This window comes from Pelobates fuscus, chromosome 2 (genome assembly GCF_036172605.1).
Source record: "Pelobates fuscus isolate aPelFus1 chromosome 2, aPelFus1.pri, whole genome shotgun sequence".
NCBI classification, from domain to species: Eukaryota; Metazoa; Chordata; class Amphibia; order Anura; family Pelobatidae; genus Pelobates; species Pelobates fuscus.
This window is the reverse complement of record NC_086318.1, coordinates 302,917,782-303,494,497: the sequence shown is the minus strand read 5'-3', so window position 1 is coordinate 303,494,497 and position 576,716 is coordinate 302,917,782. Positions and strand designations below refer to the sequence as shown.

The following is a 576,716-nucleotide window of genomic DNA, read 5'->3' as shown; positions in this document are numbered from 1 at the left end:
AAAACAAAGCAGTGTGCTAGTCTTGTAAAAGGCATCACAATATTGAGTTTGTCTGCCCTCAGGACAAACAGGTGTGGATGCATCACCTTCCTGTTTTTTTTGGGTGGACTTCTCAGGGATTAACCAAAGGTAAGAATAAGCTTTCATTAAACCTGATTGTCCAAAATTTTAGATTTACATGGCTGTAAGCTGTTTGCAAGATGTCTTTTGTGGTTTGAAATTCTAACGTGGAACTAATGTAATAAGGGCACTCTAAGTAGCATAACCACTACACTTTATTGTAGTGGAAAGCAGCAACAGGTTTGTGTGTGCTGTCCCCAGTTTATAACGAAACAGTTTTTGAGTTCTTGGACAAAACCTTGCTTCTTGTTACACCCAAAGCCCAGCCACTCAGAATATGCTAACTTTTCACCTGCATTATGCATCCAAAGCTGTCCAACCAGTTACAACCAGGCTTCCTAAAAGGTAGATCCCCAGACGTTGTAGAACTGTAACTCCCATGATCCTTCGCATGCCTTTAGAATGACATGGCATTATGGAAACTGTAGGTTTAAAACATCTGGGAATCTACGCTTTGGGCACCCATGAGTTACAATAACATACTTGTACTGACCCTTTAATGCGGCTTTAACACCTTAAGGACACATGACATGTGTGACATGTCATGATTCCATTTTATTCCAGAAGTTTGGTCCTTAGGGGGTTAAAAAGGATTTAATTTTACCACATGGCTCTGTTATGAGAGAGTCAACCACATAAAGATTTCTAGGCTTCTTCTAGTGCTGTTAAGGTTTTTCCATTCAGTTTCATGCTATATTTTCTTTTATTATAGATGATTTAAAATATTTTCAAACGTACTTATTCATGCCTTTTGAGGGCAACTATAGGAGTATTTTACAATATAAAGACACACTTTTTTCCCCCTTAAATTGTATTACAATTTATTAAATGTGAGTTTTTCTGATATCTTAGTTATAAATTATTTCTTACTGACTGTAGTATTGCACTGTTTAACTATAAAATATCATCTTAGTCAAGAATTCATATTGCCCGACCAAGCACACTTCCCAACTCTGGGGCCTGTTCAATGAATGTATTTGAAACCGTTATATGGGTTCCATATGGTATTCATGCCATTTGTATAGAAGAGTACTTTGTGTCTTGTATTGCAGTAATGTTTGGCTAAATGTAAATATTGTGAAACGTTTTTATGGGTTTAAAAAAAATACTGAAGGAAAAAACCAAACCAAACATTGTATCAAGGTAGGAGAAAATAAAAGTCTTATTAGACACTACCCTGCATAAATGTGGATTTTTGCAATTTGGATGCACATGCAAATATGTGGGGAAAATAACCATTCACATGCCATAAATTTAAATGTTTAAAAAAGATTAAACATTCTCCCATTGGCCCACGTCATTCCAGCACCCCCACAAACGAACGTTTTGGGGGAGTAGGCATGATGTGGGCCAATCACTGTACATTAAAACAAAAATAGAAATTTGACTGTGAAATAATAGCAGTCAGTTTCCTTCACACGTGTGCGTTTCAGGGCCTGCCAGGGCACAGTGTCACACCAGTGCAACTCATATCCGGTGTAACAGTAGTGTACATTTAAAAATAAAAAATACAGGGGGCTTGTTGTCACCTTTCGGGGACCCTTAGTGTTGTACGTGGCTGGGTGGAGGAAGAGACCTTCAATGACATCAGTGAGGACAAGGAACGGGACATGGCTAGCTTGGTATCCAACCTTGTGCAAATGGGGAGTTTGCGGTTGTGCAAATGGACTGTTTGCGGTTGTTTGCGGTGCGCTAAACGGGGAGTTTGGTCTGTCACTGTGAAGCGGGCGTAACCCTTACACTACCTGATCGATACAACATCATACCTGATGTTTTAAAGCACGTTATTCCAAACAATTTAGGAATGTTAGGTGATTTATGCCCTTTATGGATTAAAACCAGACTCTGCATCAACTATGTAATTTTCCATGGGAGTTTTGCCATGGATCCCCTCTGGCATGCCACAGTCCAGGTGTTAGTCCCCTTGAAACAACTTTTCCATCACTATTGTGGCCAGAAAGCGTCCCTGCGGGTTTTAAAATTTGGCTGCCTATTGAAGTCTACGGCGGTTCGCCCGTTCGCGAACATTTGCGGAAGTTCGCTGTTCGCGAATGGAAAATTTTATGTTAGCGACATCACTAATAAAGGAATAAGGTTAGTTAAAACAAGGGCACTGTGCTAGATAAAATGAAAGCAAACCTGTTGTTTTTTTCTTTCCTGATGCCCCTGTATCTTATTATTTTCTCCTCCTTGGCACTTGCCTCTATTTATATTTATTATCTTTTCTTCTGTGTCTGGGTGCTGCCATTTTATTCTCCTATGTCCAAGATGTTTGCAATCTCCCCTCTGTGGGATTGATTTTACTCATGAATTGTGGGTAAATTTGATTGGCAATAATACAGAACCTTGCTTTAAGCTCCACCCATTATAAAATTTTGTGAGATTCAGATATGGAACTGCATAGAAACAGATTGTATGAATTTTATTTTTGATGACAGACCCGCTTTAAATCAGGATGAGATCTGGAATGAAGATGGAGAAATTAGAATCTAATATAAAGAAGGAAAAAGAAATTCGGCCCGGCAGAATTATGGACCAAGTTTAGGCCTATTCAGGGTCTTAATTACAAAATGCAGATATTGATGAATTGCATACCAAAGCGGGACTGTTGGAGTCGTTTGTGTTTGTAACTTCAGCCTCTACACATATTTCATTATAAATGGTACAATATAGTAACCAAAATAATTTTAGCTTAAAGGGACACTATAGTCACCAAAACAACTTTAGCTTAATGAAGCAGGTTTGGTGTATAGATCGTGCCCCTGCAGTCCGACTGTTAAATTATCTGCCTTTTAGGAGGTAAATCACTTTGTCTATGCAACCCTAGTCACACCTCTCTGCATGTGACTTACACAGCCTTCCTAAATACTTCCTGTAAAGAGTCATCTAATGTTTACATTTCCTTTATTTCAAATTCTGTTTAATTTAGAATTTCTTATCTCCTGCTCTGTTAATAGCTTGCTAAACCTCCCAGGAGCCTCCTGTATGTAATTTAAGTTAAATTTACAGAACAAGAAATAATAATGTTTAAAAGTAAGTCACATCTGATTGAAAATGAAACCATTTTTGTTTCATCCAGTCAGTGTGAGTCACAGCCAGGGAAGGTGTGGCTAGGGCTGCATAAACATAATCAAAACTGATTTAACTAAATGGCAAATAATTGAGCAGTGAGACTTCAGAGGCATGATCTACACACCAAAAGTGCTACATTAAGCTAAAGTTGTTTGGGAGACTATAGTGTCCCTTTAATGAAGCAGTTTTTGTGTATAGATCATGCCTCTGACGTTTCACTGCTCAATTCACTTAAATTTATAAACATATATGCATCTCTGAGTTCCTGTTCTCCTGTGGTGCTGGTTTATGATATCCATCTTCTGCTGTCACCTGACTGCTCTCAGCCAATGAATAAGTATCTATGCATATTTCTAATAATGACACTCTATTTCCAGGCTGGCAGATGATGTCTCAATGATGCTGCCATAATGAAAGAGGTTAAAGATACTCATTTTCCTGGCTCTATAGGGTCTCTAGGTCCCCCCCACCCTCAGGGCCCCCCTCCCGCCGGGCTCTAGGGGGTGAAATTTACCTATTTTTCCAGCGCCGGGCAGGGGACTCTCCTCCTCTCCTCTTCCTTCTCATCGTCATCGACTGAATGTGCATGCGCGGCATGAGCCGCACGCACGCACATTCAGCCAGTCCATAGAAAAACTTTCTCAATGGACGCTGGCGTCTTCTCACTGTGAAAATCACAGTGATAAGCGCGGAAGCGCCTCTAGCGGCTGTCAATGAGACAGCCACTAGAGGCTGGATTAACCCTATTCTAAACATAGCAGTTTCAGAGAAAATAACTGCTATGTTTATAGAAGAAAGGGTTAATCCTAGCTGGACCTGGCACCCAGACCACTTCATTAAGCTGAAGTGGTCTGGGTGCCTATAGTGGTCCTTTAACGTTCGTATGTGCAAAAAACAGCACATGCAGACTCCAGGCAACATGACCAATTCAAATACCTGAAGTGGTCATTGTGTTTAGAGTAACCCTTTAATTCATCCAGCCATTGGAGGCAGCACAGGATCACAGGAAGCCCGTCACCAGACAGACTAGGAAAGAGATATGCTAACTGTATCCACTGGTACTGGCAGGTTAGCTGACCGCTTTATAGACATGAGGTAGGTAGTAAAAGACTGAGGGAGTTTATAGATGGTGGAGACCTTATAAAAGTATAGGGGTGGTGGGGGTTGAAACAGCAACCTGCCTGAAAAAACATATGGAACTGAAATAGAGGTATAAAGGTTCTTAGAGACGATAATTAAAAGCTGCAAGAAGTACGACTATATAAAGTATGAAAAAATAGCATTGAAAGAACATATGACAAGGAAAGGGGTAGTGGGATATGGCATTGAAACAGATGGGGCTTAATATGAGAAGATACAACGTTGCAAACCCAGACACTGACCATTCACACATATAGACTCCTGCAAACACATAGTTACCACTCATTCAGAAACCTTCCAATATTTTCAATAGACAAAGATGGACATTTTCATTTTAGGGGCTTGTGAGGGGGGTGTGGTCAGGTGTACATTCTGAGACATTTTAGCTGATTTACTAATACCAATTTTTGCCACTAAAATGTAATTAGAACAATAACAATGTATCCTTTTTCTAAACACATTTGTTGTAATTTAAAGACATTACTACAGTGTATAACAAAACTCAATTATTGTTGTGGAGTTCTGTTATACACTTTACTGTTTTGTAAGGGGGCTCATGGTGGGAGAAGAACAAGTGCACCATGACTATGGCTTACCCAGTCCCACTTGTATTGAGTTTAAAAAACCTGGGACAAGGTTAGAAGAAAAATTGATTTATAGAAATGCTATTAGAAAAATACTGCTATAACGCAATATGCATACCTCCCACCCATGGGGCTGCATGCCATAAAAGGTGATGACTACAGAGACAGGTCCGCATTAAAAGGGAGCGTGTCAGAATGACTGAGTGATGCTCTTGCTGGTCCCACTCATAAATGCCAATGAACCAAGCTCACCCTAACAGAACTCTGCATCGCGTCTAATGATACATTTCCCTGGTGTTCTCACTTGCAGGAAACAAATGAGATACATGATTCTGTATTTTGGACAGTAACACTAGAATGGGACAGTAGGAAGGTATAAATATATATTATCTTTACTTTAGTAATATAAAAAAAAATTTGAGTTGTGGAGAAATGAAAAGCAAATTGCAAGTTGTAAAAATAGCTGGAGAATATATACATGTTGTCCATTATGGCTTACAATGTTCCATTCCTTTGAACATTTTTTCCTCAGTCAAAAACTCTTTTGTATTTTTTAGTTTAGATCATGGGTCGTCAACTTGGTCCCTACCGCCCACTAGTGGGCGTTTCAGGATTCGGTAGGGATTTTCTAATTTTGAGAGATTGGGCGGGTGGGCGGGTGGGTGCGAGCCGGCGGTACCCCTGCGACCGGGTAACATCATCACCACTTGCGGCCCCGGCCCGCGTGGCAAACCGCCGGGGAAGTCGTCTGAATATCACCGAAAGAGGAAACCTTTGTTTGTTCCTTACGAAAACCGAACCAGATATCAAATTTAGTCTTGCAACATCAACCTCAAGGATCTCATTAATCATTAGTAAAGGTAATTTCAATTTACTTTATTGTTTACTCATTAAACTTTATAAATTTAAAAACATTATAAACATGCATTAAGTAGAAATAAAAAGATAAATGTACGTACATTAATTTTTTAAAAAACACCCTCCTTTCTAAAAAATATTCTGCACTTGCGCGAAAACTGGTGGACGGTAAGGAAATGTTTTCAACCAAAAAGATGCATTAGTGGGCGGTAGGTAAAAAAAGGTTGACTACCACTGGTTTACATCATCTAAACCATGCAAAAAGCAGTTGATAAAAAGAAAAAAAGTATCCCAGTAGATGGCAGCAAATAGCAAGGTTCCACTAAACCTAGCACTATGTTTTCCGACCTCCATGAAGTATGGAATGATTGCTCAGGCTTTAATTTAATAAAACAGCATAGATGGCTTCACCAAAGAGCTTCTATGTATAGCATTTCTATTGGGAAATAAAAGGTTTCTAATGTCAATAAGTCATTGATAAAGAACATTTCCAGAACTTCAGTAATTGGTTATTTTACATGCAGCAGAATAGACTGTAAAACAATAGGATAGATATATCACATGTAGTGAGAAGTGGAAATGTTTGAATGTGATAAACTTCCTTAACGTGCCAAAGAAAGGCAGAGAATTTGTGGCCGACTTAAAAATCAACAGTCCACTGTTGTGGTTATGGTGCCACTGTTGTGGTTATGGTCACAGATAAAGGGATAAACTGTAAAAAACAAAGAAATCAATTACCTGCGACTATCCCAAATCCCTATAAAGGATATATTGCTTGCCTCGTGTCATGTCGGGTGCCAAGCCTCCTCTAATGGCAGGTGAACTGGCATCCAGCGTCTGCAGAGCTACAGAAGCTGAATGCCAATCTTGACGTTCATTCATTGGCTAAGAACATCAGCTGAGTGCTCTCAGCCAATGAATGATAGAAACATTTAAATACATAAAGGGAATCAACACAGTAAAGGAGGAGACTATATTTAAAAGAAGAAAAACTACCACAACAAGAGGACATAGTCTTAAATTAGAGGGACAAAGGTTTAAAAATAATATCAGGAAGTATTACTTTACTGAGAGGGTAGTGGATGCATGGAATAGCCTTCCAGCTGAAGTGGTAGAGGTTAACACAGTAAAGGAGTTTAAGCATGCGTGGGATAGGCATAAGGCTATCCTAACTATAAGATAAGGCCAGGGACTAATGAAAGTATTTAGAAAACTGGGCAGACTAGATGGGCCGAATGGTTCTTATCTGCCGTCACATTCTATGTTTCTATGTTTCTATGAATGTACCTCTGTGCTTGGAATATACATAGAATTAAAATTTTCTTTCCCAGGAATTCCTGGCTGGCTAATAAAGGCTGCCGGAGGTGAAGCAGCAATATAAAATAAATAAGTATGTGCAGTGTTTCTTCCTGAAAACACTGAAGTGGTCATGGTGCTTAGAGTAACCCTTTAAAACAGCTATGCCGCTTTTTTCTGTTTTAGAATGTCCAATTTTTTGTTTCTGTTTTTCATACTCTTTTTTATCTTATTTTTTTTAAGTATGGAAAATTAGGGAATACATTTCCTTATGTATAACCTACAGGTTGACAAAGGGTGGAACTAGACTAGCCATCTAGTTCTTTACTTAATTACTTACCTCCATCCAGCGTTGCGTCACTCCATCCAGCATCGCATCGTGGTTCCATCTGTATTGTAGTTGCACCGGTGCCAGGGTCAATAAAGTTGTGTCTGGAGGGGAGATTCGTATTTTAAGAACCGGGGGACTAACCAGGGGTGCAATCGCAATCCAGGGGAACTCAGTTCCCTCACTAGTGCTTGTGAGTCAGAATTACAAGGAATTCAAAGTGAATTTGAAATGTAAGGCCATAATGTAAATGTAAGGATAATTTTTCGAACTCAGTTATTTTAGACATAAACCCACAGCTTTCTGCCTGCAAAGATCTTGACAGGCAGATATATGCAAATTATATTCTAGGATCAGTGAAATTTGTTATCATGGATTGTGAGCTAACCTCTGAGAGCAGCTCTGCTTAGTCAAAATATCTAATTTTCCCTATGTAAGTGCAGTTTTTCAGTAACCTGGGAAAAGACTGTTTAGAGCTATAATGAAGTAATAAATGAAGTTTAAATGTAAGAACAATGTAAAAAAAAAATACTGGCTTGGGTCTGTGAGACCTCAGCTTATAAAAAAACCAAGATGTAGATGGTGAATTAACCCTCTCAGTGCTACTATAGCAATGTGCTTCTCTCAAGTCCGGCCCTCCTTTATACATACTTTAGTTATAGTAGACCCCACTATAACCAGGGGAGTGCCATCACCTCTTTCTTCTTTTTCTACCAAAAGTGCTATGAAGTGCGCAGGATAATGTAATGGCAGGTAGGGTGTCCCCAAATCCCCTTCCTAGTAACATTATAGGATCAGTCCAGGTGCCCAGTTCTCCTAGCCCTTGTAATACTTGTAGGACTTGTCGATGCCCAATCCTTTGGCCCTAAAGGGTTAACTCACCCCAGTTTCTAGGGATTCTCAATGGCAAGCCACCACCAATATAATATCCTACCTACATTCCTTCCTTTAATAAGTATGTATACTTTTTCACATTATTGGGCAAGTCTTGTCACAGTGTACTGGTATTTCACTATGACAGGGATTGTATAAAAGGCCTCCATGGGCTTGAACGGTCTTTCAGTTATGGAGAGAAAAATAAATAGCAAGAGAGATTAGAACGGACAACAGCTCAATTAGCCTGCCCTTCGGTGGGTCCCCGCTCAGAACTCAAGCTGTTTTTTGCTCATCTTGTGCCATTACAGAGAGAACATCTCTGAAGCATATCAGACTGGTCCCACCCGTACGGGCAGTTCAGATCCAAAATGCCAGCAAGTTCCCTCTGCATGAGAGATACGGCAACCCCAGACGATAGTCTTTCAGTTATGAGCCCTCTAGCTTGCCATTTGCAGGGTAAGAATACATTTTGTTTGTTTATGTGTTTGTGGTCTTAGCAGTAAAGATTTTTTTTTTCATTTTATGACTTGTGGTGTGATTTGATGTCTTTGAAAATGTCTTTGGAAATATTTTTATGGCCAAAGAGAGAAGAAAACAAAAAGAGAAGAACTACGAGTAGAAAAGAAAAGTGAAGAGAGAAGAATCTGAACGTTCTTAAAGTGAGACTTTAACAGGTGAGTATGACATTGTGTTTGTTTGTTTTAGTGTTTACTACCTATCGTCTCTAATACTTTTAGTGGGAGGGGCTATAGTTAGTATATTACTGTAGGGGGATCACTAGGGTCTTGGATTGGGGTGAGAAAAGTGAAATTCTACTTATAATAAACGCAAACCTTAGTCTAACACAACTACTTTTTGGGTCATTTTACCCCACTCCGTCTAGCATGTAAGCTCATTGAGCAGGGCCCTCAACCCCTCTGTTCCTGTGTGTCCAACTTGTCTGGTTACAACTACATGTCTGTTCGTCCACCCATTGTAAAGCGCTGCGGAATTTGAATGAATGGATACTGACCAAATAGCAGTAAAAGTTAGACCAGAACTAGCTATGAAGTGTTTTGTTCTCTAAATCAATACGCTCAGAAAACTCGTATATCTTATTTTAGTAAAGGTGCAAATGGCTGAATTTGAAAAATAATTTCAATGTGATCTATTTGTTCAGTTTGATTATTTTGACTTAAAATTCACTTTGAATGCACTTTATATTCCTGTTTTTTCAAAATGTAGTGAATAAACTCTACTGTGTTATTATATTATTACAAAATTATGAAGAGTAATTGAATAATGTTCAGGAAAAAAGGCAGGACTGACACGGTTGTAAGATGGCCAAAGAGGCAAAAATCACCACACAATTTGGGACTTCCAAATGAGGAAGAACAGACAGCTGACTTTACTATGGCAAAATACAGCTAGGGACAGTGAGGGAGCTGTGATTACTATCTTGCAACAATGCACAAATCCCTTTCGTGCCCTGTAGTGAATCAGAAACAAAGTGTGATGTCACCCAGGTCCTGGCATCTGCACAAGGCATGCAAGTGAGCTTTGCAAGTAATGGACAGCTAACCCAGCTGCCCCAGTTGACACCAGGGAGAGGATCCACGCCAGCTCTTCCAGGCAATGGTAGGTTGTGTTTGTGAATGTGGGTGTGTGAGAATGTGCATGTTTGTATTTAAGTATGTGTTTGCTTGATAATGTGTATGTATATGAGTGTGAGAGAATGTGTATGTATTTTAGGCATTGCTTCTTAAATTCTGCACCAATTGGAGCATTAGAAGAACCCATTGCTAAGCCGTGCAGGAAATATTAAAGCCGGAAGCAGCACGCAAGGGAGCAGTATCCTTCCTGCAGTTCCTCTCTGCTCCCTTGCGTGCTGTTTAGTGACATGACGTCATTCCGGCCCAGGAATCACTACAGAGAGTGCACAGGGGAGCAAACAGAAACTGCAAGAAGATTGAAAGGAGACACACTGTAAGTCAGGGAAAGATCCACTCAGCTCTCCCAAAGGTAGGGAGGCTGGGTGGATATAAATAAAAATAAAAATAACAATTTGTGAGTGTGTCTCAGTCAGTGTGTGTCTCAGTCAGAGAGTGTGTGCCTGTCACTGTATGTCTGTCAGAATGTGTGTATGTCTGTCAGTGTGTGTCTCAGTCAGAGATTGGGGGCGGAGTTTGCATACAGTGAGGCTATTCAGGGGCAGAGCTTGTGTGCCAAGGAAGCTGCTGCACAGTGGCGGAACCAACGTAGAGTGGGCCCTAGTGCAAAAAAACTGTTTTGGACCCCTGAAGACACATGCCCATCAGGTGGCCCTAATTGCACAGGCCCTTCAATGGGCCCTTGTGTAACCGCAACACCAGCACTGCCTGTAGTTCCACCGCTGCACCTTCCTTATTACAGGCAAGACACCTTTTCACGGAAACTGGGATACCTTTTCAGGAGATGCAAGATAATTTTCCATGGTGTTTAAAAGGGGCTGTGGTGATATGTGTGTATATAGGCAGGCCTGGACTGGCTATCGGACAAACCGTGCAAATGCCCAGTGGGCCGCGATGGCCATGGGCCGAGGCCGGGGAGATCCAGCTGGTCTATGCATGGCCGGCGCTATCTGAGCGCCGGCCCCGCTGTGTTCCATGAAGGGCCGGTGAGGAGATCAAAGATCTCCCTCACCGGCCCACATGCTGTCAAATGCGGCCGCCAGTGGGGGAGAGTGGGGGGAGACAGCCAGACTGGAGAGAGGACCCTCTAACTTGCAGCTCCGCTGGGTTTCTCTCGCGAGATCCGGACCGTTGCCATGGCAACCAGCCGGGTCTCGCGAGAGCGAACTCTAGCCCCACAGGCTAGAGTTCACTTACCATGAGGACCACCAGGGATAAATAAAAATACATCAATATTGGCATTTACCTGCCTACCCCAATGCACAATCCTTGCAAACACACACATCACCCTCACCCAGCACCCTAACATACCCACCCAGCACCCTTCACACTCACCCAGCACCCTCACACTCACACCAACCTTACACTCACACAGCACCCTTACACTCACACAGCACACTCACACAGCACCCTTACACTCACACAGCACCCTCACACTAACACAGCACCCTTACACTCACACAGCACCTTCACACAGCACCCTAACACACACAGAACCTTCACACAGCACCCTCAGACACAGCACCCTCAGACACACATACTGCCCCCCCACACATACAGCACCCTCCCACACACACAGAACCCTCCCACACACACAGCACCATCCCACACACACAGCACCATCCCACACACACACACACAGCACCTTCCCACACACACTATACTCCTCACAAATGCCCACTACACCCCTCACACACACAGCAGCCCCCAAACACGCTGCACCACTCACACACACACACTCACTAGATCTTCTATACGCACTCCTGAGTCCTTCACACACACTAGATCCCCTACACACAGACGCTGCACCACCTACACACACACACTACATTTCTGACATACACACTCTGGATCCCCTATGCACACTAGATTCCATTTAAGCAAACACATAGTGTCTCCATAAATGGGATACCGTGAGTATCCCAATTAAGGAAACCCCTGATACAAGTTTCAAGCAAACACAACGCGAGCATGTTATTAAATTTGCTTGCGCTGTGCAGAACAAATACAGGGCCCTTTTCTCATGCCCTGGAAGAGCATTGAACCAACATGCTCACTTTGAGATGGGGCGTGCTTGTCATTGGGGATGACAAAACACACCCTATCTGGCCCCACCCTCTTTTCAGTGGCCCGCTGTGAATAAAAAATGCCCGGGCCAAATGTTTTCCCCAGTCCGGCCCTATATATAGGAGTCTGTTTATGATGTACTATGTGTAACTAGGGGGTGTAGTGTGAGCACATGCTCACATATAGGAGCTTTTGAGATTGTGTATGTGCTGAAAGGGCCTGCAAAGTGTGTGCGTGTGCATCTAGGGACTGCAGTGTGAGTGTATGTGTATTGGGGTTGCATTGTGTGCTTATCAAGGAGCTGTAGTGTGAATGCATGCATGTGTATAAATAAATATATATATTCGTGAGATTCGTGTGTGATGGGGTGATGTATGTATGTATGTAGGTGTGTGTGGAGGTGAAGGTATGTGGGGAAAGAAGTGTGTATGTGGGTGAAGAGATGATGTCTGTGAGAGGTGCACTGTGTGTGTAAGCAAAAGTGCACTCTGTGTTGGTGGGAGTGTACTGTATGTGGGGGGGTTACTGTCTCTTAGGGTGTACTGTGTTCAAGGGGTGTAGAGATTGGGGTTGGGAATAGCTTTACAATTTTTACTTTCATAATTGTTAAAAAAAATAATAATAATAATAATAATATTTACTTTCCCTGATCTTACCTTGCAGGGAGGGGATAGTACAATCAGATTTGTGGTGATTGAAAGGCTGCCTATCCATAGGGTACAGGGGAGGTCACAAGATGAGAGGTATCTCTCTTGAAACTCAAGCACTTACACAGACTGACCCATACAAACCCATAGACTGACCTATACAAACTCACAGACTGACCCATACATACACACATACACACGCTGCCCCCCCACAAAGACTAACCCATACACACACACAGACTGACACCCCCACACACAGACTGACCCATACACACAGACTGACCCTGCCTCACACAGACTGATCCATACACACACAGATTGACCCCCCCCCCCCCCACACAGACTGACCCACCCCACACAGACTGACCTATACACACAAAGACTGGACCCCCACCCCCATACACAGACTGACCTCAACACACAGACTGACTGACCCATACACAGACTGACCTCCCCACACACAGACTGACCCACCCCACACAGACTGACCTATACACACAAAGACTGGACCCCCACCCCCATACACAGACTGACCTCCACACACAGACTGACTGACCCATACACAGACTGACCCATACACACACAGAGACTTAATCCCCCCCCCCCCACACACACACACACATACACACACAGACTGCACCACACACACTGACTCACACATACCAGAAGCTGCTTGGATGCCTCATTCCCCCAACACTTTGTGCAGAGCAGAGATTCCTCTCCCTGTCTTTCCCCTGTGCTGCTCTCTATGACCCAGGATGAAGTACTCCCAGCACAATGCCCCCTTTGGTTGCACATGGGAAAGGGTGGAACACAGCTCCACAGTGACAGTGCTGCCACAGCTTGTGAAGGGAGACTGAGTGCTTCTGACTTTAATTTGAATTGGGGGGGGGAGGGGGGCACGGCCATGGCCCCCCCTCTCTCCCCAGTGACGCCCCTGCTAACACTTGCATTCTCCATGTAGAAATCCTAAACTCTTTAATGGGTACTTGTAGAACGATGAGACACACAAGGGGATCTACACAGAAGAATATATCCTAATCATAATCACAAGCATGGAATCAGGCTGTGTTTGCTGAGAGTTTCAAACCAAAGGAGCTGCATTGGTTGACAGGTTGAGACAAGCTCATCATAGCTTGCCCTGGTTATTTTCTCCTTCTCCCTTTACTGATATACCATGGAAAGGGCTTAAGTGATTGAGACACAATACCTCTATATCCCCTGCCTCTTGTCCAGAGTTTGAGGATAGTGAGGGGAGGAGATTTAATTTTACAACATGACAGGAGGCTTCATATTTTGCATAATCTCTCTTTACTAGCTCCACAGCAGCAAAGAAACACATAGAAAAAAGAACTAACCACAAGAGAGTAGGATTTACATGAGGTATAATGACCTAATCACTTCCTCTTTCTTTGCTGCTCCATCAAGCAGACAGGTCAGAGTATTAGAGTTTGGAAAAAATGGGATACAGCTGTAAACCTAAGAGAATATTAAAAACAAAATAACATAGTGTAGTGTCCTTTTCAATAATAAACTAATATTATGCACTCACAGAATATTGCAATGATAGTTGCCTGTAGGGTGCCTCCCCCGATGGCACTGGGGGCAAAATGAAATCTTCCTCTCCTTCCCCTTCTGGATATATAGGAGTTTGGATAAAGCAGGAATCAGGCAATTGATAATAAAAATCTCATCTATTGCCAAAGGTTAAAAGTGTAAAACAAATACTAGCCCTACGCGTTTCGTTCCAATATTGGAACTTCTTCAGGAACTTCGTAAAAATAAAATAAAATCACAAGCTTACAAAATGCAGTGTACCGCCTGAAATTCCCGCCCCAAAATGCAACTTATATAGGCATACTATCTGACAGTTTATTGGTGGTCCCATGGATGTTTCTTAAATCCAGTTCTTGATTCGCCGCTACAAGATCTTTAACAACGGTTTTCGGTTGCGGGTTCATGACGTAATCCCTTATGCACGCATTTGCGTGCGTTCCGGCGACGTCAAACACGTATGCGTTCCACTACCAGTGAACCTTGCATGTCCATTATATTCCATACTCAAATACTCGTATCTGTCATGCACTCATAGATGTTCACATTTAAAAGAAATGGTTATACATCGAATCAACATTTAATTTAAAATATATATTACTTCAATTAATGATGTTTATTGACATATTTTTTTACATATAAAGTGCTAATGAGTTATCTAAAGTGCATTAAATATAAAGTGCACATATACTTTTTTAGAACTAGAATATTTTATTTCCATGATACTACATATATACAGATTTCATTCTAATTTGAAATAGTATAGCAATAAAAAAACTAAAAAAAAAACATAAATCTACATTCCATTTATAAAAATGGCTTTGACTTCCTGTCTGTCTGTAGACCCTAATGTGCCCACTAATAAACAATAAAATAAAATAAATATAAAAGTAAAAATATAATAATAATAATAATAAATTAATTAATAGATAAAAAATGAATAAATAATAAAATAAAAATAATAATCATAAAATAGAAAAAAATTAAAAATTAAATTAAAAATGAAATAATAATGAGAGTAATTAGTTTACAACAATCATAAATATGAGATAGAAAAAAATATATATATCAAACATAAAAACATCTGATATAAAAAGAGGAGTGTAAATGAATACAGACAGACATGGAGAAGACATATTTCTGTTCATATAAAACACACCAAGTCTATGTCAGAATTTAACCCACCTGAGTTCAGAGTTTGCATCCTGTAGATCCAATACGTATCCCACTGGGATAATTTGTATTACTCTTTTCCATTAATTTGTGTTTATTTTGCCTCTTCTGAGGTTGTTTCTGTATTATTTTTTTATATACTTTGCTGTTTGTTGTTTTATATACTATGCTTCTGTACTATGTGCAGCTGTGTTTTTTCTATGTTATTTATTGTGTTTCTATCCTATTCTTGGCTTCTGCCCTCTCACCTCCTTGCTCTCAATTATCTGGGGCTAGAGGGGCTTTTGGGTCTTACTGGAGTTGCATGTTAATGTTGACAATCCCTGTTTAAAGGGATTTCACCCATAACCTTGTATTAACTATTATAGCATGGATTAGAGCTCTCTGTCAGAACTAGGGCCTGCACTCAAGGAATGAGCCCACTACTATATTTTTACTGCACTGTGCTACTGAATGGAAACATGCTATTGCAGCCTCTGTTAAAGGGAAGCCATAGTGCCAGGAAAACAAACTCGTTTTCCTGGCACTGTAGCTTCCATTTCTGTCAAGGCCCCTCCAGCGGCACTGAAGGGGTTAATAACCCCTTCAGTCACTTACCTGAGTCCAGCGCCGATGTCCCTCGGCGCTGGCTCAGCTCTGCCCATGCTCCTCCCTCGCCGCCGGCTGCTGGCGGAAGAGACCTAATGTGCATTCCCGGCAACGGCCGCGCGCGTGCGCATTAGACGTCCCCATAGGAAAGCATTATTTAATGCTTTCCTATGGGGATTCTGGCAACACTCGACATCCTCATGCAGAGCGGGGGTACATTGAATGTCAAAACACTTTTCGGGCTCTAAGAACACGGAAGCACCATCTAGCGGCTATCTGAGAGATAGCAACCACAGTGTTTTGACTAACAGGGCTGAGGGGAGAGGGGCAAGAAATGGGGGCAGAAATGGTCTATGTGCCTACAGTGTCCCTTTAACTGCTGGACAGGATTTCCAGGAAATACTGCTTAAAGACTATCTCCCATTCTCCCAAAACCTTGAATTAACTGTTTGAGCACAGATTAGTGTGACTCTCTGTCAGAGCTGTGGCCAGCACTCAAGGGTTTATACCCTGTGCTCCTGGGATGAAACCCCCTTTTATATATTTTACTTCACTGTGCTACTGAGTGGAGACATGCTGCTACAGCCTCTGTTAACTGCTGGACAGGATTTCCAGGACATACTGCTTAAAGGAATATCTCCATAACCTTGAATTAACTGTTTGAGCACAGATTAGTGCTCTCTATCAGGGCTGTGGCCTGCACTTAAGGGTTCATACCCTGTGCACATGGGGTGAGCCCCCTACTATATGTGTGCTGCACTGTGCTTCTCAGTGGAGGCATGCTGTTGCAGCCTCTGTTTACTGGGTGAGCCCCAGTCTATTTTATTTGGCCACTGTTTCGAGTACAGCCCTGTAGGGTTTCTGAGAGCATTGCCTGCTACTTTTGTTTGCCCTGCATCCTGCAATTTCCTCCTAATTTGTGCCTTCTACAAGAGTCTACTTTTTTGGGTGAGCCCCAATTTTGTGTGCACGAGTTGCCACTATGGAAGATTCCCTGGCTAACCCTGTGGAATTTCCGGTCATGAAACAAGCAGCAGTGAGCGGCATTCTAAGAGAAAATACTTTCAAATGTGCTGACAGGAGGGATTGCCCCTCACCGATACCAGCCAGCAGACCACTACGGAGCTGACTCTGATGCCTTGGAGGTCTCTGCTAAGGGGTCTCCCCATCACAGCAAGTGCCACTGGAATGGCAATGGCACTAGACCTTTACGATCTAAGGACAAAGCCTCTGCCAATACAGTAGGCTGACTCCGGCACCTGCCCCTACCCCACGGAGAGACACCTCCTCAGACGAGGACTGTGATCTACCCCATTATTTGGCCATCCTGGACAAAAGGCACGCGGAGACATCAGGTTTGGACGACGACTGAGGTTCGGAATCCACATATGGCTCCGCATTCGTATGCAAGACTTTTCTGGGTGTGCCTCGCATGCTACTCAGAGACAGATTAAGAGCTCAGTGGGCCTGGTGCTAACAATTATGAGGGGCCTATGTACAGAATTTTATCAACCAAAAACACTAAAAGTCAAAGCGTTACCTATCTGGTGGAGATGTTGCCGGAGGAAAACTCATAGACGTCAGCTATAAAAAAAAAAAAACTCAGATTCTCTTAAAATATGCTAATCTCTCTCTAATCTATTCTTTCATCTTTCAAGTAAATCCATACCCCCTAACAGCAGTATCCAGTGAAGCAGGAAGTCAATGGGCGGTGTAAAAGGGTGGGCCACTGACGCGGATGATGTAATAAGAAGTTCCGAAAGGGGCGAACATACCCAAGAAGGAGGCGTGTCTGCCCAAAAGAATTGGAAGGCTAGCCTGGCATTAATGCATGTCAGGCTGTCTGCCAATCATGCATGCGGGCCAACAGCATCCTGAGCTTGGCATAAATGCATCTAATGATGTGCTTGCTCCATGCTTCCTAAGGACTGTTCCCTAGCACTCACATGTCCACTTGTCTCCTTACCGTCTTACTAGCAGGCAGAAGCTCCTGCGTCCCCATGTCTCTGTGTCCCCATGTCTCTGTGTCAACATGTTGTCCAGTGTCCCCATTTCGCTCAGTGTCTCCATTTCACCCAGTCCCCTAGTGCAAGTGTCCCCATGTCACTGTGTCCCCATGTCACTAGGGGACACTGAGAGACATGGGGACACAGACACTTGGGGACACTGGGAGACATGGGGACACTGGGAGACATGGACACACAGACACTAGGGACACTAGGAGACATGGGAACACTGAGACTCTAGGGACACTGGCTGGGAGACATGGGGACATGTTTCCTCATGTCTCAGTGTCCCCAAGTGTACCCATATGTTTGTGTCCCCAAGTGTCTGTATCCCCATGTCTCCCAGCGTCCCCTAGTGTCTCGGTGTCCCCTAGTGTTTCAGTGTCCTCATGTGTTAGTGTTCCCATGTGTGTCTGTGTCCCCATGTCTCAGTGTCCCCATGTGTCTGTGTCCCCGTGTCTCCAAGTGTCCCCAAGTGTCTCAGCATCCCTATGTCTCACAATGTCCCTTAGTGTCTCAGTGTCTCCATGTCTCCCTGCAGCCTTTACCCCATCACTCACTTCCCTGAGCTGTAGGCTCTCTCTGCAGGCTGGGATTGTGGGCGTGTTCGGTGTCCGGCGTGAGCGGACGCATGGGGTGAGGTCTCCTGATTCCTGGTAGAGCTGGGGGAGACGCATGAAGAAAGTGTAGCAGTCGGTCGATGTATCCCGTCGAAAAACGAGCAGAGTGAAGAGCGCAGAGTGTAGAGTGTACAGATTGTACAAAGTGGTGCGGTGTGCCGGTGAGCCGTGAGCTGTCTGGAGTGGTGGCCGGCTGGAGACCAACTGGAGACCGGCTGGAGACCGGCTGGAGACCGAAGACCGGAGACTGGAAGACTGAGGACTGGCAAACGGCAAAAGGAGATGGGGGTGTCCGTAAGCAATTAAGTTGTTAAGCCTATAAACAGAAATAAGCTAAAAATAAGCCTATTACAAAAAAAGAATTTATATATCTATATATGGCTTAAAAAGGCTACATTAAAGCACATATTAAAAGCTAAGAGTTATGAGCTAATTAAAAAAAAAAAGAGTAAATATTCACAGACTGCTTGCAAAGCTAAGCATGAAGGCTAAGTGAATGAATTAAATGGTTTAACAAGTGGTTTAACAAGTAGCAGCATACAGCAGCTTGCAACATTGTACCAACATTGCAACATTGTAGCAGGAATCAGTATTTCGCAGCAAGCTGCAAACGGAAATAAGTGGAAATTAGTGATCTGAAGTGGAAACTGCTGTAAGGAAGCAGAAGGGAATAAATAAATAAATATATATAAAAAATACATGATACAAATACAAATATCAAAACGGTTTGGAAAACTTTAATTGTATTTAATCCCTCTCAACCTGCTTAATACTCATCTGATAATAAGCTGCGAGGATGTTGCTGAGGAGTTGTTAATGAGGGGTTGAAATCCTCTGTTGTTGGTGAAGCTTAAGGACGCCGGTAATTCCCTAAGTTATAAGTTGATATAGGCAAGCGGGCCTCTGGTATCTGCTGTCTGTTATTTATTTTCTGTTATATAAAAAAAAAAACGGAAGAAGAAAAAAAAAAATGCCTCCATCTAAACAGACAAAATTGACGGATTCGACAAGATATGCAAAGAAAGACAGGCAGCGACAAATATAGGAGGAAGATGATGAGGCTATGGCCGTTGCTGGAGTAAGAGATACTGAAGAGGAGGAGTGTGATCTCATGCAAGATAATAAAGATGAAGGGCACATATCTAAGAAATTTTTAAAACAAGTTCTTCAAGATTTAAGGATAACTATAAAGGAAGATTTTGCCAATATTATAACTAGTATACATCAGGAGTTATCTGAATTAGGAGATCGCACTGATCACTTGGAGAAAAAAATTGGATGACCTGAGTAAAGCGCATAATGAATTAGATGAGAAATTCATTAAATTGGAGGAAGAAAATAGAAAATTATGGTACAAAGTAGCAGACCTGGAGGACAGGTCACGCAGGAATAACGCAAGATTTAGAGGTGTGCCAGAATCAGTTGAGGCTAATAAAATTGTGGAGTACATTACAACACTATTTTGCTCCCATCTATGGATAAGAGCTGTTGGGGTATTGAAAGAGCTCATAGACTGCCAAAACCTGCAAGATTCACGTTGGATATACCACGGGATATTATTGTTTGTTTTTATCGTTATACTGCGAAGGAAGCTTTATTTTCTGCAATACGTAAGACACCAATATTAACCACTCCCTATGAAGCTGTAACAGTTTATACAGACTTATCACCTCTCACTATGGCAAGACGTCGGGAATTCTCCCAGTTTACCCAAGTGCTACGTGATAAAAATATAGCTTATCCATGGGGATTCTCTACAAAAACCATAATATGGAGGAATGGGAAGTTGACAGTATTGGAAGATCCAGCAAAGGGCGAGACTATTTTAAAAGAATGGGGATTTGAAAATAAAGGGGGAAAAGCATTGAGACAAAACGCCGCATCCCAAAGTGTATGACCAGAATGGAAGATGGCAGGAAGATCCTCAACAAAACCTTAAGGACAAATTATATTCCTACATTTTTTCCTCCAAATATATTTGTATATTTTCAGATTAATGGGCAATGGGATACTAATATTTTGTGATTAGGAGGGGTTAGGGAATCACTGCAAGGTTATCATTTTGTTTTTTGTTTAGCAATACGAGTTTTTGCATGTATATAGAATAGAAATGTAAGCGCTTTATGGCAGAGGTATGTCTTAAAACGGCTTTTGAGATGGCTTAATATACATACTCTATGAATAGGTTCACAATAAATTTGGATAAGGTTTATGGGACTGTTTATTTGATGATTCAACGAGTGGGTATTGGTGCCGTTTGTGTCCCAGCTGTTTTAAAGAGATAATAGGTATATTTTTGGTTCTGGATTAAAAGCGGTGGTAGCATATGATCAGGACTTTGACCCTTTGATAGAGGGGGGAGTAAGGAGTAAGAAGGAAGAAGAAAAAAAAAATAGACTGGTTATGCGTATGGAAATAGTATATCTAATATCGCTAAATTATTGTAGTAGGGAAAAGTACTCAGTATAAAATAATAACAATAAGCTTATATTATTAAGGACACTTGTTCCGACTGAGATACAGGATAGCTCCCCGGCTTCTGTTTCTGGAGGAAGATCTGCCCGACACGTTCCATAATGGGATTTAAACTGGAGCATGCCTACTGCCACTATCCAGCCTATCCCCAGGTAAACCCTCATAGTCGAGAGTTACTGTACATTTTTTGTGTGTTTTTTTATGTTTTTTGTGTTTGTTTCTTTTTTGTGGTGTATATATCTAGAATGAAAAGTACCATAAAAAGGTTAATTATAATTATAAGAATATTCTCTGCAATAGAATAAGATGAGTAACTACTTATCGTGTTTATCGCTAAATGTTAATGGCCTTAATAGTCCAATAAAAAGACAATTAGTTAAACAAGAACTAATTAAATCAAAGGCATCAATAATATGTTTTCAAGAAACTCATTTACGAAGACAAAATCCGCAAAATTTTGAGTTGTCTAGATACCCTCACATTTTTCATGCATTTTCACCCCATAAATCTAAAGGTGTTGCAATCTTATTCCATTCAGATTGGCTTTTTTTCAATTAGATAAAATTTATAGGGATGATATGGGAAGACTTTTGATTGTTGTGGGATTGTTGAATGGGATACAAATTACAATAGCCTCGGTCTATGCCCCAAATAAAGATCAATATGCATTTTTGGCAAAAACTTTTGCATTAATTAATAGGTATCAGAGAGTGTATATAATGGTCTGTGGAGATTACAATTCTACATTAGATACTAAATTAGATATTAATAGGGCACATGGCAAAAAAACTCTCTCAGGCTATCTCTTTAAGCAAAAAGTTTGCCTCATTATTATTTAAATACGACTTATATGATACTTGGCGTAACTTATACCCGACTGGTAAAAATTATACTTATTTTTCGCATGTTCATCATACATATTCACGTATAGATATGTTTTTAGTTGATAAACAAACATTACAAAATATTTATGAGGTAGAGATAGGGAGTAAAATTTGTTCAGATCATGCCCCTGTAATTGCTAAGTTTAGGACTTTATATTCTGTAAGAGGCAGGAGTACATGGCGGTTAAATTAAGCTATTTTGGGTGAAGAATCTTTGTTAAATTTGTTTAGGAAAAGGATTCAAGCATTTTATGATGAACATGTTCAGGATAAATCCCATATCACTATTAAGTGGCTGGCTTTTAAGGCAGTAATGAGGGGATTGTTTATACAGGTGGGTTCAAGAAAAAAGAAGCAAGAGTATGGAGATAAAGAACGACTTTTAGAAGAGCTTACGGTGTTGGAGGAAGAAAATAAACGGAACCCACCAAAAATAATATCTTCTCAACTCAGTAAGGTTGAAATTAAAATTCAGGAATTGAATTTGAAACTTTTGGAAAGCCACATGAGAAAACTAAAATTGACTCAGTATACGCAGAGCAATAAAGTTGGGAAAAAGCTAGCTAGGATATTAAAAAATAAAGTCCAACAATCAAAAATGCAATTTCTGGTAGCAGCAAATGAAGCAAAACTGTTTAACCCTCAAGATATTGTGGAAGAACTCTCCGCTTATTATAAAAAGTTATATAATTTAAAAAATGAGCATGATACATATCAGCCCACAAAAGAAGAAATTAGGCATTTTTTAGCAGATATAGATATGCCTTCCCTATCAGAATTACAAAGTCAGTCATTATTAAAACCTTTTGAGGAGGAGGAAGTATTGAAAGTGATTAATGATCTTCAGAAAAAAAAGGCCCCAGGCCCGGATGGGTTTTCAAATCTTTTTAAAATAAGTTTTGCAAATTTATTTATTTCTCACCTTACGGGCGTATTTAATTTTTTTAAAAATTCAGGGTCTATGCCGGCTGAAATGCAATTGGCCCATGTAATTACCTTGCCCAAACCAGGGAAGTCACCTACTGAAAGTGTAAATTTAAGACCAATTTCACTTTTAAATGTTGACACAAAAATGTATGCAAAATTACTAGCATTAAGAATAAAACCATTTTTGATTAAGTTGGTTTCTCACGAACAAGCAGGTTTCGTTCCTTCTAGGCAATTAGGGGATAATACCCGCCATTGTTTGAATATATTTAACTGGGCCGATATTAATAAGCAACAATTATTATTTCTAGCTTTAGATGCCGAGAAGGCCTTTGATCGCCTAAATTGGCAATATATGAAAGAAGTTTTGGTAAAGATGGCCTTCCCCTCAGCTTTTTTAGAGCATTTTTGCCCTTTATACTTATCCATCAGCGAGAATACATAATACGGGGTTTTTATCAACGACGTTTCAGATCACAAATGGTACAAGGCAGGGGTGTCCTCTCTCCCCCTTAATATTTATATTAAGTTTAGAACCACTAATAAGACACATTAAAAAATAAAACAATATTCGGGGTATTCGCACGCCTGCAGGAGAATTGAAAATAGAGCTGTTTGCGGATGATGTTTTATTATTCTTAACAGATCCGTCAACATCACTTTTAAACTTGATGCAATTATTGAATAGTTATGGACAAGTGTCTTATTATAAGAATAATCCAAAAAAATCTCAAGCTATGCCAATTCATCTTCCAAAACAGTTAGTAAAAGAACTGCAAGATCTATACCCATTTGACTGGTGCTTATCATCAATAAACTACTTAGGGGTTAAATTATCTAGCAATTCAGCCCAGTTAATAAAAGATAATCACATCCCATTGATTCATAAACTGAATAAACAACTTAAAGTATGGGAGGGGAGAGAGATATCATGGCTTGGTCGTATTAACACGATAAAAATGATGATACTGCCCCTTATTTTATTTTTATTTAGAACTTTACCAATTGTGTTAACAAATGCTCTCTGCCAGTACTTACTTTTTATACCAGCAAGTTCTTTCACTCTCTGCCAGTACTTACTTTTTATACCAGCAAGTTCTTTCAAACCCTTTCTAAACCTCTCTTTCCTATGACTAAATGCCCATGAAGGCATTTTTTCCTACTTTGTAGCAATCCTAAGGCTTTGATTTGTATCTCTATGGCGCTCTCTCAGCTATCACCCTATGCTGGACTAGATATTAGCACACTCCGTATCTAGCCAACAAAACTTCTGTAGCATTGAGAACTATCAGGATCAATAGGATTTCTATGATCCGTGCAATAGTTATCCCTCTATACGGACCCCCCAAAGTATCTTGGTGTGGTGCCAAGGGCTACACTGCTTACCGTAGCACCTGTGAAATTGCTGAGACAGCTAGACTCACTTGTACGGATCATCCCCATTGTAACACAGTATCTATAACGATACATTATTACAGTGACCACCTCAGGATAACTTGGTTAACTTCCTGTAGCGCTAGAGATTCACTAAGTGATTTCCTACTGAGGCTTGGACACTTCCTGTAGCGCTAGAGATTCACTAAGTGATTTCCTACTGAGGCTTTGACACTGGCTAATAGTTTGGCTATAAGGTCTGGACCACAGGGATTCTCAGAGGTATATCCTCATCCCGGTCCATCCAGACTATCTGTACTGGAACCGACAAATTATTTGAATGGTTGTCACTACAAGCTTACCATTTTAGTGAGAGATTTAACTATTATGGGAGTATTGGTGTAGTGGATCACACTTATCGTGGCAACACATCTTCTGCTACACTTTGTGTCTTTTTGTCCTCCCAACCCTCCCCCATTCATTTTCCTGTTTCCCACCTCACCCCCTAGGTACACGCCTCCATAGGTGTTATATCCATTACTCTGGCTACCAGCTACTAGTTAGCCACGATACACTGGATTAAATACACTGGGGACAGTTTACCTTAGGAACGTTTTTTGTTACTCATTAAATATTGATTTTTAAACGTTTTATATTCTAGAGCACATTATTTTGAATAATTGTGACACTTGACGTTGGGAACGTCCCTTGTGATACCAATATTCACTAATGTGTTTTCATTCTTTAGGACAGTGTTCTCTCTCTTTGTGTTTGTGTTAACAAATGCTCTTCTAAAAAAGTTCCAAACAACTATTAATGCACATATTTGGAAAAGGAAACCACAGCGTATTGCACAGAATTGCCTTTGGAAACCATATACGAAAGGAGGTCTAAACATACCAAATATTTCCTTTTATTATAAAGCAGTTTTCCTTGCACAGGGCATGTCTATTCTTGAGCAGGGTACAGCCCCAATTTGGTTGGGGTTAGAGAATGCTTGTATTAAGGAGGGCTCAGTGGAACAGTTACTCTGGCTTGGTCCAGGGAAACAAGAAAAATTATGCAATATGTTGCCTTCTACGAAAGCATTGATAACAATTTGGGGACAAGCTATTTTAATGCTAAGAATATCTAAGGCGTTGGCATTGGAAGCTCCTTTTAAAATGATGACATTCCTGAGCCCTGATCTATTTTTAGATACATGGATGGAGCGAGGGGTAAGACAGATAGGCGATTTATATAATGCAAGTGGAATAAAACCATTCCCGGAGCTTCAGAAGCAATATGTTCTGCCGTCACATGAATTGTTTACTTATTTACGTATTAAACATATTTTGAATAAAATAAGATGTACTTTAAAAGATAGGATAAATAGCTCCCCTTTTTTTTATGCAAATGCACAGGGAAAATTCCAAATAAAAAAGCTCTTTCATTTTGCTATAGCCCTCTACAGATGTGGATACTATAGGTTATTTGCAAAAATGGGAAAGAGACTTAGATAAGCAAATACCGCAGGAAAGTTGGTATAAGGCCTTAAAAATTACGAAACATGCTTCTAGAAGCTTATCACATTGGGAGGCATTCAGCAAATTAAATATGAGATGGTATATGGTACCCTCCAGATTAGCTCAACTGTATCCGGGAACATCTACAGCTTGTTGGAGATGCCAAAAGAGTATAGACAACTTGTTGCATATTTTTTGGGAGTGCCCATTGATCATACCACTTTGGCAGGAAGTGGAATCCTTTTTTTAAAATGGGATTAAAGGTAGATATTAAGTGGCAACCAGAAAGCTATCTGTTTCATATGTTTCAGACAACACCTAAGGAGGAAGTATTAACAATAATGATACATTGTTTATTAGCAACTAAAATAGCTATAGCTTATAGGTGGAAACAAATTCAGCCACCTTTGTTCAAAGAGGTTATGGTACGCTTAGACTCTTCAAGTCGCTATGAGAGAATGGCAAGTCGTTTGGCAGGAGGGGAAGGAAAATGTAAAAAAATTTGGCAAAAATTTTTAATGTTAGGAATATGTATATATAGGAGTTAGGTTATGGTTAAGAAGGTGGTAGAGAAATTAAATTAATTTAAATAAAATAATTTATTAGTTAGAGGCGATATAAAAAAGTCTTATACTCTCAAATAAGCTTTATATATTGGTTTATGCACTTTATAAAAGTATATATTAGCGTAGCAGTGTACTACATAAGCGTAAAAATTGTAAAATATGATAGCATTGTTTTTTTATTTTATTTATGTATTTATTTGTATGCAAGTACGGTTTATGGATATAATAGAGATTGGGTTATTAGGTTTATACACCACTAAATAATGTTGGTTAGTGATGTGATATGATTTTATGTTTTGTTTTGTCCTTTGTGTTTTGTTTACTGGTTTTTGTCTATGTAATTGTTGAAGTATGTATATATATACTGAAATAAAAAAAGGAAAAAAAAAAAAAGAATATTATCAACCAAAAACACTAAAAGTAAGCGTTATGTATCTGGTGGAGATGTTGCCGGAGGAAAACTCATAGACGGCAGCTATAAAAAAAAACTCAGATTCTCTTAAAATATGCTAATCTCTCTCTAATTTATTCTTTCATCTTTCAAGTAAATCCATACCCCCTAACAGCAGTATCCAGTGAAGCAGGAAGTCAATGGGCGGTGTAAAAGTGACGCGGATCATGTAACAGGAAGTTCCGAAAGGGGCGAACATACCCAAGAAGGAGGCGTGTCTGCCCAAAGAATTGGAAGGCTAGCCTGGCATGAATGCATGTCAGGCTGTCTGCCAATCATGCATGCGGGCCAACAGCATCCTGAGCTTGGCATAAATGCGTCTAATGATGTGCTTGCTCCATGCTTCCTAGGGACTGTTCCCTAGCACTCACATGTCCACTTGTCTCCTTTTGTCTGCTTTTTTTGTCCTGATTTGTATGCTTTTGCATTCTAAGGATCCTGATCATCTGTCTACTTGGGCACAGAAGGTAATTATATTGCAGGAAGGCTTTAACAGGGTGTTTTACCAGTGACTGGTATAATTGCATATGCTTTTCAACATTTCATAGTCTCTTGCAATCAAGGGTTGTTTATTTTATTTTTTCTTCTTGTTCAATATAGTTATCAGAACTAATATGAAACCTTGTTGCATATGCCCAATCTAGCAAGCTCCCTCTAAATGTTTACAATATATATTTCCTAATTTATACAACATATATTTCATGTTAATTTTGTGTCTTCTTTCCGTAGTTGTATACCGACACATGTGAATATCTGCTATGAAGACTTTTATTCTGCTCTCCGTTGCTACGCAGGTTGTGAGCAGCGGCTTGGGAAATAACCTTGTTCTCTGAGATGGTTAAATGCTTCCTTCAAAAGGGATTCTGTACATCTGTTTACAATGAATCTGTGTCCAGCCTAGCTGGTTCTCGGCTTCTACCCTAGCTTTGGATTTCTCATTATTATCCAAAATTCTCGTCAACCTTAAATCATCTGAAGTGTGTCAGCCATCAGTTTGGAAAATCACCAATTTGCTTGACAGAGATTGATTGTTTGGATACAAGTTCAGCCTTTGAGTTACAGCACTTGCTTTAGTAAACCAAATTATATAATTTATATGAAGAGCATCTCTACTTACCAACATTCCATATTGAAGCATTTCAGAGCCTACATGAGTACAGCTACAGTCTGTATAATGTAACAACATACATCCAACTACCTTCTGATCAAGAAGAAAAGTCCTCAGGTCATCAGTCCGTCCTGTTTTCATCCTTGATTTGGACATTTATGTTGGCTGACCAAAGCTTTGGGATCATTATTGTAATAAATATATACATTTGATATATGGAATGTAGAGAGCAGGGCAGGGTCCATCGCAATAAAGAGGCTTTGTACATCTTTTCGACCAAATGCATAGGAGCAGGTGTTAACAGAACTACTTGCATAACGGTTTTTTGTTTCCCCCCCCCCCCCCCCCTCTCACAATTTGAGGCTGAGACAAGGGCAAAGCTGGCATCATTCAAACCAAAAAATAGGGTTTGTTTAGAAAGTTCTCTTGTAATAGTATAAATTGTGAATGTTTTGTTTTGTGTTTATATTTTTTTGTTTTTTAAAAATATCTTTTATATTGCACTGATGTTATATGGTAGCCAATTGAAGTTGTTCCTTTTTTTTTTTTTGTAGATATTTGGCTTTTCCCCCCCCCATGCATTTTTCTTTCAAACCACACCATTGAGATATTGCTTTCTGTGTCTAGGGCAAAGAAAAGATTGTCACCATTCTTGGCAAATTTCAAATACTATCAGAGTGCTCACTATGTCACCGTGGGTTCATGGGTGCAATTCATGCCATGCACTTATAAACTGTCCAGTGCCGTACTATAGCCTTTTAGTATTCATATGTAAAGCACTTTTGTGCAACTTGAAATGTTTAAGGGCTTTCTCAATATTTGTACATGTTTCTTTATATAGCTAGTGAGATGGGAAGGCTCTGATTAAAATGCTGAAATACTGTTGTCAAATACTTCTATTTAATTTTCTTTTGTGTGTAATAGTTTGATTATTTTGTTTGTTTTTCATGTTATTGGTCCCACGAGGTGTTTATTCACCTATCAGTAATTAGTGGCGAGAAAAGAAAATTTTAACTTTGGATCTCTTGCTTTACAAAGTAGGGGATTTTGAAACTTGCCTTTTAGGCCTACAGTTTGCAAGCTCGAACTCAGCCTTGTTTGCTATGTAGTGAATAAACCTCTAAGCAATCTGTATGACTAAAAGCTTCCTATTTAATGATACTATCCCTTTGCTCTTGTCCAGTAACACATTACATATGCATGTGCTGCCTATATATCACAGGACCTGTCAGCTGACCTTTTCAGCCTTGCATAGATAATGACTTTTATCTTGAAAGTCTCATATGGTTAAGAGGACACATCCAAATATTTTCTTCTACAAAGGAACCATTTTGCAGCAACATTTCAAGAAAAACCTACATTACCGTCAGAGTTCCTTAGTAGAAATTGGAGTCTACGAGTGAAAACCGCTATTCTGTGTCTGATAAATCTTCTTGCTCGCCCCCTTGCCTTCATCTCAGAATAGGAAGTGATATTTCTGACAGCCTTCAAAAGCCAAAATGTGAAGCCAGGGTGAATATTTGAAATCTGATTTTATTTATTTTTTTCCCCTGGTCTACTTCCTTGAAATATACTTTTAAGAATGTATATTTACAAATACACTACCTTTGTGCCATCCCCCAACCTTCAGAGAAAAAAATGAAAATGCAGTAAAATGTCTCAAAAAATACTTGCAGTGTGCTTGTCTTTGTTCTAAATCTCTCTTAAGCAAAATAAGGAAAGATGTGCAATAGCTTGCTACAGTCACATTTATGTGTGAAAGAGCCTAAACTATACATTCACGTGACATTTTATTTTTCCGGTCTACTATTACTCTCTAAATTAGAAAAGAGTCCTTCTGCTGAAATGTTTTTTTAGACCTTTTTAGTCTATTTTAAGAATGCAGTTATTTAATTTTACGTAATCTGTTTTTCCCCCTCATACGTCCATGCAGCAGTCTTCACAAATCGATAGTTGCCCTTTCCTCTCTCACAGGACACGTAGTATTGAAAAGGTATAAAAACAAAGCAGTGTGCTAGTCTTGTAAAAGGCATCACAATATTGAGTTTGTCTGCCCTCAGGACAAACAGGTGTGGATGCATCACCTTCCTGTTTTTTTTGGGTGGACTTCTCAGGGATTAACCAAAGGTAAGAATAAGCTTTCATTAAACCTGATTGTCCAAAATTTTAGATTTACATGGCTGTAAGCTGTTTGCAAGATGTCTTTTGTGGTTTGAAATTCTAACGTGGAACTAATGTAATAAGGGCACTCTAAGTAGCATAACCACTACACTTTATTGTAGTGGAAAGCAGCAACAGGTTTGTGTGTGCTGTCCCCAGTTTATAACGAAACAGTTTTTGAGTTCTTGGACAAAACCTTGCTTCTTGTTACACCCAAAGCCCAGCCACTCAGAATATGCTAACTTTTCACCTGCATTATGCATCCAAAGCTGTCCAACCAGTTACAACCAGGCTTCCTAAAAGGTAGATCCCCAGACGTTGTAGAACTGTAACTCCCATGATCCTTCGCATGCCTTTAGAATGACATGGCATTATGGAAACTGTAGGTTTAAAACATCTGGGAATCTACGCTTTGGGCACCCATGAGTTACAATAACATACTTGTACTGACCCTTTAATGCGGCTTTAACACCTTAAGGACACATGACATGTGTGACATGTCATGATTCCATTTTATTCCAGAAGTTTGGTCCTTAGGGGGTTAAAAAGGATTTAATTTTACCACATGGCTCTGTTATGAGAGAGTCAACCACATAAAGATTTCTAGGCTTCTTCTAGTGCTGTTAAGGTTTTTCCATTCAGTTTCATGCTATATTTTCTTTTATTATAGATGATTTAAAATATTTTCAAACGTACTTATTCATGCCTTTTGAGGGCAACTATAGGAGTATTTTACAATATAAAGACACACTTTTTTCCCCCTTAAATTGTATTACAATTTATTAAATGTGAGTTTTTCTGATATCTTAGTTATAAATTATTTCTTACTGACTGTAGTATTGCACTGTTTAACTATAAAATATCATCTTAGTCAAGAATTCATATTGCCCGACCAAGCACACTTCCCAACTCTGGGGCCTGTTCAATGAATGTATTTGAAACCGTTATATGGGTTCCATATGGTATTCATGCCATTTGTATAGAAGAGTACTTTGTGTCTTGTATTGCAGTAATGTTTGGCTAAATGTAAATATTGTGAAACGTTTTTATGGGTTTAAAAAAAATACTGAAGGAAAAAACCAAACCAAACATTGTATCAAGGTAGGAGAAAATAAAAGTCTTATTAGACACTACCCTGCATAAATGTGGATTTTTGCAATTTGGATGCACATGCAAATATGTGGGGAAAATAACCATTCACATGCCATAAATTTAAATGTTTAAAAAAGATTAAACATTCTCCCATTGGCCCACGTCATTCCAGCACCCCCACAAACGAACGTTTTGGGGGAGTAGGCATGATGTGGGCCAATCACTGTACATTAAAACAAAAATAGAAATTTGACTGTGAAATAATAGCAGTCAGTTTCCTTCACACGTGTGCGTTTCAGGGCCTGCCAGGGCACAGTGTCACACCAGTGCAACTCATATCCGGTGTAACAGTAGTGTACATTTAAAAATAAAAAATACAGGGGGCTTGTTGTCACCTTTCGGGGACCCTTAGTGTTGTACGTGGCTGGGTGGAGGAAGAGACCTTCAATGACATCAGTGAGGACAAGGAACGGGACATGGCTAGCTTGGTATCCAACCTTGTGCAAATGGGGAGTTTGCGGTTGTGCAAATGGACTGTTTGCGGTTGTTTGCGGTGCGCTAAACGGGGAGTTTGGTCTGTCACTGTGAAGCGGGCGTAACCCTTACACTACCTGATCGATACAACATCATACCTGATGTTTTAAAGCACGTTATTCCAAACAATTTAGGAATGTTAGGTGATTTATGCCCTTTATGGATTAAAACCAGACTCTGCATCAACTATGTAATTTTCCATGGGAGTTTTGCCATGGATCCCCTCTGGCATGCCACAGTCCAGGTGTTAGTCCCCTTGAAACAACTTTTCCATCACTATTGTGGCCAGAAAGCGTCCCTGCGGGTTTTAAAATTTGGCTGCCTATTGAAGTCTACGGCGGTTCGCCCGTTCGCGAACATTTGCGGAAGTTCGCTGTTCGCGAATGGAAAATTTTATGTTAGCGACATCACTAATAAAGGAATAAGGTTAGTTAAAACAAGGGCACTGTGCTAGATAAAATGAAAGCAAACCTGTTGTTTTTTTCTTTCCTGATGCCCCTGTATCTTATTATTTTCTCCTCCTTGGCACTTGCCTCTATTTATATTTATTATCTTTTCTTCTGTGTCTGGGTGCTGCCATTTTATTCTCCTATGTCCAAGATGTTTGCAATCTCCCCTCTGTGGGATTGATTTTACTCATGAATTGTGGGTAAATTTGATTGGCAATAATACAGAACCTTGCTTTAAGCTCCACCCATTATAAAATTTTGTGAGATTCAGATATGGAACTGCATAGAAACAGATTGTATGAATTTTATTTTTGATGACAGACCCGCTTTAAATCAGGATGAGATCTGGAATGAAGATGGAGAAATTAGAATCTAATATAAAGAAGGAAAAAGAAATTCGGCCCGGCAGAATTATGGACCAAGTTTAGGCCTATTCAGGGTCTTAATTACAAAATGCAGATATTGATGAATTGCATACCAAAGCGGGACTGTTGGAGTCGTTTGTGTTTGTAACTTCAGCCTCTACACATATTTCATTATAAATGGTACAATATAGTAACCAAAATAATTTTAGCTTAAAGGGACACTATAGTCACCAAAACAACTTTAGCTTAATGAAGCAGGTTTGGTGTATAGATCGTGCCCCTGCAGTCCGACTGTTAAATTATCTGCCTTTTAGGAGGTAAATCACTTTGTCTATGCAACCCTAGTCACACCTCTCTGCATGTGACTTACACAGCCTTCCTAAATACTTCCTGTAAAGAGTCATCTAATGTTTACATTTCCTTTATTTCAAATTCTGTTTAATTTAGAATTTCTTATCTCCTGCTCTGTTAATAGCTTGCTAAACCTCCCAGGAGCCTCCTGTATGTAATTTAAGTTAAATTTACAGAACAAGAAATAATAATGTTTAAAAGTAAGTCACATCTGATTGAAAATGAAACCATTTTTGTTTCATCCAGTCAGTGTGAGTCACAGCCAGGGAAGGTGTGGCTAGGGCTGCATAAACATAATCAAAACTGATTTAACTAAATGGCAAATAATTGAGCAGTGAGACTTCAGAGGCATGATCTACACACCAAAAGTGCTACATTAAGCTAAAGTTGTTTGGGAGACTATAGTGTCCCTTTAATGAAGCAGTTTTTGTGTATAGATCATGCCTCTGACGTTTCACTGCTCAATTCACTTAAATTTATAAACATATATGCATCTCTGAGTTCCTGTTCTCCTGTGGTGCTGGTTTATGATATCCATCTTCTGCTGTCACCTGACTGCTCTCAGCCAATGAATAAGTATCTATGCATATTTCTAATAATGACACTCTATTTCCAGGCTGGCAGATGATGTCTCAATGATGCTGCCATAATGAAAGAGGTTAAAGATACTCATTTTCCTGGCTCTATAGGGTCTCTAGGTCCCCCCCACCCTCAGGGCCCCCCTCCCGCCGGGCTCTAGGGGGTGAAATTTACCTATTTTTCCAGCGCCGGGCAGGGGACTCTCCTCCTCTCCTCTTCCTTCTCATCGTCATCGACTGAATGTGCATGCGCGGCATGAGCCGCACGCACGCACATTCAGCCAGTCCATAGAAAAACTTTCTCAATGGACGCTGGCGTCTTCTCACTGTGAAAATCACAGTGATAAGCGCGGAAGCGCCTCTAGCGGCTGTCAATGAGACAGCCACTAGAGGCTGGATTAACCCTATTCTAAACATAGCAGTTTCAGAGAAAATAACTGCTATGTTTATAGAAGAAAGGGTTAATCCTAGCTGGACCTGGCACCCAGACCACTTCATTAAGCTGAAGTGGTCTGGGTGCCTATAGTGGTCCTTTAACGTTCGTATGTGCAAAAAACAGCACATGCAGACTCCAGGCAACATGACCAATTCAAATACCTGAAGTGGTCATTGTGTTTAGAGTAACCCTTTAATTCATCCAGCCATTGGAGGCAGCACAGGATCACAGGAAGCCCGTCACCAGACAGACTAGGAAAGAGATATGCTAACTGTATCCACTGGTACTGGCAGGTTAGCTGACCGCTTTATAGACATGAGGTAGGTAGTAAAAGACTGAGGGAGTTTATAGATGGTGGAGACCTTATAAAAGTATAGGGGTGGTGGGGGTTGAAACAGCAACCTGCCTGAAAAAACATATGGAACTGAAATAGAGGTATAAAGGTTCTTAGAGACGATAATTAAAAGCTGCAAGAAGTACGACTATATAAAGTATGAAAAAATAGCATTGAAAGAACATATGACAAGGAAAGGGGTAGTGGGATATGGCATTGAAACAGATGGGGCTTAATATGAGAAGATACAACGTTGCAAACCCAGACACTGACCATTCACACATATAGACTCCTGCAAACACATAGTTACCACTCATTCAGAAACCTTCCAATATTTTCAATAGACAAAGATGGACATTTTCATTTTAGGGGCTTGTGAGGGGGGTGTGGTCAGGTGTACATTCTGAGACATTTTAGCTGATTTACTAATACCAATTTTTGCCACTAAAATGTAATTAGAACAATAACAATGTATCCTTTTTCTAAACACATTTGTTGTAATTTAAAGACATTACTACAGTGTATAACAAAACTCAATTATTGTTGTGGAGTTCTGTTATACACTTTACTGTTTTGTAAGGGGGCTCATGGTGGGAGAAGAACAAGTGCACCATGACTATGGCTTACCCAGTCCCACTTGTATTGAGTTTAAAAAACCTGGGACAAGGTTAGAAGAAAAATTGATTTATAGAAATGCTATTAGAAAAATACTGCTATAACGCAATATGCATACCTCCCACCCATGGGGCTGCATGCCATAAAAGGTGATGACTACAGAGACAGGTCCGCATTAAAAGGGAGCGTGTCAGAATGACTGAGTGATGCTCTTGCTGGTCCCACTCATAAATGCCAATGAACCAAGCTCACCCTAACAGAACTCTGCATCGCGTCTAATGATACATTTCCCTGGTGTTCTCACTTGCAGGAAACAAATGAGATACATGATTCTGTATTTTGGACAGTAACACTAGAATGGGACAGTAGGAAGGTATAAATATATATTATCTTTACTTTAGTAATATAAAAAAAAATTTGAGTTGTGGAGAAATGAAAAGCAAATTGCAAGTTGTAAAAATAGCTGGAGAATATATACATGTTGTCCATTATGGCTTACAATGTTCCATTCCTTTGAACATTTTTTCCTCAGTCAAAAACTCTTTTGTATTTTTTAGTTTAGATCATGGGTCGTCAACTTGGTCCCTACCGCCCACTAGTGGGCGTTTCAGGATTCGGTAGGGATTTTCTAATTTTGAGAGATTGGGCGGGTGGGCGGGTGGGTGCGAGCCGGCGGTACCCCTGCGACCGGGTAACATCATCACCACTTGCGGCCCCGGCCCGCGTGGCAAACCGCCGGGGAAGTCGTCTGAATATCACCGAAAGAGGAAACCTTTGTTTGTTCCTTACGAAAACCGAACCAGATATCAAATTTAGTCTTGCAACATCAACCTCAAGGATCTCATTAATCATTAGTAAAGGTAATTTCAATTTACTTTATTGTTTACTCATTAAACTTTATAAATTTAAAAACATTATAAACATGCATTAAGTAGAAATAAAAAGATAAATGTACGTACATTAATTTTTTAAAAAACACCCTCCTTTCTAAAAAATATTCTGCACTTGCGCGAAAACTGGTGGACGGTAAGGAAATGTTTTCAACCAAAAAGATGCATTAGTGGGCGGTAGGTAAAAAAAGGTTGACTACCACTGGTTTACATCATCTAAACCATGCAAAAAGCAGTTGATAAAAAGAAAAAAAGTATCCCAGTAGATGGCAGCAAATAGCAAGGTTCCACTAAACCTAGCACTATGTTTTCCGACCTCCATGAAGTATGGAATGATTGCTCAGGCTTTAATTTAATAAAACAGCATAGATGGCTTCACCAAAGAGCTTCTATGTATAGCATTTCTATTGGGAAATAAAAGGTTTCTAATGTCAATAAGTCATTGATAAAGAACATTTCCAGAACTTCAGTAATTGGTTATTTTACATGCAGCAGAATAGACTGTAAAACAATAGGATAGATATATCACATGTAGTGAGAAGTGGAAATGTTTGAATGTGATAAACTTCCTTAACGTGCCAAAGAAAGGCAGAGAATTTGTGGCCGACTTAAAAATCAACAGTCCACTGTTGTGGTTATGGTGCCACTGTTGTGGTTATGGTCACAGATAAAGGGATAAACTGTAAAAAACAAAGAAATCAATTACCTGCGACTATCCCAAATCCCTATAAAGGATATATTGCTTGCCTCGTGTCATGTCGGGTGCCAAGCCTCCTCTAATGGCAGGTGAACTGGCATCCAGCGTCTGCAGAGCTACAGAAGCTGAATGCCAATCTTGACGTTCATTCATTGGCTAAGAACATCAGCTGAGTGCTCTCAGCCAATGAATGATAGAAACATTTAAATACATAAAGGGAATCAACACAGTAAAGGAGGAGACTATATTTAAAAGAAGAAAAACTACCACAACAAGAGGACATAGTCTTAAATTAGAGGGACAAAGGTTTAAAAATAATATCAGGAAGTATTACTTTACTGAGAGGGTAGTGGATGCATGGAATAGCCTTCCAGCTGAAGTGGTAGAGGTTAACACAGTAAAGGAGTTTAAGCATGCGTGGGATAGGCATAAGGCTATCCTAACTATAAGATAAGGCCAGGGACTAATGAAAGTATTTAGAAAACTGGGCAGACTAGATGGGCCGAATGGTTCTTATCTGCCGTCACATTCTATGTTTCTATGTTTCTATGAATGTACCTCTGTGCTTGGAATATACATAGAATTAAAATTTTCTTTCCCAGGAATTCCTGGCTGGCTAATAAAGGCTGCCGGAGGTGAAGCAGCAATATAAAATAAATAAGTATGTGCAGTGTTTCTTCCTGAAAACACTGAAGTGGTCATGGTGCTTAGAGTAACCCTTTAAAACAGCTATGCCGCTTTTTTCTGTTTTAGAATGTCCAATTTTTTGTTTCTGTTTTTCATACTCTTTTTTATCTTATTTTTTTTAAGTATGGAAAATTAGGGAATACATTTCCTTATGTATAACCTACAGGTTGACAAAGGGTGGAACTAGACTAGCCATCTAGTTCTTTACTTAATTACTTACCTCCATCCAGCGTTGCGTCACTCCATCCAGCATCGCATCGTGGTTCCATCTGTATTGTAGTTGCACCGGTGCCAGGGTCAATAAAGTTGTGTCTGGAGGGGAGATTCGTATTTTAAGAACCGGGGGACTAACCAGGGGTGCAATCGCAATCCAGGGGAACTCAGTTCCCTCACTAGTGCTTGTGAGTCAGAATTACAAGGAATTCAAAGTGAATTTGAAATGTAAGGCCATAATGTAAATGTAAGGATAATTTTTCGAACTCAGTTATTTTAGACATAAACCCACAGCTTTCTGCCTGCAAAGATCTTGACAGGCAGATATATGCAAATTATATTCTAGGATCAGTGAAATTTGTTATCATGGATTGTGAGCTAACCTCTGAGAGCAGCTCTGCTTAGTCAAAATATCTAATTTTCCCTATGTAAGTGCAGTTTTTCAGTAACCTGGGAAAAGACTGTTTAGAGCTATAATGAAGTAATAAATGAAGTTTAAATGTAAGAACAATGTAAAAAAAAAATACTGGCTTGGGTCTGTGAGACCTCAGCTTATAAAAAAACCAAGATGTAGATGGTGAATTAACCCTCTCAGTGCTACTATAGCAATGTGCTTCTCTCAAGTCCGGCCCTCCTTTATACATACTTTAGTTATAGTAGACCCCACTATAACCAGGGGAGTGCCATCACCTCTTTCTTCTTTTTCTACCAAAAGTGCTATGAAGTGCGCAGGATAATGTAATGGCAGGTAGGGTGTCCCCAAATCCCCTTCCTAGTAACATTATAGGATCAGTCCAGGTGCCCAGTTCTCCTAGCCCTTGTAATACTTGTAGGACTTGTCGATGCCCAATCCTTTGGCCCTAAAGGGTTAACTCACCCCAGTTTCTAGGGATTCTCAATGGCAAGCCACCACCAATATAATATCCTACCTACATTCCTTCCTTTAATAAGTATGTATACTTTTTCACATTATTGGGCAAGTCTTGTCACAGTGTACTGGTATTTCACTATGACAGGGATTGTATAAAAGGCCTCCATGGGCTTGAACGGTCTTTCAGTTATGGAGAGAAAAATAAATAGCAAGAGAGATTAGAACGGACAACAGCTCAATTAGCCTGCCCTTCGGTGGGTCCCCGCTCAGAACTCAAGCAGTTTTTTGCTCATCTTGTGCCATTACAGAGAGAACATCTCTGAAGCATATCAGACTGGTCCCACCCGTACGGGCAGTTCAGATCCAAAATGCAAGCAAGTTCCCTCTGCATGAGAGATACGGCAACCCCAGACGATAGTCTTTCAGTTATGAGCCCTCTAGCTTGCCATTTGCAGGGTAAGAATACATTTTGTTTGTTTATGTGTTTGTGGTCTTAGCAGTAAAGATTTTTTTTTTCATTTTATGACTTGTGGTGTGATTTGATGTCTTTGAAAATGTCTTTGGAAATATTTTTATGGCCAAAGAGAGAAGAAAACAAAAAGAGAAGAACTACGAGTAGAAAAGAAAAGTGAAGAGAGAAGAATCTGAACGTTCTTAAAGTGAGACTTTAACAGGTGAGTATGACATTGTGTTTGTTTGTTTTAGTGTTTACTACCTATCGTCTCTAATACTTTTAGTGGGAGGGGCTATAGTTAGTATATTACTGTAGGGGGATCACTAGGGTCTTGGATTGGGGTGAGAAAAGTGAAATTCTACTTATAATAAACGCAAACCTTAGTCTAACACAACTACTTTTTGGGTCATTTTACCCCACTCCGTCTAGCATGTAAGCTCATTGAGCAGGGCCCTCAACCCCTCTGTTCCTGTGTGTCCAACTTGTCTGGTTACAACTACATGTCTGTTCGTCCACCCATTGTAAAGCGCTGCGGAATTTGAATGAATGGATACTGACCAAATAGCAGTAAAAGTTAGACCAGAACTAGCTATGAAGTGTTTTGTTCTCTAAATCAATACGCTCAGAAAACTCGTATATCTTATTTTAGTAAAGGTGCAAATGGCTGAATTTGAAAAATAATTTCAATGTGATCTATTTGTTCAGTTTGATTATTTTGACTTAAAATTCACTTTGAATGCACTTTATATTCCTGTTTTTTCAAAATGTAGTGAATAAACTCTACTGTGTTATTATATTATTACAAAATTATGAAGAGTAATTGAATAATGTTCAGGAAAAAAGGCAGGACTGACACGGTTGTAAGATGGCCAAAGAGGCAAAAATCACCACACAATTTGGGACTTCCAAATGAGGAAGAACAGACAGCTGACTTTACTATGGCAAAATACAGCTAGGGACAGTGAGGGAGCTGTGATTACTATCTTGCAACAATGCACAAATCCCTTTCGTGCCCTGTAGTGAATCAGAAACAAAGTGTGATGTCACCCAGGTCCTGGCATCTGCACAAGGCATGCAAGTGAGCTTTGCAAGTAATGGACAGCTAACCCAGCTGCCCCAGTTGACACCAGGGAGAGGATCCACGCCAGCTCTTCCAGGCAATGGTAGGTTGTGTTTGTGAATGTGGGTGTGTGAGAATGTGCATGTTTGTATTTAAGTATGTGTTTGCTTGATAATGTGTATGTATATGAGTGTGAGAGAATGTGTATGTATTTTAGGCATTGCTTCTTAAATTCTGCACCAATTGGAGCATTAGAAGAACCCATTGCTAAGCCGTGCAGGAAATATTAAAGCCGGAAGCAGCACGCAAGGGAGCAGTATCCTTCCTGCAGTTCCTCTCTGCTCCCTTGCGTGCTGTTTAGTGACATGACGTCATTCCGGCCCAGGAATCACTACAGAGAGTGCACAGGGGAGCAAACAGAAACTGCAAGAAGATTGAAAGGAGACACACTGTAAGTCAGGGAAAGATCCACTCAGCTCTCCCAAAGGTAGGGAGGCTGGGTGGATATAAATAAAAATAAAAATAACAATTTGTGAGTGTGTCTCAGTCAGTGTGTGTCTCAGTCAGAGAGTGTGTGCCTGTCACTGTATGTCTGTCAGAATGTGTGTATGTCTGTCAGTGTGTGTCTCAGTCAGAGATTGGGGGCGGAGTTTGCATACAGTGAGGCTATTCAGGGGCAGAGCTTGTGTGCCAAGGAAGCTGCTGCACAGTGGCGGAACCAACGTAGAGTGGGCCCTAGTGCAAAAAAACTGTTTTGGACCCCTGAAGACACATGCCCATCAGGTGGCCCTAATTGCACAGGCCCTTCAATGGGCCCTTGTGTAACCGCAACACCAGCACTGCCTGTAGTTCCACCGCTGCACCTTCCTTATTACAGGCAAGACACCTTTTCACGGAAACTGGGATACCTTTTCAGGAGATGCAAGATAATTTTCCATGGTGTTTAAAAGGGGCTGTGGTGATATGTGTGTATATAGGCAGGCCTGGACTGGCTATCGGACAAACCGTGCAAATGCCCAGTGGGCCGCGATGGCCATGGGCCGAGGCCGGGGAGATCCAGCTGGTCTATGCATGGCCGGCGCTATCTGAGCGCCGGCCCCGCTGTGTTCCATGAAGGGCCGGTGAGGAGATCAAAGATCTCCCTCACCGGCCCACATGCTGTCAAATGCGGCCGCCAGTGGGGGAGAGTGGGGGGAGACAGCCAGACTGGAGAGAGGACCCTCTAACTTGCAGCTCCGCTGGGTTTCTCTCGCGAGATCCGGACCGTTGCCATGGCAACCAGCCGGGTCTCGCGAGAGCGAACTCTAGCCCCACAGGCTAGAGTTCACTTACCATGAGGACCACCAGGGATAAATAAAAATACATCAATATTGGCATTTACCTGCCTACCCCAATGCACAATCCTTGCAAACACACACATCACCCTCACCCAGCACCCTAACATACCCACCCAGCACCCTTCACACTCACCCAGCACCCTCACACTCACACCAACCTTACACTCACACAGCACCCTTACACTCACACAGCACACTCACACAGCACCCTTACACTCACACAGCACCCTCACACTAACACAGCACCCTTACACTCACACAGCACCTTCACACAGCACCCTAACACACACAGAACCTTCACACAGCACCCTCAGACACAGCACCCTCAGACACACATACTGCCCCCCCACACATACAGCACCCTCCCACACACACAGAACCCTCCCACACACACAGCACCATCCCACACACACAGCACCATCCCACACACACACACACACAGCACCTTCCCACACACACTATACTCCTCACAAATGCCCACTACACCCCTCACACACACAGCAGCCCCCAAACACGCTGCACCACTCACACACACACACTCACTAGATCTTCTATACGCACTCCTGAGTCCTTCACACACACTAGATCCCCTACACACAGACGCTGCACCACCTACACACACACACTACATTTCTGACATACACACTCTGGATCCCCTATGCACACTAGATTCCATTTAAGCAAACACATAGTGTCTCCATAAATGGGATACCGTGAGTATCCCAATTAAGGAAACCCCTGATACAAGTTTCAAGCAAACACAACGCGAGCATGTTATTAAATTTGCTTGCGCTGTGCAGAACAAATACAGGGCCCTTTTCTCATGCCCTGGAAGAGCATTGAACCAACATGCTCACTTTGAGATGGGGCGTGCTTGTCATTGGGGATGACAAAACACACCCTATCTGGCCCCACCCTCTTTTCAGTGGCCCGCTGTGAATAAAAAATGCCCGGGCCAAATGTTTTCCCCAGTCCGGCCCTATATATAGGAGTCTGTTTATGATGTACTATGTGTAACTAGGGGGTGTAGTGTGAGCACATGCTCACATATAGGAGCTTTTGAGATTGTGTATGTGCTGAAAGGGCCTGCAAAGTGTGTGCGTGTGCATCTAGGGACTGCAGTGTGAGTGTATGTGTATTGGGGTTGCATTGTGTGCTTATCAAGGAGCTGTAGTGTGAATGCATGCATGTGTATAAATAAATATATATATTCGTGAGATTCGTGTGTGATGGGGTGATGTATGTATGTATGTAGGTGTGTGTGGAGGTGAAGGTATGTGGGGAAAGAAGTGTGTATGTGGGTGAAGAGATGATGTCTGTGAGAGGTGCACTGTGTGTGTAAGCAAAAGTGCACTCTGTGTTGGTGGGAGTGTACTGTATGTGGGGGGGTTACTGTCTCTTAGGGTGTACTGTGTTCAAGGGGTGTAGAGATTGGGGTTGGGAATAGCTTTACAATTTTTACTTTCATAATTGTTAAAAAAAATAATAATAATAATAATAATATTTACTTTCCCTGATCTTACCTTGCAGGGAGGGGATAGTACAATCAGATTTGTGGTGATTGAAAGGCTGCCTATCCATAGGGTACAGGGGAGGTCACAAGATGAGAGGTATCTCTCTTGAAACTCAAGCACTTACACAGACTGACCCATACAAACCCATAGACTGACCTATACAAACTCACAGACTGACCCATACATACACACATACACACGCTGCCCCCCCACAAAGACTAACCCATACACACACACAGACTGACACCCCCACACACAGACTGACCCATACACACAGACTGACCCTGCCTCACACAGACTGATCCATACACACACAGATTGACCCCCCCCCCCCCACACAGACTGACCCACCCCACACAGACTGACCTATACACACAAAGACTGGACCCCCACCCCCATACACAGACTGACCTCAACACACAGACTGACTGACCCATACACAGACTGACCTCCCCACACACAGACTGACCCACCCCACACAGACTGACCTATACACACAAAGACTGGACCCCCACCCCCATACACAGACTGACCTCCACACACAGACTGACTGACCCATACACAGACTGACCCATACACACACAGAGACTTAATCCCCCCCCCCCCCACACACACACACATACACACACAGACTGCACCACACACACTGACTCACACATACCAGAAGCTGCTTGGATGCCTCATTCCCCCAACACTTTGTGCAGAGCAGAGATTCCTCTCCCTGTCTTTCCCCTGTGCTGCTCTCTATGACCCAGGATGAAGTACTCCCAGCACAATGCCCCCTTTGGTTGCACATGGGAAAGGGTGGAACACAGCTCCACAGTGACAGTGCTGCCACAGCTTGTGAAGGGAGACTGAGTGCTTCTGACTTTAATTTGAATTGGGGGGGGGGGGAGGGGGGCACGGCCATGGCCCCCCCTCTCTCCCCAGTGACGCCCCTGCTAACACTTGCATTCTCCATGTAGAAATCCTAAACTCTTTAATGGGTACTTGTAGAACGATGAGACACACAAGGGGATCTACACAGAAGAATATATCCTAATCATAATCACAAGCATGGAATCAGGCTGTGTTTGCTGAGAGTTTCAAACCAAAGGAGCTGCATTGGTTGACAGGTTGAGACAAGCTCATCATAGCTTGCCCTGGTTATTTTCTCCTTCTCCCTTTACTGATATACCATGGAAAGGGCTTAAGTGATTGAGACACAATACCTCTATATCCCCTGCCTCTTGTCCAGAGTTTGAGGATAGTGAGGGGAGGAGATTTAATTTTTTTTTTTTTTAAATTCTTTATTTTTGTAGTGCATATGAGGGTAACAGACAGGCACATGGTACCCCAAGGGCAATCCACATGCATATTGCAAAACAAAGAGTATACATAGCTTAGAGGGTGGAGGGGTATGGTAATACGGTGCACTGTTTTTTATATGCATATGATCACGCTTAAATCATGCTGGTTAGGCAATATATAGAATGTGGTACATAGATAACTTGCACATTTTTGGTAATTTGGAGATTCATAGTGTTACTAACGAGTTCAACAGGATAATATTAAAAAAAAAAGTGATTAGACATACGCATAATATCCAGTAGGAGTTTAACATTTACGTGCCAGGAGGAACAATGCTATTCTGGTGTGGTAGAGCGGTAGGTTATAGGCACATTGTAGCTAATGAAGGACATAGTTAGACTATAGTAACGGCTTAGGATATGTGGGAGTGTAAGGTTAGTGCCCTAGAGTTAACACTTGGTTGGTCCCGTTAAGGTGAGGTAACCGGGTCTTAAACATAGTAACATCAAACATTATAGCTTACATTGGTACCGTAAATGCAAATAGGGCTTAACATGCAATGCTAGTGTCTAGGTTAGTCGTGCAGATTGGTGCAGTGAAGTCGGCAATGCCATGACAGCAGTGGCAAGCAAGTCTAGGTCAACAAAGCAACTACCTGGCGTTTAGAGAATCAGCGCATTTTCCAGGAGTGGTAATTAGACAGACAAGTATGTCTTAGCCATTAATTGGAACTAGACAAACTGGCAATGCTTAACGTTTGGATATAAGTTGCATATTGTAGAAAACCACTGGGTCGCAATTAATTGTATGGGCTCATTACTACTTGTGCATAGAGCGTGGTATGTTAGTGTGCGAGCAAGAATCAGTGAGTAGTAGAGAATTGGTGTGTAAGTAGCTCTCTGTGTTAGCTGTCATGAAATGCTTTTAGGCGCTAGACAGAAAAGGAAAGCGCTAGTGAGGCATGTAATAAAATAATGTTGAGCCTAAATTTCAGTGGGGTCAGCGCAATGACAATTCTATGAGCTATGCCATGAATGTACTCAAGTAATAGTAGTGCTAGCAACCTTTTAGGGCTTTAAGAGTTAAGTCAGCTTGAGTGGCAACACATTAAAAAAAAAAAAAAAAAAAAAAAAAAAAAAAAAGGAAAAAGGATGACATAACGGAATGAAGTAATAATAATAAAGCTGTGATACACACTGTCCCTAAACAAGCAATATAGCGCTGTTCGTAGGTAGCGGCCTAGGCAACAATGCAATATATACATGTTAGGGGCATCGGCAACTGTCCTTAACAATGGTGTTCCAGTTCTGGACAGTGAAGCTGAATATCTCCCAGCAGTTCAACGGTGTACTGTCACAGTGTGGGATAATTTGTATTTTACCAGTCCTGACGGCATATGTTTCAAGGCCCGGTGGTCCCGGTGTAACATGTACTAGGTGAATGCGTCTGGGCCGAGCCTCTGAGTGTCCCAAAGTCCCTACGACGTGACAGTTGCATAGGCCTCTGGAGTGGAATTCTGGGGTACAAACGGAGCGCTCCGATCCGGATCCCATGTATGGGTGCGTTCTGGGGAGCAGGTGTTAGCGTTGCCCGTTGTGGCTGACTCTGTTAGCAGGTCTTGGGGTAGGTTCAGTAGCCGGAGAAAGGCCGGGGCGTCCCGTATGTCTTGGATGCTGTGTGTGGTCGACCCTCTTGTGACCGATAGAGTCCTGGTAGGTCGCCACCGGTAGTCCAGTTTGTGGGCCCGGAGGAGTGAGGTGAGGGGTCTGAGCGTTCGGCGCCACGCCAGGGTGCTGCTGGATAGATCCGGGTACAGAGAGATTTCCATGTTCTCAAACCTGAAGGGAGTCTTTCCCCTGAAGGCAGCGAGGATCATTGCTTTGTGTCTGCTGTTACGGAGGTTCAAGATAACATCCCTCGTAGCCGTGTTTGGTGCCTTTGAGGGTTTGGGGATTCGGAAGACCCCTACTGGAGTGATCGTCTCCTGCCGTCCATGTGGCAGGGTTGCGAGTAATATGCGGTCAACTAGTTTTGGTAGATCAGCATCTGCGATGGCCTCTGGGATTCCCCTGATTTTTACATTAGAGGCGCGCCTGGCGTCCTCCAGGGCCGCGAGGCGTTGTTCGTACTGCCGGTTTTGGTGCTCCAGGTCTTGCACCGTGTGGTGTAGCGCAGAGATTTCCTGGGCTTGGGCTAGCGATGAGCCTTCAAGCGTGGAGATGCGGCCTGTCAGGCCTTGTAGGTCCGCGCGAAGCGCTGAGACCTCCTCGCGGAAGCTGTTTTTCAGGTCCGCCATCATTCCTTTCATGATCGCCACGGTAAGCTGTTCCGGTTCTGCCCTTTTACTCTGGCGTTTAGTCTGCCGCGGTGGGTCAGGGGGTGGCAGGTATCCCCCTTCCTCCTCCTCTGATAATTCCTCGGAGAAGTCCGAGCACCCTCCGTGTTGGGCCGCCATGTTGGCCTCTGTGGCTCCTCGTGCGTGCATCCACATTTCCCCGATTGTTAGTCCCGGGGTGGGCTTGTGTGGTACCGGTCGTTTCCCTTTTTTCCCCATTATGTTGCTTGGTATGTGTCAGTGAAATTAGAGGGATATTGGGGTAATTTCAGGCGTTTTCCGCTGTTTGGGGCTCGGAGCTCCGTTTACATGCGTCTGGTTTCTTCAGCGTTCAAGCCCCGCCCCAGGAGATTTAATTTTACAACATGACAGGAGGCTTCATATTTTGCATAATCTCTCTTTACTAGCTCCACAGCAGCAAAGAAACACATAGAAAAAAGAACTAACCACAAGAGAGTAGGATTTACATGAGGTATAATGACCTAATCACTTCCTCTTTCTTTGCTGCTCCATCAAGCAGACAGGTCAGAGTATTAGAGTTTGGAAAAAATGGGATACAGCTGTAAACCTAAGAGAATATTAAAAACAAAATAACATAGTGTAGTGTCCTTTTTAATAATAAACTAATATTATGCACTCACAGAATATTGCAATGATAGTTGCCTGTAGGGTGCCTCCCCCGATGGCACTGGGGGCAAAATGAAATCTTCCTCTCCTTCCCCTTCTGGATATATAGGAGTTTGGATAAAGCAGGAATCAGGCAATTGATAATAAAAATCTCATCTATTGCCAAAGGTTAAAAGTGTAAAACAAATACTAGCCCTACGCGTTTCGTTCCAATATTGGAACTTCTTCAGGAACTTCGTAAAAATAAAATAAAATCACAAGCTTACAAAATGCAGTGTACCGCCTGAAATTCCCGCCCCAAAATGCAACTTATATAGGCATACTATCTGACAGTTTATTGGTGGTCCCATGGATGTTTCTTAAATCCAGTTCTTGATTCGCCGCTACAAGATCTTTAACAACGGTTTTCGGTTGCGGGTTCATGACGTAATCCCTTATGCACGCATTTGCGTGCGTTCCGGCGACGTCAAACACGTATGCGTTCCACTACCAGTGAACCTTGCATGTCCATTATATTCCATACTCAAATACTCGTATCTGTCATGCACTCATAGATGTTCACATTTAAAAGAAATGGTTATACATCGAATCAACATTTAATTTAAAATATATATTACTTCAATTAATGATGTTTATTGACATATTTTTTTACATATAAAGTGCTAATGAGTTATCTAAAGTGCATTAAATATAAAGTGCACATATACTTTTTTAGAACTAGAATATTTTATTTCCATGATACTACATATATACAGATTTCATTCTAATTTGAAATAGTATAGCAATAAAAAAACTAAAAAAAAAACATAAATCTACATTCCATTTATAAAAATGGCTTTGACTTCCTGTCTGTCTGTAGACCCTAATGTGCCCACTAATAAACAATAAAATAAAATAAATATAAAAGTAAAAATATAATAATAATAATAATAAATTAATTAATAGATAAAAAATGAATAAATAATAAAATAAAAATAATAATCATAAAATAGAAAAAAATTAAAAATTAAATTAAAAATGAAATAATAATGAGAGTAATTAGTTTACAACAATCATAAATATGAGATAGAAAAAAATATATATATCAAACATAAAAACATCTGATATAAAAAGAGGAGTGTAAATGAATACAGACAGACATGGAGAAGACATATTTCTGTTCATATAAAACACACCAAGTCTATGTCAGAATTTAACCCACCTGAGTTCAGAGTTTGCATCCTGTAGATCCAATACGTATCCCACTGGGATAATTTGTATTACTCTTTTCCATTAATTTGTGTTTATTTTGCCTCTTCTGAGGTTGTTTCTGTATTATTTTTTTATATACTTTGCTGTTTGTTGTTTTATATACTATGCTTCTGTACTATGTGCAGCTGTGTTTTTTCTATGTTATTTATTGTGTTTCTATCCTATTCTTGGCTTCTGCCCTCTCACCTCCTTGCTCTCAATTATCTGGGGCTAGAGGGGCTTTTGGGTCTTACTGGAGTTGCATGTTAATGTTGACAATCCCTGTTTAAAGGGATTTCACCCATAACCTTGTATTAACTATTATAGCATGGATTAGAGCTCTCTGTCAGAACTAGGGCCTGCACTCAAGGAATGAGCCCACTACTATATTTTTACTGCACTGTGCTACTGAATGGAAACATGCTATTGCAGCCTCTGTTAAAGGGAAGCCATAGTGCCAGGAAAACAAACTCGTTTTCCTGGCACTGTAGCTTCCATTTCTGTCAAGGCCCCTCCAGCGGCACTGAAGGGGTTAATAACCCCTTCAGTCACTTACCTGAGTCCAGCGCCGATGTCCCTCGGCGCTGGCTCAGCTCTGCCCATGCTCCTCCCTCGCCGCCGGCTGCTGGCGGAAGAGACCTAATGTGCATTCCCGGCAACGGCCGCGCGCGTGCGCATTAGACGTCCCCATAGGAAAGCATTATTTAATGCTTTCCTATGGGGATTCTGGCAACACTCGACATCCTCATGCAGAGCGGGGGTACATTGAATGTCAAAACACTTTTCGGGCTCTAAGAACACGGAAGCACCATCTAGCGGCTATCTGAGAGATAGCAACCACAGTGTTTTGACTAACAGGGCTGAGGGGAGAGGGGCAAGAAATGGGGGCAGAAATGGTCTATGTGCCTACAGTGTCCCTTTAACTGCTGGACAGGATTTCCAGGAAATACTGCTTAAAGACTATCTCCCATTCTCCCAAAACCTTGAATTAACTGTTTGAGCACAGATTAGTGTGACTCTCTGTCAGAGCTGTGGCCAGCACTCAAGGGTTTATACCCTGTGCTCCTGGGATGAAACCCCCTTTTATATATTTTACTTCACTGTGCTACTGAGTGGAGACATGCTGCTACAGCCTCTGTTAACTGCTGGACAGGATTTCCAGGACATACTGCTTAAAGGAATATCTCCATAACCTTGAATTAACTGTTTGAGCACAGATTAGTGCTCTCTATCAGGGCTGTGGCCTGCACTTAAGGGTTCATACCCTGTGCACATGGGGTGAGCCCCCTACTATATGTGTGCTGCACTGTGCTTCTCAGTGGAGGCATGCTGTTGCAGCCTCTGTTTACTGGGTGAGCCCCAGTCTATTTTATTTGGCCACTGTTTCGAGTACAGCCCTGTAGGGTTTCTGAGAGCATTGCCTGCTACTTTTGTTTGCCCTGCATCCTGCAATTTCCTCCTAATTTGTGCCTTCTACAAGAGTCTACTTTTTTGGGTGAGCCCCAATTTTGTGTGCACGAGTTGCCACTATGGAAGATTCCCTGGCTAACCCTGTGGAATTTCCGGTCATGAAACAAGCAGCAGTGAGCGGCATTCTAAGAGAAAATACTTTCAAATGTGCTGACAGGAGGGATTGCCCCTCACCGATACCAGCCAGCAGACCACTACGGAGCTGACTCTGATGCCTTGGAGGTCTCTGCTAAGGGGTCTCCCCATCACAGCAAGTGCCACTGGAATGGCAATGGCACTAGACCTTTACGATCTAAGGACAAAGCCTCTGCCAATACAGTAGGCTGACTCCGGCACCTGCCCCTACCCCACGGAGAGACACCTCCTCAGACGAGGACTGTGATCTACCCCATTATTTGGCCATCCTGGACAAAAGGCACGCGGAGACATCAGGTTTGGACGACGACTGAGGTTCGGAATCCACATATGGCTCCGCATTCGTATGCAAGACTTTTCTGGGTGTGCCTCGCATGCTACTCAGAGACAGATTAAGAGCTCAGTGGGCCTGGTGCTAACAATTATGAGGGGCCTATGTACAGAATCTTATCAACCAAAAACACTAAAAGTCAAAGCGTTACCTATCTGGTGGAGATGTTGCCGGAGGAAAACTCATAGACGTCAGCTATAAAAAAAAAAAAACTCAGATTCTCTTAAAATATGCTAATCTCTCTCTAATCTATTCTTTCATCTTTCAAGTAAATCCATACCCCCTAACAGCAGTATCCAGTGAAGCAGGAAGTCAATGGGCGGTGTAAAAGGGTGGGCCACTGACGCGGATGATGTAATAAGAAGTTCCGAAAGGGGCGAACATACCCAAGAAGGAGGCGTGTCTGCCCAAAAGAATTGGAAGGCTAGCCTGGCATTAATGCATGTCAGGCTGTCTGCCAATCATGCATGCGGGCCAACAGCATCCTGAGCTTGGCATAAATGCATCTAATGATGTGCTTGCTCCATGCTTCCTAAGGACTGTTCCCTAGCACTCACATGTCCACTTGTCTCCTTACCGTCTTACTAGCAGGCAGAAGCTCCTGCGTCCCCATGTCTCTGTGTCCCCATGTCTCTGTGTCAACATGTTGTCCAGTGTCCCCATTTCGCTCAGTGTCTCCATTTCACCCAGTCCCCTAGTGCAAGTGTCCCCATGTCACTGTGTCCCCATGTCACTAGGGGACACTGAGAGACATGGGGACACAGACACTTGGGGACACTGGGAGACATGGGGACACTGGGAGACATGGACACACAGACACTAGGGACACTAGGAGACATGGGAACACTGAGACTCTAGGGACACTGGCTGGGAGACATGGGGACATGTTTCCTCATGTCTCAGTGTCCCCAAGTGTACCCATATGTTTGTGTCCCCAAGTGTCTGTATCCCCATGTCTCCCAGCGTCCCCTAGTGTCTCGGTGTCCCCTAGTGTTTCAGTGTCCTCATGTGTTAGTGTTCCCATGTGTGTCTGTGTCCCCATGTCTCAGTGTCCCCATGTGTCTGTGTCCCCGTGTCTCCAAGTGTCCCCAAGTGTCTCAGCATCCCTATGTCTCACAATGTCCCTTAGTGTCTCAGTGTCTCCATGTCTCCCTGCAGCCTTTACCCCATCACTCACTTCCCTGAGCTGTAGGCTCTCTCTGCAGGCTGGGATTGTGGGCGTGTTCGGTGTCCGGCGTGAGCGGACGCATGGGGTGAGGTCTCCAGATTCCTGGTAGAGCTGGGGGAGACGCATGAAGAAAGTGTAGCAGTCGGTCGATGTATCCCGTCGAAAAACGAGCAGAGTGAAGAGCGCAGAGTGTAGAGTGTACAGATTGTACAAAGTGGTGCGGTGTGCCGGTGAGCCGTGAGCTGTCTGGAGTGGTGGCCGGCTGGAGACCAACTGGAGACCGGCTGGAGACCGGCTGGAGACCGAAGACCGGAGACTGGAAGACTGAGGACTGGCAAACGGCAAAAGGAGATGGGGGTGTCCGTAAGCAATTAAGTTGTTAAGCCTATAAACAGAAATAAGCTAAAAATAAGCCTATTACAAAAAAAGAATTTATATATCTATATATGGCTTAAAAAGGCTACATTAAAGCACATATTAAAAGCTAAGAGTTATGAGCTAATTAAAAAAAAAAAGAGTAAATATTCACAGACTGCTTGCAAAGCTAAGCATGAAGGCTAAGTGAATGAATTAAATGGTTTAACAAGTGGTTTAACAAGTAGCAGCATACAGCAGCTTGCAACATTGTACCAACATTGCAACATTGTAGCAGGAATCAGTATTTTGCAGCAAGCTGCAAACGGAAATAAGTGGAAATTAGTGATCTGAAGTGGAAACTGCTGTAAGGAAGCAGAAGGGAAAAAATAAATAAATATATATAAAAAATACATGATACAAATACAAATATCAAAACGGTTTGGAAAACTTTAATTGTATTTAATCCCTCTCAACCTGCTTAATACTCATCTGATAATAAGCTGCGAGGATGTTGCTGAGGAGTTGTTAATGAGGGGTTGAAATCCTCTGTTGTTGGTGAAGCTTAAGGACGCCGGTAATTCCCTAAGTTATAAGTTGATATAGGCAAGCGGGCCTCTGGTATCTGCTGTCTGTTATTTATTTTCTGTTATATAAAAAAAAAACGGAAGAAGAAAAAAAAAAATGCCTCCATCTAAACAGACAAAATTGACGGATTCGACAAGATATGCAAAGAAAGACAGGCAGCGACAAATATAGGAGGAAGATGATGAGGCTATGGCCGTTGCTGGAGTAAGAGATACTGAAGAGGAGGAGTGTGATCTCATGCAAGATAATAAAGATGAAGGGCACATATCTAAGAAATTTTTAAAACAAGTTCTTCAAGATTTAAGGATAACTATAAAGGAAGATTTTGCCAATATTATAACTAGTATACATCAGGAGTTATCTGAATTAGGAGATCGCACTGATCACTTGGAGAAAAAAATTGGATGACCTGAGTAAAGCGCATAATGAATTAGATGAGAAATTCATTAAATTGGAGGAAGAAAATAGAAAATTATGGTACAAAGTAGCAGACCTGGAGGACAGGTCACGCAGGAATAACGCAAGATTTAGAGGTGTGCCAGAATCAGTTGAGGCTAATAAAATTGTGGAGTACATTACAACACTATTTTGCTCCCATCTATGGATAAGAGCTGTTGGGGTATTGAAAGAGCTCATAGACTGCCAAAACCTGCAAGATTCACGTTGGATATACCACGGGATATTATTGTTTGTTTTTATCGTTATACTGCGAAGGAAGCTTTATTTTCTGCAATACGTAAGACACCAATATTAACCACTCCCTATGAAGCTGTAACAGTTTATACAGACTTATCACCTCTCACTATGGCAAGACGTCGGGAATTCTCCCAGTTTACCCAAGTGCTACGTGATAAAAATATAGCTTATCCATGGGGATTCTCTACAAAAACCATAATATGGAGGAATGGGAAGTTGACAGTATTGGAAGATCCAGCAAAGGGCGAGACTATTTTAAAAGAATGGGGATTTGAAAATAAAGGGGGAAAAGCATTGAGACAAAACGCCGCATCCCAAAGTGTATGACCAGAATGGAAGATGGCAGGAAGATCCTCAACAAAACCTTAAGGACAAATTATATTCCTACATTTTTTCCTCCAAATATATTTGTATATTTTCAGATTAATGGGCAATGGGATACTAATATTTTGTGATTAGGAGGGGTTAGGGAATCACTGCAAGGTTATCATTTTGTTTTTTGTTTAGCAATACGAGTTTTTGCATGTATATAGAATAGAAATGTAAGCGCTTTATGGCAGAGGTATGTCTTAAAACGGCTTTTGAGATGGCTTAATATACATACTCTATGAATAGGTTCACAATAAATTTGGATAAGGTTTATGGGACTGTTTATTTGATGATTCAACGAGTTGGTATTGGTGCCGTTTGTGTCCCAGCTGTTTTAAAGAGATAATAGGTATATTTTTGGTTCTGGATTAAAAGCGGTGGTAGCATATGATCAGGACTTTGACCCTTTGATAGAGGGGGGAGTAAGGAGTAAGAAGGAAGAAGAAAAAAAAAATAGACTGGTTATGCGTATGGAAATAGTATATCTAATATCGCTAAATTATTGTAGTAGGGAAAAGTACTCAGTATAAAATAATAACAATAAGCTTATATTATTAAGGACACTTGTTCCGACTGAGATACAGGATAGCTCCCCGGCTTCTGTTTCTGGAGGAAGATCTGCCCGACACGTTCCATAATGGGATTTAAACTGGAGCATGCCTACTGCCACTATCCAGCCTATCCCCAGGTAAACCCTCATAGTCGAGAGTTACTGTACATTTTTTGTGTGTTTTTTTATGTTTTTTGTGTTTGTTTCTTTTTTGTGGTGTATATATCTAGAATGAAAAGTACCATAAAAAGGTTAATTATAATTATAAGAATATTCTCTGCAATAGAATAAGATGAGTAACTACTTATCGTGTTTATCGCTAAATGTTAATGGCCTTAATAGTCCAATAAAAAGACAATTAGTTAAACAAGAACTAATTAAATCAAAGGCATCAATAATATGTTTTCAAGAAACTCATTTACGAAGACAAAATCCGCAAAATTTTGAGTTGTCTAGATACCCTCACATTTTTCATGCATTTTCACCCCATAAATCTAAAGGTGTTGCAATCTTATTCCATTCAGATTGGCTTTTTTTCAATTAGATAAAATTTATAGGGATGATATGGGAAGACTTTTGATTGTTGTGGGATTGTTGAATGGGATACAAATTACAATAGCCTCGGTCTATGCCCCAAATAAAGATCAATATGCATTTTTGGCAAAAACTTTTGCATTAATTAATAGGTATCAGAGAGTGTATATAATGGTCTGTGGAGATTACAATTCTACATTAGATACTAAATTAGATATTAATAGGGCACATGGCAAAAAAACTCTCTCAGGCTATCTCTTTAAGCAAAAAGTTTGCCTCATTATTATTTAAATACGACTTATATGATACTTGGCGTAACTTATACCCGACTGGTAAAAATTATACTTATTTTTCGCATGTTCATCATACATATTCACGTATAGATATGTTTTTAGTTGATAAACAAACATTACAAAATATTTATGAGGTAGAGATAGGGAGTAAAATTTGTTCAGATCATGCCCCTGTAATTGCTAAGTTTAGGACTTTATATTCTGTAAGAGGCAGGAGTACATGGCGGTTAAATTAAGCTATTTTGGGTGAAGAATCTTTGTTAAATTTGTTTAGGAAAAGGATTCAAGCATTTTATGATGAACATGTTCAGGATAAATCCCATATCACTATTAAGTGGCTGGCTTTTAAGGCAGTAATGAGGGGATTGTTTATACAGGTGGGTTCAAGAAAAAAGAAGCAAGAGTATGGAGATAAAGAACGACTTTTAGAAGAGCTTACGGTGTTGGAGGAAGAAAATAAACGGAACCCACCAAAAATAATATCTTCTCAACTCAGTAAGGTTGAAATTAAAATTCAGGAATTGAATTTGAAACTTTTGGAAAGCCACATGAGAAAACTAAAATTGACTCAGTATACGCAGAGCAATAAAGTTGGGAAAAAGCTAGCTAGGATATTAAAAAATAAAGTCCAACAATCAAAAATGCAATTTCTGGTAGCAGCAAATGAAGCAAAACTGTTTAACCCTCAAGATATTGTGGAAGAACTCTCCGCTTATTATAAAAAGTTATATAATTTAAAAAATGAGCATGATACATATCAGCCCACAAAAGAAGAAATTAGGCATTTTTTAGCAGATATAGATATGCCTTCCCTATCAGAATTACAAAGTCAGTCATTATTAAAACCTTTTGAGGAGGAGGAAGTATTGAAAGTGATTAATGATCTTCAGAAAAAAAAGGCCCCAGGCCCGGATGGGTTTTCAAATCTTTTTAAAATAAGTTTTGCAAATTTATTTATTTCTCACCTTACGGGCGTATTTAATTTTTTTAAAAATTCAGGGTCTATGCCGGCTGAAATGCAATTGGCCCATGTAATTACCTTGCCCAAACCAGGGAAGTCACCTACTGAAAGTGTAAATTTAAGACCAATTTCACTTTTAAATGTTGACACAAAAATGTATGCAAAATTACTAGCATTAAGAATAAAACCATTTTTGATTAAGTTGGTTTCTCACGAACAAGCAGGTTTCGTTCCTTCTAGGCAATTAGGGGATAATACCCGCCATTGTTTGAATATATTTAACTGGGCCGATATTAATAAGCAACAATTATTATTTCTAGCTTTAGATGCCGAGAAGGCCTTTGATCGCCTAAATTGGCAATATATGAAAGAAGTTTTGGTAAAGATGGCCTTCCCCTCAGCTTTTTTAGAGCATTTTTGCCCTTTATACTTATCCATCAGCGAGAATACATAATACGGGGTTTTTATCAACGACGTTTCAGATCACAAATGGTACAAGGCAGGGGTGTCCTCTCTCCCCCTTAATATTTATATTAAGTTTAGAACCACTAATAAGACACATTAAAAAATAAAACAATATTCGGGGTATTCGCACGCCTGCAGGAGAATTGAAAATAGAGCTGTTTGCGGATGATGTTTTATTATTCTTAACAGATCCGTCAACATCACTTTTAAACTTGATGCAATTATTGAATAGTTATGGACAAGTGTCTTATTATAAGAATAATCCAAAAAAATCTCAAGCTATGCCAATTCATCTTCCAAAACAGTTAGTAAAAGAACTGCAAGATCTATACCCATTTGACTGGTGCTTATCATCAATAAACTACTTAGGGGTTAAATTATCTAGCAATTCAGCCCAGTTAATAAAAGATAATCACATCCCATTGATTCATAAACTGAATAAACAACTTAAAGTATGGGAGGGGAGAGAGATATCATGGCTTGGTCGTATTAACACGATAAAAATGATGATACTGCCCCTTATTTTATTTTTATTTAGAACTTTACCAATTGTGTTAACAAATGCTCTCTGCCAGTACTTACTTTTTATACCAGCAAGTTCTTTCACTCTCTGCCAGTACTTACTTTTTATACCAGCAAGTTCTTTCAAACCCTTTCTAAACCTCTCTTTCCTATGACTAAATGCCCATGAAGGCATTTTTTCCTACTTTGTAGCAATCCTAAGGCTTTGATTTGTATCTCTATGGCGCTCTCTCAGCTATCACCCTATGCTGGACTAGATATTAGCACACTCCGTATCTAGCCAACAAAACTTCTGTAGCATTGAGAACTATCAGGATCAATAGGATTTCTATGATCCGTGCAATAGTTATCCCTCTATACGGACCCCCCAAAGTATCTTGGTGTGGTGCCAAGGGCTACACTGCTTACCGTAGCACCTGTGAAATTGCTGAGACAGCTAGACTCACTTGTACGGATCATCCCCATTGTAACACAGTATCTATAACGATACATTATTACAGTGACCACCTCAGGATAACTTGGTTAACTTCCTGTAGCGCTAGAGATTCACTAAGTGATTTCCTACTGAGGCTTGGACACTTCCTGTAGCGCTAGAGATTCACTAAGTGATTTCCTACTGAGGCTTTGACACTGGCTAATAGTTTGGCTATAAGGTCTGGACCACAGGGATTCTCAGAGGTATATCCTCATCCCGGTCCATCCAGACTATCTGTACTGGAACCGACAAATTATTTGAATGGTTGTCACTACAAGCTTACCATTTTAGTGAGAGATTTAACTATTATGGGAGTATTGGTGTAGTGGATCACACTTATCGTGGCAACACATCTTCTGCTACACTTTGTGTCTTTTTGTCCTCCCAACCCTCCCCCATTCATTTTCCTGTTTCCCACCTCACCCCCTAGGTACACGCCTCCATAGGTGTTATATCCATTACTCTGGCTACCAGCTACTAGTTAGCCACGATACACTGGATTAAATACACTGGGGACAGTTTACCTTAGGAACGTTTTTTGTTACTCATTAAATATTGATTTTTAAACGTTTTATATTCTAGAGCACATTATTTTGAATAATTGTGACACTTGACGTTGGGAACGTCCCTTGTGATACCAATATTCACTAATGTGTTTTCATTCTTTAGGACAGTGTTCTCTCTCTTTGTGTTTGTGTTAACAAATGCTCTTCTAAAAAAGTTCCAAACAACTATTAATGCACATATTTGGAAAAGGAAACCACAGCGTATTGCACAGAATTGCCTTTGGAAACCATATACGAAAGGAGGTCTAAACATACCAAATATTTCCTTTTATTATAAAGCAGTTTTCCTTGCACAGGGCATGTCTATTCTTGAGCAGGGTACAGCCCCAATTTGGTTGGGGTTAGAGAATGCTTGTATTAAGGAGGGCTCAGTGGAACAGTTACTCTGGCTTGGTCCAGGGAAACAAGAAAAATTATGCAATATGTTGCCTTCTACGAAAGCATTGATAACAATTTGGGGACAAGCTATTTTAATGCTAAGAATATCTAAGGCGTTGGCATTGGAAGCTCCTTTTAAAATGATGACATTCCTGAGCCCTGATCTATTTTTAGATACATGGATGGAGCGAGGGGTAAGACAGATAGGCGATTTATATAATGCAAGTGGAATAAAACCATTCCCGGAGCTTCAGAAGCAATATGTTCTGCCGTCACATGAATTGTTTACTTATTTACGTATTAAACATATTTTGAATAAAATAAGATGTACTTTAAAAGATAGGATAAATAGCTCCCCTTTTTTTATGCAAATGCACAGGGAAAATTCCAAATAAAAAAGCTCTTTCATTTTGCTATAGCCCTCTACAGATGTGGATACTATAGGTTATTTGCAAAAATGGGAAAGAGACTTAGATAAGCAAATACCGCAGGAAAGTTGGTATAAGGCCTTAAAAATTACGAAACATGCTTCTAGAAGCTTATCACATTGGGAGGCATTCAGCAAATTAAATATGAGATGGTATATGGTACCCTCCAGATTAGCTCAACTGTATCCGGGAACATCTACAGCTTGTTGGAGATGCCAAAAGAGTATAGACAACTTGTTGCATATTTTTTGGGAGTGCCCATTGATCATACCACTTTGGCAGGAAGTGGAATCCTTTTTTAAAAATGGGATTAAAGGTAGATATTAAGTGGCAACCAGAAAGCTATCTGTTTCATATGTTTCAGACAACACCTAAGGAGGAAGTATTAACAATAATGATACATTGTTTATTAGCAACTAAAATAGCTATAGCTTATAGGTGGAAACAAATTCAGCCACCTTTGTTCAAAGAGGTTATGGTACGCTTAGACTCTTCAAGTCGCTATGAGAGAATGGCAAGTCGTTTGGCAGGAGGGGAAGGAAAATGTAAAAAAATTTGGCAAAAATTTTTAATGTTAGGAATATGTATATATAGGAGTTAGGTTATGGTTAAGAAGGTGGTAGAGAAATTAAATTAATTTAAATAAAATAATTTATTAGTTAGAGGCGATATAAAAAAGTCTTATACTCTCAAATAAGCTTTATATATTGGTTTATGCACTTTATAAAAGTATATATTAGCGTAGCAGTGTACTAGATAAGCGTAAAAATTGTAAAATATGATAGCATTGTTTTTTTATTTTATTTATGTATTTATTTGTATGCAAGTACGGTTTATGGATATAATAGAGATTGGGTTATTAGGTTTATACACCACTAAATAATGTTGGTTAGTGATGTGATATGATTTTATGTTTTGTTTTGTCCTTTGTGTTTTGTTTACTGGTTTTTGTCTATGTAATTGTTGAAGTATGTATATATATACTGAAATAAAAAAAGGAAAAAAAAAAAAAGAATATTATCAACCAAAAACACTAAAAGTAAGCGTTATGTATCTGGTGGAGATGTTGCCGGAGGAAAACTCATAGACGGCAGCTATAAAAAAAAACTCAGATTCTCTTAAAATATGCTAATCTCTCTCTAATTTATTCTTTCATCTTTCAAGTAAATCCATACCCCCTAACAGCAGTATCCAGTGAAGCAGGAAGTCAATGGGCGGTGTAAAAGTGACGCGGATCATGTAACAGGAAGTTCCGAAAGGGGCGAACATACCCAAGAAGGAGGCGTGTCTGCCCAAAGAATTGGAAGGCTAGCCTGGCATGAATGCATGTCAGGCTGTCTGCCAATCATGCATGCGGGCCAACAGCATCCTGAGCTTGGCATAAATGCGTCTAATGATGTGCTTGCTCCATGCTTCCTAGGGACTGTTCCCTAGCACTCACATGTCCACTTGTCTCCTTACCGTCTTACTAGAAGGCAGAAGCTCCTGCGTCCCCATGTCTCTGTGTCCCCATGTCTCTGTGTCAACATGTTGTCCAGTGTCCCCATTTCGCTCAGTGTCTCCATTTCACCCAGTTCCCTAGTGCAAGTGTCCCCATGTCACTAGGGGACACTGAGAGACATGGGGACACAGACACTTGGGGACACTGGGAGACATGGGAACACTGAGCAACTAGGGACACTGGGAGACATGGACACACAGACACTAGGGACACTAGGAGACATGGGAACACTGAGACTCTAGGGACACTGGCTGGGAGACATGGGGACATGTTTCCTCATGTCTCAGTGTCCCCAAGTGTCCCCATATGTTTGTGTCCCCAAGTGTCTGTATCCCCATGTCTCTCAGCATCCCCTAGTGTCTTGGTGTCCCCTAGTGTTTCAGTGTCCCCATGTCTTAGTGTTCCCATGTGTGTCTGTGTCCCCATGTCTCAGTGTCCCCATGTGTGTCTGTGTCCCCGTGTCTCCAAGTGTCCCCAAGTGTCTCAGCATCCCCATGTCTCACAGTGTCCCTTAGTGTCTCAGTGTCTCCATGTCTCCCTGCAGCCTTTACCCCATCACTCATTTCCCTGAGCTGTAGGCTGTCTCTGCAGGCTGGGGACTGCTGTCTGGATTCTCCGTGCTGTGTAGCTGCTCCCCCCCGGATCAGTGAGTAGAGAGATGCAGGTATATGCTCTAACTTCCTATTTCTGCCTCTTTCCACACACACACAGTGACCCCTACTGGTCGGTTATGGTATTGCAGAGTAACCTCTGTTTACACTGAGAAAAATAACGGCATTTGTATTGCCGTAATTACTGCAATATAGGCACTGTCCAGGCAGCCTCAAATATATACCGGCCAGGTGGCAACCCTAAGAGTAATGTGTAAAAAAAATGTTTTTTTTTTTTTTTAAATCATAGGCCTAGGCCTGGAGCTGCAGCTCCATCAGCCCCTATGTTAATCCAGCCCTGATGCTACTGCCCAAGAAGACATGGAAGCGATCCTGGATCATATTGGTCAATAGTTGTTTAACCCACACAACATTCGGGAGACTGATCCCCTCCCGAACACCTGGCCAACTTTATGCACCTTTATGCACCTGTGGCTTTGCTAGCCTCTGGATAAAGATGTCCATAACCGCTTGCGGTCAGACTGCCCATGCCCTTCCCTCCCAGACAGAATGACACACCTGTGTTTGATCAGTGGATGATGGTCATGACTATGGGTGGCCGCAACCCCGCAATAGAGTCAGGAGAGGAATCAGAGGCGCCCAAGACAAATTGCTGGACACTATTGGCCCCCTTTCAAGGATAAAATACCTGACGATACCAGCACCGTCCGGAAATGGGCTCATGATTTCCATGAATAGGCACAGAGATGTTTCTGTTTCAACAATGTTTGCCTCTCCTCTGAGAAGCGCATAGCAGCACTCCTCCGTATTGATGGAGAGTTGGCGAATCTGGGCACCAAAACATTAGGACCCCACCACAAGAGACTCTTCAAGGAGGCATTCCTGAGAGAGCTTATTACACATGCTAATGTTCTCACTTTCCTCATCAAGATCCAAACCTCCAGGAGGAAGTTGTTTTGTGGTAACCTCTCTAGGGGGGTGGGGGGGTTTAGCAGGGATGGTCGACAGCGGGGCCATGTCGCCAACCGCATCAGGCCATCAGACCCTATACCTCGCAACCACATCCTTTTTACCCAAAGTGTGTGGGAAACAACCCTTTTGGTACTCCAGGCGATCGGACAGAGGACACGGAATGCACAGATGCACTAGATTTTGTTTTTCCACAGGTAAGCATCTCTATGGTATTGTCGAATGTGCTTGCTACAATGCCCACATCAAATACCATCACTTCAAGGTTTAAGTTCCCTGTGACACGGTCAACCTTGATACTTCACCTGCCTCCTCAGCTCCACTGCTTGGTGCTTCACAACACTACTGAAACCAGTGATCGCTCACTTATGGACCAGGGGGTTGAGTTGCATTATTTATCTGGACGATAACCTTATGTTTGGTTCCGAGGGGTCTAGACTATGTCTACATTCGCGATTCTCCGTGGTCCGGCTGGAGTCGTCGGGTTTCATAGTGAATCAACAGGATTCTGTGATGGCCCTTCCTGAAGGGTCCACTTCTTAGCATTCGTAATCAACACCGCGTCTTGCATCCTGAAGCTCCTCGCTTAAAAGGTCTTTTTAATGCTCAAGGAAATTTGCAAGGTCCTCTGCTGCAACACGGTGCCCTTTCATCGTCGGCTACTGTCCTCCTCCATCCAGACTATCTTCTCGGACCTGCTATGTTACCGGAACATGCAGCACCTTATGGTGAGGTTTCTTTGGGCGAATCCCACCTACAACCAACCAGACTTCGTTCTGGAGTTGGATACCAGCCTGTTGGTCTGCGGAAACAACCTGAGAGAGTGTACCCACGGAAGGCGTGTGCACAACTTAAGAATTCTCCCTTCACATTGACCGCCTGGAATGGGATCCTTCACTATCTGCAGCCTGTTGAAGGAGTAATCCGTTTGTTGCATCCTACTCCAGATGAAAAGAACGTCGGCAATCTGGTATATCAATTGCCTGGATGGAGCCTGTTCCCGTCTACTATCAGACATCACAAAAGGCATCTTTGATTTCTGCCTCCCTCTCAGGATCCCTGGACTACCTCCTGGGGGTGACACATCTCACCACAGATTGGTACTCCCACCTTTAGATGGATCACCAGTCTTCAGTGTTCTTGTCACAGTTCGCACCATGCCATAGAGACAGCCAGGCGTGGCCACCCCCCAGGTGGCTCTAGGGGGATTTGAACTGTAGTCTTTTTCTACTTTGGTCCTGCTGTATTGCCTCTTCAGCTCATTATTCAGCATGATTTCCTATTATGCCTTGTCCTGCCTGCAGCACTATGGGCTGGAATCTGGTTATATACTTAGCCAGACTCTCCCGTCTAATTTAGCCAACTGTCACTCAGGATTATCTTAAACTCCCCGCTTGTTAGCAACTCGTTAACACATTTAATCTCAACCTTTTCCAGTAATCAGGGTCAGTTCATTGTTTCTGGTAGATGTACTTCGTTCCTGCTATTTTGTCTCCTGATCTTGTATTCTCTATGACCATGGCTTCTGATCTTGGCTCCTCTCCTCGTTTATTCTGACCTTTGGCATCCTCTGACCACGGCTACACCTTGATAATCCTTTTGCTTGTGCCCTTGCCTGCACTGTGTACTGGAAAACTTTTCCTGTTAAGCCTCCGTGCACAGATCCACTGCCCAGGTGGCTTATTGCCTGGTCACCTTGGGCTGTGTGTATCTGCAAGGGTGAGTGTACATTCTGCACTTCGGACCCCACCTCCAGGTAAGATCCTCACAGTTCTTCAATTGGCTACTGGATCTGGAGTGCCAGATGGTGGACGCATTCCTGCAGGCTGGGCCTCCCCTGGGGGCATACGCTTTTCCCTCCTTCGCACTGATTGTGAGAGTTCTCCATCACCTCTGTGTTCACCGAGTAACACTGACCTTGGTCACCCCGCTGTGAGAAGGCCAACCTTGCTTCCCAGACATTCAGGGACTGTCCGGTGAGGATCTCCTCCTCCTGCCTTCATAACCAACGCTTCTCACAGACCCTGAAGGGAAACCTACACCTTCTACTCCTGGAGGGTGAGCTCACCCCGGTGCCTGGACTCTTTCTAGGGTTCTTAGAAGATCAGCGGACTATTGCAGGCTGCTAGGGAACTCTTATGGGACTCTTGGGCCCCAGGAACGCGACAATGCTACCTCTCCATCTGGGTCTGGTTGGTTTTTGGAACGGTATCTCTAACCATTAACGAGGTAAGTTCGGCCAGTCCAACGGTCTTGGGGACTCGTGGTGGGCAAGGATCCTCTTGTGTGCCAATTACTCAGCGACATCCACCTCCAGCTTATGAGATGTAGAGATCGTTCTCCATTTTCTATGGGACTGGGCATCTATGACGGGTTTTCTATCTGTCTGTTATCGGCCAAGTTTACGTTATGCTTGGTCTAGTGTCTTCCCTTCGTGTATAGGATGTTCGGGTGTTTGACGTGGATGTTTTTTCCTTTTTCCCCAACGGGGTTAGGGTCCATGTCTCTCATCGCACTGTTCGGATTCTTCCTTGGTTTTCTATTTCTTTCTCTGCGTTAAAATTGCAAAATATGAAGCCTCCTGTCATGTTGTAAAATTACAGATTATAGTATAGATTATACTAGCTTTAGTGTACTAATTATCTTAATTCTAGGAATGACAGGAAGGGAGTATTTTCCCACCCTGATTTGCTATCCCACCCTTTCTGTTCACTTTCTTTATTTGTAGTCAGGGACATAAACCGTAATAGTAAGATAATAACAACAGAAGTGAGTACCAGTTGGTTGTGGTGTGCCGGAACCAACGTATGGCCTGTAATAAAAGAGGGCCCACCCAACAAATATTAGAAAGGTACATTTCTCAGTATGTACCATTGAGTAATAAATATAAAATAAACCAATTGAAACCAATGTGGCTTAGTAGAGAAGTAAAACAAGAGATTCAAAATAAGAAAAGGGAATCAGCTACTACACTAAACGACGAAATCGGGGGTATAAACCCCGAAAACAGACACGATCTGGAGCCTGAGTGCACACAGCGAGTCAGGGTAACCAAGGGGCATCGAATGCACCTACAAGCGAGTCTCACACTGCCCTGGGAACCTGAATAATGCATACAGGGCCTACCTGCGACCGAGCCAGGGAGAGACGGACGCTCTCCTGGATGGTAAAGCCAGATACCAACCCCTTTATGCACTCACCTCCATTCCCCCACCCCCTCTGGACCGGTGGGGGTCATCCCGGTCCTCACTCTACTCCAATAGCACCCAGCTGAGAAGACAACACAAGCCTGACCCGGGTATGCTAAATTGCAGGCCCTCACAGAGAGCAACTAAAATGGCGGCCGGCAACGCGACCCACATGGTGAACACAAAACCGTCACCAACGCCACTGAATGCACCCCTACAGAACCTAGAGGCGATACTGACACGCTTTTGGGACACACTCATGAGGCGGCAACAAGCAGCCCGACCCATGACAACTTCACCACCGATGACGGGTGAGCGAAACCGCGAGGGGGAGTGGAGGTAATGCCCTTGGGCACAAAGTCGCCTCACTTACTCATCCACATGCAACCTAGCCCACCCGGGCTGCAGGCCAAAGGGCGGAGAGCCCATAAGCATCGTCCACACTGGCGGAGGAATAAGCAGCGCAAGCGACGGAAAAAGACCAGCTCCTCCGTCCCTCCCACACGTGGAGTAAACCCGGACCCCAGCGGCAGCCGAGTTTGTGGTAAGAAGATGCAGGCCTGCATACCAGCCTGGGGCTGGAGGGACACCCTCACTGACACCCATACTGCAGCTGGGCACAGAAACCCAACGCCGGACACACATCGCCTATACAAAGAGGGCATCGGGTGAAGGAGAACCTGATGGGGGCCCTGTGTACTCGATGAAACGAGCCTTACTGAGCGGTTGGACACACTTGTGGACAATGAGCTTAATATTATGCATGCCTTATACCCTGCATTGCAGGTACCATGGTTCTTGGTATGACGAGTCTATTATGCTTCCAGCTAATATTTTCTTGAGCTTAGATAGTGCAGCGACACTTACATATGCCTGTCACCATGCCTAGTACAGAAACGAAGGCACACGCTCACATACACTTGAGTCAAACCAGAGGAGCTTATAAGTAAGTCTGTGACAGGGAAACGTTACATATTGGAATATCCTTGATGTTTATATGTTTATATTTTAATCTTCTAAGCAACAGTCTACCTGTATGATACTGTTGGAAAAGATAGCATTAGACACCTGTATAAGACATGTTATATCCAGATTAGCCCATGCAAGGGTCATACCTACCTACAACCTATAAATATCTTCAACGCTGCTTTTGTTATATCTCGACATGTACTACTATAAAAATATGGGCAAGCTCCAACAAACACCATAATGTTCAGCCTGAGAAACTCATGATATATATACCCAACTAGCATGTGTTATACTCCTGTACTTATACATAAAATTAGTGCACTGTTATGACATACCCCACGGTTCTTATTGTTCTGTTATCATTGTGCTGAAATATGCATGCGGACTGCCTTTGGGGTATCGCACGCTTGTATGTTACCCTCATATGCACTGCAAAAATAAAAATTCTAAATAAGAAAAGGGCATTTAAAGCATTTAAATCGGACAAATCAGATGTGTCATATAAAAGATATAAGGAAGCCAATAATGAGTGCAAAAAGGTGATTAGATTCGCTAAACTTCAAAATGAAAAAATGATAGCCAAAGAGAGCAAAACCAACCCCAAACCATTCTTTAAGTACATAAATTCTAAAAAATGTTAGTTAATGAAGACCAGTAAAAGGCTGAAATTTTCTCCTCCGTATATACTAAGGAAGAACCCATGGCAATAGATGTGAAAATGATTGCTGCTAAAAACTTGCAGAATAATTGTAATTTGTTAACTCAAGACAAGGTGCTGCAGCAACTAAAGAAAGTTAATATAAACAAAGCTCCTGGGCCTGACGGTATTCATCCAAGAGTACTTAAGGAACTAAGTGTAGAAATAAGTGAACCTCTGTTTTTATTCTTTCAAGATTCTTTTCTTTCAGGAAGTGTTCCGGAGGATTGGAGGAAGGCAGATGTGGTTCCTATATTCAAAAAGAGTTCAAAATCCTTGCCTGGAAATTATAGACCTGTGAGCTTAACTTGTGTGGCTGTGAAAATATTTGAAAGGTTATTAAGGGATAATATTCAAGAATTCCTTGAGAAGAACATGGTTATCAGCAAAAATCAGCATGGTTTTATGAAGCACAGGTCATGTCAAATGAACTTGATTGCGTTCTACGAAGAAGTAAGTAAAAGTATAGATCAGGGTGTTGCAGTGGATGTAATCTATTAGGATTTTGCCAAGGCATTTGATACAGTTCCACACAATAGATTAGTGTTCAAGCTCAAGGAAATTGGTCTAGATGAAAATGCTTGTTCTTGGGTAGAACATTGGATTAAAAATAGAGTACAAAGAGTTGTCATTAATGGTAAATTTTCAAGCTTGACAGAGATGGCAAGTGGTGTCCCTCAGGGTTCTGTTCTGGGACCCCTTTTATTTAACATGTTTATAAATGATCTTGATAAAAGCATTGAAAGTCATGTTTCAGTGTTTGCAGATGACACAAAACTCTGTAAAGTAATACAATGTGAGCAAGATATTACTTTGCTGCAGAGGGATTTAGATAGACTGGGGGACTGGGCACTCAAATGGCAGATGAAATTTAATGTTGATTCGGCGTAAATCAACGCATTAAGCAACGTATACCCTTAATGGAAGCGAATTAGGGATAACAACACACGAAAAAGGACTTGGGAATTGTTATAGACAACAAATTATGCAACAATGTGCAATGTCAATTAGCAGTGGCTAAGGCTAGTAAGGTATTGTCATACATGAAAAAAGGCATTCATTCTTGGAATGAGAATATCATTTTGCCTCTTTATAAATCACTGGTAAGACCACATATTGAATATGCTGTGCAATTTTGGGCACCTGTTCTAAATAAGGATCTTATGGCACTAGAAGGAGTGCAGAGGCGGGCTACAAAACTAATAAAAGGAATGGAACATATCAGCTAAGAAGAAAGGTTAACAAATTTAAACTTCTTTAGTTTAGAAAAACATTGCTTGAGAGGGGATATGATAATATTATACAAATATATTCGGGGGCCAATACAAACCATTGTGTGGAAATCTATTCACAAACCGGTCTTTACATAGGACACGAGGTCATGCATTTAGACTGGAAGACTGGTCTAAGGCAAAGGAAAGGTTTTTTTTACTGTAAGAACAATGAAGAAGTGGAATTCTCTGCCTGAAGACGTGGTTGTATAAGAGTCCATACAGATGTTCAAACAGCAACTAGATGCATACTTGCAAAAACAGAATATTCAAGGATATAATTTTTCAATGTAGGGTAATAGCTGCTTAATCCAAGGATAAATCTGACTGCCATTCTGGGGGCAAGAAATAATTTTTTTCCTAGTTTGTTGCAAAATTGGAAGTGCTTCAAACCGGGTTTTTTTTTTGCCTTCTTTTGGATCAACAGCAAAAACAAATGTGAGGGAGGCTGAACTTGATGGGCGCAAGTCTCTTTTCAGCAATGTAACTATGTAACTATGTAGATAAAGAATTTGGAGCCGACAAATCGTAGATTAGCCTTTTTTAATTGTTGAACTTTCCAGTGGTAATACCTATTGGGTTGGTACGCCAGGAAAAGGGGGGGTTAGAGAAAGGGCCTAATATGAACCTGCTGTTCAACTCTTTCATGAGCAGCAATTCAGACTGTAGGTTGGGACATTCGTGAATACCAGTGGGGAGTGTGACAAGGCCAGTGTGGAAACCGTCGGTGAACCCTTTTACCAAGAAGTCGACTAGGTGATGGGAAGGGTGTGCCTGGAGGTAAAATGCCAGGTTGTCAATGCTAACTTCGGTTAGTCATTGTTTTTTGTACAGACGATTAGGACACATAAATTTTGTGTGTGCCCTGAAACAAATTGAGCAGACGTGCAACAATCTGCACGAGCTAAATCCACAACTGCCAGAATTAAAGTTGTTGCAGATTTGAGCTTTCCCCGGGTATACTATGGGCCTACCCAACTTGTCTTTCAATCCTCTGTGTTCTGCAGTGGAAGAACCGAAGGAAGCATGACTAATGGTAGGAAGACTAGGATCGACTGGGCACAAGTTGGTGGAGTGTGAGATGGAGGCACACAAGGCACAAGAAAGTAATTTTTGACCGGCAAAATGGCGACAGAAAAGTTCTGTGTCCAACTTACTCCAGTTGGTATAGGTATTAAACTGGTTGAGGGATGCCGCTGCTTTAGCCGAAAAAGTTTTATGATAGTCATAAAAAGAGAACCCCTCATACTTGTGCCCTAGGTCCACCAACTTGTGCATGTACAAATCCCCCCCAAAAATACCTACGGTGAGGGGAAGTGGAACAGATTACGTCACGATAAAGGCTACAAGTAAGGACAAATTCGGGTATGGTAAGCTTTCGGTTGAGTCTGGGGTCTCTGGCTTTTAACACAACCGAAAGATCACCGTAGCAGTATGCCTTGTTCTCAACCACATTCTGAGAAGCAATCAGCAAAGAGACTAGGTTTATGTCCTTGCCTTCCAGGATGTCTTTACAAATGGTCGGGGGTACGAAGTGGGCAGGCGTGATGATGTGAGTGGAAGTGCTTGATATTGGGTTTATAGTGGTGTCATTACCGTGGGAGGGAGCCGGAGTGGGGGTCAGTATGGGTGGGATGACTGACGATGTTTGAGGGGATTCCAATTTTTTTTCAATCTTTCTTTTATTGAGGCAATTGAGTTGGGATACAGAAAAAGGGAAATGTGCAATTTTAGGTACATGTTAGGGAAATCACAGCTGTAAATAACATTTCCTAGATAACGGTGCCTCATTTTTATGGGTTAGTAAAACTTGCTGAACTGTTACGCTTAGTACTTATGGCATAGTTAATTGTACAGGCTTATTGCAATAGAGGGTATGCTATATGTAGTCGTTATTAGTGAGAACCGGAGGTAGGGCAGGACCCCATGTCTAGCTGAGAAAAAAGCTTTTCTAGATTGGCATATCACATCATGTGGCTGTTTCTTTGCTAGGTACAGTGCTAGGGGTTCTCTTGCAACAATTGTTATGCTCTACCTAGTCTTGTTAGCTCGCTTGAACCTAGGGATCTATCCCTTTAGATATTCTGTTAACAGGCTGAGATATAAGCTTATCAAGTTATACGGTATAGTAAGGCTGAGCTGAGGTCAGTTACTACGGCACAGGTAACACAGTTTAGTCTTAGTGGACACAATGGCTGTGTAATTGCAGGCTAATAACGTCAGGCTTATTTTACATTATGAAAGTCCTACATAGCAGTAGACAGTAATGGGCTTTTAAGTAACTTATGGAGGCCCCTAGACCAACAAGGTACAGCCAGTATATGCTGGGCTTGTGACTGGCAGTGTGTACAGTCTGAGTGGGGTTCCCGATGAGCAGTGAGGACCACAGCTGGAAGCGACTACGTGTAGGTCCCCCCGAGCCTTGAGTCCTCGATCAGCCGATGCCCAAGTGGGGTGTGGGGGTACCGTGCGTTTGGGGTGTCCCCCAGAGGATGGTGATATGCGGATGTTGGAGGGCCGCCCTCATGCCCCAGGCCGTGAAGAGGGCCAGCACCTGCGGCCTACAGACTTGGGAACTACTTGAGGCCGGGTCTTCCCTTTTTCGGGTGCCCAGATGTGCCCGGTTGTTCTGCCGCCGCCAGCGGCGGTCGGGCCTCGGGCTGTGGGGACGGTGCCTTGGAAATATTTTCCGGTTGGCCCTCGGCCTAGGATGGCTTGTAGAGTGCGGGATAGTTGCGGTTCCGTATGGTGTGCCTGAGTGCGTCCCCTTCTGATTCTGCCTCACTTTCACCTAAGCATAGGCGTGGGGCCTAGATTTCTCCCCCCTCCAGAGTTCCCTCCGGGTGGGAGTCTTGACCGCCTGATGCTTCTCAGGGTGGGTCCCCAGTTTGGTAGGTAGGCAGGTTGTCGTGGCTGCCCTTCGGTTGATGCGTTGCCAGAATTTGTGGCAGATGGCTTCAAACCTGGCTTCAAATAGGGCCCTCCATTGAGTGTGTGGGTTACTTTGCCAGGCTTCCCATGCTGTATAGTACCTCTGCCCTCCGGTTCTCCGTGCTTGTTTCCCCTTCTGTGTCTAGTTGGTGGACCGGGATGATCCCCACAGGTCCGGGGGAGAGTGGGTTCGGAGTATAGCGGGTCCGCAAGCAGGGCCCGAGCTCCGGGAGATCGGCCGCTTCTCCCTCGTCCAGGACCCAGCAGGTCGCCTTCGGGCTCTCGGGCTGTCGTCGATGATAGTTTCAGAGTAAGTATAGTATCGTGTGCCCGGAGTCCCCTGTGTGTAAATTCTGCCAAGGTTTTACTTTTAGGCTCAAAATTGCAGTTTTCTTCGTTTTCATGCAGGAGCTCAAGCTGAACAGGTCTGCTCGGCTTGGCAGTCAGGCTCCACCCCCCCGAGGGGATTCCAATTTGTCCAGCCTAGGAGAGATGACATCAAACCCTTGATCTCGGTATAGTTGTCGGGTTGCAGGACAACTCCTGGCTGGGGAGTACATGTGTTGGAAATAAATATTTTATAGAGTTCAGCCTTGCGAGCTGTAGCTGGGAACGGGACCCCCATGTGACGTAATTCAGCCGCGAGCGTAGGGATAGTCCATGACCGCCGGGAGTATGGGCTGGATGGTTCCAGATTCTCGGTAGGGGTGCTTGGACCGGCTGGGGTGGAAGGCCTGGCTGGGGTTTTGGGTATAGCCAGTTCCTCTTCTTGTTCAGGAATTTGAGACATACTAAGAATGTGAGCGAAGGTGCCTGTGTCAACTATCTCTAGCTAAGCCTAGGGTGAAACATTATCTGACCTACAAGGAAGATGGAGCCCTACCAGTGCCACGTGGCAAGAGAGGCTCTATCTATGAGAAGGGCCCTCCGATGAGGATGGTTGTTGGCCTCACGGGAGTAGTTTAATTACAGTAAGCTAGGGGCGAATGCTATTAATAGCTGCCAGTTGACCAACCCTAGTTTGTTGGGATATTGGGGGTAGGATGTAAAATGTACCGTACCTAGTTTGTGAAATTGTAAGGGTTCTCTATAGAGAATGGTAAATACTTGAAAACCTCAAAATAAAAATGTGGATGGTTAAGTCTGGGTTGGGCCTAACTTTAAAAAAAAAAAAAAAATATTATTTATTGTAAAAACTCACCTGTGGAAATGATGACAGTGGTTCTCTCAGGAATTGCTAGTAGTGGTTATCTGAGAATAAAATTAGAGTTATCCTCTATACAACATGGTAAGGTATAAAGACAAGAGATGAGGTGATCTATGATATACCTGTAACATGCTGGGGTTAAGAATCCAATGATTCCCCAAAGTTCTGGGAGAGAGTAGTGATGGTGACAAAGGCCTGAAAAATAGAATATGGGTGAGAACTTGAGGGAGCATGTGGTCACTCTCCTGCGTGCCAAGTAAATATGAAGGAGGAAATTGGACATTATGGTGAGGGATAAGCTTGAGTATGCTAGAGTGGTTTAGTGGTTTACTTTGAAATTGCAAAACATTAGAGGAAGGGGTAAGGGAGTTTGCAATTTACAACAAAAAATTAAATAATTGCACATGAATATACGTACAGTATGAAAGGAAACAGAAATACGTCTGGTGAACTGAGGCAGTCAAGTGCAACCGCGAGGAGTAAAATGTTTTTTGGTAAATACCTATCGTGGGGGACAGACAATTAGAGAGTTTAGTAACTGCGAGACGTAAATTTCATTTGTATAAGTAACAGAGCAGATGGAAAATTTTCCTAACCATAGTGCAATTACTCTATTTGTTGGACATTACTACTACCGTATTGGGAAGCAAACGGGGTCCTGATTGCAAACATAACATGAGTGACATACGTATTAATGAGATGTGATGTCCCAAACAGACAATTTTGTGTGGGTGAAAGCTGTATGTTTGGCACGAATGCTGTGTGAATGGGTACCCTTTCGGGTGAACTAACGGTTCGTGTAAACGAACGGGACCTGGAAGTTGTGGGGATGCAAGAGTTCAGCAGTTTTCATCTGCTTGTTGGGTTACCGGAACTAGCGGAACTGGTGGTCAGGCCACGTCGGAGTCAAGTAAGATGGGTAACTGGACCAGCGTGGAGCGAGGTCGAGGTGAGCGAAGTCAGAGGTTGTGAATTAACCCAGTGGTGACGGTTCTGATAAGGAGGGAGCATGAGCTTATATAGCCAGGTAACCCCTCCCACAATTACAGGCTACGCCTTTTTATATGTCTCCCTGGTCTAAGGTAGGTTGGGCTCTTTATGTTTTGTTTACATTGATGATTTTATTTCCATTGGCTTGGAATTGTTATTGGAGTTTGATATGATTGTTGTTCAGTTATCAGATTGTAGTTTACAAATGACTACTATGAAATGATGTATACTGTGTGTTACTTGGATTTCCACGTTCATGACTATGTGTCTAAACCTGTGACACATTCTCTTTTCAGTTTGATTCGTCCCTGAAGACGTTTTGGTTGTTCGTGTGGAATTCTCTGGAAGTTTGCTCCTTTGGATGTTTGGTTTAGGAGTTATTGTTATTGCTTGTTATATGTTTGCTTCTGCTTGATGTCGCTGTTTGAAAGAGGAAGTGCTTAGGTCACTATACCTCATGTACATCCTACTCTCTTGTAATTGATTTTTTTTTCTATGCGCTTCTTTGCTGCTGTGGAGTTAGTAAAGAGAGATTAGGCAAAATACTCGCCTCCTGTCATTACTGAAATTAAGATTCTTAGTGCACTAAAGCTAGTATAATCTTCATTTAGAGCCGGTACGAAATGTTGCTGCTTGGAGTATAACTCCCATCAACGTCAGGCAAGATGATCTGCCTGTGATTTTTATCAGAATAGTCAGAGTAGTTTGTGTGTGTGTGAGTTTGCATAGGATGATTCAACACTCAACTGCCAAATGAAACAACAATAGTAAGAAATACATGTCCTGGCTGCCTGTCACAGATGGGAGCCAACCTCGGCTCTATCATGCATACTTAAAGGAACACTTTAGTCACCCAGACCACTACATGTTCATTTCAGTGGTCTGGGTGCAGTGTCCCTGTCACTCTTTTTGAGAAACTGCAGGGTTAACTGCTTCTCTAGTGGCTGTTATACTGTCATACTGACAGCCACTAGAAGTGCTATTGCTTCACAGACTGAGTAAACTTCAGTCACGTGACAGAAAGCCCCTAAGGAAAGCATTGATTCAGTGCTTTCCTATGAGGACCATTGGATTAGACTTTCACGGAGGAGGCAGGGCCTCAGTGCTGGAATAAGAAAAATTTTAAGTAAAAATGTTTTATTCAATTTTTCATTCTCCAGGTAGTGGGACCTATTTAGAGCTAGGGAGAATGACAATACAGCTTTAAGAATACAGATTTGAAGATTAAGGGAGGGGGATGGATGACCTTGGGAGGGCGATGGATACGCCTCCCCGCCCCAACCTCCCCAATAAACAGAAACATATCCCTCCCCTTTACCTCCTCTTTCTAGCTCCTCTTTCGCAAACATTTCTTGATCTTTTTCCAATCTCTCTATATACCTTTCTATAAATGAATATATAACAAATAAAGTTCCTTGTAGTAATAAAATTGAGATATTACTGTGACCATACATTTCACTCTTAAAGGAGACAATGTCACTGCACTGTATTGTTGTTTGCTATTAGCTCATTATAACGCCTACATGAGGGTAGGTGATCCAACGCATTGTTTCAAATGTTTAAGTGCTATAAGAACGTACTAACACAGTATGTATTTGTCTATCTCTGCTGTTTGTCACTATAGCTACATGAACTTATAAAGAATAAAAATAAAAAAGAATACAGATTTGCATTCCTAACACTACTGTGTTCCTTTAATTAAAATGTATTGTACTTACTAGTATGCCAAACATGTATGTACGTAGTGGGCATTGGATAGCATTCCCTTCATCCCTTCATCCCCCCATAAAACCATAATTTACCCCTTCAAATAACGACAGACAACTTCTTGGAGAAAACAGGCCACAGCATTTATTAACACAACCAAATACTGTATAACTCCTTTTAACATATAACAAAATAATAATTATCATAAATTAACATAAACAATGTGCATATAGTCATACAGTAACCAAAGAAACCGTCCTTGCCAATCTAACTTCCCCAAGGCTCTCACCTCCCCCCCTCGGCATAATAAAAACATCTTCCTTTTCAGGGCTCCCCACCCACTCGGTGGGGCCCAACCATAATGCTCCCCACTGGTCGACACGTCCAACCTGGTACCTCCTCCAGGTTCACCATAAGAGACAGGGGGAGGATGAGACCCGGCCATTATCCCCCTTTTTCATCTAATCTACCAAACCATCCCTTATTTGGCAAGGACACACCCCCGCCTCGCTGTGACAACCCCCAGGGCCCAAAGCAGCAAAGAGAGGGTGGGCGGGAAACTTGTTGCTGGCCCGGCTCCTAAGTGGCACTGAGGTCAGTCTAATCTGTCACCACCCACTTCCTCACATCTCACACTCCCACATGTAGCATATAGCCAATCATGCTTTATCCATCCCACACTCATACATGTGCCCCTTTCCGCTAAGCTTCGCACTCTCCCTGGGGCCTTGACATCCATTTCATATAGGCAAACTCATTTTGTAGTCATTTAGTTTACAAAATTTCCCCAAACCCTTTGAATATACAGTTGCAATCAAAATGATTGAAAATCAGGTTTATTGTCAACATTTACAAACCTTCAGCTATTTGCAATGAACAAATCAAACAAAAGCAATTGAAATAGCTCAATACAATGAATGCTTTAAGTGGTTTCCCCAAATTCTACTGAACATGCAACTTATAATGACTTCTCCGGTCCCAAATTTATTCAACCCCTTCATGGCAAGCATATTTGGTACTTAGTGGAGCACCCTTTTGCTCTTATGACATGCTGCAAATGAGATGCATAGCCAGACACCAGCTTCTGGCAGCATTCCTGATGAATCTTAGCCCCTCACTCATGAGCAATGGCCTTCAGTTCATTAATATTCATACCAGACATTTTCTATAGGGTTCAAGTCAGGTGACTGCAATGGCCTCTGTATAATTTTTCAGGACTACCTCTGCAACCAAGCCTTGGTGGAATTTGAGGTATGCGTGGAATCATTGTCTTTTTGGAAGGTCCAATGATACCCAAGCTTCAGGTTCCTCACAGACGGCATGGCATTTTCTCCTAGGATTTCCTGATACTTTAGTGAATCCATCTTGCCTTCCACACGCTGCAGGTTTCCAGTGACAAAGGGTGCAAACCATCCCCAGAACAGCACAATGTCACCACCCTGCTTAACTACAGGCAGAGTGTTCTTAGTGTATGCTTCATTCTTTTTCCTCCAAACATATCGTTGATCTATTGGGCCAAAAAGTTCCAGTTTTATTTCATCTCTCCACACAACGGAATCTAAAACTCGTGTGGCTTATTTACATAATTTTGAGCATTTTGGAGCTGACTTTTCTTGTGCTTTTGGGTCTAAAGTGGTGTACGTCTTTGTGTTCTGGTATTTAGTACATGCCTTACTGTGCTCACTGAAACCTCAGTACCTGTTGTCACAAGTCTTGTTGCAGATCTTTTGCAGTCACTCGAGGGTTTTTCCCAACCTGCCTTCTCAGAAATCTGGTTGCAGCCATTGATAGCTTTCTTTTTCTGTCCCGTCCAGGTAATGTAACCACTGTTCCTTCAAATTTGATCATGCGAACTGTACATCCAACGCGGTCTTTAGGAACATTCAGTGCCTTCACTATCTTTGTATCCTGTTCCTTGTTTGTAACATACAGTCAAAAGTGACGCTCAACAAACCCATAGCCAGTTCAGGTACTTCAAGTGTTCCAGCTAAAGCACACCTGGTGCAACTAATGAAGCCCTTGATTAGTTGCAGCATGTGTGCTTGAGACAACACCTGTTTTGCATATTTGTGCTTTTGTGAGGGATTGTATTCTGAGGGTTGAATAAATTTGGGACGGGAGAGGTCATTATAAGTTGCATTTTCAGTTGAATTTGGGAATTTGGGAAGCATTCATTATGTTGGGCTATTTAAATTGCTTTTGTTTGATTTGTTCATTGCAAACAGCTGAAAGTCTGTAAATTTTAACAATAAACCTGATTTTCAATGGGGGCTGAATAATTTTGATTGCAACTGTATACCTGTATATACTCCTGCAGAGACATAGTAAAAGTCTACCCTTTATCTTCTGAGCACTGCCTTGGCCACTCAGTAATCATGTAATGACCTGATCATGTATTAAATTATTTTTATATTAATTGATTTCAGTGTAAAGAAACCCTCACAATTGCTAGCCGAATTACCTTTGGCAATGACTGCACAAATAGATTAGGATTAGCATAACATAACTGGCCGCAGAAAGTCAATGTGCAGTAAGCATGAGATGTCCTGAGGTATTACATTATATGCTTCATTAAATGTCTCAAATGAATAATTTCATTCCCTCTGGGTCTAGGTAAGGGCACTTAGCATTTTGCATTAAGCTACGCAGAACTTAAACTTTAAACCAACACTGGTGACATGATTCTTATGCATCAATTCAATAACATGTTCAGAATCAGACCAGGCCCTGGGGAGATAGCGCAGCTAAGCGGACAAGGGCACATGTAGGAGTGTGGGGATAGATGCGTGGAAGTGTCTTGGGAAGTGTGTGTGGGTGGGGTTAGGGCTATGTGAGCTAGTAGGGGGGAGGTCTTACCTCAGTGCCACTTAGGATTCGGAACAGCAAACAGCTTCCTGTCCTCCTGCTCCTGTTTGCCTGGGCCTTTAGTCTTCACAGCTTGAGGGATGTATATTGAGGCAATCTTGGCATCCCTCAGGGCTGCTGAAGCACTGGATGGTGGCCTGCAACTGAGGGAGCAATTTGCACAAGTTACTGGAGGTATGGCTACCGGTGTGGCCCCCCACCCCCGGCCTGCCTCCTCCTGGAGCACCCCCTGTGGTCTCCCCTGCTACCTCCCATGCGGTCCCTGCCCCTGGGGGCCGCACCAGCACTGGCAGGCGTTCCCGACCACCTGCCAGACTGTCTCCAGATCCTACTCCTCAGGGCCGGTTGAGGACTGGGAGCCCGGGCCCGAGGCACCGCCGGGACTGTGTGTCTGGGGCTCCAGACACGCGGCCTACCACCTGTGGCCGTGATTTGCGGCCGTGCGTGGCACGGCCTTCTGCCACGAGGCCTGCCACTGCTGCGCGACCTGCCGCCTCCATTGCCGCACAGCCTTGTACTCCCATGCTGTGGATGCGGCCTACTACCGACGCGTTGCCTGCTGCTTCAGTGGCAGCGCGGCCTGTTACTGCAAGGCCGAGGGTGCGGCCTACTACCGCCGCACGGCCTCCTAGTGTGGCTGGCGCGCGACCTCCATGTGGTCCTCCTTCCACACCATCCGCCCCGGCCGCCAGCGCTGGATTGCAGGCCGGGGGTGGTGGGCAGCGGATACAGCTATCCAGGCGACGGCAACGCTCCAGATCCCCCCGCGGCCGGCGGGGAGGTAGGGCGGTGAGTAGGCCCTTGCAGGCCGTGTGGGGTACCTTAGTACCGCCGTTGAGGGTCCGGGAGGTCCCCTTGCCCGTCGGGAGCCTCCTCTGCCAGTGAGGAAGGCTCCCAGGGCTTTGTCTCCCCTGTCCCCCCTCTTTCCCCTGTCCTTTCTGTTTCTTCTTCCAGGGGGCCCAGCTTACCCGTGCCTGGGCCCCCTGGTCCCCCCTCCTCTTGCCCGGTTTCTGCTTCCCCCCTTCCCCCTCTGGTGGGCCTGCCCCCCTCTCCCCTCCTTTTTTCCCTCTCCTGTTTTTTCTTCCCCCCCCTTCTGGTCTCTATCCCTCCCTGTCTGCCTCCACTCTGTTCTCCCCCCCCCTGCCTTGCCTGGACCCCCTCCCCCCTGCAGGTCACTTTCCTTGGCCATCTTCTCTGCTGCTTTCTTCTCAGGACACTGCTGCAGTTCATGGACCCGTCCAGCAGGTGGCGCCTGGATCACAGCTGATGTCTTCTGTGGATGCTGGAACAGCTGTTTCATTAACTCAGCTTTCGGGGAGTGCAGTGCTGGGCTTGGATCGCCTCCACTTCTGGCGCTGCGGGTCCCGTGCTGGGAGGGTTCCTTTCAGGTCTGCGGGGGATGGCGGTTAGTGGGGTCAATTCTATTGGTGGTCAACTCCAGTCAGCTTGGTCCCCTGCCCTGCTCGCTCCTCATGTTCAGTCTTCTCCCCCTCCTGGGCCCCTGCCCGGGATGGGTGGCGGTACAGTGCCCGCGGTGAGTTCCCCGGCGCCCGCAGTGGCCAGTGTTGGTTCCGCCTCAGGCGATGCTTGTCTCGAAGGGGAGGTCTCGGACGTAGCGCGGGGTGCTGCTTACATGTGCTGGTCGGGCCCTCTGGGCTTGCACTTGAAGCAGGAGACGAAGGAGAAGATTTAGAAGGGGGAATTTGTGGAGATATTTTCTCTCCTACTGCTTGAGGTAGCTCCTCCCGTGGCGGCCAAGGACAGTAAGGAGTCGGAAAAGGATAGGGAGAAGTACCATTTTCGAAAAATTCCCAAGACCTTTGGGAATTGGATTCGGGCGTTCTCTATTTTGGCCAGCGTGGTGGAGGAGAAGTCTACCCAGAAGTGCTCCGTGCTGTTCTGTTATCAGGACATGATCTGTAACGCTTGTCGCACCTATGGGGGGCTGGGTTGGTGGAGGTACGACGAGCAGTTTCGACAGCGGCTGGCAGTGCGTCCCTTGCTGTCGTGGGATCAGATGGATATCGGCCTCTGGCTTTTCATCATGACTCGTCCAGCCCCTCAACAGGGCGTGTTTTTGTCCTCCTCATTGGCCTCCCATCAGAGGTCCAGCTGTTGTTGGAAATTTAATGACAGTCACTGTAAGTGGAGGTCCTCGTGCCGGTTTAAGCACGAGTGCTCCGGCTGCGGTGGGGCCCATCCTGCCTCCCGCTGTTTCAAGCGGGGCAAAACGGGGTAGAAAGGGGACATGGGGACTAAGGGCAACAACGCCAGTCCTCGTAAATGCGATGCGCCCATGGCTCGACCTTTATAGGAATCGGGCTGCGGCACGGATCCTGGTGGATGGGTTTGAGCAGGGGTTTTGGATCCCTTTCTCTGAGCGCCCTCCGCTGCTCTCTGTACGGAACCTCAAGTCCGTGCAGGCTTTTCCTCAGGTAGTACGGGAAAAATTGGATAAGGAGGTCTCCTTGGGTCGGATGGCCGGCCCGTTCTCCACCCCACAGATGGCTAATTTGCGGGTTTCTCCTTTGGGTGTGGTGCCTACGAAGGATCCCAGGAAGTACCGTTTGATTCACCATTTGTAATACCCTGGAGGGGGTTCGCTGAATGATGACATTTCCGCTGAACTTTACAGGGTTTCCTACGCATCCTTTGATGCAGCGGTTCGCATGGTGAGGGCCCGGGGGCGTTGCTGGCTAAAGCGAATGTGGAATCTGCCTTCCGGCTGCTCCCGTTGCATCCAGAGTGCCATCATCTTTTGGGGTGTGCCTTTGAGGGCCAGTTTTTTGTGGACATGTGCCTCCCTATGGGTTGCTCGCTGTCCTGTTTTTATTTTGAGTGCTTTAGCACTTTTCTGTAATGGGTGGTGCGGAGGGAAGTGGGGGTCGCTTCCCTCCTGCACTACCTAGATGATTTCCTGTGTGTAGGTCCGGCAGAGTCGCACGTCTGTGCCCTCCTGCTGCGGGTTCTCGGGGAGGTGTTTCAGCGCTTCGGGGTTCCGTTGGCTCATGACAAGACAGTGGGTCCGGTCACGTGCCTGAGCTTTCTGGGCATCGATACTGATTCGATGGCAGGGGAATGTCGGCTGCCACAAGATATGGTCTTGGACCTGCGCCTAGCGGTGTCCCGGGCCCTGGGGCGGCGTAAGATCCAGCTGCGCTGCCTGCAGTCTTTGCTGGGGAAGTTAAATTTTGCCTGTCGGATCTTGCCAATGGGGCGTATCTTTAATATGCGCTTGGCAGGGGCAACGTCGGGGGTCGTTCACCCGCTGCATTTTATCCAACTTACCCGGCCCTTGTGGGCTGACTTGGCCGTCTGGGATTCCTTTTTGGCCTCCTATAATGGCAGGTCGTACTGGCAGGCCCCGGAGGTCTCTAATGCGGACCTCCATTTGTTTACCGATGCGGCGGGTTCGGCCCGGCCTTAGGTCCATTCTGGGCACCAAATGGTGCGCTGACTCGTGGCCGGAGGCCTGTCATGTGGTGTGGCTCACTCGGAATTTGGCGTTTCTGGAGCTCTTCCCTATTTTGGTAGCTTTGGAGGTATGGGGTTCCCTGCTGGTAGATAGTTGGGTGGTCTTCCATTGTTGCAACTTTGGAGTATTGCAGGCTATTAACCAACTGTCTGCGGCGCCTAGTTCTGCGCTGTCTGGAGCTGAATGTGTATTGTAGGGCTGTCTCGTTCACAGTGGGACGTGTTTCGGGTGGTAGCTCCGCAGGCCGAACTGGAGGGTGTCCCGTGTCCGACAGAGATGTGGTCCTTGGGTCTGACAGACTAATGGAGTTGGTCCGTGGGTCGGCTGCTGCGGCCACATGGGACCGCTATAATAAGGTTTGGAGGGAATGGGACGGGTGGGAGAGGTCCCGCGGGAGCTTTTGGGACTCGTCCACTCGCCTGCAGGGTTTGGTTCTTCTCTTGGGGGACTGGGAGGTCGTGAGATTGTCTGCCTTGGCCATTTTGGCACGCTTGACGGGACTCAGCTTCCTGTTTAAGTTGCGGGGTTGGGACGACGCTACCAAGGCGTTCATTGTATGCCAGGCGCTGAAGGGTTTGAGGCAGGGGTTGGTTGCTACGCGAGACTCGAGGCGTCCTGTCTCGGGCACGCTCCTAACTACTTTGTGTGAGGCGTTGCACGGGGTTTGCCATTCGGATTTCGAGGTTCGACTATTTTGCCTGGCCTTTTGCCTGGCATTCTTTGGTGCCATGCGGATTGGGGAGCTGGTGTGCCCCAGCCGGCAGCAAGTGGGGGGGATGCTATTTGGGGACGTTTCGTGCACCGCTGATCGGATCTCGTTCAGGATCTGCCGCTCTAAGACGGATGTCTTGGGGAGGGGTAAGTGGGTCCGGTTGGGGGCTGTGCCGGGTTCCGGCATTTGTCCTGTTTGGTCCTTTAGGGAATATTGTGCTGTGCGCCCTCCTCCCGCGCTGCCACTCATGGTGCATAGGGATGGTAGTTTCCTTTACCATTTCCAGTTTATTAGAGTGTTTCGTTTGGGGCTGGAAGCCGTGGGATTGGATAGCAGGGAGTTCGGGGGCCATTAATTCCGTATTGGGGCGGCGACCGAGGCCTCTAGGCTTGGCATGCCAGCGCAGGTGGTTCAGAGGATTGGTAGGTAGCACTCGAGGCGTTATGTTTCCTATGTTCGTGCGGCCGGTTTATTGACGTGATTTCTTTCCACAGTTTCGGTTCCCCCAAGGATCTGGATCATAGGGCACTCTTATGTTTACTGGGCTGGGCAGCGTGCAGCTGTCGGCCTGGAGGCGAGAGGTTGGGTTTCACGCCTTCCGAAGCAGAAGTTCGATGACTCGGTGCGAGGGGTATGCGGTGGTCCCGGCTCCTCCCCGAGTTGGTGCAGCTGTCCCATCTCCTGGGGGCACTGAGTGTCCTGGTGATCCGTCTGGGAGGGAATGATCTGGGTTCAGTGCCCATTTTGCCCACAACTATTGGCGTGGCGACAGGAGCCAGAGTGCCATGGAGCGTTGCCGACACAAGTTAAACAGGCGGGTTTCCCAGTTTGTTTTGGGGGTTCGGGGGATCCTGGTCCGCCATAGGGTTTTTGAGCTGAAGGCAGCTCATTTTTTGGGGGGGGATGGTGTACACCTAACGGAGGTCAGGCTCTACTTTTTTAATCTCGCCCTACAGGAGGCAGTGGAACAGGCCATGGGCGGTTTTGTTGGGGTTCCCCGCTTATTTAGGGGTAAAGCAGCGGGTCTGGTGGCGGGGGTATGTCCTTGCCAATTAATTTTGAGGGGTTATGTTTAAGGATGGAGTAAGTTCATTATGTTTGCAGATCTCCACCTCCCCTGCTTCAAAGGGTTAACATTAGGTTGCCTGAGGTCTCGTGCCCATCGAGCGTGGATAAGGACAGCTGATGGCGGGCATTGGAAGGATATGTTTTTATGACGAGGGGGGTGGTGAGAGGAAGAGGTGATTAGGAACCACTGTTTGTTTATTGGCAAGGACAGTTGGGTCTCTGTATAACACTATGTGTTGAGTTATATATGTATATATGTTAATTTATGACTATTTATTTCTAACAATTTGGTTACAGAAAAGAAGAGTTTAATAAATAAAGTTATAGATGTGTTATACAGTAATTTATTTATGTTATAATAAATGCTGTGGCCTGTTCATCCATACTAAGTTGTCTGTCGTTATTGGGGGGTTGAATGGGGTTAGTTATGTTTATGTTGCATCGTAATTCTCCACTACGTACATACATGGGTCACAGTCCTAAAACCACAAACTTGGTTTGCAGATTTGTAATGTCAGCAAGTTCATAACCAGACATTTTAATCACAATCTTGTTATTAAATCAACACTCCTTGCGCAATCACCATTACAGCTCATTGTAGTAGTTATGATACATGCATGCCCTGACGCTGTCCCAGTGTAATTTGTTAAATCATTTTATAATGGTTTAACAACTTACCTCAGTGCCCCAGGCACCACAGAAGTCTCTCTGCCATTAAGCATTGACTATATAGGATTTCGTTTATTGGCTGAAAACACACAGCTGACACAGCTGTTTTTTTAAGTCTGCAAGAAACCAGTGTGTGTAGTGAAAAGTACGGGGGCATAAGAAGTGAGAGATAAGGCTGCAGCATGCAGCAGCGATGAGAAGATGTAAGGAATGATATGTAAATGTTTCACGCTTTTGATATAACGAGCAGCAGCTCACGGTGAATTTTTAAAAAAATATATAATAATAAAAAAAATATATATATTAACGATGATATTAGCATGTGAGAAGTCGGCCAGGAATGTGTGAGTTATTACGTTTTATATGGTTTAAAAGAATGTTGACCAAAAGAAAGTACTTTGTCTGTAAATGAGAGTCTGTTAATATACAGAATAATTCCGCAAGTTGCAAGACAGTCAAAGATAAATAAATACCAGGGTGAATTAATGACTTGGTTTTTAGAAGCAGCAGGATGCATCAAAGAAAAAAAAGGAAAGAATATGAGTTTTTCTATGTATTGAGCGGCCAAGATGGCGCTTGGCTGCTTTGTGGGCATAGTCAATGTTTTCTGTGGTCAGTGTGTCATTGACTGTTCCTGCGCATCTTATGACACATCCTATGACTCTTAACCACATCCAAAAAGTCATCAATGGAGAGGTAACAATGTCCAGACAGATTTTCAACAATCAGTATTTCTTTTCTATATTACCAGATTTTTCAGTCAATTCACTAAGCAGAGATCTGATTAATTAGTTCCATCTGAGGATGTTTGTTTTATCTTCTTTGTAAAATTATAAAATAATGGATAAAATATGGGTGCTAAGTAATGTCTGGTGAAGATTTAATGTGCTGGCAAAAGTGTATTATATGTTATGTTCCAGAATGTTTCTATTTATAATTGTTTATGTTGTTCTAGGATTAAAGTTTATATTTTTATGAAATAGCTATAATAGCTAGTTGAAATTCAACATTTTGAATCATTTTATTCCTGTTGGGGAAAAGTTGTCTATAAATATTTTTGAAATCTGTATCTTCAGCGCAGATGGAAAAATATGCAATTATTATTATGAATTCTGTAATTGTTGATAAATTCATCTGTTGAAATTCATATATTAATCAGAATCTATTCTCTTCATAAATTTCACAATAGTATCACGCAGTGTATCTGCCGTGAATCTCGACGGTCTTGTCAAGTGGTGTATCCTATCCGTAATCCACTCCTTTTCTTCCATAGTCGGAGGATTTACATAGTGCTGTAATATACGAAGGCAAGGTCTCGGCCGTGATGGTATCTGCTATACCTAGAGGTGTTTGTAGGTTTTGTGCTGCCCTAGGCAGGATGGTGCTCGGGCACTCCCCCTTATTTAAATTCTCCCCACCCCTTCTTGTCAAGGCTGCACTTTCACTGACAGACGCTCACTCACTGACAGACGCACACTCAATGACAGACGCGCACACTCATTGACAGACACACTGATAGACAGACATACTCGGACACACACTCACTGACAGACGCACACTCTCACTAACAGACACACGCACTGACTGACAGACGCACGCACTGACTGACAGATGCACACTCTCACTAACAGACAAACGCACTGACTGACAGATGCACACACACTCACATTCACATTCACTGACACTCACTGTAGCGAAAGCCACTTCGCCACTGTGTTTTGGAGGGGGCTGCTTGCCCGCCTCTTACCCTGTGACTACGGTTCCTGGGCGATTTGGCCCTTTATGCACGGTATTTGGGCATACTGTGGGTTATTGGGCTGCCCCAGGATTATGGGCCCTCTCATCAGCGCATACGAAACTTAAACCCCATGGCGTTTGAACTGTGTTTGTGGCATCTGAGCGCTGTTTGGATATGTTGAGCACTCAGATCCAAGCCATTTGGGGATGGGTTGAATGTGGGGGTTCTGTTTAGTATAACAGGAGTTATGTATTTTTTTTTTGTCAATCTTTATTTTATTTGTGCATATAGAGGACAGACACGTTTGCACTGCCACGACAGCTGGTGCAGACAATTATGCAGTCATAGTTTAACATTGGTTGGCATTTAGAAACTTTGCACATTTTTTAAATTTTGAGTATCAAAGTATGGAACACGTTAAATATTAAACAATAAGTATAACCAGGCTGAACAACGTCTCGCTCATAAGTGTTAAAGAGAACTCATGTGGAGTCAAAGGGTGAGTAGTGTGTGTTAAAGTAGTAAACATGCCTAAGCAAGTCATGTCAGAGGTGGGGATGACAGTAGGCAAAGCGGTTACATATTGATTAGTCTGATAATAACGTCCACATAAGTGAAACTTGGAACATGCTAATCTGGGATTATTTCTGTAGCTTAGTAATCGCTAGGTGCTAGTCTTAAGGTTAAGGCACGGTTTGATTTTTATATGATTTAAATATTGTCATACATGTTAGGTTCAGCTGTAGCGTATAAGTACGTATATTAGCATATTGCTGAAACTGCACTTGCTTATACATCATTAATGAGGAGTAAGCATGTTAGCTGGGGACACAGATCTACACTGTAAGTCCAACCGTAAGGCTGGGCCTAGAAATACGTGCTGGTCTGTAGTGACCTATCTATGTACATTCTTTGACAAGTTAGTGCCTTGGGTCATCAGAGTAACATTATATGCGAACAGACATAAAAATTAAATGCTCAGTAAAGCTGGATCCAATCACTTATGGCCTTACAACAGTTTGTGTAATTCAAAGAAAAAAACAAAAACAAAAAAAAAAACATGGGAAAAAAAAAAGGCAGTCATATGGGTATAGTATAAGAGAGAGCCACTGGTGGTAAGAAGCTGGGGAGCATATATGGCTCTAGTCCGTGTGGCTGACAGGTTGTGTGGACAGTTCAGCCTATGCCCGACGTGTAGCGTCCGGATAGCCAGGGAGAGTGACTTTGTGCTGGGGAGGTGCTGGTCTGCTGTGGCATCTTTGGTCCCTGTAGCGGTATGAGGTGGTTGCTAGTTAGTTGCATGGTTGGTGACTGAGCGCCTCTTCCCTGCGGGTCCGTTTCAGTGGCTGTGCGGCGGGTGGGTGATGCCGGCGGTGTTTGTTGTGCCGCTTCTGTCCCAGGTAGCCGCCTGTTGGTCAGCTGGTCGGGGGTGTGCTTGGGGCTTTCGGGTGGTGCAGCTTGCACCTTACAGCAGGCGTGTGAGGAAGTTTGGGTGCCCATTTTGGGGTGGGTTGTCTCTGTCTTAGTCTCTTGCCCGTGCTTGTGTGGGCGAGCGCCCGCTTGGAGTACCTGCAGTGGAGCGCCATAATAGTGTCGGCGGGTCAGCGGTCGAATCCACTTGGCTACCGCCTGTGCCGCTTGAAGACTGGGCATGCCCCTGCTGTACTGTAGTCTGTAAAAGGCCAAGCAGAGCCTGTCGAAGGCCTCTAGAGAGGAGGGCTGCACATCCTCGTTCGTGATTCCCCTCTGTGATTTATGGCGGGCGGCCATCTTGGACACGCTCCGTCTGGCTTCTCCTTGCTGCTCCCAGTTGTGGGTGCTCGAGGCTTGCTCTTCGCTGTTCTTACCCCTTGCGCTCAATTTAGGCTTCGGGTGTACGCTGGTGTGGACCAGGATGACCCCCTCTGGTCCTGGGGGGGGGGGTTGAGAGGCCCGATGCTGCGGGTGCCAATTGTTTTGGTGGGTCGGGAGAGCGGCCGTCCCTCCCGTTCACCATGTTCTGTAGGCCCCAAGTTCCCGGCCCGGAATCTCGGCTTGTGTACCGGCTTGTAGGGTGTCATTCGGTGCCCCAGCTTGCATAGTGCCGGTTTCTGTGTTGGAGGCTCCGATTCGGGTAAGTTTTCTGTAGTTTGTCGCCGAAAATCGGGCTCAGGCTCGGGAGCTCGCAGATAGCGTGTCTGCTCAGCTCCCCGGTCAGGCCCCGCCCCCGAGTTATGTATTTTTATGTCTTTTGGTGGTTGCTGGTAACATGTGCTTAATGGAGGCTGTGTTTGTCCCTGGATATAATTAAATCAGCTTCTCCATTGTCTCCAGGATAGAGGATTCTGTGGAAGTAGTTTGAGCTGGAAAAACCATGCTTCCAGAAGGTCAAATGCACATTTGTACTAACTTTTGAACCCCTGGTCCAATTCGTATGATTTTTGAGTATGTTGTTCCCCCGAATGGATTGATTGTGAATATGTATTTTTATGCGAATGTAAAAAAAATGTAAAAACTGTATTTTCCCTACCTATGATAATTGTATTTTCCTGTGTGTACAGATAATTAGTTTACAGGTAGAGGGGAGGGCTATGTGTGGGATGTAACTATTGTGTGATTGGTTAATGTACGTTACTGTGTGTGTCCCTCCCCTTCATGGCAGCACCTAATAAAAAGGGCTGCAAGCTAGCAGCCAGAGAGTTCTATTTTTACCCTCAACTTGAGTCCTGTCTCTTATTGGGGGAATCTGCTACAAGGGATTGCTATGCTAGGCATATTCCCTTGCTATAATCACTGAGCTCTTGTAAGAGCTTGTTCTTGCTTCGTTCTGAAGGGAGATAGCTGCAGCCTGCGTTGCGTATGGTGTCTGGTGGAGTGCTTGGAGTCCTCTGGAAGCGCTAGGAGCATCTTTCAACGGAGGTACCCAGTCGGGGTGCCAGTTCACATTCACTGACACACACTCAAATTCACTGACACACACTCAAATTCACTGACACACACTCACTCACATTCACTGACACTCACATTCACTGATACACTCACTCACATTCACTGACACACACATTTGCCCACACTCACAATAATTGTTATTATTATTTTTTAAAAAGTTTAAATCCACCCATCCTCCCTGCGTTTGGAATAGCTGGGTGGATTTCTTACCTGGGGTCCAGTGGTGCTGCTGGGAAGGGGGGTGGCCGGGCGGGCATGTCATATTGCAGCTCCCGGCATTACTGCGGGTCGCGCGAGGGAGCTGAGCAGAGCGCTCAGGGGAAAGTGCTCCCTCGCCGCCCGCCCAGGAAACCACTGCCCGCCTGCCCAGGGGGAGCCCAAAGGTGGCCAGCCGGCCAGCTCTTGGGCTCCCATAAAACAAGGCAAACCAGGTATTTGCCTGGGCATTTGGGGGCGGCATTTTTTGCTGCCCCCTGGAAATTGCCGCCCAAGGCAAATGCCTAGCTTGCCTCGTTGTAGATACATCCCTGCCTGTGCCCCATCAGGTGTAGGGGGTGTTCCTCTGGTCTGGAAAATTGTATAAAAGGCCAGTGTGTCCCATTGAACTTGAGATTCCTGCTTACACTCCAAAACTGTGTGTCGTCCAGTTATTGGAGGGAAAGAAGATTTGCTCCTGTGTCTGCTGTTCCAGCTTGCAGGAGATCCAACAGGGAAAGTCCTTGTAAGGACTAGAGCTAATTCCCCTTTCGGTTCCAGAGTTCCCAGGACTGAGTGTCGTCCAGTGCCTGGAGGTGTCAGAGCTAATTTTCCCTTCGGATCCAGGAAGGAGGTGGCGGTTCCAGGGCCCCAGTCAAGCTACGGCGACTGAGGGCAAGAAGTGCTGCGGTTTGTTCCCCGTTCCAGCTAGGAAGTGGTCCTTTGGCAGAGGTACCCAGTCGGGGTGCCAGGTGATCCTTTAGAGATGGTAAGGTAAGGCAAAGTGAGGAAAAGTGAGGTAGATTAAGCAGATTAAGCAGGTTATCGCCTGAAAGAGAGACTTCAAGAGAGCCTTGAAAAGCTTTCAGGAAAATCAAAAGTTTTTTGCCGGTCAATCGGTTTGCAGTTTTCGCTCGTGCTGTGGGCTGTACAGAAGCAGGAACTCCTACTCCATGCCTCTGCTTGCTACGCTGGCTGCCTACAACAATTCTAAGGAAAATCTCCTTAGTGCAGCATGGAAACTGTCGGTTCTCCCAGCAGGTGCCATGCTGGTACAAATATGTAAATTTATTACAGTGACAAAGTCTCTGAGAGACAGCAAGATACCATATAGGTGGGGATACCCCACAAGAATTCTTGGGTGGAAGGAGAATAAATTACATGTTTTTTTGGAACCAGAGGTTGGTATAACTACTCTGAAGGCATGGGGCCTCATGAAACAGCAAGCAGAGGCACCTCCCCAGTGATCGTCTCTCTGGAAGTCATCAAAGGATTAATTATACCCCTCTACACAGAGAGCCGTGAATATGGATTTTACTGTTTTTTTCCTTTTTGGTATATTCCCCCACTGTGGTACTACTAGTAATATTTTTTTCTCTCTTGGTTTTGTTTTTCGGTTCTGTTTTGGGTTTGTTTTTTTTTGTTTTTTTGTGTCTTTTATTCCTCTTTCTCTTAAAAAGCCTGGATATAAGACCTATTTGCCAAACTTATATGCAAAACCTATTTTTTTCTTTTTTTGGTCTTTGAGAGAAAAAAAGGGAAAAGAATTTATAAAAATAAGGGGAATAAAAAAGAAAAAATGGAAAAGGGGGAGGAAGACAGAGAGAAAAAAATAAAAAGAGTAAAGAAGGATGTAGGGAGAAGGGGAAAAAAGGGGTGAGAATATATTAAGAGACAAAACAGGAAAACAACAAAAAAAGAGAAAACCAAAAAATAAATACATATATATAACAAAGAAAAAAAAAGGGGAAAAATAAAAGACAAGAATGAAAATACAAAAAAGGGGAAAAAAATGAAAAGGTTTGCTATGAAAGGAAATAGATTGTTATAATTTTATGTCGGCTGTAAGTGCAAGTGTTCACCCTCTCAACCACCTAAACTGGGACTGTGGGAGTTATATTTCCTTTCTGACTTCCCTGCCCAAGTAACTCTCGTAGCTGAGAGTATATGGTTTTTTTTTTTTCTGTCTTTGAATATTTTTTCATTTTTTTTTTAATGTGGTACTTTGACATCAGACATTTTACTCACAATCTTGTTATTAAATCAACACTCCTTGCGCAATCACCATTACAGCTCATTGTAGTAGTTTTTGGGATACAGTCTAATCAGACTATCTATGTATATAAATGTACAATAATTCTAACACCTTTGTGTGCTTTTGGGACAAAGGTCAACAAGCCTATCTGCATAAATGAATGTTTAATTTTGTATTTTAAGTACAAATGGGATTGTTGGGTTGTTTGTTCAATGTGGGGAGTGGGTTAATAATTGGCATTGGTTTTTATTTTTCCTTTTTCTGATGAATTTATTTCAGTTTTTTTCGCTTAACATAAATGGTCTTAATAGCCCACACAAGGAAATGCATAGATCGGCAGCAGCCATGGTATGCCTTCAGGAAACACACTTTTGTGTACAGAAACCAGATGGCATGATTATTGAGTAATAGGCTGACTGTTCTAACTCATGTTTACGATTATTATGATACATGGAGATGTTTATACCCGTCAACTAGGGAATTTTCATTTTTTTCACCAGTCCATTTTTCCATACTCCCGCATTGATATGTGCCTGGTAGACATACATACCCTCCCAAATATAAAAAATGTACAGATTGGTGCATGCCCCTGGACAGACCATGCCCGTTAATAATATCCTGTTATATGTCCTACCCCGTAAGTGGGCGAGGAAAGTGGAGGCTTAACGAATAAAATAGCAATACAAATGACTCCACAACGATTATGACAAACTGGCTTGGATATAAAGCAGTGATGAGAGGGACTTTTATCAGATTAGGGGCTACACAAATGAAAAAGATCTGTGCGACTCGGTCACGACTTCATAGGGAATTGACAAAACTGATAGCTATGAATAGTCAAAACCCTGCTATTTGCCTATGCAAGCAAATTCAAAGCACAAAAAGAGAGATCCATTTAATGGACCTCAAAGATACAGAAAAACATATGAGGAAACTTAGACAAACACACAAACTAATGCAATAAAATTGGGAAATTACTGGCTGCGAAATTGAAAACCAAATATCTGTCATCTAAGATCCCCTATATCATCTCAACAGATAAAATAAGATTATTTAAGCCTAATGATATAGTTGACAAATTGGCTGATTATTATGAGGAATTGCATAATCTAAAAGGAAACACTAACATTTACCATCCAAGGTCAGATGATATTATAGATTTTTTAGAAGAAGTTCCTCTACCAAAATTGACAGATCTCCAAATACAATCTTAAAGTTCTCCCTTTACGGAAGATGAGATCCGAATAGCCATCCATACTCTTTCAAAACATAAAGCTCCTGGTCCGGATGGATTCACTAATTATTATTTTATCAAATTAGAATCTTCATTAACACCCCATTTAACTGTCCTCTTCAATGATATTAAGAAATCAGGTAAAATCCCGCCTGAAATGCTGAAAGCACATATAGTGACATTACTAAAATTGGGAAAGTTACCAACTGAATGTGCCAATTTGTGGCCCATCTCACTGCTAAATGCAGACTTCAAATTGTATGCTAAATTGCTGGAGTTTAAGATAAAGCCCATGATTATAAGTCTAACCTCTTCAGAACAGGTAGGTTTTGTGCCAGATTGACAAGTTGGAGATAATATAAGACACTTTATAAACCTTATTGAATGGGCACAAAACCCTAACCAATCGCCTAAACTGGGAATATATGACCCTGACACTTAGACAAATAGGATTTCCTAATGATTTTGTAAATAGCATTTTAGCCCTATATTATTTTCCCTCAGCCAAAGTATTTAATACAGGCTTCCTACCTAAATCACTTAAAATAATAAATGGCACTCACCAAGGCTGCCCACTGTCTCCTTTGATATTTATTTTATGCTTAGAACCTTTTATCTGACACATCAAACAATCTTTAACAATTTTGGGTATTGATACACCCAGTGGTGTATCTTGGTTTTGTGCTGCCCTAGGCGAGACTAAACTTAGGCACCGCCCTAATCAGTAAAAATCAACAGACGTAGCGTCAGTGAAAATCAACATAGCACAGTGAAAATCAACAGACATAGCGTCAGTGAAAATCAACCAACAGACATAGCGCCAGTGAAACTCAACAGGCGTAGCGTCAATAAAAATCAACAGGCATAGCGTCAGTGAAAATCAACCAACAGACATAGCGCCAGTGAAAATCAACAGGCGGAGCGTCAATAAAAATCAACAGACATAGCGTCAGTGAAAATCAAGCAACATAGCATTAGTGAAAATCAACAAACATAGCATGTCTGGATGTCCTGACTAAATTTGTGCAGGACAGGAGGGTGCTAATGGTGGGCAATTGTAACCTATTGTGACTTTTGAGGACAGTCAATTTACCCTTAAAAAGAAAAAGTAGTAATAATAAAAAATAATAATGATAAAATAAATTACATAATAATTATAAATTGAATTGTATTATAATTATATAATAATAAAATAAAAGAAAGAAAAAAAATTGCATTACTACAAAATACTTATAAAAAAAAAGTTTTTGGAAAAGGGGTTTGTTCTTTAAACAGTGCCAAAAAGATATATGGGGGATTTATTGCTGTTAAAATAAAAAAGAAGAAATTCATATGTTAAATTTAAACTACTCACCCACTCTGCAGAGTTCAAAACAGAAACACAAAGACAGTAGCTTTTCCCGGTTTCTCCCTGGAACAGCTCGGCAGAGCTTCACTATTCAGACAGCATGTCCCCACTCCTCCTCCACACACCGCACGTGCTGCCCGGCTAAAATGGAAGGAGGCTCTGAAGGGTGCATGCTGGTTCTCGTGGGAGGTCAGCTTGCTCTCTGCTGTCCATCGCAACAGACATTAAGGCATGAATCAGGAAGCAGGGACAGAGCAGAGCAGAGAGAGAGTGACAAGTGCGAGGGGCATCAGATTGATAGTTTTTTGACATTTTTTTTTTCTTACAGCTTTTATCTAAAGCTGAAATATGTATATCTCACTAGGCAAACAAGGCATTTTGCAGCCCCATTGGCAAGTGCTGTCCAAGGCAAATGCCTTGTTTGCCTGGTGATAGATACACCCCTGGATACACCCATAGGAGTACAGAAAGTTGCATTTTTTGAAGATGACATGCTGTTGTTTCTCTCCAACCCAGCCCTGCAATGTGCCCACACACACAGCCTCCTATACACACATTGCCACACACACATACACAGCCCCCCATACACACATACACATTGCCCCCACACACACATACACAGCCCCCCATACACACATTGCCCCACACACCCTACACACACTGAACCTTTCACATACACTGCACCCCTCACACATTGCACCACTCACACACACCACTGCTCCTATGCCCTACTACAGCCCCATATCCCAGCAGACCCCAGGTAAGTTGTCAAACTATTCTTAAACGGTTTGACTACTTACTCTGGAGGGGGTCCCGGCACTCCTGGCACCATAACCACTACACAGAGCTGTAGTGGTTCTTGTGCATGGATTATTTCTTTAAATAATCTACAAGTGCCCCTCCCGAGATCAGGCTCTGGATCCGCCACTGCTCCACACAGGTCATACGATTGTCTCCATTGATCAGTTGCCCGGGGCTATGCCTCCTAAGGGGGCAGTATATGCCCTATCCCCACAAGAAAGTAAGATCATGGATGAGTACATCAAAGAATTGTTAAAAAAAAAGCCATATACGTAAATCATCATCACCTGCTGGAGCAGGATTCTTTTTTGTAGCTAAAAAAGATGGAGAATTACAGTCTTGCATTGACGACTGTCTTCTAGACAACCTAGATGGTCATTATTTTTGTCTCGCTTTAACTTCATTATCACTTACAGACCAGGTTCTAAGAACATTAAAGCTGACGCCTTCTCTAGGCAATTTGACGTTGAATCGGATCTAGAACAAGAGACATCCCCTATTATTTCTCCTGAGTGTATTATTGCATCCACTGTCCTTTCTTTATCTTCTCCTTTGCTCTGTGCTATCATGGCGGCTCAGCCCCAGGCACCGTGCAACAAACCTCAAGATAAATTGTTTATTAAATTGCCTGACAGGAAAGTGGTAGAAGGTATTCCATGACAATGTGACCGTGGGCATCTGGGTATTAATAAAACTGTATCTGCCATATCCATATCATTTTGGTGGGAGTCACTCAGGAGGGATATTAAAGATTATGTAAAAGCCTGCTCTATCTGTGCAGTTTCGAAGGTTCCTCATAAACTTTCGTGTGGATTGTTACAGCCACTTCCTATACCCAGTATCCATGGTCTTATTTATCGATGGATTTCATTGTTGAACTGCCTATGGGTATACAACCATCCTCATGGTAGTTGACCGTTTTTCCAAAATGGCACACTTTAATCCATTTAAAAAATTGCCATCGTCTCAGGACCTGGTGCACATATTTACACGCAATATTGTCAGGCTACATGGTATTCCTCAAAATATTGTGTTTCACAGGGGTTCCCAATTTGTGTCACGGTTCTGGAGGGCATTCAATACCATACCAGGCATGAGACACTTGAGACAGTAGACGGGAAATGGAGACCGGACTGCTTGGGGATTATCTCTCATAATTATTCATCTGATCAAGTGACACCTTTGAATCTTTTTCCCATCGGTCTACTGGACACCTATCCACAAGTGGACAGACTTCACTCTACAGTTCACACCTAATACTAAAACTTTCTTCAATAAGCAGCCAATTTTTTTATATTTTTTTGAACTTTTCAGTTTTTCATTAATTTTTTTTAAATTTTCATTTTTTTTCTTTTTTATTGTTTTCATCCTTTTTTCTTTTTTGGCCTTTTTTAACTATATATTTTTGTCTGATCAGATTACCAATTAGTGGTGGATCCATCAGAGTACATATTAACTTTCAGTTTCATCCATATTATATCCACAAACTGTATATAGTTGTAAATAATTCATATGTATATATCATGAAATTTTGTCACAAACATTGTAGATGAATTAATAGAGTGATCATCAGCCTGTATATTTGGTAATAGTGATCCTTTTCTCTCTCTTTTTTTTTTTTTTTTTACAAATTTGGTGTAATGTATAATAAATGATTTTTTGCAGATCTATATATTGATTCTTTTTTAATTCTTGCTTTACGTTTCTTTTCTAATTTATGTATCTAAAAATGTTTTTTCCCTGACTAGGCTGACTAGGCTATATTATACTTTGGCATCTTGATAGTAATCATCATTATTTTCATTTATATTTTACCAATTTTGTCAAGTGTTTAATTTAATGTAATTAATGTTTGTTTTCATGGGATGTTTGAGCTGATGGCATGTTAGCTATTTGTCTTGTGGGAATTAAAACTCATCTGCTGGCTTTTCTTGATTACACTCACACTGCATTGATTTTTATTGATCAAATCCTGATGACCCTATTCCCACTTACCGACACTGATTTATGTTTATTATTCTGATGTCTAGTCATTCTTTCAGAATAAAAGTAGGGACTGAAAGGGTTAATTTCTGTTCAGCTAAATCACAAGACATTGCAAGGAATTTAGTTTGGCACATGACCATTTGGCTCCTCACTCTTATTAGAAGACCCTACCCCTACACCTTCCAAATTCTAAAAAGATCACATATATTACATGCCCTGTAGATAAATGATAGAGGTATGATTTGTTATATGCTTATTTTATGCTGTATGGACAAGCTGTTTATGAAGTTAGTCAGGGCCAGATTAAGAGCCCAGAGGGCCTGATGTAGAAAGTTATGATGGGCCTAATTACAGAATCTTATCCACAGAAAACACTAAAACAGTCATACTTCCCAAGCATCATGTATCTGGTGGAGGTGGTGCTGGAGGCTGGAGTTTGTTTTCCTGGCACTATAGTTTTCCTTTAAGGAAGAGCATGTGAAGAGTAGTGTGTAAAAAAAAGTATATATATATATTTTCATCAATGGACCTTTTACATAGGCATGGGCCTGGAGCTGCAGCTCCATCAGCCCCTATGTTAATCCGGCCCTGATGTTAATAGTTGTTAATATTTGATTGGCAATTAATGACACTCCCCTTAAACTGCCCCTATTGCTTGCCTTAAAACCCTTGTTATGTTTAATAGAAATCAGACATTGTCTAAATCAGACTCCATTGTATGTTATGCATGAAGTGTCTCTAAGTACTTGGGGCGTGGCACGGTCTGGATAGAACTATACTATAATAAGTCTGATACCGGAGAAACTGACGGAAGCCAAGCACAGAGAGATGGACACAGGTTTCTTCAGGAAGGAAGAGATTCTTTATTGGATCACCGATCGGGACTCAGAGGGACTAGCGTCACCAAAATACAGCAAAGTCTGAGTACTGAATACATAGAGTACATTCCTTATATAGCACTGTAGCTCCTCCCACAATTAACTACACCCACACATACCCTTAACCTATTTAATGAATAGAGTCTAAACTCATCCATCCGGTCTAACCACGTGGCTCATCTGATACAAAGGAGAGGGACGCGTAATTCCAGTTCTTACATTCCTGCACCTGGTCAGTACAGTGATGACAGTATCTTAGCTACGTGTAATTAACCAACTGATACTACAAACACATATACATACATATGCCTTGTGGCAATCTTAGCCTGCTAAACTTGTATTTTACTGGAATTACATCACATTCCCCCCTTTGATGCCTCTGATATTTCACAATTACTTGAGGCATCACTTAACCTTGGTTTGCATATACCTCAGGTTACCATGAACCAGACCAGACTTATCTTATGATGTGAATCTTCAACATTCATCTTCTTGCATTGGTTCTCCCTGATCTAGAGCCTTATACTTATATATCGCCATTATCTGTGCAGCAGCCTTCCTCTCTGCTATACTTCCTATCAGGCTTTGCACAGACCTAACTACTAAGGGTATAAGACACGGTAGGAGTAGACACAACAGTAAAATCAGTAGGACTCCACCTACCACTGCCTTAAGCCCTCCAAACCACTCATACCAGCTACCAAACCAACTACTTGGATTGTACCCTTTCCATACCTGAGTAGGCACATGCGCTAGTTTAACCATATGGCTAGTAAGCTCAGCTATTGCTTGCCCTTCGTCATCTATTTGAAGACAGCAATTACTTAGGTTAAACTTCCCACATACACCTCCCTCTACTGCCAAAAGGTAATCCAAGGCTAATCTATTTTGGTAGACTGCTGTCCTCATCCTGGTGTTATGCTTCGCTAGAAGATTGAGCGCTTGTGATGTCTCATTTGTGATAATCTCAACCACCGCCTGTAATCTTATAATACGGTTGAGCATATAAATAGGGGTTCTATAACCAAAGGTACCATCCTCAGCCCACGTGGCTGGCCCATAGTAATCTATAATACGCTGGGGAGGCCATTCATCATCTTCCCAGGCGCCTATCTCTATGGGTCCCCTTTTCTTCCTATGATTCACATCATACACTTTAACACCTAAAGTCTCACCTGTTTCAATCGGTAACAAGAAGAAGGATGGTTTGAGCATACCCAACACACATGCCCCTTCCCAGTCCTGTGGCAGCTCCGAATAGGCTTTCTTACCACAGATCCAGTACAAATTTGCTGGGGCTCTCCAGGTAGATGTGATGGATAGATCAAACCACACGTCCTTTAAATTGGCATATCTAGCAAACGGGTTAGATGGTTCTGAGACATTTGAAGCCGACCACCAAGTTGTATTCTTTGTATCATCATCATAAGCTTTTTGCCCTAGACAAGTTAATTCTCCTACAGAAGTATTATACATTATTCCTTTCCTTGCTATGCAAACATAACCTATGATGGAGGTCTTTAATCTCCACTCAGATTTACCTCTAACACTCATATGATAATCGGCTTGTGTAGATATTAATTGGTCAACTGCCTCAGAACCGGACATTACCTCCTTTGCTTCCCAAGGCCATTGGTCTCCCATGTTAGTACCTCCACACACATAGCAGTTGGTAACATTAAGACTACCGGCAATACTTTCAGCTAAATCGATGAACAGGTTTTTAGCATTATGGGGGATCTTATTATCTATACTCATCTCTTCGTAAAAGGAATGGTATACTTGATGAGTCTGGGAGGATACCGTATCAGTCTCTATTCCTATAAACAATAATGTCCCAGGATCTAAACCCGTCCCGTATATTTGAAACCCAAATAAATTTCCATACTTATCTAAGAACTTGTCGGGGTTATTAATGAGTATATGGACTGGGTTGCATTCCATAGACTTACAATAAGGGCTAGTCGGCAACTTAGTCACTATCATGTCTTTGTCTACTGTCTGTCCCCAAGTTGCCCACCCCACACAAGACCAATATGGACAAAAGTTATAATCTCTATTTGGGCATCTAGGACTCACATATTTATTTTTGCTACTGGGACAAATATATTTATCGTTAGACCCATACGTCCTCTCCCATCTAAGATCCCCACATACATTCCACGGCTTTCTACCACTCGATATCGCTTTACACGCATCAAATAGCAGAACACCCGAAGAATGTACGGATTCTAACACCGTTTTATTAATTAGGGTCCCCTGAGGATCTCCATTCCTGAGAGTCAACCAAATTGTACGAGGCTGATACTCCGGACTGAAGCACTTAGGTTCTCCTACTCCTAAATGGCACACACTATAATCTATATTTAAGTATCTACATCTCGATACATCTCCTTTACATTCGTATTGTGAATGCCAAATTAGGGTTTGGGAAATATGGTTACCTGTTCTCGTAGTCTTAATGCATACCTCACAGCTAGGAGTGTCGGTACCTCTACCTTCCTGAATATAAAAACACATGTAAATAAACACAATCAAAAGCACATCTTTCGCCGTCATCCTCAGTCTTCGTCCGTGCGATGGCGCCTCAGCTTCCAGGATGTGAGGGGCTGCAGGGAATGGAGTTCTGCTCGTCTTCACAGGTGTCCCTTCGAGACTTTCCTGGCTTATACACTATGTGATGGTAAGCGGACAGGCTTTATTATGGCCTTCTCACTCACACCTGTAACAATAAAATTTGTAATCCACAATAATTCCTCGTTACTCCGACTGAGTAGTGCGTTTTAACCGGATCTTGCAGGGATTCTCTGGATCTGCTGTAACTTGCCAAGAATCGACTGCTGCTGGTTTAACCCTGGAGTGATGTATCCACGGAGTCACTTCTGCTACTTTTATTGCTGTAGGGGTAGACAAAAGAACAACATAAGGACCTCTCCACTTGGGCCCTAACGGTACAGTATTCCACTCTTTAATCCACACTTGGTCTCCTGGATGGTAACTTTGAACAGGGGGATAAATATTCACAGGTAATCTATCTTGTACCCATTTCTGTACCTCCTCCATAGTTTTACCCAACTCTACAACCTGCTGCCGAGTAATTCCTTCTCCCAACTGACTCAAGTCCCCCCTTAAGTTACCAAGTACGGGAGGTGGTCGCCCATACATGATTTCAAAAGGAGAGAGGCCCATCCTTCTGGTAGGGGTACTGCGGATTCGCAATAAAGCTATGGGTAAGAGAACGTTCCACTTAAGTTGGGTTTCCTGACACATTTTAGCCAACTGGTTCTTTATAGTTCTATTCATTCTCTCTACCTTACCAGAACTCTGGGGTCTATATGCAGTATGAAGCCTCCACTTTATACCAAGCATATGAGTCAGTTGTTGTAGGCACTGGTGAACAAAAGCTGGACCATTGTCCGATCCTATAGAACAGGGTAGTCCATATCGGGGTATTATTTCTCGTAGCAGGAATCTCACAACTTCTCCTGCTTTCTCTGTACGAGTAGGACATGCTTCTACCCAGCCTGAATAGGTGCACACAATTACCAGCCGGTAACGATGTCCACCCGATTTAGGCATCACTGTAAAGTCTATTTGTAGATCGGACATGGGGAGTCCCCCCATAAACTAACTCCTGGTGGCTTTACTGGTCCTTGTCTTGCATTATTCTTAGCACACGTTACACATCTACGTACAATGGCCTGAGTCAAGTTGGACAATCTTGGTATGTAGAAATGTTTTCTAAGAGATTCTTCAGTACTGTCTCTCCCAGAATGTGTCCCGTTGTGATAATTTTGGACAATTTCTACCGCTAGCGATGCTGGTATAACTATTCTTCCATCTTCTAGCTGATACCACTTGTTCTCCAGATACTTTCCCGGTTCAGTCTTTAACCACTCCTCTTCTTGAGCTGTATAAACTGGAGTCCATTGGGACAGTGGAGTTGGTATAAGAGCAGCTATATGCCCCACATACTCCTGTCTTCCTGATTCAGCAGCACGCTTAGCTGCACTATCTGCCATCCGATTTCCCTTGGTTACATCACCATCACCTCTCAGATGTGCTCGACAATGAATAATACCGACTTCTTTCGGCTCCCACACTGCTTCCAATAGTTGTAGGATTTCAGCTGCGTACTTGATTTCTTTGCCTTCTGAATTCAGTAGTCCTCTTTCTTTATACAAAGCTCCGTGGGCATGAGTGGTTAAAAACGCATACTTAGAGTCCGTATAGATATTTACTCTTAAACCTTCAGCCAATTGTAACGCTCGTGTCAGTGCTATCAATTCTGCCTTTTGTGCTGATGTTCCTTTCGCCAGTGGCCGAGCTTCTATCACCTTGTCTATGGTTGTTACTGCATATCCTGCATAGCGGATCCCTTCTTTCACATAACTACTGCCGTCGGTGTAATATTGAACATCGGGGTTCTGGATGGGAAAATCACGAAGATCTGGTCTACTTGAGAATACTTCATCCATTACTTCCAAACAATCATGTTGACTTTCAGTAGGTTGTGGCAAAAGGGTAGCTGGATTTAAGGTGTTTACAGTCTCTAAATGCACTCTTGGGTTTTCACACAACATTGCTTGATACTTGGTCATACGGCTGTTACTAAACCAATGATTTCCTTTGTAATCCAACAACGTCTGTACTGCATGTGGGACTTGTACATAAAGTTCTTGACCCAGAGTGAGTTTATCGGCTTCAGCTACTAGCAGGGCGGCTGCAGCTACGGCTCTTAGACAAGGTGGAAGTCCGCTGGCCACTGCATCCAGTTGCTTAGACATGTAGGCAACAGGTCTTTGCCATGATCCCAAGTACTGTGTCAATACTCCCACAGCCATTCTTCTTTGCTCGTGTACATATAAGTAGAATGGTCGTGTGTGATCAGGTAGACCTAATGCTGGGGCACTCATCAAAGCCTTCTTCACATCTTCAAATGCCGTTTGCTGTTCTTGGGTCCATAAGAAGGGGTCGTGCTCTGTACCTTTGATAGCTGCGTACAGAGGTTTTGCTAGTATCGCATAACTGGGAATCCATATCCTACAGAAGCCTGCTGCCCCCAAGAATTCTCGCACTTGTCTTCTATTCTTGGGTATTGGTATTTGGCAGACAGCTTCTTTTCTCTCTGGCCCCATAATTCTTTGACCTTCAGAGATATGGAACCCCAGATACTTGACAGTTGGCAAACACAACTGAGCCTTCTTTCTAGACACCTTGTATCCTGCCTTCCAGAGAATGTGTAGTAGATCGTGCGTTGCTTGCTGACAGATTTCTTTTGTAACTGCTGCTATCAACAAGTCATCTACATATTGTAACAATACACACTCTCCTGGGATGGACTCGAAATCCAATAGATCTTGACTTAGGGCTGAACCAAATAGGGTAGGTGAATTTTTAAACCCTTGGGGCAGTCTTGTCCAAGTCATTTGGCGTTTTGAGCCCGTTACAGCGTTCTCCCATTGGAAAGCGAAAATACATTGACTTTCTGCGGCAATTCGGAGGCAAAAGAAGGCATCTTTGAGATCTAAGACTGTGAAGTAAGTAGCCCCGCCCGGAATTAAAGCAAGCAGGTTATATGGATTGGGTACAACTGGATGTATGCTAACAACCGCATCATTGACTGCTCTTAAGTCCTGCACAGGTCGATACTCATCTGTGCCGGGCTTTTGAACAGGCAGCAATGGGGTGTTCCAGGGGGAAGTACAGAATTTTAGGATACCATACCGTATGAACTTATCCAGATAGGATTGGATGTTCTTCTTAGCCTTCTGCGGAATGTGATATTGTCTTAGGCTCACTGGATAAACCCCATGTTTCAGTTCAATTTTTATTGGTGGAATATTGCGGGCCAGTCCTGGTGGGTTGTTCTCTGCCCAAACTCCTGGTATGTTAAACAATGTCTCATCACTCCTAGGGTTTTGGCTAGTCAACACTGTATAAAGTCGCCACTCTTCTTCCTTTGGTACGGATAAAGTCATAATACCTGAAGGTCCATTAAACTTTAAAGATGTTGTTCCATCTGGTAGGAACGTAATCTGCGCTTGTAATTTGGATAGCATATCACGTCCCAGCAATTGGACTGGACATTCAGGCATATAAAGGAATTGGTGTTTTACTACGTGGCCTCCCAATGTACAGAGTCGACTTTTAAGAACCGGTTTTTCAGCACTTCTTCCAGTTGCTCCTATCACAGTAATAGTCCTTCCAGATGGAGGAGCAACTAGATTAGTCACCACTGAATGTTCAGCACCAGTGTCGATCATGAACGCACTCCTTTTCCCCCCTATTGATACATCGACCATAGGCTCCGCTCGACCAAGGGGGATGGAGCCCGGTCGGTATCAATAGTCCTCCATGACCGTGTCAGCCAATCCTACGAAGTCCCTACCTTCTCTATCGCGGGACCTTTGCGCTGCTGGAATATATCTGTCTTCCCTAACACTTCCTCTGTTCCCATTACTCCCTCTATAACCATTACTCCCTCCGGGACCTCCTCTACCTCTCGCTCTGCCTCTAAAGTTTCCGTAGCCTGCCCTGGGTTGGTCTCTCTCGTACTGCTCTCTTTGCGGACATTCGTTCCTCCAATGCCCTTCTTCCTTGCAATACGCACACTGATCCCTACTCAAAGGCTCCCTACTCCATCTATTATTGCCTCTATCTGGGCCCCGTTTATCTACGCCTGCGATCGCTACCGCTAGCATATCAGCCTTTTTACGCATCTTGCGCTCCTCCTCTTTCTTGCTTTCTGTTTCCCTATTCATATACACCTTATTAGCTACCTCCATTAGTTGGGAGATTGACATACCTGCAAACCCTTCTAACTTTTGTAGCTTGCGCTTAATATCTCCGTAAGCTTGGCTGACAAAGGCGGAGTTAACCATTCGGGAATTGTCTGCGTCTTCCGGATTAAAGGGGGTGTACAAGCGGTACGCCTCCAATAATCGGTCATAAAAGACACTGGGCGCTTCATCGCTTTTCTGAATCACCTCAACTGTCTTTGACATATTAATAGCCTTCTTTCCTCCGGCTTTCATGCCAGCAATTATAGCGTCTCTATAGGCTCTGAGTTGAACCATATCAGCACCATTTACGTTCCAATCGGGATCAGTGTTGGGATAATGTGTTGCGGCCCATGCTGCTGGATTAGCTTGGTTCAAAGCACGGGCTCTATCTTCTAATGCTTTAATGGCTGCTTGATTTATTCTTGTCCTTTCCTCATTGTTAAATAAAGTCATTAGTAACTGCTGGCAATCAGCCCATGTCGGATTATGCATCTGTACTATTGAGGTGAACAGATCAGTCATGGCTTGTGGTTTCTCAGTATACGAGGAATTATGGGTCTTCCAGTTTAAAAGGTCGGTAGTGGTGAAAGGGACATATACGAAGACAGGGTCAGCGTGTGCCATTTGACCTGCGGCATCGATATAAGCTGACCCGGGATTTAAGCGAAGAGGCATCTGATAGTGCTTTAATTGTTGGGCACCAGTCAACTGTCGGGTTTGGATGGGGCTACGTAGGGAAGCGTCAGTCATGGGTTCCGGTCGGGGAGATATAGGGTATGGGGATGTGGGAGGTTGGTTTTGGGAAAAGGTAGTGAATAGAACACTTCGGGCCGAGCTAGATGAAGCTTGACCGGAAGTCTGAAGTGGCGCCAAATCAGGATATTCGTTTCTAATGGGGGTGGGTTCTGGTTCCGGAAGGGGAGATTTAGTACGAGGGGGGGTGGATCCTGTACTGGAGGAGGAAGCGGAAGTGGATGAGGGTAATGAGGGAAGGGTTACAGGACTTCCTGTATTTGCGTCACTTCCTCTTACCGGAAAGTAAGGGGGCGGCAAAGGGATCTCGGACTCAGGGGGCGTGTCCAAAATGGGCCTAACACCAGCCCTAGTGGACGAACAAGTCCTAGCTACCATGAGGCGACACTGTTCCTCGTGGCATGTCCGGAGCCATTTTGGTGAGTCATTTACGGCCTGTCTCCAACAATCAATATAAGGAAACTGGCCGTAAAGTTCAGGCCTACCTGATACAGCCACGTGTAAGCGCTGTACCAGAGTTGGATCCAAACTGCCACGTGGCGGCCATGCCGCAACCAAAGTAGGCCACTCCCTAGTGCACAAAGTGACCAAACGTACAGGGGACATCTTAACCCCAAAATCACAAACTTTGAATCCCTTTTTAAAATTCTTAACCATACATCCTAAGGGATCCGGAATCGTTGACTGCGACGCACCCATATTTAACAGTGGAACGTCGTCGACAACGATTACTATACACGCGTACTATTCAACAGTCACACCCGTTTCCTCTGGCAACAGCACCACGTGGTACGGTTACCAAGTGAAACGTACACAATAACAATAAACACTCAGGGAATTCCCGTACACACACAGCTGCTACACCAGTCACTATATAATCAATATTATGCCCTTTGGCGTAACTACACAGTCACCCACGCTATAATTCTCTATATACGAATTACCCGTCTATAACACACCCCAGTAACATCGTCTTTTACAAATAGCGGTTACAGTACGGTTAGCATAGGTCAAAGCACAAGTTAAGGTCACAATACAATTATTAGTGGTTATGGTGTTAAACATGCAATGGACGACAATGATTAGTACTTATTATATAATGTCAGTAAATATACAGGGTTATGGTACCGTGCACTATAATACAGCAACACACTATTAACACTCTCGCTAGACGGCTGAGCTCGCGCTATCTAACAAGATATACACTTTACTAAAACAATCGTTAACACATTTACAATTCCCAACTAAACTATTGGCCAGTACCTTGAATGGACTACCTAAAACTATATACACCCGTTTTGGTTAGCCACACTGCCCAATCACCACATATATAGCGAGCTAGAGAACCGAATTTACACAGACGCCTCTTAGTCGCACTATACAACGAGCTAGAGAACCGAATTTACACAGGCGCCTCTTAGTCGTACTATCAAAAGTCTAGTGGGTTCCAAATTTACACGCCTTCCCACTTAGCCCAGATAGGATGAGAACTAGCGAACCGAATTTACACAGGCGCCGCTTAGTCTCCCGGTCCCTCCGACCTAGCGAACGTAATATACACCCTAGAACGCTAGTCTAGACAAGACACCGGTGTCCGGCTAGGGCTATCTTACACCAGGACCCCGCCTGACTAACCAAATCAAACGGTCTGACTAAAGAGCGTTCGATCGAGCGGTGCGCCTTCGCTCCTTCCCTCCGACAGAGGGGGCAGATACAGATTCAAAAACCCCTTTGGGCCTACCGCACAATCGGTATACCCCTAGCGGGTCCTGCCGTCTAAAACAGCAGTTATCTTACCTCCTCGTTCCTGAACCTGAGTTCACACTCATCGACGGGGACACCCCAGCACTTCTCACGTAGAGGCCGATGATCTCCTGGACAACAGACCAGTGGCGCCGAGACGAAGGGAGGTCCACGCAGAAGTTCAGGGGTGCAGCCGTAGAGAACGTGGGCAAAGATAGACCGTCTCACGCCTCTGCCTCTCAGCTACCGTTGAACGATGAGCTTCCCGGCCAATGCACCAAATGATACCGGAGAAACTGACGGAAGCCAAGCACAGAGAGATGGACACAGGTTTCTTCAGGAAGGAAGAGATTCTTTATTGGATCACCGATCGGGACTCAGAGGGACTAGCGTCACCAAAATACAGCAAAGTCTGAGTACTGAATACATAGAGTACATTCCTTATATAGCACTGTAGCTCCTCCCACAATTAACTACACCCACACATACCCTTAACCTATTTAATGAATAGAGTCTAAACTCATCCATCCGGTCTAACCACGTGGCTCATCTGATACAAAGGAGAGGGACGCGTAATTCCAGTTCTTACATTCCTGCACCTGGTCAGTACAGTGATGACAGTATCTTAGCTACGTGTAATTAACCAACTGATACTACAAACACATATACATACATATGCCTTGTGGCAATCTTAGCCTGCTAAACTTGTATTTTACTGGAATTACATCACAAGTCTATGACAGAGGTCTGGTGATCACCAAGGAGTATGTTCCAACAGTCCCCAACAATAATGACTTTTAAAAATGATTTTTCTTACCTTTTCTCTTTTCCAGTGCTATAAAGTAATGTATTTTATAAAAAAATCCATGCGTTGACTTACCCTTGTACACACCTGTGGGTCTGAGGAATAGAGAAAAGACTCTGCTACTATCCTCTACCTCTTAGCAATATACTGTTTACTGTGTACATAATGACCATAAAAAAATCTTTGTCAAAAAGATGTCTGACACGTAAGCTCTTATTAGGGACACTAAAGTGCATGACTGCTGACCCTCTCCCTTTTTATCTTCCGTTACCCTTCCCCCCAATAAAACACAGACAACCAAATTGTGGGTAAGGGCAACGGCCACAGCTTTTATTATTAAGCCAGCATAATTTAAACCAACTGTCAGCTGCTGGGTTTTCCCAGCAGACAGCTAACACAACAAATCTTCCAGAGCCTCTTCAGCCTGAAGTCCGTCCTCAACCAGACCAGGCTGCGACTCCCCAAGCCCGTGCCGGGCACTGCTCTCAGTTCCACTTGCTGGCGAAGGACAAACCGCAGCTGTGACAAAAGAAACAGAAAAGAAAACACACCAAACACAACACATATAACCATAACATATCCCGTGTTTACACCAACCCAGGGAGGGTGGGCGGGAAACAGCACTGCTAGGTTCCCTCAGCGTGCTCTCCAGTGGTCTGGTAAGTATTTCCCAGTGACCCCGGTCCAAGTTCATCCCAAACATTGTATCAATTTTTGTCACCATGGCAACCTCTCCGGGCAGCAGTCATGCTCCCCCCTCCTTATCCACTCCGGGGGTTGGCCTTGACTGCTGACCCTCTCCCTTTTTATCTTCCGTTACCCTTCCCCCCAATAAAACACAGACAACCAAATTGTGGGTAAGGGCAACGGCCACAGCTTTTATTATTAAGCCAGCATAATTTAAACCAACTGTCAGCTGCTGGGTTTTCCCAGCAGACAGCTAACAAAACAAATCTTCCAGAGCCTCTTCAGCCTGAAGTCCGTCCTCAACCAGACCAGGCTGCGACTCCCCAAGCCCGTCCGGGCACTGCTCTCAGTTCCACTTGCTGGCGAAGGACAAACTGCCACCGCAGCCTCTCCCCTATCCCTGGAGAGGACTGCGTCCCCCCGAAGCCAGTGCCTGTTCAATGGCTGACTGTAATCCCAAATTAAATATATCCAGCCCAATTTCGTTTAGGTGGACCCCATCAGCCCTCATTATGTTTGCGTTGTTCCCTTCCAGCTCCACATGACGAGCCACAAAGCCACCCAGCCTACGCAAAAAACGAGAAATCGTCATGTTGAAACGACGCCTGCCGCGCTCCACTGCCCTGGCGTGTGGCAGCGCCCCCCAAGCCGGTCGAGGAATAACTTCGGACCACACCAGTGTGACCTCGCTGAAAAGCGCCATACAGCGGGCCAAGTCGTGCTTGCACGCGTAAATTAAATCCACAGCTCGGCACCGTCCCAAGTCATTCCCCCCGGCATGAAGTACCAGAACCACTGACCCGGTCACGAAGCGCCGGAGCGCGACGCACTCCGGATACACTTGGTGCCACTCCAAACCCCGTATCCCCCACCATCGAACCTTAACCTGCTCATGCGGGAGCCCTAGATTCCGGCCGTATGGTCTGTGCTCAGCGCGCCTAGCCGCCCAATAAATAAAGGAGTGACCGATGATCCAAACATACCGGGGGGAACCTGTGAAGAAAACAACACATCATAACTACCAACAGACTATAACAGATGAGGACGTATATACAGTTGAAACCTGCGAGAATCCCATTGACCCATGCGCTGAATTGCAGCATCGGACAACCCTACCTGTCGCGCCTGAGTTGCTGCACCAATCCGGAAGGAGTGGGGAGAATATCCCTTATCCTCTATGCCCAAAGCCCGCAAACTAGTCTTAAAAACACTGGAGAACTGAGACCGAGTTAAGACTGACCCATCTGCGTGAAGCAAGAAGGACTCTGCAGCCTCCGGCCATAAGCGCGTGTATTGACCTACCAGCGCCACAGGACACCACCTACCCCCAGTAGCACCAATGCTAACTGACCTCCCCCGACCTAACTGATCTGTTTTGGACTTCCGAATGAAAACCTCCACTCCACTCTGCCCTATGCGAACGTCCCCCCTACGAAGAGATGCCAGAGCCCTAGCCGACGTGGCCACCAACTCACCTATCCACAGCGCAGCGTAAAAACACAGAGAAAAGGCCACCCTGAAAAGCAGCGCCTCGAAGGGGGAGAAGCACACCGCAGAGAGAACCCCACATAGATCATCCAATAAGTGGACGGACACCGGCCGTCTACAATCAGGAACCCTTTCTTTCCTCCATCCCCGAAGAACCCTCTGGACCACGAACTCTTTTGAAAGGTCCTCCCACCCCATACAACGCATCAGGAAAGAAAGAGCCTCTAAACTGCGTTCCACCGATGACACCGAAGCTGCGCGCTGCCGTAAGGAGGACATGAAATCCAAAGTAGACAGCAACCTACCCTCAGAGGAGTACAAACCGAACTCTCCCGCAAAGACCAGCCACCGATCCCAAACTGCCCGATAGGCAGACCACGAAGCGGGAGCCAGCGATCTCCTGAACAGGTTTGCTAGGTTCCGAAATCGAGGGTCCATAAGCACGTGGGACATACCAGACCAGCTTCCTCGGCTCCTGGAGCGACCTCCCGAAAACGATCCCACTGAAAGCGAGAAAGAGAGTCGCCAATGACATTAGACACTCCGGGAACATGGATTGCTCGGAACCAAATGTTAAATTCCAAACAACGCAGAACCAACCGGCGTAACAAAGCCAATACTGGAACCGAGCCAGATGATAAACGATTCACCACATGGACCACACTCATGTTGTCCGTGCGGAAAACCACCTGCTTGTTCGCGAGCTCCTCCCCCCACAATTCCACTGCTACCACAATAGGGAAAAGCTCGAGAAAAGTCAAGTTACGTATCAGGTCCGCCTCGCGCCATGCAGCAGGCCAAGGCTCCGCACACCAACGTCCCCGAAAAAATGCCCCGAAGCCCAGGGAGCCGTAGGCATCCGTAACCAACTCCAGGGCCACGTTAGATATCGCTTCTCGACGCCAAATTGTCCGACCATTGTACCCTGCAAGGAACTCACTCCAGACATTCAAATCGTCCTTGAACCGCTTGGTGACCCGAATAAAATGATGGGGAAGGCTAATGCCGACAGTAGCCAGAGACAGCCGTCTACAAAACACCCGACCCATAGGCATGATCCGACATGCAAAGTTCAAGTGGCCCAACAGGGATTGCATCTGACGAAGCTGCACCTTCCGCGCACCCTTCACCCGATCAACCATGGTCGTAAGGGTCCCCAATTTATCACTGGGCAAACGAAAGACCAAACCGATGGAGTCAATCTCTATACCCAGGAAGGAAATAACCGCCTTCGGGCCCTCTGTCTTGTCCTCTGCCACTGGAACCCCTAAATCTTGCATAACTGCCTTAAACTGTCCCAACAAATATTCACATCGCGAAAGTGAGCCGGACCGACGAACAGAAAATCGTCAAGATAGTTCAAGAGGGAAGAAAAACCTGACACCTCAGATATGATCCATTCCAGCAATGAGCTAAAAACTTCAAAATAATAACAAGAAATCGAGCAACCCATGGGGAGGCACATATCGTAGAAAAATTCCCCCTGAAACTGACATCCCAACAAATGAAAACAGGAAGGGTGAACTGGGAGCAACCGAAAGGCCGATTGTATATCAGACTTAGCCATCAGGGCCCTAGGCCCTGCTTCCCGAACGAGATCCAGAGCCCGATCAAAAGAAGCGTATCGGACCCGACTATCCTCCTTCGCAATCCTGTCGTTAACCGAAGCCCCCGCTGGAAAAGACAGGTGATGAATCAGCCGAAACATCCCCGGTTCCTTCTTAGGAACGAGGCCCAATGGGGACACCCGCAAATTATCAAACGGAGGAAAGGAAAACGGACCCGCCATCCGTCCCAAGTCCACTTCTTTTTGCAGCTTAGCCGCCAGAATCCCTTCCTTACCCCGAATCGAGGACAAATTGTGCGCAAACGACGCCTCCCCATACGGAGTAAATGGGATCCTAAAACCGTCGGTGAAACCTTCCCAAAGCACCCGCGCATCCCTATGCCTGGGGTACCGTGCGAGCCACGGAAGCAGTTTTACCGCCCTTACCGGGGTCCTCCCCCGAGGAGCGTCATCCTTAGATGCCGTCCTCTTTTTCCTCTTCTAAAACACCGAACCGCCGGGTGAGCCCACAGTGGGAACACTCATGTTTAAATTGACAATTGTTGTACCACCTGCACTGACTCTCATTGAAGAGCCAGCAGATGCCCTTCTTGATCCCGGCCGACGCTCCACCAGGAGCGCCGGCGGCCGAAGGAAAGGACGATGAGGCTGGACGGCACGGGGTCATGAGAAGTAACCAAAGGTTACCATCTTGCATGCCAAAATGCATGTGCGGTCGAACCGCCATTTTTTGTCTAAATTGCTGGTCGTATTTAAACCAGCATTGACCCCCATAAACTTTATAAGCCCCCCAAATTAAATCCAAATAAGAAAACAAAGACGCTACAATACAGGTAAGTAACTAAGGGACACTATGGGACAAGGGGAGGGGGGGGGGGGCACTATGGGAGGGAAAGATCACTATGGGACAAGAGGAGGGGGGTACACTATGGGATGAGGGGAGGGTGGGGGACACTATTGGATGAGGGGAGGGGGGGTCGAACACTATTGGACGAGGGATGGGGCAGAACACTATTGCATGAGGGGGGGAACACGATGGGACAAGGGGAGGGGGGAGAACACTATGGGATGAGGGGAGGGGGGAACACTATGGGATTAGGGGAGGGGGGAACACTATTGGACAAGGGGAGGGGGTTAAAGAACACTATTGGACAAGGGAGGGGGTTAAAGAACACTATTGGACAAGGGGAGGGGGGTTAAAAAAAACTATGGGACAGGGGAGGGGAGTTAAAGAACACTATGGGACAGGGGAGGGAGGTTAAACATCATTATGGGACAGGTGAGGGGGGTTACAAATCACTATGGAACAGGGGAGGGGGGTTAAAGATCACTATGGTACAGGGGAGGGGGGTTAAAGATCACTATGGGACGGGGAGGGGGGGTTATAGATCACTATGGGACAGGAGAGGGGAGTGGGTGGTAAGGAACACTATGGGACAGGGGAGGGGTGTTAAGAAACACTATGGAACAGTTTGTTCAGAATATTTTGTTTTCTGGGTTTCCTCTTCTAAAAACTAGGTACGTCTTATGGTGTGGTGCGTCTTATGGAACAAAAAATACGATAGTTTTAGTCATAGTTTTTTTTAACTAAAGGCCATTTAAGTTTTTGTTGAATTTTAGTCATCTGAATTGTTTTAGTTTTAGTCGAATAAATCTCCAGTAGATTTTAGTCAACTAAATCTCGATTAGATTTTAGTCGACACGAGTTTAGTTAAAGTCTATATCTGTCTCTTTTGCCCCCTTCCATAGCCCCTCCGTGCAGTGTTAATTTTGGCAGCAAATTTCAATTTAGTTTTAGTCAAAGTCTTTTGACTAAAAAGTCTTTTTAGTTGTATTTTAGTAATCTAAATTGTTTTAGTCTAGTTTTAGTCAACTCCTCTCCATTTCTGGAGCACAGTGTGTTAGTGTGCATTATACTCCTTTGTTTTTTTTTAAGTTTTTTTTTTTAACAAACAACTGTATCTATATGTGTGTCATATAGATACAGATACACACACTGACGCACATGGAGATATACAGACACACACTGACATACATGCAGATACACTGATGGATGCATGCATACAAAAATGTACACAACAATACACACATGAACCTGAACAGGTACACATATAGACACACAGTTTAAACATACAAATACATTTACAAATAAACACACACACAGAGTAAAACATGCAGACACTGACTCAAAGACATACAGACATGCAGAGAGACACGAATTTGAACTCATGGAAACACACAAAAGCACAATTACATATCACAATTACATATCACATCACAAAAACATAAGAGAGATTTTCTCATAGTCATTTATTTAGACATACTCATTGTCACTCATGCACGAAAATACACGGATAATGGAACCTAGAGGAATTTTCCTTTACAGTGGGAAAGATACAGTTGACACCCCTCTATAGCAGTTCTGCTCCACGTATAATCAATTTTGATAGAGAAGTGAGATTCAGGCCTATTTATTAAGTTGTTTATTGAGATATCCAGCCATCCAAGAATGGCTGTGACATGCAGACCAGCACTTTGCTGAATGGCCAGTGCTGGTATTTCAAAAATGTCAGAAATAGAAATGCCAGTATTTTTCGCTGATTGCGATTAGGATGTTACATCATCTTCCTGCCTCATCTACTGAATGAATCCACAAGGGAGCAGCACAGAGCACAGAGAGTCCAGCCAGCAGTTCCCAGCCTGCAGATTAGGTAAGTGTGGTAAAGGAGAGAAGTTGGTGGACAGGCTGCAAGGAGACCCATCTGGAGACAAGTAGAGACACGTGAGGGTAGACTGTGAAGAGAGACACAGAACATGGGGGCTAACAAGTGGAGATACACAGATCATGGGGGTTTACAGGTGAAGAGAGATACAGATCATAGCAGTCAACAGGTGGAGAAAGACAGATCATGGGGGTTAACAGGTGAAGAGGTAGCTGCAGATCATGGACGTTAACAGGTGGAGAGAGGCACAGATCTTGGGCGTCAACAGGTGGGGGGAGATAAATGGGGTTAACAGGTCGAGAGAGACAGATCATGGGAGTTAACAGGTGAAGAGAAATACATGGGGTCAACAGGTGGGGAGAGATATATGGGGGTTAACAGGTGGAGAGACATATCATGGGGGTTAACAGGAGGACGAAGACACAGATGGGAGTTAATAGGCGGAGAGACACAGATGGGGGTTTATGGGTGGAGAGACACAGATAGGGTTTAACGGGTGGATAAACACACAGATAATGATGTAAACCGATGAAGAGAGACAAAGATGGTGGTTAAAGGAGGAGAAACAGAAGTAGGGTCTGACTGACAGCCACTAATAGAATCTTAGTCCTGCAATGTAATTATTGCAGTTTCTCAGAAGTCACTGCACCCAGACCACTTCAATAAGCTGAAGTGGTCTGGGTGCCTATGGTGCATTTGTTCTACACACTGAGAACAGAGGAAGACATGCGTGCGCTGTCACGCTAACGGAATCGGAACCAAATTTATGGCTGTATAAGTGACAGCTGGGAGGCATTTGGCATCCACTTGTAAAAATGAGGATTTCGATTTAAAAAAAGCACTTTTATTATTTATTTTTTTAACCCCATAAGGACACATGACGTGTGACATGTCATGATTCCCTTTTATTCCAGAAGTTTGGTCCTTAAGGGGTTAAATGACAAACTCCAGAAACATAAAGCCATTCGGAAGGCTGAATTGCTTTGTTTCTGTAGGGTATAACATGGGTATAAAATTCACCCCTACATGCCTAAATACACAAATGCATTCACACAAAGTAACTTTAAGCATAAATTGCAACTTTCAAACCATGAATAGCTATATATATGTTCATCTTTGGGCCCATGGCTGCCTGTACACTGCAGGGGGCCCAGCACACTCCATCTCCACTTCCTAGCTGCTCTTCTCTCTCCAAATCTCGTAAGCCGTGCGGCCGTGTGAGCATTGCCATGGTTTACCATGGCAACGCTCCATGCGGCTCGCGAAACTAGGAGAGAGAAGAGCAGCTAGGAAGTGGAGATGGAGTGTGCTGGGCCCCCTGCAGTGTACAGGCAGCTGGGGGCCCGCACTACGCCATCGGACCACCAGGGAATGTGATCACCCCCTCACTGGCCACAGGTAAGACGCAGGGAGGGGGGAATAAAATACAATTTAAATCAATGATACAACAAATATGCTCTTTCCCCCCTCACAGTATGCAGCCCCACAACAACATTTTACACAACATTTACACACACTAGACAAACACTACATCCTTACACAAACACACACTCTGCAGTCACTATACACACACTACATCTTTACGCAAACACACACACACACTGCAGTCACTATACACACTGCATTCACTATACACTCTACACAAACTACATCCTTACGCAAACACACACACTGCATTCACTACACACACTACATCCTTACACAAATACACACACTGCAGTCCCTGTACACATTGCATTCACTATACACACTATATACTTACAAACACACACATTGCATTCACTACACACACCACATGCATACACAAACACCCACACTGCAGTTACTATACACACTGCATTCACTACACACACTACATTCTTACACACACTACCTCCTTACACAAACACACACTGCAGTCACTATACAAACTACATTCAGTATACACACTACACACACTACATCCTTACACAAACATACACACTGCATTCACTACACACACTACATCCTTACACAAACACACACTCTGCAGTAACTATACACACTGCATTCACTACGCATATACTACATCCTTACACAAACACACACACACTACATCCTTACACAAATAAACACACTGCAGTCCCTATACACACTGCATTCACTACACACACACTACATCCTTACAAACACGCACAATGCATCCCCTACACACAGTACATACTTACACAAACACACACACACTGCAGTCACTATACATACTGCATTTACTATACACAATACACATTACATACTTACACAGACACACACTCTGCAGTCACTATACAAACACACACTCTGCAATCACTATACACACTGCATTCAGTATACACAATACACACTGCATCCTTACACAAATACACTCTGCAGTCACTATACACACACTACATCCACTAAACAAACACACACTCTGCATCTAATACTCACAGACACTCAGGGCCGGCCTTAGGCATTTGGGCGCCCTGTGCGAAAAATCTTCCCATGCCCCCCCCATCCCCCCCTCCCTCACTCCTTCCCCCTTCCCACACACCCTGTCACACACACACAGGCAGACAGCCATACACACACACACACACACACAAACACACTCAGGCAGTCATACACAGACAGCCACACACAAACACACACACACACACACACACAAACACAGACATAGAATGTGATGGCAGATAAGAACCATTCGGCCCATCTAGTCTGCCCAGACAGTAACACATTGGCAGTCACACACACAAACACACACAAACACACACAGGCAGACAGCCACACACAGACAGCCACACACAAACACACAGAGGCAAACAGCCAAACATACAGAGGCAAACAGCCCCACACACAGTCACACACACACACACACACACACACAGACAGCCACACACACAGACAAACAGTCAAACACACACTGGCAGACAGCCACACACACACGCACACACACAGACAATCACACACACACACGCACACGCAGACAGTCACACACACAGTCAGACAAACACACTAACAGAAACACACTAACAGACACACACTAACAGACACACACTAACAGACACACACTAACAGACACACACACACTCACACTAACACTCACTAACAGACACACACACTCACATTAACACTTATTTCTTTACTTTAACCCCCCACAGCCTCCTTACCTTTGGAAATGCTGGGGGGGGGGTCATCTTTCTCCCTGGTGGTCCAGTGGCGGTCGGGCGGCACTGCTGGGCGGCTGGCGGGGGAGCACTTCCTCTGAGCTGTCTGCTCAGCTCCCTCGCGCGCCGCACAGTGAGGCTGGGAGGCGGAGCCGGAATATGACGTCATATTCCGGCTCCCAGCCTCACTCTGCGGCGCGCGAGGGAGCTGAGCAGACAGCTCAGAGGAAGTGCTCCCTCGCCAGCCGCCCAGCATCGCCGCCCAGCAGCCCGCCGGCATGTCTGTTAGCCGCAAGGCTAACAAGACATTTGCTTTGGGCATTTGGGTGCGGCTTTTTTTGCCGCCCCCTGGAAAATGCCGCCCAAGGCAAATGCCTTGTTAGCCTCGCGGCTAATACGCCCCTGTACCTGTGTGAGCTATGCGGCCGCAGGGCGCCCCCTGCTCCATGGCGCCCTGTGCGGCCGCACAGCTCGCACACCCCTAAGGCCGGCCCTGCAGACACTACATACATTACACAAACGTACAATCTGTATCCACTGCATCCATGACACACTGCATCCATGACACGCACACTGCGTCCAGTTTATACATTCCACATCCATTATACACACACCACAGTACGCACACAATTCATCCTTGTAGGCAGACTTAGGATGGGCCATGTTGTCTGACTCAGGGGCTGGCCCTGGGGTCCCAGAACCTGAGTTGTGTCAAGGGCCCCAAAATTTCTGATTGCAGCCCTGACTGGCATCATCTTATAAAATACAAAACGATCAGGGATCCAGCTTGTACCACTAAAATGGAAACATGAAACACAACATAGTGTAATAAAAAAAAAAAAAAAACTACACATTTTTTCTATTAAAGATAGTATTGGTTGCCTCACGGACCATGTAATTTATCTGCTGGAGTGTCCGTGCGGCAAGCAATACGTGGGCCGGACGAAAAGGGCATTTAAAATCAGAGCAATGGAACATATTAATAACATTAAAAAACAATTAGAGTCTCATTCAGTACCAGTACATTGCAATTCATGTCCATTATTTGATTTTAAAAAATTGAAATGTACAGCTATAGAGAAAATCCCACAACATTGGAGGGGAGGCAATAGGGAACAGAAGTTGGCCCAGAGAGAAACATACTGGATCCACAAGTTACAGACACTTAGCCCTTTGGGAATGAATGTTGATGTGGATCTAGTGTGTTTCCTGGGCTAACTAATATAACTTGTCAGGAAGGTAGTGACCTCAGAAGAAAAATAAAAGAAATATAAAAATTGGATTCTGATATGAGAATTGTGTATATATATATAAAAAATATATATAAAAAAATAAGAAATAAAATAATAAAAAGAGCAAAAGAGAAGAGGTAAAACAAAAATGAAAACACTCACAATAATAGGAATATTAGATAATATACACAATTTAAAATAGAAAAAATGGAGTATATTTAATGTGAATGGCCAAAATTCAGGTATTTTTTTACGATGCATGTAAATGAACATCAGCACACAATGTTCTGTTATATATGATATATTAGATTAATCAGTGTGAATGTAATCAATTAATTAATCATGAAAAAAAATAAAAAAATAAAAATATAGATAAATAAATGTATACAGTTATTAGAAGGAAAATTGTTTACTGATGAGCAAGTATGGAACTAAAGGTGTTATGTATAGTATTGTCAGAGGACTGATTACATATTTTATTGCTATTTTTAATTTTGGTCCCTGAAGAAGTTCCCCAAGGGGAACGAAAAGCGTAGGACCATTATCTTTTATTTAAGTGTATATATATATATATTTTTTTTTAAAAGCCAATAAATCTTTTTTGTACCCGACCATTGGGAGTGTGTGGACTTCCTGACAACCGGATTTGGCATGATAACCAGCAAAGGAAACCCCCCCTAACCTAAGGGGAGGCACCTTGAGGGTCTGACATAATACGTCAACTTGTGAGTGTAACCTTGGAACGTGAAGCGAGTGTTCAAAGTTGTAACTTTATTACACTTTGTTGTATTTCATGTTTCCATTTTAGTGGTACAAGCTGGATCCCTGATCGTTTTGTATTTTATAAGATTTTGTATATAGTTACCGAGTTGGGAGGTAACTCAAGGGAAGCAAGTACCCAAAGCTAAGTTATTTTGTTTTCCATGGGTGTTTAGGGGGAAGTTGTATACTGACTGGTAGTGATGTACCGAACGGTTCGCTGGCGAATAGTTCCTGGCGAACATAGCGTGTTTGCGTTCGCCACAGCGGGCGAACATATGCGCGGTTCGATCCGCCCCCTATTCGTCATCATTGAGTAAACTTTGACCCTGTGCCTCACAGTCAGCAGACACATTCCATCCAATCAGCAGCAGACCCTCCCTTCCAGACCCTCCCACCTCCTGTACAGCATCCATTTTAGATTCATTCTGAAGCTGCATTCTTAGTGAGAGGAGGGAAAGTGTAGCTGCTGCTGATTTGATAGGGAAATGGATAGCTAGGCTAGTGTATTCAGTGTCCACTACAGTCCTGAAGGACTCATCTGATCTCTGCTGTAAGGACAGCACCCCCAAAAAGCCCTTTTCAGGGCTAGAACATCAGTCTGCTTTTTTTCCCTGTGTAATCTAATTGCAGTTGCCTGCCTGCCAGCTTCTGTGTCAGGCTCACAGTGAATACTGTGCCCACTTGCCCAGTGCCACCACTCATATCTGGTGTCACAATAGCTTGCATTTAAAAACAAATTTTTTTTTCCACTGTAATAGATTGAATATCAGTTAGTTGTCTACAAGCATCTGTGTGTCAGGCCTACAGCGTGTACTCTGCCAACCTCTGCCAGTGCACAGTGCCACTCATATCTGGTGTCACAATAGCGTGCATTTAAAAACAAAAAAAGTTTTTGACTGTAATCTAATAGCAGTCAGTGTCCTTCATAAGTGTGTGTCAGGCCTACAGCGTGTACTCTGCCAACCTCTGCCAGTGCACAGTGCCACTCATATCTGGTGTCACAATAGCGTGCATTTAAAAAAAAAAAAGTTTTTGACTGTCATCTAATAGCAGTCAGTGTCCTTCAAGCGGGTGTCAGGCCTACAGCGTGTACTCTGCCAACCTCTGCCAGTGCACAGTGCCACTCTTATCTGGTGTCGCAATAGATTGCATTTAAAAAACAAAAAACTTTTTTCACTGTAATAAATTGAATAGCAGTTAGTTGTCTACAAGCGTCTGTGTGTCAGGCCTACAGCGTGTACTCTGCCAACCTCTGCCAGTGCACAGTGCCACTCATATCTGGTGTCACAGTAGCTTGCACGCATAGTACCACTAATCCAAAAAAAAATGACAGGCAGAGGCAGGCCACCCCGCAGGGGCCGTCGTGGTCGTGGTGCTGTGATTCCCTTTCTCCCTAGAATAATGCCCAGTTTTCATAGGCCACGTACCCTGAACTTGAAAAGTTCTGAGGACATAGTTGACTGGCTAACACAGGACACCCAATCTTCTACAGCTTCCGCTCGGAACCTTGACGCACCATCCTCCTCCAGCTTAGCTTCGGGCACCTCTCAAGATACCACTCACCCGCCTGCCGCCACCACCAACACTAGCACCACAGCCGCTTCACTTTATCTGTCAGAGGAGTTATTTACACATCCGTTTGAAGAAATGAGTGATGCGCAACCATTATTGCCAGAGGATGTAGATAACAGGGATATGTCTCAGTCAGGCAGCATTACACACATGGACGTACGGTGTGATGATGATAATGTTGTACCCGCTGCTGCTTCCTTTGCTGAATTGTCAGATACAAGTGAAGCGGTTGATGATGACGATGCGTCCATGGATGTCACGTGGGTGCCCGCTTGGCAAGAAGAAGAACAGGGCGAAAGTTCAGATGGGGAGACAGAGAGGAGGAGGAGACGAGTTGGAAGCAGGGGGAGGTCGTCGCAAGGAGCTAGTGGCACAGTCAGACAGCATGCATCGGCACCAGGGGTCAGCCCGACAGCACGCCAATCAACGCATGCTATGTCCACCACCAGAATGCCGTCATTGCAGTGCTCAGCAGTGTGGATTTTTTTTTGTGTGTCTGCCTCTGACAACAGCGATGCCATTTGCAACCTGTGCCAAAAGAAACTGAGTCGTGGGAAGTCCAACACCCACCTAGGTACAACTGCTTTGCGTAGGCACATGATCGCACATCACAAACGCCTATGGGATCAACACATGAGTACAAGCAGCACACAAACTCAAAGCCGCCATCCTCCTTCTGGTCCAGCATCTTCAGCCACATCAACCACTGCTTGCCTCCTTGCCCCCTCTCAACCATCCGCCACTCCGTCTCTCGCCTTGAGCAGTTCCCGCTCATCTGCCCACAGTCAGGTGTCTGTCAAGGACATGTTTGAGCGTAAGAAGCCAATGTCAGAAAGTCACCCCCTTGCCCGGCGTCTGACAGCTGGCTTGTCTGAACTATTAGCCCGCCAGCTCTTACCATACAAGCTGGTGGAGTCTGAGGCGTTCAAAAAATTTGTAGCTATTGGGACACCGCAGTGGAAGGTACCCGGACGAAATTTCTTTTCACAAAAGGCAATCCCCAACCTGTACTCGATTGTGCAAAAGGAAGTTATGGCATGTCTGGCACACAGTGTTGGGGCAAGGGTCCATCTGACCACTGATACCTGGTCTGCAAAGCATGGTCAGGGCAGGTGTATCACCTACACTGCGCATTGGGTAAACCTGCTGACGGCTGCCAAGCATGGAATGTGTGGCTCTGCAGAGGAGTTGGTGACACCGCCACGACTTGCAGGCAGGCCTGCTGCCACCTCCTCTACTCCTCCTACTCCATCCTCTTCCATAACCTCCTCGGCTGAGTCCTCTTCTGCTGCTGCGTCTTGCTCCACATCAACGGCACTCCCCCAGCTCCCCAGGTACTATTCCACATCCTGGATACGGCAGTGTCACGCCATCTTGGGTTTGACTTGCTTGAAAGCAGAGAGTCACACCGGACAAGCACTCCTGTCTGCCCTGAACGCACAGGTGGAAAATTGGCTGACTCTGCAGCAACTGGAGATCGGCATAGTGGTTCGTGACAACGGAACAAATTTGTTGGCGGCATTGAAGTTGGGTAAGTTGACACATGTGCCGTGCATGGCACATGTGTGTAATCTGATCGTACAAAGCTTTGTGCATAAGTACACAGGCTTACAGGACGTCCTGAAGCAGGCCAGGAAGGTGTGTGGCCATTTGAGGCGTTCCTACACGGCCATGGCGCACTTTGCAGATATCCAGCGGCGAATTAACATGCCAGTGAGGCGCTTGATTTGCGACAGCCCGACACGTTGGAATTCAACACTCCTAATGTTCGACCGCCTGCTCCAACAAGAAAAAGCTGTTAATGAATATTTGTATGATGCTAGGACAGCCTCTGGGGAGCTGGGGATTTTTTTTGCCACGTTACTGGATGCTCATGCGCAATGCCTGTAGGCTCATGCGTCCTTTTGAGGAGGTGAAAAACCTAGTCAGTTGCACCGAAGGCACCATCAGCAACATCATACCATTTGTTTTCTTCCTGGAGCGTGCCCTGCGAAGAGTGCTGGATCAGGCCGTAGATGAGCGTGAAGAGGAAGAGGAAGAGTTGTGATCACCATCACCACCAGAAACAGCCTTATCAGCATCTCTTGCTGGACCTGCGGCAATGCTGGAAGAGGCTTGTGAGGAAGAGGAGTCAGAGGAGGAATGTGGCTTTGAGGAGGAGGAGGAAGACCAACCACAACAGGCATCCCAGGGTGCTCGTTGTCACCTATCTGGTACCCGTGGTGTTGTACGTGACTGGGGGGAAGGACATACCTTCATTGAGCTCACTGAGGAGGAGGAACGGGAAATGAGTAGCTCGGCATCCAACCTTCTGCAAATGGGGTCTTTCATGCTGTCGTGCCTGTTGAGGGACCCTCGTATAAAAAGGCTGAAGGAGAACGACCTGTACTGGGTGTCCACGCTACTAGACCCCCGGTATAAGCAGAAAGTGGCTGAAATGTTACCAAATTACAACAAGTCGGAAAGGATGCAGCATTTGCAAAATAAATTAAAAAGTATGCTTTACACAGCGTATAAGGGTGATGTCACAGCACAACGGGAATCTAACAGGGGAAGAGGTGAAAGTAATCCTCCTCCTCCCACGACCACGCCGGCAAGGACAGGATGCTTTACAGACGTGTTGTTGATGGAGGACATGCGGAGCTTTTTAAGTCCTACGCATCGCCACAGCCCTTCGGGATCCACCCTCAGAGAACGACTCGACCGACAGGTAGCAGACTACCTCGCCTTAACTGCAGATATCGACACTCTGAGGAGCGATGAACCCCTTCACTACTGGGTGTGCAGGCTTGACCTGTGGCCTGAGCTATCCCAATTTGCGATAGAACTTCTGGCCTGCCCCGCTTCAAGTGTCCTGTCAGAAAGGACCTTCAGTGCAGCAGGAGGTATTGTCACTGAGAAGAGAAGTCGCCTAGGTCAAAAAAGTCTAGATTACCTCACCTATATTAAGATGAATGAGGGATGGATCCCGAAGGGACTGACAGTGGGCGATACATTCGACTAAAATAGGCCTGATGAGATGAGCTGCCTTGGGCTAAAAATGGTCCACACGCTGCTGTATTTTAGCTCTGAATGCCGGTTGACTTGCGTGACTTATCCGCCACCAACTAGGGTTCAAGCCGCAATGTTTTAGGGCACTTTCTGCCTGGGAAACAAACATCAATTTTTCTGCAACAATACCTAATTTTTCAGGCATGTGTACATGCCTAATTTTTCGGGCCTCTGGTGCTGCACTGTGGCTTAAAAAAACAAACCAAAAAAAAGGCACATAACAGGGATTAAGCGGATAGGAATAGTACTACTTAACACACCACTCCTATCTAGTGGCACATTAGATTGCACGCGCAGTGCCCCAAATTTGAAGTAGGAGGACCGACCAAGCATCTTTTTCCATCTCCCGGTTCCTAAAATCGATGCCATATACATGTCCCCTGATAGGGCGCCAGCCCGTTATTCTCTTGGGCGCCAGCTCGTTATTCTCTTTTTCACTTCACTAGGGACACTTTTCTGCACTATGGGCACTTAGACCCACTCTTTGTCTTGCACAGTGTTATTCCTAGCCAGCATCTGTGATGGGAAATCAGGCAGTCATCTAAACGTTTAGATTGAGCTTTAGCTTTGAACACCCTTGAAGGTGTTTAAGGAGATTAGGGCTAGTTTAGAGGATTCTTCTTAGACCTCTCTGAGTCTTGATAGCCCTTCTAGCTATCCAGCATTTCTGGAAACTAGCTATGAGAAAGGGTGGCTGTGTGTCTGTGATACATTTAACTTTATATCACCTTATTGACACTTTTTATGACAGCATCACTCCGGTCTCCATACTCTCTGCCTATACCCATCTATTTAGAGGGAATTTCCTTGCCCCTGGCAATATTATATAATAGGTAATAGTATTACCATTATTACACAATTAGCCACTGTAAGGGAATGAGTATAGTATCCCTTTGTTATTTATAAATGATACAATAAAGACTTTTGTCCATTACTCAATTTACTTTAACAAAGGGTACTAACCACGGTATTAGGAAGCATTACTCTGCTTTCCCTTTCTCCCTCTATTATACACCTATGCTCACTAGGATTTGTAGGTATCACTTTATTATAGTTGTCTAACCTTTTCCTATGCCAGTTTTAGATTTACTTCTTGGGAGATTTTTTTCTTTTTTCAGTTTAATAGCATAACTGGGTACAAGCCCTCGGTGGGGCTGGCACCACCACCTGACCACATTTCCTCATTTCTTCCACTCATACCGCTTTTTCCATCTTTGAAGGGGTTTGGCGAAACAAGGAAATAGTCCTCTACTCGTAACAGGGATTAAACTGATAAGAATAGTACTACTTAACACACCTTATAATAATGCAGAGAGAGGCAACGCAGAGAGAGGAGTCTGAAGAAGAGGAGTCAGAGGAGGAAGGTGGCTTTGAGGAGGTGGAAGACCAAACACAGCAGGCGTCCTAGGGGGCTTGTTGTCACCTTTCGGGGATCCTTGGTGTTGTACGTGGCTGGGTGGAGGAAGAGACCTTCAATGACATCAGTGAGGACAAGGAACGGGACATGGCGAGCTTGGTATCCAACCTTGTGCAAATGGGGAGTTTGCGGTTGTGCAAATGGACTGTTTGCGGTCTGTCACTGTGAAGCGGGCGTAACCCTTACACTACCTGATCGATACAACATCATACAGTAGGTCCCCCCCCTCATTATTTTTATGGCCCCCACCCACCGCTCACGGGTGAGGGCGGGCGGGAGGACAGTAGGTCCCCCCCCATTGTGATTTATGGCCCCCACCCACCACGCAGGCGTGGGGGCCGGGGTGGAGGACAGTAGCCCCCCCCCCCTTATCCTTATTTACTGAATATTCCCCTGTATAACAATGTTTGGCATTTAGTGAATATTCCCTATTCTGCTCTGTGTCAGTGTGTATCAGGGTCTCTGAGGACAGGTGTCAATCCATATCTGCCAAGTGACCCTATGTAGGGGGAACAGTCCCTATTCTGCTGTGTGTCAGTGTGTATCAGGGTCTCTGAGGACAGGTGTCAATCCATATCTGCCAAGTGACCATATGTAGGGGGAACAGTCCCTATTCTGCTCTGTGTCAGTGTGTATCAGGGTCTCTGAGGACAGGTGTCAATACATATCTGCCACGTGACCCTATGTAGGTGGAACAGTCCCTATTCTGCTCTGTGTCAGTGTGTATCAGGGTCCCTGAGGACAGGTGTCAATCCATATCTGCCAAGTGACCCTAAGTAGGGGGAACAGTCCCTATTCTGCTCTGTGTCAGTGTGTATCAGGGTCTCTGAGGACAGGTGTCAATCCATATGTCAAGGTGTCAATATGTCATATGTCAGGTGTCAATCCATATCCATTGTGATTTAGGAATGTTAGGTGATTTATGCCCTTTATGGATTAAAACCAGACTCTGCATCAACTGTGTAATTTTCCATGGGAGTTTTGCCATGGACCCCCCTCCGGCATGCCACAGTCCAGGTGTTAGTCCCCTTGACACAACTTTTCCATCACTATTGTAGCCAGAAAGAGTCCCTGTGGGTTTTAAAAATCGCCTGCCCATTGAAGTCTATGGCGGTTCGCCCGGTTCGCGAACATTTACGGAAGTTCGCGTTCGCTGTTCGCGAACCGAAAATGTTATATTCGCGACATCACTACTGACTGGCATCATAGCAGAACTGGATAATTTTTATAAATCCACTACTTTAGCTTTAACTTTGTAGTTTGGTTTTCTATTCTTTACACTAAATTCTTTAGTTTAGGGAATAAACTACAAAGATTAATTCACATTAAACTGTGATATATAGTGAATTGAAATATTGTAAATTCTAGACAAAAATAATTGATTTGATAAAATTCTCTTATTCAATTTATACACTGCTTGGCTATTGGAACCTATATTTTGCAATTCAGCTTGGTGTTTAGTGAATAAACACTGTGTATTTGTATATATTGTCAATGATGCAGACAGGGATGTGACCCAGGCAGCCTGCTGCTGGGTCCATTGAGTGAGCACTCAGAACAGCATTCCAATCTCCCCAAACTGCAGAGTCACTCTATACAGCAGAATCAAACTGTAAGTTCTGAATTTTCTGACGTATAAGACTACTTTTTAACCCATGAAAATCTTGTCAAAAGTGGGGGGTCGTCTTATACGCCGGGTATCGTCTTATACGCTGGGTGCAGGCACTGCAGCCACCTGAGTGCTCTATAGAGAGCCTCAGGCGGCTGCAGAACTGCCTGTCTCCGTCACCTCCCCTTCCCTGTGTAGCGTGGCCGAGCTCCTCTTCCTCCTGTCAGTCCGGCCGGGTACCGCGCGGTACAGGACATTCAGTTTCATGTTCCCGGCTGGACTGACAGGAGGAAGAGGAGCTCGGCCACACTACACAGGGAAGGGGAGGTAAGGAGAACATAGGAAGGGTTGGGGAGGGGGATTAAAAAAAACATGGGGAGGGAGGGAGGAGGGAAGTAAGAAGAACACGGGTGGGGGGAGTGAGAAGAACACGGGGGGGGAGTGAGAAGAACACGGGGGGGAGTGAGAAGAACACAGGGAGTGTGGGGGAGTGACAAGAACACAAGGAGGGGGATAGGAGAACACAGGGAGGGGGGACATGGAGAAGGGGAGATAACACAGGGAGGGGTGGCATGAGGAGAACACAGGGAGGGGTGGCATGAGGAGAACACAGGGAGGGGGGGGAGTGAGAACACAGGGAGGGGGGGGAGGAAAGACTACTAAGGGGCAGGGGAGAGCTCTAAGGGACGGAAGAGAGAGCTCTATAAGACAGGGAGCTCTTTCACACTACGCGCACACAAACACACACAGAATGCATCTCTATACATACACAGAAACACAGAATGCATCCCTACACACACAGAACCACAACATGCTTCCCATACACACAGAGAAACACAAAATGCATCCATTACACACACACACACACACAATGCAACCCTTACACATAAAGACATTGCATCCTTTGCACACATACACAGAAACGGCGAGTATATCCCAAACTCTATATTTTAACTGGAAAAGTTGGGTGTCGTCTTATACGCCCAGTCATCTAATACGCCGGAAAATACGGTAGTTTTTTGTGATTTATATAATTTTTTTCTCCTTTTCAAATTTTTTTTTTTTTTACTCTTATGTCACTCATTGTCATTTACATACTGTAATGTTATATCTTGTGATGTCACACATATACAATAATAATGCAAACTAGCATGACTGGTAATATTTTTCTAAGAAAGGTGGCAACCTTATGTCAGAAGCATGTCACCAGTGTTGGTTTAAAGTTTAAGTTCTGCGTAGCTTAATACAATATGCTAAGCGCCCTTACCTAGACCCAGAGGGAACGAAATTATTAATTTGAGACATTTAATGAAGCAGATAATGTAATACCTCAGGACATCTCATGCTTACTGCACATTGACTTTCTGCGGCCAGTTATGTTATGCTAATCCTAATCTATTTGTGCAGTCATTGCCAAAGGTAATTCGGCTAGCAATTGTGAGGGTTTCTTTACACTGAAATCAATTAATATAAAAATAATTTAATACATGATCAGGTCATTACATGATTACTGAGTGGCTATGGAAGTGCTCAGAGGATGAGTGTCTACCCGGCTCCATATCTGCAGTAAGATGTCATACATCATATCGGAGTGCGCTGCGTGAGATGACTCCCATCACTGCCAGGCAGCCAGGACATGTAGTTCCCAGTATTGTTGTCTTGTCTGGCAGTTTAGTGTTACATCATCTCGTGCAAACTCACACAAACAATGATATTCTCATATTCCAATAAAAATAACAGGCAGATCATGTTGCCTAAAGTTGATGGGAGCTATGTTCCATGCAGCAGCAATTCGCACTGGCTATAATTAAATCTCTTCCCCTCACTTTACTCAAAATGTGGGCAAAAGGCATATAGAGAGATTGTGTCTCAATCTCCCAAGCCCTTTCCAGCATGGAATATCAGTAAAGGGAGAAGGATAAAAAAAAAACACATGGCAAGCTGGAAGTGTGACTGCTACCTGAAAGAGTGTGTGCATATGTGTATGTATCAGAGAAGAGACATTTTCCTGTGAAATTGAATCTTCACTGCAACTGCATGCATGCATTGTGGTAAATAGCTTAATTCATTAAAAAAGCCATAAACACAGAATTAATATACTATATTATTACCCTTCACATGGATGCCACTGGTGCCTCATGCCATATTGCCAGGAAGTGCTATCCCATTGTCACATTATCATCAATATTCTATGGAAAGACTAAATCTCGTGTGAAGGTCCCAGGTGACCAGGTGATCACTTGTGGCAAAAGAGAAGTGAGAGGAAACACAGTGGAGCCAAGTAGGGGACCAGCCCTCTTATATCTGTAGTAATTGTATCATTAGAGGAATACCCCCTTTTGCAGATTTCCTAAACTACCCATGGAATGTAGAGTATGGAGCTGCAGTGGAGTGGTAAATGAAAGTCGAAGCACACTGTACCAAAATGGAAAATGAATTAATCAGATAGGTGAAAGGATAGCTATTGCTCGACAATGACCATTTTTATGCTTTTTAAGGATCTAAGTTGGTCTGGCTAACAATGACAGACATCTCAGCGATTTTCTGGGAAAAGCAAACTGGCAGAGCTCCAGGTGGTAGAGTCAGCAACCTCCTTCAGAGAAGCTAATTCCCAAGCAAAACAGTATGGATTGAGTGGTGAAAGACCCAGTTCTCCAGCAGGACCGTATGGCACATGTTGTGTAAGATGTGGGTTCCTAACAAGAAACCTCAAAGAGCCAGGTTCCTAGGATGGCTCTTTGGAAGATACGCCAGATTACGATCTCTATGAGAAGTCGGAAGATTTGTTCCCTGCCTTTAAAAGCTATTTGTGTGCACCACCTACAATATGATTTTCTTTACTGTTTGCTAGTATTTTTTCATGGATTTAAGCCCACACATGGATGAATAAAGAAGAAATGCACTTTTTAGAAATGTATAATGCAGCAGTATTTCAACAAGATGCATTTGCAAGCTTTAAAATTAATCAGTCAGCTTACAAAAAAATCTGTCATTAAGCATATTCATATTACATTAAATTCTATTATCCCCTCCCTCTAGCAGTGCACTGCCTCTCCAGTGGTTGTGCAATGGGTTGCTAAGGAGGAATAAATAATAAAACAAAGAGGAACGTACTGTTTCCCTACACAAGTGATATGATAAATACACTGAAAAAAATGATAAACGTAACACTTGTTTTTGCCCCCATTTTTCATGAGCTGAACTCTTTTATGTACACAAAGGGCCTATTTCTCTCAAAAATTGTTCACAAATCTGTCTAAATCTGTGTTAGTGAGCACCACTCCTTTGCCAAGTTAATCCGTCCACCTCACAGGTGTGGCATATCAAGATGCTGATTAGACCGCATGATTATTGAAAAGGTGTGCCTTATGCTGGCCACAATAAAAGGCCACTCTAAAATGGGCATTTTTACTGTATCTGGGGGAGTCCAGGGGGGTCCGAAAACCAGTCAGTATCTGGTGTGACCACCATTTGCCTCACGCAGTGCAACACATCTCCTTTGCACAGGTTGTTAAATGTGGTCTGTGGAATGTTGGTCCACTCCTCTTCAATGGCTGTGCAAAGTTTCTGGATATTGGCCGGACCTGGAACACGCTGTCGTATACACCGATCCAGAGCATCCCAAACATGCTCAATGGGTGACATGTCCGGTGAGTATGCTGGCCATGCAAGAACTGAGATGTTTTCAGCTTCCAGGAATTGTGTACAGATCCTTGCAACATGGGGCTATGCATTATCATGCTGCAACATGAGGTGATAGTTGTGGATGAATGGTAATTATTAGCAGCAGTTACCATTGTACATATTTCTCAGAATCATGAGAAACACAAGCTTAAAAACTGCTTCTGCACATGTAACTTTGCTTTGTGAAGTGCCATCTATTGGTGGAAGGCTACGTTGCAGCAGTTGTGTGTATGAGTTCTTTGATTCCAATATTGCTGAAACTCCAAGAAAACCAATTTTAAAAATGTCATCTTAGAAACAATGAAGCATTCTCCATTTCTACAGTCTAGAACTGAAAAAAATAAAGGTACATTCTACATGTGTGACATATTCCCAAACCAGAAGGAAGTAATCAATCTACTGGGGTATTTTGTTTTTAGTTACATTGAATTTTAATAAAACTGCAAAAAAAAAAAAAATTGTTTTAATACTTCCCCATTTTTAACAGTTATAATGAATTAACTTACATTATCAAAAGAAAGTCAGGTCTGTCCTCTACGAACAATGTATAGGTTTCTCTAAGTATATTTTGTTTACTACACATTTTTTAGTACTATGGTTTAAAAGAAAGACAATTCTCAAACTGCCCTGGACAAATATTAGGATCAGTGTTTGTAGATAAATAAGATAGCTATATGTTTGGGACCCCTAAATAATCCTAACAATGTGACATGTACATTATGAACTTTTTATATTTAAATTCTTATTACATTTTTACATGCATTGCAATATAGCAATTTTCAGATCAAATAGCAAAATTGGGCCCAGACTGGGCCAATTAATAACCATCCCGCTATGGCCTGGTATAGTCAATGCGAGCTCATGGACAGTGATGAATAAAGTTCTGGGATGATCAGTGTGTAGGATACAGACTGTCACTACTACTCAGCTTGTTTCCTGCAAGCACACACGTCATGTCGGAAGACGCTTACTTTACTCTGTCTATTATTGGTGAGTGAGTTCTGCACAATGTCAATCCCAGATAAATAGAGTATAGTCTCTGGACAGACTCTGGGGAAGAAAGACTCACAATTACAGCATGAACCGTAAAAATGAAAATCCAGCGCACTCACTTATCTACTAAACAGCTATTTTTGTTCTGAACAATTTTGTTAGTTTAATTAAAAACACCTAATCTAGGCAAAAAATAATGGGGGTTTAGTTACATTATATGATCATACATTGCATAAGCCTGCCACAACGCCAATGTACCCCATCTTTGGCAGGTCCTACAGCATGAACCAAGCTCTGCAAAGTGTTTGCCTTTTATCTAGAATTCCATACACATTTGTATCTACTCATTATAGCATATTGCACTATCGTTTGTCTGTTTTTTGTTTCCCCTGAGGATTTTTAGTATGCTGTATTAATCAAGATTAATATGTATGTATGACATATCTACTTTACACCTTTACCTTAGGAGTGAGGTGAATTTTAAAAATTATGCAAGGAAACTATCAGTGTCATACACACCACGGAGATGAGGCAAATAGGGAAGGAGGAGCAAGGCGATCTAGGCACCGGTTAAGGGACTCGGGGAGTGCTAATGGTCCATGGATTAGGGGGTGCCAAACTTGCTTTGCCCCGGGCCCTGGCAACTCATGCTACGCCACTGGCTCATCATTTGTGTATGTTGCTGATATATCCGGAAGATAATGGAAAAATACCATGACAATATCCCTGTTGACAAATTAATTTTACTATATAGTAAGACAGGAGACAAAGAAGATGAGTGACATTTTGGACACCAAGCTGTGATTTAAGGATGGAAAGCCAGAGATCAGTCCAGTCTGAAGAATGGAAGTTATACCACCAGCCAATGTCCTCTGCATTTTAATGTTTATCTAGATAGACAAACTGAGCAAGTAGTTGGCATGTTTTTTTTTTTCCAATTCAGCCATGTAAATCTAAAAAGAAAATACTGGAAAATAATGGTATATTTTTTTTTTAGTTCACATGTAATCAAATCAACACCCAGATTAAGTTCTGTTCAAAAAGTTGTTTTAACTTCCAGAAGAGGCCTACTGATATAAGCGTTATCTAAATTTATTGATTTAGAGAACTGAAGTTGTACTCAAAATGTGTCACTCTAAAAAGTTAGCTTTGGTTAAACCTTTGTGAATACTTTAATTCAGTTGGAGATCTTGCAACTGAAAGACTGTCCAAGCTCATGGAGGCTTTCATTTGTTGGCAAGACTTGCCCATTAATAAGTAGAAATATACAAACTTCCCAAGGGAAGCAGTGGAGGTAGGGTATTATAGTGGATTCATCTAGGGCTTGGCAACCCCCGGCCACTGGGTGGGCTCATCATTTAGAACCAGGAGATTGGGCATCCCCTGGTCCTATTAGTGTCATAAGGGCAAAAAGGATTAAGTGCCCTCTTGTCCTATAATGTTATTAGGAGTAGGTGGTTTGGGAATACCCTCTCCCCCCTGGCTTTATATGTCACGCACCTTATAGCACATTTGATAGAAATGAACAATTGAGTCAGATTCCCTGTAATCCCTAACCAATATATAGGGTAATGGAAGAGGTGAAGCCACTTGCAGGGTCTCACCTTGTTATAGTTTGATCTGCTATAGGTAAAGAATCGGAGGATTGGAGACCAGCATGTATATGTATATGAAGTGCATTGCTTTGACACTGAAAGAAGCAATACTATAAGGGCATCACAGCGAGATGTGCAAATAAAGTGATTCTATATAAGATGCCATGATGGAGACCCTGATGATGGGAACGACCCTCCTGGTGGGGAAAAAGTATCTTAATATACTAGTGGGGAGATCAAAGATTTCCCTCACCGGTCTAGCAAACATTAATGTTGGGCGGGAGCTGGCTGAAATGCCTGGGAGCCTGGATGTCTATTCCTGCCCTGCACATCTATCTTTTGTGAGCTCAGTGTTGCCATGGTAAGCTGTGGCATTGCTCTGACAATAAGTGTAAGTGCCAGGGATTCAAGAGAGTTAGAGGTTCAGGCAGGCGCTTTAATCACAGGTTACACAGCTCGGTTTTTCCTTTCATGGATACATTTAAGCATTTGGTTTATTAAAGTTTTTATATATGCCTTCACATGTTTTTAGTATATAAGTGCATAGTCACGTGATCACAATACTGCAATTACGTGACTATGATGTATTTTGGCGCTTTTTTGAATTGTTAATATTTGTTGTAGCTATAAATAACTTGTCCTGCCAGGTACTCCTGTTGTGTGCATCCACTTGATAAAGCCTAGTTGGTGAAACTCATTGTGGATATTATATTTATTGTATGTTTTTCATAATAATGCATTTTTGGCCACTATCTTTTATGTAGCCATATATTTTTCTATTTTATTTCCATTTGTTACCTGGCATTCGGATCACTGAGCTGTGGAGGCTGGTCAAAGAGTCCTAGGTGCGGATTGTACTACCTACGCTATACATCTTGAGCAGTTTACCTGCTCTACAAATTGTAAGTAGGGTTTTATCTTTGATCTTTTACTCACATACTTACCCACGGAGAGCAATAATGTGTTTTCTTTTTTCTTCTGGATGATCTATGTGTCCAATATTCTGTTTATAACGAAGGAGCTGATTAAACCTGTATAACGCGCAAGTGGGGTTCTATACCACTAGAGTTAGTCCTAGCTCCTTAAAACGTGAGTTGGCAACCACTTACTTCTGTGTTGTCTGTGCTACATCTAAACTGACATGTTGCACTATTGGAGGTTTCCTGTGTCTCTGTTTCCCCCTGATTCTATTGATAAGAAAAGGACACATGTTTGGACTCATTGCCACCCTTGGTTTTTCCGTTTGTTATTTTTTATTATGATCTGTTCATTAACCTATCTCTTGTATAACTTTTTGTGTGGTTACAAAGATTCTGTGAGCAATACTTGCTACCTATCTTTCAACTTATCTTCCTATGTGCTTAAGGGAACCCCATAACTTCAGATGAGCTTCCTTTTTGTTGACCTTGGTCTAGCACCTATCCTTTTTTTTTTTTTTTTATATCTTGCAGATCCAGCATTGAAAGAGCAGGTATGTGACAAACATCATCCATTACCAGTATACATGCAGTATATTTTTATGAAGTAGGGTGGCCGAGCATTATGTAGGTGCTGTCCTTGCCAATAGTGACAGTAAGGATATCACATAATATCCCTGCTCCTCCACACAGCACTCACACCATAGTGAAGAGTTTGGAGAGAGCACGGTCACTTCCAGATTCCAATGATGCTTAGCCAAGCTACCAAAAAGAGATAAGGGCTTACAATTTATTTTGGGAGAATTGGACAAAAGAGCACATATGGGTGACATCACATGGACTAGAAGATATAAATAGAAGACCTAGGCAGGTGGATACAAATGTAGGATAAAGAAAAAGTGGCACATGGAGAATATGGGCAGATGGTTAATGGTTATGTGGGTGAGGCAGATATTTTAGTACAGGGAAACAAGTGGGGGACATTGACAGAGGAGCACAAGGAGTAGTGAGGGGATTTGGGTAGCGGGACACAAATTTATGAATGGAGTGTATAAGTAGGTATGAATGGTTTATAAATCAGCTAAATTTGAATGCAATCTGCATTCTAGATTAATCTTATTATGTGTATAAATAAATATTTGTATATTACACTGCAACTAAACATTTTACAGTATTGCTGCCAACTCATATTGGAGTCACACAGGCATACAAATGTATACTTGTCTTTCCCCCCAGGACTTGACCCCTGACTTTGACCCACCATAGAATTTGTTTTGTCTTGATACACCTGTCCTGCATACCTCATCTGACTGCTGATAGCTGTTATTAGTAAACATATTTACCTATTGCCCCCTGAGTGAGCTGCACAGCTGCTTCACACTGCCACTGTATGTACTGTGGAATTTCTTCATGTAATGATGCAGCCACATTTTATTTCAAAACATAAAGTTAATCATTTTAGTCAACTAAATTATTTGTGGTATTACTTATACATTCATTTTATGATACAGAACACAAAGTGTCATTCTGTGTGATGTTACTGTTCAGCCCAGAAACATGCGAGCAGTGTTAGGTGATGTATGTAACACCCACAGCACCCACTCCTGCATCACATAGACAGAGAGAGAGGGGTGTTGCTGTCCAGCTACCGCCTCGGCTGAAACCTAAGCTCAGTTGCAGGTAATGGGGGGAGTAATAGAGGGGGCGAACCTACAAGTCCCAGCATGCTGTACGGTAGACATTAGTGGCCAGCTTTGGAGGGGAGAGCAGAGAACCCCGAGTTTGCGCTCTCTGGCGGTGGACGTAGGGCAGAACATGCCAATCTTTTGATGAGGGTAGCACAGCCCACCAGCCGCGCATCCTTGCAGATCCTGCAGCACCCCCCTCTCCATCCCTCCCTCCCTCCCTCCATCTAGCTCTCCCTCCCTCTCTCTCTCTCTCTCTCTCTCTCTCTCTCTCCCGCTCACCCAGGGGCTCTCTCCGGCCACACACACTGCACTCATCTCGGACTGCAGCCGGCGGTCAGTACCTGTCTCTGGTCAGAGTTGTCCGGCTGAGTGGTCCAAGGATCAGGGAACCAGCTCACTGTATTGTGCTCTGGCTGGCCGGACTGGAGAAGCTCTGAGCTCTGGATCTCAAGTGAGGGACTTGTTTTGGGCAGGTTGCTGGACCTGTGGCTCTTGGTGTTGGTCCTCATTGTCCTTGCTCTAGCTCCTTTAGGTAGTTGAGGAATCCTCCCCAGACAGTCCTGCAGCAGGTGCCCAGTCTCCTAGTGCAGGTTTTTTGGGCTCTCTCCTGGGAAAATCAGAAGATGCGCCTTGCCCTCTAGACCAGGACCAGCAATGATTCCCGAGCAGAACAACCATGTCGTGTCCACCATCGAGAACATGCCAGCTGAGAACATCTCCACCAGCTCTGGACCTCTGCAGAGGCTGAAGAAAGTATTTAACAGGTGAGTCCCTATGATGGGTCAAGTCTTGATCTCAGCGGGCAACTTTTTTCATGGGAAAAATTGCGCCAGATTTATCAATGGAAAGAACTTGTTGTTACCAGACATGCCCACTATTAAGGTTCATATTCTTCTTAAAACTAATGTCATTTGTGGTCGATATTTTCCTCTATTTATGCACTGATGATTAGTAAATGTTACCGGTCCTTGTAAATGTTACCTGTCAATGCATTACTGGAGACACCAGAATCAGTGGCAGAAATACATAATCAATTGCACAAAACTATGCTTCTAAAACTATGCAGGCATAGTATGCTGTATAATGCTCTCTTTACACATGGTCATTGCCAGGTCTGTATCTTCTGCTGTCAGGTTTTGATGTAATGGCAAATTGAAAATGCAGTAAACATTAACTCATCCTCAGAATCTTTATACTTTCAATTCCAATAAATTGGTCAAGTTTAGAACCCTTTGCTAATTATAAGATAACTGATTGGATGATTGTCTGAGTTTAGGCAAGTTGAGTTACATTTGAAAAGTGTTTTTTTAATGTTTAACCTATGTAGGCCTAGAATAATATTTATTGCCCATGTTGCAGTTGGAATATAAGAGACATATTTGTTTATCTGAGAGGAGTATTAGGCTACCTGATCAGAAATGTGCACCTTTTTATCACTCCTTTCTAAAATATGCTTGAAAAATAAGTTCCATAAGCTCTTTAAGTGATATGATCTTAGAATTATTGTTCATAAGTAATGTGGTGCTGTGCCCAGCTTTATGCCCCTGGCACCTGTGGCATTTAAGGTATTTCATAATTCATATCAGAAGCCAAGAACATCCAATATGGTTGATACTAATAATACTGCCATATTGAGACATAAGCTATCATATAGTCGTTTTTTTTTTAAATTTTTTAAAAAAATATTTTTTAGAATCCCACTATTCTTACCTAACATCTGGTAGTCAGGGCCAATAATGTAACCCAACAGCTTGGAGGCCACAGGTTGCTGTTACTCTCTATGCAAAAAAGTCATAGGCTGCTCATCAAATAATGTTGTGAAGCAGGACACATTATAGCAAGAGATTAGAAGCCTACACTAAACAGTTTGACATTTTTTTTGTCCTTTCTTGTCTATAAGCAAGAAAGCTCTCTTCTACCACAGACTGCTTTTAGTTGTCACCAGAGATGTCAGCTACCTTACCCCTTTATTCTCCATTAACTTTTCCTACAATCAGTGTGTGTCACAGCAACAGGTCTCCAGAATACCAATTCCATACTAATATAAAAACCATGTAGCAAAATGGAAGGCTCTAGTGTATAGAACCTGAGGCACCCTGTGGCCTAAGTTGACCTCTTGGAGTAATTAATAAATTAATATGGCTCCATTATCACTGTACCAATTATATAAAAATAACTATGTACGTCTAACATTAGAAGACTCGAGAGCATCAGTAAATAACATAAAAACACTAATATATTTATGTTTATTAGAAAAGAGCTGCCTTAAAACATTTTAAAAACCTTTAATATTGGCAGACATTTTTCCCAGTATCAGTGTGCATGAAGTACATTGCGTGTTCATTCCTTCTGCACGCCAAGGGCTTTAGAATTGTGGTGAAAGGGAATATGTATTTGCAACATTAAGGCTGAAATAGCTGGAAAAATGTGTCAATTCTAATACTTTTCTAACAAAACAATTTTTTATCAACATTTAGTAAATTCACTTGTTAGCAGTTAAATACCCAAATGTTTACGAGAAGCTATGTCACAGCTGTCTTCCTCTTGTAAGTTGTGAAATAGTCCCATTTCTTTGTATGTGCTGCTGTCATTTAATTTACTAGCTGTATAGGAAGTGTTATGTCAGGCTTGTGTTATGGGAATCCTTCATTTAATACTGTGTGGCTATTGAAATTGTGCTGCACACACACAATTCACTGTGATATTGAGAAAATACATTAAATCAGCCTTAAGAAGTAAACATGCTGGTATTGTTACAGTAGAATGTTGTCTGTCAGTTATTGCTTGTAGAACTGTGTAATGTTTTGACGCCTATTCTGATGAATAAATATCAACGCTATTTTCTAATGTAAAATAAAAAAAAATTAATTTTGTTAGCATTATGGTATTTGGCCATTTCTGTTTCACACATCGTAGGAGAGACAATTGTATTGTTGGGGTTCACTTTGTATTGAGTAGATGTGTGAAACACTGCAGGGGTTTATGTACTAAATACTGCATTGTAGAGAATTGAAACCTGAATGGCAAATGTTAGTTCAATTAGCCAAACCGGGATTTTTATTACAACACTTCTATGGGTATGGCTTAGCTACTTTAGGCTACATTTTGCAGTTTGTATTTCAGTTCACAGTAATTTATTGTTTAGTGAGTAAACCTCTGCATCTTTTTCAGCTTCTGAAAATCAACTCCTTATTTTAAGAATGTTATATGTGTCTTGAATGTAGTACTGATCATTGAGCTATTGTATGACCTTGTATCTAAAACAACAAGTGATTCAAATACTGTCTATACTAACACAGATCTCATTAAATAGTTGTAGCATGCACCTGGCTATTTCTTACCTGAAATGTAAAATGTAAAGATTTTCGTCAGTGAATTGTTCCTATTTTGATCACTTCAAAATCTGTAACAGACTATTCTCCAATTCAGCTTGTTGATCTAAAGAGAAATCTGATTTTCATTCACCTTGAAGGCAGAAAGTATTTTTTTCCTATTACCACACTTCTGGAAATACAATGAATTGGGATATTTTACTTTTTTTTGGGGGGGGGGGAGGGGGGGGGGAGGGGGGGGGGTCAACAGCTGCGTGCGAGTTTGAACTTAATGGACTTGCGACTTTCTTCAATTTATCTCACTTTGATCCTCGTATAATTGCGATTCCCATTTGTTTGTTTGAGAGAGCATAATGCAGTGGTGCCCAAAAGGTGATCCCCAGATGTTTTAAGACTACAACTTCCATGATGCCTTGTCATTCTAAAGGCATGCAAAGACAGGCATAGAATCATGGGAGTTGTAGTTCTACAACATCGAGGGGATCTATCTTTTGGGCACCCAAATGTAATGGAAGTAAAAGTTAGGCATCACTTACAGGATCATGGATACCTGGCAAGATTCTCAGTGAGAGCCGCTATATAATATGATTCACTACAAGCTGATTTCTTCTAGACCAGGGATAGGCAACCTTCGGCTCTGCAGATGTTTTGGACTACACCTCCCATGATGCTTTGCCAGCATTATGTGTGTAAGAGCATTATGGGGGATGTAGTCCACAACATCTGGAGAGCCGAAGGTTGCCTATCCCTGTTCTAGACCGAATTAAGTGCCGTCACCAAGAATACTAACAGCCTATGCTCATTGCTTAGATTATGGTGCAAAGATGTCCCCTTTTTCCATGCATACCTTTTGTGAAAACTGCAGAAATTTTCAAAAAATGCTGTAGCAATGAGCCTGCCCTGTACACTCTAATCTCTACTTCTACCTTTGCCTGTATGAATATTTCTATGGTCTGGGCAGGATGCATTACCTACCTCCCCAGTCTGGCATGTGTAGTTAGTTGTTCAGGTGAATGCCGTACCCGTAGATTGTAAATACATTTACTGTATTTTATTGAATGCTGCTGAGCGATTATCCAGCACTTCTACTTATCAGATCTATCTGCCGATAGGAGGTGAATTACACATCACATAACGCCCTGCTGGATTGGCGTTTGTCTATTGAAAAAGATCAGCTACCACATATCAGACTAAAAGGCCTCTGGTTGGGGGAGCCTCTTCCTGGTCTGGGATTATCTGTTTACTGCTGCGTGTCTACCGGTTTGCAGTAGCATCATGAGCTTTGAGTTTAGTATCTTTTTATTTCATATTTGCACATATATATTCACAGTAATATTTCATAGTATATACAATGACGCACACGTGTAATACAGCTGTGACATGCATCTCATTGAATTAATAAAATGATCGCAAAACACTTGCTACTGGCAGCTTATTTTCACTTGCATATGAAAATTCCTGTAACAGTTTCCATTGATTTACACAAATACTTCCGTAAGATGTCACTTGCAGTAGTATGGTGCCTTCAGATGTGCAATGAAAAATTTAAAGGAGAATTTATAAAATAGTATCATCTGAGCAGATTTATGGGCCTCATTTTTCTAGACGCACAAATGTCTACAGATATTTGCATTTAAAATTGTGAAATGTGGAAATAAACCTAATTTAATTTCCGAGTATTGTTCTAGGTATAAATAGTGGGGAACATGCACATCATTGTTTTGAAAGTCCATTTTTTGCAGAAATCATTTTTTTTATGCTTTACAGTGTATACACACATTTTTTAGAAATTAAGGTACTCAGTTAAAATGACTGAAGAAAATACAAATCTGTATTTAAAATATGGGCCAGTCTGAAAAGGGACAAAGAGTGAATAGCTTTATAGGATGACATTGGCAAGGAAAAGAAGAGAAATAACAGTTTTCATAATCGAGGAGGTAATAAGGTTTCTACCAGAAGCTTAAAGGGTAAATCTTGAGCAGTACTGTCCAACTGGAGGCCCTTATTTACAAAGAGCACACCTGGCAGGCTTACTTTCATATCAATTTTTAGATACATAAATTTTTTAATGATGCCTATAGTAGTAAAAGTATCATACATACATAAAAGACACAAGACAGACTAGAGAGGACAATCACTTTTATAAAAGGAATGGTGTCAGGCACTGCTGCCTTAAATGGTCTAACACTACACCTTTCGCTTGCTGTGCTGACGGTAGGGACCCCTGAGAATTGAGCAGAAGAACATATTGTGTTCTCTAGTCCTGTGTGATGCCTTATGTTTGCAAGCCATGTGGGAGATTTGTGAAAGTGTTCTGAAAAGTGGTGCAAAGATGTAAAAGAGGCGGAACCAGCAGTGGAATGTGAGTGACTCTCGGTTTCCATGGGGATTGCATACTATTAGTTCTTTGTACTATTTCTCCGAACATAGCCTTTTGATACATCTTCTCATGTTTCCCATGATGCTTATCAGTTTAAAGGCCAAGGGTGTGCTGAGCTTCATTGAGAATTTTTGTAACCGGTCAGGGTGCCAAGGTTAGACATCACTGCCTTAGTTTGTTGGTTCAGGACAAAAGAAGTAAGAACCTGCAACGCCATTCTAGCCTATCAGTTGACAAATGTTTCGTTTCTCAAGGAAAGGGTTGGAAATAATTATTTAGGAGTCAACTTGATTTCTTTTAGGAATCAGGGCTAGGGTATAATATAACAGTACAAAGAATAAAGATAGGATAATAGACTCCTGTAGAATGGAATATATATATATATTTTTTTTTAAATTAAAAATAATAAAGCAATTCAGCTTGCACCCCCAGACCTTCTTTTGATTTATGACAGTGTAGCGGTGCAGCCATATACTTTTACCCAAAGTACTCAAAGAGTTAGGTATCTAAAGTACTCAAAGAGTTAGGTATCTAAAGTACTCAAAGAGTTAGGTATCTAAAGTACTCAAAGAGTTAGGTATCTAAAGTACTCAAAGAGTTAGGTATCTGTAGAACTCATACAAGAAGTCAATGCACTCACTCTCATGACCTTTGATTTGACAAGACACACCTAGCATTTAAGATGCTCTTGCCCCTAAAGCAGTGATTAATATATTGCCAGTCATAGATTGTGGGTGGATCATGGAAGTTGTTACTCAGGAATGTCTAGAGAGCCCCACATTGTGTGCCCTGTATAAATAAAATAGGTCATAGAAACCATGGTGATATTTTCACTATTTCACTTAAGAGGTCACCGTTTCTCTCTCAAGATCAGTGCTCTCCTGCCTTTTTTTCTTTGCATGTTTAAAGCTATTACTTTCCAGCAGTGATTGAATGACTTCCCAGCAATCAAAGGATATTTGTTGGAGTCTCTGAGACACATCCATTTATGTTGCAAAAAGAAAAAAAAAGAAACGTGGCTTACAAGTGATTAATGAACTGTCCCTTCTGAATGTGCTTTTTCTTTGTGAAATTAAAACAGGAAACCCAACAAGTGCAGGGCTAAAAGACATTTAACAAATGGACCTCAGCTGGACACTGACATGGGGACATGTGTCCTCAGAGTTTCCTGGTGCCTCTCCCCAATCAATGAATAAACTCTCTTAGATTGTGTTTTTGCGGTTAGACGTCTGGATCATAGGCAGCAATTACGCAAGGAGGAATAGACAATACACACTGGTAATTAACATGATCGCTAAGAATGCAAATTGTCTGTAGTAGACAGCACTAAGATAGCAGTAAATCCATTTTTTTGTTATTAGGTAAGTGAGGCTAATAATGATTCAATGTATTATTCTATCAGAAGAACTGGTATAGCATTTGGCTCTGAGGCTCTTTGTGAAATCATGGTTACAGTGTTTGAACCCATCACGCATCAGATCAAGGCCTGTGCACGTACACTCGATATACTGCTTTTGTATAATACATTCCTCTTGAAGTTGAGCTTTGTACCCGAAGACAACTAAGCTTCCCACAAAAACAGAGTTATTTAACGCATGGGACATGCTCAATAACGGCCACAATATCTCTCCTCCCAGAAACTCCATATAGTATTCTTTGAAAAAGAACAAAAAGTTGTGTTTAATGTGTTCATGAAAAAATGGGTCTCGGCTGCTCTGTAAAAAAGGCCCTGCTTCTTACTTTATGTTATTATTTGCTCAGTGATATCATAGAGTTGTAATTCCACAAGCTTTTTACCCATCTATACTTTTCTGGAATTTGAAATGACAGAAATATTTCTGTAATTTGTTGTGTAACATGTAACATTGTAATTTGCTGCTCACACTTTTATAAAAAAGAACATTTCAAACACAATACATCATTAAATAAAAAGTGTGGTCAAACATAAAACACACTTGGAGTACTTAATTTTTTTTAAAAATTATTTATATTCATTAATATTTTGCCCGAGTAGGCCTTATAGCCACACTGTCACCTCCCCTGAAAAATAAAGATTCTATCTTTATGAAATACTTCATTTGAAATTCCAACCCAGTCAGGAGATATACAGAGACAAAGTAGAGACTACTTTGTCTCTGTATCTCTCCTCCACCTGACTTTCTTAGACTCAGGGCGGAGCTACAGAGTTAATCCCGACAGCCATAACCATTAATGGCTGCAGGGAATTGACATTGTTTGTGGAGGATCCCCCAGCCACCGGACCCCCAGCCGCGATATCACCATTGGGGATCTTTGCGAATTCGGCAAAGTCCCCAGACAGTGACAGTGCCACTTTAACACTTTAACACTTGAAGTGCCGTACTTATGACAAATACATACATATAGCACTGATAGAGAAAATTCCAAGCGCACATGTATGCATATATAGAATTTCACTGTTAGATGCCTGAACACTCGTGCCGAAACATGGAAGTGCAGCAGGGGTAAGTAAATTTTTTCTCCGCTGCTCAAAAATGTCAGTAAAATTAAAAAAATATGCAATTCAGTCAAACCTTCAAAGAAACCTGTCACAAATGCTAAATGCTAAGCCAGAAGGTCAATGTTGCTTGCCCATATTTTTAGATTATGTTTACTTATCTCAGATATTCAAGAAAAGTATGCTAGTAAGGTCTGAAAAATAAAATGAAATGTCCAAACTGAGCACCCCATCTTAGCTCCCTGTGAATTATAAGCTTTGTTCTCTTTCATTAATGAACACAATATATGAAAAAGTTTCTAGCTGTTCTTGTAGGGAACAGTTTATATCTTCATATTTTTTTCTCTCTAAAATTGTGCATCACAGGACAAAAGCAAACCACAAGATATAGTTGTTTTTCAATGTTTTATTTAATGGTCCAGTTTTCCAAAATGACAGTTCATTAAGTTTTAGTGATTTCTTTCAGTCTGGCTAAGCATCGTGATAAAAATAGTTAACACAAAAGTCATTATTTATAGAGTTGCTAAGCAGAATAAAGTTATCAGTTTCTAGCATGTGAGATTTATCAAGCCTACATTTTAATATTGGGTATAATCTCCTTGTGAATGTTTCTGCTTTTTGTAGAACTATATCCTAAAATCATAGCAAAAGGCACAGTGCAGACTTTTGTTACTTTTCTTGGCAAGAATAATGCCTGAGAAATTGTGTACATTAACTTTAATAAATGTTCCTAGAATTACATTATTAAAGTAGAAATGGTTATTCAACTATAAGAAACACTACATGCTTTTTTTTTTTTTATTTAAAGCGATTTATAAGCATACACATTATATATTGGAAGGCATGGCCTGACGTTGTGGGAGGGGCTTTAGACCTACTTAAGGGACTCCCCTCTTCCCTCACTTACCTTCGTTGGTCTAGACGAACAGCCCCACCCTCCACTCCCATTAACTATATTTTCTCTATGTAAGCCCACTTTATTTACCGGCCTACAGCATACATCGGTTTCGGCACACCTCAAACGACTATTTCCTTTTTATTTATTTCTCTTCACCAGTGTATTGTTATTTCCCCTGAATGACTATTGCTGAATGAGGGGGGCTAGTAGGAAAATTAGATAAAGCATTTGGCAGTTCTATGGAATATGGGTGCTGTCTGGTTGAATGTTTGTGGGTAATAACTGTGTTTTGTGTATTTAATTGGTAGGATGGTATGTAGTGTTGTATCTTGGTAACTAGTGACCCATGGGTATGGATTATGTGTGTATTTGATGGTGCACTTTGTGTGATATAATGTAATGTAGATGCTGGGATTGATGTTCTACTGGGTGGTTGAATATAACTCCTGATGAGTCAGAGAAAGGGATAAAGGTAAAAGAATGTCATGATTTTATGGATCCATCATAAAGTTTAGCATGGGATTGATAATATAATCAGCATAAATACCCCAGTTCCAGTACCTGGCCTAAGGCCATAGACTCTGTGAATCGGACTATGTACCTTTGAGCATGCATACACTTATGCATTTAAAACAAATATCCATGCTAAAATTGGTATATACTTACATATTCTCACATGTGAAAAACTAATTTTAGGACATACCCCCAAATTGTGATGAAGGGGCGGTCCAGTGATTCAAATTGCATCACTGTTGCCACCCAACAGTGGCAACAGTAATGGAAAAGTGGAACACCAGGTAACAAACCCTGGGAAGGCAGGACAGGACACAAAATTGGGACTGTTCCACCATAATCGGGGCAGTTGGAAGGTGTGTTGTAGTATACCTCCCAATCCTGGTAACCATCTTGTCTGTCATCCTGAGTTTGGGGTCTAGGGACTCTGGTGATCGATCCTCAGCAAGCACAGCGCACGCTTGAAATATACATGATATGGTCAAATACAATTTAAATCTTTAAAATATAGCTAACCGCAATTGAAAGTGTAACGTCTGAGTGACATCCTCTATGCACTGTGCAATGATTGCTGTAATTCACTTTGTCTAGATTGCAACTTTAAACTGTCATTCTAAATTGGATTATTACTACCTTATTATTATATATGTGTATAGTTCAGATAACATCACCTGTTTCTTTGCATAAAAATTTATCCACCACAGAAAATAAAAGATTTAATGAAAAGAACTTTGGCTTTCGTACTTTTCGTGGGTTTATTGATTCTTCTTTTTGACAGTAATTGACTTCAATCTATTTACTGCTAAAGGAGATTCTTTTAGATAGTGCCCGAATCAGCACTATCACTGCTTAATAGAATTGGCCTTGCGAATCAGGTCTGACCTGTATTCAGATCAGAAAGAGGAGAATTATTATCATGCATTTTGTAAGTGAAATTTCTAAAGGGACATATTATATGTATCACAGAGACATACACAGATGAGTGGGTACTGAAGGTAAAAGCAAAGGATAATAACAAATGTAGCAGGACAAATAGAACCCTTCATAATAACGGGATAAATGGTGCAACTTCTGTAATATTCCCTTTGCCAGGAGCATAGTTATGGTGCCCATCACTAATGTGTTTTGTTTATATTTTTAGGTACACAGATATCATAAAGAACAATAATTAACATCTTAAAATGATTTGAATTAGCTTATACTTTCTCGAAAAGCAGAAGGATGCTTTGGAGCTTTGTTGTCATAGCACTGATATTAATGAATTTTGCAAGGAATAATATTCCAGATAAGAGTTATGGTTAGGAGATTGCATTAATGGACAGAGTTAGCCCCTTGCACAGACTCACGTGGAGGCCAGGATTTTGTATGTACTCAAAATGAAAAAAATGCCCGCAGCCATGAGACTACGGATCACTCTCTTATAATCTGGACTCCATGGATGGTGGCGTGGCTCGAGGTGGGGGCATTCTGCTATCCGCTTGTTTCGCTGGGATATGCCGTCGCAATTTTTTTTAACACACCCTCTTACCTCTCCTCTTTCTCTCATTCCAGTCACCTTAACATCTTCATCTAAATAAAGTTGTCATGTTGCCAGGAAGCACACTGCTCTTGAATGGTTTAGCCACAAAATGTGCCTCCAGCACCGATCTGCAAGTAATCCAGGCAGCATTCAGCATCTGAATTTTAGTTTCATGGGAAGCACAAAGTGCCACCTTCCATGTATGCCGCTGATGGGCTTAGAGTAGTCAGCTGACTCACTAAGCGAATCAATAGCTCTCCACAAAAAAGAAAAAGAAACATACCTTTTTTTTATCAATGGGAGTTCCAGATTGGCTTAAATCAGTAGGTGAAGTTAGTTGAAGTTGATATGGTGACTGAAGTGTCCCTTTAAGGCCAACATTGCACCATATATTAGGGATTCCATACAGTGGTAGAACAACCACACTCTTAGGGGGCCCATTGGGTGGCGCATGAAGTTATGGCCATCTGATGGCAAATGTGTTCTGAGGGGCACGGTCAACACTGTGGCCCTTTAATAGCGCAGTCATGCCCCTATAATCTCAGAAGCATGGCAAGAGATGGCCAGTCACTTCCTCCCAGATAACACTGAGACGGAAGGGAGGATTGCCGGGGGAAGGGAGAGCAAAGTGGGAGATCGTCTGACTGCCAAAAGCCTGAGCCAGCCATCTGGACCCCAGGGAAACCGCCCTCCTTGACCCAAAATGTAGGAAACAGGAGAGTGGCTTAAAATGTGTAAATGTTGTGTATCTGTGTGCCTGTATGTGTGTCTGTATGTGTATATGTGTGCCTGTATGTGTGTCTGTATTTGTCTATTTCTGTGTCTGTATGTGTATTTGTGTCTGTATGTGTATCGGTGTCTGTGTGCATATGTGTCTGTATGTTTATCTGTTGTATCTGTGTCTGCATCTGTGTGTGTCAGTGTGTCTGTGTGTCAGTGCATCTATCTGTGCCTATATATCTGTGTGTACACTGTGTACAAACACATCCCTACATTTAAAGGCAAACAGTACACACAAGCAAACCACTGCTTTCAAATGGCAAAGGTACATAAAAAATACTCAACACAATACTACAAACAAATACACCTCTACATACACACACATATACTCCATACAAAAACATGCTCATATTCAATTATACAAATACTGCTAAATGTTAAATACAACCCTGGAAGGATGGGCAAATAGTTGCTCCCCTGCTGGCAAAGCATTGTGGGAGTTGTGCAACAGATGGGGATCTACCTTTTTTCCATCTTGTGCCAGGGCCCGCTCTACTTTAGTTCCACCACTGATCCCACACATGGGGGAACCATCCTAGTTCTTAAATTGCTTGTTGCCATTCTTCTCCATTGGGAGATTTTTTATAATTCTATCTTTTTCTATATTTTATATTTCTGATGCCTTGCTATTACCTTGTTAAGCAAACATTTTAATAAACATCTTAATTACAAAAAAAAGATAGAAGGTAAGGTTTTGAATTAGGGTTATACATTATGATGACAATCTAGGAAAAGGGATAGCTTTTGCAGTTAAATCTTAAAAGACCATCCTAGCACCATAACCCCTATAGTGTGCTGCAGTTGTTATGATGTCAGGGGGCAACTGGGTGCTTGTGTCCACCCATTCTCAGCTCTTTGCCTGCACTACTTTAAAAGAGCGTAGAAGGTCTCAATTTGAGCGAAGCCTGGCTGTGCAGGGCTAAGTTGATTGGCTGAGAGCAATCAGCTGATGCTCTCAGCCAATGAGCTAGCACTGTATTCCATGGCTTAGCTTAGGAGAGCTAATGGAAGCTTCTGCTTAGGAGTTTTCGGCAAGCTGCAGTGGTTATGGTGCTTGGAGTGATCCTTTACGTTTAGAGATTAGAGTTAGTTACTGGCATTGGAGTTAGATCACTGTTAGGTATTAAAATTATGGTTGCATTTACAAGTGTACCTTTATAGCATCAGTGGGTCACCAGGGATCAGTCCGCCTCCTCTCCATAGGGCCCCCCAGGTTACATGAAGGCGGTCCATGCATTCTTACATATTCGTTACAGTGAAATATTGTACAGATTGCATCATGAACACTGTAGTATGGGATTTCTAATACATGATCAGCCCACTAAATATATACAGTGAGGGAAAAAGTATATGATCCCCTGCTGATTTTGAACATTTGCCCACTGACAAAGAAATGATCAGTCTATAATTTTAATGGTAGGTATATTTTAACAGTGAGAGACAGAATAACACAAATGAAATAAAAAAAAAGGCATGTCAAAAAAGTTATAAATTGATTTGCAGGTCAATAAGTGAAATAAGTATTTGATCCCCTATCAATCAGCAAGATTTCTGGCTCCCATGTGTCTTTTATACAGGTAACAAACTGAGATTAGTAGCACTCTCTTAAAGGTAGTGCTCCTAATCTCAGCTTGTTACCTGTATAAAAGTCACCTGTCCACAGAAGCAATCAATCAATCAGATTCCAAACTCTCCACCATGGCCAAGACCAAAGAGCTATCCAAGGATGTCAGGGACAATATTGTAGACCTACACAAGGCTGGAATGGGCTACAAGGCCATCGCCAAGCAGCTTGGTGAGAAGGTGACAACAGTTGGTGCGATTATTCGCAAATGGAAGAAACATAAATTAAATGTGTCTCCCTCGGTCTGGTGCTCCATGCAAGATCTCACCTAGTGGAGTTTCAATGCTCATGAGAACTGCGAGGAATCGGCCCTAAATAACAATGGGGGGACCTATTGTCCTCCCTCCCGGCCCCCACCCCATAGCGGTGGGGGCGGGGCCATAAATAACAAATGGGGGGTGAGGGGGGGAACCTATTGTCCTCCCCCAGGCCCCTAACTGAAAATATGGGGGCCCTAAATGAAAATATCCCCCCCCCCAAGGTGACTAGGGGTCCCCAAGCCAAAACAAAAAATAATAAACCCCTACCACCCCCCTCACCCTAAAAATAATAAGGGGGAACAAAAAAATAAGTGCCTGTAAAAAAAAAACGTACTATTTGATGCCTTCTTTTTCTAAAATCTTTATTTTTCAGCAACATAAAAGGCCAAATAAAAACCATAATACCCGTCGAACTTGTAAAAAATAAAATTAAAAACCTGAGCTCAAAAACAAAATCTGACGAAAGGCGAGGGCACGGTACAGACTGAGCTCGGCAGGGCGGGGAAAGGCTTAAACTGATAATTTATTTGTCAGTGGGCAAACGTTCAAAATCAGCAGGGGATCAAATACTTTTTCCCCTCACTGTATATATATACCGTATATGACAAAAGAAAAAAATGCAAATTGTGGGGTTTTGAAATGAAATGCTTGAGATTGTTTGAGAATATAATTAGATCATCACAGGAAACAATGTTTTGTGAGAGACTATGTTCAATTGAAATCTAAGGCTTTGTATGTGAATGCTAATTCAGTCACACAGTAGTGCCCCACTACCACTGTGCTAGTACAGAGCTAACAGCTTTTATATCGCTGACATGTATTTTCACCATTCCTTATTCTACATAAATTAAATGGTAAGTGTATTTTAAAATAGATACAATTTAATTCTCATGTTTATATATTATATTTAATCAAATTGTGATATTTTATTATAGGGTAAATGTGGGAAACCTGGCAGTTTTTATCCACTAGGAAATGTGAGAATTAATATTGATTATTATTTAAAGGGACACTATAGTCACCAGAACAACTACAGCTTATTGTATTTGTTCTGGTGAGTAGAATCATTCCCATTTAGGCTTTTTGCAGTAAACAATGTTTACATTGCTCCCTAGGGACTCCTCCAGTGCCCACTCCTCAGATAGCCACTGTATGTGCAGCAATTCCACTCAGCGTCTCCACGCAAGGAGACCCTGAACTTTCCTCATAGAGAAGCATTGATTCAATGCATCTCTATAAGGAGATGCTGATTGACCAAGCCAGCATTTGGCCTGCCCCCATCTCGCCTCCTTGCCGATATCAGCCAATCCAATGCTTTCTCAAGGGAGAGCTGAATGCATGCAGCCAGCCAAGAGGATACAGACACAAAAGTGCCGCAGTAACCCCCTACATTCGGCGTCCTGAATGAATTTGGAGGTACCAGATACAGAATCTATTGAAGTTCCTACAAGAAGTCCTGTTTTCCACTGATTCAAAGCTTGAAGTTTGAGCCAGCTTTTATAGTGGCTCCATATATGTGAGTGAGACCAACACCTGTAATTTTATGGTTTTATCTCAACTATATTACCCTATGTCTTTCTTTCTTATTTTATTGTTCCAGATTGATTGACTACATTTTGGGTAATATTATACACAATTTCAGAGTGCTCTCACCATTGTTTATAGTTTGTAATACATTAAAAGATGAATAATAGTAAAAATAGGAATTTTATATACATATATTTTTACATTTCTCTTAATATGGCCCTTTATTTAAGATAAGTGTACATCACCTCTGTTATTCCTTTAACTAGTGCATTTAGTTTACCTTTGCTTGTTCCTATTAACTTATATGGAGACCTCTTTTCTCACACTATATCAAATAATTTTGATGTCCTGACTATAACGTCTACTTCCTAGTCAATCTTTATAGTGGGTTCAATAAAGTTTAATTATACAAACCTTTATAAGTCTAATTAAAGATTCACCATTAAATCCTCTATAAATATCTCCTGTTTAGTAGTGCTATTAATGTTTATTAGTGCCGGTAAAACCTAAACTGTAGTCCTACTTTGATGTTGTTATACTTTTATGCAGCATTCAATGGGTTGAAGTTAATCTCAGTAGAAAAGTGTGCACCACTTACTAATTCAATGTCTTGTCAGTAGAAGCAGTGGTCATCTTTGCAATGTGCCACAGTTATATTTGGGATCTCTCTATAGTTAATAGAACAATCCCTGATAGGTCAGATGTCTGTTCTGTGCATACGTCGCCCCCAGCTGCATTGATGCGAGGTATTGAGTTTCTTTCTCTTGAAGGCTAAAGAGTTTGATTTAGTCCAGAAAAAGACTGCAGCTCTACCAGGCAACAGGGTAACAATGGTTGGAATTTGGTCGGCTCATCGAGTAAAAATGTCAAGACACAAAGCATGATGGTCTTTTTGCACAGTCATACCCATGGATTGCTCTGTCTGTCATTCATTTCAGCCACTGCAGCCTCTGTTTAGCAGCAAGTTAAGCTCCTGTATTAAACTATTCATAAAACCTATATTGAAGGAACAGATTCTGTGTAGGTGTGTGGATAGAGAGAGAGAGAGATAGATAGATCGATAGATAGATAGATAGATAGATAGATAGATAGATAGACAGACAGACAGATGGATGGACAGACAGACAGATAGAGAGCCAATGAATAATTGTTTTATAGCATATTATACAAAATAAAATATTTCACTGAATAATATAAAAGCATGGGACAGATCATAGATGGCTATACATTGTGCTCCTAAAGAATTAAATCTATCTATTATATGATCACAATGTGCTCATACAGACTACTTTCCTGAGTTCTAAAATTTATAGCTGACTGTTTGTAGATAACCTCCAGTTTTTCCAGGTAGGACCAACTGTGCTTGACTTTTTATAGAACAAAAACAATTTATGCAATTTCATAGAACAACACACTATTGCTAAACAGGACTTTTTAGTACATGCTCTAATTTCAAGTCCTATGCTACTAATATGTCCTTAAAATTTATTTGCAAGCCTTGAAGGTCCATGACACACTTACCTTGAATTTCTACTTGCCAGGGCTAAATTATTACTTGCCAGTGGCTAGTGGTACGTGGAAATTAGGAACTCTGCATATATAAACGTACATAATGGTACAGAGTAAAATCCCAGCAGTTGTGTATTTGCTCATTGGTTTGGATCTGATTTTTAGTCCTCTCGATCCAATGAAAATGAACAAACAGATGCTCCATCCTTGTAGAACATAGGACCTATTCGTAATTAAATGCAAAGCTCACATTTTGTTGTTGTTGATAGAAAGGGGTATAATGACGACAATAAAAGAAGACGTGTTTATTATTGTTATTTCTATCTTTTCTAATTTTAGTATAATGACTATATATAAAAAGATGAACTTTTTTTTCACAACATAAGTTTTGTCTTAATGGTGTCAGCATGCAACTTATCCCTTGTACACTTGACAAGCTATCCTAACGCCTCTTCATTAGGAAGTAGTAGGAGTGCTCTGGACATGGTCAGTCATATACTAAGAGCAGAATGTGTCCTATTTAAATATTGAACGTGCACTGGTAGAACATCAGCTGTCCTTGTTTCTACAAACCGCTGCTGGTACTTCATCACCTCTTACTTATTCATGAAAAAAAAAAAACCTTAAAAACTGCTGCAACATAAAAATTAGTTCAATGATCTGAGAAAGGTGATTTCACCTACAGCAGAGAAAAGGATTCTTTAGAGTACAAACAATAAAGATGTAGAATTCTCTGCCTATATAGGTTGTTTTACTTACATTTCGTACACATGTTTTGTTAAAATGTCTGTATGTTCTTTTGCAAAAACAGAATATTCAAGCATGTACTAGTTAAAGGTACATCCCAAACTACATAACCACAACAGTGACGGCTTAGGATTTCAATACAAAGATTTCGTTTTTCTGAAGCATGCTGTCATGTCATGATTTCAACAGTTGCAATGGTTTTCTGGTATAAAGTATAATATTATCATTTTGATGTACATATCTTTGATGGAAGCGCACGTGTCCATGGCACGTGGAAGGGCTTGGAGGCTAGTCTCCTGCCCACAGACTACGTGGCTGTTTTCCCTGTGAGACCCCCCAGGCATTTACTTTGCTTCCAAGCCAGAGATGGGGTAACTCTGAGGAGTTACCCTGAATCACTGGGGGGAACTTGTAGGGATAATCTGAACTGTGCCGTAATCCAGTGAAGCTCAGTCCCCCAACAACCACAGAGCTCTTTAGTGAGGCTATGGAGGAGGTGAATCGGCTTCTGAGGACACCTAAGACTTGAGGGCCCTTCTCTCCTCAGAACTCCAGGAACCCTTTGTATTAAGATCAGTACTAACCAGCTGCATGTCTGGAATGCCTATCTGTATCGGAGAATAACTGTGACCCAATAAAAATTTAACACATTGTCGTTTGGGCACGAATTCTCAGATCAAGGCACTTTTTGGACAATAAAAGCTCCGGATGACGAGCTCTCCAGGGAGATATGATGTGTGGGGTGCTGTTCAGGGAAAAGGGTTCAGGGTGATTTTTGTACATCATGGCTCCATGTCGGAATGGCCAGAGTCGAATCTATCTCGTTAGCTTGGACCAGAGTGGTGCTAGGGATGGGATTACTGTGACCTGTATTGAATTGTATGGATGGCTCTCTGGAAGGAGAATCCACGTTTGTCCTGTATAAATAGATGTGCTGTGTGTAATAAACATTTTCATTTTACACCTTACCTTCAGTCTCGACTAATGTGGGGGAATGCGGGAATCATCATTGCTGCTATATAGGATAGAAGGTATCCAGAGGAAGGACTATAACCACGGTAGTTCTTACCAATGGAAAAGGTCTGCAGAATTCCCAGTTTAGCTTTGGCAATGAGGACTGGAATTCTCTATGGCCCCCTGGTAGCAGTGAGGAAGCTGACCTGACAGAGATGCTCAGTCCAAATATATGAGCCCAGTTACAATATCTTTACCTTTCATGTATATTTTTTTAATCCTTGTTATTATAATTATTGTTATTTATGAAATACCAACATATTCAATGGCAATGTACAATAGGTGGACTAACAAATAGATTCAATAAGACAAGTTGTGCGTATATACATATCACCTGATGGACAATTACACGTTATTTTCAGTTGTCTGGACAAATTCACTCAAATTGGTTTCTTAATACTATATGTATGTTCTACAGCCTCCATTTTGATTTTGCGTTTAATTCCACACCAGTACTTTTTTTTCTCACAGGATTCATGAAGGTAGTATTTGCTGACCTTATAAGGTCGCATAATGTATACAATGTCTGGAGAGGTTTTCAATCCCATCCAAGGAGATTAACAGGGTTATTTATTAAGCCAAACATTCCAAGTGAATTTCAAATTTAAAGCCAGAGTGGTTGAATGAACAGCATAGTGAATTTAGATACATTCTCTATTATGACTATTTTAACCTTAAATTTCAAATTCACTTTGAATTCGCCTTACATTCTCAATAATTCTGAATAACCCTGTCATTTTTTTCACTCTACAGTGCATAATATATTTTCTTGTTTTGACTTTTTTTTTTATAGAATGTCTACCAATGCAAAAGTTTCTTCCACAAAAATTGGCTTTATCTCTTGGTCTGATCACATGCCCCTTTTAGTTTTATTTAAGCCTTTCTTACAAAGTAAAGGCTGTAACAGTAGTGCCTTAACAGCAGTTTGCTAAACACACCAGAGATACAATAGCCTGTTGCAATCTCATTAAATCAAATCTTTCAAAAGAATGACAAAGCGGAAACAGCTATTTGAGTATTCTCTTTGATCTCCCCAATGGCCCATAGAGGCACTATCCTACATGGGCGGGCTGGGCACATTTTAAGGTAGCATCAGCCTTGCAGAGAGGGGAAAAATGATCCGGGGCTATAGTGCTCCTAATTTGGTGTTCAACCCCCCGACACCACTAAATATGAACTATTATTTTTTATGGAACATTTGACTGTCTAGAAATTATTCTCTGTTCAGGATATGAAAAATTGCAAATTTCAATAAAGATTTATGCATAAAAAGATATGTACATTTTTATTTTTTTTCTTAATTGTTTGTAGTACAAAATAGATTTCTTTTGGAAGGATAAATGTTTACTTCAGCAGTTAGTTCACTTTGGCTATAATAGCTGCATATGTACTAACTTGTGGAGGCATCCACAATATTTTGTTATATTTTGAAGAAAATGTATTATGTTACCCATTTTTCTAACAACTCGCAGCTCTTTTTTAGTGTTCAGTCAATTACATTATTTATTAAAAATATTTTATTTATTAAAAATATTTTTTGAGAACATATACATTTTACTGTTTAGAAATAACTTGTACATTTTTATAGAACTAGAGAGGTATTTCATTATATAAGCAACAGCCACAAATGAATACCTTGTCTTATAAATAAAGCTCAACAACGTGTATGCAATTAACTGCACATTTAGTTTGTTTTCTTTCTTTCTTTCTTTCTTTCTTTCTTTTTAATCATCATGGCTGCATTAACAGAAACATTATTATAATATAATGTAGTTATAAAGTTAATATTATTTTGATTCACATCCACGATTCCTAGATGTTCCCAGTTTAGTTACCAGTTGTTGTAGTTTGCAACTCCCATGATCCTTTACAAGCCTTTAAATTGGCAAAGCATCAGTAAACTAATGACTACTCTGGAAGCTTAAGCTCCTTTTGTATACTAATTATTACTAGACACTCACGCAAGGTCGGCAAATGCCCTCATATGTCTTGTTACATCTACTATCATAATCCAATGAGATTCAGGAATCTCAAATGTCATACAGATGGCCAGTGTTAACAGAAACTATACAAACTGCAATTATAAAAAAACAAAATAAACCAATGCACACCTGTTTATATCCACCTTTTCTTTGCCATTGTAATTTCACAGATTTTTATATTTTCAAATGTATCTGTTTAAGTTGATTTTGTTAATTTTTATTTGTTTGATTTTCTTCCCTGTACCAAATATATATGTCTAGAGTCAATCAATTCCATTCCATTTTCAATTTTATTTTTTCCTTCTGTATCCTTGTCTTTTGAAAATCTCATATATAATTGTCTTTAAAAAGACCCCAGAATGGATTGCCCATCTATTGTGTAATGCACGATAGATACATTTTACATATGTATGTATTTCTCATTTAAGTCAATGAAACAGAACATACACATTTTTAATGAAGCCTCTTGTGGCTGTTTGTATTCATTTGTTGAAGTGGCTCATTCTATTTTCAAGTGAGTGAGAAGCCACAATCAGCGCTTTTGCACATATACCCTCTTCTAATTCATTTCAGTGAGAAAATAATATTTTTATTAGCAACAATAGCAGCATGTTTATAGTGAAAACATATTCAGAAGTGCTTACTCTGAAATTCCAACCCAGTATATAGGTCATTCTTCATAGTAATTTTTAGATTAATATTGCACAATATATAATTAAAGGAATTCTGTAGTCGTGCATAACTATTTAAATTACTGGCCCCCCTTAACTAAGTTGAAAAAAGTGTTTTACAACTTGGAGCACGCGTGACCCAGGCAGGGAGCTTAGCGGTTGTTCTCACCCATTACCCCTGTCATATTGCATCATGACAACGTAATATCTAGCCAGAGAAACAGCTTGGATGCTAGCTAACCTACCCAGCCTGGAAGGGAACACGCATACTAGAGGAGGACACAAGCCTGACGTCCTCACCCAAACAAGTACACCTCAATAGGAATGTCACGACGAGCAAAACCGATTGCCCTACGGACGGGGTTACCGTTTGCGGGCCCGGATCATGGGGGGGACATTGACTGCACTATATCCTAGACACATACGGATCATATTCCACTGTTCTCCTCACCGCTACATTATATACTTCGTATCATGCCGACACTATACCATTATACACACACGGCCCCTTGTTGGGCCACCACCCTACACAACGAATCACAAACCCACACTTATTGACGACTATTGTAGATACTTATCTCTCACAGAACCACAGCCTTAGAGTATCTATGGGCGCTACTGTGTCCACACCGCTCTAGCTCTAATCGGATGCACTCTGCTCCATGACATATCGATGCGACAACACTCTGCAACTCCCACTATGGGATGTAAATACAACTGTACAATGTTACCTGTTATAAAATGGCTCAGGAAGCGCACTTGAATCTGTACCTATCCATATTATCTTTGTATAATGCTACTTTATTGTATTCTAACATTATTTGGTTGCTGAGGGCCTGCAAGCCCTAAATTCACTGTATTCACTTGCTAATAAAAATTGATTATCAAAAAAAGAAAAAAGTGTTTTACATACCTTATTTATCCTGGCTTGATGGTCTCATTGCTGGTTAAGATGGTTTCCCATAGGGAAGCAAGGCACTGTAAAGCAAATGCGAATGTGCGGCAAAAGCTAAGCATATCCATATAGAAATGCATTAAGTCTGTGCATCTCAATAGGGAGTGTCTACATCTCCATGCAGAGCGTGGAGACGCCATAAGTCTGCCATTCAATCGTTGCAGGACCGTATCCAGGAAGTTCCTTTAGTGGCTGTCCAATAGATAGGCGCTAGAGATGGAGTTAGCAGCAATGTAGACACTGAGCCTGCAGGGACAATCTCTGTGCCTCAGATCCACTACAATAAGTTGGTGCCTTGAGTGTACTTTTAACATTTAATGTAGTTCTTCTGTTCCCCTTATATGGTGTAAGGGACCCTATAGGCACCACAAATACTTTAACTCATCGAGGTAGTTATGATGCCTGGAGTCCGCAGGTGCTCTGTCCTGCATCATTAGTAAATGGTTAACTTACCATTAACATAGATGCTTAGTCCCTGGAAGCTTGCAGCCTGGGCCCCTATTATGATACGACAAAGCATGAAGTTATACTCCACACTATACCAGTTAACACCAGTAATTGATGGCAGTGATACAGTGTCCTACTGATGACCCTCTTAGCCTGTCGTGGCACACCACCCCTGATATGACGTGAGCAGTTAATTTAAATATTCCCCACCCCTTCCATTCAAGGCCGCAGTTTGACTGACAGACGCACACACTCACTGATAGATGCATACACTCACTGACAGACACACACTCTCATATACACTGACAAACAATGACAAACACACACACACTCACTGATTTGACACACTGATAGACAGACACACACTATTACTCGGGCACACACTGAGAAACGCACACTCTCACTGACAGACACACGCACTGACGGACGCACAAACTCACTGACCGACACATACACACTCACTGACCGACACATACACACTCACTGACTGACATACACATTCACTCACAGACACACACACACACATTCACTCATAGACACACACTTACAGACACACACACACATTCACTTAGACACACACTTATAGACACACACACACACACATAGACACACACACACATTCACTCACAGACACACACACACACACATTTACTCACAGACACACACTCACAGATACACACACTCATTCACGCACAGACACACACACATTTACTCACAAACACACACACACACACAGACATTACCACCAACACTTATTTTAAATCCACCGAGTCTCCCTGGGAGAGCTTGAGTGGATTACTTACCTGTCCAGTAGGGCTGCTGGGCGGGCAGGCAGGGGGCGGACAGGCTGAGTAGGCGACGAGGGACATTTAATCTTCCTGCTCAGCTCCCTCGCGTGCCGCTTAGTGATGCCGCAAGCCGGTCTCACATCATATTCCGGCTACCGGCTTTATTAAGCGGCGCAGAGGGAGCTGAGCAGGAAGAGCTCGGGTGAGTATGCTCCCTCGCTGCCCGCTGCCTGCTTCCTGCCCCCAGCCTCGGGAGGGCTCAAAATTGGCCAGCCAGCCAGCTCTTGAGCCCCACAGGACACGAGGCAAGCAAGGGATCTGCCTGGGCGTTTGGGGTTGGCTTTTTTTGCCGCCCCCTGCAAAGTGCCACCCAAGGCAGATGCCTTGTTTGCCTCGTGTCCTGTGGGGCTCAAGAGCTGGGCGTGAGATGGAGTATAAATATATTAAACCCGTTTAACATTAATGTGAGGCACTGTGCTCGTGAATTCCAGGCACCATATCCCCTTCAGTCTGTTGAAGTGGTTATGGCGCATACAGTGTCCCTTTAAATCCCCTTTCTCTCATTTCTATTGCTTTTGTTTTTATACAGCTGTTTTTTTTTTTTTTGTTTTTTTTTAGCTACAGCTGATCTTCCTTTGCAGAATGCTTTTATTATACTGACCTGGATGTAGGTATCAAGAGAGCCTGACACAACTAAGTTTCATAGAAGCTTTGATGAATTGGTTAAGTTGCAAAATAACAGCCGAGTTAAGAATTAGGACAAGGTAGTGCAGACTAATTAAAGTCTCTTTGATTATGTCTTTTTGAATCTTTATTCAGATTACACAGTGCATCAATTTACACAATTAAACATACATTGTTACCGTAGCCATGAAATTATTCAATAGTCAGTTCTGAGATCTCAAGCAATAATTATCCTTCGCTGGAACGCATGACACAAATTCTTTGAAGATTTGTTTAACTCTCCACTATGTATAAAGAAAGTAAAAATAGATTCTGCCTGCTTTTTTATTTTAATTTCTTATGGTTAAACTAGAAAAATTCCCATATTAATACTTAATACTTAACCTCAAGTGGAATCCACCACACTCTTGATATAATTAAAAAAAAAAGTTTAAAACAATTAATCAGTTCCCAGTACTTTTTATTTCATGTGTGCAATCCTAAAAGTATCCAGAGCTAGTTCCTTCAGAAGTCAGTTTTAATAAATGACAGGAAATAAATTATTGCAAAGAATGTTTCATCAGAAGCTTCAGTCCTGAATATTTATATTGAAAAAATGAGCTTCTGAGGACCAATTAAATAGATTTCATACAGAGTATATATATATATATATATATATATATATATATATATATATATATGTCACATTCTTTTTTTTCTTAGCTATTGCAGGTCTGCTTGTAGATCCCCAGATCACCTGTCCAATTTCAAACAGCTGCCAATATTTAATTGATTTACTTCATCTGCTACTATGCAAATCGATTTACTGAATTCCTTTCTGCAGAAAATTCAAATTCAATATATTCAGTTAGACATTAAGTTAGATACTGATCCATCACTGTGATTTTTTTCTTTTATTTAGACTCAAAGAGCAAAATAATCAGTGAATGCTTTGTACTAGCACAATGTTGAAATGAATCAAGCACCAAGGCCCCTTCAGTAAATTGCAATAGTTATAACCACCATACACTGCCGGCTGGTAGGAAGCTGTCTTTAAAACATTCCTTTTAAATCCTAACTGTTTTTTTAATCTTCAACTTCATCACTAGCTCTGATTCGACCGACTTTATGCCTACATGATATGGCAACGTCTATATTCATAAGTCTCATTTCCTTGCAGGATCTATACTGTTAGAGCACATGCACATAGCACAGTTGCCTACATGGGTCTGAGACTGCATCAAGTCTAAGCTGGTGTCGATAGTCTTTCAGAGAAAAGGCAGTTTTTACATTGGTGTCTATGAACATCCCTTGTGGCAGTCACTCATACGGGTGCACATAAGGTGCTTCTCCGCATGGAGAATCTGAACGTTCCCCATAGATATGCATTGATTCAATTCATCTCTGTGAGAAGATGCTAATTGGTGCAGTGCCGTGTTTTGCCGCGCATGCGCAATAGCCTTCCAATGCTTTCCTATGGAAAAGACTTGGATTGACTGAGATCATCAAGATTGCTGATCTCGGCCATGGAGTCGGAGCCAGCCGTTGTGAGCCTGGCACAGCATGGGAGAAAAGTTAAGTTTAAAACCTTTCCGAGCAATAATTTAAAGGTTTTCAGCTTCTTTGTACTATAATATATAAGTTGTGGTGCTCAGAGTCTCCTTTTGTGATACATATATACAAGGGTAAATAAAAAAATAAGGCTTAAGATCCCAGGTCCTATGTTACTAGCGAGGACTCCAAAGTTACTTACAAGTGCAATCCTGAAGAGTACATGGCACTCTCACCAAGGGTTACATTTTCCAGGGCTACATTTTCACTCAAAAATGGCAAGTGGCTAGTGGAAGCTTTGGACCCTGATATGTTGACATATCTGGCTTTCATTAAAATCTGGAGGAGGAGGAGTGCCATTTAACTCCATTTAGCTGCACTTCGTGCTCTGGCTTCACCCTTGCTTTACTCTGTCCACAGAACAAAAGGCTCTACCTAAATAGCTGGAGGTTTTGTTAACTCTGCAGTCAGTTCTGCGCACGTTCATTGATAACTTCTCCCTCTTTGCTTGGGTCAATCCTAATGTCATTGGATAATGAAGAGAAATGGAGGTGCAATATTAATGTTCCTATTTGCCTTCTCTGATGTTTTAAGGGTGTGATGCTTACAATGGACTACTATGCATTAAAGGGACACTTTGGGCTAGAGTTGACACATATTTTCTAATGTAAATATAACATGATTGATGGAGAATGTTGAGCTGTTAGAGAAATAGAAGCAGCACACATGTAGTTCCCATTCTTTGTTCCCACTTCACAAAATGTTAGAACAAAAGTATGTGGGAACTAGTTAAAAAAATATTATATATATATATATATACACATATATACACATATACACACACACACACACACACACACATATATATATATATATATATATGTTATTATTATTATTATTAATTTTTTACACTCCATGGGCCTAACCCATGGGCAGCAACTCCATTTACCCTTATGTTAATCTGTCCCTGCAACTGCTGTTATTTCCATTGAGAGCTAATTATGGTCCTGATTTACTCCAAGCATCGTAACCACTATCACCCGATGACTGGTTCTCAAGTAATGGAGCAAACTATTTAGCAATGGTTTTCCCCTTTCCTAAGTTCCCGTCGGGCTTCGATGCTCTCTGGTGTTCCAGTGACATGCAGTGCTGTAGAAACCTGGAGCGAAGGTGACCGGAATTCTGTGCAATGAAAGTTAGTCAATCCAGAACTCTAATTCCTGGTTGTCTGACGATACCCATATGATGCTGCTGGAGGTGGACTTACACTTCTGGGAGCTTAGGGGTTACACTGCACGTACAAAGTGAAACACTGCATGTACAGACTCCAGGCACCATGACCACTTAAAATCAGTGTGATATATTTTTAGGGTATTTAAATATTTTAATTTTTCTTTTTAATTTAACGAATAAATATTACATTATTTGAAAAGCCTTTTCAAAAATACTATATTGGGGCCTCTATCCCAGTGCAGGCAGAGTAATTAGTAGTTTAGCTTAGTAATTTAGTAATTGGTAAAAGTTCAATTAATCAAATAGAATGAATGAAACTGCTGCCTAATGTAAAAAAATAGTTATGTTGCAGAAATGAGCAGAAAGTAAAAAAAAAAATGTAAAATTAATGGTTTCGGCACATCCTTTTAGACAGTTATATATCGTAAACCTAGGATTACATAAAAATATTATACAGAAGCCTAGAGAATTGCATCGGTTCTGTTTGGTAGTCTGAGGGAAGCCATATGAAATGCAATTTTCAATGAATTTTATTCACTGAATTTCAATGAATACATTCAAAGTAGATCTGGAATGTATTTAGTCCTCTCAGTAAAATATGATATTGAGGCCTTATAACATAAACCACTGCACTCAATATAATACATGTTGTCAGTCTGTTAAATGTCTACCCCAGATTAAACAAATGGTATTCAATTACATATTATAATTATTACATTCATGTGAGTTAAATCTGTATACATTGAGAGTCTGTGTGCATCTATCTTTCTAGAATGGTTCTCCTAATATGTGATCACTGCACTCTGTATAACCAAGATATAGATTTTTTTTTAACTTAATATAAAATGGCACCCGCACTCCCCAAAGATTGTGCAAAAAAAAAGAGCTGAGGAATACCGCTCAAATCTCAGAATTTGTAAAGAATATCATAAATATATACAGAACCTTGCACACTGTAATAGGAATAAATAATGAAATTGTCAGCAGCATCAAAAACATTTTTAACAAGAAAAAAAAAGGTTAATCCAAGAGAGTCAGAAAATAGGAAATCATACATATTCCCAGGGGAAACCCCAAGATGCAATCCCCCCAAGTGAAAAAATGTCACACACATACAACCATAAAATATTAAAAACACTGCCTCCTGTGGGCACTTGCAATACTTTTTTCCTGGGTAAGAAAAACCGTGGCAATGCGGGAAACAGAATATTTTATTCTAGTTTATAAGTCACTCCACAAATCATATATATACATTGACTCAATAGGCCCCAACAACACCATATGCCGCTTGCGAGAATTTCTGAAGGCAAAATGCCTGCCAAACAATTATACGCCTGTATTGAAGTTAAATACAGTATGTCGTTTGTGAATCAGTCTGAAAATAGACTACAATATAACTACAACAAGGTTTAAATGAAGAAAGAATCATACAGGTGGAAAAAAAAATGGCGTTAATGGAAGCCAAGATCTTGGATAACGAAGATAGAGCAAGGAGAAACAATATCAGAATAAGAGGAATCCAAGAAGAAGTGACTTCAGGAGGACTGGACGAATTCCTAAAAGAGTTTTGTAAATTTTTGGGGGTCCAGCAGAACTTCAGCCAATTCTGTACGGAAAGAATACATAGAATCCCAAACCCAAGTAACATTCCAGCCCAGCAGCCAAGAGACGTCATTGCAGCTTTAAATTCATATAGACTTAAACAAGAAATTATGAGGGCAATGAGATCCAAGTCCCTACAAGACTCTAAATATGAATCTATCAAAATATTCAACGACCTATCTAGAAGTACCAGAATGGCTAGGAAAAATTTTACATCTTGTACTGTCAAATTGAGAGAAATGGGAATCAAGTATATTTGGTTGTTCCCAGTTGGATTAAGATTCACGTATGGAGAAAAAGTGGAAATGTATAGAGAAGTTCAGAGTCTCCAAAAATGGATTCAGGAAACTTTTAAATAATAAATGTACGGGTTTACATTAGACTTCCCCCTCCCCCTCCCCACGAATAGGGGTCGGGAAGAGGTAACTCTAAGTAGCCTTTATTTTATTTATATTTTTTTTTTTTTTTTTTTTTTGCCTTTTCCCCCTCGGTTGCCTTCTCATGAAGAGAGAGAATGATAGGTAACATTGATAAGCACTTTACACAAAGACGGGTTTTAAAACAAAGAAAAATAAAATTAGGATAGTAGGGTAGCTAATATAATTTTCTTTATAGAAATTAACATGAGGTGAACTGAACCGAGATAAAACACAATTAGAGAAACAGAAAATCACATGGTTAAATAATTCACACAAATATTAAAGAATATATAAAAAGAAAGGAAATAGAGAGGAAGTGGGGCAGTAAGACAAAGAGGGAAAGAAAGAAAGAAAAACTAAGATACTTTTGAATATCACACAAATAAATGATAGTAGTGGGGAGCACTTAAGCACTGAAAAATAGATATTATTAGTATAACCAGTAGCGAGAAGGAAAGAGAAAATAAATAAATAATAAATGGAGAGAGAGTATTACACTTTAAGTAAACAATATAGGATATGAGCACTAAAGATAAATAATACAGGGGAAAAGATAGAGAAGAGAGAAGGAATTTTGGTAAAGAATGTAAAGCAAATTTTTTTTTTTTTTTATATACTATCTCCGCTTGAATTCTGGGTAACTTGCGGATTGCTTTCTTACATGTTTGATATAATTGTTGGTATATCCCATCACCAAACCATATAAGGTGGTTAAATTGTAAATTTCTTCCCTCCTGATATACAGGGGGAAGGAACGCAGGGAGATCTATGGCTCCTATGGGAAAGGAACCATTTATTTTAATGTTAAGTGTAGGGGTGCAATGTCCTGTATGTTATGTTTTTCGGTTGTCCAGACTGAGGGGAAAGGGGTCAGATAGAGTTAAGGTATGTTTAGAATAGCATCTCTCAATGTAAGGGGGTTAAATACACCGCAGAAAAGAGTAATCCTCACCGACTTTATTAGGAAAGAGTCAATACATATATGTGGAATACAAGAGTCACACTGGCTAAAAAATGACAAAGATAGATTTAGCTCAAAAGAGTTCCCACATATTTTCAGATCCTCTATGCCCAAGAACAAGAAAAGAGGAGTAGCAATTATAATTTCTGCAAAGATAGACTTTAAGTTAATTCATCAAGTTACAGATGATGAAGGAAGGACTCTCATAATAATCGGAGAGATAAACAATCAGAGATATACAATTGTAAATCTATATGCTCCCAATAAGGCTCCCATAAGGTTTTTAAATAAACTGGTGAACAAAGTTGAAAAAATTAAACAAGGGAAAATAATATATATGGGAGACTTCAACTGTATACTAGACCCTGATATGGACAGAAATAAATTAAAAACAAATGAGAACAAGAGACAGTTAGAACAGTCCTCCCAAAAATTTAATGAGGTAATTAAAAAGGCAGGTCTTATGGATACTTGGCGCATTTGGCATCCTATGGAAAGGGATTATACTTGTTTTTCCTTCCCGCATCAGGTATATTCAAGAATAGATTATATATTGACAGAAATAAATATCGTTAGAAGGGTCATGAAAATTTTGATCACTAACATCCCATGGTCAGATCACAATGCTCTAATTCTGGAAATTAAAGAAGAATTTCCCAAAACTAGATCTAACTGGAGATTGAATGAAAATTTGTTAAAAAAAAAACAAAATGTGGACATAATACAAAAGGCTATAGAAGAATATTTCAGAGAAAACAATAATTCTGAGATCTCCTTATCTACGCTCTGGTGTGCGTTTAAATGTACAATCAGGGGAAGCTTTATAAAAATGGGCACAGAGGAAAAAAAAAGAAACTCACAAAACTTGGCACAACTTTATATGGATCATGATAGATTGGAAAAACAGAACAAAAAAAAAATATCGTTTGAAATAAGTAAAGAATTAAAAAAAATAAAGGAAAATATTAATAACATATTGATAAACAAATCTAACCTTGCGTTAGAACGTTTAAGAAGAAACTGGTATTATAAAGGGAATAAAGCGGATAAACTACTAACAAATAGATTAAAAAAAGAAAAAATTAAAAAAATTATTTCTAAAATAAAAATAAACGGTGAAGAAGTAGTCCTGTCGCCAGAAAAGATCGGTGAAGCATTTCAAAAATATTATGCAGAGCTATATAATCTACCCGGGGGAAATAGCACTGATGACATTTCTAAATTCTTTACAGAACTCAAACTCCCGCATATAACAGAGGCTCAATTGGAAGTATTAAATAAACCTGTCTCACAAAATGAAGTTGAATCTGCAATTAAAAAATTAAAATCAAAAAAAGCACCAGGACCGGATGGGTTTAGTAACTGCTTTTATAGAACCTTTAGGGATAATATAATAGAACCTCTTACCAAACTATTTAATGACTTTATGTCATACGGAAATATTCCCAGTGAATTGTTAAAAGCCCATATAGTTCCAATCCCAAAGCCTGGGAAAAATTTGGAATTAGTAATAAATTATAGACCTATTTCATTACTTAACAGCGATATTAAAATCTACTCCTCTGTTTTAGCAGACAGGTTATCTAACGTAATAACTAGTATTATTCATCAAGATCAGGTGGGGTTCATATCCAGCAGAGCCCCAACTTCTAATATTAGGAGATTGATAGACGCGGCAGATATGGCAACCAGACACAAGATCCCCCTCCTTGCCCTGTCATTAGATGCCGAAAAGGCCTTTGACAGGGTAAGGTGGGAATTTCTGGAGAAAGCCCTATCCAGCTTCGGATTTCAAGGTAATATCACTAGGGCTATCATGGCTCTATATACAACTCCAACGGCTAGGGTAGTGGGAAGCGGATTTTCCTCCGAATGGTTTAAGCTAACAAATGGAACTAGACAGGGTTGTCCCCTATCCCCAATATTATACCTGATTAGTCTCGAACCACTAGCACACAGAATCAGAGCGGATGATTCTATAAAAGGAATAGAATTAGAGAAGGAATCATTAAAGCTTACAATGTATGCAGATGATGTGGTACTCACTCTGAGAAATCCCGTGAAATCCATGGAAAAGGTCATGGATTCCATAGAGGAATATTCACTCCATTCAGGATATAAATTAAACTTAAACAAGTCTACAGCACTTTCATTCAATCTTACGTCGAATATTAAACAAAAGTTATTTGACAAATTCGGTTTTAATTGTGAAAAAAAAAACATGGAAGTTTTGGGCATAGAAATTACTAATGAACCGAATAGTATTATGGAACAAAAATTTTTAAGGCTAATGAAAAATACAGCAAAAACCCTGAATAATTGGAAGGGAATTGAAGTATCATGGTGGGGGAGAATAAATATTATAAAATTCTATATATACCCAAAGTGGGTGTATCTCTTCCGCATGCTACCCCTCTATTGTTCAGAAAGTTGGTTATCCTTAGCACAATCAATTATTAACAAATTTATTTGGGGTCAAAAACGTCCTAGATTGAGTAGAAACCATTCAAAATTAAAGATAAAATCGGGTGGACTGGGAATCCCACAATTAAATCATACTTGGAGAGCTTGTAACATAGCACATGTAATAATAACCCAATCCGATGTAGCAAAAGAACAAATTTGGTTTAAAATGGAACAGAGTCTACTAAATGACGAAATAAAGGAGGATATATACTCTCTCTTCTGGAAGACAGACCATAAAAAAAACCTTAGACAAGGTAAATATGATAAGGGCTTAATCCTAAATAATTTAATCCCCATATGGTACAAATTAAGAAAAGACCTAGACCTACAAGGTAAACTGCTTCCTAGCATTGAGTTTAGACAGTTGCAAAAAAATATAATGGATTTAAACATTCAGAGCTGGATCAACGCAGGGGTCAATAAAATCAATAATATAATAGAGAATGGTAAGATAAAAGATTTTAATACTTTAACAGACGAATATAAGCTACAAGCTAAAGAGATATTTACCTATATAAGAATAAAGGGGTATCTTAATAAGCACTTAATAAAAAATTATTCAGCGAAACATTTAATACTTGAACAATTATTAAAAGACCATACTATTATTAAAAAGTTAGTCTCAAAGTGTCTTAATTTAATAGAAACTGACCCAGAAGAAATCATTGGCCTAGTGATAGCAAAATGGGAGAAGGAAATAGATAATAACATAAGTTATGATGACTGGATGAAAGCACTGAATTTGACCATAAAAAATGTACACTGTCTGAACTTAGTGGAACTCCAATATAAAATCATGAACAGATGGTATTTAACGCCAGATAAACTTGCTAAAATGTACCCGGATGCATCGGATAAATGCTGGCGCTGCGGGGATCATAAGGCAGGAATGCTACATATATGGTGGGAATGTGGTGAGATAAAAAGATTTTGGGATATGGTAACTATAAATATTGAATCATGGACAGGAATTAAGGTTGACAAGAAACCACAGTTATTTCTGTTACAACTACACATGTCTCAGAATTTGGACCAATATGCTGTCCTGATAATCCATACACTATTAGCAGTCAAAATATCAATTGCTAGGAAATGGAAAGCCAGAGAAATCCCAATATGGGAGGAAGTAAAATCACAACTAATTTATCAGCTGAAAATGGAGATAGGGATAGTTAAAGAACCAAGTACTTTGAAAAACTGGCTAGGTATTATACAGGAAAATTAGTTTATAGTTAAACCCTGCTTACATATGTTACAGAGATAGCTAGTTGTTATAATAGGAATGTAAAACTGCTCAACTAAAATCTAATCTGACTCAAGAAAGCCCCCAGTCTGGACCCTTTGTGTATTTCTGTTAATGTATAGTCATTGTTTTGTATGTTTGATATGTATACACTTGAATTTTTTGTTATCATTGCAATTTGAGAAAACGGTAATGCATAAAATGATGTATATGTTCTATATAACAAGAAAAAGAATAAAATATTAAATAAGTAAAAAAAAAAAAAATATTAAAAACACTGCCTCCTGTGGGCACTTGCAATACTTTTTTCCTGGGTAAGAAAAACCGTGGCAATGCGGGAAACAGAATATTTTATTCTAGTTTATAAGTCACTCCACAAATCATATATATACATTGACTCAATAGGCCCCAACAACACCATATGCCGCTTGCGAGAATTTCTGAAGGCAAAATGCCTGCCAAACAATTATACGCCTGTATTGAAGTTAAATACAGTATGTCGTTTGTGAATCAGTCTGAAAATAGACTATGCTCCTAAATTTAAAATACACAAAAAGCTGAAAAAAATGTATAGTGATCGCCAAAACTTGTGAGACTGTTCCAATTCTGATTCCAGTTTCATTATTGACTTCTCCTCCTTGAATATATGGAACTTTGAAGAGTGTGTTGAACAGCACGTTTTGGTAATCTGCCCATTTTTTTGGTACTTGCTGCAAGAATTACTGCGATTGATGGACTCTTTGCTTTTTGGTGATCACTACATTCATACATATTTAGTTTTAATTTACGTGTATTTACGTATTTTGTGTATTTATGTATTTATATTTTTATGTTCAATTTTTAAAAATATAACATTTGTTACTTTAAATTGTATTAATTGTCTGTCCATGTATGCACCTATCATCTATGACTGTTCATTTACTGATGTGAAGCCATGCTTTAGTAGGTAAAAGAGCAATGTGCATAAAATATTTTTTCAACCAATTATAAATTAGACATAATCAATAAATAAGTTATTAGAACCTTCATAAACGGGATCAGACCTAGTGATTCTTCAAAGTATTGAACAGTACACTAGGTATTCTCAAAACTGCATTTTCTGTATATTCTAACTACTTACATGGGTGTGTTGAATACTAACGTATGCCCTGTTTATACCACTTTGATAGGTTTATTAGAGAATGAGTCAGTAGTCTTGTACATTTCATCCTGTTGATGGTTTTGGTTGCATTTGATGTTTTAGATCAATATGAACTTTGAAAAAGCTGTTGTGGCATAACAATGCTGGAAAACAAGAATATCGACTAACCCTTTAACCGTGATCAAATAAATTCTATGTAAACACTGTACAGGATAATTACCATATATACTCGAGTATAAGCCGACCCGAATATAAGCCGAGGCCCCTAATTTTACCCCCAAAAACTGGGAAAACTTATTGACTCCAGTATAAGCCTAGGGTGGGAAATGCAGCAGCTACTGGTAAATTTCTAAATAAAATTAGATCCTAAAAAAATTATATTAATTGAATATTTATTTACAGTGTGTGTATATAATGAATGCAGTGTGTGTGTATGAGTGCAGTGTGTGTATGAGTGCAGTGTGTGTGTATGAGTGCAGTGTGTGTGTATGAGTGCAGTGTGTGTATGAGTGCAGTGTGTGTATGAGTGCAGTGTGGGTATGAGTGCAGTGTGAGTGTGTGTGATGCAGTGTGTGTGTGTGTGTGTGTGTTGCAGAGCCTTGGTGGGGGGTGGGCATTTTTATTATTATTATTTTTTAAATTATTTTAATAATTTTTTATTATTATTTTTAAAATATTTTATTTTATTATTATTTTATTTTATTATTATTATTATTTTTTTCGTCCCCCCTCCCTGCTTGATACATGGCAGGGAGGGGGCTCACTCCCTGGTGGCCAGTGGCATTGGCAGTTCAGTGGGTGTGAGGGGGACTGGCAGGAAGCTCTTACTTACCTCTCTTGCAGCTCCTGTCAGCTCCCTTCACCTCCGCGCCGGTCCGTGCAGCTCTTCTGTCAGCTCACAGTGTAAGTCTCGCAAGAGCCGCACTATGACCCCGCGGCTCTCGCGAGACTTACACTGGGAGCTGACAGAGGTGCTGAACGGACCGGCGCAGAGGAAAAGGGAGCTGACAGGAGCTGCAGGAGAGGTAAGCGCTCGCTGCCAGCCCCCTGTCTGTATTATGGCAATATAAATTGCCATAATACAGACAGTGACTCGAGTATAAGTCGAGATGGGGTTTTTCAGCACAAAAAATGTGCTGAAAAACTCGACTTATACTCGAGTATATACGGTAGTTATATATAGATTACCATACCTCCCAAGTGTCCCTGTCTGGAGGACATACCCTATTTTGAACTCAAGTCCCTCTGTCCCTATTTTCTATCCTATTGTCCCACTTTTCAAGAAGCTCTATATTGTGGAGTTTATAATTGAGCTCCACACCAGTAGTACTCACAGTAATAAATATTTAAACTACAATAAATGTGCTTATAATTTAATCTATGTAAATATGGTACATTGTTCTTGTTCTAGCTTACATTTTAGTTGCATAACTTATTAGAAAGTCCTCTAAAATTTCTCAGACCAGCCCCGCCCTGGCCATCCCCCCACTAACGCCCCTAAAATTAAAGAGGTCCTATTTGTCCATTTGAAATGTAAGCAGGCCTGGATTGGCCATAGATCAAATGATGCTGTGTACCTTCAAAGGCTGGGGGGAGATCAAAGGTCTCCCTCAACAGTCCACTGGCACTTTCGTGAAGCCGAGGTGCGGAGGACCTGGTAGGCTGAGTATGGTACAGAATATTACTCTCACAAGCATGGCAGTTCACATTGTTGCCATGGGTTACCATGGCAATGCTCCAACACAGCACAGTGTCAGAGCTTGCAAGATGAGTGTACTCAACCTGCTGCTTTAAGAGCTGCAGATCAGAGTCACTCAATACCACCAGCCACCCCTTCCCTAGCTAAAAATAAGCAGAAGGGAGAAGCAATTTCAAGTATACATATCATTTTTTTCTATAAAAATAATAAAACCTACCCTACTATCTTTTATCTATCTATCTCTCCTATCTCTATCACTATTCTTTTCTTAACCTAGGTAGTGCAACTCCCCCTAGGTATTTTAAGGGGGAAACAATATTGATAACTGGTAAAAGGACAGGTGTGACAATATGATTGCAGATTGGAGCCACTCCTCAGGGAGATCGATGTCTCAGAATACATTCCTGAAGACCCATAGATTGAAATTGACAAAGCACGAAATAGGGCCCAAGAGTGAAAAAAAAAGAGACATGGACCCCCCAACATTCTGAGGAGGCTTTCTCACTACACAGAATAAATAAAGGCAAGAGGGGGAGCGACAGCCAGAGTGAGTCACACCTACAATTTGGTAATAACGGTCAGGTGAACCAGTTTCATGTTTAGCAGAGTTACCGTAAGTGTTTTTTAAAAACAAAAACAAAAAAAAACAAGGTTGACGAGATGAAACCCAGTATCACATATAGTACAGAAGGGACCTAAGCGCCCAGTCAGGGGTGTTGTATATTTGTCTTTGGCTACCAGTCAATCTATAAAGATGTACCAAATATATGAAGCTCCTGTTATCTACCATGTATACTAAGATTCGCACAGTCAGAAAACATACCAGAAATGTATCTGTAATTTATGTCAACGTTAATAAAGAATTAAAAAAAAATAATAATAATACTACTAAAACCAATGTGGATATATTTTAATTTGTTCCCATCTCAACCTTGTCTTTAACACACAATACATGCCTATCCCTCCCAACACATCCACCCTACATACACACTAGATCACCTAGTGACATTACATCCCATACACACAGCCAGACACACACTGCTCACCTACACACACTACATTCCTGACACACACTGTGAATCCCCTACACACTGTCTAGATTCTCTATAGCCACTGCATCTCTTATACACCCTCTGGATCCCCTACACATACATGAAATCCCCTTTAGACACACACTGCACAGCCTATGCACACTCTGGATACCCTTCACACTAGATCCCCTATAGACACACATTGAACCACCTACACACACACAACATCCCCTATACACTCTCTGGATTCCATACATGCATAGTACATCCTCTGTATGAAAATAAACACACTACATTCCCTAAACGCACATTTTCTGTAGCCCCTATACACACTACAGCCCCTATGAGCACACTCGCTACATCCCCTATACAAACACTATAGCACTACAGTACCTAAACACAAACTTTTATGGTCTACAGCCCATAGACAAACACATCAACCCCAACCAAACATATTACACTGTGACACAACTGAAACAGACTTATTTACACAGAACATCTCACGCCACATTCAATCAATCCCACAAACAGCCACCAAACACATGCACAATACTCTTTCCTGGCCCTTTTAATTTCTGGCATCCCACTTATGGAGAAACCAGAGACAAGTCGCAAGCAAATACAGAATAATTAAATATGCTTGCACTGCGCACACCAAACACAGGCCCTATTTCTCGTGTGAGAGCTCTACATTAGTGCTCTGCGCATGTGCTGCCCTGGAAGAGCATTAAACCAATACACTCATTTTCAGAGGGGGCATGTTTGAATGGTGGTGACACAATACAACTCCTCACTTGCCCAGCCCCCTCTAACTGGGCTGATGTGATTAAAAATGCCTGGGCAAAATTATTTTCCCAGTATGGCCCTGGTTGGGTGGTATGTACATACATTATATGATATAGTAATTATTTATATAAATCCTGAGCTAAGTCTAGACATCAGCTTGCCATTAGCCATTTTTACATGTTGATGACAAAGCTTTACTATTGGCCTACCATTTTTTATCAAACTGATTGCATTACTCCATTTTGGACTCTTATTTAACACATTATGGTAGTTTGAGCTTTGAGCTGAGGAAATGATGTACAGAAGAATGAAGGCTTTGTAATCTTTCTTCAAATCAGGTCGTCTTTGTTGTTCGGTTCTATATAGGAATTCCAGAGTGCTTTGTGCATAGCACACATTTAATAAAATGTCTACTTTCTTTTTCTCGTACAATGGCTTGCTTTTTGTGGAGCAGTTGATGATATGTACAGGTCCCTGGGGTAAGGTATATGACTGAACATCTGTAAATATAGTATGATATTGATATTCTTTTGTGGTTCTCTGTGTACCAATGGAAGGTGTGCGAAAGTGACTTGATATTTCACTAGTAGCCACTGCACATTCCTCGATTCTAAGGATACATTTTGTGCCCTTTTTATAATTCCAGCTGCGTTGTTCAGGAATGCCTGTAGCAAGGTGAACAGTTATAGATAATACAGTAATGACAACCATCTCAATAACATACAAGGGGAACTTGTTTAAGAGCTAGTTACGGTAACAAAAAATAGGTGAAAATGGGAAATATTTACATTTTGTTTTGTTGAGAGAACAAAATGAGGTTACTGCCAAGGAATAATTAAAGTCAAGCAGTGGACAGCAGCATTAAAGGACCAGTAAAACCACCCAGGTGACTTTATCTCAATGAAGTGACCTGGGTGTACTGGTCCTGTAGGTTTAACCATGCAATGCAAAACATTGCAGTTTTTTAAAGAAACTGCAATGTTTACATTGCAGGGTTACATTTTCCTCATCTACTAGAGGCACTTCCTGCTGAAGCAACCGAGATATACTCAGTCAAGTCGACTTAAAATGCAGTCGTCATTAATTCAATGCTTTCCTATGGGGAAATTTTGATGCGTGCCTGGCACTTGCTGCACATGAACATGCCCAACAGAGAACATTGGATTAGATTAAAAAAAAAAGGTAAGTAAAACACTTTTTATGTTAAACTGATTAGGAGGATGGACTTTGTTATTAGGAACAGGGACATTAAAGGAATAAATATATCTATATTCCTAACGCTTTAGTGCTCCTTTAAATAAGAACTGGATCTCCATAGGAAATACGTATGGGCACGGACAGTGTGGGCAAAAATTCCAAAATTGCTTCTTTTTTTTAACCCATCTACCAGGCAATTTTCTTTCTTTCTTTATCTATACGTGTACTGGTTTAAATGTAATGCCATATACCTAAAATGTATCTTTCCTATAGGATTATTGAAAAATATGTTTGACATGTGAATTCAGACTTGATAATGCAGAGATTTTGTAGTTTGGAAATAGCAGCTACTTGTACTCACTAATGTTTGTGGTAACCGCTTTAACAGCTGGTTGATAATACTTATAGACAACAACTGAACGATACAACGGAACTGAGTCCTTGTTTGAAGCATTATCCTACAGTGAGTGAACTTGCATCATTCATCATAAGACTCCTAAGTTGTCTCTATTTGACTGTTTTGCAGTATTATATATAAACCGGGTTCTTTACTAAAGCAAGAATTCAAATTGATTTTCAAATTTAAGTTCAAAGACGCTGAACTAGAAAAATTCTCCAAGTCCACTTTCCTTGTCTACCTGTGCTGCAAATTTGAAATTCCCAACAATTGTCACTTTAGTGGCTAACCCTGTAAGATTTAAGATTTTTATATTGCAAGTCAGGTTGGTTTTACAAAACTGTTTCCTGATATTTTAAATTAATCCTCCAAATGGAGATGTACTGTTATGAAGCACATACAAAAAGGTTAGAAGCAAGCACATTTTCAAGGCTACGCGCATGTATTTCTGCCTTTAAGTTCAGAAAACATGTGTACTGAATAATAAACATGTTTAAATCACAAGCAACAGAAGTAGCAGTAATAATTGGGCAAATGTTTTTTTTTTAACCAGAATAGATAAAGGATCACAATAGGGTCACGAGCACAAACTTGTATTCCTGACCCTATAGAGTCAAAACCACCATCTAGCCCCACTGGTACCCTCATGCCTCCCTAAAAATAGCAAAATCTTACTTGCATTCAAGCCTGAAGCTGTAACTCTGCATGCTGTTTCACTCAGAATAGAAACCTGTCTGCTGACATCATCAGAAGTGTTTTTTGTAGTGTGTGGAACTGCACTCATTCCCATAAATCTGAGGGCTTTATGGGAATGATTTCCAAAATTAATAAAGTAATAGAGGTCCAGGCACTCCTTGGTTCAAGACAGGTACTTTATTAGGAACCACAACAGCAATGTTTTGACCCCAAAAGGTCTTTGTCACGCTTGACAAAGACCTTTTGGGGTCGAAACGTTGCTGTTTTGGTTCCTAATAAAGTACTTGTCTTGAACCAAGCAGTGCCTGGACCTCTATTACTTTATCATCAGAAGTGGTAGCCTGATCCAATCACAATGCTTCCCCATAGGATTGGCTGAGACTGCCAAGGAGACAGATCATGGGCAGAGCCAGCACAATTCAAGCACAGCCCTGGCCAATCAGCATCTCCTCATAGAGATGAATTGAATCAATTAAGTGTCTGCATGCAAAGGGAGGAGATACTGAATGTTTGGATGCATTTTAGGCAGCCATGACCCAGGAAGGATCTCTACCAGCCATCTGAGGAGTGGCTAGTGAAGTTATCACTAGGCCGTAATGTAAACACTGCATTTTCTCTGAAAAGACAGTGTTTACAGCACAAGCCTGAAGGTAATGATTCTACTCACCAGAACAAATTAAATAAGCTGTAGTTGTTCTGGTGACTATAGTGTCCCTTTAACTGTTCTATTCTTAGTTCAGCAATATCATGATAACACCAGTAAAATGGCTGTTCTAGACAGAAATAAGAAATGTCTGATTTAAAAAAAAATACTTATCTTATATCCACGTGTGATCGGAAAGAGTGATTTTATACTGCTGCGATGCCTAGAGGGATAGTGCATAATGAACGATGTTTCCTGAAAATTAATTGCAGCTAATTAATTGCCTGCCGGCCTGTGCCATAGCAGAATTAACAAAATCAGTAATATAATTGTCCTTATTGCCAATTAAACTGCAATGATTTCCATTTTTTGGATGAGGGCATTTGTCGGAAATAGATAAAGATGTTTTACTTGTTTTATTAGGACCCTTCTGCTGCCGTTCATCTCAGTTTGGTTATAGCAGTTCTGATAAAGGAACCTCTGTTCTGCTGGCTGTTCTCATAACTTGTTTTGAGTTTCCCCAGTTAGATTGTATAAATTTAGCACTTTGCCTTATAATAGCACTCATTTTGCCTTGAGAAGCATTACCTATGGGGATGCTGTTGCCGACTTCTTAGTTGGCACTGTTGGCACTTGGACCATGCTTCACCAGCATACTTCACCATGATTCTATCTGAATGGTCTGTACAGATTGGGGTAGATCAGGGGAGCTGTAAGTCATTCACATCAGACTGACATGCCACTTCTTTGGGTGGTTTTCCAGACAGGAAAATCCATTTGGGCCTTTGCCACAGATTCTCCCACAATGTTGGGAGATACATAGCTATGCAGTTCTGGGGCAAACCTCTAAAAAAATGGAACATTCTGGAACTCTGATCTACAAATGCTCTTTATAATAAATCCTCCCATTTTTAGCAGATGTTTAACTTTCTACTCCATTTCCTGTCCATCAAAAACCATCATAATTTTTTCTTTATATTTACACTGGGAATGCCACAAACAAGGCAAGAGCTATCTGCGGGTATTTATTTACTTATTTTTTAAATCTTATACCATTTTTACTTTTAAAATTTACTTTGCATGTCTGGCCACAGCCAGAGCATATCATGCAAATTCAGTTAACTCCCATGCTTGTGATACATGCTGCCGTATGTGAGCCTTGTGGCATTGTGGATGGAATACCTGGTGCATATGCCATATGCCATTTGGCATTACGCTATTGGTGCTCTAGTCTAGCACACCTAAGTGCCATAGACCATTTATGTGAAATTATGTTGGTTGCATCTTTGAAGCACTTCTAGAAATAAACCACATGTTCGAATGCATTTTAGGCAGCAGTTTCAGTTCTCTGTTGTTTAGTAGCCGCAAGACAAAACTAAAGACTATTTCAAATATTATGATGTTTGACTGGCTGGTATGTAAGAAATCGTGTGGATTAAATAGTCATTGACCAGAAGAAACTAGTAGTGGCCTCTACTATAAAAAGCTATTTTGTCTTGAGCAATAAGTGCGAATGACATGTTCCATCACTTTAAAAGTACATTTGAACTCAGAATATCTTTTTCTGTGAGAAGCATTATTGTCTATTAAATAACAAGGCCCTGATGCATTGATATTTAGAATATTCAATTTCTATTTCCCATCTCTCTGTATCCCAAATGTTTTTTTGTGTTGGGTTTTTCTCTTCTTTATGCAGAATACACCAATGGTTATTAAAATGCCTTTTTGTCTTATCCCGTAAATATTTGAAACCAAAAGCAAAGTGTGCTGGCGCATTCTATGAATTAATTTATTAGAGAACATATTTCACATTTCATTGATTCTACAAATGAAGCAGACGGGTTTCCAATCCCCTGAAGGTTTTATTTCAATATCACATCTTGTTAGATGAATCATTTGGGTTCTTTTAGAAATACAATCTCTACATTGCCTTAGGGGGGCCCCACAAAGTATTTCAGACATAGAAGTGGTTAATAGGACAGGGTGTGAAAGTGATAAACCAGATTAGTGGAAGAAAAAAAATAGGGTCATCAAGAGGAAAAAAAAAGAATATAAATGATCAACACTATTATTTCATAATCATTCATTTAAAAAATATATATTTTTTTACATTTTTACATTGCTTTTACTTGTGTCTGATCAGTATACAAAATTCAGGACTTCAAAATGTGATAAGCTAAATCTGAATATGGATGCAGCTTTAATGGACACTTTGAAGAACAAACCTACTACATCCTAATTATTATTATTATTATTGTAATTTAAATAGCGCAAACCTACTCTGCACAGTGCTCTACAAAATGACAAAGAGGGAAATTTAACAATAAATGAGACAGTTACAAAATATTACAAGAACAATAAGTTGATGAGGGCCCTGCTCATATGAGCTTACAATAATAATCAGGGCCGCCATCAGGGCCGGCAGTCCTGGGGGGCCCGGACTGCACAGGTAATCCAATGCGTGCCCGGGCCCCTGGCCTTTCAATGTGCATATATATATATATATATATATATATATATATATATATATATATATATAGCGAGTATCTTGTAAGCACATCATACCCCTTTTATATTAATGTGATAACTTGTATGAGCATGGGCACACTGTGCAATCTTGAAATTTAGTACAGTTACCACTCAGGGACAGATTTCTGGATCTACAAACTTAAGACACTCCAACCTCAGGGGCTCAATGAGGATTTTTCTTTTGCCCCATTTATATAAAGATCCATCACATCAGTATTTGTCCCTGGTCTGTGTTTGCCTGACCGGTTGTGTCAATACCCGTTATTATATCTAACCTACTTTTTCTACTTTATTTTAACTTTAATTATTATGTTTCTTGATTTAGGATACCATTCTCAATCGATTATATGATAATTAGTGACTGAGCTTCCCATCCGAGTCCTAGGCCCCACTGAAACACCTATATATTTCCTAAATCCTACTTCCAATACTCACACATATATATTGTTTGGATATTTGATGTATCACTTTGGGATCTTTGGATCACCAATAATACCCTTTGAATATCACTATACAAATAACACTCTATGGAGGGAAGTGACTAGATTTGCGGCCAATCTGTGGACTTTGAGCTACATCGATAGATGTGCATTTTCTGACTTAGCGATATATGTATACCTATATACACTTTCAAATAATAATGCACGGAGTCATATAGGTGAGCCTCAGGTCACACGTTGGTCACCAATCATTCTTTTTATTTATATATTGATACAGACATGCATACGATCATTCTTATTTTATATATACCTATATGGATCCTCTGGGAGTGTGGGATAATAGAGAAACGCACACATAGACTGGTTTATAAGACATCCTCATTATATTACACTATACATATTCCTCTAAGGATCCAAGGAAACAAATTCATAATTATTACAATACTGTTGTGCTGTTTGTACTATCATGTCTCCTATTTTACAGTATCATTGGGACGTCCATGGTAATTTTCATACCGGATATGTTTATTATCTGTTGCAGCATTATACCAACGCATGCGCATTTAGTACTAGCTGTTTACGTACAATGTTATCTGTTGGAATATATAAGAACTCATGCATGCGCATGAGAATCTCGGCTTTTTGACACGAGAATATCTCCGTCATCAGCGGGACCTCCTAGGATTGGCTCCCCCCGGTTCAGGGTGGGTTGAACTTACTATTAAAAAGAGACTATTTGTGAATGCTGGCTATTAGCTCTTGACAAAAGCGGAGTTACCGCCGAAACGCGCGTTGGGCTACCGATGCTACGATAATTTTTAACTTCACTTGTTCCTGACTGCTGTACATACTCTGAGTTAGTGTAATTAGGGGGGATTGCTCTATAGTAGTTTCAAAGAGACTACCGATGCTACAATTTTTTAAGGTGTTCCTGACTGTAGTATAGGCTTTGAACTAGCTGTATTTAGGGGGTAACTTTTCATGTCAGTCTCCAAGTAAGAGAGGGCTCTTCAAGCCTGTATGCATATTTAGGGACTTCATCTGGCACACTGTGGCTGTTCTTATTTACTTAAGGCTAAATTCTGTTGTGGTTGACTCCCGATTAGGAGTACTTCACGCTAGTAGCTTGGCTTTGAGAGCCATATTTAACCCTACACTTTATCTTACTTTGGGAGACTGCAGGTTAAGATACAATTTTCTTTTTTTCTTTTTTCTGCTACACTTTTGTTGGAATCCATAGCAGCAGAGGAGGAACTGGGGGCAATACTTTGTTACGGCTCTCATGTAACACTGAGCCTTGCTCCGATACACCCTCTTTACTCATCCCTTATTAGAGCTTTTGCTAAACACTGCTTTTTGCCTACTTGGAGTACTCTCTATATAGAGGTAAACCCACGTTTTTAGCAGCAGCTATTAGCAGAGGTTAGACTAAGTGAATATTGATATCACATGTACTGAACCCTTACTGACCATATAAGTCACGCTTACCAACCATCTTTACAGCGGTTCTAATCTGAGGCTAGTGGGGGCAACAGTTATCCTTGTGTGCACCTGGTATGACAGGCTGACTCCCTCCTATTTTTAAGATTTAAGAGAGAGGAATGTCTTTTTCCGTCCTGGTGATATAGTTTTCTGCTCATCACAGGATTGTTATACGCAATCCTACCCTGTGCAGTCCAATTTGACAATTCATCCCTATACACCACGATCTCAGGGTATCTATATACATATTTTTTGTGTGTTGTTTGCTATCCAAATACTGCCATTTATTTAAATCCCCTAATGCTCATTCCTCTGTATTATACACACAAATTTTGATCTATCTGACTTAATAACAAGCAAAGTGTTACTTTTGTAACACATTTACTCTTACATATGCACATCTGCTACTTTTGTAGCAGGGGGAGCTTGTTAAAGGAATACTATAGTCACCTAAATTACTTTAGCTAAATAAAGCAGTTTTAGTGTATAGATCATTCCCCTGCAATGTCACTGCTCAAATCACTGTCATTTAGGAGTTAAATCACTTTGTTTCTGTTTATGCAGCCCTAGCCACACCTCCCCTGGCTATGATTGACAGAGCCTGCATGAAAAAAACAACTGGTTTCACTTTCAAACAGATGTAATTTACCTTAAATAATTGTATCTCAATCTCTAAATTGAACTTTAGTCACATATAGGAGGCTCTTGCAGGGTCTAGCAAGCTATTAACATAGCAGGGGATAAGAAAATCTTAATTAAACAGAACTTGCAATAAAGAAAGCCTAAATAGGTCTCTCTTTACAGGAAGTGTCTCTGGAAGGCTGTGCAAGTCACATGCAGGGAGGTGTGACCAGGGTACATAAACAAAGGGATTTAACTCCTAAATGGCAGAGGATTGAGCAGTGAGGCTGCAGGGCCATGTTCAGTACACCAAAACTGCTTCATTAAGCTAAAGTTGTTCAGGTGACTATAGTGTCCCTTTAAAGGCAGTGCTGGTTTCTATTGTACATATCTAGCAGTCTTTTTAGATTTAGTCTTTATTTTCACGTTGATCACTTATTTTGCACGTACACAGTGAGTTACGATTTTTTATGTATATTATTTTCACCTAATAAAGTTTATTATCGCATATTGATTTTCATTTGTAGAGGTAATTTGAGTGAGGCGCAGAGGTTGTAAGTTTAAAGCTACCAACCCTCACTACTCTTCTGTATCACTTTAAGAAAAGTTGCTCTCATTCAGATAATAGACAGCGTAGGTGGACATAACAATTTTGAATCTATGTTATTTTAATTTGTGACAACATGTATATAGCCATGCTATGGCTTAAAACAGTTAAGTTTGTTGATATGATATTTTAGAGTTGTGAGTGCAACAAACATTTTTTGTTTTCTTTATATCATATATCATTTCTTTATATGCTACTCTTCAGAAGAAAGGTTTATAACTGTTGGTAAGGCTATTTACCAGAGCCATTCCCTATCTGAATATAACACTCTGCAGGGAATACAAAATATATTACATCTGGGAATACAAAGGAGATGGAGGAGGGTATATATATATATTTTTTTTCCAAAAATCGCAGAATACTCAGTCTGCAGGAAATAACATTACTTATAATTTTCATAAAACTGAATTATAAAATTAGTGAAATGTTAATCCCCATACTGGATAATGACAATAAGAACTCATCAGTACTTAGTATAGCAGTGAAATAGCACAATTGATAAATAAAAACATTTTCACTTTAACAAATGAGTCCCAAATTTGCAAGTGTGACAAAGAGTTATGAAAAGTTTTCTATAACTATAAAATATGTATCATTGATGTTATACACTAAACACTGGATTTTGTCTGGATCAACAAAATCTAGTGAAAATGATGAATTCCGACCACAATGACAATTCTCAAATTTACTAAATCCAAATGCTGTCGCAATTCAGTTTAGGACAAGCGAATCGGCAGCAATCACCTGGATGTAAAATCACTGCTTTCATGTCCAAATCCTAGACAAAGTATAGCATTCAGAATATTCACAAAGAACCTATTTTAAACTGAATGGGGGCAGAATATATTCAGACAATTGTCTGCAACAATCTCATATCAAAGTTGGTGGTTACTGTCAAAGTAAGTAACTCAAAAAGAAAGGGGCTCAGGACGCCTAGCTAGCTAAACCTCTGCTGCTGCACTTACACAGCCGCAATCTCACCAGCGAACCTGCTCTTATATCTAGGCATCCGTTCTCTTAGTCCTATACTCTGTCTGCTATTTCTCTATGGGGGGTTAAGAGAAGCCGTATAGGCATTTATTAAGGGGTGCCCTCGAAGGCACTTAGACTCTTTATCATAGCCAGCGTTAGGATTGTTAAATTCTCTATATTCCTATCGATTGCTACCACTAATCCTAGCTGTTCACTGCCCCTTATACCTCCTAGTTCTCATTCTATGCCTCTTCACCGCTAGTACAGCAGTTTTGGAACCATATTGGTGTGCTGTTTAATTACTTGAGCACGAGAGGCATTTCTTTCATATCCAGCAGACTCAGTCCTGCAGGAGGAGTCTAGAGGATATAAGCACTGAACACTCCCCTCTATTATTTCAGCCACACTGTTTATAGCAAGTGTTACATTTCTATACTATTAAGTATCTTATTTCTTCGTACTGATACTTTCCTTGCTATTTCTCTTATTGGAGGGTGCAGTGCCTTAGCCAGTTAATAGGACATTGATTTAGCCTTGTGCTTTTTGTTTTTTTTATCTTTTACACTTTTTCATTTTAGTATATCTATTAAAAGTTATATTTTAACGTTCATTTCAATTGTGACAATATCTATCATGATGTTGAGACACTTAATGGTAGTTTTTTCTTATTCTTACTGTCAAAGTAACATCCTCATAAATGCCAGAACCAAAAGTTTCCCAGCAGAACATTTGCCAGAGCATAACATGGCCTCTGATTGCCTAACTTCTTCCCATAGTGCAGCCTGTTGCCATCTCTTCCCCAGGGTAAACAATGCACACTCACCCGGACATCCAACTGATCTAAGTCTGAGTTCTGGTGGATCTGGCAATACCCAGTGACTATAACATCAGGAAGAAGGAACATGAGAAGATGGACAGATACCAAGGACTGAAAGAGGAGCTAGAACAGATGTGGAAAGTGAAGGCAGTAGTAGTCCCCGTTATGGTAGGAACACCCCGGATTGTGACTCCCAATTTGATCGCTGTCTAGAACAGTGAAGTTCTAGGCACAGCTAAGATACTACGCACTCTCAGACTCCCAGGCCTCTCTGGTAGAGAACCTGAGACTTAGGAATAAATATAAGACCTAGCAGGGGTGAGAGAGTATATATTTTTACATTTTAGATAAATTACATACACACATCACTAGCCACTCACACACACAATAGCCACTCCAGTTATGTACAAATTACATTATGTAATTCTCTGGCAGCAAACAAAGTTTAAAAACTCTGCGGTACTCAAAATTAGCATCTTGACTTACAGATGCAGACAGATTCAGGTACTAGGCATACCTGAAACAGTCAGCCAATGGGGTCGCTTCTGGTTACATTTGTTTATCTTGAACCAAATTAAATATAATAAACAAACATAACTTCCCTGAAAGTGAAACTCTAACATATGCACAGCTTATATATGGCTATATATGGATACAGGTATTATTTTACCTTCATGTAGTGGTTATGGTGATATGACTCAAACAATTTTTAAGCAGTTAAAAAAAAACAAAAAAACAGAGCCCTGTCTCACTTTCTTTTTGCACTAAGGTTAAAGGTAGTTTGCTGCAGCATTTTATAACATCTGTGTGTAACTTACTATGATACAAAATGAACGCTTGTAATAAAGATCAGTGGATTTCAAGGCTCAAGTCTCCTCAAAGTGGACAATGAACTCAATGACTCTTGGGATTTAATAAGCTAAATGCAGTTCTTAAGTACTGCATGTTTGTTTTTTTAAGAAGTATCTGTAATGCAATTGAGATTCCCAACTGGCTAACAATTAGAAATAGCAAATCAATTGAGCTAAACATATGTATATACTTTCACAAAGTGTGACATTTATGAAGAATTAGAAAAAAATGGGCATGTCTTGGACAATGTTTTGTCATTGAAGTATGCCTTGGTACAATAAAAGATCTGTACAGGAAGCACTAAGATACTGGCAGGGATATTTGTAAGAGAAGTGTTCAGAATTCACATTTAAAGTGAATTACGAACTTAAAGGGACACTATAGTTAACAAAACAACTTTAGCTTAATGAAGCAGTTTTTGTGTATAGGTCTGAAATTTCACTTCTCAGTTTTTAGCCATTTAGGAGTTAAATCACCGTTGTTTCTGTTTATTCAGCCCCAGACACACCTCCCCTGGCTGTGACTGACAGCCTGCATAAAAACAAAATGGTTTAAATTTCAATCAGAGGTAACTTACTTTAAAAGTTTTTATCCACTGCTCTGTAAAATGAACTTTAATTACATACAGGAGGTTCCTGCAGGGTCTAGCAAGCTATTAACAAAGCAGGATATACAACATTCTAAATTAAACAGAGTTTACAATAAAGGAAGTGCAAATATTAGCTCTCAACTTACAGGAAGTGTTTAGGAAGGCGGTGTAAGTCACATTCAGGGTGGTGTGACTATGGCTGCATAAGCAATGCGGCCTATCGAGCAGTGATTTAACTCCTAAATGGCAGAAAATTGAGTAGCGAGACTGCAGGGGCATAATCTAAACACTAAAACTGCTTCATTAAGCTTAAGTTGTTTTGGTGACTATAGTGTCCTTTTAAGGCCAGAGTTACCGAACTGGAAAAAAATCTACAAGTCAGCTATGCTTCCAGTTTAACTGCTTTGGCTTTAGATTTGAAATTCACTTTGAATTCCCAACAATTTTCACTTTAGTAAATAACCCTAATACATATTTAGAGCATTATTTACATGTCTAGAATTTGTATTAGTTGTGCTTTTTTTTAGTTCCCTGTCCTAACCTTTTATCTTTCAAAAACAGTATGACTCAAATGAGTGCAACTGAGATGGAACAAATCTATGTCACTCAGTGAATGCTGTTTCCCTCATTGAAAATGGGGCTTAATACTGGATTTTTTTGTCTCAACGTTCCATTCAATAAAAATACTTTTAGAGGGAAGTATATTAAATCGCAATATATCACGTAACAATTATAATAGACGAACACTGTTGGCAACAGAGGAACCAGACATCAACAATTAGCCGTTTAGCCACTGTAATATAACACTAAAGACAGTCCTGCACTCTGTAAGTGTCTCCAGCAACAAAAGCTGGTCAACTAAAAACGACCTATACAACATAGCAAGTGTATTAGAAAGAAAGGTGATACACCCCAGGGAACTTTGGGCATTGAGCAATCATTGCCAGCACCACAGAGGAACAATTCCAATGGAATACAAAGGTATCTCTTATAGTAGGATTCAGACAAAGACACTGTGCAGTAATGAATGAGTTTAACAGATTGGGTGACACTGGATATCAATGGCTATATATATGACACAAAGATTAGCGTGTTGCCTGGAATACTTTCAATAAATTCATTTCTTGCCCTGTGAAGTGACATTGAGAAGCTATGTGATATTCATAGCATTCCATAGAGATTACATTTTCAAATGAAAAGGACAAATGTCACAGATTTACAAAAAACAGGCAAACATTTAAATTGGGGTGTTCCAAAGTCTACGTGCAACAGGGCCTTATCTTCCTAAGTGAACTTATTGTCCATATGGGCCAAGATTGAACAGAATCATCCACAAAACTCATTATATTATGGTTTTATTGAGCGAATATAAATAATTTACTGTATGTTTCACTAACTATCGTGTTGTCTTGGAGAGAAAACCACTGTATATTTATTAAAAGTCCAGTCAGATTGGAAATGTAATTTTATCATTTAATTTTTAGCGTCAATCAAATAGTACTTTAACTTTAAAGACTGCTCATCTGCAGCTTCACCATGCAGCGCCCATTCATGGTTTCCAGTTCCTTTAATGGTCATATTTAAAATACATAATTGAATATTTATTGCTCAATGTACTGTAAGTACTAAGTACCATCATGTCATACTGCTTAAAGGAACACTAAAGAGTTAGAAATACAAACATATTCCTAAAGCATTAATAACCTGCCCCGCCTCATTGGATGAGATTATTCGTCTTAATTGATACGCCATGCATATCAAAATGCCATGCTGCACCAATCACTAGTTTAACTCTGCTATTTTGGCAGAGATGCCTCTAGTGGCTGTCAGTGGGAAGCATGTTAACCCAGGAATGTAAAAATTGCTGTTTCTGCAGAATGACAATGTTTTCAGTTGCAGGGTTGAAACGTCCGGGTGCTTAGTACCCAGACTATTTAACTAAGATGACGTGATCTGGGTGCTCACTGATCACTATATGCTATGCTTTGCATGCCTCACAGAGAATGTTAATAGATTCTATTGCATTTGTACACTGTAAATATTCACTTTAATATGGTTGCTTTAAAAGACTACAGATCCCAGCAACCATCTGAATCCGCGGCACACCACTTCCGGTTTTCGGTTGACGGCCGTGACTATACTGTATCACTAAATGGACATTTGGATAAACTGCATTTACCATCATACACTATAACTCGCGGCACGTCACTTCCGGTTACCGTTTGACGGCCGCGATCTAACTGCATTACCATTATGGACATCTGTATGCACTACATTTCCCAGCACACACCAATGGTCGCGGCGCGTCGTTTCCGGTCGACGCCCGCGACCAAACAGGAAACAGGAAGAACAGCACCACACCAGATCGATATTGAAGAATCAACACCCGATACATAAACCGGGCGGAATGCCAAGGACATCCACACTTTTGATAAAGCCCAAACCCGGGCGACATGCGTCAAGGGAAGGACTTAAAGCCACAATACATGTTTTATATATACTTTTATATATACACTTTTTAATATTTTTTATAAATAAATTGAAGCTTTTTCCTCAAATCCTTCGGCTTCTGCATATCTCCTGGTGCTGCTGGTTTCATGCTATATCCTCTGGTGGGGATTATACCACCATAAGCTATCATCACCAGAGCAAGTCATTGCTCTGGATATTGTAAGTAGGATACCTACATTTTCCTATACTACTTTTAGTTTATGATACTGTACCATTGGTCTGTGTATTTTGTTTTTTCCACATACATATGACCGCTGAGTTTGGACCTCCCGATATCTTCAGATCCTAAGACGGGGATTGTACCGTCCAGGCGCTATACAGCAGAGCTCTTAGCAGCTCTGCAAAGTGTGAGTTTGCTTTTCATCCACAGTTTATTCTAAATATACACCACCAAAATATTTTTAACATACTGCACTATTATTTTTCTATTGTTATTTCCCTTTGAGGTTTACTCAAGAACGATATGTATGTATGATATGATTATTTGATTACTCTTCTTTTGGCGCGGTTTACCACTATTTTTATTTTCACATTCACCATATAGCAGGCATTGGGAAGTCCTGCAGGTTCACTGCTGCCTTATACATCTTTTGTTTTTTTAGTGAGCGCCTATACCCTTCTTTTTTACTCATAAATTAGTATTACTGCCAGGGGTATCGGTAGATGGGCTTGACACAGGCTTGTACCCCGAGTGGCCCAGGTCTCCTTTTAGGTTTTGTAAATTGCTAGCCCTGAGTCCCTTGTCAGCCACATACCAGGTAGTAGGATGTGTTAGTGCATGAAATCACTGAAATTTCAACACTGTATAATACTGCAGAGTGCCGGAACTTTAATGATTTCATGAATTCAGTCAGTGTTTTAACCTCTAGAACTGTGTGTCGTCCGGTTACTGGAGGGAAGATTTAAACCCTGTGTCTGCTGTTTCAGCTTGCAGGGAGATGCAACGGGTAAAGTCCTTGTAAGGACTAAGAGAGCTAGTTCCCCTACCCGTTTCCCCTGGTCCCAGCTAGGAAGCAACCCCTGTGACGGAGGTACCCAGCCGGGGTACAGGGAGCTCCGGTATTAGCTATAGATAAAAGCAAAACATAAAAACCAATAAAAAGTATTGTTATTAAAAGTCTTTTGAGTCTCTGGCTTATGCCACCAGAGGACGTTTCAGGCCAGAGACTCAAAGGACTTTTAATAATGATACTTTTTATTGTTTTTTTATGTTTTGCTTTTATCTATAGCTAATCTATAGCTAAAGAAGTCTCAACGCCTGTTCCCACTTAGAACATCTACCAACTCCAACAAGGGATGGATCGAGAGGGGACGGGGACATCCTACAAGAGTCCCACTGTACTTTCCATGAGAGCCATATGTGTTAATTTGGCTCCATGTTTGTGAGTAATACCAGTTACACTCGATATATATCACATTGTATAGTCTTTTATTGCACTTTTCTTATTACTCTACAGAGATAAACTACATATGCTCCACCTGTTGTATGTGTGATTTATGGAATGTGTATGGAGGCTATGGAGATGGAATGTGCATGAGGCCTGTGGAAATGGAATGTGTATGGGGCCTGTGGAGGGGGAATGTGTATGGCTCATGTAGAGATGGAATGTATATGACTCCTGTGGATATGGCAAGTGTATGGGGCCTGTGGAGGTGGAATGTCTATGGGGCCTGTGGATGTGGAATGTGTATGGGGCCTGAGAAGGGGGAATGTGTATGGGCCCTGTGGAGATGGAATGTGCATGTGTCCTGTGGAGGGGGAATGTGCATGGGGCCAGTGGAGGTGGAATGTGTATGAGGCCAGTGGAGGTGGAATGTGTATGGGGCCAGTGGAGGTGGAATGTGTATGGGGCCTGTGGAGGGGGAATGTGCATGGAGCCTGTGGAGATGGAATGTGTATGGCTCCTGTGGAGGTGGAATGTTTATGGGGCCTATTGAGGTGGAATGTGTATGGGGCCTCTGGAGGAATGTTACTAAGGAACAGCAGGAACTGTACTAATCTAATCCAATTATCTCCAAGCACAGAAAAAAACATACTTTTTCCAAAACACCCCAAAAGTACCCTAAAAATACATAAAACCCCACAGTTACATCCCCTGTTAGCCCTGGTGACAACATATCCAAAAATCACCCAGATCAGTTCAGGGGTTCAGGAATTTCCTGGAAGTCAATTGTTTGACCGACCGCATGCATGGTCCCATGCCCAAAACAGTTCCAGAGAATCAGGGCTTGCGATCGGTCTAATTCATTTTTAAACTACCGAACGTAGTAAATAGTCTCACCCTGGAACTTGTTCCTCTTGTTCATGGGAAAGTTTCCGAACAGTGTCTTTCTAAGTGTTGGCGAACCGAACGCAGGCGATCATGAAAGTCCAGCGGTTTTTGGGAGTTTCAGTATCAAAAAATAGTTCCATGAACTCTACAAACATCGCTGCCTGCGTTCATGTGAGCAAGATGACCACCACCTCGTGGCTGTCCATAGGAATTGCGGCCACCCTGACGAACACTTAGAACACTGAGGTGGAAATTGTTACAAAGTAGCAATTAGGCTTAACAAGCTCCAGGGTGGTCTCCGGTTCATGCGGCTGTTTAGTTCCCGAACCATATAGTCCAAATACACGAACTGAGACTTTTACAGCACATTTTACAAGGTCCATAGTCTGTGGGCAGGAGGGTGGCAAGCAGGCTCCTCCAGGAACTTGTGGCAAACTCACTTGAAAAGGGGAGTTTGTCGCAAATGTGTATAGAGCCTGTGTGTATGGAGGCTTTGGAGATGGAATGTGTATGATGCCTGTGGAAATGGAATGTGTATGGAGCCTGTGGAGGGAGAATGTGTATGGCTCATGTGGAGATGGAATGTATGTGACTCATGTGGAGATAAAATGTGTATGGGTTCTGTGGAGATGTCATTTGTATGGCTCCTTTGACGGATGGAATGTGTATTGGGTTTGTGGAGGTGGAATGTCTATAGGGCCTGTGGATGTGGAATGTGTATGGGACCTGTGAAAGGGGAATGTGTATGGGGCTTGTGGAGGAGGAATGTGTATGGAGGCTGTGTAGATGGGATGTGCATGGGCCCTGTGGAGATAGACTGTGTATGGGGCCTGCGGAGGGGAAATGTGTGTGGGGCCTGTGAAGGTGGAATGTGTATGGGGCATGGGGAGAGGGAATGTGTATAGAGACATGTGAAGATGAGGGTATGTAGAGGGTGGCTTGTCAGCTGCCGTCTCCACGCCCACTAAATCTTCCCCCGTGTCAAAGAAGATCAGTGTGGGAGTGATACTCTGGTGAATATACATGACTAAAGTAGGGAGCAGAACATTAATATTTTTATATGGAGAGAGCCTGTGGGAGATGAGACAGCAATTTTTTTTTTCGCTGTGCACTATATACTATATATGTATCTGTGTGTGTGTGTGTGTTTATGTGTGTATATGTATCTGTGTGTGCATGTGTCTCTATAAACATATCTATATATGTACATGTGACATTGTGCATTTGACTCAAGGATATCTTGCAGGTGTCAAGGGGTGGGCTTTGGGAGGGGCTAGAGGTGTGTGGCTTTAGGGAGGGGTTAACAAATTTATTTGGGCTTTACATTGTAGCAGAGTATCATTTATTCAGGGTTGTCACATGAAAAGATATAATAAAATATTTACAAAAATGTGAGGGGTGTACTCACTTTTGTGAGATACTGTTTATGTAAGTGTAAATAGATATAAAGGGTTTGGTAAAACACATTTAAACTTGGTGGCAGTGAAAATTACCTCATTATCCCTTTTTCTCTTGTTGTCAGAACTGTTGGTGTGTATGATTGAACAATAGAGATAAGTGAAAGTAAAACATATCGTGATCAAGGACCAAAGCACATCTCAATGAGAGTTTAATTACTTTTTGATTCACATCACTTAAATCAGTAGATCTTGAAATCACCTAACTCTTTCCGTAACAGCCCACCCCAACTTACCGACACTCTTTAAAACCTAGGTGTCCTTCTTTGACCAGTTAAAATGTGCAAAATCTGAGTACTACGTATGCAGTTCAACTACTGATTTTGTTTTTCAAATTGTTTAGTTTTACAAAAAATATTTGAATGGATCACTTTCCGATTTCTAACTCTCCAAGTACTGTACCAAGTCTCCATATTTAATTTAATTTGCCTTTTCTGAAATGTGGTACTTATATTGTCTAAGACAGGCATTTTGGAGTGGAAGACCTTTGGACAAAGAGCAACTATTCATCATTGTTGTGCAATTTTTTAGCTGATGCCCTAATTTTGCCCTTTCTGTAGCATCATAGATGTTTTCTCATGAAACATGGCAACGTTGAAAAATTGGCATGAATTTTTTTGTCCTTTCTTATAATATGCATAGAGAAATCTGCTAGCGGCAAAGCCTTTTGAGATAATATACAAAGACAATGGTCTTTTCACTGAAATGCTTCCAGCATGTGTTCATATCGAGGTTGATAAAGACCACCCTGTAATCTTCAAGTAAAAAGCCCCAGACAAATTCAAAAGGCGACAGAAAAATACAATCTATTTCATTTGTTATCATTTTTATATATAGATATAGCTTTGGTTAAATATAGTAATGTTCAGTATTGGTATATTGACAATATTGTTTCATTTTTCATGTAGCAAGATCTATGTGTCCAAAGATGTTTCCTGGTAAAACATTTATTAATAATATAAAAAAAAAAACAAACACTGTATATGGTATTGTGCTATATATAATGTGTGTGTGTGTGTTTTTTATTGTTGGTGTAAATTTTGCAAGTCTGTGACGACTCACCATAACTCACTCTATGATGAATAGACCCATAATTATTATGAGTGCTGGATAGTCCTAATCTTCTAGCACCAATATACATGTGTACACTGAGCAATTATACATTTTCATATTTAGTTGTACTTTATGTGCTGATTTTGTTTGTCAAGCAATCAGTGCTGAAATTATTACAGTTGCCACGGTTTCCCGAAGGTATGTAATGACTTTTTTTTTTATAATGTGAAGACAGCTATTTTTTTCCAAGTACTCTAAATTATCTTGTGGAGAGAAAATGTTCACGTTGAATGAGGCTGATTTATTATCAGAATTCAAGGTGTTTTTCCCCACTGCTTTTATTTTTAACAAGCTTAAGCCTTCAATCATTTGATAACTTAACGTGTTCCTAAACCCTGGGTGGAGTGCCTAACATGGGTCATCATATTATTTTTGTGAGTCCCTACTTATTTTTGAAGTGGCCATATTAATTTAGAGCATCCTTTAACATCCCATTTTAAGAAACATTGTACAAAATATGCGATGAATTTCTTTAGTCCTAATTACTATTCAGCATTTGTAAAATGATACTGGAAGATCTGACTTATCTACAAAGCAGTTACTTTGTATTTAAGATAAAAATACAAATCTCTGGTCGTTATTCTCTAATTCTAAACACTAAAATATAGTGATTTGAAAATATGCTCACCAAATTTAGGATAAATGATCTAATTTAGAAACCTACCCCAATTCATCTATAGTCACAACATTCCAATATTGATTTTGCAATTCGGTTTTCGTCCCTGACCACACCCTGACCACGCGGAAAAACCTCTGGGGCCGCATTGCTTCGCTTAAAAGGCACGACCGGGCCCCAGTGATAATGTCAGAGCTGGGAGGAAGCCATCACTTCCTCCCAACAAACAGAGCACCACGCACGAGGAGAGGAGGGAGTTAGAGTGGGAGCTCTGACTCCCATCAGCATGAGGCAGCCACTGGACCCCAGGTATGTCACAATTTTTTTTTAACAGTTTATATGTGTGATAGAGAATCTCTGTATCAGTATATCTCTCTCTGTGTGTGTGTATGTCTGTGTGTGTTTCTGTTTATCTATATGTATGTATGTGTCTGTGTGTATGTGTGTGTCTGTATGTGTCTGCACCAAAATACTGGCGGGCACCCAGATCGCAGGGGTCAACATGGCACCCGGGCCCCCTGGAGTGACGGACCCAGTCACAGCTGCGACCCCTGCCACCGTGGTAGTTGCGCCAGTGGGTCTAGGGCCTGCGGACTTCGCGTCGTCGGGTCCAGAGGGGTGCTGTCATCCAGCTCCTAGTTATCAGGGTGAGTTTCACTGCAGAGAGAGCCTGTGAAGGAGGCAATCCTATTGCATGCAAGAAAGCTGAGACTCCAGTCATAGTTGTGAGATTGTGAGCAGTCCTGTTCAGGTGGACAAGTAGTGTTCCCCCATCTTTATGGTATGCCAGCCTTTCTCAGCGACTGGTCCAAAGAACTTGCGCCGGAGCAAGATGGCTCTGGTGAGGTCTTGGAAGAATAATAGCTGGGAGCATTCAAAGGTCAGTGTTTTACCCTTCAGAGCAGACATTATATGCATTTTGTCCTGGACCGTCACACACCGCAGTATTACATGCTGTGGTGTATTGGGTTAAATGCAGACTGAGCTAGTGACTCGGTAAGTCCCATCTAAAATGATTTTCTTTGCAATTGTCTGTGACAAAATTGAGGAGCGTAGGCACCGGATGTAGTGTGGCAGTTCCTCAGTTGGGACTGTGGCGGGGACACCGTGGATTTTGATGTGTGTCCGGAATTGCTTGTCTTCAAGGACATTACTTGGGAGGCTAGCACTTGCTTGCAGTTGAAGGACTGAGGCCTTGAGTCTGGTGACATGATCGTGGACTTCCACAAGGTCATCCTCCGTAGTTTTGACACGGTCAGAAACATGTTGTATGTCTTTTTTGACAAGTGCCACATGCGCTGCTAATAGCTTCTGTATGTCAGCTAAGAGTACCTTCAGATCCCCTTTGGTGGGGGGGTCTGAGTCCTCATGGGGTGCAGGAAGTAAGGCAGTTTCGACTTGAGGGGTTCTTTTGTGATTAGTCTCCCCACTTTTGGATTCCATGGCCGGGGCAGCATTTGGCGGGTGTACCGTGTGTGTTGGTTCAGGTTGTGCGGACCTGAGCACCATCTCATCGATGTCCCTGCCCTGCATACCGTTGCTGGCAGCGAGTTTTTGCATACAGTGGCCCATGGTAGGTGTACCTGTGGCTGTTTGAGGCAGGGAATATTCCGGGTAGCTGCTTCCTTCTCCCAGTCCGCCAAGAAACGCCTCCTCGAGGCCCAAGAGTGGCAAGGCGCGGTAGGCCACGGATTTGCGCCCCTGCCTAGGCTGTTTGGGTGCCTGAAAGAAAGGCATCAATCAATGCAGTGCTCTCTCGTGATGCCAGGTGAGAGCTTCTTGGGCTTGGATGGGCCCCGGTTAGGGAGATATTTCAGTGATTGTGTCAGGTTACGGCAGAGCAAGCTGAAATGGCATCTTAACAGGATGGCTGTCAGGCTCCGCCCCCAATCTGAGCCTTTTTGAGGTCTTTGTCCTGACATTTTTCATGTTGGACCAAACTGTAGAACATTAGTAAATCTAATCAGCTTGATTCAAGGAGAAATCTGTCTGCCATTCTGAGGTTGAGAAGAACATTTTTCCTAGTTTGTTGCTAAATTGGAAAGCGTTTCCAACTGTTTTCATTGCATTCGTTAGGATCAACAGTAAAAACTGATGTATTTTTAAGGCTGAACTTGATGGACATGTCTCTTTTTAGCCTATGTAACTTATGTAATAAGAAAATAAATACACACAGTCAACAGTTTTAGTATAAGGACACACCGGCCCAATCATATATTACTGTTAAAGATATCAAACGATGGGCCGGACCAGCAGTCCTGAACTGAGCAAGGTTGAGTTTGATTTGATTTGAGTGGTGTTTGGTATCACCAAAAAATTAGTTGTGTTAATTTGATGGACTTGCTCAATTGAGACCGTAATAGACAAGTTTGAAAACATATACCTCAAATTGGATTTATTAAAAAAATATATATATTTTACCACAGCTATTTTAGGCTGAAATTTAGAAGTTGATTCTCAACTTTTTTTTAGTGAACAGACTCCAATACTTAAAACAAAGTAATCATTGTTGGGACCACTGCTGGGTTTGTAGTGTGAAAAAATCTCCCACTTCATTCTCACTGGGGGGAATAAGATAGAATAAGAATGGGCAGAGACTGTAGCAAGTGTGGCCATCACAGTCTAAAAGTGGGTAAGAATGTGCGTTTGTGTAAAACCAGTTAAATTGTGCATAGTTTAATGCTATATCTATAGCACATGGAGATAGGTTTTCCATGAAGATTCAGCAATTAGACAAGGGCCAAATCCAGCTCTTACTTGTTAAATGATTGACTTAGTCTCATAAAAGCAATATCATCAATTGGGCTAATTTAAAAGTCATGTATAGATGTGTGTACATTCTGACTAGGGCAGTCAACCCTTCACATGCCAGAGGAAGGCTTGAAACACTTTTCAAAGCACTGAAAGGGTTTATTACTGTCCCAAGTATCCTGCAATGCTCTGCTGAATATACCTCTTGTTCTCTAAGGAAGGAGGAAGTTGTTCAGAACATCAGCTGTTTAGACTGAATGAAATATGCCAGAGGACAAACACTGGATTGTAACATCTCTGAGGAAATCAGACAAGAAGAGCAATACTGGAAACCTACCCAAAATACAAGCGCTACTGTTATTGATAAAAGCCTCATGAGAATCGTTGATGGGAAAGGAAACACAAAATAGAGCATTATTTTTCCTTATTCTTTATTTAATGGCACAAGAAGGTCTCAGAAGTAAAACATCAAATCCAAAGGAAAAAAAAAAAATTCAATGTCAGTCTCTAAGCTTCCTATATTGTAAAGCAATCTCTAATACCGCGTCCAAACAGATTCTTACAACTGGTTATTAATATATTGAAGAGGGTATCCTTCAACAGGTTTATGACTCGGAATAGCTTATGCTCAAAACCACAGAGACATAAAAGCAATATTATATTTCACGTATTTATTGCAAATGTATGACGGCTGACTAAACAAGGCAATAACCATTAGGGGCTTAGTCTTTGAACAGTAAGTGGTGGTGAATGAACATACTTTCAAGATTTAGTCCAAAGTAACCGTTATTGAAACTGTCACGCACTTGATATAAAGTGTCTAACCATAAGCTATTTTTTAATCAAACCTGAGTGGATGTCATTATGTAAAAACATGTTATTAAAGGGTCTTTCAATACCCCCAAGAACGTGTAACCTTTGGATGGTTTGGACATTTTTTTTCCAACCTGACAATTTTAGTCTATTTTTTTTTTCTAAATTATGAACTTATTAAATTTAAAGGGACATTATAGTCACCAGAACCAGTTCAGCTTTATGTAGTAGTTCTGGTGCCTATAGCATGTCCTTGCAGGCTTTTCAATGTAAACGCTGCCTTTTCCATTTACGTTGCTGCCTAGTAACATCTCTAGTACCAGTCACTCAGACGGCCGCTAGAGGTGCTTCCTAGTTCAATGCTGCACTGCATGGAGACGCTAAACGATCCCTTCAATACATCTCTGGCACAATAGCCTCCCAATACATTCCTATGGAAATGCATTGGATTGGCTGTGATCATCAAGATTGTCATGGATATGCTGTGCAATGGCAGTGAGACTGGCACTGTGATGGATAAAAGGTAATTAAACTCAGCTTTTTAACGCAGATAGAGAGCCAGGCACCTCAACAGCCTAATGTTAGGTATACAAGCATGCATTTCTAACACTATAGAGTTTCTTAACTTTCCATATGAAGAAAACATAAACATACAAAATTAAGTCCTGCACTCAAACTTCCACTGCTCCTGATGGGCCGCAATGACTATAGTACACATCAGCCCCAATACATACAATAAAAAACTGTTACTTCTGCACAATCCCAAATCCCTATGTACATTTAAATAACTGAAGGTTTGTAGTATTACTCCAATGGCAGTAACTTAGTGTAAGTCCACCTGAGTCTGACACTAACAATTCACTTTGCTTAAAAAGGGAACACATGGGGTGTGTGGCAGCATTGTAACATAGCCGTGTAACACAAATGCTTTTTGTCTTTTTTCTTGTTTTAATTTACACTGTCTCTGCGCAGCCACTTCATACTACACTATGTGATTTAATCCTGCAGTGCCATATGTACTTTTTCTTATACAGGCATCTGACACTTAGTAATGAATGCCAAACCACAGTTCATGTGCTGCAGAAGGCTGATGCTGTTCACAGGCGCTATAACCCAGCAGAGAGAGCTTCAACAGTGGGGTCCTGTAGGGTGTTTGATGCCCAAAAAGGCCTCCTTAGTGACACGTTTTAATTTTTATTTTGTGTGCAAAAGATATACAGACAGGCTTACAGAGCCACGATATTAGATGTAAGCTTTCTAGAATAAACATTAACATGGCATGTGATATAACGGCATTTTTTTCATTAGTAGTACATATTAGAGAATGTTAGAGAAGCATGGCTAGGTGTAGGTTAAAAACACGAGTCAGAGAATTAGAATACTAACTGCCATACATAGGATTTGTAACATGCTGACATATGTTCTTAAATCAGGCTAATTATACCACTGGAGCTTAACTTATGAGAGAGAGTATAAATCACGCTCAAAAAGGAACATATTAATAAAAAAGGGAACGATAGTAAACTTAATAATATTAATAATGCTTGCTAAACTTGGGCTGCATAAATGGCTAGACAACACCCGCGGTATGTGGTAGGTCTGCACAGTTGGACAAGTCCAGAGTCATCTTGTGACCAGACTTGGGAGGCATTCTATGGGAGAAAGGTAGTCGCTGTGTGGCGAAAATTACCCCGCCACAAGTTTTTGGAGGGGCCTGTTTGCCAGCCTCCTGCCCAAAGACTATGGGCCCTGCAAAAAGACACGTTAAAAAGTGACTTCCATGGGAAAATGTGCCTCTTCCCCTCCCTCTTTTTCTTGTACTATTGTTTCCCCAGCAGGGCGTTGTCCCAGGGACACTGCCAGACCAGTTTAAACTGGCTGCTTTGTCCTTCCTCAATCTCCCATCATCCCTTGCTATTGTCTGACCCCACCCTTCCTTGTACTATAGTGCTCTATGTAACCCATTGTATGTAAATGAGGCTGATGGGGGTTTAAATGTGTGTATAAATTGTAAGTGCTTGCTTTGCATTAAATAGTTCCTGTTTTACCCTCAACATAGAGCCTAGTCTCATGTGTGGGGGAAAAGGCTGCATCTACCCTGGGGATTGCTATATCACTATACAACCCAGGGATTATAATCACTAAGCTCTTTTAAGAGCAGTTCCTGCTTGACTCTCTGGAACCTGGAGCCTTGTCGTAGGTCCAGGGTGGGTAGGAGATGGCGAGTTCCCAGCCAAGCTGTAACGCTGGACATGGGGACTGCGGTGCTGGTAGTTTCTGGTGGAGTGATTGGAGTCCTCGGTGAGCACTAGGAGCATTCGTCGGCAGAGGTACCCAACCGGGGTACAGGAAGCTCCGCTACATGCTGCACTTAGTGGCACAGTGGGAACGAGGTAAGATAACCCTCCAGCCCCAAGTTTGTGTGAAGGACAGCTTCAGCGAGCCATGAGCTCTGTAGCTCTGGGAGTCCCATTCCTTCCCATTTTGGGAGGGTCTTGCTGTACTGTTGCTGCCGGCAGCGGAATGCCTTCCGTCTGTGTGGGTGATGCTTTGGGGCTAGGCCCCTGGTGGCCTTCAGCCTGGGCGGACTTGCAGTAGGCAATATTGGTGCTTGAATAAAAGCTCTATCCGGAGGAGGCCCTCTTGACCCATTGTCTTCTTGAGTTTGGTGGGGTGCTGTTTCATTGACTGCTGCAGTGCATTAGGAGGATCCCTGTCATGCTGCTTTGAATCGCGCTCGTGGGAAGTAGGTACGTCTGCCATCTTGGAAACTCCTCAGAGCTTAATATGCAGCTGTGTAAACTCCCCATGACTGCAGGATATTCAGTCGGGGTGTCTTGGTAAGTGACTCCAGCTGGGACTGGGATAACCCACACCGGTACAAAGGGGCTGCGGAGCCATAGTAAAAGCTCCGTTCAGAGCCCTAGTTGGGAGATCGACCGCCTCCCCCGGGCCCAAGACCTCACAACAAGGTAGGCCGCATAGCCGGACAGTGGTAATTCGGTTCTCCGTAGATACAGAGCTCCTTCCAATGCAGGTTAGAGATATAAAGCTGAATTTATGCTTGTAGGCACCAGAGCTGTTAGAAAGTACCTCCGGCCATCTTGGCTGTCAGGCCCCACCCCTTCAGTGATACTTTTTGTACCAGTTAACATTAACTGCACATTTTGTGTGTTTTATACCCTTGGTCTACACATTGTGCAGGCAAAATGTCTAGATAAAAAGTTATTCTTACCGGATGATCACTTATGCCAATGGGATGACTGTAAAAGATGCATTATATTCATCATACATGGCAAGCTTGGATTTGCAGGGTGTCATTTGACATCTAAAATATCAATATTTATAGTTAGAATCATTTAAATGTAACAATTAATTTTCAATAGCTGATTTGCTAGATATTGCGCTGGCACAATGTACTGATTACATATATGTGGCGCAGATCCCTGCAAACACACAAAAATATTAAGCAATCCCCCACAATACCACAGACAACCCACACCACACATGCAAGTACTACAAACAATGTACAAACACACATTTATCATACACAGCCCACACACATACATACATAACACAACCGGCTGCTCAAAATGCACAATACTACACACAGTTCATATACATGCAAAATTAACCCAAAGACGGCCTCCAAAACAGACAATACCACACGCACAAAACACCACAGGCAGCCCCCATAACACACAAGACCACAATCAGCCCATATACATACATAACACAACAGGCAGCTAACATACACGCACAATACCACAAGGAATCTGCATGCATGCATAGGACTCACACACATAAATAACACCAAGCACACATACATAACACAGTAGGGAGCCAATAATCACACACACAATACAACAAAACACTAAACACACATACAAGCAATGCTGCAAACCCTTCCACACACACAATACCACTACATACACTCACATTACATCACAGAAATCCCATTCACATATATAACACACATGCAAAATACATAGAGTCCATGTAAATGCACAACACCACATACAACCCACAATACCTTACAAAACAGCGGCCACAGTCATACATAATGCATTCAGAATTCTCCAACATACATAAATTTTACCTGAAAAAATAAGGCTAGCACCCTGGGGGATTTCACATGTTTACTTTGGTACAATTCTACCAAAAGGTTGCCTACCCCAACGCAAAAAGTTGTTTGTCGTCCATTTGCTAATGTAAAAGCAGTTTTAGCTACACTGCTGAACTCGTTAATACATTTTGTTTCCAGTGTACGTATTTCAACCTATGTCTGTCAGAAAACCATGGGGGGTAATAGGAAATGTAGCAAGTAAACTTGTTTAATACGATGTTGTCAAGAACAAAAAAAAAATGCACCAAAGAAAATAAAAATTCTACCGCGCCTCATGGCACAGTATACAAAAGGTCAACTCTCTAAGGCTACCTAGAATAGCAACTCCAGTTAATAGCTGTGTGTTCATTTTAGCTTTCAGCAGACAGCAGTAATATTTTAACAAGCAGTCGATGAAGTTAGGAAGCTTCTGCTTATTACACAAACAACAAAAGCAAATCTAATTGTATTATTTGAACTGTTTTAGCATTATTAATTTACTGCAATAATGTATCAATTCATAATTAAATTATCATTATCGTTTATTAATTAAAGTATTGATTCATTTTATTTTTTTATTGTTGAACTCATTTTTACAATCAGACTTACATGATGGATGTTATTTAACAGCCTGTCAGAATCCAGAAAACTCAAATAGATGTTAATCTGAGGCACTTTCCCTTTAAGTATTATATATATAGGATGTTGTGTCTTTAATTTTATATAATATGTGCCGCTATCCTGTAATTTCCCCTATGTGTAAAACACACAAATGCTTAGTATATTAAACAGTGAGTTACTGCACTATTCTAGAAAGCTCTCAAATTAGAGAATAAAGGTGTTTGTAGAACTTATGCACCTCAAAAATATAGTTAAAGGGACACTATAGTCACCAGAACAACTACGGTTTTTTTTGTGTTATCATTTTCTATTGTTTAAATTACCTCCGTACCTGTGCAGGCTGCTAATTGTAAAATGTCGCTATTTGAAAACAGAAATAGATGCAGTAAAAATATTGATGCTCTATTTAACGATGAAGAACATGATACTATCAATATCAATCAATCTAAGAAAATACAACTACAAGATTGTAGATTTATGTTAGAAAAAACATTAGGTAAAGAGATTAAGAATAAATGGGAAATAGCAACCCTTGAAAAATATAATAGAGAGAAAATCACACCGAGGGGACTAAGGTTTTCAAAAGATCCATCCTTTGACCAAGAGGAGGAAGATTTTATGACCGAATGGAATAACAAATTAGAAAGTTTTTCCTTCGGATTAATGGACTTAATCATTGAGAGGCGCCGATACAATCTGGCGAAATTAGATAAAAAAATTGATGAATTACAGAATTATCTAATTAATAACACGTCCTCAGAAGAATATACTTCTATCACAGAGGATATAAGAAATAATCTTGAAAAAATGGAGAAAGCCGTAATTGACACCAAAAAAAGAAAATACTTGAGGGACAAAAACGACTATGCCAACAATAGAGTCAGAACATATTCTAAATATAACCATAACAACATAAATGATCCCCGAATAACCAAACATCCCAAAGGGAATAATTTTGACAGGAATAGACCCTACCATTCCAACACCTATAAAGATTTTTCTGGTAGGAAAGATCTTAATAGGGATCGTCCTCTTCACAAAGAACTTCGAACAACAACTATAAATAGATCCAGATATAGACCAAGTGAGAACCACAGTTATGGTAGAAACAATCCAGTTTCTCCTAAAAATAAAAGGAATTATCACCCCAATGAAAGGGATATGTATAGAGAGAAAAAAACAGGTACATATTTTGATAAACATCGATCAAATTCTAGTAGACCTAAGAGGAAAGAGGATGAGAGTGTTCCTCTATACAACAGATTCTCACATTTAGATCGGTCACCAAGACAGGAGGATTTTTGGGAACTCCAAGAGAGGGAGAGGTACAAATGCTCCCCACTGGGAAAAAGGAGGAGATCCCTAGAGGAAGGGGAACTAGAGGAGGAGTATCTTTTCAAAAGAGGAAAAAGAGATTAAAAACAATTAATAATGGCATATTCAATCTTACAAATAGAGTGCTTTCCAAACCACAATTATCACTACTCGAAAAGGGCCTTAAATTTGCCCCAACTAGAACATTAGATAAATTCAGCACCTATTTGGACCTAAACAGGTTTAAGAGAAAAATGTGTCTAAAAAAGTTATTTCATAAAAAACCATCACCAACATTCACGTCAAGTGAAATAAGTGATGAATTTGTACATACGGTACTGAAAGATAAATCTCATTTTTTTCCCAAGTTTTGCATCTCTGATGAGATGTCAACATTTGAGAAAATGGTTATGAGGGACATCAAACGTATCAGACCCATTGGGAAAAATGAATATAACCTGACTTTTCAAGAGAGAAACAGTCTTAAGGATTTTAAAAATGACAGCACATTGGTCATTAAGCCTGCCGACAAGGGAGGGGGGATTGTCCTTATCGAGAGGAGTGACTATATTGTGGAGTCCAATAGGTTACTTGAAGACACCACAACATACACTGTTCTTAATAGGGACCCTACCAGCGAAATTAAGGTCAGTTACACTAGACTGATAGATAAAGGCAAATTAGAGGGTATCTTGAATAAAAAGGAATCAGAGTTCCTTAATATTCACCATCCTAGGATCCCCGTTTTCTATTATTTGCCAAAGATCCACAAACATCTTACTAAGCCTCCAGGACGTCCCATCATTTCGGGGATTGGATCTATATCGAGCAGGCTTTCCCAGTACATTGATCAATGTATACAGCCCATAGTCAAGAAATGTAGAGGTTATCTGAAAGATACCATCAATGTTCTTCAGGTCCTTAAAGATGTAGTATGGGATGAAGATTGCTGGTTAGTCACAGCTGACGTTCATTCCTTGTATACCATCATACAGCACAATAAAGGATGCGAAGCAACCAGGTTTTTTCTTGAGAAATCTGAACTTTTTCCGCAATCCCAGATTGATTTCATTCTGGAAGGAATCAATTGGATACTTCATAACAACTACTTTTGGTTTAATGAGACATTTTATTTGCAGATCTGTGGAACGGCGATGGGCACCAGGTTTGCACCCAGCTACGCCAATTTATTTATGTCATACTGGGAACATCTGTTTATATTTGGCGACTGTAGGTGGGGTGCAAGCCTGGTGTCCTATCATCGTTACATAGATGATATTTTTTTCGTTTGGAAGGGCAGCAGTGAATCCCTTAACCTCTTCTTTTCATCTATTGAAGATAATGATTGGGGTATTAAGCTCACCAAAAACAGCAGTAAAAATAAAGTTGAATTTCTAGATCTCAATATCTTCATCGAGAATAACACCATTAAAACCAGTACCTTTTTTAAAAAGGTCGATGTAAATAGTTACATCGAGGGCAATAGTTGCCATTATTCACCCTGGCTCCTCAACGCACCGAAGGCACAACTTCTCAGAATACGACGTAATTGTACTGATTTTACTGTGTTTCACAATCAATCACAGAAAATCATGAAAGACTTCTCGGATAAAGGTTATAATAAACAGCTACTAGATAATGCCTATAAGGAGATAAGTCTCAGAGAACGAGAATCTCTCTTACAATATAAAGTAAAACCAACAGCCTCTACAGATAGGGAATTGGCCTTCATTTGTGACTTCAATACACAGAGCCAACAAGTTAAAAAAGTAATTCAGAAACACTGGCCTATCCTTAAAAATGATGAGATATTAAATACCCTCCTACCTGAACAACCTAAGATTATCTATAGGGGGGTTTCCAACTTAAGGAACAGTCTCTCCAATAACAATTCAACTAGAGCCAATGCAATTTCAAACCCCTTTAAGGAGTCTAAAGGTTTCTATGGCTGCGGAGTTTGTGGGGCTTGCAGGAACACTAGCAATCCCAAAAGAGTAATTAGGGAATTTACGGACCCTAATAATCCCAAAAGGAATTATAAAATAAGGGACATCATTACTTGCCATACCAAAAGAGTAATATACATGCTGACGTGCCCGTGTGGACTCCTGTACATCGGGCGGACAATACGCCCTTTGCAGGTGAGAATACAAGAGCACGTCAGAAATATAAGAAATGGATTTGTAAAGCATAATGTATCATTTCACTTTAAAAATACACATAACAGTGACCCGAAAGGTATACAATTTATGGGAATCCAAAAAGTAGTCACAGATTGGAGAGGTGATGACTTAGTGAGAAAAATGGGTAAAGCTGAGATGAAATGGATTTTTGATTTAGATACTTTACACCCTAAAGGTCTTAATCAAGACTTTGAGCTTTGTCATTTTTTATAGGTTTATTTTTTATTTACTTTTTCTGCCTTTCATCTCAGCTATCCCATGATCTCCACCATGATGGGTTGCTATGTTGTTCACTACATTTACTGTTGTAAGATGCATAACTACTATTGTATCTCTTTAGGACAATGACACTACTGAATATTTTTTGTAAATATTGTATATATATGACTATCTACTTGATTATCTGATGTGTGTGTAATTTTCCCATTATTTATACACGTATATTTCAAGGGCAAGGGATTGAGTGTATATCCCTTTAAAGTGGAAGTGATGTTGGGCAGTTACTTGCACACTTAACATCTGATGCAATAGGTTACAATGGTAATCAATCCACACAGCAAAGAGATGTTGCTGTTTAACTGAGGGGAATCCATTATATTCCCTTTGCACATTTATTCATTTTGTGTCATTGTCTTATCGAGTATATGCATGGAGTCAAGATGCAAACTGATCTCCTTTTTTCCTTTTCTTTATGTTCATCTATGCTATGCTGAATACACTGATACAATGAGTGAGTTCGTGGCTTGCCAATGACTAATATGGCGGCCACGATCTAAACGGAAGTGACGTTGCGGTAAACGCGATACGTCACTTCCGGTATCACGAACTTACACAACAGCTGATGGTAATATCCCTCGTTGTGTTCGGAAAACCGGAAGACATCATTAACCAATTGAAAAGGACTCTTTGGGTATTTAAACCAGCGGGAAACTCAAGCAGGACACCGATTGAAAAAGCCTTTTGTACAAGGTGAAACGCGTCTCGGGAGAGGACTCATTTCTGCACCATTTATTTATGGGAGCTTTTTATTTGATTTTTATGTAAGTGTTTTACAATAAATTTATTTTTTATATTTGAGTCCTTGACCTGCATCCACTTTTCCTGCTAATAAGAAGAGTAGTGCCCTCTTAAAGGCACATTGTCCATTTAACTGAGAGCCCAGTTCGGATTGGCTCATTTAAAGGTGAGCAAGTTTCTGTATTTGTTCAGATCCATTCTTTGTGTTGAGGATAATACACCAGGACTTTGGTCCATTGTCCTTCTTTCTCCCTTTCTCTGAGGATTGATACACAGCCATTGAAGAAGCCTGGTATTTGCTTTAAAATACCCCTGCGCCTATGATTTGAGCCTATCTCTTTCAGGCTCTGTACCATGTGAGTTTGTTATCATACAACTCTTCTCTCCTTATCCACCTAGTCCAGATATACTACACCATTATTTCCATTATATCTCATTCCCTTTAGATTTTTCTACTATTACATCCCTTTATAAAAGGGTGAGTTGATATATTCTTTAGCGCTCCACTGGGTCCTGTTTGTTGTGACCTTTCCACTCTCATCACCCCACTGTTTTACAGCTTATTGAATTTCTTCTGGTGAGTAGAATCATTACCTTCAGGCTTTTTGCTGTAAGCCCTATCTTTTATGGTTTATTTTAATCCTGGATGGAAATAAAGTTTGGAAAACTATCGGAATATTCATTCACTGCTTACATTGTGATACTGTGGGGCTGACACAAGTCCCTGAACCAAATTAAATACAAGTGGAACTTGATAAGGTGAGAGCTCCACACAGGGTGTATATGGTGGAGGCTTTCCACCTGACGTTATTATATCATTTAAGCTTTTCATTTCCCCAGATCATTGCTTAAGTGTAACCCCCAAAGTGCTGGAGAGAAAAAAAGGGGCCACTGTATTTGGGGTCTGAACTGTACAACTTGGGACTTTTATGTTGAAAGTACTGTACATATATTGAGAAAATTTCTTTTTAACTGCATGTTCTTTTTAACTATATTTTTGTGGTGAACAAGTTCTACAAACACCTCTACTCTCTAATTTGAGAGCTTTCTAGAATTGTGCGCTAACTCACTGTTTAATATAGGATCCAGAAAACTGTCGGGATCAGTTTCAGGTGGGATAAGCCAGCTAATTTCCAGTACTGCGCAAGTAGGCATATTTTTTACAAATTGCTGTATTTGTATAATTTGAAACTGTGTGCAGAAATACAGGGACAGGGTACTTCTTGTGCACTAAGCATACAATATTATTGTGCGCATATTATGAATATCTATTTAGAGAAACGCTATGGTATTAGGAATACAAACAATACGTATCCCTAACACTATAATGCCTTGGTCACTGTTTAGGTGGCCAGACTTCTTGCTCCTAAGATTATCGATGATCTCAGCCGAAAGCATTGTGAGGCTAGTGCTCATGCACAACAAAACTCTGGAGTGCGCCAGATCTCTCTGAGATCATCTGACTGAAAAAGCCGAGTTTTACTCTGCTATTTTACTGAAGCGCCTCTAGTGGTTGTCATATTGACAGCCACTAGAGTTAGGTTTACCCTGCAATGAAAACACTGACGTTTCTGCAGAATGCTTTCAGTTGCTGGGTTAAAAGGCGGTGAACATGGCACCCAGACCGCTTTATTGATTTGAAGTGTTCTGGCTGAATATAGTGTTCCTTTAATGCACATCACTTGTTAGTGTAGATTACATATTTAGAAAACAGTTTATAAAGAATTTAGTTGTTGCCTGTACACACCATAGGCGTGATGTATCACTGTAAAACTTGGTAGTTTGGCTGCAAAGCAATGCATGTTTGTTGTTACCATGGCGATTGCGTCTTATTAACATAGAAACATAGAATGTGAGAGCAGATAAGAACCATTCGGCCCATCTATTCTTCCCAATTTTCTAAATACTTTCATTAGTCCCTGGCCTTATCTTATAGTTAGGATAGCCTTATGCCTATTCCACGCATTTACTGTGTTAACCTCTACCACTTCAGCTGGAAGGCTATTCCATGCATCCACTACCCTCTCAGTAAAGTAATACTTCCTGATATTATTTTTAAACCTTTGTCCCTCTAATTTAAGACTATGTTCTCTAGTTGTGGTAGTTTTTCTTCTTTTAAATATAGTCTCCTCCTTTACTGTGTTGATTCCCTTTATGTATTTAAATGTTTCTATCATATCCCCCTGTCTCGTCTTTCCTCCAAGCTATACATGTTAAGATCCTTTAACCTTTCCTTGTAAGTTTTATCCTGCAATCCATGAACCAGTTTAGTAGCCCTTCTCTGAACTCTCTCTAAAGTATCAATATCCTTCTGGAGATATGGTATCCAGGACTGCGTACAATACTCCAAGTGAGGTCTCACCAGTGTTCTGTACAATGGCTAATACCGCTCCCTTTACAACCAAGCATTCTGCTAGCATTTCCTGCTGCTCTATGACATTGTCTGCCTAACTTTAAGTCTTTCAAGTCCTTTGTTTAAAATACTTTAACCCCTTAAGGTCCAAACTTCTGGAATAAAAGGGAATCATGACATGTCACACATGTCATGTGTCCTTAAGGGGTTAAAATACTTTTAAGTCCCAGAATAGCATCTACTTTTGCCTTGATAAATCTCCTGCCATGTTTTATGCTTCCTCGGTAAGATCTATCTATCTTTATTTATTTATTTTTCATCTGCATTGAAAGCAGGCACTTGAATGTTGCATTAACTCACAATTTTGAGTGACAGCTGGAGGACAAGCAAGTAAGTAAAATGTAGGTCAGTAGCTGATTAAAATCTATCTTTCTATACTATTCTTAGAGGTTTCTGTAGATGATGGATCACAAGCTGTTAAAGTAGTCAGAGAAAGCTGACCTTTACTTTATCACCTCAGCTTAATATAGCTGATCACTCTAATATCAACTTTCTGCAAAATATTTCAGTTAACTAAAGTTCCACTTGATTTGATTCTACTTTGGGTTTATTCACTAAATAGTGATCTTTTTTTTTATAAATTGAGGGGAGTCATAGGAGATATGGGCATTGTATATATAAAGTGACTAGTACCTTGTGGCAGGGAAGAGGACAATGGACAATTCTGGCATGTATGATTGAAGGGCACTACTCCATACTAATTGTTCTTGACCTCTCTGCTTCCTTTGACACTGTTGACCATGTTCTCCTTCTCCAAACTCTTCAATCACTCGGTCTCTCTGTGACACTGTCCTCTCTTGGTTTTCCACCTATCTCTTCTAACGCTCATTCCGTGTCTCCTTTTCTAATGACACCTCTTCCAATCGGCTTGTCTCTGTGGGAGTCCCCCAAGGCTCTGTACTTGGTCCCCTTCTATTTTCTCTTTATACTGCCTCTCTTGGCAAAGTTATTACCTCATTTGAATTCCAATACCACCTGTACACTGATGACACCCATATATACCTCTCCTCCCCAGTCCTCTCCCCTGCCGTTCTGCAACGTGTCACTGCTTCCCTTTCTTCCATCTCTGATTGGATGTCCTCCCGCTTTTTGAAACTTAATCTATCTAAAAATGAACTTCTTGTCTTTCCTCCTACCAATAATGATCCTCCTCTCTCGCTCTCCATTCAAGTTGGTGGTACCCACATCAGCCCATCCTTGCAAGCGCGCTGTCTTAATTCTGGCCTCACCTGTGAGCCTCACATTCAGTCTGTTACCAAATCCTGTAGATTTCGCCCCTTTTTTACGCAAGATGCTACTAAGGAGCTTGTCCATGCTCTAGTAATCTCTTGCATGGATTATTGTAACTCTCTCCTAATTGGTCTTCCCAGAAGTCGTATTGCCCAGCTACAGTCTGTAGTGAATGCTGCAGCTAGACTGATTTTCCTCTCCTGTCGCTCCTCTCACACTTCTCCCCTCTGTCAGTCTTTACATTGGCTTTCTGTATCCCATAGGAGTCAATTCAAGGTACTAATCCACACCTATAAAGCACTGACCAATTCTAGCCCCTCCTATAGCTCTTAACTGATGCGTAGGTATGCCCCTTCTCGGTCTCTCCGCCCTGCCCATGACCTTCTCCTGTCCGCTGCTCGCACCCGTACGGCCAACTCACGCTTGCAGGAAATCTTGTGGGTGGCTCCTTTCCTATGGAATAGTCTGCCTATCACCATCAGGCTCTTCCCCAGTCTTCAATCATTTAAAAAGTGCCTCAAAACCCATCTCTTTAGGAAAGCTTATGGCCTCACATAGTAACATCTACCTCACATACCTGTTCCTTGCTCTCTCCTAAAGGGCAGCACTCTATTCTCTCCTGCAGCTCTGCTTCACTCCACCTTGTTTGATTGCTACCTCCTGTCCTGTTGTGTTTTACGCCCCACCTCCTATAGACTGTAAGTTCGTTTGAGCAGGGTCCTCTTCAACCTATTGTTCCTGTAAGTTTTTGTAATTGTCTAATTTATTGTTAAATCTCCCCCTCTGATAATATTGTAAAGTGCTACGGAATATGCTGACACTATATAAATACCAGTAATAATATAATAAGTATACATCTGACCAAATATCCTGCATGACATCAAACTCATTATTATTTTTTCTGTATATGCATATGTAGATGCGTGATTTTTGGAGAAACTAAAAAAACAACCATGTCTTATCTGATGTTTTCTTTCAATAGAAAGATATAAATTAGCCAAGAAATGTACTTGTACGTTTCCAAGAAAACCCTTGTTATGTTTCTGAAAAGCATGTATCTCTTATAGATTTGTATGGGAGTGTGTACAGATGGACCTCCTATTTTTCTACAGTCATGAAAAGGTATTGAATAAGTCAATGGAACTGATACTGATGTGGTTTATTCACTAATTGTTGAATAATTCCTAATTAATTCCAAATTGGTCCAGTCTCCAAATGGATATGGGTAAATGAAAGACACATTTTAGTCCTGAAGACATACTTATTGCATATTTTAAGTTAGGTTTTGCCCATTGTCGCTTATAGGGACATGTCCATTATGCTTACTATTCTCCCCATCAACTTCACCTCATGGCTAGAAGAGAGTCCGTGATCTATTTCAAATGTATGCATGCAAGAGCCGACCTTTATCACTGTCTGTGAGAATGCACTTCCAATCATTTTGGAACGAGTTCAAGCAATATTTAGGCAATGGGGATATGCACACTTTGTCACGATCACTTGCGTTTTTGCTGTTGGGACCCATGCCCTCTCAACCCTTAGCTAATAAAAGGTTTCTTCATATTATATCAGCTGTTGGGCGAAATCCATCCTCCAAGTCTAGAACCAACCATCCAACTGTTCCAACTGTTGTTATCCAATCTTTTCGAGATAAATAGGCTAAATACATTGACGAACAAAAAACTTCTTGCCAGAAAATTTCTCTAGACTTGGAGATCATATATTCTTACTGATTCCCTTAGATCCAAGGTGATATGAAAAATACTCTAGAGTATATGGCATGGTTTTGGCTGGAAGTGGTGGTGAGTTGTGAACCCTTACGAAACATTCCTAGTTAGATGTCCAATGTTTATAAATCAAGACACTTTATTGATATGAGTTAAAGGGTAGTGGGGTAGAGTGGGGATCCGGCGTTCAGTTCCGTTTAAATTTAGTTTCGTTTTAAACTCAGTTCATTCATTCTAATTGTGGCTTTACACACTGTTGGATGGTCAGGGTTGTTTACTCTGCTCTCTTTCTTAACTTACCCAATGCACTTCATACCCCTGATTATTCAATAACATACTAATCTACCCTTTAATGTAATGTGATACGATTATTCATATATGATCTTGGCTGTGGTACCATACCAACGGTCGGTGGTCTCTGCGATGCCCACAGCAGGTTATGCAATTATCTTGCCTGGCATCTTTACAAAGTAGGCCATGTTACAGCATGCTACTCTTATGGACGGAGAGCTGCACATCTAACATCTGGTACATATGAGACAAATCCATTCTCCATCCCTCTTTTTAAGTGCTTTAATAGCTTAGGCTGGTATATAAGTGAGCAATGTCACAACCAGTTATTAATGGGACAAATTCTTTTTTTTTCTAACCGAAACTTGCTTTTACTTTCTAAAACTTAATGGGATTTTTCCTTGACATTCTATGGGACACTGTTGTGGCCACACAGACTGAGGATTACTCGTAATTTAGTTGGACTGGATACATTTTTATTTTATTTTATTTGTTATACTATTAAACTCAAAAATGTGAATGTCAAATGTTTCATATGCACTTTCAAAATTGCCGTGGTACTCTGTCTGATTTATTTTTGTTGCTACCATGCATGACAAGTCATTTGTATCTTGTATTCACAAAAATAAACTTTTTCAAATTAAAATAAAATACGTATAGTAAAGATTTTGCAAGTCATACTCTAATTCAGACAAAGCAACGCCAGGGCAAACATTAACTATTAAGAAATACAGAAACATTGTTTTGTTTCTCTTCATCTCTAGGCTGTCGGACAGTTGCAAAGCTTATATAGCAGTAATTGACAGGGAGCTAAATTACAGGATAAAGAGATGTTGATTTTTTCATTTTATTTTTCACACCTCACAAATACATGTAAATATTGAAAGAGTGGCGGCTCATCCATAACGGGACTCTGGGCAGCACCCCATCAGATAATTTTCATAACCAAAAAAATAATTGCCAGTGGTAAACAAGTGATTTACTGACATTTTTTCTTTTTTGGGAAAGGGTTACATTTTAAATTTCCATTATAAAGAGTAAACATAAACCATACAGTACTGCAGTGCTCTAAGTCCCTTCCCATTCTTCCACTACAGCACATACTGATTTACTGATAATTAATGAAGGCTGTCTGGATAAGCTGGTGGAGACAACTGAGCATGTGTAGAATATTGGTCAATTTTAAAATCCGTCCAATCAAAGAGTGTTTAGACCTGCTCAGTACGCCTTTACAGGTAATTTCTGAGGTATCAGTAGGGTATCTGAATTGGATGCCAAGGTGTATGATAGGTTAAAAGTCTTAAAATATCAAATAAAGAAAACAAAGAAATAAAGATGTTTTGACAGCTATTTTCATATTTCATATGAGTTCAATAGATCAAGAGGTGGTGTTTTCAGAGAAATGGGGTGGAGTCATTAAGTCTTAAAATACCAAACAAATAAAACAAAGAAATAAAGATGTCTTAAAAGCTATTTTCATATTTTATATTAGACCAATAGATCAGGAGGTGGTGTTTTCAGAGAAATGGGGTGGAGTCATTGTTGGAGTCTGGCATTTCAGCATCCTAAACTTTCCCAAGCTGCCACTGTACACGAATAAGAAAACATAAAATAAAAAATTCTGGAAGCTGAAACGTCCCCATTAAGGAGATCTGCTGAGAAGAATGAACACGTAGAAATAATGATCATGTGATTGGAGATGCTGCATAGACAGACTTAACTTAGAGTTTGGAAATTGTGGGTTTGTTAATTTTGGCAGTTAACAATGGAATAGCAAATTGCAGTCAAAACTGAGTAATATTTAAATTCAGGTACTTTACAAGTTTCCATATTGTGTTTTTAAATTTGCAATTCCATTGTTAACTCTCAACAATTTCAGGTAAGTAAAAAACCTTATGAGTACTGACCTTAGAACTCTCAATGAATACCAAACAGATCATGTTTTCATAGTTCTATTTAGTTTTGAACACATCGTTATACAGAGCAACACTTTGAATGCAAGATACAAGGTTAAAGGTATCACTGATTTTGCTTAACCTTCATGCAATTTCTAGTATACATTATTTCTTATAAAGCAAAGATTTCAAGGTGAGATATTGCTCTTCTCTATATTTTTTTTCCCCTATTTCTGTAACTGCAACGGTTGGCTGTTTTACAGCTGTTGCTTAAAGATAACATAACCAGGCTGCATGTTTTATGGTTGATTATTTAATGAGGACAGACATCACTAGTTAAATGTGTAAAAGTGAAATCAGGAGGCATCCAATGCAATTTTGTACCTTGCGATATTGCTAGAGAGAGGAGTCTTCTTCTAGGTTCAAAAAGGAACCTTAATTTCTCTTGATAGTTCACCAATTAATACAATACAATGAAAATGATCTATCACTTAGCCTTGTTTCATGTGATGCCCAGTTTTGAATATTGTAGATTTAGCAGTTAACAACACAACCCAGTCCAGTCCGGGCATAAAAAAGTCACCCATTGCATAAGAGAAGGAGTAACAGAGTAACAGAACTGTTACCTTTCCATTACTTACTGCATACAGTGATTGACTATGTATCATTGTGCTGTGAATTTTTTAATGTATTTTTATCTAGCAAACATAATACTAAAAATCATTCCCAAAAAATATTTTAAGAGCCCACATCCTTACCATCAAAAACTTGCCCTTCAACAATTTAATGCCAGTTTTGATTGCAAGCATGCGGGCTCTTGATCTACTGCGTTTTATACCATAAACTGAGAACTGTGGAGAATTTGGAAATGTTATTGAATTTAAACTTTTTTCAGATTTGGTTATTTTGGTGTAGAATTCCCTTGTGAGTTCTCCATTATTCTCTGTCTAGCAAATTAACAATATTACATCACTTTTATCAGTCCATTACACCATTTTGTCATGGTCCTAAGAACAAAAGGGGTGATAGTTCTGTTGATAGTTCTGTTGAACAGCTGTTGTAGTTCTGTAGAACAGCTTTGGGTTTTACCTTTTTGCTCAGTATAGACATTATCATCTAGATTCACTGAGCAGTGTAGGGTTTACAATTGTCTTGACAGCAAAATTTGCCCAAAATGTTTAATCACTTACTAGCATATGTCTACTGTAAATCCTGATTAATAAAGGATTCCTTCCAGAATGCAAGCACTCCATAGAAAACCATGGTATTCTTTGGTATTCACTGAATGACATCAGAGTTTCAAGAACTCAAAAAAAAAAAAAAAACACATTATATTGGCATAAGTATAGTGCCAGTAAAAGTAACCCTTTCAGTGTTGTAGCTGAGAGCAGTGGAATTTGCTGCTTCTGGCACTGATCCTTTAAGTAAAGAAAGTGATAAATCCTGTAATAAGAGAGTCGCAACAAAAACAAATAATATAGGAAACTCTGAGAAAGGGCAAAAGTTCAGTGAAACCTCAATAGCTTGCCTTTCAGTTGGCCCTCACTCAGGTCTCAAAGATGTTGACACCTTTGGGCCTTGTCAGTGGGCTATGGCTGATACCTCTCTAGACACAGGTGTCAGGATTACTGTTAACCCAGCACGCAGAATAGTATCACACCTAGGACTAGGTAAAGTCTAAATGTACCTTAGAATGGCCGGACTTTAACGTACCCGAAAATAGTTGAAATACTAGCCAGGTTCAGGAACACAGAACGGAACACAGTTGCAAGGAATAGCCAATAGTCAGGGTAACCAGAATTCAGGGAAGTCAGTACGAAGCCAATGTCTATAACCAAAGAAACACGATCAGGAACACACTCTCGGATAACCAGCAAAGTGAAACGACGACAGGGCAATGAGTGATAAAAATTAGTGAGTTTAAATATCTCTCTTGTGGATCTGATTGGTCGTATCCGGCCTTTGACCCCAAAACGTGTGCATGAGTCCTCTGTGTGCTGTCACCCGCACATCAACATAACTACCACTGTGGACAAACGTGCGGCTATATAACAGTGTGGATTTGCAGCGGCCACCGGCATGTTGCAAAACCCTGGTCTTATGGCATAGGTGTAACGAGAATATACCCCTACACGCAGGATCCAGCCAAACAGAAGACAGCACAGAGGAGAGATACGTCTACCGGACCTTAGAGTGGCCGGACTCGACGTAATAGGAGAAGTACAGAGTCAGGAACGATCCGAGGTCAAGGGCACAAAGAGACAGCGTAAACGAGAACTAGCCGGGGACTGGTACACAGGAATCAGCAAGCCGGCAAACAGTACAGACAAGCGAAAACGAAGTCAGAATACAAAGCCAAGGTCAAATACGGAGGAACACAACTGAACACAACAAGCACTAAAGGGAACTGTAGCAGAAACCACGATAGGGCAAGGAACTAAGGGAAAAGGGTAAGTATAAATAGGTTCAAAACTAATGTGATTGGCTCCTGTCACTTCCACCCCCCCAAAAGGTAAGTGTATGGGGTGTGTGGGATGACAGGGGCCAATGGGAGCCTTTTGGCAATTTAGGCTCCCACTGTCTCTTTAAGAGCGCGCCCGAGACTCGCGGCGCACTCTTAGATTCAGGCGGGACATGTGACCGCATCTCGCGGTCACTGCCCGCCTTCCTGCCTGAAGCGTCGGATGAGCCGCGCGCGGCTCGTGCAGCCGCAGGACCGTGCGCGGCTTGAAGAGAGGACCGCGGCCGGCCCCTGGGAAAGGTGAGTAACGCTACAGTACCCCCCCCTGAGGACACGCCCTCCGGGCGGGCAGGACTAGGTCGGGCAGGAAAACGTGAATGGAAAGAACGCACAAGGCGGGGAGCATGAACAGCATCAGCAGAAATCCAACTACGCTCCTCAGGCCCATAACCCTTCCAATGCACCAAGTACTGAAGCCGACCCCTAAGGAAACGAGAGTCAAGAACAGCAGACACTTCGAATTCCTCATGACCCTCCACAGAGACAGGAGGAGCATGCCGGGTATAGCGGTTGCGCACGTAAGGCTTCAACAACGAGGTGTGAAAAACATTAGGTATGCGCAGATTCTTAGGCAGACCCAAGGCATAAGAAACGGGATTAACCTTATGTATAATACGATAAGGACCAATGAAGCGGGGAGCCAATTTCATAGAAGGCACCCGGAGACGAATATTCCGCGTGGAAAGCAAAACTCTGTCCCCCACAACATAGGAAGGAGCCGCTCTGCGATGCTTGTCAGCCTGAGCCTTCTGGCGAGCAGCAGAGTCAACCAAAGAACGCTGAACCTGCTCCCAAGTATTACGCAAACCAGCCAAATGTTCATCCAGAACTGGCATGCCCTGTGAGGAGAATGCAGCCGGAAGAACAACGGGATGCTGGCCATAGACGACGTAAAAAGGGCTTTGGCCGGAAGACTCATGAGTGGCGTTATTCCGAGCAAATTCAGCCCAAGGAAGCAGGTCAGACCAATTGTCCTGATGGTGAGACACAAAACAACGGAGGTACTGCTCCAGAGACTGGTTGGCACGTTCAGCAGCTCCATTAGACTGGGGATGGTAAGCGGAAGAAAACGAGAGAGAAATACCCATTTCTGTACAAAAGGCCTTCCAGATCCTGGAAATAAATTGGCTACCCCTATCGGACACAATAGATAAGGGAATGCCATGTAACCGAAATACTTCTCTAGCGAAGGTAAGGGCCAGTTCCTTGGATGTGGGCAACTTGCGAAGAGACACAAAGTGAGCCATTTTGGAAAACCGGTCAACTATCATCAGGATGACTGTGTTACCATTTGAAGGGGGTAATTCAACAATAAAATCCATAGATAGGTTGGACCAAGGTCTCTCGGGAACGGGTAACGGATGCAACAGCCCACAAGGAACTCTACGAGAGGATTTCATACAGGCACAAGTAGTACAAGCACTTATATAGTCAGTGACATCCTTTCGTAAGGAATCCCACCAAAAATACCGAGAAACAGCTGACACTGTTTTGGAAATACCAGGATGTCCAGCAGTCTTAGTATCGTGATATAGTGACAGAATATCCCGTCTCTCGGGAACGTCAATGAACAATTTATCATTAGGCCTCTCGCTAGGTGCCATGCTTTGTTTCGCTTGTATGGCCTGCAATAGGGACGAGGAAATAGATAATACAGTAGTTGCTTGTAACGGACCGTTTCACTTACAAGAGGGTAAAACCCAGTTTAGGCGTTAATCCCCTTTCCAGATGCACAGGCAGCTACTGCAAACACCATTCTCCCGACTGGAACCACACGAACACTGGAACAGCTGAACAAGAAAAGCAGACATCGGCTTACACTCTTGGCAGTCAGCATACAATCCCATTCCCCCAAAGACCGAGACGACACATCGCTTTGAGGGTTAAGCAAGAACTCTGGACTGGGACACCCAGTCTCGCTTTTATTACAAACAAGTACATACAGGACACTCCCAGGGGGAGGATGAATTTAACCAATCACATGGATGTACCTCCCACACATTTCCTCCCCTTAGATTAGCACTTAACATAATTATACCGTACACCCTTTTCCCCAATTCCTGGATGTACCCCAAATACATATGCTACACCTCCAAAACAGGAATCCCCTGATAGCCCTTATTCAGGGGGACAACATATCCAAGAATCAGGTCATTCTGATGAATGGTTCGGGAGATATGAGGTTCCAAAGATTTGACCGACCGCATGGGTAAAGTATCCGAAAACAGTTCCATGCATTTTGGCCCTGCGGTCGGTCACAAACAAGTGAATGAAACAGACGAAATTACTGGTGTTATAGAGACTAAGGGGGATTCGCATGAATCCCCTAGTTCGTACGTTTCCCTCTACCGAACGGCGGGCCGTTCGGTAGTTTCCCCACGAAATCCTGGAAGTCTGGAGGTCTCAGCGGTGTTTGCCTAGTCGAGTGTCCGATTTCAGTTCCAGACACTCGACGGCAAAACACCGCTGTTCGGTAGTTTAAGATGGCCGCCGCCACGTGTTTATTTCCCGAATGGCGGCCACCCAGAGGACAAAGGATACATTACATGGATTGCCAATTACCTGTTTGCAACATTGTTGCAAACGGTAATTGGAGGCACACTTATTCCTGGGTGGTCTGGTTGTTCGGTAGGTTCACTCAATATAATGAATGGAGTGATTCTACCGAACAATGAGATGAATGCTGCATACATATCACCCAGGTTAAACTTAACACATGAATACATATACAATATTACAGGCAGTACACTAGAATATGCTTCACAGTCTTAAAGGGACAGTAGTCCCAAAAGTCCCAATATGTCCATCGCTGATTTTAAAGGGCCAGTAGCAGCAATATAAATTGTTACATGCCCAAATATAGTGTTTATAGAGCAATATGTCCCGGGGCCGTAGTCGCAGGGCAGGAGGCTAGCAGCCAGGCCTCTCCAGTTCACAGTGGCGAAGCTGGTTTCGCCACATTTCTCCCCTTTGCCAATTAGACTAACAGGGTACCTGACTTTCTGCCGGTCAGTGCCCTGGTTAGTCCAGCAACCCACCCACAAAACAGAAATAACAGAGCAGCCCACCCACACCAACCGGTTACTACATCTGGGTGAGGAAGAATTTTGTCCAGGTTCTGGTGTTTCACCACTGCTGGGTGGGAGACGGGTAGGCTGCCTTGGTGGGTTGCTGAGGGGGCAGAGACCTGCGGTACTCTGTCCGGTTGCCAGCACTACCACGGGAGTAGTCTGGTGGGCGCCTGGTTGCTGGAGACTGACTGTCTCCCCTTTAGGTGCACAGCTCGACTGCCGGAGGGGGAGACCGACTGTCTCCCCTTTGGATCCATCACACTGAGGCTGGGGAACAGGACCGACCGTCCCTATCCCTTGTGCTGTAAGTGCAGAGACTACGGTCCCATCTGCACAGTTGTGGGGCTTAACATCTCCCCTTGGTGGGTTAGGTTGCCGTGGGAGAGAGGGTGTAACAAGCTCCTCTCGCTGGATGGCAAACTGCCGCTGTGGAGAAAGCATGGCACCTTCTGCTCCCTGGGGTACACACTGCCGCTGGGGAGGAAGGACTGCACCTTCTGCTCCCTGAGACACACACTGCCGCTGGGGAGGGAGGACACTGCTCTCCTCTCCCTTCACTTCACACTGCCTTCCGGGCATATCGCTTTGCTGCTGGGGGGCAGGAACAACAACCTCTGCCCCCTGTAACTCCGCCTGTCGCTGGGGAGGAAGGACGACACCTTCATCTCCCTGGGGTACACACTGCCGCTGGGGAGGATGGACGACACCATCAGCTCCCGGAGACACACACTGCCGCTGGGGAGGGAGGACGCTGCTCTCCTCTCCCTTCACTTCACACTGCCTTCCTGGCATATCACTTTGCTGCTGGGGGGCAGGAACAACAACCTCTGCCCCCTGTAACTCCGCCTGTCGCTGGGGAGGAAGGACGACACCTTCATCTCCCTGGGGTACACACTGCCGCTGGGGAGGATGGACGACACCATCAGCTCCCGGAGACACACACTGCCGCTGGGGAGGGAGGACGCTGCTCTCCTCTCCCTTCACTTCACACTGCCTTCCTGGCATATCACTTTGCTGCTGGGGGGCAGGAACAACAACCTCTGCCCCCTGTAACTCCGCCTGTCGCTGGGGAGGAAGGACGACACCTTCATCTCCCTGGGGTACACACTGCCGCTGGGGAGGATGAACGACACCTTCATCTCCCTGGGGTACACACTGCCGCTGGGGAGGATGGACTACTCATCAGCCCCCTGGGGTTGCTCACAGGACCAGTCTAGGAGATCTGCTATCTCGGGTACTGCTGGTTGCTGTTGGGAAGGAGGACCGGTTGTCTCTTCCCAGGCCTTATGAATGAGTCGCATGTAATCCCCCTCCAGGGTCCATTCCTGGGTAACCAAATATCGTAGGTCTGCCTCGAGGTCCATAGCGCCAAAGAGACCCAGCATGTTCTCTCGGATGCCGTACAGGTCCCAAAAACGATAGTCGGCATCTTCCCCAAAGTCCTCGTCACCACTATTATCCCAAAATAGCCCGGGGCCAGTGTAATCTCCGCCTTCTGGGAACTCATACTCTGCCATCCTGGGGACACACTGAGCCGCGTACCACTGTAGCTCCTGGTACGCGTCGTCGAGCGTCAGTTCTGCGTATACTAGAATCTCGAGTTTAGTCACCCACTTTTCTGTGGTCTGTTTTCTCAGGAGGAACATCCGCTCTGCCATTCTCGCCAGGATTCGCTGCCTTCTACTGCGGCGCTGATCCCCTCGTGAATACTGTACTTCTTCTATGGCTTTGTCCCACAATTCGGCTCTGGCCCTCTGTCTGTACATCAACAGGTGTTCCTCTGGGACTATTCCAGACCCCAGGCATACGTAACTGTACACTTTATCCTGAAGCTTCTCCTCCATTTTCTGAGTTCCTTTGTAGATAGGGTCGCTGTACGGATACTAGCGTTGCCCTCAATTTGTAATCCAGAAATGGTGTTGTCTGTAGCTGTCCCTCTGGTTGTAGGAACGATCCCACCGCTGCCACCAATTGTAACGGACCGTTTCACTTACAAGAGGATAAAACCCAGTTTAGGCGATAATCCCCTTTCCAGATGCACAGGCAGCTACTGCAAACACCATTCTCCCGACTGGAACCACACGAACACTGGAACAGCTGAACAAGAAAAGCAGACATCGGCTTACACTCTTGGCAGTCAGCATACAATCCCATTCCCCCAAAGACCGAGACGACACATCGCTTTGAGGGTTAAGCAAGAACTCTGGACTGGGACACCCAGTCTGGCTTTTATTACAAACAAGTACATACAGGACACTCCCAGGGGGAGGATGAATTTAACCAATCACATGGATCTACCTCCCACACATTTCCTCCCCTTAGATTAGCACTTAACATAATTATACCGTACACCCTTTTCCCCAATTCCTGGATGTACCCCAAATACATATGCTACACCTCCAAAACAGGAATCCCCTGATAGCCCTTATTCAGGGGGACAACATATCCAAGAATCAGGTCATTCTGATGAATGGTTCGGGAGATATGAGGTTCCAAAGATTTGACCTACCGCATGGGTAAAGTATCCGAAAACAGTTCCATGCATTTTGGCCCTGCGGTCGGTCACAAACAAGTGAATGAAACAGACAAATTACTGGTGTTATAGAGACTAAGGGGGATTCGCATGAATCCCCTAGTTCGTACGTTTCCCTCTACCGAACGGCGGGCCGTTCGGTAGTTTCCCCACGAAATCCTGGAAGTCTGGAGGTCTCAGCGGTGTTTGCCTAGTCGAGTGTCCGATTTCAGTTCCAGACACTCGACGGCAAAACACCGCTGTTCGGTAGTTTAAGATGGCCGCCGCCACGTGTTTGTTTCCCGAATGGCGGCCACCCAGAGGACAAAGGATACATTACATGGATTGCCAATTACCTGTTTGCAACATTGTTGCAAACGGTAATTGGAGGCACACTTATTCCTGGGTGGTCTGGTTGTTCGGTAGGTTCACTCAATATAATGAATGGAGTGATTCTACCGAACAATGAGATGAATGCTGCATACATATCACCCAGGTTAAACTTAACACATGAATACATATACAATATTACAGGCAGTACACTAGAATATGCTTCACAGTCTTAAAGGGACAGTAGTCCCAAAAGTCCCAATATGTCCATCGCTGATTTTAAAGGGCCAGTAGCAGCAATATAAATTGTTACATGCCCAAATATAGTGTTTATAGAGCAATATGTCCAGGGGCCGTAGTCGCAGGGCAGGAGGCTAGCAGCCATGCCTCTCCAGTTCACAGTGGCGAAGCTGGTTTCGCCACATTGCTATTATCCTGTCTGGGGGAATGACAGGAGTAATATCAATCTCCTGTTAGTCAATAGTTTCAAACTGTCTGGACAGAGCGTCCGCTTTAGTGTTCCGATCACCTGGCCTATAGGTGATTATATAATTGAAATGGGACAAGAACAGTGACCACCTAGCCTGCCTGGAAGACAATCTTTTAGCTTCGCTAAGGTAGGACAGGTTCTTATGATCCGTAAATATGAGGATGGGATCCTTAGTGCCTTCTAACAAATGTCTCCATTCTTTGAGTGCTAAAATGATAGCAAGGAGTTCGCGATTACCCACATCATAATTCTTCTCTGCTTTGGACATTTGTTTAGAAAAGAAGCCACAAGGATGCAATGGCTTTTCAGGAGACTCTCTTTGAGATAAAACAGCACCTACCCCGATATCTGAAGCATCAACTTCAAGTATATAGGGCAATGAGGGGACAGGATGCTGTAAAATAGGTGCAGAGGCGAATGTAGTCTTAAGGAAGTCAAAAGCTTGAAGTGCCTCGGTAGACCAGACACGAGTATTGCCATCCTTTTTTGTCATACGAGTAATAGGTGCTACAATAGACGAAAAACCTTTGATAAAACGTCTATAATAATTAGAGAAACCCAGAAAACGCTGGATGGCTTTTAGACCTGTGCGGCAGAGGCCATTCTATGACAGCAGCGAGCTTCCGGGGATCCATACGAAAACCCTTAGCGGAAATCACATACCCCAAAAACTGGACTTCGGATTGGTCGAATAGACATTTTTCTAATTTACAATAAAGACCATTAGCAAGAAGGGTCTTCAGAACGGTCGTAACATGTCTGTGATGAGTGTGTAAGTCTGTAGAATATATTAAAATGTCGTCTAAGTACACAATAACGAATGAGTGAATAAAGTCTCTCAAGACATCATTAATAAACTCTTGGAATACTGCTGGGGCATTGCAAAGCCCAAATGGCATGACGGTATACTCATAATGACCTGACCTAGTGTTAAAGGCTGTCTTCCATTCGTGGTCCTTTTTTATACGTATCAAATTGTATGCTCCTCTAAGATCTAATTTGGTGAATACCGTAGCATGTTTGAGCCTGTCAAACAATTCTGTTATTAATGGTATAGGGTAAGCATTTTGATGGTGATTTTATTAAGACCTCTATAATCAATGCAAGGTCTTAAATCACCTTCTTTCTTCGATACAAAGAAGAACCCCGCTCCAGCCGGAGAAGAGGATCTCCTAATAAATCCCTTATCTAATGATTCTTTAATATATTCCTCCATGACACGGTTTTCTTGAACCGATAAGGGGTACACCCTGCCCTTTGGAGGTATAGTGCCAGGCAACAAGTCAATAGCACAATCGTAGGGTCTGTGAGGCGGTAATTTGTCAGCCTCTCTCTTATCAAAGACAGTCTTTAAAGATAAATACTGAGAGGGTATAGCCGTAGACAAAGGAGGAGTGGTAGGAACATTAATAGAATTCACAGGCGTAATTTCAATAGTACACGATTCATGGCAGGCCTCACTCCATGATTTTATCTGCCCTGTCTCCCAGTCAAAAATGGGATTGTGGGCACGTAACCATGGATACCCTAACACTAACTGTGAAGAGGGAGAGGTGATGACCTGGAACCGAATGGTTTCATAGTGTAAAACCCCTGTGTACATGTGTAACGGTGCAGTCTCATGAGTAACAACTGGAGATATCAATGGTCTACCATCTATGGCCTCAACGGCCAAGGGTATCTCCTTCTCCCTGATGGGAATGTTGTTTTTCTTTACAAAACCAGAGTCTATAAAATTCTCGGCTGCCCCAGAGTCAACCAAGGCGTATATATTTTCAACTATACAACTCTCTCCCATATGTAACGAAACAGGGAGAAGCAGTCGGTTAAGAGGCAATGTAGGAGACTTAGAAATCACACCCAAGGCCAGTCCCCTATAAGGTCTTAGGTGCGAGAGTTTTCCGGGAGCAAAGGACATTCCTTTACCATATGGTCTCTCCTACCACAATATAGGCAGAGTCCCTCCCTTCTCCTATGTAATTTTTCATTATCAGAGAGTTTGGCAACCCCTAATTGCATAGGTTCCTCTTCGGATACTTTTACACTCTCCGGTGTATCAACTCTGGGGTGAATAGGTGTAACAAAACATCTATTTCTGTTCTTGGTATAGAGCCTGTCACGAATCCTATTATCTATATCGATGAGGTAGTCAATAAGGTCCTCTAAAGCAACAGGAAGCTCCTTAGCTGCTACCTCATCCAATATAGAGTCTGATAAGCCTTCCATGAAGGCAGTAGTTAACCCATTGTTGGTCCAATCTACCTGTGAGGCAAGAGTACGAAACTGTATAGCGTAATCAGCCACAGACCTAGAACCCTGTTTAACCCTCATTAATGCTCTTGCGGCATTTTTAGACCTTTTCATAGTGTCAAAAGTTCTGCGAAATGCTGTAAGAAAACTGTGAAAGTCATGCACCATAGGTCCATTAGCCTCCCAAATAGGGTTTGCCCATTCAAGTGCTTTGTCGGTAAGTTGGTGCATAAAGAACCCAACTTTAGACCTCTCTGTGGGAAATGAACGTGGATACATCTCAAAATGAAACTCTATTTGGTTAATGAACCCTCTGCAAGTCTTAGAATCCCCTCCATACCTAGGAGGAGGTGTTAAATGGGCCGAAGTAGTAGGCAAAGTGGATACTTCAGGAAGCAGGGGTGTGGGAGGGTTAGGTGCGGTTGCTGGAATGGTTCTAGCTAAGAGCGTCTGGAGAGCCTGAGCTATCTGATCCATACGGTGATCCTGCTCTACAAATCTAGCCTCATGGGACGCCATCTGTTGAGCTAAATCTGCGGCGTCCATGGCCCTATCGTAATGTAACGAGAATATACCCCTACACGCAGGATCCAGCCAAACAGAAGACAGCACAGAGGAGAGATACGTCTACCGGACCTTAGAGTGGCCGGACTCGACGTAATAGGAGAAGTACAGAGTCAGGAACGATCCGAGGTCAAGGGCACAAAGAGACAGCGTAAACGAAAACTAGCCGGGGACTGGTACACAGGAATCAGCAAGCCGGCAAACAGTACAGACAAGGATAAAGCGAAAACGAAGTCAGAATACAAAGCCAAGGTCAAATACGGAGGAACACAACTGAACACAACAAGCACTAAAGGGAACTGTAGCAGAAACCACGATAGGGCAAGGAACTAAGGGAAAAGGGTAAGTATAAATAGGTTCAAAACTAATGTGATTGGCTCCTGTCACTTCCACACCCCCAAAAGGTAAGTGTATGGGGTGTGTGGGAAGACAGGGGCCAATGGGAGCCTTTTGGCAATTTAGGCTCCCACTGTCTCTTTAAGAGCGCGCCCGAGACTCGCGGCGCACTCTTAGATTCAGGCGGGACATGTGACCGCATCTCGCGGTCACTGCCCGCCTTCCTGCCTGAAGCGTCGGATGAGCCGCGCGCGGCTCGTGCAGCCGCAGGACCGCGCGCGGCTTGAAGAGAGGACCGCGGCCGGCCCCTGGGAAAGGTGAGTAACGCTACAATAGAACCGCCGAGCAGCACTTTTCTTATTTCCGGAAAGTTGATTATTGTTGTGAATAGCTAAAGAAAGGATGTAAACGTGACATTACCCCCCACCTGAAGACCGCCCACCGGGTGGGCAGGACCTGGTTTGAGAGGAATATTGTTTGGAAAGCACAAATTTTGTGGCCAGCATGTATATCAGTGGCAGGAACCCAGGATCGATCAGCCGGCCCATAACCCTTCCAATCAACCAGGTATTGCAAGGAGCCTCGAGAAAACCTGGAGTCAATTATGGAGGAGACTTCCTACTCCTCTCTTCCTGAAACAACCAGGGAAGGAAGGGGGACAAAAGGGACAATATACCTATTACAAATAAGAGGCTTACGCGAAGGCACGTGTAAGGATTCAGGAAGAGCAAGGGAGTATGAAACAGGATTGATCCTCCGCACAATACGAAAGGGACCAATAAATCTGGGAGCAAACTTCATGCTAGAAACCGTGAGTTTAATATTACGTGAGGAGAGCCACACCCAATCACCCACCTGGTAAACCGAGTTGGCACCCCGACAATTATCAGCATGAAACTTGAAACAAGTAGCCGCATTAATAGACTGTAGTCCAAGTATCATATATAGATGCAAGGTGGTCATTCAGATCAGGGATAGCAGTATCATAGAACACAACAGAGAGAACAGTAGGATGTCGACCGTTGTTGACAAAAAACGGACTATGCCCGGATGAGGATGTAAACGTTACACAGTGATCCCGGGGTCCATATCTGCTAATCTTTTTAACTTATCTCTTGTGCAGATGGAACTTGCCAGCATTTAATATCTGGAATGCTCGTATGGAAAGGTTCAGTCTGATATGCAAATAGTGTAGGCTCTCTTTGTAGTGGCACAAGTAAGGACATTTTTTTTTTAAAAGTATGGACCAAGTGAAGGGCATGCTACTGAGGTTTCTCTGAGCTTTTGCCCATTCTTATATTCTCTATTTTTGTTGCAATGCATTTACTTAGGCTCTCCCTAAGTTTAAAGGGTAAACCCGATGTGGACTCCATGCTCACAACCTGCAGATGAGGTTTCTTCATATTCTCTGTTTTTGTTGTCATGCGTGTATTTCTCAAATATAAACTAAATTAATGTGGAGTCCCCTGGAATCCCCAAAACAGCACAGGCATTGTAAGTGGTATCTCTTCTGTTTTCCACAATGGCCTATGGCTTTTTTTTTTTTTTTCAGGGGATCTTTATTTATCTAGTCTCCAGGGCCCTTTATGTTGTATTTGGGCACTGGAGATGTGCTACATCTTGTAAATGAATCCCACTAATATATACACAACCATAAGCAGGATGCATTTAGATCAATAAGAAACTCTCCTTCTTATCTCCAAAGTTTCTGGGTATGTGTCATATGAAAATTGAAACTATGACACATGCTAACTTGAAGATGTACCGACCATATTCCATACCTCCCAACTCCGTAGGTCTGTGAATGGGACGCCAATAGGAAGAAGGTGAATGGGGCGGGGTGGGGCAGGGCGGTGAAGCAATCAGGCAGACCCACCCACAAAGGGGACAGTCTTCCTAAAGAATTCTCAGGTTAGCCTGGTGTGAATGCATGTCTCCTGAAGGGAGCACTGTGCCTGTACTCTCGGTAGGTTCTAGTGCCCTGAGCATAGCGCTTGCGCATCTAAGGATGTGCTTGTGCTTTGCTTGTTGGGGACAGTTACCTGGTGTCCTCAAAAGAGGACAAGACGGTGGGACAGGACGCAAAAATCTGGACTTTTCTGCCGAACCCTGGACGGAAGGCCTGATATTCTTTATAGATGGTACCATAAGAAAATCGTCAAACAATATAAATTATAACTGTGAACACTGAAACCTTAAATAGACACCCACTTAGTATCTACCAAGGGAAACATGGGTATATATTACACAAAAGGAATAATTTTTATACCAACAGCTTAAACATATTAGGTAACTAGTTACTCTATGAATCTGTTCATTGGCTCTACTTCAACTTTTTATTCTATAACATACATTGTGTGCTCTCTTCTTGGATACAAATTACCTGCTGACCCAAATGGTACAGGTATTTTATTTCATTCAAACAAGAGACAACATCAATATTACGAGAGGAGGAACACAACTGAGCTGCACCCACCCCAAATGTAGATTCTTCCTGAAGGGAAAATGTCATGTTTTAACCTGTTCCCCATCGAGAAATCTTTGCAGCAATATCCAAAAGCAAATGGCCCAGAACATCTTTTTATTTGTAAATTTAATTAATTGTATCATCATGATTTATTCATCAAAGCATGCAATGTTTTGACCCCTACCTGAGAGTTTTATAATGCCATAGTACCACATATAAATAGCAGAAAGGTGGAATGGTGTGTCAGGAGAGGGTCTGCATTGTCACACTGCCCTTGCTTAAGTTTGTTAAGTAGCTTTGGTGCTTATAAAGAACGAGGCATTTAAATACTATTCCTTATAAAGATTTAAACTGCACATACAATTAATATATGACATTTATAAAGTACATATAAAAGTGTGACAATCTTAAAGTGTACATGTTACAATTGAAAACATTTTCTTGAAAAATATACAAAAAAGCTATCATAGCTTGATTGTAAGTCAAAACATTGCTTGTAATGATGACCCAATAAAGGGATGAATAGAATTTACAAATAGACGCGGTAATGGACCATTTAGAACAAGGGGCCTCTGGTGACTTTAATTATCATAAAGCGGGTATCCTGGAAGGTTCCCTGCAAAAGTAAAACATTAGCCCTTTGATTTATAGTATATTGATTTTTTGATGTCACAAGGCTGGTTTAAACCTTTTGTGACATTTCCTAATTGAACTGAGGGAAAAGCTTTACTAGACTAATTAGTGCTGTAGAAAATAGGTAATGCAGAAACTTTTTTCCTTTCAAGTTCTGCTACCAATTGATTGAATCAGCATCAACTTTATTCAGAGAGGATGTCCTTGACCTTACAAGTACGCATAGATATCTGCCTCTGATGAGCAGTTAAATTGGAATAACCTGCTTGTGAGATTGTGAAACTCATGTCGATAAATGTAAACCTATGCTTCTATAAATTATTTTCATGATAGTTCTATAAAATATGACAGCAAGAGCAGCAGCTATTAGAGACCATTAATTGACATTCACAGTTTCAATAAAGTGAATGTACTTACCAACAAGAGACATTATAGGGATAGGTACATATGGTTTTATATATGGCTTTGTTAATAATATATAACAAAATTGCACATCCTTAAGCCCTAACTCAACTTTTAAACAAAAAACGTTTTGGAAGCATAAAGCATCAGCTGTCTGGCTCTAACGCGTGCTGTTATAGGTGTGATTTAGTATCAAGTCCGTACACCTTGCAAGAACGAGGTGACTGAGCTGAGTTACAATACTCTGGAATCAAGTGAACTTAACTCATCAAATTCTGACCTTGACATAGATCTCAAGTATGCCATTATTACCCAATCCTAAAGCTTCATGGATGTAATGTTGCTCCATCATCTAAGTATCGTTCTTGAGTCACATTTGATGCTTTTAATGTTCTAAATACAACTCAGTGGCATATCATTGCATATAATTTTAAGCTGTCATTTCTTCTGCTCTTACTCTGCAACATACTTCTGTCAAAAGTGACACCTACCTTTCAAATCCTTAAAATAGTCACATGTTGATGCCACTCAGATCCAGGTTTCTGACTTGGGTCAGTCTTGTGTCAGTATTAACACAGAATGCTCCAATGGTGCATGTTTTGTAGACACGCATCTCTGAGTCAACATTCAAGCTTTAACAACCCTACATCCACCCTGACACACAAACGTGTTTTGGGTGCACAGGAAAGGCTATAGGCCACATACTGTTATAAGGGCCTGCCCTGCTCAGACTGATTGCCCTGTTGTGGTTTATTTTGACTCCCACTAGCATGTACCCAGAGACGTGTCTTCCACGAGCAAACAAGGCATCTGCCTTGGGCAGCACTTTGCAGGGGGTGGCAAAAAAAGCCCTTGCTTGCCTCGTGTCCTGGGGGGCTCAAGCAGGCAACGAGGGAGCATACTCACCTGAGCTCTTCCTGCTCAGCTCCCTCCGCGCCACTTAATAAAGCCGGGAGCCGGAATATGACGTCAGACCGGCTCCCGGCATCACTAAGCGGCGCGCGAGGGAGCTGAGCAGGAAAATCAGAGCTCCCTCGCCGCCTACTCAGCCTGTCTGCCCCCTGCCTGCCTGACCAGCAGCTCTACAGGACAGGTAAGTAATCCACTCCAGCTCTCCCAGGGAGGCTGGGTGGATTTTAAATAAAATTTAAAAAATAATTTGTGAGTGTTGGGAGAAATGTGTATGTGTGTATGTGTCTGTAAGTGTGTGTATGTGTGTGTCTATGTGAGTGAATGTGTGAGTGTGTCAGTCAGTGAGTGTGTATGTGTCGGTCAGTGAGTGCGTGTGTCTGTCAGTGAGAGTATGCATCTGTCAGTGTGTGTCCAAGTAATAGTGTGTGTGTGTATGTCATTGTTTGTCAGTGTATATGAGAGTGTGTGTCTGTCAATGAGTGTATGCGTCTGTCAATAAGTGTATGCGTCTGTCAGTGAGTGTATGCGTCTGTCAGTAAGTGAGTGTCTGTCAGTCAAAGTGCGGCCTTGACAGGAAGGGGTGGCGAAAATTTAAATTAGGGGGGCGGGGGTGCCCGAGCTCCGTCCTGCCTAGGGCCGCACAAATCCTAAATACACCACTACATGTACCTCTGGTTACTGACTTGGCCCTGTCTGACTACCATGTATTCTGTAGTCCTTCACCCGTTTCATTCTTGTGTACCTCTGGAATCCCTGATCTTGGATTGTTCTCTGACCTTGCTTTTTTCACCTACTATAAGCACTATGTTAAGACCAGTAATGCACTACTATCCATTGTTATATTTTTAAATAGTTTGAGTTTAAGCTCTGTGTGGTAGGTTATTATACTTACCTTAACAATGGAGTTGGGATTGGTGACATTTCTTTGGACAAAGTTCAGTATTGAAACCCACTCCAGAACAAAACTAAATCTCCACACCATACACCATCTAAAAAGACTACTTTTGGAACATGTGAATAATCCACACATTTTCTAACAAGCTAACTCTTGCATTCATAAAAGCTGGCTATAAATAAGGCATACACATACAACTAAGGAATATGTAAGATATGTAACAGTTGCAATATGTGACATTATAGGTTCAAACTTATGTCTACTCCTTTGCAAGGTTGGATTGAAAGGACCAGTACACAATGGCCTAACTCACGTTATTGTCTTACTCTCTGCAGTAGCAAACAGAGGAGCCAAATATATTAGATAACCAGGAACATGACTGTGGTGTGGTCTGATATCACCATATTACATGGACCTAATAACGGCTGACAACCCTGGCTACATCAGAAGAAAATTTGTCCCAGAGCCCTCAGCTAACATAGTTGCCAACTGTCCTGCATTTGCTGGGACAGTTTAATGTTTTGGGCTCATATGCTAGTCTTGTGTCCTTGTGATAATATGAGTATTGTGACCTGTCCTGAATTCCAGGGGTTGGACTACTGGTTGTAAAGCTTTGGTAGTCTTCCTAGGGCCTACATGAAAGTGGCTACAAATATGTGCTTTCTTTACTTCTGTCAGTGTGTGTGTATCTGTGTGTTTGTGTCAAGGTGTTCTTGTATGTATCTGTGTGTCTTTGGGTGTGTCTGTGTGTGTATCGGCTTATTTGTTTGTGTCAGTGTGACACTGCATGTTTCTGTGTGTGTGTGTGTGTGTGTGTGTAATAGTGCGTGTGTCTCTTTGAGTGTATGTACATTGGAGTGCATACTCTCCAAAACATGTCCCTGGAATTCTTTTTCCAAGTGTTAGAAACTATGAAAATGAGGTCTGCAGCTGCCATTGTTAACGGTGATTAATAAATTAGTTAATTTAGACAGTGCAGAGGTTTTGTGAGTCGATACTTTAGGGAAGAATTTAAATATAATGAAATATTCTGCATAACTTTATGCTGGGATGTGCTGTGGTTTATTTTTGTTCACTTTTAAAATTCTGTTCATTATATTGGGCTTTGCTATGTTTTTAATTGCTCACTTTAGCTTAAATTTTGCAGAATAAATATGTAGGGCATGTAGGTGAAGAGATAATGGTGATCTGTATGCAGTGCTCGTTGTTTCTCGGAGCTCCCATTGAATAAGGAAATGCATATAAGAATGGAACCTTTTGCCCTTTTGAAAATTCTGTAAAGGTCATTGAGAGTCTGGAACGTGTGAAGAGATCATTGTTGCTTCAGAACATACTGCAAGCAATCATAGTAATATGCTTTATTAGGTGTCTGTGGGCTGTGTCTGTGTGTTGTATTTTTTGAGAATGTATGAATACCTTGGTTTAGAAGGCAGTTTATTTTCACTTTCTATATTGATCGTCTAAGTTACAAGAAATGTTAACACAAACTGTTATTTATTTTCTTGTGAATAGTGGGACCAGTAAACACATTATTACAAATAGTCTTAGTGATATGTAATATTTAGACAGGTTTTGCTCTGGAAGCTGTCTGTTTCTCGTAACCTTTAAAAGGGAGCCATTACTTTCCAGAATTTTATTATGTTTACTCATTTCCTATATTAAACAAATATGTGTTTTTAAAAATCCTCATCACGCTTAAAGAGAAACCATAGTGCCAGGAAAACAAAGTTAGTTTCCTGGCACTATGGCTACTCCCTCCCTCAAGCCCTTTCTAACACTTAACTCAGGCCATCGCTGATGTCCCTCTCTGCTGGCCAGGGTCCGCCTTTGTTCCTCCCCTGCTGACAACAGCCGGTGGGGGAGAACTCATGCACATGAGTGGCAATGGCCAATGTCGCATTAGTGATCTACCATAGGAAAGGTTTGTATAATGCTTTCCTATGGAGTTTTGAGTGACGCTGGACATCATCATGCATATCTTGAGGACCAGCATCAGCAAAGTCGCCTAACAGCCCAGAAGTCCCTTTAGTAACTGTCTGATAGAGTTAACCCACATAGCTAATTATTGCAGTTATTTAAAAACTACACCCAGATCACTTCAATGAGTTGAAATGGTCTGGGTGCATATAGTGTCTCTTAACACAAGCTTTTTAATTTTTTTTCAATGGCATAATTTTATTCAGTGGTATAATTTCCTCTTTAAGATGTTGGCTCAGACAACCGAGCATCTTTTCCATATGGTTGTTTTCCCAATGATGCTCAGAGGTGAAAGTTCAGGGGAAAAAAGGATTATTGGTATGTATATATACAAGTAGTTATATGTAGATTTTTCTATATTACTTTTGCTTATTTTTATGCTTATTTTTCTTATTGTGGTTTGATTATATTGTGTGTATTATTGTATCCTCTTCTACCTGTTTAGGTATTTCCCTTCCAATATGGCCACCTTATCACTTTCTGTATATATGGCCGCTGCCAATTTTTCCATCTCTTCTATATTTTCCTCCACCAAGATGGCCGCGGCAGCTATTTGTTATTTTTTATCATTTTCAATTATTGAGTCAATCTGAGTACTACACCTACACCTCATCCTATCATCTCCCATATAAACTGTACACTAATTAAGTGCTGACAGCCTTATTGTGATGTCGGGAAACTCATGTATTCTGCCAACATCACATGTATCATATTGAGAACTACAGCTTCCCGCATGCTTAACGGTCGATACTGTGACGCGCATATGACGTGCGTCACGTGTTCTGGCTTTAGAAGCCGCTATTATACTTTATACACTTAGTTTATATAATATAATTATCTACCTCCACTCCCCACTAAATGATGTATCATATGATATGTATGATCTTCAGATTTGCACCTTATGAAGAGTGATTGTATTGTATTGGAGAACAGCCCATGACTGATTTTTGGCACCAATTTTAAATGACCATATCCCTATTTTAACCTCATATAGCCAGGTTATGTCATCAACGTGGGCGGACGTGGGGCTATAATTGGTTGTGGATCCGCAGCGGCCGGTGTCCATCAACATGTTGCAAGAGTCAGTTATGCTGACGCACGGCCGCTTAACGCAAATACCGCAAGGTGAGGAGGAATATGTTACACACTGGACTTTCTGTTATTTAGTATATTCCATTACTCCCTGTGCCACAGCCACTATTATGTTCAAAGGGTGAGAGCGGCCCCCTTTGTTGTGATTGCTGCCTACCCCCTGATATATTATTGCTGATCCATTTCTTGTGTACATGTATATATACAAACTCAATTCATTTTGATACTGAAATACACCTTTGAGGTGAAGTTATGGATTTTTCATTTTGAATAGCAAATTTCTGAGAAAATATTTTTTTCTGTGGTTTGTCAACCATTGTTATGTTTAAACAGCTGCTGAAGAATCCTAAACTCTTCTACCGCCCTAGAAAATTAGACAAGCTGCACTGAACACAAAGCTGTGACAGGTGCCACCTTTACAAGCCTTTTGTCTGGAGGCATAGTTAACCATATGGAAGAATAGGAAAATGTAAGGATGAGCGGTTTTCTTTACTTCACTATGCTCCATATTGTATTTTATTAAGAATGTACTGCAAAAATAAAAGGTGCTCTGGCATGGATAGAAATCCGCTGCAGCCCAAATGAGCTTAAATGATCTGTGCATTTTGGGGACTTTTTCTGGCGCTGTTCTACATTTTCTGTGTCTTTAGAAGCAGGACTCAAAAGTAAAAAAAAATACACAATGTGACACATTGGTCCAAAAACCAAACTGTGGAATTCTTCATATACAAAGTGTTATGAAGTATTATGTTTGTAGCTTGTTACGTTTGTAGCTTGTTGTTTTATGTTTTTTTTTTTTAAACATGTCAAAAGGTATACTTGTTTGTTCAAATTTGTGCAGATACTGATATTATGTGGCACGTAGACATTTCTCCTTCATCAGTTTTTGCTCCGTCCACTCCCAATCGTATTATATATATATATTTGGTCCTATGAGTTGTGATGTTCTTTCAGGATATTGTGAGAGCTCCAGAATAATGTAACAAAAGCATTTGGTGTCCTTTAAGATGTCACTCTTCTACCAAAGCAAATGTGTTTATTTGTATATGATGAAGGTCTCCCCAAGCCTTAAATGGAAACTCCAGTGCCAGGAAAACAATCTGTTTTCCTGGCACTGCAGGTCCCCTCTCCCTCCCACCTTCAGGTCACTTACCTGAGACTCCGCTGATGTCCCTCAGCGGTGGTTTCTGCTCGCCGCCGCTCCTCCCTGTGATTACGTCAGCCGGTGGGCGAGACTGATCCCGCCCGCCGGCTGAGGAAACCTAATGCATTAGAGCTCTCCATAGGAAAGCATTGAAAATGCTTTTCAATGCTCTCCTATGGGGAATTGAGTGACGCTGGAGGTCCTCACACAGCGTGAGGATGTCCAGCAACGCTCTAGCACAGGGTTTCTGTGCTATAATCCAGGAAGTGCCCTCTAGTGGCTGTCTAGTAGACAGCCACTAGAGGTGGAGTTAACCCTGCAAGGTAATTATTGCAGTTTATATAAAACTGCAATAATTACACTTGCAGGGTTAAGAGTAGTGGGAGTTGGCACCCAGACCACTCCAATGGGCAGAAGTTGTCTGGGTGCCTACAGTGTCCCTTTAAGATAAATCTAGATGTGGAGCTCTTGCTCACAAGACCTAACGAAGCCAGAAACAATTGTCAGTGGTTGCTGTAACTCTCAGACAGAAGGTACTGACCTGTAGTCATTTTAGATCTGGACCGTCCTTGTGGGTGAAATAGATCTGACATGCAAATGAAATTCTCGTTTTAATGAGCAATGACCAACCAAAGGACAAACAAATTGAATTTTGTCAGTTGTGTTACATTTTGTTTTGGCTTATAAAGATCAATAATAGAGACAGTTTACAAAGAAAGCACCCTTATGACCACTTCCCAATTGGAATGAAGGAGCAAGCTTCTTCTCCTGTTTAATGAATAAATTAAGAGCTGATATTAAATTAAAACATTAAGTGAACAGAAAGGGAAACTCCTGCAGTAATTGCTGTGTTTTTCATAAATTGTTCTCAGTATGAGGCCATATTTTATATAGCATTTAATTCTGCGTTAAATTGACAGGTTATAGCAGTATTTGAAGGCCCATAAATTATGTGCAAATCATGCATTGTGCTTGTCATGTGCAATGAATGAAGTTGTTCAAAAGAAGCTGTGCTGCGTTTAGTATTTTGGAATGGTGCATGGATGGGACTTAAATGAATACTTTACGCACCATAACCATTACAGTGTATTGTAGTGGTTATGGTGCCAGGAGTGCTAGAATGTAACTTCTTACCTGGGGGTTCACCAGGTGCTCTACTTCTTTAAGCGAGCTGAAAGCTCTTAAGCAGGTGCATCAATAGCTCTCCTGAACTAAGCCCTGCTGTGTAGGGCTAGTAGCTCATTGACCAAGAGCTTCCTTGACAATCCTGCATATTAATACATTGAAGAGAGATCAAAAATGACAATTTGAATGAAATGTTTGATAGATTTTCGGATAACACCATGAACCCAAAAATCTCAATATGTGTGATCAGAGAAATATGAGGGAGATATGATAGGAATAGCCAAATGCATAGACTACAAAGTATGAAAATAAGTTTATTTCAAAAGAGAAAACAAGGACAATAGGTCATTTTCTAAAATTAGGGACTTGAATATAACTTGAGAAAGATTTCACCAAGAGTGTTGTATACATCAAAGAACTGTCTCGCAAAAGTGGTATAGGTTAATACAGTGTTATGGAAAGGTATTCTGTCAGATCTTCTGCATTGTTGCACATTCTGTATGTCAAACTTAGTCAGATCATATTGTGAGTTATAGTAATGTGTAGCGGGAGCCTGAGAGACAAGTTACATTATCTTTGATACGCTACATTTTTAGATATAAATCTACATTTGCATGCACATACTATATGCATATATACATTTATTTTTTTCCCCCTACTTTTCTCATGTATTTTTTTAAATATTACTTTTATTGGGTTGGTTATTTTTATTGTAACTGTTTTGCACTGGGAGGTATCAGATCGGGACAGGTGGGCAGGCAGTGAGGGAGGGGAGAAGGGGGGTGGTGTGACTCAATTCACTTGTGATGCCCATAATGTGTGGGCATGCCCAGAATACGGAAGGAATACTAAAAGAAAAATAGGTAAGTAAAAAAATCCAGAAAGCCAAAATATGAATCAGTATTAGCTGTAATTCATTGGGGAGAGAACTTGAATAGGCAAAGTTTCCATGGAATGTGCAAAGCCCCACTTAAAAGTGAGTAGCCAACTAACCCTGTGTAGGTGCCTTGCTTCCTCTTTAAGAATAATGACAATGAGGGGGTGGAGTGAAGTCATGTCTGAACAACAGGTGCTGTTGTATAAGCACCAATAATACAGTCAAACAGTAAATATTGATAAATAATCTCAGGGGCACCTTATACAGGGCTCCTCACAGTCCCCCATATGACAGAACAGTCCTTTTTTAGGGTCCTTTCCCACCATCCCAATTTTGTTCCCTGGTGCATCATCTGAGGACAGCTGTGAACTGTCCCAAGGTAGGAGAAGGCATTATTAAAACCACTAGAACCATGCTGAGAGCTCTTCACCAGCGTTCTCTCAGTAGACTTCCATGTTGGGGTCATCCTGGAGACTGTCAGACTTGAATTCTTGATACCAGGGTGGCATACCCCTTTAGTGGACGGACCCTCCTCTTTTCCAGGCATTATTAATCATTTGTGAATTTCTGTGTCACTCAACTCCTACCACTAGTTTTAAATATCCTTCTACCTTCTAGCCATCCTGTCCCCCAGCACAGCAGACCCCCTTATGTTTATGTGCTATAAAGATTGTACCGAAGTGCAAAACTGTGGTTTGTTTGCCTTATTTTGGATCAAAAGCAAATACAGATGTGAGAAAGGCTGAACTTGATGGACGCAAGTCTCTTTTCAGCTATGTAACACCTCTGTCTTCATTCCATACTTCCCAATTGTGTATGCTATCAGGCTTACTATGGAATAAATATAGAAAAAGATCAACCAATATATAAAACAAGCACATGGTATGAACTAGAAACATCAATTGCTTGGGTTTGCAAGCTATATTGGTTATGGTGCTTGAAGTGTCCCTTTAACTAAAATATGTGATATAAAAATAAAGTGTAACATTTCAAGACATACTGTGAATTAATTTATGCTAATAGCTACTTGTGACTGCCAATTGAAATGGTCTCAGGTTGGACTTACTCCTTCATCTAAAAGCAATGAATATATGTTATCTATAAATTAAAGCTTTACACTATCACTGGTTGGTTTATATCACATATGGGATTAAAAATATATTTCATGTGAATATGAAGCACAATGAGGTCTGCGTTGGTTGATATTATAAGATACAAGAATTCACATTAATGAATGTTGTCTACTCCTCATCTCATGACAGTTGTAGAATGAACACATCCTGAGATTATTCGAAAAAACAATGATGCTGTAAATGCTGTCTGACAAATAATATACAGATAATATACAGATACAACAATATATATTGTAAGCTAGACAGTAGCACCTTAGAGAGAACAAAATCATAATGCTTCAGGTGACAATTCTTCAGTGTTTGATTAAAGAAGGAAACCACATGAACTAAGTTTGCAAACGTTGAAAGCTTGCATTGAAGTTGTATTGAACCCCCCTACCTTAGCCCAGACGTTCTGTCGCTATCCAATCACAGACTTTCCAATGCAGCTCAATGATAAGTATTTGCAATGCAGGTGCTCTGGGCAATTGCTGCCTCTTGAGTTGAACTCCACTGAACTAACCAAACCAGAAAGTAACAGGACCTGTTGTCTGCTTGAAAGCCAGGGGAGTGAATGGGAGACACACGGAGGGGCTCCCCTACACACCCCTGGCTTTCAAGGGGAGACACACGGAGGGGCTTTGGGATCGAGGGAATGAGACACTGGGGAGGGGGGGGTGAATGAGACAAGGGGAGGGGGGGGGGCTGAGACACATGGGAGGGGGAGGGAGAGGAGAATGGGACACGGGGAGGGAGAAATGGGACACATGGGGGCCTGGGAGGGAGGAAGAAAGATATGGGAAACATGGAGGGACTGAGGGGAGACGGAATGGGACACATGGGGGGAATGGGGGGAGGAGGGTATGGGACACACAGAGTGGCTTAAGGGAGAGACACATGTTGTGATCGCTTTGTGATCGAAGAAATGTGACACATGGTGGGGGGGCCTGGGTGCGGGAATGAGACACTGGGGGGGGATGAGGCACTGGGGGGGGGGGAGTGAATGAGACAAGGGTGGAATGAGACACATGAGAGGGGGGATCCCAAGGCAATTTTCGCACTGGGGCCTGTGGATTCTAGTTACGCCTCTAAATTAACTGTCATGTTTCTCAGCATTTCTTGTCTTGCTTTTGTTTGTGGTTGTTAAGAGTTGAAAAAGGAAAGCCAAAATAGTAAACCTCCAACCTGCCCCTTTGGAACCTGAGGATAAAATAGATATTCCATCTACCTATTTTTGCTAGAATGTTATTGGTTGGTTCTTAAAGGACCACTATAGGCACCCAGACCACTTCAGCTCAATGAAGTGGTCTGGGTGCCAGGTGCCTCTAGTTTTAACCCTGCAGCTGAAAACATAGCAGTTTCAGAGAAACTGCTATGTTTCACTGAGGGTAAATCCAGCCTCTAGTGGCTGTCTCACTGACAGCCGCTAGAGGCGCTTCGGCGATTCTCACTGTGAAAATTGAAGTAAAAAGACGCTGAACATCCATAGGAAAGCATTGAGTAATGCTTTCCTATGGGCGGTTTGAATGCGAGCGTGGCTCTTGCTGCGCATATGCATTCGGATCTGACGTCGGCAAGGGGAGGAGAGTCGGCAGAGGGAAGGGAGTTCCCCAACGAGTTTGTTTTCCTGGCACAATAGTGGTCCTTTAAATGAACACTCTCCGCACCATGTACAGCTGCTTAAGAATGGTTTGGACATCAAGACATCTAATTAGCAAAAAAGTTTTATGCCAAATTGAAGAATTGAGAAATAAAAATGTAAAAGATTCTCTCAAAACGACATTTTCTGTCTGTTTTTACTTTGCACATTTTTCATAGAAATTCCTGTAACAAGTGAATTTTTACATGTGGTGTGAAAGTTTACCCTTATGAACGTAGCTCTATTATGTAGGCGCAATGTTGTGCATAGCTAGAGATTATGTCTATAATTAGAATAACAATTATGATATTTGACAAAAATGCCCCCTGGTTACTCAGAGTTAGAACTGGCTTCCGCTTACATAGTAATGCTTCTATACCACCACAGCCAGTTTACAATGTAGCAAGCAAACAATTCCACCACTTATCCCAAAAGAGATCATTTTGCTGTCAAAGCCCTGTGGACAAGAAAGTGACAAGTTAAGATAATCAATGAGTATCATTATTATAAGTCAGTTATACTAAATCAGGATCACACTGAGGTAATCCAGCTATTATGCAACGACCGGAGGAAGGGTTCCTGATGAGTGTTGCTAATCGTTGCTATTTTTATTGCTGCCATATGTGTAAACCAATCTGTGAAAATGCATGAAAAGAAAAAGTTATCGCAACTTAAATGTTTTAATCTGCATGTCTAAGGCTCCCTGGGTACTGTGGAAATACTGTCAGGGTTATTTAGTATAGTGTCAATTTTTTTTTTAAATTTAAAGGGACAGTATAGTCGCTAAAACAACTTTAGCTTATTGAAGCAGTTTTGGGGTATAAATCATTTCCATGCAGTGTCACTGCTCAATTCTCTGCCATTTAGGATTTAAATCACTTTGTTAATGCAAAATAAAAGCACTGCAACAAGCAGAGAGAAAACAAATCATATTTTAAAAAATTCTAAGTCCCAGGTCCCAGGTTTAAAGGGACACTGTAGTCACCAGAACAACTACAGCTTATTGGATTTGTTCTGGTGAGTAGAATCATTACCTTCAGGCTTTTTGCTGTAAACACTGTATTTTCAGAGAAAATACAGTGTTTACATTACAGCCTAGTGATAACTTCACTGGCCACTCCTCAGATGGCTGTTAGAGATCCTTCCTGGGCCATGGCTGCCTAAAATGCATCCAAACATTCAGTGTCTCCTCCCTCTGCATGCAGAAACTGAACTTTCCTCATAGAGATTCATTGATTCAGTTAATCTCTATGAGGAGATGCTGATTGGCCAGGGCTGTGTTTGAATTGTGCTGGCTCTGCCCCTGATCTGCCTCTTTGTCAGTCTCAGCCAATCCTATGGGGAAGCATTGTGATTGGATCAGGCTACCACTTCTGCTGATGTCAGCAGACTGCTTGTTTTTCTGAAGCAAACAGCATGCAGAGCTACAGCTTCAGGCTTGAATACAGTAAGATTTTGCTATATTTATGGAGGCATGAGGGGCCCAGGGGAGCTAGATGGTGGTTTTAACCCTATAGGGTCAGGAATTCATGTTTGTGTTCCTGACCCTATAGTGCTCCTTTAATATTATAGTAACAACTCTGTGCTTAAACTGATCTTTTCTTACATTATCTGGTTATATTTCTGCATAGCTACGTTTACATATTTTTTTTAAGTTTCATTTATTAAAGGTTACTTATGCATTTTCTTTTGGATGCAATAAATCCTGTTCTTTATCACCTATATATTTTGTCTACCTTTTCATTTTATATAATATTCCCTAGACTTAGCATAATATATATCTCTGTTTTATTCAGTTTATTAAAAGTAAAATTCGTGCTGGAGGCTCCATGACATATACATCAAAATTAAGGTTACATTAGTCAATGTTTGGACAGCCAATTAATTGAACATTTAAAGTGAACATTAGGCCTATAAATAATATAACGGTGCTCTCTGGAGTCAGACAGCTAGGACACCTGTTGAATGATAATGAGAGCCAGAGCAGTAGCCAATTTTTGTGCTGTTTTTTTTTTTTTTTTTTTTTAGAGAAGGAATTCTAACAATGGTTTTTGCTGCCTTAACGCCAATATTTCAATCCTTAAAAAAAAAAAAAATATATATATACATATCTAAATATTAGAAATACAGTTTGCAAAAACATATTTAAAATATAAATGCAACACATTTCTGATTGTAAGTGCAGACAGTGGGAGTTCCAGTTGTGATGATACCTTTGTTAACAAAGATTACTATCAACATTAATGGTACTCACCAAACTGAAGTGCCAAAATAAGCATTAAAAGTAAAAATTAAGCGGGTCTGCAGCGTCCTCTAGTATCCCTGAGTATCGGATCAGAGCTAGTGTGTCCTAGTCTTCCTTCAAGATACTCCTTCTGATTCCACCTTGCCTCTTGCCAACCATGCCTCTGATCAACGCATTTCATGTGAGGATGTCCCACTTCATCAGGATAAGGAGGGATATGTCCGCCTCCTATTTATATACCCTTGCCAATACATTGTAACTATTTACTAACTGCACGATCGAAACAGTACAGATGACCCTCACTTACCAACTTGGTTCCGTTCTTACGACTCAGTTGTAAAATCAATTGGTCGGAAAGTGAGAATTGGCTATAGAGCATATGCTACAGAGCAGGTCTATGTTATGGGAATTCCCCCAAACATAGACCAGCTCACTAGCGCAGGGAATCCCACAAATCTATGCCAATTATAGAGCAATATATATACCACAGCTCTAAGATTACTTAAGGATAAGGAAACACACTATTTTAGAAAATAATCCAATAGAGATATATCCAACATTTTTAAGCAATATTTTAGTTCCAGCTAAAGAGAAAGGGATAATAAATAAAGGTAAAAAAAATTTATTTAATGAGACACCTGTAATACCTATTTTTTTTTTTTTTCAAAATTCTTTATTTTCAATTTTTCAACTGTTAATGTGGGGTACAGAATGAAAAGAGGGGAGGGGTACAAGTACAATTCACATATTTGAGTGAGTAAGGATTTGGCTTGTCTGAGCCGGAGAGAAAGAGGCCGGGATAACCATGGCTCGTGAATAAGATGTCCTTTAACGATGGTCTCTTTAGCTGACGTTGTCTGATGGTCTTGAGGGTGTCATGGGGGTGAGCTGTCGCTCAGTGATTGTGTCTTTAGGTTAGTACCCTATGTGTCTGGGGGGGTAACAGTGGTGGGTAGGGTAGTTGGGAGATGGGGGGTTGCGTGTCTGCTCGTGTATCTCTGTGGTCTCCATGAGACCGGCCTCTCTCGGTCTGGTGCGGGGTTGGTCGCTGTGGTTGGGCCATGAGCTGTCAGAGTCAGTGATCTGTGGTGGCCGTTTCGGGACAAGAGCCCTTCCAGGGCGGTGGGGGCCTTGTGGTGAAAGTTATGGGGAGAGGGGCGTGGGGGTGTTGGCCCTTTGAAGGTTTCGGGTAGTGAGGGGTCGGTGTCTTGGGGGGGGCGTGGTACCCTCGTTTCCATTGGAGAATCTTCAGTTGTGTGAGGCAGGGGTTGAAGTGTCAGTTTAGGTTGGGAATAACATTGGTGGGTCGATTGTCAGTGGTCTGGCGAAGTTGCATGGGGGGTCGGTGGGGGGGTGAGGGGGTTAGGGGAGGTCGAAGAAGTGGTATCTTGGAGGGGTCGTAGTGGAGTAGGACGGCTGATGTCTGTAGGAGTTGGGAAAGTTTAGGGGTGGGTCAGCCTATATATGATCCAGGGGTCCCATATTTTGTTGTGGTGGTGGGTTGTGTCGTGAAGTAGGGCCGAGAGATTGTCCATTTCCCTGGCTTCCTCTATTTTCTTAATAGCTGTGTCCATGGTGGGAATGTTTTTGTTGCCCCATTGTTCGGCAATTGTACGCCGCGCGGCCAAGGCGATTTTAGCGAGTAGTTTGTTTTGTGCCCTAAATAGGGGGGGATGGGGTTTGGATAGTAACCAGACCCACGGATCAAGAGGGATCTCAGTATGAAGGAGAGCTGATGCTAGGTCTGCGATTTTCGTCCAGAGTTGTGCGATGTGTGGGCAGTGCCACCAGGCATGAATGTAGGTGCCCTGTGACCCACAGCCCTTCCAGCAATCGTCCGTGGTCGAGCATTTCATTTGCTTCATCCGTAGGGGCGTCAGGTACCATCGGAGGAGCGTTTTGTAGGCCTGTTCTCTATGGTTAACGCATATGGTTAGGGATGCAGTTGCTTCCCATATTGCCGACCAGTCTGACGGGTCATTGGGGGGGCCGATGTCCCTTTCCCACGCTTTGGTGTATGCGAGTGCCTCTGACGGGGAGGAGGAGTTTAGTTGGAGGTAGATGAAGGAGATTTGGCCTTTGCGTATCGGGGTGTGTAAGCAGTCTCTTTCGAATTGGGTCAGGGTAGTGGTGGCCGTGGCGGAGTGAAGGGGGTGTTGTAGGAAGCTGCGGATCTGGAGGTATCTAAAGTGGTCAAAGGTGTTCAGTGGTGTGTGCCTGGGCAGATCTGGGAATTGGAGCAGCTGGTTGGATCGAAAGAAGTGGTAGAAGCGGTAGAGTTTGTTGTCTTCGAAATGTGCGAAGTCTCTGGGATTCATGCCGGGAGGGAATTGTTTGTTCCGGAGGATTGGGGTTAGGGGTGAGGGGGAGTTGACAAGTCGGGTCCTATTTATTTTTTTTACCATGTTTCTGTGGTCTTATTAATTAATTCTATATAAAATTAATTATACAATGACTAGTAATTTGTCAACTTATATAGATTTATTTTCTCACAGCCATTAGTAAAAGAGTTTCCATCATATCTTAAAAACACCACTCGTTTACTTGGGTGGAAGGGTATATATGGCAGCGAGGCTCATCTTCCTGTCCACCCGCACATCCCATGCCTCACCCTTCTGTCAGTCCCTACATTGGCTTCCTATAAAATAAAGAGCTCAATTTAAAATTCTAGTTCTTGCTTTCAAATCTCTACATAATGCTGCTCCCACCTATCTAGCCTCCCTTATACACAAATATGTCCCGTCTAGGCCCTTACGATCTGCTGAAGACTTACGTCTATCTTCTGTCCGTACTCCCACATCTGATGCTCGCCTTCAAGATTTCTCGAGGGCTGCACCATTCCTGTGGAACTCGCTTCCCTTCTCCGTTAGATGCTCACCCAGTCTCCAATCCTTCAAAAAATCGTTAAAAACCCACTTCTTGATAAAAGCGTATCAATTAAACTGTTAATAGCTCCTGACTGTAACGAGTATATACCCCTACACGCAAGATCCAGCCAAACAAAAGACAGCACAGAGGAAAGATACGTCTACCAGACCTTAGAGTGGCCGGACTCGACGTAATAGGAGAAGTACAGAGTCAGGAACGATCCGAGGTCAAGGGCACAAAGAGACAGCGTAAACGAGAACTAGCCGGGGTCTGGTACACAGGAATCAGCAAGCCGGCAAACGGTACAGACAAGGATAAAGCGAAAACGAAGTCAGAATACAAAGCCAAGGTCAAATACGGAGAAACACAACTGAACACAACAAGCACTAAAGGGAACTGTAGCAGAAACCACGATAGGGCAAGGAACTAAGGGAAAAGGGTGAGTATAAGTAGCCTTTAAACTAATGTGATTGGCTCCTGTCACTTCCACACCCCCAACAGGTAAGTGTATGGGGTGATTGGCATGACAGGAGCCAATGGGAGCCTTTTTGAAATTTAGGCTCCCACTGTCTCTTTAAGAGCGCGCCCGAGACCTCGCGGCGCGCTCTTAGCTGCAGGCGGGACACGTGACCGCATCTCGCGGTCACTGCCCGTCCTTCTGTCAGGAGAGTCGGATGAGCCGCGCGCGGCTCGTGCAGCCGCAGGACCGCGCGCGGCTTGAAGAGAGGACCGCGGCCGGCCCCCGGATAAGGTAAGTAACGCTACAGTACCCCCCCTGAGGACACACCCTCCGGGCGGGCAGGACCAGGCCTGGCAGGAAAACGCGAATGGAAAGAACGTACAAGGCGGGGAGCATAAACAGCATCTGCAGAAATCCAACTGCGCTCCTCAGGCCCATAACCCTTCCAATGTACCAAGTACTGAAGCCGACCCCTAAGGAAACGAGAGTCAATAACAGCAGACACTTCGAACTCCTCATGACCCTCCACAGAGACAGGAGGGGGAGGGGGAGTATGCCGGGTGTATAGCGGTTGCGTACGTAAGGCTTCAACAACGAGGTGTGAAATACATTAGGTATACGCAGATTCTTAGGCAGACCCAAGGCATAAGAAACGGGATTAACCTTATGTATAATGCGATAAGGACCAATGAAGCGGGGGGCCAATTTCATAGAAGGCACCCGGAGGCGAATATTCCGTGTGGAAAGCAAAACCCTGTCCCCCACAACATAGGAAGGAGCCGCTCTGCGATGCTTGTCAGCATGAGCCTTCTGGCGGGCAGCAGAGTCCACCAAAGAACGCTGAACCTGCTCCCAAGTATTACGCAAACCAGCCAAATGCTCATCCAGAACTGGCATGCCCTGCGAGGAGAATGCAGCCGGAAGAACCACGGGATGCTGGCCGTAGATAACGTTAAAAGGGCTTTTGCCGGAAGAATCATGAGTGGCGTTATTCCGAGCAAATTCAGCCCAAGGAAGCAGGTCAGACCAATTGTCCTGATGGTGAGACACAAAACAACGGAGGTACTGCTCCAGAGACTGGTTGGCACGTTCAGCAGCTCCATTAGACTGGGGATGGTAAGCGGAAGAAAACGAGAGAGAAATACCCATCTCCGAACAAAAGGCTTTCCAGAACCTGGAAATAAATTGGCTACCCCTATCGGATACAATAGATAAGGGAATACCATGTAATCGAAACACTTCTCCAGCGAATATAAGAGCCAGTTCCTTGGAAGTGGGCAACTTGCGAAGAGACACAAAGTGAGCCATTTTGGAAAACCGATCTACTATCATCAGGATGACTGTGTTACCATTCGAAGGGGGTAATTCAACAATAAAATCCATTGATAGATTAGACCAAGGTCTCTCGGGAACGGGTAACGGATGCAACAGCCCACAAGGAACTCTACGAGAGGATTTCATACAGGCACAAGTAGTACAAGCACTTATATAGTCAGTAACATCCTTACGTAAGGTATCCCACCAGAAATACCGAGAAACGGCTGACACCGTTTTGGAAATACCAGGATGTCCAGCAGTCTTAGTATCATGATACAGTGACAGAATATCCCGTCTTTCGGGAACGTCAACGAACAATTTATCATTAGGCCTCTCGCTAGGTGCCATGCTTTGTTTCGCTTGTATGGCCTGCAAGAGGGACGAGAAAATAGACAATATAGTAGTTGCTATTATCCTGTCTGGGGGAATGACAGGAGTGACATCAATCTCCTGTTTGTCAATAGTCTCGAACTGTCTGGACAGAGCGTCCGCTTTAGTGTTCCGATCACCTGGCCTATAGGTGATTATATAATTAAAATGAGACAAGAACAGTGACCACCTAGCCTGCCTGGAAGACAATCTTTTAGCTTCGCTAAGGTAGGTTAGGTTCTTATGATCCGTAAATATGAGGATAGGATCTTTAGTGCCTTCTAACAAATGTCTCCATTCTTTGAGTGCTAAAATGATAGCAAGGAGTTCGCGATTACCCACATCATAATTCCTTTCTGCTTTGGACATTTGTTTAGAAAAGAAGCCACAAGGATGCAATGGCTTATCAGGAGACTCTCTTTGGGATAAGACAGCACCTACCCCTATATCGGAAGCATCAACCTCAAGTATATATGGTAATGAGGGGACAGGATGCTGTAAAATAGGTGCAGAGGCGAACGTAGTCTTAAGAAAGTCAAAAGCCTGAAGTGCCTCGGTAGACCAGGCACGTGTATTGCCATCCTTTTTAGTCATACGAGTAATAGGTGCTACGATAGACGAAAAACCTTTGATAAAACGTCTATAATAATTAGAGAAACCCAGAAACCGCTGGATGGCTTTCAGACCTTGCGGCAGAGGCCATTCTATGACCGCAGCGAGCTTCTGGGGATCCATCCGAAAACCCTTAGCGGAAATCAAATACCCTAAAAACTGGACCTCGGATTGGTCGAACAGACATTTTTCTAGTTTGCAATAAAGACCATTAGCAAGAAGGGTCTTCAGAACTGTCGTAACATGTCTGTGATGAGTGTGTAAGTCTGTAGAATATATTAAAATGTCATCCAAGTACACAATAACAAATGAGTGAATAAAGTCCCTTAAGACATCATTAATAAATTCTTGGAATACTGCTGGGGCATTGCAAAGCCCAAACGGCATGACGGTATACTCATAATGACCTGACCTAGTGTTAAAGGCTGTCTTCCATTCGTGGTCCTTTTTTATACGTATCAAATTGTATGCTCCTCTAAGATCTAATTTGGTGAATATCGTAGCATGTTTGAGCCTGTCAAACAATTCTGTTATTAATGGTATAGGGTAAGCATTTTTGATGGTGATTTTATTAAGACCTCTATAATCAATGCAAGGTCTTAAATCACCTTCTTTCTTTGATACAAAGAAGAACCCCGCTCCAGCCGGAGAAGAGGATCTCCTAATAAATCCCTTGTCTAATGATTCTTTAATGTACTCCTCCATGACACGGTTTTCTTGAACCGATAGAGGGTACACCCTGCCCTTGGGAGGTATAGTGCCAGGCAACAAGTCAATAGCACAATCGTAGGGTCTGTGAGGCGGTAATTTGTCAGCCTCTCTTTTATCAAAGACAGTCTTTAAAGATAAATACTGAGAGGGTATAGCCGTAGACAAAGGAGGAATGGTAGGAACATTAATAGAATTCACAGGCGTGACTTCAATAGTACATGACTCATGGCAGGTTTCACTCCATGATTTTATCTGCCCTGTCTCCCAGTCAAAAATGGGATTGTGGGCACGTAACCATGGATACCCTAACACCAACTGTGAAGAGGGAGAGGTTATGACCTGGAACCGAATGGTTTCATAGTGTAGAACCCCTGTGTACATGTGTAGCGGTGCAGTCTCGTGAGTAACAACTGGAGATATCAATGGTCTACCATCTATGGCCTCAACGGCCAAGGGTATCTCCTTCTCCCTGATGGGAATGTTGTTTTTCTTTACAAAACCAGAGTCTATAAAATTCTCAGCTGCCCCAGAGTCAACCAGGGCGTATATATTTTCAACTATACAACTCTCTCCCATATGTAAAGAAACAGGTAGAAGCAGTCGGTTAGGAGGCAATGTAGGAGACTTAGAAATCACACCCAAGGCCAGTCCCCTATAAGGTCTTAGGTGCGAGAGTTTTCCGGGAGCAAAGGACACTCCTTTACCATATGGTCTCTCTTACCACAATATAGGCAGAGTCCCTCCCTTCTCCTATGTAATTTTTCATTATCAGAGAGTTTGGCAACCCCTAATTGCATGGGTTCCTCTTCAGATACTTTTACACTCTCTGGTGTATAAACTCTGGGGTGAATAGGTGTAACAAAACGTCTATTCCTGTTCTTGGTATAGAGCCTGTCACGAATCCTATTATCTATATCGATTAGGTAGTCAATAAGGTCCTCTAAGGCAACAGGAAGCTCCTTAGCTGCTACCTCATCCAATATAGAGTCTGATAAGCCTTCCATGAAGGCAGTAGTTAACCCATTATTGGTCCAATCTACCTGTGAGGCAAGTGTACGAAACTGAATAGCGTAATCAGCCACAGACCTAGAACCCTGTTTAACCCTCATTAATGCTCTTGCGGCATTCTTAGACCTTTTCATAGTGTCAAAAGTTCTGCGAAAAGCTGTAAGGAAACTGTGAAAGTCATGCACCATAGGTCCATTAGCCTCCCAAATAGGGTTTGCCCATTCAAGTGCTTTGTCGGTAAGTTGGTGCATAAAGAACCCAACTTTAGACCTCTCTGTGGGAAATGAACGTGGATACATCTCAAAATGAAACTCTATTTGGTTAATGAACCCTCTGCATGTCTTAGAATCCCCTCCATACCTAGGAGGAGGCGTTAAATGGGCCGTAGCATTAGGCACAGTCGATACTTCAGGAAGCAGAGGTGTAGGAGGGTTAGGTGCGGTTGCTGGAATGGTTCTAGCTAAGAGCGTCTGGAGAGCCTGAGCTATCTGATCCATACGGTGATCCTGCTCTACAAATCTAGCCTCATGGGACGCCATCTGTTGAACTAAATCTGCGGGGTCCATGGCCCTATCGTAATGTAACGAGTATATACCCCTACACGCAAGATCCAGCCAAACAAAAGACAGCACAGAGGAAAGATACGTCTACCAGACCTTAGAGTGGCCGGACTCGACGTAATAGGAGAAGTACAGAGTCAGGAACGATCCGAGGTCAAGGGCACAAAGAGACAGCGTAAACGAGAACTAGCCGGGGTCTGGTACACAGAAATCAGCAAGCCGGCAAACGGTACAGACAAGGATAAAGCGAAAACGAAGTCAGAATACAAAGCCAAGGTCAAATACGGAGAAACACAACTGAACACAACAAGCACTAAAGGGAACTGTAGCAGAAACCACGATAGGGCAAGGAACTAAGGGAAAAGGGTGAGTATAAGTAGCCTTTAAACTAATGTGATTGGCTCCTGTCACTTCCACACCCCCAACAGGTAAGTGTATGGGGTGATTGGCATGACAGGAGCCAATGGGAGCCTTTTTGCAATTTAGGCTCCCACTGTCTCTTTAAGAGCGCGCCCGAGACTCGCGGCGCGCTCTTAGCTGCAGGCGGGACACGTGACCGCATCTCGCGGTCACTGCCCGTCCTTCTGTCAGGAGAGTCGGATGAGCCGCGTGCGGCTCGTGCAGCCGCAGGACCGCGCGCGGCTTGAAGAGAGGACCGCGGCCGGCCCCTGGATAAGGTAAGTAACGCTACACTGACTGATTCCTCTTCTACAACTGTCACTAGTCTAATACTCTCCTTACCTTTTTGTGTCATTTTACCCCACTCCCTCTAGCATGCAAGCTCATTGAGCAGGGCCCTCAACCCCTCTGTTCCTGTGTGTCCAACTTGTCTAGTTACAACTACATGTCTGTTTGTCCCCCCACTGTAAAGTGCTGCGGAATTTGATGGCGCTATATAAATATCATAATAATAATAATAATAATAATAATAATAATAATAATAATAATATGCTAGTGAGTTAGAATGTTAGCTCACTAAATACTAGTATCCCACACCTTATAGGAATCCAGACTGAAGGTCCCTTCTTACAGCAAGATAATAGCCTCTCTAGGGATCAACAGCAGTTACTTTAATAATTATTTTATTTTCGAGATCGCCGCAGACCAGCAATTTTTTTTTACTTTTAATGCTTATTTTGGCACTTCTGTTCTGTGAGTGCAATTAATATAGCTTCTAACTGTGGTAGTTAAATAATCACTATAGGGTCAGGAACACAAACATGTATGCCTGACCCTATAGTGTTAAAACCACTATCTACCCCCCCCCCTTGGCCCCTCATGCCTCCATAAATATAGCAAAATCTTACAGTATTCAAGCCTAAAGCCACAACTATGCAGGCTGTTTGTCAAAAAAAAAAACAAAAAAAACAAGCAGTCTGTTGACACCATCAGAAGTGGTAGCCTGATCTAATCACCGTGCTTCCCCATAGGATTGGCTGAGACTGACAAAGAGGCAGATCAGGGGCAGAGCCAGCATGATTCAAACACAGCCCTGGCCAATCAGCAATACGATTGGGGCTCCATGTGTTGGTGCTTTCCTTTCAGTTACTGTATTTTGCAAGTTATGGGCTTTTAGGGAATTGGCTGCAGATAAGACAGGACCTTTATACTCCACTGTGAACTGAACACAGCGCACCATTTACCTTATTAAGGACAAAGGTTGTTAATGTTAATATTTTAAGTTCAACTGGTGAGGCGCTGAAATACAACACTTTTGGACTGGTGCATTATTACCTTGATAACAAGTGTGTATTATCTTATCCTTAACAATTCTAATTGTATATTAAAATATGTATTTTGAGAAATGTTAAATTCTCACTGAATAATTCAAGAGACAAGAAAGAAAAAGATGTCAATATCTAAAACAGTTTGGTGTTATATAAAAAAGGTGTGATTTCCATTACTTTTCTTAGAACTATGAATTCTTGTCTTGAAGTGTCAGTGTCATTGGAAATATTAGAATAATAATCTTATAATAATTTTAAAATTGGCCATATTGTGTGTTGATCATTTTAAAGCCCGTCTAACCTTAATATGCATAAAAGGAAATGTCAAAAGAATTCTACGTAACTGAAGACTTATATTATGTAGAGTGAGCATTCAAAAGCATCAGGGATTGCAAAGAACCTTTTCCTTTTCCAGGCACAGTGAAAAAATTAATATTCTAATTGGTCATCTACTTCATATCATCATCCAGTAGCTCTTACTGGCATTTCAAAATGGTGATGCAATTCAAGATGGCCACCTCTACACTGAAAACTGGGAACTATTCAAGTATAGTTATAGCTAAACTTACTATTAATATGAAACAGAATGTGACAGTACCGCCAGTTTTCTTTACATATTGATATATTGATTTAAGACATTTGCAAACATAACTGCTGTTATAAGGAAGTATTCCTTTCTGTATAATAGAAAATGTATTATTAAGTGAAATAGTTTATAAAATTGTTTTCATTTGTATTATTTCAATAAGCTACATTTCGTTTGAATGCTACACAAAGAAGTCTTGAAGCCAGTGGCCTTAATCTTTTAGGATATATATTACCTTTAATTCATAACCTTAGTTCAGGTTTGTAATGTTTATGAAGAAACTCAGTGGAAAAAAATAAAATCTCTCCTTTGCTCTACAGATTCACTGACTAGGTATAAAGATATATAATATATTTTCTCTGGGGCTAAATGTAGGAGAAGGACATACTACTGCATTTTGGTAGAACAAACATCTTTATGAATAATTCATCCTCACAGAGTCAAGCTTAACGTCTTTGAAGTTTAGAACTGAACAAACATGTGAAAGGGTTCTTTCATTTCATTCCATTTGTATTATAGATTATCTACGACATACTCTAACTAACCTGGGAATTCTAGTGTAGGTGTTCAGCGAATGGTAACATCTGTATCACTGGTCTTAAAGGTGGGCAGAGTACAAGGCAATACATAATGTAAAAATATCTTCGTGTAAATTAAGTGTTATAGATTGCTGTGGAATAAGTGTCCCCAATTCTTGATTTGTAGGATTTCCTACGTGAAAATATTCTTTAAGTGACACTATAATCACCAGAACTACAGTTTAATGTGTTGATCTGGTGGTTATAGTATGTCCCTGCAGTTATTTTCATGTACATACGGTCTTTTCAGAGAAGAGGTAGTGTTTACATTGCTGCCTATGGACACTTCCAGTGGCAGTCACTTAGAAGGCCTCTAGAGTTGCTTCCTGATTCAGCAACACTGACGTTCAGCGTCTCCACGCTCTGCATGAAGATGCTGAACATCCCTTATAGAGATACATTGATTCAATGAACCTCTATCTGGAGATGCTGATTGGACAGCACCATCTTTGTCTCTGCCCGTCCTACTTGGCTGAGATAATCATTATTTACCATAGGAAAGCATTGAATTGGCTGAGATCATCAATGCTGATGATCTCAGCCAAGTAGGCAGGGCAGGGGCCTGAGCCAGCACTGGCAAACTGTATGTTCTATCCATCTAGATACAATCAAAACAGCTCCACCTGCTGCTGGGTTCGGCCAAACACAGATGACTATTTATGCTACCCTAACACTCCTTCTCAGCATCATGTAAATCATAATATACTGTTTGTCTTCTGTATTTACCAACTATATTTGACTTACATAGTTACATAGTTACATAGCTGAAAAGAGACTTGCTTCCATCAAGTTCAGCCTTCCTCACATATGTTTTTTGCTGTTGATCCAAAAGAAGGCAAAAAAACCCAGTTTGAAGCACTTCCAATTTTGCAACAAGCTAGGAAAAAAAATCCTTCTTGACCCCAGAATGGCAGTCAGATTTATCCTTGGATCAAGCAGTTATTACCCTACATTGAAAGATTATATCCTTGAATATTCTGTTTTTGCAAGTGTGCATCTAGTAGCTGTTTGAACATCTGTATGGACTCTGATAAAACCACTTCTTCAGGCAGAGAATTCCACATCCTGATTGTTCTTACAGTAAAAAAAACCTTTCCTTTGCCTTAGACGAAATCTTCTTTCTTCTAGTCTAAACGCATGACCTCGTGTCCTATGTAAAGTCCGGTTTGTGAATAGATTTCCACACAATGGTTTGTATTGGCCCCGAATATATTTGTATAATGTTATCATATCCCCTCTCAGGCGATGTTTTTCTAAACTAAATAGGTTTAAATTTGTTAACCTTTCTTCATAGCTGATATGTTCCATTCCTTTTATTAATTTTGTAGCCCGCCTCTGCACTTTTTCTAGTGCCATAATATCCTTCTTTAGAACAGGTGCCCAAAATTGCACAGCATATTCAATGTGTGGTCTTACCAGTGATTTATAAAGAGGCAAAATGATATTCTCGTCCCGAGAATGAATGCCCTTTTTCATGCATGACAATACCCTACTGGCCTTGGCCACTGCTGATTGACATTGCACATTGTTGCATAGTTTGTTGTCTATAACAATTCCCAAGTCCTTTTCGTGTGTTGTTATCCCTAATTCGCTTCCATTAAGGGTATACGTTGCTTGTATATTCTTTACGCCGAAGTGCATAACTTTGCATTTTTCAACATTAAATTTCATCTGCCATTTGAGTGCCCAGTCCTCCAGTCTATCTAAATCCCTCTGCAGCAAAGTAATATCTTGCTCACATTGTATTATTTTACAAAGTTTTGTGTCATCTGCAAACACTGAAACATGACTTTCAATGCTGTCTTCAAGATCATTTCTAAACATGTTAAATAGAAGGGGTCCCAGAACAGACCCCTTTGGGACACCACTTGCCACCTCTGTCCAGCTTGAAAATTTACCATTAACGACAACTCTTTGTACTCTGTTTTTAAGCCAATGTTCTACCCAAGAACAAGCATTTTCATCTAGACCGATGTCCTTGAGTTTGAACACTAATCTTCTGTGTGGAACTGTATCAAATGCCTTGGCAAAGTCCAAATAGATCACATCCACTGCAACACCCTGATCTATACTTCTACTTACTTCTTCGTAGAATGCAATCAAGTAAGTTTGGCACGACCTGTGCTTCATAAAACCTGATGCTGATTTTTGCTGATAACCATGTTCTTCTCAAGGAATTCTTGAATATTATCCCTTAATAACCTTTCAAATAAATATTTTCCCAGCCACAGAAGTTAAGCCCACAGGTCTATAATTTCCAGGCAAGGATTTTGAACCCTTTTTGAATATAGGAACCACATCTGCCTTCCTCCAATCCTCCGGAACACTTCCTGAAAGAAAAGAATCTTGAAAGATTAAAAACTTAACATCCATTTGCTGCCAATAACTTGTGTTTTGCATATTTGTGAAGTGTGTGTGTTAACTGAAACACAACATATATAATCAATCTAGAAACACTTCTTGTCTGTTCTAAAATTCTCCATATTTGAATTTATAGTAATTGCCTTCTATTCATTCTCAGAGCTAAGTGTATTTCCAAATAGTTGACTGAATAACCCTCTCTACCCACCTGCTATTTGTTCAACACTGAACTTTCAGATCCAGCAGTTATAATATAGGTTGCTTGCCTGAGCAGTGAAATATGAATAATCATTGCTAAATAGTGACTAATTAATAAACATAATTCTCCAGGTATCACAGATGGGTGATCATTAAAGTGTGATATTAATTATTCAAACTCGTATGCATGCAATATTAAATTATGAGAACAGAGCTATAAATATACTCGTAGGCGAATTTATTCCTATCGTAAATAACATGCCAATCCCAGCACGATGGAAGCAAGTTGAAATCATTGTTAAAGCATTTTTTTGTTTTGCCATTGTTAAGAGACTCAGACCCATATATTTCACCCTAATGTTCATCTTAAGTAAGACAAAAGAAAAATATAACTGAAGCCACTAAGTCGTTTACTGCATTAGTAAATATTACCCACATTTTTAAATTTCTCTCTTGATCCTTTTCACGTGACCATTTCCCTTTTTTCCAAAAATACTGCATATATTTAGTCTTCTGTTTAATGCATCACAGATTGAAATAAATGATCCTCAAGGATAGGAAATACATGATCCTCAAGGATAGACAGCATGCTGCATCAAGCAGGTAAATGGCAGATCCTCACATGTTGTAGAACTGCAACGTCCATGATGCTTTGCCAATCTAAGACTGGTAAAGCATCATGGGAGTTGTATTTCTACAACATTTGGAGATCTCCCTTTTGCCAGCCCTACATCAAGTGCTAGAGAGCATCTTGGTTGATTTATTTATAATAAACTGACAGATGGATGATGTATCGACAGACAGACAGGTGGATTGATGCAATGATGGGTGGTTGGATGGCAGCCATCTCTTTATTTGTATTGCAAGAGACAAACCATTTCAAAATGACTTGCCCCTTCAACAGGGAACAGCGCTGAGGTACTCGTAAATTCATAACTAATACAGAAGGCTGTCGTAAAAATCAAAGGAAGAATTATGGGGGATTGGTGTAGAAATGTTAGCAAGAATGACACTTTGGGCTTTTCTCCCACGATAGAGCTGGGGGATGAAGACAACAACATTGCTTTAAAGCTGCATTGTCTCTTTTGAGTTTTCTTGCAATTATATAATTTTTATGAAGAAGTCTTGTGTGTTAACAACACAACAGTGCAACAAAAAGATATGCATGACACAAACTTGGGACTAGTTTATCTCGCACAGTTGACCTGATTTGTGGCAAAATTCTTTAGTGGGTTGAGTTTACACTACCACATCCTGCAGAAGACATTTCATGGAAGACACTACAGTCTCAGTGCACCAAAGATGACAGTGCTTGGGAAGGAGAATATCAGGTAAGTACATCACAGCTGCACCTACCAAGCACCACAGTAAAAGCACGCAAGTGAATTAAAGCCTTTGTCTATACACAAAAATATCCCAGAAAGCACCTCTCCCATGTGTATTCCCTTATAGAAAATGCAGATTTTTCAATGTCATGAATTGTTAGTAAACATAAAATTACTTACGCATTATTCTAAATGTTTTGATTAATTATTGCAGCCCAGAATGGTTTATACATTCAACTACTACTCAGAGGATAAACAGCTGAAGAATATTTTTAGATAGGCTTTCATAATACCAATGCAATCTGCTAATTAGCAGCTTGAAATATGACTATTGAATTAGTACTCTCCGTTTAATAATGCATTTGGTCTTGTTTTACTTACTAATTATCACTGTTGTTTTCCAAAGCATTTGTTAATCATTATATTTACTGTAATTAGTCAATGTACAATATATCTTTTTTGGGGATTCTTTTATCTCTGTTTTCTTGAAAGCAGCTAGCTTTATAATTTGTTTCCTGTAGAGGCAGCTCTGTAGAATATTACACTTTTACCCTTTATAAAAAATGTCACAGTCCTATCTAATGTGGTGGCTTTGTTCCACTGCTTCCCCAATACACCTGGCTAAATTGGAAGTACATATGAGCAAATGGGAGGGCTTTTATCGTTTTATAAATGTAATAACCAAAACACAACCACACATTTAACCCTATATAGAATATGTTGGAAATCCACGATTTTAGGAAAAGTTGAGTATTTGTGATTCGTATAGAACAATACGGTTACGTTTAGACAGATTTTATGCACCTTGCAATATCTGTAACTTGTAAAATATGAGAACTGTGAGCAAAGCTTAGAGAAACTCTTTCGCCTTTTGGTTAGTCCCCACTTGGGTCTCAACATGTTTTTGCTCACCAGTGCCATTACAAAGTGAACCTATACCATCTGCATATCAATCTGATCCCACCCATGAGGGCAACCATGCAGAACCGAAATGCCGGCAAGTTCCCTCTGCAGTTCCGTACTTCTTTGGGCCTCGTCCGTGAGTTGAAGCTGATGCCCCTCTAGGTACAGTGAGCACGGGGTCCACGTCTGGATTGTCCTTTCAGCATTGGGAGAGGCCAAGCAAGTGCATTGCAACAAAAACTGTTTTATTACTTCTTGAGGAAAAGATGAGTTCTTTAAAAAAAAGTATACAGTCCATCCATGCACTTGTTTGTGAATTGAGATCGTTTTGTACTAAAAATACATATTTATTTTTATTTTTTCTGTAATTTTCAGCCTCCTTTTTGCATCCAGTTTCCTTCTGTCGACTTCCCTTGTTTTATCTGTTGGCTCATTTGATGATTTTCAAATCCTAGAAATATGTAGTTCTCCATTTACTTTTCACAGTGTCAAAAAGCCTGCAAGAGATGTGTATATCCAAAACAATATCTTACTATTGTAAAATTTGAAGACTTTGAATTTTTATGATGTTTTTAATCACTACACATTTGCAAAATAACAGATATACAAAAATCATCACACATGCTACCTATGACATTGAGAATGAGCTCATTACCAAAAAAGCTGAAGATGCTAAATGTTTGCTTGTGAGCAACATCCATGCAGTTTTCATGTAAAAAAACATGGATATTGTGAGGAAAAACATGAACAATATTTAGAGCACAGCATACAGCAAAATCCATGAGTTTCTCATGGTTAAAATATTACTATACACTACATAAAAACATCATCTTACCAAAGTGGTTTTAGTGCAAAATTATATACATTGTTTTTTTGTTTTTTTTAAGGCCGCCTCCTTGGGCTGTTTGCCAACTGGAATAATCTCTAATCTGGTGTCAGCAAACACAACACACGTACAGAGCAAGCCAATCCCAGTCTCCCATGGCCTGATGAGTTACGCACAGTGCCAAAGCTCCTGCTGACCAACTTTTAGTCCGTTTAAAGGACCACTGCACACCCAAAAATCACTTTAGCTTGTTGAAGTGCTTTATGGGTAAAGAGTACCCTTGTTTAACTCCAGTTTATAAAAGTACTGATTTCTATGAGAAATAAGCACTTTTATAGATTAACTAGGCAACTCTCCCGGCTGTCAATCAAACAGTCAGGGAGGATTCCTTCCTACTTCCTACTTTGGGATATATCTACTAAACAGTGATTTTTTTTATTTTTGTACTAGGTGTCAGTGGAGTGCTCCTTTAACTCTCTAACTCTGTGATTAAAAAAAAAAAAAACACACACACACACACACACTCCCATTCTATCTTATGTTACATATATATATATGTGAAGCCTTGGCCTGCAGTTGTGAGAGGGGCATGGTCCCCTATTTAAGCCCACTACTCACCTCCCTCTGCCTTGTTTGTGCTTTGGAGTTTGCATGATGCTCGATTTGGTTACATTTCCTTTCTCACCTGGTTCTCGTGGTTTTCGTTACCTGGCCTGCCCTTCTCCCGCTGTCCTCTTGCCTGTGGTCGTTCTGGGCTCTGTTCCGGCTCTCCTGTCATCCCTGGTGCTCCAAGCCTCGGCTATCCGAACTGACGACTCCTCTGAACCGTAAGATGCTTTCCCTATCGTCGCACCGTGGTCGCAGTTCCTCGGCGTCTTCACAGTTTGGGTCTATTCTCAGCCCTGTATTTCATATCTGTTTGTTTTTCTCACATGTTGTTCGCAACCTCCTGAATGTGTCTCACCATTCGGGAGTTTTTTCACATGTTCCTGTTGCTTGGTGTCGGCCACATGAACCACATTCACATACGCATAGTTCGCGTTTTTTTGCTACTTTTTTGCTACTTTTTTATGGCTGTGTGGCGTTTGCGCGTTTTCCCGCGAACACACCTATATTTTGTTAGTTTTGGTTTAGTTTTCTACACGTAAGCCCTTTGGCCGAACAGAGCTTTCGTGCCGTTTTGGTTAGAATGTGACTCTCACCTTGCAGGTTTTTGCATGTTTGTGTTTGAATGTCCCCGTCTCCTTGTGGGTTTGTTTGGGTGTTTGTCTGACCCTTAGGGGTGGGTTTTGAGATTGCTCACAATGTTGAAAAGAAAACTGAAAAAACATGGTTCGAATTTCTGTAGTTGGGTGTTTTTTCTGTGGTTTGTTTTCTTCCTCTTCTAGTTTTGTTTGTGCATTCTCTCATGTTATATGGGTTCTGTACACAGGTGCGCTTTTATTTATGTTTGGGGTTTCCAATTTATACCAAGGTTTTCTCACCCATGGCTATGTCTAACCCGTGTTCGTCTTTCAGGTTTAGTACGCTGCTTCGTTGGGCTGCATTTTGCCCACCATACTTCTCGTGCTACTCTATTTCTGGAAGGTACGTTCTGTGTTTCTGTTAATGGGTCCACGCTCTGGCCCATATGATCCCCGGGGGCCATATACCAATACACATTCTATTACCTATTTCCAGGCACTCTCTATACAGCCTGACCACCTGGGGTCTCTGACGTGCTTACTCCACACTCAAGATATAGTCTGCCTTACGTTGCTGCCCCGGTACCCTCCTACGTTTCGTTACACATTCCCCAGGTACGTTCTGTCTCGCACTCGCTACCCTCCCCTATTAGTCTGGACGTGGCTGGTTGTCAGGGTCTTAGGTGTCCAATAGTGGTAGTCTCCCCTGGCTTCTTCGCCTTAGATTAGTGGTCCCGCAAGGCCAACAGCCATCCTCATACTCGGAATACTATGCCCCTCAGGCCAAATTATAGTTAGTCTCCTCCCAGCGTGGCATAGTGAGGGCCGCACCTGTCACTCCTATTCTATCTTATGTTAGAAGTCACCAGGAGGCCTACACCCTGCCACAACGTTTGGTGGCCACGTTATCCCCTTGTGTCAATGCATAGTTAGAGCCTCTTTCGCCGCTTGGTATCTAGCAGGGCCTCACTGGTCACCAATAACTGTTTAGCCACTTTTTGGCACTAGCGAGCAAGCCAGCTCACATTGGTCCTATATATACATTGGTCCTTTTTTTGCTCTAATTTGTTGCTTCATTCTCTTTAGCATGGCTCAAATACAAGATGGTGGCGAAGACTTGTTCCTGCCCAGCACACCGGCTAGGTCTGGTACTCCTTCACACAGGGGAGATTCGTCTACACCTACCTCCTTCAGATCCTGGTCTATTCCTTTGGAGACGTCAAATTCCATTCCCAGCATCCGCTAGGAAGGCCAAACTTTTCAAGTTACTGCATACCCCCTTGGTTCATGCAGATGCAAGAGAGGGCCCGAGTGGTGCTAACCCCTCTGATGTTCACTCCATGTTGTCTTCTCCAATGGTATATATGGGACAGATCAATCAGAGGTTGGGGATGCTGGAAACCGTTACTCAGGCTTAGTCGTCAGCCAGTCTTCCGGCTCCTGTTCCGGTGGAACCTCCTGTGGCTGGCCCGGGTAATTTGTTGGCTAGCATAGATACTCTACTGGATGTCCATCAAGCACATATGGTCCCGGCTAATATTAAGAAGGATATCTTGGATGGCAAGGATGTGAACCTGGTTTCGCTCCTCATTGCCTCTTAAGATATCGTAGATATAAGACTTACGCCTATGGTGATTTGTCGGTTGTGATCAAGGCCCAGGACCCCAGGCTTAACAGGAAACTCTCTGTCCCGGAGTTTGTCCTGGCGTTAGGGGTTATTTAGGGATGTTTTGTGCTCAGTCTACCCTGCTAAGAGGCAGGAGTTGGACCTTTACATGCACAAGCTGGTGGACTTGGGTCACAAATACGGCGGTACATCTTTTTATGATTACCACAGGTCCTTCTCTGCTAAGGTGTCTGAGGCATTCACTCAGTTGGGTGTCAGGTTGAATTGGAGTAAACTGGACACGGAACTGTTCTGCAGGCACTTTGCGGGTTTAAGAACTCCACCTTGTGCTGTTTGCTCCTCCACGATTCATTCTACAAATCTTTGTCCCAATATGGCTGAGGCTTCCTCCGGCCTTGTTGTTCCCTCCCCTTCTACACAACCTGACAAGGTCACCAAGGATAAATTGGGTCACCCCATACTCTTTTTGGGGAAGTCCCAGGTCTGTAATAACTTTAATGCTGGTACCTGCAGTTTTAGCGCATGCAGGCTTCTGCACGTTTGTTCCAAGTGTTTCTGTGCTCATGCAAATATTATGTGCCCCAATAAATTGTATCCCAAACCATACTTAACCTGTATTAATGTGACTGCCTTATCAGCTATGTTGTCTTCTCACCCATCCAGGCACTTGGTTGATTTCTTAATCTGTGGTTTTTCTGAGGGTTTTCATACAGGCATTATACATATGTCGTCAGGTATCTTCGAGTGTAAAAACCTGAAATCGGGGCACACCTGGAGGCGGTTGATACTTTCATACAACAGGAGGTCGCTGGGGGTTTCTTTTAGGTCCTTTTCAAGCTCTGCCTTTCACTTCATGGAGGACAAACCTTATTGGTATAGTCACTATAGTAGTATAGACTCTTTTGCAATGTCGACTGTGGTAGGTTTTGCTTCTTTTTGCCACCTCAAACTTGCATTATCCCATAGTACCATCAAATTATACTTATCAGGTATACAACATCACATGTTGAATATATTTACAAACAAACACAGCTTCATATCTTCATACCAGATTAAATCCATACTCAGAGGCATTCTGAAATCCGGACACACTCAAACACATAGAAGATTACCTATCGATATCCAACTATTTCATTCTCTTTCAGACCTATTAGATGCTTGTCCCTTGGATCCACGCACCAACCCAGTAATTAAAGCTTTTTATGGTTTTCTTAGGCCCCGAGAATTTACCACAACTACCACAACCAACTTACAATATTGTCTCAGGAGGTCTCATCTAGCTAATCTAGGAGACTATTATGTACTTACCCTTCCACACACAAAAACAACCCAGGATGGAAGAGACATTAGCATTCCTTATTACCCTACACATAATAAATGGTGCCCGATTAAAGTCCTAGATTCCTATTTACTTTCTCTTAGTATCCAAGCCTCCCAACAATTGTTATCTTTACACGGGTCAGTCCTTACTACAACGAAATTCATGACTCACATCATATTATTGATCACAAGGCTAGGTCTGAATCCATCCAACTATCTGGCCACTCTTTTAGAATAGTGGCGGCATCCACGGCCTCAAGCAAGAACCAATACCTGTACATATAATTAAAACACTAGGCTGATAGAAATCCTCAGCATACTCCCTGTACATACCACAACCGATACAAGAACGTAGACATGCATGTAATAATATGTCCATGTAATTATGCTCTTCTTTTTTGACCTCTTTATTTACAGGCCTACCGCTTCATCGGCTCTGGCACACCACAACCGACTTTTCTCTAAACTTTGTTACACTCCTTTTACTCTTGATTCGGCCTTTATGCCCTTAACACAAATGTGAAGGCTTGGCCTGCAGTTGTGGGAGGGGCATGGTCCCCTATTTAAACACTCTCCTCCCTCTGCCTTGTTCATGCTTTAGCGTTTGCATTACCCCACCCTCCTCTCCCTTTTTATACCCTCTCTTTACACCTCATGGGTGGGCCCTCTTTATTTACCGCTTTGTCGGTTCCGGCACACCACAACCGTCTTTTCTCTTCTTACATTTTGCAACACTTTGTTATACTCCTTTTACTCTTGATTAATGCCCCTAACACACAAAAATATATGTTCTGCTTTTTGTCTTTTGCCCTTCCTATCAAATTAAGCTACAACTCTTTTCATGCTCAATTTCTGGCTGAGGCTGCTGAGAATTAAACAGTTTATCTGGAATATAACCCCAGTCAATCTCATCCACTGTTTGGTGTCAGATTGAGATGAAGGATGATTGATATTATGCTCTGAGTAAAGAGTAGGAATATTAACCCCTAATATTGGCTTTTAAAGATTATAAAGCAGAAATATGAAGTGTTTTTTAGCCAAATGAAGATAACAGTAGCATTCTTTATTCATGCAGGTTACTGCAGAGTATTAATGACAAGAGTTCCATCCATAACCTTACAATCTGTTAAAAACTTAACAGCCCTGTTAAAGTGAACTGCTCATGAAAACAGCCATTGAAATCATTCATTAGCCCCATGGGGCCAAATTCAGTGAGCCAAACCTAGAAAGCGATTATTGGCGTAGTGTTGATTTGTAAATATTGCTCTTAAAATGCATGCTTTCATTTCGCAAAGACTGACAATATAAGTATTAAAATTAATGGACAGTTGAACAACCTTAAAAGTGTTGTAAAAATCAAGGCTGATTAGAATTTTAACACACAAGAATAATTGCATAATAGAAAATACAGATATTGTCTGTACAATGTGGTGCTTTGAACGCCAGTCATTTGCTCTGAGATATTTAAACAGGAGTATGTCATATTTTGCCATGGTAAAGTGATGCAGATGTATTTTCAGTGATTCTGGGATGCCTTGTGTAATATTCAGTGTGTAACCTGATATTCACAGGTTCAAATCCAGTGGGTCCACTCAAACTTCCATCCACCAGATTTAAAATATATATCATGATAAAGAATGACAAATTTGAGGGTTTAAAATATCATCCAATCTCTGTAGAATAATAAAAGTTCGAAGTAAAGATTATATGACGTAAAAATGTGCCCATTCACTTAAACACCCATGAAATCCATTTTTTAATAGAATTGCTGTCATTGCGTAACGTTATATACCATAAACCACTGATGGATTTTACGGCATAACCATGTTTCATTGCATGAAATGGGAACCTCATAAATGACTGAATTACTACCCGGTCTGGACAGAGCTCTCTCTAAAAGCTGTAAACCAAACAAATGTGGGAACATTATTTTATCTTCTTTATCTTCTCTTATATTCATTTCTTAAATTTTTTTAAAATGTATTTGATGCATTACCTGTATACTGATCCTCTTCAAAATTACCATTATTTATATTTTTCGTCAACCCTTTAAAAAGATGAAAATTAAATTAAAGATAATTAAAACAGCATTAATTTGCTATGTCACTTTTCAATGCTTGCAACATTACTAGATACTATTTTTTTTTTTTCAAAGTCACTGTCTCCAATACAAAGCCTAATGTATTTAATTTTACAAAAGATGTAGTGTTTGCCTGTGTACTGTGGAATTTCATCATGTCTGTATAGCAAATAAACCAAACAAAAAATCAGATACCTAAGGGAACCCCACTTAGGATCTATGCACCAGTTGTGTCTGCAGGGCTTAACCCTATAGTATATGAATAGAAGGGAACAAACAAAAAAATTAAGTCACTCAAACCACAACAAAGTGGTTGAGTGAAAGCTGGATTGTAGGTAAGTATCTTGTTTAAATAACTGTTAGGTTTAGCTGGACCAGCACTAAATGTACATATATACACACGTGTCTCAAAACTAGAAACAAAGTAAGAAAATGACTAGCCTTAAGGCTTCTCCACCAACTAATAATGGGAATATAGGGTCATCCAGTAAATTGCTTAAACTAATGGTAACTTTATTAGACTGCTTGTTTTAGCCCAGTATTTCCCCTGTCCCCAATGTAGATTAACATTAATATCCATTAATGTCCAAGACCAATAGACACAATATCTAAGGAGTTATATACAGTCCTAACAAAGGTTAATTAGAAAGTTTGTAGGACAGTTAGATAAAAGCCTATCTCACTGGTAAGCTAGCTAGATAGTTAGTATTTAATGTAATAATTAATGGTATCCAGGAGAAGTAGTTTTGAACTGATTGGATAAAATAAACAGTGGTTGGTAATATTATTATTTATAATGGCCTATTTTATATCGCTATTATATCTAAGCAGATATGCATATAATACACTAAAAAAATGTGCCAGGAAACTATTAAAAATTAAAATGATGTTCACGTTTGAAGTCCCAGAATTTGCCTATACCCACCAGGACATAGGCTTCTACAGAGTGCTCTCTACCAAATCAGCGTGTCAGACAATCCTGATGCCTCTATTAATTTCAATAAACATATCCTATAAATCTCTGTCCAGTTGTGTTTTTGGGAACTGTGTTTCAGCACTCGACAACAATTCAGTTCATCAGTGAAGGAGCCGGAGATGCTGTCTGAGCTTATAGCTCTGGCACTTAAAGGGGTACTATAGTGGAAGGAATACAACTCTGTATTCCTAGCCCTATAGTGCCCTCGGCTGGTCCCCCCAAGCCCAAAAAGAGTTATAAAAACCCTTTATTTGCTTACTTGATTCCAGCACTGATGTTTCTTGGCTCTGGGACAGCACTCCGCCTCCTCCGATGTCATTTGACAGGGGGCTAAGGCACATGCGTTACGAGCGATGCAAGTGCATTTGGCCCTTCCCATAGGAAAGCAATTTGCCTTGATGCTTTCCTATGGGTATTTCCCTGACGTTGGATGTGACGTCCAGCGTCAGTTAGGAAACCTGGAGTCCTGTAAAATCGTGCCCACTAAAGGCTATCTTAGGACTGCATTTTTTTTTCAAAAACTGAAATGTTTTACATTGCAGGACTGGCAGGGACATTGCACCCAGACTACTTCAATGAGCTAGAGTTTCTTATAGTGTCCCTTTAAGTTGAATCTGACTTTGTAAATGTCCAGGCTACTTGTGCCTCTCTAGAAGCCTAATATAATTCTAACAGCAGGTGGCATTGTGTAAATCACCCTTTTTTGCTATATTTATTACGTTTACCTGGTTTCCCAGGTTGGACACCAGGAACCAACCACAGGGATTAGACGATGATCAGACTAGAGCGGGGGTTCCCAACCGAGTCCTCAAGTAACTTCTACCAGTTCAGGATTTAGGGATTACCCTGTTGTGTCTGAAGCGTTTTTTATTTTTTATTTTTTTATTTTTTACCTTAAAAATACCTTAGACACAACTGGGTAATCCCTAAATTCTGGACTGTTAGGGGGGTACTTGAGGACTGGGTTGGTAACCAGGGGACTAAAGGGACCAGCTCATTCAGATATGTGTAGGTTCACCCGGACCCAGATTTAGTAAGATAAGGTGGAAATCTGATTACTTAAGGTTTTAAACCATCTTGTATTTTCTAATTATTGTCCACAGAAATGTCTGAAAGATTTGAGCACAAGAACAAACTCCTTTTCATATCTTCACCCACACCATATAGTGAGAATAGAAGAGAATGGCTGGATAGTTGTGCTGGGGATTATATTCAATTTCTGATGAAGCTCCACCAACCTCCATACATTGGAGCAGTAGTTTTTTATAAGAGCGAGGGCCCTAGTTTTTGAGGGCTATTCATTTGTAATTTGGCTCCTGATAAATATCAGAATTGTTACAGTTCTCATAGCAAGTTAGCTTCGTTTCAGCTTCCACCCAGATATAAACAATTTAAAATTGTGAAATTTTCCGACAATAGCTAAATTTCATTTAGTGAATGTGGCGACTGAATATCAAGCGCTGCGCCTCTGAGGTTTTGCAAATAGTGTGAGGTTTTGCAAATAGTTTGGATATTGCTTTAAATCAGATTTAATTTATTTGGTCTACATTTTGGGACACATTGGGACTTGATTTACACAATCTGGACATTGTTGAATTCCATCAACATTGTCCAGATTTTGCAGTCCAAATGGGCCAGTACCGCAGCAAATGGTTTTGCTCCTTTTGGACTTTAGTGAATAGTCCTGTAAAAAAAATGTTTTGATTTAAAGAGACTCTAAAGTCACCAGAACAACTACAGCTTAATGTAGCTGTCATGGTGAGTATAGTCAGTCTCTGCAGGCTTTTTGAATTAAACACTGTCTTTTCAGAAAAAAATGCATTGTTTACATTACAGCCTAGAGACACCTAAAGTGGCCACTTCTCAGATATCTACTAGAGGTGATTCCTGGCACAGTGCTGTGACATTCAGTGTTTCCACCCTCTGCATGGAAACACTGAACTTTCCTCATAAATGCATTGATTCAATACATCTCTATGAGCAGATGTTGAGTGGCCAAGGTGGCTTTTGGCTCTGCCTCCAGATCATGAGAATTGGAAATCTCAGCTAATCTAATGCTTTTCTATGGGAAAGCTTTGTGATTGTCTGAGAACATCACTTCTGATGATGTCAGCCAAGGAGGCAGATCAGGGATAGAGCCAGCAGCAGCAAACTGGAATAAAGGGTCAGGAATACGTTTGTGTTATAGTGTCCTTTAATCCTAATTTCTGCATGTTTTGCAATTTGCCCACACATGCAGGATTTACAGGGTTACTTACTAAAGTAAGAACTCAAAGTGAATTTCAAAGTTAAAAATTGCAAAACTGGAAAAATGTTCTAAGCCAGCTATGATTCCAGTTCTCCTACTTTTGCCTAAAAGTTAAAACACACTTTGAATTCTCACTATAGATAATAACCCTATTAGTGAATTACCTAGCCATAGGAATGGCAGATTGTGAGGCATATGGACATTTTTTAATTTAAATGTGTATATCTTAATTGCTTTCATATTCATAATTCTTCATTAGATCTCCAGCATATGTTTCTTGTTTTCTGTTTTACTGAATAAAAAAGAGAAAATATTATATGCCCAGTAACATTTTCTTTGCCATAATGTGGACTTTGCTTCCACGAATATCAGTTATTACCTGTTTGCAAAGTAAAGTGTTCTGAGTATTTGTTTCTAGAACACAAAAATCAATAAATAAATGATTTTTAGCTCCATTTTTCTTTCAGCGTACCTATTAACTAACACTTAAGACATGTCCAACAGGCCTCATTGCTTTCTTGTAGCTGATAAAAGACTTACTTTATAATCAATGTGACCAACCTTGCAAAATTCAAATCCATCAACAACAAAGTTCTACTGTGAGTTTTAAATTTCTTAGAAATCCAAAATATCTCAAAAGATTCCTGTTTTGGCACTAATCTTTATCAACATGCTAGGTACAGAGTTATGTTTATCTCTTTGTCAAATGATTCATTCTGTGACATAAACTATTTTTTAAATATGTATTTCAAATAAATTAGATGAATTTGCTAGTACATTCACAGTACATTGGTGATGCTAAGGTCAGTCCATTGGCCCTTGTTGGGGATTAATGGGTGTCTTTTCTGAAGATTTCCATAGTGAAGCCCAAGGCAACCTGTCCCAGAATAGATGTATGTTTGGGTCACATCTTACCATGTTCTGGTTTGCTGGTGACTTGGCCCATTACAAGGCCACAAGTATGCCCTTATTTGCTGTAGATGATGATACTGGTCATGGAGAGCAGTGCTTTCCAGAGCTCTGTGCTCCTGCCAGTCTCATTCATAATAGTATATAATTGTGCACAGAGTTGCCGTCAGATGTTTTGGAGCCCCTTACAAAACCATCACTGAGCACCCCAGTCATACTCTCCCAGTCTCATGTACACAATCTCTCACCTATACAGAGACACCCCCATAGATGCATACAACATATATTGCCATACACAAACAGATACACTCTGCATTCATACACACTGCCTGACACACATATATACTCACTCCAGATACACACAAGCACTGTCAAATGCACACATTCCCTGTCAAACACACTCTCATGCCCAGTCACACACCTTTTGCCAGATACACACATTCCTTTCCAAACACATGCACGCTCTCAGAAATGTACACACTCACAAACTTAGAAATATTTACATACATATGCTACAGGGGGTGGCTCCTAGGTGTTCAGCCACAATAGGTGACTTGTGCACGTTTTCAGCTCCTCTTGGGGTTTGCCACTGATGTGGTGTCCTGTATACTTTGAGGAAGTGCTCTGACATCACATACTCCTTGCTCTCCAGAGTAATGGTGCGGCTGGCAGTGTTCCCAATCAGAATATATCTTCAGTACAGCACAGTTAGAGTGCTATCTTGTGGCCCACCTGCCTTGAGTGGATATGCCTTTAGTCCCTGACAGTGACCATGATTCTGCAATGAATGAAAAGGCTGGCTGAAACATAAAACACAGAGAAGGAGCCCCTGGCTGAGAACTCAGCCAGGCAGTGGGTGGCAGTGCAATTTGAATGTATATTATGCGTGTTATGAGTTTGCAGCTGTGTTTGTGTTGTGAGAGTACTCTCCTTCTGATTGGCAGCTGAGTCAGAAAGAAGAGAGCTCTGTAAAACCTTAAAATATTTTAACCAGCTGAAGTGCTTTAGGCGCGTGGAATGTTCCTGTAAAATAACACAGGTAGTTACACTTCACTAAAACATATAAATAATGCTTGACATTTAATGTCCTTTGTTTTCCCATGTGGACTCCTTATTGCATAGTATACTGATATCTTGCTAATATCATCTTCCTTTTATTTAAAGTTTCCTTTTAAAAGTTCCATTTCCATTTCCATTGTATCACTTTGTTTGAGAATTAATAGGGAGAGCTCCTCTCTCTCTCTATCGGTGAACCATTTACTAATTGATTTTTTATTAAACCGCAATTGCAAACTTCATCTTAAGTCTTGACTATGAACTAGGTCACAATATCTAGTTACCTATGAGTGATAATTGCTGCAACTGTGCATGAATGCACAGACAGTGCTCGTAGGTCACATTTATCAAATTCTACTAATGATCATATTTTTCCAGAGTTTGTTTAAAGAAAATACAGCAGCCAGTTATATTACCTATTTATGATCTTGTTTGCAATACAGCAAGTTTCTACGCTGACTCTGCAGTCTATTTAGAAAACTGCTGAAGACCTTAGCAAGATTTTATGTCAAGGAATCATGAAAAAAATTGTATTCGGTACCCAAAGTATCCAAATATATGAGTTGCATAGCATAATAATGCAGACATTTGTAAGTGGTAGGAATATTTGTTAGTAATACTACTCAAGACTTAAAGGTACATTCTAAGCAATAGCTTATGTTCCTTGTGTCCTGATGCTCGGAGGTTCCCTGGCCCTGCAGCAATTTGCAAAAAAATGGCACAGCTGTAAGAACTTCCCCTTATTCTAATATGTCACATGAGGAAGCCATGCTTCCCTTTGCCCATACACATGCTTGCACTCACCTGAGAGGCTACAGTGAAGTTCTACTGTGGATATCTGACATCTGAACAACAACTCCCTGGAACTGCTGCTGCTGCTGTGTTCAACTGCTTAGGGATTAGTAGGGTATGCATAGCATTGCCATAGAAAGTTGTTTTACCATCATGATTGGCTAAGTCTTCATCCTGTTGAACCCATTGTAGACTCTACACTGTCTTGGGATTGATGTAAGCTCTGTATAAATACACTGATCAGCCACAACATTAAAACCACCTGCCATTTCACACATGGCTTAAAAACAGCAAGACCTCACCTGTCCTACCTCCCCTCTATGCCTCCACTCTCTAAGTATATATATTCACATCTGCAACTTAGTTGGTTATTGGAGCACACCACATATTGACCACCACATATTGAGGGAGGGCTTGTTGCACGCCCCGGCATTGTCTGACTCATGGGGAAACTCACAGTTAAAACACTTTATTGCATTGATTCCTTTGCCCCACCTGTTATGGTGCTCACTGACACCATTTGAGAATCTCTATATGGCACATGACTTTCCCACATAATCTCAACTATCTACAACTTGTTGATTGATCCAATAAATATAGTTTTACCTAGCTTACTCCAAACCAGTTGCAGAATGTTTTTATTTAAATTCCTAAATGTTTTATTTCCTCCAAGTTTAAAAAGTCTGCTTTAAAATCCTATCAGAATATTACCGTACCCCAGCCTTTCTCCACCTGTTGGCCTTGTGGTGGAGAAGTCGGTACTTATTTACATCTTTGGTGGGACTATCCTGAGCTTGAACAGTTGTTTATCGAGTCTCAGAAGACCCAATCCAGCTAACCCTCGCATTAATCCTATTGCACCATCATGACCTCTCAATTAAAGTGTGTAAACACTCCCTGCCCAGACATCTTATTAATGCAGCAAAACATTAATGTGGGAGCTTGATAAAATCAGTGGAACACTATTTACTGGGGTTTGCCGACTCTAACCCAAGGCGTAGGACAACCACACCATTGGTAGCAGGAGCTCTACCCACTGAATCCTAGGGCACCAACCTAAATGGTGGTTTGATCTGTATTTTCCTGAAGTTATGAGACATATGAATGAATCCCTCTTAGATAAAGCTGCATAGAAAGGTTGCCAACCCCCTCACATTCACATTTTTTTTGTTCTTGCTTTTCATTATTTCTGCTCTTTTGATTTATGTATTACTAAAGTGTTTGTATTCATTGTAACCGCTGTGTGTGCTGTGATATACCAATGCTTTTGTACTTTGTGAAGTGCTGTTTGTGTCAGACCGATGTACAACATTAATATATTTTATAGTTCTTTAATCTACTTTTGTTGTAAGTACTACTTGTTTTGAATAAAGGCTTATAAAACAAACTTAAAAAAAAAGACAAAAAAACAAACACCTGCCAAATATGGTGTAGGTCCCTCTTGTGCTGCCAAAACAGCTCTGATGCATCAAGGCATGGTCTCCACAAGACCTCTGTACATGTCCATCGGTATCTGGCATCAATAAATTATCAGCTGATTGTTTATGTCCTGCAAGTTGCGAGGTGGGGCCTCAATGGATTGGATTTGTTGTTCCAACACATCCCACAGATGCCCAATCGGATTGTAATCTGGGTAATTTGGAGGCCAAGGCAACACTTTGAGCTCTTTGTCATGTTCTTCAAACCATTCCCGAATAATATTTGCAGTGTCGCATGGTGTACTGCCATCAGGGAACATCATTGCCACGAATGGGTGCACGTCTCACAATAGGTGCTACGTGTCAAAGTAACATCCACATGAATGCCAGGACGCAAGGTTTCCTATCAGAACATTGCACAGAGCATAACACTGCCTCCACTGGCCTGCCTTCTTCCCATAGTGCATCAGGCTGCCACCTCGGGTACATGATGAACATGCAAAATGCACCTGATCTAAAAGAAAATGTTATTCATCAGACCAGGCAACCTTCTTCCATTGCTCTATGGCTCAGTTTTGATGCTCATGTCCCCATTGAAGGCGCTTTCAGTGGTGCACAGGGGTCATCATACAAAGCCCCATATGTAGCACAATACAAAGTAAACTATGATGCACTGTGCATTCTAAAATGTTTCTATCATAGAAAGCATTACATATTTCAGCAATTTGAGCTACAGTAACTGTTCTGTGTGATCAGACCAGACGGGCTAGCCTTCGCTCCCGACATGCAACAATGAGCCATGGGCGCCCATGACCTTGACTGCGGTTCCCCGGTTGTCCTTCCTTGCCCTACTTTTTGTAGGTGTTAAATACTGCATACCGGGAACACCTCACAAAACTTGTCGTTTTAGAGATACTCTGACCCAGTCAGCTTGCCTTCACTGTTCGACTCTTGTCAAAGTCACTCAGATCTTTTTGCTTGCCCATTTTTACTGCTTCCTACACATGAAATTCAAGAACTGACTGTTCACTTGCTGCCTCATATGTCTCACTTCTTGACAAGTGCCACTATAACGATATAATCAATGTTAATAACTTCACCTATCAGTGGTTTTAATGTTGTGGCTGACCAAATTATAATGTATTATATACATATTTAAATTCCCTAGTTAGAAAGCCAGCATACATACAGAATAAGTTAAAAAGTAAGTATATTTTACTGACAGCTATATTGTAATGCAGTGACATACAGTATCATGTCTGCACTTAACTATGTTGTGCAATGTAGTTTGAGAAAGGTTTCTGACAGTCTCTAATAATGAACAAAGTAATAACCATAATAAGATGAGAATTGAACTCTTCTCTGGAATTTTGCATACGTTATCATAAGAAATGTATGCAAAGACTAGTTTCTACCTTATCATGGTTACTTTAGGTTTTTAGGAGGAAATGGGTAATTCATGATGTTCAGACCCTTAATGCAGCAGTTAGCATTGCACGTTATATGGCTCTACTCCAAGGTCAAGGGCATTCATAGCACTGGCAGGTCCCCGAGTAATACATATTTGTATGTGCGGTATCATTCAGGCATGCAGAGGGCAACACTTGAGCAGTAAAAAAAAAAATCCACATTTTTCCCATTGTATCTACCACACCAAATCTAGATAAGTTCATGGCTCTGCAGTGCTACTTGCTAGGATAATTTATTTTAGGACTCCTAAAAGCAGGAGTCCCGGGGCACACATACTTCTTGTCCCTGCCTAAGGATGGGTCTGATTTTGCGCCATCTTTGGCTTCCATCAGAGGAGAGATCTCTGGAAATATGTTTGTAGTCAGTGAATTCTTGACTTGATCCTTCAAACTATTTATCTGGCTTGAATTCGGAAATGTGTGCACTTTCCATATGTGAATGATTAGCGTACCTGATTTCTCCTGATATGGCATGATCAGGAACTGTTTACTTTTTGATCCAAGTTAAAATCGGATTGCCGTTTTAGCGTCCAAAAAGATTTTGGATATGTGAGGCTGAACATGAGAAGCACTGTATAACTATGTAACTGTTTAGCTAGCTGCTTAACAGTTCTTCTAGCCTCAGGCTTTTAACCCATGAAAACAAGAAGACAAATTGACAACATATTTTAACTTTTGGCAAGTTTAAATCTGGGTAGGAGGGGTGCAGTCATATTAACTGTGAAAATAGAATGTCATCTTGGTACGTCTGAGCATCTGAAACCAGTGTACTGATGCCTTCTTGTTTCTTGATTGTTTTTTTTTGGTTTTTTTACAAAACGAATACATGCAAAAACGTAAAATAAAGACATGAATTCCATTGAAATATCAAGTCTTATTTAAAAAACAAAAACAAAAAAAAAACATTCCTTATAGTTTTAACATTTCTAGTATAGTCTAAAATTGTATTTCCAATCCCAAAATAATTTAATGGTTTGTGAGTCACCAGTTAGTTTGAATTGCAACCTAGTTATTGGAGGGAGTCATTAAGTCAGAATCAAAATACTTTTAAGTGATAGCAAGACCTCTTGATAAGTCAGCCCTGAATACATTTATACTACATTACAGGCCATGTATTATAAACTGGAACAGGAAGGAAATCCGGAACAAGAACCCTGGCAACAGCAGCAAAGATTGTAGTTAGTTCTCCAAAGAAAGAACCACGCATATAAAACCAAACCAAATTATAGCAAACTGTATTTCCTAGGAGAATTAATCCAAGAAACAGTAACTCACTGTGTGCAAAGTAACATTACAGAGAAAGACAAAACAGTAGGCTGACAACAATTAGAGCAAAGTGAAAAGGGCTGAAACATCTCTATAAAGCGTTGACACCATTTGTGGCTGAGGGAACTTGATCTGATTTTCACATTGCTTTAGGACCATAATGTCAAAGCTCTTCTCATGTGCTGTATGGTTCAAATACCAACAATGAGAGGCACCTGGCTATATCTCTCTATGCTATTCATCTATTATATCTAAGTTCATTGATGGCGGATTTGTATTGTTTATTAAATTACAATTCCAAGCACTGTAACCGCTGTAGCTTGCTGTAGTGTTTAGATGACAAGATAAATTCCCACGCCACATCCAGTCTTTACCTGTAGGAGAAGCCAGTCATTTCTATAGAAACAAGCCCATTTAATGCAGGACCATGTTCATTGACTCAGAGAGTTCAGTCATTGAGTACAGTCCTGCATAACTAAGTTCTGTAGTGCTAACCAGATTCTCCTTCAGGAGAAGATCAGTAGTAGCTGCAGCTGTGGGTACCTAGATGTAGTAAAACAACCGTAGAAGTAAAAGAACCATTTACTGTGGGATGACACCATGGCACTCATGGTACTCTAATTACTAGTGGCCAGGAGTTCCATGGTGTCATCCCACAGTAAGTGGTTGTTTTACTTCTAGTGGGCTTTAGTGGATATGCTGACCATAGCTTTTTCATTGCTGATTGCTGTGTTGTGAGTTCACATCTATGCAGATATAAACACTATTAAAGTAGCATTAATTTAGGGAAAAGTATGGATTAATTGTCAGAAAGCATCATTATCCCTAATTGGATCATCATTATATTGCTAACACTGTTACTGGAAAAACTGGGGTGGTTCACAAAAAATGGTTATGCTTGAGAACTGACCAAGAAATAGCTTTAGATCAAAATTGCTGAGTTGTAAATATAGTTGATTTTACACATTTCCCAGTTTGGTTAAGCAGTCCTGAAAGTCTGCAGTTCAATTATCAATTTTCCGTAGTCTCTAGTTTAAAAGAAAAACCAATAGTGCTACCCATGCAAACAGTCCATATTTAGATGTCAGGCCCCTCCCTCTTCATCCCCCCTCCCCCATGGAGTTTAAAGGTGTTAAACGTACCTTTCCTTCACCACCACACCTTGTTGTGACTGGCACCAGCTCAGTCTTGATAATCTCAGACAATCCAATGCTTTCCCAGAGAAACAAGCCAAGGTCAGGGACACAGAAAGCGGAGAGATGATTAAACAAGCCAAAGTCAGTAACATTAAATCCAAAATACTGGGGGCGGGGCCTGACCATCATGGCGGAGAGACGTACTCTCCTCGAGCTCCAGCACAATCTCGGCAAAACGAGCAAAACACGGCCCAAAAAAGCGACACAGACGTCAGTTCCGAACACCCACTGGCCACCCACTACAAGGGGCTCACAGCGGAACGTTCCGTTACCTGACCGGGACCAGATGGAACTGAAAACGGCCTTGCGGCCTAGTGCCCGCCGGGCGGGGGAGGCGGCCGCTCCCCTGAGCTGGGGGCGCCCTAGAGCTACAAGCCACATAAGCAAGCCCTGCTACCCCCCCCCCCGGACCGGCGGGGGTGATCCCGGTCCACTCAGGGAGGACTACCTCGGACAGGCTGAGAAGCGGCATATCGGCCACAAAACCAAGCGGAGATCCACCTAAAATGGCGGACAAGACATGTGCCGACGACTCAACAGACACCAAGCCAGATATCCTCATGCGACTCAACCATCACTTTGAGGAATTCTGGAGGAAGCTGGAGAATAAGCTGAGCCGACCTGCCCTACTCTGGCCCCCGACTCCCTCGAAGCATCCATTGCCCAGCAAATCCCCTCAAGCAACCCGGTGTACGCACCGCCACCCAGCACCCCAGACCATCCAAGCAGAGAAACAACACATACAGGCCCGCCCCAGCTACACCGGACGACGACCCGGCAGGGTCCGACCCCACTTACCCAAAGCACCTGGGCGTCAGGGTCACGCATCACAACGCCTCTCACAGGCTCAAAGAAGCCACAGGGGACCTGCTCCGGCCCGCAGACCAAGAAATGGGCCAAGCCAAGACCACACAGTACCACTTCTGGCTCCGACCTCCACAACCCCACAAGAAGGCAGACCTGTCAGCAGACATCAGGTGGCGCTCGGACGCAGCACAGCCTCACTCACTCACCAAGGAGCTAAGCCTGCAGGACATATCAAAAGTATTAAGGAGAACCCCAGAGAAAACTCCCACCTGCCGATCCACCACAAGCTGCAGTATACTACATGGCCACGGAACTCTGGGCACCATCAGACGGGTATTGGTTAAACTGCCACCACTGCGATGACCCCATGGCCGCCCACTATATCCTAGGGACTTGGCACGTAACTATACAGGAATGAACGCTATCCTGCATCTACCCACTTGTTATTTTTTATTGTTTATGTGTTGCAGTTGCACAATTGCCTTTTGTCTGTTCTTTAGAGAACTGGGTCAAATATTTTGCCGGTTTGTTTAATAGTTGACATTGTTCCTCCTTATCCAAAATACTAAGAGGTAATATTGATGAGATCCCACCGAAAAAAAAAAATCCAAAATACTGTAAATCCCACTCTTGAGTAATCAAAAACCACAAGAGGGCCACCTGCTACAGAAAGCCCTGGCTTTATATAGCCAGGGTACTAACACTATTGGTTGGCATTACTTTGGAGCGCCTAAAAACCAAATTAGTCCAAACGCCAAATTCGGGGTACTTCTGCTCGTTTGTGCCGATTGATTCAGCACTTAGAGTCATGCCGTTATGACGTTGGTGCCACTTCATACAAAGAGACGCGCACGCATAGTCTGACCTGCCGCTGTATTTACGGAGCTCTGGAATGGGTAAGCATGACATATAGATGCATTGAATTCATGTATCTCTACGGGGAGCATTCAGTGCCCTCATGCAGAGGGCGGAGATACTGAGCGTTGGTACTGCACACTGTGTAGCACTACCATAGGAAGCACATCTAGTGCATCGAGTGACTCAGAAAATGTAGCGTTTACTTTGAAAAACCTGCAGGGACAGGATCAAGACATCAGAACAACTACATTAAGCTGTAGTGGTTCTGGTGACTATAGTGTCCCTTTAAGGAATAAATCCCCGTTCCTTGCTAATACAGGCATACTAGATCTCTTATATTGGTGTTTTGTTTATAATCTTTCCAAGTATACTGCTGCAAAGACAACTATCCTATTCTCTGATTCTAGGTGACTTCTTCAGAGAGAAAGCACACAGACTTTCATCTAACTGGTTTACTTAAGGGAAAAAGAAGATCAACTCAAACTCATTGATTTGCATGGTATTGATTTAGCCAAATCTCCAGCCATCTCATTAGTGGATCATTTCACATAGGTCGGTTTCCTCATTAGCAACAATAAATTCTATTCACCAAGCACCACCGTACAGTAGTATCTGCTATTGATGTTATACACAGCTTTAACTCTTTCAAAAGCCTTGCAACTCACCACTACAAAAATCACTTGCCAATTTTATTAATAAGCTTAATTCCTAACCAAAGTGATTAATCTTCAATTAAAATCTTTTATTCTAATATTTCTGATGTTTTCAATGAAGTTCCCTAGAATCTCTAAGACATTATTAGCGGACTGTATAAGTATTAGTGGATATTTTAAAAATATGATTTTTTTTTTCCTCCTGTAATTTCTCATACCTAGCATGCTTCAAAGGCGCCAACCCCTGCTTTGTTTCCATTAGCAGCCATGCTCCTGTTTCTGAGCAGCGGGTGGCATAGATTATATCAGTGCCAACTTTTTAGCGTGCACTTTGAGATTTAGTTTAATCATCGCCCTTCTGTCACACCACTTCTAGCTGTGCGTGACTAGGTGCCTTTGAAGTGAGTTATGTAAGAGGTGATGTAGAATGAAATAATTATAACCTATAAAATGTTATTTGCATTATTGCTATGATTCTAATTTTATATTGGAGAGATGTTGAGAAACGTTGGAAGTCTTTTTCTCCAGTGTTAAAAATATATCAGATTCTTATATTATCCATCTGATCTTAACCAAGACTTATCAAAATTTGCACAAATAAAGGTATGCACTCCTGTGTGGTGGCTAGCCCCTTTATTTTGCATCAATACTTAAGCGAACAAAGGCAGGAGTTTCTGAGGGTACAATAGTTTGTCCCTAATTATCAGGAGTCCTTAAAAAAGTGTTTATAATAAAACGTAACGTTTATTAGTCACTGTAGCATAAAATAAAACGAAATATATTGAAATACCCAACTTTTAAATTATCACCTTGTGTGAATAAATATCAATTAACAAACAACCACTAAACATAAATTGTTTAAAAACCAAGACTTCAAACAATCCTTAACTGTAGAGCAATACATTGTCTGCCACCTCTGCAGATCATATTCACCAGAGGCAAGATAGTTTGCTTCTCAAGCAAATTTTCTCTCTTGGCATTAGAGCACTTTTAATTTATGAAAAGTGGGACCAAATTACGGTACCTAAAAGTGAGTTTTGCCAGCAAGTAAAATATCATTGAACTTAAATGTGTTTTAAAAACTCAATTTTATTTTTAATTCACCAAGTTCATTTCTAGCTGAGAATTTTTTTAATCTTGTTTATTCTGCTCATAAAATAATATGACCTACCAGTAATTTGCAATAAATATAAAGGATAACATTAACTTTATGGTCAAATCTATGCCAAATCAATTGTAAAACAGTTTTATAATCCCATTGGTGACATGCTTAAAATTCAAAATATAAATGTATTAAGTCGTATTTATATTTTATTGTTTAATTTTGTCTGCTAATGAATAAGCAGATAAATAACATAATGAAAAGAAAATATCTCCATATACATCAGTTGTGTTGTATTTGGTGGCACAGTTCTGTCCACTGTCCTGTTGTTCCACGTTTGTTCTCTGTTGGGGTCAAGAAGTAATTTTTTCCTAGTTTGTTGCAAAATTGGAAGCACTTCAGACTGGGTTTTTTGCCTTCTTTTGGATAAACAGCAAAAACATATGTGAGGAAGGCTGAACTTGATGGACACAAGTCGCTTTTCAGCTATGTAACTATGTGACTATGGCCTCTTCTAGAGGTAGAAGAAAAATACCCCAGTGAGCACATTATTAATCACGTTTGTGATATGTGAAATTAACCCAGGACTGTCCTTCAGAGAAGGCCTAAATGACAGAGTGCATGTGAGCAGCCCTGAAGGAGGTTGGCAGCATGGCATCCGGTCACCCTTGGGGCACATGCATGCTTCCCTTATTCACCCTGTTTGCCCATGCAACAACATACTTCCACTACATTATCAGTGCACCCCTCCTACTATATACCTCTCTGAGCATAATGCTTTGAAAATGGTTGTTATTTAAAAAAAAAAAAAACTTTAAATGTCCTTCAATAAATATATGTATGTCCAATAGGATGCTATTACGCTATATTCATTTTTCTTTTGATGTGAGTATTTTCCGCTGAAAGATAGAGCAACAGTGGTGTAGAATATTGTCAGCTCAAAGTAAATTGTTTTATACCTATAAGGAACTGCAGTATTCTTTACTCTCTTTTTTTCTTTTGTGTACCTGTTTACCTACCTTCCTGCATAACTCCCGTTAAATTGGTTGCAACCTGCTGTTCGTTCTGTATGTCAGGCCGATAGGATAGGAGACAATTTAATTTTGCATTCTGTGCACTATAACCACTAGCGTTTTTTTAAGTAGCTATAGATATCTAATAAAGAGTCTTGTATTTTTTTCAAGCTGCCTCTTCCCCTGTTTCAGACTGTTTTGGGGCTCAAGGAATAAAATCAGGGCGCTCACAGTAGTTACAGCCAACTTTGTGGCTCGGCCACCCAAGTTTAGAGAGCATGAACCATTTGGCCCAGTTAAAAATAATAGATGCCAGAAAATCATGCAAAACTTAGTATTGTTTAATTAACAAATAATTACATTTACCTATACAGTTCACCAACTATACACAAAGCTTGAAATATTGTGACATCTGTAAATCTGAGAATTTAGTGGCATATCTTGGCCATAGCATATAAACCTACATGCCAGTGGCATGGCCCTCCAGCCATGACCTAGCAAGCAATACATATCAGTGTTCTGGGCATCAGTCAGGGATATCCACGTCTCTTACCTTGAAAGGTGTTCGATGAACAAGGTTTTAAAATGTTATTTTATATTTAGTGACCAGCATGTACAAAAATAAGATGATAATGATAATTACACAACATTCTTTGATCTCTCAAAATTTTTATTTTCAAATTCTTTGCTGTCTGGGCATTATGAGAGCCCCGGTTGACGGTACCCGGAGATATGCTGGTTGCACATTCCTGATTGGCACTCTCAGCTTTTAATGACGCATTTAGAAAATGGTGCATGGTGAATAAAATAGCATCTAAGAATGTCTGGAGGGAGCACATTATTCTCATACTTTCATGTGCATCAATTGGTATAGCTGCGGCACAGCGATTGTGCATAATGAAGAGAAGCTGTTGATTGCTGTTCTACAGTGACATGCCCGTCTGTCTCTTCTTTCAAGTCTGCACAAGGCACAATCTGTGTTTTTCAATAAAACTATTTTTTTTTGTCTCATTGATGCTTTTTAAAGGCAGATTTTGGCATTTTACCTAGTTTTTTCACAGACAACACAGCCGAGAGTAGCTTGCGTAATTATGCTTGTGCTCAAGTCTGTTTTTTTTTTTTTTTTATAACTTGTAATTTAGAATGGTTTATTTAATTCTTTCTGTTTACATCAGTCTGTTTTATGTCCCAGCAGGAGTAACATGTATGATATGTTAGGCATCATTGCCTGTATGAAACATGTGCTGTCCTTTGCCGCCAGACTTTTGCTTGTGTTCACCTGTAATCATTTATTGTTCACATACATATGAAGAGATTCTGAAAAAAACATTTTTGCAGTAAGTTGTATCGCTTTTGTAGATCATTACAAGATTATTCATAAATTGAAAATTCAAAGTAAATTTCAAATTTTAGGCTAAAGTAGCCAAACTGGTAGCACATTTGACTTAAAGAATTCTGGTTTGGCTATTTTGACTTTATATTTAAAATTCCCTTTGAATTCTCATTTTACTGATTAACCCTGCCCGTCTTTATATCTTTAATCTTTCATAACATGTATCCACACAGGTACTGGGACATTGTTTAGACAACTTTTGCTTCTGTCTGGTGGTGAAAAGGCACATACTTTTTAGGATACATACCAACATGGTAGCTGCCATACTTAAATTCACAACATACAGACTGATCTGGGTACTGACAGCCACCTAGTACTATCCAAAGTTAGACTTTTGTACACATGTAAAGAACTATGTTTAATTCAAGTTTTCTAATTACACATAAAAATTGAGTTTTTTCTTTTGGGTATCAGTGAATAACTGTAAGGAACCAAGTGACCTGGACAAATTGTGCTTCTTCACACAGCTGCTTATTTTTTGGGACATGTACTAGACCTGTCAGTGAGAGGTAGTAAAATACACCCCAATTACCTCATAGGGCCATGAGTGGGCATGTTGGTATATGTAATATCTGCTCAGTATCCTTAGCTTTCACTACATTTTCACTAAAATTTGGCAGTTGTAGGAACACTGCCCATTTTAGGCAAATTGTAATCAGCTCATGTGCTGCAAAGGCCAGGTCACCTAATTAAGAGTACTTTGTTTTCTTTCAAGCCATGATCATAGCTGGTTTAAAATAAGTAAGTCTACTGTGAAATACACAGAAAAATAAGATTTGGGGGAAAAAATCCTATTAACAGGTAAACAGGTGGAGTACAATTAGCCTCAGGATACCGGCATGATGATTAAAATTATCTACATAGACAAAAAAAGGAGAGTCCAAGTCGCCAGTATTGTTATGGGATCATATTCAAGGTATACACTAATCAGACACAACATTAAAACCACTGAGAGGTGAAGTGCATAAAACTGATTATATAATTATAATGGCACCTGTCAGGGTGTGCAATATATTAGGCAGCTAGTGAACTGTCAGTTCTTGAATTTAATGTTTTGTAATCAGGAAGAATGGCCAAAGGAAAATATTTGAGTGACTTTGACAAAGGCCGAATGATGATGGCTAGAATGAGTCACAGTGTCTCCAAATCTTGTGGGGGTTTCACAGAATGCAGTGGAAAAAATGGTGTAGGGAAGGACATCTGGTGAACCAGTGTCATGGTCATGGGTGCCCAAGGCTCATTAATGCATGTGGGAGGGTTAGCCCGTCTGGTTCTATCACACAGAAGAGCTACTGTAGCTCAAATTGCTTAGTGCTTGACATGTATTATTATTGTATGTATTGGTGCTGATGTGTACTATAGTCATTGCTACCACCCAGGAGTAGTGGGAGTATGAGTGCAAGTGTTAATTCTGTACGTTCATGATAGGAAGGTGTCACAACACAGTGCATTGCAGTTTGCTGCATATGAGGCTGTGTAGCTGCAGACCAGACAGCGTGCCCATGATGACCCCTGTCCACCGCTTAAAGTGCCTTTCAGAAGTGGACCATGGAACTATGACAGAAGGCTGCTTGGTCTGACAAATCACATTTTATTTTAGATCAGGTGGATGGCTGTGTGCGTGTGTGTCATTTACCCTGGGGAAGAGATGACCGCAGAATGTACTATGGGAAAAAGGCAGGCCAGTGTTATGCTCTGGGCAATGATCAGCTGGCAAACCTTTGGTCCTGGAATTTCTGTGGATTTTAATTTTACACATACCACTTATTTAGAGATTGAACATCAGCATGATGTGCTGGAACAACAAATCCGATCCATGGATGCCCCACCTCGCAACTTGCAGGACTAAAAGGATCTGTTGCCAGAAACCATAGGACATGTTCAGAGGTTTGTGGAGTCCATGCCTCAACATATCAGAGCTGTTCTGGCAGCAAATTGGGGGCCTACACGATATTAGGCAGATTGTTTTAATATTGTGGCTGATCAGTGTATATAGACACTCACCCACTCTACTCCTTCAAAAAATCAAGAACTCACTTTTTCACAAAAGCATATCAATTAAACTGTTAATGGCTCCCAACTGATTCCTCTCCTGCAACTGTCATTACAAAAAAAAAACACACTAAGTCTTCAGTGTATACCATTCTACCAATCTACATCCCTGATACTTCCCTTACCTTTTGTGTCACTTTACCCCACTCCCTCTAGCATGTAAGCTCATTGAGCAGGGCCCTCAACCCCTCTGTTCCTGTGTGTCAAACTTGTCTGGTTACAGTTAAAAGTTTGTTAGTCCACCCATTGTAAAGCGCTGCAGAATTTGTTGGCGCTATATAAATATAAAGAGAAGGTCCACTAATAAAATAGTCATTTTGTCACATTCAGCTATGAGGCACCCAAAAATGGCTGCATTCAGCTACCTCACCCACATAAATAAAGAAATACCTCTGTATAGGAGTAGAGACCTGCAGCCATCCTAGACAGACATGTTTCTCAAACGTCCATACTGCCACATTTCATGTAGGTTTGTAAATTGTATGGATGTAAAATGGTTTATGAAACATTGAATTAACACGGACTAGAATGTCTTTTTCACCAAGGAATTAGCCCAGACACGGGATGTTGAAGTCCCCTTGGGTTTATCAATCCATCAATCCCTCCTGTCACATCTCATCCAATGCAAAGGTCCACCATGTTATGTCTCCTCTGAGACTGCCCCCTCTCTGGTCATAACCTACCAGCTGTGTTACTGGGTGTGTAACTCGGTGGGCTGGCCATTGAGCTGTTTGTACTGTGCAGCATTGACTAACACAGGCTGTGGCCCTTCCATCTGTCTTACTTCTGGGGACACTGTCTGCTATATATGATCGCTTTACCAAGGAAAGACATACTTTTTAGGACTCCATGGAAAATACAAAGCAATTTTAGTTAGAGATTTACTTACTCATAGACTGTCCATATCTTTTCAATACCTGGAGAATCAGCAATATGAGTTTTTCTCTTCCAAATAGTTGATTACGTTATTTATATTACTATAATGAACACAAATTTGCTTTGTAAAAAAACAACAGCAAAAAACAGTTTCAGCAGAATTCTAGATTCAATAGTCTCTCTCTGGTTCTCACCACTTTAAAATATGTGGTTCGATTGCTGTCCTGGTTTTATGTCTGTATGCTACTCTCTTGAACCGTTCAATAAAAATTTAATTGCACAAATACCTCTATATCTGAAGATATAAGAACCATCTCCACATCTGCGGAGAATGCTCATCTAGATGTCTGAACAGCTCTGTTGGGAAATGTATCATGATGTGATAAAGTGGAGAACCTTCATGAGTCAGAGGATTTCGTTCGTACGTTCTTTCACATTTACGCATATCATACAGCAATATTTGTCACGTACTCTATACTCACCGAAAGCCACAGCTACAGCTTTGTCATAGAAGCATGCTCTATTTCGTTATGAAATTTATAAATAAGAATACATTCTCCCAGTCTGTGATTGTGTATTAGGATGAATGGATCCTGCTGTTTCTCTGCAACATGTGGTCTTCATTACATGAACACTAATTCCACCGCAAAGGAGGGCAAAGATTAACAGATATCCACATAATCCGTATCTAGCTGTCTTTGTAAAACGATATCTAAAGAGCTCAGGCACAACCACAGTATCTTATCTTCTAATTACTGATTTCCAAACAGATTGGGCTTTTCTAGCTAATATTACCAGTTCTACATGGTATGCAGTGGGATGGGTGGCATATTCACCCCTGCTCAGGATCCAGAGATATGTAAACATTACATCATTAAAATATGCAATTTAAATTGCTCAGGAACAGGCTTAAAATGTAACTTTCTGTTTCTGTGTGCCTTCAGGAAGACTACATAAATACAGTCTAAAAATTAAAATGCTATGCAAATTTTTTTTCACTGACGTTTTGCGACTGTTCTCACAGTTAAAGGAACGGCCAAAACTGAAATGTATATTTCCATTTTGATTTTTAATTTAAAGTTGCATATCACTTTTCCAAGAGTCTATAGCTTCACCTCTATTGCTGTTATTAGCCCAGTCAGTCTCTTAGGTTAAGATACTGCAGAATTACATCAGCAGGGTGGTTCTGTTTTCAAAAATCTTTTTAGACACATCGTTTTTTGGCAGAAAATAGCAGAATATTTAATTGTATTAATTGCAAATGTTTTTCAACTCTAAGAAAAAAACACACAAATATTATATATATATATATATATACAAAAATAGTAAATCCAGGGTGCACTCATAGGACTTTAAAACTGTCATTTAATAATGTGAAAACAAAAAAATTACATCTGTCAAATAGATCGACGTTTGGACCCTGACGGGTCTTTTTCAAGATAACAGAATGTGTGTAACAGTGTAAGAAATAAACGTAGCAATCGTGATAGTGATCTCCCACGAACGGATTACACCCGGAAGTGTCAGGAATCCGTATGTGACATCAAGACGCATCGCGGGGGGTGGCATGGTTGCTGGGATACCAGACAACAGATCCCACAGTGCTGCCGTGAATTTTTTTTATAAAAACCATGTGCATCTATGAAGCTGTGAATCTAAAAAAGTATATACAACCACATAGAAGGATTATAATAGCAAAAGACTAAAGAATGCCTACCCATAATAGGGGCAAAAGGGTGAATCAGTGTGATTATAAAAGCAAGTCTAATTTCTTACTCTGGATTTGGAATAGGACTGTCGTATGCAGAGGATTTCCAGCGTTCCATATTTTTGATTATGCGTTTTTTTTTTTTGGTCTGAAGAACCATAGAATGCTAAATAAGCAGTTGATTTAATTACAATATTGGCAGGGTACTAAAATATGCAAGCAAGAAAAAAAGAGAAAAAGAGCATAGCTGGAGATTTTATTCAGCTATAGACATGGTTATTTACTAAGGTGAGAATTGGCGAAAATTAAAAGGGCATTTCAAATGTAATGCCAAAGTAACCAAACTGTATGCACAGCTGCCTTGGCAATTTTTTTTCCCTTTCAGTGAGAATTTTGATAAATTTTTCAGTTTTCAGTTCACCAAAATTCCCTGTTTAATGAATAGAGCCCATATGATATAAACACTAGATACATTGTAGTTTCTCTTTCAAACTGGAATAATAGCGGTCAAGATGTGCACATATGACTCATTTAGCATTCTTCTCTAATTAGTTATGTTCAAAGGTTCATTTGATAAATGATGAGTTGAAAATGAAAATGCAAAATTTAGACAAAGATAGCTCAGTCATAAAATTCTACAGTTGAGTTATTTTGTTAAGTTGGCTGTATTTCCTGTAAAGTAGCAATTTGCTATTCGATTCACTGTTCACTATTCAGTTTCATGTTAGGCTGTGACTGAACTTCGGCATAAAATGTTAAGGTGGGTTTTCTTGTGTGTTTTTATTTGTATTCCTTTAAGGAACTTGAACATTGGTATTGATGTTTCTTTTCTGAATAATTGCACTAGTAAGTACCAACATTTATCCACACACGTTAAGGATTTTCCACCCAGTCAGTAATCCTCCTTTCTACACATGAAGAGATCCAGCTAAATTAACCTATTTACAAAGCTTGGAAAATATATATCTCTCGTCTCCAGGTTTCCTTTAGGGGATGTATGGGGATATTCAGGTCTGGTGATTTTTGTTATTTTTTTGCATTTAGCGTTATTAGTAATTTACTAATCAATTACTTATTAAATCGTAAAATATGTGAAGGGTGTAACACTAACAAACAATGAGAGCAGACTTCAGACCAAATAATAGTTTAGCAAGCTGCTACAGCTCCTGTCTGGTCCGCATTGTCAGGCACGGATGTTCGTGTGAAGCATCATGGGAAGTGCTCCCCTGAGAAGCGCTCAACAGGAACACATGTTAAGTACCTGTACATGAACCTTTTTTTTTCTACAATGTTGTGAATTGAATCACCTTGGGCAGCTGATTGCAAGCAGCCACCAACTCTTCCTGTTCTGTCAGTACCTCCCCAGTTTTTGTTGCCATAATCACCAGGACTTGTGGAGGCGAGTTCAGACAGCAAGAGGCGGAGCCAACCTCAGCATCCAGCGCCAACCCTGGCCCTGACCAACCAGCCTGTATAGAATCAACAGGAAGAGTCTGATGAAAAACAGCTGCATACATGGAGTCACCCCCTGTGCAGTCTACAAAGTCAGTGCCACTGACAAACATCAATATGATAAGCCCAACATGTGGTTAGTGACAGTGAGAGAGTGTGTGTTATTGCATGAACTTGCATGTGTTTGTCAATGAGTGTGTCTGACAGTGAGCATGCCTGTGTGCCTGATAGCGAGCTATTCTGTCTGTGTCAGTGAATGTATCTGACAGTGTGCTTGTCTGTGTGTTTTAGTCAGTGTCAGACAGTGCGCACTTTCTGTGTGTGTCAGAGTGTCTGACAGTGAGCTTGACTCTGAGCATCAATGAGATTGTCTGCCCCTGAACTTGTATATGCATGCATATGTGTATGAGCTTGTCTGGCTGTGACCTTGTGTGTGTATGTCAGTGAACATGTGTACACATGTCTGTTTGAGACAACCTGCTGTGTGTCTGTGTGTGTATGTATGTACTATGCAATATGTGCATGGATGTATGTATTCAGCAGTGTGTGTATGTGTCTATGTATTGGACAGTGTGTGTATGGATCCACATATTAGACAGTGTGTGTTTAGATGTTTGTATTAGGCAGTTTATGTGTGTATGTATGTATTAGGCAGTGTATGCAGGGCCAATGCAAAGTTGCATTTTAAGGAAATCTGAGAGTGCAGCCAACTGTTTCAATTGCCTGGATACTGGAGCCCTGGTGATGCACCCGGTCACACAACTTTGAAGCCTGAGTGCAAGGTACAACAGCTTTTAGTTATATATATATATATATATATATATATATATATATATATATATATATATATATATATATATATATATATATATATATGTATATATATGTTGATACATTTCTTCTTCTAGTTCAAAATTTTAGTTCTTTCAGGGTGATTAAATTATACAGTAAAGCATACGCACATGCAGACACAGACAATCTTACTGATGCACACAAATAGGCTCATTGACAGACAATCTCAATGACACACACAGACAAGGTTACTGGCACACACACAAATTTAGTACAGACAAACTCTGATACACACACAAGCTTACTACAGACAAGCTCACTGTCACACACACACGCTCACTACAGACAAGCTCACTGATGCGCACACACTCTCCCTACAGACAAGCCCATTGACACACACATGCTCCCTACAGAAGAGCTCACTAACACACAGATTCACTACAGACAAGCTCACTGACACACACAAACTCACTAGCAGGCGCACACACACAGAGGCTCCCTCACTAGCGGATGCGCGCACACACACAGATGCTCGCTCGCTCACTCACTAGCAGATGCACACATACAAAGGCAGACAGTCACTGACACCGAGACAAACATCCACACATACAGAGACAGGCAGACAGTCACTGAAACAGAGGCAAACATCCACACATACAGAGACAGGCAGGCAGTCACTGACACTGAGGCAAACATCCACACATACAGAGACAGGCAGACAGTCACACACACAGGCAGACCGTCACACACACAGGCAGACAGTCACATGCACGCAGACAGTAACACACACACACAGTCACACACACAGGCAGACAGTCACACAAACACAGGCAGATAGTCACACACACAGACAGTCATACACACAGGTAGTCACACATAGACAGTCACACACAGACAGTCATACACACAGGTAGTCACACACAGACAGTCACACACACACACACAGACAGTCACACGCAGACAGTCACACACACGCAGACAGTCACACACACAGACAGTCACACACACAGGCAGACAGTCACACAGGCAGTCACACACACAGGCAGTCACACACAGACAGTCACACACAGGCAGACAGTCACACAGGCAGTCACATACTCAGTCACAAACACACAGAGTCTCACACACACAGGCAGACAGTCACACACACAGGCAGACAGTCACACAGGCAGTCACACACACAGTCACATACACAGTCACACACACACACAGTCACACACACAGGCAGAAAGTCACACACACAGGCAGCCAGTCAAACAGCCAGTCACACAGACAGTCACATACACACACAGTCACACACACAGGCAGACAGTCACACAGACAGTCACACACACAGGCAGACAGTCACACACACAGGCAGACAGTCACACAGACAGTCACACAAACACACAGTCACACACACACAAAGACAGTCACACACACACAGACAGTCACACACACACACACACACACAGGCAGTCACACACAGACACACTGACCTGCTTCTTACCTCCACATCCCTTGGAGCTCCTGGAGGCTGGTTGTTGGGGAAGCAGGGACTCCTTCCTGCTTCCCATGCTGCATTCAGCCAGGCCCCCGCCGCACCGCAAGCTCTGCCCCTGCCGCACGCTAGGCCCCGCCCGCGCCACACACTAGGCTCCGCCCCCGCCCCTTTTTTTGTGTGAGGTGTGAGGCTCCTGTGATCCCAGCCGGCCATGTGTGAGGTGTGCTGGTCGCCTGGCTCCCCCTGCTCCCATGGGACCCTGTGCGGCCGCAACGCGCACACATGGCCGGCTGGGATCACAGGAGCCTGATCACTGAATGGGGCTGTCAGCCCAGCCCCAGGTGCCGCGGCCCACCCTGAAATTTCCCGGTATCCCGGTGGGTCAGTCCGGCCCTGAGTGTATGTATAGAGATCTGTCTACTTTCCCTAAAGGTCTCTCCAGCGACTGCCTTTCCCTCTTTCCCTGTGCCTCCAGTCTCCTTCTTTTTATGTTTTTAACTTGCTTACAGTGATTTAATAAGCCTTTTTTAAAAACTTAAATCAAAAAGAAAATTTAAAAAAAAATCAACTCAAGAGGAGATAGATTTTTTCAAACTTTTATATTTGGCCTCATTTAAAACCTACTGTTTAATTAAACTGTTTAATAAAACATTTTTTTAAAAAAATGCACACACAGGGAAAATGAGACATTAAAAGGAGAGCCTGGAAAGATTAAGTAGAGAAGAATTAGCAGAGAAAATGTGAAGACCAAAGGGTTTATTAACTAAGCTAGCTTCTGAAGTCTTATTTTCTAAGGCTAGAATAAAGGTCTAACTGACTGCCTCAATGAATATTTGTGTTCAGTGTTTACAGTTGAAAATGAAGGAAAGGGGCCTCAGTTAGAAAAAAAAAGACAAATAAGTCAATGGGACCTGACGGAACACACACAAAGTTATTAAAATAACTTAGTGGTATACTAGCAAAACTGTTAACTGATTTATTTAACCAATAATTGTTAATGCGGGTAGTCCCACAAGATTGGAAATTAGCTAATGTTGTGCCCTTTCACAAGAAAGGTAGTAGGTAGGAGTCAAACAACGCTAGGCCAGTAAGCCTTACTTCAGAATTGGGGAAAGTAATGGAAACTATGTTAAAGGATAGGATTGTTGAACATCTAAAATCCAAGATCATTGGTTTACTTCGGGGAGATCATGCCAAATTAATCTTATTGAATTCTTTGATTGTGTAACTAAAATAATAGATCAGGGTGGTGCAATAGACATTGCTTACCTAGATTTCAGTAAGGCTTTTGACACTCGCACATTGAAGGCTTATCAATAAACTGCAATCTTTGAGTTTGGAATCCAATATTGTTGAATGGGTAAGGCAGTGTCACGATACCTTACCTGTCATCCTCGGACCCACGCAGTACAGCATCCTCCTTCACTGAGCGGCACGGCACCTCTGACGCCGGCCGCTCACTCAGAGCGGAATTTCTAAGTTCGGCGCATGCGCGCCACTGCCGTCGGCTGGAAGCCGACAAGATCATGACGCAACCACGCACCCGGACCTTTTGGGGGCGTGGTTTTAAAGCAAAACACACCACACTATAAAAGGGCTGTCTTGACAGCAGTAAGACGCCCTAGTGTGGTTCTTGCTGGTTCCCATAGTGCTCTTTATGTATATTGGTATTCTCTCCTGGTATTTGACTTTTGGCTACTCTATTTGACTATTCTACTCTCTGGTTCCCTGTACTTTGGCTTGTTAATCGTTATTCCGTCTTCTGTTATCCCTTGACCTCTGGCTATCCCATTTGACTACTCTAACGTGAGCCCGGCCATTCTAAGGTCCGGTATACGTTCTATAGTTAGGTTGCACTCTGCGTGAAGGGGTCACTGTCGTGACATTACACTAGGGCCATGGACCCTAGTGTCAACCCCCTTGGGCTTGGTGCGGACAATAGGTTTGAGGAGCTGGACCATCGTATGGACCAGATCGCCCTCGCCGTACAGACATTAATCAACCGCACTGCTTATCTCCAGCCGGAGGAGCAGACTCCTAGTCTGAGACCCCAAGAACATCCCATGGAAGTGCTACCTACAGGCACTTCCAATCAGGCTACAGCACCTCTCAGGTATGGGGGTGATCCTAACGGATGCAGGGGGTTCCTAAATCAGATAAGCATATATTTTGAACTCCATCCTAGAGCTTACCCTACCGATAGAGCTAAGATCGGGTATATTATCACCCTGTTAGTAGATAAGGCTTTAACCTGGGCTAATCCCTTGTGGGAGAATGACAACCCCATAGTCTTTAATTACACTAACTTTGTTGCAGCTTTCAGGAGAACTTTTGATACCCCAGGCAGAAAGACTAACGCTGCCAAATCCTTATTGCGTCTAAGACAAAATACCCGTTCTCTAGTAGATTATGCCTTGGAATTCCGTACTTTAGCTGCAGAAGTCAGATGGAACGAACAAGCATTCGTAGATGTGTTCCTGAATGGAGTGTCTGATAGAATCCTAGATGAAGTGGCCACAAGAGATTTACCAGATACTCTAGAGGAGCTAATAACATATTTAGCTCATATTGATGAACGTCTTAGGTATAGGCAGAATACCAGAGAGAGACCTAGGAGAGTACCGGAAAGTCTTGCTCTAACCTATCCCTCGTCCGAAACCCCTCCAGAACCCATGCAATTAGGGGCTACAAGATTGTCTAAGACAGAGAGACAATACCGTAGGAGGGAAGGTTTATGTTTGTATTGTGGCAGGAAGGGACATACACGAGTGAATTGTCCTAACCGGCCGGAAAACTCTCGCACCTAAGTTCACAAGGGGGACAGGCCTTGGGTGTTATGTGTATGTCCTCCTTCAATGATAAAAAAGATCTCCGGCTTCTTCTACCTATTACTTTAGAATGGGAGGGAAAGAAAATATCCACCCTTGCTTTAATTGATTCTGGGGCTGCTGAGAATTTTGTAGATCTCTCATTCGGGCAGAAAAATACCCTTCCATTCCAAAAAAGATCGGCACCCTTGGCCGTTGAGGCCATAGATGGTAGACCATTATCGATACCTCTTATTACCCAGGAGACCATTCCTCTAGTATTATCTACAGGTCTTCTTCATAGGGAGGTTATCATTCTGCAACAGATAACATCTCCTATTTTTCCTGTAATACTTGGGTTTCCTTGGTTAGTCCAGCATAATCCGTCGATTGACTGGGAAAAGAAGGAGATTATTAAGTGGGGAGATTCTTGTCACAGTAAATGCATTACTCCGATTAAACCAGTAGGCTTAATCAATATACCTACTATGGAACCATTGACCACCCAAATACCCAACCAATATATTGATCTTAAAGATGTCTTTGAACCTAAAGAGGCAGAAAAATTACCTCCCCATCGTCCCTATGATTGTCCTATTGAATTGTTGCCTGGTACTATGCCTCCACGAGGTACGGTTTATCCCCTGTCGATGGCCGAGAATAAAGTATTAGAGGAGTACATTGCCGAGAATTTAAAGAAAGGGTTTATCACTAAATCTTCATCGCCCGCGGGTGCTGGGTTTTTCTTTGTATCTAAGAAAGAAGGGGATTTAAGACCCTGTATTGATTACAGAGGTTTGAATAAGATTACTATCCGTAATGCTTATCCTATTCCCTTAGTGACTGAACTATTTGACAGGTTAAAAGGAGCTACTGTCTTTTCTAAACTAGATTTGCGGGGAGCATATAATTTAATCAGAATAAAAGAAGGGCATGAATGGAAGACTGCTTTTAATACTCGTTATGGTCATTATGAGTATCGAGTTATGCCCTTCGGCTTATGCAACGCCCCAGCAGTCTTTCAGGACTTCATTAATGATGTGTTGCGAGACTTTTTACAAATGTTTGTAATCGTATATTTGGATGATATCCTGATTTACTCTAAAAACATGAACGAACACTATGAACATGTCAGATTGGTTCTTTCAAGGTTATTAGAGAATGGTCTCTATTGTAAATTGGAGAAATGTTTGTTCCACAAGGAAGAAGTGCATTTCCTGGGATATATCATTTCTAGTACGGGTTTCCAAATGGAGCCGAAAAAGTTAGAAGCCATTCAGCAATGGCCCTTACCAGTTGGACTTAAAGCAATCCAACGCTTCTTGGGGTTTGCCAATTACTATAGAAAATTCATAAAAGGATTCTCTTCAATAACAGCCCCTATTACTGCTATGACTAAGAAGGGAAGAAATCACAGGGAATGGTGTACTGAAGCTAAAAGAGCTTTTGATTTATTGAAAGAAGCCTTTTCCTCAGCACCAGTATTAAGACACCCTGATCCTTCTCGTCCTTTCATACTGGAAGTAGATGCATCCGAGTCAGGGATAGGAGCAATACTATCTCAAAGACCTTCGGATGATCAACCATTGCATCCTTGTGGGTTTTTTTCTAAAAAATTAACGGAAACTGAGAAGAGATACGATATAGGGGAGAGAGAGTTGTTGGCAATTATTTCTGCCCTTAAAGAATGGCGATACTTGCTTGAAGGGTCACCCATCCCTGTTACCATTTTTACAGATCATAAAAACCTCTCTTACTTCAGTGAAGCCAAGAAAATGTCTGACAGACAAGTACGTTGGTCTTTATACCTCAATCGTTTCAATTATGTTGTTACATACAGGCCAGGGTCAAAAAATACTAAGGCTGATGCTCTATCCCGCCAATATGAACCTGTTACTTCCTCCAATGAAGTTATGTCCTCTTTAATCCCTCATAATCGTATTGTAGCTACTGTCTATGCAAAAGTCTCATCGGGATTAATAGAGGAGATCTCTACATTCCAAGATCGTACTACCTTGACTGTTCCACAAGGAAAACTATATGTGCCATTAACCTATCGGAATAGAGTACTATCCCTCATGCATGACTCCAAAATGGCAGGGCATCAAGGGATACATAAAACCACATCATTGCTGGCGGAACGGTTCTGGTGGCCTTCCTACAAGAAGGATGTGCGTGAGTTTGTCCTTGCTTGTAATATTTGTTCCACTACAAAATCGCCTAAGGGTCGTCCTATAGGACTCCTCATGCCCTTACCTATTCCAGAGACTCCATGGTCAAGTATTGCTATGGATTTCGTAGTAGACCTACCCCCTTCTAAGAACTACACTGTCGTATTAACGATAATTGACAGATTCTCCAAGATGTCTCATTTGGTTCCTCTTTATAAATTACCTACATCATCTGAACTGGCGTATATATTTATAAGAGAAGTGGTCCGTTTACATGGGGTACCCCATGATATTGTCTCTGATAGAGGGCCTCAATTTATTTCTCGTTTCTGGAAATCATTTTGTGGACAGTTAGGTATCAACCTTAACCTTTCCTCTTCTTATCATCCCCAATCTAATGGGGTTACAGAAAGGATGAACCAATGCCTGGAACAATACATCCGTTGTTTCACTTCGGTTCATCAAGATGACTGGGCGGACTTGTTACCATGGGCAGAATTTGCTCACAATCATCATGTCCATGAATCCACTTTACACAGCCCGTTTTTTTATAAATTATGGGTTTAATCCTACAACTTTACCGAGCTCCATTCATTCTACCGGAGTGCCAAGTGTAGATGACACCGTTGGGAACATGAGGGAGACTTGGTTAGGGGTTAAACAAATATTGACTCAAAGGGCTAGTGTGTACAAAGCCAATGCGGATAGGCATCGGAAACCTGCTCCCACGTTCATGATCGGGGATAAAGTGTGGTTAAGTACCCGTAACATTAGACTTAAGGTCCCATCTATGAAATTCGCTCCCAGATTCATTGGTCCATTTCAGGTTCTCAAGCGTATCAACCCTGTTTGTTACAGTCTTCGTTTGCCCTCTAATATGAAAATACCGAATTCGTTCCATGTCTCACTTCTCAAACCATTAATTTGTAATCGGTTTACTCGTAATACCCCTCCTCCTCTTCCTGAAGTTGTGGAGGGACAAAACGAATATGAGGTGAGGTCTATTTTGGATTCTCGTTTTTCTAGGGGTAAACTTCAATACCTTTTAGACTGGAAGGGTTATGGTCCTGAGGATCGTTCATGGGTGGACGCTTCTGATGTGCACGCCCCCCGCCTGATTCGTTTATTTGAAAGGAGGCGTTCTAACCGCCCTGGGGGCGGTCCTTGTGGGGGGGTACTGTCACGATACCTTACCTGTCATCCTCGGACCCACGCAGTACAGCATCCTCCTTCACTGAGCGGCACGGCACCTCTGACGCCGGCCGCTCACTCAGAGCGGAATTTCTAAGTTCGGCGCATGCGCGCCACTGCCGTCGGCTGGAAGCCGACAAGATCATGACGCAACCACGCACCCGGACCTTTTGGGGGCGTGGTTTTAAAGCAAAACACACCACACTATAAAAGGGCTGTCTTGACAGCAGTAAGACGCCCTAGTGTGGTTCTTGCTGGTTCCCATAGTGCTCTTTATGTATATTGGTATTCTCTCCTGGTATTTGACTTTTGGCTACTCTATTTGACTATTCTACTCTCTGGTTCCCTGTACTTTGGCTTGTTAATCGTTATTCCGTCTTCTGTTATCCCTTGACCTCTGGCTATCCCATTTGACTACTCTAACGTGAGCCCGGCCATTCTAAGGTCCGGTATACGTTCTATAGTTAGGTTGCACTCTGCGTGAAGGGGTCACTGTCGTGACAGGCAGTGGCTGAGTGACAGGCAACACTTTACAATATTATGAGAGGGGGGATTTAACTATAAATAGGACAATCCAAATAAAATTACAGGAACAATAGGTTGAAGAGGACCCTGCTCAAACGAGCTTACAGTCTTTAGGGATAGGGAGAGGTATTAGCAGTAGAGAGAGGGAAGTGCATATGCCATTGCACAGAGCACTGGTGAGCCCTCACTTGGAGTATTGTACGCAGTACTGGAGACAGTATCTTTAGAGGGATATTTTAGAGAGAGTTCAGAGAAGGGCTACTAGACAGGTTGATGGATTGCAGGGTAAAACTTACCAGGAACAGTTAAAGGATCTTAACATATAGCTTGGAGGAAAGATGAGACGGGGGGATGTGATAGAAACATTTAAATATATAAAGGGAATCAGCACAGTAAAAGAGTAGTGTGGCGAAAGTGACCTTGCCACTGGTTTTTGGAGGGGCCTGTTTGCAAGCCTCTTGCCCCAGGACTATGGCCTCTGGGGGTATTGCCCTTTGGAAACGATTATTTGGGCTGATTGGATTTTGGGACACTTTTTCTGTCCCTTTGAAGCCTTGGGAAGGTGTGCCTCTTCTTCCTCCCCTCCACCATTTCTTGTCCCATTGTTCTCCAGCAGGGCGTTGTCCCAGGGACACTGCCAGACCAGTTGGAACTGGCTGCTTTGTCCCTTGTTGGTCTCTTTTCAGCCCTTGCTATGGTTTAACCCCATGGCGATTTGACTGTGATCGTGGGATCTGAGCGCTGTTTGGATATAGTGAGCGCTCAGATCCAAGCTATCTGGGGATAGGTCAAATGTGGGGGTTAAGTTCTATAGAATATTAGTTATGTATTTTAATGTGTTTTGTTGCAGTTGTGACTTAGTGATATTTTCTGTACCAGGAGATAATTGAGTTTACTACAGTTACTTAAGCCAATTATCTCCAGGATAGAGAAGCAGATCAACCTGATCAGGCTGCACAGCCTGAATCTGTGGAACAGTTTTGGGCAGGAAAGCCATGCTTGCAGTCAGCCAAAAAGGACTTCCAACTTACTTTTTAACCAAAAAGGGAATTGTCTGATTTTTGGATATATGTATATTTGAAGTGTGCTGATTATTAAAATGTAACTTTTATGGAGATTGGATATTTTAAAAGTTATAAGAATTGTATAAAAACGGTATTTTCCTGCATGTGATAATTACATCAACCCATTGTGTACAGTAATTATATCACAGGCAGAGGGGAGGGTTTGTTTGTCCTAACTGGGAGTGCTTAACTGTATTATAATGTATTTGATTGGCTGTGCCACAAAACCCTGTGGGTGGTAACATTGTGTAAAAACCTCTATAAAAGAAGCAATAAAACCACAGCTCTGTCTGTTCCTGTTTACACTCCAAAACTGTGTGTCGTCCTGTTATTGGAGGGAAAGAAGATTTACTCCTGTGTCTGCTGTTCCAGCTTACAGGAGATTCAGCAGGGAAAGTCCTTGTAAGGACTAGAGCTAGTCCTTACTAGAGTTCCAGGGCCCCAGTCCAGCTACCACTTCTGCTGCGGTTTGTCCCCTGTTCCAGCTAGGAAGCGGTCCTTTGGCAGAGGTACCCAGCCGGGGTACAGGGAGGTCCGCTACAAGTAGAGTATATTTAAAAGAAAAAAAAAACCACAACAAGAGGAAATATTACTTTACAGAGAGGGCAGTGGATGCAAGGAACAGCCTTCCAACTGCAGTGGTAGAGGTTAACACAGTGAAGAAGTTTAAGCATGTGTGGGATAGGCATAAGGCTGTCCTAGATATAACATAAAGCCAGGTACTAATGAAAATGTGGCAGATTAGATGGGCCAAATGGTTCTTATCTGCCATCACATTCTATGTTTCTATGTTTAACACCTAATTGTAGTTAAGTGAAAACCAAATTGCAAAATATAGAACAAAAAGCGGATTTGAAAAATGTTTTGAACTTGGCACAGCTCACAGCCAGTCACAGCTTTGATTTTTAATCCTAAAGTTTGTGATCTGATTTTTAATTTGCTACAGTTTGGTGTTTAGTGAGTAATTTACTGAAAGAATGGCAATGTATCATATGAAGGGGCAGCAATATGGATCTTTGCCTAGGGCGGCAGACATTATTTCACAGGCTCAGTGTACAACTCAAGCTGAAGCCTTTCTGGGGGAAAATGTGACAGGTACCTCTGTCTGTACAGAATATAATAAAAATATAAGCTCAAAACAAATCGAGTACAGAGTAGTGTTAGCAGATTTTGTCCTGTAGGCCACAATTTGGTGTGGATAGTCAAGTGGAGGTTGCTGGGGTTATGCGATCTGACATCATATATTTCTACAACCTCTATCAGTTTGTGCACATGAAGATATCTGTCTAACTCTGTTCTTTAACTCCACAGGCATCAATATTTTATCTCACCCAGTAGCAACTGAAAACATATTTTGCATACTCGTCTGACATTCTGGTTGGCCACACAGATACCGCAGTCTCCAGGGAAATATCCCACAGGTCCTGTTCTGACCTGAAGAGCATTGCAATCACAAAATTGGCAGGTCCTGGGAGGGCGTATGTGGGCAGGTGTACTCAAAGCATGGGACATACCATGTATAGCTTGTGTTAACTAGGCCAGTTGGAGAGTCCAAGGTGTATACAATCACCAGCCCATAAATTCTATGGGAGCACAAGGAGTGCACCCAACAGCAGCAATATGATTTTCCTTGGCGGTGACCTACCGCAAGATCATGTGGCTTTTTGGTGCTCGGTACTTACAAATGTGAAGTCATATCTCTGTGGACTGTGCAACAAAATTCCACCTCAAGTACTACCATGAGTGGACTGTAAGCTTTTGTTGATTCAGGCATAGACTCTTGCTGTCTTGCAGCATTATTACAAACAAGGAAAATATTGAGGAAAATGAGAAGTCAATGCAAGAAATGCAGTCATAGTCAGGGCTGAACTGGGGAAAAAAATTCAGACCGGGCATTTTTTAATCACATCGGTTCATTGGGAAGGGGGCGGGGCCAGAAGGGGGGTGTTTTGTAATCACCAATGGCAAGCACGCCCCCTCTCAAAGTGAGCATGTTGGTTCAATGCTCTTGCAGGGCAGACCATGGTCAGAGCTCTGCTGAAGAGCTCTAGCATGAGAAAAAGGCCCTGTATATGTTCTGCGCAGTACAAGCATTTTTATTAACATACTTGCGCTTTGTTTGCTTGTAACGTGTGCGGTGTCTCCATAAGTGGGATACCAGGAGACAAAAGGTAAAGAGCATTGTGCATGTGTTTGGAATCTGCTTGTGGGATTGCGTGTGTGTAGAGTGAGCTGATTGTGGTGTGATGTTGTGTAAATAGGTCAGTTTCAGTTGTGTTGTGTTTGTGGGTAGAGATGTTGCGAACATAACATTTTCCGTTCGCGAACGGTGAACGCGAATTTCCGCAAATGTTCACGAAAGGGCAAACCGCCATAGACTTCAATAGGCAGGCGAATTTTAAAACCCGCAGGGACTCTTTCTGGCCACAATAGTGATGGAAAAGTTGTTTCAAGGGGACTAACATCTGGACTGTGGCATGCCGGAGGGGGATCCATGGCAAAACTCCCATGGAAAATTACATAGTTGATGCAGAGTCTGGTTTTAATCCATAAAGGGCATAAATCACCTAACATTCCTAAATTGTTTGGAATAACGTGCTTTAAAACATCAGGTATGATGTTGTATCGATCGGGTAGTGTAAGGGTTACGCCCGCTTCACAGTGACAGACCAAACTCCCCGTTTAACGCACCGCAAACAACCGCAAAGAGTCCATTTGCACAACCGCAAACTCCCCATTTGCACAAGGTTGGATACCAAGCTAGTCCCGTTCCTTGTCCTCACTGATGTCATTGAAGGTCTCTTCCTCCACCCAGCCACGTACAACACCAAGGGTCCCCGAAAGGTGACAACAATCCCCCTGGGATGCCTGCTGTGTTTGGCCTTCCTCCTCTGACTCCTCTTCTTCAGACTCCTCTCTCTGCGTTGCCTCTCTCTGCGTTATTATAAGGTGTGTTAAGTAGTACTATTCCTATCAGTTTAATCCCTGTTACGTCCCCTATCAGGGGACGTGTATATGGCATCGATTTTAGGAACCGGGAGATGGAAAAAGATGCTTGGTCGGTCCTCCTACTTCAAATTTGGGGCACTGCGCGTGCAATCTGATGTGCCACCAGATAGGAGTGGTGTGTTAAGTAGTACTATTCTTATCAGTTTAATCCCTGTTACGTCCCCTATCAGCGGATGTGTATATGGCATCGATTTTAGGAACCGGGAGATGGAAAAAGATGCTTGGTTGGTCCCCTACTTCAAATTTGGGGCACTGTGCGTGTAATCTAATGTGCCACCAGATAGGAGTGGTGTGTTAAGTAGTACTATTCTTATCAGTTTAATCCCTGTTACGTCCCCTATCAGGGGACGTGTATATGGCATCGATTTGATGAACCGGGAGATGGAAAAAGATGCTTGGTCGGTCCTCCTACTTCAAATTTGGGGCACTGTGCCTGCAATCTAATGTGCCACCAGATAGGAGTGGTGTGTTAAGTAGTACTATTCTTATCAGTTTAATCCCTGTTACGTCCCCCTCATCAGGCCTTTTTTAGTCGAATGTATCGCCCACTGTCAGTCCCTTCGGGATCCATCCCTCATTCATCTTAATAAAGGTGAGGTAATCTAGACTTTTTTGACCTAGGCGACTTCTCTTCTCAGTGACAATACCTCCTGCTGCACTGAAGGTCCTTTCTGACAGGACACATGAAGCGGGGCAGGCCAGAAGTTCTATCGCAAATTGGGATAGCTCAGGCCACAGGTCAAGCCTGCACACCCAGTAGTCAAGGGGTTCATCGCTTTTCAGAGTGTCGATATCTGCAGTTAAGGCGAGGTAGTCTGCTACCTGTCGGTCGAGCCATTCTCTGAGGGTGGACCCCGAAGGGCTGTGGCGATGCGTAGGACTTAAAAAGCTCTGCATGTCCTCCATCAACAAGCATACTTTTTAATTTATTTTGGAACTGCTGCATCCTTTCCGACATTTCAGACACTTTCTGCTTATACCAGAGGTCTAGTAGCTTGGACACCCAGTATAGGTCGTTCTCCTTCAGCCTTTGTATATGAGGGTCCCTCAACAGGCACGACAGCATGAAAGATCCCATTTGCACAAGGTTGGATGCCGATCTACTCATGTCCCATTCCTCATGCTCAGTGATCTCACTGAAGGTATGTTCTTTCCCCCAGCCACGTACAACACCACGGGTACCAGATAGGTGACAACGAGCACCCTGGGATGCCTGTTGTGGTTGGTCTTCCTCCTCCTCCTCAAAGTCACATTCCTCCTCTGACTCCTCTTTCTCACAATTCTCTTCCAGCTTTGCCGCAGGTCCAGCAAGCGATGCTGATAAGGCTGTTTCTGGTGGTGATGGTGACCACAACACTTCCTCTTCCTCTTCACGCTCATCTACGGCCTGATCCAGCACTCTTCGCAGGGCACGCTCCAGGAAGAAAACAAATGGTCTGATGGTGCCTTCGGTGCGACTGACTAGGTTTGTCACCTCCTCAAAAGGACGCATGAGCCTACAGGCATTGCGCATGAGCGTCCAGTAATGTGGCAAAAAAATTCCTAGCTCCGCAGAGGCTGTCCTAGCTCCCCGGTCATACAAATAGTCGTTAACGGCTTTTTCTTGTTGGAGCAGGCGGTCGAACATTAGGAGTGTTGAATTCCAACGTGTCGGGCTGTCGCAAATCAAGCGCCTCACTGGCATGTTGTTTCGCCGCTGGATATCTGCAAAGTGCGCCATTGCCGTGTAGGAACACCTGAAATAACCACACACCTTCCTGGCCTGCTTCAGGACGTCCTGTAAGCCTGGGTACTTATGCACAAAGTATTGTACAATCAGATTACACACATGTGCCATGCACGGCACATGTGTCAACTTGCCCAAATTCAATGCCGCCAACAAATTTCTTCCGTTGTTACAAACCACATTGCCGATCTCCAGTTGGTGCGGAGTCAGCCACTGATCCACCTGTGCATTCAGGGCGGACAGGAGTGCTGGTCCGGTGCGACTCTCTGCTTTCAGGCAAGTCAACCCCAAGACGGCGTGACACTGCCGTATCCGGGATGTGGAATAGTACCTGGGGAGCTGTGGCGGTGCCGTTGATGTGGAGCAAGACGCAGCAGCAGAAGAGGACTCAGCCGAGGAGGTTATGGAAGAGGATAGAGTAGGAGGAGTAGAGGAGGTGGCAGCAGGCCTGCCTGCAAGTCGTGGCAGTGTCCCCAACTCCTCTGCAGAGCCACGCATTCCATGCTTGGCAGCCATCAGCAGGTTTACCCAATGCGCAATGTAGGTGATATACCAAAAAAACAATGCCACACTGCTGAGATATGCAATGACGGCATTCTGGTGGTGGCAACAGCATGCTTTGATTGGCGTGCTGTCTGGCTGATCCCGGGTGCCGATGCATGCTGTCTGACTGTGCTACTAGCTCCTTGCGACAACCTCCCCCTGCTTCCATTTCGTCTCCTCCTCCCCGCGTCTCCCCATCTGAACTTTCCCCCTGTTCTTCTTCTCTTCTAGCAGGCACCCACGTGACATCCACGGACGCATCGTCATCATCAACTGCTTCACTTGTATCTGACAACTCAGCAAAGGAAGCAGCAGCAGGTACAACATCATCATCATCACACCGTACGTCCATGTGTGTAATGCTGCCTGCCTGAGACATATCCCTGTTATCTACATCCTCTGGCAATAATGGTTGCGCATCACTCATTTCTTCCAACTGATGTGTAAATAACTCCTCTGACAGATCAAGTGAAGCGGCTGTGGTGCTAGTGTTGGTGGTGGCGGCAGGCGGGCGAGTGGTAACTTGAGAGGTGCCCGAAGCTAAGCTGGAGGAGGATGGTGCGTCAAGGTTCCGAGCGGAAGCTGTAGAAGATTGGGTGTCCTGTGTTAGCCAGTCAACTATGTCCTCAGAACTTTTCGAGTTCAGGGTACATGGCCTCTGAACACTGGGCATTATTCCAGGGCCAAAGGGAATCACAGCACCACAACCACGATGGCCCCTGCGGGGTGGCCTGCCTCTGCCGGTCATTTTTTTTCCGATTAGTGGTACTGTGCGTGCAAGCTACTGTGACAACAGATATGAATGGCACTGTGCACTGGCAGAAGTTGGCAGAGTAGACGCTGTAGGCCTGACACACACGCTTGCAGACAACTAACTGCTATTCAATCTATTACAGTCAAAATTGTATTTTCTTTTTAAATGTACACTACTGTTACACCAGATATGAGTTGCACTAGTGTGACACTGTGCCCTGGCAGGCCCTGAAACGCACACGTGTGAAGGAAACTGACTGCTATTATATTACAGTCAAAAAAGTTTTTTTTTTTTTTTTTATGCAAGCTATTGTGACACCAGATATGAGTGGTGGCACTGGGCAAGTGGGCACAGTATACGCTGTGAGCCTGACACACACGCTGGCAGGCAGGCAACTGCAATTAGATTACACAGAAAAAAAAAAAAGCAGACATGTTCTAGCCCTAAAAAGGGCTTTTTGGGGTGCTGTCCTTACAGCAGAGATCAGATGAGTCCTTCAGGACTGTAGTGGACACTGAATACACTAGCCTAGCTATCGATTTCCCTATTAAATCAGTGTAGCAGTACTTACCCTTTTCCAGGGGCCGGCCGGGGTCCTCTGTTCAAGCCGCGCGCGGTCCTGCTGCTGCACGAGCCGCGCGCGGCTCATCCGACGGCTGCAACAGGAAGGCGGGCAGTGACCGCAAGAAGCGGTCACGTGTCCCGCCTGACTCTAAGAGGTCTCGGGTTTGCTCTTAATGGGACAGTGGGAGCCTAAATTGGCAAAGGCCTCCCATTGGTCCCTGTCATGCCACACTCCCCATACACTTACCTTTTGGGGGCGTGGATGTGACAGGGGCCAATCAAAGTAGATGTTAAAGTATATATACTCACCTTTTTCCCTTAGTTCCTTGCCCTATCACGGTTTCTGTTACAGATCCCTTTAGCTGTTGTTGCGTTCAGTAGTGTTCCTTCGTACTTGACCTTGACTTTGTTTCTGACTACGTTTTCTCTTTATCCTTATCTGTCCTGTTTGCCGGCTTGCTGTTTACTGTGTACCAGACCCCGGCTAGTCCTAGCTTACGCTGTCTCTTTGTGCCCTTGACCTCGGATAGCTCCTGACTCTGTACTCCTCTCATATATGTCGAGTCCGGCCATTCTAAGGTCCGGTAGACGTATCTCCCCTCTGTATTGTCTTTTGTTGAGTTGAATCCTGCGTGTTTTGGTATATTTTCGTTACAATCAGCAGCAGCTACACTGTCCCTCCTCTCACTAAGAATGCAGCTTCCGAATGAATCTAAAATGGATGCTGTCCAGGAGGTGGGAGGGTCTGGGAGGGGGGTCTTCTTCTGATTGGCTGAAATGTGTCTGCTGACTGTGAGGTACAGGGTCAAAGTTTACACAATGATGATGAATAGGTGGCGGACCGAACATCGCATATGTTCGCCAGGAACTATTCGCCAGCGAACTATTTGGGACATCTCTATTTGTGGGGTAATATGTGGCTAGGGGCTGTAGAGAGTGAGAGAACATGTATAGGGAGCATAGTGTGTATAGAGGTTGTAGAGTGTGTGTGTTTAGGGAATGTAGTATGCGTTTGCTTACAAGGAATCTAGTGTGTGCATAGGAGATCCAGAGTTTGTATGTCAGGAATGTAGTGTGTGTTTGAAGGACCCAGAGCGTGAATAGGAGATCTAGTGTGTGTTTGTGTGTATAGAGGATTCAGAGTGTATATAGGGATTCAGTGTGTGTAGATGATCCAGAGTTGTGTAAGGGATCTAGTGTGTGTCTGGAATGTAAGGTGTGTATGACGGGTGCTGGGTGTGTGAGAGTGATGTGTGTGAATATGTTTGGAGGTATTGTGTGTGTGGATGAGATAGATTAATGTAAATATATTTTTTTTAATTTTCATTAAAGTGGATTTAGAGTGTATAAAGGGATCTAGTGTGTGTAGATGATTCAGGGTTGTGTAAGGAATCTAGTGTGTGTCTAGAATGTAATGTGTGGAGGGGTGCAGTGTGTATGAGGGGTGCAGTTTGTGTGTGAGGTGGTGCTGTGTGTGTGAGGGGAGTGTGTGAGTGTTGTGTGTGTGTGTGTGTGTGTGTGTGTGATGGGAGCTCTGTGTGCCGTGTGTGTGAGGGTGCTGCGTGTGCGTGTGGGGGGCTGTATGTGAGAGGTGCTGTGTGTGTGTGTGAGTGAGTGCTGTGTCTGAGGGGTGCTGTGTGTGTTTGAGGGTGCTGTGTGTAAGGGTTCTATGTGTGCATATAAGGGGTGCAATGTGAGAGGGTGTTGTGTGTGTATGTTAGGGGTTCAGTGTGTGAGGGGTGCAGTGTGTGTGTGTGTGTGTGAGGGTGCTGTGTGTGTATGTAAGAGGTACAGTGTGTGAGGGGTGCAGTGTGTGTGTATGTTAGGGGTGCTGTGTGTGTGTTTGTGAGGGGTGCTGTGTGTGAGAGAGTATGCTGTGTGTGTGGGGTGCTGTGTGTGAGGGTGCTGTGTGTGTGTGTGGGTGCTGTGTTTGAGGGTGCTGTGTGAGAGAGGGTGCTGTGTGTGTGTGAGGGTGCTCTGTGTGTGTAAATATGTTTTAAAGGTATTGTGTGGGGGGGAGGGAGATTAATGCAAATATATTTTTTTATTTTAATTAAAAAAGCATTGTATGCCCCCTCCCTTCTTACCTTTTGCCTGGGATGGGGACCTTGCTGCCCTGTGATCCTAGTGGTAAGAGTGAACTCTAGCCTGCAGGGCTCCAACCTTGTGAGAGGAACCCGGCGGAACTGCAAGCCAGAGCTCCCCGGGTCCTCTCCTGTCTTCCTCCCCAGCCGGCGGCCACCTTTTACTGCCTGAGGGCTTGTGAGGGAGATCTTTGATCTCCCCATCGACCCATGAAGGCACACAGCAGGGCCTGTGCTCAGATAGCGCCGGCTTTGCATGGGCTGTCAGGGGAGATCTGTCAGATAAACTGTAAGCTAAATGTTTTGACCTTTAAAAAATGGAGGTGAAAGGGGTACAAAAGAGGCCAGTTTGTAGTTTTAAGTATATATTGGAAGGGATTCAGCCATAGAAAAATGTCTATGCCATCTATCTCTCTCTCTATCTATTTATCTATCTATATATTTACCTATCTTATCCAAAAGAAAATATATTTGCAGGGGTCACATTTTGAAGGGACACTCCAAATAGATATATACTAACAGTGAAATCATGCATGCATTTATTTAAGGACATTTGATTGTTACTGAGAGTGTTTTTCTGTAATTGTTTTTACTATGATCCCTAAGGACGTTTCTTTGAAACGAAATGCGTAGGACCAGTGACCTATTATTTGCTTTTATATCTTTTTAACACATTTGGAGTTAATAAATTCTTTATACCTACTACCTGGTTCCTGATTGCTGCCCGGAGCACGATATTATCTCAATCGTTTTGTACTTTATCACAAATATGAAATCGCTACATGACAATTTCTTTACTTTATTTATGCCACGGTTCAATGTTAGTGAATAGACCCCACTGTGAAGGTGACCGTGCTTGTACACACAGATGGACCATAGCCCATAACACGTGCTTTACCTAATGTTTCTGATTTCCCAAGGTACAGGGCATAGATATTGTTAAACTAAGAACCGTGAACCTAACATCGTACTTACTTCTTTTTCATTCCTTGCTTACAGATCTTATTTAAACATTAAAGAGAGAATATAAATATATAATTATCAAGTTGTTGTTTTTTTAATGGAAAAGGCTGGTTGTCTGCAAATCCCAGTTGTCTCTTCTCTCATTGTTTTATCTATTTATAGCAACATACTAGCAGAAAGAACTCCGGAATTTAAACAGATTTTATGATTAAACTTTGCAGTCTTGCATCCGTTATCAACACTTGTTTGCAAAAGGACAAATCACAACTTAGTTTGCTTGGTGCCCTGATCTTCAAACATTCTTTAAAGAAATCTACCTATATTTCAAGAGATACGTTGCCAATATTATGAGTGATGTGAGAACAATGATAAACCTTGTGATGATTAGGTAGGAGAATGTTAAAGGGACACTGTAGTCACCATAACAACTACAGCTTGTTGTATGTGTTCTCGTGAGTAGAATCAGTCCTTTTTGCAGTAAACACTATCTTTTCAGAAAATGCTGTGCTTACATTACAGCCTAGAGATACCTCCGCTGGCCACTCCTCAGATGGCTAATAGAGGTGCTGCCTGGGGCAGTCATACAGTGTATCTATCCTCTGCATGCAGACACTGAGCTTTCCTCATAGAGATGTGTTTATTCAGTGCATCTCTATGAGGAGATGCTGATTGGCCAAGGCTGTGTCTGACTTGTGCTGGCTCTGCCCCTGATCTGCCTCCTTGACAGTCTCAGCCAATCATATGGGTATGCATTGTGAATGCCACCACTACTGATTATGTCAGCCAAGCAGGCAGATCAGGGGCAGAAGCAGCAGCTGCAGACTTGAATACAAGTAATATTTTACAATATTTAGGGAGGCAAGAGGGGACAGGGGGGCTAGTTGGTGATTTTAACACCACATGGTCAGGAATACATGTTCGTGTTCCTGACCCTATAGTGTTCCTTTAATATTTATGAAGGATGTTTTTCCTAATAACATACCCCCTCCCTCCTCCCCCCCCCCCCCCCCACAGTGTCCCTATGTTGGAGGGTCAGACTATATTCTAGGCCTAAATTATATTTTTATTGCATGAATTATTATTAGTAAGTAACCTGACATTTCTCACCACAGCCTCACCCCTGGCCACACTCCCACTCACACCCCTAAAATTAAAGTGTCCCTCTTTATCCATTGAAATATTGGGAGGTATGAATTAAAAAAGCATGATATTGAAGGTTGCAAGACTTATAAGGATGGCATGACTTTTTCCCATTTAACAAGACTATCAGAAATGCCCTCAATAACTTAACATATTGAAAAGTAGTGTAATAATCATGTATCAGATATGGTTAAACCAATACACACATGCTAAATGGCACATGTAGACACAAGAGGGTAAACAGTGCTTTTTTTTAATATTGCCTATAGCAATATTGTAGAAAATGGCTGTTCTGGACAATCCTTTCACAACCCTATAATAACACTTATTCAGAATAATAAATGTGCACATGTAAATGTCTTTGAATTGGTCTACATTTTTTTCTAATAATATCCAAATTGTGCAAAAAAAATAATAATAATAATATTTAAAAAGAAAACACAACCTAGATATTGGGGATTCTAATGATATGACCCCAGGTATTTTTTTTCCACTCAGATGGAAGAGCCAATGAGGCAGTGCGATAGAAGTGAGTTAGGAACCTATCACATTGATTAATGGAATCCCTGTAACAAAATGTCTTCCATTACAAATTCAAAGGTGACGATAAATACAAAAAAAATGGGAAAGACCTCTAAAAATAAAACAGAGAGCCCAAGAACAGACAGTGTTGTCCTGAAACTATACAAATTAAAATAGAAGGGTTTTCAAAGCAAGTGTCTTTGTGATTTATTTTGCCAGAGATTGTGCCTGTAAGTCATAACATAAAGTTATACTTTCTTATAGCTTTACCAAGAGCTGTCAATATTCTCCCCATATTGTTTGCATATGCTTTGATTTTTGAGCATGTTTTTTTGCCAGCCTTTAGGATTATGGCATTTGTTGTTCCATAGCCAATGGGGTTCTAACTTTGTTATTGAATTCAGTGACTTGAAGTGGTCATGGTGCCTGAAGTCTCTGTGTAGCATTATGCTTTGAAGCACTACACATACAAAGTTTAACCTGAGGTATCATTAACCAGCCCAGAACAAGAATTCCAGGCTGACTAATGTCAATTCTATGCATAGAATATACAGCGTTGGAAAGAGGGAAGCTCTTACCAAGTTTGTAATGGTTGTCGGGTAATGGAGGGCCTAACCCAACCCTTCCCATCATCAATTCTACGCGTATTTGTATGCACAGAATTGCACTAATTGGCTGAGATTGGCCAACAGTGCTCTCCTGGAACTCTCAGCCATTGAATGGCCGGTGGGATTGACTTCAGGCTTCTGCAGCTCTGCAGAAGCCGAATGTTGTCACTGCCCACTGGAATACCTTTGGTGCCGGGCGGGGACTCAGGTAAGAGGGCAAGAATAATGTAAAACAGATTGCCCCATTATCAGGAAATGGGATCAAGGTACTTCTAGCATTACATGGTTGTAGTAACCTTTTAAATTAATTTGTTTTGATTTTAATGACAAACAATTATGAAGACAATATATTTAGCTTATAATGAATACTTGCTAATTATTGATGTAATTGTACAATTAGTTAAATTTCATTCAAAGTCTGTTTTCTGGAATGCTTTGATGAAAAGCTCAGAGAATTGTAAACTGTTTTATTCCAGATAGGATATTTGCCCAAAGCTATAGTAATATGAAGCTGATCTTAGATGTCTCAATTCTTAAAGATTTATATTTCTGATTACAATATTAGGTTAGTATGTAAACAATAAGAAGCAACCTAAATATTGTGTGACTGGGGGAGGACAGGAGGGCGGCCGGTAAGGGCATATGCATATGACCTACTCTTTTGCATTTCAGAACCCACAAAATGCCATTCCTCCATAACAAAGGAATTTCATACTTTGGATCTATTTCAGACGTAAACATCAACTTCACAAAATCAGAGATCCTCAGCCTCACCTGCAACAACACTATAGCTTCTACCTTGAGAAGCAAATATAACCTTCGATGGTGTAGCTAAGCGATAAAATGCTTAGGCACTATGATAATGATGATCACTTGGGCACCTGATATTTCACATACATTAATTTTAAATTTCCCTCTGCTTCTAGAATGAGTCATAGAGGACTTGCAGAACTGATCTCATCCCGCATATCACTAGGCTTGGCAGGACAACTGTCGGAAAAAAGAATATTCTCCCAACAATGCCAAACTCTATGTCAATCTGGAAGAGAGTGGCAACCCTCTTCCAGTCATCACCTGGAACCCTGGTTCCCTCCAGCCACATCCAAACAACTAATCTCTTCACTGGGCCTCTCATCCCCCTTCCTCAGAGATGTATATACAAACAAGCACCTTAGCACAGTGGCTGATCTGAATATTGACCATTCTATTACTCTTCCTTTAGCTCTTTCATTTCCTAACACAATTACTAGATCTGCCGGCATCCGTTCGACCTCTAACTTTCTTTGAATCACTATGCTTGCAGACGAAGCCACGCCCCCCATGCTTTTTCTCTCCTATACGTGCACCTGAACTTCCGTACCACACTAAATATTGGGAACATTATCTAAAACATACATTTACACTGGAAGAATGTTATTAAATATTTATGTTAACGCATAAAACATCTATCAAGACCAGATTTCAAGAATTCAGTTTTGAACTTCTCACACATTGATACAAAACTCCTGATAGGTTAGCCAGGTATGCAAATGGCCAAGATCCCAAATGTTGGAGATGCGTAAGGAAACTTAGGACACTTTCCTATTGGCAACACATAAGCTTCATTATTTCAAACAATCTATCTCCTGTTTTGAATAGATAAATGTGGGGTAAAAAAGTTAAAGGTTACAATTTTTTGTTTAGCAATTCATGCATAAATACAAATACTGTGTGTAGTTTCACATTTTTTCTATATTATTGCATTACTGGGGGTCACTTTGTTAATTATCACACCAGTCACTCATCAAATAGCAGGACTCATCACACCATCCACTACCATTATTCTGCATGCTAGGACCATACATGATAGAGCACACATCTAGGTGGCACATGTTTGATAATTATATTATTTGGGAATAGCTTACTCGGTTAGGATAACTCTAGCATTTTAAAACAGTCATACAAGAGCTACTAGGGACTTGGCAATGATTTTAACTTTCTATAAAATATTGCTGGTGTTTTGTTATGTGTTTACTTAACTGTTAGTTCCTAATTGATGTGAAGAAATACACAGGTTTCGATGCCAACCAAATTCCCCAAATGCGTTAGTAATTAAAAATAATTGATGTTCCTATAAAAAATCTTAAATGCATTCAGCTGGTAAAATGTTACAGAACAATTTTGTTTGAGTTCTCAAAAGTTCAAAACATTAAATTAAGTTCTTTTAAAATTTCCAGAACAGGGAAAATAGATTGATATATATTTATAATTAAAGGAGATACACCAATAGGTTTCTCTACAAGCTTTGACTGAACAGTATAGAAATAATCAAAAATATATCAATTTTTTTAATGACCATTCTTTATTATTGTCCATCCTTTAATTGGGAAGGCATCCTACTATACCCTTGGTATTGCAAAAAACTATAGACTTTGTAGGCAGAATTGACAAATAAGTCTGCATCTCAATAAGTCTGCAATTCCCTGTTTAACCCCTTAGTGACCAGACTGCTTTTCAATGTTCTTACCGTTAAGGACCAGGGCTGTTTTTACATTTCTGCAGTGTTTGTGTTTAGAAATTAACATGTTCTTAGCTTTTTTTTTGCAAGTTATAGGGCAATAACTACAAGTAGCACTTTGCTATTTCCAAACCATTTTTTTCCCCCAAATTAACGCAAGCTACATTGTAACACTGATATCTGTCAGGAATCCCTGAATAACCCTTCACATGTATATATTTTTTAAAAGAAGACAACCTAAGGTATTACATTTAACTCTTTTCATGCTCTTTTCATGCAACCATTTTACCACCACTCTATGCCAAATTTTATAATAATTGGTGACACACATAGCAATCTAAGAATACATGCAGTGAGAACTTTAAGGGTTACTGCCAAAGAATACCCTAATATGTGTTCAGCAACATCTCCTGGGTACAGTGATACCACCCATGTATAGGTGTGTTGAGTTCTCTGGGGGCTAAAATGCCTTAATTGGAGGGTGCACATTCCAGTTTTCCAACTTGGAATTTTCACAGCTGGTCATCATGCACCCATGTCCTATTTGGGACATTTTTGAAGGTGGACAATGTAATTTACGCCCATCGGACCATATATTTTGGAAAAGAAGACACCCTAGGGTATTTCAAATGGTGGTATTTTAACACTTTCTATGCACTCATTTTACCACCAATCTTTGACATACTTTTGTGTAGTCATTTTTTTTGTGTTATTTTTCACTCACATTGTACTTTGGGCATGGATTTTCAGTTCCTGTTATGTGTTACTTACAAAGAACACCCAAATATGTGTTTAGCAACATCCCTCCAATGTACAGGTTTTAACAGTTTTTGCTTTGGTTTGCTGGGCCGATGTTGCTTTTGAGATCGTATACCAGCCCAGGAATGAAAATTTACTCCATCATGGCATACCATTTGTAAAAGTAGACAACCCACAGTATTCAAAATGGGGTATGTCCAGACTTTTTTAAAAGCCACTTAGTGAAAAACCCTGGCCAAAATTTGCATTTATATTTGTTTGTTTTTTTGCATTTTTCACACATAAACTGCCATTTCACCGATGATATTATCCGTATAATACATTTTACTGCTCTAAAACACTCATATTTGTGTAGAGTAATATCTCACGGGTACAACAGTACCTCTCAAGTACAGGTTTTATGGTGATTTGGAAAGTTACAGGGTCAAACAAAAGATTTGCCAATTTCTGTTTTTGTAAATTGCTATTTGCCAGATTGGCTATGTTGTCTTTAAGACGGTATGGCAGCCCAGAAATGAAAATTAACCCCACCATGACATACTATTTGAAAATGTAGACAACCCAGGCTATTCAAAATAGGGCATTTCCAGTCTTTTGTAGTAGCCACTCAGTCACAAACGCTGGCCTAACTTAGTGTTTTTCTTAGTTTTTTGTGTTTTTTTTACAGAAGAACTGCACTTTTACTGGTGATTTCATCGTCATGATAAGTTTTACTTTTTAAAACACTCATATTTGTGTTCAGTGAAGTCTCCCGAGTATAACAATACCCCCCATGTAAATGTTTTATGGTGTTTTGAAAAGTTACAGGGTTAAATATAGGGCTTGCCAATTAAATTCTCTGGACTGTCTGCCTGGGTTGTCCGACAGGTCCATCAAATTGTAATTAATAAAATCAAATAATTATGTAGTTAATCGTAAATATATATACACATATATTATAATTAAAGCATTTTATAATATATTATACATATATAATGCATATATAGGATTTCATTATAAGTGTATTTTGAGATATATGTGTATATATCTCAAAGTACACTTATAATGAAATCCTATATATGCATTATATATGTATAATATATTATATAATGCTTTAATTAATTTATAATATATCATACATATATAACATATGTATAATATATTTATTTTACTATTTTTTTCTTACTTTTTACCAGCCTGGGGGACTGCCTGACAGCTCAGACAGTCTCTCTGCTGAAAGCTCCATAGACTCATATTGCAGCTGTGATTATGGTGATCACATGGCCCTGGAAGGCCGTGGTGGTCGGAGCTGCTGCAGGGGGACTGCTAGGGTCTCCCCCGACCGTGATCTCCACGGATCGACAGTCCAGGTGACTCCAGGGCTACTACTTTTTATCCAGGGCACCTTTTTTATCGGACATATTTGATCTAAGTACTTTTATTTAATTTAAAAACTATTTTACAATTTTACTAACTTTTTAAAACTTTTGTACAGGCATTAGGGGGACTGCCTGAGAGCTCAGGCAGTCCCCCTGCAGGCACTGTACAAGCAGGGTATTCCAGCCATGTGATCGCGAGGACCCTGTGATCACATGGCATGGGAGGGCCGGATCCAGCAGACCCCAGGATCGCAATCGCCGGCAGAGGATCGCCAGCGATTCGGTAAGTGGGGATTTACTATCGGACGTAGCAGATACGTCCAAGGTCGTTAACGGCCGTTTTTTGGTACGTCCAAGGTCGGGAAGGGGTTAAAAGTGAAAACATTTAAATTTAACAGAATCCATATCCATGTAGCAAGACACATGGCAATATATAACTGCCTACCACTTACAGAGAGTGTGAGCACTTTTGAGCAGGGCCTTCTTTACCTCTAAATATCCATTTTCTATAATGTAAAGCTATATAAATGCTAATAATAATTATTTTATGACATGATAGAAGGGTCATATTGACATTCTTTTTTTTTTACTGCACCTCCACATAGCAGCAAAGATAAACAGTAACAGCCAATTAAAACAAAGAGATGTCAATGAAAAGGCAGTGTCAATGAGGCCACTTCCTGTTTCTTTGCTGCTCATCTCCTGATTCAGGTCAGAGTATTGCTTCTGCATAATTATTCTACTTATATACATTTAAATAATTTTTGCTTCATTAAATCAAAAAGGTTTTCTTAATTTTATAGTTCATTAACATTATTTTATCATCTGTCATTTCCACAATCTAGTGTCCTTTGTTATTACTTATCTTGTCCTCTCCTCAAGAGGACAAAGTGTCACGTCCTGTTCTGTTCTCCGCAGATGTCTGGCTTAGCTTCTGGTATCCACTACTCGTTTTACAATTCTTGTTTAGTTTTTCTTGTTTTTTCTGGTTTTCTATTCTATGTTTGGTTTTCGTTATGCTGGTTTTTTTGGGGGGTTCATTCCTTTATTCCGTTCCTGGAATTCCCAGTCTCCTGGATTCCTATACATGTTTGTTTTTTGTTTTATATATATATTGCCACACCCATTCATTTGCCAGTAATCATTTTTGTTTTAGTATGTTCCTACAAACAGTGATCTCATTTGCTCTGCTCCTTTCTTTGCAGGTACGTACTGTGTGTGTTTTATTGTTGTATATTTGGTCATGCATATCTAGGCAGTTGGGATCCACTGTAATTTTAGTACTTTGGCACAACGGTGGTCTGCACACATCTTGGCCGTTAATGTACGTCTAAATCTCCAATGTTTATTACATATATAGTACTTAGTTATTTCTCCTCTTGTTTTGCCTTTTTTCTCTTGTCTTGTTTTATTTTGTCTTGTATTTCCAGTTCATGTACAGTCCTGTCCTGTCTTGCCTTGTCCATGGTGAGTCCCCTTAGATTAATTACACTATTTATATCTCTTTTTTTTTATTATTTTTTTGCTAGTTAACCTTATCTTGATTATGGAAGGGCTTGATTAATCTATTCCAACTACTGATAGCCTACGGACTATAATTAATGCTTCTGTTAGAGTTTCTTTGGAAAAGCACATATTTTCCCCTCTAGCAAAAAGGGCAACAACTAACACTGCTTAAGACCACATTCCCTCAGAACTTCCCCTTGTACTGTGCTATGTAAAGCCTGCTCTTTTGCATACCCAGCTGAAAAGATCGACAGGTATGGAATAGGGGAGTATAAGAAGCTCTCTTTACCTACATATTGAAATGTATAGATGTATGCCAATGACATGAAAGCTGTATCAAATTTGCGTCTATATATTTCCTAGCAATTTCTTTAGAACATACCCTACATTTATAGACTGTGAGTTCGTTTGAGCAGGGTGTTCTTCAACCTATCGTTCCTGTAAATGTTCTTGTAATTGTCCTATTTATAGTCAAATCCCCCTCTTATAATATTGTAAAGCACTACGGAATCTGTTGGTGCTATATAAATGACGATAATAATAATAATAATAATAATAATAATAATAATAAAAAAGGTGCATGTTTCTTTTACCAAAGCTCTGCTTTTGCTATATTTCATGTTAGGTTTTTGGGTAAAATAGCAATGTTAAACAGCAGTCAAAATGGAACATCAGTGCTGCTTTTATTTCAAGGAAAGTATGTAAGGAAATGAATCTAATAGATTGAAAGTAGATACAATCAGATACTACATGAAGTGTTTCAAATATGTACTCAGTGTAATTTCTTAGATCATATCAGTCTCACACACAGATGAAATATATTCAGTACAGTTCATTTTAGAACACAGAAATCAGATTCATTTCGGTACCCATGCCTAGAATCTCAAGTACTGCATAGTCAACAGTGTGAATTTAATGGGAACATTTCTTTTTTATTCCATAGGCAAACATAAAGCAAACTTCTGTATTTTGACATACGAGTATAACAATGCCTCCTGTTCTCTCTCTATACACAGCTATCTTGGAGCTAGATAACTGTTTGGACTACTCACCAGACACAAACAATCCCTTCCCACATTGCCAGAAGCTAGAAGATCACTCACCACTTTGTGTTATAATGATAGAATCCAGAGAAGGATTAAGATCCTTTGGAGCCCAAGGCAGGTTACCTGTTTACCCCCTTTCATTATACACATAGGGATGGATAATGGGGCCAAGCAAATGCATTGTTCGGTTTCCCCTGTATAGTTTCTGAGCCTTAAGTGACCACCTAGGGTCACCTTATGGTTAATCCTGCTCTCATTAAATCAGTTCGGTCACTCTGAAATGCAGTTCAACAGACGTACTTGCACCTTCAAGAGTGACTGACCATTAAACTACTGAAGACTCTCTAACCTTCCTAAACTGAGTGCATTTTTCATTTTGACTTTACCTCTATTTTTATATAATATCAGACTTCTTTTACAGGGGCTAATTATTTGAATTCAGTAGTCAGAATTTCATCCTCTAGAAAAGATTTGGGAAAACATATCAGGTGACATATTAGGTGACTGATCAGTGTACTTACAAATATATGCATAATATAAGTAAGTGCATTTTCCCGCATTTGGCTCACAGATCAAGTGAGAAAAAGCAATCTACACAGTGAAAAGGAAGAGGAGCAGTAATAATTGTATATTTATATAATTATTTAATATATAATATGTAAATACAGATTTTTTATTGTTCCTTTTTTCCTCTATTGGCTGCTTTTCTCTAAATTAAAAATTCACATTCAGTGGCTCTCCCCTAGCTCTCAATCATCTTTTTCCATCAATAATCTTTTTTTTGGAGCACCGGTGGAACGCCACATGAAACAAACATTATAGTCTATTGTTTTGTGATGAGTCAAAAAGACGGTTCGGAAGTCAAGAATTCAGATGATGATTACCTGATTGTGCCAAATTTGGATGGACTGCAGCTTGTAACAATATGAATCTCCAAGTGTAGCCGTTTCCACTAATTAAGGTCTGCCCAATGTACTGTACCTACACCATCTATAATCTTCCAATGCTATATTTGTACTTCTGCTGGAGACCATTAGTTGTCCACACTTGAGCTTTCTCTTGACTTGAGATTATACTAGAAGAATCATATAAGCATTTAAAAAAAAAAAAAAACTTTATTATTTACATTGGTTCTTTTGCTGATCATTAGTGAAAATGGCATCCAACTGCTGTGTTGAACAGTTGTCCAAGTCAGTTATTTAGATTACATTGTGCACGTTTTGAAATGTTGAGGGGTTGTGCACTGGAGTACTTTGTTTCTAAACAGATAATGCTACTTTCAAAATCATAACAAATATCTGGTTCAGACAGAAATAAAAGAAGAACATTTACAAAATATTACATTGCTTAAGTATCTTTCCTCATTCAACTTCATATATCCCCCTTTCAAAACAGGCGAGTGCAGGTGATTAGACATGTATCTTATGCCTGACATTAACAACAAACATTGGTATTCTTCTCTATTTTGTGCTGGTAATTTAGAATGTCCTCTGCTTTCTGCGGTTATACCTCTTTCGGATCAATATAACCCTAGATCTCATTTAACCTCCCTACTTTACTTCTTACTCTGTAATTTACATGATTATTCCATAATTATAGAAAGCACGACTTGCTGGAGGAATTTAGAAACAGAGTGACAGATGTCACTCCATTCAGATGTACCTTAGTGGGGAAATATTTCAAACTAGGTCTGGTTGGGTAAGAAAAAAGCATGATATAAGGAGATCAGAGCTTTGTGTTGTTACGTGTGTGCAATTTCTGTGAACCCTGGGTGATGACACTTGATTGAGGTGGGTATTTTATTAACATGTACTATAGTAATAAGATCTATAATGTATTGCTAGCACAAATAAGTAACTTAATAAGGAGATTTAGAGGTTTAAAGTGAACCTATCATGTCCTGTGTACTTTAGGGATGTTTTGTTTTGACAGTTTTTTTTTATTAACTCTTTAATATATGAACACCTTATTTTACTGTGAATATTTATGGATGTATGAAAAAAAGTAATAAATAGTAAAACATTAATTTTCCTTATCCATTACCAAACAGTAAAACAGGTGGCGATTTCTAGTACAGTTCTTAAAATTAGTGAGGGTTATAAAGTAATTAAAATCCCAATTGCGCAGTTCATGAGCATGATGAGAAAGTCACAAATATATTTGCATATTTTTAAAGCTATTTTTAATTATTTGTAATTATTTATATTATCATTAACAAAATAAAATAGTAAACAACATTACAGATAACCCACATATATTAAATGAAGACAAATTTACTTCCAAACGTATTAACACGTGAAGCCATTACATTGAGTTGTGTATATGTTATCACAATGTGTATGTTAATGTGCACAGAATTACTAGCCTAAGCTGCATGCTATTCTACAGTGAGCAACCTCAGTAGACCCGTATTCAGAACAGAATTAAAATAAAAGAAAGAAGGGGGGGGGGGTTAACATTTGCATATTTTTAACAAATTTTGAAGACGTTTCAATATGACCTATTTTGACGCCATGCTATGTAGAAATTGCTGTTGAAAAAACAAGTATGGTTGATGATATGCAAATGAACATATGGAGTATGCTACATGCAAATATACGCCATGGATTAATCTGTTATGCTGTTTGGTAAATTATTTTTATAACATTCACCCACAGTGACCTTATTGCTAATTTGCCTCCTATGCTAGTTTCACTGCAATAGTTTAGCAGTAGGAATCATGAGAGAATGGATTAAGGCATGAAAGATCTTACTCAACAATTTAATTCCTGCTGAATCACAGTATAATAATATAGATTAATTGCTGGCTGCAATTTCTAGAATTAGAAAATACATTTTATAGAAGGCTCCATCAGATCTGAAGCCCCCACCTTCTCATTTCTTATTTAAGTATTAATTGTAGGCTACACACACACACACGCACCCACACGCACACACACACACAGCTTTAGAGTTTGTGAGGCTTTGGGCGCGACTCAAGCACGAGGCCCCCACTAACACCCATGGTGAACAAGATTCAAAGATTGAGGTTGCATTGTGTGTGTATAAGGAGCTGTAGTTATATTTAAGGGTGGGCTTTCAGCATTGGATACAGAGAGCTAGTCTCTGACTGTAGTTATGGCATAATTTGCAAACTAAATTAATTTGCAATAAACAAATTTAATGGGGGGCGGAGCCGGGCCGCCATGCTAGCAGGCTGCAAATCACCACGGCTCCTGGGGAATTCAGCTAATATAGGGCAAAAACCCACTAAACTCAGCCTGAAACACCCTGGAAAACCGTGGCACAAGTTCCTGGAGTGTCCCGGTGCAGCTAGAGCACCTGAAATCGGGTGGATCTGGGTCCCGGTGAGATGCTCTGGGGCTTGGGGACTGAGGCCTACCCGGGAGGGGAGAGGAGCAGATGGCCACTGCCTCGCTTTCCATCCTGCCTGCGGTGAACAAAAATGCGACTGGAGCCCTCCCGGCCCCGTTACACCCCCCCCCCCCCCTTTGGACCGGTGTGGGTTATCCTGGTCCCCACCGGGCAGACAAACATCCTTAAGGCGATCCTGGGCGACTTGGCGCCGACCGCCAATAACTACCACGCGGCCTCAACAAAATGGCCGAACGTGATGCAACTACCCCACAGGCCGCACGGATGCAGACCCTACACACCACATAGCTGAACCCACGAACAACCCTGGACTGCAAATGTGGTGGCGAGGAGGAGAAGGCAACCTACAATGCTACGTCCTATTCCTACTGCAAGCCCCAGGCTAGAGCACCTCACCTCAACCTCCTATCACCAAGATCGGGGGCCACCACTGGAGGGAAAGCCATCCCCTTACAACAGCTCTGCTACACAGCTACCCGCACTTGGACGCTGTGGTCTGCACAACGCAACACCTATACTCACCCCACGACTGGGTAACACGACCATAGCGACCCTTGGATACTATACCCGGTGGCGGGCTGACGGAACCTAGTGGACTTTGGGTGCTGCGGGGTATAACCCCATGCCTATGAAGAGGAACCTTATCAACAGCATGCACAACGCAAGTAACGCCGGCTGTCCTTCCTCCCCACGAAGGAAGTCAAGGACGGCACAAACCACGGAACTCACCGCTGACAGCCTCACCAAGGGACACTCTGGCGGCACTCACCGCTACATGGACATAACCATTCGTAATGTCTCAGCCACACCTGTAACACATAGCGGTCTTTAACACTCTGACTACGGCGGATGATGACCCAATGTGCCGTGCTCTGCCTGGTGGTACCTTTTCGTATGGTACTTTTTCGTATCTTACTTTATTTTGCAATACTCTCTCTACCTTACCTTCTCTGTATAATCGTCCTAGCTAAGCTATTTGCTAGTTATAAATGTCTGAACACATGTCTGTTTTTCACATAATTCTATTGACTACACACCCAGCCTCAGACTCCAGGCAATTTCCTAGTTTGTTAGGATGATCTAACAATTCAGCATGCTAATTACCTGTGTTAGTCATGTCAATTACACTAATATCCTGATCTAACCAACACTACTGTAATGTTTAAAAAAATAAAATAAATGTGCTATTGGGGCACCAAGAGCTTGTATGTTATTTTTCACTCACAGCACAATAAAAATAAAGAATTGAAAAAAAAAATAAACAAATTTAATTTGCAATTATGCTAATCATTTATACACTATTTTGGGGTATTGTTGTATAGCCTGGCAGTTGTGTATACAGAAGTGCCGGTGTGTGAAGGGTTTATTGGAAGCAAAAATGAACATTTTGGTTGGGCAAAAAAGCTTTTAAAAAATAATTTACCAAATAATAAAGTTGCAGATAAGAAAACAGTGTCATCAACATTTTCCCCATGTATTCTATAACCCCTTCACATGTATATTATCCAATATGTTCTTTGGATGTGTTTCCCTATGTATTGTATATGTATGTATACTATAATATGTATCAAAAATGTATACCTGCACTCACAGTCTTGTAAATGAGTAAATCTTTATTTTTTCACGTAAAAGTTAAAATGGTGTGGTACAAATGCCAATGTTTCAGTCCCAGCTCGGGACTTTCCTCAAGACAGCAAAATCAAATTTAAAATGCTCTTAAACAATATTTATAGGTATAAAGAATAAAATACATTAGATTTTCTCCCAGTGCAGCTGAGTATAATCGGCGTGGACTCTGTGTGTCTCATGTGCATGAGGGATAAGCTGTCAAGTCAATAGGAGATAGTTACCATGCAATGCTCACAGGTATGTAGCCTTCCCATTGGATATGGATACTAAGTGTGTAGAGAGGCTATGTTTTAGTGACCAGCCTCCCCACACTGATATACCCTTTTTTTAAAGACAGTGATCAATTCCAGGGAGCTAACTATCCTGTCTGCAGCTCCGCCAGATGCAGAGTAGCAAACCATGAGGTAGTTGTCACACTGTCTGGCACTTGAAGTACCAGAGTGTTGCTGTGGTAACCTGTGCCAATGCTCTGATTGGCTGGAGCTCCCAACACATCTAACCAAATCACCTGCAACTCCAGAGCTGCAGACTGGAGATGCTGGGCTCTTTCCTTCTCTGGGAATACTGAGTGCAGGGGCCTCCCGGCGACACTCAGGACAAACTGCTGGGTCTCCTCCAGGGCTTGGTCATAGACCAGGACCCAACTTATCAGTCTGCTCTAATCATGGGCTTTATTAGTTGCACCAGGTGTGCAAATTACTTTAGAAGTTTGTATCTCCTGCTTTGTAAATTTTACTTTAATCACATACAGGAGGCTCCTGCAAGGTCTAGCAAGCTATTAACAGAGCAAGAGATAAGTAATTCAAAATTAAACATAATTTGCAATAATAAAGTGTAAAGTGTTTGATCTCTTACAAGAAGTGTTTAGGAAGGCTGTATAAGTCGCATGCACGGAGATGTGGCTACTGCTGTATAAACAAAGTTATGGAACCCATAAGTGGCAGTGAATTTATTAGTGAGACTGCAGGGGCATGTTCTATACACCAACACTGCTTCATTTAACTAAAGTTGTTTTGTTGACTATAATGTCCCATTAAAGGGACACTCCAGGCACCCAGACCACTTCTGCCCATTGGAGTGGTCTGGGTGCCAACTCCCACTACTCCTAACCATGCAAGTGTAATTATTGCAGCTTTTTATAAACTGCAATAATTACCTTGCAGGGTTAACTCTACCTCTTGTGTCTACTAGACAGCCACTAGAGGGAACTTCCTGACTCATAGCAAAGATTTTCTTTGCTAGAGCGTCGCTGGACGTCCTCACGCTGTGTGAGGACCTCTAGGGTTGCTCAATTCCCCATAGGAAAGCATTGAAAATATTTTTCAATGCTTTCCTATGGGGATCGCTAATGCGCATGCACGGCATTGCCACGCATGCGCATTAGGTCTCCCCGGCCGGTGGGCAGGATCAGTCTCGCCCACCGGCCGACGGAGTCAGAAGGAGAAGCGGCGCAGAGGAGGAAGCAGCGACGAGGGACATCGTCGCTGCCTCAGGTAAGTTACTGAAGGGGTTTTCACCCCTTCAGCAACTGGGGATTCGGGGGTGGGAGGGAGAGGGGACCTGCAGTGCCAGGAAAACTGATTTTTTTCCTGGCACTTTAGTTTTCCTTTAAGGCTAACTGTAACAGGCTGGCATAATGCTGTGTTTCAGTGCAGTAAATATTATTAAAATCTCCTGCTTCATATGTGCAGTTATGCTTCCCATCATCATGTCATTATGTCAGTGGACATTCAATGATTGCATTGCTGCAAGTTTTATCACATGATCAATAGAATCAATAGAATCCGAGGGTTTTGCAGTCTGAATTAGTAACCAATCATTACAACCACATATTCTGTCAAATTAGCTGTTCAATGAGCCAAGAAATGTTCTTTATCCAAAGCTTTCTAGCTTAATTTGTGTTTGGAATGCACATCTATTTGTTCATATTCATCTTGCATTGTCTCCTCTTTTTATCTGATAGCTTACTACTATTATACATAGCTTTGATCATTGTGATAGTTTACAGGTATTTTCCCTCAGATAAAAACGGTATTACATGCATTTCTTTATCCTCTAGCATCTGATATATTTTATAGGCCTGGTTAGGAGTAATGTAACAGTTTGGATGTACACTGTTAAACATAGATACAAAATTAAAGAAGTAATGTACAAATTAAAAAAAAAAAAAACAACGATATGCATAGATAAGTCAATCAAGTACAATATACACAGACACATGTATTTTCCTAGAGCTAATTCCTTTAAATCACAGTTCAAGGAGATGTCAAAAAGAAAATGTAACTATGCTCCATATATAATATAGTTGGGATATCTTAAAATATATCAAGTAATGTATATTCTCTTTGATTTCAGATTTATTTTCAGATACCATAACTATTACACCATAACTACATCTCTGTCTAGTTAACCTCAATAGCTTCTTCTCATCCTCCGTGATCTCAGTCTATGAGATGCCGCTTTCTCCTGGTGCTCTTCCTACCTCTCCCAATGTTCTTTCAGTGTTTCTTTCTCTGGCTCTGCCTCTTCTCCCCAATCCCTCTCTGTTGGTGTTTCCCAAGGGTCTGTCCTTGGTTCCCTATTGATTTATATCTACACTGCCTCCCTTGATAAACTCATCAGCATCTTCGGCTTCCAGTATTATTTCTATGCAGAAGACACGCAAATGTATCTGTCCTCCCCTGATTTTTCACCATCCTTCTTGACTTGTGTCTCTGTTTTCCTCTCTGCTATTTCCAACTTGATGGCTGCTCATTTCCTTAAACTTAACTGGTCCAAAACAGAACTTCTGGTCTTCCCTCCCTCAAGTGTTGCTACTCCCTCCATGTCAATGGCGCTACTAACCGCTGTATATCGCAGGCCTCACTGCCAATGTGTTCTCTTTGACTCCGACCTCTCCGTCACCCCTCATGTCCAATCAATCAGCAAATCCTGCTGCTTCCATCTCAAAAACATAGCGCACATCTGACCCTATTTAACGTCTGATACGTTTGCCCATGCCGCTGTCCTCTCTCGCCTTGACTACTGTAATCCGCTTCTCAGTGGTCTTACGTGTTCCCGACTTGCCCCTTTACAGTCTATAATGGATGCGGCGGCGAGGCTCATCTTCCTTTCCATCCGCTCCTCCCACGCCTCCCACCTCTGTCAGTCCCTACATTGGCTTCCCGTAAGATATAAAACACAATTTAAGATCCTGATACTTGCTTACAAAACTCTACACAATGCTGCTCCGATCTATTTATCCTCACTAATACACAAATATGTCCCTCTATGCTCTGCCTGAGACCTACGTCTATCCTTTGTTCATATTCCTACCTCTGATGCTCGCCTGAAAGACTTCTCTAGGGCTGCATCATTCCTATGTCCATCTAGCATGTAAACTCATTGAGCAGGGCCATCAATCCCTCTGTTTCTGTGTGTTCAACTCGTCTGGTTACAAATACGTGTCTGTTAGTCCACCCATTGTACAGCACTGCAGAACTTGTTGGCACTTTAAAAATATTCATAATAATAACCTAGATTTTGCTATATTGGAAAAGGAATTTAAGTACTTAATTATGCATATTCTATATGCATTCAAAATATTTATAGCATGAAAATGGAAAACAAGTCAACCACCAATATGGCAAGAGATAATAAATCGATTGGATTATCAGCATATAATAAGTAATTTTATAGCTTCCTCTGGGAAATATACTTCACAACAAGAGCTATGGAACCCTTGGATTAAATATAAAAGTAAATACAATTTACCTTAATGGCATCACAATATACTTTATGCAACTTTTCCCCCATGGGGGTGTCCAGCCCTGGGCACTGGAGTCCTTATCATATTTATGAATGTTTTGGCCATATTTTTACTTTATGTTTAGTGTGATTATAACAATGTACATCAATCATTGTCAATGTCAAAATAATTAATAATAAAGAAAAGATTAAAGATAAAAAAACACAGTTCAAAACATGCAATTCTTTTTGTTCTTTCTTTCTTTTCTTTCTTCATTCCTTTCTTTCTTTTGTCCCTGTGTTAATGCATAAATAAAATAACTTTCACATACTAACAAGTACATAAAAAGTAATATAATCTGAAATAACTAAGCAGGCTCCCACAGTTTACATAATTTTACATTACATATTAAAATAGTAACAACAGATAACACAGTACATTCTAAGTTAATATATTGATCATACCTCTCTCCGTTGTGTTTTATCAACAAATAAAATATTCACATATTCACAGACAGCAGAAGTGTACTGATTTAATTATCATGCAACTTTTCTTTAAGTCAAGTGTGTATGTAGTTACTGATATTGGAAAAAGCTTTTTAAAGATACAAAAACATTTGGTAGTTCTTAGAAGTCAAATGAATCAATGAAAGTACACTTCCAAGGCCAAGATCAAGCATAGTGGATGATCTAGGTCTGTAAGTTTAGAATGTGTAAAGACAATGCGTAGAGCGAAACAAAACTAGTGATTTTTGCCCTTTTTCTAAATACCGGTGCTTACTATTAGTGATTACCATGAGTTTATTTACAGTCACGTTTGCAAACCATGTAGGGGTATATAAAACACCCCTAATATCAACATTTATTTTGCAGTACAGTTACTTTTTTTATATTTACCTTGCCCATTCAGAAGCAGTAAGCTGGTTTCATACTAACACAGGCTTGAAATTTAATAATGATTCATTTAGAAAAGAGTTGTGATGAGCTGAAAACTCATCGTAGACATTAAAGTGGATATCGTGTGACATCTAAAATATATTTAGTTAGTAGAGGACAGAACTCTGCCAACAGAAAGAGTTTGTAGAATAAACATTTATTGGTACGCAGGAGATCTACAAGACACTGCCACCTACCTAGGCCACGAGCTTTAAGGGGAAGCTCCCCTGTGCACTGCCTACATCCCTGGTGTCTCTCAAGTCAACACAGATATGAATTGTCTGAGCACCTTGCAGGATTCTCCCAGGACATCTATTTAGGTGCCAGTAGATCTGTGGTCATCGAGTGCAGGCTTGTATTATGGCCTGGGCCTGGTGGATTGAACCTACTCTAATTTGATTACACTATGCCTGAGCTTTTGGGACCATATCCTTGGTTACGAGCATTTTTCCATTTATGGGCATAGGCTGATATACCATCATTTTTGAGTGCTACTGATTATGCACTTGTTTGTTTTTTCTACTATATGCTTTTTGCACATTTTGCTTTTTTTTATATACAGTCTGAATAAGTCTCTCAACGTGCTTTTGAGTTGTCTAATCAAATGTGACATTTATGTTTAAATTGTCTATCTAGTACCCTCCTCAGCATATAAGATATATGAAGTACACGATAGAGGGTAAAGGTCATGATAACAAAAATATAAAACCAGCACACGTTTTACACATACCCCACAACCACCTGAAAACAGTCTGAGGATGAGTGCCAATCGCATTAGCACATGCCCCAGCGGAGGATAACATTGAAGTGGTGGTTGGGCAGTGCAGTCCTCTAGCTGCTATCACAGTGAAAGAGGTTCTGTTTGTGTATAAAATCAGGGCATTTTAACCCCTTAAGGACACATGACATGTCTGACATGTCATGATTCCCTTTTATTCCAGAAGTTTGGTCCTTAAGGGGTTAAAGGAACACTATAGTCACCTAAATTACTATAGCTAAATAAAGCAGTTTTAGTGTATAGATCATTCCCCTGCAATTTCACTGCTCAATTCTCTGCCATTTAGGAGTTAAATCACTTTGTTTCTGTTTATGCAGCCCTAGCCACACCTCCCCTGGCTATGATTGACAGAGCCTGCATGAAAAAAAAAAACTGGTTTCACTTTCAAACAGATGTAATTTACCTTAAATAACTGTATCTCAATCTCTAAATTGAACTTTAATCACATACAGGAGGCTCTTGCAGGGTATTAACATAACAGGGGATAAGAAAATCTTAATTAAACAGAACTTGCAATAAAGAAAGCCTAAATGGGGCTCTCGTTACAGGAAGTGTTTATGGAAGGCTGTGCAAGTCACATGCAGGGAGGTGTGACTAGTGTTCATAAACAAAGGGATTTAACTCCTAAATGGCAGAGTATTGAGCAGTGAGGCTGCAGGGGCATGTTCTATACACCAAAACTGCTTCATTAAGCTAAAGTTGTTCAGGTGACTATAGTGTCCCTTTAAGTATCTTCAGTTGATTCCAAATAAAAGCAAATTACTCACTGCAGATGACTACCCTGATGCTACACACATATCATAACACACATATCTGCTAAGGGCAAAATGGCATGCATTTTAAAAAGTATGTCATTTTATGCTATATTCTATGCTAGGTTGTTTACGTTTTTACAGTTCTTCTATTAAAAAAGGAAATGTTAAAAAGAAACACAGAGCAGGACTGTCACTTATACAGAAATGGCATTTCATTGTCCAGTTCTCCCTGCCCCCCTGTTGAAGCATTTACTTTGGTGAAAAATTCAAGGTAGTTAAGATGATGCTGTCATATTTTTTTCCTTTTCGCTTGTATACTATTGATTATATTAAATCCATTGCCACTTGCCCTTATTTTTATATTTGTTATCTTTTCTTCCTTGTGTTAGAACTAAATACCTGTGTGCCACCATTTTGTTTTCTTCTGTCTATGATGTTTACATTTTACCCTTCTGTGGGATTTTTTTTCCTGATGGATTGTGGGTAAATTATTTCAGCAGAATAAAGTACTTGTATTTAATTGTATCTCCAGTTTCCTGAAGTCTGTTAGTCACTCTCAAACACCTGAACATGATACAATGTTGTGTCATGAAGAAATCGCATTGCCATTGTAGCACACTGTGTGTAACACAAGAATGTACTTCAAATGTCTGAGAGAAATTCAAATACTCCTTAAAATGAACATTGCCACCTAAAGAAATTCAGAATGTCTGAAACATTCTATTGAAACTTTTTCTGTATTAAAATAATTGGGTTTCATTTTCTTCCATTTTCTCCTAATGTTAAGGAAATCTTGCAGTAAATGATTCATATCAGAAAGGAAATGTTGGAGACTTATCTGATTAACAACGTAGAGATAGTTTGATGTTACTATTAAAATAAGTGACAATTATTTTTTCCTAGAACAAAATAAAACTGGAGGTCTATTTATTATTTTTAGAACTAATGCAGATCATTGTCACCAATGTTCTAATACATTTGTAGTATTTTATTTATGTTTGCCTTGGCGGTTAATGGATCAAATATGTTTGTACCCATTATATAAGTATAGGAACACCTTAAGCACTATAATTGCTACAGTGCACTGTAGTGGTTATGGTGCAAGGGGAGTCTTGCCTCCTTATTGTAAGTGGTAAAACCATTTTAGAATGGTCTTACTTCTTATCTGGGGTTCACAAGCTGCTGAACCCCACTTCTCCTACTGTCTGGACCGATCCCTATGGTCCTTACTGGCAGAAGTGGACGCATTGTGCCTGTTGGTCTCCAGGTCAGAAGTTCAGTCATTCTAAGAGGGTTTGATTACTTACAGTGGGGAGCAATTGGGCACTCCTGGAGTGGTTATGGTGCTTAGCATGTTCTTGTAAATGCATAATGTGTAATGGTATAATTATTTTGTTTGCATTACTGTTTTGCTTTTGACTCTTTGGCATAACATAACTTACAAACATATATTCCAAGCGTAAACGTACCTCAATGTTGCAATATTTTTTCCTTGAATTGACATCTCATCACCCAAGAAGGCATTTTATCGAACAAATATGAAATTGCATACTGCATATTGACAGACATATTACATATCTAAGACTTCATTCATTTTTAGTGCTTGCATGGTTTGCAATGAGGACTTCTGTAGAAAAAAAAAACCAATTATTTATTAAGAAAAATGTAGGTGAATACGAGCCGGTGTACCAGATAGTTATAATAGAAATATCTTATACTGGGGCTGTAGCTAATGTTTTCATTGTCAGGATTTTGTGTTTATAAATAATATGGATGGAATACAAAAATAGAAAGATGTAGCTGTTTTAAAATGTTGGTATTTAGTTCGACATATTGCCTATGAATGTTTCGTAGCAGAAATTTTGAACTAAACTAAATGTTGGGCATAAACAAAATGTAAATATATACCAACAAACATTTAAGGAACTGCCCTCATTCATATCAGGAAAACTAAAGGGTACAACCTGGCCTGGGGCTAGCACAAACCCCAAATAGTTTAATCAACTTGAGAAGATAAAGGTCCAGGCACTCAAAAGCTAAATAAGACACATTTATTTGTAAGAAAGTGAATTAAGCTACATTTTGACCCCACAATGGGTCTTTACCAAGCTGGACAAGCTTGACAAAGACCCATTGTAGGGTTGAAACGTTGCTGGGTCCACTTTCCTACAATAAACGTACCTTATTTAGCTTTAGAGTGCCTGGACTTATTTTTCTCAATTGGAACCAACAGAATGTAAGTTAGATATGTTAATATTAGCTGTGGTTTCAAGCTTAGTACAGTTTTGACATTAGAACCACTGGATCCGCAAACCAAGCAAATATCATCACTCTTAATTTGCTAGTTATAGTGTTTATAGCTCATGATGTATTGATGGCTTCATAGGGATAATGCCTCTATGGCATAGTTATAGCAAGTAGATTATGCATCAAATGTTAATGTAGTAATTATATAGCAGGAAATTGATATTTGGAGTAAGTCTTTCCCTCATTAAAGTAAATGCAATTCAATCATCACTTATTTTAGTGTCCTGGTCCATAGGCGTGCGCAGGAATTGTTCCGGGGGGGTGGGAGGGAGGGGGGGGGGGGTTTGTAATGACATCCATGCTTTGCCCCTTTTTGACAGTGTCATGAAGGGGAGGGGCACAGTCATTATCCCATAAAGCCAGGGTGAATAGCGCTTTTACAACTATGGTGTCAGGAATACATGTTTGTATTCCTGACACAACAGTGTTCCTTTAAGCAAATTAAAGGAACATTCTGGTCACCATAGAACTTAATCTAAATGAAAATGCTATGATGCCAGGAGGCTCCTGAGCGCTCTCTTTCCTTTAAGGGGTTAAACCGCTCTCAAATGGTTAAACCCCAAAGGCTTTCTACAGCTCCAGGTCGCTCAGTGGTATTCGGCTTCTGAAATGGAGTGTCAGGAAGTGCAAATTGACATCAGGTATGGGTGCCACTGATTGGCTAGAGTGGTCAGCTGACGCACTAAGCCAATCGCTAGTTTCTTGTTTTAACACAAATGTTTAACTTTTTTATGAATGGGGAGCTACTGATTGGGTTAAAGTGCCATCTGACTGCTCTAGCCAATCAGCAGCACCCCTACCCAGTGAAATGATCAATTATAATTATTGTGTTGGCACTCGACTACTGTGGGCCCAGGCAGCAGGAGACAAGAGACGTGACTGGACCAGATGGGGGCTATGCTACACCACCACTCATCTAAAAAAGCTACACTTACGTACTCAAGAACACAGAGAACCTCACTGATCTGCGTCATACCCTTTCATATATGTATGGACTCCGCTCTGCACTCTATATTTACAGCTACAAGGAATTTATGGTGAGATCCAATTTTTTTTTTTAAAACGCAAAGCTGTTCAACAGAAATTATTTTTCTTATATTATTTTCTTACACTTTCTACTTTTATCTATTTTTTCTATTTTTCATTTGCCACTTTTTTTCACTCCTTTCATTTTTTCAAAAAAAGTTTAATTGCTATCCAACACAAATTATTGATCAACCATTGGTGGATTGTATATGAACTACTATTTATTATTATTCATCAAGTTATATATATATATATAGGGTCTACATAGGCTCCGTTGTATATATTCTGTGTGTCTATATTATGAAATATTTCTTAACTACTGCATAGTCAATGAATTAACAGAGTGTGCACCATTTTGTATTTTTGGCAATAGTGTATAATAAATACATTTTTGCATTTCAACATATTGATTATTTTCTTTTTGACACATACTAGATGCGATTGAGTGCGGTATTAAATAGTGATTTATTTTTAAATAAAAGTGAACTCATTAACACTGATATTTTTTTACCTGGGGAGTTGGGAAGGTCCAAAGTTTCCCTGCCAGACCCAGGTACCAACATCTTATGATATGTTGTCCGGAATGAAGTGGAGGGATTACTTTACTTGTCTTTCCTGCTCCAATCTACTTTTCTTCTCCTTCATTTGACACAGTTTTCTTTTTCTTCTGACACTGTCTTCTTCTTTCCTCCTTGGCTCCTTCTGCTTCATTACCTTTCTGCTACTTTTGCGCCCTTCTGCTCCTTTCTCTTTCTGATCCATCTACTTTATCTTTGTGCTCCTTCTACCCATTCCAGATCCTTGCTGTCCCTTTCTGCTCCTTGCTGCTCTTTTTGCTCCTTGCTGTCCCTTCCAGTTCCTTTCTGCTCCTTCTCCTACTTTACCTTTGTGCTCCTTTTGAGTCTTTCTGCTACTTCACCTTGGTGCTCCTTCTGTCCCCCCTGCTCCTGCTGCCCTTTTTGCTCCTTGCAGACCCTTCCTGCTCATTTCTATTCCTTTCTGCTCCTTCTCCTACTTTACCGTTGCCCCTTCCAGCTCCTTGCAGATCCTTCCTGCTCCTTGCAGACCCTTCCTGCTCCTTCTCCTACTTTACCTTTGTGCTTTTTCTGCCCCTTCCAGCTCCTTGCTGACTCTTTCTGCTCCTTGATGTCCCTTCCTGCTCATTTCTGTTCCTTCTCCTTTCTGCTCCTTCTCAAACTTTACCTTTGTGCTCCTGATTCTTTCTTCTCCTCTACCTTTGTGCTTCTTCTCTCCCTTCCAGCTCCTTGTTGCCCCTTTCTGCTTCATGCTGCCCCTCCTACTTTACCTTTAGTACAATATCTCTGCATTATAATGTAGTTAACACCGTGAGATCAGTGTGATGAATCCAGGAGCTGGTCCATTAAAAAGGCCTAGGTTAAATTTTGGGCATATATTTCAAAAGATCTAGGATGGATGACAACGCTTGTATTTATGGTGTGTATACCTTTAAATCTGCTATAGGTAGAATCAACCTGATACACGCCAAATGTTATACTTTATAAAGAAAAGATATTAACCATTTCATGTGTAGGAAATCAGTATGAGGAACTGTTTCCTAGATTACATTGAGATTAAGTGTAAAAATGAGTGTATAATAACACAATAGTGTGGGGTGTATACGCCTTTAAATCCATAGAGACACAGTAAGTGGAGTATATACCAAATATTGTAAAAGATATAGATCGTATAAGGTAGAGATACAGTACAAATAACTGTATTCTATAATGTAGTGCAACCAATAGAATCCAATATATTAAAAATGATGAGTGAGAATTGCAAATGATACAACTTTTATTAAGCAAAAGTGACTGTGCCAAAGCATTCAAAGTACTAAAATCAATAAAGAATAAAATATATAAAAATAACAGTCAGGGATGGTTTGCAAGATTGTTACCAGCACATCTGTATTGGTGATTCCGATTTAACCACAGGGACCGATCTGGATGGCTGTGGATAGTATGTTGCAAAGAAAATTACTATCTGCCGGCTGTTCGTGAGGTTGGCGTGCGTCCCAGACCTCACTCTGGGTGATGCACGTTACTTGCTGATCCGTCCTCAGATCTCAGAGTGCTCTGTGCTCGGTGGAAAAAAAACAGCTGCTGGTTCTACAATCTGCGTCCGTACCCTGTTGATTATGATATGGTCTAACAATCTGCGTCCGTACCCCGCTGATTATGATATGGTCTAACGCGTTAGTCCATATCATAATCAGCGGGGTCCGACGCAGATTGTAGAACCAGCAGCTGTTTTTTTCCACCGAGCACAGAGCACTCTGAGATCTGAGGACGGACCGGCAAGTAACGTGCATCACCCAGAGTGAGGTCTGGGATGCACGCCAACCTCACGAACAGCCGGCAGATAGGAATTTTCTATGAGCAATATTATAGACCATGGTAATGGTGTACCCCAATGGCAATGCCCCTTTTCAGCAGGATAATGCACCCTACCACACTGCAAACATTGTTCAGGAATGGTTTGAGGAATATGTCAAAGAGTTCAATGTGTTGCCTTGGACTCCAAATTCTCCAGTTCTCAGTTGAGCACCTATGGGATGTGCTGGAACAACAAATCCAGTTCATGGAGTTCTCACCTCACAATTTGCAGGACTTAAAGGGTTTGCTGCTAATGTCTTGGCGCCAGAAACCACAGGACATGTTCAGAGGTCTTGTTTAGTCCATGCTTCGACGCATCAGAGCTGGTTTGGCAGCATGAGGGGGACCTACACAACACTAGGTTTTAATGTTGTTCCTGATCAGCCATGGGCAGCCTGTCCTCTTTGGTTAACATGCTGTGTGTAAGCCAGACAAAAAAACTGATATTGTCAGCCATAAGAGTGTATTCCTTCTGACTGACAATCCAGGGAGGCAGCCATATACAAAAAGCTATTAATGAAACAAAAGAAAGCAACCTAGGGATCGCATCTTATAAAAACTTCAGTAAGATAAAATCGTTACGGTGCACAGAGTGACCCTTTGATATATATTTTAATTGGTGATTAAGAACAAGGTTGTGTTGTTCTCCACCAACCTGGGCATGTGCCAATTCCATATACTTTTAAATCAGTGACCAACCTAACAGAATAATTTTCTACTCTGCAGCAACAATGGAAGTCAATGAAAGAAATGCTGTTCTATAATAAGTGATTCGGGCAAAGACTTATCTGAAAATATAAATTAAACTATTTTGCAGGCTTGTATTAAAAAGCAAGCAGTATAAAAAAACAGAATAAAATGGTCAGTGAAATTAATATAGCCAGTGGATATTTTTCTTATTTCTATGTTATTGTAAAATAAATTTGTTTCCAGAAATATTTTAACAACTTTTCCTTTTAAAACTATTACCGGAAAACGATATCAACGTTAAACGTCTCTCAGATTGGTAAAATAATATCTTTCTTCTAGTTTGCAATTTTAGAAATTCTGAGAAGTAAAACTTTGTTTGATTTTAGCAAATGAATTCATTGAGCAGTGGATTAATGTAATCGACGGTCATTTAGTGTTCTGAAATGCATTTAAAATATGCTCCTACAAAAACATTTACATCCATTAGGTTTGAAAACATAATGGAAATCAATTAAATTAGTAGCGCTTTCAAGTGCTGCGCTTGCTTTTGCCTTCATTGTTAGCAGAAGTTGACATGATGGATTAATGTTAGTTGTAAAGACTTCTACATCACCGTACCTCCGTTATACAAGGAAAGCAAAATAAGAAATGAATAGAGACTGTGCAGTATAGCTCGACACAAAGAACGGAGTGATTCAGGTGGCCAGTTTTTTTTTAAAGATGTAAAATATGTCTCCCTCTCTTTAGTCTTTACCCTTTCGTTAGATTGTCTGTGTGAAATGATTGATGCCGGAAACGTCTCATATAATTGGCATCATCCCTGGCATTCAGTTACTAGATCTTATATTTAAATATAATATACACTGATTATAATAATGTATAACACACCTTACCTGGTTCCTGGATTTGTATTTAATAATGACAAAGAATTTGTAACCAATTCATTGGGTACCCTTACTATAACAAAGGCCTAGCCTTTTTAGTAACAATTCTAGATATATGGTCCGATATCTGGCCAGAGTTTTTTGATATCATCTTAATAACTGATACGACAATAGAACAAGTCCAAGTTATATTTTTGCTTGACCACATGTTCCCAAGTAACTCGATAAACTGTACGTTTGGACCCCTGATTTCTAAAGGTTTATTTGCAATCACTGAATTAAAACAATTAGGACAGCATGAAACATTCTGTGAACTACAGGCCTGTAAGCCTGACTTTAAATATACAAACATTAAAGGATAGTCTTATCAAGGGAAAACCACAGCTAAACTAAACAACAGTGACCTCGAAGATTCAAGTAATATGATTTCACAGAAAGAAGACCTTGTCAGATCATACAGAATGCTTTGACATTATAACTAAAATTATGCAATTATCCAAAAACTACACATTTGTGGCACGAGACCTAAAAATAATTGAATGGATGTTTATGTCTTTTCATTAGATGGAATTCTTCTAAATGGAGTTTTTGGTAAATAAGAAGTAGGCTGCAATTAGTGTTACCATACATAATGGCTACTAGGGATGTGCATGGGGAAAAGTTTCGGTTAGGCATTCCGAAATTCAGGACTTCTGCAATTCGGAACTTCGGCACTTTGGAATTTCGGCACTACGACACTTCGGCACGTCGACACTTCGGAACTTCGGCAACTTCGGAACTTCGGAATTTCAGGATTTCGGAACTTAGGCATTTCGGGACTTCGGCACTTCGGGACTTCTCTTGCAGCCGCTTAGTAGATAACTAATTCCCACGGTATTAGGGAGTTATCTACCAAAAGGCTGAAAGACCTAAATCTGTCTTTCAGCTAAATTTACTAATACTAAGTAAAAATTACTTAGTATTAGTACATTTTGCCCCTACTCGCTATACCGCCTGTGGTTGCTCACTGTAAAAACAAAAAAAATATTTCCCCCCGGGACCCCTCCCCTGAACGGAGGGTGGGGGCCGTAAAGTAAAATAAGGGGGGGACCTGTTGTCCTCCCCCTGGCCCCCACCCCTGAGCAGCGGGTGGGGGCCCTAAAGAAGAATAAGGAGGGGGGAACCTATTGTCCTCCCCCCAGCCCCCACCCCTGAGCGGTGGGCGGGGGCCCTAAATTAGAATGAGGGGACCTATTGTCCTTCCCCTGGCCCCCACCCCTGAATGGTGGGTGGGGCCCTAAATATCAATAAGGGGGGACCTATTGTCCTCCCCCTCAGTCCCCACCCCTGAGCGGTGGGTGGGGGCCCTAAATTAGAATAAGGGGGAACCTATTGTCCTCTCCCCTGGCCGCCATCCCTGACCGGTGGATGAGGGCCCTAAATACCCCAAAAAATAATCCATCTTTACCCATGGAGGGCTACGCGCAGAATGAGCTCAGCAGGGCGGGGGAAGGCTTATAAAGCCTGGTCCCACCTTGCAATTAGGCTCAGAGAAACATAGAAACATAGAATGTGACGGCAGATAAGAACCATTCGGCCCATCTAGTCTTCCCAATTTTCTAAATAGTTTCATTAGTCCCTGGCCTTATCTTATAGTTAGAATAGCCTTATGCCTATCCCACGCATGCTTAAACTCCTTTACTGTGTTAACATCCACCACTTCAGCTGGAAGGCTATTCCATGCATCCACTACCCTCTCAGTAAAGTAATACTTCCTGATATTATTTTTAAACTATTGTCCCTCTAATTTAAGACTATGTCCTCTTGTTGTGGTAGTTTTTCTTCTTTTAAATATAGTCTCCAATCAGAGTGTTCTGACAAGTAAATGAAGAGGCTGACAGGTAAGTCTCTACATTTACTTGTCACAGCACTCTGATTGGTTAGCTTGAAATCCAGCTCCGTTTTTTTTTTTTTTTCAAAGTGCGTCGGTTATTATGGATTTTTATTTGGCCTTTTAGATTTTAGAAGAAAGAAGACATCAAATGGTAAGTTTTATATATTTTTTTTTACAGGTATCTAGTTAATGGCCCCCTCATTATTTCTAGGGTGAGGGGGGTAGGAAGGGGTAATTTATTTTTGGGAGGGGGGTGACTAGGGGTTTGGGGACCCCTAGTCACCTGGGGGGGGGGTGTTAAATTTTTATTTAGGGGCCAGGGGGGAAGACAAAAGGTCCCCCCCCTTATTGGTATTTAAGGCCCCCACCCACTGCTCAAGGGTGGGGCCGGTGGGGAGGACAATAGGTCCCCCCCTTATTCTAATTTAGGGCTCCCACCCACCGCTTAGGGGTGGGGGCAAGGAGGAGGACAATAGGTCCCCCTTTATTCTAATTTAGGGCCTCCACCCACCGCTCAGGGGTGGGGCCGGTGGGGAGGACAATAGGTCCCCCCCTTATTCTAATTTAGGGCTCCCACCCACCACTTAGGGGTGGGGGCAAGGGGGAAGACAATAGGTCCCCACCCTTATTCTAATTTAGAAGGCCTCCACCCGCTGCTCAGGGGTGGGGCCGGGGGGAGGTCAATAGTCCCCCCCTTAATATTCTTTAGGGCCTCCACCTGCTGCTCTGGGGTGGGGGCCAGGGGGAGGACAATAGGTCCCCCCCCTTATTCTTCTTTAGGGCCTGCACCCACCGTATCCGAATGTCCGATTTGCCCGAAATTCGTCCGAATTGACATTCGGAACGAAACGAATTGCACATGTCTAATGGCTACTTTAGATAGCGCATAAACCACTTAACACAGAATTGGTTTATTAGGTTTCTTAGGTGCTGTAGCGGTCCCATTGAGGGGCATCAGAAACTTCTTGTCAGACACCTCTCTGGATGTTGCTTCATATCCTGGGTGTTACAGCAAAAGATGGACACAATGTGAATAGTCACTGTTTACTATTTGATGGCATTTTGGGAATCTACATTCTCATGCCAGCAAATTTTATACAAAAACATATAAGGAAACTGTGACAAACGCTCCTTACCCTGGACTTTTGTCACGAACTCCTGGAGGAGCCTGCTAGCTAGCCTCCTGCCCAAGGACTATGGGCCACATACAAAGACCCAGGAGTTTTCTGGGAGTGTTTTACTGTATCCTTGCTGTGTACATAGGTGGGCCATCTAGCCATAATAAAGTCAGTCTTCTTGTACCCTTCATCAAGTCTAGGCTGATGTTTGGGTATACCAGAGCTATAATCACTGCTTCACTTGGGATTTAGGAGAACTACAGCAGATATACTCAGTCAGAGTATAGGGAATCCGTTACAGAGACTATTTGTCATTTATATTTGTCAGTTATGTCAGATATACTCTATCACAAACCGTGTAACAACCAGACCTTGACATGCACAGAATGCTGTGTAAGTCCTCTAGTATGAGCCAAAATGCCTTGTTTTGGCTCCATACATGGGACTTGGTACATACTTTTCTTTGGTACACACAGGTCCAGAACACAAAGACTGATTTTAAGACAATTATCCCAGTTTTGGACTGTCCTCCCAGATCAGTGACAATTAGCAAGCATCCTGCCCTCAACATTGTGGCGAAAGATGACCCTGTAAAGTAAACTTCTGTAACTTGACCACATTTGTATTTTAGGTGCATGACACACTGAATATGTATAATATGTATTTTTCATATGCATTAGACGAATCAGATACAAATGCACCACACTGACATTTTATACAATGTATACATTATTCACATTACGCATCACATAAAACACACCAAACACATCACACACTAAACACGCATGTCGCATTGGCACTTACCACGCATTAGGAACTATGCATACTTTGCATCTATCATATTGAAACGTAACACACAATATGAATAACACACACTATTGCAATTGTCTTGGTTATATAACTCATTATCCCACAAATACATCACTCCCATTATATACAAATTACACACACCTCACATATCTCATACATAACAACTATAATAATATAATATAAACATGATGCACATACATTACACATACCTCCCACACATTTCCGTGTCATAATATGTTGTTGGTTTTTTTTTGGGGGGGAGGGGTAGTGGTGATGGTGGCACATGGATTTAGCTGAGATTATGGCAGTAAAATCTCTAAATCCATCACAAAAGCAACCTATAGCAGAGTAATCCCTACCCAGGGATCACATACTGCCTTGCTGAATGCGTTTATCACTGCAATAAAAATGTAAATAAGTGTTTCAGTTGTAAAGCCGAATCGCTCTAGCAATGTGTATCTCATATGGCAATGGCAAGTCTATAAATAGAAACAGATTTAGAAATATTACAGCAGTGGGTCTGTGGCATCTTGCAGGATAATAACGGGAATCTAGAAGAAACACACTGCAGGTTTACAACATGATTAAAAAGGTAGCAAGGAGTGAATTTTTCTGGTTCATACAAGCTTAAAACAATTGGATGTGAGTCATTTTTAAACTGTTATGTCTGTACTAAAGTAAGGCTTCCAGGTTGCTTGCTTGAGCAATTTTTATTTATGTGCCTGGATTTATTTGTAATATATTTTATTTTTGTGACGTACAATATGTGATAATGTACACTTTTAGCTGCTGTCGCATGCCACGCTGCATGCCACCCATCAAAGGTCAGATCCAAAGCACAAACACAGAAGGGGCACTGCCCCGTCTGTGGATATGTTGGTGATCCTTGTGCTTGTTTGGAGATGTTTTTTCACAGTTGTAGTGATATTCTTGGTTGTTATGTCGCATTCCTGCAGTCAGATGTCCTCAGTATACAGGAGGGATAGAATGATAAAAGCAAATAAAAAGAGGTATACTCACAAACGGAGAGCAAATATAGGCATTACTCAATCCCAATAGGCGTAGGTGGTATGATCCCCACCAAGGATATCGCTGCGTGAATCCTCTAGGTAAAATCTTCAAAAATAGGTCAGGAAGCTCCAAATAGTATAAAATGGTTAACTTTATTGGGAGACAAATAGTAAAACCAGGTGTAACATAAAAAATCATAAAACACTAAAGCGTTTCACCTACAGTAAGGCTTTTTCAAAAATTGCCTTGTCTGTGCCTCTACTTGTGCCATCTCATTGATGCCTGTCAGTCCCTGACCCTGAATACTGTCTGGTTACATTACTTTAATATACCTGGTGCCAGTGCCACACTGTTCTCATTACATAAACATGCTCCCCTGGACATACAGGGATTGTCCCCAAGAGCTTGCATTCTAACTCAAGTTAACCTTTCTGTGATATGAAGAACATTCTATATCATATAATTAATTTATATCACAGAAATGATAGGCATGGTGAGCTTTACAGACCATTCCCTGCATGCCCTGTGTGAAGAAATTACAGTGTTATTTCGGTTATTTGACTTTTTTCCATTCGGTAGCTGTAACTACCGAACACCGACCACCCCCCTGGCTCATTAACTTCAAAGAGAACAGTCAATTAAGTGCCATCCCTGTGTGCCCGCCGTTCATATAGTCGAACGCCACGTGCAGGAGAAAACAGCGGACATATTGTTTGCACGAAAAGAGGCAGTGAGTGGGACTTGGTCGTCGAGTGTCTGGAGCTAAAATCGGACTTTCGACTTCCCGAACACCGGTCAAACACCGGTCAAACTGTATGGGCTTCCTTCTCCCGAACAGCCAAGAGAGCGCTGTTCGGTAGTTTTGTTCCTACGAACCAGGGGAACAATCGCTACTATGAGCCACGGGGTGCAGTTCGTGCTTTTATTTGTTTTTAAGACTTGTTGAAATAGACCGGTCGCACAACCTAAATTCATGGAACTGTTTCTGGGCAGGAGCCTCGTGTGCGGTCGGTCAAAATTGGACTTCCATAAAATTCCAAAACCCCTGAACTGATCTGGGTGATTTTTGGATATGTTGGTCACCCAGATCAGGGCTATCAGGGGATCAGGGCCGGTGCAATGATTTTTGGGTACATAGGCGAAGATGTATTTTTCCAAATAACATCTTCACCTATGTGCCTCTTAACCAGCCCCTCTCCCTGTTCTTTATTATCCCTTATCTGTCCCTTAGTTTTCTTCTAACCTCTCCCCTCTTTTCCCTGTTCCTTGGTGTTTCTCTCCCCTCCCTGTCCCTTGGTGCACCCCCCACCCCCTTGGCGGTCGCACTCCCCTTCCTGGTGTGCCTCCTACCTCTCTTGTAGCGTTGCCGAGTGGAGGATATCCCCTACAGGAGCTTCAATTTTGAGTACCTGGCCGGACTGACAGGGAGTGCTCTCTCAGTGAGCACCTCCGGTCAGTCTGGCCGGGTACAGGAAACAGAAGCTCCTGTACTGCGCTCCGCCACGCTACACTCAGTGGTGTATACACACTGACAGTCACACACACTCAATGACAAACACACAGACTCACTGATCTGACACACACTCATTCATTGACACACACACACTGATTGACACTCATTGACAGACACACTGATAGTCACACACACAGAGTCAATGACAAAGATACTCTCACTGATTTGACAGACACTCACAAACACACACTGACAGACACAGTGTTATATTCCGGCTCCCGCAGTATCAGCAGACAGCGCGCGAGGGAGCAGAGCAGAGAGGTTAGAGCTCCCTCGCCGCGCCTGATCACAGCACTGCCGCACGCCGCGCCAGGGGTCGAGATGGTGGCCTGGCAGGAGGGAGAGCTTCCCTCCTGCCGGTCACTGAAATCTTGTGCCCCCGGAGCCGGTGTGCCGCCTTATGGACACGCCGGCCCTGCAGGGGATATAACATTTATGGGGATTTTATGTGTTTTGGGGTGCTTTTCAAGTTTTGTGAAAAATTTGTTTTTCTGCCTAGAGATAATTGAGTTATTACATTATCTGGCTCAATTATCTCACTTGCAGAGAGGAGGGAATTGTCTGTTTGTATTGGGAGTGTCATACTTTGTCACTGTATTATTATTGTCTGTAACCTTTGTATCCCTGTCCCCCACAAGGCCCATAAGGGAGTGCCCCTTGCATGGGGACTTGCATAAAAGCCAGTGTGGCACCCATTAAAATCATTCCTGTTACACCCTTCATCAAGTTTCGGCTGATGTTGGGGTACCTGTCTACTTTACTGTGAGAATACATTTGGGAGACTGCCATTCGTATGCAGAATCGTTTGACTCAGCACCCGAGCTATTATCACTCAGGCTCAGGCAGTTCGGGAGAAAATAAACAAGCGGGTAGTTACTATACCAGCGTTCATTACACCCTGGTATCTATGTGTAAAGGTTAGAGGGAATTGCCCCAAAAACTTGCAATCAAAGTCAAGTTAGCATTTCAGAAAGATTTTAAAGAGAAATGTAAAGATTTTAAACAGAAATGTTAGAATAAAAAAGTCTTCGAATAGCAAATGCATCTTTTTTTCCCGTTAGTAATATCATTAGTCTTGTAAAATGATTATAATCATTATTAAAAATATCAGAAAAAAAATCCAAAAGAGGAATAAAAAGTGGCAGAAATATGTAATATTGTGGCACATTACAAGGGGTATTTTTTTTTTTTTTTTGCTTATATGCAGGATCCACAGAGAGCAATTTCATTGTTTGCAAAAACAGTTCTCCAACATCTCAGCTTTAGATTGCAGATCCAAATGTGTGCTAAAATGTCTACCACCAAAAAGCAAAAGCTTGACATCCGCACTTTTCAACCTTCATGGACCGAGGAATATGCAGTTGTACAGCAGAAAGATCGTGCTGTGTGTGCATTATGCTGTGATAGTGTTGTTTGCTGAACATCAAGTGTTAAAAGACATCTTCAAACCAAACATGAATCATCATTTAATGAAATGGATGACAAAATGGAAGCCATGAAAAGAGCAGTTTCTGGATATAAAAAAACAAGCAACTATATTAAGCCAAGTAATTGGCGCAAAGAATAAAGCTACTGAATGTAGTTATAAAATTGCTCAGTGTGTAGCAAAAAAATGGAAATCTTACACAGATGGTGAATGTATTAAAGAAACCTTTATAAACGGTGCCGGTTTTATTTGATTATTCGCCTTATAAACATAAAATATTATCTTGGATAAAATATATACCTATATCTGCAAGAACAATAGAAACACAAGTGACCAAAATGGCAGATAATTTACAAGAAAAACACAGAAGTTTAAATAATAATAATTAGTATTTATAGATCACTTTTCAGTGCATGCTCTCAGAATTAACCAAATCAGCAGCTGAATTTCTAGACCAATTGATGGTACTCATTTTATTGACCTTGGAAGAATGAAGGACTGAGATGACCCTGCTGGGATTTGAACCTGTGATGTTGCATTTTTGAATAGGCAATTTATCAACTGAGCTACCTCACGGCCTAAAAAGTTTAAAAGATGCTCTTGTCTTTAGTGTTGCTGTGTTGCCCACTACTGTGAAAATGATCAAATTTCTGAAGATTTTTTTGCCTCAAATCACTTTTAGGAGCTGCACTGCATTTTTTCCTATCACTATAGCTCCCTCTGCCTCTCCCCCCCCCCCATCTCACCCTCACCCCACCACATTAAATAAAGAGTTAAAAATCCTTTAATTGCTTGCCTGATCCCAGCACCAATGACCCTCAACGAGGGAGCGCTAATGCGCATGCGCAGCAATTGTGTTGCGCGCATTGGGCCTCTTTATAGAAAAGCATTAAATCAGTGTTTTACTATGGGGAAATAGCTGACACTGGATGTCTTCATGCAGCGCGTGAGAACGTAAAGTGTCAGTTAGCGAACCAAAAGGCTGGTAAAATTCCGGAAGTGCTTCTGGTGGCTGTCTTAGTGTCTTAGTGCTGCAATGTAAACATTGCAGTTTCTATAAAATGGCAATGTTTTACATTGCAGTACTAAGTGCAATAGGGACACTATAACTCAGACCACTTCAATGAGCTTAAATGGTCTGGGTGTTTATAATGTCCCTTTAAACCACAGACAGTACAGGTCCTTACTGGATGAACTGGAGAGTTCATATTCAGATCACCCTCTGTATAATAGAGGGTTGTATATATTTATATGTTGGCTCTGTCACAGCAACTGTCACGATTCGGGAACCTAACACACTAACAGGTCACAGGAAGAAAAGGGTGCTACACCGGTCCTTAGAATGGCCGGGTTAAGCACACTAAGAATAGACAGGAGACAAGCCAAGTAAAGGGAGCCAAAAACAGGAGAACGAGAAACAAGCCGAGGTCAAAGGAATGGAGAAGACAGGAAAATCGGAATAACAAGCCAAATTATCGGTAACCAGAGAGAGATGCACGAACAGACTGCAATACAGGTATCACAAGACCACAACAGGGCACTGAGAGGCAGGAAAGGTAAATTTATATATCCTAAGGTTAATTCTGATTGGATAACTTCCAATCAGAATTAACAATCACACGTGGGAGATATTTACACCTCCCACTGTGATTATGGTACTGTGTCTTTAACGCCGGGTCGCGTGACCGACCCTGGCGTTCACATAAATGCGCAGGCTCCCAGCGTGCAGCGTTATACATGCTGCCGCTGGGAGGCGAGGAGGAGGACGCGAGCGGCGCCTGGAGCAGAGAGGACGCCGCTCGCTGACAGGTAGGGGAGACCGTGTTGAACAGATGCATAACATGCTTGGAAGAGGTCAAACATTTCACAAGTGAAAAATGTCATAATTTCACGTTGTATATAAAACCCTGAGGTATGTAACATGATACATAATTAGTCAATGTAACAGGGAAACACAGTGGTAAGCTATATAACATAAACATAGAATCCTAAAAATATTTAAAATACATTTTTAGTCACTCTTTGCATCCGTATAGGGCTGCCAAGTTGAGTTAGAAAGCAGGAGATAATGTGTTCCCAAAATGGTGGCATATATTCTTTAATATGCAGCACGGATTCAGTGTAGCCAGTATAAAGTGTGTATAGATTACTCCATACTGTTTTTTTTTTTTGCTTATCTCTGTTAAACAGAACATTCTTGGATTCAAGTTTTCACTGGAAAACATTCTGTCGTGATTATTGTTGCCAGATTTTAATTGTCATTACAGAGCATTTCTATTTTCATTCTTGCACTTCTCAATGGCAGAGAAATAGCTAGATTTGTTGGGTAAATATCAGCTGAAATGATTAAAAGGACCTGCTGGTGGATTTTTGGGCATCGTGCCAGCTTATGTTGGCCAAAAGCATGGCATTTATTTACCCGATTTCAGCTTTACAATCTAATCAGTCTTATTTAGTGACTTCAATCTCATTTTTTTTTTTAAATGACTCGGACTAACATAGGTGGCATATAGATAGCATTTTGGTGAAACCAAAGAGGAATTGTCACTTCTTTGATATTTGTGATTAGCCATTAGTTGTGCTAGTAGCTGTAATTTTCTTTTTTTCCCTCAATTTGCATTAAATTATACTCTTTTCTAGCAGTGCTTGAAATTCTATATACATTTCACAAAATTTACTCTATGTGGCTCATTAATACGCACACTCAGAAAAACATGGAATGACAAACATACATGCACAACAACAGTCATCACCACGGTCTGGGTCCGGCAGCAGAGGTAAGTGTGTTTAAACTTACCGCCACAGCACCTCTTAAGTCAGGGAATGCTTCAGTTTAATAAACTGCATATAATAGAAATGTCTTGCACTATTATTTATGCCAAGGCAAATTTTGAGAAAACTATAGTTATAGGGCAATACTATAGACATTAAGGGCAATACAAAGAATACATTACTGATGTAGAGGATTTATAATCCTCTATTACCTCTGAACTGACCCAAATCACCCTGTGAAGCTGTTATCCAATTATAGATCTTGATGACAGGACAATACATAGGCCTATCATTTAGGGCATTCAATATCTTATTGCAAAGTCACCTGATGATGCCAGACTACGCATGTCAGATGGGTCAACATCCGATAAATTTTCTTGTTTTTGATTTTTTTGTCGGAAAATCACAATATGATAAATTGCTCAGTTTCTCAGTAGCATCTTTAATCCATCCATTCAAGAGAAATGTTAGGGAATTGAAATAATACTAATGAAAGACACATTTTCTTTTAACACGTACTTATTATTTATATATATATATATTTTTTTTATTTTTTTTTTTATGTTTTTACTGCAACAAAAACTGGGGTCCATAGCAGCACTTCCGCACCTGCCCTTATGGACCGGCCTCCAGTGAGTTGATCCATATTAGGTCCCCCTGATTGAAAGGCGCTATGTGGAATCCCTGGTAGTTTTATTTTTCAATTTCTCTTCTGGGTGTTGCAGAGCCAGACTGAAACTATCACAGATACCTGCTTAGCCTAGCATTCTGCAGACATATTTGCTAGTTTGTTGGCAGATTTATTTTACCATTTTCAATTAAAAAACACAAAAGCAGTGTTCTTACCTATTATTCTGTCCTATGTACTGTATGTCCATTTTTTCTGTAAGGATAATGTTGTATATTTACTAATAGTATTTTTCACACCACCCAAAAATAAAAATATATACATGTTTGTACTTGTATGTGGTAGTTGTGTATCATGTTTGTCAAATAAATCATAGAGATAAATTTCCTTCGCATAATGTCACCTGTTTTTTGTCATTTTTTTTGTTTTGTTTTAGGTTTTTATGGATAATGTTAAGTTGTAAAGAGGATAAAATGCCATAAATAAAGCCATCTATAATCACTATGTGAAAACCAATCTGGTAATACTTTAACAAAAATGGGCATCTATTAGATGATAAACTCAAATGTAAGTTATTAAAAGGACACTATAGTCACCAGAACAACAAAAAGTAGACTATAGTGACTATAGTGTCCTTTTAATAACTTAGATTGAGTTTATCATCTAATAGATGCCCATTTTTGTTAAAGTATTACCAGATTGGTTTTCACACAGCTTAATGTAGTTGTTCTGGTGTCTATAGAATGTCCCTGCATGCTGTTCAATGTAAACACTGCATTTTCAAAGAAAAGGCAGTGTTTACATTGCAGGCTAGTAACACCTCTCTTGCCAGTCACTCTGACGAACACTAGAGGTGTTTCCTGTGTCTGTGCCGCACTATGTGCAGCAGTGGCGTTCAGCGTCTCCACGTTTTGCATGATGGTGCTGAATGTTCCCCATAGAGTTGCATTGATTCAATGTATCTCTATGAGGAGATGCTGACTGGCATAGTACAGCTGTGTGCTGTGCATGCGCAATAGCCTCCCTATGCTTTCCAGAGGGAAAGCATTGGATTGGCTGAGATCATCAAATGTGATGATTTTAGCAATAAGGCTCATCCAGCCTTGATGAGACCTGAGCGGCGTGGGAGAAAAGGATAGTAAAAACAACTTATCCCTCCACAGAGAAGGGTGCCAGAGACCTAAACAATCACACCAGCACTATAGTGCCAGGAATACATGTTTGTATTCCTTTAAATGTCAAAATGTATTCTACTTCGGCAAGTATTTTCTGACTGAAATAGCTAAATATGCCTGTCACTTGACAGAAGCCTCAGGATCTATAGTCTTATCTGTCACCCATTTCATTGACTTTCCTTCAGCTATTAACAAGTGACATTTTATTTAAGTCAATCATATACAGTATATATATATATTGAAACTTATGTTAACACCAGCTGGTTCAGGAATTAAATATATATGTTTGTAAAATTTCTATGTGAAAACTGGCCTCCTAGGTTCTAAAATAGCCGGACAGTATGCTCTTAAGTACTATACAGAAATATAGGCTATAGAATGTTGTAGTATGTAGTCTGCATAAGTTACAGATTATTAATATTATTATTATTATGTAAAAAGTGCCAACAAATTATGTAGCGCTGTACAATTGGTGGACTAACACATATATATTACATATATGCATTACAATATGGATATCTATAAATAAAAATAAAAAGATAAACATTAAAAACTGTCTAAAATTGTTAACATTCAGTTTAGTTGCATGCAGTAAAATATATGACAGCTTATATCACTTGAAAGGGGGACTGTCAGTTCTCGAAAATGTACACCACTGCTTGCTTAATACACATTGTTATTCATCTATAACGTGTGCTAACTTTTCTTTCATTAGTGGTTCTGTTTTCTATGAGATTGATATAAAATATCTAGCAATACCATTTTAATAAAGTTTTTAGAAGACAAGAGGGAACATTGCAGATAAGCAGAAGAAATAGGTAAATTCTTTAATTTCCCCTGTTCTCTGTATACATTCTATGCTGCCAGTCGCAAAGGACAGAGTTTACAACAATGATTGACAGGGGGTAAGATGGAGATGACCATTTGCAGAATAGAGGTGTAGTTTGAGTTTCTATATTTCATTTTATTTCCACACCTCACAAATACATATTAATTAACTTTAGGAATAGGCAAACATAGTAGTAAAAGTCCTAGGAAGTGTTACGGTATTTCCACTTTAATCCTTACACATGTTGCTATGGAATGCTTGCTCCAGCCCTTTGGAATGCCAGCATATGCTTCATTTGGCACTTTTTGCTGAGTGTAATTTCTAGTAATAAATGTATGCTTCACAGTCCAATCAATGATAGGTACACAGTGCAGGTGCATGCTGAACATTAATAAATTAAATACAAATTTTCATATTGCAATTCACCATCTGGCCAATTTGACTGGCTTCTCCAGGTTATGTTGTTACTTAGCTCAGCTTACTCAAATTTGGAATTATAGCAAACATAACTGCTAAGAGCTTAATAGCAGTGTTACCCAATCTTGGTATCATTTGGGCTGCCTGCGCTAGGCCTCTCTTACAGTTCCCTAGTTGCCATTTTATGGCAACCATGCATACAACTTTATTTATATGGACATATTATTCTATTGAACAAATGGGTCAATTTCTGCAGTCAAAGACATTTTATGTTGATCCTTATTATATCATGCATCCACAAATAGCACAGATTTCTTCTACCTATTCTATGTTTAGTGAGAGATTATTACCCAATATCTTTTGATCTTCTCATGGAGAGAAAGACAAGGTAGTGAGTAGATGGCTGTGTCTGTTTGTGCTATATTCCCATTACGTGATATCCTTTATTTCTTCATAGCCCTACTTTGAGATGAATTACTTTCACATAATACATTGGGTTCAGTTTGCTAATTGTTGTAAAAACAAGCAAATCAATGAGTTATGTTTGGAAGTTAGAAAAAAACAAACCAAACTTAATTCTAGCTACTAGCACAGCCCACAGTGACTTATTACCAAATCACAAGTTAAACAAGTCTAAGCACTAGTATAGTGTGATGCTGGGATAGAGTACATGACAAACGTGATTAATTATATCCTGAAACACTTGTACCCCTCCGTGTACACAGTGTGGTAGTAGTGTTAATGTGATTATAATCCAAGTAGAGAACTTGCACATGGCTTATAAATACACTGACCAGAGTATTAGGTTCCCCTTGTGGCCCATAGTTATAGATAGCTGTAAGCATCAGCATCTGTGCCAGACTTGGCTCCCTTCAAGTGAGTATTACTATCAGTATTCAACACAATAACTTAAAGATTGTGGGTGCCAAATGAGTCCATAACCAATGGGTCTTTGTTAGTTTCAAATAAGTTTCAACTGCTACAAATGAATCGAATGCCTTTTAAGCTGTGCCAAACGAATCGACCCGTCCAGGATTTCAAGACTCCATAGATGAATCCAGGATAGATCTTTTTGTTTGGGTGCAGATTCAACGGTATTTGATTCGTTCATAGCAGATGAACTGCATTTGTGCACAAGTCTAGTCTTTGTAACATTTTTATCAACATAAATGACCTTTTCCAGTTCCTTATGTAACGGGTAGCCTCTAAGCACAGAATAAACGATATTTGCCAACTGTCATGTTTGAAAGACATGTTTCATTTAAGGATAAAAATACATTTACTGATGAAGAGAATGTCTTCTCTGGATAATCGGGAGGAACCAAAATATTTCCAATCACTATATTTAATAACAGTATAGAAAATATTTCACCAAAACACTATGCAAAATCTATAAACATATCAATCATATTAGGAAGCTCAAACAGATTTGTACAAAGCGAAGTGCTCCGTGTTGTTGTTCTTCTTCAAATGCTAATTCAGCTTACACTGATTCTTGGCATCACAGCAAATTTAATAAAAGAGATGAAATCCTGATCAAAGTTCATTTTTCTTTTGAATACTTCCATATTTCACGCATCTAGCAAAATGATATCCGCTCGTGGCTGCTGGCCAGTTTACCTGTTTTCCTGGGACATTTGAGTCCATCTTGACATGGGTCAAACTTAGGTCAAAGCGCTTCTACTTCTGCGATTTGCTTTTTCGACTGAGATCTTTTTCAGACTATTGTATTTTAAAGAAAACTGCAAGCTTCTAAAGCGCGTGTAAAAAAATAAAAAGAGAGAGAGAGAGAGACATATTCCATCTACAAGGCTGTAAGAAACAGCTACTGCAGAGCTTTGTATGTTCAAACAGAATAGGGAAATGCATTAGTAATGGTAGATGAATTATCTGAGAGGTATTTGAGAGTTGAGCTTATCTATATGCACATTCGTAGCTCTTTGGCTGGGTTGTATTTGAAGGTAGCAATGCATGCAAAAGGCTAGTAGACCAAGATTTCTCATTTAGATATTCGCGAAGCTAACCGCACATCCAACCGATGAAGTAGACATTGTTTCTTTCTATGGAAGTAAATACATTACACATTCTTGGGGAAAATAAAATTAACCTTTGTAATAGCCATTCGAAAAGTTACCGTTTTAATAAAGTTCTCAAAATTCTAGCTCCATGTCTTAGAATTCTAATTTCCATATCTTGGAAGTGTCTCTTCCTTTTAGGTTTTAGATCCAAATACTTTTGTTTAATGTATTCCCAACACTATAGTTTTGCGCTACCTATTAGGGTTCCCTCAGAGTGGAAAAATAAGGTTGTTAACCCCTTCAGGACGGAGTCAATAGTGCACGTTCTGATCAAAACAAAACGTAAACAAAAACTGGAATTTGCGCTATGTGTCTGTTCAACCGTAATTCACCTCTTTCATATTAAATGCACCCACACTTATTATATATCATTTTGTTCAGGAGAAACAGGGCTTTCATTTCATATAAAATATTTATATATGAAACAATTTATTATGAATAAAATAAAAAAAACTGTAAGAAATTAGAATTTTTTTTTTAATTTGTAGTTCCGCCTCACATTTTAGCTGTAAATGTCATAATACTGTTAGGTTTTACTGCAACAAAATGCACATATTTGTAATCAGCGATGTCTCAAGAGTACAACAGTACCCCCCATTAACAGGTTTTATGGTGTTTTGGAAAGTTACAGGGTCAAATATAGAACGTTCCATTTTCAAATTGAAATTTGCCAGATTAGTAATGTTACCTTTGAGACGGTGTGGTAGCCCAGGAATGAGAATTACCCCCATAATGGCATACCATTTGAAAAAGTAGACAACCCAAGGTATTGAACGTGGGGTATGTTTAGTCTTTTTTAGTAGCCACTTAGTCACAAACACTGGCCAAAGTTAGAGTTCATATTTGTTTCTGTGTGAAAAAAGCAAAAAACTAATATTTGGCCAGTGTTTGTGACTAAGTGGCTACTAAAAATGACTGGACATACCCCATTTGCAATACCTTGGGTTGTCTACTTTTGCAAATGGTATGCCATCATGGGGGTAATTCTTATTCCTGGGCTACCATACGGTCTCAAAGGCAACATAACCAATCTGGCAAATTTCAATGTCAAAAAAATGAAATGCAAGCCTTATATGTGACTCTCTAACTTTCCAAAACACCATAAAACCTGTACATGGGGGGTACTGTTATTCTTGGGAGACTTCACTAAACACAAATATTAGTGTTTAAAAACAGTAAAACATATTACAACAATAATATAGTCCATAAAAGTGCCGTTTGTTTGTAAAAAATGCAAAAAACTTCACTTTTACTTAAAATATCATCGTTGTAATACAATTTACCAGTTTGAAACACTAGTATTTGAGTTCAGCGAAGTCTCCCGAGTAAAACAGTACCCCCTATGTACAGGTTTTATGGTGTCTTGGAGAGTTACAGGGTCAAATATAGTGCTTGCGAATTAAATTCTCTGCACTTTCTCCCTGTGTTGTCAGGCATGTCAATCAAATTTTAATGAATTAAATGACATAATTATGTTAAAAAATTACTTAAATATACACGTAGAATTTTAATATATATGCATTTATAGGTATTTAAATTCTACGTGTATACTAATGTAATCTTTCATGTAATTATATGTATTTATCTATCTATATATATTTGCGGTTATTTGTATTTTATATATAGATAGATATATATAGAATGTCATTCTAAGTGTATTCTGTTTCCAATATATATATATTAATAACAAAATACAGTTAGAATGAAATTACATATGAATATATAATTTATTTTAAATTTTGTTTCAATATTTTATTTATTTATTTTATTATTTTATTTATTTATTATTGTAATTATACGTATATATATATAATATATATATGTACATCTATTATGTATATAATATATATACATATTATATATATGTAACGTCATTCTAAGTGTATTTTAATACTAATATATATACTAATATTAATATTAAAATACATTACGTATGACGTTACATATATATAATATGTATATATATTATATATATAATATATATACATATATTATATATATATATATATATACTTTTATTTAATTTTAACATGTGTATTTAATTTTTTTTTACACTACCTACCAGCAGGGGGACTCTCTAATATTTTAGACAGTCCCCCTGCTGGCAGATCCATAGCCAGCTATAGGGGGCCATGTGATCGCTCTTTGAGAGCGATCACATGGCCCCCGGGGGCCTCATTTGCCGGAGGGGGGCTGCCTGGGCTCTCAGGCAGACCCCCAGAAGAGGATCGCGGCGGAGGTAAGTATAGCTTACCTCCTGGGGGCTTCAGCCGTTACGGCGTTCTATGCCGCCGTAACGGCTTTAAAGCCCTTTAAAGCCGCGACGGCATAGAACGCCGTAACGGCGTTAAGGGGTTAATTTACCTTCTCTCTCGCTACCTCCATGGTTGCGATCATGAATCTTGAAAATCTCAGCCAATCCAAAAGGAGGCTACTGCGCATGCTCAGTAAAATGCTGCACTGCGCTAATCAGCATCTCCTCATAGAGACGCGTTGAGTCAATGCATCTCTATGGGGACGTTCAATGTCTTCATACTTATTCTTTAAAAAGTCAGTGTTTACATTGAAAAGCCTACAGGGACAGGCTACAGACACCAGAACCACTACATTAATCTGTAGTTGTTCTGGTGACTTTAAAGGAACACTATAGCGTGAGGAATACAAATATGTATTCTTGGTGTTAAAGCACCCTAGTTACAGTTTAGGTGACAGCATTGATATTCTCCTGCTTTCTTGGCATTTAAGGAGCTCATTTTTCTTTCCTTTTTCCTTTTTTTACAGCAATTGATTTAGTATGTTTATTTATATATTTATTGAACGAGGACAAAGGTAGACCTATCAATACGAAGGGGAAATTAAAAAAAAAAAAAAGTATTTTGGCTGGCACTGGCTCGGAGATCAGTGAGATAATTTAACACATGGTGACATTCAGCAGCTCTTGCCCAAGTAAATAATGGGTTTGCAGCTGCTATAACTCAGGTGAAGTTTTTTATTTTTTTGGGGCTAATCTCTGATGCAAAGAAATTGGGGGCCGGTGATATATCAGGGCTTTATTTAAAATGAAGTATATATCAGCTTGATTGATGGGCACTCCAGAGAATTATACAGCGCGTACATGATGCACAGCTTTTCATTTGATTACTAATTTTGTTTCTTACTACCTGGGTATTTAGAATTTTGGAAAACAATTTTTAAAACCACAAATGATGCACATTTCTGTTTAACTTCACTGATAAATTCTACAGTTTCTAAACAATTTTAAAAATAATTATTAAAAACCAAAACAAGATTGCAGTATGCTTTTCCACTTCCTGTTTCCTGTACTGCCTTGGGGGACTGATTCCTAATATTTAAAGGGACTCAGGCTGGAGACCTGCATAGCAGTAAAAAGGATTATTTTAAGTGTGTATGAAAGAAGGAGTCCCTTAAGTAGTTAGTAGAACACTATAGCATTATGAATACATGTTTATATTCCTAACACTATAGTTTCCCTCTAAACTCTAATAGGACATAATTGAACAACACATCGCCATGACTATGCAGTGGTTCCTCTTCAGTTTCTGGCACTTTGTCTGCCAGGATCACACAACACGTCAGTGCTGTACTTTCGTGCATGCCTATGTCTTTGGAGGATCCCACAAAACTGTTGGAGCCTCCATAGACAGTGCCTTTTTCCTCACAGCCCCGTGAGCCACTAGTGACGGCTGGGAGAAATGACAAAACATGACAGTGATAGCTCTGCCTTTTGTCAAGTTATTTCAGCTGCCGAAAAAATATATAAGACATCTTACGATATCTTCTACCTGCTTTGGAATTTAAGATTTTAACTTATGAAATACTCATCTTTTGGGGGGTGACAGAGCTGCTTTAACCCCTTCCCTACCGCAGACGTATCAGGTAAATCCGTAAAAAAACAGTCCTTGAGGACCGCGGACGTACCTGATACGTCCGCACTGAATTAGAGCGCTGGACGCAATCATAATTGCTTCCAGCCGCTCTAACTGTATTGCAGCGATGCCTCAATGTGGAGACATCCTGCAATACCCCCTCACTACCGGGCTGCCGGGTGATCGCTGTGAACCCTGTAACTATCCAAGACACCCTAAAACCTGTACATGGGGGGTATTGTTTTACTCGGTAAACTTCGCTGAACACAAATATTAGTGTTTCAAAACAGTAAAACATGTCACAGCAATGATATTGTCAGTGGAAGTGAAGTTTTTCGCAGTTTTCACACACAAACGGCACTTTCACTGATGATATCATTGTTGTAATGTGTTTTACTGTTTTGAAACACTAATATTTCAGCGAAGACTCCCGAGTATAGTGTTTTTGAAAGTTACAGGGTGAAATATAAGGCAGTTTTTTCACATGGAAATTTGGCAGATTGTTTATGTTGCCTTTGAGAGTGTATGGTAGCCCAGGAATGAGAATCACCCCCATGATGGCATACCATTTGCAAAAGAAGACAAACCAAGGTATTGCAAATGGGGTATGTTCAGTCTTTTTTTGTAGCCACTTAGTCACAAACACTGGCCAAAGTTAGCATTCATAATCGTTTTTTGCATTATTAACACACAAACAAATATAAATGCTAAACTTTGGACAGTGTTTGTGACTAAGTGGCTACTACAAAAGCCTGCACATACCCCATATTGAATACCCTGGGTTGTCTACTTTTCAAAAATATATGGTTTGGTAGGGGTAAATTACATTGACCAGCTTCAAAAATGTCCCAAATAGGACATGGGTGTATGATGACCAGCTGTGAAAATTCCATTTGGAAAACTGGAATGCGCACCCTCCAAATAAGGTCTTTTAGCCCCCAGAGAACTCAACACACCTGTACTTGGATGGTAAAACTGTATTAAGGAGATGTTGCTGAACACATATTTGGGTGTACTTTGGCAATAACCCTTAAAGTTTTCAGTACATGTATTCTTAAATTGCTATGTGTGTAAAAAAAAAATCACCAATTATATGTTTTTCTCAATTTGGCATAGATTGGTGGTAAAATGGTTGCATGAAAAGAGTCAAAGTACCCCAAGTTTAACACCTTAGGTTGTCTTCTTTAAAAAATATATATATGCGAAGGGTTATTCAGGGATTCCTGACAGATATCAGTGTTACAATGTCATTTTGAAATAGCAAAGTGCTACTTGTAGTTATAGCCCTATAACTTTCCAAAAAAGCTAAGAACATGGTAACATTGGGTATTTCTAAACTCAGGACAAAAATTTTAAACTATTTAGCATGGGCATTTTTTGGCGGTTGTAGATGTGTAACAGATTTTGGGGGTCAAAGTTAGAAAAAGTGTGTTTTTTTAAAAAAAATCATCATATTTTATAATTTTATTTGTAGTAAATTTGTAGTAAATTAAATGATATGATAAAAATAATGATATCTTTAGAAAGACCATTTAATGGAGAGAAAAACAGTATATAATATGTGTGGGTACAGTAAATGAGTAAGAGGAAAATAACAGCTAAACACAAACACAGCAGAAATGGAAAAACAGCGCTGATCCTTAAGGGTAAGAAAATTGAAAAGTGGTCTGGTCACTAAGTGGTTAAATAAAATTAATAAAAATCCCATTCATTATAAGTAATGGTATCCTAGCCTACACATTGCAACCCCCATTTAATATGTAGAGAAAGTGTTCATAGTTCAGAAAGATCATACAATAACTAAAATGATACAATAAATCAGCATTTCTAAGAGAGCTTCTCGGTTAAGGTCTTTGACCATGACAAATGTTAACGCAGGATCCTACTGCCTACAGTATTTGGTGATACATCCAACACAATAAAAAGGATTTATTGTGTACTTAAAAGCAAATGATAAATGTAAGCAATGCAAGTTTGTACAGCTATTAAGAGTATTTATCACAACCTCCTGTCACAGAACCTGGAAATTATCCTGTTACCTTTATACTTAGGCATGGGATATTTAACATTTAAAAATCCAGGCCATATTTCACCACAGAACGTTAATTACATATTTATAAATATAGCATTATATGTATAGTATTTTAATTGTATACTTTATCTTAATACCTTGCTTATGTAAAACTGAAAATGTATTAGTGTATTTGTCCTAATTTTTTGTGATACCTGATATGCATAAGCTGTTTATATGTTTTTAAAACTTACAAATCACATATTACAAGTTGTACAATATTGTCTCAAAGCTAAATTTTATAGACTTTAATGTAATAGAACTAACAGTTTGTGAGATATTATTGAACATAAGCTTGACATATATTGAGATCACATGTATTTAACCTATTATTTGTTTGTTTTTTTCTCACTAATCTGTACCATAGTTTGTAATATTTTATTAGTTATGGATGGCTTTCACTCAGGAGCACACTGCATTTTGCTGTTTGTATTGTATGTCTGATGTGTGCTAGTTCAGTAAAACAAAAAATAAATTAATAAACATACAAACTAGTTTTTAGTTGCATCACCTGTGTACAGATTGCTGATACATTTAGGGGGAAAAGAAGACATTTAATAGGATACTCCGAGCACCAATACAACTTTATTGCATTTCATTTTGGCTTTATTAATATGCTGTATATGCATACTTAACTCCGTATATCTTTTTGCCTCCATAGCCACACACCCTCACTCCAAAAAAATGCTTACCTACCTAGTACTCTTCTGTTTTTCCACCAGCATGTAGGTCCTCTTTCAGTCAGTCCCATACATAAACACTGTATCTCTATGGTTGCTTCTTTTTTTATTTTAAATGTTTATATTATTTTATGGAATTTTACATTCTCTTGGGATACAATACAATACGGCATTAATTCACTCATAACATTTTACATTATTATCTCATCATATTACTCATCCTTTAGAAGGATCTCATTCGTAAAACAAGTTCATGGTATCCCAGGATAAATTATAAACAAACTATAAATGAATAAACAAACCAAAAAAATAAATAAAACATAAATCAACATTGTAATCCAAGTTGAATAACAATATCTTAATGATTTCACTCTTCTATTAATCTAATTCTCACCTCTTAATTAACTTGATAGTCAAAAAAATAAAATCCAAGTTTGTATATTGCTGGTCTGCCTTGGAGATCTCTGACCGCAAAAAGAGGGAGAAAAATAGAAAAAAGAAGAAAACGAAGAGCAAAAAAACACATACTAAGTCCTAATTCGGCTGTGGTGCTTATAAGATCCTTCTTAATACTCTATTAATGATATCTATCCTTTTGTATTTCAATTTTCCCAATTTACAAAATTTTAATCCCATTTTAAATTTTAGATTAACCCAACCCTTAGTGCGCGTACCCCCCTACTTCCCTTTCCCAGAGTTCCAATAATAATTTATTATAAATAATTTCCCAGTATAGTTCTTCCATCACTCTTATGTTCTCGACTTTATCCACCCATTGAACTATGGTCGGTATTATGGTATTTTTCTAAATGGTAGGTGTTAAAGCGTTTGCTTCATTTAAAAGGAACCATAGGAATTTCTGCTTGTTAATGTCTAAAAACGAATTTGGCCAGGTCAACAATATCTGAGATATCGTTTTATGTGGTCTATTACCTCTTGCCAATACACTTGAATTTTAAGACAGAACCACTAGATATGTTCATATGTCCCAGTTTCCTTTCCACACCTCCAAAACTCTTTTTTGAAATTTGGAAAATATAAGTTAAGATGTGCTGGTGTTTCATACCAGCGTGTTAGCCTTTTAGCTTGACTTACTGAATTATACATTACTCTTTGAAAAATAAATGACCTATCTTTAATTGTAATTTGTATATGAAGGGCTGCTGCCCACTTTTCCTGAAAGTGCCTTAGTTTTCCTTCAGTTACCCAATTTTGTATCATAGCATATATTGTGGATATTGCTCTAATCCCCTGTTTATCAGAACTACATAATTGTTCAAATGCTGAACTCTCTCTGGGATTCCACTTTATTGAAACTTTCTTCTTTATAAAGCTAGAAAGTTATGAGTACATAAAAAGTTCCATTAAAGTTGGGATTCTAACTGAACCCAAGAGCCCCATTGAGTGTTGGAATATAATTCCCATCTAATATGTTATGTAAAATTTGTTGGGAGGACCCATGAAATCTAATTAAGATAGGTGCTCCCTTTCCGTTTAAATAATTGCGATTGCCCGCAATTGGGTATAAAGGCGATAGCCCTGGTGATAACTGCCAACGGTCTTTATATCTCCTCCATATTGTCAATACATTAGCTATTATAGGGTGTAGTAGCGGGTTTAATCTTTGCATATGGCAAGTGACCCAAGGTATCAAATAAACTGTCAATTTCACTTTTTAATTAATTAGATATCCCAATACCCAACATTTTCCATTTGCATATATTTACTTTAAAGTTAGAGACCTCCCCAAATATATTTCATTCATTTTTTACCTGAACTAAGGAGCTCTTGGGTTCAGTTAACTTCAGCAAGACGTCATCAGCAAATGCTGATATTTTTAATTCACCTTCTGAAAATTCAAATCCTTTAATTTGACGATTTATCCTTATTGACTGTAATAGGGGTTCAAGAGCCAAAACAAATGGGAGAGGGGGTAAAGGACACCCCTGCCTCGTTCCATTTTTAATACAAAAAGAGTTAGAGTATTGCCTATTTACCTTTATACTTACTGTAGGTTCTGAGTACAATGTCCGTACCCAGGCTCTGAACCACTCGCCAAGCCCAACTACCTCTAACATATTAAATATATATGACCAATCCACCCTGTCAAAGGCCTTCTTTGCGTCTATGGCAAGGAGGACTATGGACATCTTTGATATTGTAGCTCCATGTATTACACTAAGTATCTTAGTGGTATTATCCATGACCTCCCTGTCTGTCACAAAGTCTGCCTGATCAGGGTGGATGAGACCAGGCACGTAGGGCTTTAATCGAGAGGCCAATATCTTTGCAAAGAGTTTTAGATCTGTATTTATTAGGGACATTGTTGTATAACTTCCACAATTATAACTCTCTTTACCTTTTTTGGGATCACTGTGATTGTGGCTCGTAACATAGGGGAGTGTATAGCACTCCCAGGGCCCATACAGTTGAATAGATTAACAAAATGTTCCACTAATTGTAATTCAATTTTTTTAACAGTATATGGAAAAGCCATCTGGCCCTTGTGGCATAGTTTTTATTACCCTTGCAAATTCCTCTACTGTTAATGGATTCCCTAAGCTATTCATCTGATCATTCAAAATTCTCTGATAAATATTCAAAATTAAATATTCATACCTTAAATCCTATTTAACTGGACTAGGGAGATTATATAATTTTTGGTAATATGCGCGGAAAGCCTTTGCTATTGCCTCTGTCGTCATATGCATTTCCCTGAGTCATCTATAATTTTTTCAATCTATGAATTTTGATTTTTACTTTTTAGAGCCTTTGCCAATATTTTTCCACATTTATTACCATAAGAATAAAATGTTCCTCTTGTCAATTGTACTGCACGCTGTGCCTCAATATTTAATAAGCTTTTCAGCTTCATACGTAGAGCAACTAACTGCTTATAGATCTCCTAATCAGGGTTATGCTTATGGGCTAATAAGCCTAATTTATTTGTTGGGAAATCAAGGACACTTTAACCCCTTAAGGACCAAACTTCTGGAATAAAAGGGAATCATGACATGTCACACATGTCATGTGTCCTTAAGGGGTTAATATTCCTTTCTTTTTTAATCCGTACCCCCTATTTAATCAATGTTCCTTTAATAACGCATTTATGCACGTCCTAGATCCATGGAATGGGAGTATCCGAATATATGTTTTCTTCAAAATATGTATCCAATGTTATCTTTTTTTCCTCCTTAACTCTTGGGTCACGCAATAATGATGTATTTAAGCGCCAAATTGATTTTTGACAGTGCAGCTCAGGGATTTTTAAATACAAAAAACTGGGGCATGATCTGACCAGGTGATATTACCCATATTGAGTGCAGAGCCCTCTTTAAAATTCATCTCTTGAACAAAACAAACATCAGCTGGACTCTTATTAAATTAATTAAATAATATGGTACGTTTCTCTGGGATATTTAATCCCCTAACATTTAGGGTCATTATTTTAATATCTGCCATTACTCATTGTATTCATTTTCCCCAACTTAACCCTATTATAGGATTACTTATACTTAAAGCACCTCAGCTAAGATACTCCAGTGAATAATATACCAGCTTGGATAATAGAAGAAAAAAAAAATAATAATAAAAAAAGAACAGTAAAGAACAACATAAATAAGACAACAACAAAAAAAGAGAAAAAATGAAATAAACCATATATACACATTTGAGTTCTATACTTTGATAGCCTCGTTATCATCTGATGGTGCAAATCTTGCCGGGTTATCCAGTAAGGATACCTGCAGGAAAAATAATGCACCTCCAGAGAAGACAGTAGCATATTAATGGCACTAAAGTATCAAATGAGCTTGCCATGATAAAACTTAATCAAGTGAAAATAAATATTGTGGTGGAATTATGCGATCATTTGCCCTATAAGTATTATAAACTAATCAATAATAAAGTAATCTTAGGGCTGTTACTCTGGGAATATGCAGAGTTATGACAGCTTCCAATTCTTGAAGCTAATGTTTACAAGTAGTGAGCTTATAAATCTTAATAGCGATTATGAGCTCCCCCCATTTTCCCCTTCCCCTCCGCTCCAAAGTCTCATCCCAGAACTTAAATTAGGCAGGGTAACTTTTAACAGGAGTGGTGCTTAGCTTTCTCTTTTTCTCTTTGACTGTTTGCAATCTCGTCTTCTGTGGTAATGCCAATGAGCTGCCTTGTAATGCCAATGAGCTTGCCCATCCAATCTTCAACCTCAACCAATGTTAGTCCCAAATTTTCTAAAAATACAAGAACCTCAGATGTTTGACCTTTGCTTGCCATTATGGAAAAATGTTAATGCAAATGGATAGTTCCATCTAAAACAAATATTTATTTCATTAAGTAAGTTAACAATTGGTTTTAATGCTTTTCGAGCTTGAAGGGTTAACTGTAAGAGATCTTGAAATATCTTAATAGAATAACCATGAAAATTCCATTCCTTCTGTTTTTTTGACTGACGGTATATTTCCTCTTTTTGAGAGTAGTAATGGAAAGAGCAAACTAAGTTGCATGCTATTTCTTGGGGTAAATCTTTTGGCCTCCTGGCTCTGTGCGCTCTTTCTAATTTTATGGGGGTATCAGATTGAACAGTTTACCCTTACCCTTAGGTTACTTCTCCTTCCTCTATTCTCCAAATCACCAATTTTTTTTATATATAAAGCTTAACTTTGTATTTTGAAGTTGTCTTGCATTGTATTCAATTGTTGTACTATTCCTTCCCCCTCATCCTCCAAGGTTTGGGCTCTTGTTACTATCTGAACTATATCGGTGTGCAAGCATTGTATCTTCTCTCCAAAACTGTCTTCAGGTTTCGCCATCATACCTCCAAATTCCTCTCTTGAAGGCAATTGTAATAATAGGGAATGTAAAGAATGCAAATTCAGATCCTCCTCTGCTTGTTATACATCTATTAATTCTCCTGTTTTGCATTCTGCTAACTCCTCTGGCATATCAGGACTATTTTGACTCGTAATTGAGCTTTCAGAAGTTTTGCCCGCCAGTTTTTTGTAGTGCGTTTTCCCCATTTCTCAAGGCTGTTCGCTAACATTCTCATCTATCTCCTGAAAAAAGCGCCTCAGTCCTGTTTTAGTAGCTGATGGTGTAGAGGTTGGTGTTACAGAGGGTTCTGAGACCCCCCCTATCGGGATTAATGCACAGGTTTTCTTTCCAGGCATAACGAACGTTCACTGATGCTCACTGAGCCCTTAGTAAGGTATTTAGAATGGAGACAATCAAATCTATTTGCGGTATATGAATAAAAAAGAAAAAGAAAAGAAATATGCAAGGTCTGCACTCCTGTTGCTATCTTCCTCCCTGGTGACACATATGCCGGCTGTTCTAGTATAGAAACATAGAATGTGATGGCAGATAAGAACCATTCGGCTCATCTAGTCTGCCCAATTTTCTAAATACTTTCATTAGTCCCTGGCCTTATCTTATAGCTAGGATAGCCTTATGCCTATCTCACGCATGCGTAAACTCCTTTACTGTGTTAACCTCTAACACTTCAGCTGGAAGGCTATTCCATGCATCCACTAACCTCTCAGTAAAGTAATACTTCCTGATATTATTTTTTAAACCTTTGCCCCTCTAATTTAAGAATATGTCCTCTTGTTGTGGTAGTTTTTCTTCTTTTAAATATCGTCTCCTCCTTTACTAACTTCTCACCAAGTGCCTAATATTCAAAACTTAAATGCCCTGATTCTATCTGCTGCATCTCGGGGCTTCCGTAATCTAGGGCTGGGGTTCATAGGGCTCTCATGGCTCTCGGAGCTCATGGGGATTCATGGTGGTCACATGGCTCCAGGGGGTACACAAGAAGTTCTCGAGAATCCAAAGACAGTTCAGCATTAGCATCCAGTCTCAGCTTTCTCTTGCTCTTGCTCTTTGTTAGCTCCCACCTCTGTGGCTTCACTGCTCATTCGTCCACGAGTTGCGCGTTGTGTGCACACATCACATCTCCAACCGCCGCACAGTGAGTAGGCGTGCTCCGTCTCCCTGCCTGCTGCCTGCTCTGTCTTTATTTTATTTTATTTTTTTTTTGAATTCTTTATTTTTGTTGTGCACTTTATACATAGTATTGACATACACCACAACGGCGTGTCTGAGAATAAACGTACAGTAATCAGTGGTATGGAATCTTGCACATTTTTATATAATTCTAATATTCATCCGGTAGGCTAAACAGTGAAAACATTTAATCAAAATGTTAATGATAAGGTTAACGCTTAACTGTGTCAGGGTAGGTAGGTTAACATGGTTGTCCACATTCTGAGTCTGCTAAGTTAGGGTGTATATTGTGTAGGCATTATAGGCGTAAATACATAGTAATGACCTGCTAAACAGCAGCATGTCTGGGAATAAACTTAAAGTAAGCAGTGGCATGAAATCATGCAAAGTTATGTATAATTCCAATAGTTATCCGATAGGCTAAACATAGAAAACCTTTAAATAAAGTAAAATGATAAGGAGAAGGTGGACACTTAACAGTGCTAGGGAAGGCAGGTTATCTCAGTTGTCCATGTTCTGAGTCTGCTGGGCCAGTGTGTATACTGTGCTGGTCTTATGGGCATATAAACTTATTAATGACCTGCTCCACCTCAGCGTGTCTGGGGATAAACTTTCAGCAATCAGTGGCATGGAATCTTGCAAGTGTATATATAAGTCTAATAGTCATCCGATAGGCTAGACAGTGATAACATTGCAATAAAATAAAATGATAATGAGAAGATGATAATGAGAAGGTTGACGCTTAGCAGTGCTAGGGTAAGTAAGTTATCTCGGTTGTTCACATTCCGAGTCTGCTAGGCTAGGGTGTAAACTGTCTAGGCAATGTAGGCACACATTCATAGTAATGACATATGCCACAGCAGCTTGTCTGAGGATAAGCTCGCAGTAAGCAGTGGCATGCGATCTTACACATTTTATACATTTCTAATAGTCATCCGCTAGGCTAAACAGTGAAAACATTTAAACAAAATTACAATGATAAGGTTAACATTTAACAATGCTAAGGTAGGTAGGATATCACAGACGTCCATATTCTGCAGCAGCTAGGCTAGGGTGCAAACTGTGTAGGCAATATAGGCACGCTTGTTGAGTTTTGCAGGGGAGTAACAGCATGTTTAGGGTGCTTTAGTGAACCACTTTATCTTACAATTTGGTATGCCCATGTTGGTTTGCTCGACTTTCCTCTATCAGGTAGGGATAATGCTGCCCTGCATAGTGGTTTAAATTCGCTAGTGAGTACTGTGAGCGGAGTATGGGAATTTATATAGGCGTAGACAGGTTGCGTCTGCGCGTTGGGTAGACTAAATATTCCAGCCTCGCTCAGCTATGCCGGGTGTACCGGCTGGTGCATTCTGTATAGTAGTGATAGATATAGACTGGTTTTAAGTAGCGCCATATTAAGTTTGAGGCATGTTAGTCTGCCACCTCTTTGAGTGCATCCGATTGTGCGTTGTTAGAGCGAGGCCTACCTAAACTGTGTATGACCTGTGGTGCATAGGTAGGCATAAAGCCGGCTGAGTGTTGATCGGTCTATTACCATTGGTCCCAGTGAAATACGGGGTCGATGGTTATAAGTGTACCTCTGGCACAATCTGTCAGTGATTTATGGAGGTGAGTGTGAGTGCTGACCTATAACATGAAACAAACACAGCGTAAATCTATGTTACATGTAGGGTCATATGTGGTGTGGTGTACCGCAATTGGTCCCAGATCATATTTACGAATCATTGCAGGAGGAGGAACAGCTTCATGTCTGATAAGTCCTGGTGCTTCCGCTGTGTTCCGTAGGCAATGCAAAGGTTAGATATCCTGCCCAGGGGATAGTAAGAGAGACAGAAACAGAAATTTAAACCATCTCAGGCACGATGACATGGAGTGGCAAGGTTAGTTCGGCAAGTTCGGATCTGTGTTCTCCGGTGGTAGGGTATTTGCAGCTTGGATAGCAAAGCTGCGGTATGTTGTCCTGCCGTTTTCAGCCGGTACCCGTGCTGTGTGCTAGTCCCGGGCGTGGGGGTTCAAAATTGTGGAAAACTGTGGAAAACTTGGGTGTCGCTGGTGGAGTGTGAGAGGTGTCACTTGAAGGTCTACGGTCTCAAGTAGCTCAAGTCGGCGGGTTGGTCGGTGTCGGTCCCAGAGGTGTTCTCGGGGTGAACTCCCGTACTGAAGCTGGGTTGATCGTGGACAGTCCTGATCCTCTCGTGGGTGCAGCTTGGAGTATACCCGCAGATTGCAGGAGTGCTTCCAGTTCTTGAAAGCTCTGTGCTTTATGTGAGGTCTCGTTAAGGGTGAGTAGTACTGCTCGCGGGGTCCCCCAGCGGTAGGGCAGCTCTCTGGTACGGAGGAGTTGCAACAATGGTTGTAAAGATTTTCGCCAGGCAAGCGTACTCCTGGTGATGTCCTGGAAAAAGGTTAGTTGGCTACCCTCAAACGAAAAGGGTGTTTTGCCCCTCAGTGTAGCTTGAAGAGCCGCTTTGTCCGATATGCTCTGGAAACGTATGATTAGGTCCGCGGATGCGGTCAGTGGAGCCCGGGTCGGCTTCGGTAGTCGAAACATCCCGTCGAGCCTCAGGGATTTCGCCTGTTTTGGAGGGAGCAGGGCACTCAGTAGGCGTCTAATATAGTGGGGTATTTCAGTGAGGCTCACCGAGTCAGGTATCCCCCTGATTTTCAGGTTGTGGCGTCGCCTTTGGTCCTCCAGTGAATCCAGGCGGTCTGCCGTGGCCTGCTGCTGCCTTGCTAGGTCAGCGACTTGTTGCTCTTCCGCCGTTAGCCTGGAGTCCTGGGTGCTCGCGCAGGCCTCTAGTTGGGTAATTTTCGACTGGGCCCCTTCTATGGCTGCTTTGTAATAGGCCATGTCTGCGGATAGGTCTTTGCGTAGGTCAGCTAGCATTTCTTTAAGCTGGCTTGCAGTGACCGGGTCTCCGGGTGAGGTGGTCACCGTGTTTTGTTTTGGTGACGGCCTGAAGGACGCTCCCTCCATCAGGTCTGATGCAAAGTCCTCTGAGGAGTATGAGGCGAAATCGTCCTCCAGCGCCATCTTGGACCATGCGGCCTGTTGCGTGTTCCGCAGCATGTCGGCTATGTCCCGTCCGGGAGGGCTTTTATCTGCCTTTGTTTTCTTGGACTTTCTGCCCATGTTCTGCTGCACTCCCGTGGTCGGGTTATTAGGTAGGTTCGTGGGTAGAATTCTCTATGTATGGGTCTGTTTAGGTGAGTTGGAGTCGGAGCTCACTGAGATGCGACCGCTTCGTTGCGCTGCTGGCTCCACCCCCTTGCTCTGTCTTTATTAATTATTATATCTGCATCTCTTTTTCAAATGCCTATAAATACCAAACCAGGAACAAAAAAAAAAATCTTCCAAAATGGTATGTTGGTAGAGACCTGCAGAGCACTATGCACCTATGCACCAAAAAGCTATTTTTCAGATAAAATATTGTTCGATATTATAGATTTAAAAGTATTTTCAGCCAGTCTTTTATGGTTATTAAGACATGTTTATTTCTTGAGATATGCTGTGGCCCTTGTTAAACTTGGCAAATTAAGATGTGTTGCAAGCCGTGAAAAAAATAATCAGTGTGAAGAGTCTCTGAGATTAGTTTTATATATTTTATTATATATCACTTTTTTATTTTGCAATATGAATATTACTAGGAAATAAATACATGTCCAAAAGAATAAAAAAATGGGCATTAAAAGAGTTGCTATGTAGTAAACAACATCACAAAAGTAATATTCAGCTAAAAGAAGACTATATGGAGCATGTTCAAGATGATATATACCAGGAATAGCTAATTTAGTAGATAACTTCTGGGTTAACGGTAAAGAGTTAATTGAGAATGAGCCGAACTCAGGTGACCGAAATTCCTTACACTTTGATGAGAGGAAGTCAGGTTGTCACCTAACATGGTGCAAACAAATGTCTAAGGAAAACTCTTTTGTGACAAAGATGTCCTGAGAAGGTAGATCCAGCAAATGCAGGCACTGTTCAATGCTTCTACTGCTTATTAGGCTTATAGTGTTGTGAAAACATCTTTATGCAACATCACAGTTCCCACACCTCCCTAGCAATAGGTAATGTTGAAGTCCATCCACACTTTGGTTGCCATTATAAATTAGCTCCTCTCAGCCAATACCAAGAATGGTAGGTCAGTAAAGACCATAACAAAGCAGACCTCAAAGTTAAAAATGTGCAAGACTCTCAAATGGTCTTTAATACTGTCACTATCTTGTGTCTTCAGTGTTTTTAGATGTATTTGAAGCCCTAAGTGGGATCCCAGCTCTAGGCACCGATGACCAAGAAACCAAAACTCTGTATGTGCAGTGTGTTTACTATACTTTATTGTTAGTGAGCAGAGCAGGAGTGTGTCATTATGCTTTCATAACAATACTGCTGTTCATTTCTGTGAGCTTATCAGATGTCTAATTAGTTTCCTAGACGGTTATAAACAAGACTGTTCAACATAAGGTGTAATTCACTCCAATGCTTTTTGCTTAGAGCTTCCTGATGAATGATATCCTTGCAATTTTACTATCCTAAACTCTTTGTTTTCTTGTGTGACATAGAACCCACCTTTTTATTAATTTTTTTATTTTTATTTTTTATTGTGCGGGTAAGTACATTGCAAGATCAAACGCTACAATAGCGTACATGTGGTATACAGGTTAAACAGTGGCATGAGTACATGCACATTTTTTTGATACATAAACAAGCTTAGCGTAACTTATGAGTATTCATAATAAAGTGTAGTACACATATAAGTAAGAGTGAAGTACAAAAAAGTTAGGTAAATTAAGTATAGCTGGATATAAAATAAAAGTTTTAAAGTAGTCTCAACAATGGTTAAACCAGCACGTTAATTGTAAAGAAAGGCAGACAAGGTGCTGATTCAAGTTATCAGACTGACTTAGTGTGAGGTGCTAGTGACACCAGCTTAATTAACTAAGACATAACAAAAATAAAATAAGAATCACCAGGCATAACATTGCTAATATACATCAGGAACTTGCTAGGTCTGCTCTGCTTATTAGCTAGTAAAATGAACATATATCGTGCTATATAACAGTTTTCCGGTTCTTGTGCCCGATGACATTGCGTACTGCTGAGTGAAGCCGTCTTCGTCGGCGCCATCTTATGGCTTTATTCATTTGCAGGACTGCGGGTCTACGGCTTTGATGCCCTGGCGGCACATTATGTGAGTTCTCATCAGGAGTCTGGGCAGACGTCTGTTGTCTGCATGCCAGTTTTGCCCAGAAGGTTTCGAATATGGCATCCAGTTGTCTCAGGATATCGGGCCTTTCTGCACCGTTCTGGGGAGTGCACGTGGCGTTCGCCATATTGCCGGCCTCCGCTGCTACAATATACTCGCATTGTCTCACCATCCGTATCCTGCGGACCGGGATCCCCACCACCAGTCCAGGAGGTGGGGGGGGGGGGGCTGGATATCTGTGTTTCCACGTTGCCGATGTGAGGGCGAGGAGAGCGGCTGCATCTCCCCAGCTCCATCACCCGTATGCCGCGGCTTCCTATCTTGTGCTTATGTCTGTGGGAAACGCTCGTTAGAGGTGTCAGGAGGTTCACAAGGATGCCCCCAGTTTGGGTAGAGCACTCCAGCACGTCCTGAGGCATTAGTTTGGTGATTATTCCCATTAATTCAGCGTGAGTAGCGGGAGCCTTGCCGACATGCGACTGCTCAGCTAGTTGGTCAAGCTCCACCCCCCAGAACCCACCTTTTATGTTAAGTTCAAAGGTGTTGACTGAACATATAGGTGGAAGGAAACTATCAGCTTGAGAAACTCCTGGCTGGGCATTGGTGGGATGCTATTGCCTTTAATTTAGATCATCAATATTTTTCTTAACACTTCCCCTTTTATATATGATCACCAAAGCTAAATTGCTCTCATTTAACTGGCTAGATCATTTAATTATTCTCTTAGTGCTGTTGTTTTTTTGTTGTGTTTTTGTTTTGTTTTGCCACATGAATTCCAAGGCTAATATGTTGTATATTTGATGTAGTTGAATAGTGAAATTCTAAGCCACATACTGTATGTCTGTAACCCTCAGCACATCATGCGTGGTTTAGTTGGTTTGAACAGCATTCTTCAAGCCAATAACAAATTAGAATGCCATGAAACCCATGCTTTATCTAAAGTGGCTCTATCACTATAATTGAGACATCTCTGTACCTGTTACACCCTCGAGCCGTGGCCCATTACAGGTTTGGAGTTAATGTAACATGCTTGACCTAGTCATCATGTCATATGCAAATGTCCTTAAACCCAGGTATTGAATGATAGCTCAGATAGCCAAATGTGACAAAGCATTTTAGTAGTTGTAGTTCAACAGCCAGGGATTAGGTTAAACTCAGTTTTTGGCACCCTACAGCCTTCCAGTAAATGAACACCACAGGCAGACGTACACAGATAAATAATCCCTACTATTATAATAAACATTTAACTTCCATCACTTATCCAGCAAACCTTTTAATCAACGATAAAGCAAATTACAGTCCTCAAAAGCCAAAGAGAAAGTCATTGTATATTTCTTCAATGTCCAACAGAGGACTTGAAATGTTACCTGTTTTGGACTTTAATCTATTAAAGCAAACTATATACTGCATGTGTCAGCCTATCTGTCATAGACTATAAATGAAAAGAGAAGAAACCATATTGAAAGCTGTATATATAGCCGTCTAGAGAGCACCAGGAATGGAATCAAATTTATCTTATATACAAGAGGGAAACATTTCTGTCTAAATTTATCAGGTAGGAAAATGAAATAAAAGGCCATCTTTTTGGAAGCTACACTTATAATCTAATTTAGATAATTACACATTCTTCTTTCTCCCGTGTAGCTTCCACCAAAATAAAAAGAGGACATTATTCACTGTCTTTTTTAGTGTGTACTTGAGTCATTGGTCTTGATTAGTGATGTACCGAACGGTTCGCTGGCCAATAGTTCCTGGCGAACATAGCGTGTTCGCGTTCGCCACGGCGGACGAACATATGCGCGGTTCGATCCGCCCCCTATTCGTCATCATTGAGTAAACTTTGACCCTGTGCCTCACAGTCAGCAGACACATTCCAGCCAATCAGCAGCAGACCCTCCCTTCCAGACCCTCCCACCTCCTGTACAGCATCCATTTTAGATTCATTCTGAAGCTGCATTCTTAGTGAGAGGAGGGACAGTGTAGCTGCTGCTTATTAAATAGGGAAATTGATAGCTAGGCTAGTGTATTCAGTGTCCACTACAGTCCTGAAGGACTCATCTGATCTCCGCTGTAAGGACAGCACCCCAAAAAGCCCTTTTTAGTGCTAGAACATCAGTCTGCTTTTTTTTCCTGTGTAATCTAATTGCAGTTGCCCGCCTGCCAGCTTCTGTGTCAGGCTCACAGTGGATACTGTGCCCACTTGCCCAGTGCCACCACTCATATCTGGTGTCACAATAGCTTGCATTTAAAAACAATAATTTTTTTTTCACTTTAATAGATTGAATAGCAGTTAGTTGTCTGCAAGCGTCTGCATGTCAGGCCTACAGCGTGTACTCTGCCAACCTCTGCCAGTGCACAGTGCCACTCATATCTGGTGTCACAATAGCGTGCATTTAAAAACCCCAAAACTTTTTTTTCACTGTAATAGATTGAATAGCAGTTAGTTGTCTGCAAGCGTCTGTGTGTCAGGCCAACAGCATGTACTCTGCCAACCTCTGCCAGTGCACAGTGCCACTCATATCTGGTGTCACAATAGCGTGCATTTAAAAACAAAAAATGTTTTTGCACTGTTATAGATTGAATAGCAGTTAGTTGTCTTCAAGCGGGTGTGTCAGGCCTACAGCGTGTTCTCTGCCAACCTCTGCCAGTGCACAGTGCCACTCATATCTGGTGTCACAATAGCGTGCATTTAAAAACCCAAAAACTTTTTTCACTGTTATAGATTGAATAGCAGTTAGTTGTCTGCAGGCGGGTGTCAGGCCTACAGCGTGTATTCTGCCAACCTCTGCCAGTGCACAGTGCCACTCATATCTGGTGTCACAATAGCGTGCATATAAAAACCCAAAAACTTTTTTCACTGTTATAGATTGAATAGCAGTTAGTTGTCTTCAATCGGGTGTCAGGCCTACAGCGTGTACTCTGCCAACCTCTGCAAATGCACATTGCCACTCATATCTGGTGTCACAATAGCGTGCATTTAAAACGAAAAAAACTTTTTTCACTGTTATAGATTGAATAGCAGTTAGTTGTCTTCAAGCGTGTGTGTCAGGCCTACAGCGTGTACTCTGCCAACCTCTGCCAGTGCACAGTGCCACTCATATCTGGTGTCACAATAGCGTGCATTTAAAAACAAAACATTTTTTTTCACTGTAATAGATTGAATAGAAGTTAGTTGTCTGCAAGCGTCTGTGTGTCAGGCCAACAGCGTGTACTCTGCCAACCTCTGCCAGTGCACAGTACCACTCATATCTGGTGTCACAATAGCATGCATTTAAAAACAAAAATGTTTTTTTCACTGTTATAGATTGAATAGCAGTTAGTTGTCTTCAAGCGGGTGTGTCAGGCCTACAGCGTGTACTCTGCCAACCTCTGCCAGTGCACAGTGCCACTCTTATCTGGTGTCGCAATAGATTGCATTTAAAAACCAAAACCTTTTTTTCACTGTTATAGATTGAATAGCAGTTAGCGGGTGTCAGGCCTACAGCATGTACTCTGCCAACCTCTGCCAGTGCACAGTGCCACTCATATCTGGTGTCACAATAGCGTGCATTTAAAACCCCCCCAAAAAATTTCCACTGTAATAAATTAAATAGCAGTTAGTTGTCTGCAAGCGTCTGTGTGTCAGGCCTACAGCGTGTACTCTGTCAACCTCTGCCAGTGCATAGTACCACTCATATCTGGTGTCACAATAGCATGCATTTAAAAACAAAAATGTTTTTTTCACTGTTATAGATTGAATAGCAGTTAGTTGTCTTCAAGTGGGTGTGTCAGGCCTACAGCGTGTACTCTGCCAACCTCTGCCAGTGCACAGTGCCACTCTTATCTGGTGTCGCAATAGATTGCATTTAAAAAACAAAAACCTTTTTTCACTGTTATAGATTGAATAGCAGTTAGCGGGTGTCAGGCCTACAGCATGTACTCTGCCAACCTCTGCCAGTGCACAGTGCCACTCATATCTGGTCTGGTGTCACAATAGCGTGCATTTAAAAACCCAAAAACTTTTTTCACTGTTATAGATTGAATAGCAGTTAGTTGTCTGCAAGCGGGTGTCAGGCCTACAGCATGTACTCTGCCAACCTCTGCCAGTGCACAGTGCCACTCATATCTGGTCTGGTGTCACAATAGCTGGCATTTAAAAACCCAAAAACTTTTTTCACTGTTATATATTGAATAGCAGTTAGTTGTCTTCAAGCGTGTGTGTCAGGCCTACAGCGTGTACTCTGCCAACCTCTGCCAGTGCACAGTGCCACTCATATCTGGTCTGGTGTCACAATAGCGTGCATTTAAAAACCCCAAAACTGTTTTTTCACTGTAATAGATTGAATAGCAGTTAGTTGTCTGTAAGCGTCTGTGTGTCAGGCCAACAGCGTGTACTCTGCCAACCTCTGCCAGTGCACAGTGCCACTCATATCTGGTGTCACAATAGCGTGCATTTAAAAACCCAAACACTTTTTTCACTGTTATAGATTAAATAGCAGTTAGTTGTCTTCAAGCGAGTGTGTCAGGCCTACAGCGTGTACTCTGCAAACCTCTGCCAGTGCACATTGCCACTCATATCTGGTGTCACAATAGCGTGCATTTAAAAACCCAAAAACTTTTTTCACTGTTATAGATTGAATAGCAGTTAGTTGTTTTCAAGCGGGTGTGTCAGGCCTCCAGCGTGTACTCTGCCAACCTCTGCCACTGCACAGTGCCACTCATATCTGGTCTCACAGTAGCTTGCACGCATAGTACCACTAATCCAAAAAAAATGACAGGCAGAGGCAGGCCACCCCACAGGAGCCATCGTGGTCGTGGTGCTGTGATTCCCTTTTGCCCTAGAATAATGCCGAGTTTTCACAGGCCACGTACCCTGAACTTGAAAAGTTCTGAGGACATAGTTGACTGGCTAACACAGGACACCCAATCTTCCACAGCTTCCGCTCGGAACCTTGACGCACCATCCACCTCCAGCTTAGCTTCGGGCACCTCTCAAGATACCACTCACCCGCCTGCGGCCACCACCAACACTAGCACCACAGCCGCTTCACTTTATCTGTCAGAGGAGTTATTTACACATCCGTTTGAAGAAATGAGTGATGCGCAACCATTCTTGCCAGAGGATGTAGATAACAGGGATATGTCTCAGTCAGGCAGCATTACACACATGGACGTACGGTGTGATGATGATGATGTTGTACCCACTGCTGCTTCCTTTGCTGAGTTGTCAGATACAAGTGAAGCGGTTGATGATGACGATGCGTCCATGGATGTCACGTGGGTGCCCGCTCGGCAAGAAGAAGAACAGGGTGAAAGTTCAGATGGGGAGACAGAGAGGAGGAGGAGACGAGTTGGAAGCAGGGGGAGGTCGTCGCAAGGAGCTAGTGGCACAGTCAGACAGCATGCATCGGCACCCGGGGTCAGCCCGACAGCACGCCAATCAACGCATGCTGTGTCCACCACCAGAATGCCGTCATTGCAGAGCTCAGCAGTGTGGAATTTTTTTTGTGTGTCTGTCTCTGACAACAGCGATGCCATTTGCAACCTGTGCCAAAAGAAACGGAGTCGTGGGAAGTCCAACACCCACCTAGATACAACTGCTTTGCGTAGGCACATGATCGCACATCACAAACGCCTATGGGATCAACACATGAGTACAAGCAGCACACAAACTCAAAGCCGCCATCCTCCTCCTGGTCCAGGATCTTCAGCCACATCAACCACTGCTGTCCTCCTTGCCCCCTCTCAATCATCCGCCACTCCGTCTCTCGCCTTGAGCAGTTCCCGCTCATCTGCCCACAGTCAGGTGTCTGTCAAGGACATGTTTGAGCGTAAGAAGCCAATGTCAGAAAGTCACCCCCTTGCCCAGCGTCTGACAGCTGGCTTGTCTGAACTATTAGCCCGCCAGCTTTTACCATACAAGCTGGTGGAGTCTGAGGCGTTCAAAAAATTTGTAGCTTTTGGGACACCACAGTGGAAGGTACCCGGACGAAATTTCTTTTCACAAAAGGCAATCCCCAACCTGTACTCAATTGTTCAAAAGGAAGTAATGGCATGTCTGGCACACAGTGTTGGGGCAAGGGTCCATCTGACCACTGATACCTGGTCTGCAAAGCATGGTCAGGGCAGGTATATCACCTACACTGCGCATTGGGTAAACCTGCTGACGGCTGCCAAGCATGGAATGCGTGGCTCTGCAGAGGAGTTGGTGACACCGCCACGACTTGCAGGCGCCACTCCTCCTACTCCATCCTCTTCCATAACCTCCTCGGCTGAGTCCTCTTCTGCTGCTGCATCTTGCTCCACATCAACTGCACCCCCCCAGCTCCCCGGGTACTATTCCACATCCCGGATATGGCAGTGTCACGCCGTCTTGGGTTTGACTTGCTTGAAAGCAGAGAGTCACACCGGACAAGCACTCCTGTACGCCCTGAACGCACAGCTTGAAAAGTCGCTGACTCCGCAGCAACTGGACATCGGCCAAGTGGTTTGTGACAATGGTACAAATTGGTTGGCTGCATTGAAGTTGGGCAAGTTGACACATGTGCCGTGCATGGCACATGTGTGTAATCTGATCGTACAACGCTTTGTGCACAAGTACACAGGCTTACAGGACGTCCTGAAGCAGGCCAGGAAGGTGTGTGGCCATTTCAGGCGTTCCTACATGGCCATGGCGCACTTTGCAGATATCCAGCGGCGAAACAACATGCCAGTGAGGCGCTTGATTTACGACAGCCCGACACGTTGGAATTCAACACTCCTAATGTTCAACCGCCTCCTCCAACAAGAAAAAGCTGTTAATGAATATTTGTATGACCGGGGTGCTAGGACAGCCTCTGGGGAGCTGGGAATTTTTTTGCCACGTTACTGGACGCTCATGCGCAATGCCTGTAGGCTCATGCGTCCTTTTGAGGAGGTGACAAACCTAGTCAGTCGCACCGAAGGCACCATCAGCGACATCATACCATTTGTTTTCTTCCTGGAGCGTGCCCTGCGAAGAGTGCTGGATCAGGCCATAGATGAGCGTGAAGAGGAAGAGGAAGAGTTGTGGTCACCATCACCACCAGAAACAGCCTTATCAGCATCGCTTGCTGGACCTGCGGCAACGCTGGAAGAGGATTGTGAGGAAGAGGAGTCAGAGGAGGAATGTGGCTTTGAGGAGGAGGAGGAAGACCAACCACAACAGGCATCCCAGGGTGCTCGTTGTCACCTATCTGGTACCCGTGGTGTTGTACGTGGCTGGAGGGAAGAACATACCTTCATTGAGATCACTGAGGAGGAGGAACGGGAAATGAGTAGCTCGGCATCCAACCTTGTGCAAATGGGGTCTTTCATTCTGTCGTGCCTGTTGAGGGACCCTCGTATAAAAAGGCTGAAGGAGAACAACCTGTACTGGGTGTCCACGCTACTAGACCCCCGGTATAAGCAGAAAGTGGCTGAAATGTTACCAAATTACAACAAGTCGGAAAGGATGCAGCATTTGCAAAATAAATTAAAAAGTATGCTTTACACAGCGTATAAGGGTGATGTCACAGCACAACGGGAATCTAACAGGGGAAGAGGTGAAAGTAATCCTCCTCCTCCCACGACCACACCGGCAAGGACAGGACGCTTTAAAGACGTGTTGTTGATGGAGGACATGCAGAGCTTTTTAAGTCCTACGCATCGCCACAGCCCTTCGGGATCCACCCTCAGAGAACGACTCTAACTAACCACGGTATTAGGAAGCATTACTCTGCTTTCCCTTTCTCCCTCTATTATACACCTATGCTCACTGGGATTTGTAGGTATCACTTTATTATAGTTGTCTAACCTTTTCCTATGCCAGTTTTAGATCTCCTTCTTGGGAGATTTTCTATTTTTTCAGTTTATTAGCATACCTGGGTACAAGCCCTCGGTGGGGCTGGCACCACCACCTGACCACATTTCCTAGTTTCTTCCACTCATACCGCTTTTTCCATCTTTGAAGGGGTTTGGCGAAACAAGGAAATAGTCCTCTACTCATAACAGGGATTAAACTGGTAAGAATAGTACTACTTAACACACCTTATAATAACGCAGAGAGAGGCAATGCAGAGAGAGGAGTCTGAAGAAGAGGAATCAGAGGAGGAAGGTGGCTTTGAGGAGGTGGAAGACCAAACACAGCAGGCGTCCCAGGGGGCTTGTTGTCACCTTTCGGGGACCCTTGGTGTTGTACGTGGCTGGGTGGAGGAAGAGACCTTCAATGACATCAGTGAGGACAAGGAACGGACATGGCTAGCTTGGTATCCAACCTTGTGCAAATGGGGAGTTTGCGGTTGTGCAAATGGACTGTTTGCGGTTGTTTGCGGTGCGTTAAACGGGGAGTTTGGTCTGTCACTGTGAAGCGGGCGTAACCCTTACACTACCTGATCGATACAACATCATACAGTAGGTCCCCCCCCTCATTATTTTTATTGCCCCCACCCACCGCTCACGGGTGGGGGTGGGCGGGAGGACAGTAGGTCCCCCCATTGTGATTTATGGCCCCCACCCACCGCGTAGGGGTGGGAGCCGGGGGGGAGGACAGTAGGTCCCCCCCCCTTATCCTTATTTACTGAATATTCCCCTGTATAACAATGTTTGGCATTTAGTGAATATTCCCTATTCTGCTCTGTGTCAGTGTGTATCAGGGTCTCTGAGGACAGGTGTCAATCCATATCTGCCAAGTGACCCTATGTAGGAGGAACAGTCTCTATTCTGCTCTGTGTCAGTGTGTATCAGGGTCCCTGAGGACAGGTGTCAATCCATATCTGCCAAGTGACCCTATGTAGGGGGAACAGTCCCTATTCTGCTCTGTGTCAGTGTGTATCAGGGTCCCTGAGGACAGGTGTCAATCCATTTCTGCCAAGTGACCCTATGTAGATGGAACAGTCCCTATTCTGCTCTGTGTCAGTGTGTATCAGGGTTTCTAAGGACAGATTTCAATACATATCGGCCAAGTGACCCTATGTAGGGGGAACATTCCCTATTCTGCTCTGTGTCAGTGTGTATCAGGGTCCCTGAGGACAGAGGTCAATCCATATCTGCCAAGTGAGCCTATGTAGGGGGAACAGTCCCTATTCTGCTCTGTGTCAGTGTGTATCAGGGTCCCTGAGGACAGGTGTCAATCCATATCTGCCAAGTGACCCTATGTAGGGGGAACAGTCCCTATTCTGCTCTGTGTCAGTGTGTATCAGGGTCTCTGAGGACAGGTGTCAATCCATATCTGCCAAGTGACCCTATGTAGGGGGAACAGTCCCTATTCTGCTCTGTGTCAGTGTGAATCAGGGTCCCTGAGGACAGGTGTCAATCCATATCTGCCAAGTGACCCTATGTAGGGGGAACAGTCCCTATTCTGCTCTGGGTCAGTGTGTATCAGGGTCCCTGAGGACAGGTGTCAATCCATATCTGCCAAGTGACCCTATGTAGGGGGAACAGTCCCTATTCGGCTCTGTGTCAGTGTGTATCAGGGATCCTTAGGATAGGTGTCAATCCAGATCTGCCAAGTGACCCTATGTAGGGGGAACAGTCCCTATTCTGCTCTGTGTCAGTGTGTATCAGGGTCTCTGAGGACAGTTGTCAATCCATATGTCAAGGTGTCAATATGTCATATGTCAGGTGTCAATCCATATCCATTGTGATTTAGGAATGTTAGGTGATTCATGCCCTTTATGGATTAAAACCAGACTCTGCATCAAATGTGTAATTTTCCATGGGAGTTTTGCCATGGATCCCCCTCCGGCATGCCACAGTCCAGGTGTTAGTCCCCTTGAAACAACTTTTCAATCACTATTGTGGCCAGAAAGAGTCCCTGTGGGTTTTAAAATTCGCCTGCCCATTGAAGTCTATGGCGGTTCGCCCGGTTCGCCCGGTTCGCCGGTTCGCGAACATTTGCGGAAGTTCGTGTTCGCCGTTCGCGAACCGAAAATGTTATGTTCGCGACATCACTAGTCTTGATTGGTTGGAGTAGACATGCCTTGGAGCAATAAGTCAGCTAACACTATCACAAGTTGACAAGTACTTACTGAAAAAACACTGTCTTCACCTTGCAGCAAGTTGCCTTTCATTTATAATGCATTGCTGAGCTAACTATAGAACACTACATCCCCTGTGACTATCTATGTATAGATATCCCTGCACACATGTGTGCTAGATTTAGGCTTTTGTGTTTGAAAGAAGAAGACATGGTTTATAGATCTTTAATCCAGATGAAATCATTTTTGCACATCTATAGAAAATACGGTCAATTATAAATATATATATGTAACAGAAATATTCACACACAAATATATATATATATATATATATATATATATATATATATATATATATACATATGTGTGTGTATGTGTGTGTAACAGAAATATTCACATAGATACGATGTTTACTATTATTTGAACAGCAGAATACTTTTATTTAAAAAAAAATATTAGTGAATAAAGTTTAACCTATCCATTTTAATTGTCTTTGTTCGTTTTAAAATATGTAACTTAATCATAACCTTTACAAAAAGTTATTTGTTTAATCAAAGACAGCACGTGGTTTATTTGAAACGTGAGATGCATGTCTAACACATAAACATGGATAAAACATGTATATTGCTGTTCACGGATATCTAAATTATTATTTTTATTGACATAGTTTTAATTTGTCATGTACTTACATAGTTACATAGCTGAAAAGTGACATGTGTCCATCAAGCTCAACCTTTCTCACATTTGTTTTTGCTGTTGATCCAAAAGAAGGCAAAAAAAAAAAAATAGTGTGCAACAAACTAGGAATAAAATCCTTCTTGACTTCAGAATAGCAGTCAGATATCTCCTTGGATCAAGAAGCTATTGCCCCACTAATTAAAAATGATACCCCTGTATATTATGTTTTTGCAAGTATTTTCCAAATGCTGTTTAAACATCAATATACATTTCTATAAAACCACCTCTTCAGGCAGAGAATTCCACATACTTATTGTTCTTATTGTAAAAAAAAAACACTTTTTCCCCCCTTAGCCTAAATCTCCTTTCTTCCAGTCTAAATGCGCAACCTCGTGTCCAACGTATAGTACTGTTTATAAATAGATTTACGGAAAATGGTTTGTATTGGCCCTGAATATATTTGTGTAATGCTATCATATCCTCTCCGAAACGCCATTTTTCCAAACTAAAGAAATGTAAGATTTATTCATTCCTTAATGAAATAAGGGAATATATGTTATGCTTTAACATTTAGGTGGTGACTGCAATTTTTGAATTGAAGTCAAAATACTATTTTTATGAGCTTCTGTAGGCGCAAGTAAATTAAAATGATCTAGACTTTGGGTGTTGATTAGAAACCTGGTGGAATTTCTGTGAAAGAAACTTTCTAAAAACTCCATCAGAATGTAAAAATAATGTTTGTTTGTATGCAAAAGTAGAGTTAGACACATTTGGGGCCAGGGCACACCGAGGTTGAAATATCAAACGCTCACACGTGCGAAACTTAGGGGCGGTCTAGCAGTCCCTGTCTTCCAACTTTAATATCAGGCATCCCACCTGCAACGTGTTCTGGAATGGTTAAGCCTTGGAAGGAGATCGAACGAGTTCAAGCTGGCGGCTCTCTGAAAGCATTGACATGGATGAACCCAACAATGGGGCGACGCACCTTGCAACATCAACCACTGGTGAAGGCCACCCTGGAAGTATGGCACAGAACGGCCCCACAGATGGGCCTCTCATCCTTTCCAGCCCCTCTCTACCAAATCACAAACAATCCAGACTTCACCCGGGCATGGACCCACGGGCATTTGCTTGTCTGACACCAATGACACACATTCAAGTAAGACACATGATGAAGGACAAACAAATCAAACCCCTCAATGACTTCCTTGACGACCCACACATTACCTTCCTACACAGACTGAAATACGAACAGATATGACAGTTTCTGACAAATATACCACAGCACCCTGACCTCAACAGGACTTTGACTCTGTTTGAAAGCCTGGGAATAGACATGGACCTGCTCTTACACGCCATCTCCCACCTATACACTCTGCTCTTACACAATAGGAACCTCCCATCACATTCTTACATGGGTAAATGGGAAATGATGATGGGTGACACTTTCACAAAACAATTGGTCAAAATATGCGACTTTACACACCACTGCGCAATGGCAAGTAAAACCCAAAAGACGGTATATAAAGTTTTGACCCTATGGTATAGAACACCGCAAATCTTGCAAAGAATGATCCCAGACCTGAGAAACAGGTGCTAGCGATGCCACACCGGGGTGGGCACATTTCTGCACATATGATGGGAATGCCCAAAAGTGGTCCCCTATTGGCAAATGATCAGTAGGGTGCTACAAAAGTCCTCTGACAACCCACCCCCCTTCAAACCTACCACATACCTCTTACACCCTATGACCCTGACAGCCAAATATAACAAATCCCTGACTATACGGATACTGAAAACAGCGAAAAATATCTTGCCCCTATACTGGAAGACGGACACACCCCCTCAATTAACGACCTGGTTTGAGAGAATGGAGGAGCAACGTAGACTCGAAGACTTGACGTTCACAGCACAGGGCCGCTCGCGAATGTACCTAGACATATGGACACATTGGCTAGTAGAAGTCTACCGCCCAGATTTCCAAAGCATGCTGACATATAGCCAACCAGGGGATGACACAGGAAATGGGGAAGATGACACTCAGGCACTGACCCAGACTTAGACAGGAACCTCGGGTTGCTGGTCCACTCAAACTGGGGACCGACACTCCTCCACCCTGGCCCACCGCTCATGCCTGAACCACTACATACCGAGGGCGGGAGAGGGAGGTGGGAACGAGGGCCCACACACAAACCACCCAGTTGGCAAGTCCTGGAGGCTAGCTGGTGGACCATCGTGCCTGAGGGTGCTTATGGTAGGGAGGCTGGAACTGGGCGCCACACCGCTTACTCAAGTTACATCGATTACCACTCACAGTACACCTATACAAGACTCCATAGGCTACACCATGATACTATCCACGCCACCTACACATCTGCTGTTTTGTTTTGCATTATAAGCTGGTCTGTAACCTTCCTGAAATTTATGACATATGGTATAGATTGTTTTCCTTAACTGTTTGACTTGCCTATCACAGCCCTTCGTGGAGTAGAGTTAGACAAAGCATTTACTCTATACTGGTTACATTATTCCCTGAAGTTCGGCATCTGTTAATGCAACACTGACAGTCGACCTGTTCTATCCTTCCTTGGACACACTTACTATTGACAAATTGTAGTCACAGGAGCAAGGGTGAAAACTGTGACCCCTTTTAAAAAACTGACACATCCATCACATTGTATTGTGTCCAGACCCCCAACGTTTTTTCTTGCGCTTCTGTGAATCTTTGTGTACAAGCTGAGATCATTATTGTGATTAGGGAAACTGAGCTGGTTAAGCTCCTGCTTTAAGGCAGGTGATATTACACTGTCATGGCAAAGCAAAATTGTCTACATCAAGCTGAACCTAACATCTCAATTCACTGATGGATCTTCTTCAGGGGTAGGGGCCAGGCACTGTTTGCGTTAATGATCAGCTCAGGGACCAAACTGTTTGCTTCAGTAAATTACCTTCATGCACTTCAGCTCTCTGTTTCTGTCTGAGTGCCCTGGCTAGAGTTTATTTGGCCTGTTTACAAGCTCCTCTCCTTGCTATCATCAAGATAAATGGCTCACATTTGATCCTCATGTCTTTCAGACATCATATTATTCCTTTTCCTGTCTAAACATCAGTACTGGAATCAGCAGAATAGAAAAGGAGCGTTAGACAAGAAAAGGCAAGGGCTAATGTTTTTAAGACATATCAATTCTCTTATGAAAACTTATCTAATCCTACCCAAAATTTTATATATGTATTCCAATGCCCAGCTCCATTATCGCTTCAGTGTTTCCTCCAGTTTGTTTTTGCTAACCAGTCTCGATATGAATATTTACAGTTGTAAAAAAGCTGATGTTGGACAATTGCTCTTTTACATTTTGCTTAGTAAATCCAGGACAGTTTTGGATGTGTGCCTCAAGTTAGCTTACTGGAAAGCAGCACCTTTAATTTCTACCACCCCTTTCTCTGGAGATTAAGGTGAATTTACTCACCTTTTCTCCCACACTGTGCAGGTCTCGCCACAGATGGCCCCACCTTCATGGCTAGAACTATCAATGTTGATGATCTCAGCCAATCCTATGCTTTCCCATAGAAAAGAATTGGGAGGTGTTTGCACATGTGCTGCAAAACTTCCCACTATGCCAATCAGTATCTCCTTATAAAGATGTATTGAATCAATGAATCTCTACGAGGAAGTTCAGCGTCTCCATGCACAGAGTGGAGACTCTGAACGCCAGCACTGCACACTCTGCAACTCTGACTCTGGAAGCACCTTTAGTGGCCGTCTGAGTGAGTCTAGCGGTGTAACTAGCCAGCAATGTAAACACTGCCTTTTCCCTGAAAAAGCAATGTTTACACTGAAAACCCAGCAGAGACAGGCTATAGACACCAGTACCACAACATTAAGCTGTAGAAGCTCTGATGACTATAGTATCCCTTTAAATTAGCGCACCATAACCAGTACTGCATACTGTAGTGGTTATGGTGCCCGTAGTACCCTGGCACATACCCATGGTAAGTAGTCAAACAGTTTTTTAACAACTTTTGACATATATTGCATCTGACAGGCACCACTCCCTGCCCAAGAAGCTTTCTTCACTAAGCTAAGCCTTGCAGTGAGAGCGTATTCTAATGCACTAGCCTTGGTTTTCAAGACTTAGCTCACTATATGCACTGTAATTGCATCATCTAATTGAAATGCTTATAGTGTATCGATTCCCAGGCACTGTCTTTCCATTCAGTGTTAAACAATGTTTTATGTTTTAATGCTAAACAGGAGTTGCCAGCAGCCCCTCCCCTCTGTGCCGCTTGGGCTAATGAGCAGCAATGGGCGACTGTGATTGGCTGAGAGTGTCAGCTGACTGCTTTCAGCCTATCACAGCAACCATTGCTAGTTTGAATTGATATGACTAGAAGGAAGTGTGTAAGCTCTGCCTTAGCAATAACATGACCAGGCTGTGGGGAGCCAGGGAACCTCAATCACTGCTTAAAAATGTTTTTTACTGAATGGAGGGACAGCGTCAGAATATTCCAGGCACAATAACCAATTCATTTAGATGAAATGGTTATAGTGAGTACAGAGTCCGTTTAACAACACCAACACTTATATTTAGCATAAAATACTGCCGTCACAAGACAATATAAAAATTAGGGGTCTTAGGTTACACCAAAAAAATGAATTAACCCCTTAAGGACCGCGGATGTACTAGATACGTCTGACAAAAACGGTCTAGTATGTCCACGGTATTCTTAGTACTTACCCGATCGCCGTCATGGATCGGTGTTCCTCTCGGCCTGGGGGGACTGTCTGATCGTCCAGATAGTCCCCCCTCTGCAAATTAGGCCCCTGCGGGCCATATGATCGCTCTGAAGAGCAGTCACATGGCCGCAATAGGCATCCATAGTGCTGCCTGCAGGGGCACTGCCTGAACTGACAGGAAGTCTCCATGCTTCTGTAAAATAATAAAAAAAAAAGGTTAATAAATTAAAATACAATATATATATATATATCACTTCCGGGTTGCTCCATGTGGCGCCCGGCAGTGAAGCAGAGCATCCGAACCCATCAGGCAGGCTTCCGATGCTCTGTCTGTGTGCTGAGTGCCTCGAGGGGTCAAGGCACTCAGTGCAGAATAAAATAATAAATAAATAAATATTAAACCCCCCGTCCCTCCCTCCGTCTTCCTCCCTCCCTTTTCCTACATTCCCATTCACTTACCCGATCGCCGCCGTTCCCCCTCAGGCGATCGGTCTTCTTCTTCCCAGATAGTCCCCCCTCGGCTAGATAGGCTCAGAGCGATCACACGGCCACAATAAGTGTCCATAGTGTTGCCTGTCCCTCTGCTGGTGGAAAAAAGTTTTTAAAAGTAAAAAAAAAGTTATTAAATAAAAAAAAAAACAATATATATATATATATATATATATATATATGAATATATGCATATATGAGATATATATATATATATATATATATATATATATACATATATTATATCTATATATTATATCTATATATCATATGTATATATATCATATATATAACGCCATACTAAGTGTATTTTTTATTGATATATACATATATTAATATTAAAATTACACATGTATATATGTTATATATATAATAATTATATATTTATATATATATATTGTATATATATATATATTATTATATATTATTACAAAAAATAAATAATAATTAAAAAAGATATATATATATATATATCTATGTATATATATATATGAATAAATAAAAATAATATGAAATATATATATATATCCATATACAAAATTACATAAATAGTTTCATAAAAATACACATAGATTTCAAATATATAAATATGTATATATATTTTAATTCTACGTGCATATTTATGTAATTTTACATAATGAAGTAATTTTATTGATTGTAATTTGAGGGACCTGTCTGACAACCGAAGCCGAAAGTCCAGATAATTTAATTTTCTAGCACTGTATTTCATTTGCTAGAACCCTGTAACTTTCCATGACACCCTAAAACCTGTACATGGGGAGTACTGTTGTACTCGGGAGACTTCGCTGAACACAAATATTAGTGTTTCAAAAGAGTAAAACATATCACAGTAATGATATTGTCAGTGAAAGTGATGTTTGTTGCATTTTTCACACACAAACAGCACTTTCACTGATGATATCATTGTTGTGATACATTTTTGAAACACTAATATTTGTGTTCAGCAAAGTCTCTCAAGTACAACAGTTCACCCCATGTACAAGTTTTAGAGTGTTTTTGAAAGTAACAGGGTTAAATGTAATGCTTGGTTTTACATTTTTTCACATTGAAATTTGCCAGATTGGTTATGTTGCCGTTGAGAGCGTATGGTAGCCCAGGAATGAGAATTACCCCCATGATGGCATACCATTTGCAAAAGAAGACAACCCAAAGTATTGCAAATGGGGTGTTTAGTCTTTTTTAGTAGTCACTTAGTCACAAACACTGGCCAAAGTTAGCATTCATAATTGTTTTTTGTATTTTTTACACACAAACAAATATAAATGCCAACTTTGGCCAATGTTTGTGACTAAGTGGCTACTAAAAAAGACTGGACATACACCATATTGAATACCCTGGGTTGTCTACTTTAAAAATATATATATGTACATGTGAGGTGTGATTCAGAGATCTATGACAGATAACAGTGTTACAATGTCACTATTAATACATTTTAAAAATATACATTTTGAAACAGCAATGTCCTACTTGTACTTATAGCCCTATAACTTGCAAAAAAGAACATGTTAACATTGGATATTTCTAAACTCAGGATAAAATTTAGAAACTATTTAGTATGAGTGTTTTTTGGCGGTTGTAGATGCGTAACAGATTTTGGGGGTCAATGTTAGAAAAAGTTGTTTTTTTTTAAATGTTTTCATCATATTTTATAGTAAATTATATGAGATGATGAAAATAATAGTATCTTTAGAAAGACCATTTAATGTTGAGAAAAACAGTATATAATATGTGTGGGTACAGTAAAGGAGTAAGAGGAAAATTACAGCTAAACACAAACACCGCAGAAATGTAAAAACAGCCCTGGTCCTTAACGGTTAAAAACCCACAAAAATACAGTTTAGAACATCTATGAAATCAAAATATTATTAAATATGTAATTCAGGTAACATGACAAAGGCAGGACTTAATAAAGGAAAATGTATTATGACAAAAAAAATTATCGTAGTGCATACATATAAAAATAGATTAAAATAAATTAATTACACCGACAAACAAATTACAAAGAAAAAATTCACAGAAAATTCCATGAATTTATTATTATCATGACGAAAAGTCATGATTTTCTTAAAGACACGGAGGCGAGTATTATGCTGCACTCTTTCTTTAATTCCCTCAGCAGCAAAGAAATAACAAATTGAAAAAACAGGTATAAACATCATAATGACAATATCCGCCTAGTAACATAAACATCCAATCAGCGACATCCTTATCCTACAGTAGGCGGAACATCGATGACCACTTCCTCTTTCTTACGAATCCCAAAGAAGAACTCGGAGCAGGAAAACAACCAAACAAGCCGGTACCCAAACGAGCCAGAACAGGGCATGTGATCCAGAGAGGCGTTACAAACAAATTCTTCTGGGGAGTAAGAACGAGAATCGACATCAAGTGCCCTAACATCTGATACTCTTTTGCATGAAATCAAACAAAACAACATAACCTGATTTGTTTCAGGGATAGAGACTCATTATCTGGCCAATCTGTAAGAAAATGTAATACCAGAGAAACGTCCCATAAAGAGGAATAGAGAGGCAGAGGCGGCCTTGCAAAATTAATGCCACGGAGAAGACAACTGAAAAATGGGTGGTGTCCAATTGGGGCACCGTCAATAACGGCATGGCCAGCTAAAATAGCTGAGCGGTAGAGGTTTACCGTCCAATATGCTTTTCCGTTATCATAAAGGAAAGTAAAAAATTGGAGGGCAGTCATCACAGGAGGGGATCCACACCACGTGTCTCGCACCAATAATTCCATGTATGCCAAGCAGACTTGTAAGACTGTCTCGTGCCGGGTGCCCATGCGCCCTTGAGAAGTCTGAGAGTCGATTGCGAAATTCCCTCGATCGACTAGCCATGCCATAAGGCGGAGGAGGCCCTGGAGGAACAAGGGGTGGGGAGTCCGTGAGAAGCCGGGGGCGATCTATAGCCATCTCCAGTAGAGAAGGGAACCAAGGTTGCGACGGCTAAAGGGGGGTTACTATCACTAGACAACATCATTGGCGTTGCAGATGGAGGAGGCAATGAGGGATGAGGGCAAATGGAGGGAATGTATAATTCCTGGCGATGGACCAGTCATGGGAGAATGCATTCGTAGCCAATGCCGCAGGGTCCGGCCTCCAACTGAAAAAGTTCGGAAGCTGGGCATTCAAGCGAGACGCAAACAAGTCTATTGCCAAAGGATCCCACAGATCCCAAATGCAGTGGAAGATTACCAACGTTACCAATCCGCGGTAACGTTGGACAACCCTGGTATATATTCCGCTCTGACAGCAATATTGTGCTGAAGACAAAACTGCCAAAAGTCTCGTGCCAAATTCGCTAAGGCGCGGAAAACAGACCGAAGGTGTCACGTATTCATCTGCTTATAAAAATGTGGTTAATGGCATTTACTGTCCACACAGGAAAGGTTATGCCAAGCAGCAGCCAAATCCACAGAAGGGTTAATACTGAGCAGCAATTATGCAAATGAGAACCTGGTCTAGAGGAGGGGTATTTAGGCCCTTTAGGCTTTTCCTTATTGTTGTGTCTCTTTCTGTATCCCTTGACCTCGGCTATTCCTGACTATTCTTTGGTACGTTAGTCCGGCCATTCTAAGGTCCGGTATACGTTACCTATCAGTCCTCTGTGTTACACAATTCTACGTGCTGGATCATTCTATAATCCTGACAGAAGGGAAGGCAGCGTAACCGCCATTTCCTTCCTTGCCACGTGAATTGCCGGAAATCTTGATGAATGTCCGCAATAGGCACCGTGAGGTAGGCATCCCTTAGGTCGAGTTTGACCATCCAAATCTGATGGTTGGAGTAAATCGCTTAGGCAATGAATGCCTTCCATCTTAAAATGATGGTAAGTTACATAAGTATTTAGTTGTTTCAAACTGATGACAGGGCGGATTCCACCTCCTTTTTTGGGGACAAGAAACAAATTGCTCACAAAACCTGGGGTTTGCATTGAGACTTCTTGGATATCACCTTTGTGTGCCAATTCTCGTACTTCCTCAGAAACGAGGGTCATGTCTAGTGGGGAAAAAACAATCTCCTTGGGAGGAGAAAGTTGTATAGGAAGGGACACAAAATCTATTGGATACCAGTTGACAGCCCTGAGTAACCAGGCATCTGATGTAATAAAAGCCCAGACATGGGAAAAATGGTCTGCCCCCTACTACCAACAGGAAAGAAAATTTAGTGAAATAGCTTACCGTAAGGACGAAGGATGAAGGAGCGCCTCGTGCACCTCTTGACATCCAGGGTCTGCCTCATTGAGGGAAGAAGGTCGGACTGGACCTCTGCTCAGGAAATGGGGTTCTGACTCAGAGGAATCAATTTGGGATTTAGCCAATTTCCAGTGTCTAGCCGCTTTTGCCCGGCTAGAGGCTCTCTTGCGCGGTGATTGTATAATCGCGCCATCTTTGACAGGTTTTAAACTGCTCATCATAACAGATTTGGAGGAGTGCTTTGTTTTAGCCAAGGCCTTGCAGCCAGGGCGTGGGGGATAAGATGTAGGAGGTATCGCGGCCGACAATTGGGCCTGCAACAAAGCCTGGGTAAAAGACTTTGAAATAGATGAGAACATAATGTCCATGGTAGATGCCAGGGATTTTGACACAGATTTAGAGACAGTAGTGTCCATAAGAAAATGCAGTGTTTACATTACAGCCTAGTGATAACTTCACTGGCCACTCCTCAGATAGCTGTTAGAGATCCTTCCTGGGTCATGGCTGCCTAAAATGCATCCAAACATTCAGTATCTCCTCCCTCTGCATGCAGACACTGAACTTTCCGCATAGAGATTCATTGATTCAATTAATCTCTATGAGGAGATGCTGATAGGCAAGGGCTGTGTTTGAATCATGCTGGCTCTGCCCCTGATCTACCTCCTTGTCAGTCTAAGCCAATCCTATGGGGAAGCATTGTGATTGGATCAGGCTACCACTTCTGATGATGTCAGCGGACTGTTTGTTTTTCTGAGTCTAACAGCATGCAGAGTTACAGCTTCAAGCTTGGATACAGTAAGATTTTTACTATATTTATGGAGGCATGACGGGCCCAGGGGGCTAGATGGTGGTTTTAACCCTGTAGGGTCAGGAATACATGTTTGTGTTCCTGACCCTATAGTGATACTTTAAAATCCGGGTTTTCTGGACGTTTTTGCCTGCTGGCATCACAAGCAACCAGTGGATAAATAGTTTAAAAAAAAAAAAAAAAAACACTTAGCGCTACAAAGTTTATCAATGCAGCAGCTGGCCAACTCTTACTAGCCAGCCAAAGATAACAAGGAATCGTAGGTTTCTAGCAATTGTTGTTTTGTAGAAAAGGCAACTTGAACAAGCCATAGCAGAGTCTCTGGTTCTAAGTAGTTAGTATGCAAGAGGAGCAGGAGCAGCACATTGTAAAAGTCCTCAAATCCATGTTAGTGTTTAACGAGAAAAGAGGACAAGGGGTAGGATATAGTGTAGTATGTAGGTTATTCATTGAAGAAAACAAATAGAATTGGACTTACAGTGTATGGAGCTGATAATTAGCTCTAATTAATGTGCCTGAGCGGTATAATTCCCTAACCTGTGGATATATACTTTGTGTCTTGGTCCAATGGGGTCCTGAGATATAAATAGAAACAAAAAGTGACACCAATATAGTGTAGTGATCCAGATGTGCTGGATGGATTGAATATATAGAAGTGCACACTCACATTGGAGCCTTCTGGTGGCTCCTAGTGAATAGCATGTAGTGGAAAAATCCCCACTCTTGATTAAATATATATGGTGTCCTAATCTTGAATGTATGTAGCAGAAGTCCTCACTGTGGTGTAAATAGATAAAATAATAAATAAAATATACACTAGTGCTCGCTGTATTGTTAAAATATTGACATTAGCAGGAAATGCACTAACTGATGCAGAGCAAAATGGGGTTTTGCTCAGTCCATAGGGCATAGGTGGTATGTTCCCTGCTAATGAAAAAATATGTCCAAACATCATGATAAAAGCAGGAAGATCCACGGGTAATAACATTTCAAAATTGGTGGGTGGGTGATGGGTGGGGGCTCTAATTAAAAATACGAAAAGTGCAAGTGGGGATGGAGATGCCATTTTCCTCCTCCCCCAAATTGTCATTTTGTCCTTTCTTGGGTGACTAGGGGTCACCAAGCCAATAGCAAACCTCCTTCTAATGAAACTACTGAAACTTTACCCCCTCATCCTAATAATAGTAAGGAAGAACAATAAAACTAATACCTGTAAAAAAAAATCATACTGAAAATCAGATGTATGTCTTCTTTCTTCTGAATTGCATTTTCTTTAGCTTCAAAAAAAGTTGAAATAAAAATGATGAATAAAAAACAAAAATCTATGTGAGTCCCTTGAGGGCTCCACACAGAATGGGGTTTCAAGGCGGGAAAAGCTTTTATAAAGGCACTGATTTTAATCTGGAGACGAAGTGCATCCAGCCTAGTGGCGGAACTACCGTGGTCGCAGCTAGCTGCAACAGGGCCCGTCACTCCAGGGGGCCCGGCAGCTCTACTAATAGGAGAACCCCAGGTATCATTAGATACCCAGGGCTTTCCTCTGTTTGCTGGTGCCAAAATTTGTGGCCACATGCTGACAGATGACCTGTATGCTGCATTCAACTTGAGTGCTGCTTAGAGCCCTTTAAATGGGGATTTTATAGCTGCTACAAGTTGGTGCCAATCTTCTGTGAGCTGGCACCATAATTAGTGGCCCCAGACTGACACATGAGCTGCATGGGGATTTAAAAATACCCATTTAAATTCCCATTTAATGCAATGTGTATTGATAAGGGTTAAATCCCTGCTCACACCAGGGAGCCCAAAACTGACTGATAAGCCACAGCTGGTGGTTCTAGGGCTGCAAGTAGTTTAAAGGAGACCACCAGGGTCTCTCTGCTCCATGCCAGTTTTGATCAGTTCAGGCTTTGCCATTTCACCATCACAGTGTAAATGGCATGTTAGTTTTTTAGCATGACGGGGATCTCCCTCTCTCTACTGTTTGAGCTTAGAATTTCATTTACTTATATCAGCAGAGGGAAACACTTAGAATTAAATTAAGGATTAGGATTAGATGTATGTTTAGGGATACATTTAGGATTAAGGTTTGGATTAAGGTTAGGGCGAGCAAGGGAATGCCTCTGCTGACATCTGCAGAGGGAAGCCTTCTAACACCATTGCTGGGGTGATTAAGGTTATGATTAGGGCTTGGCTTAGAGTGAGGATTAGGATTAGGGTTAGGTTTAGGATTATGGTTTGGTTTAGGATTTAGTTTTGGTTTAGGATTTGAGTTAGGACTAGGATTTATACTTTACAAAGGTGTACATATGGGTTTTGTTGTACCCAGGAGATGTTGCTGAGTTAAGTTAAGGGAGTTTTATTACAGTGGCAAACATGAGATTTAAATAATAAGCAGCAAATATACAGTATGCATGTAATCATTTTTACAAATAAAATTTATGGTGAAATAAATGGCACCTCCATAGCTCAAAATATAACATGTAAAATATAGCTTAACACAACATGCAGATGTTTACAGGAGTGATACATACACATCAAAAAACTTGTTATACGTGTGTATGATAAAAACCTGAAAAAAAATAAAATGTTACTGCAATATTTAGCAGAGTGGTAGTTAAACAGCTACATAAAAATGGTCAAGATACACTTAGGTAAATAGCCTGTTATGTCTACTTTATATAAATATATACTTTTGGTGACAATTTTGTTTTCTGTGATGGCTGTTAAGCTTAATAACAAACATACCAACTTCTAAAATCGTTCCACGTTGAAATTTACACTTTTTGTATTTTGTGACCTGTAATTACTAAACTGAAATCCTAATCACGTTATGCACTCTGTAAATTAGGAAAAATAAATATATTTATTTTGATTTACTTTTCTTAAGCTGCACAATTGATAAACACATTATTATTATCAGACCTGTGAAACAAATGCATTTTTTTTAATTTTCTTGTATCTTTTTATGATAAATTTGAATTTATAAATGTAAATGTCCCATCAGATTAAAGGTATTTTTGCCTCTTACAAAATGGTTTATAATGTGTGTTGGAGCAATAAACAAAAAAGATTTCGGTTAAATACACACATACCAAAAATGCCAAAATTGCGTGTGTTCTAAAGGACAAAACAAGGAGACTGAAGCTGTGTCATTCAGGGGTTGTTTTTCTATATAAATAAACTGAAGTGTAATAATTGTCCCTTTTTTTCCCCCAGGGAGATGCTGTTGTCCATGGCGCTGGGGCAGGTGTTATCTCTTCTAATATGTGGAATCCGACTCACCAGTAAATACCTGTCAGAGGAGTTTCATGCCAATACTCCCCTCTTCCAGAGTTTCCTTAATTACATCCTTCTTTTCTTGGTTTACACAACCACGTTGGCTGTAAGGCAAGGTAAGTCATCAGACAGTGATATTTGTTTCTAAATGCACTTTTTTAAAAATATTGTGAGATATAAGATAAAAGGCAGTTTATCTCCTGGCAAGGCCCGTTCTGTTTCGTGCTTCTATACTGATTAGAACACACCACAGCATCGCTATCAAATATCATATGCTAAATGTGCATGCTGTTTAAGTCATTGTATCACTGTCAAGTGAGTGATAGAAATTCCGATGCAATGACATCTCAGAGCATATAAACGTGCTCTTAAAAAAAAAAAAATTTAAGCTTATCTTAGTAGTGGCAAGTAATATAGTCATATATGTCATATATGTTTCCTTTACAGAAAAACATTATACAGATGCATGATAGGAAACTAGCTATAAGCTCCTGTGTGTACACAACAAGATCAATTAATTTGTTCATTTTTATGTTAGGGACAAGCCACATATATGTCAGGTTATTTTAAAATAATATAAACTAAAAAAATAAAGAAAAAAACAAGCAAAAGAGGCTCTAAGAAATGCCTAGTGAATAAAATGAGAATTTAGAAATATGTGCATATTTTTTGTGCAAAATAGCAGCACCTATAAAGTTCAATAGCCCATCAAGAAATACACTCTTATAAAGGTGCGCTGTGTCTTTAAGACAATATTTAAAGGAACACTATAGGGTCAGGAATACAAACATGTATTCCTGTCCCTATAGTGCTAAACCCACCATTTAGGTGGCTTGCCCCCCGTTAGCTCCCTTAAAAGGAATTAAAACTTACCTTATTTCCAGTGACACACAGGCTGCTGGCGCTAGCCCCACTCCCGATCAGCGTCCTTGATGACATCATCAGAATTGTCTTTTTTATTTTAGCCAATCCAATGTTTTCCCAAAGGAAAAGCATTCTATTGGCCAAAATCTGCACGGGGCGGGCCAATCAGCACCTCCTCTTAGAGATGCATTGAATCAATGCATCTCTATGAGGAAAATTCAGCATCCCCATGCAGAGCGTGGAGACACTGAACGGCAGTGCTGCCTACTATGCAGCACTGAGCCAGGAAGCACCTTCAGTGGCCATCTGAGGAGTGGCCACTTGGAGATGTCCCTAGGGGCAATGTAAACACTGCTTTACTCTGAAAAGGTAGTGTTTGCATGAAAATGTTTGCATATAATGATTATACTCACCGGAACAACTACATTAAGCTGTAGTTGTTCTGGTGACTATAATGTCCCTTAAAAATAGTGATTACACACTCAATTATAAACACAAAGATAAAGCACTGCGCTTGCAGTAGCTTAGTATCCAACAGCTCAAAATACATACTAAAAAAAAAGAGAAAGTTACCTGCGCTCTGGCCTTAATCCCTATGTACATGTAAACAAACTGGAGGCTTGTTAGTTTTATTCCAATGGCCATTTAAATATAAGTTCATCTGCCCCGGGATTTAGGGCAGAGCTCAGGTAACGTTCTCTTTGTTTTTACACACTTAATTATGTTTCAAATCTAATGTGCAATTACAAAAAAGTGCACTATAACAATCCTTTCTGGAATATATTCTTGTTTCACTGAGTGGACTATCTCACTATTATTTTTTGTTAGTTTTAGGCAGCATGTGTATGGAACAGTGTGAAGTATTTGCAGTATATATAAGTACCTCATACATGTCCCAGGACAGTTACACAAGTGAAAATCAAATGTGGTATGTACCAAGATGATGCACACAATCCCAAATGCTGGTCTGCATAGGCATCAGCCCACTCAGCCTTATCATCATGAAACGTACGAACACATATACACAAGAAGTTGAATGCAAACAATGAGCAGGACATCGACTCACTGATACACTTAACTAGGATATGGGAATGTTGTTGACTAGATAAGTGGGCACACATGTTAGTAATATGATCAGGATTGCAGGAGATTAAGTGTCAGAATGATATATAGGAGATGTACAAGTACTTGGGGATACCTCAAACAAATGAGAACCTAGAGAAAGAAGCATTGAGGACACAAAGCTTCAAGTACTTCCTGTCCTGCCTGAACTATATAAAACTGGGACCAGAATGGTCAGAACTGGATGTGGATTGAAGCCTTTTGAATAAATGTTCAAGATGGTTGTCCATTCATGTAGTTTAAACAGTGTTTCAATGTATATTCTGTGCACACAAATGCCTTATACATGCGTACTAAAGGATTATTCATTAAAGTGCTAATTGTCAGGAATTCCAAGTGAATTTCAGATTTAAGGCCAAAATGGAAACATTCTCGAAGTCAGCTTTCCTTCCACTTTAGGTACTTTGGCCTCAGCTTTCAAATTCACTTTGAGTTCACTTTGCATTCATGACAATTCCCACTTTAGTGAATAACCCTGATTGAGTAATTTCTTATCGTGTGGCTGGAATATGCGAATGGTGCAAGGACCCGGTAAATATTTATAGATGTTTATGGCAGCACATTAGATTGGAGCCTCCCCTACACCACATTTACATTTTTTAAGTGTCGAATGAAAAGGCAACCGAAATGTGAACAAAATGCTTTCATTTTTATTTGTGCATTTATTATTTATTTCTCTCAAGGAAATGTACCGTCTGCCGTAAATAGTTGTAATTTGCAGTCACCAATGCAAGGGTCACTCACTGATCTTTTTATTGAGGATTTCTGAATGAAATATGAAAAACAGTTGCAACTGAAATATACTTTAAAAAAAAACAAAAAACATATTTCACAAACTTCCTTACATGAAAATTGGCTAAATGTAGGAAAAAAAGAGAGGTGCTTGTCAACTCGGTAAGGGCAATCTAAATTTGTTTAAAATGTTTTTCAGCTAAGCCTTGCATTTTCTTTTTTCCCTTTGTTTCACACTCTATTTTCTTACCTTTTCACAATTTATATTCAATCTCAAATCTCATTATTGCATAGTATTCTTCTATTCTTCTTGTTCCCCCTTGTGCTGTTGTGCTTACACTTTCCCCTCTATACATCTCATTTTCCTTTCCTGACTCATTGTTCTTTTTTTTTCCCACTGTCAAACTTCCAACACAATACCAAGCTTAATAATAATAATAATAATTAAGAATTTTTTTTCTCTAAGCAAAATACCAGTACTATAGTAAAGAATCAGTGTACACACGCCATTTACTACAGTCCTATTTCTCAGTCTCATAGTCTGGATTTTGTCTCCAGGTAATTGTCAGCCTCTCAGAAATCCACTGAGGGTTTGTAGCCATGACTGTGTTAAATCACTGACCCCAATGATGTTACCTGGAAGTGCAGTCTGGCTCAGAAGATTGCTTCTTTAAATGATAAGCAGAGCTGGCAGACACAGGCGAGAAGATGTCTGAAATTTGTTTTGCAGGAAAGAAAATTAGCAGTTTATTTTATAAAGGAGACACAATTTAGTCAAAAAAGAGCAATTGTGATAGCAATACCTATAAACTAAATGCACTGTCTGCTTCAATCTAAGCCAGCTTCACACAGATTCCCCTTAACACTGCATCAATGTTGCAGTCTGCTTTTACAGCATATGCCGATATTCACTTCTCCTCCTGACAAACGGTGACATGCGCAGATTTGAGGGATTGACTCCATCAGTCAATAACTTTGGTTCTGTTTACAGATGGAGAACAATAAACACATTGTTAAAGTGATAGCTATATTTTAAATGTCCTACATCAGGGCTGACATTTGGAAAAAGCTTGTGGCCAATGCACATAACAGCACAAGGAGCACACAGCTTCACCCCTGACGTTCCGAAAAAAAACCTGTGTGGTGTGATTAGTCTTTATCCTTTGTATTTTACGTCTAGTCAGGATTACATTTCAAAAGAGCCAAAAGATGCCTTCAATCCATGTTGTCTATGAGTCGTTTGGTGATTTATTAGCATAAACATAGCCAGGAATTAATTTTTTTTAAAGATATATATCATGTCTATATTGCAAACTCTGTGCACTCATAATGTTGCTATTGCTCCCACACATACTAAATGATTACTTTTTTTCCTCTATGAATACTGCAATACCCTCCAGCATTGACAGTCAGGCTCTGTGCATGCCACCAATTTTTTACAAGGAAAGCAATTCAGCTATAAATGTAAATTTGCCCACGGGGGGTTTATTTTCTAAAATATTACAAGGACAATCCCCAAATATCTCCTTTAAATTAGAAGCTATCATAATCTGGATCGGTTTCTGCCTACCAAGCTTGTTGTTTTTATTGCACAGCCAGGCTGCAAAACTATTGGTACCCATCCATACTAATCAATTATACTAAGTGGAACATTGGTATTCTAAGGTTCTTTGCATTTCATTATTATTAACCTACTTACCATCTACCTGCGTTGTTTTTTTTACTTACTTACTCTTGTGGATGGGCGTCTTGTTTTGTTACAGTTCTAAGTTCCTGCTTGATTTATATCAAGTGACCCTACTACTGATTATGCTTCCGGTTTCTTAATTTTCCTGAGTGTAATGCTTGATTATATATGTTGCAGCCTACTTTGTTCTTTGGTGTGTTCATTTGTCTATCCTGTACTCTATACCCTGACCTTGACTGTGCCTTCTTTGGTTATTCCTTTGCGTTTTACCTTATTCCACTATTTATCTCAGGAACTTTAAACACCAGAAATCATTTATTTGTCATTCCCTTTTTGCTAACTTTACTCTTGTACTTGAAATCTTCGCAGAAGCACATAATGATCTAGAATTTCAGTATATTGCAGTCTTAAGATGCTGTTTCACTAGAGCTAAAGAGAAAAAAACCCAGCCCCAGACATTATTCCAGCTCTACCAAACTTTACACTAGACCTTTGTGACTTTGTGACTCTGGAATTGTACATGATCAAAGCTCTGCGCTAACACTCCTTCTTGAGAAGAACCCTGCAATGGCTTAGTTAATGTGAACTTGTCAGTGCAATGGTCTTTGGAGACTTTTTGTGCTGTTCACAAAAATAAGGACACTAAAAAAATATAAAACGGAAAAGGGGTTCCAAGTAAATAAAGATGGTTTGCCTTGCACGGAACATAAGGATCAACATACGCTAAAGGAACAATTTGCAAGGCAGATTTCCTTGATGAAATCTGACTTAATTTAAATATTACTCTAATTAAATATAGATCTGTCTTTATTAGTCTATAAATATAAATTGTGTAAGGCTGGTTCTCAAAAAAAAGTATCTTACAAAATCCTTTACCTTCGCATTTGTTTAAGAAAATAACGGATTCTGTAAGAAATCTAATCTTTGCATCTATCATCCACTTTCTGTCTAGAGAAAGAGCCACAAGTATTTTAAGGTAACTAAACTGCTTTTGTTTACTGGCAAACAAATAGTCAGATCAGAGTTGGTGATCTGACATTTCTCCCTCGTACAACTTCAGGCCCTTTCTACAGTATAGCCACATTCTACTCTGGCTGATGATTAAGAGGATAATGTGATGCAGCAATTGAGAATTTTACTAATCAAACCTCGTAGCATTCTGGAATGAAATGCCAGCTCCCTGATAATGTGAACCATGGCATCTGTTCTAAGCAATAACAGCTGATAGAACGCTGTTCCTCAATTAACTCAGCGGCAGCTTTTCCCAGCCAACATAATGCCCCCACTTAATACAGGCAAAAATGCCTCAGTTCAACTCCAATAATATAAAACAAACAATTTTTACCATAATGGGTTTATTGTTATTTTACTTTTCATATCGGCAGTAAACCAGATTTTATTTCATTGTTTTACCATTTAGCTGCCTTAAAAAAAAAAAAAAAAAAAAAGTGGTTTTATCTTGTACAAGAGTGTTGTCCTCACCTTTTAAACTTCCTTATTCAAAGTATATATTTTTGTAAATAGCAATTTAGTGTATTCCTTCGATTGCTACCTGGGTGGATATCACAGTGTGTCACTATCTGTAGAGAATCATGCTGTTATTTCACAATAGAACAGTGGTGCATGAATGAATACCAGTCTTGTCTATCTTAGACGTGCTACAGAGCTCAGCAGTTTAAAGCATTTCTGTCACTAACTTATACTCCCAGCTCCCAGTTCAGGGATCCCTCCCTATAGCCACCACAACTTATTTTTTAGCCCTGGTAACAATTCAGCTTATCTTTTTAAACATCTTTGTTTTTCTAAAATGGTGGTGGGTGAAAATTTCATCTTGGTCGTGTAAGTCAAGCTTTGTCAGTGTTTTTTAACATGTTTTTTTAATAACCAAAACATATGTATGTATATTAAGTACTTAGAACAACATATTCTAGTACTAACAGCCAGAGGGACAGTACTAATGCTTGCAGGAGTTGCAGGAGGAGCATTGAGTGATGCACACTGTATAACAGCTCCTGCTGCTCTACTGTCAATCATAGGAGGGTGAATACCTTGCAAATAACACTTTAAATGCCACAGTATCCAAAACATCCCCATCCTAAAACCTAAACAATTTTGTTTTGGTACCAAATTTAAACACTAAATGTCTAAAACTAAAAAAAAAAAATATTCTAGGTTTAACACCTCTAAAAAAATAACACCTAATTCACCTCAAATTGAAATTTAACTCAACTCTAACCCTAAACTCAATAAATCAAGACCCCTTTGGGCCCAAATAATAAATGTAACCTTACAATACCACAACATAAACCCTTTACAAGTTTTAAAGGAGCGTTATAGTGCTAGGAATACAAAGCTGTCCCTCTGCCCCTGCGCTCCCCCTCCTGGCTACATAAATGGTTAAACAATCTTTTAAATGCTTACGCAGGGTTCAGGCTCCTCCTCCACCAACGACAGCCAATGGGAAGAGCCTAATGAGCATGTGCGCCGAGTGCTACATATGCATTAGGCCTTCCCCATAGGAAAGCATCGCGTGAGGACGCCCAGTGTCGTTTCACAGAGTCAAACTCTGTGAAACAGCAGGAAGCGCTGCTAGTGGCTTTCTGGTAGATAGTTACTAGAGGCAGTCTTAACACAATGAGATGAAGTGGTGTAGGTGCCTATAGTGTCCCTTTTACCCTAAACACCCTCTGTAATCTAACTCTGACATTAACCTCTCTTTAAACTTAAACCCCCATTTAGCCATGTTTAACATTATCTTTAACAATCACTAACACAGATACTCAAACAATCAAACCCAATACATTATATGCAGAAAAAATGCTAATACATAGAATTGTCAAATTTGAATATTAATTTTCAGACATTTTTACACATGCATGTCTAGTTAATTAAATTGGCCCTCTTTATCTGCCTTTTTTTTGTGGGGGGGGGGGGGGGGGGGAGGAGTGTTGAGGCAGGTAGTGGCCTCTTCTAATTTTGTGCCTACAGCCGTGGCATGGCTAGAACTTTTCGCCGCCCTGGGCTGTCCCTGAGTTTGCCGACCCTATCTCGACCCAAATACAAAATATTTTAAATCACAAAAGATTTTTTCATTGAATAATACTGTGCAGGGGATGGAGGTGGACTGTGCAGGGGAGGGAGGGGGCCTGTAAGAGTGCAGGGAGAAAGGGAGCCTGTGAGATTGCAGTAAGAAAAGGGGGCCTGTGAGGGTGCAAGGAGAAAGGGGATCTGTGATGGTGCATGGAGAGAGGGGACCTGTGAGGGTTCAGGGAGAAAGGGGGTCAGTGAAGGGAGAAGAAAGGTCTGAGTAGGGAGGGGGTCTGTGCAGAGAGGGGTCTGTGCAGGGAGAGAGGGTGGGATCTGAGCAGGGAGAGAGGGGGGATCTGTGCAGTGAGTGAGGGGGATCTGTGCAGTGAGTGAGGGGGAACTGTGCAATGAGTGAGAAGGGGGATCTGTGCAGAGAGGGGGGACTGTGCAAGGAGAGAAGGGGTCTGTGAAGGGAGGGGGGCTGTGCAGGGAGGCAGGGGCTGTGCAGGTAAGGGGAGAGGGGATATGTGAAGGGAGGGGACTGAGCCTGGAGGGAAAGGGTCATTGAAAGGAGGGGGGGGGGGGCTGTGCAGGGATGAGAGGGTCTGTGAAGGGAGAAGGGGGGCTGTGCAAGGAGAGAGGGGGTCTGTAAGGGTGTAGGGGAGGGGACTATCAGAGAACAGGGGTGGGGGGCTGTTCATGGAAGGAGATGGACTGTCAGGGTGCAGGGGATGGGGGGCTGTGCAGGGAGGGAGATGGACTGTCAGGGTGCAGGGAAGGGGTGCTGGACAGTGAGGGTCAGTGTACAGGCAGACTGTCAGGGTGCAGGGAAGGGGAGGCTGTGCAGGACAGTCAGGGTCAGGGTACAGGCAGACTGTCAGGGTGCAGGGAAGGGGTGCAGGACAGGGGAGGCTGTGCAGGAAGGGGGGGGGTTGTGCAGGGGGGGGATGGACTGTCAGGGTGCAGGGGAGGGGGGCTGTGCAGGGAGGGAGATGGACTGTCAGGGTGCAGGGGAGGGGGGCTGTCAGAGTACAAGAGAGAAGCTGTAAAGGTGCAGGGGTGGGAGAGGTTTTGTAAAGGTGCAGATGAGGGGGCTGTGCAGGGAGGGAGATGGGCTGTCAGGGTGCAGGGTAAGGAGGGGATCTGTGAGGATGCAGTGAGGGGTGTGTGCAGGGAAGGGCATACCTGGTGTATCTTCCAGGCAGCTCTCCATCTTCCCTTCTTCGCTCTGCCAGCTCTATGCAGGACAGGACAGCATATGAAGTGACCTCACTTCCCATCCTCCTGCCCCACCTCTCACCCTGATAAAGAGAACCGCAAAGAGGAGACATGGCAATCAGAGCAGGATCACTGCCAGCAGGGCCTTAGGCCATTAGGCGCCCTGTGTGAAAAGTCTTCACGGTGCCCCCTCCTCACCAAGTTGCCTGTATACAGTCACACACACAGGCACAGGCAGACAGTCAGCAGACAGTCACACAAACAGTTACAAGCAGAGAGTCAGATAAGCTCAGTTACAGACAGACAGTCACACACACAGTTACGGGCAGACAGTCACACATGCTCCGTTACAGGCAGACAGTCACAGAGCCAAACACACCGTTAAAGGCAGACAGCCACACACAGTTACAGGCACACAATCACGAACAGTTAAAGGCAGGCAGTCACACACAAAGTCACAAGCAGAAAGTCACACATACTCCATTACAAGCAGACAGTCATACACACTCTGTTACAGGCATGCAGAAACTCACGCACGCTGATAGGCACACACACACTCAGTTAAAGGCAGATAGCACACACAACGGCAAAGCTACAGCGACACACAATTGGAGTCACACACAGGCAGAAAGTCACACACACACAGGCAGTCACTCACACACACACAGGCAGTCAGACAGATAGTCACACACACACAGGTAGGCAGTCACACAGACAGACAGTCACACACACAGGCAGACACACACAGGCAGGCAGTCACACACAGGCAGGCAGTCACACACACAGGCAGTCTCACACACAGGCAGTCTCTCACACACACACACACACAGGCAGGCAGTCACACACACACACACACACACAGGCATGCAGACACACACACACACACAGACTTACCTCTTTCCATTATGGCTGGAAGGGGTAGTGGATGCAGTTGGTTGTTGGGTAAGCAAGCACGCCTTCCTTCTGCCCTCTTCCTGTGCAGTATTACCAGGGACTTCGGCCACCTCATGATAAACCCCTCATTAAGCCCCACCCCCACCACCTTGTTTTTTTTAAATTCTCCACCCCGGTACCTGTTTTACCTCCCCTGACACCGGCCATGTGCGAGCTGTGTCGGCCACATGGTGCCCCATGGTCCATGGCGCCCTGTGGCCACACAGATCACACACCCATAAGGCTGGCCCCGGCTGCCAGTTCTCACTCAGGTGGGAGGAATTATTTTTGTGGCTGGACCTTGCCGCCCCAAATAAGTGCCGCCTGAGGCAAACCCCCCACCCCCTTTGCTAAGCCACTGGCCTACAGACACCTGACATGTATATTTTACCCTGACCAAGATGCAAAGCTTAGCATACAGAGACAAAACTGACAATGAGTCAAGGCAAGCAGTGGTCAAGTTAAAAAAAGGTTATTTGTGCACTATCCAAAATCCCTAAGCATATTTAAAAAAACAGAGGCCATGTTCAACAAGGCAAATTTTGAACTTAAACCCTAAGTTAACAATTCTGATTGCTGCTTTTAGCTAGAAAGTGAAATCTCTACTGAGACAAGAAAAGGGTATTCTTATGAACTTGCCAACTTAAAGGGACACTATAGTCACCAGAACAACTACAGCTTATTTTTACATAGTTACATACCTAGCTGAAAAGAGACTTGCGTCCATCAAGTTCAAACTTCCTCACATTTGTTTTTTGCTGTTGATCCAAAAGAAGGCAAAAAAAAAACAGTTTGAAGCACTTCCGGTTTTGCAACAAGCTAGGAAAAAAATTCCTTCTTGACCCCAGAATGGCAGTCAGATTTATCATTGGATCAAGCAGTTATTACCCTACATTGAAAGATTATATCCTTGAATATTCTGTTTTTGCAAGTATGCATCTAGTAGTTGTTTGAACATCTGTATGGACTCTGATAAAACCACTTCTTCAGGCAGAGAATTCCACATCCTTTTTGTTTTTTTACAGTAAAAAAAACCTTTCCTTTGCCTTAGACAAAATCTTCTTTCTTCCAGTCTAAACACATGACCTTGTGTCCTATGTAAAGTCCGGTTTGTGAATAGATTTCCACACAATGGTTTGTATTGGCCCCGAATATATTTGTATATTTGTATAATGTTATCATATCCCCTCTCAGGCAATGTTTTTCTAAACTAAATAGGTTCAAATTTGTTAACCTTTCTTCATAGCTGATATGTTTCATTCCTTTTATTAATTTTGTAGCCCACCTCTGCACTTTTTCTAGTGCCATAATATCCGTCCTTAGAACAGGTGTCCAAAATTGCACAGCCTATTCAATATGTGTTCTTACCAGTGATTTATAAAGAGGCAAAATGATATTCTCATCCCGAGAATGAATGCCCTTTTTCATGCATGACAATACCTTACTGGCCTTAGCCACTGCTGATTGACATTGCACATTGTTGCATCGTTTTTTGTCTATAACAATTCCCAAGTCCTTTTCGTGTGTTGTTTTCCCTAATTCGCTTCCATTAAGGGTATTCTTTACGCCGAAGTGCATTACTTTGCATTTTTCAACATTAAATTTCATCTGCCATTTGAGTGCCCAGTCCCCCAGTCTATCTAAATCCCTCTGCAGCAAAGTAATATCTTGCTCACATTGTATTATTTTACAGAATTTTGAGTCATCTGCAAACACTGAAACATGACTTTCAATGCTTTTTTCAAGATCATTTATAAACATGTTAAATAGAAGTTGTCCCAGAACAGAACCCTGAGGGACACCACTTGCCACCTTTGTCCAGCTTGAAAATTTACCATTAATGACAACTCTTTGTACTCTATTTTTAAGCCAATGTTCTACCCAAGAACAAGCATTTTCATCTTGACTGATTTCCTTGAGTTTGAACACTAATCTATTGTGTGGAACTTTATCAAATGCCTTGGCAAAATCCAAATAGATCACATCCACTGCAACACCAGGATCTATACTTCTGCTTACTTCTTCATAGAACGCAATCAAGTTAGTTTGATATGACCTGTGTTTCATAAAACCATGCTGATTTTTGCTGATAACCATGTTCTTCTCAAGGAATTCTCTTGAATTTTATCCCTTAAAAACCTTTCAAATATTTTCCCAGCCACAGAAGTTAAGCTCACATGTCTATAATTTCAAGGCAAGGATTTTGAACCCTTTTTAAATATAGGAACCACATCTGCCTTCCTCCAATTATCCGGAACACTTCCTGGAAGAAAAGCATCTTGAAAGATTAAAAACAGAGGTTCATTTATTTCTACATTTAGTTCCTTAAGTACTTGTGGATGGATACCGTCAGGGCCTGGAGCTTTGTTTATATTAACTTTCTTTAGTTGCTGCAGTACCTTATCTTGAGTTAACCAATTACAATTATTCTGCAATTTTTTAGAAGCAATCATTTGCACATCTATTGCCATGGGTTCTTCCTTAATATATACGGAGGAGAAATAGTTTTTTAAAATTCCTGCCTTTTCCTGGACTTCATTAACTAACACCCCCATTTCAGTTTTTAGTGTACCTACACTTTCATTTTTTTTAGAATGTATGTACTTAAAAAATGCTTTGGGGTTGGTTTTGCTCTCTTTGGCTATATTTTTTTCATTTTTAAGTTTAGCAAATCTAATTGCCTTTTTGCACGCATTATTGGCTTCCTTATATCTTTTATAGGATGCATCTGATGTGTCCAATTTAAATGCTTTAAATGCCCTTTTCTTATTTTTAATCTATTGTTTTACTTCTCTACTAAGCCACATTGGTTTTAATTTGTTTCTTTTATATTTATTACCCAATGGTACATACTGAGAAATTTACCTTTCTAATATTTGTAGGAAGATGTTCCATTTATCCTCAGTGTTCTTTTCACTAATGAGTTTATGCCAGTCAATATATTGTAAAGCTGCCCTTAACTTATAGAAATTGGTCTTTTTAAAAGTATATGTTTTAGTAAACCCCATGTGCTTTTGTTTTTTTGAGTTGTTTGTTAAAACCAGGTCCACACAAGCGTCCTTTCTAGTTGGTGCTTGTACAAGTTGTGACATGAAGGTGTCATTTAACAAGTTTAAAAACTTAATTCCCTTTGCTGAGCTACTAGTCCCTCTGTCCCAATTTATGTCCCGGGTAATTCATATTTCCAATAATTAAAGTGTTACCCAGATTTGCAGCTTTCTCAATTTGCTCAAACAGCTGTTGTTCCTCGTCAATATTAACATTAGGTTGTTTATAAGATATCCCAACCAATAGTTGATTTCCCTTCTTTTCCCCCAAGCAGATATTTACCCATAAAGCTTCCATATTTTCCTCATCACATTCCACTTGCTTAAGATTTGGCTTTAACTCATGGTTGACATACAGACATACCCCACCACCTTTTTGTTTTTCCTATCCTTCCTAAATAACATGCACCCATTTAAGTGAACTGCCCAGTCATGTGTCTCATCCCACCATGTTTCATATTATGCCTATTATGTCATATTGTTTAGTGTATGCTATTGTCTCTAATTCTTCCATTTTGTTATTTAGGCTCCTTGCATTAGTAAGCATACCTTTAATATCATGAGTCACTTGTACTTTTTGTGAATTATCAACATTACATACCTTCTCTGTTCTGAGCGTGCCCCTCCCCCCGTCTCCACCCCCCTTATACTGATCTAAAGCCCATCTACTTTCTGTACTAGGTTGCTATGACCCTCCCGCCTACTACTAGTTTAAAATCTCCTCCAACCTTCTAGCCATCCTATCCCCCAGCACTGCAGGCCCTCTCCCATTTAGGTGCAACCCATCACTACTATAAAGGTTGTACCCAAGCGCAAAGTCGGCCCAGTGCTAAAAACCAAAAACCCTCCTTCCTGCACCAAGACTTCAGCCATGCATTGACCTCTATAATCTCCTGCTGCCTTTCCACTGTAGCGTGGGGCACAGGTAATATCTCAGAGAATACCACCTTGGAGTTCCTTTTCTTAAGTTTGCTTCCTAATTCCCTGAAATCATTCTTTAGGATCTTCCATCTTTCTCTTACTTTGTCATTGGTACCAACATGGACCATGACCGCTGGGTCATCCCCAGCCCCTCCCAATAATCCATCCACTCTGTCAGCAACATACCGGACCCGAGCACCCGGGAGACAGCAAACTGTCCGGTTGAGCCGGTCAGAGAGGCAGATTTCCCTATCTGCTCTCCTAATGATAGAGTCCCCTACCACCACAACCTGTCTAGCCTTCCTTACATTTTGATCCCCACCCGTACTAGAGGGGCTGTTCCCTCGGCTGTTAGAAGTAACAGCTTCCTCTAATACAGCTACTCCTGAGCTGATGCTCTCAACATCTTCACTCAAACTGGCAAATCTGCTAGGTTGCACTAAATAAGAACTAGCTAGCCCTTTCCTCTTCCCTCCCCCCTTCCACCAAGCTACGTGCTTGTTCCCCATCTGTCTTATCTCCTCCCTCTCCACTACCTGTCCCCACTAAACTCTGCTCAGTGAGCAGCAGACTCCTCTAAAGATTGTCGATCTCCCTCAATGTTGCAATTTGCTTCTCGAGATCGCCAATCTGATCTTCCAGAAAAGCCACTCACACACAACCGTGACAGAGGTATGGACCCTGGACGGGTACATCCAGGCATGCATACATGCAACAAGAAGTGCATTGAGTCAAACCGCCAATCTTGCTAACACTCATTTCCCCAGATAGAGGACAGCAAAACAGTTACCTTGTTAGTTTAAACCCCTTGTTAGTTTTAACTCCTAGTTTTCTAACTCCTACTTAATAGAGTCTGCTTTCAAGCAATGTGAGCAAGCTCAGTGAGTTAGGGGTGTGTTTACATGGGAATACAAATCTCACACAGGTGGCAATTAATGAACACGCCCCCAATTAATCAAGTAGCAGCACAAAGGGGGGGGGGGGAACAGAACACAAAAAAAAACAAAAAACTTTTTTTTTAACTTTGCTAATAAATCAGATTAAACTAAAATAAAATACAAACCACTCTCCACAGTATACAAACCACTCTCCAATGAACTCCTGGTTTTCTAACTCCTACTTGAAAGAGTCTACTTAATAGAGTCTGCTTTCAGACTTTTAAGTAGACAAAAATTTATTTTGTTCTGGTGAGTAGAATCATTACCTTCAGGCTTTTTGCTGTAAACACTGTCTTTTCAGAGAAAATGCAGTGTTTACATTACAGCCTAGTGATAACTTCACTGGCCACTCCTCAGATGGCTATTAGAGATCATTCCTGGGTCATGGCTGCCTAAAATGCATCCAAACATTCAGTGTCTCCTCCCTCTTCATGCAGACACTGAACTTTCCGCATTGAGATTCATTGATTCAATTCATCTCTATAAGGAGATGCTGATTGGCCAGGGCTGTGTTTGAATTGTGCTGGCTCTGCCCCTGATCTGCCTCCTTGTCAGTCTCAGCCAATCCTATGGGGAAGTATTGTCATTGGATCAGGCCACCACTTCTGATGATGTCAGAGGAAGTTCACAGGCAGAGGCAGCAACTTCAGACTTGAGTACAAGCAATATTTTACTATCTTTAGGGAGGCAAAGGGGGCCAAGGGGGCTAGATAGTGGTTTTAACACTATAGGGTCAGGAATACATGTTTGTGTTCCTGACCCTATAGTGATCCGTTAATAACCCTTATTATGGCACTGAAACATGACTGTGTAATACAGACGCAAATATATGACTATGTAATATAGACGCAAATACAAACACGCAGGAATAAACCCCACTGCCCTTGGGCATCAGCAATGTCTATGGTATTCATCAGGTCATATACATTTAAAAAAGAAGAGTTAATTCTATCCCTATCATAAGTAACGGTATAGTGAGTCATATACATGATGATTACATTTTATATAGGAAAAAGTTGTGACATTTCTGAGAAGAACAAGTATAATTAATTTAGAAGGTTTAGGCCAGGAGTAGGCAACCTTTTAGTAGTACTGTGCCAAAACAAGATCTTGAAGTCTGTTTGCCTGGCAGTCCTATTTATTAAAATTGAGGTGTGTATGTTGCGGTATTCTGCTTGTGTTATTTATGACTGCTGCAGTTGCTTTGTGACATTGCATTTGTGCATATGTAGGCTATTATATTGTATATGTTCATATTGTATATGTTAATGAGTAGTTTGAGGTATTCTGTGTGATACCTATGAATGTGTGGCTGTGTAAGGGGGCTGCTTGTGGAATTGTGTGTCTGGATTTGATGGTGTGTGTTTGGTAGTTTGTGTATGTGTGGGGCTGTTTGTGTTATTGCATGTGAGAGGCTGCTTGTGGGGTTCTGTGCATGTATGTGGATATTCAGTGTTGTTGTGTGGTGTCACTTGGGTTGCACTAGCAGATATCTGAAGTCCCACTGGGACTCCTAATAGGCCAGAGCCTGTTTGCCTCTGGCAGCATTGATTGCCATGCAAAGACACCTAGAGTGCCATACTTGCTGACCCCTGGCTTAGGCCAAAGTGTTTTTTTCACTGGGTGCTCCCGTTTAATTATTCTATTACTCTTGAAGCAATGCAAAAAGTAAGGTCAACAACTGCAGCTAATAGGTGTAGTTTGTGGAAAATGCATGCCTTGTGGTGCACAAATTGAGACCTATAAGATGTCTCCATATTTATTGGGAACAATTAAAATTTACTTTTTGTAGGCCATTTTTAAGCATATATGTACAAATCATTGCATGGATCTTCCCATTTAAAGAGAACATTAAATTTTCTGCAAAAGGCAGTTACTCTTAACTACGCAGACATGCACTCCCACAGGCTTGCTTGTATGTCACTGTGATTTACATTTTATGCCAGGCTGTGCCTTGTATATAAGTGAATATCCACAGATCACAGTTCCTCCTTATCCCTCCAATAAGGAGAATAAATACTTTAATAGTGGCTCTTGGTTTCTAAAATAAGCCCCAAAGATAACATTTTGCCTCATCCTAATTCTGCATCCTCATATTCCAGGATAAATTATTGTTCTATAAACATTTCTATTAAAGATAACTGAGCAATAAGGTAGGTGTCTCAACTCACTATATATAATAAATATTGATCACCTGCTTCTCGCCCACTTTACCCCATGTTATGACATGTTGAAAATAGCTATCTTCAATCATAGACTATGCTGTGTAAACTCAGTAATCAGTTCATTACTATGCATGCAAGCGAGTTTTATGACCTGCATACATAATTCCTATTAAACCGAGCTGCCTTTAGTCAATACATGCTGTCTGTGGTTAGCAACAATGAGTGGAGTTAGTCTGCAAACAGCTGGATATCTCTTCACCCTGTCCTTTGCAGGGGTTGTGACATTAGATGCCAATTAGGTTTATGCGTGCCTTAATGACACACATGCAATCAAACGGTTAAGTCATGAAACACATTTGTACGGGTTTATTTTGTTTCTATGCCATAGCTCTGTCTCAGACTCATAAATAATTCCACATATCACATCAGTGTTTTTTTGAGAACATAGCAGACTGTTCGCAAGGCACTAGATTATGTCTCATCTATTTATGGAACTTCACCATTGTCATAGATTTACATCACTAGTAGGTCAACGTCGGTTTAATTTCTCTCTTCAGTCCAGCCTATGTATGTATGCACCATAACAACTTACTATAGTCACAAAGAGTATCACCTACTCTTTATTATAAATCAAATTGCTTGATTATTGGTTAAATCCACCATATTAGAGGGATATGACCAGGTAGATTTTCCACAATTTTTTATGCAAAACCCGTTCCATCTCAGCAACTTTTTTACGTGTGCTAATATTTGCAAAGGATTAAAAATGTATTTCCATTTAGTGTACCTTCATGTCAGATCCAGTACTGGTCTTTTCCGTACAGAATAATTGTTTGTCAGATTTATCTTATGGTCTTTTGCATTCCTGCAGAGAGGCTGTAAATAGCAGCTTCCTTTCTCTACCTCGCTACAACCACCTCTGTAGGCCAAGATGATTACACTATAGGTGTCTTTGCAGGCTGCAGAGCTTTGTATAGTACAGATGCTTGACATTCCTGTACTTACTGTATGCGGGTATTATACCAACGTACAGACATCATATTTACAATCTTGTTACAATGACTTTTTACAATCATTCAGGTTCCTTGCACTCTGGATTCTTTCTGAAATATTACAATATATCTTACAATATCATCACAAAAATATTGCAAATACCAATATTTATGTAAAAGGTAAAAAAAAAAAAAAAGCAATAGGAAATAAATATAATTTTATCTGTATAAAACCATCTCTAATAATTATCTTTAAGAAATGTAATTGCCAATAAAGATATTAAAATTAAGTAAAAAAAATGTACATCTGTGCTGTAGCTATTTGTACTATGTTTTCCAGAATGATTTGACAGATAATATTTTATCTATATTGTTGTCTCCTGCCATGCCATTAGTACATGTTTATTGGTGGTGCCTTTTATAACACTCAACACCATGGGGTCTTTGCTTGGAAACAGTTGTATAAAGTTGACTAATACAAGTAAAAGCTTTAAATGGATAATTGACAATTGTTGAATGTGTAAAAATTAATTACTTTAAGGTTTGTTTACTATGTCAATAAGATATAAATATATTATTTAGAAAAGCTTTAATAATACTTAACTTCCACTAAAGTCTGTTAGCACATTTTCTTTTGTTTCTTCTTTTTTATTTTATTTTTGTAACTTCAGTTTCCTTGAAATAATTATGAATGCTATTAAATACAAAGAAAAGACAAAAAGGAATTGAGGCACACCCGGAACATGCGTTTTGCAAGAATGGTGCTGCCGTAGTGACCAAAATCCATACATAATAAAGATTAAGTTACAGTGCACAAATAAAAATACATTTTTAAATCTTATAAGGCTACTTAAAATCGCCTATCTTAGCAAGCAAATATAAGGATTCAGTTCCACCATATGGCCATATTGTGTTAAGTCCACCATTACTTCACAGTACCCCAATATCGGTGGGTCCTACACTAATTCCAATGTCGGAGCAAATTAAATAGTGCTAGTGCTAAATAATCCAACGCGTATTTAATTAATCTATTGTAAGAGCATTGTGATTATATATAATGCAAAATGAATGTGATAAAAGCCATTAAAAACAGTGTAAAAACTAAACAATTAGGGTGGTAGTGCTTTGATGAATATACTCACAATGCAAATTATATATCTGCTCAATGGAAATAATAATTAAAGTGACATTACTATCCAAAAACTCCTCAAATACATATTTGTGGTCACCTCAAAAGGGGCCTCTGAAGCTGGGAGCTGGGTGGGGTGCTTAAGCTTAATACATAATTATATTTTGCAGTACACTGATTGGCCCACTTACGCCCCATTTTTGGTTTATCCAAATCGTTTTTCCCAAAATGATTGCATGGCCGAAATTCATCCAAGTCGAATCACCACATAGACAAATCCTGAAGCGACCAAAACTATTTATTTTTTTTGACAAATTGATAGGGATGAGCTGAATTATTCCTCTGTGCATAATTCTAATGTCCATAGCCTTTATGTATATAAAAAAAAAAAAAACATGGCTGTCTCCAGCTTCAACTTGGTTAGGATGGAAATTTGTCAAAATCAATATTTTGGCAGACTTTACTAAAAATTATTTAAAATTGTGAGGACTGACTTTTCCATTGAAATTGATTTCCAATTATTTGTTGAGTAGTTGTTGTTGTTTTGGGTATTTGACTACTTGACTAGTTATGATTTTACAGTGTTGGACAATTGTGCAATTTGAGCAATTCTGACCAACCAGAAAATCTCATGTTTTCAACCACTCTTTTATGATGATGGCTTTGAAAAATTGTACTATGTTCAGTTTGAAGTTTAAAATGAGAATACGAGACTTTCGTTTGGCTAAAGTAATTTGGGTTTAGCTGCCGAGTATGATGTACATTTTTGAAGTTAGTGGTCGGGTTAGTATTAGTTTTTTTTATTTTTTTATTATTGGAGCCATTACAACCCATCTTATTCTATATCATATGAGAATGCCCCGAACACAAATTGGAAGGCATGGCCTGAAGTTGTGGGAGGGGCTATAGACCTATAAAAGGGACTCACCCCTTTCCCTACTTACCTTTGTTGGTCAGACGAATAGCTCTACCCTCCACTCCCATTGTTCATATTTCCTCTATGTAATCCCACTTTTTACCGGCCTATAGTATACGTTGGTTTCGGCACACCTCAACCAATTATTCCTTAAAGCTACATCTCTACAACCCATCTTATTCTATATCATTTGAGAATTCCCCGAACACAAATATATCTACTCATGTATTAGTACTTGTGATTTATCGTTAATCATCTTTATATTAAATTTAAAATGAAACTGCTGGTATTAAATAGTTACATTGTAACCTAGGTTGGAAATAGTCCTTCTTGACTCCAAAATGGCAATCAGATTTCTCCTTGAATAAATAACCTGTTTACATACATATTAATTATTTCCTTGAATATTCCTTTTTTTCTTTAAAAGAAATCCAGTCCCTTTCAAATGTCTACAGTATCTGATTAGACAACCTCTTTTGGTAGAGAATTCCACATCTTTATCATTCTTATTGTAAAGATCTATTTCCTTTTATAATAATAATAATAATTAACAACACAATGACGCACTGTAATAAATGGTGTAAACTATCAATTTTAAGAAAATGGTCCAGACCAGTACAATCTTTAGCATCAAAAATATTTATTTTCACTTTAAAATGAAGCATTTTATTTATAATTTTAACCAAGTGGATTTTAAAAATGGTAATTTTCAATCACATGAAACACCAATAGCTTAATGCTAAAGAATACATGAACCTTCTTGCAGTGATAAAAGCAATTATCCTGTCAAAAGCCTGTAAAAGTTATATATTGTTCGACTTGGCAGAACGTGTTCTGGAACTGTAACAATAGCGGCTTACATATGGCCTTAGTTACAGTATAGAATTAAAAGTATTACTCAACTAAAAGTGTGGAAGCTCAGTGCATATATAACAAAAAATAAGAACTTATTTTTGTGAAATAAACAGTTACCAGCAGTCATAGAAATCCGTAGAAATTATGGCGATACATATATATGTGGATAAAACTATTGGGACAGATGACCATTAAACCAACAGGGACTTTTATAACATTCCTTTCTAACTACATAGACATTTCTATGTAGTTGGTTCCCCCTTTACAGCTTCCACTATTCGGGGAAGGCTCTCCAGAATATTTTGAAGTGTTTTTCTGTGGGAATTTATACCCATTCATCCAGGGGAGCATTTGTGAGGTCAGACACTGATGTTGGACGAGAGGGCCTTGCTCGAAATCTCCATTCCAGTTCATCCCAAATGTGTTTGATGGGGTCAATGCTCTGTGCAGGCCAGTCAAGTTCTTCCACACCAAACACATCCAACCATGTTTTTATGGACCTTGCTTTATGCACTGGGGCACTGTAATGCTGGAATAGAAAGGACCATTCCCTAAATTGTTCCTACAAATTTGGAAGCATAGCATTGTCCAACATGTCTTGGTATGCTGAAGCATTAAGACTTCCCTTCACCGGAAGTAATAGGCCTATCGCATCCCCTGATGAACAGCCCCATACCATTATCCCTCTCCACCCAACTTTACAGTTGGCACAATTCAGTGAGGTAGGTAACATTCTACTTGCATCCACCAAACCCTGATTCGCCTATCAGACTGCCAAACAGAGAATTGTGATTCTTCTCTCCACAGAACACATGTCCAGTGCTCCAGAGTCCACTGGCTGTGTGCGTTATACCACTTTATCCAATGCTTGGCATTGTACTTGGTGATATGAGGCTTGCATGCAGCTGCTTGGCCATGGAAACCCATTCCACGAAGCTCCCTCCGCACAGTTTTTGTGCTGTTATTAATGCCAGTGAAACATTCGAATTCTTCAGCTATGGAATCAGCAGATCATCATCGACTTTTATTCACCATGCCCCTCAGCACTTGGTGACCCTGTTCTGTGACTTTACGTGGTCTTCTAATACGTGGCTGATTTGCTGCTGTCCCTAAATGCTTCAACTTTCCAATAATACCACTTACAGCGGACCTTGGAATATCTAGCTGGGATGAAATTTCACAAATTCTCTCATAGTACCATGCTTGAATTCACTGAAATCTTCAGAAGGACCCATTTTTTTCACAACATCATTTTAATGCAGACTGCATGGCTCGGTGCTTGATTTTATAGACCTCTGGCAATGGGTCTGATTGAAACATCTGAATTCAATAATTAAGAGGTGTGCCCTGATACTTTTGTCCATATAGCATATATATATATATATATATATATATATATATATATATATATATATATGCTACATGGACAAAAGTCCACATAGAAGTCCTCAAGTGCCAACTGATATGTTTCACATTGTGGGTGTGTGTATGTATATGTGTGTATGTACATATACATACACACACACACACACAATGTGAAACATATCAGTTGGCACTTGAGGACTTCTATGCAAACAAAAATAATATAATTATTTAATTAATGAAAAGAGCAACATTTCTGCCCTACTCACCATACCTTAATCAAGGATATCAAGTCTGGACCCCACTGTGGGAGACTTGGTCCTATATGAATGAATTGCAAAATGTTCAAAACTAGAGTGGGAGCTGGCAAAAGCTGAAAAATCAGGAAATTTCTAAACTGCCACCACTCCCTCATTTTCAAGCCCACCTACACAAATCTTATATCAAAACGTTCAGCTATCCCTGCTGCCACTAAAAATGTCCACGGCTAAGCCATAGTCCTGATAGTTTTCACAATATGACCATTTGTTTGCAACTCACGCCGTCCATTGACATTCATTGAAACTCCACTGTAGCCAGCTCAAATTTGAAGGGCAATTTCTAAACTGCGTTCATTTTTAATAGTTCAGAGACATACTATGCATCATAATGTAGGTCTGGGTCTTGTGATTCTCATTTGAAGATGGCAACCGCCGAAATACTCTGACCTGTGCCAGGTTGGAGCAGCAAGTGATGTCATAGACAGGGCCTTTTGTACATCTATGAAAATAAGAATACAGAGTCACAGCGTGTTACCCAAATGGATACCAAATCACTCAAACACCCGTGTGGTAACCTCTCTATCCACACAGAAAAACACATAAAATCATATACATACAATGGGTGGAATGGTTCGGTTCAGGGTAAAAGATGGTAATACGGAGGCAGAAGAGGTAACTGTGGAGATAAAATCGTATACAGGCACCTAGTGCAATATCAAACTGTATAGCAATAAGCCAGCATAAGGTATATGATTCAGTACTCACAAGGAGGGAGCCAATTGGAAATGGCTCAATCCAAACGCCTGTGGGATAGTTAGAAGGGATCCCACTCCCTTCCAAAGTGCAGGTAGTGCTTCACAGGTCTCAAAAAGGAATGTCCACACCAATGAAATATTGGGGACTAAGTCCTTTTAATGATGAGTAAAATGTAGATGTACAGCAATATAAAATAAACAAAGGCAAAACATAAACTTGCTAAAATCCAAGAAAAATAAATAAATCCACTGTGGGATAAAGAAATAGTTTGCAAAACGCGTTTCGCCCAAGTCCTGGGCTTCCTCAGTTGCTGCCTTTTGTACATCTGCTAATGTTTTTATAAATGTATGTTTTAACCCTTTAAGACCGGAGGGCGTACTATTACGCCCTATTTTAAGCGTCTCTAAACGCCGCCGGGCGTAATAGTACGCCCTCCGTTTTTTTGTTACTTACCCGGTCACCGGCAATCCCACGCCGGCGATAGCGGTTGGGGGGACTCCCAGGGAGCTCCCTGCGGCACGTCCTTCCTCCTGGGGGCCCCCCCGGCCATGTGAGAATGAGGTCCTTGCGAGGACCTCACAATCATATGGCCGGGTTAGCTGGCTGAGGCATTGCCAGCAGGGGGAATAACTGTAATGACAGTTAGTCCCCCTGCTGGCTGGAAATAAAATAAAATAAATTAAAATAAGTGTAAAAAAATAAATAATATACTTAGATCATATATATATATTATATATATATATATATATGATCTAAGTATATATATACACAAATACATACAAATACACACTGTCTAGGTGTATTTTACTATTAATATATATAATTATATATATATATATATTAATATCAAATTACACGTAGACTGATACTGATTAAATATATATATAATTATTGTTATACCGTATTTTTCGCTCCATAAGACGCACCTCACCATAAGACGCACCTAGTTTTTAGAGGAAGAAACCAAGAAAAAAAATATTCTGAACAAACTGTCCCATAGTGTTTCTTACTATGGGACAGTTTGTACAGAATATTTTTTTTCTCCCCTGTCCCATAGTGTCCCCCCTCCCATAGTCTTCACCCCCCCCTCCCCATAGACTTCATCTCCCCCCCCTCCCCATAGACTTCATCTCCCCCACCTCCCCATAGACTTCATCTCCCCCCCCTCCCCATAGACTTCATCTCCCCCCTCCCCATAGACTTCATCTCCCCCCTCCCCATAGACTTCATCCCCCCCCTCCCCATAGACTTCAGCCCCCCCTCCCCATAGACTTCATCCCCCCCCTCCCCATAGACTTCATCCCCCCCCTCCCCATAGACTTCATCCCCCCCCTCCCCATAGACTTCATCCCCCCCTCCCCATAGACTTCATCCCCCCCCTCCCCATAGACTTCATCCCCCTCCCCATATTCTTCTCTCCCATACTGTCCCCCTCCCCTTGTCCCATTATTACTTACCTGTCTTGTAGCGTTGTCCGGCAGCACAGGGCGCACCGCGGTAGTGGAACTTGAATTTCATGTTCCGGTTTCCGACGGGACTGAAAGGAAGTGCGCACTCAGCTTGTGCACACTTCCTTTCAGTCCCGCCGGAAACCGGAACATGAAATTCAAGTTCCACTACCGCGGTGCGCCCTGTGCTGCCGGCCAACGCTGCAAGACAGGTAAGTAAAGCTTCATATTCGCTCCATAAGACGCACAGACATTTCCCCTCACTTTTGAGGGGAAAAAAAGTGCGTCTTATGGAGCGAAAAATACGGTATATATATATTTTTATATATATATTATAAAAATAAAATATGTTATTTTGACCTTAGCTGTGTTTTTGGTTTATATATAAAAAAAAGTAATGCCATGTGTATTTGTGATCTAGATCAACAAATCAAAAGCTGCATATTTTTTTAGCTTTTTTTTAACCCCTTAAGAACTTCTGGAATAAAAGGGAATCATGACATGTCATTTGTCCTTAAGGGGTTAAACTGAGGCTAGGTTAACATATTTTTTGAGTGCATGTATTTAAATTTATGCAGCATTAGGTAAAGACATAACTACTGATTTAGAGTACTTTAGGAATACCATTACTTCACGTCTTGACACTAAGAGAAATGATATATAGAATGCATGAGCCATGATAATAAATTCAACGAGTGTGAACAGTTTGTGAGCGTACATCAGAGCGTACAAACTAAAAATGTGTGACTTCCTCATAATTAGGAAAGTTGTAACTAACGTGATAACATATTTCGTTAAAATTAAAAATAATATCAGATTGTGAGATTGTGTAGAGACAGTGGAATTTGGGTTTTAGATTAGCCAGAAAAACTTTTACATTTTTAATGTGCTGAGAAAAGTACACTTTGAAAAAGCCTCTATGTTGAAACGCATTAGTAATAAAAGCAGTATAATAGATATAAACCACTATATTTTGTATTTTTTCTCTTACCCATATAATACACCACGAGATGATATGCAAGCAAATATGGAGATTGTATTTCTAAAAAAAAACTAAAAAAACTGCACTAGATTTGGTTTTATCTCAGTGTATTATATATATTCCTCTGAGAACATACTACTGGGTCAAAAAGTTCTCACCTATGGGGTGGTTTTTTAAAAAACCTTTTGTGTGGAGGGTGCTGCCTAGGATGCCAAAAGGGGAAAAATCACAAATGAAGTTCGTTTGAATAAAACACTTTTCCTTTGCAATAATGTATACATTATTAATATGATTTCAAGGTGTGATGCATACCCTGGGACATCGTATATGCATGATTCCCGTGGTGAAGTGGTTTAATAAAAAATAAAATGAAAACATAGCAAAACCCAGGAGCAAGTTGTGCTAAAATTTACGAACTAACTTTTCCTTTTTTTAAATGTAGCTGTCTTGCATAAAATGGCATGCTAGCACATGGTAATAGGATTTAGCCAACACATTGTGCTAGCTTGGTGACTACAAATTTACCACTATAATAAGGAACACTTCATTGCGCAGAAAGTGTTTATGTATATATCAGGGCCATCTGTCTGGGCTTGTCCTCCGTTCATTCAGGTTGAACGTTTCCTGATTGTTTCTACATATAAACAAAGCAGGACTTCATTCCAAAACTATCTGCTGCAATTGATATGTAAATGAACACTGTCTCAGTCACAGACTATATCTTCATTCTGCAGAAGACACAATGTGCCATATTAATCAAATAAAAAGTGGGAAGGTTAGAGCTGTAGAATAAGTATATGAGTTGTTTCTTTGGTCAGTGCTGTGCATTTAGTAATTTCCGGCACAATTGCCTCAAATTCCCTTTGATGGGGCTCTGTAAACATCAAAAACACTTTAGCTTAATGAAGTGGCCACTCCCATACAAACAGGTGTGTGTAACGGCTACATGTTCTCATCCATGCATACAGCTACACACGTCCATACACAAACACAGCTACACATATAATACATACTTCCTTCCCAACCCCATCCTAGCACTTGCTGCATGGCTGAGATTTCTATAGAGGCTGCTTGACTGCGATGTAGTTGACGGCCAGCCTCACGAATACCAATATTATCAGAAAAAACAAATATACAGAAACGTAGGTGAAAACCAGCTATCTGTTAGATTTTATATGATTGATATTATTGTTATTTTTATTATCATTATAAGTGAGTATTCGCATCAAGATAATTGCTAGAGCTCTATCATTGTTTACGGAGCAAACAACAGTCTAATTATTTACAAAAGAATGTCCTGTTAAACTATATCTTGATTAGAGATGTCGCAAACATAAAATTTTCCGTTCGCGAACAGCGAACGCGAACTTCCGCAAATGTTCGCGAACGGGCGAACCGCCATAGACTTCAATAGGCAGGCGAATTTTAAAACCCACAGGGACTCTTTCTGGCCACAATAGTGATGGAAAAGTTGTTTCAAGGGGACTAACACCTGGACTGTGGCATGCTGGAGGGGGATCCATGGCAAAACTCCCATGGAAAATTACATAGTTGATGCAGAGTCTGGTTTTAATCCATAAAGGGCATAAATCACCTAACATTCCTAAATTGTTTGGAATAACGTGCTTTAAAACATCAGGTATGATGTTGTATCGATCAGGTAGTGTAAGGGTTACGCCTGCTTCACAGTGACAGACCAAACTCGTTTAACGCACCGCAAACAACCGCAAACAGTCCATTTGCACAACCGCAAACTCCCCATTTGCACAAGGTTGGATACCATGCTAGCCATGTCCCGTTCTTTGTCCTCACTGATGTCATTGAAGGTCTCTTCCTCCACCCAGCCACGTACAACACCAAGGGTCCCCGAAAGGTGACAACAAGCCTCCTGGGATGCCTGCTGTGTTTGGTCTTCCACCTCCTCAAAGCCACCTTCCTCCTCTGACTCCTCTTCTTCAGACTCTATCTGCGTTGCCTCTCTCTGCATTATTATAAGGTGTGTTAAGTAGTACTATTCCTATCAGTTTAATCCCTGTTACGTCCCCTATCAGGCGACGTGTATATGGCATCGATTTTAGGAACCGGGAGATGGAAAAAGATGCTTGGTTGGTCCTCCTACTTCAAATTTGGGGCACTGTGCGTGTAATCTAATGTGCCACCAGATAGGATTGGTGTGTTAAGTAGTACTATTCTTATCAGTTTAATCCCTGTTACGTCCCCTACCAGGGGACGTGTATATGGCATCGATTTTAGGAACCGGGAGATGGAAAAAGATGCTTGGTTGGTCCTCCTACTTCAAATTTGGGGCACTGCGCGTGTAATCTAATGTGCCACCAGATAGGAGTGGTGTGTTAAGTAGTACTATTCTTATCAGTTTAATCCCTGTTACGTCCCCTATCAGTGGACGTGTATTTGGCATCGATTTTAGGAACCGGGAGATGGAAAAAGATGCTTGGCCGGTCCTCCTACTTCAAATTTGGGGCACTGCGCGTGCAATCTAATGTGCCACCAGATAGGAGTGGTGTGTTAAGTAGTACTATTCTGATCAGTTTAATCCCTGTTACGTCCCCATCATCAGGCCTTTTTTAGTCGAATGTATCGCCCACTGTCAGACCCTTCAGGATCCATCCCTCATTCATCTTAATAAAGGTGAGGTAATCTAGACTTTTTTGACCTAGGCGACTTCTCTTCTCAGTGACAATACCTCCTGCTGCACTGAAGGTTCTTTCTGACAGGACACTTGAAGCGGGGCAGGCCAGAAGTTCTCACCCAGCACCCAGTAGTCAAGGGGTTCATCGCTCCTCAGAGTGTCGATATCTGCAGTTAAGGCGAGGTAGTCTGCTACCTGTCGGTCAAGTTGTTCTCTGAGGGTGGACCCCGAAGGGCTGTGGCGATGCGTAGGAATTAAAAAGCTCTGCATGTCCTCCATCAACAACACGTCTGTAAAGCGTCCTGTCCTTGCCGGCGTGGTCGTGGGAGGAGGAGGATTACTTTCACCCCTTCCCCTGTTAGATTCACGTTGTGCTGTGACATCACCCTTATACGCTGTGTAAAGCATACTTTTTAATTTATTTTGGAACTGCTGCATCCTTTCCGACTTGCGGTAATTTGGTAACATTTCAGACACTTTCTGCTTATACCGGGGGTCTAGTAGCGTGGACACCCAGTACAGGTCGTTCTCCTTCAGCCTTTTTATACGAGGGTCCCTCAACAGGCACGACAGCATGAAAGACCCCATTTGCACAAGGTTGGATGCCGAGCTACTCATGTAGCCACGTACAACACCACGGGTACCAGATAGGAGACAACGAGCACCCTGGGATGCCTGTTGTGGTTGGTCTTCCTCCTCCTCAAAGCCACATTCCTCCTCTGATTCCTCTTCCTCACAATCCTCTTCCAGCGTTGCCGCAGGTCCAGCAAGCGATGCTGATAAGGCTGTTTCTGGTGGTGATGGTGACCACAACTCTTCCTCTTCCTCTTGACGCTCATCTACGGCCTGATCCAGCACTCTTCGCAGGGCACGCTCCAGGAAGAAAACAAATGGTATGATGTCACTGATGGTGCCTTCGGTGCGACTGACTAGGTTTGTCATCTCCTCAAAAGGACGCATGAGCCTACAGGCATTGCGCATGAGCGTCCAGTAACGTGGCAAAAAAAATTCCCAGCTCCGCAGAGGCTGTCCTAGCACCCCGGTCATACAAATAGTCGTTAACGGCTTTTTCTTGTTGGAGCAGGCGGTCGAACATTAGGAGTGTTGAATTCCAATGTGTCGGGCTGTCGCAAATCAAGTGCCTCAATGGCATGTTGTTTCGCCGCTGGATATCTGAAAAGTGCGCCATGGCCGTGTAGGAACGCCTGAAATGGCCACACACCTTCCTGGCCTGCTTCAGGATGTCCTGTAAGCCTGGGTACTTATGCACGGCACATGTGTCAACTTGCCCAAATTCAATGCCGCCAACAAATTTCTTCCGTTGTCACAAACCACTTTGCCGATCTCCAGTTGGTGCGGAGTCAGTCACTGATCCACCTGTGCGTTCAGGGTGGACAGGAGTGCTGGTCCGGTGTGACTCTCTGCTTTCAGGCAAGTCAACCCCAAGACGGCGTGACACTGCCGTATCCGGGATGTGGAATAGTACCTGGGGAGCTGGGGGGGTGCCGTTGATGTGGAGCAAGACGCAGCAGCAGAAGAGGACTCAGCCGAGGAGGTTATGGAAGAGGATGGAGTAGGAGGAGTAGAGGAGGTGGCAGCAGGCCTGCCTGCAAGTCGTGGCGGTGTCACCAACTCCGTCAGCAGGTTTACCCAAAGCGCAGTGTAGGTGATATACCTGCCCTGACCATGCTTTGCAGACCAGGTAACAGTGGTCAGATGAACCATTGCCCCAACACTGTGTGCCAGATATGCCATTATTTCCTTTTGCACAATTGAGTACAGGTTGGGGATTGCCTTTTGTGAAAAGAAATTTCGTCCCGGTACCTTCCACTGCGGTGTCCCACCAGCTTGTATGGTAAAAGCTGGCGGGCTAAGAGTTCAGACAAGCCAGCTGTCAGATGCCAGGCAAAGGGGTGACTTTGTGACATTGGCTTCTTACGCTCAAACATGTCCTTGACAGACACCTGACTGTGGGCAGATGAGCAGGAACTGCTCAAGGCGAGAGATGGAGTGGCGGATGGTTGAGAGGGGGCAAGGAGGACAGCAGTGGTTGACGTGGCTGAAATGCTGGACCAGGAGGAGGATGGTGGCTTTGAGTTTGTGTGCTGCTTGTACTCATGTGTTGATCCCATAGGTGTTTGTGATGTGCGATCATGTGCCTTCGCAAAGCAGTTGTACCTAGGTGGGTGTTGGACTTCCCACGACTCAGTTTCTTTTGGCACAGGTTGCAAATGGCATCGCTGTTGTCAGAGGCAGACACAAAAAAAAATTCCACACTGCTGAGCTCTGCAATGACGGCATTCTGGTGGTGGCAACAGCATGCGTTGATTGGCCTGCTGTCTGGCTGAACCCGGGTGCCGATGCATGCTGTCTGACTGTGCCACTAGCTCCTTGCGACAACCTCCCCCTGCTTCCAACTTGTCTCCTCCTCCTCTCTTCTCTTCTAGCGGGCACCCACGTTACATCCACGGATGCATCGTCATCATCAACCGCTTCACTTGTATCTGACAACTCAGCAAAGGAAGCAGCAGCGGGTACAACATCATCATCATCACACTGTACGTCCATGTGTGTAATGCTGCCTGACTGAGACATATCCCTGTTATCTACATCCTCTGGCAATAATGGTTGCGCATCACTCATTTCTTCCAACTGATGTGTAAATAACTCCTCTGACAGATCAAGTGAAGCGGCTGTGGTGCTAGTGTTGGAGGTGGCGGCAGGCGGGTGAGTGGTAACTTGAGAGGTGCCCGAAGCTAGGCTGGAGGAGGATGGTGCGTTAAGGTTCCGAGCGGAAGCTGTAGAACATTGGGTGTCCTGTGTTAGCCAGCCAACTATGTCCTCAGAACTTTTCGAGTTCAGGGTACGTGGCCTCTGAACACTGGGCATTATTCTAGGCCCAAAGGGAATCACAGCACCACGACCACGACGGCCCCTGCGGGGTGGCCTGCCTGTGCCTGTCCTTTTTTTTTTTTGATAAGTGGTACTTTGCATGCAAGCTACTGTGACAACAGATATGAGTGGCACTGTGCACTGGCAGAAGTTGGCAGAGTAGACGCTGTAGGCCTGACACACACGCTTGCAGACAACTAACTGCTATTCAATCTATTACAGTCAAAATTGTTTTTTTTTTTTTTAAATGTACACTACTGTTACACCAGATATGAGTTGCACTGGTGTGACACTGTGCTCTGGCAGGCCCTGAAACGCACACGTGTGAAGGAAACTGACTGCTATTATTTCACAGTCAAATTTCTAGTTTTCTTTTTAATGTACACTACTGTTACACCAGATATGAGTTGCACTGGTGTGACACTGTGCCCTGGCAGGCCCTGAAACGCACACGTGTGAAGGAAACTGACTGCTTTTATTTCACAGTCAAATTTCTAGTTTTTTTTTTAAATGTACACTACTGTTACACCAGATATGAGTTGCACTGGTGTGACACTGTGCCCTGGCAGGCCCTGAAACGCACACGTGTGAAGGAAACTGACTGCTATTATTTCACAGTCCAAAAAGTTTTTTTTTTTTTTTTTAAATGTACACTACTGTTACACCAGATATGAGTTGCACTGGTGTGACACTGTGCCCTGGCAGGCCCTGAAACGCACACGTGTGAAGGAAACTGACTGCTATTATTTCACAGTCAAATTTCAATTTTTTTTTAATGTACACTACTGTTACACCAGATATGAGTTGCACTGGAGTGACACTGTGCCCTGGCAGGCCCTGAAATGCACACGTGTGAAGGAAACTGACTGCTATTATATTACAGTCAAAGTTTTCTTTTTAAATGCAAGCTATTGTGACACCAGATATGAGTGGTGGCACTGGGCAAGTGGGCACAGTATACGCTGTGAGCCTGACACACACGCTGGCAGGCAGGCAACTGCAATTAGATTACACAGGAAAAAAAAAAAGCAGACTGATGTTCTAGCCCTAAAAAGGGCTTTTTGGCGGTGCTGTCCTTACAGCAGAGATCAGATGAGTCCTTCAGGACTGTAGTGGACACTGAATACAATAGCCTAGCTATCGATTTCCCTATTAAATCAGCAGCAGCTACACTGTCCCTCCTCTCACTAAGAATGCAGCTTCTGAATGAATCTAAAATGGATGCTGTCCAGGAGGTGGGAGGGTCTGGGAGGGAGGGTCTGCTGCGGATTGGCTGGAATGTGTCTGCTGACTGTGAGGTACAGGGTCAAAGTTTACTCAATGATGACGAATAGGGGGCGGACCGAACATCGCATATGTTCGCCCACCGTGGCGAACGCGAACAAGCTATGTTCGCCAGGAACTATTCGCCAGCGAACTATTCGGGACATCTCTAATCTTGATCATTATGTACATATATCTAAGAAGAATAGATAGAATACATATTTTGTGTAGCTAATTATTTTTAATCTTTTTTTATGTTAACAGTCTATGTATTTTTTGAATCCATGTAAGAGATCAAACACAGAACTGGAAAGTTGCAAGTTTTTAAAGCAGAAATATGGAAGTCGAAATCACATACGTTGTGTCTAAAGTAGGAAACCTTCTACCTTCTCAGTTCAGAGGACTCTCACAGTACTCACAATTCCTCTGAAATACACATCAACTAAAGCTGTTTTCACCCAAGGATACCCACACATTCGTTACACGTATTGTCTGCGCTCATGCTGGAGATTTGAATGGTGGTAACAAGATGATAGCTGTATTGCCAGAGGGAGATAAGTCCCATTTCAGAAATAATTAAGTTTTAGATGTAATTAGGGTACAATTCAGAAGAATATGGTTTATCTTGACAGTTGTGTTTCTCATTAAAAAAACTGAACCATAATGAACAATATAGAGCATGCAGAGAATTAAATTGTTCTACCTATGTTTAATTTAAAATGAAAGCAATAGAGCAGAATTGCAACTTTTTATGGAGTTTGTGTGATTATGTGTATGCTAAAAAGACATTTAGGTCAGAAGGAAATATTTGAACAACCTGGTTGCAATTTAAAGGCATACTCTAAGCACCAAAACAACTTTAGCTTAATTAAGTAGTTTTTTGTGATTATGTGACTGGAGCCTAATTTTCTGACAATCAATTTTCGTTATGTTTATGTTGCTTTAGCTGCATCTACACTGGCTGTGATCCATCCAGCCTCCATGAAATAAAGAAAGTTTACATTTTCAATCAATCAGAGGGGTTACTTTTGTTGTCCGACCTCTCCTTCACGCCTCATGTTCAGTCTATCACTAAATCCTGCTGCTTCCATCTCAAAAACATTGCGTGCATCTGACCCTACTTAACGCCAGATGCGGCTAAGGTGCTGGTCCATTCCATTGTCCTTTCTCGCCTTGACTACTGTAATCTGCTTCTCAGTGGTCTTACGTGCTCCCAACTTGCGCCGTTACAGTCCATAATGAATGTGGCGGCGAGAGTGTGTGGGGGGCAGTGTGTGCGTGAGGGGTACTGTGTGTGGGGTGGGCAGTGTGTGTGGGGGGAGAGTGTGTGGGATGGGAAGTGTGCATGGGGTAGTGTGTGAGGGGTACAGTGTGTGATGGGGTAGTGTGTGTGTATGGGGGCAGTTATTGTGGGTCTGTGGGGGTAGGAGGGCAGATAAATGTATACTTTTTTTAATATAAAAAAAAAAATCATATCGCCCATCCCTTCTTACCTTTGCCTGGGAGGGGGGCAGTACTAAACCCTGGTGGTCTGGTGGAGGAGCCCTGGTTGTTCAAGTGGTGAGAGTGAACGACAGCAGCTCCTGAAGCTAGAGTTCACTCTCGCGAGATTCAAAGCGTTGCCATGGTAACTGCAGCAACACTCCGAGATTGCAAGAGGAGGACCCAGCGGAGCTTCAGGTTAGAGCTCCCCCCGCGTCGTCTCTCTCCACTGCCGGATGCAGCATTTCAGTGCTAGTAGGCCAGTGAGGGATATCTCCCCTCCGGTGCTGCAGGGCCGGCAGGGGAGAACGAGGCACGGCACAGTTCCTGGTACTAGGATCATAGCACCGGGGAAACATTTTCCAGCGCCATTGTGTGCTTGTTGCGGCACCCCAGTTTGGGAACTGCTGCTCTAGATTATATATGTTGTATTGTTGTATGTTTATTATTGTCTTAATATCTCCTAATTATATTCCATCCAGAAGGTTAGGCCTTTAAAAGAAAAACTCTGTCTTAACCATTGGCTATGAATTGTAGGTTAGTCAGTAGCTAGTGTCTTTTAGTCTTCTCTTTTTTTAGAGCAAGTTCCTAGGTGACAGTTGCTGCCATGCGTTGGTGGACTATGTTTTTTTGGGCTAACATTGCAACAGCATATTTAAGTATATATTAAAAAGGTGCTTGTTACCTCCCTAACATCAACAGCATGTAGCCACAAGACATGAAATATGTGCACCAAAGATAAGCACAGAAGAAATAGTTGGCCTCTCTAGTCTGCCCAATTTTCTAAATACTTTCATTAGTTCTTTATTCTACATCTAGGATAGTCTTATACATATCCCATGCATGCTTAAACTCCTTCACTGTGTTAACCTCTACCACTTCAGCTGGGAGGCTATTCCATGCACCCAATACCCTCTCAGTAAAGTAATACTTCCTGATATTATTTTTAAACCTTTTCCCCTCTAATTTAACATGATATCCTCTTGTTGTGGTAGTTTTTCTCTCCTGCGTTGATTGCCTTTATGTATTTAAATGTTTCTATCATATCCCCCATCTTGTCTTTCCTCCAGGCTGTACATGTTAAATATTGACATGTACCATCATATCACCTGTCAAAAATATAAAATATCCTTTTTAATGGGGTGTGTTGAGTTTTAGAAAATAAAATACCAATACACCAATACCAATACTCTTCCAATAAACTCCATTGTATAATGTAGGAAAGTATATTTTATATTCATTGTATAGATCTATCGAGCAGTCGTTTTTCAGCAAGATTTTTTTCATGTGACTACTGCTTTGTACAATGTTGAAAAAATTCAAAGCTTCCAATTTCATTTTTATTCACAGAATTTAGATTAAACACCTTAAGACGTGCTGTGCTTGTGCTGAATCATGTGTCATCCGTTTAATTGGAAACCGTGAAACTGAATATATTCACTGGCTGTGGAAAGTTTAGATGAGTTGCACGGCTATGAATTCTAATGTTGTGTATTGATATTGTATATTAAAAGTGTATAAATGTGTCTTTTGAAAATATTATGTATGTACCTTTAGAAGCAACATAAAATTCTTCCAATAAGAATTAAAATGACAACAGCAAAGAACACATATGCTGTTTCTAAAAAATTGTCTATATATGTTATATATTCTATAACGCTTGGAAGGGGAATTTTCAACTTTAGGGCTTTCTGAGGTTGATGGGATTCAGCATTTATACCACATCAACTACTTTTTTCAAACATTAACAGATAATTCTACCCTTATATCAGCATTTTATTAACATTAGCATTAACGCTAAACAGCAAGCAGAACCGTGGAACAAACAGAATTAGAAATATAACTTTTATTATAATAATTAATTGTGATTGTCTGAATCTGTATGTCTGTTTATGTGTGAGTGTCTAAATCTGTATGTCTGTGAGAGTGTCTGAATCTGTATGTCTGTGAGAGTGTCTGAATCTGTAAGTCTGTGAATCTACATGTCTGTTTATCTGTGTATCAGTGTGTGTATCTGTATGTAATTGTGTGTTTGTGTCAGTGTGTATCTGTATGTGTGTCAGTGTGTGTATCTGTATGTCTGAGCATCTGCATTTGTGTAAGTGTGTGTGTATCTGTATGTCTGTTTATCAGTGAGTATCTGTATTAGTGTGTGTATCTGTATGTGTGAGTATGTGTGAGTATGTGTGAGTGTGTCTGTGCAACTGTATGTGTGTCAGTGCTTGTATCTGTGTGTCTTTACATCTGTATGTGTGGCAGTGTTTGATACACATACTGAACCACATGCAGATGCACAGACACACACATGGCCGGTGCAAGGATTTCTGCCTCCCTAGGCAAAGATCCATTTTGCCCCCCCAGGGCCAGAATGACGTCGGCTCCCAGCATCACAGAGGGTGCGTGAGGAAGGAGGGTCCTCAGTGGGCACCCCCAGCAGGCCGGCGCCCTAGGCGTATGCCCTGGACACACATATAGTTGCACAGACACACTGATACACACACTGACACACATGCAGATACAGTGCGTATGTGTATCTGCATATGTGTCAGTGTTTGTATTGGTATGAGTGTCGTGTTTGTATCTGTGTATCTGCATGTGTGGGGAGCCTGGGCAGTAGGAAGAGCAGGGACAGCCTGGGGCAGAGGGGGAGAGCAGAAAGAGCCTGGGGCAAAGGGGGAGAGCAAGGAGAGCCTGGGGCAGAGGAGGAGAGCAGGGAGAGCCTAGAGCAGAGGGGAAGAGGGGGGAGAGCCTGGGGCAGATAGGAAGAGCAGGGATAGCCTGAGGCAGAGGGGGGAGCCTGGGGGAGTGGGGAGAGCCTGGGGCAGAGGGGAAGAGCAGGGAGAGCCTGGATCAGATGGGAAGAGCAGGGAGAGCCTGGGGAAGAGCAAGGAGAGTCTGGGGCAGAGGGAAAGAGCAGGGAGACCCTTGTGCATTGGGGGAGAGCCTGGGGCAGAGGGGGAAAGCAGGGAGAGCCTGGGGCAGAGGGTGAGAGCAGGGAGAGCCCGTGGCAGAGGGGAAGAGCAGGGAGAGCCTGGGGAATAGGGGGAGAGCAGGGAGAGCCTGGGGCACCGGGTGGGGGGGGGGGGCCTGGGACAGAGGGGGAAAGCCTGGGGCAGAGTGAAAGAGCCTGGGGCATTGGGGGAGAGCAGGGAGAGCCTGGGGCAGAGAGAGAGAGCCCGGGGCAGAGCGGAAGAGCCCTGGGCAATGGGGGAGAGCCTGAGGCAGAGGGGGAGAACCTGGGGCAGAGGGGAAAGCCTGGGGCAGAGGGGGAGAGCAGAGAGAGCCTGGGGCAGTGGGGGAAAGCCTGGGGCAGAGGGGAGAGTAGAGAGGGCATTGAGAGCCTATGGCAGAGAAAAACCAAATATACCAGTATTTGAAATAACAGCAACTATGTTCATTACAAACATTTCGCTAATATGAGGGGTACAATTTATGGAAATGGGCTGCCACGGGGTACTCAATTGAAAAAAGGTTAGGAACTACTGCTCTAGACAGCCACTAGAGTTGGAGTTAACCCACAAAGGCAATTATTGCAATGTATTAAAAACTGTAATAATTACCTTTACGGGGTTAAGGGACCTTGGACTATGCACCCAGACCACTTCAATGAGCTGTGTAACCAAAAACACTATGGGTCACTGTTTCACTAGTGCTTAGACTGTTGTTGTCTCTGTTTTCCTGGTACTGTGGTTCCTATTACTGTAGTAAAATAGCCTAGGACTAATGATATAGCTGTAGTAACATAATATAGTAGAAGAAACGACTCCAAAAGCTACAATTAAAAATGCAATATATCAATATGCATTACAATATACAAATAACACATATCAATATCTTAAAATGCTTTAAGAGCTAGATACCAAGGGGCAGAGACACTATAGACTGAAGAGTGCAGAGATTGCTGTTCTCTATACTGGCCCTCGCTCAAATACCTAACTTATAAGGGCATCCCTAGTTATTTGCCAGCTTTACGGCATTCTGTTACCAGTACTTGAATCAGTATATAAGAAAATGGAAATGATAATAAATAAAATATCAATGCACTTGACGCATGGGATCAACAGGAAAAACACAATGGTATTTACATGCACAAAGGATCCCAGAATAAATCAATTAAAAGCATTCACACCTCATTCATACACATTCCATTGCACTTCAACATACACCATTGGATGTTTTCATTGGATTTTGGTTGGGTTTTGAGCTCATATATGTGTAACACAGCATATGTATATATTAAATGTTTCTCCACTTGAAGTGCTCTAAATTGATGAAACATTTCAGACATTTGCTTGTAGCAGCAACCATAGGATTTCCTGGGCAGTACAGGCATTCAGAGGTGAGCCGTTTTATTTTAAATTAAATGCACTGCCTAGATAATGCATTAAACATGTTAATATCCACCTTACCATGACCCTTTAATGAAATTAATTATTTTCATTTGGCTTTTTAGAAAAGACTCAATTAATAGCATAGTTCAAGGATATAGATATTCGCATCACGTCAGGCAATTAGTGAGGTTATGTGGCAGAAAGTGAGCAAAGGTCAGTAATGACTTTAAATTATGTGCAGGAAAATCCTGTAGTCCGACTATTAGGAAGGAATGTAAGTTAACGAAAGGAGTCACGAGTGGCTTAGCTTCATTGATAATTCTTTGTTGCACTGATGAAAAAGACACACAGATGGTAAACAGACAGACAGACAGACAGGTAGGTAGGTAGATAGATAGATAGATATGAATAGATGAATTAGACACACAGATGGTTGTTAGCTAGATAGATAGATAGATAGATAGATAGATAGATAGATAGATAGATAGATAGAAAGACAGGCAGACAGAAATATAGATTGGCCTTGTTGTTCAAATATCCTTTGTGGCGGACCTGGTTTCAGTCCCTGAGGTTGCCCAAACACATATTTCGTTCTGCCGAACAGACCCATATCCCATCTGTGTGGTCCCCCTCTTTATTGACTCAGAACCCCGACCACCCCTGGCTGTTAACCGCAATTAAAGGATTAACTCGAGTGCTTTCCCTGGGTGGCCGCCATTCGTATACCCGAACGCACGTGGTCCTGTGCATGGCCATTTTTCTCTCAAACACAGGCATCGGTACCTGTACGTAGGGGGAGCATTCGCTACTTAGAAGCCAGGGTGTAGCGTTCATCAGTGTTCATACAGGAATCCCGGAGCAGAGACTTCTCTCGAATGGCGATTTCATTTCACCAAACTGATCTGAATGATTTTCAGATATGGTTGGTGCTCAGACCAGGGCTTTTCGTGGATATTGGACTTGTGGGGTTCTTGTAATATTTTCTTATGTTTTTGGGATGATTCACAATATTGTATGTATTGCCTGAGACTAAGAGCTAATTGAGTTATCCAGATTAGAGCTCAATTATCTCTCAGTTCCAGAGACTCTTGGAAAAAAAACAACAACAAAAAATACCTTATTGGTATTTATTGGTCTGCAGTTCCCCCGGGTGAAGAGCTGCAGACCACATGGTAAGCCTTGCGAGATCTGGCCAGTCAGAGCACTGTCATGGTAACCTGTGGCAATGCTCTGATTGGCTGAGATTGTGAGACACCTCAGTCTGCATCTCACTCCCGGCTCTCCATCAGGGCAGACAATATGGAGGGGCCTCGCACCCGGCGGCACACAGGGCAAGCCACCGGGCACCCTCCTGTGTTGGGCCCTCGGTCAAAGATCGAAGACCCAACATGTCACTCTGCCCTAAGGCGATTTAGTCTGCCACGAGGCCCCAGCCAGCGCGAGGCTTAGGTGACTGCCTAGATCGCCTAATTAGAGAGCCACCTTTTCTTGATGGGGATTCTTACATTTTTTTCCAGTTAAATCTTTCCATTCAACAGTGTCTGCCTGAGAGTCTGTATTACTATAACTGGGATTTGTAAATGTTTCCCAGGTTCTGACTGTGCCTTAAGCTGACTTTCTATCTGAAGAATCCCTGACCTGTGATTAAGGATTTTCAGTATTTCCATATCAAGTTGTAATTATTCTTTCAACTTACATCCTAAAGAACATGAGGCTAAAATTCCACTTTGTTAACTTGTGAAAGTGTATCAGAAAGTGATGAAAGAGCTACAGTGCTACGGGTTTTCTCATAAAGTGAGCTAATCACGGAATTCCAATCTCTAGCATCTGCCAAAGATATCGAAAGTCCTGGCGGTAAAAATGCATTAATTAGTGTTCGTCTTCTGTGTTGGTCCTGTGTTCGATAGACCTTATTTAATGCGTGTGTTATATCATCAAACCATACTATTATATATTTCAGATTAATAAGGAGGTGCCCTTTTGCGACTTTTATATGCGACATAGGAATTCCAGAATGTGCAGGTGTTTCAGGATTTCCTGGTACATAATGGGTTACTGCGATACCAGTGCCTCTTGTCAGTGTCTGTTTAGTATGTATCTAGGAACAGTTTTCTTCCTGAAGTAGTCTCCCCTTATGTGCAGCTGTCAAAACCTGTCCCTGTACAATTAAAGGACCACTCTAGGCACCCAGACCACTTCAGCTTAATGAAGTGGTCTGGGTGCCAGGTCCAGCTAGGGTTAACCCATTTTTTTTTATAAACATAGCAGTTTCAGAGAAACTGCTATGTTTGTAAATGGGTTAAGCCTTCCCCCAAATCCTCTAGTGGCTGTCTCACTGACAGACGCTAGAGGCGCTTGCGTGATTCTCACTGTGAAAATCACAGTGAGAGCACGCAAGCGTCCATAGGAAAGCATTGATAATGCTTTCCTATGCAACCGGCTGAATGCGCGCGCAGCTCTTGCCGCGCGTGCGCATTCAGCCGACGGGGCGGAACGGAGGAGGATTGGAGGCAGAGAGCTCCCCGCCCAGCGCTGGAAAAAGGTACGTTTTACCCCTTTTCCCCTTTCCAGAGCCGGGCGGGAGGGGCACCCTGAGGGTGGGGGCACCCTCAGGGCACTATAGTGCCAGGAAAACGAGTATGTTTTCCTGGCACTATAGTGGTCCTTTAATTCCTCATCTAATACATGACTATATATTATAATTGTGAAGATAGTGACCCCCAGCCACATGTCAGTCTTCACTAATGGTCCATGGCTTCTTATATTTTGAGATAGACAGACAGACAGACAGACAGATAGATAGATAGATAGATAGATAGATAGATTGTTTTTGTAACAGCAAGGTTAGTAACAGGTGTTACGTTTTCACTCTGTCTTGTTAGAAAAAGGGTTCTGCATTGCATAGTCTTCATCTCAGTAAATTAACCTTGGTCCATCCAGGGACTTTTCATTGTCATTAGCCCCAATAAGTAAGGAAGTCCAATTAATTCAGTAGGACGTCCAGATCAGCTACCCTAAACCTAAAATACAAGTAACGGGTGCCACCAGAAGCATTATTTGAAGTATTATATTATTTATTACCTGCAACTGCTACTTTTCTACAATTTAATACTATGGTAACTTTACATCGACATAAACAGTAATATGCAATGATATTCTACAACTTTGTTTTGCCTCTTATTACTATCATCAGTGCTAAATTAAATGCTAGATTTAATTCCGTAAAGGGATTTTAAAATCGTAATCACCATGCCTAGACTTTTTCTTCCGTGGGAATTGGGGATTTACAAGCTTAGGTTCCTGTATGTGCTCCTGTCAATTCATATGTGTTACTGCTTGAGCCGGAGGCTGTTTGACTCCTTACTCTTCATTAGGCAGAGGAAGCTCACGGCTTTGCCTCTAGCTCTCTCAGACCTACTAGCAGGGTCATCAGAAAAATTCACCCAAAGCATGAGCTGGCTTATTGAAAAATCAGAGTAGATTGGCATTGACCTGCGATAAAAGAAAAGAGTTACATACGAGCCAAAAACTGCTGAACCTAATTTCCATAACATGGAGATTGCACAGTAAAAGCACTTGATCCTTTATTCAACATACCATAACATTTATTTATACATAATATACATACGTTTATCATATCTACCATGTTTTCATAGACACATATAATGTTGTCATATTTATGAAAATGCATGAAAAGGGTTGCCCTGCAGTTTGTATAATGCATATTCTACAGAATTCTTCACTGCTTAATTACTTAAAGAGAGCAAAAAACAAGTCGCAAGAGTGCACTGAGGATAGACAGCAGCTGAAATAGCCTGCCCTTCGGTGGGTCCCCACTCAGAACTCAAGCTGGTTTTAGCTCATCTTGTGCCATTACAGAGAGAACATCTCTGAAGCATGTCAGACTGGTCCCACCCATACGGGCAGTTCAGATCCGAAATGCCAGCAAGTTCCCTCTGCACGAGATACAGCAACCCCAGACGATTGTTTCAACCTTGTTAGGCATCATCAGTGAAGGGCCACTATAGTGCCAGGAAAACAAATTTGTTTTCCTGGCACCATAGTGCCCTGAGGGTGCCCAAGCAATGAAGAAGGGGGAGGAAGGGGTTAAACACTTACCTTTCTCCAGCGCCGAACTCTCTCGGCGCTGGGACTCTCCTCCCTCTTCTTCCCTCATCGGCTGAATGCGCATGCGTGGAAAGAGCCGTGCCAGTCTCCGTGCATTCTCAATGCTTTCCTATGGACGCTGGCGTCTTTTCACTGTGAAAATCACAGTGAGAAGCGCTGAAAGCGCCTCTAGCGGCTGTCAATGAGACAGCCACTAGAGGCTGGATTAACCCATAGGTAAACATAGCAGTTTCTCTGAAACTGCTATGTTTACAGCAAAAAGGGTTAATTCTAGATGGACCTGGCACCCAGACCACTTCATTAAGCTGAAGTGGTCTGGGTGTCTATAGCGGTCCTTTAATCTTATACAGTTTATTTAGAATTCTACATTCTACAATGCAACCCTTTTAACCCCTTAAGGACACATGACATGTGTGACATGTCATGATTCCCTTTTATTCCAGAGGTTTGGTCCTTAAGGGGTTAATGTGCTGCCTTGAATATGCTATGTGTCCCGGAACACATGGTGGATAAGGTAACACCAAATATCGTCAACCTCTAATTTTTCAATATTGCATTTTGTGAATGTATCTCAATAATCTTAGGAAGGACTGTTATGAAATAGCATACCTTTGGATCTTAAGTGACATAGAAAGAAGACAGCACTGCCCCGAGAGTGGGCTATAGCTGTATGCCTTTGCTTTAACATGAGCCAAATTCTGCAGTAAACATTGTCTTGGAAAGCATCCATTATGTCAGACCTAGAACAGGTGCTTGTTATTTCTCCAGCAGAATCTCATTAGCTTTAACGCTGCAACACTAAGCTAACAGCTCCGTCCGCTGCCAGAGTAAGAAGGTGGCCATCTGCAGTATCGTTCTTTACATGCATAGAGCATGGTGATATTGGTTGAAGGTAGAATGAAAACAAGTTGAGTCTATGATTAGTTGACTCGTGAAACCTTTAGAACTGATAATGGCATCATGTGTATACTAGTTGCCTAGATTTTGGAAAGGTATACCAAAGACCTATAGGTCATTGCAATTGTTGGTAAAATCAACATTTTATTATCTCATAAATAGTTTGTGTTCATTCTCACTTTTTCATCATGCACATTGTTTATGAGTTGTGCAATTAATTATTTGCCCTGGACATCAATCTGTCAATATTGTAGATCAAATTAAATGGGTACCTATTTAGCTCTTTTAAATTGTTCTATATGGCAGGTAAAATTAGAATAAAAATGGTTACAGGCTGTAGAACTGCCAAAGATCAATGAAAGGTGATCTGCTTTTTGGGGGTGGTGGGGGGTTTAGATTTGTATTTATTCATTAATTTCCATATTCTCCTTACTCTCAAAATGTTTTATATTTGTTTCAATTCTTATTTATTAGTTCAGAGATTCAGTGGTACAGAATAAAAGACAATGAAGTAGTGAATCGCAGTGACACTAATACCAATACATTGGATTAAGTCGGCAATGCTGTTTATTGTACAAACTATATAAGATAGCTTTAACTTGTGCAATCGGTTACACATCTGCAATCATAGTGTCTAAGTTAACTGAAGTGGTAGCAAAGTAACACATTGTCCACTTGCTTTATCTCAAACTCTTTTTTCTTTTGTTATTATCCAATTGGTCACAGACAGCTGGCACTGCCAGCACAGTACGGTGTGGCGAGATAACAAACAGTGATGGAAGAGCATATACAATTCACATTACAGGTGTATTGGTTACACATAAACCCTCTGGTGGTAGCATGGCCGATAAATCACATTTACACATGTACATGGTGCAATAGTATATGCTATGGAGTGAAATCTATGTGTCTACATGTTCATTGTGGACATAAAGCATTTCCCACCTCCTCTGCAGGGAGTCAGGTCAGTACACTGTTAGGTGCTGAAGAATGAGAGGGTTGTCCTGGTAAATAACTGCTAGGTGGTCATAGGACAGGGCTAGAATGTAGCCTGCTCTCTGTGAGTGTTTTATATGTAGGAGAAAACTCTGTGAGTCAGAGTACAGAAATGTAGGTATATTTAGTAGCATGGTTTTGAAAAGAGGGAAAGAAGGAAAAGAAAAGCAGAGTAAAAGGGTAGAGGAAGGGGTAGGTACTGGTCGGCCCGAACCCAGGTGTCCCCACTAGTCAAGCGAAGTGATGCCTGAGTATTGTCGCTATTAGTGGGGGTCTCCGAATCTTGATTAAACCCTAGTGTATGTCTTCCAGGGTTCCCATACCGTGGCAAACGTTTTTTTTGTTCCCCATGTCAGTTCGGTTAGTTTATCCATTATATCCTTATATTATTAGTATCCTTCATCTTAGAGATCACTATGGCTATTCGTGGCATATCTGGTTGGAGCCAGGTTTGGGCCAGGGAGTGCCTCATGGCTAGATTAAGTTTGTCTAAGTTCTGTTCTCGTCCATGTGTCAATCGGCCTAGAAAGGAGGAACACCCAAGGGTCTAAGTCCACATGCTTGGAGAGAATCTGGGATGCCAAGTCCAAATTTCCGGTCCAGAATCTAGCTACTTTTGGACAATTCCACCACATAGGGATATATGTGCCCTTGTGTCCACAGAGCCTCAAGCACAAATCTGTTGGTTTTTTTTTTGCAAGTGATAAAGTTTCACCGGGGTCGTATACCATTGGAACATGGTCTTGTAGGCTTGTTCCTGCATGACCATGCATTTCAATTCAAAATCCTTTTTTAAATCGTTACGCTTAGAAAAATCCTGCAAAAGTCCATCTGATGTGTACTCAAGCATTACAAAACACAGCAGACCATTTTCAAACTTCAGCATCTGCTTATTAATTTTGCATAGAATTCATGGGATGTGGAACACTCAGACTATATACTATGCTTTATATAATATAATGGTTTATATTTTATAGACATATATATTATAGTATAGGTAAGATGTTCAATCACATAATGGATTTTGGTGAAAAGCAAAGCTGCAAATGCAACTTGTATAGTCTGTGTATTAACACTACATTAAAACACAAATTAGCTTTATATGTATTAAATGTCAAAAAGAAAACTTCAGTGACATAATCTGACTTTTGGCATCTCTATTTTGCCAATGACTGAAGTTGCTTTGTAAATGAGATTAAAAAGGTGCTGTGCCTCTTATCAATGAATCTCTGAATTGTCAGCCAAGACCTCTGGGGTACTTTATTGCACTTTTAGTGAAAAATAAAATTGCTGGTAAATTATTTTTAATATAAACTAATCCCAGCCTGCATTTTGAAAGGTTCTTTAAGCCGATTGCTCTGTTATATTTCTAATTAGAAGTAGTAAATATATATATATATATATATATATATATATATATATATATATATATATACTCTTTGTCAGATTTTTGAATGTGGGCTCCTATAGCAAACAGCATTGCTACAACATGAAAAGGTTATATGACACAGTGCTTTACCTGTACATATGGTTAACTCAGACAATAATCCTAGTTGGCAGAAAAGCCAGCATATAGGTAAAAGTTACTGACAAAGGAAAATTACCAAAACTGATAAGTTACATAATTATTCCTGCTACACTTTAGTGAGACAACGAATGCAATTTCAGTGACCTGATTGCCACTTTTAGTACCAGTGACGTTGGTCCCATCACTGCACTAATATGAGTCTTAATGTTGGATCTACAAAGCTTTTTTAGGGAGAGTGAGTAGTTTCAGTATTCACATTGTGCCTCTATTCCCCCCATAACCCTTTTCACATAAAAAATGTGAATAGCGTTATTAGCAGAAAGATACCTGGGAGAAATAGCACCACTCCCAACTGTGGCTTTATCGGAAATATGCCTGTTACTTTTTGAGTGACAAAGCATACTTTTTGCAATTGTCAAATAGATCTCATGTGGCCAGCAAATATAGCAACATGGAAACTGTATGAAAAGGTTTATTTAGTTATTATTTATAGTAATAAATTATATTTAGCAGCCCTGTACAAATGAGCTTTCAGAGTTTCCCGCCAAAATTCTCATAACCCTGTCTTTATACAGCAATAAAAACTGCACCAAACAAACAGGAATTTATCATGTCCTGTGAATGGAGCAGATGAAACTGTCAGCCTAGTGAAGGTTTGAGTGTAGGACTGTGTAATGGCCAGTGACATGGAAGGAAAGACTGCGTATAGTGGGTGCGCCTCAGGACTTATGGCACTGGTACATCACTGTAGTGGTAAAACACGACAGAAGGTGCAGCTTATAGGGCTTTAGGCTGATTCAAGCTTCTGACAATGAACTTTCCTGTGACACAAACATGTGGGATGCCCAGAAATAATATTATGCTGTTCGCAGAGCTGGCATCAAACCCACTTAGGCTAAAATGGCAGTAGCTAAAATGGCAGTAGCATTCCTGCAATTACAATTCAATTTTTTTTTTTTTTTTTTTTAAACAACTGAAAAGACTATTCACGTATGCAAGTATTTAGGTTTAAATTTAAAGAGGAAGATTATTTTTTGTCAGGCGACAGTGAAATTAATCATTACATCATTAATAATAAAAAAAGAGATATAACCTACCACCCTGCAATTTATTGCACCCCACCCAACATCATGGGTTTGATGAATGAAACCAGTCAACCAGTCACTCAGATTACTGAATTTATATATAGAATTGAGATAGCAGTAAATATGTTTACCCAGGCCCTAGCATCTGTGTAGTCTTTTTCCTCAAAATGCTATATAGGAAGCTCATAGTGGTGGAAAATCGTGAAAACCAAATTATTTCATCCTATAAGAGCCATATAAACTTCTTATGGTAAACATTATCGTGACAAACATTACATGGTATCATTTAATAAGGAATACAATGGAATCTATAAATGATGCTTTGTTTGTTTCACATGCAATGAAATATTTGTGTGTTTATTTCCTGGCCATATTGACGGTAGCACATATCAACTGGACGCAATTTTTATATATAAATAGATCTTCTCTCCTGCAAGCCCTGCTTAAGTTTGTCTGCTACTGTCTTCAGACAGGGTTTTCCTATTACCATATTCTTTGTAGAGAGGTCAATCCTTCTCTTGAAAGCTCCAGGACAAAGTCCATGTGCCCCCCCATAAGCCTCCTAAAGACTCCCCTTAATGAGGAAAGGATCCAAGTCATATCTAGTGTTAAAGGTCAATGGATACCCTCCACTCCCAGACTTTAGAAGTCCCCATGTTAGAATGCATATACTATTTATTTACTAGGTGTTCCGAGAAAGGCAGCTGGGAGGTGGATAAGGAACTCAGTCCTGAGATAGATCCCAAAAGTATGATGGATCATCATGTAAAAAAAACAAAAAAAAAACAACACATTTTTATAAAATGTGTGCATAAGGCCATTAAAGTAGAATAATGGAGAAAAGCATGCCATACAAACAGGATGTCCGGAATATATCTCTTAAAAGTCTCTGGACTACTCTCTCTTGGATTTCATACAAAATATTTATCCTGTTTGGTCTGGCTGGACTGAACAACTATAGCCCTAGACAGTTTGGGATCCCTGTGCAATTTCATGGTTTGCAGAATAGCTGTGAATTTTCATCTAGACCAAGTGTAGGCAACTTTTGTCTTTTCAACTACTTTGGACCATATCTCCCATAATGGTCCTATAGCCATAATGCTGACAAAGCAAGAGGGGAGATGTAGTCCACCTGGAGTGCCAAAGCCTGCTAAACGCTGGTCTAGACCCTAGCTATAAATATGCTTGTCTATATCATGTATAGGAAAGCTGCTTGGTTGCAGTCTTGAAGGGCAGACGCATTTTCTAAGAATAGGCTAAAAGGGTGGATTACCGTGTATATGTCTCAGCTGAGTTGACTTGCCAGGGAATAACAGTTACATTATCTGCAGGGAACTCCACACTGAATTTGATGAGTTAAACACAATGACCCTTTTCCCATATGTCGTAGTCCTGTGGTAAGCAATGTTCGGACTGTTGTGGACTACTTTTACCATAGTGTTCTTGCAGCTATAATGCTGTTAGAGCATTAGGGGAAATGTAGTCCGCAACATCTGGATAATCAAAGTTTGCATACCCCTTCCCTAGTCTCTTGGACAGGTTAAGATTGTGGTGATATTTAACTGTACAAACACTTTATGTTTTAGAGTTTGTTACTCTCTTTCACACTAATTTGCAGCAATTTTCACTCTGTCAAATGGTTTACATTTGAAATGCAAAAATCCAAATAGAAAAAAATAAATTATTAATTTAAATTATTATTTAAAAAAAACTGTTTTCCAATGCCATGTCTGATTATCTCCTCTGCAAATTTGGCAAGTGACCTTGATGCAATGTTTAGTTAACATTTAAAATTACAATAACAAATTCAGACAATGTGTCTGTGATTTTTATATTTTCCCTATATTTGCACATCAAGTAGATGTTGATGCCATGACACGTAAAAGTCTGTATATGCTTTAAGGAATTAGATTGCCTCCTGTCAGATCCGAACTCATCACTATGCTGTCATCTTTTTTACACTTTTTAATGTAGTTTTTTTTTTATTATGCATTCAAACATGCTATGTTTTCAGACAGTCTTGTTGACAAGCTGTGCAAATGGTGGGAATGAATTGGTATTTCTGTAAAATGTAAAAGGTGACCTTTTTTACATTCCTCTAAAACAATGTAGATGTAGATACCTTTGAGTAATGGTTCACCTTCCTGTTATGTTATGGTGCATCTTACATAAACATAAATCTACACTATGTGGCTGTCTTTCTAACCTCATGTTAGGTCATTCACAATCAACTGATTCTTTCAGGTAAACCAGACGGAAACAGTGTTAATTTTGACGGCAAATTTAAATTTAGTTTTAGTCATAGTCTTTTGACTAAAAAGCCATTTTAGTTTTAGTTGTATTTTAGTCATCTGAATTGTGTTAGTTTTAGTCTAGTTTTCATTGACTAAATCTCAAGTAGATTTTAGTCGACTAAATATCCAGTAGAAAGATTCTAATGGGTTGAATTAAAACCTCTATATGTCTCTTTTGCCTCTGCCTCATGCCCTGTGTGTCTCTTTGTGTCCCCCCAAGCCTCTCTAGGTGTCTCTCTCTAGGTGTCTGTCTCTTTTGCCACTTCCACAGCCCCCCTCACGGACAGGCTTTTTGGGATCTCTAGGATTTTACCTCCATTTTTATTTATTTGTATTTAACACCTTAAAGATTTTCTTCAAACATTATAAAAACTACAGCTCACTGTAGTGATTATGATGTTAAGAGTAATCTGGTGCCGTTCCCCAGTAATGGGGCAAACTGTTTTACAGGGGTTTGTGCTCTTATATGTTCCTGCTGTCCGTTGAGTGTCCTCTGATGGAGGGTTTTACGACAACTGACTCCTGTAGAGCTGCATTAGACAGATGTCTATCCTGTCTCTCACTGGCTGAGAGCATCAGCTGACAACTCTCAGCCAATAAATTGAGTTCTGTGTATCGAAATTTGCACAGAAATTAAATTAGCCAGCTCAGAACTCATTGGGCTGGCTGTTGACATACTGAGATGGAGTTACACCTCGGGAAGCAAATGGGTTAAACTCGTGTTTCAAAGCTTAATGCTGTAATACACACTTCAGACACCATAACTTCAAGTCACTAAAGTGTTCATGGTGCCTGGAGTAGCCTTATATTAATGTTTGAAGGCTATTTCTGAGTATACATTTACTCCTTAGGCATAATAATGAAACAATCATATTTATTTCCACAGTTATCCCAGAATTACCAGCTCGACATGCAAATAAGACATACATTGTGATTGTAGGTTTCATTCTGTGTTGCTGCAGGCACACTTAGAAATGGCACAATCACACAAAAATAAATTCAGCGTGGAAGCAAAGGGATAATAGTCCAAAAGCAGCTTGAACAACAATCTGGAGTCTCTCTTTTCTGATCAAAAAACTGGATACAAAACAGGGGGATAGGTGCAGCGCTTCAGTAATTCTTGACAAGGTATATGTGGAGAGAACTTAGAGAAGAAATAATAGTGTAGTATTTAAAACTGTAGTGATGATAGGTAAAATAAAAGATGTGCACTCACACTTTCCTGGAGCATTAATACAGCTTCAGTGTATGCACCTGGGCGGAATAATCCCCGCCTATGGATCAAGTGCAGAGGTAATTCTTCAAATTTTTAGATGTGGTAGGGGGATCCTCATAAAAAATAAACAAATACAAATTGTATATGGTAAAGTATATAGAGCTATGAAGCAAGGGTAGGTAAAAACTATAAAATGTGAACTCATGTGTAATGGAGCCGTAAAACCTGGCTCCTCTGATAGCACTAGAAGTGGTATGATCCCCACTCAAGGATATAGGTGTAAATATAAATTCTTCCATATATGTGGAGATAAACACACAGAACCACAAAAAGGAGTGTAAGCAGAAATAAATAAGTTAAACCTACTCACTTGCTAAATAGCAAGTTCTGGTTTGCTCAATCCAAAGCACTCGGGTGGTATGACCCGCACCAGGGATATAGCTCCAAACAATCCAACAGCAGCAAAGTTAGGTCCAATTAAAAAAGTACTTTAATATTAATAAAATAATAAAAGTAATACAATATATAATAAAATAAAAAAGTTATACAATACACTTAACCCGTTTCTCCTTGGATAGGCTTTATCAAAAGTGTTTTACAGAGTGAACGGGACCTGAGCTTCTTAAATAGGGTTAAAAATCTCCCTTAGAAATGGAACACTGTTTTAAACATGGCTTTTTTTAAAGGGATACTATTGTGCCAGGAATGCAAAGCTGTATTTCTGGCACTATAGCTCCCTCTGCCGTTTATTTATTTACCTTTTCCCAGTGCCAATGTCCCGCGGCACTTGGTCGAAGCTCTGTCCCCTCCGACGTCCCACGACGAGCAAGTGCTAATGTGCATGCTTGGCAAATGCTGCGCATTCATTAGACCTCCCCTTGGAAACCATTGAATCAAATATTATTCTTACATTTTGATTTGATTTTTTATTTTAATTTGGAGATTGTTTTTAAATATAATTAATCAATATTCAACAGCTGCTGTTGAGCTCAGGATTGTCATCTTTAACATAGCTTTTAAAACAAAACAACTGGTTTAGAATTCTGGAAATGTGATTTCTCTGTGTGATTACTGTGCCTAAGGTAGAATATCTGAAGGTCCTACTTGAGATATGTAGATAATACACGTAAGTAATTTTTACATTTGCGTCAAATTGTGGGGAGTTTTATTGTGTTTGGTTCTTCTGCAACTGTTTTGGTAAATATCATATGATAGAAAGGTGGATAGATAGACAGACAGACAAATAGACAGAGGTTTTAGAGTGTATCTACTTGATAGCTATGGCTGTTGCTGACAAATGGACATAAATGTAGGGCAAAAGGAAAATATGGATGTGGTTGGGAACATTTGGGGTATAATATTTTTGTTGCTTGAGGAATATAATTGTATGCAAGTTTAAAAGATTCCAGATTGACCACTGTTCAGAATGGCCAAACATGAGAATCCAATAAGTTATAGAAGTCAAGTGTATTCTAATACATGTAAACTGGCTGTCTATAGTAACATAAAGCCTCCAACAAGAACAAATGTGAATCCCTACAGAAAAATGTAAACTGTAGTTTTATTCTGTTGACGAAAGTAAACTTGTTAAGGTGAAAGCCTCTGCATAATAAATACTATTAAACTTCTAATTTTTATATTTTCTTTTTTTTAGGAGAGGAAAATTTATTGGCAATTTTGAAAAGGAGATGGTGGAAGTACATGTTCCTAGGGATAATAGACATAGAAGCCACTTATTTAGTGGTAAAAGCACATCAATATACCACTTTTGTCAGCATACAGGTGCGTGAGCTGTAACTTCTTTGAAATCTGTTTTAACTGTGTTTTTCTAACATGTTTAGTCAGACAGGTTTTAGTCAGTGAAAACATAGATTGATTCTTTATATTAATGAATGTATTAAGGTTATATGTATGTTATAGGTGCTTATAAAAAATATGCTCAGTTTTCCAATGTGGTCACTACAACACTTGTGTGGGTATTCCACTAACACTGCGTCATAAGCACATGCAAAGTACAAAACGGTATTGTCATCAATACGTGTGAGGGGGAGGCCCAAATTTACCTTGGTATTATTATTATTTACATCCAAATGTGTTTCCACAATTCTCAAAAATACAAACAAAAGCTAAATATATAGTGTAGTATTTTTCACAAAGTGAAACCGTATATTTAAAAACAGCAACGCTGCACTCACCAAATGTAGGCTTTGCTTTAATATTTTTGGATAAGCTTTTTGATTTTATATCTTTATATAAACTTTGAAAATTATGTAATATTTGTTTTAATATGCTTATATATTTATATATATATTTATATTACAATTTGAAAAAAAATATTTCAACAGCTTATTTCCAAGAATTTTAAGTTCCAAAAAACTTAAAGAATTTGAAAAGTTATAGTGTGATACTGTATAATATATACTTTAAAAGCCATTAAGGATTATATTCAGAAACAGCACTCTTCACTGTTATTTTAGGAAAATCTAGTTAAAGCGACATTGTCACTGTCTGGGGACTATGCATAAGTTGCAAAGACCCCCTATGAAGACATCTTTGCTGGGGATCCAATGGCCAAGGGGACAGGCAAAGGTGAGTTTAGCTTACCTGAACCTGTCCCCGGTGGGCCCGCCATCTTCTTCCGACCAGTCCTCTTCTGCTCTTGAGCCAATGTCATTGCTGTACTCTCACGCATGCAAGCTGGTCCAACTCACAGCACTGCAGGACACTTCCGAGACATGTTTTACCTGAAACAGGCTTCTTCTTTTGTTGGGTAAAGCTGCTCTGGAACATTATACTTTATCCTGATTATTTTTTAACAAATACAAAAGTGCTCATGTGTTTAATTCTTAAAATTATACTATTTAATATTTGTGATATTGGTAACAGAGTACAATGCCCCAAGGCGCACAATGTTAATGAGGTATAGGATTAAAATATTCATTTTTTTAAAGAAAAGAATTCTAATGTCGGTATTCTTGTTTTTTTTTTTAATGCTTTATCAATTGTTGAAATGTAGCAGACTCAATGGGGGGATGTAGGTGGAATCCACTGAGAATACAATTAAACTGAAAAAGAAAATGTAACATTTGCTCAGGGTGATCTATAGAATAAATAGAGGTAGAGAGATCAAGCAGAGCAATTGTAATACGAGTAACCTCACAAATGCAGTTCTATATTCAGCACATATCTGCTTCAATGTGCGAAGAAACAAAGAACAGATAATCATCTCACATAACATACAAGTTAAGAGGAAACGTTTTGGAATTCTAGCAGTCATATTCGACATTAAAAACCCAAGGAGGAAAATAATCAAGATCAAATTACTTAGCAACAGAAAAAAATACTCATCATTAAAGATGAAAATCAACTCTTTGCTTGTACAGTGTTAAAGGAGGTCCCATGCAACCAAAGTCTTCAAGTTTGTATCTGATCGTCTTGCCTGTGAAGGTCTGCTCCATGTCTGAGGCTTCAACTAGGGATCAGGAAAAATAAATGCATCTTTTCCACTGTCTCTTCTCAATGGGGAGCTACAGATAGGCAGAGAGTATCAGATGATGCATGCATCCTATTAGTGGTGCCCAGTCCATTAAATTCCTTTATCAGTTCCAGGATTATTGATTAAAGTTCTGCCTGCAGCATATACATTTAAAATAAGATTTGAACTATGTGATGGAACTATTTGATCCATACAAACATGGAAGGTAGGTGTGGGCAGCCAATATTGTTTCAGTTATGTGGCAAAATAGAATCAACAGTTTCTTCTTGTTGAGAAACCATTGAATACCAAGTTCATCCTGTAAGTCTCCAGCGTAACAAACATCTACACTTGAAAATGAACAACTCTGTGAGCTGGCCATGTGTTGTCTTATATACTTCATGAGCTTTCCCCAAAATCAGGGTTATTTACTAAAGTGAGAGTTCAAGGTGAATAGAAAGTGAATTTCACATTTAAGTCCAGTGTATCTGAATTGAAAACATAGCTGTCTTAGACATTTTTTACAGTTTGGCTACTTTGACCTTTTTGAAATTCACCTTGAATTATTTAGTGAATAGCCCTGTCAGGGTGGTAAAACACAGAGAGGAATGTTGTTAAAAGACAAATCGATTCAACATGCAAGATAAAATGTGTAAGCACCTAAACAACTTTAGTTTAAGTGTTAGAAAGTAGAGAGTGCTGAAGTCTCAATGAGATGAGACTCAGGACTGGTTTTAAACAAAGTATAGGAAATGCTTAATACATATGACTAAAAAATCAGCACTGAGCACTGGTAGAGAAAATTATCCATATAATATATAGTATACTAGCTCCAAAGAGTGCCACAAAAAATTTATAGAAAAAATTGATATTCCATTAGGGATAGAGTGCAGTTCCACACCCTACCATAACTAGTGCTGAGCAATTCTGTCATGTAATGTAGTTTTCATATGGAGAAGTCAGGTTATGAGGACAAAATGGAGGATTTGTCACAGCATCAGGTTAAAATGGAGTTAGTGCAATAATTCAATACAAGTACAATAAAGATTTTTTAATAATTCTACATCAACCCTGCCTTAGTTCTTACATGTAACAAAGACAATCAATGACTATGGGGAGAGGGCAAGTTGGTGTGAGAGTAATTTAAAAAGGGAGAGTACATGTATTAATGGTCGGTCTTGAATGGTTGTTCCCCAAATTGTTCCATGTATGATGCTTTCACCTCCTTGTGAAAGCAGTGGGTCGTTAGGGTTTTTTGTCATACTTCCTCAGACAGTTCATCTTCAATACGTATCTTCACAGTGTAGGCGAAGAATAATAATGGATTGCATGAAAATAATGTAATAGTATAGTATAAGCATTTAATTGTGGTTCTCTATATGTAATTCTAATCAGATTTGCAAACTAAACAAGGGGGGTCGCACACTTCAATTGGGTTTATAGGGTATATTTATTTAACATTGAATGTTGGTGAGCTGAGATGCAAAATTAAGTATGTGGCTGTTCTTTGCATACTATGATATTGCTATTGTATAAAATATTAAAGGGACATTATAGGCATCCAGTGTCTGTTCTCTAAATCCTGCTATGTAGTACTTTGCATTGTTAGAGAACTGCTAATAGATAGCCACTAAATTTGCTTCCTGCTTTTTCACAGAGTTTAACTTCAAGAACACCCAGCGTGTTAACAAACCCCATAGAAAAGTATTAATTAATAAAATATATATATATATATATTCCTGATCTCTTTAATAAATACTGATGATGCTGTTTAAATCTGATAGGCAATAACTATATCATGTATAGCAAACATCATGTTCTAAGACAGTAAACAAAATTTATACAATAGATGCCAATGTTTAATGCATTATCTCTATGGCACAATACAAACTTGAGAAGAAAACATACAAAAGCTCTTGAGAAGAAAAAAAAAACAACAACATAAAAAGCCTTCAGAATTCATTGAAAATGCACTGTTTTTCAGAATAATGAGCCTATTTATTATGGTTTATCTAAAATTAACAAATTTATGTCATTGTCAGAGAAGCCTAATTTATAAGATTTTTTTAAAGGAATTTTTAAAAGAAAGCAAACACAGCAATAGTATTTTGTGAAGCTTTGTTGTAAATGGTATTGTATTTATTTGTGCCTGCAGAGCTCAGGACTTCAGTTCTTTGCTGTGCTTTGTTTTTTTTTTGTTTTTTTGTCGTTCTTTAGAACATTTCATTGAATTAGTGCTGTAACCCTAGCTATTTGAGTTTTTGCTGGCGTATAAAGACAATATTTGCAAAGTGGTGGAAAATTTTAAGATATTAATCTGTTTCCATCCATTACAATTTGATGTTACACAGTGGGAAGTCAAAATTAAACTGCAATGTTCCCTTTTTGAGAGACCCATTAGAGGGTCATTTCAATACTTTACAAAACAGCAGCCATTAAGTATTAATTGGGGTTCCTTTAATTGTAGGGCAGCACCAGGTCTGTACCTGCCTGATACTGGTGAGTTACACTACCGGGCAGCAACTGCTATTTACAGCTATGATTAATTCAACCTCTCCCAACTTAGTGAGTTGCCAGCAATGTTAATTTTGTCCACTTACAACTTTAATCAGATTTTAGTTGACTAAAAATAAACTAAAACAATTCAGATGACAAAAATACAACTAAAACTAAAATTGCTATTTAGTCAAAAGACTATGACTAAAACTGAATTGAAATTTGCCGCAAAATTAACCCGCATGTGAGGGAGCCACAGAGGGTCTGGGGAAGGGGCAAAAAAGACAGACCAGGCCTTGGGAAAGATACACCCAGATGTGCTGGGGGACACAAACAGACACAGAGGGGACGGGAAAAGGGAAAATGAGACAGACAGAGGCTTTAACTAAACTCATTAGATTTTCGATGTGTTGACTAAAATCTACAATTCAGATGACTTAAATACGACAAACTAAGATGGCTTTTTTTGTTGCAATGGCAGATTGCACAGCAAATTAACAGTGTGATGCTTGTGCAAAAAACATTTCATAGTATATATATCGACAATGTAGTACAGAAAGAAAAAAGTAAAAAGTTATTTTGTTACGGTATTTCTTCATGTTGTGGTGATTGCAATCCGCCAGAGTTTAGTTTTTTATAGTTATAGGTAAAAGAAGAACAATAACAGAAAACAAATAACCTTAGAAATTAGTGAATGTGCTAGCGGAGCTGTTTGTAGCAGTGTTAGTCAGTGACATTGGTAATGTATTGTTGTCATATGATATACATGTGAGATGTGATCAGCATCCGCTTGCATTAGGTAGGTAAAGAACCGTGTATAACAATGAGAGTAATAACCATATAATGGTTACATGTCACATGCCACAAACATGTCACAAATGTCATGAGAATTTAACTACTTTACAACATTTATTAAATTTGCACTAGATATGTATTTATAATAGTAGTATGCTCTTTATATCCACATTGCTTTGATTGTTAGTGATGTCCCGAACGGTTCACTGGCGAAAACTTCCTGGCGAACATAGCTTGTTCGCGTTCACCACGGACGGCGAACAAATGCGATGTTCGGTCCGCCCCCTATTCGTCATCATTGAGTAAACTTTGACCCTGTACCTCACAGTCAGCAGACACATTCCAGCCAATCAGCAGCAGACCCTCCCTGCCAGGCCCTCCCACCTCCTAGACAGCATACAATTTAGATTATTCTGAAGCTGCATTCTTTTTTTTTTTGTATTATTATTTTTTATTTTATTTTTTGTGTTTGTGTTTATTATACATTATCCTCCATAGCCAGTAACCTGTGTTTATTATACATTATCCCCCATAGCCAGTAACCTGTGTTTATTATACATTATCCCCCATAGCCAGTAACCTGTGTTTATTATACATTATCCCCCATAGCCAGTAACCTGTGTTTATTATACATTATCCTCCCCATAGCCAGTAACCTGTGTTTATTATACATTATCCCTCCATAGCCAGTAACCTGTGTTTATTATACATTATCCCCCTCCATAGCCAGTAACCTGTGTTTATTATACATTAGCCAGTAACCTGTGTTTATTATACATTATCACCCTCCATAGCCAGTAACCTGTGCTTATTATACATTATCTCCCCCATAGCCAGTAACCTGTGTTTATTTTACATTATCCCCCCACAACCAGTAACCTGTGTTTATTATACATTATCCCCCCATAGCCAGTAACCTGTGTTTATTATACATTATCCTCCCCATAGCCAGTAACCTGTGTTTATTATACATTATCCCCCATAGCCAGTAACCTGTGTTTATTATACATTATCCTCCCATAGCCAGTAACCTGTGTTTATTATACATTATCCCTCCCATAGCCAGTAACCTGTGTTTATTATACATTATCCTCTCATAGCCAGTAAAATGTGCTTATTATACATTATCCCCCCATAGCCAGTAACCTGTGTTTATTATACATTATCCCTCCCGTAGCTAGTAACCTGTGTTTATTATACATTATCCGCCCCATATCCAGTAACCTGTGTTTATAATACATTATCCTCCCATAGCCAGTAACCTGTGTTTATTATACATTATCCCTCCCATAGCTAGTAACCTGTGTTTATTATACATTATCCCCCCCCCCATAGCCAGTAACCTGTGTTTATTATACATTATCCTCCCATAGCCAGTAACCTGTGTTTATTATACATTATCCCCCCATAGCCAGTAACCTGTGCTTATTATACATTATCCTCCCATAGTCAATAACCTGTGTTTATTATGCATTATCCCTCCCATAGCCAGTAACCTGTGTTTATTATACATTATCCCCCATAGTCATTTATCGTTGGACCTAGGCAGCATGATGTCTTAGGCCGGCCCAGAGAGTGAGTGAGTGAATAATATAATATATATGTTCAGAAACATATTAGTAATATATGTAAATCGGGTTCATGCAAAGAGGGTGAAAAGGTATTAAAGAAAAACACACTTATTGCATCAAATTTACAAAGCCAAACTTTTAAAAGCTTTCCTAATTTCTTTCTCGGGATGAGGAATATATCGGTTGTAGACTGAGGATTTCCATCTGCCCAATCTTTTAATAATATGCACTGGAGTGTCAGTGTTGAAGGAGACCGAAGCTGCCCCTATTATTATTATTATTATTGCAATTTATATAGCGCCAACAGATTCCGTAGCGCTTTACAATATTATGAGAAGGGATTTAACTATAAATAGGACAATTACAAATAAACTTACAGGAACAATAGGTTGAAGAGGACCCTGCTCGATCGAGCTTACATTCTATAGGAGGTGGGTGTAAAACACATTAGGACAGGAATTTGCAATCAAATAAGGTGGACTGCCCTTTAGGAGAGGGCAAGAGACAGGTATGTGAGGTAAGGGTTAGTCTTGGAGGCCATATGCTTTCCTAAAGAGATGGGTTTTAAGGCACTTCTTAAAAGATGCAAGACTAGGGGAGAGTCTGATGGCGGTAGGCAGGCTATTCCATAGGAAGGGAGCCGCCCGTGAGAAGTCCTGCAAGCGCGAGTTGGCCGTACGAGTGCGGACAACGGACAGGAGGTGGTCACGGGCAGAGCGGAGAGACCGAGAAGGGACATACCTATGGATCTGTGAGGAGATATAAGAGGGGCTAGAGTTGTTCAGTGCTTTATAGGTGTGAGTTAGTACCTTGAATTGACTCCTATAGCATACAGGAAGCCAATGTAAGGACTGGCAGAGGGGTGAGGTGTGAGAGAAATGACTAGAGAGGAAAATCAGTCTAGCAGCAGCGTTCATTACGGACTGTAGGGGTGCAGTACGGCTTTTGGGAAGACCAATCAGGAGAGGGTTACAGTAATCCATGCGGGAAATTACCAGAGCATGGACAAGCTCCTTGGTAGTATCTGGTGCAAGAAAGGGGCGGATGCGGGCTATGTTTTTAAGATGGAATCTACAGGATTTGGCAACATGCTGGATGTGAGGCTCAAAGGTGAGACCAGAGTCAAGTATGACGCCAAGACAGCGTGCTTGCAAAGATGGACTGATGTTGGTACCACAAACTTGAAGGGAGAGTGAAAGAGGAGGATCAGTATTAGGAGGAGGAAAGACAAGGAGCTCAGTTTTTGAGAGATTGAGTTTCAGAAAGCGGGAGGACATCCAGTCAGAGATGGAAGAAAGGCAAGCAGTGACACGTTGCAGGACGGCAGGGGAGAGGTCCGGGGAGGAGAGATATAGCTGGGTGTCATCAGCGTACAGGTGGTAGTGGAATCCAAAAGAGGTAATAAGTTTACCATGAGAGGCAGTATAAAGAGAAAATAGAAGGGGACCAAGGACGGAGCCTTGGGGGACTCCAACCGAGACAGGGCGAGGGGAGGAGGTATCATTAGAAAAGGAGACACTGAATGAGCGTTGGGAGAGATAAGAGGAAAACCACGAGAGGACAGAGTCACAGAGACCAAGCGATTGAAGAGTTTGAAGAAGGAGAGCATGATCAACGGTGTCAAAGGCCGCTGAGAGGTCAAGAAGAATTAGTATGGAGTAGTGGCCTTTGGATTTAGCTGCGATTAGGTCGTTAGTGACTTTGATAAGGGCAGTCTCTGTAGAGTGGAGAGGGCGGAAGCCAGATTGAAGGGGGTCAAGGAGAGAGTTGGAATTGAGGAAATGAGACACATGGGTAAAGACAAGCCTTTCCAGAAGCTTTGAGGAAAAAGGGAGCAGGGATATGGGACGGTAGTTAGAGGGGGTGGATGGGTCGAGGGATGGTTTTTTTAGTATAGGTACTACAGTGGCATGTTTAAGGTCAGCAGGGACGATGCCAGAAGAGAGCGAGCAGTTGAAGATGTGTGTTAGAGAAGGCACGAGACAAGTGGAGAGAGATCTGATAAGGTGAGATGGGACAGGATCGAGCGGGCAAGTGGTGGGGCGAGAGGAGCAAAGAAGAGCAGCCACCTCTTGGTCAGTAGCTGGGGAGAATGTCTGAAGGGTAGGAAAGGCATGATCTATGTGTGATTGAGAAACAGAAAGGCAAGGAGGGGAGAATTCTTTCCTTAGGTGTTCAATCTTGTCAGTGAAGTAACATGCAAAGTTATCAGAAGTAAGGTTAGTTTTGAGGGTGGCCACAGCAGGGCGAAGAAGAGAATTAAAGGTGTCAAAGAGACGCCTTGGGTTGCGGGAACATGAACTAATGAGAGAGGAAAAATAGGACTGTTTGGCAAGGGCAAGGGCTGCACTGTATGAACACAATATGAATCTATAATGGAGAAAGTCTGATTGGGTACGAGACTTCCTCCAGGAGCGTTCAGCACAACGGGAGCATCTTTGCAGGTAGCGCGTTGATTTAGTATGCCATGGTTGGGGGCGGGTCCTCCTTGAGGTGCTTGTTTGGAGTGGCGCTGCAGTGTTCAAGGCAGATGTAAGAGTAGAGTTATATATGGAGATGGCCAGTGAAGGACAGGAGAGGGAAGGGATGGACTGCAGTTGTGAATCAATGTCAGCTGACAACTGTTGGAGATCCAGAGAATTAAGGTCCCTCCTGAGTTGAGGGGGGTTAGGCTGAGGTTGTTGGATGAGGGGGTACGCGAGAGCAAATGATAAGAGGTGGTGATCAGAGAGTGGATATGGAGTGTTGCAGATATTAGATACTGTACATGCATAAGTGAAGATTAGGTCAAGGGTATTGCCAGCTACATGGGTGGGAGAAAGATTCTAAATGAAAGACCCGAGACATGGATACAACCCAATCTTAGGAGTAGTGTTCTGATGTAGAAGATGAATTTAGCCATAGTCAGAGGAATTCAGTGAGAGTAGTCGTGAAATGTGTGTGGCATGACTGAGTGTGGGTAAGTAAGAGTCAAGTATTTTAACTGGGCACTAGTTCTAGGTGGTATAAAGTGGTATAGCGGATGGATGAGTAGTTTGGTTCGTTTTAGAGGTTTGTAGAGAAAGTATATAGTGATCATGATTTTTAGCGATATCCAATATTTTTAAGGTGGTCTCAAACAAACATAAAATGCTATATAAAATTTGTGGGAATATCGAATAGTTGTGTACAGTAAATCAGAGAGGGCTCATAATATCGAACCATCGATCCGTAACCTGGATGAAGTAGGGGGGTCTATCTGTTTTATTAAATACGCGGTAATATGCTTTTAATGGGATAGGACGTTAGGAAAGGTGTGTGATTGGCATAAGTGGTTGTGGCTATATTTACCTTATCCTGGGACCGACCTGGCTCCTAAGCTTGAGCCGCGCGTGGCTGGATCACTCCTGCCTCCACACGAGCCGCATGCGGCTTGATCTCCTCTTCTGACTTAGCCGCGTGCACTGACCGCAGTGATCGGTCACGTGGCCCGCCTGGCACTAGGAGCATGGCTCGAGTCACGAGCTTGCTCTTAAAGGGGCAGTGGGAGCCAAAAGTTGATTCAGGCTCCCATTGGCCCACGTCATCCCAGCACCCCCACACACGAACGTTTTAGGGGCGTAGGCATGACGTGGGCCAATCAAATGTTAAAGGATATTTAAACTTCCCTAGCCCTATCCACTTTGTCCTATCGTGGTTTCTGTGTCAGTACCCTTTAGTGCGTTCCTTGATCTATTTTGTTTATTTTGGTATTGACCATGGCTTTGTTCTTGACTCTGAATTTATCTTTAACCCTTTCCTGTCTTGTTTGCCCATGTGACTGATTACCATCTACCTGACTCTGGCTTGTTCTCGTTTTCGTAGTCTCTCTGTTACCATGACCTTGTCTCGTTTCTGATTACGCTTTATCTCTATCTGACGTTTAGTCTGGCCATTCTAAGTCCAGGTAATAAGTTATATCCTAGTCTTGTCCCTTGCTATCCTAAACTCTGCGTGTTGGGGTATTACATCATGACATTATGATAGGACCATGGACCCTGAAGGTTCAGGACAGCAAATGGCCTCCTATGAGGCAAGATTTTAAGAACAGGATCACCGTATGGACCAGATTGCCCAGGCCCATCAGACACTTTTGTCCAGAAATGCTTATTTGGCCCCTGAGACACTGGTATGCGTACCATCTCAACCCGTACCTCCCATTCCAGAGGCATCTATCCTGACTAGAGATGTCCCGAATAGTTCGCTGGCGAATAGTTCATGGAGAACATAGCTTGTTCGCGTTCGCCACGGATGGCGAACATATGCGATGTTCGGTCCGCCCCCTATTCGTCATCATTGAGTAAACTTTGACCCTGTACCTCACAGTCAGCAGACACATTCCAGCCATTTTTCTTTTTGTATTCTTTTTGTATTTTTTTATTTTTTAGACAGAAGTGTGTTATATTTGAGCATGCTTGGCTGAATGTGCGTATATCATGGCTAGTTGCACTGAGGGTATGAGTATATAGCAGTACATTGTTGTGAAAGATGGCTGTCATGTTTAGGGTGTAGCTTGCACGTTATCAACTGTGTATTTATATCAGCAGCTCCACCACTAGTTATAAATCAAGTGTGAGTCGCCCCATGAGATGAGACTAGTGAATAACATAATACATGAACGGTTAAGGTAAAGGCATGTAAGGAACTACGACAATAAACTCTTTAGGAGGTGAAATAATGACATGTTTAAACGCTTGCTACTTTACGATTAGTTAATGTGCAGAGAGCAGTTCATGTGATCAAAGGCATGGTGTGGAGGATCGGCTATAGTGGGACATGCTTGGCAGGCTGCTGTTTACTGCTTGTGCTCATCCGATCCCTTCTGGGCGCCAGGTGCAGACCCTGGGAGTCCCTGATACCTGGAACAACAAAGGCAAGTCTCTGGCTGAGTGCCGGGTTCGCGGCTTGAGGTGGTGGAAGCTTGTTTTGTCGGGTGGTCGATCTGTCCCGGTGGTGCTTCACGTCCGGTGCGGGATTGTGGTGGCTTAAGGTGGAGGCGAGTGCTTGACGTGGGGCAGGCTCTGCATTTCTGTTTGTGCCTCCGGTCCCGTCTTCGACGCCTTTTGCATTGGTGGATTTTAATGGGGACTGCTTCACTTAGCTGTGGTGGGGATTGTTGGGGCTGTGGTGGAGCTTGTTGGGGCTTTCTGCTTGTTATTTGCTTCCAAAATTGATTAAAGAGTCTGTCCAGCTTAGACTCAATATCCTGCCATGCTTTGCTGGTACCAGGAGGACACGCAGCTGCCGCCATATTGGGAGAGTCGCAGATGAGTATGTCAGCCTTGGCGGCTGTGTTCTGTGCGTCCATTAGCTCCAGACAGCCTCTCAGGGGTGGACCGGGATAACCCCCACCGGTACGAGGGGGGGGGGGGTAACGGAGCTCCTGCTGGGAAGTAGCTGCTCCTGGGCATCCCAGGATCGGGAGATTGGCCGCCTCTCCCGCCTGGTGAGCCCCAGGCTACACTTGCCATGCGGAGGTAAGTAAGACTCTGTCGAGTTGCTGACCACTATTAAGCATGTCGGGTCGGTCAGGTAGGAGCAACATTGCTGGGTCATCCCCTTCTGGGGTGAAATTCGCTTGTTGATAGCTGCTTAAAGTGAGATATTGAGGGAGCTCACACGAAGTGCGTCTTTCCTCCATGACAGCTAGGCCCCGCCCCCCGGAAGCTGCATTCTTAGTGAGAGGAGGGACAGTGTAGCTGCTGCTGATTTAATAGGGAAATTGATAGCTAGGCTAGTGTATTCAGTGTCCACTAGAGTCCTGAAGGACTCATCTGATCTCTGCTGTAAGGACAGCACCCCAAAAAGCCCTTTTTAGGGCTAGAACATCAGTCTGCTTTTTTTTTTTCTGTGTAATCTAATTGCAGTTGCCTGCCTGCCAGCGTGTGTGTCAGGCTCACAGCGTATACTGTGCCCACTTGCCCAGTGCCACCACTCATATCTGGTGTCACAATAGCTTGCATTTAAAAAAGAATAAAAAAAATTTGACTGTAATATAATAACAGTCAGTTTCCTTCACACGTGTGCTTTTCAGGGCCTGCCAGGGCACAGTGTCACACCAGTGCAACTCATATCTGGTGTAACAGTAGTGTACATTAAAAAAAAACTAGAAATTTGACTGTGAAATAATAGCAGTCAGTTTCCTTCACACATGTGCGTTTCAGGGCCTTCCAGGGCACAGTGTCACACCAGTGCAACTCATATCTGGTGTAACAGTAGTGTACATTTAAAAAAAAAATACAGGGGGCTTGTTGTCACCTTTCGGGGACCCTTGGTGTTGTACGTGTCTGGGTGGAGGAAGAGACCTTCAATGACATCAGTGAGGACAAGGAACGGGACATGGCTAGCTTGGTATCCAACCTTGTGCAAATGGGGAGTTTGCCGTTGTGCAAATGGACTGTTTGCGGTTGTTTGCGGTGCGTTAAACGGGGAGTTTGGTCTGTCACTGTGAAGCGGGCGTAACCCTTACACTACCTGATCGATACAACATCATACCTGATGTTTTAAAGCACGTTATTCCAAACAATTTAGGAAGGTTAGGTGATTTATGCCCTTTATGGATTAAAACCAGACTCTGCATCAACTATGTAATTTTCCATGGGAGTTTTGCCATGGATCCCCCTCCGGCATGCCACAGTCCAGGTGTTAGTCCCCTTGAAACAACTTTTCCATCACTATTGTGGCCAGAAAGAGTCCCTGTGGGTTTTAAAATTCGCCTGCCTATTGAAGTCTATGGCGGTTCGCCCGGTTCGCGAACATTTGCAGAAGTTCGCGTTCGCCGTTCGCGAACGGAAAATTTTATGTTCGCGACATCACTATTGATTGTTCTTCAACCCATGGATCTGTATATGTTGGTCTTTCCCCTTTCTCTTTCTCCCTCCTCTCCCTCCCTTCAGACTTTTTCGAAGTCAATAACTATTTACAGTTACCGGTCCATTGAACATCCCCATCTCCCAAGAACAATAAATTGAGTTGTGGATGAGTAGCACTGGGCAGTACACCCAATGGGTCCCATCCCGCCACCACCTCTGCCAAGAACCATGCCGTGTACTCCAAAGTTGCTCTAACTCTAGATTGGAAGGAGGTGTCCAGAGTAGAAATATACAATTTCCACGTAAGGAAAATTCTTTTTACCAAAGGTTCCTTGTTGGCTAGGGTATAAAGCCAATCCATTTTAAAAAGGAATTTGAGTTTGGTTAAGAATAAAGTAAGTGGTGGAGTACCCAGCTGGTTCCAAACCTGAAGTGAAATGGCTTTTTAATCAATAGACTATGACTAAAACTAAATTGAAATGTGCCGCCAAAATTTACACATGTTGCCAGCTGAGTTGCTGGGAAAACAGAATAGGTCTGTGTCTATCTTTTCATCTCATCATCATCTTTTCATTTTGTGGAAAAGACTGAATTCAAATAAATAGCAGTTGCTGCTTTGGGGCATGGGTCTCATTAATCTCAAACAGTCTGGAAGTTCCTTTAAATTAGATGACCTCAGATTGCACAATGTCAGTCTAACTATACACAACTGAGAAAAATGCAGTGATATCACCCACTATGCACATGGTTCTGGAACATGAGCTCCATATTCCAAATAATATATATATATATATGATTAACATTGATTATATTGTTAAAATGACACCTGACAAGGAGTGGAATATATTAGGCAACAAGTGAGCAGTCAGTTATTGAATTCCATGTGTTGGAAGCAAGAAAAATGTGTAAGTAAAAAGATTTGAGTGACTCTGACAAGGGCCAAATTGTACTAGAAGATGGAGTCAGAGCATCTGCAAAACAAAAAGGCTCGTGGGCTGTTCCCGGTATGCAGCAGTTAGTACCTACCAATAGTAGTGCAAGGAAGGACAACCGGTGAACTAGCATCTGGGTCATGGGCACCCAAGGATCATTGATTCATGTGTTAATGAATGCTAGCCCATCTGGATCAATCACAGAGAAAAACTACTGCAGCTTACATTTAATGTTCGCCATGAAAGAAAGGTGTGAAAACACACAATGCTGCGTATGGGGCTGTACAGCTTCAGACCGGTCAGGGTGTCCAAGATGAGTCCTGTCCATCACCGAAAGCGCCTTCAACGGGGACAGGAGCATCAGGACTGGACCATGCAGTAATGGAAGAATGTTGTCTGATCTGATGAAAGCAGCATGAAAAGAGAGCAGGCCAACAGAGGCAATGTTCTGCTTGCAAACTTTAAGTCCTGGTGTTCATGTGGATGTTATTTTTAAATGTACCACATACTTAGAGATCGCTGCCGACCGTTCATGGCAATGGTGTTCCCTGATGGAAGTGAACTCTTTCAGCAGGATAATGCACCCTGCCACACTGCAAACATGAAAAAAAAGCTCAAGGTGTTGCCATGGCCTCCAAATTCCCCAGATCTCAATCCGATTGTACATCTGTGGGATGTACTGGAACAACAAATGCAATCCACGCAGGCCACACCTCGCAACTTGCATGATTTAAAGGATTTGCTGATAATGTCTTGGTGCCAGATACCACAGGACACATTTAAAGGAATCCATGCCTCAACGCATCAGAGCTGTTTTGGCAGGTGGCTTTAATGTTGTGACTCATCAGCGTGTTTATGTATACATATTTATATGCTGTGGATCACCTGCCTGCCTCAAGTTGGATCTTTGAGAAGCTTATTTGAAACCAAAGTATGGGTTACGATCCAAAAGGATTAGTGACCAGAAACCATGGACTGTACAATTTCAACCATGTGGATCTCATGAGCATGACTGGTTCTGGTCTGGAAGTTGGAGTTTCCCGGAGAGCATATAGCTAATAAAACTCCCCATAGTGAAAATCGAAAAATACTGTTGTGCATCAGCTGCATATCTCAAGTTGGAGTTTGACATGTCCCACTTGGGAACAGAAACTCGAGAAATCCTGTTTCCACAACTATCTTAGAGTTCCCAGTTTAACCTGGAAAATAGCCCAGACAGGCAACATGTTTTAGACTTCACCCTGCATTTCTGCAGATACCCTTAGCAATGAATGTTACTTTAAACACAGCTATTTTTTGAAACTAAAGCATGGGTTCTGATGCTTTGGTTTAATTGTGCTGCACACATACTATCAATAAAATCAATGTGTCTAATAAACAAAACATAGTCTTTGAGAAGACTCTTTCTATGCCTTCTTATTGAATTTGGTGTTTGTGTTTGTACTTGTGCAGTTGCAATTGTTTGCATCTGAGCACTTTCTAGATATTGATTTTATCTGTTCTGCAGTGACATTCTGTAAATTGCAAAGATAAAGTAACTTGCTTCCATATTTTAAATTAGGTGCATTTCATTTCCTTTTGTAACATTTCGTCACATACAGTGGTAGTTGGAAGACATGAATGTCCTGATTCCATAAATTATGTGCATTGTTATTTAGATACATACAATTATTTCTTCAATAATTATTATTGATATAAGACCTGAATACAGAGAACAAACAGGGTAAGAATTTGTCATAGTTGTTACACTATGAGGCATGCAGGAAATAAATATTATTAAAGAATAAAACAAATTAGCTTGACCCTAGAAATTCTACATTAAGTGTTTTTATCTTGAGCTATATTTTTGTTTACTGGTATCGTCAGTTTTAAATACATACTGTTATAAAAAATATATATTTTTACCATTTATAGGGAGAAAATACAACTATACAGCAGAGATTCTGTTGCAGCATTGAAATTGTGATCCTATCATAAAAAGTCATCCAGTGAGCTGTGCTAATAAATAGCAAAGAGGGTTTTATAATTCATCTTGTAACTTACGCTACTTTCTACTCTGGATAGTAAATCGATCCTGAGAGTAATTCATATCACGTGTTATGCTGTTTTTTTGGGAAAAACAGAAACTTCAAGGACATAATTGTTCATTTGTAGGGTAACAGCTTGTGGATCCAATGTGAAAACTCATTGCCATTTTGAAGTCAAGAAGGATGTTTTTAACATTTTGTGGCACAACTACAAATTGCTCTAGATTGGGGTTTTTGATCTTTTTTTGGGAAGTTTGATGTTGTAATCTGTTACTTTTTTACTGGCTTTTAAAGGCAGTATTTGCAAGCTGGAGAAACATTTTAAATGATTAATGTTTTCAACAATTGTTATGTTTTAATAATACACAGTTAGAATAAAAACGTTAACTGTTCCTTTCTCGAGAGACCCAATAGAGGGTGAACACTTGTGTTTAAAGGACCACTCTAGGCACCCAGACCACTTCAGCTTAATGAAGTGGTCTGGGTGCCAGGTCCCTCTAGGATTAACCCTTTTTTATATAAACATAGCAGTTTCAGAGAAACTGCTATGTTTATATAAGGGTTAAGCCAGCCTCTAAATCCTCTAGTGGCTGTCTCATTGACAGCCGCTAGAGGCGCTTGCGTGATTCTCACTGTGAAAATCACAGTGAGAGCACGCAAGCGTCCATAGGAAAGCCGAAAGGGAGGATCGGAGGTGGAGAGGAGGAGGAGAGCTCCCCGTCCGGCGCTGGAATAAAGGTAAGTCTTAACCCTTTCCTCTCCCCAGAGCTGGGTGGGAGGGGGTCCCTGAGGGTGGGGGCACCCTCAGGGCACTATAGTGCCAGGAAAACGAAAATGTTTTCCTGGCACTATAGTGGTCCTTTAAAGTCTACACAATACTCACACTCACCACCACTATGCAGGGCAAGATTAGGGTTAGAATAAAGGTTGGGGTTTCTGTACGTGTAGGGTAGCACCAGGACACACAAAACCTGGGAGCTGGTGGTAGTTAAACTGTTGGGTAACAGCTACTTACTTACAGCTTCTATCTTTCCTGAAATAGTGATATGCTGAAAGAGTTGCTGAAGAGATATATAATTAGTCTGCTTCTGTCTCTTCAGCTCCTCCTTCAATATTGATTTTGGGAAATAGTTGCATTAAATTGTCAGCTGCAAATTGTGTTTTTTTTTACCTTGTAGATCAATAGCAAAAATAGTCATATATGAAAAAGGAAACATGATGGTCTTTTTTCAACCCATATTATTATGTTATAGTGCATTTGTTACCAGTTATATTCAACATCTAATATATTTAGTAATTAATCTGATATACCAATTATTGTGATTATTACAAAAGCAAATGCATTGCCAGAGAAATGTAAAGTAAAATAAAAACATAAATAAAACAAAACATAAATAAAATCTCTGATTGTTTAGGATTTATCTTTTGGTGTGCTCTTTTAGGAGGAACAAAAGTTAAAGGTCCAAGTGGACCCCTGTAAGAAGCTAGTAAGAATGGAGCCCAGCACCAATGCACATTTTGAAATGTAATATTTGCTGGTGGTGGTAGGTGCATAAAGCCCATTGATGTGCCCTCTACTTGATTTTTGCACAATATTTGTTCAGTAGATAGGCTTCAAATAGTTACATTAAATTGATATGCTGCCTGTAGGTTTTTAATGTCATTTTACATTAAGCAGTTAAACTATTTTTGAATTAAGCAAAATCCTTGCTATATATATATATATATATATATATATATATATATATATATATATATATATATATATATATATATATATATATATATATATATATATATATATATATATATATATATATATATAGAGTAAGTTATAGAATCTGGGCATTATGTCACCATTAGGTTTTGGTTTAAAGGACCACTGTAGGCACCCAGACCATTTCAGCTTAATGAAGTGGTCTGGGTGCCAGGTCCATCTAGGATTAACCCTTTCTGCTGTAAACATAGCAGTTTCAGAGAAACTGCTATGATTACAAATGGGTTAATCCAGCCTCTAGTGGCTGTCTCATTGACAGCACCGGGACTGTGATTTTCACTGTGAAAAGACGCCAGCGTCCATAGGAAAGCGTTGAGAATGCTTTCCCATGAGACTTGCTGAATGCGCGCGCGGCTCATGCAGCCGATGACGGGAAAGGAGGAGGAGAGTCCCCAGCTCCGAGGGAGCCCGGCACTGGAAGGGATTAACCCCTTCCTCACCCTAGAGCCCGGCGGGAGGGGACACAGAGGGTGAGGGGGACCCAAGAACCCTATAGAGCCAGGAAAACAAATATGTTTTCCTGGCACAATAGTGATCCTCTAATATTCTTATGATATTTTCTTAACCTATATTGAAGAAGATTATTTTTTTAATTGTTTGCAAAAGAATATCAACAATGTATCTCATATTAATTAAATTAAATATGTCCCAATAAACAGTGTGATATTCCAGCTGAATCAGGAAATCAACAATTAAAACCTAAGAAAGTGCATGTCACTCTCCTGCATTTGGTCCAATTAAAAATATTTGGATAAGCCTTTCAATTTATCACATTGAACACTTTCTAAATTATTTATCTACACAAAAATCCCATAGACTTTATAGTTTTTCTAACAAATTGTGATCATATTAAAAGCTTATCCAAAAATATTAAAACAAGGCCGTAGACTGTATCTCTAGCAACTGTTTATTCACTAAACATTAGGTAATCAGCAATATTTCTGCTTTGCTGGTAGATTGTATCCAAGGCATCTTTAAAAGAGTTCACCTAAGCTGAATAATTGTTATCTGTTTAAAGTTGAATTGATTGATTCAAACAGGGTCCCCTGGGTTCATCCCTCTAATAAAAAGTAAAGCTAACAGGGAGTCATTCTTCCCTATGGTCTTTTTTGATATTACGTAAACAGAAGTTCCTATTCCACTTCATCAAAATCAATTTTGGCCAACTTTGGACATCATCTGTGTCAGTGTCCGCTGACATTCAACCAATAAACTATGTTCAAAGTTGTACAAAATACAAAATGTGAACTTCAACAGATAAGTGGTTACCATTCAAAATGGTTATACTCCTTACAGTGGGATAGTGTCAGGGGGTTTTCTAGCACTATAACCACTAAAGGATTCTGTAGGTTATGATGCTTAGAGTGGCAATTTAGGTGGGTCTGTTTCCTTTCTGAATCCTCACTTTATGGAGTGTATCAATTTTTATGGGTTTTTGATAATATTGTCTTATTGTATTACATGGCTAACAAGTCAAGCCTATCAAACCTTGACAGGTGTCTGGGACCCAGGGAGTGTTATGAACACTAAATAGTTATATTGGCATCAGGGTCCATGATGGTAGGATTTCATGAATAACTAGCCCTAACACACAAAGTTCTGGTTGAATCTCCTAAACACAAAATGAACAAAGAGAACAGTAGTGTATTACTGGTCTTTAGAGGTGTCCAGGTATGATGTCATGTCTACGATGAGGCGGAATAAACCACGGTTAGAGATATAGAAAAACTAAAATAAAATGTAAGTACAAGCCAAATCAAGTAAACGTGTTTGTAATAATGAAATTACAAAATAGAAGAATGTTTTACTAGCATAATGGTGTCATACTTGCGATGGCAAAACATTTGAGTGTGGTGATGCATGTATGGAGAGACTGTGAGGAACTCAAGGCAAATTGGTGGACATTTAAGATGCTGGAATGTAACCTCCAGTCATCTGTATTCATGCCACAGTGAAGTGCAGGTATACATCACCAGATCTCGGTCAAATCCACACGTACTGGTGTGGTGGGTCAGAACATACAGTCTTAGCCCAAAAATACCTGACACCACTACACTTCCTACTCAATTGATTGTGCCCCATCAGTGAATATTTAGTCAAGGTTTGCCAGCATAATTTTTGCCAACAGCAGGGGTGAATGGAGCGCGCCACTAGGACATTGATATTGCTTCTTTTGATTGAAGACCGGCATGTACACCTAATATTGTCCACTTCCTCCAATTCTACCTAATTAACCAACTTCTGGCTGCACTAGATGAGAGAAAGGCTGTGAATTTCTGGTCACAGTTTTTCCAATATTCTTGGTTTTGTTATAAAATCCAGTCCAAATAAGTCAAAAAATTATGTAAACACATACATGAACTTATGTGATATTCCGTTCATTATAATTTGAAAGGAACATATGTACTGTCTCAATAATGCTGCTTAAAATATATGTTGGAGATTTACTATGTTGTCTATGTTCAAAAACATGTACTTTTAACCTTTAATATAATGGATGGCCAGATGAGCAAATTATATTTTTGACATTCTATGCTTGTCATATCTCAGTATAAACCTACATATATCTCTGTGCACTTAGCTAATGTACTGTTCTTTAAAACATGTTTTTAAATAAACTATATAATCTTGTGATCTGTGCACTGGGAAAATAAGAGTGCTTTTCTTTAAAAACAATCTTCTTCTCTGTTGAAAATGGATGGAACGGAGACCTAGCATTGCAAAGGGTCTATTTTGTTATCGAAAGCAAAAGATGAAAATCATTTAATTGTAGGAAGATATGAAGTGCAATATAATATGTATTCTTTGGTTGTAAGATACTTGGCCACAAGTAAGCTTTGGGTCTATCATGCCTTTTTTTAGCAGCTGTCAAGAAGTAGGGATCATATCTTCACCATCATACCTATCAATTTTATCACCTCAAGATAAATCATATCACCTATAAGTTATAAAACATATTTTTGGAAGCTAACCAGCAGCCTCAGCACATGAGACACATCATTATTTTGTTCCTTAATTATTTGTTGTATTATTTTACATAATGAATTTACGTATGAACCAATGTATTTTTCTACCCATTCTGCCCAAAGCTATATAAAATAATGTGTTTTTTTTTTTTTTTTAAATGCAAAATCTTGGTGTATGTGTTGTGATAAAGTGAAGGCAGAGAGGCCATTTAACAGCAGGGGGAGTATGTGTATGTTGTGTTGTAGGCAACACAAAGCTAGGTTTAGTTATGGGCCCCTGAGGTGGAGCATTTGGAGAGAAGGGTGGGCCAATGCTCCACTCCACATTTTAGTGGTTTTCCTGGGAGACATAGATCCAGGCCAGGGTTTTTTGGACTGTCTCCAACCCACTTCTCAGCTGCAGATAATCAGCTGTAGCAGTGGGAATAAACCCCTCCCTGCTAGGCAGGTAAAAGGGGGGATTGCTGGCTTCCTCCCAGGAAGCAGGTAGGAGAGAGGCTGTTCTCTCCAGAGAGAGAGTCAAGGAGACTAGGCACTGGGAGTGCAGAAAGGGAAGCAGTTAAAGCTGGCTTGGAGCACTGGGAGTGCAGAAAGGGAAGCAGTTAAAGCTGGCTTGGAGCACTGGGAGTGCAGAAAGGGAAGCAGTTAAGGCTGGCTTGGAGCACTGGGAGTGCTGAGAGCGGACAAAGAACTAGGTTGGTGAAACCAATATTGTTTTGTTTTAGTTTAACCCCTGAGAGATAGGGAACCTAATGTTAGTTAGTGCTCAGACGAGCTAGGTTTTTGTTTATAGGGATTTGTGTTATATTTATGTTTTCATTTACTGCTGTCTCCTGTGTGGATTTACAAATAAAGTGTCTGGAGTATATGCAATTACAAGGACTGTGCCTGTTGTTTACCCTAGAGGACCGTGCTACCTGCAAACAAGGATCACAGTGTACTATGAGAACATACTGTTCTATAAAATGTCATTCTTGTTTTAATTTTATGCTATTAAAAAAAATAAAAATAAAAAGGCAGGAAATCATGTATTGTCTGTCATCCGTAGCAAATAAAATAATAGCGTTAAACACATAAAACATCTATCAGCCACTTTTAGGAAGAAAGAAAAATAAAAGGAAATCACCAATTAAAAAGATTCATGGAGATATAGAAGAGTGAAAGTGCATTGGAAAAGGTCAGAGGAAAAAAAGAACAATATAAAAATATATATTGAACCTAGCTGTAAAAAAACTGTTCCTTTGTTATTTTACCATCAACAAGGGCAAGCAAAATCTAACTCGTACTAACAGAGACACAAGGTAAATCAGCACCCCATATTGGACAGTAGCAATGTCCATTTAACTAAAAGCTAGCTTGACTCTGGACAATGTTTATCTCTGGAAGTACCCTTTAACCCCTTAAGGACACATGACGTGTGTGACACGTCATGATTACCTTTTATTCAAGAAGTTTGGTCCTTAAGGGGTTAAAATTATCCGACTGATTTATGGACTTTCTCTGGCTCTTTGGTTCTGCCCCTCCAAAAACAAAGTCAATCCATCATAAAGCTGCTGGGTGTGTCTAAGCTTGCTTGCCCTTAGGAGGCTGCCATCAGCTTGCTCAATACTCAAAACCCCTAAGGTACCCTATAAAGCTGAATTAACACAGACTAATTTGCAGGCACACCTCAAGATTCTAGCAAGGAATACCACTGAAAGCTATATCCTTTCTCTGCTACTACTGGGCACAGCCCTTACTTCTTTAGCCCTCCAAACATAGTTTAGAGAATATTGACTCTTTAAGTCACCAGAAAGTTATACAAAAGTAATTTTATTAATCTGAGATACATGTGTTCTTACCTGTTTTAAACGTGTGTATGTGTGTGTGTGTGTGTGTGTGTGTGTGTGTGTCTGTCTGTCTCATGGACCCATAATTCTTTGTCTGCTACTACCTATGGCTAGTAAAGAAATCACTGTAAATGTTACTTTATTATTTAAGAATTGCCAAATCCATATCAGCTTCTGCTACAGCAGAACTAAAGTGTGACAATATCCTGTGTAGATTATCCCACCTTCCCACCAGTAGGCCACAAAAATGCAGAATCTCAAACTCTAAGGGCCTCGATTTAATATTGATAGATAAGCTTTAAAGATTATTTAATATTTTCAGATAAGTTTTTAAAATATTTTTTTTATATGTATTGATATATTGACATCTTTTTTTATATATATTTGCTATATTTGTTGATCTTGTAATATGTTGAAAGCTGATCCAACAAAACGGATTAAATCAAGGCCTAAGCTGTAAAAATAGAATTGAAATGTTATATTCAACCCAGTTTTGTATTTCTGCTAAGTAGAGAATCCCTTTAAATGAACCTGGTACTTTAGGTTCACCTAATGCTATAACAACTCCCAAACCACTAAATATATATTTTATCATAAAGATAAATTATATATTGAATTGCTTTGGGAGCTGTTATATCATTACTTACCTGCATCTCCTCCCTCCATTCTCAGAGGAAATGTAATGCTAATTTAAGACAAAATTGTGTACACCACATAACCGGTACACTTTAATCTAGCTTGTGAAAAGAAAAAGTACATCAAAGCACCTGAACATTTGTTTTCCAGATAGTCTAAACTTGTATGATGTACATTTAAGGTACTCTTTTTTTCTCATTTCTCGTTTTCATGTTGCGTAAGATTCATTATATACATGTATTGTTGAGATAGCCACAGAAATACATTTTTTGAAGCTGAAAATTGCTGAAAGGGGTCCCTTTACTCTGCTCTATTTCCTACAATGTCTTTGGCAAGCATGCCAAATGCAGAAAATAAATCTTCTTTAAGACTAGTTTGATTATGCTGAAGATACTAATGCCACAAGCGCAAATGTTTTGTTACTGAATCAAAGTTCCATGTTCCAAGAATTTGTATTACTTCACTTTCACTTAACCCCTTAAGGACACATGACATGTGTGACATGTCATGATTCCCTTTTATTCCAGAAGTTTGGTCCTTAAGGGGTTAAAGGAGTGCTTCAAACATATGATACCTAAAGAAAAAAAAAGCATCTGATCAAAATCATTTTTTTTCTTTTTAGTTATATGTATATATATATGTATATATATATATATATGTATGATGCCAGATCTATATTGTAAAAAGGGCAAAAAAATAACACTGCTCCATCCTCTTCTACTTTAAAGAGGAAGTGGTAAGGTAACTAAAAGAAAGTATACAGATGTACTTACAGCTGATTCATAGCTTTCTACTGGAATCGAAACAGAGGTCACATATTTGTACATAAGACCCAGATATATAGGTATGCGTCAGAGGAAGCCTGTGGAGGCGGGCGAAACGCGTCACACACACGTCACGAGAGAGGCGGACCCGGAAGTGATCACGTGATCGGGACGGACGAAACCAGGAAGTGATTTTGTACTTGCTGTTTACATGCTTTTATGTGGGCAGCTATGTTAGCATAACCCACCACTCGCAAAGTAAGAGTTTTTAACCATTTATTTTTAATAAATTGTCTTTGATACTATTCAATTGGAGGTCCTGCCTCTCTCTGTCCTATATTGCACAGCTTTATCGGTTTCCAGTGAGCTTGGAGCTTAATCAGTGTGGGAATCTTCCCTCTCAAGTGGAGCATTGCAAACCCAGAGCCTGGGGTGATAGGGCTCTGGTAAATGTGAGTTCTTTCCCCATATCCCCCCTTTCACATATTTTGGACCATGTTCAGATAGTCTGCACTATTTGTTGTCATTTTCTATTTACAGATCAGTTTAGCGCGCTTTTTTGGTAAATATCTGTGTGTACTTCTGTATCACTGGTTTGGAGTGCTGCCATACTGTATGTTTTATATCCTATAGCGCTGACACCCTGTTGGTTCTTATTTATGTAGGTATGCTACTTATCCATATTGCATTGCATTGGCAGAAACCAAGAAGTTTCCAAAGATAAATATAATTTTGCTGTTTTTTTCTTATAAGTTGAAGTTTATTAAAGTATCATACTGAAATAGTATCACAAACATATTAAGGTTATTAGGAAGTCCGTAAATGGGAGAGAAGGTGAGGAAAGCTAGGAAGAAAGAATAAAGATGGGGAGAGAGGACAAAAAAATAACAGGAGGAAGGGGAATGGCCTGCAAAAGAAAGGGCGTAAGAGGTCAACAAAAAGTACACCATCACGAACCATACACAGGATGGTAACTGGAGAGATTAAAGGGTTGCATGCAGAGAGCAACTGCCCTGTTCTTGAAATAAACAACCCCAGTTAGTTTCTCAGATTAGAAGGTGTGAAGATTTCAGTAGTGTCAGCCAATAAAACCATGAATTATATTGTTTGTATGTGATCTGGCGTGCCTGTGAACAAGGGATACTCCACTTCATTAGTCTCGATAAATGAGCTGCCCAGTAGCACATTTTGAGGACCAGTAGAGATAATCCTCCCTTTTCAACAAACAATAACTGAGACGCCGTATTCCACCACACAAAAGAGCAAATCACAGTCTTAATAACAAATTCATCTATATGGAATTTACTCTGCCAAACCATAAAGGTTTCTCACCACTCCACTCTTTGAAATCTGCCAACAGTTTACCAACCATCAGAAGAGGCTTTGCTGCATTAATTCTCTGTCACCCACAGCCCCATGTATTTCAATTGTGTCTGCACCTTCTAAACTAACAATAAACTACTACATATTCCTCACCTCCTCCATGAAGCCTTTAGTTTGTACATTCAACCTGTGCCCTCTATTATTGAGGTCGTCAAGCCATGGTGTCATATCTGCAATTGCATCCTTGTATGTAGACACTGTTTCTTGTACCAATTGTGCTACTGTGGCTGCATCTTGTACATCAGCTTCAATCATTGCAAGAACCATTTCAGGCACTGCAAAATCTGCCTAGAGCTATGCCTCTTGCCTGATGATGGCTGCATTTGTGAGGGCCCACAACTACTCTTTACTGGTTAGAGAGCCAACAACATAGGTGGGGTAGCTGTAGGTGATCTTCCCACTTCCGATCTTCCCATGACACTGTACCACTTTTCAACTGTTACTGCTACTTTAACATGATAAACATCCTTTTTCAATGTGTTGTCTGATTATGCTGTCAGTTTCTGGGTATCTGTACTTAACACCGAGATATTCTGACTTTTTATTTTAGGCATCTGTTCTTCATCTCATGATTTTTTGAAACTTTTGTATTCATTATAATTTTGAAATAGGCAAGACATCAAGACTACATTTTCTCTGTCAGAGCACCTCATTCATTCCTCTTCTATCAGCTGAGTCGCGGCAGTTTATGATGAATAATCTTTTCTTAACCATTTATATTCTAGTTTTAGTAAAAAGTTTGTGTGATAATTAGATTGGAAATACAATATTTTCAATCCTCATCTATCATAACTCTCCTCTTGTTGGGAAATGGTGAATACAGATCCTGTCTGTGGTTTCCCAAATCTGCTATTTGAATTTGATAATCAACAAAGAATAATAAGAAATGGCATAAGTATGAAGTCAGATAAGTTATATTATAAGTTGTCATAGTTTAATGTATGCAGGGCCGGCCTTAGGGGTGTGCGAGCTGTGCGGCCGCACAGGGCACCATGGCAAGAGGGGCGCCATGGGGCCGACACAGCTTGCAAGTTCTACTGACAGGCAGGCTGTTTTAGAGATTGCAAGGTGCCAGGACTCTCCTCTCACCTTGCAGATGAAAGACTAGCTGAGCTCTCCCTGCAGTGTCTTCCTTGCTGTTAGAGTCAGAGACCAAGAGTGCACACAGGGATTTCTGACTTCACACTGCCTGCAGGAGATTCAGTGAGTCATGGGAGGCAGAGTTATGCTCTCTACTCCCACATAGAGAATGGCTGCCTGCCACTGAACAGCTCTGCGAGGGAGTGCACAGGAAGATTAACACCTAACACGCCTGTCCAGCACAAAATGGTAAGTTAATAATATGGACACATTTTGGGTGAGATGAAAGCACAGTATGAGGGAAATAGAGATTGGGAGACAGTGTGACAGAAGGACTTTGATGATGAAGTGGGTGTCATGTGGCTAATAGAGATTAGAAATGGAGGAGGGACAGGGGGATAATGCAGGGGCGTATTAGCCGCGAGGCAAACAAGGCATTTGCCTTGGGCGGCATTTTCCAGGGGGCGGCAAAAAAAGCCGCCCCCAAATGCCCAAGGCAAATGTCTTGTTAGCCTTGCGGCTAACAGACATGCCGGCGGGCTGCACTGCCTGGCGATCGGGCGGGCGGGCGGCTGGCGAGGGAGCACTTCCCCTGAGCTGTCTGCTCATCTCCCTCGCCGGCCACAGAGTGAGGCTGGGAGGCGGAGCCAGAATATGACATCATATTCCGGCTCCCAGCCTCACTCTGCGGCCGGCGAGGGAGCTGAGCAGACAGCTCAGGGGAAGTGCTCCCTCGCCAGCCGCCCGCCCGCCAGGCAGTGCCCCCCGATCGCCCAGCAGCCACTGGACCACCAGGGAGGAAGAGACACCCCCCCTCCCCAGCATTCCCAAAGGTAAAGAGGCTGCGGGGGGGGGGAGTTAAATTTTAAAAAAATGTGTTAAACATAAATTAAAAATAAATGTGCTAGGGCAGCACAAAACCAGGATACACCACTGGGATAATGGAGATACAAAAAAGACTTGAGGAATGGGGTGGAATAGGGACAACAGAGATTAGAACTGGGAGAAGCACATGGGGATAATGGGGATACAACAGTGGTTAGAAATTGGGGAGATGGGATAAGTGAGAGATGTGTGGATATAAAAGAGAAACAGCTGGGCTAGAAGTAGGGGGAGACACAGTTTGGAAAGTGTTGGTATAGGGAGAGACAAATAGGATACAGGATAAACTAGAACTGGTGATGGGAAATGAGTGATAGATACAAGTATGGAGATGTGTGTGCAGAGCATGAGTGACAGTTATAGCAAAGGCTAGGTGAAAGACACCAGTGAGGGAAGGATGGTTAATAGACAAGCAGGAGAGAGATGGATTAAAATAAACACGTGTGAATATGAGTAGAATTATAAACATAGGAACTATATGGGAAGAAACACATTGGGGAGTAATGGAGGAGAGACAAATGGGCAGAAATAAGGGAGAAAGATATGTGAGAATATAAGGAGATATAAACCGGCGAGAAAAAGGCAAACTAGTTAAAAAATGTAAATGTATGCACATTTTCAGTCTCTGCATTTACACACACGACCACACCCAAACAGTTACAAACATACACAGTTTCATCTATATTTTTACACACAGAAACCGACATTCGCCACAGGTACTCACCTAATACAACGTAGACGTACTCTAAAATCACAAACACTGACACTACAAACACACTGGCACTAGACACAGAGAACAGGAAGTGGCCAGAGAGGGCTGTGGCCAGGGGGCGCTGTGAAAATATTTCGCACAGGGCGCCTAAAGGTCCATGGCCAGCCCTGAATGTATGGTAACAATAGCCAACTACTAGTCATATTAATTAAAAGGTTAACAAAAATTTGATGGATAGTTTGAGGAATTTTGAATGTGACATGTAGCAAAAATATGATATCTATTGTCTAGTTCAAGAAATATTGACGTTGGTTGGATCCTTGAGGCTTCGTACAGAAAATAAATGATGCATCAGCAAAAGGAAGCAAGTAAGGAGATGAGAATCCTATAGGGATCAGGCAACCAGGGGTAGGCTACCGTTGGCACTCCAGCTGTTGAGGACTACATCTCCGACAATGCTCTTGTAGCACAGTGTAGTATAATGTAGTACACAACATCTGACGCGCCCAAATTTGCCTACCCCTTCTAGAGGGTTGAAAAATGGGGCACATCAGCGAGTGGAAGCACAGGATAGACTGCAGTCAATATACTTTAGGTGAAATGCAAAACAAAGTAAACGAGAAATGTATAATTCACCTGTACTGAGTTGTTATGTATAATAGATGTGTAACCTTTGTGGAACTATATGAATAAAAGGGGATACAATTATATATATTCTCCTGTTGGGGATTACTATCTGAAGAAATTTATCATTTTAAATCGCTCCATACATACTTTTTATGATTTTGAAATTCAATAGGAGATTCCCATTACCATACGCTGATATCAGACAATCAGATCTGGGTTTTAAACAGTGGAGCTAAAAAAAAAAAAAAGAATGTATACTGCAGGGCTGCTTCGTAATGATTCCCTTCATAATAATGTTTCTACACAATGTGTACACCATATTTGGTGTTGCCTGATCAATTTCATTTTAGAGAACCTTGTTTATCCTTAAATAAAACACATTATCTATAACTACACAGAGCCTCGTCAAAACATATTTGACGAAAATAAGAGTTAGCTGGGTATTTATTCATGTTATTACAGTGAAACTTGCAAATATTGTTTTATCTGGCATTTCACTGCCAGGTTCAAAATAGAGACAATAAAAATTATTGTTAGAGATAGCGGCAGACAGGCTAATAAAGTAAGATCTATGATTCTTTCATCAATTACTGGACTAGTATAGGCCCTGGCAGCAGTATATCATAATCACCAATTACCTGTGGCATTCCATTCACTTTTAGCAGCTGTCACTATGGAAAGTCAGCTTATGCTTATTAAGATGGTTGTGATGGAAAGTAAAAGGTATAGGTTTTTATGTTATATTGTGGCCGACCAAACGATCTGCTTGATATATACTTGAAAAGAATTTGGAAACCAAGTAAATTGTAAAAAAAAAAAAAATGTAAATATATCTTTTATTATTTTTATTACTGCTGAAATGGGGTCACAATGGATTAATAATACTATGAAAGTATAAAGAAAAACATGCCATAACGTTTCACTAATTGAATGCTGACAAAATGCATTGTTTAAATGACTCTCGGGTTTTGTCAGTCTGTAAAAATATATACAAATTAATATTGTCAATATGTTGCCATGTTTCATATTTTAATCTTAATAACACAAAAATAAAATAAGAAAAAATGAATGTACCTCTCCTGTATTTTGGTACAATTGCTGTCTTCTTATATGCCTCTTTTCTATAAGAACCAAATGCCTGATGTTTGAGTAAATTACAGAGCTGCATGACAATAAGTGTCATGATATTCTGTCTTCAAAAAGACACTTTTAGCAACTTTAACAATGCAGCTCGCGGTAGCGGTTATCAGGAGCGTTGCTAGGTTCAAGAAGCACCTAGAGGTTTAAAATAAAGCTTGATCACCCCTACACTGACAGAAAGCTATAGATATGTCAGGACATATCCCTTTCTTATTATGTTACATCCCATCCCTATCCTCTAAACTAAACCCATGAACAGCATACAGCTGATGCTTTTCAATTAAAGTATAGCGAGATACAAGCACATGCTTGGCTTTCAATGTGATCCTGCCATACTACTTAAATAATAGAGGGGTGTGCACTCTCAAGTGCTTACCTTGATGGTCTGACGGTTATGTGCCGTCCAGATCCAGCGGACCACGCTTCTCTCTCTGCCTTATACTTAGACACTACTTATGTCGGATGCTGTTCACATGCCCCTTTTAATAATGTGGCACACACATGCTGGCATCATGATGTCAGTGTAGTCAACTACACGTGTTTCTAATGCCCTCTTACATTTTGGGGCGTGGTTACACCAATAACGCCCCATACCTATAATAGCATAAAGCACAGTGCCCTGTTGTGGTTACCTAGTGTCTCTAGAGTCTTTTTGGTATCTGACTTGGCTGTTCTCTGACTATTCTGTATTTCTGGCTTCCTTGACCCAGCTTTGGCTTTCGTTATTGTCATTTCTGGCTCCCCTTGAACTTGATTATTGTGCCGTTCCTAAATGTAAATTATGCTCGTTCAGCTCGGCCACTCTAAGGACTGGTATACGTGCTTTCTCTGTCCCTCTTTGGCGGGTTTATATTCTGCGTGTTGGGTCATATACCCATGACATTTCCCTGTCAGTCACCTGGGGGACATCATTCACTTCCTTAAGTGGCGTGGCAGAGCACTAGCATGTTGCTTAGAGTGTTCTTTTAAACTACCGTACATGTGTTTGGTGGTCTGTGAAAATAAAATAATTTAGCCATGTCTAAACATTTCAGAAGTGTAAATTGTCACCAGTATGTCATGAAGTCAGCTAAGAGCCTTGCCTCTGGTCATACACCCAGCGACAAATATGAAATTGTCTCTTTGTTTTTTATAATTCTTTATTTAGAGATAAAAGATACGTGAAGGTAATTTTACAAATGATATACATAGGTACATGGATGGCACATTTCAATCAATAGAACACTTACAATTGCATACTCTAGTAATACTCCTCAAATTACAAAATAGCAAAGCCTGTTAGATTGAAATTGTTTCTTCCTGGTCTTTTAAAAATTAGGAGAAATTTAAATATAATTATTTTTTCTGATCAATTTATTGTTTCATCATATATACCAGCAATTAAGGCAATTGGGAGCTTGCTTGCTAGCATGTTGGGCTTTCATTCCATTCCTATTGCTTTTCATTGGCATTACTACTAACCTTCTCTTCCTGCTTATGCTGAGACATATGAAACCAGATTAGCCCTATTAAGAATATTTACAGTTCATGTGTAAAAAATGATACTACAGTAGAGCACAGTTGACTTTTACATCATTTCTTTTACTGTGGAAACGGCACTGACCAAAGTATCCAATTATCTACTTGCTGCAAAATATTGTGGTCACTACTCTATCCTAATTCTCCTTGACCTTTCTGCTGCTTTTGACACTGTTGATCATCAATAGCTTCTTCTCATCCTCCGCAATATCGGTCTGCAAGATATTGCTCTCTTCTGGTTCTCCTCCTACCTCTCCCAGTGCTCTTTCAGTGTTTCTTTCTCTGGCTCTGTTTTTTCTCCCCAACTCCTCTCTGTTGTTGTCCCCCAGTCCTTGGTCCCTTACTGATCTCCATCTATACTGCCTCCCTTGGTAAACTCATTAGCTCCTTTGGCTTCCAATATAATTTCTATGTGGATGACATACAAATCTATCTGTCCTCTCCTGATCTCTCCCCGTCCCTCTTGACTAGTCTCTGACTGCTTCTCTGCCATTTCTAACTGGATGGCTGCCCACTTCCTTAAACTCAACTTGACCAAAACTGAAATTCTGGTCTTTCCTCCCTCAAGTGTTGCTACTCCTGTGTCTGTCTCCTTCCAAGTCAATGGTGCTTCAATCAGCTCCACCGTGCAGGCTTGCTGCCTATGTGTTCTCTTTTACTCCGACCTCTCCTTCACGCCTCATGTTCAGTCTATCGCCAAACCTGCCGCTTCCATCTTAAAAACATTGCGTGCATCCGACCCTACTTAGCGCCAGATGCGACTAAGGTGCTGGTCCATTCCACTGTCCTTTTTCTCCTTAACTATTGTAATCTGCTTTCAGTGGTCTTATGTGCTCCCAACTTGCGCCGTTACAATCCATAATGAATGCGGCAGCGAGGTTCATCTTCCTGTCCGCCTGCGCCTCCACGCTTCACCCTTCTGTCAGTCCCTACATTGGCTTCCTGTAAGATATAGGGCTCAATTTAAAATTCTGGTTCTTGCTCTCAAATCTCTACAAAATACTCCCACCTATCTATCCTCCCCAATACACAAGTATGTCCCGTCTAGGCCCTTACGCTCTGCTGATGACCTATCTTCTGTCCATACTCCCACCTCTGATGCTCGCCTTCAAGACTTCTCGAGGGCTGCACCATTCCTGTGGAACTCACTTCCCGCCTCCATAGATGCTCACCCAGTCTCCACTCCTTCAAAAAATCATTAAAAACCCACTTCTTCAGAAAAGCGTACCAATTAAACTGTTAATAGCTCCCAACTCATTCCTTTCTTGGAACTGTCATTAGTCTAATACTATCCTTACCGTTTGTGTCACTTTACCCCACTCCCTCGAGCATGTAAGCTCATTGAGCAGGGCCCTCAACCCCTCTTTTCCTGTGTGTCCAACTTGTCTGGTTATTGTAATGGATCACCTGGCACCCTGACTGAGTACCTCGGTTGATGGATGCTCGTAGTGCTTCCCGAGGGCTACAAGCACTCCACCAGACACCATAAGCACCGCAGACCCCACATTTCAAGTGTGTTTTATTATTCCTTTAGGATGTAGAATAGTTAATGAACAAAAGATAATATAATACAAACTCTTGTTGGTTTATTTTTGGTATCATATTAATTTACGTGCATGAGACCACAAGACATGTCTGCTTTTTGGTACTGTTAGAGGCACTTTAAAAGAACACCAGGCTTGCACATGAAGCTGACAAGTAGACAAGTGGCTTATATGACAAATGGCATAGTTGTTCTCTATTAAACTGCTTACATATTGTATTTTTGATATAGATATATGCGATATAGATGCTGCAAAATGAAAACTCAATGGAGTTTTAATTTTAAAAAAATCTAAAATAATTAAAGTAACCCCATTACTGCTGTTATCTCTGTTGGAGACAAAGTTAATCAATATGAGCTTGCCTGTACACGCAATATAAACACAATATATTACTCAGGTCTTTTTACTAATCAACTGACTCAGTGGGCTCCCAGAGGTCTTTCTTAAAATCCATCCTGTGTACCCATTACAACCATGAAGGAACCAAAGTCTGTGACCTCAATCAATACTCCCTTGGAGAATGCTAGTAATAGCAAGGTCTTAGTCATGTAATGTAAGACTTCATACTTTGCGTTAAATAGACATTACAATATAAAACATTGTAACTTTTACAACTGTAAAAATTTTATCACACTACCAAGGGAAAAAATACTCTTCCCTTATGTTATGTTTGAAAAGGACTCCTGAAGATTAGAGATGAGTGGACACCTGGATGTTTGGGTTCGCCGGGTTCGGCTGAACATCGGCAAAAAGTTCGAGTTCGGACTCTAACTTGACCCCGAACCCCATTGAAGTCAATGGGGACCCGAACTTTTGGGTACTAAAATGGCTCTAAAAAAGTCCTGGAAAGGGCTAGAGGGCTGCAAAAGGAAGTAAAATGGGGGTAAGAGTAGGACACGTGCCCTGCAAACAAATGTGGATAGGGAAATAACTTAAAATAACATAGAATACATAAAAATAAAAAATTATAATATTGAACTAGGAGGAGGAGGTGGATGTGGAGTAGGAGGTGGAGTAGGAGGTTGAGGAAGCGGTGACCGTGGCGGTGTAGGTGGAAGCGGCGGTGGAGAAGGAGGAGGTAGCCAACACTGTTTTTATTTATTTATTTTTTTTTTTATTGGGGTAGCCCCCAAAATATTGGGACATATAAAAAAAGAAAACAAAGAATAAGTGCGCTTGAGTATAACAATGGCTGGGTGGGGCCGGTATAAATGTCTATTCTGCACAAGGTACAGACAAGTCTGGTGGGATCCATGCTTGGTTCATTTTAATAAACGTGAGCTTGTCCACGTTGGTTGTGGACAGGCGGCTGCGCTTGTCTGTGATAACGCCACCTGTCGTGCTAAACACACATTCAGACAATACACTGGCTGCAGGGAAGGCCAGCACCTCCAAGGCATAAAGGGCAAGCTCAGGCCATGTGCCCAATTTGGAAACCCAGAAGTTGAACGGGGCAGACCCATCAGTCAGTACGTGTAGGCGTGTGCACACGTACTGTTCCACCATGTTGCTGAAATGCTGCCTCCTGCTAAGCCGTTCCATATTAGATGGTGGTGCTGGTTGTTGTGGTGTGCTGACAAAGCTTTTCCACATTTCGGCCATGCTAACCCTGCCTTCTGAGGTGCTGCCGGTGCCCCAGCTGCGTTGGCGACCTCTTCTTCCTCCTCTGCCTTCGCCTTGTGCTTTCACTGAGCCCCCGGTGTCAGTTGGGAATGCCCTCAGCAGCGCGTCTACCAGTGTGCGCTTGTAGTCGCGCATCTTCCAATCACGCTCCAGTGAGGGAATTAAGGACAGCACGTTGTCCTTGTAACGGGGATCGTGCAGGGTGGCCACCCAGTAATCAGCACAAGTTAGAATGTGGGCAACTCGGCAGTCGTTGCGCAGGCACTGCAGCATGTATTCGCTCATATGTGCCAGGCTGCCCTGAGGCAAGGACAAGCTGTCCTCTATGGGAGGTGTATCGTCTGTGTCCTCCGTATCCCCCCAGCTACGCTCCAGTGATGCCCACAAGCTGCGTTGGTTGCCACCTTGCTGTGAACACGGTTACTCCTCCTCCTCATCCTCCAGAACTGTGCCTTGGCTGGACAATTGTGTACCTGGCCTATGCTGGTGCAGGAACCCACCCTCCGAGCCACTTTTGAATGACTGGCCTGATAACCGTGGAAATGACCCCTCTTCCTCCTCCTCTTCCTCCTGTGCCACATCCTCTTCCATCATTGCCCAAAGCGTTTTTTCAAGGAGACATAGAAGCGGGATAGTAAGGCTGAGAACGGCGTCAGCAGCACTGGCCATGTTGGTGGAGTTGGTGGAGGCCCACTCATTGGTGGTGAAGTGGTGCTGTTCCGCAGAGCGACTGACCCGTGCGTGCTGCAGCTGAAACTCCACTATCGCCTGCTGCTGCTCGCAGGGTCTCTCCAGCATGTGCTGGAGTTCCCCCTTGTGGGCACGCCGCATATGAAGCGGTGAGTGGGAAGACCAAAGTTATGCTGCAGCGCAGACAGGTGAGCAGCAGCAGGGTGAGAACGCCGAAAGCACGCACAGATGGCCCGCACTTTCTGCAGCAGCTCTGATATATCTGGGTAGTTTTTCAGGAATTTCTGCACCACCAAATTCAGCACATGCGCCAGGCAAGGGATGTGCGTCAAACTGGCTAGGCCCAGAGCTGCTACGAGATTTCGGCCATTATCGCACACCACTAGGCTGGGCTTGAGGCTCATCGGCCTGTTGTTCCATGCCCATCGACAGCTCCTGCGCGGTGTGGGTTTTTCCCCACCAAACATATGAGTTTTAAAACAGCCTGCTGTCGTTTCCCTCTGGCAGGCTGAAGAAAAAAAGAAAACAAAGAATAAGTGCGCTTGAGTATAACAATGGCTGGGTGGGGCCGGTATAAATGTCTATTCTGCACACGGTACAGTTGGTGGTGAAGGCGTTACGCCGACCGGTTGAGGAGGTGGTAGAGGAGGAGGAAGCGGAGTAGGAGGAGGAGGCAACAGGAGGCAAAGAGAAATGCCCTGCAATCCTCGGTGGCGGAAGGACATGCGCCAAACTGCTATGCGCCTCAGGCCCAGCCGCCACTACATTTGCCCAGTGTGCAGTTGTAACGAAAATATACCCCAACACGCAGGATTCAACTAAACAGAAGACAACACAGAGGGGAGATACGTCTACCGGACCTTAGAGTGGCCGGACTCGACGTATAGAGAAGTACAGAGTCAGGAGCGATCCGAGGTCAAGGGCACAAAGAGACAGCGTAAACTAGGACTAGCCGGGGTCTGGTACACAGTAAACAGCAAGCCGGCAAACAGAGCAGATAAGGATAAAGAGATAATGTAGTCAGAAAACAAAGCCAAGGTCAAGTACGAAGGAACACAACTGAATACAACAAGCGCTAAAGGGAACTGAAACAGAAACCACGATAGGGCAAGGAACTAATTGAAAGAGGTGAGTATATATATCTTAACATCTATTTTGATTGGTCCCTGTCACATGTACGCCCCCAAAAGGTAAGTGTATGGGGAGTGTGGCATGACAGGGACCAATGGGAGGCCTTTGCCAATTTATGCTCCCACTGTCCCTTTAAGAGCGCGCCCGAGACCCACGGTGCGCTCTTAGAATCAGGCGGGACACGTGACCGCTTCTCGCGGTCACTGCCCACCTTCCCGTTGTAGCCGGTGGCTTGAACAGAGGACCCCGGCCGGCCCCTGGAAAGGGTAAGTACCGCTAAGTACCAGGCGGGGAGGGCTAGGCCTGGCAGGAAAACGAGAATGGAAGGAACGCACTAGGCAAGGAGCGTGAACAGCGTCAGCGGAAATCCAACTGTGCTCCTCAGGCCCATAGCCCTTCCAATGCACCAGGTATTGAAGTCGACCTCTAAGGAAACGAGAGTCAAGAACGGCAGAAACTTCAAACTCCTCATGACCCTCCACAGAGACAGGAGGGGGAGGAGGAGTATGCCGGGTATAGCGGTTGCGTACGTAAGGCTTCAACAATGAAGTGTGAAAGACATTAGGAATACGCAGATTCTTAGGAAGACCCAAGGCATACGAAACAGGATTAACCTTATGCAAAACACGATAAGGACCAATAAAGCGGGGAGCCAATTTCATAGAAGGCACCTGGAGGCGAATATTACGCGTGGAAAGCAAAACCCTGTCCCCCACGACATAAGAAGGAGCCGCCCTGCGATGCTTGTCAGCCTGCACCTTCTGGCGAGCAGCGGAATCCACCAAAGAATGCTGAACCTGCTCCCAAGTGTTACGCAAACCAGCCAAATGCTCATCCAGAACTGGCATGCCCTGTGAGGAGAAAGCAGCCGGAAGAACAACGGGATGCTGGCCATAGACAACGTAAAAAGGACTTTTGCCGGAGGAATCATGAGTAGCGTTATTCTGAGCAAACTCTCAGCCCAAGGAAGAAGGTCAGCCCAATTGTTCTGATGGTGGGATACGAAACAACAAAGGTACTGCTCCAGAGATTGATTGGCACGTTCAGCAGCTCCATTAGACTGGGGGTGGTAAGCGGAAGAAAATGAGAGAGTAATACCCATTTCCGAACAAAACGCTTTCCAGAACCTGGAAATAAATTGGCTACCCCTATCGGACACAATAGATACTGGAATGCCATGCAACCGAAACACCTCTCTAGCGAAGATAAGTGCCAATTCCTTAGACGTGGGCAGCTTGCGAAGAGACACAAAGTGAGCCATCTTGGAAAACTGATCTACTATCATTAGGATAACTGTGTTACCATTCGAAGGGGGTAATTCAACAATAAAATCCACGGACAGGTTAGACCAAGGTCGCTTGGGAACAGGTAACGGATGCAAGAGCCCACAAGGAACTCTACGAGAAGATTTCATACAGGCACAAGTAGTACAAGCACCTATATAGTCGGTGACATCCTTGCGCAAGGAATCCGACCAAAAATACCAAGAAACAGCTGACACCATTTTGGAAATACCAGGATGTCCAGCAGTCTTAGTGTCATGATACAGCGACAGAATATCCCGTCTCTCGGGAACATCAACTAATAGTTTATCAGTAGGCCTCTCGCTAGGTGCCATGCTTTGTTTCGCTTGTATGGTCTGCAAGGGGGACGAGGAAATAGACAAAATAGTAGCTATTATCCTTCTGGGGGAATGACAGGAGTAACATCAATCTCCTGTTTGTCAGCAGTTTTGAATTGTCTGGACAGAGTGTCTGCTTTAGTGTTGAGATCACCTGGCCTATAGGTGATAATATAATTGAAATGGGACAAAAACAGTGACCACCTAGCCTGCCTAGAAGACAATCTTTTAGCCTCACTAAGGTAGGATAGGTTCTTGTGATCCGTAAATATGAGGATGGGATCCTTAGTTCCTTCTAACAAATGTCTCCATAAGTGCTAAAATAATAGCAAGGAGTTTGTGATTACCCACAGCATAATTCTTTTCTGCCTTGGACATTTGTTTGGAAAAGAAGCCACAAGGATGCAATGGCTTTTCAGGCGACTCTCTTTGGGATAAGACAGCACCTACCCCGATATCGGAAGCATCAACTTCAAGAATATAGGGCAGTGAGGGGACAGGATGCTGTAAAATAGGTGCAGATGCGAATGTAGTTTTAAGAAATTCAAAAGCCTGAAGTGCCTCGGGAGACCAGACACGAGTATTGCCATCCTTTTTTGTCATACGGGTGATAGGCGCTACAATAGACGAAAAACCTTTAATAAAGCATCTATAATAGTTAGAGAAACCAAGAAAACGCTGAATGGCTTTCAAACCTTGTGGTAGAGGCCATTCTATGACAGCAGAAAGCTTCTTGGGATCCATCCGAAAACCTTTAGTGGAAATCAAATATCCCAAAAACTGGACCTCGGATTGGTCGAATAGACATTTTTCCAGTTTACAATAAAGACCATTAGCAAGAAGGGTCTTCAGAACTGTTGTAACATGTCTGTGATGAGTGTGTAAATCTGTAGAGTATATTAATATGTTGTCCAAGTACACAATTACAAATGTGTGAATAAAGTCTCTTAGGACGTCATTAATAAATTCTTGAAATACTGCTGGGGCATTACATAGACCAAATGGCATCACAGTATAGTCGTAATGGCCAGATCTAGTGTTGAATGCCGTCTTCCATTAGTGGTCTTTCTTAATACGTATTAAATTGTATGCACCTCTAAGATCCAATTTAGTGAATACAGTAGCATGTTTTAGCCTGTCAAATAATTCCGTGATTAAAGGTATAGGGTATGCATTTTTGATGGTGATTTTGTTTAGACCTCTATAATCAATACACGGTCTTAAATCACCTTCTTTCTTTGATACAAAGAAGAACCCCGCTCCAGCCGGAGAAGAGGATCTCCTAATAAACCCATTTTCTAGTGATTCCTTAATATATTCCTCCATGACACGGTTTTCTTGAACAGATAAAGGGTACATCCTGCCCTTTGGAGGTATAGTGCAAGGCAATAAATCGATAGCACAATCGTAGGGTCTGTGAGGCGGTAATTTGTCAGCCTCCCTTTTATCGAAGACAGTCTTGAAATAAGTACTGAGGGGTTATTACAGTAGACAAAGGAGGAGTAGTTGGAACATTAATAGAATTCAAAGGGGTGATTTCAATAGTACAAGACTGGTGGCTGGCTTCGCTCCATGATTTTATTTGCCCAGACTCCCAGTCGAAAATGGGGATTGTGAGTACGTAACCATGGGTACCCTAACACGACGTGAGGAGATGGAGAGGTGATGACATGGAACCGAATGGTTCCAAAGTGTAAAACCCCTGTATACATGTGTAACGGTACAGTTTCATGAGTAACAACTGGAGAACTTAATGGTCTACCATCTATGGCCTCAACGGCCAAGGGTATCTCCTTCTCTCTGATGGGAATGTTGTTTTTCTTAATAAAACCAGAGTCTATGAAATTTTCAGCTGCCCCGGAGTCAACCAGAGCGTATATGTGCTCAGCTATGCAACTCTCTTCCATATGTAAAGAAACAGGGAGAAGCAAACGGTTAGGAGGCAATTTAGGAGACTTAGATATCACACCCAAGGCCAGTCCCCTATATGGTCTTAGGTGCGAGAGTTTTCCGGAAGCAAAGGACATTCCTTTACCATATGGTCTCTCCTACCACAGTATAGGCAGAGTCCGTCCCTTCTCCTATGTAATTTTTCAGTATCAGAGAGTTTGGCAACCCCTAATTGCATGGGTTCCTCCTCAGATACTTTAACACTCTCAGGTTTATCAACTCTGGGGTTAATAGGTGTAACCAAACGTCTATTCCTTTTCTTAGTATAGAGCCTGTCACGAATCCTATTGTCTATATCAATGAGGTAGTCAATAAGGTCCTCTAATGCAATAGGAAGCTCCTTAGCTGCTACCTCATCCAATATGGTGTCAGATAAACCTTCCATGAATGCAGTAGTTAGCCCATTGTTGGTCCAATCTACCTGTGAAGCCAGGGTACGAAACTGAATAGCATAGTCAGCCACAGACCTAGAACCCTGTTTAATTCTCATTAATGCTCTTGCGGCATTTTTTGACCTTTTCGTTGTGTCAAAAGTTCTACGAAAAGCCGTAAGAAAACTATTGAAATCATGCACCATAGGTCCATTAGCCTCCCAAATAGGATTTGCCCACTCAAGTGCTTTATCGGTAAGTTGGTGCATAAGGAACCCCACCTTAGACCTTTCTGTGGGAAAGGAACGTGGATACATCTCAAAGTGGAATTCTATTTGATTAATGAAACCTCTGCATGTCTTAGAGTCCCCTCCATACCTAGGAGGAGGTGTTAAATGGGCCGAAGTATTAGGCAAAGTAGATACTTCAGGAAGAAGAGGTGTATGAGGGTTAGGTGTGGTTGCTGGAATAGTTCTAGATAAGAGCGTCTGGAGAGCCTGGGCTATCTGATCCATACGGTGATCCTGCTCTACAAATATAGCCTCATGAGATGCCATCTGCTGAGCTAAATCTGTGGGGTCCATGGCCCTATCGTAATGTAACGAAAATATACCCCAACGCGCAGGATTCAACTAAACAGAAGACAACACAGAGGGGAGATACGTCTACCGGACCTTAGAGTGGCCGGACTCGACGTATATAGGAGAAGTACAGAGTCAGGAGCGATCCGAGGTCAAGGGCACAAAGAGACAGCGTAAACTAGGACTAGCCGGGGTCTGGTACACAGTAAACAGCAAGCCTGCAAACAGAGCAGATAAGGATAAAGAGATAACGTAGTCAGAAAACAAAGCCAAGGTCAAGTACGAAGGAACACAACTGAATACAACAAACGCTAAAGGGAACTGAAACAGAAACCACGATAGGGCAAGGAACTAAGGGAAAGAGGTGAGTATATATATCTTAACATCTATTTTGATTGGTCCCTGTCACATCCACGCCCCCAAAAGGTAAGTGTATGGGGAGTGTGGCATGACAGGGACCAATGGGAGGCCTTTGCCAATTTAGGCTCCCACTGTCCCTTTAAGAGCGCTCCCGAGACCCGCGGCACGCTCTTAGAATCAGGCGGGACATGTGACCGCTTCTCGCGGTCACTGCCCGCCTTCCTGTTGTAGCCGTCGGATGAGCCGCGCGCGGCTCGTGCAGCAGCAGGGCCACGCGCGGCTTGAACAGAGGACCCCGGCCGGCCCCTGGAAAGGGTAAGTACCGCTACAGCAGTTAGGGAGCTATAGCGCCCCTGCCCGTGCTTACTGGTCCACGTATCAGTGGTTATGTGGACCTTGCCACAGATGGCGTTGCGCAGTGCCCACCTGATTTTGTCCGCCAATTGATTGGGCAGGGAAAAGTAGTGGCGGCTGGGAACCACGTACTGTGGGACAGCCGCCACCATCAGGTTTTTAAAACTGTCCGTCTCCACCAGACTGAATGACAGCATTTCAAAGGCCAGGAATTTTGAAAAGCTGGCATTCAGGGCCAGGGAGCGCGGGTGGGTAGAGGCGTACTTCCTCTTTTTCTCCAGTGTTTGGGAGATGGACAGCTGAACGCTTCCATGGGACAGTGTGCAGATGCTTGGGGACGGTGGCGGACGTGGTGGCGTTGCTGCCACATCCTCTGTTTGCTGGGTGGCAGGTGCCACTGTGTCTCCAGAGGTGGAGGAAGAGGCCGAGACAGCAGCAAACGAGGAAGCAGGAGGAGCCTGAGACCCTTCTTGGTTTTTGAGGTTCTTACTCCACTGCAGCTCGTGCTTTGCATGTAGATGCCTGGTCATGCAGGTTTAGAACGTTTATGCCTCGCTTCAGGCTCTGATTGCACAGCGTGCAAACCACTCGTGTCTTGTCATCAGCACATTGTCTGAAGAACTGCCACGCCAGGGCACTCCTTGGAGCTGGCTTTGGTGTGCTCATTCCCTGGGTGCGGTGGGCAGTAGCAGGCATACTGTCTAGGGGATGGCCGCTCCGCTTTTGCACCCTGCTCCCTCTTATGCTGTGCTGGTGCCTCTGTGCGACCACCGCCTCTTCCTTCAAACTGCACATGTCACTCGCATAACCTTGATTCCATGTGGGGTCTAGGACCTCATCATCCTACACATCATCTTCCACCACTCCTCAACCCTGCCCTCCTTGTCAGTCTGCACACTGCAGAAAGCCACAGCAGTTGGAACCTGTGTTCGTCAACATCAGAGACGTGCTGCGGTGGTCCCCGAATGTCCACATCCTGACACATAAGTGGCTGTGCATCAGTGCACTGAATGTCCTCCACTTCTGGGGCAGGGCAAGGTGGATGGCCCACGGAAACCCCGCCAGCAGAGTCATCAAAAAGCACAAGAGACTGCTGCATGACTTGTGGCTCAGACTGCTTGGCTGATGTGCAAGGGGCTGAGGTGAAAGACAGATGGCCATGGGCTGCAGGTGACAACTCTGAGCTTTCAGCAGGGAACCGGGAGGGAGACAATGTGAAGGAACTGGATGCACTGTCAGCTATCCAATCTACTATCGCCTGTACTTGTTCTGGCCTCACCATTTGTAGAGCGGCATTCGGGCCTACCAGATAACGCTGACGGTTCTGTCGCCTACTCACACCTGAGGAAGGTGTTTCACTTGTGCGTGTAGCTGGCACAGATCGACCACGTCCTCTCCTTACAACAGGAGCTCCACCAACACCAGCAGCACCACGACCAGGGCCACGGCCCTTATTTGACGCTCTCCTCATTCTTTGCGTTCACCCACCAAGCTAACAGATGGTTTAAATTTGAATTTTTTAAAGTGCGATGTAACCACAGTATTTGACGGTTCTATTTGACTCTCAGATATGAAGTACACACCCCAAATGTACTATTTAGCACCCAAAAAATTTGAATTTTTAAAACTTTGCTGTAACCACAGTATTTGACGGTTCTATTTGACTCTCAGATATGACGTACACACCCTAAATGTACTATTTAGCAACAAAAAATTATTATTTTTAAAACTGCGATGTAACCACAGTATTTGACGGTTCAATTTGACTCTCAGATATGAAGTGTACGCCCCAAATTTAATTTTTAGCACCAAAGAAATGTGAATTTTTAAAACTGCGCTGTAACCACAGTATTTGACGGTTCTATTTGACTCTCAGATATGAAGTGCACGCCCCAAATGTACTATTTAGCACACAAAAAATTAGAATTTTTAAAACTGCACTGTAACCACAGTATTTGATGGTTCTATTTGACTCTCAGATATGAAGTGCACACCCCAAATTTACTATTTAGCACCAAACATTTTTGAATTTTTAAAACTGCGATGTAACCACAGTATTTGATGGTTCTATTTGACTCTCAGATATGAAGTGCAACTCAGGCCACAAATGTACTATTTAGCACAAAAAAGTGTGATTTTTTTAAAACCAACAATGCAGCAGTAGTATTTAAGGGTTTTATTAGACTGCAAGAAATGCAGTACGCAAATGTACTATTTAGCACTAAAAAATTTGCAGTATTTAAAATTGCCTAGATGTTGCCCACTGAGCTACCAGAACAGGATTAAAGTAATGTGCCTGGCACACATGCAGTTGCAAGTGCACTGCACTCTCTGTGGCACTGGGCTCAGGACAGGGTACAAAAATGCACCCACAAAAATAATCACTGTAGTTTGCAGATTCAACACCAGAATCTGTCCCTCCTAATCTGTCCCTCACAGCTGCAGCATCCTCTCCCTACACTAATAACAGCTCATGTGACGTGCGGCGCTACATGACTCCAGCTTATATATATAGAGGCTGGGTCACATGCTGCACTGGCCAATCACAGCCATGCCATTAGTAGACATGGCTGTGATGGCTTCTAAGGGCACACGAGTCAAACGCTTGATGATTGGCTGCCCAGCAGCCTTTCAAAACGCGCCATTAAATCGCTGAACACCGAACTCCAACCCGAACATACACTGAAATGTCCGTGTTCGGGTCCGGGTTCCAAAAACCGTAATGTTCGGTACGAACCCGAACTTTCAAGTTCGGGTTCGCTCATCTCTACTGAAGATCCATTACAAAGAAAAATATACAACTAGCACATGTCAATATACCGTGTCAAGCTGACAAGTTAAACATTAGCAGGGTCATTCACGAACATGATAATTCAAGATGAATTCAAAGTGAATGTCAAATTTAAGTTCAAAATAGCTAACTCGAAAAATTATTTGTCAGGTATGAATTCAGCTAGGCGGCTCTGGCCTTACATTTGAAATTCACTTTGAATTCTCACTTTATTAAATAATCATGTCAATTCACTCACAGGAATGAATATATATCTATGCATATCACTTCATAGTTTCAAAAAGTCTTCCTCTCAGGTCTCAAGAATCCCGTTATCATTGAACGAAAGATATCAATATCATGCAGGAGAAAAGAACAGCTAAAATAGTGTAATACAGTGCGAATAACAAAATAATGTATTTAAAATAACAATAACAAACAATACATCCAAAGTCACAATCTCACCCTTACCCGCAACATGGTATGCAGATGGGATGTAATGGTTTTTATTTGGCCTTTTTGAGGAAGAAGTTTTAAGAAATAAGTAATTTATTACAGTGAACAGCCAGAGGCTGCTCGTTGCTCAGTGGACATGCCCCCAATTGCAGCATGGGGAGTAGGGGCATGTGTGTGGTTTAACACATACTGTGTACTAATATGGGGGTCATATTGACCTTACAGGCTTTTAATGAATTGCTTTTTATTGATTAACAGGGCTAGTTATTAAAAAAGTACGATAAATTTGCATCCAATGAATCCATTCATAATTCAATAAATTATCATCTAAAATCATTTTCAGACAATAGAATGGAATCAGGCCAAAATTTGTATATCGAAATTGGTATATATGTATTTGCATTTGTAGCAAAACATTTTTTTAATAACCCACGTTTGTGCACATAAAGTACAACCAAGAAAGTCTATTTTAATTTTTCCAGAGTCCAGGCTAAGGAAAAAAGCCCTGTGATTCAGATGTTTTGTGAACAGTTCTAGAGTCTCTTGAGGTTCCATTTCAAAATATTGTTGATACAGCATCAATTGGATAATCATGTCCAAACACTTCCACTCAACCATTTATCCACCTATATGTGTACATAACTTGATTTAAATGTGGTGCACATGACATTGCCTTGTAATTAAAGGAAAAAAAATATTAAACAAAATAAGTTTGGTATTAATATGAAATTAATTGCTTCAAAAATAAACTGCAAATCGCCTGGCAAATCATCATCCTCTGTTTGCAATTAACTCTACTTAATCTACTTGAGGATTTGTTTTTGTCAACATTTCAATTCCCAAGCTTGAGATCTCAAGATATGTCTGTACTATGGTATTTTTAGAAGCATATTGGAAGAACACAAAGTAACCATATTATATATAGAGTTTGGTTAAATATTAAACTACTAACAAGTTCTGCTTTTGATACCTACTGATGCTAATGCTGCGTAAACAAAACTCATTGGCATTTTAATTATTAAAAACAAATACTTAATGTAGTCTAAAATAACTAAAGTAACATCATAAATGCTGTTATCTCTACTGGGGTCAATGATAATCAATATTAAACATAATATATTACACTTTTAGTGTAAATGAAAAAAGGGGAAACAAAGGAGCAAATACCCTTTGAAAGAAGGTGTAACACATTTATAAAATATTTATTTAAAATCTCATAAAAATGTCAATATAATCATAGTTAAAATGTTAAAAGGCTACTACAATTATAAACTGAGTCTAGTGTAATTACTGATTAGAAATTATGTTCTTAACTTAAAGCACCACTCTAGGCACCCAGACCACTTCAGCTTAATGAAGTGGTCTGGGTGCCAGGTCCTTCTAGGGTTAACCCATTTTTTCATAAACATAGCAGTTTCAGAGAAACTGCTATGTTTGTAAATGGGTTAAGCCTTCCCCTATTTCCTCTAGTGGCTGTCTCATTGACAGCCGCTAGAGGCGCTTGCGTGATTCTCACTCTGAAAATCACAGTGAGAGCACGCAAGCGTCCATAGGAAAGCATTATGAATGCTTTCCTATGTGACCGGCTGAATGCGCGCGCAGCTCTTGCCGCGCGTGCGCATTCAGCCGACGGGGAGGAGAAGAGGAGGATCGGAGGAGGAGAGCTCTCCGCCCACCGCTGGAAAAAGGTAAGTTTTAAACACTTTTCCCTTTCCAGAGCCGGGCGGTGGGGTGGGGTGGGGGCACCCTCAGGGCACTCTAGTGCCAGGAAAACGAGTATGTTTTCCTGGCACTAGAGTGGTCCTTTAATCTGGAATAGCTGTTAGATACAAAGTACAACAATCTTAGAAATAATAAATGTTCACATAAAAGGAAGTAGAAAAAGGTGGTGCCACAGAAATAATATGTACAATTAAATATAAGCAAGTAGTAATATAGAAATAAACAATGATATATAATACAGAGCGAGAACAATACAAAATAATATATATATATATATATATATATATATATATATGTGTGTATTAAGGCAGTTTGACCTGTAATTGTGGGAGGGGCATGTATTTTCCCTACTTAAAGGGAACCCTTACCTTACTCCACACTGTCCGTGGTCTAGCGATTTGCATGCGACTACTTGCGGGTCGCGTGCAGGTCGCCATCTTGTAAAACTTACCTTTTCCACGTGGTTCACCTGTTCCTGCTGTTCCTGTCACGGGCCACGGATTTTGGCGTCCAAATCAGTTCCCTCCTAGCAGACAACTCCGAGGACAGAGCCAGGAACTCACCAAAACCGTAAGCTACTGACCTGCCCGTCGCACCACGGTTGCAGTCCCACGGCGTCATCACGGGTCAGGTCTATCTCTATGCTTTCATTTCGCTTAAATCTTTCAGTGCACTGGTTTGCTATTTAATTTGTTTAGAAGCTCCCGAACGAGGTTTGTGTTATTTTTATCTCCCATGTCATGTATGGTGCAGCTTTCGTATTAAACTCCCGAATAAAGTCAATTGGTTCGTACGCTAGCTTCACCCGGATAGACCACACAAAAGCCTATGACAGACAGGGCTTTCGTGCACACGGGCGCACAAAAGTTAGGATTTACAGTGCAATCAAGCTTCAGTACTGACCCCTAGCGGCCTTTCTCGGAATAGGCAATTTGTTAAACTACATATTAAGCAAGGTACCTGCATGGTTAGATTGACTGTATTTGGTTATATTGCATTTTAGAGTTTGTGATCTCCTCTTGTCTTACATGTTTTATACGGTTTCTGCATTTTCAGTTATAATAAGTATTTTTTGCCATATGGTGTCATTGTAACTATGTACTTATATACATTATTTCCAGTTCATTAAATGGTCTAGTTATTAAAGGGTTTGCAACTAACTTGTAAGGTGCACATTTGACTTGGGAGAATCACCATATCAGTATTCATTACTGTTGAGCAGGTGCAAAGTACCATACTGCAATTAACTACAAACTCCGCACAGCGAATGTTTTAACCCTTTATGACTTTGTTACTTTTAGTATCCCTGCATTTCATAGCTAAAGCAAATTTGACATATTTATTGTTAATAAATTAATGTTTATGTTATTTCTCTTTATCTTCAAGCTTTCTCATTAGGTGGGAACATCTGTTAATAATACTGACCGTGCTGACCAGGATAATTATTTACCGCTGGCAAAACCTCCTACTACCCGGTCATCTCCTATAATTGTACCCTACAACTTACAGTTGCCAAGTCTCAAGGATCCACCGAACAATAACTGACAGGGCGATTTACATAAATACTTTTTCTCATGACACAGCACCAATCTGCTAATGGGATCCGTCTAGCATTTATCTTTCCCATACATATATATTGGTTTCTGGAAACACCTTAATCTAATTTCTACACTATTTTACTAACATCTTATAGCATATTCTATGTTCTCTATTATTTATCTGCATCTATAGGAACTCTGGGATTAGCCACCAGTTTGCAGGGCAATTTTGCTCTTACACTTGGACGGGATTATATTAGGAAAAGGGTCCACAGGTGTCCCCACGATTATGTATCATACCTCCGACTGGCTGTTTTCTTTTCATTATTTAGCTTCCAGGTTTTCAAATACGTCTCTGAAACACTCTACTGATGTAAGCCTATCCTATAAACAAATGTCGGGTTCATAAATAACTTACACCCTCATTTCTATACTACCTCACCTTAGGTTTATGCTTGAATGTTATGTGACATTGTTCTCTTATGATGTACATATTCCCAACGCTAGGAATTGTCATTCTCTTATTGGTCACCCTCATTCATTTGGGGCCTCAATTTCACCATCCATTACATTACTTATCATTCGCCTTATATGTTCACTTAGATAAACGTGATTTCTATAGGAAGATTTCACTCAATTACACTTCTAATGCTCACCTTAGCACTTATGTTACTACCATGCCATTTCTAATATAGGAATACTGTGTCTTGTATATATTTCTATTTTCAGGGTAGTCACTTTGGACACTTAACTAGTGATGAGACGCTATCACTAGTGATGTCCCGAACGGTTCTCTGGCGAATAGTTCCTGGCGAACATAGCTTGTTCGCATTCGCCATGGATGGCGAACATATGCGATGTTCGGTCCGCCCCCTATTCGTCATCATTGAGTAAACTTTGACCCTGTACCTCACAGTCAGCAGACACATTCCAGCCAATCAGCAGCAGACCCTCCCTCCCAGACCCTCACACCTCCTAGACAGCATACAATTAAGATTAATTCTGAAGCTGCATTCTTTTTTTTCTTTTTTTTTGTGTTTGTGTTTATTAAACATTATCCTCCAGAGCCAGTAACCTGTGTTTTTTATACATTATCCCCCATAGCCAGTAACCTGTGTTTATTATACATTATCCCCCATAGCCAGTAACCTGTGTTTATTATACATTATCCCCCATAGCCAGTAACCTGTGTTTATTATACATTATCCCCCATAGCCAGTAACCTGTGTTTATTATACATTATCCTCCCATAGCCAGTAACTTGTGTTTATTACACATTATCCTCCCCATAGACAGTAACCTGTGTTTATTACACATTATCCTCCCATAGACAGTAACCTGTGTTTATTATACATTATCCCTCCATAGCCAGTAACCTGTGTTTATTATACATTATCCCCTCATAGCCAGTAACCTGTGTTTATTGTACATTACCCCCCCCATAGCCAGTAACCTGTGTTTATTATACATTATCCCCCCCACAACCAGTAACCTGTGTTTATTATACATTATCGAGCTCGCTCGCTCTTAAAGGGGCAGTGGGAGCCAAAAGTTGATTCAGGCTCCCATTGGCCCACATCATTCCAGCACCCCCACACACGAACGTTTTGGGGTCGTAGGCATGACGTGGGCCAATCACTGGTGTAACAGTAGTGTACATTAAAAAAAACTAGAAATTTGACTGTGAAATAATAGCAGTCAGTTTCCTTCACACGTGTGCGTTTCAGGGCCTGCCAGGGCACAGTGTCACACCAGTGCAACTCATATCTGGTGTAACAGTAGTGTACATTTTAAAAAAAAATACAGGGGGCTTGTTGTCACCTTTCGGGGACCCTTGGTGTTGTACGTGGCTGGGTGGAGGAAGAGACCTTCAATGACATCAGTGAGGACAAAGAACGGGACATGGCTAGCTTGGTATCCAACCTTGTGCAAATGGGGAGTTTGCGGTTGTGCAAATGGACTGTTTGCGGTTGTTTGCGGTGCGTTAAACGGGGAGTTTGGTCTGTCACTGTGAAGCGGGCGTAACCCTTACACTACCTGATCGATACATACCTGATGTTTTAAAGCACGTTATTCCAAACAATTTAGGAATGTTAGGTGATTTATGCCCTTTATGGATTAAAACCAGACTCTGCATCAACTATGTAATTTTCCATGGGAGTTTTGCCATGGATCCCCCTCCGGCATGCCACAGTCCAGGTGTTAGTCCCCTTGAAACAACTTTTTCATCACTATTGTGGCCAGAAAGAGTCCTTGTGGGTTTTAAAATTCGCCTGCCTATTGAAGTCTATGGCGTTTCGCCCCGTTCGCCCGTTCGCGAACATTTGCAGAAGTTCGCGTTCGCCGTTCGCGAACGGAAAATTTTATGTTTGCGACATCACTAGCTATCACTAGTTCGGTATAGTACATTATCTAATTCTCGACTTGGTGTTTATCCTCCCACACTGCTTATTTTAATGCTACTCTGTTTAGTATACTCTCTTGCCTTAAACAGGCCTACTGTTTTATCTTGAATCTGTTTTCTACCCTCAAGGAGGTTCCAGGTCATTGGCCACATATGGGCTCAGATGACTTTTTATAATGCGGTATTATATGTTACGGCCGTCGGGCTCCAGCACAAACACGGTTCCACCAGGCTCCAGCACAAACACGGGGCCGCCGGGCTTCAGCACAAACACGGGGCCCCCAAGCTCAGTGACCGCACACATACTCCTCGTATATGCATCATACCACTAGATTCGTCATTTAGGACTGTTTTCACTTGTATCAGTTTAGCTTATAGGATAATGGGATCAAGGGCATTACTCATACTATGTTTAATTACAGGTTACAGGGCGCTCAGGTTTTAGGAAAATCTACACTAGTTAGGTACGTCTGTCATAAATTAATTCAATTGGGTCCACGAACTGGCCTTTTAATTCACAAAGGTACGTTACACCAGGTATCTACCTCAGGTAAGTCATTCTACACGTACTTATACGCCACCATACCCTTCTCCACTTGTTTGCTTTGTTGCTGGCTGACAGGGCACCAGAAGTCCAATAATTAATATTTTCACAGGCCTCCAGGCCTCTACGCCTTTGGATAGTGGTCCCGTGAGGCCAACACCCATCCTCCTACTCAGAGATACTACACCCATCAGCCCAACTCATAGCTAGTCGCCTCACATGGTGGCATAGAGAGGGCCTCTCCTGTCACTCCCTTGCTATCTTATGCTTTATAAGTCACTGAGATGCAGACACCTCGCCACAAAGTTAGGTGGCCACGAAATCCCCTCGCGCCAACGCATAGATAGAGCCTCTCAAAGCCACTTGGTCAAGAGGTGGAAAAGGTACCTGAGAATGGAGCGCAGGCTATGCCTAGAACAGACCCACCCATGACAAAGTGGGACATCCATGATCTATTGGCACACTTCCAGGACATGTTCTTTCAGAACTCAACCTGGTTAAAACCAAAATGCAAGCTATAACAGAACACCTCAGAGCATCTGAGGAGGACACTGCTGACATAAAGCACAGGATAAACTCCCAAGAGAACTCCATACAGAATTTACAAACCTCTCATGTCCAACTAGCAGCCAGAATGGATGCTCTAGGAGACAAGATCAGACAAAATAACATTAAGATCAGAGGCGTTGATGACAACATACCCGCAGAAGAGCTACCTCATTTCATCAGGCAACTCACTGCAGCCATCCTCCCAACCAAACACGCTAAACAGTTTACCTACGACGGGCTCTACCGTGTTGCAACACCTTTGCAAATGCCAAACTCCCAACCTAGGGACATTATACTCTGCTGCCGGTCCTACGCAGACAAACAATGATTGCTACAGGTACTGCAGAGGAAAACCCCATTCCAGTTTGAGACTCACTCACTTACATTCTATCAGGATCTTACAAACAAAATAGATATCTACAAAAGGGGAGAATAAAACAACTCATAGAGTACTATATCAAAACCAATAAGCATATTTGGTTCAAAGTTGCACTCACACAAATTGGTTGATTGTAGGCATGTCAAAATTATAGAAATGGTATAGAGATGGTATGAACTCTTCAAACTCCAAAAGAGGGCATGTGGGAAACAAGAAATTACACAACAATAAGTGCGTATTTAAAGGACCATATAGTGCGCTAGATTAAGTAACACTTACACACTAGAAGTGATGTTCAGGCATATAATGGTCTCAGAAGGCTGTTACCCCAAGAATGGAATGTTACTCCTTGGTAATAGTATAGAACATTTATTAAATGTGACAAAGCAAATAAAAATAAAAATAGAAATAAAATTAAAAACCAATGAAATAAAAACAAATGTAAATCCCACAGGGGCCCAACCCTACGCGTTTCGTCCGGTAATCCGGACTTCCTCAGGGGTATCGTCTGTTAAGTCCTCAGTGTGAAGTCAATCTGATGGCTCTTTAGTGTCCGCTCTTTTTAAATCCCGCTAGCCGCTCCTCTTTCTAACAGCAGACCAATCCGATGCTGTGAACCGCGGCTGTAACACATCACTCCGGGGATGACGTCATGCGTTCTTCCGTACGAGTGGACGTGAACGTGTGCGTTCCATCTATGCGAGGACTTATACAGCGCTTGCGAGTCATTACTCACATTGGATCAGTTCATACAACATCTCATAGACGCTCATAATTGGAAACAATATTGCAAAAAAATTATGTTACAAAAAGAAGTTACAAGAATCAAAACAAAAGGATATTTACATTTCAAGCGTTCTTTTAGACATGCACTACCATACTTTTTGAAAAGAATACATAAAATATAATATAATGTTCCAAAATGATACCAATACTTTATCCTTTAAATTAATAGAAAAAACTGTTAAAACTTACACTCTTAGGAATTTGATTCCTATAAAACACAATTGAATTACAAAAGACCTGATTAAATTGAAAAAGACATAAAATCCATAAGTGAGAAATCAAAACAATAGGTGACAAACCCCAAATATATCAATATAAAAAGATAAAAGTTAATTAAACCTATATTAAAAAACACACTAAATTGAATTCTACATTCAGACCTCTTGGTTGTAAGGTTTTTAATCTATGAATCCAGAACCCTTCTCTTTTTCTTAATTTTAACATAATATCCCCCCCTCTTTCATCTAAAAATACCTGTTCCATAACTATAAAATTAAGGTCATTCGTAAAAGTGTGTAAGTGTTACTTAATCTAGTGCACTATATGGTCCTTTAAATCTGCACTTATTTCTTGTTTCCCACATGCCCTCTTTTGGAGTTTGAAAAGTTAATACCATCTCTATACCATCTCTATAATTTTGACATGCCTACAATCAACCAATTTGTGTGAGTGCAACTTTGAACCATATATGCTTATTGGTTTTGATATAATACTCTATGAGTTGTTTTATTCTCCCCTTTTCTATTGTGTGTTTGTATTTTCTGTGAGGACTGGGAGGAGTCCTTTATTTTCTACATTGTGTGAGATACATATAGGTAAATTATCCTATACGTTTTATTCACTTATTGGTGTATATTGTTTCCACTTTAAAGGTTACCCATAATGTTTTGTTATATCAGGATCTTAGCAAGGCCACACTCCTGTGGCAAAAAACAATGCACCCCATCACACAGCCCTTGCAAAGCGCTGGCCTTCCTTACAGATGGACTGGCTCAAGAGCACTGGTATGCACCAAAGAGGGAAAATCCTTCAAAACAACCAACCCATCCGAAGGCCCACAATTCTTACAGGCCTTGGGCCTCCCTATGCAGCATACCACCTTTTATCCCCAGAGGGGAATGGGACACTGTCACCTGAACAGGACCATGTTTGTATAATGTCATTAGGTTAATGATACCAATACTGTTCACCAATAAGATCACCGTTACCGTTAAGTATGCTTTTGCACTTTGGATTGCCCTGTGGGCGATCATGTTTCATGTTTCTTGGTACATGCGATGACTGCTCCCATGCTGATACAATAACATGCTCCTGACACTATTATGTGAACGACCTCAGAGGGCCACCGCATGACCAGCTACCGCACGACCAGCTACCGCACGACCAGCTACCACACTCACACCATGACAGGACCGTCTGACACAGACACATTCATGTCCCCCCCATAATGCCCCGCGAACCTGGCAACAAGAGCACCAACGACACAACTGGGCCCGATCCCCTTGAGCTAGTACCTGGCAGTTGGCTACTGAATACCCCAGTGATAACACGACTTGGTTGACACACTAATGTCAGCAAGCTCACTCTCCCATCCCCACCATGATTTACTGACTATTTTAATCAAAGAACATCACATCTACTGCTTTAGGGAACGACAGCTTATCCAGTTGGATAGTACCTGTCAGTTGGCTACTAAATACCCCAGTGACAACACGACTTGGGGGACACACTAATGTCCCCAAGCTCACTCTCCTATTCCCACCATGATTTACTGACTATTTTAATCAACGAACATCACATCTACTGCTTTAGGGAACGACAGCTTATCCAGTTGGGGCTGGACACCCAGTTTCATAAACACATTGGGCACTATGCCTTAAGTCCCCAACATACCTACGATTACAGCAGACAGATGTAGCCTTGCGACTTTACAGTTTACCAAAAACTCCTAGACCGCTACCTTCAAAAACTATAAAAATGTGCCATTTTATATGCCATGTATTGGTTTGTTCTTGATTTGCATGTCTACGCTGTTGTGGCGCTGCAAAATTGCCTGTTACTCTATGCACAAGTCAAAAAAAGAATAAAAAAACAAAAAAAACTATGTTTTCCTTGCTTATTTAACGATAGATGGGCCAACAAAGGCTTGACTTTTCATTTTTGACCCATGCATGGTACACCCTACATATTCTGTTTTACCGTTTTCCTTCAATTACGATACAGGCTCATCTACGTATTCTCTGGCCAAGTATTAGTACAGCATTAACGACATTTGCTATAATTTTGTTACTACGGTTTACTTTTGCCACCTCAAACTTAATTATTACACAACCACAAATATAGCTCATTCATGAAATCTGTCAGAACATTAATCAAGTAAATCAGGCCGATATGGGTTCAAGCAGGTTTATCCGAACCAGTTCAAGACATACGCAATTCCTTTAAAGAATGTCTGGATAAGATATGTATATTGTTGACTGTAGTAAATTGCACAAATCAATTTTTGCCCTCTTTTATTTACAGGCCCTACCTCATCGTCGGTTCTGGCACACCACAACCGACTTGCCCTTATATTCTAACTACTCTTATACTTATCTCTTATCTGTATTTTTCCCCTAACACAAGTATTAAGGCTGTTTGGCCTGTTATTGTGGGAGGGGCATGTATTTTCCCTACTTAAAGGGAACCCTTCCTTACTCCACACCATCTGTGGTCTAGCGATTTGCATGACCCTCCCTCCACTCCCACTACTCAACATATCCTTCTTTTTCTCCCTTTACGCTTGGGTGGGCCCTCTTTTATTTACAGGCCCTACCTCATCATCGGATCCGGCACACCACAACCGACTTGCCCTTATATTCTAACTACTCTTATAGTTATCTCTTACTCCATATACGGTCTTTTTGCCCCTAACACAAATATATATATATATATATATATATATATATAAAGTACAGTCCAAAAAGAGTCCAGTAAAACCTTGGGATGAGAGAACAATCACAGTTCTATCTGAGATAGAGACGTCTATCGAGTAGTGGGATCAAGGGGTTCATGAGATCCGTATCCGTGGGATCCGAAAGAGAAAAGAAAATCTAATAGTGCAATAAAACCCAAAGAGGTAGCAGCCAATAAAAAAAGGTCTATATGGTCTTATTCATGTTTTTGAGAGCTATAAACTAGCTATAGTATAAACAGCGTACAGTGGTATAATCCCCACTTATGGGATACGTGACAACAACCCCTTGATCCCACTACTCCATAGACGTCTACGTCAGATAGAACTGTGATTGTTCTCTCATCCCAAGGTTTTACTGGACTCTTTTTGGACTATTCTATATCTATATAGATATATATACAAAATAAAAAAATAAAAAAGTATAGCTGCATTCACGGTTGAGAAATAAAATTGATCCTGAGGAAAGTCCACAAGCTGGACTGAAACGTCGATCCCTGTTTTAAATGACTGAATAAAATATTGAAGTTTTTATCACTCAACCGTGAGTGCAGCTATACTTTTTTTTTTTTTGGATACTCTTGAGCCCTGGCTGGCACCCGGCAATATTTCCTGTGATATTATAGTTTGAGTGCAAGGACATCCTTTACATTTTATATATATATATATATATACCTATTTTTTTATTGTTCTCTCTCTGTATTATATATCATTGTTTATTTCTATATTACTACTTGCTTATATTTAATTGTACATATTATCTTTGTGGCGCCACCTTTTTCTACTTCCTTATACCTATAGGGCCTGTGAGGGAGCCCTATCCTTTAGGTGTGCTGTCTTTATTTAAGTTTTTAAGCACTGATCCTTCTGTACACTTTTCAGATGTTCACGTAAAGCTGCCTATTATATCAGCTCAGTATAGCTAATATGTATCAAAAGTGCTGAAAGAGAAAGAACCAAATGCAGCTATATACAAAAGTAAAAAATAGTATCCAAGTATCTGTCTCCAGAAAGTATAATAAAAGATAATGGGGGGGGATCTTTTCACCAGTCAACTGGCTCAATGGACCCTGGAGGTTCTTATAAATCTTTTGTAACCATGAAGGAGACAAAGTCCATGACGTCAATCACTACTTTCTTGGAGGATGCCCATTAGGGCCGTTTTTATCGCAGGGCAAACGGGGCAGCTGCCCCGGGCCTAGTTACTACTGGGGTGCCCCAGAGTAGCTGCCCCGTGGGCCCCGCTACCCGCAATTGATATGAGCCCCCTGGACCCGACAGTGCGGCTGCACCGGGCCACACCAGCTCGCACACTAAGGAGGGAGGCCCTTTAAGGTTTCAAGGTTGACGTTTGGCAACTTGAACCTTCAGTTCCCTCCACAGAGTTTCTATGAGATTTAGGTCTGGAGACTGGCGAGGCTACTCCAGGACCTTAATGTGCTTCTTTTGAGCCACTCCTTTGTTGCCTTGGCTGTGTGTTTTGGGTCATTGTCATGCTTGAATACCCATCCACGACCCATTTTCAATGGCCTAGCTGAGGGAAAGAGGTTCTCACCCAAGATTTGATGGTACATGGTCCCGTCCATCTTCCCTTCTATGCGGTGCAGTTGTCCTGTCCCCTTAGCAGAAAAACACCCCCAAAGCATAATCTTCTACCTCCATGTTTGACGGTGGGGATGGTGTTCTTGGGGTCATAGGCAGCATTCCTCCTCCTCCAAACACAGCAAGCTCAAGTTTGGTCTAATCTGACCACAACACTGTAACCCAGTTCTCCTCTGAATCATTCAGATGTTCATTGGCAAACGTCAATGGTCTTGTACATGTGCTTTCTTGAGCAGGGGAACCTTGCGGGCATTGCAGGATTTCAGTTCTTCACGATGTAGTGTGTTACCAATTGTTTTCTTGGTGACTATGGTCCTAGCTGCCTTGATATCATTAACAAGATCCTCCTGTGTAGTTCTGGGCTGATTCCTCACCATTCTCATGATCATTGAAACTCCATGAGGTGAGATCTTGCATGGAGCACCAGACCGAGGGAGACTGACAGTTATTTTGTGTTTCTTCCATTTGAAATAATCGCACCAACTGTTATCACCTTTTCACCAAGCTGCTTGGCGATGGTCTTGTTGCCCATTCCAGCCTTGTGTAGGTCTACAATCTTATCCCTGACATCCTTGGACAGCTCTTTGGTCTTGGCCATGGTGGAGAGTTTGGAATCTGATTGATTGCTTCTGTGGACAGGTGTCTTTTATACAGGTAATGAGCTGAGATTAGGAGTACTCTCTTAAAGGGAGTGCTCCTAATCTCAGCCTGTTACCTGTATAAAAGACACCTGGGAGGCAGAAATCTTGCAGATTAATAATAGGGGATCAAATTATTTCACTTATTGACATGCAAATCAATGTATAACTTTTTTGACATGTGTTTTTCTGGATTTTTTTTGTTATTCTGTCTTTCATTGTAAAATACACTTACCATTAAAATTATAGACTGATCATTTCTTTGTCAGTGGACAAACATTAAAAATCAGCAGGGGATCAAATACTTTTCCCCCTAACTGTATAGTCTATGCAGCTGTTTTGTATATGATTTAAGTGTTTACATTTTAGCTTTGCCTTAGTTTAGTGTATGTGTTTTGGATAGGACTGTCTGTTAATTGAACATGGGTATTGAAGTTCCTAGCTCTGTTCGTAGCTGCTGAGCCCACAGCAGTAGGTATCTGGCTAGCACACCAACTGAAAGAATATATGTAGCGTTTTAATTTACCAGTCAATTAGCAGCTCACCTGCAGCCAGACTGGCATAGAGATCTAAATTCACTCACTTCCTGTTGTTCCTTTTCATGTCATTTCTGATCTACCCTCTGTTTCATGCCATTTTCTGTTTCTCCTTTTTTTGTTGCCTGATTTTTGCGGACATCATTTGTGTCTGCTCATTTTTCCTTCATCGAAACTTATCATCTTAAAGCTCTGGCCCTGCTCTTATAAATAAATTTTTCTGTTATTTCTCTTATTTTTGCATGAGCTCCATCTTTGCATTTAGTTTCCGTAATTGTTCTCTCCTCCTAATCTATTTATATCCCTGTTCTTTTGGTCAGGTACTGTATGTACACTCAGAGTCCCAATCTTTTTGTTCAGTCTTGGTCATAATAGTTGTTCTCTCTCATTTTCTCTTTAAGAACTTGTGTTTCAGCTCTTGTCTCATTATTTTAATACATTCTGTTTGCTCTCCATCTGTCCTTGTGCTTTTGCGAGACTCTTTTTGCTTGCTTCCCTTATTCTTTTTTCTATTTTCGTCTTAATCATTCAGACATGAATTGTGTCATATAATGACGTGTTCCTTGTGGCAACATGAATACACAAACATTGATGTTTAAGAATTATGCAGCTGTGCTAGCCACAGGTAATTGCTGTCATAAAACATCTCCAATCAGTAGCATCAGCAGTGAAATAGTGCTATAATGCCTTTTGTAAATTTTTCTTACATTTGACATATATATTTTTTGACATTGAGGTAGTGTTACATAAGTGTAGGTATTGGTGGATTAGGCGCTCACTATATATATTTGGGTGGTGTGGCAGCAGTAACCAGTACAAGGAACCCCAACCTTGTAGTAAATGGATGTGGAAAAAGAAAAGGAAGGAAACCGCGCCCTTAGTGTAGATACGTAAAAATATACGTACACAATGGTAATATCAAGGGGTCTTCTTATACAATTGACCTCAAAGAAAACATAAAATATAGAAACAGTAATAGTGTGGTATGTCAGATATAGTGGGTGGATAAATAGTGGTAAGTGATCCACACTCACATGGCCCAGAGCTAACTCAGAGCTCAGCTGTTAACACGCCTGGACGGAACAATCCCCGTCTATGGATATGTGGCTTTCTTTCGCGATCTCAGATGGACGATATATGAAAAAATAAGAGAACTCCAAATAGTGCAGAGTGTATATATATAAAATATGTGAATAGGTAATAAAGTATCGTACTCACATTTGCTAGAGCTGAACTTGCTCTAGTCTTAAGGGCATAGGTGGTATAATCCCCACCAAGGAACAGGTTGATGATCAATTGACCTCAAAAAAACATAAAACATAAAAGCAATGATAGTGTAGTATATTAAATATAGTGGGTGGATAATAGGTAATAAGTGATCCACACTCACATGGCCCAGAGCTAACTTAGAGCTCAGCTGTTAATACGCCTGGACGGAATAATCCCCGCCTAAGGATATGTAGTTGTCCTCACAGTCTCAGATGGGCAATATATGGAAAGACAAAATGACTCCAAATAGTGCAATATGTATAGATAAAAGACGTGAATAATTAAAAAAGTATTATACTCACATTTGCTAGAGCAGAACTTGCTCTAGTCTTAATAGCTTGGGTGGTATGGTCCCCACCAAGGAACAGGTTGGTAGCCAGGAATAAAAATGATAAAAAATCCCAGTATAATATAAAGGATAATTTATTAACAAAAATATATATTAAAAGTAAATAAAAAAGTATGGATTTCACCATACAGAGCGTTTTCAGTGCGTTGATTCACGGGGTGTCTACTTGGACTACTAGAGACTATATACATATTTTTTTATTTACTTTTAATATATATTTTTGTTAATAAATTATCCTTTTTATTATACTGGGATTTTTTATCATTTTTATTCCTGGCTACCAACCTGTTCCTTGGTGGGGACCATACCACCCAAGCTATTAAGACTAGAGCAAGTTCTGCTCTAGCAAATGTGAGTATAATACTTTTTTAATTATTCACGTCTTTTATCTATACATATTGCACTATTTGGAGTCATTTTGTCTTTCCATATATTGCCCATCTGAGACTGTGAGGACAACTACATATCCTTAGGCGGGGATTATTCCGTCCAGGCGTATTAACAGCTGAGCTCTAAGTTAGCTCTGGGCCATGTGAGTGTGGATCACTTATTACCTATTATCCACCCACTATATTTAATATACTACACTATCATTGCTTTTATGTTTTATGTTTTTTTGAGGTCAATTGATCATCAACCTGTTCCTTGGTGGGGATTATACCACCTATGCCCTTAAGACTAGAGCAAGTTCAGCTCTAGCAAATGTGAGTACGATACTTTATTACCTATTCACATATTTTATATATATATATATACACTCTGCACTATTTGGAGTTCTCTTATTTTTTCATATATCGCCCATCTGAGATCGCGAAAGAAAGCCACATATCCATAGACGGGGATTGTTCCGTCCAGGCGTGTTAACAGCTGAGCTCTGAGTTAGCTCTGGGCCATGTGAGTGTGGATCACTTACCACTATTTATCCACCCACTATATCTGACATACCACACTATTACTGTTTCTATATTTTATGTTTTCTTTGAGGTCAATTGTATAAGAAGACCCCTTGATATTACCATTGTGTACGTATATTTGTATATTTTTACGTATCTACACTAAGGGCGCGGTTTCCTTCCTTTTCTTTTTCCAGTGTTACATAAGGTCCACTGTGGATTTTCCATTGTATGGTCTGAAGTCTTTTTATTTACAGAGGAACAGAACCGACCTCCATTTGTGAGTGAGATTTTGCTGCACCACATCATTGTATGAAAAAGGAACAAGGAAACCCAAGATAATACAGTTTCATTGTTTTGAAACTACACATCTTGTATATGGTGCTATTACTTGATCTTGACAGTAATGGAAAAAAGGAAAACATAATTTTTATTAATCTTACAAAAATATATATATATATATATATATATATATATATATATATATATATATATATATATATATATATACAGTTGGGCTCAAAAGTTTGCATTCCTTTGGAGAATTGGTAATATATGTACAATTTTTAAAGAAAACATGAGTGAACAGACAAAACAAATTTCTTTTATTTCTTATTGGATTCATAATCAACTGTAGGTTATAACAGAATTACACAATCATAAAAGAAGAAATGCAAGAAAAAAAATGAAATTCTCCTGTTCAAAAGTCTGCATATAGTGGGGGGTTGGGAGGGAGCACCATCTCCCGTGGCTTCATGCTCAAGCCTCTTCAAAGTGCACATTTTACGATCATTAACCAAGTCTGCACCTCTGCAACTCACGGCGGGGGAGATCCAGTCCCTTGCTATGGAGCTTTGGACCGAGATGAAGTTAGAGATGATAGCACATCCACGAAAGGGTCCCTCCCCCAGCTGTCCTGCTCTGAGTGCCGCACAAATACTCACACATTTGCCTGGGGGAAAGAAAATGGATAATACCCGCAGTGAAAAACTGCTGCATGCTGAAGTGGTGCTCTCAGGGGTGGCTGTCCTGCCGCGGGGCCCACAGGCCGCCTGGCCTCTGGGGTGGTGGAGGCCTCGCTCTCCGGGTTTGAGGAGTGGCCTGGAGTGAATATTCCCTGGTTTTGATAGCCCTGTCGGGCCAGTCTGCATGATCCTTCGGAGTACTGGTGACTGGAGGTGAAGCACGCCTGCAACAAGTGTGTGGTTGGAGCTGGGTGAGACTTGAGACAATTCACACCAGACAGAACCTGAAGTGGCACAGGGGAGGTGCAGGAGCTGAGCGGTCTGCGGATTCTTGGTGGTGGGGGTCCAGTAGACTCTGACGAACTTTGAGTGCCCACAGGGCCATGGACTGCACTGACAGGGGACAGGGACTGGCTTGGGGATACCGTGGGGGTTTCAGTCCCCTGGGGGGCATTGGGCTTGGTGCAGAGGGAGAAAAGGAGGAGATCAACACTTGTGTCCTGCAGCTAAGATGTGCCTCAGCTTGGGGGAGGTGGGGGACTTTGGTGGGCAATAGAATGAGGGAATTGAAATGTGCTGTTTTATCTTTTAAAAATTATCATTGTTTTTGTTTGTTTTTTACATTTTCTAATGTCTGGCCAAAAATGCCTGGTTCAAGATTCTTGAGGGCACTGGGATATAGTCCAGTAGATGCTCAAGCATGAATCCTCACGCAATGGGCTTAATTCCTTTTTCTGTAACCCCTCTATGCCAAGGAGTTGACGCCAACCATTTCCCCCCCTTTTTTTTTTCTTTTCCTTTACTCTCTGTTTAATTATATATATATATATATATATATATATATATATATATATATATATATTTTATAGGTTGTGTTTTAGCCATTATGCTAACCATAATAAATAACAATGATGCACTCTCTATGAATGTGAATGTTCCTATATGACGCATACTTTGGCCCTTTGTTACCTGGAAGCGAATCAATGATGCTTCAGCACAATGTCCTATCTCACCTACCCAGGCTATGTTCTACTATGCGCTGAAGTGTTTTATGTTTTAGTCCCACATTAGTTTAATGCTATTGCATGACTACGTTCCATGCCATAATGTGCTGAGTTTCGCCTTTATCCATGTTTAATTTAGATATGTTATATATTTGCTTACAATAAGGCTTCGTTGGCACAGTCATTTCAGTTTATAAAAATGCCGGTTGATTTCAGTTACGTGATACTTCTGAAAGCGGCCATGTTCCTTAACGATCACCCATTGATGCTTACTTACACTTCACCTAAGGAATGTGCCTTTACTGGCCAATGTATTGTTCTTGTATACTTCATGCTACTGATATGTGATATTGCTCTCAGCTGCCTCATTAGGCCTCTGTGTAGGCTCATGTAAAACCATTTTACTATATCAATGTTTGACTGCCTTAACTATGTCTAAAATAAAAACCATTTAAAACAAAAGTCTGCATACCCTTAGTTCTTAACACTGTGTATTGCCCCCTTTAGCATCAATGATAGCAAAGGTTAGCAGACTGTGATGGCCACTCCAGAACTTTCACTTTTTTCTGCTGTAACCACTGGAGGGTCAACTTGTCCTTGTCCTTAGGGTCATTGTCATGCTGGGAAGTCCTATGTGCAGACTTCATGCAGAAGATTGTCTGCCAGTATTTTCTGATAACATGCTGCATTCATCTTTCCATAAATTTTCACAAGATTCCCCGTGATTTTAGAACTCACACCCCTGCCAAAACATCAGTGAGCCACCACCATGCTTCACAGTGGGGATGGTATTTTTTTTCACTATAGGCCTTGTTGAGACCCTCTCCAAACATAGTGCTTATGGTTATGACCATAAAGTTCTATTTTGGTCTCGTCACTCCAAATTACAATGTGCCAGAAGCTGTGAGGCATGTCAAGGTGTTGTCAGACATATTGTAACCAGGCTTTTTTGCGGCATTGGTGCAGTAAAGGCTTCTTTCTGGCAACTCAACCATGCAGATAATATTTGTTCAAGTATTGTCGTTTTGTGCTCCTTGAAACAACCACGCCATCTTTTTCCTGAGCAGCCTGTATTTTTCCTGAGGTTATCTGTGTGTTCTTCTTTGTATCCCGAACAATACTTCTGGCAGTTGTGGCTGAAATATATCTTGGTCTACCTGATCTTGGCTTCACATCAAGAGATCAATGATTTTGCCACTTCTTAAAAAGTGATTGAACGGTACTGACTGGCATTTTCAAGGCTTTGGGTATCCTTTTATATCCTTTTCCATCTTTATAAAGTTCCAATACCTTGTTATGCAGGTCTTTTAACAGTTCTTTTCTGCTCCCCCGGCTCAGTATCTAGCCTGCTCAGTGCATCCACATGAGAGCTAACAAACTCATTGATTATTTATAAACAGACACTAATTGCAATTTAAAAAGCCACAGGTGTGGGAATTTAACATTTAATTGCCATTTTAACCTGTGTGTGTCACCTTGTGCGTCTGTAACAAGGCAAAACATTCAAGGGTATGTAAACTTTTGATCAGGGTAATTTCGGTGATATCTGTTATCATTATGATTTTGAAAAGGAGCCAAACAACTATGTAAATAAATGGCTTCAAATGATCACTATCCTTCAATAAAATATATATTTTTTCCATGATCAGTCATATTTTTAAAATCAATGACAACATTTCACAATTTATGACAGGGAATGCAAACTTTTCAGCACAACTATATTTTACTTTAGTTTTTGCACAAGTAGCACATTGTAAACAGAAACACATTGAACATGGCATTCTTATTAACAAGCATTTTATGAATAAGTAACTTGTTTTTAACGCATAGTTAAAAACTAGTTACTAAGTTAGTAAGCAGATGCGATTTATCAGGGTTCATGACAGCTAATTATTGGGCCTCTAAGTGAATTGCTTTTTTTTCCAGGCAAATGAAACATGTCGACCTGCTCATTCCCACTACTCCCACACATTACAAGCAGTGTCCATTTAGTAGTTGGCCTCACCTGCTTTCTAACCATTACTGTTCTTTTTTCACCACCACCTCCTATGTATTTTGAGCCAGTACATTAAGCAATTTTTCAGGACTACCATTTTTATTCCCCAATGAGATGAGTAAGACATTGAGCTACTATCTACCAAATGCATTTATACTTGGGTTTCCAACTATTTTAAAGAAGCACTTTGCTGCCCTTTATGTCAAGGAACACAAATGGTTGTGGTCAGGGATGTATTTACCACAAGGCAAACAAGGCATTTGCCTATGGTGGCACTTTCAGGGGGGATGCCAAAAAATGCCACCCCATGGTCCCAAACAAATGCCTTGTTTGCCTCGTGTTCTGGGGCTGTCCACCTTACTGTGAGTGAGTGTAACTGTCAGTGTGTGTCTGTGAGTGAGAATGGGTGTGCCTGTGAGTGTGTGTCAGTGTGTGTATGTCATTTTATGTGTATCTGAGAGTGTGTTCCTGTCAGTGAGTGGGTGTGTCAGTGTACATCTGTCAGTGAAAGTGTGTGTTGGTTAAACAGTGTGTGCCAATGACTGTGTATCTGTCAGTGAGTGTATATCAGTGCATGTATCAATGAGAGCATGTGTCTGTCAGTCAAAAAATGGCTTGACACAAATTGGGGGAGAATTTTAGATTTTGGGGGGGACCAAATTTAGTCGTGCCTAGGGCAGCACAATTCCAAAATACACCTCTGGTTGTGGTTGTGGTAAGAACCAACTCTGAACAAAATTAGATACTTTTTCCAACTGATTAGGTCTTAAGTCACCACACTCCTCTTCTTAGTGAATAGTTATCAAAGTAGAAAAGGCTTGACCATGGAGGCAGAAACATAATGCTTAAAGAGTGTGGGGATATTTTATGGGATGATAATATTAAACAGTCGAGAATTGCCCACTATTTCAATTCTCTCAGATCTTAGAGATCGTTATCATGTAAGTGAAATGTATTCCATACAAATAAAATCACAATTTATTATAAAAATAGATATAATTTATTGTGACAAATAATATAATAAGAATATTAGGCAGCATGCATGATAATAATCAATGAATGTTTAGTATAACATAAGTATGTAATACAATGGCAATGTTAAAACACGTTCCAATGGCTAACAGCATCAACTGTCAAGACTTTAGATTTATGAGGGTACTTCACGGACAGAAAAAGCAAAACTTCCAGCGAAAAGCCATAAAACCTTGGCTAACAGTTAAATCAACTAAGTAACCCTTTCAATGCTGGCTAGATCCTCCTAGGCATATAATATCCTTTTCTTATGTAATTTTCAATCAAAATAACATTTAAACCAGCTCATTAGTCATTTCCTGGAACCATCCAATAAGAATAATCTACCAGATTCTATAAGCTGAATTTTAATTTGCCTAAAAATATCTTATCTTATTTAGAGCAAATCAATACACCTGGATAAAAACATCGGTATGCTAACACATGATAATATCACACTAATATATAATTATTCTTAATTACACCTGCAGAATGGAATGTTATAACCATATATTCTTTAGTTAACTAAGATTTCTAAATATTGAAATCTGACTGTGATTTATCCAGTCATATATCATGCCATTAGATTTTTAATTAATTTAGATTAATTAAATAAAACCAGCATAATTACCAGTTAAGTAGATGTTCTCACCAGATGAGTAGGTAGTCCCAGGAACTTGAATGCGTGTATGATTGGCTGTATGGAGGTATGTAAGTAATAGTAAAAATAAGTGTTGCTTAGAAAGTAAGAGTACAATTCTAAGTGTCCAGGAGTGTTTCTTGAGTGCTAGTCCCAGAGTGAATATCTGTCATGGATCTCTCTGCATGTCCGAATCTGAAAGCCCAAACTTTCTCCAACTTCAACTAACATCTCTCTTCCCTTTGTCCCAACTTTTAAATGGCAAGATTCTCTGTACGTCATTAGTTGGTAAGGCCAATAGGAAACTGAAGGTGTGGTCATTGGTGTGGTTCATTGCCCTGTCGTGGTTCTAGCTTGTCTGGTCCCTCAATGCTCTTATGTTTATCGTTCTATCTGGTTTTGACTCGGCTTGTACTATCGTTCCTGTTTACCTCTCGTGTCCTTTGATCTCGGCTTGTCTCTCGCTTACCTGTCCTCTCGTTCCCTCGACCCCGGCTTGTCTCTGACTATTCTCTGCTTTCTCCTTACGTTAGTCCGGCCATTCTAAGGTCCGGTATACGTACATCTCTCCTGTTCGTACTCTGCGTATTGGATCCCTGTCCCGATCCTGACACCAGGAAAGAGTTAACTTTTCCTGATGACGATTTTGACGTCATTTGGCTTATCTATATGACTACCATAACTTAAATTTACTTGTCAGTTCAAAGCGTTTGCCTCAGTCTTTATGGCAACTATTTTGATCGTAATTTCTAAAATTGACAGTTGTAAACTAAATTTCACCCCTACTTACAATGGGACCTTGTAAAATTTAGAAAGTAAAATTAATTACTTGTCTTCTCTGTCACTAATGTCTGTGTTTAGAATTATTTCTATTCCATTAACATTTAGACAGAACCTTCCATCCCCCTGCTTCATTGCTTATCACTTGGCTTGTTTATATAATGCATTCCTTAGTTCAGGCTCAGTGGTTAGTTACAGAAAGGATAGAAATTGTATGTATCTTTGTTAGCCTGAAAATAGCAAAATGGAGTCTGCTCTGTTCTGAGTGACTCTGGCAATATACACTTTTAATTTCTATTTTAGCACAAAATGTCTGCCGATATAAAGATCCTGAAAAGAGAAAATTATATCTCGACATGGATCTATGGGTTTTAATCATACTCTCCACAGACAGGTGTTTTTTCCCAGCCCATCCGCAGCACTCATACCACTCATCTGTTGCTTTTATGCATAGCTGAAAATATGACTCTTTAAGCAATAATATTTCTATTACTCATTCAAGTAAAATGCATTTAATAAGATAGTTTTTAAGAAAATGGATTACTTTGGATTTTGAGTGATCCTTTTATTTGTCTTTGTAAATTTAGCATATATGATTTTTAATGTTCTAGAGTTGTTTAGAGTTTATTCACTAAACACTAAATTACAGCAAACTAAAGTGTGGCAAAAGTTAGTCTAAATTAGCCAACTCTGACTGTAACCGAGTTGAAGATTTTTTTATTTGACAAAAAGCTACTTTTTGCCTAAATTCCCCCCCCCCCCCCCCCCACAAATAATGTTATTGAGTTTTTCAAACTATACAAACATAAGCAATACAGAAACACACAAAAAAATTAATTTTTCCTACATTTTGCAATTTGTAATAAATTCACTTCAATACTTTAGGTTCCTTATTCTGCTTTTAGTATTTTATTCTAGTAATATCTGTGTTATGTTCTTTTATTGTGCATATCTTTAAATATTTATTGTCTCTTTCTATTGGTGCTATCTGATTTTTTTTTTCTGCTTTTAGTGCAGTCTATTTTCAATTTGCTATCTGTAGATACACAGGATCATCTGTCTTAAAAGGTTTTTGAGATTATTTTTCCATCAAAAAGACTAGCTGCTTTATGTCCTTTTTTGCTATACCATTGGGGCTTGTAGTTTTACTTTATCCATCAGTGGGGGATTTGATTTTTCTTTTAGCAGTGCAATACTATATCTACGTACTCATTTATATAACCAGAGACCAATTCAGAAAACTGCTCAAGAATCTAGAAAACTAATTTTGTAGGCAAAATACAAAATGGACATGTGCAATGTTTGTGTGGGTCAGCAAACATCTAGGAAAAAGATACGTTTTATTGGGTCCAATGAAACCTGGTGATGCAAACTAATTAAATGCAGTCTCTGGGTCTCTCTTACAGATATTAGAGAGTATCCATTAATGCAGCAATATCATCTTCCCTAGACATAAAGTTATATAAAAACAAAACATAATTGGTTACCTCCTTGAGCATCCACTGATATGCCAGGACAAAAAAACTACTTACCCTTCATCCCTTCAAATCTAAAATATGATGCTGGGTGAATGTTAGGCTCTAAGAATTTTACAAGGTCTGTAACCCTTAAACTGCCATGGACTTATGCAGTTTACACATGCTTTCCTTAACCCCTTAAGGACACATGATGGAAATTTTCCGTCACGATTCCCTTTTATTCCAGAAGTTGTGTCCTTAAAGGGTTAATCTTTGTGTACAATTAATGCAGGCCAGCCATGATGACGTTTAAGAAGGAAGTAGCTTTTTAATGCGTGTGCATTGTATATTATGAAACACACCTTTTTTTAGGGGTGTATGCAACAGAAGGCAAAATCAACCAATCATAGATGTATAGCATTACATATAACATTACGTATTACAGGAAATCTACTGCGCATGTTTAGCATAGCTTCTCTAAACTATGCAAAGATTATCTTGACCTCTCAAAAGAAAAGGGAGTATGTCTGAAACTGTGAAAGATTTAACCAGGAGAGAGAAAATTCTTGCTTTTAACCCCTGCAGACATGGAAAGATTTAACTAAGAAAAAAGGCTTTTAACCCGTTATTTACCTCTATCTATGACAATTACCCTTTTCTGGTGCCCCTGGTGAGAGTTTTTTAGACAAGGTATATCCAGGTATACTAATTATACTCACATCATTACACCCTCCCACTTCATGCCCTCAAGCATACGCAAAGACATCCTGGAAGGCAAGGACGTAAACCTAGTCTCCAAGCTCATTGCCTCTCAGAATGTTGTAGAAATAAAGTATACTGCTATGGTGACCTTTCTGTTATTTTGAAAGCCAGAGACCCCAGACTCAACCACAAACTCATCATCCCAGAATGTGTTCTGACTTTTGGCCTATACCGTGATGTAATTTGCTCCACTTCACCTCGCCAAACGGAAGAGCTTGATTTGTACATGCATAAGTTGGTGGACCTGGGGCACTAGTACAAGTACAAGTATTTCCTTCAGTTCTTCCACTGCAAAGCACAGAGAGCTAAGGACAAATTGGGTAGACCCATAGTGTACCTCGGGAAAGCTCAAATCTGCAACAATTTTAATTTGGGCAGTTGTCGATTTAGCTTGTGCAGATTGTTGCACGTTTGCTCAATTTGTTACAGGGCACATACCCTGTATGTGTCTTAACCATCTGTACCCAAAACAATGACTAATTGAAGTTTGCATTAAGAACCTGGCATATTACCTCTAGGCTCACCCTTCCCATCATTTAGTCGACATCTGGGTTAGAGTTCTCCAACGGTTTTCACAATGGCCTGACCACACTCCCCACTGGTGTTCCTGACTGCCACTAAATCGTTGACAACGAAAGAACTGGCGTACCAATCCCATTGGTATAGCCACAGGAAAGTTCAACAATAAACTAATTATGATTATCAGCTCCACATTTATTGTCCACCCCTAGCATCAACGCATTGATTCCCCTTTGAGGAATTCTCCTTGCAATATACCACAGTAGATGATGCCATTCATGCTATATTGAAGGCAGATGTAGGAGTCTGGTTAGAAAAAAATGTATGTTTCCAACGCCTTCAAGCTTTTACCCATGCATCCGTTGCTATGGCATGTACACGGCATACTGTGGAAAAAACAAATACTACTTTGCCACACGATTAACTTTTGATGCTAAGAGTAGTAAAAAATTATTAGACGTGTTTGCCGACATGTTGGCTACTCCTCAACATTTCTGAATGCCCATCAGTCATTCATTATCTAGATAACTTACTCACTATAGAAAGCCTCAGTCCACACCTATTTGCATTCATAAGACAATGGCTCTATTTCAACTATAGGTATTACACTTTTGTTATGGGCAAATGCAAATATTACAAGTTTTAGAATGAAATGTTGTATTTCTTAAACTGTGTACTTTGTCTTTAAGAGATATTGCAAATTGAAAAGGTGTTAGAAATGGAACATATTGTTTTTCATAGATGTTTCTTTAAGCAATAACCTCAGTGCATAATATGTTTGCGCCATTTTGTCCCAGACGAATTACAATAACAATAATGCATAAACGAGCTTCAAGGCTATACTACGACTCTTTCAGTACACAATATACTGTGGTAACCCCAAGTTAATGGAACTTCCCCAAATCAGGGGAATCTCCCACGACTGTGCACTTACGTCTTAGTATAAACAACAGATAAGCTATTCAGACTTTGGGAAGCCATCTTGTCCCAAGTTGGTGGAAGTTCCCTAGGTCAGGAAAATTTCCATGACGTGTGCACTTGCTTTTAGTTATGGCCTTGTATCTTTGCCAAATTAAGGGAGGTCCTAAATTGATTTAAAGTAGACAAGTTACTTTTTCATATATGAACTATGGTAACTCTAAAATGACGACACTTAAGGTATAAATAAGTGTACTTTTAAATGTTAACACACAGAGGAGAGACTTGGAGACAGACGCTGCTCCATCTTAAAATGACTGAGAGGCTGACATGATGACATGTTCAGAAGGGTATGTTAACCTATTAATGATATTTGCAAGCATTTAATTTCATCTTATAAACTCTGCTATAATGGATTTTATATGTCTATATTTATATTTTTATATAATAAATATCTAAAAGACAAAACTATTGCTTCCAAGACAATCCTTATTTTATATTGTATTCTCAATTATTTACATATGTTAAATAGAGGATCTCTTACTAACTATATAACATTATGGCTAAGATATCTGTATGGTTAGCCCTGCTAAGTTCTATGCTTTAAGACATTATAGAGGTAAATAAGGGAACCGCCCACGGTTACACTTTCTCAGGACAAAAAGGTAGCCCTATAACCAATTACTTTCCTAGGAATTCATCTAGACTCAATCTTGTTACAAGTCATACTGTCAAGAGTACGGTTCCCCTAGATACACGCGCTAAAGCAGACCTACCCATGTGGCTTAGTTTTCTATCTTGGTTTTCTATCTTGGCGATGTTATTCCCTCCATCTCTGAATCATCCCTAGTGTTATGGACTGATGATGCATCCCATACAAGGTTTGCAGCTATCTGTGGTGACTCCTGGTTCAGAGACTCTTGGCCAGTTGAGACCCGTGGTCTACCTTCGTTCCACACTACATCAGCTCTATTTGAAATCTACCCTATTGTGGCAGCATCCAAAGCCTGAGGGTACATGTGGTAAGGAAAAGCAGGGAATGTTTTTCTGACAACAAAGTGGCTTGTGACATCATAAATAAGGGCAGATTCTCATTACTCACATCATAAGACTAAATAGAAGATTGACATGGCTAGCAGCTACCCTACAATTTCCTACTACTTGAATACACATTCCTGTCCGCATTAAAACAGCTGTTGATGCATTGTCTAGTTCTAATTTGCAGGATTTCTTCAGATCACATCCTACAGCCAACATCAGTCTGGTCAGCACTCCCTCATACCAAGACTTAATCCTGGCCAGCTCTGCTATCTCTACAATACATCACGGGCTTACAATAGGGCATTCACTCTCTATACCAAATTCACTTCTAACTGTCAGAGCGGCGACACACGTTTCCTAGACTCCATAGTGTTTATCTCTTTTTGCCACCTTAAAAAAAAAATTACTAAACACCATAAAACTCTACCACACAGGGATGCAACATCATATCTAAGTCCCTAACCTACCACAAATGCTTTCATTTTGTCAAGAATATACTGAAAGGCATACAATGTTTGGATAAAAACACTATCACTACTAGACAACCTATTGATGGACCTACATTTTGCGCACTTTCAGACTTTCTAGACATCAATCCATTTGAAACCAGCACTAATCTGATAATTAAAACAGCAGCCTATTTAGTCTTGTATGGCTTCTTCCGTCCAAATGAATTCACCACTGACCACATCACACCCAACCATCTACACCTAAAATTATGAGCCTGCAAAAGATACTGATCATTATGTACTTACCATTGTTCACACCATGACAAACCAATTATGCACTTCTACTGAAGTATGCTACTACCCCACCGGTAATCACTGGTGTCCAGTTAAATTACTGGACTCCTATTGTTCAACACTAGACGGTCTAAACCCAAATACGCAATTACTCTTTTACATGGCAAACCTCTGAGCACCACTTAATCCATTTTATACATTAGAACACTTTTATAAGACTCGGTTTTGACTCCTCTGCTTTTTTGGTCAATCCTTCAGAATTGGAGCTGCTACAACGGCTTCTAGCCATTATGTGCCTGCGCATATAATTAAGAGATTAGGGCACAGGAAGTCAGCAGCATATACCAGATATGTACCACATCCAGAACAGGAATTAAGATTGAAAGATTTAGCTTTGTAATATGTGTGTAATAAAGGTTATTTGTAAAAATCTACTTTTTGCCCCCTTTTTTACAGTCCTACCCCATACGTCAGTTCCGGCACACCACAACCGACTTGTGCTTACTTATATTATTATTATAAAAAAGAGAAAGAGACTGGATAGGGATTCAAGAAAACTCCTCCCCCTTCACAGTCCCTATACCCCAAAGAGACACTTGTTCATAATATAATGGCAAAAAAAATGCCCGTATAGAACTAACATGAAATATAGGAAAAATAATAAATTTTTATTAATCCCACTTAGGGAAACAAATAAAGAATCAGTGGTGTATCACACAGTGATGAACTCAAAAAAATATTGGTGTATCAAAACAGTGATAAACTAAAATAAATATTTACAGGAGTCGTCTAGAGTTTGCTGTGCAGACTCTGCACTTTTATACTGGTACTGACCAGCTACTAAAAGTAGGTTTCTAGGGCAACTAGAGCATATATTGACAGGGGTTGTCAAGGAATTGCTGTACATGCTCAGCATTTACGTACTAGTAATAGTCAGCTACTGAAAATAGGTTTCTAGAGTAGACAGTGTGTCGAAGTATCAATGTAGTTATCAACAGTGTCTAAATAAACCACAGTGGGGGGGCGGGGCCTAACCGTCATGGCGGCAAGACGTGTCTCTCAGGAGCTCCCGCTCAGCGAAACCCTAACAAGCGACCTAAGGCAGTGTCTCAAGGCAAAAACGACGACAAAATATACCCACATGCTCCCTGCAACTGAGGGCATGCAGGGTGAGGGTGAGAGACCCACTCGAGACCCGCCGACACGACAACTGACAGTGCGGCCTAGCAAACAACGGGCGGGAGAGACGCCCGCTCTCCCGACCCAGAAACACTCAGACGACAGGATGAGCAAGCCCCGTTACCCCCCCCTCTGGACCGGCGGGGGAGATCCCGGTCCACCCAGCGGAGACAAATCAAACCAGACCTCCCAAGCGAAAGGCGAGTGCAGAGCTTTGCCCAAGATGGAGGACACTGCAGGCGCTGAGAGCCCCACAGACGCTGTATCTGACGTCCTAGCAAGGATCAACAGACACTTTGAACGGTTCTGGAAGCAGCTGGAGCGCAGGCTACGCCAACCTGCCCCGCCACGCAGCACTGACCCGTTCACACAGAACCCGCAGCCGAACAGGCGGCCGGTGGCCCTGCACCAGGACACTCGTGCAACACCACGGAAGGCGAGTAAGCCTCACGTGCAGCAGAGTCACTCACACGCAAGCTTCAGGCAAGCCATCCAAACGAAGCACAGCAGAAGGGGTCCCTTGGTGGCAACGTCAAGCCCCAGAAAGAAAATATACATGACACACCACCCTGACCCTCATCTACGGGGAGAAAGGCTGCAACATGGAGGAGGCCCTGAGTGGAACCCAGAAAGCAACCCCCTAGACATCAGCACGGCCCAGATGGTGAGAATAAGCGGCTATCACCGAGCGGAGCCCAGCCAGGGCATTGGGTGAAGACACCATGATAAGGGGACTGCCTAACACCGGGTGGCCAGCAGATGATACGAGCTTAACATGCCTACCACTGCATACTGAACAAGGAGCACCGCACCTGCCTACTCATGTGACTTTACTTAGGTTTTACATTAATTCTTAAGCACTTGCTTTCCTTTTATTTTCTTCTATTTTATTAAGCATGCCTTACTTAGCCGAATGTGATCCCCTATAGATATCCGGTCCCAGGCTAGATTGTTCTGGGTAACATGCATAGCCTGCCTATACTCCTGCTGTACCTAGGCTAACCTCTCTTGTCCATACCACTTTCAGTCCATGTAAGCTCTTTAGAAAATATTCCTGATTTTTACACTTCCAACACCCTTATAAAGATTGTTTCACTATATTGAACCTACTCTGATATTGCTAAAACTCGTGCTGTTAACTATTGCTATGTAAATGCTTAATATGTAGTAAAAACATAACATGGTGTACGTGTAGCATAGGCGACCTAGCTGAGCGACCAGCATCATTACTTAATTTTATCTTACTTGGACGAATCAACTGTTTAGTTAATCTGTTTAATATAAAATTTGTGCAAATTATCATGCCACTATCTACCTTGAAAGAAACTTGAATTACGCTGATGTGGCGCTTGTTTGAAATACTGTGTTTATCTGCACTACAAAAATAAAGAATAAAAAAAAAAAAAAAAAGAAATACTAAATAAACCACAGTGGCTCAATTGGTGTGCCGATTGTAGCAAAGTCGTCAGGAGAGTAAATACGTGATTTATTACTAGCCGGTCCCTCCAATATCAGAGTATACAAGAAAAAACAATTATACTCATAGAGAGAACTAATTGAGTAGGTAGATATTAATCCTACATAGAGGGTAAACCCAAGGGCTAAAACGGCTGCTGTATTCCCTTAGTAAGTGGCCAGAATATGTAAAGGGAATAGCTCCGTAATAAGTCACTGGTCGGTCCCCTCCACGGCTAAGTATAACGGAAAAGCCCAATCAAATATGCTTTTACAGTTAACCCAATTAGAAAGGGACGGAGGGTATGGGTATGGGAGGCTTAGTTGTCTCACCGAAAAAACTCATAAGGTGAGACTAATGGCATACAGAAAAGCTTCGCTCCCTAGTAGGTTTACTTTCTCAGATTACAGCTTAAGTGCTAGGTACACTAAGGTAGCGAAAAAATTAACCAATTCCCTAAGTCCCAAGTTCCCCAATCAGAGTTGAAGCAATTCTTTCTTGCTAAGTGCTAACGCAAACAGGATAACTAGACTGCCTGAACTAAAATATAGACCATGTGGTCGCGGCAAGAGCTCAACGCGCGTTTCGGTGCTACTGATGCGCCTTTCTCAAGAGCTTACCGGCCTGGTATCGCGCCACAATTTTAAACCCCCATAAGCTCCGCCTCCTGGTCTCTGACGTCACCGAAATATGTGATTTACGTCAGTCTGGTGGGCGGGGAATAGGTAGGTGAGTGGCAGGGACATCCTCACTGCTGGGGAATGGGTGTAGGTTAACCCTTTAAGTCCCTGTTCGTGCAGGAGGATGTTAGTTAAAATAAATCCTAAGGTAGGATATATTAGTAAAATATAGAAATATATATTTCAGATAGAGCTGGTTGTATTATGTGCATACAACAAAGTGTATGGAATACGTAATTCCAACAAAGCAAAGCAAAACGATGCAAAGGAATGCAGAGAATGTGGAAAGTAAAGAAATAAATAAATAAATAGGCAGACAACGCTTGAGTGTTGTTGAACACATTGAGAGGGTATACATTCATATATCCAACTTCACAGTAGGAGCCAATGGTTATTTTTGCATTGGTATACTGTATTGGTGGGGGCCTGATCTTAGTAGTGTGGATACCACAGAAGCTATCAATTCTGTATCGAAGCATATAGAGTAAATACAAATTATTGATATGTTAGTATGTTAAGAGATATTGGTAATATAAATAATCAATAGAACAAAGGTGATGATGATGCACCTGGAGGAAATGTTTCTCAGTGAATCAAAGTTAGAAGCTCATAGTAAAAATGAGTATTAAGAGGTACTGATGTTTTAGATAAATGGGGCAAATGAAAAGCCTTCATTTAGACCCTTTGGTTGCAGAGTCTTGAGTCTATATATCCAAAAGCTTTCCCGCTGCCTTAAGAATCTGTCGTAGTCCCCCCTCCTCTTATTTCGTTTCACCAATTCAAGTCCACAGAAGCGTAAACCCTGGGACTTACTTGAATGGTGTTCCTTAAGGTGTTCCTCTAAGCAGGGCCGGCCTTAGGCATTTAGACGCCCTGTGCGAAAAATCTTCACAGTGCCCCCCCCCCGTCATCCATGTATGCTGTAATGTTTGTGTTGTCTTTGTATGTGATAGTAGGTGTGATGACAGTGTGTGATATGTATGCTATGTGTGATATTTGTAATGGGTGTATTAACAGTGTGTGATATGCGTGTATTGGTTGTATGTGACACACACACACACAGAGTCAGACGGCCATACACACACACAGGAAGACATCCACACACACACACAGGCAGACAGTCATACAGACACACAAAGGCAGACAGTCTCACACACACACACACACACACAGGCAGACAGTCAGTCATACACACAGACACATACAGTAATACACACAGACACACACAGAGGCAGACAGTAATACATACAGACACACACAGACACACACACAGACACACACAGTCATACACACACACACACGCAGACAGTCATACACACAGACAAACATGCAGACAGTCATACACACAGACACACACAGGCAGACAGCCATACACACAGACACACAGAGGCAGACAGCCATACACACAGAGGCAGACAGCCATACACACAGAGGCAGACAGCCATACACACAGAGGCAGACAGCCATACACACAGAAGCAGTCATACACACAATCACACACACAGAGGCAGACAGTAATACACACAGACACACAGTGGCAGACAGTCATACACACAGACACACACATGCAGATAGTCATACACACAGACACACAGAGGCAGACAGTCATACACACAGAGGCAGACAGTCATACACACAGAGGCAGACAGTCATACACACAGACACACACACAGAGGCAGACAGTAATACACACAGACACACACACAGAGGCAGACAGTAATACACACAGACACACACAGTGGCAGACAGTCATATACACACACACACACACACACACACACACACACACACACAGGCAGACAGTCTCACACACACAGACACACACAGGCAGACAGTCAGTCATACACACAGACAGTAATACACACAGACACACACAGAGGCAGACAGTAATACACAGAGACACACACAGTCATACACACAGACACACACAGAGGCAGACAGTCATAGACACACACACAGACACACACAGGCAGACAGTCATACACAGACACACACACACAGGCAGACAGTCATACACAGACACACACACACAGGCAGACAGTCATACACAGACACACACACACAGGCAGACGCACGGTAAGCTCCGCCCCCGCTGCAAATTAAAAAAAAAAAAAAATTCTTTTTTTGTAAATCCCGGACGGCTGTGCGGCCGCACGGCGCCCCCTGCTACATGGCGCCCTGTGCGGCCGCACAGCTCGCACACCCCTAAGGCCGGCCCTGCCTCTAAGTGTATCAAAATACACTTAGAATGAAATTATATATATATATATATATCTATGTAAATATAATACGAAATATATATATCCATATAATTACATAAATAATTTCATAAATATACACGTAGACTTCAAATATATTAATATGTATATATATATTTAAATTCTACTTGCATATTTATGTAATATTTTTACATAACCAAGTAATTTAATTGATTGCAATTAGCGGGACCTGCCTGACAACCCAGGCCGAAAGTCCAGAGAATTTAATTTGCTAGCACTGTATTTAACCCTGTAACTTTCCATGACACCCTAAAACCTGTACATGGGGGGTTACTGTTTTACTCGGGAGACTTCGCTGAACACAAATATTAGTGTTTCAAAACAGTAAAACATATCACAGCGATGATATTGTCAGTGAAAGTGAAGTTTTTTGCATTTTTTTTACACACAAATGGCACTTTCACTGATGATATTGTTGTGATACGTTTTACTGTTTTGAAATACTATTATTTCTGTTCAGTCTCCTGGCTATAACAGTACCCCCCATGTACAGGTTTTATAGTGTTTTTGAAAGTTATAAGGTCAAATTATAATATGTTGCCTTTGAGAGGTATGGTAGCCCAGGAATGAAAATTGCCCCCATGATGGCATACCATTTGCAAAAGAAGACAACCGAATGTATTGCAAACGGGGTATGTTCAGCTTTTTTAGTAGCCACTTGGTCAGAAACACTGGCCAAAGTTAGCACTCATAATCATTTTTTTGGCATTTTTAACACACAAACAAATATAAATGCTAACTTTTTGACTAAGTGGCTACTAAAAAAGACTGAACATACTCCATATTGAATACCCTGGGTCGTCTGATTCAGAGATTTATGACAGATAACAGTCAATGTCCTACTTGTACTTATAGCCCTATAACTTGCAAAAAAAGCTAATAACATGTTAACTCAGGACAAAATGTAGAAACTATTTAGCATGGGTGTTTTTTGGCGGGTGTAGATAGGGGTCAAAGTTAGAAAAGGTGTGTTTTTTCATTTTATAGTAAGTTATATGATGTGATGAAAATAATGGTATCTTTAGAAAGATCATTTAATGGCAAGAAAACCAGTATATAATATGTATAGGTACAGTAAATGAGTAAGAGGTAAATTACAGGTAAACACATACACTGCAGAAATGTAAAAACAGCCCTCGTCCTTAAGAAAATTGAAAAACAGTCTGGTCACTAAGGGGTTAATTTACTTGTTTGAAATGGGAAGAGGTGTTCCATCCTCTTGTTGCCTTGTTGTTATTTGGAAGTATCTGATTTTTTCTGAATATTTCATGCTCAAACCATGGTGTATTTGTTTTGTGCTTTTAAACTCTGATGGTTTGGCTGAAGTCGTTATGGTGTCCTGGGGTCCTGGCTGCCATCTTACCCTAAAGGGTTAAACAATTTGTGAATAGTTTACTCCAAGTATGCTCTGCTCCAAACAGTGCCCAATAGGGCCCTGTGCCTTCTCTACCAGTTCTGGCTTCAATGCAGATATCTCGCACTAGGCGCACATGATAGACTGAGATTATCAGCTGACGCTCTCAGTCTGCAAATGGCCTACAATTGAGAAAAATGCATTAGAAAGACACAAACCATGAGTTGAGATGGAGTATTTCTGGTGACTGGAGTGTTCCTTTAAACGCAGTCTCTAAATTAGAAAAATTGATGAAAAAAGATAATTTTTACGTTTGGATTGTCCAAGCAACATGCCACACCTCACCTTATGGGTAAAATAAGCCTATAACTGTAAGTTTAATATAAACATTTAAAAGCGTATTTTCAGTAACATGCATAGCAGACAAAATGCAGAAATAATCTTGTTGGTATTACATTATAGCCACATTAGTGGGGAATGTTGCAGTACACAGTGGTATGAGATTTTAATAGCTGTAATTTTCAACTTCCATTTCCAAAATTAGAATAAATTAATGTTACTATAATGGATGAACCAAGCTAAGTGGGCAAAACATTTTTGTTTGTGAATTATTTTGGTGAATTATTTACAACAGTGACAGCATATCAAGTGAAATTCCTTCACTGCTGGAGATAATGAGTGTTAGACCTATTAGAATGATAGCATTCTTTTTTCTTATTTGCTACCATCTAGTGTCCTATTAGTGGAAAGCAGTTCTTGTGCGGTCTCATAAAATAAATTATTTATATATGTATTTATATAAGATTCTGTGGTAAAATATGTTTAGTATTTTACCACAGTTGCACAAGAGACATTTTAGAGTGCTTCACAGTATTTAATAGTTACATAGTTACATAACTTAAAAGAGACTTGCGTCCATCAAGTTCAGCCTTCCTCACATTTGTTTTTTTGCTGTTGATGCAAAAGAAGGCAAAAAAAAACAGTTTGAAGCACAATTTTGCAACAAGCTAGGAAAAAAAATCCTTCTTGACCCCAGAATGGCAGTCAGATTTATCCTTGGATCAAGCAGTTATTACCCTACATTGAAAGATTATATCCTTGCATATTCTGTTTTTGCAAGTATGCATCCAGTAGCTGTTTGAACATCTGAATGGACTCTGATAAAACCACCTCTTTAGGCAGAGAATTCCAAATCCTGATTGTTCTTACAGTAAAAAAAACCTTTCCTTTGCCTTAGACAAAATCTTCATTCTTCCAGTTGTGATCCTTGTCTGCAGGTAGCACGGTCCTCTAGGGCAAAACATGCACAGTCTTTCAATGCAATTTCATTCCAGGCACTTTATTTGCAAGTTTACACATGAGGCAGCAGCAAATGAAAACATAAATATAACACAGATCCCTATAAACAAAAACCTAGCTTGTCTGAGCACTAACTAACATTAGGTTCCCTATCTCTCAGGGGTTAAACTAGAACAAAAATTATTGGTTGCACCAACCTAGAGTCTTTGTCCGCTCTCAGCACTCCAGTATTTAGTCAGCCTGCTGCTTCCAGCCTTCCAGAGCGAAACAAACATTCTCCCCTTACCTGCCTAGCAGGGAGGGGTTTATTCCCACTGCTGCAACTGATTACCTGCAGCTGAGCAGTAGGTTGGAGACAGTCCAAAAACCCTGGCCTGGATCTATGTCTTCCAAGAAAACCGCTAAACAGCGGAGTGGAGCACTGGCCCACCCTGCTCTCCAAATGCTCCACCCCACGGGCCCATAACTAAATATTCATTCTGGTTATATACACAGAAACATACACTCCCCCTGGGGTTAAAAATCATCTGCCTCTCTGAACAATTCTGTCGAAATATAGACTCCCTCACAGACCACCCCATTCACCTTATCACACAGTCTAAACGCATGGCCTCGTGTCCTATGTAATGTCCGGTTTGTGAATAGATTTCCACACAGTGGTTTGTATTGGCCCCGAATATATTTGTATAATGTTATCATATCCCCTCTCAGGCGACGTTTTTCTAAACTAAATAGGTTTAAGTTTGTTAACCTTTCTTCATAGCTGAAATGTTCCATTCCTTTTATTAATTTTGTAGCCCGCCTCTGCACTTTTTCTAGTGCCATAATATCCTTCTTTAGAACAGGTGCCCAAAATTGCACAGCATATTCAATGAGATTTAGTATTCATTTAATACCAATGCTTTCTGTGTTTGTATATTACAATTAAAAAAAGGTCTCTGGTTTTTGCTCTGCATTAAAATGGCTCGGTCAACAGGTAAACATAAATGGACATTTTATGGTCTTGTTTCCATGCTCTTTGTCAAAAATATGTTAAGAAAATATCAACAGGTTTTCGATGTTCCACAAAGGACCACTAAAGTAACCCGACACCTAAATGAAGTGGTGTGGGTGCAGTGGTCCTGTTATTTTAACATGTAAAATGTTGCTGATTTCTAAAGGTAAATGGTCTCCCTGACAGCCACAAGAGGTCCTCCGCCTGCAGAACCATGTCAACCTTGGTCCTTGTAACGGAGCTCCGTGTACTCCGACCGAGTACCCTCCGTTGATGGATGCTCCTAGCGCTTACAGAGGACTCCAAGCACTGTAGATGACACCACAACCACCGCAGGCTCCACAACCGCCGTAGCTTAACTGGAGCCGCGCCGTCTTCCTTCCACCCTGGATCGGCTTCTGTCCTCCAGGACCGTGTGGGGAAGACCTCTCCTCCAGGAGAGCGTAACAGGAATAAGCTCTTAAAAGAGCTAAGTGATTGAAAGCTCAGGGGAATATGCAGAGCATAGCAATCCCCCGTGTGATATAGCAGTTCCCTCCAATAACGAGACGAGGCTACGTATTGAGGGTCAGAAGAGGTCTGAGGTGCTGGAACACCCAGCCTGGTTTTTATTACAAGTGTACACATACAGGCCACACCCAGGGGGAGGCAAAAAATAACCAATAGTATCATGGGTGCAACCCATACATCCCCTCCCCTTAGTGTGACACATAATCCCATTATACATACAGTTAAAATACACTTTTTACACAACTTTCATAACTCTAAAACCATACATCACATTCACATAAAAATACATATCCACAATCAATCCATTCAGGGGAACAACATATTAAAAAATGGCATGAATCCGACCAGGGGTTCAAAAGTTACTAAAAGTATCTTTTGTCCCTTACTAGCCGCATGGCAAACCGGTTTAGACAGGTTTTACATAGGCCTCTATCCTGGAGACAAAGAGGAAAGTAATCCAATTATCCAGGGCTAGAAGCAGACTCCATTAACCACATGGTTACAGAAAGACATAAAACACTTTAAAATACAGAAAGTTACTTTTTATCCATAACACACAGACATTTCACATATCCCCAGATAGCTGGGATCTGAGCGCACAAAACTACCGAATAGCGCGCAGATCCTATTTACACAGTACAATTGCCATGGAGCTAAAGTCTTTCCCATAGTCTTTCATTATATGAATAGGCTCCATGGTATAGCTATCTGGGGTATCACATTCCCATAAAGTCTGGTCCATAGTCCAAAGGCAAGAGGCGGGCAATCAGCCCCCTCCAAGGACACGTGGCGAGGTCGGTTTCGCCACCCCCAAATGTAAGTTTTACAGGGCAATATAGTCCAGGGCCATAGTCGCAGGGGATGAGGCAGGCAAGCAGGCCTCTCCAGGACAAAGTGGCGAAGGGCACTACGTCACAGTCCTGCAATCAAATGCTGCCAAAAACAGCATTTTATTGGAGGAATGCTGTATTTTGCCATGCATGCGCATATCATTCATCCCATGATCCTGTCAAATTAATTGAATTTGACTGGATCGTGGAAAGAGTAAAAAGGCATACTGACGTCTTTGGAAGTGTGTGGCTGCAGGGAAGGAATCTCGACTCTTGAGTAATCTTTATTGAACTTTTATCAGGTAAGGGAGTTGCCACAGTGATAGAAGGGAATTTATGGTCCCAAATAATCATGTTAATTTTTTTTGTCAATTTTTTTTTGTTTTTATTGTGGCATTAGATTCAACATCAGATACAATGGGACAGACCTGACAATAATAATAAGAGCAAGGATTTGCAAAGCATGACAATATGGCGAGTTTGATTAGGTCGTTATTACCATAAAAGCACAAATGTGTACAGTAATACAGTATGGTAAATCTAATTTGGGAACAATAGCAATTATGGTACCATATTACATTGTGGTAATTTTGTCACTGTTGAAATAAACTAGCCTCTTTCTTTTTTTAAATTCTTTATTTTAGTAGTGCATAAATGGTACAGACAAGCTTGCATTGCCACAGCAGCTAGTGCAAGTTGTTCATTCAACATGGGTTAACAATTGTTGACATTGATATCATAGCCCATTTTTAATATATTGCAATACTATTACTAGTAAAAAGTAAAACCGTTAGGTAACTAGTATGCAGCTCCTGCCTAAAGGTCGTGAGACAGATATTCTAAAGATATACATGAGGCGCAGGGTGCATTAGATGCCTCTAATACCAGAGAGTTGGATAGTGTCCAATAGACTTGAGACAGGTTAGAGAGGTCTGTGCCCATTTAGTAGACTCATGGGACGGTAATATAAGTCGTTTCCATGGTAAGGGGGGTGAGGAAAACCCGACAGTGCATGGAGAATTAAATTTAGAGGTACATCACTTATGCCATATGTAATAAAAAATTAAAATTGTAACGGTACTCTTGGAGGTTTAAGGAATGTTAAACAAAACATAAAAGCAACAGGCATTATTATTAGCAAAGAGTTCAGGGCTTCTCCTCATTGGGCCGCCAGTATGAATGGGCGCACCATTGCAGGATTCCAGGCTACAGAGGTCGTTGGTATCATAGGATCAGCTTGCTCAGGTACTTGCCTTTCCAACTCTAGTTTCTGCAGTATGGCTGGGATCTCTGCTGCTTCATGCACTTTGAGGATACCAGTGTCCTTGGGTTCTGGGTATGCCCCACCGGTAGGGTATGTTGTGTGCTAGGAGCTCTTTAGTCAGGGGTCGCAGGGACCTTCTCCAGTCCATGGTGGCCTTGGACAGATCAGGGTAGAAGGTTAGGGAATAGCCTTCAATGTGGAAAGGGGATTTATTGTGCATGGCTGCCATGAAAGCCAGGCGATCTCGACCTTGCTGGAAGTGGATGATTACATCTGCCCCCCATAAACTAGCCTCTTCTATAGGAAAATAAAACAAAAACATGCTAAGCTGCAGAACTATATAGTAAATATGTCAGTAGATTATCAAAATTATGCATCCCTAATACAAGCTTACAAGTCTACAGCATCATGAAGGTCAACTTAAAAGGCTTTCATCCACTTATTTTTCGCCATAGTTATTTTGGCTTGACCTTTTTTTCTCAATCTCCACTTTTCCAGTCTAGTGGATAATCTTGTCAATAACTCTAAACTCTATTACTATAAATTGCAAGCAGTAAACTTGGATCAATGGTTTAGGTGTAAACATTTAGACCTCAGTGTAATAAGCTATTTAATGAACTTAATTAATCAATACTGTTAGAAAAAGTTTTCAAATGATTTATGTACAACAATTCCCATAGACTTCAATGGTAACTTCTCTTGATAATTTATTTGAAAAGTTTTTTCTAACAGCATTGAATCATTTGGAAAGCTTATTAAACACAGGACTAAGTTTGCAAAAACATAGGGCAAAATGTAATATATTTTTGTTTATGTAAATATGAACCTGCAATGTAAGTGTACTCTTATATTAGTCTGGGGTACTTTACTAAACATGAATCTAATTGTATTGGCAAATTTAGCATAGGAACATCATCTTTTTTTCTAACAAAAAATAAATAAATCTCTCTAGCCTTTCTTTGTATCTAAAATCTTCCATTCCCCTTATTAATTTTTAAGCCCACAAATGTTGATCTTGAGTAAGTAATAATTCTGAAATCTCTGTCTCATTTGGCAGCCAAACATTTCATTTGTTAAAACAAAATATTCTTTATTTTTTCATTGCAGTTACTAAACTGTTTTGTCTTCCCCGTGGTCATATTACTTTCCTGGTTCTTCTTGCTGGTACGATATAAAGTTTTGCATTTTGTCGGAGCTGTGGCCTGTATCCTGGGCATTGGCTGTATGGCGGGAGCTGATGTCCTAATGGGAAGACAGCAGAAAGAAGGTGGGTCTTCTGTTATTTGTGTCACTAATACTAACCGTAAACATATCAGTATTTACTATGGGCAGCATTTTTGGTCATTGTACTGAAAGACTTACATCCACCTTACATTCACAGATTAGAGTTAATTCACCCAAGGCTTGTTTCCACCTATACGGGGCAGGAGGGCTGTTGCCGTTCCCGGATCTCCAGAGCCGGTACCACTTACCAAACAGCGAAATCTTTACGTACTTGCGTATAAAACATATGGTAGGGGTCCCCAGCAAGGCAACATCATCTACACAATCTCAAAACCTCTTTGACTTACTATGCCAAGGCCATAAAATTCCCAAGAAACCACTCTCTCTGTGTTACCAAAGACTACTAGACATAGACAGACCTACAAAACAGTCATACATGCTCAGATGGGAGAGGGAGCTGAACTGTGACCTCGAATCTGCGAAATGGACAAGGGCCATGACTTTAGTTAAGCGGGCGACACGGTGCTTGGACCACGTAGAATCAGCCTACAAGATATGGATGCAGTGGTACTACACGCCACATAGGCTGGCCCAAATTTACCCAGGGGTGCAGGGCAACTGCTGGCGCTGCAACCACCAAGTGGGAAACACGAGCCACAAATTCTGGTACTGCCAGGCACTTGACCAATACTGGCAAAAAATCCAGGACATAATCCACTCTAAAATAGGTAAACACATACCACTCAAACCAGAACACTACCTGCTCCACATGTTGCCCCGAGACCTCACAGCCTACGAGGCGGTGCTGGTTACCCACATAACCCTAGCCTTCAAAACGTGCATAGCTACCCTGTGGAAAACCACGGCGGTCCCTGAGGTACAGGCAGTACTTGCTAAAGTGGACCTTACGAAACAGTACGAGAAGATGGCACATACAATAGGTGGAACACTAGACCACTATACCAGGACCTGGTCGAAATGGTGATATAGGTAGTGGCACCAACTTGTCTCGCTATACCCTATCAAGCTGTATAGAGTGAGAGCATCTCAACCCCCCCCCCCACACCTTACCCTCCTCCCAGTTAAACTCCTCCAACCCCCCCCCCCCCCACACACACACACACACACACCAAAAGGGCTTCCATAGCCATGTCGAGCCCCAATACTCGAGATGAAGCGTAGGGCAAACACTAGACCAGCCTACAGGACACACAAATATGTTACAGTAAAATGACAGCGGTACTGCATGCATGCCTGTTACCTATCCGACCTACCCCAAAGGTGAGCGGAAGACGATAGCTGGGTGCAACACCCCCCCAGGCCTCTGGGGGATGCCACATAGAGGCATGTCACCACACTGTAGAGCGTTCCCAGCTTCCCAGGTTCCCTAAGCGGGGCATTATTTACCACTCATAACGAAGTCATGAATGTCAACCTCCGAGAATATATGCAGCTGCAGCACGATTATGATGTTAAAGGCCGCTGAAAGATGTCCTTACCTTGCATATCGATGTCATTATGTACCAACTATCGATTGTGTTAAACCTGATTTGTGTCAATCCACCACTTTTTCATCTCAATAAAAATGAAACATTTAAAAAAAAAAAAAGGCTTGTTTCCAGTGATGTCAGAAAGTTTTGCAGACTTTCTTGCTAACCATGTTTCCAAACTGCAAATTTTCTCCATTATAGCTATCATTTAATTAGGGCACTGCAAGACATGTGTTAAGGTTTTGCTTCTGTGCCCCACTGTTTTTTGATGCACTGTGTACTTTTGTGAATACATTCTGGTAGTTATTTACTTTGATTCACTGTGTGCCTCTGCTGATTTTTTTCTTTCTACCTATTTAAAAGGGGCAAATACGTGAGTAAGGGAGCACCAGTTTTAAGGCAAGTTTTCATTAGGTGTCCATAATTAAGGGGCTGCATGGAATTCCTGATGACTATAATTTATTTTATTTCCTCCAACTCTGCTTGACCTCCCTTCTGCAGTCTTCGTAGCACTGCTTGATCCACTGTATGCTGTGAGGTATACCAAGAGGACAAACAACACATCAGACTTCCTTCCATAGATGAGTGAACACACTGCCTCTCGGATTAGGGGTCTCCAGCTGAGATGCCCTTTTCAAGTGTGCCTGAACAAGGGTCAAGCCATTATTTATTTCAGGGCTGCTAAAACAAATAACAAAACAAATCGGAGCCAGAAACATATAGTGCCTCAGGAGAGTGGAACACACAGATAGCCTTTCAGGGTGAAATAAATTATGGATTTGTATTGTATCGATATTTCTATTTTTTGTGTAAAGCTGTTGATATAGTGAGAATTAATCATCCCTGCAGGACGTCTGATTGTGTGTACTCAACTCTTCAAGTCCATTATTGGGTTATTAGCTGAACGGTGATCTCAGCTTTGCTATTGTGAGTAAAACAGCGAGCTACTGGTACACACTTAAATTTTGAAAAACCAACAGGGGAGTGAATCTTTTCACCAAAGCAAGCCAAAATGGTGAAGCTGAAAGGTATGTTTAGGACACCCAAACCGGGGGGTGCACCTCCTGGTGCTACACAAGATCTCATTGTTCGTTTTCAGTCGATGAAGGAGAAGGCCCAGTTCTAGGCAGCAGTGAGAGACAAAGCACTGAATACTTTTGAGGGCACCACCTTACAGATGTTCCCAGACCTAACCAGGCTCTGCTCTGGAGACGATCCCAGATGGGGCTTACCTAGAGCCATTCTATTTACCTCCCAGGGATCCAGCGAAAAGCTGGAACATATCAGGAACTGGAAAGGTACCTACAGGAGCTGGGCCTCTGTGATGCTCTTGGTACTGTCAGGACAGACTTAGCCTGTTTGGACCCAACGACAATTCGGGACTTTGCACCATGGTCCTCAATGACCACACCACCTATTTGGGCTATCACTTGAATGACAAGGCAGCTGTTAGGAGAAGCTCCAGAATCCCTGATGATACCAAACTCCAGATATCATGAGACTCACCCGAATATCATATCAATTCCACGGCGTTAAATGTTTGATTTACAATGTTTTAATTATTTTCTTTACTGTGTTTTATACATTGTTCCACTACACACACTTTCAACACAACCGATCCTGATCTTTGCTTCCATAGAGACCACACTCAGACACCTCCAGGAGGTACCGCACTCACAAAGGTTACCTGGGGGCTAGCAATAATATGGCCATTGTACTACACTGCACCTCCTGCCACACTGAAATGTCAAACCGCCAATCGAAATTATCGCATGTGGGCACCCTTAAGGAAACAAAGTTTACCCCCACCACTCCCCCCCCACATCCATTATGCATCCACCAGGACACTAAGCTAATGTCCCCGTGACAGGGGGTGAGTACTATACAGAAGCCCTACCTAACCTGACACTCTGTACCGAGCGGACCGACTCTCGGACTCCTGCTCTAAACAGGACAGCACACAATTATACCTCTGCTTCCACCCACAAACCTCATCTAGGGCAGTAAGGCTTACACTAATCTAATTAAAATAGGGTCCATCGCTAGTGTCGCTTACCTCATTTGTTATTATCTGAATACCCGCAATACTCTTTTTGCATTGAATGTATACTGTTATTTCTCTTCATTTTAAAATTTAAAAATACATTCCCCATGGCATTATTATTCTGACAATAACCTTGTTTGATAGCACAAACAGATTGTCCAATGTTCTATTGTATACTTGTGAAATCTCCTCATGGTGAATGAAAAAAAGAAAGAATTTAAAAACAAAATAGCTAGACAAATCAGAAAAGCCTGCCACATTAGCTCAATTTATGTCATAATACTGTGCACTCAGAAGTCTTTACCTAGCCCGATATCTCTGTTACATTATAAAATTGTGCAGTACCATCAGAATGTCATATAACACAACATTCTTGTCCCTGAATGCTTACCATCAGAGAACTACAGAGAGTTGGAAGGGCATGATCCAAAAATCGGGACTGCCATACCGAAATCAGGACTGGTAGGCATGTGGAGAGCTAATAATTATAATCATTTCAGCTGATCCTGTACAGGGCCCAAAACCGCATATTTTAACCTTAAATTTACTTTTCTATTTTAAATTCTTTACTGTCCCAATTTTAGTAAATTGTTATGAGCACACCAAACTGTTAAACTAAATATACAACTGCATTTATTTGTTTCAATCTCTGCTGTTCTTTTGCACACTGTTTTATTAACACTATTCTATAGTCAGAGATTGCTGCACGTTTGATGCATTGTTTCAAGTCCACTTTGACATATCAGTAAATGGTTGTGGTGACATGTAAATTGCTTATTGTTCATGGTGTTTAACTACCAACTTGATGTTATTTAGACTTTTACAGAGGAGACAGTAAGCTGATTGGGGATGTCTTAGTGCTTGGTGGAGCTACGCTTTATGGCATTTCCTGCGTGTGCCAGGAATATATCGTAAGAAACCTAAGTCGGATAGAGCTACTCGGGATGATTGGACTGTTTGGATCCTTCTTTAGTGGGATTCAGCTGTAAGTACAGAGAACTGCTTTCAAACCTTTATCTAAATACCCATTCTGTGTTACCAAGAGTGCCCTGGCTTCATCCCACCATAACTATTTAAACTATTTTAGTATTGCTTGACACTGCCATACACCCAAGCTGCATCTGGTCTCATGTGGTTTAGAAGTCTGATGTCCATTTTTTGCAAGATAGGAAGATTTTCTTTGACTAACACCCAATGAATGAGTTCTTATCTCACACAAAATTCAAAATGGAAGCTACTACACACCAAGAAGACGGAAAGCAGTGCAGGCACCCACTCAAGTAAGTGTCAAACCATAACAAGTTATGGTGGGATAGTGCCAGGGCATTATATGTACTATAGCCACCACAGTGAGCTGATGCAATTATGTTTGTTGGAGTTCTCTTTTAATATCTCCATTCTATACATGTATACAGTTAGCAGTAAGAATCATCAAATTATTGAGCTATTGCTTTAAATTAATGTTCTCACTGCTACCTTATTGGGGAAAACACAGTGAGAAACTTAGCACATCTTCACTGTTGGTTATGCAAATGTGTCAAGTGAATAAACTACATTTTGCATAGTTACATAGCTGAAAAGACACTTGCATCCATCAAGTTCAGCCTCCTCATGTTTGCTTTTGTTGTTGATCCAAAAGAAGGCAAAAAAAAAAAAACAAACAATTTGAAGCACTTCCAATTTTGCAACAAACTAAGAAAAAAAATCCTTCTTGACCCCAGAATGGCAGTCAGATTAATCCTTGGATCAAGCAGTTATTACCCTACATTGAAAGATTATATCCTTGAATATTCTGTTTTTGCAAATATGCATCTAGTAGCTGTTTGAACATCTGTATGGACTCTGATAAAACCACTTCTTCAGGCAGAGAATTCCACATCCTTATTGTTCTTACTGTAAAAAAAAACAAAAACTTTTCTTTGCCTTAGACGAAATCTTATTTCTTCATCAAATGCAGAAACAAAGGATATTGACCTTTTTCTGAAAGTTGTTACCCAGGTGTAGGATGATATAGAAACCTGTTATATCTCAGACCTTCTCTCTCACACACACATATACTATGTATATATATGAAGTAATAGCTCAGCTCAGTATTTCACTTATCTCAACATACTTCTGGGAAATGTATTTGACTGTCCTGAGATTTATAGAAATTTAATTACCGTATATACTCGAGTATAAGACGAGTTTTTCAGCACATTTTTTGTGCTGAAAAACACTCACTCGTCTTATACTCGAGTCAGTTGTCTGTATTATGGCAATTTTCATTGCCATAATACAGACAAGGACCGGGGGCTGTCAGGAAGCTGTAACTTACCTTCACCGCAGCTCCTGTCAGCTCCCTTCTCTCTCCTCCGTCCGTGCAGCTCCCAGGTCAGCTTCCTCTGCAACTCTCGGGAGAGCCGCGGGGTCAGAGCGTTGCCACGGGTTACCGTGGCAACGCTCCGCGCGGCCGCGAGAGTTGCAGAGGGAGCTGACCTGGGAGCTGCACGGACGGAGGAGAGAGAAGGGAGCTGACAGGAGCTGCGGTGAAGGTAAGTTACAGCTTCCTGACAGCCCCCCTCCTACAGCCCATCCACTGGACCACCAGGGAGTGAGAGGCCCCCCTCCCTGGCCAGCTAAAAAGCAGGGAGGGGGGACGAAAAAACAAATAAAAATAATAATAAAAAAAATAATAATAATAAAAAAATAATAACATAAAAAAATATATATCACAATAATAATTAAATAATAATAATTAATAAAATGCCCACCCCCACCAATGCTCTGCACTCACACACACACACACTGCACTCATACACACACTCATACACACACTGCACTGCATTCATTATATACACACACTGCATTCATACACACACTGCATACACACTGCATTCATACACACACTGCATACACACTGCATCCATACACACACACATACACACACTGCATTCACACTGCACTCATACACACACTGCACTGCATTCATTATATACACACACTGCATACACACTGCATTCATACACACACTGCATACACACTGCATTCATACATACACACATACACACACTGCACTCATATACACGCACTGCACTCCATTCATTATATACACACTGCATACACACACAGCATTCATATACACACTGCATTCATACACACACTGCATTCATTATATACACACACTGTAAATAAATAATAAATTAATATATTTTTTTTTAGGATCTAATTTTATTTAGAAATTTACCAGTAGCTGCTGCATTTTCCACCCTAGTCTTATACTCGAGTCAATAAGTTTTCCCAGTTTTTTGGGGTAAAATTAGGGGCCTCGGCTTATATTCGGGTCGGCTTCAGGGGCGGACTGAGAACCCTCAGGGCCCCCGGGCAAAATAAATCAAGGGCCCCCTTACAGGCCCCACCTATACTCCGCAGCAAGTGCCACCCATGTCCCGCCTCCATGCACTGCCTCCAGCCACACCCTACACAATCTTTAGACACAAGGAACAAAAGTGCAATAATCCCTTCAAGGCCCCAGTAGAGACTACAATTGAGGGCTAATGGGCCATGGAGGGGGGTATTTCTAGCAGAGGCTATCTCAGTGTCCTTTAGAGAGTGTGTTAGAAAGAATCCCCTCCAGGCCCTATTAGAGACTACAATGGAGTCTAATAGGCTTGGAAGGGGGTCTTTCTAACAGAGGCCATCTCAGTGTCCCTGCTGGAAACAGTCGCCTCCAGGCCCCAGTAGAGACTACAATTGAGGGCTAATGGGCCATGGAGGGGGGTCTTTCTAGCAGAGGCTCTCTCAGTGTCCTTTAGAGAGTGTGTTAGAAAGAATCCCCTCCAGGCCCTATTAGAGACTACAATGGAGTCTAATAGGCTTGGAAGGGGGTCTTTCTAACAGAGGCCATCTCAGTGTCCCTGCTGGAAACAGTCGCCTCCAGGCCCCAGTAGAGACTACAATTGAGGGCTAATGGGCCATGGAGGGGGGGAGCATTCTAGCAGAGGCTATCTCAGTGTCCTTTAGAGAGTGTGTTAGAAAGAATTTCCTCCAGGTCCCATTAGAGACTACAATGGAGTCTAATGGGGCCTGGAGGGGGGTCTCCAACACTCTGGTTCCTATTCACAATATAGCAACACAACATAGCTCGCTGATACCTAGGCCAAGTTGGTTCCTCTTACCTTAATTACTGTTGCTGGCTGGCAGTCTGTGGGCTTGCTGGAAGGCTGTGGGCTTACTGGCTGCGGCTGGCAGGCTGTGGGCTTTCTGGCTACTGCCGGCAGGCTGTGGGCTTGCTGGCTGCGACTGGCAGGCTGTGGGCTTGCTGGCTGCGACTGGCAGGCTGTGGGCTTGCTGGCTGCGACTGGCAGGCTGTGGGCTTGCTGGCTGCGACTGGCAGGCTGTGGGCTTGCTGGCTGCGGCTGGCAGGCTGTGGCTTGCTGGCTGCGGCTTGCTGGCTGGCAGGCTGTGGCTTGCTGGCTGTGGTTGGCAGGCTGTGGGCTTGCTGGCTGTAAGACTAACTGGTGGCCTGTGGGCTGGCTGGCTGGCTACTGGCCAGCCTGTGGGCTGGCTGGCTGGCCGGCCTGTGGGCTGGCTTGTTGGCTACTGGGGCACTTGTAGATTATTTAAAGAAATAATCCATGCACAATAACCACTACTGCTCTGTGTAGTCGTTATGGTGCCAGGAGGGCCGGGCCCCCCTCCCAGAGTAAGTAGTCAAACCGTTTAAGAACAGTTTGACAACTTACCTGGGGTCTGCTGGGATATGAGGCTGTAGTAGGGTATAGGAGCAGTGGTGCAATGTGTAAGGGGTGCAGTGTGTGTGAAAGGTTCAGTGTGTGTGAGGGGGTGTAGTGTGTGAATGTGTAGGGTGTGTGGGGCAATGTGTGTATGAGGGGGCTGTGTATGTGTGTGGCAATGTCAGTATGGGGGGGCTGTGTGTGTATGGGTGGGCAGTGTATGTGTGTGTGAGGCAATGTGTGTAAATGTGTATGGTGTGTGTGGGGGCAGTGTGTGTGTATGGGGGGCAGTGTGTGAATGTGTATGGTGTGTGGGGGCAGTGTGTTTATGGGAATCCCTGGTGGTCACAGTGTTGAGAGTGAACTCTAGCCCGTAGCTCCAGGGCTAGAGTTTACTCTCGCAAGAGCCGTAACGTTGCCGTGGTAACGGCGGCAACGATCTGTGCTCGCGCAAGAAGGACCCAGAGGAGCTGCAGGCTGAGCTCCCGGGTCCTCTCTTCCTCCCTCCCCTGCCGGCTGCCCGCACGGTGCCTGCGGACAGGGGAGGGGGAAATTGCCCTCCTCTTACTCCCCCCTCCCACTCTTCTTACCCCCCCCTCCCCCTCTTCTTACCCCCTTCTTACTCCCACCCTCTTCTTACTCACTCTCTTCTTACCCCCCTTCTTACTCTCCCCCTCTTCTTACTACCTCTCCCTCTCTTCTTACTCCCCCTCCCTCTCTTCTTACTCCCCCTCCCTCTCTTCTTACCCACCCTCCCTCTCTTCTTACCCCTCCCTCTCTATTCTTACCCCCTCTCTCTTTTTACCCCCCTCCCTCTCTCTTTTTACCCCCCTTCCTCTCTCTTTTTACCCCCCTCCCTCTTTACCCCCTTCCCTCTCTCTTTACCCCCTCCCCTCTTTACCCCCTTCCCTCTCTTTTTACATCCCCTCTCTCTTTTTACCCCCACTCTCTTTTTACCCCCCTCTCTCTTTTTACCCCCCTCCCACTCTTTTTACCCCCCTCCCACTCTCTTTTTAACCCCCCCTCCCACTTTTTTAACCCCCCACCTCCCACTCTCTTTTTAACCCCCCTCCCACTCTCTTTTTAACCCCCCTCCCACTCTCTTTTTACCCCCCCACTCTCTTTTTAACCCCCCACCCACTCTCTTTTTAACCCCCCCTCCCACTCTCTTTTTAACCCCCCCTCCCACTCTCTTTTTAACCCCCCCCACCCCACTCTCTTTTTAACCCCCCCACCCCACTCTCTTTTTAACCCCCACTCTCTTTTTAACCCCCCCACTCTCTTTTTAACCCCCCCTCCCACTCTCTTTTTAACCCCCCCTCTCTTTTTAACCCCCCCACTCTCTTTTTAACCCCCCCTCCCACTCTCTTTTTAACCCCCCCCCCCCCCACTCTCTTTCTAACCCCCCTCCCACTCTCTTTTTAAACCCCCCAACTCTCTTTTTAACCCCCCCTCCCACTCTCTTTTTAACCCCCCCTCTCTTTTTAACCCCCCCCACTCTCTTTTTAACCCCCCCCTCCCACTCTCTTTTTAACCCCCCCCCCTCCCACTCTCTTTTTAACACCCCCACCCACTCTCTTTTTACCCCCTCCCCTGTAGCGTGGCCGAGCTGCTGTGTGGTCCGCGGTGCCCGGCCGGAGTGATAGGAAGGTGCACACTGAGTGTGCACCTTCCTGTCAGTCCGGCCGGGTAACGGAAACAGAAACTCCTGTTCCGCGCGGAACAGAAGTTTCTGTTTCCTGTACCCGGCCGGACTGACAGGAAGGTGCACACTGAGCACCTTCCTATCACTGCGGCCGGGCACCGCGGACCGCACAGCTACAGGGGAGGGGAGAAGCTGCAGCCGCCTGAGGCTCTTAAGAGAGCGCTCAGGCGGCTGCAGCATTTAAAGGGGCGGCCGGGCCCCCTGATGGCGGGCCCCCCTCCCGGCCGGGCCCTCGGACCATGTCCGAAGTGCCCGACCGGTCAGTCCGCCCATGGTCGGCTTATACTCGAGTATATACGGTATATGGATTTGACTTGTATAACTCAAAATGAATATTATATATTATTATTGTTTGCATTTATATAGCGCCAACTTATTCCTCAGTACTTTACAATTTGTTAAGGGTGAAATTAACTGTTTTAAATTGTTACAGGAACAATAGATTGAGGAGCCTACTCGAACAAGCTTACATTATAGTGGAGGTGGGGTAAAGAAAATAAATTAGGAAGGGCAACATGGGGGATAGAACAGACAGGGTGGGGAAGTAGCAGAATTGAACAATTAAGGAAATGGAAGAATACACACTTTCTATGATTTTGAAGATGATCACCTAAAGGTGCAAAGGCCAAGTAATCATCAAAGCCTCTTCCTTTTCATCTGGCAATTCCTCTGTGGATGCCAATTCAGGCAAACCAAAATGGTTAAAACATGTGCCTATAATCAAATGTCTCATACATTGGCAGTTTCCTTTATTTCATGATTTGCCATTATGGAGATTCAGAGTTGTAGAATTCCAACAAACTCACCAACAGGTCAAAATTTAGACACGTCTAACAATACAATAATCTGTAGGGATCAAGCATCACGAAAAATTTAATTTACAAACTGTTTATGAGTCAATGGTTAGATAACAGTGTTGTAGATTTTAAGGACCAAAGGGTAAAGTTCTCTAATGTTTCCTATTAATATACAATTTACCATTTGTTTAGTATTTCCATGATGTTCTCACACTCTGGGTTGACTTTTTACAGTGTTTTCTGATCTTAAAAATAAGGAGGTAATTTACATAACAATATTATTCTTTTATGAATGCAATGTATAATAATACACATTATACACACTATATTACAGCACTAAATTATGGTGCATGAGTTCTATTCCCTTGTCTTTAGTTGCTTCACATCACTTACAGTCTGAGAACCTTCTGGGTATGGAGTTTATTTATTACGAAATATGAAATTGAATGTGCAAATTAATATTTCTTTTGGCATAGAAATGAAAAAAACTGAATAAAAATTCAAATCTTATTGTTAGTGTCTGAAGACATTTATACCTGTATCTATTATAAAATTCAGAAAATCTGTTTTAAAAATGGTTTTCCTTGAATATATAATCACGTATACATGTAACCCCATAGATTAAAGTTGCGTGAAAAAATAATGAGGAGATATTGTTATAAAGCTAGTGTTCATTTCTAGCATTTGACTTGAATATTTTTATTCGTCTTGACTTACAGCTTTGTGTAGTTAATATAAAACATCTTTTCTTTTCAGAGCGATAATGGAACACAAGGAATTGTTAAAGGTTCCATGGGACTGGCAAATAGGTAAGGCATATTAATACTGTCTCGTAAATAATGCTCCACTAAACAATGAAAAGATCGAATAAAGGGAAGCTTCACAGTGTTTTGAATCTGTCAAAAGCAGGACTGTTTCATAACATTTCTTAAATCAGCTCTCCACCTACTGGCTTATCTGCGAGGAGAACAGCTCCATAAGGAAATTATTGTGCCAGGGAAATATAAAAGGATAGTGCGCTGATTGCAATAGGTCCAAATGAGCATAAAGACCATAAACCAAGTTGGCCATAGCACATTAAATAGGAGATCCTAATTCTGTCAAATTATGCAGTACAATTATATCGTGAGATATTGTTTCTGCATGCTAAATACTGAAGTCCATTTAGCCAAAAATATAGAATGATACGTACTTGCATATTCTGATGAGCCCTATTTGCTGTCCCTCATCCGAATATCATATGAGTAGGGATTTAAAGGGATCCTATAGTGCCAGGAAAACAAACCCTTTTTCCTGGCAGTATAGGGTTATTAGGTCCCCCCTCCCGCGGGCCTGAAAGGGTTAACCACTTACCTGAATCCAGAGCCAATGTCCTTCGGCGCTGGGTCAGGCTCCGCCCATGCTCCTCCCCCGCCGATGTCAGCTCGCGCGCATTAGATCTCCCCATAGAAAAAGCATTATTCAATGCTTTCCTATGGGGAAATTCTGACGCTGGAGGTCTGTGAGGTTTGGATTCCAGAAGCCCTCTAGTGGCTGTCTGATAGCCTGTCACAGAGGGCAGACTCAGGGCTGCAATGTTTACATTTAAGTGCAAAACGGTCACAGCACCCAGACTACTTTAATGAGCTGAATTGTTCTGGGTTCCTACAGTGTCCCTTCAAAGAGACAGCCGGACCACTTAACCACTTAATCTCAATGAAATGGTCTGGGTGCTCCCAGTCATTTTAACCCTGCAATGCAAAATATTACTGTTTTGCAGGAGTGACAATGTTTTCATTCCAGAGCTAACACACTTCTAGTGGCTGTCAGGAAGACAGCTTCTAGAAGCTATTACCAATTTAAACTCTGTTATAAATCAAGTGACCCTCATTGCCACACATTGGCAGCAGGGCCGCCACCAGAAATTTTGGGGCCCCTAACTGAGCTCAGGGTCTGGGCCCCTGGGGGGCCACAGCGCTGACCGGGCCCCTGAAGATATGGGGCCCATCGGGTGGCCCTAAGTGCGTGGGCCACCCGATGTGCCCCATCAGCGTGCGGGCACCGGTGCAACTGCACCGTCTGCAAATCCGCCGCTACACGTGGGGCCCGGGCGGCTGGGCCCCCAGGGCCGCCGGGCCCGTGACAACCGTTATGGTTGTCACCCCCTGATGGCGGCCCTGATTGGCAGCATATTGCCACACATTCACACTAGCCTCCCAATGTTTTTGTGGGGGAGCAAGGAGAACAGGGTGCCTCAGGAGGTAAGGCAAGTAAAACTTATCCTCTTAACCCTTGCAAGGGAAGTGGACACCTATATTGGTTGTTGAACACTATAACGTTAATACACTATTCCTTACGCTGTAGTGTTTTTTTAAATAATAAAAAGTAATCTTGATTAACAAAACAAAAAAATATATAAATCCATCAAGTTCAACCTTTCATATATCTGTTTTTGCTTTTTGATCTAAAAACTTGGGTACCTTTTTAACAATTTATTTTAGGATTTAGTACCGCTCTAGTGATCTGCCTCTGCTGTCTAATCTAAACTTATGCAGAATCAGTGGTGGATCTAGAGCCTAGTCCTAGGAGGGGCACTTGAGTATTTAAAGAAATAATCTATGCACACTAACCACTCCAGCTCTGTGTAGTGGTTATGGTGCCGGGACCTCTCCCAGAGTAAGTAGTCAAACCGTTTAAGAACTGCTGGGATATGGGGCTGTAGTAGGGCATAAGAGCAGTGATACGGAACGTTGCCATGGTAACTGCGGCAACGCTCTGTGCTCGCGAGAGTAGGACCCGGAGGAGCTGCAGGCTAAAATACCCGGTCCTCTCTTCCTCCCCTGCCGGCTGCGGACCGGGGAGGGAGATCTCTGATCTCCCCTCCGGTCCTTGAAGGCACATTGCAGGGCTGGTGCTTGGACAGTGCCAGCCCTGCATTAGCCGGCAGTGAGAGCCCTGGGGGGGCTATTGCCCCGTTGCCCTCCCCCCCGGATCCGCCAGTGTGCAGAATTATAATTGTAGATGTAGTGGGGTGGGCTATTGGTGCTGGGAAAGCCTAGTAGTTTGTCATATAGCTCCAAATCAGAAAAATTATGGAAAGCCACCTATGACCCAACTTGCCATAACCATTGCAATGAGTTGATGTGGGTATACCCTTTTAACTCAACATATGAGCCCTTCGTTATGTGCAATATTGTGACATGAGTAAGAGAACTACATTTTTTAAACTAAAGTTTCTGAAAATGACAGAGACTTTGAAACAAGACAAGGAAATGTATTAAATAAGCAATATATAAGGAGTGAAAGTGGACTAAGAAAAGAAAGAGTAGCAATTTACAGGTTTCTTTAGGCCAAATTATTTGGAGACGAAAAGAAGCCTGGGTTAAGGAATGGGATAATAAAAAGACAAGTACTTGTGCAGATGTACTTTTCAAAATATGCAAATGGAAACTTTATGTGGAATTCATCTCATGTTACTTTCTCTAAATGTCAATAATAAATGGAATGAGCAAAAGATTTCAAGGACAGCTATTTCATCTCGCTGCTTTGATCTTCTGCTTACTTTGAGAACATGAAGTAGTCAAAATAAAAGTGCAATATGTCATAATGAAACTAAGTGAGTATAAAACAAAAATACAGTGCATTGATATATGCCGTGCATTGATACATGTACCAAATTCTAGATGTACTAAATTGACAGTAGAATAGGCAACGGGCCTCAAGGTCAGGGTCATATATTCTTTTAAGTATTATTGTGTATCATCTTGTTTGTGCATGAGTGATCTAATATATATTTGTATAGCTTTACTTGACCTCTTCAAAACAGGATATAGGGAAATCCTGACATGAAATGGTTAAAGGGATTAAGTTGTAACTTCCCCGGAATTTTAATATTAAGTTTACTTATCCCTGTATTCAACAAATATGAATTTGCATGGAGTGAAAGATAAAGACAAGTCCACACCTCTTTATCCTGCAACTGGGCCCCTCAATCACTGTTATAAGTTCTGTCCTTTGCACCCGATAATCAGAGAAGTTGAAAAATAACACAATGTTTCTATTTCCCTTTTTCATTTGAAACGTTCGCCTGAACTGAATTATGATGCCATTTTCTAAATCTTTAATATCAATTTAAAGTAAATTGAAGTATCTCATTTTAGGTGATTTTCAATGTTCTAATCAATGGTGTAAATTTCAGAGAAGTCACAGATGCCTTTCTAAAGAGTAAAATAACCACTAATCATAAGAGTAGAACTGTGTTTCTGCTAAATTGTTTGAAATTATTATCAATAAAGTTGGTTTAAGATTTATCTTAGCTTTAGTCTCTTGTGCACACATTTAGAGAACGTAAATACATCTGGTCCATCGTCCAATTTAGTTTTTTTCTGGATAAAAGGATAATCAGATTGTTTTCTAGAGTTACAGTATTAACATTACGTTACTTAAATTGCTAATCAAACTTCATTAAGCATAGTACTCCCTTTATAAACTGCCCTTCTACTAAAGTCTGAAGCTGCTGCAAAACTGTCATTATCTCCATCCCCACATCATTAAACTCCATCAGAGAACTACAGCTATGTAGCTGTTTTCTCCCACTGACACATCGTCTCACCCTCGCCATCACATTTTATCTTAAAGAAAAGAAAATGCATTTTTAAGCATCATAAATCTTGCCTTACATTGATCGATGACAAGTTCAGTGTGTTATTCTAGTTTTCTGAATACTATTACAATTTATTATTAGTGTGACCTGAACAGGAAGTGAATGTCATGTGTGGCATGGGTGGATTGAGTGTGAGGAAGAGATGGTTAAATGGAATGACCAGCTGACATAGGACAAAATGGTATTAAACAGAATTAGCGTACTTGAGCCTGTTCAGTCAATATGGTACATAGTTACCACATTCAAAGTTCAAATTGTTATGGAACGTACCCAGATTTCAGTACATTACACCAGTGCTAAAAGATCTTCCGCCCCCAAAAAACTCATGAAATCAAGTTACTGGTTAAACACACTCAATAGTTTGGAAGGAGAGATTGATTTAAATGTCAATAAATTGCATTCATGTTGAAATTAATGTGCAGTCCTGGGTTCGGTTGTATGGAAAAATAGACCAAAGGTTGTATAAAGAGTTTGGCTCAGTAGGGATAAAGCAATGTCCATTGGGATAGTTTGATTGGCTTGTGACATAATGTTAAATTATAGAATCACAGAGACAGAGTGTGGTTTTCCATTGACTAATGAGTCGTAGAATTTGTCATTTTCTCAGGGCCTATGCTCTCAGTGATGGACTGTGGAGTGTTTGTATCATTCAAACAGAGGAAAGAATACTGTCTTGCACATATAGATTGCAAGAGCCATGTGCTAATATGGTGAATGTTGTCTTGTACAAGGAGAAAGCAGAATACTCTATGACAGACATTTTACAAAACTGAATTCCGTGCACTCAGACTGTTGCATGTTATTGACATACAGAAGTGCCATTATATCATTCCTTGCTGGATTATGGTCTTCACCTGGCTTCAAGGTTAAAGGTGATGGAGTAAGAATGTGCAGTGGGTTAGTTTTAGGGAATGATTCTTTTTAGAATTGTACTCGCTTTTGTTGCCATTGGTTTAGACATTAATGGTTGTGTGTTGAGTTATTTTAAAGGGGCCAGCAAATTTACACTGTTATACAGGCTGTACACTTACTACTTTACATTGTAGCAGAGTGTCATTTCTTTAGTGTTGTCTCATGAAAAGATATAATAAAATATTTACGAAAATGTGAGGGGTAACTTTTGTGAGATACTGTATATACACATACATACTGTATATCTGAAACAAGCATGGAATATACGTAGGTTCCAACACAGTATTGCTGAATGTTAATATTCTTCTTTCTCACTTAACCTTCTCACTTAACCCTCAGATGCTTCTGTTCTTCACACCATATAGAAACATAGCTTCTATACTAGTGTATGCACGATTGGTTGCTCAGTAATGGCTGGCTTCATACCAGCTCATGCATGACACACATGACAGATGTAATCCCACTCTGAATGCTGGGTGGTATGTTGAGAACTAGGCCAAGACTGTGTCCGTGCTGAAGTTAATGTCTGTTTTTGTTCTCTAAATTATATCGTTTATTATCTTCTGTGTTCCCAGGATTGCTGTACGTGGGATACACAGCCTGCATGTTTGGCCTGTACAGCTTCATGCCTGTGGTGATTAAGAAAACAAGTGCCACAGCCATCAACCTTTCTTCACTAACAGCAGAACTCTATACCTTTTTCTGTGGGCTGTTCCTGTTCAATTATAAGGTGAGAAAGAATTCTATTTGCGGAAAGAGGAGGAGAGATGCATATTGTTTTCAGCCGAAAATAGAGGACATTGGCCTATAGGACCTTTTTACAACATCTAATATTGGTAAAACAAAAAAAGTGTCAATATGTTTAGTAAAATGATATTAAACTAATTTGTCAATGTTGTGTTTTTATTTTTCTGGTTTTGCTTTCCCTATGACCCTTATCTTAATAATTTTACTCCCCCAATTTGCATTTGCTTTTATTTATATTATTATGGGTACATTTACTGAAATTGAACTTTGCTTAGGTGTACACTCCACTGCCAAAATGCAAAAAATAATTAAAAGATCACTGTTTAGTAGATAAACCCCAAATGAAAACTTGTATGCCTTTAATTATGTCTTTTTTAATTAGTGGTATATCTAAAAACAGCTTGCAAAACCTGTGGTTCTCTTGTCTGCTGTCTTTACAAGGCCTGCTGTCTTCCCAATGCAGCTTAAAGGAACACTATAGTCACCTAAATTACTTTATCTAAATGAAGCAGTTTTAGTGTATAGATCATTCCCCTGCAATTTCAGTGCTTAATTCAGTGTCATTTAGGAGTTAAATCACTTTGTTTCTCTTTATGCATCCATAGCCACACCTCCTCTGGCTATGATTGACAGAGCTTGCATGAATAAAAAAACTGGTTTCACTTTCAAACAGATGTAATGTACCTTAAATAATTGTATCTCAATCTCTAAGTTGAACTTTAATCACATACAGGAGATTCTTGCAGGGTCTAGCAAGCTATTAACATAGCAAGGGATAAGAAAATCTTAATTAACCCCTTAAGGACCGAACTTCTGGAATAAAAGGGAATCATGACATGTCACACATGTCATGTGTCCTTAAGGGGTTAAACAGAACTTGCAATAAAGAAATTCACATTAAAGTGCACTGTGTATGAGTGTATACTACAGTTCAACAGCAATAAAACTCACATTAAAGGGCACTGTGTATGAGTGTATCACACAGTTCCACAGCAATAAAACTCACATTAAAGGGCACTGTGTATGAGTGTATACTACAGTTCAAGAGCAATAAAACTCCCATTAAAGGGCACTGTGTATGAGTGTATCACACAGTTCAACAGCAATAAAACTCACATGAAAGGGTGCTGTGTATGAGTGTATTACACAGTTCCACGGCAATAAAACTCCCATTAAAGGGCACTGTGTATGAGTGTATTACACAGTTCCACAGCAATAAAACTCACATTAAAGGGCACTGTGTATGAGTGTATCACACAGTTCCACAGCAATAAAACCCACATTAAAGGACACTGTGTATGAGTGTATCACAGTTCCACAGCAATAAAACTCTCAATAAAGGGCACTGTGTATGAGTGTATCACACAGTTCAACAGCAATAAAACTCACAGTAATATGCAGTGTGTATGAGTGTATCACACAGTTCAACAGCAATAAAACTCACATGAAAGGGTGCTGTGTATGAGTGTATCACACAGTTCCACAGCAATAAAACTCTCAATAAAGGGCACTGTGTATGAGTGTATCACACAGTTCAACAGCAATAAAACTCACAGTAATGTGCAGTGTGTATGAATGTATCACACAGTTCCACAGCAATAAAACTCACATTAAAGGGCTGTGTATATGTGTATTACACAGTTCTACAGCAATACAACTCACATGAAAGGGTGCTGTGTATGAGTGTATTACACAGTTCCACAGCAATAAAACTCCCATTAAAGGGCACTGTGTATGAGTGTATCACACAGTTCAACAGCAATAAAACTCACATTAAAGGGCGCTATGTATGAATGTATCACACAGTTCCACAGCAATAAAACTCACATTAAAGGGCACTATGTATGAGTGTATCACACAGTTCCACAGCAATAAAATTCAAGTTAAAGGGCACTGTGTATGAATGTATCACACAGTTCAACAGCAATAAAACTCACAGTAAGGTGCAGTGTGTATGAGTGTATCACACAGTTCCACAGCAATAAAACTCACATTAAAGGGCACTGTGTATGAGTGTATCACACAGCTACACAGCAATAAAACTCACATTAAAGTGCACTGTGTATGAGTGTATCACACAGCTACACAGCAATAAAACTCACATTAAAGTACACTGTGTATGAGTGTATCACAGTTCCACAGCAATAAAACTCTCAATAAAGGGCACTGTGTATGAGTGAATCACACAGTTCTACAGCAATAAAACTCACATGAAAGGGTGCTGTGTATGAGTGTATTACACAGTTCCACAGCAATAAAACTCCCATTAAAGGGCACTGTGTATGAGTGTATCACACAGTTCAAGAGCAATAAAACTCACATTAAAGGGCGCTATGTATGAGTGTATCACACAGTTCCACAGCAATAAAACTCACATTAAAGGGCACTGTGTATGAATGTATCACACAGTTCCACAGCAATAAAACTCACATTAAAGGGCTGTGTATATGTGTATTACACAGTTCTACAGCAATAAAACTCACATGAATGGGTGCTGTGTATGAGTGTATTACACAGTTCCACAGCAATAAAACTCCCATTAAAGGGCGCTATGTATGAGTGTATCACACAGTTCCACAGCAATAAAACTCTCAATAAAGGGCACTGTGTATGAGTGTATCACACAGTTCAACAGCAATAAAACTCACAGTAATATGCAGTGTGTATGAGTGTATCACACAGTTCAACAGCAATAAAACTCACATGAAAGGGTGCTGTGTATGAGTGTATCACACAGTTCCACAGCAATAAAACTCTCAATAAAGGGCACTGTGTATGAGTGTATCACACAGTTCAAGAGCAATAAAACTCACATTAAAGGGCGCTATGTATGAGTGTATCACACAGTTCAACAGCAATAAAACTCACAGTAATGTGCAGTGTGTATGAGTGTATCACACAGTTCCACAGCAATAAAACTCACATTAAAGGGCACTGTGTATGAGTGTATTACACAGTTCCACAGCAATAAAACTCACATTAAAGGGCACTGTGTATGAATGTATCACACAGCTACACAGCAATAAAACTCACAGTTATGTGCGGTGTGTATGAATGTATCACAGAGCTCCACAGCTATAAAAAAAACTCACTATAGTGTGTCATGTGCATTTGTGTATTGCAGAGTCCCAAAAGTAATAAAAGTCACAGTAATATGATGTGTATGCTTCTTCATTGAGAACCAAGGGAGTGAGTAGTTGCCCCTTTCATTGGACAAATTGGATTAGTTTTTGTACAGGCAGCAGGCAAAATGAAGCAGCGGTGAACCATAAAGTCTATTACTTCTAACTTTATCAATTTCACCTTAGATAGCATGTCCTTCATCAGCTGAAAAGCAGGTTTTCATCTTTTATATATCCATGGGGAGAAGCATGACTTGATCTCAACATGCAGCAATTGTTTCGCTTTTGTAAAATCATCATTTGTTCTAGAGCATAGATTCCATTCTCTTACCTAATCTTTTATAATGTTTCATTAAGCATAGTAATATACTACAGGGAGAATAAAACACAAGGAAAGGTTAATTGTTAGGAACATTGTAAAGGTTTGAAATTGTTTTACAAGCCATTGTCATTGTTTTATTGTATTATTTTCTACTGTATTGTCACTATATTGCCTCTGAAAATTAAATGCTCCTGGGGTTTTAATTAAAAAAGTAATAAAATTGAGAAATATTCAGGAGATTTTGCTCTCAATGTCTACCCATTAGATCAGTATTACTCAAATGTGCTAATTAATTATTATATGAAATTTAATATGCATGTAATTCTACTGTTCAGCACCATGGAGAGCAGACATACGTGAACCTGACACGTGTATCTGTTTGTTTTTTTAAGGCTGCTTTTCATTAGGAGGTAAAAGATTCAGTGTATCACTAAGATTTCTTTTGTATCACTATGTAGGATTATTATTGTACAATATGCTATGCCTGTGATGATCTGTGTTGTGCACAAAATGTGCTGATTTAAGTTAATTTGTTGATTTAACTAATATGTGTGTATGTTACAGAATTCTGTTTGCATTGCAAATAGTTGTTACCGCAGTTTTGTGGAATTGTATGTATGTGTATATGTTGGCTGAATATGGCGTTATGTATGTATTTGGTATTGTGTGCATTATGCATGGTTTTAGGCTGTCTATATCATTATTTAAGCTGTGTGTATGTGGATTGTTTGGTGTATGTGGGGGGAACTGCTTATGGTGTTATCTTCATGTAAGTGTGTGCATTGTTTGTGCATGTGTATGGGTTGTATCTGGTGCTATTTGTGTAGGGGCTGTCTATGTACTTAGTATGTAGGCTGTCTGTGTTTTTGTGTATGTATATTTTGTATGAACATCAGTGATTTATGTTGTTGCGTATGTGTATATTTTTTATGTATCTGGGCTCTCTGGGGCATATTATGTGTTCTGTGTGTGGTGTTGTGTATATGTCTATGTTTAAGGGCTGACAACTTATTCCTCTCAATGCACTAACTCTCCTGCAAATGGCCAGGAATGGAAAACGTTACCCAATCAGGATGCACCTCCACCATAAAACCCATGGCCCACATTGCCAGTGCGAATATATCACTCCGTTACTCACACTTGGCAACATGTGAAATGCAGTCCCTACAGAAATAATCACAGCAACTACACGCATGCAGTGAAGTTGTTATGATTATGAACAAGAGAGTCACATGTAGGAAAGTATCTCCTCTGTCTTATCACTTGAAATTATACGAACATAGCCATGTGCCTGTTAATTTCAAAGGGTAACTGGTGCAGTATTTCAGGTTTTCAGTATAGCAGATCTTGGGGGAACCTCAGCAGGCCAAGCTGCCAAAAAGATTGTTTTAATGCTTTCAATGCACATGGTGTGTATGTTTTCACTGCAACTTACTAGAGAAGTTGGCTTGATGGAGGGGAAGGGGGGGGGGGGGGAGCTTGACGGAGGGAGAAGCTAGAGTGCCAAAAAACACCAAGTTTGTTTTCCTGGTACTATAGTTTCCCATTAACCAGTGCCAATATTCTGTTATACATTTTTAACATTTTTGAAAAAGCAACACAATTTCTACACAAATCGTGCATTAATTGAACATGCTGTCAGTGAGATCCCAACATGTACAGTGTTGTTACTGATAGGCGTGTCATTGCTTTCATCAACCACACTCCTATCACTGTAATGTACTGGTCCAGCCCAGTACATTACAGTAGATTACAGTGATATCAGAACGTGGCGACTCATTGGCTGGCAGCTGGAGTTTTTGGGTGCAAGATACAGAGTGTGGTGACTGGGAGAGGTGAGTAAGTCAGCGATAATATCAGAAAATTACAAAGCGATTATCATAAATATGCAGAATATCAGCTCTAATAATCGACAGAACCAGCAATCGGTTTATCCCTAGTGCAAACCCCCAAATTTTGCTTCTACCATGTATGTTCTTCACATTTTTTTTTAGCATTTTAAAACTAATATAGTACATTGGGATAATGCATTTAAGCATGAAAACGTGTTTTACAGTCATTTCCATTGAGGGCATGTATCTCATACAAAACAGAAATAGTATTAAAGTATTTGCAGTGTGCAAAGCAAACCTCCCTAATTGTGCTAAATGCATTTAAAGGATCAAGCGTTATTACCCCTACAGTGTGCTTTAGAATGGTTTGACATCTTACCTTAGATCCACCGGGCCTATTTCCACTATTCCAGGAAAGAAGCTGGAAGCTCCTAAGCCATGTACTGCGGGGCTTAGCGCAGAAAGAGAGAGCGCGCCACCCGCTTGACCCCAAAAAAGTAGTCAAATTGTGCAAATTGTGGTTAAAAAAAGTTGATCAGAAAAAAAATCTCCAATAATTTAAAAGTAATTTTTAAAGCTTCCCCAATTCACTGTTTAGTGAACAGATAACTCGGTGATTGGGAGAGTGACAATATACATTATAAGTCCTTCAGCCTTTTTGTGTATATTTTGCCTGCTGTCCTGTAGTCTTTATTATTTATTTATTTGATCAACAGCTCACTCCTTGCACTATAATTACACCAGTAAACCAATCACTCCCTAGAGCTCAAGGATTGAAAGCACTAGGGACAAAACAATTTCAGGTTTCATAAAACCTCTTTAAGCTGATCCTGGGTAAATAAGGACTCAGTTTGATTTATTAGTGCTGCAACTGAATGACATGCCTTAAAGAGAAACTGTAATTAGAATAATATACATATTTACACTATAAGAAATTCTCAGAGTTTATTGCGTTGAAAAGAAGACAAATACTTCCTGAAAATGTTTACTTGAGTATAAATCAAGGGCCACGTGTATATTTCAAATTATTTCCCTCTCTGCTCAGATGTAGCTTTATTTTATTAAAAGGGATAAACTAATAGACTCTGCTGTCCTCATTTATCACAGCCATACTCTTCTAATATATTTTTTCTTGAAGTAACATTATCCTATTATGAATACAAATGTGTATTTCTAATGATATAGTGTCCTGGTGTCCATTTTGTTCTCCAGCCCCAACCTGCTGTGAGTAAAAATATATTTTACTTAACTTTTCTCCCTCACAGCCCAGGTCTCCGCAGTGGAAGCTCTGCCTCCTTGGCTGATGTCAAAGAGTTAGACACTCTCAGTCAATCCAATGGTTTCTCATAGGAAAGCATTGGGAGACTAGTGTGGCAAAACATTGTTTTGTACCAATAAAATGGCCTCTCTGAGACCATCTGGTAGAAATAGCAGAGTTTTACTCTTTATATTTTTTATTTGGACAATGGAATGGACATTTAAACCACCTCTCTCTAATTTTATCCTGTATATAACAACTTACCTCGTCACGTACTTTCTTCTCTTACTTGTATTTATCCCCATTCATTGCATATCTTTCCCACATACATCTTGCTTCAGTGCAGTGAGCACTGTCTCTTGGCAGGGCAGATGGGCCCTTCTAGCACTGTGTTCACAATGCAGTTAGTAAACTGATGAAGCATGTGGTTAAGCTTATTCTAACATTTCATAATGCGGCTTTCAACTTAAGGTCAGAATCTCTCATCTAAGTCAGGAAAGAGTTTTCTTATGAGTCTCTGCAAATGAATTACCCCTTATTAGGCACACATGAGGTGTAACACTGTAAACAATACAAAAGCAAACAAAAACCACAAAAAATACGCTCAGCCTCCAGTTGAGGTTAAAATAAGCATTCATAGATATTTGTTATGTGTTTATGCCTTATGCAGATCATTAACATGTTAGTCCAACCATATTGGTCCTGCTACGCCTGCCTAGACCAACTGCAGCCCAAAAGCTCTGGAGATTCATAATAATTCCTGTTAAACCATCACGTTTGTTTTTATTAGTATAAGCAGTAGATCTGTTGATGTCGGTGTTAAACTTGCAATGTCAAACTAGAAATTTTGACAACTGCATTAAATGTTGTGCTTCACATCAACTATTAAAAATATGGAATGCACAGCATGCTGCATATTTACAGCACCCCCTAATTCCTCTTATCACAGTGGCTAACAGAGTAAGTATAATCCGTACCACAACTGGCTTAAAAATACAAAAATGTCTATCACAATAGCTCTGCTGCAGTAAAATATGCTTGGCCTTGCCCAAATAATAGAAAATCTCCAACAAATCTTCCAGGTGGAAAGAAACCATAATCTGCTAGCAGAACATTTGGAAACTAAAGCACAAAAACACAGTCAAACTATTTTCCGTAACAATGTTTGCCTGCTGCCAAGCACAAAAAAGCAAGCAAAGCCTCTCATGCAAAAATCCGGCAAAAAAAAGGCCTTTATTCTTTGTCCCTAATTTTAAGAAGAAAAGACAGAAACAAAAAAAAAAAACATTCGCTCAGTAGGAGTTACAACTCTGGTCAGTAAAATTTTGTAAGAGATTGTTGATTAACAAAGCTCTTTTGTAACAGATTCATTCTCATGCAGTGTGAGGTATGCATTAATTGCTGGAAAGAATGTGTTAGTGGAGTGTACACCAAGAGCTAATGTACTTAAAATCTGTATAATAGGCACTTTTACAACCATTGTATCATTTATCTTGGCTGGGCAGCACTGACATCCTCGTGGCCTGTGTTTATTATGCTGAGACGTAATGTGTCCACTAGAAGTGAGTCAAAACTAGAGCAAATCTTATACTGCGTTATAATATTAAATTCACCTTCTTTTTTTAAAGCAGTGTTTATTGAATGGATCAGATATAGTACATCAAAAAGGACACGGTACAACTGTAAATAAAGCCACATGAAAAGTTGACATGAAGTAAACATATCAGTGTTAGCCTATTGTGGCCCGAGTTCACACATCCCATGTGACTTATCAAGAATAGACAAAAAAATAAACAACCTTCGCGAGTGGCAGAGGAGACTCCATGCAACATAGGTAGTACAGTGTAAACCAACTCCACCAAGTTCTCCAACTCTCGTCATTCATAAAGGAGAAAAATTGGCATAAAAAATGGATTAGAAAAAGGAGAGTTATGGTATTAAAGGCGAAGGTGAAGCCGCCCGATCGTGATAACTGTCAGAAATCCTAGCAATCAACTCTTCTTAAGGAATGCATGTCAAGTCACAAGACGTACCATGGACCACCAACTTAACTTAAAGGGATTCTAAAGTGTAAGGAATACAATTCTGCATTTGTTACGCCATAGTGCCCTCTGTGTCCCCTCCCACCTCTCTTTCACCTCCACCCCAGGCTCTGCAAGGGTTAAAAACCCTTTTAGCACTTACCCGATTCCAGTGTAGATCACCCTCGGCACTGGGTTCACACTCCACCCCTACAACATCATCCAATGGGACGGCTAATACCCATGTGTGGCGAGTGACGTATGCGCATTAGGCCCTCCTAATAGGAAAAATCTATGCAATGCCTTCCCATGGGGATTTAACTGCCAGTGAATAGTGCAGAGCGTGAGGGCGTCCAGAGTCAGTTAGGCCAGTGTCCGGCAACCTTTAAGCATCTGGGGACCGGCCAAAAGAGGAGAAATATTTTGCGGACCCACCCCAGCCAGAAATAAAACTCAATGGTATGTGTGAGGGATTCAGTGTGTGTGTGAGGGGTGCAGTTTGTGTGTGTGTGGGGGGGGGGGGGGGGGGCAGTGTGTGTGTATGGGGGCAGTGTGTGTATGGAGGGCAGTGTGTATGAATGGGGGCATTGTGTGTGTATAGGGGAGAATGATTGTGGGTCTGTGGGGTTGGAGGGTAGATTAATAAATAAATATATTTTTAATAAAAAAATAAAACAATATTTTTTATATCCCCCCTCCCTGCTTACCTTTGCCTTGGAGGGGGGACATTCCCTGCAATCCCTGGTGGTCCGATGGGGAAGTCCTAGTTGTCCAGGAGGTAAGAGTAAAATGTTGCAGCCTCAAGAGTCAGAGCGTGGTAACCGTGGCAATGCTCCAAGCTCGTGAGAGGAGAACCCAGCGGAGCTGCAGGTTAGAGCTACCCCGGGTCCTGCCTCCCCTGCCAGCTGCCAGCAGTAGACTGCGAGGGGGTCGGAGAGGGAGATCTATTATCTCCCCTCCAGTCCTGCAGAGCCCGGCAGGGTAGAGGGAGGCACATTTCCTGGTGCTATAATCATAAGATCATAGCACCGGGGAAATATCTTGCTGCAATTTAATGCCAGTCCGCAAAGCTTTCACCCGACGGTATAATTGGGTGAAAGCTTTTGCAAACCAGCAATAAATTCTTGTGGACCGGCGCTGGTCCGCGACCCAAGGGTTGGGGACCCTGAGCTAGGCGACCAAAAGTCGTTTAACCACCAGGAAGTGCCTCTAATGGCTGTCTGATTGACAGCCACTAGAGGCAGTCTAAATCTTGCAATGTAATTATTGCAGTTTCTCAATGAGACACGGCACCCAGACCACTTCAATGAGCTGAAGTGGTCTGGATATCTATAGTGACCCTTTAACTTGTGTTATATTCGCACCATGCAGCATTCGTCTCATTTTGAGATTCTTTTTATGGGTGTAGTTAGTTATTGTAGTTAACATTTCAGAGAAGCAGCCAGGATTTGTACGTAGTTGCTTTCAGGCACCTGTCTGCAAGGGGCACCTACCCTGCATACAAATGTGAATTTCTTTCCTTGTTATGTACATTTTCTTTTTGCTAGATAGTAATTGCATTTTCTAATTTGCAGAGCGTGGAAACAAGAGAGATATTTATTTTTTTATGGGGTGAGAGAGGTATGCTTGGCTGAGAATTCAGTGCCTACAGGCACCTGAGATATAAGCTAATTAATTAACTAATACTTTATAACATATGTTTATGAATAATTGGTTTTCTTGCTACCTACTTATTTACAAAGTGCAATGTTTTGCATTAATTGTGAAGGTCAATAATTTTGCTTTTATTACACATTTTAACTGATTTGCTGGTCTAATCATTTTTTGTTTTGTTTTTTATTTGTTTTCAGTTTTCAGCGCTGTACCTTCTGTCCTTTTTCACAATCCTGATTGGACTGCTCTTGTACTTTTCAACAACAACATATGTCGCCCAAGACCCAAGAGTGTACAAGCAGTTCCGCAATCCATCAGGACCAGTAGTAGAACTACCGGCAAGTGGACAACATGAGCCCTCTGTAACATACACCAGTTTAAGCCAAGAAACAGAGGAGGAACCACACATTAGAGTTGCCTAAAGTCAAAAAGTTATCACCCACTGAGGACTCAGTGGCATCTGTTTGTTCATTATCTCTGTATTGTGCATAGAGAAAGGTATTTACCAGGTACAGTTACACGAAGGGACTTTAAAGCATGGAATGGTTTGAATAGAAGCAAGAATCATCAAGCAGTGGTCAACCTCTGAAACAACTTGAGTGTGTTGAGTTAGATCTCGCTGCACAGGTTTTTTTCTGAGAATTGTGAGAAAGTAACATTGGAGAGGGTAGAGAAAAAGATGGAAAATAAAGGTGATATTACCTCAACATTTTACTTTTCACATGTCCTCATGTGATATTTTACCAAGATCACAGCATAAGGTTTCAGAACATGTCTGTTGTTATCACACACTGCCACGTGGTCGCATTCATGAAGCTATCTCAATATATGAAAAACATTTTTAATATTCCTGTAAGTACACTGCCAGCTGTCTGACCTCTTGCACCACTCATGACAGAAAGTTTATGTCATTTTGTTTTCTAGCGTATTGTTTTATATATTCACTTTTTAAAATTTGATAATTAAGTTGCTTTGCTTTATTTTCTAATTACTATATGTGTCAAAATCACATTTATGACTTTACAGACATTGGCCTTGAATTGACGTTGACAGCCTCGCAGAGATGACATCAATAGGTCTAGGCCTTTGTTTACTTACACCAGTACATTAAGCTGATTCCATAAAAACACATTCCACAAAGATTTATTTGGCATGCTGTCCAGTGTATGGGGTTTACTGTCTTCAAAACACCTATATTTTCTACGGCAATCTAAATGTCAGTGGTATACCACATTGTAATCTTACAGTTTATCACACAATAGCTACACATCAATAGAAATTTGCAGTAATTGTCACATTGTTTCAAATTGCACTGCCAGATTCTATGCGGTTTCTTCACTGTAGTAATATTTCAAATAGTGCCATGGTATTTTCGCACCACAAGAACATTCCTATATTACTAGTTGCCCTTAATTAGATTTGTCAGGTTTCTAAGATTTGACTACGTTTTTGTCCAATATGCTAAATAATAATGATATATAATGATAAATGGTATGTTAAGAAGCTGTTCTAAGCAAGAATCATCTGTTTCTTTTCAATCATCAATCAGGAGTGTAAGGTAGAAGCCAGAATCCAGATTATTTTGTATTCAGTAAAGCCATCACCTAACGTAACCCAACACAATGCAGTGGATAAGATTTAAAGGTGACCCTGAAATGAAAGTGGGACAAAGTTGCTGAAGTGAAGTAACCACCATGAAGATCAAATGATATTTTCCAAAAAATGTTACTGGTGGCCATTATGAGGGATCAACTTTAAAAAACTTGCCCTGTTTAATGACAGTGGTCCCCAAATCATTAGTCAAGGTTCACCAGCAATTAACAGAGCTTGGGTCATCCGTGAGATCTGAGTTAGGAACCCCTGAAGCATACGCTGTGTAACAACAAATGAATCATAGAAATGAACTTCATGGTTATTAAGGTCCATAATATATTTCTGGTCCTGTTTTACACCTAGCTATGACTCTGCACTGCTCTTGTCAACATCATTGCTCATTTGTAATATTTTCAATTCCACCAGATTCTTAAAAAGCCTTTCACTTCTAGGAATTTTTGTAAGTTTGTGCTAGGTGCACTAACATTTTCAGACCTTTTTATCTGAAGTGTTTACATAAAAACTCAAGTTCAAACACTTAGTATTTATTTAAAATACCAAAATGAATAGACGTTTTTTGATAGTTTATCATTTAAGGCATATAGTGCAGTGATCTTGTGATTTTCACATCAGGTCTGCTTTTCATGTCTACTCAGCATTTTATTATAGTAAGTGGCATTGCAAACTGTACACAATACTGTTTTTTATATGTATTTTAGTAGGTGCATAGACTGTTCTCCATTAAAAAGTAATAACTGCATTGTACCCTGTCGGTCTCAATAATCTCTTCTTTACATGTATATTATTACTAGGGATACGGCTACGTAGGGATGTTGATCAACATTGATACGTCATATTAAACCCAAGGAAGGGTTTTGCAAACCAGTATTGGCATTTCAGTCCATTTTATTGGTTGTGACCAAAAAACAATGCAAGAAGTTTATCATTAAGAGAATATATACAGTAAAGTACAGTTGTTCATGGACTTGTTGGGCTGATCAAGACCTGTTCCCCTTCGATAATAGAGTGCTATAATTGCTTTGTGACCTCACTTTGGACCAAGTTTACCAACAATAATTAAATGTTATGATCATGTCCTGGATTAGCTGACAAAACTTAATGTCATGCAATTTCTATGACAAGCAAGACAAACGGCTTTTCTCTTCATCATCAACATATGCAGTTTCCTATGTACTACGTACATATTCTTTCGATCTGTTAAAATAAATAAAATATTTTATCAAATTAAATATTCTCCTAAAAATGAAAGATAAGTAAAAGGAATATAAGAATTACATGAGACACCATTTTTTCTTGTCTTAATGGTGTGTATAGGTAATTGTTACTATTGTCGATTTCATGGTGCAATAAAATGACCATAAAGTGGCCTGCCAAGTTCATGTCAGTTTTTAAAACCAGTATTTCTAGAGATATCCTTAATTGCACCATGACTAGCCACATAAAGTGATCGTATGGGAGAGTGTAAGATGACATCATGATCAAACTCTATGAGATAAACTGGCCCAGACAAGTGCCATGCACCAATTCCTATACTACTGAGCCATAGGATAACATGATAAACCACCAGCAGTTTATTAGTTTTCCCATTGACTGTGTAAAAACCTCCGCTCATTATAGATAGCATTTTTTTTATCAGCATTTTTTCTATATCTACCTTATTATAGTACATCATAGGGTTTGTTTATAATCCAAAACCTGTGGTTTTTCTTATGGTGTTTATGGTTAAGAGGGTTGTCCATAGAATTCTCTGTGCAGTTAAAATATTGGGCATATTACAATATGTATCATAAAATGTGGGCATATACCGTATATACATCACTGTGCAAAATGTACAATGAGGAAAGGGGTAGGCAACCTTCAGCACTCTAGATGTTATGGACTACATCTCCCATAATGTTCTGAAGGCCATAATGCTGGCAAAGCATCAAGGGATATGTAGTCCACAATGTCTGGAGTGCCAAAGGTTGCCGACCCTTACATTAAATCATCTCAAGTCAATTATTATTGGATTTGGTCAAAGACTTTACCAATATGTTCCAGGTAGCTTGCCCAATCTAGTAGGCTGGGATTAAACTGGAATAAATCATACGCTCACTACACCGTCATACAGAGATGGAATTTGGTGAACAATCCAAATTATTTTATATTTAGTTGAGTTACTTACATTTCAGGAGCAGTGCTATTTTTTTTTTTTAAGCCGTTTAGCTATGAAACTAAATGCCCTTTAAACTTTGGAAAGGATATCATTAATACCCTGGTGGGAGGGCACACTCCGTCTGATACAATTTGCAAACAAAATCAAACCAAACGTTTCATGAGTACAGAGGTCTTGTATCAACGTGAAGAACAAACCCTTCTCTGTTTTTGATATTTGCATGTTCCTTAATGGACTGACTGTGGCAATGTAATGCCTGTAAATTGTTTTCAAAAAATAAAAAGAGTTTATGAAAATGTCTTTCTGTAATTTGGGTTTTTATTTTTCTTCTATAAGAATTGACTATTACATTTGGCTGCTATATATTTCCATTAGAAATACTCAGTGTCATGTACTATTTTAAAGGACAACTAAATAAACCATTATGCATACATTTGAAATAAATGAAATGAGCATATGAGTTACATTTTGCCTTATTACCTTGCTGGGATTTACCTAAAGAGTTACTTGGACCACCATGACCACTTCAGCTTTTTGAAGTGAACATGGTGGTTGTAGTCTGAATGTGCAGTGTTTCTGTTTGAAACACTGCACATACAGAGATATTGGCAATTGTGTGCTGGGGTTTAGTTGCATGCCCAGCACATGCCATTTAGGCAGCCTGAAGTTTAGACAGATGTAAATTATGCACAGAATTACGACAAACGTAAATTGTTCACAGAATTGTCATTATGCAACCCGGAACAGAGTTCTGGACTTCCAATGTCACTTATGCTGAGGATGTAACTAGAACCCGGCACACAATTACAAATAGGAGAGGCAGCCGATTTCCCATTCAGCACATGCTGTGCCCCCGAGATGATATCCAACAGCCCCGTTTCCCCACCTTTGGACCGGTGGGGGTTATCCCGGTCCCAACTGACTGGCCCTTCACACTTGCCTGACACCTGGGGCTGTCTAAGGCCTGCACAAGCGAGATAAGATGGTGGATGCGCCCATAGACCACATACCTATGCAGTCAGGGCAGGACTGTCCCAGCATACTGTGGGGGACCTTAGCAGGGCTAAAGGAAATACTCTCTTGATTCTGGGACACCCTGGAAAAGCGTGCCAAGCTATCTACTCCACAAGTTGAAACTCAAAAGAGCAACAACCAGGAGGTGAGCGGAGCCCCTTTGGGCAGAACAACCATACAGCCACCCATGCCCATTAGTGCTCGCCCACCCAGGCTGACGGCCATTAAGGGTTATCCCCCAAAGCATCGTCCACGCAGACGAAAGGTAACCACTGTCGGCGGCTACACACCATCAAGGTCTCCTGTCACCCCCCAGAGGGAAAGGACTTGGACTCACAGAGACCCTAAGTCCATGGCTACAAGATGCCAGACCACAAACAGGCCTGGGGCTGGATGGGGCCTCTGCCTCACATCCTTTGTGCTGACACTCCTCTTGACTTCCCAGCATCACCAACGATTTTCCCCAGGCTGGGCACCGGCTGACTGGGAACTCATCTACAGGGATGGCACTATGGCCTCCATTACACGCCCTTCTTTGCCACAATGGACGCCATACAGTTCCATTTTAGGCCCTCTACGCAACTACTGGATATAAGCTGTACCCTTCTCTATCCTTATTGTTTTATATTTTCTGTTATTCTATTTAATACTTACTTGCAGCCCAGCCTCACTCCCCTCTGTGCTAGCCTCAGCTAATTTACTGACAGGGAGCTAGGTCGCTGAGAAGATTCCCCTCAGGCTGACATAGCTTGTTATACCATGGTCTTAGTTAATGACCTCATTCAGATCAAGATCAAGGCTTAGGGTTCAGACCCAGGAGCACCTTAATAATCCTCACATGTAATTTATATGTACAGTGACAATGTTTAGTTTATTGCCTACTCTCTACATGTATAACCGATGTTTATAGCTGGAAAATTCTGTAGTAATCCAATATCCCGGACATGTGCTTAGCTTGACTTATTTTCTTATTTGCATACCTAAAGCTGAGCTTGATTAATTATATAAAAATGTGCAGTGTTATCAATACCACAAATATGTTCTACTATTTCTATTCATATGTTTATTCCAGCTGTTGTGGTGAAGGAAACTTGTTTGTCTAACATATGCACAAATAAAAAAAAAAAATTAAAAAAAAAAAAAATGGTACATATATTACCAATTCTCCAAGGGTATGCAAACTTTTGAGCACAACTGTAAATTCAATATCACTCCAGACACAATTATCCAGGGTTCTTCCATAATGTATGACCCTAATGCAATAGGTTAGTTCCCTAGTGTTTACTAGTGGTACAGCCGACACTTTCAATAAACTGGAAGCTAATATCAAAAGTAAATATATTGTACCATTGATGATGTTATAGAAGTGTACGGTATTTTGATGTTCAGTGGTAAGATGTTCTGACTTCTGACACTTTTCAGTAGAAACAGGGCTCTGTAAAGTACCTATTGAAAAGATCTTTAGATGAAGATAGGGCATTCTGCAGATTTTTAACAATGCAGAATAAATTAATGTACTGCTTACCAGAGCTTCAGGGGGTCTTCAGGCACAGCAAGTGAGTAAATAAAGCCCGGCTTGATGAAAAACATGCCAAAACAAGCACTCTCCAGGGAATTTAAAAAAACACAAAAACATTATTGGCACATAGTACAAAGACACAAAGACAGAGCAACACAAAGTGAGCCTATGACTGAGGACCACTGGGTCCAAAACACGGAAGTATTTTTTGGTTCCTCTGTGTTGCTGTGTACTATGTCTTCCCATTATGGGCCAGTAAAGTTGCTTATTTTAACTGGAGAGTGATTCTTTTGGTGTGCTTTTCACCAAGACTGCCTTTGTTGGAAAAAACTTTAATTGCCCAACCAATATCTGTACTGTCAGCAAAACAGGGAAAACAAATAGAGAAGGGCTGCACCACAGTAAAAAGTACTTAAGATCTTGTCACAAAGGTGCAAGATATATTAACATGCGAAATGTCTGTTTAAAAAAAAAAATGCAGCTGTGGCTTGTGGGTTCTTTGTGCTTGGGGATGTGGAAGGTGTGGCAAAATTAGCCTCTTAAGACTGTATTTGCATTAATGTGCTGCTGTAGCTTTAAGGCTGTTAGAACCAAGTGTATACAAGTATCTGTATTTTATGCGAACAAGAGCATTCGTATGCTGGCGGCATGAAAGCCACCAGCATTCATACAGTAGTTTCACGAACAGTGAATTTCAACACTGTTCGTGAAACGAACAAACTACCGAATGGGAGACCACACACAGGAGGTTGTGGGGCTCCCATTAAACATTGCAACATTGTAGATTCAGGGTGGCCGCCGTTCGGATCCTTTGTTAGCCCAGCGGTATTTTGTCATTGGGTGCCTGGAACTAAAATCGGCTACTCAACGGAACGAATACCGATGGACTTCCAGGGCATTCGGTAGTACCAGGCTTTCGGTATTTTATCCCTACGGGTGTATTTGTGTCTTTTATGTAAAGTGTATATTGAATTGTAATTCAGCTAGATTTGCTGGGATATGAGCAGTACTTTCACGAAGAGTGCGCTCAGACCCCAGCTATCTACCGAACGGTCATTCAGTAATATAGTATGAATAATGTTAAAGTTATGTCTTTTTATGTGAAATGCCAGTAATGCTGCATGGAGGGATAATCCACTTAACTAGATATTCTAGTGGGAGTATCCCTCTCGTACAGCAGTGCATGGTGGGAGAAATGTCTTGGTCCCCTACTGTACAACCCCTGTAAAGTCAGTAGGGAAACCCCTTTCATGGGGAACCACATAAATACTGTGACCTGTGATTAAAACCTCAGTTGACTCCCAGCCTATGTGTCGTCTAGTTCTTGGGAAGGAAGGATTTATATAACGCTACCGGGATTATTGTATGCTGTACTTATTTTGCCTGGATGATTTTATGCTGTTCCTGTTTACCAGCGGAGATACTGTGGATTATACTACCTCTCCGCTACAGAAGGTCTGCGTCTCTTCAATCTCCGTATGTGGAAAGAGAAAAAACAGAGCAGCCTAATAGTGCAATATGTCTGGGATTGACGGACAACACATAAGAAGTATAAATATTGCACTCACATGAAACAGAGCTATGACCAGCTCTAGTATGTATCGCATAAAGTGGTATAATCCCCACTTATGGGATATGGTGATGGTGGTCTTTCACAGCAGCTGCCTTATTTTACTCTTGTTATTTAGCGCTGTCCCACTGTGTTTTTAGTTTTATCTGTACTGTCAGGTAGCAAGTGGCTCATCTGGTGCTCTAGTAACTCTCAGCAGGGTTTGCGTGGCATTTGGTCCTGAAATCTAGTTTTCTCCTTTTCACAATAGTTTCAGTACTATTTCACCCACCTCTATTCCTAGAGCCTCCTAAACAATTCTTGAAATCCCTGACGAGGACCCAGATAGGCTTTATTAAAAAATATTAATATTATTATCAGTATAATATTAATTATTATTATCTGCTCATAATGTCCCAAGTATACACAAAAAGTACCTGTCTTTCTAGGCCTATATACTGCCGATTATTATTCTAACAAATGTGTAGAATAGATTACCTGAGTGTCTTTCTAAATGTATATACAAGTAAATATTGTTCTAATATCTTTCAGTATTCTAATATATTGGATGTTAGAGGTAAAATATAATTAATAGTAACAGTCATTTGAATAAACAATCAGAGGTATTTATATGCAGGATAGTAAAGATATAGATTAAACACAATTGCATCATTTGCAAAGACCCCCAATGGTGTCGTTGCCATTTGTGGGTCGGTGAGAAGGTGAGATTTACTTTCATAAACATGTCCTTCGTTGGCACCACCATCTTCTTCCAGACGGTCCTCTTCAGCATGCGCAAGAATACAATATTTAGGTATATGGAGGATCACGCACGTTTCTTTTTTTATCAATCTGGAACTACTGATTGACCTTAGAGCATTAGCGGACTACTCTAAGCCAATCAGAAGCACCCCTGCTCGGCGGCACTCCACGTTTCCTGTAACTGAGATTCAGAAGCCAGATAACGACTGAGGGACCTTGAGGCAAACCCTTGGGGCTAAACCATTTAAAAACATTTTAACCCCTTAAGGTAAGAGTGTGCCCAAGGGCCTCCTGGCACCATAATAACTTAATTTAGATAAAGTTGTTACGGTGACCTGAGTGTTCCTTTAAAGACTTAGAAAATAAAGCGAAATCTATATCTACCACTGTCAATTGACTCATATCTCATGTGTAACCATATCCAATTATAGAAACATAGTTGCAGATAACATGTAACTCTTTGCACAATAGTAACCAATATATGTAGTAAATCACCCAATACTAAATGTTACTGCTGTACGGCAGTCTCTGAGTGTCTTTGTGGGATCTGAGTATTGTAGAGAAGCCAATATCCTGGGTATGTTGGCTAAAATGTTAATTCCCCAAAGTATATCTGTGGCTTTTCAATAAAATTACATAATGAAAGAAAATTGAATACAGGAATATAACTCCTTCGATTAAATAGTCTCAGGGTGCTGGGGCATTTCTGTCATTGGAACTACTCCACCTCCCAGGCACCTCCCTCATCCTTCCCATCATGTCCCCTTCTGAAATGGGCATTGCCTGTCCTACCCAGTCGGTGATGACCTGCTTTTTTTATCTCTTCCTATTCTGTTCCTTTTTCTTCCAAATCTGGTACTCCTGCTTAGAGAATCCTTCAAATACATGTATAAAAACCCTTAGAGAGTGGGATGATATGCACCTCACTTAGCATATTGTCGGTTGATGTTGCATTTTATTTACATATTGAATGCTTACGGTTCTGCTTAGCTACTTTATTCTCACATGACTTGCATAAAAATGAATACTCTAATGTGAAAATCTAAGGCAATATGATTCATGTTTATTTTTGGTCTACTTTTTATATTTATGTTTATATTATCAATTTCTGGCTACACTGATGAACTTATCTCTTGTCTGTTTTTGTGGTAACGACTTGTATTCTCTACCGTCATGTTACAACTCGATGTCAACTATGCATTTTCTTTGTACCACAAATTGTCCATGTTCAATATAAAGAATTGGAAAGAAAACAAATAGTCTCAAGCTGAGTAACAAGGATGGAATTGTAAGCATATATTGCACTATATCATATGAAACAGATGTCCACTGATATAATTGACATTTGTAATTGACATTGAAGCTGACAAATGTGTTTCAACAGCTCTTTATTCATGTCCACAGATTAATGTAAGTTTTAATTCAACAACACTTATGTTCAATATGACTACATTCCACATAATGCACTGTTACAATTTATTACGTGAGTTCAATAAAGAAGAAAAGAAAAGTCACAAGTCATATGGCTAGATCCTAATCCATAGGGTCACATACACACGGACAGGGACAGAGTAAAGTAATATATTTCAATTCATACTTGTATTTAAAACTATAATGGATTTCACTAGATAACATAAAAAAGAAACAAACACTTAACCCCTTAAGGACAGAGCTTCAGAAGCTTGTCTTTCACTTAATGACAACGGCATTTTTTGCATTTTTTGCTATTTGCGTTCAACTGCAATTTGCATTTTACTAATTTATTGCACCGACACATATTATATACCGTTTTTTAAAGGACAGAAAGGGCTTTAATTTGATGTAACACATGTATATATAAATGCTTATTTATTATAAAAAAAATACAGAAATATGCAAAAAAAATAATTTTTGTGTGTTTTTTTACAGTTTTTGCAATAATAATGTGTACATAATTAGTGCAGGTTAAGGAAAGTAATTAAAAATAAATTCATTTAGTTGTTCTGAATTACAGAATATATAATGTGTCTGGGATTTTCAGTTTTTTTTGGTAGTTACAGGTCACAAAGCACAAGGAGTAAAATAAACTTTTTATGTGGAGCGATTTTAGAATTTGGTATGTTTGTCTTGTAAGCCTAATAGCCATAAAAGAAAACAAAATTGCCACACAAAAGTATATATTTATATAAAGTAGACACCACAGGCTATTTACCTAAGGTTGTTTTGACACTTTCTACGTAGCCATTTTACCGCCAACCTCTGCTAAATATTGGAGTAAAATTGTGTTTTTTGGGGGTTTTCGCACACAAACTTATAACAAAGAACTTCTCATGTGTATTTTGTAAATTTGGTGTGTGCTATTCCTGTACAAAGTTTTATTATGTGTTCAGTTACTTCTGCTGAGTACAACGGTACCCCCATTGTATGTCTTTGGCACTATTTCGTGAAGCTACAGTGCCATATAGGAGACCTGTCCTTTTCAGTATTCACAGTAGAATTTTGAGAGACGGATTTAATGAGCCTATGCTTCCATTTGGGGTATTATAGTAGTTTGACTGTTCAAAAAAACCCCACAAAGGCCTACCATTTGTAAAAGTAGACACTCCAGGGTATCTCGTAAGGTGCATATTGTGCCTTAACATGCCCCCATTTTTTTACCATTACATGCCAAAGTATGTGGTAAAAAATAATTTTGTGCATATTTTACATACGGATTGCATTTTTGCTGGGCATTTTGTATATTTCATGTGTGCCACTAAGTTCAAACCCCCCAAATTATGCTCAGCTAAGTCTTCTGAGTAAAAGGACACCCCCATTGTATGTCTATGGCACTATTTCGTGAAGCTACAGTGCCATACAGGAGACCTGTCCTTTTCAGTATTCACAGTAGAATTTTGAGAGACGGATTTAATGAGCCTATGCTTCCATTTGGGGTATTATAACAGTTTTACTGTTCAAAACACCCCACAAAGGCCTACCATTTGTAAAAGAAGACACTCCAGGGTATCTCATAAGGTGCATATTGTGCCTTAACATGCCCCCATTTTTTTACCATTACATGCCAAAGTATGTGGTAAAAAATAATTTTGTGCATTTTTTTACATACGGATTGCATTTTTGCTGGGCATTTTGTATATTTCATGTGTGCCACTAAGTTCAAACCCCCCAAATTATGCTCAGCTAAGTCTTCTGAGTAAAAGGACACCCCCATTGTATGTCTATGGCACTATTTTGTGAAGCTACAGTGCCATATAGGAGACCAAGCCATATCAGTTTTGACCGAACTTTGAATTTTGACGCCGGGCCTATGTGCAATTTCCAAGCATCTTTGCAGGTTTTAAATTCAAACTACCCCACAAAGGCCTACCATTTCTTAAAGTAGACACCCCAGGGTATTTCAAAAGGCATATTTTGAACCTTAGCGTGGGATCATTTTTCCGCTAGCTTGTACCAGGTGTAGTGGTAATAAGCGTTTTTTCTGCCTTTTTGACACACAAAGTGAGTTTGCACAGTATATTTTGCAAACCTTATGTGTACTACCACTGTATAATACTTCATATGTTGCTCAGCTATGTCTACTGAGTACAAAAATACCCCCGTATGTACCTTTGCCAGGTATATGTGGACATCGGAGGGGCACATTTGGGACAGAGCCATTCCATTTTTTTTCAAATTTTGAATTTTTACGCTGTGCCCATGTCCCATTTTAGAGTATTTTACCAGGCTATATAATCCAAATACCCCATAAAGCCATACCATTTCTTAAAGAAGACATCCCAGGGTATTTCAAAAGGCATATTTTGAACCTTAGCGTGGGATCATTTTTCTGCTAGCTTGTACCAGGTGTAGTGGTAATAAGCGTTTTTTCTGCCTTTTTGACACACAAAGTGAGTTTGCACAGTATATTTTGCAAACCTTATGTGTACTACCACTGTATAATACTTCATATGTTGCTCAGCTATGTCTGCTGAGTACAAAAATACCCCCGTATGTACCTTTGCCAGGTATATGTGGACATCGGAGGGGCACATTTGGGACACAGCCATTCCATTTTTTTTCAAACCTTAAATTTTTACGCTGTGCCCATGTCCCATTTTAGAGTATTTTACCAGGCTATATAAACCAAATACCCCATAAAGCCATACCATTTCTTAAAGAAGACATCCCAGGGTATTTCAAAAGGCATATTTTGAACCTTAGCGTGGGATCATTTTTCCGCTAGCTTGTACCAGGTGTAGTGGTAATGAGCGTTATTAAATGTATTTTTTTACTTTTTAAAACTTTTTTTACTTTTTAAAACTATTTTTTAAACTTTTGTTTTGATTATTCATTTTTTTAAAGTTTCCTAAACTTTCGTAAAACTTTTTTTTACAGATTTAACATTTTTCTAAGCTTTTTTTTTACGTTAACCCCTAACTAGCAGTAAGCAGCACTAACAGTAAATTCCCCATTTTCCCATAACTCCCACCCACCCCAGCTAGCAAAATATTTAATTATACAATATTTAAATTAGTTAATTAAATAAATTTAACCCCTGAGGGTTAAAAAATAAATAAAAGTTAATCGTCAGGGGTTAAAAAAAAAATTAGAACAGTATAATACTGTGATCTGTATTTTGATCACTGTAGGCAGTGATCGACTGGCAGGGAAGGGGTTAATTTTTATTTGGACTGGGTAAAGGGTTTATTTTTTTACATTTTTTACTTAAATGTTATTAAAACTTTTTTTTTAACTTAATTTTTTAACTTTTTAAAGCGTATTTTTAAACTTTTTTTAACGTTAACCCCTAGTTAGCGTAATACTAAATCCCCCAATTCCCCACTAACTTCCACCCTCCCCAGCTAGCTAAATTTATAATTTTAAAATATTTAAATTAATTAATTAAATAAATTGAACCCCTGAGGGTTAAAAAAAAAAAGAATTAACCCTCAGGGGTTAAAAAAAAAATCAGATCTTAGTAAAATGTAATCCCTGCCAATTGATCACTGTAGTCAGTGATCAATTGGCAGGGAAGGGGTTAATTTTTTATTAAAATGGGTAAAGGGGGGGTAAAGGGGGGGGGGATTTTAATTTGACTATATTTTCTTTCCACCAGGGGGCAGGATCACTGAAGATCCGGCTCCCTGCACTTCACACAGAACCAGGAAGTGCAGGGAGGCGGAGGTGAGTATAGAGAGCACATGTGCCCGCTCTGGCATGCTGTCAGAGCGGGCACATGTACTCTGACAGCCCGATCCGGTGCTCCCGGTCTGCCTCTAATGCAGAGGCAGACCGGAGCACCATTAACCCCGCGATCGCCGCGATTGCGGCGATCTGGGGTTAATTTTAACGGGTGACGGACGAGGTCCGTCACTCGTCATTAACGCATTCCCCTGAGTGACGGACCTCGTCCGTCACTCGTCGTTAAGGGGTTAAGAAACAATTCTAAATACAAAGTGTTGTGGTTGTGTCACAGTAAACAAGTATAAGCCTTCAAGACTTCTCGAGGGCTGCACCGTTCCTGTGGAACTCACTTCCCTCCTCCATTAGATGTTCACCCAGTTTCCACTCCTTCAGAAAATCATTAAAACCCCACTTCTTCATAAAAGCGTATCAATTAAACTGATTCCTCTCTTGCAACTGTCATTAGTCTAATACTATCCTTACATTTTTGTGTCATTTTACCCCACTCTCTCTATCATGTAAGCTCATTGAGCAGGGCCCTCAATCCCTCTGTTCCTGTGTGTCCAACTTGTCTGGTTACAACTACAGGTTTGTTCGTCCACCCACTGTAAAGCGCTGCAGAATCTGTTGGTGCTATATAAATAATAACATAATAATAAGAATGATAATAAGCAATAAAGTTGTAAATTAATCATAAAATTCAAAAACAGAAAATGGGAATATTGCTTAAAAAGCCCATTGTCATGTTTAAAACACTACATTGTAAGTCTCATTGTGGCTATTCAATTTTATATCATGACAGGAGGCTTCATATTTGCTTAAGTCTCTCTTTACTAGAACTCCACAGCAGCACATTAACGTAGAGAGAAAAACACCAATCACAAAAAAGTAAGGAATCCATAAAAGGCTCCTCCCAACCAACTATTTCCTCTTTCTTTGCTGCTCCGCAGTCAGTACAGGTCAGGTCAAGCTGCATGTGACCGATTACTGCTTTACCCTGCTGGCTGCATCTATTACTTGGCCTGCGCTGCATGTGGCCATATATTGGCCTGCTTTGTCTGTGCCCCACTTGATTGGCCTGCTTTGTCTGTGCCCCTATGATTGGCCTGCTTTGTCTGTGCCCCATGATTTGGCCTGCGCTGTCTGTGCCATATTACGCATGCTCCTGCCCTGGCGGTTCCATATCCCGGGGAACCGGGGCCCTGCATGTGCTTACTACTTGCCTCTGCCAATACTAGGCGTGCTGCCCCTATTGCCTGCTGGTGATACCTGTCCTCTATCTCCTTAGGTATCACGTTGCCTCATCTCCTGAACTATGGAAGCCTCTACACAGGAGCAGAATTTCCAGGTCATGATTAATGCGGCAGTGGCCGCCTCGGTGGAGAAGGCCCTGGCTAGGGTCCTCCCTCAACCACAACCGGAACGGGGTGCTAGAGGAACCCACCATTTGCCAGATGACTCTGTGGAGTCAGACTCTCAGGAGCGAGAGCAGGCAAGTGCGCAAATGTGCTATTGGAAAGGTTAAGGCCCTGAACCACGCTTCCAGAAGGGTAAGGCCCCGGCAAAGTGTCAAGGTTCGAGGTTGTCGACCTCTCCGGCCAGGCTCCACCGTTTAGCGGGTGCAGGGGATGAGGTCTCCCTACCCCCCCCCCCCAACTATGGCTGTGCTGGATGAGTGGCGGGCAGACCAGTCCCCGTTGGAGGAGGAATGTGCTTGGGACGAGGACCGTGGGGATGAGCCCAAGTGGCGCTGGGAGGATGAAGACATGCCAGCCCTCCACTGCTGTGATGGGGGATGACACCTTCCTGAATGCTACAGGCGAACCGTTGTTCGATCCTCGGTCCATCCGGCACCTCAAGGTCCTCTGAATGGTCACTGCCTGACCAATTGGCACAATTTGTGCACTACTGGGTCCGCAGACCTCTTGAAAGCGAGGTCCGCAAGAAACTGCGTGCGGAATTCCTCAGACCAGTCCTGCCGGACAAGGTGGCCACGACAATGGAATTTGACCCCCTGGTGGCCACATACATGACTCGTATGGGTCGGGACCCCAAGAAAGGGGTGGAGCGCAGCCTCCATTCGGCGCAGGATAAACAGCTGGATATGCTGGGTCCCCTATGCAGGATGTTGGTGCTGGCAGACGAGGCCTACTCGGAAGGTACGGCCCTAGACCCAGCCACCATGCGAGACTGGACACTATGATCTATTTGCCTGCTTGGCAATGCTAATGTGGCCCTCTCCACGGAACGCAGGAAGGCAGTCCTGCTCCATATGGACAACAAACTGTTGGAGCTGGGATCAAAAGAATTGGGCCCCTTGACTAAGGGTTTGCTGTTCGGGGAGCCATTCATCAAGGTGCTGCACATATCAATCTGTTCACCTCCCTGGACAAGCCCAGTCCTCCATAAAGAGGGTATTCCGACCACAGATGTCACTGGTTTTTGGAGGGGCAGCCCGCAGCTGGTCTTCGGGCCGCCAAAGATCCTGTGGGCCATCCTTCTTTCCCTCGAACCAGTCAAGACCCTCCTACACACAGAGGTCGGATAGAGGTCGAGGGAATTGCTCAAGAGGACGTGCAACATTCTCTTCAGGAAAATACACAATTGTACACAATATTTATAACTTCAAAAGTATACATCACATTCGCATACAAACGTATATTTTCAGAATCAGCATACTCCAAATACAAACATATGTCAAAATCATACAAATTGGTCCAGTGGTTCAAAAGTTAGTTGGAAATCCCTTTTTGACCAACTGCAAGCATGGCTTGGGTGTGGTAAGCCAATTATCTCCAGCATACAGAAAATATCTCCATTTACAACAACAGTAAAAACACATACAAATACATAATTCCTATCATACTGAACAGAACCCCCACCTATCCCCAGATAACTTGGATCTGAGCGCTCACTATATCCGAACAGCGCACAGATCCCACAAACACAGTCAAATCGCCATGGGGTTAAAGTTTAGCAACAAGTTCCAACTGGTCTGGCAGTGTCCCCGGCACAATGCCCTGCTGGAGAACAATAGACAGGAAACGGGGGAGGGGCACACCTTCTCATGTATTCAAAGGGGCAGAAAAAGTGTTTCAAAATCCAATAAGCCGAAATAATGCTTACACAGGGCAAAGTCTCCCAGGGGCCATAGTCACTTGGCAGGAGGCTGGCAATCAGTCTTCTCCAATGCCCAGTGGCGAGGCTGGTTCCGCCACACTGCCCTTCCAGAGGAAACAGAGGAATCTGTGACAGTCTTTGTCCACCGGGACGGAGAGGTAAGCGTCCTTCAGGTCCAGCCTTGTAAACCAGTCTCCTGGCCGGGGAAGGTCCCGTAGAAGATGGATGCCCTCCATCTTGAAGTGGTGGTAGACCACGAAAGCATTCAGTTCCCGCAAGTTGATCACTGGGCGGAATTCACCGGACTTGTTCCTCACTAGAAAAATTGGTCCGAATCGGATGCGAGCCTTTGGGGCTGGGGTGCCACCTGCGCGACCGGGTCCACGGGGGGTCTGTGGTCCGAAAGGGAATCGGAGTTCCACATTAACTGCTTGGAACTGATTGCGGGTTCGTTTGCGATTCGGAGCCTGGCGAACCACCTTTCGGACTGCTGCGTCCTCCTCCGGATGGACACTGTCTCGGCGGTACAGTACATCAACCGCCTGGGGGGCGCTCGGTCTTGAACACTGTCAGAGGTGACGAAGGAAATCTACAGCTTCTGCTTCCAACGCAACATCATTCTACCAGCAGAATATCTTCCGGGGGAGTCAAACCTGACGGCGGATTGGTTCTCCAGACATTGGAGGGACGCAAGCGATTGGAAACTCCTTCGGGCCATCGTCCTCGAACTCACAAATAAGAGGGGCCCATTCACAGTGGATCTATTCACCTCCAGGATGAACTATCAGATCCAGACTTACTTCAGCTGGCTCCCGGACCCAGCATGCTCAGCTTTAGACGCCTTTCTCCAAGTGTGGCCTTCGCAGGGAGCGTATGCTTTTCCTCCGTTCGCTATGATTCACAGGGTATTGCTGCAAGTTCCGCATCAGTGTGTGTCTTTGGTGTTGCGGACTCCTCTATGGCAGAGTCAAGCCTGGTTTCTGGAGCTCTTGGACCTCTCCCATCGGGATCCTCTACTCTTGCCATCCCCTCAGATGCTCCTATTGGACTCTCTGGGCAACCCGCACCCCCTAGTGAGGGACGGCCACCTACGCTTGGTGGCCTGGACTCTTTCAGGGTTCCTGGAATGTCGAGGCGTTTTCGCAATCAGCTAAAGACCTCCTCTGGGATTCCTGGGCCCCCGGGACGAGAAGATGCTATCTCTCAGCATGCGGTTCCTGGTGTCGTTGGTGCCTGGAACAGGATTCCGATCCCTTTACAGGCCCTTTAACTAATGTGCTGAATTTTTTGTCTCACCTCTTCGACCTGGGACGATCATATTGCTCAGTTAATGTAGCAAGGTCGGCAATCTCAGCGGCGCATGTCCCGCTTGGAGGTCTTCCCATCGGCCAGGACCCACTAGTCTGCAGACTTCTTTGTGGGATGAGGCTGGCACGACTCACGGTGCCCAGGTATCCCTCCCTCTGGGACGTACGCGTGGTTTTATCGTTCCTACGGGATTGGCCTGATAATCAGGACCTTTCCCTTTGACCTTTCCCTTTCCTTTCGGCCCAATTTCCCCTCTCACTGTTTCAGATGTGTTCATTCAGATGTGTTTCTGATGTCCGGGCCTTCGATGTCAACGCTTTTTTCCTTTCTCCGGAGGGAGTAACCTTCAAGGTTGTTAGACGGACCAAGTCGGATTCAACGGCTGTTTTTTACCCTTATTTCCGTGAGTCACCAAAACTCTGTGTAGCGAAGGCTCTGACTCGTTATGTGGCAATTACCACTCCGCTTCGGTCTTCTCATTCCGGACAGCTGTTGATTTCGTATGTCAGACCCCACAAACCAGTCTCGTCTCCTACCCTGGCTCGGTGGATAAGGTGGGTATTGACTTGGCAGGGGTGAATTCGACCTTCAGAGTGCATTCAGTTAAAGGCGCCGCA

The 576,716-nt window shown here is 41.2% G+C and overlaps 1 protein-coding gene across 1 annotated transcript; it reads left to right on the top strand.

Moving 5' to 3' along the window:
- The first annotated feature begins 134,601 nt into the window (after positions 1 to 134,601).
- Positions 134,602 to 561,985, top strand: SLC35F1 (solute carrier family 35 member F1). Its single transcript, XM_063443481.1, has 8 exons — positions 134,602 to 135,218; positions 392,523 to 392,698; positions 444,353 to 444,480; positions 530,540 to 530,699; positions 535,007 to 535,175; positions 542,164 to 542,216; positions 547,537 to 547,691; positions 558,114 to 561,985. The coding sequence occupies exons 1-8, from the start codon at positions 135,109 to 135,111 to the stop codon at positions 558,336 to 558,338; spliced, it is 1,176 nt and encodes a 391-aa protein (XP_063299551.1). The 5' UTR covers positions 134,602 to 135,108; the 3' UTR covers positions 558,339 to 561,985.
- Positions 561,986 to 576,716: the final 14,731 nt, after the last annotated feature.

Excerpts from the sequence above, each read along its gene's own strand:
- SLC35F1 (XM_063443481.1), top strand. The coding sequence starts at position 135,109 with ATGATTCCCGAGCAGAACAACCATGTCGTGTCCACCATCGAGAACATG. Across the intron at positions 135,219-392,522 it reads CTGAAGAAAGTATTTAACAG|GGAGATGCTGTTGTCCATGG; the intron begins GTGAGTCCCTAT and ends TTTTTCCCCCAG. Across the intron at positions 535,176-542,163 it reads TTCTTTAGTGGGATTCAGCT|AGCGATAATGGAACACAAGG; the intron begins GTAAGTACAGAG and ends TTTTCTTTTCAG.